At 41.1% G+C, this 519,068-nt stretch overlaps 10 protein-coding genes and 1 non-coding gene across 30 annotated transcripts; 2 read left to right on the top strand and 9 right to left on the bottom strand.

The window, feature by feature from the left end:
- Nucleotides 1-6: 6 nt before the first annotated feature.
- LOC117238322 (mucin-5AC) lies at nucleotides 7-3,273 on the top strand (the record flags this gene model as incomplete). The annotated part of the gene is made up of 1 exon (XM_033503165.1): nucleotides 7-3,273. A coding segment is annotated over one exon (3,060 nt), but the record flags the coding sequence as incomplete, so codon positions are not given.
- Nucleotides 3,274-7,371: 4,098 nt separating this feature from the next.
- Nucleotides 7,372-7,535, bottom strand: LOC117238327. Its single transcript, XR_004494170.1, has one exon. It is a non-coding gene; the product is annotated as a U1 spliceosomal RNA (small nuclear RNA).
- A 9,070-nt stretch (nucleotides 7,536-16,605) lies between these two features.
- Nucleotides 16,606-22,456, bottom strand: LOC117238318 (cytoplasmic dynein 2 light intermediate chain 1). 3 transcript variants are annotated; one of them, XM_033503154.1, is made up of 7 exons: nucleotides 22,328-22,456; nucleotides 20,021-20,138; nucleotides 19,828-19,929; nucleotides 19,114-19,440; nucleotides 18,855-19,012; nucleotides 18,505-18,748; nucleotides 16,606-18,310 (listed from the first exon to the last, which is right to left on the bottom strand). In XM_033503154.1, exons 1-7 carry the CDS (start codon nucleotides 22,345-22,347, stop codon nucleotides 18,239-18,241), a joined length of 1,041 nt encoding a protein of 346 aa, XP_033359045.1. In that variant the 5' UTR covers nucleotides 22,348-22,456; the 3' UTR covers nucleotides 16,606-18,238. The 3 variants fall into 3 exon arrangements, with proteins under 3 accessions (XP_033359045.1, XP_033359046.1, XP_033359047.1); XM_033503155.1 differs by lacking the exon at nucleotides 22,328-22,456 and adding an exon at nucleotides 20,299-22,093; XM_033503156.1 differs by lacking the exon at nucleotides 22,328-22,456 and adding an exon at nucleotides 20,299-22,092 and having other exon boundaries at nucleotides 20,017-20,138.
- LOC117238317 (vacuolar protein sorting-associated protein 54) lies at nucleotides 22,342-26,803 on the bottom strand. Its single transcript, XM_033503153.1, has 13 exons — nucleotides 26,525-26,803; nucleotides 25,703-26,081; nucleotides 25,522-25,624; nucleotides 25,264-25,427; nucleotides 24,985-25,184; nucleotides 24,734-24,919; nucleotides 24,488-24,614; nucleotides 24,127-24,381; nucleotides 23,628-24,053; nucleotides 23,281-23,561; nucleotides 23,000-23,217; nucleotides 22,716-22,929; nucleotides 22,342-22,645 (listed from the first exon to the last, which is right to left on the bottom strand). Exons 1-13 carry the CDS (start codon nucleotides 26,620-26,622, stop codon nucleotides 22,384-22,386), a joined length of 2,913 nt encoding a protein of 970 aa, XP_033359044.1. The 5' UTR covers nucleotides 26,623-26,803; the 3' UTR covers nucleotides 22,342-22,383.
- Nucleotides 26,804-27,303: 500 nt separating this feature from the next.
- On the bottom strand, nucleotides 27,304-32,229 carry LOC117238313 (kelch-like protein 10). The gene is made up of 8 exons (XM_033503146.1): nucleotides 31,029-32,229; nucleotides 30,638-30,953; nucleotides 29,863-30,315; nucleotides 29,580-29,749; nucleotides 29,272-29,441; nucleotides 29,029-29,187; nucleotides 28,747-28,951; nucleotides 27,304-28,321 (listed from the first exon to the last, which is right to left on the bottom strand). Exons 1-8 carry the CDS (start codon nucleotides 31,253-31,255, stop codon nucleotides 28,045-28,047), a joined length of 1,977 nt encoding a protein of 658 aa, XP_033359037.1. The 5' UTR covers nucleotides 31,256-32,229; the 3' UTR covers nucleotides 27,304-28,044.
- A 135-nt stretch (nucleotides 32,230-32,364) lies between these two features.
- On the bottom strand, nucleotides 32,365-34,910 carry LOC117238315 (mitochondrial basic amino acids transporter-like). 2 transcript variants are annotated; one of them, XM_033503150.1, is made up of 3 exons: nucleotides 34,677-34,910; nucleotides 33,904-34,031; nucleotides 32,365-33,674 (listed from the first exon to the last, which is right to left on the bottom strand). In XM_033503150.1, exons 1-3 carry the CDS (start codon nucleotides 34,708-34,710, stop codon nucleotides 32,658-32,660), a joined length of 1,179 nt encoding a protein of 392 aa, XP_033359041.1. In that variant the 5' UTR covers nucleotides 34,711-34,910; the 3' UTR covers nucleotides 32,365-32,657. The 2 variants fall into 2 exon arrangements, with proteins under 2 accessions (XP_033359041.1, XP_033359042.1); XM_033503151.1 differs by lacking the exon at nucleotides 34,677-34,910 and having other exon boundaries at nucleotides 33,812-33,953.
- Nucleotides 34,911-35,819: 909 nt separating this feature from the next.
- LOC117238314 (protein henna) lies at nucleotides 35,820-41,871 on the top strand. Of its 2 annotated transcripts, XM_033503147.1 has the most exons (9): nucleotides 35,820-35,903; nucleotides 36,354-36,449; nucleotides 39,121-39,249; nucleotides 39,351-39,505; nucleotides 39,667-39,849; nucleotides 39,918-40,114; nucleotides 40,302-40,564; nucleotides 40,677-40,906; nucleotides 41,304-41,871. In XM_033503147.1, the coding sequence occupies exons 1-9, from the start codon at nucleotides 35,835-35,837 to the stop codon at nucleotides 41,464-41,466; spliced, it is 1,485 nt and encodes a 494-aa protein (XP_033359038.1). In that variant the 5' UTR covers nucleotides 35,820-35,834; the 3' UTR covers nucleotides 41,467-41,871. The 2 variants fall into 2 exon arrangements, with proteins under 2 accessions (XP_033359038.1, XP_033359039.1); XM_033503148.1 differs by lacking the exons at nucleotides 35,820-35,903; nucleotides 36,354-36,449 and adding an exon at nucleotides 38,497-38,653.
- On the bottom strand, nucleotides 41,678-48,633 carry LOC117238312 (circadian locomoter output cycles protein kaput). Of its 3 annotated transcripts, none has more exons than XM_033503144.1 (12): nucleotides 48,081-48,633; nucleotides 46,535-46,591; nucleotides 46,302-46,450; nucleotides 46,092-46,177; nucleotides 45,605-45,809; nucleotides 45,415-45,510; nucleotides 45,250-45,325; nucleotides 44,818-45,056; nucleotides 44,506-44,744; nucleotides 43,963-44,388; nucleotides 43,663-43,836; nucleotides 41,678-43,532 (listed from the first exon to the last, which is right to left on the bottom strand). In XM_033503144.1, the coding sequence occupies exons 1-12, from the start codon at nucleotides 48,119-48,121 to the stop codon at nucleotides 43,110-43,112; spliced, it is 2,211 nt and encodes a 736-aa protein (XP_033359035.1). In that variant the 5' UTR covers nucleotides 48,122-48,633; the 3' UTR covers nucleotides 41,678-43,109. The 3 variants fall into 3 exon arrangements, with proteins under 3 accessions (XP_033359035.1, XP_033359034.1, XP_033359036.1); XM_033503143.1 differs by having other exon boundaries at nucleotides 46,092-46,183; nucleotides 48,081-48,632; XM_033503145.1 differs by having other exon boundaries at nucleotides 46,092-46,183; nucleotides 46,535-46,579; nucleotides 48,081-48,629.
- Nucleotides 48,634-67,772: 19,139 nt separating this feature from the next.
- Nucleotides 67,773-75,758, bottom strand: LOC117238316 (zinc finger CCCH domain-containing protein 28-like). Its single transcript, XM_033503152.1, has 3 exons — nucleotides 75,639-75,758; nucleotides 69,245-69,329; nucleotides 67,773-68,225 (listed from the first exon to the last, which is right to left on the bottom strand). The coding sequence occupies exons 1-3, from the start codon at nucleotides 75,729-75,731 to the stop codon at nucleotides 68,077-68,079; spliced, it is 327 nt and encodes a 108-aa protein (XP_033359043.1). The 5' UTR covers nucleotides 75,732-75,758; the 3' UTR covers nucleotides 67,773-68,076.
- An 11,711-nt stretch (nucleotides 75,759-87,469) lies between these two features.
- LOC117238310 (probable serine/threonine-protein kinase yakA) lies at nucleotides 87,470-469,964 on the bottom strand. 14 transcript variants are annotated; one of them, XM_033503127.1, is made up of 10 exons: nucleotides 469,095-469,963; nucleotides 448,551-450,463; nucleotides 447,287-447,642; nucleotides 121,449-121,619; nucleotides 119,823-119,903; nucleotides 117,401-117,586; nucleotides 105,430-105,648; nucleotides 96,943-97,104; nucleotides 90,704-90,745; nucleotides 87,470-89,988 (listed from the first exon to the last, which is right to left on the bottom strand). In XM_033503127.1, the coding sequence occupies exons 3-10, from the start codon at nucleotides 447,470-447,472 to the stop codon at nucleotides 88,513-88,515; spliced, it is 2,523 nt and encodes an 840-aa protein (XP_033359018.1). In that variant the 5' UTR covers nucleotides 447,473-447,642; nucleotides 448,551-450,463; nucleotides 469,095-469,963; the 3' UTR covers nucleotides 87,470-88,512. The 14 variants fall into 14 exon arrangements, with proteins under 14 accessions (XP_033359018.1, XP_033359030.1, XP_033359033.1 ...); XM_033503128.1 differs by having other exon boundaries at nucleotides 88,513-89,988; nucleotides 447,287-447,647; XM_033503129.1 differs by having other exon boundaries at nucleotides 88,513-89,988; nucleotides 448,556-450,463.
- A 23,617-nt stretch (nucleotides 469,965-493,581) lies between these two features.
- LOC117238306 (G protein-coupled receptor kinase 1) lies at nucleotides 493,582-515,874 on the bottom strand. The gene is made up of 15 exons (XM_033503118.1): nucleotides 515,762-515,874; nucleotides 506,234-506,310; nucleotides 501,304-501,377; nucleotides 501,100-501,201; nucleotides 498,289-498,363; nucleotides 497,773-497,834; nucleotides 497,648-497,699; nucleotides 497,338-497,529; nucleotides 496,448-496,755; nucleotides 496,191-496,365; nucleotides 495,681-496,058; nucleotides 495,533-495,587; nucleotides 495,306-495,454; nucleotides 494,644-494,736; nucleotides 493,582-494,526 (listed from the first exon to the last, which is right to left on the bottom strand). Exons 1-15 carry the CDS (start codon nucleotides 515,872-515,874, stop codon nucleotides 494,368-494,370), a joined length of 2,064 nt encoding a protein of 687 aa, XP_033359009.1. The 3' UTR covers nucleotides 493,582-494,367.
- Nucleotides 515,875-519,068: the final 3,194 nt, after the last annotated feature.

The raw sequence follows: 519,068 nt of genomic DNA, 5'->3' as shown, positions 1-519,068 counted from the left end.
AGTACAAAGGAATCATCCTCCAGCAGCACAGAACAACCTACGATTAGCACTACCCAAGAATCCAGCTCAAGCAGCACAGAAGCTCCAAATACTACTAGCACAAAGGAATCATCCTCCAGCAGCACAGAACAACCTGCTATTAGCACTATCCCACAATCGAGACCTAGTACCACAGAAGGACCAACTGTTGCCACTACCCAAGAATCTAACTCAAGCAGCACAGAAGGATCAGCAAGTAGCACTACCCAGGACTCCAGCTCAAGCAGCACAGAACAACCTGCTATTAGCACTACCTCAGAATCAAGACCTAGCACCACAGAAGGACAAACTGTTGCAACTACCCAAGAATCTAGCTCAAGCAGCACAGGAGGACCAGCGAGTAGCACTACCCAAGAATCTAGCTCAAGCAGCACAGAAGGTCCAAGCACTACGAGTACAAAGGAATCATCCTCCAGCAGCACTGAACAACCTACTATTAGCACTATTCCACAATCGAGTTCTAGCACCACAGAAGGACCAGTTCTTACCAGTACCCAAGAATCTAGTTCAAGCAGCACAGAAGGACCAGTTCTTACCAGTACCCAAGAATCTAGTTCAAGCAGCACAGAAGGACCAGCAAGTAGCACTACTGAAGAATCCAGCTCAAGCAGCACGGAAGCTCCAAGTACTACTAGTACAAAGGAATCATCCTCAAACACCACAGAAGGACCAGCGAGTAGCACTACCCAAGAATCTAGCTCAAGCAGCACAGAAGGTCCAAGCACTACGAGTACAAAGGAATCATCCTCCAGCAGCACTGAACAACCTGCTATTAGCACTATTCCACAATCGAGTTCTAGCACCACAGAAGGACCAGTTCTTACCAGTACCCAAGAATCTAGTTCAAGCAGCACAGAAGGACCAGTTCTTACCAGTACCCAAGAATCTAGTTCAAGCAGCACAGAAGGACCAGCAAGTAGCACTACTGAAGAATCCAGCTCAAGCAGCACGGAAGCTCCAAGTACTACTAGTACAAAGGAATCATCCTCAGACACCACAGAAGGACCAGCGAGTAGCACTACCCAAGAATCTAGCTCAAGCAGCACAGAAGGTCCAAGCACTACGAGTACAAAGGAATCATCCTCCAGCAGCACAGAACAACCTACGATTAGCACTACCCAAGAATCCAGCTCAAGCAACACAGAAGGTCCAAGCACTACGAGTACAAAGGAATCATCCTCCAGCAGCACTGAACAACCTGCTATTAGCACTATTCCACAATCGAGTTCTAGCACCACAGAAGGACCAGTTCTTACCAGTACCCAAGAACCTAGTTCAAGCAGCACAGAAGGATCAGCAAGTAGCACTACCCAAGAATCCAGCTCAAGCAGCACAGTAGGTCCAGCTAATAGTACTACCCAAGAATCTACCTCAAGCGATACAGAAGGTCCAGCCAGTAGCACTACCCAAGAATCCAGCTCAGGCCCCACAGGAGGTCCAAGTTCCACTAGTACAAAGGAATCATCCTCAGACACCACAGAAGGACCAGCAAGTAGCACTACCCAAGAATCCAGCTCAAGCAATACAGAAGGTCCAAGTACAACTAGTACAAAGGAATCATCCTCCAGCAGCACTGAACAACCTGCTATTAGCACTATTCCACAATCGAGTTCTAGCACCACAGAAGGTCCAACTGTTGCCACTACCCAAGAATCCAGCTCAAGCAGCACAGAAGGTCCAAGCACTACGAGTACAAAGGAATCATCCTCCAGCAGCACAGAACAACCTACGATTAGCACCAGCCAAGATTCCAGCTCAAGCAGCACGGAAGCTCCAAGTACCACTAGCACAAAGGAATCATCCTCAGGCACCACAGAAGGACCAGCTATTAGCACCACCCCAGACTCCAGTTCTAGCGCCACAGAAGGACCTGTAAATAGAACTACCCAAGAATCCAGCTCAAGCAGCACAGAAGGATCAGCAAGTAGAACTACCCAAGAATCCAGCTCAAGCAACACAGAAGGTCCAAGTACAACTAGTACAAAGGAATCATCCTCCAGCAGCACAGAACAACCTGCTATTAGCACTACATCAGAATCGAGACCTAGCACCACAGAAGGACCAACTGTTGCCACTACCCAAGAATCTAGCTCAAGCAGCACAGGAGGACCAGCAAGTAGCACTACCCAAGAATCCAGCTCAAGCAACACAGAAGGTCCAAGTACAACTAGTACAAAGGAATCATCCTCCAGCAGCACAGAACAACCTACGATTAGCACCACCCAAAAATCCAGCTCAAGCAGCACGGAAGTTCCAAGTACCACTAGCACAAAGGGATCATCCTCAGACACCACAGAAGGACCAGCTATTAGCACCACCCCAGATTCCAGTTCTAGCGCCACAGAGGGGCCTGCCGGTAGCACTAGCCAAGAATCTACCGTAAGCAGCACAGAAGGACCTGCAAGTAGTACTACCCAAGAATCCAGCTCAAGCAGCACAGAAGGACCAGCAAGTAGAAGTACTCAAGAATCCAGCTCAAGCAGCACAGAAGCTCCAAGTACTACTAGTACAAAGGAATCATCCTCAGTCACCACAGAAGGACCAGCAAGTAGCAGTACCCAAGAATCCAGCTCAAGCAACACAGAAGGTCCAAGTACAACTAGTACAAAAGAATCATCCTTAGACACGACAGAAGGACCAGCTATTAGGACTACCCCAGAATCGAGTCCGAGCAGCACAGAAGGACCAGCTATTGCCACTACCCAAGAATCCAGCTCAAGTAGCACAGAAGGACCATCCAGTAGCACTACCCAAGAATCTACTTCAAGTAGTACTGAAGGACCAGCAAATAGCACTACAAAATCCACAACATCTAGGGGTTGTTCATGCGCTACTGCCGAACCTAGTACTACTGAATCACCGCGGGATATGTGGTATGCATCTTTAATGCGCTGTTTAAGAAAGCATAATTTTGATGCAATTTCAATTGTCAATGGGCGCAAGATAATTTTCATCTTAGAACAATGTCTATTTAACGTTGGTCCACTGAGTCAGTTATTAGCGAAAGGCTCGAACGAGGTATCATAATTTTCATAATTATGATAGTGAACAAATGAGAATTTGTAATTTATATACAAGCCAGGGACAATGTTGCTACAACGAGCATTGAAGGAAATATCAATTTATTCCTAACTGAAGTCAATGGAAGAATCGAAGTTTGCACAATAATTTCTAAAATATATTAGGTCAGTCCATAAATTGCTTTGTTCCTCTGTACTATAATCGTTAATAAAGAAGAAGATATGATACAATTTTTCTTATACAAGATACTTTTTCTGGTTATTTGAAACCGTTTTCCTTAACACATAGGCTGTATAATATTAATAGTGCAACAAACAACTATGGTAAAAAGGACTTTAAATTTACTTGTTTATTTACCATTTAATTTTGTTTACTGTAATCCATAATCTAATAATAATTTTTTTCTAATGCATCATTCTTTATCATTTTTATCCGGTTGAATAAACTACAGAATGCGATATTAAAAAGATGACACTACGCTTCAGCCAAATATTTATCAAATTGGGAATCACTATTATATTGCGTTAGCAAAACTTAGGGAATCCTAATATTTTAGTAATGTTTATGCACTCTACTTCAATTAGTATTTATAATATCGGAACCATTATCTAGAATCTACTTACGTATTCTAAATTTTTACAGTATCAATGAATCCGTATAAAATCCATATAGATAATAATCAATCTAAATGGTAAAAGAATGCATATCTTTCTATAATGGATTGCACATATAATGTGCATCTAAATAATAGAATGTATTAGCCTCGAATATATGTACATATTGTTTGCGACATGTTATTACGCCTAACTATTGTCAAACGTGTTTGCATGCCGTTGCTTTGTAGCTATCGGTTGCCTACATTACGGCGCCTACAGTCAACTTCGCTTAATCATGAAACAAGATTGGAAGTTCAGTTTGATAAACGAAGCAATAAGCGTAACGGTTCTTTTTCTTTTGTAAATTATTTTATATAACAACAAAATGTTAACAAAACTTGAAAAATTAAATTACAAGTTACCAAAATGAATAAATTCTCTTGTACAATAGTAATAAATGTGGTAAAACGCGTAAATTTCATGAATTATAGGCTACTTGATCGCCTTATTTCATGTAATATTAGAGAAATATCGAATAACCTTTATATTTAACTATGTATTAGTATTCTTTACTTCCTATAAATCTACCTACATCGATACGTTCGTTTTGTGGCTGCTTCATCCTCGCGTTCTGAAGAATCTCATAGGACAAATAATTGAGATAAGACCAAAACGAATGAGTAACTCGTTCGTTAACAAAAGTCTGGATCGTTTCGTCTGCTTACGTTGGTCCGATTGTTGCGGTAGACTCGTTTCCCCGATCATAAGCCACGATTCTCAAGGGAAAAGTGCTTCACGCCAGGAAAGGGAAATAAGTGGCACGCGAGACGACCAGCCACGTCCTTCACGGCTCCTCTTCCAAAGGCATCGTTGTATTTTTTTCCAGCAAGCAATGGGAAACAGTCACCGTAGCATCCTCCAACAGTCGCAAAGGGAGGAGGAAGAGACGAATAACGCGAAAGGTGATTCGATAGAAACGTCTCGTTCGAAGTTATTTCAGCGTTATTTGTTGAAACGTCTGACGAGTAAAATGTTGAAATTACTTTGGAATTGCTTTTTATTTCATAAATCTTTAATACATATCTCTACCGTGAATTTATATCCGAATAAAATTCCGTTAAAAGATCATATATTTGGCATACAAAGTAGCACTCATTCCATGAATTTATATGATCCATCGTATAAATATTATCAAAATAATTGTTTAACGATTTTAATTAGAAATTGTCGGTTGCTTGCGATGAACAGCAAAAATCAAATAGTTTGAATAATTGAAGAATGACGACGGATAAGCAAATTTATATTATAATAGTTTTTGTAGTATATACAGGGTGGTTGGTAACTGGTGGTAAGCGGAAAGGGGGTGATTCTACGCGAAAAAAGAAGTCGAAAATATAGAATAACAATTTTTTTTTTTAATTTTTCCATCGAGACAACGATCTACAGTGAGATCAGTTATAACGAGACGCGATAAAATTCAAAGTCGATTTTCTCGAAAACAAAGCCTCGAACGAAAAATTTGTATTCTATATTTTCGACTTCTTTTTTCGCGTAGAATCACCCCCTTTCCGCTTGTACCACCAATTGCCAACCACCTTGTATATTCCATTGGAATTATTTTCATACAAGTATTTCTGCATTTACAACAGAGTGTAAAAATCCTGCACGACAGATAGCGTGACATTCGCAGGAAATTATAGAGCTTAAAAAACGAGTGAAAAGATAAAATTCCAAGAACCGTGATGAAAAATACATACCGTGGAAATCGAAGAATGAAATTGCTTTCGACACAAAAAAAGGTACATATTTCAATGAAAGGACTCGCAGCCTGTTCGCCATGCCTTTATTTCATCGTCAGTGTTGGGTTTGCGTGATAAAGATCAAGGATAAATGCAAAAGTCCTCTTCCAATAATTTCATTAAATCGTATTCTAAATTCTGTCGAATGTCTGTAAACGGTCGTAAAATTTACCTCTCAACGGAACATTATATAATAAAATAATCACATCGTTTCGAAACCTTATATATGCATATTATACTGATATGATATATTATACTTACCATACATTAAAAACTATGAAATGTTTTGATAATTAAAATAATAATTTTTTTTATTATAACGAAGCACGTACAAAGAGTGCTATTGGAAAGCACTTTAATAAGAAGCACACCTTTTTATCATTAAGTAGGCATTACCTTTTGAGATACTAAGAAAATCGAGGGAAAGATATGTCAAGGGTAACTTAACGCTCTCTATTGTCACGGTATCGAAGAAAATTCCGTGGGATGTAAAAAATGCTTTCGCGCGTTATATTCTTTGTGTCACCAGAATCTACAGAACTTTACTGCCTTCCAGAGAAAATTGTCTAGGACAAACTAAAAATAATATTCTTTCCAAGCTTAATACATAAAGTAGCATCTTATAAACGGACTACAGTGGGGACGCGTATCAAGTTGTATAATAAATAATGCTACCCAATCGTTTTAAAATCGTAAAACGTTCGATCGCGAAATTTAAACGATAAACTATGTAAATGGCGAAGACTTGACATTGTTTGAGACGTCACGGAATAAATAATAATCTAGGATTTATTATTTATTATTCGTGTTTTCGTAGCTTGCTTATGGTTCTGTATTTCCAACAATTTCTCGGTAATATCAGTAAACGTTACATAGGCACGTAAACGCGAAACCGCAAGATACGCGAGACACGTTCTAGTCTAAGTATAAATAAAGTAACGAATTGTTCCTTTTTTCGAAAACAGCGGTGTTTCAAATTGAAATAACTTTACAATACGAAAGGGAAAGAACACGGTAATAATATTTCACTACCATCGTCTTTTAAGCTTTTAAATTTTACCAAAATAGAATTCTGCGACGAAACTCGGTATCTTTTTGCCATTTGACGGTATCTTAAGATTCGTCAGGGTCACATCTGGCGACCGGTACGAGCTTCCATTACGTAAAATTTGCAAGTTTCGATAGAAGCATAAAGTGTTCACGCAAGAGAATGATCGATGTGTTTCGCTTTCATAAACCGAGGCACGCGAACGAAATAATTTTCAGAGAATAAGAAATTAGGACATAGTTAAATTTTTACGCCAAGACGTTCCGTTTATGAGATATCTTTGTCTCTCGACCGATACAAAGATAAAAGTTTAAGAATAAAGCGAAAGAAGGAAAAATAGAACTTTAGAAATAAAAAAGAACATAGTTATATTCTTAACTCTTATCGTTTGTCGCGCTTGCCGCGTTTATCATCATACATCCTCTAACAAGAAACCACTGTTTCAGCAACGAACAACTCTGTCTATCGACGAGGTAGAGGCGCGTACGTGAATTTTATTGTTTCCCGTGTGTATACATTTTTCGCCGAATTCGCACGAGTCGAAGACACGTCTATTATTCTTTCTTGAAAATGTGTCAGGAACTCGAGACAGATATATCTTTCTGTCGAAAGAGTAAGACTATTTCGCTATTTCATCCGACAAACTCGAAATAGAAGAAATATCAAAGCTGAGAGGAATATTTTCGCACGTTTTACACGACGGAAAAGTTTGTAACGAGGAGAAAATATTCGTGGTATTATGTTTCGAAGATCGGTATACGCGTTTCAACTGCTAAACGCAAACAAAAACGATCGTCGCGGTCGAGAAATATATTTCTCTCGTTAAATAAAAAATAGAAAGGGAACTTTTACATTTCGATTTCGTGAATCCGGGACAGCGCGAACGCAGGTCCCGACTACCAAAAATTGTGCGCTCGACATACCCACATTAGGAGTATTCGCAAGGTTCAGCTCTACCCAAGTGCAATGGAGGAGCCTCGCCCAGAAGGAACCGCCTTCGTGATCACGGTATCCTCCGCGCCAAGTAAGTTATAATTCGATACCATTGGCGAGAAATTTTATCGGCTCCGCTATCCTTTCGCGCTCGCGAGAAATTCTACAGAAAACGAATGTCATCTAGTGGACAACAGCCGATCGTGATCGGATCGTTTTCAGAAATGGCCGACGCTCGCGAATCTTTGTTCGCTATATCCATTGATTTTTATTTCCAACGATATCGTTTATATATCTCTTCTATATGACGTATCTAGCATCATGAACGAGGCGCAAAATGGGGATCTATCATCTTATAATACTTCGTGTTATATAAACTGAAATACCGATCGTGCAAAAAGAAGAAAACGTTTCGGTTTGCTACGATTTCGATCTATTTGTAAGATTAAAACAAATCTCACGATCTAATTTTAGGAAGTACCTACAGCGGATCCAATTCATCGGTCGATCGGAATCCAAATTTAGTAGAGTTAGTTCGGTAGAGTTTAGCGGTGATAGTCGTGGAACAAAATGTATTTTCTATCGCGTTTACGAGGAAACGTAAGGTTCCGCGAAAATATACATTTGCATAAATATCCGCCAACTATTTATTATTATTATTATTATTATTAGATATATTTATTAGATTTATCATCGCCGTTATCGAAGAAAATATCCAACGTGGTTGACACGTACGAGATCTATCTCGCGCGCGCCTTAATTGCCATCGATAAATAAACAGGTGACCTCCTGTAGCGAGTAGTCTCGTTAAAACAGTATCGGGGGAGAGAAGCGAGCGATGGAAAAGAAAAATACGACGCACGGTAAATATTTATGGGTCCATTGGCTCTTTTATAGACCCGAGCGTTTTATTTGTGTATCCATCGTATGACAAAGACGTATCCAAAGACAAGATCCATCGTATCAAGGCGTTGCGTTGGTAATACGCAAGGTTTCGATGGTATTAAAAAAAGAACCCGTGTCAAGGCTCGATCAATGTTGCTACCTTGATGGAACGCTTTCATCTGTATTTAACCCACAAGAAAAAAAAAAAAGACATAGAAAGATAATTTTGTTTAAAAATCATGGAAAGTGAGTATAATTTTTGCCCCGTTTTTGTTTTCTTTTTTTTTTCATAACGGCGAGACATAAGGCGAAGTCTTTGCTCTTGGAAGCGGCGCGCAACAGTGTCGTCGTCGGTCAGTATCTTTGTACGTTCATCGTGGATCAGATACGGGCTTTTATATCCCATACTGCTATATTTTCCGAACCCATTTAGAAAGATGGAACGTAGCTAGCCATCTGTATCTGATTCTTTAGATATACGCAAAAATTATCTTTCTTTTCGTAGAATAAATTCTCCGAATAAGCTATTTATGATCCAATTCCCCGTGTTTGGCCCTTCCACATCGGTGACCCGAAAATCCTGTTACCAGAAACGTTTTATCTCCCTTTTACTGCAGCTAATCGACGTTTTAATATATTTCACGTACTGCTATTTTAAGCCACTGAAACTATTCGGTGCTAACTATCAAGTCCGAAGACAACCTTTTGTTTACCAATCGTTAACGTCATACACGTAGCAACTTGCAACGTGCAATCGGCGAAGCAAATCTTCGCAAAGGAGAATTCCATCGACGAACTCGACTTTCTGGTCATCTCAATCAGCCGATTGATCTTATTACGTACATTGTAGGCGAGACGTGTATCGCGGCTATAAGTTTTGGCGAAAGAACGACGCAACTAACGAAAGTCAATTTTTGCACATTTAGATAGTTCAGGTATATAATAAATTTCAGTTGGAAACGTTTGGCAATCCATCGTGTATATCGGGGTAATAGAACTTGTCGAGAGAGAACTTTTTTACGTAATAGCACGTTTAGAGCCAAGGAGGTCGCTACTTCACCGAGTATTTTTATGCGATTCACCCACTTCTTTTTTTTTTTCAAAGGACACGAAACACGTTATACGACCTCGTTCTTTCTTCGATTCTCTTTTTTTTTTTTTTTGTTTCATGAAATTTACAATGTCGATGAATAATCGGGTTCGCTATGGAGCCTTCGCATGTTTGTTTTGGCAAGGAACTTTACGCGTGTGACCTGCTTTTCAAATTGTACGATATGGACGTAATTGGATTTTCATTTTCGCGAGGGATTAAGTTCGATTTACATATTTAACGTTCCATTTTTATGGAATAAAGTTAGAACGTTAACGTTAAGCAAACTATATCGTTCTAATTTCAAACTAATATATTTTTGTACGCTTCGTTTCGAAGAGGGAAAAAATATTTAAAAACTAATCTTTTCGATTTGCGATCGAACGTGGCTCGAACGACGCGATTGCACGGTATCGACTTTACGTGAAAGGCAGAGTTGTCGTTGGTGGAGGTTGCTTAGAAGAGGACGACAGACCGTCACCCACGTAGCTCGGTTTTCGTCACGCTCTTACGGTTACGCGGCAATGCGAGAACACGTTTCGTAACGTAAACACGCAGTCGGTAGGCTGTATACCGTATCCGGAGCGATGCTCTTTCAAGAAGCCCGTTACTTCGTCGAATTTAACCGGCCATCGTTACTCTGTCCGATGGCAAAACGCAAGAGGACGAAGCCGTTCAAATTAACCAACAGTGAGCGACAGTCGATCGTGGAATCGAGACGCGTTGCATTTCTCTTCTATCCTTTCTACCTTCTTTCACGCTTAAGAACTCTATTTATCGACGCGATCCTTCGTTACATTTTACTTCATATTATTGGGTCGTCCGAAAAGTTTCTTTCGTTTTATAAGGAAATAATAGGCGCACAATGTTTTTTCTTTTATATTAGTTTATTGAATTATGCACGAACACAATAATAGAAATAGAACGAAATAGATCATACCTAATTCGATAAAATAATATAAAACAGAAATTGTTGTTCGTCTGTTATCACCTTATGAAACGAAAGAAACTTTTCGAACAACCTAATATGTAGCTACAGTCGATACTATAACTTTGTACGCGGTTAAGTTTCATTGTTTCGCTTTTTTTTCTCATCGGTTCAGTACATTTCCGGCTTTAAACGCCGAATGTCTTTTTATAAGTTTGATAAAATGTTACGGAGATACGCGAATCGAAGCAAATTTAATCTTACGTAGATACATTTAGTTACGCAATAAAATAGTACGACTTTAAGAATATCATTAGCGGAGAAAAAGTTCGCTTTCGTAAAAATACACAGAATAATGGATCGATTTAAATGCAAGAGATCACCATCTAATGTAAATTCAAAATCAAGTATACTAGAGCCAGATATATGTACTTCAGCGATGTCGAAAACTTTATGACTTTACGAACAATCGTTGAAAAACGATCGTTAAACGCTGATCTTGTTAAAATAAAGACATTATCGTGATTATTTTACATCAGAGAAATCAAGGATAAAGATAGATACTTGATCATTTGCAATACGATTAAATACCATATATATATATATCGGTCAACCGGTTAATATCTACAAATAGTCTGCTAATAAAATACGAAAAGTTGGAACTTTCATAAATAAGTCTAATCTCCTTGAGACCATCGATCGCGTAATTCGCATGAAAGCACGCCAGTCCTTCTATTTCGATACTGAAGTGATCATGGTGAATTCGCGTTAATTGCGAGGCCTAGCGGAGCTAGCTGATTCACAAAGTTTTCGCATCGGCAGGTCTCTGATATGGCGATACCGCAATCGTCTGCATTGCAGTTCGTCACGAATACCAGTGTCGTCTGACACACAAACAGAGGAAGTACGTTGGCATAATAAATGTCACGTGTACAGTAAAGACACTGTCGCGAGCAACGTGCATCTGAAATTATCGTGCGAACACACACGAATGCGCCCATTGCTACGTACAAAAGGGATGAACTTGAGCCCGAGTCCTGCTTTAATTTGTACGAAGCTATGGCAAATATGCGAAGACACGGCCGACGCGATGTTTTCAGCTGTGATTATTAAAGAAGGTCTTTGACAGCGACAATCTTTTCGTTGAACACGATAAAACAGCGACAAACTGCATACTCGGCTTATGAAATTTTTCCACGGCGCAGCGAGAAGATGATCGTGGCGTGAATTCCGTGAACGAAACATTTCGACTTGATGGAATTAAAACAATGCAAATGTAGCTTCTTTCAGAAATATGGAAACAAACAAATATTTCTCTTTCCTTTCAACTACCTTTACCTTTTTAGCTTCCCTTTTAGAAAAGCTTTTTAATACACTGCGTGTAATTATGCAAATACACGTATATTTTATTATATTACGTATTTTACGTAAGTCGCCGATACTTCTATGCTATGCTAATTACACGATAATAATAATCGATCATACCTATATATATATATATATATATATCGTTCCGGTGGATTATGGCTATCTCTAATTACCACACGTAATAGAATACAAATAATGAGTCGATCTTCTAAGCAAAAAGAAAAAGGGGAAACGGGTCAAAAGATGAAATAAAACGATAATATACGTGATATGATAATGAGATAATATACATAAGCGCATTTCCTGCATATTTATGGAATACACAGCTTGAAGTTCGAAGAGTCGAGGTTCGAACTTCGTACAATTGGACGTAGAATTAATAAACCTTCGAAGGACAATAGCATGGCCTATCTAATTGGATCGTAGGCTAAGGAAGCGTCGAGACAAAAGGCAAACTTAAGACATCGAAGGGACGAACAATTCTACCTACATTTTCGGTTTAATCTCTGTTATGAATACACAGTCATTGATTATTACTACAACTATTTTGTCGAACGATACGTCTGTGTAGGTATATTTATTTTTTATATTGGTTTTTTACAACCGGAGGTACTCAAATCCTAAAATTTCATCGCTGCACTGTACTAATGAAATAAAAATTCATATTTCTTCCAGAGATGAATTGTCTATAATTAAGGGATAAACATTTTTACGCTACAATGCAACCTACGTTGCTCGAAAAACTCATCCTTAAAGTGTCAGACGCACGTTCCACGTTTTCAAAGCGTTCCCTAGGACAATGATCGAATTGTTCGGAGGATAACGAGCATTTGCTTCGTTATGGAATACAATTGACCCGGTTGCCACGTGGCACACACACGTATCTACGTGCCCTACAGTCTGTTGGAAGTATTTGTTCAATTTATCCGTAGTTACCCAGCAAGATCGTTATCGGACCTTTCATCGATTATTCGTTAAATCAACGCACGAATCGCGAGAAAATTTTGCGCTGCTCTGAGAAACAGCTTGCGTGAGAGTCCTTACAATTTCTTATATCTTGATGTTACGATTACGTAATATCAAATCGATGCGCATGAAATGTCGTTTCACCAATGTTTGAATCTTTTCAGGAATAACGCTAAGATTTTAACGCTATATCGAAGCTATATCGGTATTATTAATAAACAATATCACAAGAAGTTCTAAATCATCCAAATTCGTCCCTTGGACAAGAACAACGAACATTAATAATCTTTTGTAACAACTTTCTTAAAGACCGACGAATAACTGATACTACGTGCGAATATTCTCGGTAATAAGAGAAGATTTCATGGGAACTCTATCGTTTTAATATAGTAAACATACCTATAATTATATTTCGTTACATACTTTATGCGATAGTTGATATGTATAGTCGAAGATATAAATATTAATGCCCAATAGATAATGTGAGACTAACGCGACTCACATTGTTCTTTGAGTGTCGTAATTTCAATAAAATTGCATGCGCTCTGTTTTGAAATAACTACAGTACTCTGAATGATATGCGAAAAATGTTAGTTTCGTAAGCAATAAATTGACTTGATCGTTTATTTCAATTGTGCTATATGTCCTCGTGTAACTCATTTTATGTACAGAGTTACCAAATTATATACTTCGAATATATATTATGTATTATAAATATATAAAATATATTTGAAATTTTTTGCTCTTCGTTTTCAACACTCTTCCTGTTGTAAACTACGTTATACGTAAAAATGAAACCTACCTGAATATTTGTCGACACAATTACTTTCCAGAAACGAACAAAGAAGATCATAACGCTAATCGAAATCGAACCAACACGACTATGATTAATACAACGAGATAAGATTAAGAAATAAGTTTCGGTATCCTTCGGTTATCTACCTTTCTCACTGCTATCTTCGGTCAGATTCAGAGAGGCTTCCTTTCGTAATTACCGCTAGTTTCTCTCCTTTATCACGACCACTCGTAAATTATTCCTTTGCGAAAGGCAGGCATATTAAGTATCGCTTAGCACCGAAACAACTCTTGTTACAAACTAGATTTACTATCTATTCTTAACATGTTGTAGCATGTAGTATAGTGGAGTCGTTTAAGTTTCAAAGGTTAATTTGATTCACGTAATAAACATTTTAGTAGCGTAATTTTCAGCTACGTATCAAAGTAATACCGTCGACGAGAAACGTTTTTGTCTTTATTCGCCAATTTTTGCTTGTACAACGCTCCCGTATGCAAATGTATTTTATATCTTTGGTTTTTCAGATATAAATGCTCCCACTGAGTGCTGCAGTTCGTCTCGTAAAAGATGTTAAGTGTATTTAGCTTCTGGCTCCGATAAGATCTTATCCACTGGTTGCGATCTACCAAATTTAAATTTGTTCAATAAAAGATACGAACAGTTTGCAAAATGAAATCTTCGTCCGATAGCTATCTTCATCTTGATCTCATAGGCTAACGCATCCTTGGTAGTTCTTAGCGGGTAGTGGAGCGAGAAATTTTTGAGCAAAGCAAAGAAACAAATTCGAAATGTGATAAAGTAAGGGAACGTAGGAAGTAAACGAGGCATAGACTAAATGGCAGCTGTACCTCTTTTGGTGGAACTGGAACCGTGAAAAATATATACACGTTGCTTTAACATGGATCTATTACTCAAGATTTTGATCAGATCTTGACCCGATTTCGTGGACAATTTTTATTTCTCGCTAATTCTCGTGACTCTTTTTCACGAACAGAAAGTAATAGTTGCTTTTCTATTAACTATGTCAGTTTGAAGTCAACCTATTTTCAATTCATGTTAATTTATTAGCTGCGGAACAGGAATTAATTCGTCACTTGGGTATGATAATTTCGTTACGTAGAGTTTTTTTTTATCTTTTTACGCGTCGTCCACTTTGTTACAAATAACTAATGCTTTGCTCCTGTAGTGTATAGTTTGAGCAATCAATAAGGAGTTATAATTGAACGTCGAGTACAGTACCTACTGAGAAAAGTTAGCAATAGGTCTGTATATCGACCGATTCGACATTGTAATGCACGCTATATTTATCTGACTAAAGATGCAACAAACATTTCTGATATTAGGCTGGTATAGCTACTTCTTATGCAAGCACAAATGCAATACCTTTTACGTATTATACAACCCATATTTGGAATTATAGACTTATTTTTTGGAACAGATAGTTTTTCACTTCTGCACAGGACGCAGAGAAAGAAATGACTAAAATAACAATTAAGATAGTTAAAATTCTTAGGTCAAAATTTTATTCAGCTTCCATCGCTGTGATACGTGATTTTGGGCGCAATGCATCCCATGCGTCCAAATACGAGATAATATTTCGAAATCTTCAACATTCTGCATAACTTATCGCTCGATTCTATATATATATAGATACTTTTATACTAGACACTTTTATATTGTCATCTTAATCTTTTTATAGTTCTAAATATGATCCAATGGATCGATCGCGATCGATTACTTAAAAGATTCCATCACCTGTACAATTCAGACGTTTAATAAAAATATCATACGTTTCGCGATATTTAATATCAAACGTTTAGTCATATTATATTGTACATGCGATCTCATCATTTCCATGCCAGATATGTAATTTCGCATACGATGCGTCTCGTCCTATCATACGTATATAATATAATTAAGTTAGATTTCCAATCTACATACTTCCGTATAAATCAGTGAATCAGAGAAAAGCAGAATAAGTTGACACGCCAGTGATTGATCAACATCTCCCAGACAAGCATGTTCAGACCCAGAGTGTACAAATTCGGAAATAAATTTCTCCACCGGTATATTATATGCGTATATGTACAATGTACACTTGCATATAGAGCACCGCTATCAATACATATAAACATTCGAAACACTCTCGCGATAACTCAGTCGTCACGATGCGTGTAATTAATTCTCATTAAAGACTCGTTACCTTCTGCTCGTGAGTTACGGTACCAAAATCACGCTTAAACTGTTAACACGCGTTCGCGAACGCGATTAGGGAACCCTCTATGCTTTCTCCGCACGCACATGAAACTACGAAAGAACGCATCGGCCGTGTAAGTGATATTTAGTAGAATAGAAGCGCACTTATTCGGACGAGAACGTACTTAGTGCTCGATTAACCAAACTACTGTCGGTCGAATTCGTTTATGTACCTGGCCGTGAATTTCTATTATTTGAACAAAGAATGACGAAAGAACGATGGAAGAATCGGCAAACTCTAATTATATGAATTGTTTGTCGTGTAACGAGTTTAGATAAATTGAATTCTACTGCAGCGCCAAGGGAATGTTTTCTCCGAACCTGAAAAGTGGTCTTTTAGAATATCACCGACTTATTTACTGAAAAAATGTTTGTGTCTTGAAACGAAATCTAACCACATTATCTAGCCTGTACGTCGACTTTGATGGAGCCTTTGACGTCTATGTCAATTAGTCGTTATTAAAAGTATACCTTCCTCGATAAATAGCCAGATAAGGTCCCTACTCGTGACCAGTTAGCGAAGCAGTATTGTATTTATGCGGGCCGATATTGATCATTGAAAAAACTTAATCCCGCAAATAAGAAAGATGCGTGCAAGAAGGACGACCAGATAACTGTCCAGACAGGGCGCGTTCACACCGGAATCGATAATCGCGAGAAGCAGTAGCAGGAGGGGGCGGTCTATGATCACCGCGATATACATTTCGAACATCGTGTCGGTCGGACGAGAACCAACCATCAATTCTTGGTTTTATCGATTCGACACGATCGAATTACCGAAGCCTGATTCGCAGTGACAGGTGTAACGATCAACGACACTGATCTGGGAGGAGCCAATCACTGACACCGACACCATGTCGATCTTGTTTTTTCAACTCACCTGTTCGAATCGTCGGTGCAACTCCGTTAACAAACGATTACGAAACTCGTGCGACACTTCTACACTGTCACGATCTTCCAGTGTCAAATCTTGCGGTATCGTTTCGTGAAGGTGGGGACACACAGAGCGCGACCGATCTATGGTTTGCGAGATAGTAAAAAAACGCGCGAATAACCAGAAGGATAGAATGCACGAGGTGGAAAAAGCAGTAGAGTAGAACGAAAGAGAAAGACAGAGGAGACAGCGAGGGAGGGAAAAGCGCCGGGAAGATAACAGTCGCGAATCGGTGGAACCACTAACGCAATAAAATTTGGTGTGGACAGTTGACACTGTTGGCTCGTTGCAGGGGCGCGACAAGCCCGGACAGAGCACACGGCACCGCGCGCGCCTCTATCACAGCGGCATTTTCACTGAGGAAACCGAGGCCAGAAAGCGAGAGGCCCGCGACGCAGCGAAAACCCCCCCAGTCGGATCCCGTTTTCGTAAACTCTCGACTCCGACTATCCGCGTATCGGGAGCGACCCGTGTACCTCGAGGCGCATGCGCATCGCACCGCAGCGCGCACGCGTCACCGTTCGCCGCCGCTGCTCTTATCAGCGCACTACTCCACTGCCGCTAGAAATCGGGAACCGTGCGACGACACCCTCCCCACCTTTCCCCTACGCTCTCGTTCTCGCTATACCCTATACCCTATACCCTATACTCCCTTCGATTTCACGGTGAACCGCTGTTGGGAAAGGGCGAAACAACAGACGCGTGCGCGATGACACGAGTATGGGTAATTTCATCGCTACGGAGAATCGAAATCGTATGATTTGAATGATTGATTTCGAGGAAGATCAGTCGTTTTATTTCGATGAAAGTAAGTTCCAGTGAAACAACCTTAATACCGTGTCGTTAAATTAGTGTTAATATTACGGCGAATTTAAGATATTTTTCATCTAGTAGACGAATAATTTATTAATGGATTCATTCGTCGTAATTCTGTATATTCATAAAATTTCGTATGACCATTCTTCGACAAAACATTTGAATTTTAAAATAATCGCTTATTAGAAACCATAATATGCATATTCAGGAATAAAAGTACTTTAATTGATATATATATATACACATAGCTAGTTACAAATATCGATTTAATAGATTCATCGATTACTAATATTAATATTTTTGAATATTTTGCTCGTACAAGAATATTAAACTCAGTAGAATCATCGTACGATTACTTGTACAAGAATCTATACCATAACTCTTTTTAAACGCGATAAATACACTTTATCGTAAGCCTTATCGACGTTACCATTGTAGGCATTCATGCCTCTTGTAGTATAGCTTAACATGTGAACTAGAAAGAGCACAATATCGCAAGCAGGATTTTGTAGATTCTACGTTGATGTAAACGTAAAAATGTAAAATAAGCCTTTTGAGTAAAATAAGATTTTCAGATAGTAACATGTTAAATACAAACTAGGTAAACTGAAATTTTTCGCTTGTCGGAGATTTCTTTCAATCTCAATAAGATCAAGTACGTGACAAACATGCATTAGGGGGATTTCTTTCGCTCGAAAGATCTCTTCCCCTTTTTACATGTACTTGTGATAAATCCATATGACGACACACAGGTTATCTAATTCTATGATGGATCCGGAATAGGAATTTGAGGTATTCGTCCTTCCAACATATCGTGAAGTAGAATATTGATTTCCTACAAATAAATTACTTTCAGTTTCTTGGATGAATAGTATTAGTAAAATTAAGCTAAAGACCGTAATAAGATTGCAATAGACAGCCATTTAAGATATTAATCTTGGAAGAGAAAAATCCTGTTTAAAAAAATTAAAAAAGAAAAACAAATTCTCTCCTTCCTTGCAACGTATAAATTAAATTACTCAGTGATACCTCTTCTCTCTGAGCTCGTAATCTGTCGATGATCGGTTCATTAAAGTTGGGGTCGTTACTTGGATCCTCCAGAATAATTTCGTTGCTTCTTGACTCTTGCGGTATACGAGTAACGTAAATCTGTTTGATGGTATCTAAGATAGCCGAAGGTCTGGTTTGAGGAAATTGCAAATCGATCGACGAGAGGGAGTCTGCACCGGCAGATATCGCTAATGGCTTCTCAAAATCTGTGCACTTGGTATCGCTGATTTGTAATTTTCAAGAAAAGGCAAAGTATATCGATTCAATGTCAAAACTTTGCAACATCAAAATATATAACTATTATTTTGATAATCAGTATAGAAACTTACGAAAATTGAATACCAAATCCATAGTGAGATAACAAGTCTTTAGTTCTTCGTAATAAAGATTTATCTTTTGCAGAATGATAATAGAGTCCTGCGCCTAAAACGTGAGCTGTAGCTCTTAATATTTTCCCAACTAATTCTATTTTATCCAAACTTAAATCCTATTTCAAAATCGTTAGATAATTTATTATTTCGTAATAGTTTTCAATTTAATAACCATCTATAACGATATATTTTACATTGGAAAATATGCTTAAGATACCTTAAATTGATCATATTTTCCACCAATAAGGCAAAGTTTCATCGGAAATGGATCGACTTCTCTTTCCACTGCTTTTTTTCGTTCTTTAATACGCTGTTGTTTGAGTTCCTGAATTATTTTATCGTCATAACTCATTTTCATTGCATTTCGAACTACCGAGAAAGCTTCTTCGAAAGTGGTCCATAAAATCTCCGGTTGCGATAAATCCAACATGATCAATACCGTGACATGATGAGGAGAATGAGTCAAAGACGAACCTGTCATTGCGGCTGATACTAATGAAGAAGTTAAATGTCCTACTTCCCAAACATGCACGATATTTTTTATCTGCGCCGATAATAAGAATTAAACAAGAAATAAAGATACAGTTAAATATTTGTCGTCATCGTCATAACGTGTGTACACAGTTACATAATAACATGTTTTGTCTTTTTTTATTTCTACTGTTTCTAAATACATTTTCGATTTGTTATTTTAATTATTGATATACTATGATTATTTATATTTTAGTGAATGAAATATTCTTAACTGATTCTTGCGAATAAATGATACTTTCTGCGCTGTAACGTATACGACTGATATATTTCTTATTTATTTTCTATTCAATTAATTTAATTTTAACTTTCTCTAAACATTATTCGAAATTTGTATACTTAATTTCATACTTATTTGTTATTTGAATGATATGGTATCATAAAATAAATGAAAACTTACTAAACTCTTCCCAGCTTTACGTCCAAAAGAATAATCCATCGCGATAGTTGGTTTCGGTGCCTCATCTTTTTCGAGAAATCGATGTACGATCGTAGTTTTACCCTAAGAATACATATTTCTTCTTCATAATTACAAGTACGTAATTTTTATCGATAGATCATTATTTAATAGTTTTAATCAATTTATTACATACGACCCTCTTGCTACCAACAATGATAAATGAACGTTCATGTGTTTCAATTGGATTAGTCTTACGGTGTTGCTCTTCTTCTAAACAAAGACGCAAAGCGTGATCTCTAACATTTTGTTCGCTAAAACATAACCACGTAATATCTATGTATTTTCATTGTCTGCATTAGTGTTCATAAATGTACAAAATATTCGACATTTTAAAAATATATAATTAAAATATTTCAAGTTAACGTAAATGTTAATAACTTGCAGTATATGTACATATTAATAGATACATACGAATTTTGATCTGTCATTTTATTTTTGACCCAAAGATTTCGAACAAATGTTTACAAATATTATAATAATCGCACAGTGATGTAAGTATATTTTCTATATCGTTCCGTACTTAGATAGGTTATGAAAATGTTTTGATTTTCGTTGTTATAGCAACTGAGCAATGAAATGTTTCATTCATAAAATTGATAGATAAATAAAATTCAAGATTTCCTTTTATCTGGCGAAATGAAGACGTTTAATATGTTATATATTGAAGTAGTTATATTTTCTTATTTCTACATACATATCCAACAAGGCATCACGAATTTCGACGATTAAATTTACAAGATTACTTTTTACATTAATTAATCGCGGTCACTTTCTTGCTAATTTAAAATTTCTTTTGTCAGAGAAACTTGTTTTAGGTGTCTCTATTATACCACAATGCTTTTGCTTTTTTCTTTAAATAAATTGTTTATGAATTAGAAAAATACAAGAAATTATTGTAGTGTCTTTATTTATGTACAAAATGGACTAGATGAAGTTAATAACGGAATGCACCATATACCAGATATTTATAATAAATTAAAACTACTCTAAACAAACATAATTTCAGAAAGTCATATAAGCCTGCCACATCGTAACTGTATAATTTATTAGTAACTGAAGAATATTAGCTATTAGTAACCTTATCTTTGGTTATGAGGTTGAAAGAAATATTTACAATCCATTATAAAATCCCCATTACAATGTAATTAAGCTGTAATTTATAATTCTTTTCAGTATCTTTGAATAGAAATAAACACACGTGATAAGAAATTAAACGTTACTTGAAATGGAGTATTTTTTAATCTTTTTGCAAGTTATTACTTAGGTTTTTGCAATTGTAGTTTTATGATATATACGTTTGTTGCATATACATATACATTCATATGCAAAAAAGAATATGAGAGACAGGGTATTTCAAAAACTTTGATAAAAATCCCCATATTAATATATTCTAATAAAGAATATGTTCAACAGTAAGATATGCTTACTATTTAGAAATTAGTCATTCAATAATCTGTCAATAAAAACAGATTAATGCGAACAGTATGCTATATATAAAAATGTTTAAATAATCATTGTCGCAATCTATCTGTCAACGTACTCTTTATAATCAGTTCGAGTAATGAACACATCAATAAAAGCAGTCATATTTCATCTTTCATTATTCTTATGCATATTTTAGGTCTTGATACGTTTCATTAACAAAATGTATAAATTTCTAATTTCTTATTCTGTGATATTATATTTAAAAAAAATTCTAATTTTGAAGAATAAAAGATATCCAAATAACGCATAAATAGTTATGAAAAAAATGAACAAGTAATTTAGTACCTATCTTGGTCCTTCTACTGCATGCTTACTTTTGCGTACATGCTAAATTCAATTCATTTGAATCATTTCATTAATAACAAATTTCTGACATGCTTACTATTGTATTCAATTGCAAATAAACTTCGTATATTTAATCTTATTGGTATGGAGAAAATAATTTTCTACTATTTGTATAGATTTCTTTGTGTAGTTATTCATACTTACATATGAAATTTTATATTTGAACACTATGGCATATAAGATTACTTGGGAGACGCAAAATATGTGTAATCGAATATTAGTAATCTTGTTAACTTACAATTTGTATTGAGATGTCAACAAACAATACAAGTAATATCATATTTTTTTTAAACAAAACCGATTATTATTTACACATATTTTTAAAATATTGAATAGAGCATTTTATAAAAATGCTGCTTGTTAATTCTTCATATATATATATATACATATATATATGTATATAAGAATATATTATATATATGTATATATATACACATATTAATATTATCAAACCATAATCTTGTATTCCATACAACCTTATAAATAAAATAATTAGACATATTTATATGGATAATTTCAATACAAGCCACATTTTTAAAAATCCGTCAAAACGTTAATAATCACTGAGATGTAACGCATGTGAAGGAAGACTGTAATAAAGATTAGTCACCTTTTTCTACAATATTTCATTGCTTCTATTATGCAATATATCACGCGCTCTGCATGTTATCTGGTCCATATATCACTCATCCAATTGTCATCTAATTCATTAGTTGGTAACACTTTTAATTTTCGTAATGCCTCTAGATAAAATGTAAGTTCAGATGTGACTACACCATGCTGTGGACCACCGTTATTCACTATATTCATTTTGACTAATTGTTCTCTAAGTTTTTCTTTGAAGGATATATTTACTGTACGATATAGAGTTTGTACTTCAACTGCTGGAAGAATTCCAGAAACTGCTTCGTGTAATTTCATTAAATAACTGTAATTAGAAATTTCAGATGTATAGTAATTATAGTTATAATAAAATAATTGAATCGTGTAATGGTTACCTAGAAATATTTCTAAATGATTTTGATGGTACTGGTGGTCTTGCAGTCCATTTTGATATTTGACCACCTAGTAGATTGTCGACAATAGTAAGAATTTTGCTTTCAATTTCTTTCACATGTGCACGGATATCTTTTTCAACGCTATCCAGTAATGCAACGCCACCGCTTATACTAGATGCACCAAGTCCACGACCAGGTTTTTGTTCTGCAAACGCTAGAAGAAAATTCTAGTATTAATATCATAATCGTAACGTAAGTTGAATGCTAAGTAAGAATCAACTTACTTTGAAAGTGTGATTTAACATAAGGCATAAACCACAAAATTAGTTTCAAACTTCGTGCTGCTAATACAAGTATTGTACTAGTAATAGTCTTTAAACCAGCAACTTGCATTGCTCCAGCTCCAAGGACAAGTTGACAACAACGTGAATTGTAATGCCGCAGTAATTCAGCTAAATGTCTTCCAATTGTTCCTGATAAAGCTATCAGTTCACTGCCAGTTCTAAAAATAAAATTTCAATGAGCGTTTCACAAAATATTCATAGATGTAGAATTAAAATGTTACCTGCAATATTCGTGTATCATTTGTATAAGCATTAAAGCTGTACCAACAATGGCATATTTTTCATCTTCTATCATAATGAAGTTTTGAACATTATCCTTCTTGACTTTATCATCAACTTTAAATAGATTCGGTGGAAAAGCTTTGTTTTCATATACATATGTTACTAATGACTGAAATTCTGGTGGTACATCAGCTTGTTTCCACCGCTCAGATTCTAATAAAAGGGTAAGCTTTGTCTTAAGCTCAGTATGAAATCTTTGAATGAATTTACCTGCTTGTGCCTATAAAAAATATTATATTAGAAACTATAAGTTATAAAATATAATTTATATATAAGCAGCACACACCTTAAACGCAGATCGTAAACCTGTGCATTGTTTACCACAGAGTTTCTCGCAAGTTTCTGTAAACTCTTCAACTAAATTGGCTAGTTGACATACTTGAGCTGTTGTTGCCCTTTTGCTCAACCATGATGATTTATCATTCCAATTTTGATATTCTTTTTCTTCTTGTTTATTATTCGAATTTTCATTATTTAGTTTCTCTTTTTCGCTTTGTAATCTATCTTTATCATTTGTACCTGCAGAAAGCAGATTTCCCATTCGCTCATGACAATAATCACAAATCGAAGTTATCATATCATTGAGTTTTATCGTTACTCGCGAATGTTCTGGTTGAGTTAATAAGCAATCGGGAATCGTATCATCGAATGATCCGTCACGTACTCGGCCTGCCGCTAAGTCTACTGTATCTCGCATTACATCGTGAACAGCCTAGGAATGTGTATTGTGTCAAGAGATTATATTTTATTAAAGAATAATTTTCAAAATATGACGTAGTATATACCTTAACTCGTAACAAGAGGAATGTTAAAGATTGTATAGCATTGTGAAGTAATGTCAATCTTTCCGCGAGGGAAAGTCCACCAACTTCTAAAGCTGCAGCTTGTTGATCACTGCAACAATCACTCGCTGCTAAAGCTTCTATGACCCTCTGTTTTGTTACAGCTCGGACCGTTGTTACAGCTTCCTCTTTGTAAGTATCCACAAATTGAAAATGTTTTTGCCGCAGGAGACCAGAAATGATGGAAACGAGTTTATCCTGTTCGTTGAGGATGTACAAATGATCTCACTGGGAAGAGATGCATGAAGGTTTGTTTGCTACAAACTAAGTATGTAAAATTTGTAAAAATTTTACATATACTTACACCATCCAAAACTGTATTTTCCTCGCCTAATGGTCTGTTTAAATCTGCAGTTGCATATCTTTGAAATTCTGTAGATAACATTTTATCAACAAGTTTTTCCATTTCTGTCAATTGAGAGCTTAAATGTCTAAGCAAGACAGAAAAAAGGTAAATAAGACATATATATATAAATATATATATATATCTATATATATGCACATGTATATATTTATCTTATTAGCAGAATATTTATTTATATAAATATACCTAAAACTATGTACTCCATTCAATTCCTGTAAAAGTATTTCTTGTGTTGTAGCAATGAGATCTAAGGCTGCAACATAATCGGGTGTAGATAACAACAGTTGTATCATTGGTTGACTTTGGTGTACCGTAGCCATAAGTTTCAGCTTTTCTTGAACCAATAATCGATTGGATCTCGCTCGTTCCAACCTAGAAATATATCCAAATAAAAATTGATATAATACCGTGAAACGTCAAATAATTTGATAATTCACCTTAAAATTTCCAAAGAATCATTGACTAGATGCTTATCAACTTGGTGTATATTTTTTCTAAGGGCTTTCAAAACTGTGATAGTTTGTGTAAGTTGCTCCATTAGGGCGTCGTGAGAAGTCATAGCATGGAAAAATGCTTGAGATTTGGAAGCAACTTGCTCTGCTATTCTAACTTCAACAACATCTAAATAATGACTTAGCTATTCCACAAACAAATTTAAAATACATTATTGATTTTAATTCTTGTATTTTATGCAATATTTAATATCACTGGTATACCTTCTCTTGCATTTGTTTTACATTCAGAACTATATTAGAATCCTCATTTAATAATCCATTTTTGGCAAATGGAAATACAGCATAAAAATTATCTTTCTGAGAAAGATCCAAATTAGGTATCAAGAAGATTTTTGGGATATTAGATAAATCAAATTGCATTTGATCTGTAAATTTTCGATTTAAGAATTCTATATCATGTAACAAAAAAAAAAAAATATCGCTATTTCATTATAATATTTATATAAATACTATATTTACCTAAAGATTTAACTTTTCTTAAACTTGGGAAATTTTGTAACAACTCGTTAGGCGTAGTCGATTTATTGGCATTTGAATTCATACGAGAATGTTTTCGGTATCTCTGTAATAAAGACGATCTTTAGATTAGTTATATTTCGGTGGAATAAGTATATCACTTTTAAGCATATGTATTAATTACCCTTGTAATTTTCTTTAAATATGATTCAAAATGTTGCATCGTGATTTCAGGAAGGTAGGGACTTTTAGGTATATCGACTTTCTCTACGAATCCGTCTCCCCAAGTACGAGTTAAAAAGTTACTTTGTTTTCCTTTGAAAGGATCATTTAAAACAGCTGGTAAATTCTGTGCTGCGGAATACACAGTCCACGAGGAAGAAGGCTCTGACAATTGACCGTTGCTTTTACGTTGTTGTTGCATCGTTGCGTGCTTAGTAGCATGTGCTACATAATCTTTGTCAGAAACACCTTCCACAGGAAGACTAGTGCATACTCCATTATAACCATAAAGGCACACAAACGAACCTCCTTCCCTAGAACAATGCTGATCTCTTAAATGTCTGAAATCAAATTACATACTGACGGTTAATAACATTTAACGTTTAAGTTGTACAGAAGCCAAACTAATCAACCAAATTACGGTCAATCGCTTAGTGTTTGAAAAATTAAACATTAATCGCGTGTATTTTAAAAAGTATCAAAATTAAAAAGTTTTCAGAAATTGAAATTGATCAGTTTAGTTTCCGAGTAGTTCATTTGTCGCTATATTATACTTTCTGGGTGTGTAATTTATCTTATAAAATCTATATTCGGATCCGCGAGCGATATAATTAATTTTTCATGCGATTTAGATACAAGTTAAGTACGATACAATACGTGTACAAAACTTATCGAGAATTTTAAATGATTTGTACTGTCCAGGTTATTAAAAATGCACCAAAGTTAGAGCCATTTTTTACGAGATATTTTTTATGACAAATAGATCAGGGACAGGTGGACCCACCTTATGAAATCTTCTATTTGCTTGAACGTAAGGTTAGTACAATATTCACAAATCAGAACAGTAGGTAGCGATTCGGATACTTTCACGACTTTCGCCATTTTCCATTTGCAACTTTACTTCGCCATTCTGTCACCGATTTGTATAATTTACAGCACATCGAAGTCCGCAAACGGTAATTAAACTTTTGACAACTACTTCGTAACTCTACTTATTCCCTATCGTTCAGCGTCGAACACACGTCGAACATAGTCTCGCTCTTTACTCTTTAACAAATATAACACGTTTCACAATCCATACTGACCAACAAACAACGAAAAGTTCCTAGATATACTACTTCCAAATGTCCCAGAATTAGTTACAGATATATAATATATTTTTGCGCACAAACTACAAACAAAATAGTTTGCGTTACGTTCTACAAGGAGTTTTACATAAACGAATAAAAATCACGGAAATATAAAACATATATATGTGTGTGCATATTGAACAACAGGTATCTAATATTGTAACAGACGTAAGTGCTTACTTAATTTTTTGAAATCAGTTCTTAAATTTGATGAGATATGGAAGAAGTATATGTCCGAATTACATAGATCATGAAAGCGTTATATGATTTTATCTATAATTACAAATTCTTTTAATTTGAGCACAATCTAAAAACACTTGTATAGCAATTGATAAAAAAAAAAAAGAGAGAAACAGCTGTTTCGATCAATATGAACGATTTTTGAAAAACACAGAAACATCGATACAAAGTAAAAGCTGCGTAATTTGTTTGTTAATGTCTTTTTATTGATCGTTGTAAAGTTCCATTTCAGCAGTTTTAGTCGATATTCTTCATCGACTTTAAAAATATATATCGTAGATCGTGCCTTTCTCTTTATTAGAATTGGCTTTCTCACGCACACATATAATTCGTTTGTATGTATACAATCGTTCAATAAACTTGGTAAAAAAATTGCATCACAAAAACAGGCAATAAAAATATGTCTCGTATAAAAAAATAAAACACATGTCGGTTAACAAACTCCGGTAAACACGAATCTGAAAATATTATCCTGTTTTAACAAGCATGCTATCGATTCTAAAATTCCATTTCAAAAAGCTATCCCTTTTTTTTATCGTTAACAACAGGATATTTTACGCTATGTAAATCTTTCATAATCGTTACATTTTCTCGTCTTTAGGATCTTTAGGATCACGTTTAAGATTTACTCTACCACCGGAAATTTGCAAGGAGACTACGATTATATTAAAAGAGACATTTCGAAATCGAAAAAAATGAGATTGTTTCATCCTTGACATTTGCCAGCATTACTCTCAACAAATTGAAGATATAAAATCTGTAAAACGTTCTCTTGTTAATACGGATGCCATCAATCGCGTTAGCATTTTTTTCCAACATAATCGTAGGCTAATTAAATCGTTTTGAACATTCGTTGTTCCATTACTTCGATTATCGTCCGTTCGACTGACCGTAAAACCTATAGTCCTATAAATATTTCCTTAAATCTTTATCGTTAATTTTGTCGATTCTCGTTGCTGGAACTAGTATTTTGAGGCATCGGTGGTGGTGTGGGTATCTCGTTGTTGAAAGAATTTTCGCTATTTTGCTGGATTTGATCTTGTTGAGGTTGATGTTGACTGCGGTGAACTTCCAATGCTAACAGTTTCTGTCGTTTCTCCTCCATCAAACGTTCACGGTGTTTATGAATGTAGTCGTTTACGTTTGGTAAACCCATGATTACGCAGGCTGATAACGCTGAACGATATACGTTCATGTCTGTTGCTTCGTACCTGTAGGAAGCGATCGAATCAGACAGTTGAACGAAGCAGACTCTTAATACATGGTATGAAAATTCCGAATTTCTAACGATAGAAATTTGTAACGATAGAAAGTAAAGAGGGCATAACGAGCGTAACATCGTCGTCGCTATTTTTACACGATTTTCTGCCTCTCATTTTCTCGAGAAAGAATCTATAACCTTCAGTTCGACACTTTCGAAGAAGCAGCGATCGATTCCGAGATATCCATTCGCGCGCGAATAAAATAAAAAATGTGATCAGAGGAAAATATCTTCTTTTTAAACGTACATCAAGAGCAATAATTTGTGTTCAGAATTCCATTTACACAGATTATGGTGGCAAATCTGTTCAACGCAAATATACGAAGAGAAGAGAAACAAGATTAGAACGATTTAAAAGAATTTTCGTATCCTCACCACTCGTTCGTTTTTTCGTCGTAACACTCGACGTGATATATCGTGGTAACACCGTTGAATCCACCAATGGCAAAAATCATGTCGTCGATCACTTCGATCGCGAAATTACTACGCGAATTGTACATATCAGGGATCGGGCTCCAAATATCCGTCGCAGGGTTGTATTTCTCTCCGCTGCACATTCTTGATATTCCATTGAAACCCCCTAGAAAAATGAATTGCCATTCAATCGGTAAGAAATGCGCAGAAAAGAATTCTTTTGATAAGGATTTGTATGATTACCAATAACGTATACGTTGTTGTGATAAGCTATACAGGATACTCCACTCCTACGCGATCTCATCGGAGCTATCATAGTCCACTGATTGGTTTCTGGATCGTACACCTCGGCCGAATTTAAACATTCGTGGCCATTGAAACCGCCCGTGATGTAAATTTTGTCTATATTAGTAGCGAAAGTTAGTATTAGTTAGATTAGCTATGTATGTATAGGGCAGAAAGAAAGCGATTAAGACGGAGTCGTACCATTCAAAGTAGTTGCACTGGCATCCGATCTTTGACAATTCATGGGTGCTATCAAGGACCATTGGTTCGTCTTATAGTTGTAACGTTCCGCGGTGCTTTGTCGATAATATCCGTCGTATCCTCCCATCGCGTAAATTAGATCGTTGAGTACGGCAACGCTAACGTAACACCTAAGATTTCAGATAATTTGTTCGAGAAGATATTCATCGTGTGGAAATTTTTGACAAAATTTCACGATCGAACACATCCGTTAGAAGGGAATCGAACGTTTTATATACAGTTTAGTTTTCAAATTTGATCTTTGTAACCTTCTAGCGTTCATCGGAGCGACTTCTCTCCATATTTTAGTGACAGCGTTGAAGCAACGACAACTGTTGAAATAGTCTGCACCGTCGAAACCACCGATCACGTAAATATTAAAACCGACCACCGCAGTTCCATGATACGCACGAGGTCCGATCGGATCTACTTCTTCCACCTTTATTTTTTCATCATTTTACATAGTTACGATTATTTCCTCGTTTAAACGCGAAACGACCTAACAACTGTTATTTAAAAGCGTAATCTACTTCAACTTAATGAAATATCTACCTTGACCCATCGATCCGCTCTGGTATCGTAGGTTTCTATGAAATTTGTAGGACTTCTGCCACTCCATCCACCTATAGCGAACAGTATTTCATGGGGAACTCTCGGTCGCGCTATTTTCGGCGTTGGTACCTCTCCATCCTTTTGTGTAATAATCTCCAAATCGTACAAGAATTTCAAGGTTTCGATAATGATGGGTCGACAGGCTTCGTTTCCAGTAACATACGGATGATCTTTAACATTTTCGAGAAAAAATTGCGTATCCAAAAGGCCAAGGCGAATATTCTTCATCAGATCGACGATAAATTCTTTTCGAGATCGAGGATCGTAGTCGATCCATTTTAATACCAGTTCCCAAACCGTGTCCTCGCTCTTAACATTGAGTTCGTCGGCTCCGATCAGAGCGGTTAGCTCTTCGATCGGTAAGTCGAGAATTTCCTCGCTTCGTTGAGCTACCTGCATCGAATCGAACCGTCGCTGTGATTGTTTGTTACGCCGAGTTCCCGGACGATAAGGACAAAAAGCCGAGGAATCGATCGAGTATAAAATACTAATTTTATTATGTCACTGACGACATTCAATTTTGATACGACTCACCAGTAACGTCGCTACACTTTTTTCCTTTAGAACGAAATATTTTATTTCCCAAGAGAAAGATCGCAGACATTTGTCAATTTGTCGAAAGGAAAAGGTAAAGGGCCGCGCGAACGTTATCAAAGTTAAAAGCGTCATCAGGCGCTATGGAAGAATCTTAACAAAGTAACGAAAGCGTAATGACCTGTACAAAATGTCTCATAACGTAACGATACGCGCTGTTTTCCAATCCTTTGCAGAAATGTTCCCTTGCGAACCTCATGATGCTGATGCAATTCTCCGGCGCTAGATTTTGTTTGAGATACTCGCAACAGAAATCGAGAACGCCGAGAATATTTAGGTAATCGGCGGTGACCAGCAGCTGACACACGTTCTCGTTATTTACGTTGATGGAACGCAAGTACGCGTATTCGAGAAGCAGATTCATCATATTGCTACTGACACCAGGCAGAAGCACGTCGGTTTTCTCGCGCGAGTGCAACGTGGTTGTGAATAAAGTTCTACAAATGATCGATACGATATTAAAAAATACATAATACGTAATATGGTAGCATATTGTGTGCAATTATAGAGACCTAAAATACGGACTGCAAGCTGACAAAATGGCACGGTGAATCGGAAACACGCCTCCATCTTCGAGCCTTAAGACCGCGTCGCAGAGAAGGTTGTTTTGTCGGAAGTCGTAAAGCGATTGCATCGCTTGCGTGCTCATACATCGGCCACCGCTTTCGGCGATCAGTCGTTGCGTGTTGGTTTCGTGCAAATCGATATCCCTGCTGTTGTCGTTCGAGTCTACATCCATATCAAATTTCCTCAAAATTCGGCCACGAATCTGTTCGAGGATCCGCGACGACAAAGGTGGAGAAACACTTTATCCAGTTCCGACGATCGTGCGACGCTTGAAAATTTTCTAATCGTATCTTTTATTTTAACGATTAACGATTTCCATCGTTGAATGCTTTTCGTATTTCTTTTTAAATAGTAGACAATTGATGTAGAAGTAAGTAAGGTAATTCACGAAAATGAAAAGTAATTTACCGAGACGAACGTTTGATCCGTTCGTTCGTTCGTTACGAATCGTCTAAAATTGTCATTGATCGTATAATCGAATTAGTTTCTTTATCGATTAACTAACGAATAATCGTGATCATACCTGTGAAACGAAGAATACCGGTCACTTGGTTAATTTTCAAATCGTCCAAGAGGTTAGAGTTTCCAGTGCTTGGCAATGATTTTTTATCGATTAGACGGTGCAATTTTTACGATTTTTACTCTTCGAAACTCGATCGAGCAAATACTATTGATCGTAATCGACGGTCGAGTTACGATTCGGTACCGATTGTAGTGGAAAATGTCTTTGACTGATACTTGTACGCGTTGCAATTTCGTATGTGTCAAAAATGATTCTGACACGTGGACGGACGGACTCGAAGACCAGAAATTGTACGATGAAGATTTAAAAAAAAGAAGGGAAACGATGCGGAGTGGAGCGGAGGAGATGGGTGGCAGACAGATACAAACTATTTTGTGTGATTTTAAAAGAGAGTAAATGTCGCCTCTGGCTGTGACATAGGTCTTACATGTCCGCCGTTCAGTCTAGGACTGTCTTCTAACAAATGAGCACTTTGATGGCAAGATTCAAGATAGTTATATTATAGTAGGAAGATCGGGCTTGTAAACCGGCTTTTAATTCATTTATGGAAATAGTTAGCGCGCGATTTCGATAAATGTGCGACAACCGAGGAAATAATTTACGAATATGGAAAAGAGATATTTGACGAAATATGTAAGACGGAGATATGTAATAGCGGGAATTTAGTCGTAGGTCGATGCTTTTTGGAATTTCATACGTATATATCAAAGATAATGTCACGTTGAAATCCATTAAACACGATAAGGTTAACGTTCATGGAGCGGTTCGAAGCTCTTTATTTCGAGGAAAATTATTTGAGAAAAATGGTTGCTGGATAACGGCAACAGCAACAGCAACAGCAACAACAATAACAACAACAACGACGACGACGGCAACAACAACAACAACAAACAAAATCATAACACGAATATAAAAATAAAATAAATTCTCGAGAGTCAGTCGAATTACGTCACATATCACCTCTCAACGATATATTTTTATCGGTACTTTCGTCAGTTTTGTTTATAAAACTAGTACATTTCTAAGATTTCTGAAACTCAGAAAATCGTGTTTAGCGTCTTACAGTTCTGTCCACTTTCTTCTCAACAGGTTCTTTCGAATTTTCGACATCCTCCTTGGATGTCGTCGGTTTCTCATCCTCTTCTCTGCCAAATTTGTCTCCTCGAGTTTGTTCCCCGCACTTGACCCCTTCCTTTGTCCATTTCTCGTTATCCTTGTACTGGACGGACCACTCTAGCTTCAACTCGTCCGTGGACGTCATCGACAACGTGGAATATGGTAATCCACGAGTCGCCATTCTTCTGGACACGCTGGTTAAAAAATTGTTCCACTGTTCCAAGAAGGGTTCGCGCATATCCAGACTCTCGCCGATCGATTCCATCGATATCTGTTCTTCTTCTTTCTTCGTTTCCACGTTCTCTCGACCCAACAGTCGGAAAGTCCACATGACTGCGGTGAACGTCACGGCATTTGTTGGAAACGCCCTGACGATGGTCGAGCTGAGTCCCCTGTACAGGCAAGAGTATCCTTCCGTTTTCACCGACTGTCTCACACAGTCGATCAATCCGGCGTAACGATTTCCATCTGCTTGAATTCGGGATTTGATCACGTCCAGAGGATAAGAGATCACCCAAGAAGCGGTGCCAGCCAGTCCTCCGGCTAACAACATGCGCGGCGTCGAAACAGGGACGTTATCCGGCATTTTGGTCAAAGCTTCGTACACGAGAAAGTAGACACCGAAACTTGGAGCTTCTCTGAGTAACGTGACGTTCAAGCCTTTGAATACGCCGCGGTATCCTTCGCGCGTGTACGCGTGTTTGAGACATTGCAGCGGACCTGAGAATCGAGCGGCGGAGGCTTGCAGTTGCATACGTGTTTTTGCTAGTTCAATGGGACTGCAAATGGGACTTTGAACAATCCCTGCTAAGGCACCAGCGGCGAAGTAGGAGGTCAACGAGGCAGGATCGGGTATGTATTTTTGGGTTTGACCGTAGACGCCAAAGATCACGGCGTTCACCAATGCCACGCCTGCCAGCGGAGACGACATACCCCGGTAAAGTCCTGCTACCTAGAACAATTAGTCGTATCGATTGGAACTCGAGAATTGTATTAAAATTTGATGATCGATCGATTTATCGTACGACGAGAATTAATTCCAATCGTATCTTAACAGTAGCTAATAGCTGTTAACAGTTTTTACTTCACTTTATGTTATTAAAAGATATTCGTCTCTGACTATTCTTGCGATCAGTGCTATCCTTCGATCGTTAGTTTCTTGATTTGCGTGTATAAAATACCGATTCTTTTGCGAGTAACGTCCGAAAGCAATCCCAGTTGCCTTTGTACTTCGGGTTGCGATAGTCTTGCGTTTGCATGTGCACTTTGATCGTGTCCAAAGGATATCCCACCACAATACCGGCGCACCCTAAAACAAATTATTTCACGCTTGTATTTTTCCTGCAACATTTTATTCTATGGTTATTGTATAGATTATTCGGCGAAACGAAGATATTTTAATCGCGAAAGAAATGGAAGAAAAATAAAAATGTTCGCCATTCTTATTCTCGCCTCCCGTCACCAACCTTTTATCCGCCGATAAAATTCAATCACATACGTTACATTTTTTTCTGCGCAAAGCTAACAAATTATCAATGAAAGCAATCGTAACGATTGTTTTTACGACGAGAATTATAATCGTTCGACACGTTGTACATCGAAGACCGTAGATTGTTTGTTATCCTCTAGCGGCATTATTTTTATAATTTTATAGTCGCTCGTAAATATTCATTTTATTCGAAAGATTTTCGTCTTTTTGCAAGATTCGTTGTACACGCTTAACGTTATTCAACGACGACATCGCGTATAAGAAAAGAAATTCTTTTGCACGCGATTTCTACTCAAAAGTTTAGAAACGCGTTGTTAAATGTGATAATTCGGGACGTGAAAGTCTCCAGTCTCTTACAAAAAATTTAATCGTCGAAACAAGAGTGAGATTGGCACATAAAAATTTCGAGATTGTAGCAGCATTAAGAAAAAATGCAAATGAAATTGATCGAAGCGAATTATCTACCTCCCACACATCCGGCGAAAAAGTCCAGGGCCATTCTCGTCTATTGCTTATCTCTACCCGTTTCTTCCACCCGTAAGGTGATCGTGAATTCTGCACGTTGTTATTTTCGTAAAATCTTTCCGTTACGTTTGTTAAGGAAGCATGGACGCAAATACAAATCGCAGATCGGCTCGTTCTCGCTATTGGATAAGTGGAATCCATGTAAGATTGATCACAGTTTTGTCGTACTCGTGCCTGCAACGTGAATTTCCATTAAAATTCTCCCGCAACTTATAAATAAATATACAATCTTCTTCGAACAAATTTCCTGTCACGAAATCAAATTCGTTTGGATAACAACGAGCGTGTAATTTTAATCGGAAAGAATGGTTTCAAGCGATGAAACGAGAAGAAACGCGGACAAACGCGATTTCCATAATGACAAAGCTAATATCCACTTACCGAGTAGTAAAGCATCGCTACATCTCAAGTGGGCCGAACTAACGTACGTGTTGATTCGTTCTCTATAGCGTTTTGACTCGCTTAATTGGAAATTCGTTTCTATTTTAACTAGAAATCTTTGGAGAGAAGACAAGTTTCTTCCATGCTCTTGCGATCGAACACAATTTTTCACAGATACTAACGTTTTAACGAGTTTCTTGCCTTTCTTGGAGCAAAGATCATACTCGAATTATCATCATTTTGTTGCTCTACCAATATTAAAATCTTCGCTATATTACGACAGGGTTAATAACTCTCGCGCATCCCCACGTGACTTATTATCGCTAAGACACAGTATGAGGGTCAAACGTTGATAACAGCACGTCCAATCAAATTATTTGGGCGTTCGTTGGCGTCTATTGGCGTTCATATTTGGTAAACAGTTACTCGGGCTCGATTACATTGCCGCGATTTGATTATTATTAATCGTATTAAGAATGGACGAACGACGTTAAACAGCGGTAGAAGCTTCAAGAAGAGCTATTTGCTTCGGAAAATTTTTCATTTTATTGTATTTTCCGATTTCGCTTAACAACGATATATCTGTGAGCGACCTTATCGTAAATTTTGTGGAACGTAACTGGTTAGTTTTACACTATTTCTTCTACGAAATTGTGATTCGATTCGTAAATTTTAATGAATGAGAGAATGTAACTTTCTCTGCTCCACGTTGTCTCGATGATATCTACTGCGCGATATATCGCGCATTTTAAAGTCGATGGAAACGAATGGCCGAGTGTTCATCTTGTATGTATTGCAACGACAAATTGCTGATCATTACAAATCATTTTTATGCGACTAGAAAGATCACGCTCCCGACTTATCATCTTTTTGCGTCTTTTATTCTCTTGATATTACAATAAAATTAAAATAAACGTTTTACTTTAACTTTAGGCTGTTACATTTTTGCACGTTCATCAATATCGTGAAAAGTAGGGATAGCGATATTAAATCACTCACAGACATTACTCGAGACGTTTCAATCTGTTCAACCAAGACATCGTGTGTTTTGATCGTTTAAAATTCACCTTTGTTATATTGGTATTTATTCGCTGCTTTATTCTCATGATCGAATATTTCATATATAAACCTGTAGCGGCATCTCATTAAAACAGACCAGCTCGACGAGACACGAACCAGTCCTATCAAGACGCTCGTCTCGAGAAAATCGTGGCACTATTTTAATTCTTCTCGCAGCCTCATACCGTCGATCGTGACATGTACGCGAAAGCTATTGCAAAATCTCGACCGATGTCTCAAAATGACACGTGCGATTCTTCGATCCTTGACAAGGTAAGGGAAAATTTACGAAAAGGTAACATTGAGAACAGAATGAAAATCTTAGCTTTGACGTATCGTAAGGAAGTAAATGAATTAGCACGATAACGAAGTACATAAACATTTTATTCTGTGTATCGTCAGCTTTATCCTTAAAAGATGAATTTTCTTCGGAATTTGCCCAACGTCGTTGAAACGTAAACTGAAACGAAACGGAGAAACTTCGGTAAGAAATTAATTGTCACTACGTATACATCGTAAGTGATTATAGTTCTTATCGATTTTAGTTCTTATCGATAGCAATTTAATAATACATTTTGACAATGTTCTGTTAATACGGTGAAAAATTTAACAATACATTTTTTGTCTCGCTAATTTACTTTCATTTCAAATCACCTCGACATTCGATATAATTCTCGATTGTACATTCACGAAATTCGCAACCTTCGACTACAATCGCGTAATTATTTGTTGTTGAGATTTTTAATTATGCGATTATCACAATGCACTCGAGACCAGTTTCGCTCTAAATTGCGTTTTACGTTCACGGCCAATTCAGAAAACCCGTTTAAGCGAGCAAGAAAGGAAAACGTTGATACAGTTTCTGAAGTACGATTCGAATAAATCGCAAGAGAACTTGTACGTCACCTATGTTTATACGCATTGCATTGTTGTTACACTACTATCTGTATCGTCATTATGGTAATATTCATAATAATATTTATTTTCTTAAGAACAGCTAAATGTTTATAAGCCCCCCTCTTTGTAATTTAAGCTTAATCTAACATGAATCTAAACATTTGCATAAACATGCAATTATTATGTAACTGAACTATAACATCATAGAAACCTTGAAGCAGCTATTATATATGTATATCAGTATATCGTGAATTATAATACACGAATGCGCGTATTTTATTTGTCACGATACTTGATCCAGAGTAACAAAATAAGTTCGTAATTCATTTTCATTTACATGACAATTTACATATATCGTTGAACGATTTTCACTAATTAAGCAGTGTCGATTATAATCCTGCTATGTAAATAATGATTCACTTTGCAACACGGCGATAAAATATTTATTACGTATATATATATATATATATATATATATATATATATATATATATATTTTAGCGAGAGAACGAGTTTACACGCTTTTTGTACAAGTTCTTTTCCAGTAAATTTTTCTTCTAACAAGTAAATTATATAATTATTAACAAGTACAATTATTATATAATTGTTTAAGTCTGCGTGCTGGCATGCACAAATCATCGATTTGTAATCGGACATTTCCCAAAGCTCTGAGAAATTAATCATATGTGAACATCAGATTATAGATAATTCTGTTAATAACATGCTTGATTAAAAGTACAGTAATTTGTAGATACAACTACTTACCTCGTACATTCTTGTTCAAATTTGATTATCGACCTTTAAACGTTTCGAAAAATACACGATACGCTTTTACGGAAAAACGAAGTTGTCGAAGTCGAATCGCTCGTTTCAAAGTATTCTCTGCGAAACCAACTCTCCGATTTGTCCAAGAGAAATCCGAACGGCGAAAAATTACGCCATTTACTTTCACTTCTTTTTCTTCTCCTTTAATTTTATCATAAAGTAACGAAAATAATTTCCTCCATCGTCTACCAAAGTCAAACGTTGCAAGGAGGACACGTATTGTATGTTTCCTCGATCACGAAACGACCAACAGTGATGACTGTTGACGACTTCGCATCGCATTCTTTGCATTGTTTGTCGAGCAAAAAGTTTCGACCAGTGAAATCAGCCTTGACATCTAGCAATCCTTCGTCATGGTCAGCATGATGCAAAAATAACGAAAAATTGCACTATAACAGGTTGTATTATTTTCATCAGCCAATTTTCCTAGAAAATTTAATCGATTATCACGAATTTCATTCTTCCTGACAATGTAACGAGTCCAAAGTCAAGGAACGAGCTATCGGGAAAATTACAAGGCCTATTTCTTTCTTGTAAAATGCCCAAGATGGTTCGAGAAATCAGGAACGATAGTTAAAAAAGTAGGGGGAAGGGGAAATTGTCGGTGAATGTATAAGTACCTGTGACGGATTAATGGAGCGTAGTTTCTGCAAACGTGTCTCAGGACGATAAGTCGTAACATGGTTTACGAGGAAAAAACTTTACCTCCGTTCACCTGCAAGAATCACTCTCAAGTCTTGCTAGCGATGCACGATGTAAGGACTCACTTTTGCATAAGGATTCTTTAATTTAGAAGTTTCCTTTCTTTTTCTTTCTCTTCTTTTTTTTTTTTGCGAAACGTTCTTCCCGACCTTTTTAATCTCATTACACCGGTATACGATTTTTATTTTTACAGCTATGCTTCGTAGATTATTTGTACTCGGAACAATCGGACTTGCTCGATGTGACTTAGAAACTATTTTCAGTATTAAATTTGACAATTAATACGGTTGTAACATATCCTTCTTTCAATATACCTTTTTCCATATTACGTATCTATGGAAGAATTTGAAAACAAGTTCGGTTTATAATCGCCTCCTCTCGGAAATATATTTAGCCGATGAGATATCTTCATTAACATAACTGTTAAATTTAAAATTGATATTTCGGGACAAGCGAATTTTTATGCGGTCACGTAAACGATCGGACTACGCATCTTTAACGATATTACTATTTTCAAAAGCCTACGCTGATGCATGGGGGAAACTACATCAAAGAAGGTAAGGACTCGGCAAAGAGCACCTGCCTGATCTTTTCACTCAAAGAAGAGGACTCCGTCGGAGCGTTGAGCAAATATCTTAAACTTTTCGCTGTAAGTACCATCAGTGTCGTCCATTAGCGAGAAATACATCGAGTATCATCGTAGAAATTAGATTTTTTTCGCAATAATTTCAACTTTGATTTCATTCGCAGGAACACAAGGTTAATCTGTCGCATATAGAATCCAGAAGCTCCCTCCGTCGAGCGAATATGTACGAGTTTATGGTGGAATGCGTGCCTGGCGGAGACCTTGGAACAGTGATTGAAAAACTGCGGCAACAATGCAGCTACTTCTCGATCATTTCTAGGTGAATGTTTAATAATGAAGAAGGATTTTTGAATATCTTTTTACACATAAAATAATCTTACGTATTTTACGAATCATAAATATTTGAGAACTAACATTTTACAGAATTCTTTCATTTTTAGGCAGATGTCCTTTAATTTTCAATGTTATTCATATTTATAGAAATCACAAAGATAACATGGGAACCGTACCATGGTTTCCAAGAAGAATCAGAGATCTGGACAAGTTTGCCAATCAAATTCTCTCGTATGGAGCGGAATTGGACAGCGATCATCCTGGATTCACGGATTCTGTTTATCGACAAAGGCGCAAATACTTTGCAGATTTGGCGTTCAATTACAAATAGTGAGTCCTATTGCAGGAAATGAAAAATATATATAGACATACGTAACGCTACTCTTATATTTTCCTAGTGGTCAACCGATACCAAGGGTGGAGTATACCAAAGAAGAAATCGAAACGTGGGGTGTAGTTTTTAGAAACTTAACGAAGCTTTATCCAAAGTATGCCTGCAAGGAACATAATCACGTGTTTCCTTTGCTGATCGAAAATTGTGGCTACAGAGAGGACAATATTCCACAATTGGAGGACATATCAAACTTTTTAAAAGGTATTAGTCGTTTTATTCAACCTGATAGACGATAGTAATATCTTTTATTTCCAATTTTGAGATACTGAATTTCTACGATATTCGTGAAACAACATAAAATAACAGCAATGAGATTTGTGTATTTTCACCTGTCGTTATTATCAGCTGTTCTTCTTAATTTTTCCGATATTCTTAAATATCTGCATAGATTGCACCGGTTTCACTCTTCGACCTGTGGCTGGCCTTCTATCTTCGCGTGACTTCCTAGCTGGTCTGGCTTTCAGAGTATTTCACTGCACGCAGTACATTAGGCACGGTAGTAAACCATTGTACACGCCTGAACCTGACATTTGTCACGAAGTACTGGGTCACGTTCCCTTGTTCGCTGATCCGTCATTCGCACAATTTTGTCAAGTCGTTGGCTTGGCGTCTCTCGGGTCTCCCGACGAGTACATTGAAAAATTAGCTACGGTAATTTCGAAAGATTTCCTTTCATTCGCTATTTATTCGTAGTTCTTTATCCGATTATCCATTTCGTAGGCTATGTCGTAAACGAAAAGAGAACATGTAAAATTTGTTGCAGTGCTTCTGGTTTACGGTCGAGTACGGCCTGTGCCAACAAAATGGCGAGCTAAAGGCATACGGTGCTGGATTGCTTTCGTCTTTCGGCGAACTCGAGTATTGTTTGAGCGACAAACCAGAATTGCGTCCTTTCGAACCAGCAAAGACAGCGTTGCAAAAGTATCCGATAACCGACTACCAGCCTGTCTATTACGTTGCCGAGAACTTCGAGGACGCCAAACAGAAAATGATGTAAAGTTGACCGATCTAAGTTTTCAGCATGCTTATCGTCTTATCGCGAATGAAAGAAAGATTTTTATTTATTATGAAAACTTTTCATCTTCGGAGTTGCGTCAAATTTATCGTTAGTCAACGATGCACGCGATTTAAAAGTATGCATGCAATTATATAATCGCGCAACATAACGATTCGTGTAACTTTCATCTCTATTACGCCACAGAATTACGAGAATCCATAGTTTCTTGCCTCTTACTGCGTATAATGACTTTTAACTTATGCGATCGGCCATTCTAAACAATAAATTGCTATAAATACAGTATAAGGGAGGGAGAATCGGTAGTTCTTCCTTCCACTCTCTTTTTATCGAATTATCGATCGAACGATTATTCTATTCTATTTTTGTTCGCAGTAAATTCACAGAGAGTATACCGAGGAAGTTTGGAGTGAGATACGACCCGTATACCCAGAGCATTAGCATAATCGACAGCAAGCATCAAATCGAGGATCTTGTGCACAACGTGAATCAAGAAGTACAAATTTTGATGGACGCTTTAAGAAAATTGAGGCAATAAAATTTTCACGTAATCTTATCGATTAATCACGTTACATATAGTAGGTATTTAACAATGCGAAACTGTTTATACGATGAAATAAAATAAAACAGCAAGAAGAGATGAAATACTTTCGGATTTAGTCCATTTCGAGGGAAATTGTTTTTCAACCTGAAATGAAAATGAAACGATTAATGACTCGAAGACGAACCATATGACCACGATAATCTCGCTGTTTTTAGGAACCTTTATTTGCACGTTGAATATGTATATAATTCTCAAATTTTTATACCATAATTTACAATCATACGTGAGAAAAGTTATTGTCTTAATATGTAATAGCCTGCAGATACGTTTATCGGGATTCGGCTAATTCATCGGAATGTATATGAATCCTATGTTTCAATAAATATATGTATAATACGTATAATATGTATACATACATATGTATAATCCATCTAACACGATCATGATCGTAAAATATATCGATTTCGATGCCATACACACGGGTATAATACACGTTGTTTCTCTATAGACACGTACATTTACAAATAGCTTATTATCGTGATACATTTACAACAAAATATATTATTGTACTTTCCTTTTTTCGCCTTCTTAACCATGTATATATACAAGGTAAATTTGTTGTATTAGACGCCAGTGTTTTTCTAACAAGCGGTAGGTTCGTGAGAGAAATAGGACACGCGTTTTCTGTTTGTTTTTCTTTCGTCGTAAAACCTATCGTTTACGAAAAAAAAAGACGCTGAGAATTCGTAACAAAAATACCTTGTATACATACATATGTAAATATACCCTGTTTTTTTTTTTTAAATTCGGTTCTCTTTAGTTTCTATGTGGTCCGGTGAATAACAAAAATAATTCTCAAACTTTATCGTCCGAGATGCACATGTATTTTGAACACAAAGCGTTCGATCAGAGTTCCAAGTAATTTTACCTGTGTTTTGTACTTTTTCAAATCAATCAAACGACTATTCTTTTGTCATTATCCGACTCAAAGAGTCAGTTCACGCATACGCTGTCACCGAGTGGATAAACTTTATACAGAATTTTTACACATATGTATATACGTCGTGGGAGATACAAAATGGCCCCTTAAACTTCGAGGGATAAATGTCGACGTTTCGGAGAATTATCTCGTGTCGATCGTAAATAAATAACGAAGGAGTTTTGCAGCGATTCTTTAGTATGGTACTTTCTACATAAATTGAACAAATATAGACGATATGCAAGAGAATTTTGACACTCGAGAATGTGCCACAACGATAAAAAGTACCATAGATCTGAATTCTTTACCTTTTCTTTAGCACAAAAAATCTCTCATTTTGGTCGAATTTTTGCTCGATCAAAGCAAACAGAGGTTCTCATCATCTGCGTTATAATTTGCGTTACAAACACGATGTCGCTTCTTACACGGAATATCTTTTGTACATACATCTCACATTTGTATAAAAATACGAAATCCTTCGTGTCTCGTTTCTGCGCGAGACGCGAACGGAATAGCATGACGCGTTTCGATTCGCGACGATATCCGTTCCATCTTTGACGAATCCCCGATCAAATTTCTTTTCAACTTCAAATATCAGTTCCTTAACCGAAGAATTTCAACGGAGATCCCCGATAGAGAATCAAAGAAAGGGACTTTTTCAATTTTGCGACGATCTCTGTTGTTGATTCGCGGATGGCTCTATCTCGTTATACAGTATGTCCGCTTGATGTGGACACATTTGGAAAGGCACGAGATCCGGTGGGTTGCCATTTTGTCGCGTTGGTGCTTGCTGTTGAGACTGTTGCTGCTGATGTTGCAGCTGCTGGTGCTGCTGCTGTTGCGTTTGGATCATCGTACCTACGTTACCTTGCGCTGTAGTCGACATCGTTGGCACTGGACTGACCGTCAATGGATGAGAGAACAACTCTGTAGGCACGATTGGCACTGGAACGGTAATCGGTAAAGGAAGAACGTTTACTCCTTGAACGTTACTAGACGTTGGCAACTGAACGTTCGTATTGTTCGTATTGCACCTATTCATCTGTTGACACGTATTCGCAGTATTGTACGGCATGCCCGTCTAAAAAAGTATTTGTGATTTACAAAACAAATGATGTGAATCATGATTTGACCCATCGATGATGGCTTAGCGTACTTGCATGAAAATATCTAATCGTAGAAAACATCAACGTGCTTATAAAAATACTTACATTGAGCAACGGCGATAAAATACCGTATCTAGCGATGAACAACTGTTCCGACACTCTTCGTAACTCTTCTTGCTGATGCACTATTAATTGTTGCAGTTCTTCGTGTTTCCGTTGCAGCTCGTCTTGAATTTGATTCTGTGCTGGTGTCATCACGATATCTTGCTGATGTAACATCTACAAATACGCAGATACTTATGTACGATACGCTGTATCCTCAGCAGCGTTTCAACGACAAACTGATTTCATAAAAATATATTGGCTGCGTTTCAATTTCGAACAACCTAATAATCGTTGCTTTACCTCGTGTGTTGGCAATGTGGATATAATTGGCGCGGCAGGAGTTACGAAGCCTGTGCTAACCACAGGTTGCAAATTAACAGTCGTGTACTGCGCCTGTTCCATAAAGTTGATGCAACTTTGATCAACCTCTAACAAAGATTGTTGTTGCGACTGTTGCTGCTGCTGCTGCTGTTGTTGCTGCTGTTGTCTGTTATCGATTTGAGGCATTTGAGTTTTCGACGGCACAGAGCTGTTCGCCGAGGCGCCTTTCGATCGTGAAACGTGCGTTATCTGCGAATGCGGCGAGCTTTGCATAGACGCCGACATCGACGAACTATCGGAGCTCTCCACGTGATGTCGTGGCCGTGTGTTCGACGCTATCGATTTCGACGTTTTCGACGATTTCGCTGGCCATTGTGTCGGAGGCACTGGACGAGACGCGGTCACCTGTAGGAAGATCGCGCACACGTTATTCTACAGAATGTCTGGAATAGTACGATCATGGAATTTAATAGCCACGACATTACGTTCAGGCACGTATAAGATTTACACAAGTAAATTCACCTGCTGTTCCACTGGCATCAAAACATCCTGACTCTGTTCCTTGTTAAAACTTTCCGACTCCTTGCGCAATTCCTTAATCACATCGATGTAACTGACAACGTAATGCGTGCAGACGATAAATTCAGGCTTCGAATTCCACTGATTGTACGTGATATAAAATCTAGTTTGCAACCATATCCATTGTTGCCCCTTCGTGAGGAATCTGTAGTAACAGGAGGTTCCTTCACCCTTCTGCATCACTACCAATAAATTTCTCATAATTTCAAACTCATCGTTTTTTCGCGATATTTACTGCCTTTATCGGATACATACGTGATTCGTGGCAAGTAACCACCTTGTCCAAGTCGTCCACGTGATAATAATCATATCCAGACGTGCCTAACACCTCGAATGGCAAATATCCGATAATAGGCGGCGCTCGATGATCCAGAAATAGGAATTTCCACTCGAGGCTATGTCGCGAAGTGAATTCCGATTTTGTGTTATCCATCACCGATAATTCGCGAATCAACTGTGGCGTCTGGAGGCGTCCTGTACCCACGAAAACTAATCTAAGAGAACACAAACGAGTTTATTGCGACGGTTCGATAGATCACATGTTTGCACGTGCTTTCCATTCGTGCAGTTCTTTCATTCCAAATCTGTTGATAACGTATTGACTAGCGACAACGATACAGTTAAATCGAAAGCAAATAAATGTACACGGGTGTTTTACTTATGTCTTATCTTATTAAATGAAATTACTTCGTATCTATTCCACTAGTATTGCTGAATTTCGTGTTCGGAAGCAAGTTATCCGCGTCTGTATCGACGTCAGAACCTGTAAGCAAATAGGTAAACGTAAATGTTTAGATATCTGTATATATATATACGTATATTATATTATTATATGTATATATAATTACGTACGAAAATATCCGACAAATTGCACAAGCTCGTATATTGGGTTTTCTTGAACATTTATGCCTCCTCTTTTGATATGACAGGAAAAAGATATTTTCTCCTCTGTAAATATGCATAACGATTTTAACACATTTACCGATGTACTATACTCGATGTCCTTTTTCTTCCAAAAGATGTATTTCTTAAAAAATAGTACCCTGTTTAATGTTTCGTTGGTCTTTTGTGATTGCAGGATTCAGAAGTACGTTGTAGAGAGGAGATTGATCCTCTTGATAAGTGATATCGTAGATCGTCGTGTTCTCCAGTTCGTTCGGAAGATACCCGAGAAGAGACGTGACGCTTTCAGACACATAATAAATGCGCCCGCTTGAAGAAAATACCATTATAAAACCGTCCAGAGCCTAAGAAACGTCGTTTGTGTTTTTATTGGTAAAATCTTTAGTCGGGTCATATCGATCGTGCTACTTTCAGTAACATCTTTATAAGCTTGAGTTCGTTGCGAAATCGAACGAAGATAGTATATCGCAGAAGTTGTTCGTTTCTTTCTCTATGCGACAAATTACAACGACACGAGTTAAAGAGTTTGACGATCTCAACCTTATAACCAACAGCGACACTGTTTCGAATCGATGACTATACACTCGATAGAAGAATATGTACGTTTCATTACACGATAATCGTACCTCTAATATGAGATGCGTAAATTCTTCGTTGGACAAGAAGGACGGTTTCCAATCTTCTTGAATCTCGTGTACCCTCGATCTGACAGCTATTTCTACGGCATTTTCAAGCTCGAAATTAATAATATTCGCAATTAAACGTAATCATTGAAAGAAGAAGAGAGTAAGAGCGTAAAACGAGTTAAATTATTCGAATTATTAAACGATGCGTACCGTTGTGATTTTTTAAAAACAAAATGGTGGACTTCAGTACTGTGGATTTATCCATTTTCCTCGTATTCGAGCTGACCATGCTACCAAGTTCGTTCACGAGCATATTGAACTGATCTCTCCGTTTCTTTTCGCTCAGATTTCGTGATTTTCTAAGGCGGTAAAACATTCTACGGTTAGTTTGCCACCTTCGGAGGCGTTGCACGAAGCAATAACGTTTCTAATTGAACTCTTACCGTTTCGTGTCATCCTTCTCGTCAACGTCATCGTCCATCGTATCACTGGACAGGAAGCTCATGAATATATTAAGAAAAAATATTATAAATTTATGAAGCATCGGTGTTACCAATGTTGCTACCATTGTAACATTAGCATTATCGTCGGTATTAATATACCCGAACGTATTTTTCCGATATAAATTTCTTTCTTATCGATTAAAAGAAGAAAGAGGAATAGGAAATATTATTTGCTCCTTGGTTACTATGTATTTCGTTGAATAGATTTATTTAGATTCGGACGTAGAATTATCCGATGGTTATGATATCGTAATTATTTGATATCGCAGATTTAGAATTGAAGTTAGAAATGTAGGATATGTAGAATATAATAATCGTAAAATTAGATTATCAGCATCGGGTGTCGAGAGAGGAAGAAGATAATTTGAAACGCATCTGTTTGTGATTTTCTCACTCGGCACAGGGATACTACACGTGCATTACAATAAAATCAATACCACGAACTGCTTATTGTGTAACAGGTTTGGCAATCGATATTGGTTAGAATAACGTTATTTCACGAGATTGCCGGACATCTAATACATCGTCAAACGTGTATCTCGAGAAATATTATTTACTTTCGTGTTAAATCGTTCAGTCGATATTTTAAAATTACTAATTCGTCTATAAATCACAAAAAGAATTTACAAAGCATAATACATTAAAACAGAAACCATGTTTCTGACGCGGCATTATATCGACCAGGTAAATTAAATATTTAATAATTAAATATTTATTGTCAACGGCAAGACGTTAACAGAGGACAACGAAGTTACCGTGAGTTCATGTAGGAATGCATCATCGCGAAGACTAAATATCGAAATTAATAGGAAACGATGCATCAAACGAAATATATATATTCTAAGGAATCGAACAGAGAAGCTACAAAGTATAATTCCCTAAAAAAATTCGGAGCGATACAAAATAATAGTCGTTGATTCGAGTGTAGGAATATCGGCGCGCGAGTGCATCGATCAGAACACGTTACGCGTCCCTGGCGATCAGACGTCTGCGAGCGATCGTCGGACGACCAACGCAACGTAGTGTACAGCACCAAGCTCAACCTTATCGATTGTATAAATCGCGGCACAATCGTTGATAATCAAGTTGCGGCATCGATCTACCGGTCGCGCGCTGCACGCAGTGTTAATCGTGCCACGATAACAACGGCGAAGACAACGAATCGTAAATATCGATTCGCGGTATCGATCGATGGAACGTTCAACGGAGCACAGTAGATCGTGCCAGTCCTGACCAGACGATCGCACCGCTCCTAACAATCAGCGAAATAAAAATCATCTGCGTCCAAACAAATGACAAACGATATCAACAGATCGGTGACTATCGAATTTCGTCGTAATAGATCGACAGGGCTGACGTGCTTTTCCATCGTTCGTTAAATTTTCCAATTTTCATCGTTCACGTTTATTGAATTTCCAGACGGTCGATAAACAGTATCGTTGTTATTATTCGTTGAACGATGTGCTAATAGTCGCGTGTCACTTACTCGGATTGTCTGGAGGATCGCCCTCGTGAATAACTCGCCATGTAACTTGACGTATGTGCGCTGTCACGTCCGTGTATGCGTGTTGTCGCGGACACGCCGTCGATCAGTAGCCTCAGATCTTGCGATCCTCGTTCTCTCGAGGTTTCCCCTGTTGACGAGTATTCGTCGACCACGTAGAATTCACAAGCTCGGGGTGCCACTTCCGCGGCAAGCGCCGACACATTTTTCGAACGACACGCGCCAACAGACGGGTCACTGGTTAGCGCGCCAGCAAAATCCGTCGATGAAGCCTCTAACGATCGCACGAGATAGCTTACGGTGCATGCACGTATGTACGTGCGACGCTTACGTACGACTTCGCAATGGAAGGTCTCTCGTTGCACCGTCTGAAGTTGTACGCGCTCAATTCTGCGGGGCTCTAATACCGAGAACACGGCTGCGAACTCACGATGGCAGAACGCATGCTCGGATTTGAAAACAGAAATGGCAGTGACACTGCGTGCTTCGTTCGTCAAATTCCACCGTTGCACGATTTTCTTCTCTAACGTTCGTAGAATCTCCCAATATTCTTTTCCGATGTTCGCCGAGTTTATAGATATGGTTTTCCAGTTTATAAATATATAGCGTACCGAGATTAGCTTAAACAGCTATTACTTGGATTAATAAGAAGTTCAAACGATAAAAAACGAAAGCATAGTTTTATAGGCGAATACTATTCGATCGGACTGATCGATCGAAAGCTCGTTACAGACAGATATATTCTAGTGACGTAAAATTCTTTACCGACGCTCATCTATGTATTCTTACGTAACGTTCTACGTTGCTGACACAATAACATTTCAAACTTTATGCATCGATATATATTTCTTGATCGAACGTTTTCATAGACAGCTATCGAAAATGTATTTTGCTTATATCGATATTTCCGATACCCCTCTCCCTCCCACGTCATCGTGCTACCTCGACGATAAACTGAAAATTTACTTTAAATTACGATATAAATTTATTTGCGATAACCACAAAACGATAGTCGCAACGGCAAACTTATTATTCCCCAATGTAGACAAATTTCCGCCTTGTTTCGAAATTTCCTTTATGATATTTAAAGAACGTAAGAAAGGCTGCACCGTGTCTACCATCTACCATCGTATCTCCTTTCTCCAGCGTTTGTCTCGCGATAGTGCGTGCAACAGAGTATCGAATGGACCAGGGACGTTGATAAGTGTGTTAGATTGCGGCTAACTTCAAGCAAATTATTCGCCAACATGATAATGGACGCTAAGCATTTTCCCATTGTGCGCAGACGCGTCTTGTCGATGCATTACCGCCTAGCGATGGAATCAAGTTTGACATGTTTTTACCAATCCAAGTCAGTTTCACTTCGTAGGATTCGAAAATTTATTTCTAACAAGGTCGTATCGCCAAAAAATGGTACTCGAACCTGTCGTATTAATATATATTGTAGAAGATAAGGTATTCGTAAAAATTCGAGATTACCTCGAGTTAACATTCAATTATACATCTATTCGATGGCAGATCGATCTATTGCGATTCTAATACGCAATTCGAAACTGTCCAGGATAAGTAAGAATCTGCTTCAACATATTCTTTTCTCCAAGTATTCTCAAGGTATTTGGAAATTTACGATCGTATTCGATCGCATATTTGCCATATGCTCCATTCCATCGCTACCGTCGCCATGAAAACTCGCATACCAGATGAGCGGCATCGGTAGCGGCACGGATCGCTTCTTGTCCGCCAGTAAAATCATGCCTGATTGGTCAGACCGTGTTGCACTATTTCCAACGTCGTGCCAATCATACGCAGTGACGTATGCGGTTCATAAAATAACATGTTAGAACTTATCGAGAAATGCGATTAACGCGCCTATCTCATCAACGATACCAAGCGAGTTACATTCTCTTGGATGGAATTATAAATTCTGCGAAACTTAAACGCGATACCGAACGAAGGAGATTTTTTTTTTATAAAATAGCACTATGTCATTTTTTAACGCGACGTACGTATTATTTGCGTATTATGGACGTACGAACGTTTTTATTAAGTGGACAATTAATGTTGTTTTATATTTCATTGAAAATTGTCAAGATCTTGATCGATATAATCCAATTTCCGAATAAGATACCGAGGAGTAGATGATGTCATTCGTAGCACAGTGCTCTTAAGTAGAATAACCTGGTGCAGACATATGGTCGTCTATTATCTACTGTTCGTTTCCTTAAAAAAGCAGATTACAATGTTGCAACTTTAGACTTATATACACATATAGGGAAAAAGGAAGAAAAAAACCTCGTGTAAATTTTACATAATGTTTATTATTTATAGTGTACTCAGAAATGTTGGGCCTCAACCAGTGGGCCTCCTCTTTTTTTTTTCTTTTTTCACTTTTTTTTTCTTTTGACATATTTGATCAGTAAACATCACAATGTTATCTTTTTCCTCTAGTCCGTACAGTTTTTCCTCTCTCTCTCTCTCTTTTTTTGTAATTTCTTTTTCTCTCCATTAAAACCAACGCGCAACCTGCTCGTATCCGTTTTGCCTCTTCATGAATTTCTTAACACCGAGACTTCACGTATTCATCGATTTCGGTAACTTTGCACGCGGATGTTTCATTTTCTTTTCCTCTCCTTCCTATTTTTTATTCTCGTTGATTGAAAGATTAAAAAATTAATCATCGAAACGTATTAAGAAATCTCAGCTCTCTCTTCGTTCTTCGTTTCCTTTCTCTCAGTTTCGTCGTTTCTCATACATTTTCGAAATAATACACGATCCACACGTAATAAACGAACGCGAAGTCTTGCGTACAAACCCGTCACGAGCAGATTGTGCCTCGCAGAAAATAAATAATCATTCAGCTTCTTACGGTGTTTGGTTTCTCACCCACAAGATCAACATGCCAGCATATCCGTTACAACAAAACATCGAAATATAACAACTGTATAGAAAAACGCAAAACGGAAAAAGGAAAAAGATAAGAAAAAAATAAAAATAAATGATCTGCTACGCTGTATCGGTAATTTATAGATCGCAAGAAATGTATTGTTCAACGTGATGAAGTTTTCAATTATACTTTCTCTCATTCTCCCTCTTTCTCTCTTCCTTTCTCCCTAATTTCTCTCTCGCTCTCTTCCTCTCTCTCCCTTTCTCACTCTCTCTCTCTCTCTTTCTCTCTTTCGCTCTCTGGTTCGTTCGTTCGATCGTGTTTCTGCTCAATGACCAATAATAATATAATATATATATGTATATATAATATGTATATCCGAGGCATAAATGTATTCGGTTAAAACACAACTTAGCGTTAGTAACGTTCGCGTATTACAAAAGTAGTCGCCGAATACGAAACGGTTGATTCGACAATTAGAAAAAACGCATCGTTTGTTCTTTAATATTTTTTTATGTTCTTTCTATCGCTTTCTCTCTCTCTCTCTCTCACTTTTTAAAAATTCTTTTTATTTTGTTTTCCTCGTTTTATACTCTTTCGTAATTTTTTCCTGTTTTTTTTTCTCTATTTTCATTTGTTCTGTCGTCTCGCTTCCATATTCGAGGAGCTTCTGAAAGTGTGTTTGACTGGGCATAAAAGTAGGAGAGAGAAGGACATAGGGAACGATCCAGGATGCTTTTCCATTCTTTACTTTTTCTCTTTCTCTCTCTCTCTCTCTTTCTTTCTCTTTCTCTCTTTCTCTCTCTCTCTCTCTCTCTCTCTCCCGAAACGGGCGGTAAGGTTGTAGAAGAATTGGGATAGGGGAAGTGACTTTCCGTTTCTCTTTTTCTTTTTTATTATAGTTATAGTAACCAACCACCCCCACTGTACACGCTTCTGCACGACTCTTCGTCCTCTCGTGGACATTGAAAAATTAGGATACGCACGTGTCAAAGTCGAAAAATGAAATTCTAGGGACGGTGGCCATTCTTGTCCGTCGATCGATTACCATCGTATCGACGTTAATATCGTTATATTGCCATCCTTGTCACGCCTTCGTTTCATTCTTCGATTCGATCAATTGAAAATTCTGCCGCAATTCGGTCGTCGAACGTTCGCGAATTATTTGCAACAACAAGATTTTCCTTCTTTCTCGTCACTCTCTCTCTCTCTCTCTCACTCTCACTCTCTGTTTCTCTCTCTGTCTGTCTTTTCTCCGTTCGACGAGCACTTCTTTTTCCTTTTTCCTCTCTGTCTACCCTATTAACGACGTTCAAGGTCCCAGTGACACACGAAAAGCATACGAGGATCTATCTTAGAAAAGTCGAACGTCGTCGAAAAGATTCGTACGAAACATCGTTCATCGCGCGATTATCTTTGTGTCTTTTTGTTACTAATTTTATAATTTGTCAGTTCATTCGTTAGGACGCGTTCGATCACGAAGCTTCGTCTATTTTATACGCCGAAGACAGCTTTACGTTTCACTTCCTTATTTTTCTTCGTTCGTTTCTTAAATTTTTGTACGAAGATACGGTACCATTCCTGAACACAACGAGATCGTGACGCGATCTGACCGTTCAACGACCGATGTACGGCCGCGCGCTACGAAAATGCCGCGAAGCGATAGTGGCGCTCGGGTACGCGATCGTTCTTTTTTTTTTTTATCCTTTTTTTTATTTTTAAAGATCTCGTTTATATAAGGAATCGTCGGGGGGACTGAATATTCGAAAAACCTTGGTAAAAATATGTTGCGTGCCGTGACCCTGCGCCACTCGCCTCGCCGACGTTTCTGGCCCATCTTAATTAATTGTTTTTTCTTTTTTTAAAGTTCTTTTTCTTGTTTCGTTAATCATCCTTTGTTTCTTTTAAACTCCAAACACTTCGTTCAGCCGTTGGCGTTATACGAAATGATCAGTTACAATATCATATTATATATAATATATATAATATATAATATAATACATATATCATATTCTACATTACATTACTATGTTCGAAAAATAATATTACAATATATAGTGTGTGTTGTTATGTGTATTATCATATTATTATTATTTTTTTTTGCTGTTTTGTTACTCTTCTTATTCCTCCTCTCCTCCATGATAGTAACGCCTCGCTTTTTGCTTACCTATCGCTTTTTTAAAATTTCTCTCTCTTTCTCTCTCTCTCTTTCTCTCGCTCTCTCTCTCTCGCTCTCTCGCTCTCTCTCTCTCTCTCTCTCGCTCGTTCGCTCTCGCGCTTTTCGTTTTCTCTCTCTCTTATCTCTTTCTTTCTCCTATTATTACGCGCGGTAGTATCTAAAATTTACAATTAGTTTATAAACCGACGACGATGCTGCTGAGAGGGCAAACAAGAGAAAATTTCGTTTAGCGATAAAGAGGACACAGCTGGATGTCTGTGTTTCCGGTCAGCGTATCTGCTGCGTGTGTGTATACGATAGTAAAAAATTATTATATTTTCGTGATTCAGTTTCGATACGATTACAAACGGCGGTTTTTTTTTTCGTTTGGGAAGTTCATTTCGCGTGACTCAACGAATCACAAGCGGAACCAGACGAGAACGATCGACTCGAATCGACAATTCCGTCAATGTCGATCATCGAACGATTCGTTCTGACCGTTCGTTATCACGGAATGCCCTAGAAGATTCATTCTTCAGCAGTGGAACGTTATTCGTTGCTTCTCTCAGCAGTACGACGGGTCACGTAACTAAATCCATTTAGTGTGTTTGTGTGGATGTAAAACCGCTAGGCGCTTCTCTCTTCTCGTTCTCTTCGTTCTTTTTTTTCTTTTTTTAATTTGAATAACAATCACTTTTTTAAATTTGTTTTACTAAATATATCACAAACTGCCGGTGGTTAGTGCAGCGCCCGAGTTCGTGCTAAAATCGTTTATCATTCGTGCCGCTGATATCTTTTCGTCTCGTAGATAGAATTCGATCGTTCTCGATGAGAAAGAAAAAAAAAAAAGAAAAAGGAAATTCTTCGACTTGGGCAAACTATTTGTTACGTAATTTTGCCTCGAAGCGTCGTGATAAATCGTTTGACACGAACTCTGAAGCTACCACCGGAAAAATATAACGTTAAGGGATTACATGTTAATAGTTACATCACTGTCGGAAGACGCTTAGTTCCGAAGGGTTCTCGATGGACAATCGCGAATTTTGGAAGCGTTCAACGAAAACTCTTCGGTCTCGTCTCCAACGTACGGTTAGTTTAAGTTGTCGAACTAGTAAATTTTTTTTATTTTCCGTTTATTATGCTGCCACAGAAGATTCTCTTTTTTTCCTTTTTATTCGTTTACTCGTAAACTGTAAATATCTTTATAAATTCATTACCTTAAAAGTATATATTTATAATTATATTATATTACCTAATAATCTTCGTTTCGTTTTGTTTTTCATTTTTTCTTCCTTTCGTAACGATAGAATTATATCGCGGATGCCCAATAGATCGATACGCAATTTTGACGTTTACGATATTTCCTTTCTTCCCTTTCTGTTTCGTTTCTATCTGTCTATCTTTATTCCGAGAAACTTGTTGTTTCGTTCTATCACTCGCTTCAATTTTCGTTTTTATTTCGTTCTTTTTTTTTTTTTTTAGAAAACTTGTAGTCAAGGGGGGCAACCGTGTTTCTTAATTACGTCTGAAGGATATGGCAAGGTCGGGGGAGGGGGAGGGTGGAGGGATCAAGGACAGAGGAAATCAAGCAATTCTTTTCAAGTATTACAACGAGATACAGTAACATCGAATTAATTCTGCTTTTCTCGAGGCTATATAGGCGTTTTATCATAGTTTCGCCATAGAGACAGCGAAAATCAAGTACACTAACGTTCAATGGGCCGACACTGGGCTTAATATCCAGAGAAAACAATTGTTCGAACGAAAGTGCTTTCTCGTGATACCAGTCGAGCACCCGGATTGCATCGTTGTCGAGTTAAAAACGTTCTAACGTCTTCTCGCTCTTTTCCTTCCTAATCGGAAATTATACTGCCGGGAAACGACACCTTCGAATCGAATTCGAAACAAAGCAAAAGCAAGACTGCGGTGAAATTTCGTTCGAGGAACTTTACCAGCTAGGAACCTATATATCGAGATTACGCTGCAATCGTTCGCGTAGTTATTTTTAAAGAGAATAATGTATCACCTTATTAGTAACTAGACTGTATACCTGGAACTATCGCTGTAAAAAGCTACCACTGCTGCGAATCGATGGCAAAAGAATACTCGACTAACGAACAATTCGATAACTTTCTAACGCGTTGATTCTTCGGATTATTTTCACACAGAGTAATAATCTCGAAGAGATTATTTTAAAATTATAATTACGATTATCGCAAATTCCAATTTATCGATAGACATTGTTTGGAAACTGTTCGCGATCATCGCGTATAACGGAAATATTGTTCGCGATGAATTTTCACGAGTTGAACTCATTTAACGCGTCGTTATACGAAAAGTAGAAAATTGTTACACAAAGTTACAGAGGAGAATGGACGCGTTAAAAATCTATCTGTGCGATACAATGTAACCAATGTATGCGATAAACTTGCTGAGGTAAATGTAATCCTTCGTAGTACCCTGAGGTCGACTTCCGAATATTTCGATCGGTATCGAAAAAAAATTGATTAACAACGAAATACCGTTGAATAACAAAGGGACAGAAACGTTTGTAGAATTTTTGTAAGGCCAAAACGTTAAGAAAATACGTCAGGATGTGAGGGTAAGAAAGAAAATAGAGTACGAAGGATTAACTATAATCTAGAAAGCAACGAATATTGGAAAATCGACGCCGAAGAACGTGTTTAAGACAGCAACGACGAGTGGGGGTCTCGACGCGGAACGAGGACATTGGAACTAGCGATCAGCAAAAGTGACACGGTGCAATTTCCTAAGCAACTATCTATCTCTAGAGAGTATAAACACCTGGGCGATTAACATACACGTATAATAGATATAATATATCAACGACAATCGTCTAATCGTAGCGTAGCTGAGGCGTGTGCGTTCGCGTACACGCAAATGATCAAGAACACCTACTATTTCCTAATACATAGTAATAATATATTACTATACTAATAATATATCACATGTACTGATAATATATTATATATTATAGTAATATATACTCGTGTGTGTCTGTATATATGTGTGTATAATATCGTGTATACACGTGCCTCTACGTAGAACTTCGAAATGTGTCTAACGAAGCCATAGGTGCAGAAGCTGATACGTGAAGCAAGGGAAAAACACGAGCGCTCTTGGCGTTGTTCGAGTATCGTTAAAACGCGAACGTTCCTGGAAATGGTGGAGCGATGGATTAAAAAGGATCGATAGTTGGACCTATCGTCGGAATTGATCGATCAGATGATCGGTTGTATCTATAATATCCTGGGAATTATTGTATACGATTCCAAGATTCTTCGATTAACTTTCGTTAATTTCTTTTCTCCCTCGAACAAGTTGGTTCGTGGGTGTGATTACTATTAAACGAACGATTACGCGACTACTTTAACCTTTCATTCTACATCGCTAGCGCGGAACAAGCGGGGGTTAGAGCTTTTGTCGCGTTCAACTTCGACGAACGAGGATCCGATTTTCTTTATTTTATCGTAACGAAGATCAAGGAGAGTGTGATTTATGCGTTTGGTTAAGGGCTGGGTGTACAGGGGTAAGGAAGGGTTATCGATATTTTTTCTTTTCGCTATTCGAAGCTTCGAAATATTCCTCAAACGGAGCATCTCTTTCTGTAATCTTTCGTTCTATATCGTCTTAAGTGTTTTCGTTTTGTTTCTTTTCTTTTTGTTGATTCTTTCTTTGTTCAAGGCAAGGTATTCGTTTGTAGAAGATCCTGCACCGGAGAGCAAAGTGTAGGTTGGTTGTATACTCGCGGTTGTATACCTAGTCCCCGCCTGTCGACAAGGAAACTATAGTGAAAGCGATCGGTTTTTTCATTTTTCTAACCTCGTTTTCATCCATTTTTGTTTATCTTTTAGTTTTCCCGTTAAATACCCTACGTCATCTAAATTGTGTTTATATCTTTAAGTATGTAGTTATTTAGCGTTTATTTTATTTTACTTTTTTTTTCGCTTGCTCGTTATTTAGAGAGTACGTTGTTTTTTTTCATTAATAATATTTAATATTTAGACACTAAGCGTTACTCAGCTTCGGTTTTCTTAAAAAATTGGACAAGAAGGAGGAACCCAGAAGGATTGGTTTGGTGGTGGTGGTGGTGGTGGTGGTGGTGGTGGGGGAGGGGGAGGGATATGTAAGAAAGGAGCAAAGGGTGTAAAGAGAAGACGTGGAAACAAAGTCCAGCGGGAGGAATATCGAAGGAGGGACAAAGTCGCGATCACAAGAGAACCAAAGCGGATGCCAGGAAGTTGAAACCTGACAAAGAGAATGTGCTCGGGGATCGTTCGTTGTACAATAAGAAAAATTGGACAGAATCGTTAGGGTCATCGAGGAAAGCGTTCTCTATAGACGTTTTCTTTTACCTTTTTCTTTTTAATATTTATCGTAATTTGCTCGTCCGTCTTCGTAAGGAGAAACGGCGGGCGGACATGGCGGATTAAAAAGTTTCTCTACGACACACTATCAGAAGCATACTAGGCGTTTAGGCTGAAATACAACTACCATGCAATTAGTCGAGCTAGTAAAAGTTTCATTTCGTCAACTATCAGCTAAGAATCGCGTACTTCTACGATGTTTATAACGTTAACTACTTGATTTTTCTTCTAGTAACTTTAAACTCGAAAAATACTATTTAGTCTTTGTTAACTTAGTTTCGAGAAAAAGTAATTAATTATTCGTCGTTACGTTTCTAACTCTTCTCTTCCTTAGTGTTCATTCTCTCTCCCTCTCTCTCTCTCTCTCTCTCTCTCTTTCTATAGATTTTAGACATCGAAACTATTAACGTCAAATGCGTTTTTATTTTCTTTTTCATCTTCGTTTTCTATTTTATTCGTTTGCCTAGAAAGTTCAAGTTTAAAACGCTGTGTGTTAGCGTGTACGTGTCTCTGTGAGTGTGCGTGCGTGTGCATGTTCAACTAGACAATTTTCCCTCTGCTACGCTACTAGAATCGAAGAAACATCTCCGTGCTTGTCCGGGTATGCATTGATCTTCTCGCTAACGATCTTTTCCCATTCCTTTCGTTCCACGATCGCATTAGTACGATTCGCCCTTATTTTTATCGTTTTTCGTATCTCGCGCCATCGGCGGGAAAATCGTCCGTTTCAGTTCTGGAAAAAGTTTGTGTGTGCAGTGAGATATTCTGAAGAAAACGGAATTCTCTTAAAGAATCATAGCGTCGAAGGAGCATCGGCGGCTCGATCAATACATCTCTGGGTATATATTTTTATACGTGTATAATATATACCGCGTGTGTGTCCATTTATCTGTCGATCTACGTGTACGTGTCTGTGTATCCGTGAATGTATGTGGTAAATAGGTATGCGTGAGTTTGCCACGTAATGCACGTATAACGTAAAAATCCAGTTTACTTCGCTCTTCGTACTCTTCGTGAACCGCGTTCAACACCTTCGTTCATTTATCCCGTCGATTTTCCATTTCGTAGCGTCAATCTTTACCAATCCACCGACAAGGAAAATACTTACATCCACCGTGCAAACGACGTTACATTAAAGAAACACCTCGCTCTACAGAGAAACGCGGATTCAATCGCTTTCACCCCGTCGAATTTATTTTCACATCCGTTTTCGAGTATAGGTAAATTCTTCCTTCCCGCTTTCCTTCTCCTCTCATCTCTCTCCCTCTTGTCGAGAAGCTTTTCACTTTTTCTTCCTTCCTTTCTTTTTTTTTTTTTTTTTTGTTTTTGCTATTTTTCATCGATGCTCGTTGCCAGCGCGATGTATCAATGTCGAATATCGTCGATCAAACTAACAAGTGTAGTGTAAATTGCGACCAAGGAGGCTTGTCCGTTGTCCTAGGGGTAAATATACATTATACATCGTACACGGTCCGCTTACGAGTTACTGTAGAATAAAAGTCAAAAATATATTATCATTATGTATATTCATATATATATTTCGTTCTGTTTCGTAGCCTACTATATTTAATTATTCTAATGTATGTACTGAGAAGCGTGTACGCGCGAGTCCGTGTCGCGATGCCATTTTACATAGACGCCGTTTCTCAATCCTCACGTTTCTCAAGATTACACCGCATGTCGATTTAGCGCTACTTCTCTTTCTCCCTTTTCTCCCGTGTCTTACGGTTCGCACGTTTAGCAGCTTGAACAAAATTCCTTCGACTGTCGCATCGCTATTATCGTTCCTTGCTTTCGATCCTTATCCTTTTACTCTCTCGTCGATTAGCGGACAAGCTTGTCCCTGGTGTGGACGGTCTGTAGTGTATTGTATTTCGGTATTCCTTTGACGCTAGTTTCTCGATATCTTCTACTCCGTTCCTTTCAATGAGAAACACGCTTCTCAACGCGTAACAGTGGCAATTATGGCCATTCGAGTTCCACGAGCCGTGGACGGGTTATCCGAGCAAATCCGATCGGACGTTCGTATCGACAAGTTCGGATGGGGCTCGGCTCGGTCGACAGGAGACAATCGGGTTAAGCGCGCGCCAAAATATCCGAACATCCGGCCGCGTTTTTGTTCGAATATGCGTCACGAATTTTCGGACTCGATCTACTCTCCCTGCAGAGCGAAACGGTGTTCTTTCTTCCTTCGATCTCGTCGATCTCCGTTCTCCATCTCTTTCTGTCGGCAAAACTTTCAAACCGGTAGCCACTCCATCGTTTCTTCGTTTCCTTTCTTTCGTTTCTTTTTCTCTCTGTTCTGTCGTTTTCTCGGCATAGTCGAAAATGCGTTGCGCGCAATAGAAGCTAATGAGTAGGTACACGCGAGCAGTATGCTTTGCAGCTAGTTGAACGGTAGGACGCGTGATAACGAGGCGAGCAATCGTGGACGGTTGCTCCGAAGTGTATTTGGATTTCTTCGAAGAACGACTACCGATCGATTATACGTTCTTCTCTAAAAAAGAAAAAATCAAATTTCATCGGCATTTACCGCATCGAGACAAAGTTAATCTTACGGTGAATCAAAGTGGCCTACGGGATCGAGTTTTCCTATCTTTCGTAATATTCGACGTACTACGGCCGTAATATCGAACGCAATACCGAACATCCACGTTTACTCGATATCCACGTCATCCACGTGAACCAGGGTTATTCGTTAGCCACGCAAAGCTGCGTTCATTGTTAAAGCGACAGCATATATTATAGATCGTCCTACGAACCCGTTATCGCCAGACTAAACTTGGACGATCGTTGAAAATCGTCGATTCCCTATCGGTTAAAAAAGAATCGTATTACCTCTGGCGACACAGCATTTAGCGCGAGCGAATTCTTTGCCTGTTTTACAAATAATTTGTTTTTATCGCTTTGTGTGATTGCTTGCTGCAACAGCTAAAACCCTTGACTCAAGTTGGGAAGCTTAAACTCCAGTGAATTTGTCGTATCGTTATTATATTTTTTCTTCCTCGAGATTTCTTATCTTCTTCTTAATCGTCCTTTCTTTCTCTAATAATATTTCTCTCTTAACTCGCGTGTTCTCTTATCCCTATACGTATATACACATATGTCGCTTTGTTATTTGCTGTCGTTAATTCTCTTTTCTTCCTTCGTCTTTCTTTCTTTTTTTTTTTTTTTTTTTTTTGACATTTTCAGAATGGTAACGGAATAGTAGCATTTTGTAGCATTTTTCGTTCCTATTCTTCGTCTCTCTTTCTCCTTTCGTTTTCTGCCGTTTACTATCATTCGTTATACTTCTACTTGGTGTATACGGTTGCTGATTTGGTATCGAAGGGAAAGACGGCTTCACGCTTTTGCTCGATCGTTCCTTCGTTCTTCTTCTCTTCTTTGTCTTTCGTCTACTACTCTATCTCGGTTCGTTCGAAGATTCAACGCATCACCGATCCAAAAATCGAAAAATTCGTTGATCGACAGTAGGAAAATCTTTCATTGGAATTTCGGTTATGGTTTCCTTTTTATCTCTGTGTTTTATTTTTTGCTTCGACAGGGCAAACCTTTCGTTCTTCGCGCATATTTCACAGACGAAATGAAAACGTTATAAAATAAAAGTTTTTAATTGCAAAGACTGGCAGCAATCGGGACGAATTGTATTTGAACGTTTTTCTTGGACTATTATCGACAAATTTATCTAACGACAACGATCTCAGTTCACCCACGATCGAAGCAGAGGCATCGAGTTTCACGTGAACGGAAAAATTAGTCGAAAAATCTGGCCTACCGATAACATCACATTAAAAACATCTCGCCGTTATTACTCACGGCGCTATTGAACCACTTAAATGGACATTCGTTTAATTATTGTACTTAGTTTTTATACATACACGATACAACGTACTTGCGTACTTCTCGAGTTTATTATACTTTTTCTTTATCTAAATTCTATGTATGTACATGCATATGCTAGTTGCGGGCACGGAGGAACTCGTCCGTCTATTATCGATTTCCTTTGTCATCTGTCGCGGTAACTCGTCTATCGAACGTTTAGTAGCCCAAAAGGAAAATAGAAAATCGAAACAGTTGTTCAGAGTTTTCCTTCGATGATATTTCGTAAGGTGAGCCGAGTTTAAACATTTTCAAGAAACCGTATTTTCCACTAATTCGCGCTAGACCGTACAAGGAAAGTTGACAACCGATCGCTGTGTATCTAGAGACAATAAAGAGCGGGTGAAAAAAGGTAAATGGAAAAAGAAAAGATCGTTCGTATCACGTTCGTAGACGTATCCAACGTTTTAAGAATTCTCGATACTTTGTAAGTCCTGGTAAGTTTCTTTCCTTTTTTTCTCTCTCGAAGTAACATTTCTACCTTATATACACGAGTACTCTACAAGTGTCGAACTTTCGCTCGTGAATCTTTCCCCCCTAATACCAACGAAGAAACAAAAGGAAACGTACAAGAAGAAAGAAAGCAAGAAAAGAAGAAGGAAAGAATGTGAACGAAAAGAAGAAAGAAAGAAAGAAAAAAACGAAAAACGTCGGTGTGTATGTGTGTGTACATATACACATATATATATCTATATTTCGATTGATTTGTTCCATTTCGTTTTTCGTTCACATAATTTTCGTACACGCTCGTTATCCACGAGCATGCGTATATGCTTTAATTTCTCCTCTCTTGTATATATGTATATACGTGTTCTTTGATTCTTAAATGCTGTACAGGAACATTTATACTTGCTTAATCGTTTAGATCGCACTTTCCATATTTTTTTCCTTTTTTTTCGCTCTTTTGTATTCAATAATAGTTTTAATAACCTATATTTATTATAATACGCTTATATCCTGTCAATTAGAGTACTTTGTTATACTTATGTCCGTTTAAATAATTAACGCTAACGTCCCGTTTCTCGAGTTATCGTAGTTAACAAATCGATCTTAATAAAAAAATAGAAAATATTAACAATTAAAAGAAAAACAGTTTGTTTCGAAATCGTCTTAGAAAAAACAAACGACGCGACTGTCTCGCTCTGTGGATGAGTGTCTGTATCTCTGTATGTATTTGCGTGTACGGAGAAGTAGAGATGCGGGTAGAGATGCCGCGATTATCGCTATATTATCGATAAAATATTCGATGAACGTATACAACGATGATACGATATCCGGCGAACAGATGCGACTGCAAACACTGTACAACGCTCAACGAATTGATCGCTAGACCGCGCGTTTATCGCGAATTTAAAGATACGAAAACGTAGATAATTTAAAATAGACAAATTTGCGGATCCATCTCACTCTTTACGAAACGAATCTTCGGGCAGAAAATACGTTTCGTTCCAAGCCGCTTTGCGTGCAACCGTACATCTCGCGCGTTTAGTTCCATTTGACTTATCGATAAACCAACGATATAATCGATAATGTTACTGATAACAGCATCTCTATGGAGAATTGAAAAGAGCGCGCAAAGGACCCCGGCCCATCGCGAATAATGACTAGCGCAGCAACGTGTCTTCTCGTTTGCAATCTTAAATCCGAGAGATCGACGAACCGGCTCGCTCTTTGAGCCACTTGGTCGGGAAAGTGGGTGAAAGTCTTTCCTGGACGGTCATGTTCTTTTATTTTGTTTCACTCTATATGTAACCGAACTTAAGAAACAGATAACAAGAGAAATAATCATAGTAGTAATAATATTAACTCTCCGTAGCACCTTTCGATTCGTTTGGGTACGAGCCAATATCTTGTTCGAACATTGGAAAATTTTAAATAAACAAAGTGGCACCGAGAATACTATAGAGAGTTAATAACAAAAATAATGATAATAATAATAATAATAATAGTTAGATAATAATAGTAATGATAATAATAATAATAATAATAATAATAATAATAATAATAATAATAATAATAATAATAATAGTTAATCCTAATGATAACAGACATCGACTAAACATGGAAAAAATCAAAGTAACGCGATTAAAAAAAGTCTCTCAAAGAATAAAAAAACTCGTCAATTGAAACTAACGATAGACGGAATAAATACTTCATTCACATCGCGAAATAGTTTCTCTATACTTTCTCACTGCCTTTTTCTGTTTTTTTCTTTTTTCTTTTTTTTTTTTTGTAAGCTAGTTGCCGATAGAAAGAACTATACGCAATCGCGATATAATACTCTTTACGTTGTATGCACGACGATTGCACTACATTGTTACCTTTATTCCGATTGCTACGCTAAACGAACGAAAAATGGATAGAAGGAAATCATTAAAAGAAATAAACGTGTAGTAAAATAAAGGTTGAAATAAATGTGGCGTACGGACAGAATTAAGGAATTAAATACTAGTACGGTAGATATATCGGTCAACGTTCCTACGCGATATATAAAAAATAAAAACGAACATTAATTGTATAGCTAATATCGTGAAACAGAGACGGGGTGAAGGAGCGAAAGACAAAATGTGCAAAGGTATGTACGGACGACGAACAACTTCGTTGTCGACGGTGGGTCCTTCGCGCGACACCGGGAAAAACTTAAATCGATCGATCGATCGATCGTCCTTTTAGTCGTTAGGCTATGAATACTTATGCATTTATGGAAAATTTAAATATAGAAAAACGCGCAGAATGCATCTTCCTATAACTGTCAGCGTCTCTACAACTGCCATGACATTCTACTTAATGGGGTTAGTAAAACGTATCAAAGAAAGGGTTTTATCAGCAAGTTAGATTTACACGAAGACAAAGCGACAGCACGGATGTTGTTTGTATCTAGTATTTAAAAATCAATGTTTAAAAACCATAGTATAGTTTTAGCATTAAGAACGCCACTACGCAAGCAGAAAGTAATTACAGAGTAAGACAGTCAATAAAAAAGTCCGGCAGTCATCTGATCACAGTCATCGGGACTGACAATTATTGGCTGACAGTCATACGAACATTGAAATCTTTCGCAGATTATAATCAATTTTTTACGCTTAGGGCATAAAACTATTTCTCTTTTGCAAAAGACATGGCAGTTGTAGGAACATCCGCCCTATGCAAAAATATAGAAAGTATCTACGAAATACTCGTTATACTACTTCAAATTTGAAACAAATTTCTGTTTACATTCCGTTTGTTTAGTTCTATGCATAAAAATATGAATTTGCACGTATATTCGCAATTTAGTTTCTATTCGCGATTAATGGTTCGCTGATAGCGCACGTGAATCTATACTTTATCGAAAAATATCATTGGAAACGCAACGTGTTTGAAAGAAACGTAGGAACCGAAAAGCTATTTCACGTCGAATTCGTCTTGCGAACAGCGATAGATATAAAAAACAATATTTTTATTTCTCGTGTGTGGTCTTTTAACCATTGTCCGTGCTAAATCTTTTTTCTGTACTATCTTCCTTTCTATCTATCATTTCTCCATTACTGTTTAATTAAATATAATTTCTTGTATAATATGTATATATGTATATATGTGGGTATGTGTGTGGGTATGTATATGTATATGTATATATATATATACATATATATATACATATATTTATCACGTACATTCGTCGTAATGTTAATATTTAAATAGCGTTCACTCGCCTAAGAGTATGTCGATCATCGGTGTTTCCCTTCGCGAAATGGAGACAAATATGAAAAAAAAAGAAGAGGGAAAAAGTGAATGAAAAATGTTGCGGAAACTTTGAGACTCGCCGGAAACCACGTCATAAGGCTTCGTACCTTCCTCGGAAGGATACATTCATTTTTGTTTTCTTTACGTATGTATATATATATACACAATATATACACATATATGTATATATAATATATGTAATATATATATGTATATTTATATATAATACGCGTAATATACGTGTATATATTCGTTTCGTCGTTTAATCTACGATTGTAATTCTGCTTTTATTATTTCCTTCCTTCGATTTCCATTTCTATATTTTCTTTAGTTTGCCGTAAAATTTCTTGCGAAGTCAATGCCGCCTGGCGCGTGTGCACGTACATTCGATAGATCAGCTGAAACGTGCGTGCATACGCGCAATTATATCGACGTAGAAACAAAATATCAGTGGATTTAGTTTAGTGTATATACGAGTATAAAAAACTTCGTTATTCGATATATCGGGGTCAGTTCTCTTCTTTGACTGCGTATACGTCCCTTGAAGTTTGTTAGATTCAGTGATTGCCGTTGCTGGATTTATGGCTGACCAATGTACATCTTTAACCCTCGTGATGATGGTAATTTATTTAACTTTGCTCGAACTTGTAAACCAATTCGACGAAAGAACGCAGAGAAATTATTTTCCAGCGAGTCGAAATCAACATTAGGATAACAACATTAATGGTATCATATTATGTACAATATGACTTTCTTACGATGTAAATTATCTTTAAACTATCTCATTTTAATAACTTATCTAGATATATTTATCCATGCTACGCACTATATAAAATATTCTATGAAGTATTCATAAAATATCACAATAACGTTTAAACAGAAATTGCGTTAACGTTTCGCCCGTTGTCGAAATCATTAATCAACTTCTCCCAGCGTTCTTACCGATTCACTGAAATACGATAAAATAGCCGAACCAACATCAAAAGGATTAAATAATTCTATCAAGTATTCCCATCGGTCTGAGCCAGCCTACTCGTACGATATGAATTCGTTCGATTGCTACGAACGTGGAGAAATTTTACGATCCTACAACTCGGAATTCTCTGTTCCCGGGAGATCGTATAACTCCTAACCACGTTTCCCTCTGTATGCATAGTACGTGTATAATATACGTACACATAGTAGTACCAAGATCTTTACGGAACATCAACGCTCTATCAGCGTATTCCCTCGTTTTACTCTCGCGAATATTCGCCTTTCTGTCTAGAAAATGTGTCTCGCGATGAACTGCCAGCTACGTCGTCTCGTTTCTTTTACCCGTTTTCGATCAGCAATCGCGTGGAAGAACATAGAAATCTCGAATCCAACAAGACACTCGAGGCAAATGGAAGTTTTCAAAGGAAATGTGTGCTTTTTGCAAGGTATTTTGAAATTAAAAGATACTTCCAAGTGGATGTAGTTAAGAAATCGACAAATGGAGGATACGATTTAAAAGATATAACGAGTTTTCAGGGAAAACGGAGATTTGGTTTGAAAAATTTGACGGTGAGATACTAGGTAGAAATACGAAGACTTAAATCTTCGTTATCTCGCTACCTTCGGCAATTCTATTGTAAATTAAGTATCGGAAATTCGATAACAATCGCTTAGAAACGAATGGCATATGGAATAATCAAAGTTTAGAAAGCAAGATCAGTTAACTCGTGCGATACGTAAATTTCAAACGAATAAAAACGTTTAAAAAGCAGAAATTGTCAAAATCCACTTGCTCTCTTAGCGAGCTAGACTAGACAGGTTTGCGACTCTCTTTCATGGAAGTCTAAGTGAACGAAGAAGGAAAGAAGGCAAGGTTAAGGAAGACCTCGTGTACTGGCACTCGATCGTGACGTGTTTCGAGCATCCTCTCGAGGACGTTTCTCTCGCTGACGCGACGCGACTTGGCTGATTTTCAATTTCAACGACCACTCGATATGTCTGCTTCAGTCAGAAATACCGTATCCTCTTTTTCTGACCAATTCGCACGAACGAAACGCTTTTATCGTCTCAGCATGGAGAAATTTTCGTTCTCGCGAGATAATCGGCTAACCTCGACTCTCGAACAGTAAATTACGCTTCGTGGCGACTAAACGCGCAAATAATCTACGAATGGTCTGCTAGAAATCGATAGCAAATTTCCATCCATTGGGAGTGAAGCTCGCAGAATTGCTTTGACGAGGGAATTGTTTCTACGAACGAATTTAATTTCGTGCGTTTCTTCTTTTTCATCTTCAAGGGACGACATGAGAAAGAGAATGGCCAGGAAGAGAAACGAATTCGTACAGTTCCTTTTTCAACTTGTGAAACGACGAACGACGATTTCATTCCTCTGTCCGACCTTTCCTCTTTGATTCGCGTTTGATACGCTAGCCTTTTCTCCTGATCTCTATCTGGCTCGACGAAAACCTACGCATTGGAGGAGATTCGCAGAGGAGGATGAAATAGAATCGAAACTCGGTTCTTTCGATGTCGCTGACAACGACGACGACGACAACGGCGACGACGACGATGACGACGACGACGACGACGGCGACGACGACGACGAAGAGAACGATGAGGACGAAAACATTGAAACACACATTCCCCTTGATACGTCTCTCTTTTTCTTTTTGTTCTCGTCGATCTTGTTCAACGATCAGGATGATCGTGATCCGGCAAAACCTGCGCTTGACAAGCTCTTGTGTTTGTTCGTTTTCTGGTAGTGCCTCTTTCTCGTTCTCGTTTTTGTTCGTTACTTGTTTTTTTTTTTTTTTTGTAGTTTTCTTTTTGTTCTTTTTTTGTCCCTTTTTTTCTTTGTCAAGTCCCTTTTTTCCGCTCTCTAGCTTCTGCTACTGTATCACTCTTGTCTGTCGGTTCCTTCTTGCTCGCCTCGTCGTGAATTACATATATCCGCTAAACGAGAAGGAGTAACTAGGGCGTCGCAGGCGATGTGATCGCCATGAGAGGTGCTGGCGGCAACGCGACCGGTATGTGATAATATTTACACTGGGGCCGCATGCACGCGCCCTTCACTGCGTCCCTGCACACGGTCACGCGATTCTCGATCACCTCCACGTTTCCTGGAAATGTTCAAACGGTCATCGATTAGACATATGGAAAAATCGATAACAATTTTTGGTGAATTTTAATGTGTCGATGATCTTCGTATAACGACGCTTTATGATTAGCTAAGGATATCTGCAAACCTTCGATTTCGCTTCTAATTTCTTTCTCCATGATGCCAAGGTATTATACTACGTTAATTATACTTATATATGTAATATTTATAATATTTATAAAATGGATATGTATATATATCCAATAAGATGGTATTATGATTATACGATAAACATTACGATTGTTTCTTTCTTTTTGAAATTCTTAGATTTTTCTAATCTTCTCCGGTCATTCCTTGAATTTACAGACTATTCACGAACAGTTTAGCAGTAAACTATCATTTTTATTAGTCGCGGCTAGCTAGTCTAGTAATTCGTGACTTTGACGAAGTTACGTGCAGTTGGAAACAGCGGTGACCAATAGATTTGTCATCCGTCGCACATTACGAGCATGATTGTTTTGTGGCGAATGCGCGGTCGTCAACTGCAAAATGGCTGCAAAATACAAATGCTGTTTGGCCGGCCATTCGATACGATATCTAGGCCGGCACAAATACATCGTGCTGGAATATACATAATTTGAGAAATTTGTACATTCTCTTTGCATCGAATCGGTTTTAAAGTAATATTTTAATTGAAAAATCCAATTAGTCGATTCTTTTTACCTCCTGCCACTGAATCTTCAAATACTTTAAGCTCATATTTGAACAAAAAAATTATATTTCAGCCAAAGTCTTTTAATCTCGCTGACAACGCGGAATAACAACCTATGGCATTGTACTCACCATCTTGTGTCGCTGAAAGAAAATTCAATTAATCGTTCAACGGAATAAAAGCGCAATGGAATAAGAATGAGAAGAGAAACGAAGGAACTGTTAGAAAAAAGAAAAAAAAAAAAGGCAAAGGAACGATAAGCTTCGATGTTCAACGAAATCGCCGCAAGTTGCCGAGAGGAATTGCGGCAAATGGCGCCGGAAACTCACCGTCACTGAGATGGATAAACTTGCAGGCGGGACGGTTGCACACTTGTCGATTAAAATCTTGGCACACCGGGAGGGTGTCCAGTAACTGAAAGAAAATGTGCCAGGTATTTTTATAAAACGGATAGTTTCGAGATTTACGCGAACGATAGTTACAAGGAAAAGGAGGGAAAAAAAAACAACTTTCAACAGTGTCTCGCATCAGTCGTTCTTCACAAGCAGACGCCATTCGCGCGTTTCCACAAACAGAGCGAAGACAAGTGTCTTGTCTTTCTCTCACAGAGACACCCACACGCACACATGTTCTTTGAAAATCATTGAACACACACATTCAAACTCATTTCAGTGTTAGAGCATATTCACGGTACATTACATGCTCTAAAAAATCGGATCGTATATGAATATTAATTAATTGCTACTGGCACACGAATAATCGACCGAGCGTGATAGATCTTGTACGATTTGAACGACTCTTTTCATCTGGTTCGTCTGATTTGAAAAATAGTTATTCGCGGAGGTCGATTGTTCGTGCAGATCGAATTAAGAAGAAAATTTGCAGTAGAACTTTTCTTTTTCAAACTGGTCATTCCCTACTTTCTCTATCGTGAGTCGAGACATTGTACTCTATGAGACTGATTACTTCTTTACTTTTTCATTCGGCATCGACGTGAAGCAAGTCGATCATTAGCTTGCTACTACCGTGATCGTTCTTACGACACGACACGACACGACACGACACGACAAGACACGACACGATACACGTTCATTGAAAGAATTGGTGTGATTCGAATGGGCGAGAACAAAGGACTCGTTTCACTTTTCTATGCGAACTGTTTTTCACCGGTGAGTCTGTGACATATATGTAACAATTTTATCTATCTGTTTTCTGTCATCTTTTCTCTATTCGATTTTCTCTTTTTTCTCAACATTCCCAACACTTTGTGTGCAAGGAGCGTGCCTATAAACGAGGATCGTTTGATTCGCAAATTTTCATCACGAGACATTCGACGTAGAAATTACTGCGCTAGAAAAAACTGTATCTTGCTGAAAGTCGATTTTCAGTTACTTTACGTGGTAAAAATGAAATAAAATTGAGTAAACGAAATTAAGTTGAAAATGTAATATATCGGTATTCGTTCTTTACGTAAGAAAGAGTCAATCAATTTGCGAATCAGGTGTGGAAGCCCTCTTCTCAGCGGGCCATTCAGCACAATGACTAGACTGAAGTATTAGTGTTAACAAAATCTGTGTATGGAATACAGGAAGGCAACGAGCATCGCTCGTCTAAGCTGTTCCCTTTCTTTTTTCGATTCTTTGACTGGGAACCGAGGGTGCTAAAACAGTGACTTTAAAACGCAAAAACCTGGCTGCAGCAAGATGAAAGAACAACAATCGTAATACGTAAATTGGTGTGCATGTATATATATAATATGAGCGTGGTTGAACAACACACGAGAATATATCCTTCACTACTTTTTCTTTCCTTCGTGCAAGCTCCGATTAGTCGAAATACGTTTTTACGATTTCTTCAGTTTCAAGAGTTTCGCAGAAATTTGAACGAGAACGACAAACTTTGAGAAACTATTTCTCAAATACCAAGACAAAAAAATTAAAAAATTGGTAAGAGAAAAAGACACGAAAAAATGCCAGTTCCAGATTATCAAAACGAAAAATGTGAATTACAAGAAAAAAAAAAAAAGAAAACAAAAAGAAAAATAGAGTCAATATAAACGAAGGAATTTTCGAACGATGAAAATAAAAAATAAAAAGGCTCAGGTGAAGCGAGACATTTCTACCCAACTACGTTACTATCCGTTCCTTTGATTACCCCCGAGCGAAAGATGTTATGCATATTATATGTACACACACACACATAGAAACACACACGTACACTCGTATCTAGGGAAAGATTATCGATGTACATATATATATATATATGTATATATATACGTATACACACACATATATATATATATATATGCCCGAGAGAATATATATATATGAATATAGACAAATGCAGCAAAAAAAAAAAAAAGAAAAAATAGATTAAACATCAAATTCCAGAGAACTGGTATTGGTGTTAGCAAAAAACGTTAGGTCAGAAGCAGTTAACAACCTACCAGAGACAGAGTATTATGTATATGAAATAAAAAATAAGAGATAATTAAAAACAAACAAAACGAAGAAAAGAGAAAAATAAAAACAGAGGGGGAACAATGAGAATAAAAACAACGAAATCAATCGTTTAAATAATGGATCGTAATGATAATTGTCGCGAGCGAAAGTAATAGTACCATAGGCTCACCATAAAAGCGTGCAAAATATACTTGTAACGAAAAAGATTAAGATAAACAAATGCTGAACTTGTACTGACAAAAAAAAAAAAAGAAAAAGAAAAAATAAGAAAAGCGACGACTGGAATTAAATTACGTACTCTTCTCTCGTCACGAAGCGATCATCGATCGAATTTTTCTCGCGTGTTATGCAATTGGAAATTGACAACCAATTGGAAATTGCTACAGAGAATACAATAAAAAAAAAAAAAAAGAAAGAAAAATGGAAAATTATGGATAATGAAGAACCTTTGCGCGAGAAACAAGACATAATAAGATGGTAACAACGAATAATGGTACAGATATAGAGTAACGAGACTAATCGTCAATCGTAATAATCAGAAGAATAACGATAACAAGAGTAAGAATAATAACTATGTAATAACTTTTGCAACTGCGTAGAGATAATTTGCTACAAACACAGAGTCTGGTCATGCAAATAATGGCCCGGGAGAAGGGGGGTTGGTTCATTCTGCTTGGGTGATCGATTAGAGTCGCGATTTTCCACGTTATCTTTCTTTTTCTTTCACGAAGATCGTGTCCCTTTCGCGTGTTATCTCTCGATCGAACAGACAGAATTCTAGCAGTGAATTTTCCCGAAAAAACGAATAAACACGAGAAAAAGGAAGGAAGTAAACCCCCATCCCTCTAAATACGATTAAGGAAAATCGTCTAATCAATAATACGATATGTGGATCGCGATGATCTTAACTCGGATATACTCGTTGTACGTACTTGCAAAAGGATGATAGCGCGATGTACCTAATTATATTTCGTACTGTCTAACGTCTCTTCGGAAGGAAGTAAACTACCTTAGGTAGTAAAAATTTGCGAGTGAGACAAATGAAACGAATTTTGTTGGTACGACCGATCGATCGATTCGTTCGAGGGGAGGGGGATCGCGCAGAGACAACGGAGCCCCTCCTCATCACCCAAGCAATTCGTGTGCTGCCAAAAGCCGACTTGAGAGGACCGCCGAAAGGGTTTTTGGTTCGCGTGCGTGAATTACGAGATTTATAGACACACACATCCACTCACTACTAAAGCTACGAGAAATAAAAAGTAAATATAGATAGAGAATATATAGAATAGATAGACACAGGGAAGAGACAAAGAAAGGTGGTAAGATATCCATCGGTGGACGAGAATATCATCCACGCCAGCGAACCAAACCGCCCGTTGGTGGCTGGACAAAAGTCAGCGGTTATTGGCATTCGTATAAAAAATGTGGAGATGGGATGTCGTAAAAGCTGTCAAATTAATAATATTCTACTGCAAATAAGTTCAACGCTAGGTCAACTGCGACTCCGCAACCATAACAATAAGAGCTAATTACGCTCACGAATAAAAGTGTAGGTTCAATCATAGAGAATACAACGTATGATTGAACGTTAAACAGAGACAGAGTATTAAAACGAAAAACAAAAAACAAAAAAGAGAAAAACGTCCACCCGACTCGAAGAGAGAGATCGCGAAAAGTAATGCTAACAAAATGGCGATCGACGCTGCGGATCGTCTCACGTTCTTTCTTTCTTTCTTTCTCTTTTTTCTTCTATGTACTAGCTAGAAAGCTTTGTCAACGTGTTCTCTGCGTTTTGCGCGTTGATAAATAAAAAAAAAAAAAAAAAAAAAGAAGAAGAAAAAGGAGACACGCTACAGCGAGAAACCTGTGCCCGCGGCCACGCGTTTTCGATTCTTGGCCCCGTAGTCCGATTTTGTTTTATTTTTTTCCTTTTTTTACCTATCGTTTTCCCGGTTACGTAATGCGTCAGAAGCTCTCTATGCAAGCGACAGGATTGTTCCGTGTTTTCGATTGGCGACAGCGGTAAATTAGAATGGTCTGGAGAGCGTTCAGAGAGCGGGGAAAAAAGTGTTGCACGTCACGTGGAGAATCGTTTTGAAAATTCAAAAAGCTGTTACTATCGCGATGGCACTTTTTTCCTCTTTTTCTTTTTATCTGCTCTTGTTAAAACACGCGTGTTCTGCGCGGTTCAATTTAGAGGATCACGCCATTGTCGTTTTTATAGAATTCAACTTGATTGTTTTGAAAGAACCGTATAGGAGGGTTGGAAACGTAGGAAATGATGATATTTGTCGTACAACTGTAAAAGGAGCGATTCCTTCGAAATTGATCGAACATTTTTCTTAATAAAATTTTCTTGCGCCAATCTTTCTTCTCGAGAAAATCAATTGCTTTCCGTGTACTTTGCTAACGTATTAACATCGCATCGTCTCGTATCTCCAAGATACAACGTTTCTTACAAGAAAATTTTATCTTATATCGTCGACTCGTGTTTCCATAAAGAATCACCACTTTTATCAATTGCGCAATCAATTCGATCATATCCTGCCAATATCGTAATATAGACACGCGAGTTTCGAGGTGGCTCGATGAAATTCGAAGCAACACGCAACCGATGCTAATACAGGGACTATATACTAATATTAATATACATGCAATACACGTTCGGACATTACGTAACAACGGTCCATAACCGTGAGAAATTTTTCTAATGCGATTAAAAAATTAATTAAAAAAAACGATAGATGCATAGAAAAGGGGCGAAGAGACAAATTGATCGAAGTACTGAAGCGTTTTAGGGTAAAGAGAAAAAAAATATACAGGGTGCTTCAAGGTAAATGCTATTTGAGATAGTTTGCAAACTAACAGTTGTATAATGGTAAATGGCAAAAAAGACTGGATTTTTCTTTACTTATTTACGAGAAAGATGAACAATGGCAAATAAATGAAAAGTACAAAATTCGATTTTTTTTTTGCCGGACAAAATATTTTTTCTTTTCTTACATATAATAATCTTCGTTTATCCGTTGTAAATCCATTATAAATCAAAGTTAAGTAACAAAATATATACATAACGTTCTATGTAGAGATATGAAATGAACTTTGGGACAACATAAAAAAGGACAAGTAAAATAATCAGTTTCACCCTCTCCGTCTCTCTCTGTGCAAAAACGATAGAGACATTAGTTTAAATATTGGTTCAAACACCACTATTCTCAAAGCACCCAATGCTCTTCAAATGCGTATCCCGACAATAAGGTCCACAATTAACGCGCAACGTTAATGAAAGAAGCGTAATCAAGACAATGGCATGATAGATATAATAATAATAATAATAATAATGTATATAATATAACAATAACAATATATATATGTATATAATCTATATAATATATACATATATGGCAAAGTCGTACTAATTACTGAATAAGAAGCGTGCATCTCTTTCTTCGTGAATAAGGTTTTCTTTGTTTAAGGGGGAGTGACGACAACGCTTTCGAAATAGCATAATAATAATAACGATAATAATAATAATATTTATCGACGTAATAATAATAATAATAATAATAATAATAATAATAATAGACAAACACCAGATAAGGCAGTGGTTATTCGCAGTTATAGTTGCGGTGAGCAGTCGTGAGGGAGATGCCCCCAAAAGCTACGTGTTAGCCAAAGTTACCGAAGGTTCAGGTATCACGTCCGATCGTTCCAGTTCTTTTCCGAAAATTATAAGAAGCAAGCTAACAACAATTCCTACGTAAAACGTAACAAACCAAATGGTAAATAAATGGTAAAAAGAAACTTCAGAGCGATCGAACGTCTCCCTCCCCCCTGTTAACCTTGAAGGTTAGCAGCATTAAAAGTTCGGGCTTGCATCAAAGCACCAAGACGATCTGCATGAATGTTAAACAATCTCTTTTAGTCGCGAGACCGTGGACAGGAGATCGTCGTGGGTTTCGTTGAAATCCAATGAAGTCTCCATGCCGTAGGCGGCCGCCTAGTTTCTTGCTATACCACAAAAACACCATAGGTAGGACTAATACGTCGCTCTCCTGATCATACCGACAGGATCGTTATTGACAAACAAGAGATTAAAAAGGAACATAAAAAAAGAGAAAAAAAACATAAGAGTGAGAGGTAACACAGGCACATTACCACGCATGCATTTCGAATTTCGTTTCACCTGTTCAATCACCGTCTGGCGCTTCTAATGCAGACCCGAGACTGGGTAAAAAACTGGTTACAATAATGAGTCTACCTGTCCGCAGCTGTCTGTGTAGACGACACAGTGAGCGTTTTGGGGGACCACTTGGGCCCCGACAGTGGCTAAGGCTGCTAAGGCGATCCACATGCAGCAAACGAGGCAGTGTTCGGTACGGTTTTTTTTTATTATTATATATTTTTTTGAAGTATTTGGTAGCAGTAGTTTTTTTTTATTATCATTACATATATTATTATTTTGTATATATATATATTTTAAAATTTGATTTGGTTTGATTTGGTTTTTGGTTTTATTCGTGGTTTTTTATTAGCAGTCGATCGAATTCGGTGGAGAAGGCACCAAAATCAAAGTGAAGTACGCCGAACGTGCCCTCGGAGCACCCAGGTACATGTACACGGAAAAAAAGAATTCGAGTATGTTGTAGGTAATAGTAGTAGTAGTAGTAGTAGTGGTAGTAGTAGTAGTGGTGGTAGTAGTAGTAGTGGTGGTAGTAGTAGTGGTAGTAGTAGTGGTAATAGTATTAGTAGTAGTAGTAGTAGTGGTAATAGTATTAGTAGTAGTAGTAGTAGTAGTAGTTGTAGTAGTGGTAATAGTAGTAGTAGTAGCAGTAGTAGTTGTAGTAGTAGTAGTAGTAGTAGTAGTAGTAGTAGTAGTAGTGGTAATAGTAGTGATGGTAGTAGCAGTAATTGTTGTTGTTGGTTTTATCGATTCAAAGGTGAATATTTTATTATTTTTAAATTATTGTCGTATTAGTCGTCGCATCGTTCGTAGGAAGATGTCCGCCAGAAAAGAGGGAACACGAAGATGTAGTTTTTCGCGATTATTGTTTATTTTTCGCGAAGTTTAGTAATATTTTTTTTAGTAGTGGACATCGTCGCAGCGGTTGCGTTATTCCGTTGTTTCACGATCGGTTTATGGATAAAAATGGTCAACGTTGGCGGCGGGGAATGGCCAAGGGGTTGCGACAGAATGATTGTGTGTATGTCGCGTATGTATGATAAAAATTGTGTGCGACACGCGCGTTATCCGTGTATATATGTACATTTATCATCGTCGTTATACGCGTATCGAAAATTGTCGCGCGAGTCGAAGATGTTCGCGAAGCCATGAAATGATGCGTTTTTTCATGTACAAATGTATTCATGTATATATATATATATCACCATTTTCCATTTTTTGTTGTTGTATTTTTGTTGTATTTTATTGATATTTTTGACGTTTCGTTAATGAGAAAGAATAGATGCATGTACCAGGGTGTAGAAAATGTATATACGCGGACATACATATGCCAAAAAAAACATGGTAAATTATAACGTGAATTACGATTGTCGTCGTTGTTTCACGGGTGATGGGCGGACATGGCGGCGATAATGCGGCAGCGGTGCACACATACCAAGCCAGCGTTCAAATATTTAGTTGTACGTGTGTACGTGTGTGAGTATCGTGTATCGACCACGCGTGAACGCATCGATGACGATCGAGAAACAGATGGATTCCGCGTGATAACACGTGCAGAAAAAAGGATGACCGGAAGTGGAGCGGTATCGGTTTGAGGAATGATTCCGTGAAACGGCCCATCACCGAGATTCGTTCGCCGACCGAGTAATATCGCGTATATTTAATTTATTTTATCGTCGTGATGTAGAAGCGAGCACGTGTGACGGCAGAAAAAGATCGAATAACCGTGTGTGTATAACGAGTGCGAATTTCACGGAGAAAATGGGATAGAAGAGAGAAGACGGTGGCGAGGATAGTAGGGGTATATTCGAGTAGGAAATAGAAAGTGGACAAAACGGGAAGTAGGGAAGAAGAGGAAAGAAAAAGGAGGAAAAGGAAAGAAAGGGAAAAATGAAAATCCCCGCCGAATAGAAACGAAAGGAAGAAAAATTAAAATAGAAAAGGAGGGAAGAAGGAGAGAAGGTGAGGATCGGTCGAACGTGTAGAGGTTCGTTGGCAGCGCACGGATCGGGAAATGGTCACAATCGCCACATGAATGTAATTAATCGGAGAAGGAGTATTCAGGATTGGATTTCGCAGCAGTCGTCGCAGATTCCGTGGAACGGGTGGATAACTCAGGCACGTACGGCGTTTCAGGATCAATTTCAGGATCGGGAGAGGGTGATTCGGGCACGTGCGTTAGAGGGCCGGTGTGGTGCGGTCGTGGTGGACGTTGGCAGAGAGAGTGAGAGAATGAGTGAGTGAGTGAGTGAGTGAGCGTGTGTGTGTGGTGTGCGTGTGTGTGTGTGAGTGAGTGAGTGAGTGAGAGAGAGAGAGAGAGAGAGAGAGCCGGAATAGTAATCGTCGACGGAACCGGAATGTAAGCGTTGACGGGACGGAGATCAAACAATTGTATGCGTGGTAATTTTCGATCGAAAGACGTGCGGTGGAAATCCAGGCGAGGGCAAGCATGAAACAGAAAGTTTAAAGAGAAGATTATGAACGATCGCGCGATTCAACGTGCAACTGATTGCTTTTGCTATCTGGGATCGAATATGTGTGTACACGCAGTGAATTGTTCTCTTTGTTTCCTTTTGCTAGTATGTACCCATGTATATGCGTTTATAGATATTAGGTTGTTCTGTAAATAAACGTCGAGATGCTGTCTCAACCATTCGTAAATATAAAGATAATTCGCAGCGGTTGTTTCCGTCTGCGTTATTTCGTTTAGAACGACGGTCATCTGTATAAACCAGCGAGTTTGTAGAACGTAGAAGAATCGCGCTGTACGAGAAAAAAGTGTAGCGATGACATTTATCATGTAACAACCTAATATGCAGTAACTTGTGTATACGTATGTATGTGAGCACGTTTTACGCTTCAAGAAACAAACAAAATACAGTACAATTCACAGCAATAAATATTTAACTACGTGTCTAACATGGTTTCTCGTTCCGTGACGAGCAACTCTTGTTACGAGAAAGCGGAGAATGAACGATTTCGAACCAAATTTTGTTCGATCTTAATGCAATCGTGCTTTTCCGCGATATAGACGTTTGTAAATAATAAAAAAGATTATATTCGCATGCGCTTAAGCTTCGTTATTTCGGGTTATGTTCGTGTGATTATGTATCCCGTTCGTATTGTGTGAAAATTTATACATATACAGTGTGTTCACGCTATTAATCGGCGCTTCTTTCGTAAATGGCAAATTTATCCTTTTTTATTCTTCTGATTTATCGATGGTAGATTTGCGAATCCATTTACGAAGGAGACGTTGAGAAACAACGAGCGTGCTGTACATGTACGTAAATACCTACTACGTGTATGAATTAACGACGATGTCGCAGCGTTAAAACAGAATCGCAATTATGAAATTAAAATAAACAGAGACAGAGATAGAAATTGCATGAGAGAGAAAGACATAGAAATAGATATAAAGAGATATAGCAAAGAAACAATTTTTATTTCGTTCGTACATGATAGGCGGTGAAAGATACAGAGAAAAAAGATACGAGCACAAGCCATCGATGTCACTTTTATCTACGAAACGCGTGTCGCGTGTTGAAAGCCGTTAAAAAAATGTACGATATATATTTATAACTACGTGCGCGCTAATCAAAATACAGAGAAGAAGCGATGTATATACGCGTCTAAAGAAACAGTCTCGCTCGGTAAAACGAGATTATTACGAATTAATTAATCGTGAAGCGTCGAGGTGCTTGAAGCTTGCATATGCGACAAAATAAAGTGCTACTGCGATACTTACATCGGAAAGAGTGCTTCACATCGGTTTCTATATCGACACAGGTGTATACAGATTAGACAGAACTACGATTTGACCCGATATCCAAACACGATATACGTATATCTATATATTGTCTTTTTCTTCGAAAGCATCTATCATAATTTTCGGTGCGTTCGGTTGGTTCCGTTCGAACGTATCGTTCAAGCTAATAGTCTGATCGCTCGAGTCGTATTTCAAGATATTCAAAACGAAATTACGCTGGACGACAGGGGGAATCGGTTCTGTCCATTCATATCCACCGATCGGCCGTCATACGTTGGACGTTAGAGTGCGGCGATAAACCATCGGTCAAATCGTCCTGGCCATTCGAGTGCAGCTCCGGCTTAATTTGCTCCAGCTCTGTTCGTGCGGTGCCATGAACATTTATTTTACGTATTCGCGATATGTAATGGCATCGACGAGTACTTTTCGCGTTTGTTTTTTCTTTTTTTGTCTGAAATGGTCGCGGCCGCGCGGAGTCGCGCGTACGTTTCGTGTCACTCTTATACTATGATGGAAATCATCGACATATACCTATGCATATATGCGTGGTTAACGAATGATTCGAAAAGTAGCGTCGCGATAATGAAAACGAATAGCGTATTCCTCGACGAGGAAAGAATCGATCGTTCGATCGATCGATATTTTCTCTCATTCTGACACCGATACTTTTTTTCTTTTTTCGTCACTTGCTATTTCGCATTCTTATAGTCTTTTTTCGTATCTCTTTCGTTCATTTTATAATTTCGATGACACAGAACGTCGCGTAGCGTTAAGATTCGTGAAATCGCCGAACAATTCTGCGTAGCACTCTTCTCGCCTTTGAATCGCAAGGCAATTTTTAAAGCGATCGAAACAGGTGAGGAGGCCTCGGCGCGTTATAGTACTGTATATATATGTATATTTATATATATATATACTTGATGCGATCAAAAGCGTGGATTATTATATATATATATATGTATGTATAGAGATATGTATAAAATATACATAGGTTGTAAATAGAGATGCATGAATACAGCCTGTTTCGGTAACACACCCTTTGGAATCACGATCTCTCGGTAATACCCGGTTTTGCTTCTGGTTTACCGAGACTCGATTCGTGTTGCAAAGGTCTCTCTCCATGTGCCAAGCAATTACAAAACAATTCAGTAGGCACACGCGCGAATTTCTTACACAGGCGAGATAGCGGCGAAATAATATAATAATCGAAGCTGAATAAGAAGCCGACCGAACGCAAAGGTGGATTACTTGGATCGGAAGTTACTTCGAAGAAGGTCGATTTCCATTCCTTTCTACGTTTCTCGTTCGATCGCCGATTATCCGTATCAGATTGTCCCATGTTTCTTCGTGCAATTTCGATCTAATTCGATGACATTAAATCCGGCTTTCTCGCCTCTGCCTCTTAGGCGTACGTATCTTGCAACGTGTTTCTTCGAAACGTTAATTACTTACTTTCTCTTACTTTGTCTATTTGGCATTTGGCTAAAAAACTATATTTCCAAATGACTTCTTTTAATTCTAATTTTAAAGAAGATAATTTTAAAAGACAGTCGATCGGAAGCACAACGTACACGCAATTCGTATGTTTCGTATCGACCTTCTTCTCGACGATTATTAGTAAAATCCTAATGGAAGGAGAGGAGAACTCTCTCTAATGTGGCGATTGTTGATAAAATCGTGGATGAGGGAGAGGTAATTCGACGTGACAAGATATACGGATAATATACCTAGACGTTACTCCTCTGTGTCTCTGAATTTCGCAACTAAAGCGCAGGAGAAGCTGTGGTAGAGGCGGAAAGGTCAGGAACATTTATATATAGATGTACAGTACATATATAGGATATATATCTGTACATATGTATATAACGTAATTTTACGTTTAGAGAGACGAGAAAGAAATAGAGAGTAGTAAAAAAAAGAAAAAAAAGGGAAAATGCGAGCTGTACGCTCGCTTTGACGGCGTCCGTCATAATAAAGAAGCGGCTAACGTCTACATACAAGGTTTCAGAAAACGACCGTGTGCTTGGCATCGTCTAAATTCTAATGTGTGCGCCCTTTGAAGCGAGGCGGAAAAAACAATTTCCACGACAAATTCAACAATCACTTTCTTTTTCACTCTCCTCTCTCTTTTGATCCATCGAGTACGCGAACAGCTTTGAAAACGAATCGAAATAAATAATCGTAGAAATAAAATCGCGCAAATGATAAACGAAATTGAAACACCGGCGAACGAAATACATGAAATATTGAAAATGATAATTGGGTCACTGCCGATAATTCGATTTTCCACGAAGGCTAAATAAATTGCGAAAGAATGCTACGTTTGAAAATTGATCGATAAATTTGAAGATAAATACTAGAAAAAAATTTGAAAAAAAGAACGCTGAAAAAGTAAGTAACAATACAAGCACCAAGTCGAACAGATTGTCAAAGGATATTAAAAACAAGGGAAGCAGGAAGCGAGGCTAAGACTGTGAGCTATTAGGGGCGCAATATCGAGTAATACATGAGTATATGTATACATATACATATATAACATATATAACGTATATGTATATATATATATAGATATAAATATTACAAGGGATTAGCGAGTTCTCGGGAAGTTTCGTTTCGATAGAAAGAGATGAAATAAGAAGCATTAATAAAACAAATATTCATGCATTTCTCAAGCATTATTATTACAAATACTGGCTGACTCCTTGACAAACCCCGTGAGCGTGCACGCGCAAAAACGCATTCGGGACCTCGAAGACTCATTTGCATCATCGTTTCATATTCATTCGTTCTCTTAAAATTTCGTGTTTTTTTCCTTCTCGTATTAAATTGTTTTCTACCTAACACTAGCTCTTTCCTTACTATCCCTTATTTTCTCTCGATTCATAAACGTGTATATTCTTTTTCTGCTGTTTATCTGTGAGTCGACGACGCAGGCTACACGCGGCTATATCATATACTCGTATTATCGTATTCTATGGTATGTACGTGTAACGTAGTTATTAATCCATCGATAACTGTTAATTCGATTCCTCGACATTGGAAAATGAATGACGTGTCGTTCTTTTTTCTTTTTCTCTCCTCTATTCTCATAGGACGAATTTTCTCGTCTCGCGGTTATCATTATCGTTTCGCTTTCATGGACGTGACGATATCGTGCAACGTGAACCTACGTGTCCATGTGTATGTATATGTATCTGTCTATGTATGTGTATATCATAATCATGTGTGACTCATGTGAACACCAACACGCATACAAATGGTCAAGAAATCCTTCGAATCCGTTTACAATCGTTAAATCGCATCTTTCTCGTTCGTCGACATTCTACGTTCTTTCTTTCTACATTCTTTCTACGTTCCCGAGGTTGTCGCTGGTATAACGTTAATAGCGTCAAAGAGACTGTAATCCGTTCCTCCGACGTCGTTTCAGACGATTGTATACACGACTATTTCGACATTCGATTTTTCGACGTGGCGTGCATGAAATAACGTACGAGTATAATTGAAAAAATCAGAGACAAAACGGTACATGATAATAAATACTATCTGTATGTAGTACGCCGTGAAACGTGGATTTCTTTCTTATATCGTTTATAATCCTTAATTCACATTTTATATGTATAATATGTATATATGTATAATAGATCGGCATAGTTCGTAATATAATATGGTTACCACCTTAGCAACGATGGTCGATTATCTTGCGACATATACCGACTACTTTTTTTCGTTGCACGATATCTATGCAGATGCAACATTAATCAATAGGTATGCTTACGTTCGTATTTAATATAAATATAATTATTATATATCATGTAAGTATTATATATGTATATTAGACGTTGGATGCTTTTTTAATGTGTTTTTCTCCAGTTTACTCTTGTATACTCTAGTACACGTGTGTCGTTTGTGTGCAACGGTGTACGAGTGCAAGGGGAAGGCACTTGCGCTGTTTTTCGATCGACACCTCGTGGAAAGTTTGGCACTGCGTATTCTTTCGTCGATGATTGTCCGTTAAAAGTTAAAAAGCAAGAAAATAAACGAAGGGAAAAGATTTATAAAATCATCATCGAATATTTAAAAAATATTGAAATTTCTACATCGATACCGCACAGGCATACCGATCGCGTCTATATCGGTTGAACAATCGAACTCGCAGAAAGATGCAGTTCCAGAATTTCGCTGAGGATCTAGGAAAAATCCAGCCACCCTCTCGGTAGTGTACGTACAAGTGTGAACAGCGAGTTGAGGAACCCTAGAGTTGTCGGTTCATGTGCGTGACTCGTTAGAAATCGGAAATACGCCTACGATACTTATGCGCATCCTCTGTGCGAGGCATTTTCGAGGCCGTTCGAATTCCTTCACGAACCGTGTATATCGATACGTTATTCGCGTATCTCTGTATACAGGGTGTATCCAACGGTACTAGCACGATATTCAAGAGATATTCGGTTTAGCGTAGCTACAGCAAGATGCGATATGTTGCGCGAAAGTCTTTATATTTCAACTATCGTGTTTTAGAATCTTTTAGCAAGAAAATATTTTCTCTCGATAAGACAAATAAGTAGTCCGATGTATTTAAAAAGAACGAAGTATTACATGACAATTCTTTAGTTTTAAATTTTCCAGCGTGGTTTTTGATTTGCTCGCTGTAAAGTTTTCTACGCCTACGTACGAATTGCGATATTTACGAGATACACCCTGCATCCGTATCTGTGTGTGCGTGTGTGTATGTGTATGTGTGTGTGTAAAGATGTAAATGGCAAGGTGTATGCCAGAGTACGTGTATACATGTCGCGTGTCCTCTGCGAATACGTATTTGTCAGCGTTATATGTACATCAAAAAAGTACCATCACAACGAATTATCATTTTGCTTTCTTCCAGAGTTTCTTCGCCTTTGGCCGCGAAACTAACGACAATCTCTTTCTCTATGTTTCGCCTGTCAATACAAAATAATCGCGTTTTCACTCTGTCGCTATGGAAGACCGTGTTTCCTGAACAATGTTGCTCCCGTAATGGGAGGATGTCGTAAAAATCGACCACGAATCGTCTCGACGTTTTGTGCGTGTCGTATTTTGCGCGCACATTCTGTGCATATGTTCTGTGTGTACATATGTTCTGTGTCTATGTAAGTATGTATATAGTATACTCTATTTCAATCGCAGCAGAAAAATTGCCTTCGAATTTCGCGGCCAAAACGAAAGGAACCGGGAGGAAACGAGAACACGCGTTCGCGAACTTTTTCTTTCAGATACTCGATAACTTCCTACTTTTTTTTTAAACTTTTAACAAAATAAGAATAACAAAAATTTTTTTACAATTCGCTTGACAATTATCAATGGCGTACAGATCAAAGGAAACTAATTCCTGGTTACAAAAATACTAATTCCAATTTTGTTTAAATAATCGCCATCACGTAGTACCACGTACTCCACAGCTACTCTTATCTGATTTCTTTAACCTCTTTCTCCTCTTCACTGTATATGCCAGTGAATATTTTAATATGTATGTACTTATATACAATACATATATGAATATCTATACATACAATATACTCTTGTTTATTCCTTCGTACGTAGAGAAAATCATTATTTACACACATATATAGATCTACAATATGTTTAAATATAATATACGTATTATTTATATATATTTCTTTTTTCATCGTTAGTTATTATCGTATCATCATCATCATCATCCTCATCATTGTAATCAGCGTAAACGCTACTTCGACTAAACGAACTTTCAAATCACTGGTAGACACAAGTACGAATACGCAAGACAGAGAAATCCTCTGTCTCCCCTTTTTTTTACTCATCGGCGAGCGATATTTCCTTTTTTTTTCGCGTAACATAACCGTATTTTCGGTCATGTTTCTCTTTCATGTACTCGAATTAATTACTGTTCGATAAGAAGTGCGCAAATATATATCGTATATATATATATGTATGCTAATTATATTTAACGCGTATGCATGTATAGATATATAATGTATATATTTCTTTGTCCTCTTGACGATTACTCGCGCGTATTTGTTGAACGTTTTTGTGCGGTCGTGTACCATTAATGCGCATGTGAACTCGTTTCATATACGTTTCTCTTTTGCGTAAGTGTTTTCTTTTTGTTTCGTCCTTTTTTTCGTTACAACAATTATCGGGAGCCTCCTCTCGTCTTCCTCCCTGTATCTTCTTTTCTCTCGAATTCAGCCTTTTCCTTAATGCGTGGTTTCGTCTCTGTTTTTTTTTCTATTCGTATCCGCTAATCGCGTAAATGCATGTCTTTTTCTGTTATTTTTCCCTTTTTTTTTCGTATTTTAATCGATTTTCTCTTAATCGTTAATTCCATCGTATCACTCCGCGTTACGCCCTTTTTGTATTTTCTTACCGATCGGTTTATTTTCTTTTCCGTTTTTCGTTTTCCCTCTCGGCTAAATGCATAAGCTCGTGAGTTGCAATTGACGAGGTTCACTGTATGCAAATTATACTCCCCCGAATTGAATACGTAAAAGACAGCGCAGACTGTCTTCGGCTGTTTCACACGCTATTATATACTAATAGATAAATATATATATGTATGTATGTGTATGTATGTATGTGTGTGCGCGCGAGTGTGTGGCTGTGTGTGTACAATCATAGCGCTAGATAAAATAAGACAGGACGAAGTCTGTTTGCTAAAATCTATGCACGTACGTTAATCGTGCGAGTTTAAAAGTATCGCCCGGAACACGACGGCGTTTCTGTTTCAATCTCATCGATGTGCAAGGTGTTTCTAGGACACATACGTTATTATAATAGTTGCAATTAATTTCTAAAACTAAGTGGAAGGGGCGGAGTTCGGATCGGTAGAAATTTCAGTGACGATTCCGATGACACCAGTCTCAAGTATCAATGATCGGCGGTTTTGAAACGTCGCGACGCGCTTAATTATTTGATTTAATTATCAAGGCGAAACGATGCTGAAAAAGTACGATTATCCTTACTAAAGTAAATGTAAGATTCGTAAAGAATGAAAATTCGTTTCTCTTTGTCTCACTGTTTTCCTTCTTTTCCGCTCCGCCTCTCCGTTTCCTTAACAGTAACCTATGATAAATAATTAAAAATAATTAAAATCTGAGAAACGATAAACGAACAATATATAGCGAATAAAATTCCACAGACTTCGACTATAAAGAATTGAACGCAGACTAACGCGAAATATTCGCAGTGGCAACCACTTTTCTGACGCTAGGCTAGATTCGTGATAACGAATGTTACGACTTATGTGTGTCATTGTTCACGGCGAGTGGGAAAAGTTCCCGTTATACCTGCGAATTTCAAGCGTTTTCTTTCCTTACGTGCTTGATAGATCTACGTATTCAGGCACTTTTGCCTGAATGGTAAAAGCGCTGTTCGTTGCCGCGACAAATATTGAAAATATACGTAGCTAAAATTATAAATTTCCTGGTAGCTGACAGATTATAAATTTATCTTACGAGACAACAATAAAATTAACAACAAGACACGTTAATACAACAACTTATACATTGTCAAATATTCTGATTTAAAAAAATTTTTCCTATCCGACTCACAGCTCAGGAATCAAACGATCTGGACATAATTTTGAATAACAGAACAATTCTTATTATTGCACGTTAGTTTTAAAAACTCCTATCATTCTTTACCGCGTACTAAGAAAGAACAAGTGTCCGAATAGTTTTGTGCTACAGCGTACGCGAATTCCGGTGCCTCTGTAAATATTTCACGTAGGACTGCAGTACTTTTAATAACACGCAAGCAATTAAGTTAACATTAATCGGTAATCGACTCAGAATGGACTTCAACAGGCCAACTGAAAAGATTACGACGGGATTAACAATATTCTATGACTTAAAAAGGCAAGTTTCGTGTACCCGCGTAACGTGGCTTAGGCCGAGCATCGCTTCCGTCCATCTTCACGTAGAAAATAAAAAATATATAGAATATATTATATACGTAATATAGAACAAACACCTATATATATATATAGAATACAATAATCGATCTGATGATCTGACGAAGGAACGATATTCTTTCTTCGATAGGTCACAACAAACGAAACAATATTCTGAACAAAAAAAAAAAAAACAAAGGATTACGTGGTGTCACGCGGTATAAATTTCAATAAATTTTTCGTCTCACTCCTAGTACTTATCGTACAAAATAACGTACGCTACAGCAGTAAAATCACTCGCATTTTTCTTCCTCTCGAAGCTACAAATAAAGGAAATAAAGAAACGTTATGCGTTTAATAGTGTACAGCTGGAGCGTGTTTAAAAAAAAAAAAAAGAAAATAAAAATGAGAAACAAGAAGCGATAGTCGCGATTAAAAACTTATTCCGATGGCTCGTGCAATTGGCAAGTCTTCGTATCGAGTTGCTCTATTTAAAACAGAAAATAATAGAGATAAAAGAATGGGGAAAATAAAACGCGAAACGATCAAATCGAACCGCCGTGCGTGGAAGTTTCAGCATTGCTACTTTCGCCACAACGAAACGGGTTAGAAATGAAAAAAGGTTGAATCGTATTCGTCAAAAGTTCTCGCACCGTTATTTTCTATTCGTCGCGTATAAGCGTTACACATGTCTACGAAACACTCCAAGTGGAATCGAGTCGATAAGGCACTGTTCACCGACAATGTCTGACTAGAAAATGAATCTACATTTTTCGGAACTCTTGTTTGTTTGTTTATTTCTTTGTTGCGAGTTTCTCATCGCTTATTTCGACGTTTCATTTCTCGTTTCGCATCCGCTCGCTGTATAATTCTCTCTTTCATCAACAGGAACGGTCGCGTTCACCTTACATATTCAATTCCTTGTACGCTACAACGACACACGTTTATATCTAGCTAAACTCCGTATTTATCTTTCGCGCTAAATGAAAAAATAGGTCGGCAACGTTGATCTAATCTTCGATATCCAATTCCATATTCTACGAGTCACTCTACGTAGCTACGTCAAACGAATAAAAATTAACACACACGAAAAAACTCCTCGGCCCTGATATCTCGAAGATCGCCAGACCACGAAGAAGATCCGAAAGAGTCGGCACGCGGCGTTCCCATTCGAAAGAGAGGACGCAGAGGACCCAGAAGAAGGAACCATAACGTTCGTTAGACGTGGAAGAGGAAGAAACGCGTTGCCCCCTCTCCATACGTCCGACGAAATTCATTTACGAGGTCTTCATCTTTTTGTACGGCTGCATGATCACGCCCGAGCTGACTGGAATAGCAACCTGCGGTTGCGCCGCGATCGTCGCCGGATTTGGAATCTGCGGTATCTGTGGGACACCCGGTACACCAGCCGCCGCGACGCCAGCCGCGACTCCTGGCATGCTGGCGACACCCGGTAGAACCGTGTAGGGATTTTGGACGTAAGGATTACCTTGGACCGCGGCCGCTGCGCCAGGAACCCCAGGTATCGAGGCTTGAACGTAAGGATTTGGCAAGATCTGTTGCCTCATCAAAGAGTAAGGATTGATAGGAGCGCCGGTGGGTGGTCTCGAGTAGGCCAAGATTCCAGCGGAGAGCGGAGAGGCCAAGGCGCCGGGAATCCCCGCTAGGTTCGGAATCACCGGCCTAGGTGTCGCCGTTGTCGCCGGTAATCCGGCGACCCCTGCACTTCCAGCTGCCGCGGCTGGATTCACCAGAGCTTGTTTGTTCAAAGCTACACCGGTATAATTCAGGGCGGTAAGCTGATTAATACCGTAAGATTGCGACGCCTGAGACAGCTTAATGGCTTTCGCGTAATTCTTCTGGGCGACCTCTTTCGCGAGAGCGGCAGGATCAAGGTGCGTAGGCAATCCGGAAGCCATGCCGAGGCTGTTGAGCATGTTCAACCCAGCCACGTTCGAGGCATTGTAGTTGGGCATCGATACCATATTCGTGACCGATGGTACGTTCGTCATGGAGGCCATGGAGGCCATGTTAACCACGCCTGGCATCGAGCTCAGACCAGCGACTGAAGTCAATGGACTCATCGCGGGCTGCACGGAAGCAGCTGACAATGCCAATTGATTCTGTATCTGTTGCTGTTGTAATTGATGTTGCTGGTGCTGTTGATGCTGGTGTTGTTGCTGCTGCTGGTGTTGCTGCTGAGCTTGTTGCTGTTGATGCTGTGCCTGTTGGTGTTGTTGTTGTTGCTGCTGTTGCTGTTGCTGTTGTTGTTGTTGTTGTTGTTGCGAAATCGTCGAGGGACTCGCGTGATTCAATTCGGGGGAGTTATGCGCGTTTTCTGACGCGTCGTGATTCTGCGTCGCATTCGGCTGCTTGTTATTGCCGCTACTATTGTTACTGTTATTGTCGGCGGTTGGAGGTGGTGGCGGTGGATTGTTGCAGGGATCCATCAGCACGCCATTGTTGGCGTCGGCGCAGTTATTCACTGTGGCGCCACTGGTTCCCTGAGAGGAGGAGGAGGACTGAACCACCACCGCGTGGTGGTTGCTTTGCACGTTCGGGGGTTGCACGACCGATTGGTTAGAGGTTTGAGTGGGTAGGGGTGGTGTTCCAGTGTACTCACATGACACAGGCACGAACGGCTGCTGCAGCTGCATTAACTGTTGATAGGTCGTCGCGCCGGTTGGCTGATAGACCGGCATGCCGGACTTGTCGCCCGCCGGTCGTTTATACGGAACCATTCCTGGGAAGGCCTGTAAAACAGAATCATGGAAAACGGTTGCGATTAGTAAGGATAACGATTCGTCGTTCGCAGGGGTGGGCCTAGCGAGCGGAGTCCTCCGGATAAACAACGCAACACGCGCCGTCTTTTTCAGGTCTTTTCGCTTCCCGTTGTTCTTTTTTTTTGTTTTTTCGTTTTTTCTTTATCTTTTCACGTTTAGGGAACGATCATCGGTGCTGCGAGATTCGTTTTGCGTACGAAACTGCTTTTTCAAGTACAAACGTGGCTTGAGTTAAGTAAATTTGTTTATTTTTTATGTCGTCGCAGCAAGAAAAACTTGGACGTTAACTCGCGTTAAAAAATAAATATACGTGTATTTTTATTACTCACGAAAAAATATTATCGAAAATCTTACAGGAGACAATGATATTTATCGCTAATACGGTTAAAAGTTTCGACAAAATTTCACGGGATGCAAGAATATACGGCACAACGCGGGAAGAGTACCATAAAATCGTTTCCTCTCGTTCTTTTTCGTTTAACTCGATTCATTAAACGCGCGGAAACAATCTATGGTGTACATGTGCATAAAAAGCACGAGATCGGAACAAAGGAAAAGGTACTACACGAATTACATATAACATATAATATATGGTTATCGTTAATTTTATATTATTATTATTATATCTTTTTCTTTTTTTTTTTTTTTTTTTTTGAATGATTCAGTGGTTAGATTCTGCACTTACAAAGTTCTCGTAGTAGAACGATCCGACAGACTTCATGTCCATCTGCAACAAAGACAGGATCGGTTTCAACTAATTTCGAGGAAGAGGTTGTACGAGTTGCGTCTGTATAATTGGATTTTTGTGGGAAGATGAGACATAAAAAGAGGGGTATCGGTTCTTAGAGAAATAGAATTAGGTATGTATATTCAATCGTTGGGTAAACACATCACGACAAAAATAGGTAGTAATAGTGGTAGTAACGGTACCAATGATAATAGTTAGTTAGTAGTTAGTAGTAAATAGTAGTGATAGTAGTGTGTAAAAGTTGTGCCGATGACGCAGCTTGCGGCGACGTTCCTAAATGACGACGATCGTTGTTGTATAACTGCAAGATTCTCATTTCTGTTCTGCTCTTTTTTTCTTTCGTTTTTGCTCATTCTTTTGTTTCGGCTGTTTCGCTCTATCTTTTTGCTTATCATTTCGCAACGACATTCGTTTCTTTTCGTTTTCGACGATCCCTGCCTCTACGATATCGAAGAAACGTGTCAGAAAGACCAGCCAGTTAGTTATTATTACATGGAACACACCGTGTCACGGGGCCAATTAAAGAGAGAATCGTTGATCCTGCTTGAATTCAAGGTCAAGTTGATCCATTACAAAAACGTATAACGCCGAACGCAAACACGGACGATACTGTTCGCTTTTTTTTTCCTATTTAAGGTAGCCTAGGAGCAACAGAGATAAATAGACAGACAGAGATAGAGAAACAGAGAGAAATAGAGAAAAGATAACAGAGAACAGAGAAATTTGAGTTTTCCTCGATCTCTTGATCGAAATCGAATCCTGCTTCGATCTCGTGAAGTTCCCTTGGATAATCTGCCGTGTATCTGTATATATAGTAATCGTAGACGAAAAATCTTTAAACGAAGAAGGATCGGACGAAAAATCGGGGATCGTTTGATCGAAAGCTTCCTGGCTGAAAAAAAAAAAAAAAAATAAGAAAAGATTGCTCAACGTTATAACGAGAAAAAGATAAACAGAAACGGACTCGCGAAGAAAAAGCTCTGAGCAGATACAAACACGATGATACGATGGATCATCGATCGAGTGGCGGACAGAAGAAGCGGAACGAAAGGAAAAAATGTGTTTTTTCTTTCATTTTTATCGTTTTCTAGAAAAAGTGTCGAAAGGTTAAGTTAGAGAAGAAGAAAGATATAGAGGAAGCTGCACAGAGTTTCAGATGCAAAAGCTGAGAAGCTGGTAAGAAGGTTCGTTGTCGAGATAGAGGCGGGAACGAGTGTGAGTAGAACTGTCACACGTGTACAAATATTGCGTGTATATATCGATGCGACAGAATTAAAAAAGAAAAAAAGGTGCTCACGAAACAGCGGATCGACCAGATACAAGTTCAAATTTTCGGTGTTTAAAATGTAAATAATAGTGGCGCAAAGAATTCTTTGGCTAGTTACAGAGAGGAGTTGGAAAACACGTGGCAAGCTCAGGTGCAAGATACAAGTGAAACAACATCTGTCCATCCTTTTTGGTTATTACAATTTAGTTTCTCTGCAAAGAAAAGACGGAAATATGGGAATAGAAAAATAAACGAATATCGTAAAGAGAGACGCGACAAAAATTTGATACGGTTTGAAACTAGAGATAGAGAAGCTTAAAGTTTCGATCGAATACCGACGAAAAAAATAAAAAGAAGTCGAATAACGCGACAAAACCAAGAAACGTCGAAGGAGACGGACTAAAGCGGAGAAGGAAAATTCCGAAAGAAAGATAACACACAGATAGACTAAATGAAAAAAGAAAAGAAAAAAAGAAAGTAGTAGCGTAGAAAATTAGCCTGTGTATGTCAAGCATCTACTGTGCTCTTAGCAATTTCGACGTGATCCTGAAAATGCTGGGCGACCGGTAAAGAAATCGATATATACATGGCGTCTTATAACGCGTGAGCAATATTTCAAGATTTGATCAAAAATCTAAAAAGAACGAAAAAAAGTTCATAGAAACGGTCAAATAGGACGTGTGATACGAGCTTCTTTCGTTAGATACTTTTAGATGTGGAGTCAATTTGTAAAATATTGTACACGTGTTACGGAACATTCTGTGTCAAATTAAGTAAAAAAGAAGAGAAGAAAATAACGAGGAAGAAAGAGGAAATGGATATTCTGACAAAAAGTGAGTGAGAAAATTGCGCGTGATCGCGCGATCGCGCGATCCTTGGTTCTCTATAGAAAAAAGATAAAAATTTCGGGTCATCGTCCAGAGCGTCGAGGGAGTGACGCTTGACACCATCACCTCGGTAGTCGCTTAAGCACAACATGCATCATCGGCGCAAGCTCAGAATTTACACAGATCTAACGCTCCGTAAACGCAGTACCAATCGTGTTTCGCCACAGTTCATCCATATTCCAAGAACCATCTCTCGTTTGTCAAAGTATCGTATAAGAAGCCCAGTGAGAACATGATACAAGTACATCTTCTTCGCAAAGGAAACGATACGTATTATTTGACACTATCGTACATACGGCGGAGAGTTTCTGATAAATCTCCGACCCTTTATAACTATATCTGAACGATACGAATTTCTCTATCGTAGTTTTCACGAATTAAAGATCTCGTCACTTGTACCACCTTTTCCCAGAAATCCTCATACACTCGTATTCCTTCTTACTAATACTATGACGATCGGCGATATACAGCAACGTTATATGAATGTTAACTTTTAGTCCACAATATACATATGCATGTAAATCATATAGGTATACATATGTACATATTTATTTATCTAGCTAAGCTTTTCTTTGCTCTATATTTAAAAAATTGTTAATAATTCTTCGTTAAATTGCAGACATTACGCTCGAAATTAGCCGGCTGTCATAGTATTGTAATAAACCGTGTATGAGTGGAGATCAATCTCGTCCGTAACGTTTCTCTATTTTACACGCTTTCGTATTTTCTATTCACAATGAAGGTGCTGACGATACGGAGATTAGAGTTTCAAGGATTTCGTCACGATGTTTCGCTGCGAAACACGCGCGCACGTTATCAATATATCCTATGAATTCTCAAAATCACTCGAATTGCCTTGGATAATGGTCGTTGACCCGTTTTTTTAACGAGGCACGATTCTATCGTCCAACGACATTGACACGAACACGAAATGGAAAATAGATCGACGGTGTTTCGTCGAAGCGAACTCGTTAAATCTGAATTTCGAATGGATGAAAGGGAAATGCGCGCGTGACTCGAGACTGTGAAGCAATAGCCATCGATCAGATCGCGATCACGGACGAACGATCGTTCGTCGATCGCGGATCCTCTCTCGTTTCGTGGAGGTTTCGCTAGAGGGAGTGAGTTTACATGAAAATCGATCGTGTACGTTATCAACAACCACGAACCTCCTCTATTTCTAAAGCTTTGAACGTTTCTTAAATTTGGCTAATGAAAAAAATTCATTGGTAAAACGAACAGCTAACTTTTCTTGTTCTTCCTCTCTATCGTTTCGCTTACTGCTCGTATCGATTCGTGGTTGATGATCGAGAAACAAACAACCAAGCGATCTATAAATACATTACGAGGCGTAAGCTCTGATACGGACAACACTGCAACGAACGACAGAATACGAAGCGAAATTAAACGTAGAAAGTAAGTATGTAACCGGTCTGAAGAAACCAACGAGGAGAATGAAAAAGAAGAGACAGAAAGGTAGAAATGATGGGACAGAGAGAGAGAGAGAGAGAAATAGTCTGAAAATTTCAATTCGCGAGTGAGTTTTGAGAACAAAGAAAACCAATAGAAAGAAAACCGTGTGTGATAAGCAATTAACGCGAATAATGGGTGTAAAGAAGCTCGAATGAAACGAAGGAACCGAAAGTATAAGAAAAAAAAGAAGAATATTTGATACAATTAACGAATAACGATTATAATAAAGCTGATATATTTATCCATCGATCGTGATTAACAATTAAATTTGCCTGAAACCGATATTTATTATAAATAGAGTCGAAAGTACGAGGAAATTAAAAAGTATCAAGTAGAATATCGCGGATTTCAAGCCCTGCGAAGAGTACATCCGAAACACGCACAAATATTCCTCTTGTTAGAAGGTGAAAGCAAAATGTAGAGAAAGAAAGAAGAAAAAAGATATACATGATATGTATATGAGAAGAAAGGAGCTAGAGCTCTAAGCGCGCTCGGCAGTGTATTCACAATCGCAATGAATTATATGTTCGTAACTTAAACATATGACATTCTACGAGAAACTTCCGGAAAATAGCCCGAACTTCTTCATTTTATCCTTTCCGTTTCCGGAATACGCTGTGCGAGTGTTGCTCAGCGGACTGCGGATGTCTGGAAGCTTTATCGAAGCAGAAACGATAATCTACACTACCATCTATAAATCTCTCAGACACTTACAAACAGCACGTTTACAAAAGGTAGAAATCAATTTGTATAATTAAAAAATGAAATTGTGATACCTAATAACGAATCGTATGTATCATAAGACAACCAAATTGATTTAAATTTTGAAGATCTTACTGTGACGTATTGTTGAACAGTTATCTTATGGCGTGCCATTTCTACAATTTGGAACTTTGATTTGCTATAATTTTTATAATCTTCGACATAATTGAATAAAAAATTTTAACGTCGAAACATAACATTATGTTATATAGTGTCTAGCGATATATAAGTAGGATTGTAACTACATATGTTTCATGATCTACTATCGGATCACAAAAAATGATGTTCGTGATAGATTCTCTTTCTTTTTCCTTCCCTGCGTATGATCATTCCTTTTATCGATAAAAAATATTTCATTTTCCTAGTGCTATTAAGAAGATATACTACTCAAAACAATTCTTTTAACGTACGAATAAAAAATTATTTAGTAGTAGTAGTTACTTTGAAGTAAAAAATAGAAGAAAATATTAAATGCTTGTAGCAGCAAGCGGGTTAAGTATATAAACATGTGAAAATAACAAAACTTTGATCCATTTAAAATGCCATCTACCTATTTATATTTGTACCTATATATAGTGCAATAATTTGCCAGATATAATATCGGAAAATCGCTATTATTTATGCGTATCATTTGTTTAAACTTCTCCTTTTACTCAATTTTATGTTTTGAGTAGCATAAGGGTGAATTACTATAAATTAGCACCATTAGCAATTAAGGATTAATTATTTTTAACTCTATATACATATATATATGTAATTACTAATATATATGTATATATCTAAACTACTATAATTTATAAATATTTGATATTATCTACATTAATAATACGTTTTCCATGAAAACTGTTAATTTCATCTTTTAATTATTAATGGAATTTTTAGTTGGATTATTACCAAAAGTTCATCTATTAATTACAAAAATATTACACGATAATTTTGTTTCTCATTGTTCTATATTATTGTTACTATGTTTTTTATAGAATCTTTTACAAATCTCGGTTTATCTTCTGTTAAGATTACGCGAAGAAGAAACATGCCTTTTCTTTGAAGACATCGTAATAACATTGAGAATTTCAATACATGTTTCAGAAATCCAAGAAAAAAAATTTCATCCGGATTAATAAAATATTTACGTTATAAAGCCTCCGAGATATTCGTATCGAAGAAGTAACGTTTAAGCATTGGTAGAGCCTCTAACGTAAAAAAAAAAAAAAAAATTTAAAAGAATCAAATACAAAAGCATAAAACGTTTTAACAACAGCTAACATTTATTATTTATTACGATGATCGCGGTCTGAAAACAAACAGTTTGTCCTAGAAAGTAGCCTGCATATAAAACAACAGAAAACTTAATCTTTTGAGGGATAACGTCGATATATGTGTATATATATATACGTATGTATGTGATTTTTTGTTTGAATTTATGTCGTTTGATATGCTGTGTTTGTAATCTAAAGAAATGCATCCCTAAAAAGGTTAAGGCGCTCTTCTGTCAAACCAAAGGAACTATCTCCAGATCTATATATATGGATCTATATCTGTTACGAATTTCTCATAAAACCAAAAATAAAGCTACGTAAGGTGCTAATTCATAGTTACTCACCTCGCTTCAATGTCGGCAGGTAACCTAGCAAACATTCATTGAAGAACACAAAGGAACATCACGGACAAAATGATAAAGTAACGATCGAAAGTAAAGAAGAAGCAAAGTAAAAATGTTCGGGCCAATTTCGTGGAATTTAGCTACAAAAAAAAGAAGAGTGTATTCCATGCATAAGCCGTGGTACCATTAGCAGATCATCATTGGAGTCGCGCATCCGCTTCTTGCCGAGTTCGATGCTTGCTATACTGGCGCTCTGAAGTCCTCCGGGAACCGCAGTTGCCGGCACTCCTGACACTCCGCCAGCCAACGCGCCCATTCCCGCAACGTTCGTCGGCATAGTCGCCGTCTGCGTTTTCATTTTCAATTTTTTTTTTTTTTTTTCGTGTTTCATTCAATTTTATTTCGTATCCGTGTTTTGCGTGTATTTTCGTTCGTACGTGCGTGCGATTGACCGTTCAAATTTTCCCGTCAATCCATCATTTTTTCCCATTAAATGTATACGAATACATATATTTTTTTTATTTCATTATATATACACATTTTTTTGCCCCATAGACAGGTTGCCATAGGTACGCCGAGCAGATTATTCGTCAGGGATGTTTCCACGTTCCGTATCGATCACGAACATCGTGCGGTTTCGATAATCATTCGGTATTATTTTCCGTTATTTTGGCGATAATCATCGTTATTGGTATTATCGTCGTGTTCGTTGTACACGCAGTTCGTTTTGCCATCCGTTTCATCGTTGCATTCGGCGTTATATATACGTGTGTACGTGATTTAAGATTTTTTTTTTCCCCCAGTTCGATTTCCAATTTTTGTTCGTGTCCCCGTGTTCGAGATTCCGGGCGCAGAGGGTTTTTGGTCGGCATAATTTCGCAGGCGTTAATTGGCAGGTAGCGAAGCGTACGAAGGTTTTTGTCAGCAAGCATGAAGAAGCATCGTCAGGCGGAAGAGGGCAAGATAAAAATCAAAAAAAGAAAAACAGACCAGTTGAGGCTAAAGGCAAGAAACGACAGAATCGCGTATATAATATACATATATATATATATAAAAAATCCAAGTAGTTCAAGTTAAAACAGATCCCATATAACGTATAAATTCTCGTCGTATTATTTATGTGCATATATCTATATACAACTTACAATAAACTATATCGACCAAAAACTAAATATATATGTTACGGACAAGACGCGAAATAAGATACGTACGAGTAAAAGTCGGATTTTCATTAGACAAGATGGGAAATGTCTAACGAAGAATTCGCGTAAATGCGAACAAGTAAAATCCTTTGAATCGTAGGTATAGGGTTATCGTTATCAACAGGAACAAATTCAACGTGCATGCCAATATCTTCGACGGTTCTTCTTTTTCGTAAAAATATCTAAAACGGTCTGTTTTATTTATAATCGTTAAAGACACAGAATCTAAATAGTTTTACTAATTATTTTCAAGCTGAATATTAACTACCGTATACCTGCTGTATTTCAAGACACGTTCTTTTTTTTTGTCTATTGCCACGTACTGCGATACTACGCGTCTTGTTCCGCTGTAAATCTACAACTTAGCAAGGATTAATTAGACAGCTCGAATTTCGTCTGGTTAAAACTTGATTTGTTTAAATTTCGCGTCTTGTTCCGTAACATATACGATACATGTAGACGGTAAAGGGTAACCAAAGTTTCCTTTACACGTGCGTGTACTATGTGTTGTGCGCATACAGCCGCAGCCACGTGTGTTTTGTGGCGCGACACACGTAAAACGACACGTAAATTAATGTGCCACGCATGCAGACGCGACACGCTTCTCGGGTTGCTCTCGCGAGGTACGCGGTGTCGAGGCTGATGTAATTGCCTCGCATTCGTCTTTCCGCGATTCGATCGGCCATTCTTTCCCGTGATCTCGTTTTTCACCGTGGAACCACCGGCAGAGAAACCCGTGGAGAAACAGTGTCGGGTCGCGATTGTGCGCGAGCAACCACGTTTTTGATCCAATAAACGCAGTTAAAAAGAGAAACTCGTTGGAGAAAATAACCGAGATGGCGCGGTTTCCATGTGAAACTGCGTTTACACGGACCGAAAAGCGGTCGAATCCTGCTGAAACACGTTGAAAAAAGAAAAAAAACGAGAAGATCAACGAAAACATGTGGCAAAAGGGCGTGATCCTAAAAGAAAGACAATCAACATTTTCAAAATGGACAATGTGCGATAATCGTATTAACAGTAACAACAAATAGTATCAGAGATTCGTCGGATCGATAATAGAACCGATAGGCGTGCGTCGGCTGCTCGTCGGCAAAGATCTGCGAAATAATGGCAATGAACGTCCGTGTGTACCCCGATCAGACGTCTAAAATGGAAGAAATTGGCGTGTTCTGGTAATTGAAAATAAAGTATCCAGAGAACAGAAGATGGACGAGGAGTCGGGGAAGGTAAAAATGAGATATATAGAGAAGCGGTGTGAAATACGGGGAGCAAAAGACGAAAGAATATAACCGGAGAATTCCATTTGATCGTCCATCGGGATATCGACTGGCGTTTCTGACTCCGGCAACACCTGCAATAATCGGCCAGCTATCTGTCGAAATTTATTAGTTTCGCCGTGATATCCTCTCGTTTCATCCTCCGTTGTGTCCAGTTCTTTTTCTTTCTTTGCCCATCGAAAGACAAAGAATTTCGATGGAAGAAATAAGAAAAATACGAATTGGATACGTGTTTCAGGCACGTGGCAAACTGATCAACTTCACGCTCGGTTATCGCTCGATTTTTCAAACATTTGCGAGATAAATTGATTCTTCTCGAGTCAATCAGTTTGCCTTTTATACGTATAATAGAATATATCGATACTTGACAGAGGATAGATAAAACAAGAGAAAGGGAACGAACTGAAAAGAAGAAGGCGTCTCCTTAGAAACGTTTTGTTAATCCCTGGAAAATTCATTAAAAGACATATAACGTTTAATTAATTATATCACGCTGCACAGGCTTCCGGTTGGCATTGTTTCGACGTCCGCTGGTTTCGTCGCTGGCATCCCTTCTTCGTAGATGGCGTCGTTTTAGCGAAATGTATCAAAATGTGTAGGCGAATGTAAGTACGTGTAGGTGCGTGTCACATGTGCGTGCATATCGTGTGTAACATTTTGTATGTACGAATCGAAATGCTGGGTAAAAATTCTTACTATCGGCTGGACCACCGTATTCCTACGTACGTACATCGTAGCCTCGCGACCGATCCGTACTCTCTTTTCTGTAGGTGGTATCAGATATCAAGAGGACATGTTTCGTGTCGTATAATGTGACAAACATTCAGAGATCGTGGCATAGCAATTCCGAAGAGTGCATTTCGAACAGATGCATTAGATTTGATTAGACGATGTTTGGCGGTTGTCGAACGCGTGGATGATGATACGCCTGTGAGAACTCCGGATTAATCGATCTAATGGAATATCGGCATAGAGCGAGAGAATGAATATTCGAAACAAATTGACGAATCAAAGGAGCTGGCTATTAAATCGGTTTATTTGACAAATTTGCCTCGCCGACCGAACGCCATTGGCTTTTTCAGTCGTAATTCTAATTGGAACAGTCAAGCGTTTGCAATTAATTTTTACTCCGTTTCATATTTTGCTACTTCAGGGGAAATCTATGCAATATCCTACACGAGTCATAAAGGTTTCAAGCTGTTATAAAGTCGAACGATAATTCCACGTTACGTCAAATTATCAACGTCATTTTTCTTGTTAAATTGTAACTCTACAAATGTGCTCTACAAATATATCGCTTTCTGGACATCGTCGAAATTATTCCGTTTTCGAGCATTTTGATTTTATTTTATAAACCTTCGAATCTTAACGCTTTATAAATCTGGAATCCTTAATCGTACGACGTTGCACGTGTTTCCCCAATTACGAAAACAGAAGACCACGTTAACGGAAGAGAGATTCGAAGATGCAGAGGTATTAATACGAAATTTCGCCATCTTGGTGAAATTCCAAATTTCAAATTGCTGGTCAAAATGGCGTGCATACATCGGTATACAAGCTCGAGGCAAATTTTCGAACAAAATTTTCCTTACTCCGTAGGTACGCGGTATGCACCCTTGGGAAATTGAAAACCACTTTTAGAGAATGAGACTTCCCTGCCAACAAGCTGGTCTGCCGCAATCATCCACGTGAGACTTTTCTTCCATTGTGTTCCGGGTGTGGCTGCAGGTCTTCCGCGCGACGTTGCTGAAAATGTCTTTCTCGCATTCTCTCGTTTCTCTTTTTATCGTTCTTTTTTCTTTCATCTTTTTCCTTTTTCACGTTCTTTCTCCTCTTTTGTCTTTGCCAGTTTTTCTGACTTTTCCCTCACTACTTCTTTTTTATCTGCGTTCATTCTCTGTCTTTCGGCCCGTGGACAATTTTAGTCCCCGGAAAACAAATTCGCGAACGATCGGACAGAAAAATATCTCTTCTTCGATCGTCGTTCGAGACACGTATGCGCTTTCCCATTTTGCTATCTCCAGCTTACTTGCTTTCTCTTAAACGAACTTACTATTTATCCCTCTCCCCCTCCTCCGTCTCTCGAATCAACCGACGCACCCAGGCGAATTTTTGCGAATTCGAGATCAAAGATTTCTCTAACAGCGATCTTGGTTTCGATCGCGTTAGCACGTATCTTTCATTCTGTAAACGTGTTTTTATCGAAATTTTTATCGTACTATCGCGTTAAAAAGAAAGGCGAATTTGACCACGATTTCATGATTTTTCGCCAGTGTACGTCGTGGATATTATCTTTTCGTTGACCGTCCCTCGACTTGTACGATATTATCGATAAAACTATCGAAAATTGTTGAATTTGTCGAGAAATTCGCGCCCGTAGACCAGGACGAACGTCAGAAATATTTACTTTTAATGGTGAAATTACATCGAGGTAATCGTAGAATTTTCAATTTTCGCAAAATAGTCGAGGGAAGATGCTGAGTTTCGACGAGTCGGCCGAGCAACGTTCCACTAACGATCTAGTTTGTTTCATTTGTAATTACACGAACGCGAAGGTAATCTACGAAGTCGGTCGAGTGCAAACGTGAACGAAGACAGAAGATCCGAGAAACACACTCCCTTTCGCCTTGGCCCACACACACCTCCCAACAAACCCAGATGATCGAGTTTGAGACTTTCAGACCTATTGCAAATTCGTATATTCTATATTTTGCTTTTACGTACGTGCCTATATCTTTATCTTTTACTTTTATACAGTTACTGTACATTTTGTAAAAAATTTCTATTTTTTTTTTTTTTTTTTTAGGCTCGACGATTCTCAGTGTAGCGTTTTTGTGTGGGGCAGCAAAACAGCAGCGAGGGTTGATAGCCGGGGTTCGTGCAGCACAGCTTGTCAGCAGAGTGGTGTACGTGTCATTCATGAAAGACATGTCACTTTAACTACTACTTCTTATTTACAAGAATCGTGATCACGCTCCATTTCGACGTTTGCTGGTTGAAATTTTGGTCGAGCGTAATCACACGTCAGGGAGCTATCGTAATAATTATAGTGCTTATTAGTATGACATTCTGAGCTAACATATCTACTGTGGATGGAAATAATCGATCAAAAGAAGAATCGTAAAAGACAATGCATTATGTTAGAATAGATAGAAATGGAGCGGTCACGTGTGGCTGCGGAAACATCTTGTACTTATTGCGACCTAGGCACCGAAACAGGTGATTGGTGTATTGCAACTAGTTCTTTGCACCTGGATAGCTGCGATAGGCTGCTAGAAAGAGAGAAATAGAACAGTGGTGTTTTTGGTGATGTTAAACAAGAATTCTGCCTCGTGTACTACTCACTACACGCTACGAGAACGGCTTGAACATCATACAAGGAATAACGTATAGAAAATTGGACGAACACAAAAGCGACAAACAATGAGGTGGAAAGAACGTAGGACCGGTGTATGATCGATAGGACAGCGTGAATCGGAGTGAGAAAACGCGAGAGAACAAAAAAGAAAAGAACGAAGGGAAAAGAGAATAATCGGAGGTAGAAAGAAAAGTGGAGGAGAGATATATAGACCGTGAACGAGTGAATTGGAGAACGGAAGAAATAGAAAATAAAGACATCGAGGAGGAGTAACGGGTGTACAATATGAGAGAAACTAATATAATATACATTTCCACGATAGCCGTATCGAGTTTGACGTTTCGTTTCTGCTTTCTTGCTCTTTTACATTCGTGATTGCTCGATCGAGAAACAGTATCGTCGATCGATGTAAGTTGTAGTTTTTTGAGAACGACAATGCGGAATGTTCGCCACGAAATGGTCGATACGGTTATCGCGTTAATTCGAGCACTGCGCAACTATTGGCCAATTTTACTTGTGGTTCGGTAATCTGTCTCGCGTGCGACAGTGCTATACACAGAGGAATATATCTATATATATACGTATCGTTGTAATAATACGTATATATATGGATATAGATAGATGGATAGGTAGATAGAGAGTTCGATACGTGTGTAGTGGCGTATATATAAGAGTACGTAAGAGGGACTACTGCGTTCAAGGGGGAAGCCCGATGTATATACTCGACGTAGATTGGCGAAAAGCAGCGCAGCAACGAAAGCTCCTTTTGACGCAAACCCAGGAAACTGAAAGAGGATGACAGTACACGTGAAAGATCGAAAACAGAGAATAGATAGAGATAAAGAGAGATAAAGAGAGAAGTATGGGGAAAAGAGATAGAAGAGGGAAGAAGGGTTCGATGTTCGGACAAGTAGGATATGCGTGCACTTCGAGTCTTTTGTTCTTTGACAACGACGTAACTTCCGTTTTTCCCGCCCTCCAGGGCTCCGTTCAAAACACCTCTGTACAGTTGCCTTTCGATCGTTAGACGAACGGTACGTGGTGTAACAAATCGAAAGAATATTTCCTTCCGTCTTTCCGTTTTCATTTCGTTTCATCACCGGTCAACGTTAACCTTTACGTTCAATTACAGCCGAACACCGCTGTATACGAGATTCGTCACGGGACTCTACTGCTTTAGCTTGCGCGCGATAAAAATTTATTTTCCTTCGCCGAGAGGAATCGACAACGAAGCAACGATACACAGGGCATCTTATCTAGATTGAAAATATAAGAAAGACAAAAAAAAGAAAAAAAAAAAGAAGAGACGACTGAGACGAGTTTACATCGTATCGAGAATAAGTTGACTCGTTCAACTCGAACGAGACACCATGTATTTAGGTTGAGAATCGAACAACGTTCTTTTTCTTCGAACATTGACATTCACTTGACAATGAATTATGCAACGAAAAGGTTAAGTCGCCCGGAGATTGAACATTTCGAAACAATATCTTTCGTTTGACACGATCGGAAATTTCGATTGTCCGCATGCAAAACGATTCTCCCCGTCGGTAGGCGTGCCAATTAAAGCCACGTATATACACACGTAACGGCCAGACTTTCACCACCACCGCATCTTTTTCGCGAAGCTCAGCCCAGATTCAAACAGACAACAGCAGACCGGCTGATAACCAGTTTCCAGCGAGGACGAAGAGAGACAAAAATAATAAAAAAAAGACACGTGTACAAGACATCCGCACATGAAGCACACGCCACATGGAACTGAAAGAAAGAGAAACAGAGAGGCGAGAAGAGAGTTAGAGTAAAGAAAGAGTGTGAATCATGGAAGAGAGAATCGATCGGATCCGTTAACATTCGCGCGATCTTCGATCCATCCATTCGGATCATTTCGATTTCGCAACAAGATACTTTTTGTAATTTTTTATCAAAACCATCAAACCCATCGAAACGACGAGCTTCGTGACTTTTCTTCGAGTTCTTTTGCCAAAATTAATCGCATCGAAGTACGATTGTGCGTCTCAAAAGTACAAGTCTCGAAAATATAGCTTAGAAGGATAGTGACTTTTTACGTAATTCTCCTAGCAACCGTCGCGCGAGTGTCAACGTGAATAGGTAGCCTGACAGAGGGATTCGTTTAAAAAATTCACTTTAGGAACGATTCGTTAATAGGACGGGCAAAAATGGAGACAGGATCGCGATTAGTTTCGCGTTAGAGAAACCGCGATTCTTGGGAGACGTTTCTGCCACTACAGTAGTTGTCTCCTCCGTCGATTCTTTATCCACCCGTCTGCTCCGTATCTGTCTGACTCATTCGTTTAATGACGACAGCGAGGCTTTTGTCGCCTGGTCATCGCGGAGGTGGCGGGTGCTACGGGGACAAAGATTCAAAGGGATCTCGAACCAACTAGGGAGGCTTATCGGATATTAGGTTGAAAAGGTTTCCTCCCCATGTAGACGGATTAAAGGAAAGAAACCAAAGTCTTGGTATATCGGAACGTTCTCAGTGATTCGAATGCCAAGTCACAGAGGTGTAAGTAAAAGGGGTCAAGGTGGAATTGAAAACCAAAACGGAAGACGAAGAGGTATCCGGAAATGATGATAAAAGTAAACGAAGGTTTACGGGAATGTAAAGGAGGAAAATTACTAGAAACAGATAGAATGACGGATGAAAGAAAATTAGAAACAAACGACGGAAAAGAGAAAATTAGCGATGACAGAAAGATTAATAGAAACGAAGAGAGAAAGAGGCAAAGACAGACAGACAGACAGACAGAGAGAGAGAGAGAGAGAGAGAGAAAGAGAGAAAGAGAGAGAGAGAGAGAATGCATTACCGCAATGCTAGCCCGAGATTGTGCGGCCTTAATGTGGGCTTGAAGGTGCAGAGGGGGGTGGAAATAGCGGCAGGGGTCCCGATTGCATCGGCCCTTGACAGCGTCCATGCAGACCGTCACAGAGCCGTCCTCGTTCGCCTGCACCGTCTCGAGGGGGTGCGCAAACCGGCACTCCGTCTCGCCGCGTTTGCACGCCCCGCGTTGAAACTCGCGACATACCTACAGCAAGAGCGAACACGCATGGCATGGCACTCTATCTATGTGGCCAAAGGGGTTTGAGGGGCTTGGGGTTGGGGCGCAAAACCGGGGGCAGCTCCAGGAACAGTTGGGTGAGGCGATAAACTGGTCTATCTGTACCTGTATTGCTTCTCTTTGGAAATACTATATTGTGAGTCTGTAATACGATTAGGTGGTTTGGAAATGTTCGAATACGTTGTTTGTAAGTGTACTATGAGTATATAATGCGTTTGGCACGTTCGCAAATATTTCAATGATACGTTTGGACACGTTCGTGTATGTGTGCTTATGTCGAGTTTTTACCTTTGAAACGTAAACATGGATCGTGGGTGGTCTTTGGATTTAGGAGTTGATCTTGGGAATGGCGAAGCAATGACAAACGTTTACAAAATGGATGAAATTTTTAGAAACGTGAATGATTTTCGCTTGGTTTCCGAAGGTCCCGTTGAAATTGTTGATGCCAGAAGGGTCTTTGATTCGTTAGCGAATATGCGTGTCACGAATGAAAGAGGTTAGATATGCAGGTATACTTATGGTATGCTTAAACAAATGTTGGTACTGGAGCTTCGATTCACTGGAAATATCAACCGTGAATAGATAGTTTCGTGGTATCTTGCAATTTTATAAAATGAAGGATTTTCCGAAATACGAGCACATATGCCGCTTCTCAAAACATGAAACTCCGAAACCAACGTTTCATTGACAATTGTTATGGAAAAGACGAGTCGGCGTGACGATAGACAAAAAGGTACAAAGGTAAAATTTATTTGACAACCTGGGACACGCAACTGATTTTCGACTAACTATCGCTAAATCGATGACCATGTGAAACATTATTTGTCAAGCTATTGGAATGCAACGTAGGAACATGGAATAATATACAGAGTATGAGAAGGAGAACGCAGAGAGCGGAATATCGTGTGGAAGAGCGGAAGGAAGTAGACGAAGACGAAAATATCAGTATGGAAAGAATGTACGGCTGTGAAGGTGAAGTAGTGAAAAGAAGAAGATACGTGTACGGTGATGGCAAGAGGATCGGATGATGCGAAAGAGCGCCCCATTTTTGGACGTACGGGCTTGTTCTGGAAGGCGAAAAAACAGCCTACCTTACTTTTTTTGGTTCTTCGTCTATTGCTTCTGGCCGTTGGTACGGTACCCCGATCTACTGACTTCGCTACAATACATTTCACAACTACGATATCCATGACGTACTTTCACAATTTTTTTTTTCAATTTTATCTATGAACGTGTCTACGAACCAATTAAATTCTCCAATTATTACGATAAACTTGATGAAAGCCTACTAAAGTTGTTTAATTTGTTTATCTAATTGCAACTAATTTTATTTGAATTTTATGAGAAGATCGAACGCGATGCGTCAGAGAGCGAGACATATCAACGCCCAGAACGACGAGAGAGAAAAACAGGAAACATCTAATCACTACTCTCTACGTTGGAACTAAATACCGTGTTGAATATTGTCAAATAGGCATCGCTCACTGGTTTCAGTGTACCTCGCCCCGCCCAATAAGGTCAGAGGACACGGAAAATTGGACGGCTATATTTCGAGAAGGTGAACTAAACAAATTATGGGAGTGTTGGGGTGGGTGTATGATGGTGGAGTTACTTTGGTTGGTGATGGTGTGGTGTAGTATGACGGATGTCTCGACGGATGCATCCGAGTTTTCAGTGTTCTATCAATCGGGTTAATTCGCACATATGTTAGAGGATTCCTTGCGCATGCATCATCTACTATTTCCGGCCGTTTGTCTTCTGTGTTGCAATGCACGCCGTTTTGAAAAAATATATAGTCAGATGAACCTTTGGTAATATTTCACCGCGATTTATACGCCAGTCGCGCGAAGAAGTGCCAGTAACGAGAAACAATGAAACGGAAGAAGAAAAAGAGAAAAATTGAAATAAAACTAGAGATAGAACGCTTGTTTCAAATGGCTTTTAATTTTCCCGTTGTCGTTTTTATCTGTTATCGTATCCCTTTACTCTGTTTCGTTGATTACATCGCCAAATTTTAAGAACATATTCGATTTTGAAATGTACGAAAATTAATTTTATATACAAAATTTTAGATCTTTTAATTCACTGGACACCGTTATGTTTACTACGTACGAATTGAAATAACGAATATTTTACTCGGTGAAATGTAACAAAAGCGGAAAATTTAATTTTTTGCCTTAATATAAATAAATAACAAATTCGACGAATTACCAGAATTAATTTCTTCGACACGAGCGTAGAATACCGAATACTGCGAATATAAATACGAAATGTGAAATTCGATATTTTGCATGGAATTTTCTGCTCACTTTCGTTAAAACATCGTCAGAAACATTTTCCGTATGAAAATTCTAACGAATCTAATTGCAAGCCAATACCGATATTCTTATTGATATGCGATCTCTAGATACAATTTCAACAAATATAAATCATGCTTACACGCTTAGAAGTTTCTTTCGGTGTTGGTATGTAAATGTTATTAAGTCGTAAGTATCCTGCCGCGGGTTCGCAGTAGAGTAGGTACGTGATTAGTCAGACGGCGCGACATTTCTTCCTTTCTAGATAACTTGAAATTTCTATTCCTGGGCTGTCATATTCGTAATTTTCGTATTCTTTGGAAATACTTCGATATTACGAAATTACTTCTTAAAAAATCAAAAAATAAGTTTTACCGGGGCTATAGAAAGATATTAATAACGCGATAATAGTGTTAAATATCGCTACGTAATACGCTAGTTTTGGAACTAGAGCAAAATGATCCTTTTCTCTGTAATTTTTCTTTCCGGTATGTATCAGTGAAGAAGACAAAATGTAAAATCATACGGAATACAAATTAACGTCGAAAATTTATCGACTAACGTAATTAACACGAGCAATCGTGTTTCTTCTCCGTCGACTATATATTTTTCACGGTGCATCGCGAACTCACCTAGCATTCCGTAGACCCATGCAAGTCGGTATGTTTTATTTAGCCGTAGAACGTATACGCACAACGTCCAGGGTTGGATTAATGCGGCAACCAACGATCTGCATCGTTTCTTTATCGTGTGTGTTAGAAGGTAAGACAGCAAGCGTGTGTGAGTGTAAAACATGCACCACGAGACACAATACTTAAAGGTTCGGTCCATTTCGTACGTTCGTTTGTTCTTGGAACTCGCGACTTGCCGACAGCTCGCGCTCTTCATCGGAAGTGAAAAGGCGAGATCTCGACACGGGTTTAAGCCTGGGAGCTCGTTAAGGAACGCACGCACGGAAATCGAACGATTAACGAGACACACACACACACGTACACAGGCGATACACGAATCGCATAGAACGATATCAAATATATCAAACACATAGATATGTTATGTATATAAATATAAATACATAAAGATACGAATACGAATACAAATATATGTATGTACAAACATACGAATATACGAACAAATATACACGGAGAGAGAGAGAGAGAGAGAGAGAGACAGACAGACAGATAGACAGTCAGACAGACAGACAGACAGATAGAAAGATAGGAAACGGGAGTGGAAGACAAAGAAATATTCGCACGAGAGAATATGAAAGAAGAGAAGAGGAAGAAAAAGAGAGAGAGAGAGAGACAGACAGACAAAGAAATATTCGTACGAGAGAGTATGAAAGAAGAGAAGGGGAAGAAAGAGAGAGAGAGAAAGAGAGAGAGAAAGATTGCGAAAGAGAACAGGCACGATGAACCCCTCCTTTAATTTTATTATCTTACTAACGTTGATTAGACGCGTGTATATTAGGTATGTGCATTTGCAGCCATCAAAAGCCATATAAACATACATGTATTATTTGAGGAACTTAGAGAAAAAGTACAAGTAACAAAATCTCTAATTTCAAACGTTTTAATATAAAAATTTGAATGCTTCTAAATATTAAAGCACATTACTAAAGGCTCGAAAAATTCAGAACAAAATTCGCTCGATCAATAGTTCTCAATCGTTAATCTCTGCGGAGATCGGTACTTTCGCATTAGCATCTCCGAAATGGTTGAGAAATCATTAACCTATCTCGTTTCTGAGAAGAGAAGGCGAAAGAAATGCGTTTGTACCACTTTCCCATTGAACCCTCCATTTATCATCAGCTATATCTTAGGTCTTCCGTTGGTGTTGATAGCTACATGCTCGACTTCGTCTCTTTTCCTGTTTAAAGTCGCACGTACGTACAATACGAACATTGCTGTTCGTGCTCGAACAAGTAAATCAAGCAAGTGGACCCAGCGTCGTTTTGAAAATAACGAGAATCGATTGCCGTTCCCAAAATTTGACCACAGAAAGAATGAAACGTGTTCGCAGCGATCTGTGCGTTCGATAGAACACGGGACAGAGTATTTACTCTCGCAAAGAATGCCTCGCGAGACGGGAACACATGATCAGACACACAAAGAGGACGAAATATAGATACAGAAAGAAAGAAAGTGAAAGAGGGAATACCATAGAGTACATTGATATGCGTAGCCGCGCTCTCTGATTACCACGTTTCCGGCACGTTCACGTCGGAAACATGGACTGCTTTACGGGACGCGTAATCGCTGCTGTGTGTGCTCGTGTGTGCTCTAGTTAGTCCATCGCGATCTGTACGCACCGACGAAATCGGATTCACGAACGCGGTTAATCGAATTACAAAGCGCTATGTTCTCTGTTCGTCGATGCTGAGGACTTCCGGTGCTCATGAACGCGTTTATTCCGTATTCTTCGCCGTTCCGTTTTCGATCCGCGATTAAGGTACATATATATATATATATTATATATACATATATATAACATATATAAATAAATATATATATATACCCAGCTTTTGTAATTAGCACAAATAAGAGAAAAAAAACGGTGGAACGAAAGTATAAAGAAAAAAAAAAAAAGAAAAAGAAAACGAAGAAAAAAAAAAGAAGAAAAATGAGAAATAAGAAGAAGTTAAAAGTTACATACTGTCCGCTGAAGCACACACACAAAATCGAACATAACGGCGTGGAAATGATGACGATGACTGCGTTTTATTGAAATTGTCACGTGTATGCATGTATCGTGAATGTTCACCGTGCTTGTACGTGTGCATATATATGTATGTTTATGTATGTATATATATATATATATATATATATATATATTTTACGCTTGTTCGTCGTTGTTGTGTCTATGTGTACGTGTTCTTGCGGATAGATGCATATAAAAATGTCAAAAAACTTGCATGCGATCGTATACATAATGTAAAAGCACCTCCTCCTAGCTGTAAAAGTAAACACATAAGTCGCAGTTCAACGTTCAACAATTAATAGAATTAGTAAAAAACTAGAGAGTGTGTGTATGTATGTTGACTTAAAAAAAGGGAGAAAAGGAAAACAACGATAAATATAAATATAAATCTGACGCTGTAAAAATCAGTTACAGACAAGTATGTATACGTGTATATATATAAATATAAATAAATATATATAGATTTAAAAAATAAAAGAATATATATATCCTTTTTGTTGCAAAAAGAAATTTGTATATACTGCCGAAGATATACATATGTATATATATACACACACACACACACACACACACACACACACACACACATATATATATATATGTCAAAAGACACAAGGAAAAATTAGAAGAAGCTGTAAAGAGCATTAGCTTAGTGCAGTTATGATACAATTACGCCAACGTCGCGGCGATCGATGCTTTGCCAACGATAGTTTCGGTGTTTCGCGTGCTCATGCGGAAACGAATCGCTTCACTGGATGAAAACTTGAAAAAATTGACTTCTCAACAGGAGTCCCTTTTAGAATAGCACTTTGTGAAATGAAACGTGACAGAGCGAGGTTTCACGTTGAGAAAGCATCGTCGCGCTCTGCAGCTCTGGGCTAGCTAACAGAAGTAAAAACAAGTAAATGCGTGTATTCGCTACAGAAAGAAAGAATCAAAATTAATACTGTTAATAAATACAAGAGAGAAAAATGATAAACATGGGTAACGAACATGGGAAATTAATCTGGTAAATCAGGGCAATGTTTATCGAAAGAAAGATAATTATCGATTAAATTCGATTTTGGTTCGAACGAATAGAAAAATATAAATAGAATAAAACAACGATACCGTATTTAAAAGAGTAAGATAAATAGAAACAGAGGGACCTTTATATTATATCTAAGTGCCGGCCTGTATATAAAAAGAAGTCTCACACAAGTAATATGTAGTATAATAGTAACAAAATTATTACGAGGTTACGGTATTACATCGTAGGATCGTTCGCTATATTGTGAACGTGGCGCAAATAGTAAGTTCAAGATCGTAAAGTATAACATCGATGCAAATTATACACGAACAGATAAAAAGAAAGGAAAACGAAAACGAACAGCCAAATAAAAGGGAACGAATTAATTGACATCACTACGCTTCATTCAACTATATTGTCATTGCACTACTGTGTACGATTAGAAGAAATAAATAATATCATCGTTTCTGCTTTCTACGGCGTTTGATTCCCTGATTGGTCAAGCTTCTTATACTAAAGTATCATTATTTTTTTTTTTTTTACTGAAATTTTATTTAATCCTTTCATAGCGTAATAAAATAGCACGAAATTCAACGAATTTCTTTTATTGAGAATTATTTACGCGGTAAACACAAGTAACTTGTGACGCTTAAAAACTTGCATACAATAACGAGAAAAAATAAATAGCAGGATAAAAATAACTCACGCGTTATCAAAATTTCATATGTAAATTTTATAGCACTATAACTGTCCTAAATCTTTTTCTCGTCTCTCGTTCTATACTGTGAAAAGATTAAACATCCGTTAACTAGTGATTTTCCACTTCTCCGCACAATTAAAAGATAACAAGACCTCGGCCAATCAAGGTTAGAGATTAATTAACGTATCTAAATAGCAAAAATCCAAACATATGTTCATATCGAAAATTAATAACATTATATATAGATATATGTATATACTATATATGTACATATATGTATATACATACATATATATAAACAGGCAGCAGGCAGTTATATAATTTGAAAAGACCATCAACGATGTAACGTCCGGGAAAATATGTATATCTTCTTTTTTTATTTCTTTTATTCTTTTTCTCATATGGATGTGAAAAAAAGGTTAGAGGGTTGGAGGTCGAGGAACTTTGAGATTATTCAGACGGGATCGAGTTGAGAGAGAGAGAGAGATAGAGAGAAAGAGAGAGAGAGAAAGAGAGAGAGAGAGAGACAAAGAGAGAGAGAGAGAGAGTGAAAAGAGAGAGAGAGAGAAAGAGAATGAAATTGGGCGTGATTCGGTTTCGTTCGTCGTTAATAACAAGAGTTATCGGAAATTTTTCAGCGTGACCTGTGTGCGAAAATTTCTACCCGATTGGTAGTAGCCTGTGGCGCTGGCTTTTCACAGAACGATTGCGATCGAAAAGAAAAAAAGTACGAAAAGAGACGACTAAAAATAAAAAATAAAAAATATTAAACAAAGATACAGAAATAATGAAATTCTAATAATAATAGAACAATAGAAAAACGAAGATCACTTTTACGATATGCAGAGACTATTTGTTCTTGCAAGCGGCATGTATGCACTACGGAAATGTCTATAATTCTTCGAAGAGGAAAAGAAACAAAAGGTAGTACAGTTCTTAGCATACTTGGCATGTATTCGATCGACTAAAAGAGCAAAAGGCACATTACATTAAGGTGAAGATAAAAATATATATGTAATACATGTATGTAATACTTGAAAAATGGAAAAAAAACTGGAAAAAGAAGAGATTTTAATCGTAGAAAATAAAGAAACGTATAATAAGAAAACCGAAAAAATATCGTAAGTAAGACACAAAAAGCACACAAACTTTCGATACTTGTCTTTTTTTTTTCTTTCCTTTTACTTATTGTATCTTTCTTGTCGTAGAGAGAACTTAAAAAAAAAAAGATTCAATAAACAGTCTGTGCATTGTTTTTTTCAATTTCAATTATATTTCTTTTATTTGAATTCATTCGTCAATAAATTTCATTGTTGACCCGAACTTAGTGCAAGTCATTCGAGTGGTTTACATCACAAATAGATATATCGTTTACGATATACTAATTATCATCATTAATCATACGTTACCAAATATTATAATAATTATAATTATTACCGTTAAAGACCAATTTGTTGGTTAGCTGATAAAGTCGATCGATAATAGTTTCCGAATTCTATTTGCAATAATTGTTGTTTAATTAACGATATTACATATTCCATAATAATTCATAATATTCCTTTTTTCCGTATTCTTTTTTCTTTTTCGTTCGTACTTAATCGTAAGGTCCTAATATCATTACTTTAGACGAGGGAGAGAGGACAGTACAAAAACTTGAAACAAGTATTTTCTTGGACATACGGAATAATTGTGGAAGGTACTAGGAGAAGGTCAAACACCACGAAATGTCGTACGAAAATTGAATGAAAAAGAAAAAAAAAGAAACAAAAAACGCTCGATAAATCACATCGTATTCACGCGTAAACAATATCTATAAAAAGAAAAGACACTTTTATAAATCCCAGGCTGGAAATTTCGTTGAAAAGATGATAAAATCTCAAATTAACGTATCGTTGGATCAATCGATACGCCTACGAAAAGAAAGCATCAAACATTCAACGAGAAATAATCGAATATGCCACAAAGAGGTGGAATGTATCAAACTAAGTGCAGTTTATTCTCAGCTCTCGTTCTCCTTCATACAAAACACAATCAGTTAATTTGTTAACCTACCTACTATGTACACGTGTTACTATGCGCGTCTGCATGGCTGGCGCATAAAAACGTATTCTGTATACGTATGTAAGTGCATAGATTCTTTAAAGCGTTGTTAAAATACCACTTTGGAAATATGTGCAACGATCTTCGATGTTCCTCTAAGGAAAATGTAAAACTTTGTACGACGAAAGTTTCATTATTTTACCTCCATTTCAAACCATCCTTTTTACACGAATTAAACTTTGTTAAAGAAAAAAGAACGCTGCATAATAACCTTAGAACAGTTTTTAATTATTCGAATCGCGACGAATGATTTTTATTTGAATCGCATAATCGTTCGATCCGGTAACTCCACGGAACATGTTACATCCAACATATCATTTAAGTTTTGCTTTTGGAGAACATTTTTTTCCTCGTGTCGCCTATATGTTACTTCCGCGATATCGTTTACCGCTCATCGATTAATCTTCTCTTTATTAAACATCGCGTGCATGTAACAAGTACGTACTTTCGTTTATCTCGTCGTCGTTGGTAAACTTCAACGAATACGCCTCTTCGTCAACTTTATTTATTAACCGCAAATATCCAACAGATATAGAAGATTTTCAGCACTTTGTTAAAATAATGTTTTCGAATGCCCTCGGTGTTTATAATTACTTGAACGACAGTAAATCAGAACTCTCTTTCTACCTAAGTCAAAAATTTTATTTTTGAAAATTCTTAATTTTCAGAATTTTTCTTTGAATAATGTTTATGTACAAATACATAGCTACATATTTCGAGAGTCGTTTGAACAATCGCTAACCATCGATTTTTCTTCTTCCTCTCTGTTTTTGCAGGAAAACAAAGAGGATAGAACGGGAGAGAGAGAGAGAGAGAGGAACAGCAGAGATTTCTGTAGCTGTCCATTTGCGCACGAGTTGGTCTCGTTACCGGTCCAATACACGGAAAACGTATTAAATTCGCTTTCTACGAAGAGCAGTTTCTTGTTCCGGAGAAAAAACGGAGAGGGAAGCTCCATTTCACAAACGATCCGCGAGAGTTTCGCGCGCCGATACTCTACCAGCCCCCAAGCCGCCCCTTTGCTCACCGATTTTATTCATTTTCTCTGCGATACCGCCGCGTGAAACTTGCTAATTCCGCGAAAGCCATCGGGTGAAAGAAACGATACAGACTCCGGGGAAATCTATAAACTCGAACGTTATAAAACTCGTAACAAGACAAACGCTTACCAATTTTTTCGAGACTTATGCAAACGCTCGTGCATGCGTTAAGAAACATTATCGTCCCTTTATGTTTTACATGCGTTCCTTAGCAAGAGATCGGAACATTTGCGAGTCTTAACTAAAATCGTCGTTATCTGTCGTTATCGTTTCGCGGGATGAAAATATCTACACCGTACCTCGTAGACGTTGCTTCAGAGACGCGATGCAATGGAAATACGGTTCTTCTTAAAGTTTATCCCTTATATTTCTTAATTTTTCATCGTCGTTCTACTTGCCCATGCTTTACGTACTGTTCTTGGACTTTATTTTACTTTGTTTTCGATCGACTGTTCTCGAAGAGACTCATCGAAGATCGTTACATATTTCGCCCAGTATCTTACAACTTACCCTCCTCTCTAATAATAATAGTAATTATCATCACGTTTTTTATCGTTGCCACTAATAGTTGCTTTGAACGAACCTTATCCAATATACAATCTCCAAAAAATGAAAAAAAAAAGAAAAGAAAGAAAGAATAAGAACCGATCGCCACTGGCGACGCTATCCTCGAGAACTCTATCCTCTACCGTCGTGTAATGCAATACTCTTAATCGAAATTTCCGTACATCATATACGTACAGTGCTATAATAACCATAAGTGATTACTAAAAAGATTATATAGAAATCGTAGAGTCACAACGTTTATCAAGGCATCCGATAGAATTGCCTAGTTCCACTCTCGAACCTTGTGTCCTTGTCTAGGAACACGATTCTCCATTTTGTTTTGTCATTAACGAGCTTCGTTTCGCTCCAATTCTTCTGGCTACGAACGATCTGTGAAATCATCGCCACGGTGCAATTTCGTACGGATGATCCGGCGCGATGTAATTAAGCTTCCGACAATTCGATCTCGAACAGCATCGAAAAATAATTTGCTCGTCCAGCCGGAATGGACGACAACGAAGCTGAATATTTCGCGAGGTGTTTCTTTGTTTGGGGGAGCGGGGGTTATACATATGCTTCACATCGCACGCGGATTACGCTATTTATTGGATATAATGTATATAAATATAAGATTTATCCTGGGTTGTCGAACGTATTTCTCCTCATCTTCCTCGTGATTTTTTGAAGGATCAATGAGAGCCAGCTAGAAATACCTTCCAGCCTAGGGGTTGTTGCCTCTTTTCCCTTTAAAAAATCTCGATATTCTCCCGAAGAATTTCAAAATTAACCTTAACCGGTCTCTTCTTGCCAAAAGTATAAAAAAATAAACGAAAATTCGTCCGATATCGAAGCAAACTCGGCATATGGTAGGTGACCAGACATCGATCCAATAGAAAATCCGCGAAAAAGCAACGAGGCACAAATGGAACGATCTATAACCACGCCAATGATATAAACGCGCGAAAGGAAGATAAAAGGTAAAAGAAAAAGAAACAAGGAAAGAAGAGAACTGCATCGACGATCGATTTCAATAATACGCGTGGACGTAGATCAGGTTGTGGATCGGGTGATGGTGGGCGTGGGGATTGTGCAAGGGGGTACAGAAGGAGGTAGTGGTGATAGTGGTTGGGGATGGCGGATGATTGACAGATTGCATCGTGGAAACGGGCGACACCTGATTGGGGGGACCGGCCGGCACTTGGTACACGGTATTGGGCGCGGCCATCGGGCACCTTGAGGCCCCGGCTGCGCCGTGTTGGGCCCCATGCTGTTGTTGTTGTTGTTGTTGCTGTTGTTGTTGTTGTTGAATGTAGTTTGGTGGTAGACATACCTCGAGGCGGTCGGTACGTGGCATCTTCTGCGGCATCGCCACCGTCTGCGGCACCACGCCCAATGGGCTTCCGACTCCTGTTGGATCCGCCGGGCCCATGATCGCTGGCATGATCGGACTGGGCGCAAAATACGGGCTGTACGTGTTGCCAACTTGAGGCATACCAGTCAGGTACGGATTCGTCGCCTGTGAAAACACACCCGGAAAGTATCCAGGTAACACGGATTAGAACAAACCTATCCCCATCTACGCTCCACGCGATGTCGTCATCGTATGTGCCCCGCAATTTTATTATGCTAGAGCTCCTCGCTTGTTCGACCCCCTTTATCCTATCCCTGACATAAGCGCGGTACAGTAGCCCCACCCTTATTTTAGCTGTGCTATTCGTGAACAACAATTTTGTATTGTCAATATTGCGGTCAATGTGATCGAGACTTGGCGAGAGGTAATTGAGAGACAATTGGTATTAAAATTAAGAATCAATTTACGATTAAAAATATCTCGCAAACGGACTTTGCTTCGATCAACGAGTATTATATCTCTCCTTTTATAAACCATCGAAGAATACGCTATTCTTTTCATCGCGGAACAAAAATTGAATACCATCGCGAAGGACCGTGACGATACACGGTCGATTCCACTCGTACAGAATTCAAACGAATTTAATTCATATATATATATATATGCAAGAAAAAAAATTCAGCTAAAGGATTATAGAAGATCAAAGAATATGAAATTTAGTTCAAAAGTTAGTAAAATTCGGTGGCGAAGATTTTCCCGTTTCCTCAAAGCTAAACAACGAGCAACGATGTGTAAACGCTTAATTAAACGATTCGGACATCTGGATCGAATTACCTCGAGCGTTAAATTATGCCGTATGAATCGAGCTAACAACAATTTTAACCAATCTAGAGGGAAATTGTAACGAGTGGAAATTAGCGAAGAAAAGAATAGGATATATGGCTCGCCAAGTCTTAATCGTTCGTTTCTTTCTCGGTGGTAACCGCTACTTTGAACGACAAGCGCGCGTTCCCATAAGAAGCGTTTGGTTTTGCAGAGAACGGGCTTCCCAGAACCGAAGGCAGGTAATTTGAAGCGCAGCCGAATGAGCTGAACGCCCGTTCCTTCTTCTTCTTCTTAAGGACCTGTGTGCTTGTATCCTTCGAACTTTCGCCGAGTTCACGCCATCACGTGGTATAGAAGCTTCCAAGGCAACCGAGGAACGCTAACCGCCGAAAAACTTTCAACCGCGCGATAATCGTCGTTGACCCGGAAAACGATTTTCGAGTTACTCTCCGGGCAAACAATAATCTATTGGCGGGAAGTCAGCGTACCTCGATTATTCGCCATTTGCTCGCGTTTCTCTCGTTCTTCGGTCGATTTCCCGTATCGAATCGACGCTGCGTCCAACGATCTTACTGGATCAAATGACATATTACGATCTTGTATACATTTAATTACGCTCGAAACTGTTCAAAGTGACAAAGACTGCCCGATTTAAACACGAAAAAATATATTTTTTGTTCTCTTCTTCTCGCATAAGATAATAATATGTATATGCGTTGTTTATAATTGCAGTTTAGGTCTCAGTTACGTTGTCCATATAAATTAAAAAAAAAAAATAAAAATTTAACATATACGATATTCATATCCTTCGTCTTGTTTATACTATAAATCCCTTGTATATACGATATATTTGTTTCCAAAAACGCGATGTTAAAATTTTCTATAATTAATAATTTTACAAAAAAAAAAAAAGTTCAATCTATTATTTCTTCCTATATGTCCTGAATAATTTTTACGTACATACATATACGATCTTATGGCATATTGAAAAGTTCTAGAAAAAAACTAGGTGCGCGTTCTTAAAACGTATTATATGGAAAAATAAGCAGAATAGAATAAGTAGATATTATCGAATTGAAAGATATTTCATGGAGAACGAGAGAAACTCGGCGATTTAACTCTTTGTTGGCCGCAAAATAATTCATGCTTTCGAGGAAAACCCTCTAAAGGAAAAACTTTATCGTGACATACAGAGAAACTTCTTATATTTCGATAAAAACAAAACGAAATATTTCGTAAAGCATGCAGATCAAGTCTCAATCTTAATTTACAGTGCGGCACTCTTTTAAAAACAAGTCGAAGCTTTCATACAAACGCTTACTAGACTTACAGGCACACTAACTTGCGCGACAGCGACGCCATCTTGCAAATCTGTTTCTTTCTAATTACCTTCTAATCATACGTATTAAAATTAAGGATTTTTTTCAACAAAATTTACATATAATAATATTTACATTAATAAGAAAAAAAGAACATATATAACAGTTCGAGTAGATTTGTTTTGGAGGGTCGGCGCCGTCGCGTGCACTTTAATTAACTAAAAAATTAGTGGAAGCCAACCAAAACCAGGAGTTACCATAAAGGCGTGGGTAGCGAGAAGTTGCTGCTGGATTTGCTGTTGAAGGTGATGGTGTGGTGCCGGAGGTGCCGGTGCCTCCTGTTCACCAATGACGTAATTGGAGAACACACCAACAATCAACCACAACCACGAGAGCCACAGCGGCAAACATAGGGGACAGACAGGCAGTCATACGAGTAGTATAGGGTTCGATGTCACGTAGCAACGACTATGAATTATTATGTCATGAAATAAAGAAGTAGGTGGGCGTAATTATGATGGTTTGATTTCTTGGTGAAAATTTCCTTTAGACGCCGAGATATCATTACTGGGGAACGAAATTTTTCGTTATTCGCAACCTTTAAACGTTTCATTTTTTGCACGTGCACGCATTCGAAAGAGAGACGAGTCTATTAACTCCTTGCCTTATAATATCGAGTCGTAATATACTTGTTCAACGAAGGTAGATCAAAGAAGGCAGGCTCTAACTTTAGCTTCAGATCGACAAGTATATAAATATGTACAATTTGTCGATATACCGCGTCTGATACGGCGTTGCAACATTCTTGCAGTACAAACACAGGAATGATTCGGAACACTTGTTACTCAAACGTTTTGCTTTTCAAGATCCGACGATGCATATTTTATCTCTTGTCAACGAGTTCACGTGTTATTTAGTCAATAATTTGTTTCGAGCAGTTTCGTTACTCGTAAAAATTAGCAACATTCGTGTTTTAGGGTTACCCAGCAAACACGAAAACATCGTTACAAGCAAGGGATTAAACGACTGATCATCTTTCGTAATTTACATATTTATCGCTATAATTTCTTTCTTTTTTCAATAATTGCAGTAGATTTTGTGGATTCGCCAAATGGTATGTATTATGATTTAAAAAAAAAAAAAAAGAGAGAAAAAGAAATACTTTGACGAACCAACAAAATAATCGTTTGCTTTTATAATTTATAATGTCGTGGTATCCGACGGCAATCTAGGAGAACTAATAATTGTAACTACGGTCTTTTCTCTATTTAGCTATTTGATTTTTCAACAAATATTGACTGTCTATCGAGAATCATGGATAAATTAAAGGAATAGGGGGTGACACTGACCAAAAACATGCGGCGTGCTAAAATTTACTCTCTGAGGTTTTATCTTTCGGTGCAATGCCCGCAAATATAAAGAACGTCGGCAAATAAGAACGACTAGGTGTGATATTCTTCAAGAGCTTAAATCGATTCATATCGTCCAAGTCTAACTTAGACATCGAAGCACACGAAACAAGATATTCTTCGATAAAGTCTAAATTTTGTAAAATACGAATATGCTAATTTTTAAAATGTATATCTTATCGAGACATTAACAACGATAAAATCTGCCAAAGAAATGATTTGGTCGAGTATTCAGCGAGTCAAAGAATCTTTAATTATCGTAGCAGAAATATAATTTTTGATAAGAAACTGGCAGCGGTACACCTTATCGTTAATCATTTACATGGCGTTACCTACCAAAAAGGTAATCTAGTGGTAGTCGTCGACTAACACAGACAAAACTCAAGATCTCTCGATCGTGGTAAAAAGAAAAATGTGTGGATGTGTGAACAGCAGAAGACGTGGTGCAACGAATGTGTTAAAGTTCGGACATACCACTGCTGGTACCTGACCAGGCACTAATGGTTGGGCCGGTGTAAGACCCATCTGCTGCATCAGCGCATTCTTCAAAGCTAAATGATTACGCCCGTTAATCAAAAGCTGGTCCTTCAGGTGCTGCGGTGGATGGAAATATTTGCATGGCGGCTTTTCGCGATTACATCGGCCCTGAAACAGAAATAAAACCCAATATATTACGATCCACTCTGGACATCGTGTCTACGGACGTAGATTGCCTTTCACGCATATATTAGCTACGTTTCGTTCGTATAAGTACAGAGAGTATCAAATCAAACGAACGGGATTCCTTTCTATATGTATCTAATAGATATATTGGATTATTGTCGCCTTTGGCGCGGATAAAATGTTATCATCGATAAAAGTAGATAAGATTCAAGGATAGCATAGAATTAACAAGAAACGTTAACGCAGGAAATTCCTCTTCGAGCACATAAGGACTCGAGCTTGTACAAGTGGCAGAGGTGCACGATTAAACGCAATTTTAATTACAGACCCATCTCCACGGTGAACAATATTCCCACGAAAGGTCCACGCGTGCGATAACACGACACCATTACACGCGTCGCAATGTAATCGCGCGGTAATCTTACGTGCGCACACAGCCTATCTGCAATTTGCCCGTAAGTGAAACACGCTCACGTACAAGTGGTTTATAATGCAGCTAATATCGAAAGCTCTGCCTTCCTCTCTCTAGATTTTCCGCCCTCTCGTAACTTGGGTGCCGTAGCGAGCTTTAACGTGATTTCAGGCTTCTGCGCATCGTTGCACTGCTGTGGGAGTAAGTGGCATAATTGAAAAAAAAAGAAAGAAAAGGAGAGAGCAATATGATTCAAAAAGTTCCCATTAACGATTCAGAAAAATGCAGTTCTCGTTGGAAATTCGAAATATTGGAATCAAAACGGTGTTCATGGTTCTTTAACAACAACGAAGGCAACGAAATTAACATCGATTTACTATCTTACAATAGCGTTTCATTCGACACGACGGGTTCGAATAAGCTACTTTTAAGCCAGGTTACATCTTGACAACCATGACACGAAAGTTTGCATGGAAGTCAGAGATGGATAAGCAGGTCGATAGGACGTAATCCCTATTCATCGCATCGTGAAACAAGTGCCAAGACGCGTTTGCGTCAAATGAATGTACACTCGTTGAAAATGCATCCTGTCGATTTTTCTTCGCTTTGTCCTAACTCGTTCGTTGGTTTGCGTGAAACACGCATTAGAAGCTTTTTATGACGACAATTTTTAATTGCAAGTGACGATATCGACAAGTAGTGACTATCGTCACTGATAATATTATTGAATTGAAAGTAATTTTGTCAAATTAGATCGGCTAGGATTATCGATCTTGCCGTGCAGGCATCTTGACATCATTTTTTAACGACACCCTGCAGAGTTACAGGCAGAAGGGAGAAAGGAAGATTATAGGAAAGGAAGGAGCGGAGAGGACGGAAGATACGAAGAAGATCGAGGAAGAAAGAGAGAGAGAGAGAGAGTCAAGAACAAGGTCAGGCGGTGTCACGATGGTACTAATTAGACCCTAACAATATTAGTTCAGGTAAGACGTCTAGGATGGCGAAGGTGAGGCAACAGCAGCCGGTAGGCAGCCGTGCTTTCTTACGGAAATCCAGTGGCTTTCCATAATAGCAGCTTGCAAGCGTGAAACCGACCTCAGAGGGTGGGCTCGTCTGTGAAGGGATGCCTCCTCAAATATCGCCTAATTAAGCACATTCGAGGAGTTTCGAGGAATAATGTGTACCAGCCAGCGAGAAACTTTCGACCCACTGAGAACGCAATTGCCCCTCATCTCCTTCTCTCTTTACCTTGTCTTCTCTCTGCTTTTACATATAGCTGTTTCTATCTTCTATCAACCTTTCTAACTTTTCTCTTCTATCTTCTCGCTTCCCCTTCCGTATTTAGTACCACTTCGCTCTCCACTCAATTTATCGCTTCACTCTTTTCTTTATCTTTTTCTCTGTGTTTCTTTTTCTTCTGCTTGTTACCTTCTTTACTATACGTACAGGTACTTTTCCACTTTACCACGATTTTCATCTTTGCACTTATCTCCTTTCGTCCCTTCCACCTTCGCTGCGATATAAACGAATGTCGAGCGTGAAAACTATCGCCGCTAACACTAACTCGAACTAGCCGCGAGTTTTTTCATAAACGTCGAAGCGGAACTCTTTTCTACGTTGTGGAACGTTGTCTAGCTCATTTGCGATGTTTCAGCGATTTTACGATTGCAACAGAGAGCCAGAAAAATTTGATTTCCAACAACGAAAGTAGATTTGTATTTTGTTCGTTTGGCCTTCCATCAATCACCATAGCCTACCTACACGTGCTACTTTTCGTATAATTTATCACATTGCGCAAATCGATAGTTCATAGATTCCATTAGATTCTTGCGATTAGTCCAACATCTATTTCGATATTTAGTTTGACAGATCAATTACTTGCAACAGTATTTCACGGAAAAAGGCATTATATTAGATTTTATAGGAAGTATTATACTGGAGTGTGAGAAACTATGCAGATTCTATAACAGATAACCTGCTACTTTCCGATTATAGCGCAATAATAAACGTAAATCGATTCGAACGCTCGAAAATGATACGCAACTGCGACGCAAATGTCGCGTTCCACTCGGGTAATGACACTTGTCAAACTTTTCTGAAATATCACGCGATACACGCGTTATTCCAAAGCCTCGATTAATTTCGGGACGATCTCCTGCGCTTTCTCGTAAAAGATTCCTCTTCGCAGCGGGGAACGCAATCGCGAAGAACGTAATCTTCGATTGCTGCGCTGAAGCTCCTGCCAGACTCTAACATGGCGTCGGTTGAACTTAATAATAAACAGAGGAGCGCATTATCATCGGGATGCAAATAACGGTAGTTTCCTTGGAATTTAAAGCGAGCGTATATTTTAGACGGTGCTAACTGGCGAGCGTAGTATTAAAGTTGATTTAAAGGGTCTACTGATAAGAAACAGCATTCTCCGGGGAACCATGCGAAATGTTCCTTCCCTCCTAATTTTAACGAAACTTTAATGATATTTAGGGGAGGAGAAGATATATGTATGTATAAATACGGCGTCACAATAAAGAGATTTAACGCTTTGCGAATTTACAGTACTCGTCGAGAGTATGTAAATACCACGTAAATTCTAAAATCAATCTTTACAACGAGAAATACAAAATGTTTACCGGTACCGAACGCTTTATTTATAGTAATTGTTAGTTTAACCTTTTAATCAAAAACGGTACGTTACCATGTAACTAGATTAAAATACCGATTACAGAGAATTAGTAAAATTACCAGCAAATGGAACAAACTTTGGATAATATAAATACGCGAGTATATTATTATTACGCATCCGTTGCATGGCGTAACAGAAGATGGTGATTAAAGTAGATCTCGCTACATTCACGAGCAAATTGCTGGTTACGGAAACAAGAGTATGAGGCAAGGGTAAGAAGGTGAAATCGAGGGGATGGAAAATCAACCGGACGGTCTAAATCGAAGGTTACCGACACCTCAGCTGGCATTCGTTCGTACATAAATCATCGATCCAAAGCGGGCAGGTGTACCACGAGCAAAAAATATTCCACTCGGAGGAGAATGGTCAAGTAACTCGAACCTTCTAACAGTTTCGACTTTCTGGCGTCACTGAGGGAGCGGCGGAGAAAGAAGACAGAGTGCGAGATGGGGTCGACTCAATTACAGTCGCTGAACGACGCGATAATTGGGATCAAGATTGATTGTCTTCCTTTCCGTTGGTCTGACCTTTCGCGAGCGAGAAAACAACTGCTGCCTGTTCTTTTCTCCGCTCCTACACCCAAGCTCGGACGTGCGAACGGTCGCGGCCCCTCTCGAACAAATTGTTACCGCAACGGAAACATATGCTCGAGGGATACACGTCGAAAGTCTCATTGCATTTGCATTTGTTAGGAGCGCCGTGAACGTTTTTGAATCGAGTAGAATAAAAAATCGAAGAAAAAAGATTTCACGCGTGACATTTTCTATGTCAACCTTTGAAATGCGTCACTATCGGTAAAGTAACGGGGTATAAGATTTTTCATACGCTAAAATTCGTAACTCTCAACGGCGAAATTAATTTGAACGAAATTACGTCCGTGTCAAATTTCGCGTTAGTTTCGTCAAAGAAGAATAGCGAATCGAACGATCGAAAGGCGGGATTTGTGGTCGAAAACTAGAGCAGCGATAGTTAATTTCTAATTTAGGTTGTGTTAGCGGATTTGTTTGCACGGGCCAAGCGAGATGATAGATATAGACATAAAAGCTTGAAGGGAAGAAACTAAAGTATGAATATAAAAAATACGAGTGAAAATATTTGCAAGTCGGAAAACTTTGTAAACTCGATTCTTACAACCCCGCGATCGTCCCAAAAAGACAAACGAAATCAAATATTTTTCTCTGGAAATCTTCCTGAAAGCGTCAAAAAGAATCCCGACCAAACATACCCACCCAACAGCCTTAAAAAACGAGAGGAAAGAAAGTAGACGGAGCGGTAAGACGACAAACAAGTGAGAAATGTAGAAAAACGAAGAAAGACAGAGAGTGAGATAAAGGCAGCAGGAGGGATGGTAGGGGATGCGCGCTTCATGGTTGCAGAAGGTCGACGTCGAGCAACCTTTTTCACCTCGATAAAGCCTTGTCGTCGTAGGTGGCCGACGAACACGATCCTTCAGACTCCGGGCTAACCCCGCTTTATAACCTCTCACCCGTCTTCCCTTCGCCTCTGATGCGCTTCACGTCTCGCGAGGGTGGAGTCACACGCCGAAAGCGGAAGATCGGTTGTCGTTGAAAGAGCAAAAGCGTCATAGACAGGATGATAGAGAGTAACTGGCACATCGAACGGGTCTAGAAGAGGCGTTCGGAGCGACGAAACGAAGAAGCGAAAGAGAATAAAGATACGAGAAAGAAGAAGAGGAAGAGCTAGAAGGAGAAGAAGGAGCGGATGAAGGGCAAAGGGGAGGAGAAGGAGGAGGAAGAGGCGGAGTGTGGTAGAGAGGAAATGGGAGAGACGCAGGAAAGCACAGAGGAGCGCTGCAAGGGCTGCAAGGCCGGGTGGCCAAGATTACTAGGATTTGCGCGTAGATTTGCATATCGATTTTCCTGTGCAACGGTGTCGTATGACGGCAAGCGGCGCGCGATTTCCCTTAATTTCGTCGAGGGAACTAGCTACGACATTAGCCTCGTGGCTACGTTTAAACACGCTTGTTTCACACCGATATAGCTTGCCAAAATTTCTTCCTCTTTCTCTCTCTCTCTCTCTCTACGTATATACGTGTATTTGGTTCGCCGTGTACGCGTTTCTCTGTTCGTTGATGCTCATAAAAGTGTTAATCCTGTTAACTACTGTAACAATCGTATAAATCGTATTTGCATCGCAAAGTGGAAGTATCGGGCATTCGAATGGAATTAGGTTAATCGATGGATATTGTAAGTTGAGAGACGTAGCACGTACGATATGTCTGTAACTATGGCGTGTTTCTATAATTTTTCAGATTAGAATCAATCGCTTTGACATAATTTATAATCGCAGTTGATCGTTTTCGCGCGAAATAAGAATAACTAAAGGCGTTATCATTTTACAATTATTCGATGCCGGGAAACGTAATTGCGTTTTCTCGCATCGAGAAATAATTTTGAAAAACACGGATAAACGCGTAAAAGATATAACGGCGTAATAAAGCAATCGAATTAATTTGAACAAAGGCCGTTTAATCATGAAACATGTATCGCTTAGGTGTGATCATTCTTGTTACTTCGATCAGCTTTTAACTAAAGTAACTTTCCGAGTTTCAGTATTTTATATGTCATTTTTTTCTACAATTCTTTCTAATCAACAAGATATAAGATACGATTATACAATTATATGAATTCAATTTTGCTCTTTTGTCGTATGATATGTTATTACATTCGCGTGAAAAGTATTTACTCGTTTCGACTACGAACAATCAAGAGGGACACGTCCAGTCAAAATAATAAAATTAATTAAATTATACTCGTTGAGAAACTCGAAGCATCTAGGCATTAATGAGATTAAATCTTTAGAATATCGTAAAAGTTGGATCGTTTGAGCTTCGAAGAGTGGAAACCAGCGGCGCGACGCGACGTCTAGATAAATTGATGAGCCTGCATAAAAATCGCGAAAAGAATGCACGTTGTTCGATTGGAATCGAAAAGTCGGCGAGGAGGGTGCGCGTTTCGGTTTAATTTTTCAGTAGTAGAGAAAAATGACCGGACGTCGAAGAAAATCTGGGACATTAGTCCCACGGCTGCGTTAAATGCGATCCGTTACGCGACGATACTATTTTTCATCTTGTCCCCCGAAATTACCATAGCGAACTCAGGAGAACGGTAGTAAGAAGAAATCAGCGATGGCCGAGATTTATCACAGTATTTAAATTCTTACGTGAGAAATTTTCGAACAGTACTTTTCATTCCGATATTCGAAGGGAATTCTCCGATCGATGATATTGTCGAGATACAGTCGAATATCACCGAGTAATCTTTTCCGTACAACGACACTGTCAAATACGATCAAGTATGATTCAAATTTTAAAAGATCTGGATATTCTTCGAAATATTCGGGATTTTGGTCAAGCGTCGATCTCGTTTTAGTTGGTTTAGTCTTTGTTTTCGTAAGATAAAGATATCGTGTTTTATAACGATACTCAAATTACACAACTGTATACGCCTGTTATGGAAGGATTCAAAGGTTCCATCGAACAGCTATATTTTATATTTTTTCAACGATATAAGGGAGATTTGTTAAGAAACCACGGCAGGACGTAAACACGATATACGAAAAAATCGTATTAGCCGATATGAGATGAGATTCGAAAGTACGCGGAGTTGCGTAATGAGGAAGGGTCGAAGGAAAGGAAAAAGGAAGAAAAAAGTTTCCTCGTTTATCCTTAAATTTCGAGCGATCGTAGATTCCAGCTAGCTAGCTGGTACGTACATATACATAAATACATATATACATACAGATGCCACGACGTTGATCAGGGAACAACGTCATGTTTTTCCCCTAAGTAATCCAGATAACAAAGTTCCTCTCAATCTGGCCTATCATCGCGCCAATATCCGCTGGCTGCGTCCCGTGCCGCCATCTCGATATTTCCTTCGGCAAAAGAGGCTCCGTTGTTGATCGCATTACTTGCTCCCGAGAAAGGATATTGCGAAATAGAGAGCCTTTTCGTTGGCCCTTACCTTGTATACGATTAATTCTCTCTACGTGTACGAAATTAACGCTGTCTCACGAAGGTCGATACAACGCCCTTCCTACCCTTTTGTCACACCCTTCCTTTTTTAACGGTAATAACGGAGTTAAAGCATACGCTTGCCTGGCATTTCTTTCTCAAAGATGAGAATTTTATCCTCTTTCGGGAATTTTTACTACAAATATATATGCATAGGAGCATGCAAAACATTCTAAAATCAAAAAGGGTGGATATAATTTGGCACAAATGTTACTAATCATTCAAATAACCATCCTTTGGTAAATTAGACCGATTCTCCCTCGTAAGAACAACCCATAAATCCGAACGATTCGGCCAATCGCTCTTTAACGAAACGCACCCCGCGATTAACCGAAAATTACTGGAGAAACTTTTAGCCACGAAACGAATAGCAACGGACGAACACCTTGGATCTCGGGCAAACAGAGAAACAAGAGCGCAACGCGAAGAAACTTTTTACAGGATTTCGCAACGATGGACAGGCAACAGCTGGATGCCTATACGCTTTCGCAAAGAGCGGCGGGAATGACGGGATAAAGTGGTCGACGAGGGACAAGGGGAGTTTCGGGCCGAGTTTCATACGTTTCCGGGCGAGTTTGTCACGCTCTGCTCCTAGAATTGTGGCTACAACTACCGACAAGCTTCTCTCTCTCTCTCTCTCTCTCCCTATCTTGTCCAACTACTCACAACCTTTCTTCTTGCTCGTTCTTCCTGGCCAGCCTTCCATATCTCCGTTTCTGTCTTCGTCTCTAAAGCTTCTCACGAACGCGGAGTTTTAGCTAAGACGAGCCGGCTGGTTAATTCGAAAAGTGCCGGCACACTACGTGCGTTTCTCCACGTGTACAACCTTCTTCCCGTGTTGGTCGTCTTAGAAAAGCTCCCTGACGCTGGTGGAAAGCCAGGCCAAATGACATCAGGGGTCCCGTTTCATTACGTCGAGAACGTGAAAGCCCAGCTGAGTCAGTGGCTATATACCCTTGGTGTAAAGGGAATTCCGTTATTTCCCTTTTTTTGCCCTTTTTTCCTTTTTCTTCCTCTTCTTTTCTCTTTTCGTTAGCTGCTAAAGATATTTCTCGGTACCACAAAGCGTTCTTTACCTCTTACCGTTTGCTCGACCGTTCGTTTAGACACACGCAAGAGTCGCTAAATGACAAAAATATTTCAGATCGTATATCAATACGCGATCTCTTTCGAAGAAAAAGGGAAAAAGATTATTGGAAGAGTCTTTAATTACAACGCACCGTTCCATTTTTTCTTGAAACAAAAATAGAATCCTCGAGATAGCAACGACTCGAGTAAACGGCTAACTTAACTTAATTATCAAACGCGTAACTCGGTGGTATTTTAAGTTAATTACAAACATACGCCCAGGATGAAACAATCGCTATTATAATTTCTCGTCGCTTGTAAAGAAAGAAAAGGAGAAAAAGGCACGTTGACTGCTTCGAATCGATTGAATTTTTCGTCGCGAAAGTTCCACGAACTTTCAAGCAAACGATAGTCGGCTAACAATATCCGCAGAACACGGCGAATAAACGAGAATTCGCTGTCTGCCGCTTCACCAGCAGCGTCGATATAATTCCTTCAACTTTCTGCTTGACGAAACTACTTCTCAATGACGAACAACAGGAGCGGATCGTTCTGTATGGGAAGCTCGGTTCGTAGGATGAGGTTAAATGACCAATACTTCTCCGAAGCATTTCTATCCAATTGTTCGTCGTAGTTATCCACCTGAAATTCTCTTCCCTCTTTCATTTGTCGCTGAACTTTCCTTGAAAAATGTAAAAAGATGCAATTTCCTCGAGTCGATAGCAATTCAATTTACTCGCGTTCCTTGTTTAAATAGGGATGCCTGCACCTTTACTTCTATTTATTTTATAGTTTATATATTATTTATATCGAACTTAAAATTCAATTTCCCGAATTTCTATTTATCACAAATCGTTCGGTTCCTTTGTATAAAGCCTTGTATTAGTCCTATTAGCCGTTAATTGCTGAAAAACGTTCCACGTATTTTATCTCTCGTTGAACAACTGTTGACACGAGGGGCAGTGTATTATCGGCACGTACAACGATCCATTCAAGAGCTCTTAATGAGGCGACGAACAAATGAAAATTATTAGCGATAAATAAATTGAATCGCGAATGGTGACGAGTGGGAACAAAGTTTAAACCGAAGCAAAAATCACGCTCTCCCTTCCTCTCTCTCTCTCTCTCTCTCTCTGACTCTCTCTTTCTCGTTGTACAAAAGCAAGTGGATCCATTGAAATCTCTACAATAACGACAGCAACAATAACAACAAGTCCCTGCGAAACGTCGATCTTTGACGATGACGCGATAAATGCAGCGGTAAATAAAGCAAATGGATATGCGAAAGCAAACATTAATTGAACGCGAAAACGATTTGCATTCCTGAAATTGAAAGATAGATAGGCAAATGGCGGTAGATCGTGAAGAAACGGACAAGTGGTTGAGGAACCGTTGTCTGCCCGTTCTGCTATCGATATATATGTAATACGTACAATAAAGCGAATCTGCAATTCATGTTACGACAAAAAAGAACGTTTCATGGATCGATCGCGACTAAGAGAGAGAGAGAGAGAGAGAGAGAGAGAGAGAGAGAGAGAGGGAAGGAGGAAAATGCGACGAGTTATCAAGCACTCCGTTAGTTACATAGTGACTCGTCGTCTATTCGTTTGAATAGAAGTAATGCGATCGCTCATTTGGATCTCGTCTTTCGCTGTTTTTCCGACAGAATTAAAAAAATTAAACGACGTTGATCGAAAATCGAAAAATGCTAGTAGCGTCTCTGTGTTCGATAACGGGATAATAATCATTAGAAGAGCGTATAGAGTTAGTTAGGAGGAGAAGTAGTAAATGTTCTTATTATTATTTTGTCTCATTAAATCGAGCAAAGATTCAGACAAACGTAACTGCTGTTATTAGAAAATTTGTCTCACTTCGAGTTAATCGGATATTGTATATCTTCGTGGAAACACAGGCCGCGCGCTGCATTAGCTCGTGATATATCGCGTAAATTATTCCAGCCTTTCCACCGCTTGGATATTTGCTCTCGGAATACAAGAGTCCCCATCGTTTCCGCCTCGACTCGATACACCAAGCCGAGAATTATTCGGCATCGAAATGAGATTCGGCTCGTGGCACCGCACGCGTCACATTTCGGCTTCGACCAGCCCCGAATCTCGACGAACGTCGTGCAACCGAAGCGAAACGTGGGCGCGAACGTCGCCGTTGCGAAAGATCGTGGAATGAAATCTTGGCCACGGCGAAATTTCCAGATATCATATCCTCGCGTAAGAGGGGTTGTCGCGGTTACGTGCCCGCAATATGCAAAAACAGAATTCCCGGTGTCTGAAACTTCCATCCCGGAAGCCGTGGAGGTGCAAGGAGCCGGCATTGGTGGTTCGTTCGTTTTAACAGGAACGCGACAGGATAACAGCGTGGAATTATTAACGGCACGGTTGCAAGGACGCGACACTTTCCAACTAAATTAGAGGAACAAGTTGGCCAAGCGCGTCTCTCATTATCCTGACAAATTTCGCGTCTCCGCCGCTCCGCCACCGAAGGGGGCAAGGAAACAGTCCCGTAAAGGTGACTCCGCTTCTCCGCACGTTACATATTAATGCGTAAAAGTTAATTCCGATGCTGGAGATCATTTATGTAGATCACGAACTATATTAGTCTAGCCTATATAAGATCGTCTGATATCAGGTCTATCTCTCTACTCCGTCTCCGCCTCGAATCTGCAAAATTCTTAACCACGTTTACTCTGCCCGAGCTTCGAGTTATCACGTGCAAAACGCGAATTATTCGTCCGTACTGTATCACGTACAAGGTGAATAAGGAATTTTAACGCTACGAGGGAAACGTGTTTGACAGTTTTCGAAAAGTTTACGACGAGGAAATATTAGCCAGCTAAGACCAGTCGAAATTTTTTAACATTTCTCGTCTTTCGTCGTACTGCAATTTCTAACCAATTTCGTATTAAATTTAAGTTCCTGTCTTTAAAGAAATCTGAAAATTCTACGATATTACGAAGTTTTCATAAAAATGTTCGCTTTTTCCCTGGCCGTAAACGAACGGAATGAAAAAGGCATCGGAGGGCAAACACGGTTGGTAGCTTTAATCTGGAAAACATCGAAGAAGTCACGCCCGTATCGTAAACCCGACCCGCGACAGTGTGGTGAACGGAAACAGCGCGTGTGCGCGATTACACGTGATTCTGAAATACGGCCGAACGCGAGAAATTTATGTGCGGAAGGCCAATCCGTATTTCACGCCGATCGGAGAACTATGAGGCATTAAAGCGACTTCGCGGATAAAAAGTAAAAAAAAAAAAAAAAAAAAAAAAAAAGAAAGAATAAGAGAACGAACGTAACTAAACAACGATGGTGTAAGTAACGTTGGAAGTACCGGTTTTCGAATTAACGTGCGGTTAAGCGTTCGGTTAATTCAAAGATAGATATTTAAAGATAGATCAGTTAATCGGTCGGAAAAGTACAAATATATATTCGCGGAATTTTGCGAATTGAAACAAAATAACCACGACTAAAGTAGAAATAAAGTAATCACCTTTTAGATGATTTTGTCTGGAATATTAATTTATCCAAAGGCTGGCATATTAATTTATCACGCATCCGAAAAAAAGTTCTACGTCGCAACACAAACGAACCGGCAGAAGAAATATAAAGTGGGAAGTAGAAAAATAGAAAAGCCGGAAATAAAAATTGAGAAAGGCTATGGAAAACGTCGTGACAGATTTCGATTGTCGGGGTGCGGAATGCGTGGCGATAGATGAAAAGGGCTTCTGGTAACAACGAGTTGTGGAATATCGGCATGACGGCTTTGCATACACGTGAATGCGCCTTACCATGAAAGGATATGACAGATCAATGCCGAAGCCGGCGAATAAACTCGCGGATAACGTAAATCAGGTATTTCAAGCAGCGGCACACTACGTACGTCAACTGCTGAAAACGTCTGATTGTAAATACTAATTAACCGCGTGAACTAGCTTTGATGGACAGGTAGCGGTCGCGTAATTGCGCTAGAAGCGTCATCGAACGAAACGCCGATGGAACACGTGCGAAAATTGCGTATGGAAACGTACACGATGTTTTACACCTATTCGTGGTCGCCATTAGAACGAAATTGGAAATATCGAATTTAATCACTTGCGCCTACTCGCTGCTCGTATCCCCATTTTCCCTCGTTTTCTTTCTTTCTTCTCGATGCTGTATCATGGCCGATATCCGATGTAAATACTCGAAATATCACCGAAGCGTATCCAAAGTTCTTAACGTCGTAGTTTTCTTATCCCCAAATATCGGTCGACGTTTTTTACAGCTCGCTTCGAGAAGGAAAAAGGGATTTCTACGAAAGCTTCAACGTTTATATCTCGCGCGAAACATCTTCTGTGATGGTTCGTTATCCGAATTCTAAGGATCATCGGCGATCTGCCGTCATCGATCCGAGGGACAGATTAAATTCCAATTTTGAGGCGAACGACGAAACACACGCGGATCCATTTTCCCTATCTAGATCCGGTGGAAAACGGACATGGGAATAATTATGCGGGAAAGCGCGCGTCCAACCGTTCTCCTTGCCTCTCCATCAGTCCTCTTCTATTCCGAATCTCAATGACCCGTTCGAAATGGAAGGGAAATTCACCGCGTGCCACGCGTCTTTCAGCCGATCTTCAACTATATACAACACTGGGTACCGTGATTGTCGTCGGATCGACGATTTAACAAGACATTTCTCCGAGTGTGAGTTATCGTTTAATGAACGCCGCTTCGACTTCGGGACGTTGAAGCACCCTAGAGTCTAGTGCAGCGTGCGGGCCTGGCTTTGCCACTCCAGGCTCTAAGGGCTGCCAACCCCCCTGATTCTCTGTCTGTCTATCTTTCTCTCTCTCTCTCTCTCTCTCTCTCTCTGCCTCCTCACCCAACTCTCTGTCGTCTTTCTCCTTCTACACGCGTTACTGCTCCCTTTCGCGAGCTCGTATCAGGACCTCGACGGTTAACCGGGCCTGAGAAGTCGTGATAATTTGTACAGTGGGAGAGATAGAGAGAGCTAGAAAAGAGGCTAGACGAGAATAGACAGAGATGGACGAAGGAAGAGAAATTTGAGTTCTTAGCGTTTGATTCGTCAGCACAATTAAACGAATTAATAGGCGTCGCTTGGCTCGTTCAACCACCCCTACTCAGGAGCGAGGAGACTCTCTTCTATTTCTCTTTCTCTTTCTCTTGTTTTCCGTCCCTCTTAATCTCCTCGACACTGCCGATTTCAATCCCCGCCACTTCATCTCCGTCGTCTCTTCCACTACAACCAGGATAACAATCAAAGTTTGCTTGGAAATGTACCGATTTCCGCCCGCCGCAAATGGCCATCCAGCTAACCAAAAAACTTGACGCGAATTCGTCTATTCTTCGCTCGAGGACCACGAGGATCGATCTTCTTTTGAATTCTATATCAGCGAAATCGCCGTTTTTGCAAAATTTCGCTAACGTCGTTAGCTCGATCCCAAACGGTACGAAATCAAAAACATCGTAGACTGAAATATGTACTTGCACGTAGATTAAAGAATTACATACGTTGATAACCTTTTTCGACGTTTCCTCTGGATCAAAGGAAGACGTTAGACCGCGGCTACAAAGAAAGGGAAAAAGAAGCCTCCGGTACGACGCGGCGTCATCAAGAATTCTTTTTCGCACTCGCGATGCGCCGGGAATTTAGACGCAAAGGCTGGCGGAAGTCCGTCCTTTATAGAATAACAATTTAGCGAATTAGGAGGTTCAAAGAAGGCGGCGTGGCGGCTGTGCGCTGATCCTCGTGGGAAGGAAGAGTCTAGCTCCTTCGCGAAGCGGCAAATCAACCATCGCGAGGAAAGAGAGAAACATATAACGAATACGTATAACGAAAGAACAAAGGAAGATGATAAGAACGAGAACACTTTTCCATTCGTACACTCTTTAAAACAGAGTGGATTTTCTGAAATTGGGCGCGTCAACCTACTTCAACGAAATTTTATATAAACACATGGAATTCTCTTTTTGTTGCACCTTTTAACAAAATTTTTTACTCGTCGTCTAACAAACTAATTTTTCAAACTTCTCATAAAGGATCAAGCCGTCCGATCGAATTTTAAAAAGGTTATTCTGTTTTAAAGTGTGCAAGAACACTTTTTGCACTCGCCGTATATCTCCGTACAAAAGTACGAGGACACTAGCTCATTTACGACAAATGTTTAAAAAAGGTTTTATATTTTGTGCTTCGGAGTGTCTGCTTATAAGTAAAAATTAAAAGTTATAAAGTCCGATCACCTAGAAGATAACTGTGTCCGTGAAACAGAATCTGCTGGATTCCGAATTAATTATAACCGGTCGTATCAAAGAAGATTCTCCGATGAAACATTCAAAATTAATTAAAAGATCGAATGGAAATTTGAAAAAAGAAGGGAAAGATTTAATGTTAACGATTTACATTTCAAAGCGTAACGTGATTGAAAATAGCACATGGCCTCGTACTTTTGAGCTAGGATATACGTAAGAATAAAGCAAGAAGGGATTCAAAGGCGTAGAAAATTTCCCGAGCTCCAAGCGATCGAAAAAGGAAACGTTAAACCTCGCGATGTTTTCTCTGTGTCTCTTGGTCCTTTTTTACCTCTTGCCAAGGTCTTAGCTTCTCTATTTCCGTCTTTTTCGCGTTCTCCAAACCAATCTCTTCGTCGCGCTAAGAGTTTTGCCGAACATCAAAGGGTTTCGTGACTCTGTCTACGCGCCGAATAAAACAGACACGATCCACCAAAGGCAAACCACTAAGCCCCGGGTCACGAAAAGTCCTGATTCGAATCGGTCTCGATCGATAATTATCTACTGAGATCTTGCCTTTCGGCGGTGGAACACGAATTTATCCATCGTGCTGGTGTGAAATTTTCAATTTTCATTTTCGAAGGAAGTTTCTGAGCGGAGGTGACGCGAGATTATCGAACAACGAAAGACGAGCGCGCGTAGGAGTAGAAAGAAGGAAGCAGGTGGTGAGCACGCTTAGAAGATAGCGCTAACACAAGAATCGAGCTACATCATTGCTCGCAACTATGTATACAGACGCTCTAACAGATTTGCATTCTCTTTTTATAAAATCATTTTTAATAGGCTAGTTATTCGTTATTAAAGAATTTAACAATAGCTTATACACGCTTCCATTCTTTTGCACGGGGTGTCGACATAACCAACGACATGCTGATAAAATACACGATAACTTTTTAACAACAATTTCAATTAAATCGATGGACACGAATGTCTCGCATTCTCCTTGCCAATGGAATTTTTAACGTTCTCCGCGTGTCGAATTTTTGTCGCGATAGATTTTTCCGACAATTTTCCAATTTTCATTCGCATCGAGGAATAAATCGTGCCGCTAACGAAACGATAAATAATAATAGTAGTAATAAAAACGAAGTTGGCGGGCTTTTAACGCCTCGAATGAAAATAAAGCAACCCCGTGTAATTCCGTTTCCATTATCGCAGCCATCGTTTCAAGCATATTCCCGGGGCAGCGGTCCGACAAAACAAATTTCGAAATCTGCGGGATCCGCGCCGTGTTGCCGGTGTTCATGAACGCATTATACACGTTTCGATGGGCTCATATCGCATGCACGCTACATTGATTTAATCCTCGATTCTATCGAGGCGACGTGAGCCGCGTACCAGTCTGCGTAAAAAAGCAATCGGAGGGACGATGTTCATCATCTACTTTCGATCTGGATTATCGGCTGAGCGTAACGGATGAGGCGAGCATCCGAATCGCGGCTTCCACCAGTTACCTAAGTATCTGAGAACCACTAAGAATTTTCTATCGCGACTAAACCAATTTTCCACCTGTGATCTTTTAATAATTTTTAAATAATTCTTTGACGATAAAATGTTCGATAATAAAATTCTTCGCTCTTGGAATAAATCACTCGGCGACTCTTGCGTCACTACAGAACAAATTTAGAGAAAGCATCCTGTATATAGAAATTTCTTTTCTTTCGTACGATATTTAATTCCCCTCCGTAAGAACCCACAAAGGGAGAAAACATACAGCGAAAGCTTCTTCTCGTACGACGAATGCAGTGTGTTCACTAACCTAATCAGTGCGATTTATTCTGGCTAATAAAACCAAGAATGACCTTGGATAACAAGGTGGCCCTTAGCGTGTTAGCCGGAGAAGGTCTCCATAAAGCATCTCTTTCTCCTTCCTTTCTTTCCCCGTTTGTGTCCATCACGAGGAATCATTCTCCGAGGACAACCCTATATTCGTCTATTTGCTAAGAAAAAGTTTGCGTCCCTGCTGGCTGTTCCTGGTCCCCGGGGACTACTCTGATTTTCTTAGATATTTTACCTCTTCTTGACGTTAATTCCCTTCTCCGACGCGTAGGGTACACAATGTTCTCACCGCTCAATTTCGACACAACCATTTATTAGTTTCCCCCTTTTAATTTCTTCGGTGATGATCGATACATCTCTTACAGAGTCAATTAATTTTCTGTCGAATTTTGTCCGACATAGTCGAATATAAAATCGCACGCGACATTACCTATAGGACGTTCGGGTATTGCTTTGTCAAATCTTATGTGTATAAAGGTGTAATATCACAAATAAAAATGTAGCAAAGGGAAAAATTAATAGGTAGGTAGGTACTTAAGAAAGCAACGTAAATACAGGTGACACAACGTTGTTGTAAATCGTATGGTAACTATGCGAGGTATCGTAACACGTATGCACCAATTCAGGGGTGAATTCAGGACACGGAGGCTACAAATAAAAAATATTACACCGATCTTTCTTTAGAATTATAAATAGTTATTTTTTGGAAACAGTTTTTGTTGGCCGAAATTTTGCACAAGTTTTTTTAACAACGTATTTCTTACGAGAATGACGCGAAGCCATAAATTGTAAAACGACGCAGAAAATGTAATCTTCGGCAAAACCTTGTTTCTGAAATTTAACCTACGATTTACGCAATTTCTTCCTACCTTCTCGACTAATTCATACGCGCAAGTCCCAACGGACGAGAATATACACACTCGCAAGCAAGTAAGATGTCCAGACGATATTTAAGGGTACGCGTTTGAGACAAAATGGCCAGGGTGTTTAACGTGAAATAGGAAGCACAAGACATCCGCCAGGGAAGAGAGCGTGTTCGTGGTATATTTCAGCCATGAATCCCTTGATACCGTTCTAGCTGGGACACGAGACAATCGTGCGAAACAGCCATGGTTCCAGGTGCATGGCCACCTGCTGCTGACGCCAGCCACCATCGAAATTCGCAACGCGATTTGCAAGACAGACGAAACATTACCAACGGCCGGAAGCCGACGAATAGGCAGTTGCTAGACACAATGCCGCCGTTTCCGGCTGTGCCACGGCTTGTTTTACCAAGCCCTGCCTTGTTCGATCGTTTCAAGAAGAAACGATAGTCCGATGTATTAGAACATAAAATCTTTTCTTTTCGTTAGCAATGTTATATTAATATCGCGATTAATAATCATATCGATTACGTTTACGTAAAAATATTATTACAACACTTGTATCGCTTTTACCCGATAGCTGTAAAGAAAATTATACGAACATCTTCTGGATAATTTTTTAACTCGTTTAATACTTTCAAGGATCGATCCTCTCTCTCTCTTTCTCTCTCTCCCTCTCTCTAGTTTAATTTCAAGTCCCTTCTTAATTTCGTGTTTCGAATGAAACAATTAGAGAGCCAGACGAAGAAAAAGGTCGTAATAAGGTAGAAAGGGAGCTGCAAGTGAGCCATCTAACGCTGCAGTATCGCCAGCTAACATCTCATCGCGTGTATATTTTATATCTACTCATTAGTAAAGTAGAATTAAGCTACCGTGTAGATAATTGCAACCTGTACGACAGTTGTTTGCGAAGTGCAGGGAACTTATTGATTTTTATGATACGCGAGTAAAACATGCCGGCTTATATGCCACTCGATGTAATATCCTCGATAAATTTTTGATTTCTCGTTAAGTCCGAATTAGAATGGTTCGAAGTAACTCGATTTTGCAAATTTCGAGTAACAAAGCGATTCGATAACATCGATAAGAAACAATTATCATAGATTTACAATCGTAACAAGATTACACAGTTCAAGTTACTTCGTTGCCACTATCGCGGAGAGTTCACGCTCTAAAAACAAACAAATTTCAATTGTATATCGTAACGGTCGCGTTTTACTTGCTAGACACGGTAAATCATCTGCGTCGTTTATCGCTGAACTGCGTTACCGTACAAATGTTCCGCAATCAGTCGCGAAAACTTTATTACTAACGCGACTTCGCGAGGGACCCGGCAGTTTACGCAAACGCTTTGAGAATTCGAAAGAGAGAGGGAGAGAAAGTTAAAACGAACGAGAGACGAAATATTTACAAGATGTATGCAAAAAGACCAGACAGAAATTTATAGGCTATATATATATAGGCAGAAACGTTTCTAAACGTTTCTAAAAATGTCCAAGAAATTCGAAAACGAGACGATTTTGGATAAATACGTGGAAGTGGAAATTCTACGCATATATTTGCAGTCTGTACTTTGTAATCTCTATATTCCAAATAATTTTCGTTTTTAATTTCCCTGATTGCATTCGATTTGAACGGTCGTCCTAAACCTAACCGACTAGAACGATCGTCGACCATTTTCTTTGGACGACTTGCACGATGGTATCTTTTTGGGGGGCGTAGACGCGCTCGTTCGCCTTTTTTGGCCTACTAACCACGCAAAGGGGTGAATAGGCAGAGGGGAAAAATCAGAGAAAGGGAGTCGAAATTGCTAACGACACACGCGGCTAACCGCGTTGACCCTTCACGCAGAGAAGTGCCGTCGTCGTACCCTTTGCCGACAATTTCAAAGTGAAAAGGGCTGAAACGGGCATGTCTTTCGCCATTGTCTCGACGGTTTGCCTCTTCTCGCCCGCTATTATTTCGTTTTGCACGCCGCGGTAAAGGATTATTGCTCATTGAAACGATCTCTTGGATAGAGACACGCGTTCGTCGGATGACGAAAAGTTTTCCAACGAAGGATTAACAGTTTGATACAACAGACGCGCGATCGTTTCAAAATGTTTCAGAAACGATGTGTCAGTTTCTATGAGTACGTCTCGTAAACCTTTCGTATTTCGCTCGCGTCCTTACAAACACCATCCATATCGATTGAATAAAAAAAAGTCCACTATATCTTTCATGAATAAATAATTGTGTAAATACCTATGGCGTATCATTTCGCGAAACTAAACTCTTGGTTTCACTGCAAACGAACCTCGAATTTATCGCTCGACAAAGAATAGCCAGACGATCAATTCGTTAACCGCGATTTCCTTCTGCGAACCGAGACGTTGGTAGCGCGGAGGATCGTCGTGCGAAACATGATCCAGTAGATGTGCGTGGAACGAAAAGCGTTCGCCGAAAGAAACGGGCAAAACCGGTTAAAATCCAAGTGTTCTGTCTTTGGCGGAGGTGGACAGAAAATCGATTTGCTCGCGTGGAAATTCCAGAGCGGCTTAAGCTAATAATATTAATGGATGCCGATGCGACAATGCCATTTGCGCGGACGAGACGAACTTCCCGTCTGATGCGAATTCGTGGGGACGCGTAAGTACTCGAAGTAGATTGCGTCAAGGTGGGAAAGACATTCGGTCGCCATGGATGCGAGCTCTTCTGAAACCTGTGGGGTGGTGTACAGGAGGATCGTAGTGGAAAGGCTACCTTCCGTAAGTTTACCGTACGATCCACCCCCGTCTCTTCCAAACCCCTTTCCGTTTCCAACTCTCTTCTTTCCCTCTGTCTCCTGTTCCTTTCCATCAAACGGCGCGCGCGCCTAAGCGCGAGCTATTAGAGTAGATCCCTGCGAATTTGCACGTGGTCGAAGTCACAGCCGGTGAAGTTCTTGCGAAAGCAAATCCAGAGCAAATCGACTGCTTAATCGAGTGACGCGAAATTTGAATAAAGACTGCCGGATTCGTGGCAGATTGCGCGCCTTTATTCCGCTCGCACCCTCCCCCATCCCCATCCCCGCGGACTGGATTACATTATCATACGAAGCCGCGCGAGAACCGAAATGAATAATTTCTAATTACTGGATTTCCGTCGTGCCGCGAAGAAAGTTACGCTGCCACCGATCCGAGCTTTTTTTTTAAATTATTGTTGCAAATGGGAGAGAGAAAAGTCTACAATATCTAACAGTTCTTTCGCTATATTAGAGTTTTTTTTTTTTTTTTTATAAAAGTAAACGTTCAGAGGAAAGATATTTAAGAGTGAAATTTTACCGAGATCGTCAAGGATGCAGTTTCCCTACCGAGTGTAAAAATATATTTTTTACATTTACGAGAGTCCGATATTTGCTGCTGTTCGCGTGGCAAGCTTAAAAGAGATTGATTATTTTTTAGCGAAGTTGCAATTGCAAGGATCGATCATTCGACAAGAAGGATGTTCGAGGGAAGAACGTGAGTATTCGAAAATAACTTTCTGAAGACCTTTAAACATGGTAAGTTTCGGACGATCTGTACGAGCCAGAATTGAATGTCAGAGTTGGAAAGAGTCGCGAGTTTGTCGGAAGAAAACTTGGAGAATGTAACGAGTGAGTTGCGACGAAGCAGGGAAGAGGGTATTATGCAATTTAATAAAAAGTTGTACGTTTCAGTAAACACAGAAGGTGACGTGTAACAGGTAAAAAGAATCAAGAACACGGAAAGAAATTTTACTTTAGAAAACATTGTTCCGGGAATAAATAGCTGCCGGCGTTTATCCTGAAATATTTCACCAATTAATAAATCTTTCTCGATTCGACGCACGAAAGCGTCGAATTATAAAAAAAAATACTCTATTATCTTCGAAATAAAATCAATCGACATCCATCAGAATCTAGAAATTTGTTTCTCCGAAAAGTAAACAAATCCCAATAAATCCAATTCGAATTCGCTCGAGAGAATTACAGGAATTCTCCAATATCTCTGAAACCCTACAGAAACGGAATTTCGTGAAATCCATAATTTACGGTTGCACAAGATGCGAATCGAATTAGGGTTAGCATCGAATCTCCTATTTCTCGACGCATAGCCGGTCGCAAATTTCGCTCAGCCGTTCGAATCCGAGAAAAGTCAGGTCGTGTTGGCGCGGCGAACGCGAAAGGCGTTTTCGATTCCCAAGCTGGTCCCCCTTTGATATGTGGTTAAATCGGTTTTTCTAGACCGCTATCCGCATGAAATATTCACGAAACGCGCGCGCGCCGCAACCCTTTGAGAATACCGGAACGAGCCGAGCTGAGAGTCTTGCAAAACTAATAACTTTAATGAACGCCACGGCGCGCAGCCTCTTCTTTCGCGAATGCCACGGATAAGAAAGACATTTGCATGAGGCACGTCCGCATGTGAATTCGTGGGGATGCATTCGAAGTAGATCGCGACCGAGCTAGTAGGACATCCGGTGCTCGGCTACCTCTCGCAAAAGAAATATCGTCGATCGTCTGAATTCGTCGAAATTCCGTTTTCCGTCGTATCTCGGCTTTCTTCGTTAAATAACGAGACTTTATTAGAAGCAAAAATATAAATTACAAAGTATTCGAACGCTTGTAGACACCTTTAACATTCTGAAATATCATTAGCGACGCTAGGAGATTCGACTATTATGCTTCTATATTGGTAAAGTTTGAAACGAATCCGGAAATATACATGGCAATTTCAAGATATTTAGTACAAGCGTATATTTTGCAACAAATATATATTCGCAGTAAATATCTTGTAATTTCCACATAGATTTCCAGCGTGGCTTCAAACTTGCCCGATATAATCGTGACATTCGTATCTCGTTACAACGCTAATGAAATTTCAGAATGTTTTCTATAACAAGTACAATTTGGACATAAAGGTATTTTGTGATCAGCGTTAAAATATCTTTGCAAGCTGGTATATGGGTACGATATTTTTCAACGTTTCTCGTAATATAATCTTTCTAAAACGCGGAATACAGAATCCGAACGAAGATAGAGGAAAACGGACGAAGATTGTTTGAAATTTATTTTAGTTTGCCCTTCCGCTAAGAATTTTGTATACGATGCGCCGACGCGCATGTAAAACGCAAAAACTAAACTTGGCGCAACGAACGCTGTCTAAAATTCCGTTTGCGTATTCTGAAGGCGAATTAACTTCGCCAGAGATACTTACTCGAGGTAATCTTGGACTGCTCGAGCTATCGCGTTTTTATCCGCGTCCGTAGTTCGAATTATTCCGGTTTAAGAGAAGCAAGGAATTTATAAAACCACGCTCGAACCATTCTAAACCATAATCTCCATTTTCTTCGCATTCTGGATTTAAGACGTTACTTACCATCGGTCTAACTGATTCTGGCCACGTCCAGTCCAAATTCCGCAAACTATAAATATTTAAGATGCACTCGTATTTCGTAACACGCGTGGAAATCTCTGTACAATTCGCCAAAAATGTAGAACTAAACATTGTTATTGCGTATTAGCTTTGAAAAGTCAATTTCTTCGTGCTATCGTCTTCTACAACATACAGCTAAAGTAATACTAATAACAGAATAATGTTGATTCTCTCGTCGTTGGTTTTCCGATTGAAAGGAAATAATGTAAAAGATGTAGCATAAAAGAGTCATAAATCTTAAATGCTTTCAAATGCCATGGAAGATTCTGCGGATAAAAGCAAGATTCTGAGAAAGAAGCAAAGATATCCGAGAGGTATCATGCACAAAACAAAATGGTTGTATATCGTGGTGCTTTGTTCGCTGGAGAGCGTTCCGAAGAGAGATTTCCTTCTTTTCTATCGTCATCTCTGGTTCCTATCGCTTCGAAAGTCTACCAGTCTAGTCTACTTTTATCAGAACGAAGGGAAGAGAGAGAAAGAGAGGGGGAGGCAGAGGGAGAGAGTAGGAGAGAGTTTGTTACGGTCGCATGTGAATTCTGGAGAAGGCATTTGAAGTTGATTGCGTCGAGGTGGCAGGACATCTGGTCCTTTATATACATTGAACGTTTGCATCGACTGAAATTCCTTGAAGGGGAGCCAAGCAGAAAAGACGAGTTCGCCTCGGCTTAAAATGCCTCCATTTTCAACGGACATAGATCCGCGCAGATGTTCCTCGCGAGATTACACGAGTCGGCCTTGATTCCCTTCTTTAGTTTCTTCCAACAAGAAAAAGTATACCACCTTTCCTCTGCCGGGCCCGCCAAGTGATTGAATAAACCTGAGATACGAGATACGCCGAGCGATACAGAAGAGTTTTGCTTGATTTCTTGAGTCGCGAAAGAGGAGCGGAAACTTCTCTCGAATGGGATTTAATTTACGAAACGATCGAGTAAATGCAAAATTTTCTTCAATTTGATATTCACTTTGCGATATCCACGAAGAAACACGAAAGCACGATATTTGCGACAGAAACAAAAATTATCGAACGAAACGAACGGTTACTACGAAACGCATAGCTGGCATATCTTTGTTAAAATAAATCGGACGTTTTATCAGTAATATTACTGTGAAAATTCGAAATTCAGTAGGAAGAATCGAGGGATAAATTTCGATCAAGAGACCAAGGATCCTAAATCGTTCGTTCGAATACCACACCGCTGTAACCCCAGCAACTACACGCCCAAAGAAGACGCTTCTCAAAACTCTAGCGATCAAGATCTTTCAAGGATCCTTAAATCTCAAGCTTCGCCCTCGTTCTTGTTCGTGACAGTATGACAAGTGCCACGTGTGCTCGCGCGTGCACCAGTGGCGCAAGGGCGAGCGCGTAATCAGTATTAAACAGGGGCAATAATTTCTCCTCTGGTCTCGCTTATTATCGCGGTACTCGGTGCCCGATTGTCAAGAAGAATAACGAGCTTCCCCGGCGGCCAACGGCGACTGAGCAAGAGGAACGGAGAAAGCGATAGACAGGGACAGACGAGGGAGGTGGTCAGTTTCCGCGAGCGGTCGTTTCACGGAAGCCCGACGTCACTCGTCCCTGTGGAACCGAGACTTCTTTCAATGAATGTTAAATTGCCTTCGCGTTATAGCCATTTCCATTTGGAGGCAGCAACGGCTACGGCCAGCCGCGGAGGACTTTACCGGTGGCTGCGGCACACACACAGATGTCAACCGGACTTGTCGCCGGTTAGTTAACGTATAGCGCCGTCACATGCAACCTACCGACGTCTCTGCAACATGTAAATTTTCTGTGGCGACGTACGCGTAACTTTAACTGCCGGAGACTACGGAACACGAGGATGGATGCGACTTTATGGCGCGATCGGGCGCGGATATCAGAGGCCAACTCCTCACCTTCTAATAGAAACTTTCAATGGAAGCAAAGCAGACTGTTTTTAACGCTCGAAGATCAGGCTTTGACTTTACGGGAAAAGGTTTGATCGCTCTCTGACGAGGATTTCATTTAACCTACCAAGGACCACGCAGCCAAGTGACATGCAAAAGTTTGCCAAATGTAACGTTATTAAACAGGGGTAAATAAAATAAGTCGATGTTTTGCCAAAGTATAAAATATGCATTAGAACAGTACCATCGTTAGACAATAGATACGTTGTACGAGTCCACCTCAGAAATCGGAAGCACAAAGACAAATTTTATAATTTGAAAAGAGAATATTTCAGATGTTACGAAATATACGCAAAGATAGATGCACGGTTTAAAAATAAAATATGTATAATACGTTAATGAGGCGCGTACAAAATCGTTTTCGGATTATACCCCTGTAACTCGTTTCTGTCCATTCACCACTACATAACCCTAACACACAGACCAGTGAAAACATTTGCCAATGCTGTTTCCGTTTATTTACGTATTTTAACAACAGCTATTGCTTTTTATTTGCACGCGATGGTTTTATGACCGGATCGATGTTTTCAAAAAATTTAACAACTCGATTAACGTCTGTAACGCGTTACGATACATACGCGTTTATATGACACCGATAAAAAATGGCTAGGAAATACACCGCGTGTTACACATAAAGCATCAGATTAATATAAAAATATATGTCGCCTGTTCCGAAAGCGTGCAAAGTTATTTGCCCACTTTCAAAAATTAAATTTTTGCTGTCGAATATAACGATTTATAAAAAAAAAATCGTATTGAAAATATTATCGAGTACTTTCGATTATTTCGTTTCATTAGCTCCAATTGGTGTTGAAACTTAGTTATATCGTAACGACCAGTTAAGAACGAACGTTTCAAACCGCGGTAAAATAAAATCAATTTTTGAAATTTCTCTAGGAGAAAACAAGTGCAAAGTAAAGAGAACGCAAGTTTAAGACGCAAGAACAACGATGCTTCCTAGCGAAGTTACGCCAAACGTTATCGCGATAAACAGCAAGCGTCGATTTACCACCTTCGAAACACCGTCTGAAATTTGTCGTCATCTTCCGTGTACATTTCGTAGCAGGGAAAGCAGATTTAAAAGCGCACTCCGCAAATTTCGTGCTCTCGACTACGCGAATACCTCAAGGGGATTATGAAAGGTGATACCAAGGCAAGATTTTAAAGTGCAGGATACACTTACGTCTCTGGACTTCGCTCGGGGATGAAACTACCACAGATTAGGAGTGCAAAGAGGGTGCCGGGGGGAAGGCAGCGAGAGAAAGAGAGAAAGAGAGAGAGAGAGAGAGAGAAAGAGAGGGAGAGCAACAGGTTGCAAGCAGAATTTGCTGATGTCAACTCAGAGAAGACAGCAGCAGAGAGTAGCTCAAGGCGATCTGTATCGATCCCCTTATGAGTGCTTAAATTACAAGCGTATCCTTCCGATTCTTCTGCTTTTTACGCTTCTCTGCTACTCTTCTCTTTTTTCTCTCGCCTTTTTTCTCCTCGTGTTTTTTCGTATCGTGTTTGAGGCGTGTTTGGTATTTCGTTGATAGCAGGGACAAAGAAGGGATTGGAAGAAAATTAAACAAAAACACGCTTTTGCTTTCAGCGTTTTGTGGTTGACACGGCTTGTTGCGCAGCGAATTCATCGAGGATCTTTCCATTTCGTGGCTAAAATTGAAGCGCGACTTTCTTCCCTATAAATGGATTTCTGATTGACCATCTCAGAAATAAATGACCACGATGCGCAATTATCGATATCATTCTTTATTTTGTTTCGGTGGACTTGTGGTAATATACTGTAAAGGTATAAAAATATATACATCCTTTTCAATTGTTAAAATATTTCATAACCTACTTCCTTCTTTTACGATGCAAATAGTTCGTCTTCTACCGTATTTCAATTAATGCCGAAAAAAGGAGTGTTCTCGAAAGCTTCTAATTACATCTATAGTACTGAAAAATATATTAAATGAAAATCGAAGGGCAATAAGTTCCTTTGCCATCGAATCGTGCTTTTCAAGCACTTTTGCGCTCGATTACACGGAATCCGAGCGTTGTTCGATCTCTTTGTACGAACTCCTGTACTAGCTAGCAAAAAGAAAATTTACCTTTACGCGCTAGAACACGCCAGAAATCTACCCCTCTGAGCCAGACTAGCTACTCTCTCGAAACTGCTCGGCGACTCGTGTTTCAAATTTAAATTTATTCGATATACCGGAGTCTGTGTCTTCTCGGTCGAAGATTAAGTCGGCTTGAAGCTAAAAATCGTAAAAGCCAATCGACCTCTTTGAATATATCGCGATAGCTTTGGCTATCTTTTTATTCCAAAGTCAAGAAGACTATATTCCGAATATCGTACGGATTAACTAAGTAGATTTTGTATATCTATTCTAAGGTACGCATACAAGAGATAGCTGTATCTTTTATGGATTCTCCTCTCATCTTTATTGCCGTAAAATATACGCTAATATGGGAATGATAAAATTTTAATAGATTTGCGAAGCAAAGTTGATTGGACAGAAGTCGATTTCGTGAAAACGATCCGAAAAAACATATCGTTTCCGACCGTACCGCGTACAGTTAACAAAGGAATATCGACTAACGTTTTTCTCTAAGGTGAATAGATTAAACGAGTAACTAACCTCAAAAGCAGCTAACTCCGCAGAACTTGTTCGAATCATTCCATAATACGCTTCACGAGAGAGAGACTTGACGAATTCGACCGAATTTAACGAGCGAATTAATTTGTTTAAACGCGTGGTAGAAAGAGGGGTCGAGCGGTGGGGGTTTGAGAGAGGAGATTGAGAGAAGGAGGGGGCTAGTTAATAAAACGGTAGAGAGCGGTCTCGTGGAAATTGCGCCGCAATTTCCACGATTTGTCGCAAACAATGGTCAGGCCAGCGAGAGGTTAATTACGTAAACAGTGTGTGCTCCTCCGGTATTTTTGTAGTGTTGAATTAACGCGGGGCAGCGGAAAGTAACGCGACGGAAAAATAACACGACTCATTTGCACGCTCGCATATACGTGATCATCTCCCAAACGATTTCCGCAACGTAGGGTATAATAATTCGATTCAATTATATCGTTCTCGTGACCACTCGTCTCGTTTGGTAAAATCAGGCGAATTCATTTGACCGAAGGTCATTAAACCGAAACTGCCTGGCGTGCTCTCGCGTTTCCATTAAAACTCGCCGTTGCGTCGATCCCGCGGATTTATCGTGGAAGGTAAACTCTCTCGCGGAACTCGAGGTTCAATTAATGAAGATAGCCGGCTCGTGTTATCGGGAATAAACCGACTGTGATAACGAGTCACCCGAGTGACTAACAGACGGAGGACGGAGAAGGATAAAACGAACGGAGGCAAGTAGACAGAAAGAAACGGAACGAAAGCGGACTTACGTTCGATACGAGAGGCAGGATCTTGAAACGTTCGGTTCATTCGAATTTCTTTTCTCTTTTTTTAAACAAAATTTTTTAAAAGAAATAGTCTCGGAAGAGAGAGAGAGAGAGAGCTCTTTCCATCTGAATTATAGTAGAAGAATAAAAGTAACTGTGCGAGCGGTACGCGTGCCTGCCTCGTAACTTATGAATTCCACGTAATTACGTGGCCAAACAGGGGCAGCAGCTGGGCTCGGATTTTCTCCTGCGAAACACAGACACGCTGACTCGTGGTTAAAGAGAAGGTAACCCGTAGGAAGAAACAGCCGGAAAAACCGAGCAAAACGATACGAGGAAGCAGTGGGATGGGGAACGTGTCTAGAGAGGCGAAAAGGAGCAAGTTTGAAGAAGAGGGGTCGCGACAAAGACAGCGGGCGGACGAAGAGGAGGAAAAGACGGAGGGGAGAGGATTGGTGGATTTACTCGGTTAGCGAGGAGAACGTTGGACGAAAAGAGGGTTCAAACTACCTCGGTTCATTTCCATAAATACTACCGTACTGTCCTACGTGGACTGTCTACTAGCAGAAGGGGTGGCCACCCCCGGTGCTTCCCGTGTCAGACGACGAACAACAACGGAAACAAATGCTGGAAGTACCGGTGGAGAGCGCCGTGCTCGCGGAATTTGCCTATCAGCTATTTCTTGCCGTTTTTTCACGACCACGATTTTCAGAGTGGCAAGGAGAGAGTAGCGTGTTAGTAAATTCCGGCAGCTGGATCAATGAGTTGCGCGCGATAGGAAAAACAACGTTCGCTCGATTATTCATAGGGATCGACCGAGGTGAAATAGTATCGAGAAGTGGACACGGTGATGGGGATCGATATCGAGCGAAGACCTTGCAATTATTAAGCTCGATTCGTCGCAGTTCAGCTACAAACTATTTTTCTGGTAGTGGCTTTCTCCTCATGACCAGCTAGCATTTTAATTTCATTCCTCTCCGATTTCTGATTAGCAAGGTATTTTAAGGGTTTTTGATAGTTTCTTTTTAGTTATCGCGGATTTTTACAGACGAAATTGGGAAATAATTTTAAGTTATGGGAATTTGTCGATTTGCTAAAAATTCTACAAATATAAATCGTTCTAGCGTTTGTAACGCAGATCCCTGTATTCCTTATGAAATTAATTTTCGTCTATCCCGTAGCATTAGAAAGCTTACGCTTCATTTTTTCGGTAGTTGTATCGTTTACCATTTGAACTTTACGATTGTCGAGCCATCCCGGAAGACGTAATGCGACAGATCAGACTTTATCGTTGGCCAGGCGGCCATGCCGCGTGCCGCGACAGCGCAACATGGCCGATAAAGAGGAACGCGAAATGAGAAGGGAGAGGCGAAATGGATGCGAGCAGAGATCGAGGTGGAAAAGAACCGCCCGTTAAATTATCCTTCCCGCAATTATCGCGTCCCATCTCGACTCCGCCGCGCTCTTCATATTCCTCTCTGATGTTTCCCTTCCGCTCTATTACGTGTTCTCCTTCGTATCTTTTTGTTCGTCTGTTGTTTCGTTTTCAAGTATCTCGAACCAAGCGAAGAACTCATGGTGAATCAGAGACCGTAATATTGTGTAATATGCGTACAATTTTCAGAGTTTGTTTCAGTTGTCAACCTCAGACCGTGTTCTTCGCGCGGTGAATATTTTTCTAGTCAATCGTAGCAAAGTTTGTAAGATATCGAAGAAATAAGGTTTCACGATCCAAGGAAAATCATTGTTTCGCGTTAATTTTATGCTAAAAACTATAAAGCTTGTACAGATAACATATATTCGCGTTACAAAGTTGTTCTTTTAATTTTCATCAATCTTATGATATTTCACGGCATCTCAAAATTCTAAAACTGAAAAATCTGAATTAGGAAAAAAAAACTAACAAGCTCGTTGTTTCTATCAAGTTTTTATGTCAAGAAGTATACGAATTTCGAGTGGATACATAAAGAAGATTGAATCTTGGCGGAGGGGAGGAGGATGGTAATTTTAACACAGTTTCCACGAGACTGCAGCAATTTATAGGACTTCTGTAACGGCAGGTGCTTTCGAAGTTTTGAAATCTCGTAGGTCTTCCCACCAAAGTGATCGTATTACTCTCGTACGTACATACCCCTGCTTCAATTTTGATCTTGCCAACGAGATAGCAGTTCCTATCACTTTGCATAACCATGTTGGAAAACTGAAAATACAATCTTTTCCTATCCTCGATTGACTATCGCCTTTTTCGTATCGCTTCAGAGTAACAGCAAGAGTATAGATTTTTCGTGGTGGGACGACTGTTTTAAAATACCCAGACGAAAAAGAAAGAATTTCATACTTAAAAATCCACTTACTCCTGCAAGTTCGATCATAGATGCAATCACATCGGATCTCTATCGAAAGGAAGAAACGCAATTTTACAAAGTATAACGCGATTCTACGGGTTGTAAGAGTGATAGATGTGTGGAGCGCGTGACGAGACAAAGACGGATAACCCGGACCCTGATCTTTCACTTTCTTTGATTTCAAGTAGTCGACGAGAATCGCGAGAGCAACTCATCTTCGCCGCATCCAATTTGCCCCGAGTGACTTCCAATTACGCAGTATCGAGGAATGAAATTCGGGTGAAGGTTGAGATCGTTTGTCATGCGCTCCGTTCTATTCGCCATTCGTCTATGAATATTTACGAGGACCTGACGGACAACCTGCGGAAGATTCTTCGCTGCGAGATGTTTTCGCCCGAAAAAGATGAACGCTCGAACCCCCCTTTCAACCAACCTTGATATCGGCTTCCAAAGAAAATTAGTAACGTATCTGTCAGTTTAATTCTTTGACAAGTTTGACAACGAAAGGTCTGTGAAGGAATGGAACTTCTTATTTATTGGTAGTATCGCCATCTTGGCTTCTCTTGGAGTGCTATTCCATACTTGTGGTATTAAATGCAATATGACACATTTAGGAAAATAATGTACGGTATCTAATTTCAACCTTTTCAAGAAAATTTGTCGGAAAATACGAATGATGCAGCTCTTAATTTGCAAAATGAGAGTTACAAAGTGCGAATCTATTTCTATTGAAAAATCTCGTGCTCTCTCTTGTAGAGACCAACGTGCGTATAACGTAATTTTTCTCAGCAAAATATACTCTTTCCTCCCTTGCTAAAAACGTTAATACCTTTTCTAAGAAGATATACCGTAATAGTGGTTAGTTTTGTGTAAAAACGTGACATTACAATTTTATTATATATCTACAAAGGGCAGTGTAATAAAATTCTATTATGAAAAGGTCGTCTCTCCTCTCGAGAAGCTCATTGATTTTATGAAAACCGAACGATACCCTTTGGCATTAAAGAGAACGTTCTGTTTGCTTCGTGAAAACAATCATACTCTTCGTTTTATATAGTACTTGGCATATTCAGTATATTTATACTTTACGGAAGCTTGTAACCTCTCTGTTAAAAATTCGAACGATCTATCGAAAGCTAGGTACGAGCATATTATTTCATGCATTGGCCATCTAAATGCACAAGCGCTCGCATTTTGTTTTACGTAATCATATGCTTTGACTCAAAGATCGGGCTCCACCTACAACAACGGGAGAGAAACTAGGAAAATTCTCGACTTTCTCTGTTTTAAAAGCTGTCTGATCTGCCGAAGAAGCGCGCATAAGACGAGAGACGAAGAGGAAGAAAGAGAGATTCCCAGTTGGTCGACGGATCGGATCGCGTTTCGTGGCTGAATTCGAATCCGAACTACCAAGGGAAAACCGTATAACTTCCTAATAAAGTATTTAGCCGACGGATGGAAGCGCGATCTAGCCCGCTAAAGGGGCGGCTGCGGGGTTACGGTTTCGGAAGCGTAGGAGAGGGAGTTTCAGTTTCCGGGTGATCTGTGGCTCCCTCGTCGTGAGAATCGATGCTGCCAGCCGGCCAATAACCATACATCGTACGACTATCACACCCCTGGGGTATATACTAACGCACACCACCGTGTCCTCGCTCTCTTTCTCTCCTTACAACCTTCGGATGGTCGTGGACGCGCGGTCTCGACGTTTCCGGTACCTACGCCCGCCTCATCTAGCCGTCTTATTACGAATAGCGAGCCTTACCTCGCCTCCTTCTCACATGGAAAAATCGACCGAGATTCCAGTCGCTGCTCGACGTCTTTCCTTGTGTAGGATTTGACAGAGAGCGAATGTCACGTGGCTTTCGATGGCCTGTTATTAGTGGAATCTCGATGGCGCGTGATTGGGAAACGAAAGTACTGATTTTATTTGGATGTGGTTCGTCGAGTGATCGATTCTGTCGTTTCGTTGTCTTTCGAACGATAGAAAGGACACGAGGTTAGCAAGCAAAGGAGTACCTTGTCTGGGATACTTTGAGCAATCGATCCTAGGTTGCTTCGTATTGGCGGCAAAGATATCGTCAACGAAAGTCTATCTTACGTAATAACTCAAACAGTTTTCATACCTAAATCAAGTATTCTAGGACCATCGACGACGAATCTGACGATTTTACAACAAAAAAGATCCATTTCTACGAAACTGATCTACGATGCACCAGAAACTGCGGGATACTTTCGAAAGCTTCTCTCAAAATAGTATCAATTTTCTTCAGCACGATAGACAAGATCCTGCCTCCATATCCGGCAAGATAAAGAGACGTAGTTTGGCGCTGTGCGGGCTCTGGGCCAGCTAATGTGTCCGCGTAATGTTCGGGGACCAGTCCAATTTCGGCGAAATCTAATCTAATATCATAGAGCGTAATACCAGGAGGATACGGGGTCAATTGCGCGGCAATACCTCCGTCGTGTACCGAGTTTATCAACCTTCTCGTGTTTGCGGATCCGTAAGTAACGCTAGAAGCCTGGCATATATACCGAACGAAAGGACACGAATAGGAGACTAAGTGCCTGTCTGTGTGTAAATTCGTGTGTGTGCGCGCGCGTGTGCGAGGGAGAGAGGAGGAGAGGGAGAGAGAAATCCATCCACGTGCATTGGCAATAACGACGATAGACAAGGGAACACACGAAGCGTCAACACGAAGTTTGCCAACGACCGATCCGATCCATCGGCTTCCATGGCTCCAATCGATCTTGATCGCCTAATTGTCCATGCCTCGAATCGTTCTGGAACGTCTTAGACCGTGCAAGTTGGAGACAATCTCCGTTCGACCGACTCGAAAGAGCCTTTGTCTATCGTCCCGCTGCCCGACCGATCGATTCCCAAGCGACTTCGCTGTTTCCCAGTCTTCCTAGTCCCTACCTTCCTCCTCTTCCATCGGCTTCCTCCTTTAAATTCAATCTCGCGTAATCACGTAGCCGTGCGTGAAGCGTATTCCTCGGCATTCGCGAGCTCGAAAATACCAGGCCGCGGAATTGGTATGCAGTAAACGAGCGACATCGCCGTCCGTTCTTCGTACACGCTACACTGGGTCATTGAAGAGGCGATGCGATTTTGGTATAGTGATGGTTTACAAGGTGGTTATGAGCCGGTATATGGGGGAGATGGCCTAAGCTAGGGGCGGAGAAAAACGAAAAACGTAACGGGGCGTATCAGGATGAGTTTAGAGCAGATATAGACGGCTGGTTGTCGTAAGAAATTAATGATACGAGACTATAAGTTACTACCAACGGAACGACGATCACCGACGTATTATTTTAGATCTTTTCTTTAACTTGGTCCAAAGGCCAAAGTATCTCGGTATCGCTGGCAAAAGTTGAAATTGTTTTGCAACGGAGAAAGATTCTCTGTCAAACGTTTAACGAGATACGCAAGGAGTTGTACGCTTCGTGCCGATAAAATCACGTCGAAACGCGAGCAGTGACGTATATTATGGATAATAATAGCAACGTATTACGCTAATTATTAGAAGCATGTAATTCGCGTATAACATAAACGAAGAAAAGAATTGGCGACCTGTACTCGTGAATAAATCGCTTCTATTATTTAAAAGGACCACGTTGCTGGTGAGACAATTTAATATACAAATGTTCCGAATTGTTGATAATTAACGAAACAGCGAAGCTGAGCAGTAATAACATTGTCGATAGTTGCGCTCTATTGGCAAAGATGTACACGAGGCCATCGAGTATCGATTCGTTCTATTGGTACTTGAATAGAACTGCAATACATAGTTACCGGTTCGGCATAGGGGGCGTAGGGACATAATTCGAGTAGTAATTTAAGCACGTTGAATTCGAAATGGTCGTTACAATACGCCGCGAATGCAGTTTAATCAAATATGTGTTTACCTGGCAAATAATCTAGTGTGTAATTACTAATTACTCGTAGAGATATTATACGAGATACATTACGAATCGGCTGGATATTCCTATTTAACTACAACACTCACCGTTGCGGGTGTAACGATCGATGCTCAGTTAATTATGGTGTTTTACTGCTAAATTTCTTATGGGCTATCTTTGTTACCTCGTTTAAATTACTCGCGTTCTTCGTGCCGCCAGAAACCACTTAATGTCATCGCAAGAAAAGGAAGTTGTATTTGAACACATACCTGAAACAAAAAAGACGAAATGTACTTAGTTAAAGAGAAACGGTTATGTTAAATTAATTTTTATCGCGCAATGATCATTAAACGAGTTGCTGATAAAAATACCTGTATATACATCCTCGATTTCATATCCGCTTCACGTTAGAGAATATTCTGATAGCAACGATAAAACATTTTATAGCGAGTGATATATTTATCGTTGCTTGCGTGTATATTATTATTTATTGCTTATCAGCGTCATTCATATTCACGAACGTAGTTGTCGATAATAATAATGATGATACAAAACGTAAGGGACGACGAAAGAATACACGAACGAGAACGTAAAAGTATCTTAATCGATACTGCTTGAATCGAGAGTGAGCAACGACTATCGTACCGTTTGTGTTACTACTTAAAATTTGTGTCCCAATGAAATCGTGACTATAACAATTTAGGCAAGAAACAACAAACAACGATAGATGTATACGAATTTGAACGCGTTATAAAAGTGGTCCAACGCGAAGTTCGGGTTCGTTCCATCCACGCAGTGATTCAAATAATCATAAACAAGAAACGTATGAAATTATCTGGCAACAAGATTAAAAATAGCGTAATACAAAGCGGCAACTTTCCACGAATTCATTCGAATAGCCTCGCGTGAAGCATACTAGGTGCAACTACGGTTGGCCCATAAAGAGCTAAAAAACATGGCTAACATAATATAAAGCGAAGCGTTCTCGGTGGACTTCATCAAAGATTCAGCCGGTTACACAAAGAGCTACCGGACGAGTCCGAAAATTTTCAAGCTGCTGTTCTCGCGAGCGTTATTAAATGAAAATTGCTCGGGTGTAACAGGAGCCGCAGGTAAATTCCGTAAGTCAGAGCCGACAACACTCTGAATAGAATTTTCCAGAAATTATGTAATTTCACCTGCCTTTTGGATATAAATATTGTGCGAAAAATGCAAATTGATAACGCTTTTATGTCCAACGATATAAAGGATGCTTCACGATTAACTAATAGAAATCGTCAAGATTAAAACGATGTGACCTACATACATATTTTTAGTAATAACGTTTTCAAAATATACGTTGCTCTAAATGAAACGTATATTCTGGTTCGCTGTTCGTTTAAGTTTGAAACAAATTTTGTCATAGGGCACGATGTACAATATTTGAGAGGGAGACGGTAACAGATATTCGCACGGTGCTATATGCGAACACGCGTTTACATTTTATCCATATTACGACAGTGCAATCGAGAAGAGAGACCAGAGCGCGTTAAGCCGTAACGTTCAGCGGCGAGCATTTTGGTTCCTCGAAACGAGTCGAGATGTCTGTTTAACGCGTGACGTAATATCCTGGAAAGTTGTATAAAAGAACCACGTATGTAGCAAAGGTTAACACACTCCAGGGATTTTCCCTGGTTTTCACGGCACGTTAACAGATCGCATAAAGATTACTAATGGAATCCATACGAGCGTATAAAAGTTGTTCGTCAGTGGTTGTCCGACTATCCAGGTAGTCAACTAACCTTTGCGGAAACGTGATCTCGGGAAAAGGTTTGAGGGGAAGCACGGTACATTAGCGAGTTAGCACGTATACAAGGCTACCACGTCAGAAATACAGAGTCAGAATGCATTTTCACCGAATAGGAACGCGGAGGAGCGAGAGCCTGGCTGATTGGAGAAAGCCCACGGGAGTCGTTTCGTCGTCGAGTCTTCGCCTCGGTCTTTTTAGATTCTTATTCCACGTATCCCCCTAGCCAACCGTCCTCTACCACCCCTGTCTTTCTTCCTCTTATCCTCTCGTTTTCGCGTACCGTTCACCAGACCACCGGGATCGTTTTACGCGCCAGCTACACGTTTACATACGATTCGGCCGTGTGTAAATGGTAGACGTGAGCTCGGTACAACCAACCGGGTACGCTTTTCGTTCGCGCAAGACCTGCTGAAAATTTTACGCCGTTCCCAGAACGAAGGAACTACTTGGGAGACTCTTCTCTGTCTTTCTTAGCCGGAGAAATGGCAAGAGGAAGAACTTCGAGACAGCGATGGGAAAAGTAAGAAAGAGAGAAGAAACGTGTCTACGTATGATCGTGTATGTGTGTACGTGTGCGAGAGTATGGCTGCGCGAGGTCCGTTCGAATTCCGCGTCTGCGACGTTTTAATAAATTAGGAAACCTTCGGCCGCTTCTCTCCAGCCGGATGGCTGAACCGGGAATCGTTTACGACGCGCTTTCGGAATGAATTCGTTATTTTTCTCGTGCGGAATTCTCCGGTTGACCGTTCCAGTCCCGCCTCGTCCGCGGGCCTTCGTGCTAGCCGGCTAAATTTTACATCGGTCGGTTTATCCGTAGTTTCGTCAATTTTTTAGCATCTTGCGCTCGAGTAAACTGAATTTCTAGTAGCACGGTAGTAAAGGTACGGGGAAAATGTACATCTCTGGTATCGAACGAGAAACGCTTCGGAGGAAGAACAAAGGAAGAACGAAGCGCAAGCTACTTTTAACGCTTAAATACCAAAATTCTCGATACGATCAATTTGTAATTTTTCGTACAAATTGTGTAATTTTTCATATTATGCATATATATATGTATTTGTTCGTAGATCTAACGTTTCAATTTTTTATACAAATATCGTACTTTACTCGCCGTAATTCTAGTCGTAATAGGTTGCTCGAGCGAGGAGTTATTGCCTTCGAGTTAACGTGCTGGTGTGGAGAATTTGAAGTGGTGTTCAGGGAGTAATTAAAAAGACTGTTTTGTTATGCAACGCTCGCGAATCTAACATACTGAATCGTGTAGGCCGGTGTGTCCTCTGGTTTATTGCTTTAGTTTTTGAACGTTTTCCTAAGCTTCTGTTAATTTATATCCTGTTGGAATTCGTACTCCTTAACGCCGATATTACAAAATACATAATCGTTGTTTAAAACTGAAATCACTTTTGATAGAAACTAGGTGATCCGTCGGTTTGAAACTGCCAAGTTTTGACTAACAGATTGAATTTGCTTTTCAGGTATCTAGAACTCGTACTTTGAGGGTCTGTTTCAAACTCAAATTCATTATGTATAGTACGTATTTCTAGACGAGCTGCCTGAGCACTCGAAACGTTTGAGTAGTTGGACATACTATCGTAAAATTTCTGAAATTTGGCCGTTTATTCGAAATAATTTCTTTCGAATTGCTTAAAATTTATCTATAACTGGGACTAGATATTTAGAATTCCACTGAAGTTGTAATTTCGATTTAAACAAGTAACGAAAAGTAAGAATTATTAAATAGAAAATTTAGCCGAGTTATGAGTCAACTCGTCATTTGGGAAGCATCAAGTTCACCAAGAATTAATAACGTGCTTCTCACGAGGACTTTTCAAAAGAGCGAAACGACTAATACGAAGCAGCTGACAGAACGACCTAATCGTTCGTTAAACTGGATCAAAAATCTTCTCGGTCTTTGGTCTCTTACGATAAAAGCGAAGAAGCTTCATCGCACGCCCTTTAATACGGCTGGCCGCTTTCTTTCCGTCGTCTCGTCGATCGATTTCTTCCCTATCGTTCAAACATGACGTGACCATTGTGCTCGATGGTTATAGCCAGGTCTTTTCTTCTCTCCCTTAATTAAGTCTCTGTCTCGGATAATTCGAAAGTATAGCTCACTACGCTCGGCGAAATTGCAGCTCATTACGTCCACGTTTATCAAACATTCAAGGAAACGAGTTACCCGGGTACTCTATTTACGCCCACGCGAGTCGAAGGAAATAACAGATTATGCGAAACTTCGTTTGACGTTTCAGAGATTCTTTCGTTCGCGAATATTTTTTTCTTTGCTTCCCTATGCTTTTTCGAATATAGTGTCTTGGATAACTAAAGACTCGGTACTTCTCACAAGGGATGCATGGTAATCTTTGCTCGAGATCTCACTCACGTGACTCATCAACGACGGTGAAACGGTAGAAACGGTTTTTACGAAGAAACAGTCAAGATCATGGTCAGGATTATGTAATGTGGTATCGACAGTTCGGACATCGCAACGGGATATTAATAATAGAATATTAATAAATATTTATTATGCTCACACATTGTTTATATTATCGATAAAACGTCGATATATCTATTCTCCTGTAAAGTACGCCAAATCTCGAAATCTCGAGACTTTTGATATCGCTCCGTAATGCACCCTCCATAAAGTACCATTAAAATACCATCCACCTAATATCGGACATTCTCTCCGAAGAAAGCAAACAGAATCAGATAAAAATGGCGTTCGATCGATGGATAAGCCAAGAGAGTGGGCGTTTCGAAACAGCATTACCTAGAACCGAATCGGAACCGGCGAATTTAATCGCGAACTCGGTCTTAGACAACATCGGCGGGAGGGGGGGGGTCCGATATCGAATTCGAGCAATTCCGTCTTAAACATACAACACGGTCCCCAAGAGAGGTTTCAATAAAACGCTGAGACGAAGGAGGCAGACGGGTGTGCCGCTCGAGAAAGTGAAGAAAGAAAGAAAGAGAGAGATAGAGGAGGGGGGGGGGAGAGAGAGAGAGAGAGACCTGAGCTTCTTTGTAGCGGACTTGTGTGTACTCCGTTATGGAATTCCTTCCTCTTTTGATATCATATTGCATTCATCTCGTCACGATAAGCCTCGAATAAGGGCTAGCATAAAAAGTGGCTCAACGTAAGCCGGATAGAAGTGGCAGAACGCGAATCTAAAAACACGGCTTCTTTTTTTTTCTCTTTCGACCAACCTGTGCAATCTGGTCTGTCGACGTTCTTACACAATTGGAGACAAACCGAGGAGAGATACGCGTACGAGATTCTAATTTTTAACGGAATTAAATTAATCGTAAAAGCAATACCGATTTTTGTGCACAACGATATAAAGGAATGAAGATGGGCGAAATTTCGTCCGTGTACTTGCCAAAGAAAAGCGTAAGCTTTCGCGATCAATTGAAACTACATTGTCGATAATGCAACCCCCTCGACCAAGACGAAGTAACGCTGGAAAACGTTCGTTCTCCGCTACACTCGCTCTTCCTATTCTTCTAAAAAAATTTCCCCCATTATACTTTCGTATACATCGCATTTGATTCGTAAGAGTCCTTTTTAATTTCCTACCTGGCGTGTAATACTCGTTGGTTTCGACAGTGGAGCTGGTTCCTCTCATGTTCGCAGCGAATTTATCGTTTAACCAAAACCGAGGGGGTTGCTGGTCGAGGATCCTAACCCAGAAACTCGTCGACCTCGAGCCTCGGCACGTGAAATAGGAGCGTGCAGGTCGTGGAATAAACGCGTTTTTCCCCCCTGGTCCCCGGAGAGTAAGTCTCGGTAAGGACCTTACAATATCCAATTCTAAGGGGTGGATGGAGGATGGAGCGAGGCAGGCTTGAGCTGCAGCGAAAATTGTTTTGCAACGAGCCAGGCCGGAACATTGCGAACACGAATGCTCGTCTGCGTCGCCAGATATCGTAATGACGGTAGCCGTGAATGCCGCGTGCAGGAAGTCGCTATTGACGGCCATACGGAAAAAGTAAACGAAACGGGGGAGCGAGAGCTACGTGCCGCTGTACGAGCCAGAGATTCGAGCTGCGAGGATCGAGAAAGAGAAAACAGATAGAGAGAAACTATAGCTGGAGAAGGAGAAGGGAAAAAAATAAGAGAGAGAAGGGAGGAAAGGAGACACAGAGGAATAGATTGAATAGCGAGGATAGAATAGACAGGAGGAAGAGGGAAGAGGAGGAAAAGAGATAGCAACAGATAACGGGGAGGAGAGTTTTCGAAGGGCGCGGAGGTGGCATAAAAGCGAGTAGTGGAAATCCGGACTGGCTGAAAGGAGCGATGCGGGATTACGAAAGGATTTATTTGAGATTTTCTGCTGCCGCCGCTGCTGCTACTATCGGCGACGCTGCTGCTGTTGCTGTTGCTGCCGCTGCCGCTGCCGGTGCTGCAACATCTCGACTTGAATCGGTGTACAAATAACAAAATGAAAAAAAAAAAGGAAAAGAAGAAGGAGGGAGAAGGAAGAATCCGTGGGAGGATATGGAAAAGGATAACTTGGCAGCCGGAGGAACGCGATATCTAAATCATACAGAGCAGAGAATCGAACTGTCGTTTTGCCCGCATGAGAATCGGCACCGTGTCTTGCATTGGAAGCCCCTGCCAGACCTCAGGCTCGGCTATAAATTAACCGAGATCCGGTAAAAAATATCGGAAAGTTATTTCGATTAGAAGAACACTTTGGAGGGACAGGCTTTCTTTTAAACGATTACTTCGTGGGAAATGAACCGATTCGTTTGGACTTGATCCGAAGGGTGGGTGGAGGAGGAGCTGTATGCATTGATTATGTTTGAATATTAGGTTTATCGCAAATCGATGTTTTTACAAACGTTGCCATAGAAATGGAATTGAAATACATCCATTATTTGGTTCGCTCACTGATTATTGCAACGAGTACTCTCTGTATCTTTAAATTTGCCAAAAATGTATAGACGACCATAGTCTAGTTACGATCATTTGTTCGCTAAATCGTGATTCATATAAAAAGGAAAAATTAGATGTCAGTTTTTATTTGGGGAAATCAGCTATATCATTAAACCAACGTTCTACCACCGAAGTATGTCCAACAATACGAAGAACTATAAAACGAAGGTTGATACCGCCTCGGCGCGACGTGAACTTAACAATGACAATATCCGACGATGGAGGAACAGCTCCGACGATTGCTGGTGGCATCGTTAGAATCGCGCGAATAAAAACTTTTTCATAGCATTAAGAATACGTCAGGAGGCGATGGTGGCTGAAATGAAAGCAGTCGTCGTTATAGAGTCATTCGTAGTCGGCACCGCAATTAGTTTCATTCTTTCCCGCGCGCCTCGGTCGGCCTCTTTTACTTTTATGCTCGAACGACCATCTTGCGCTCCACTGCTCTACAGTGAAGAAGGTGTGAAGTAGAAAACGAGAGAGATGTAACGAGAAAAATTGAAGAATCGTCACGTTGCGCTTAAAACTCTTTGCACGCTCCTCTACTTATCCCACTTAAGGCAGATTTACAGCCGTTCCTGTGGCATATCATCGAATAAGAGGAAACCTTATTTAAACGCGCAAATTATGCGAATCGCCACTTTTTCTTTCGTATATTTTAATTTTATTGCCACTACAGCTGGCACAGCGTGAAATACGTGAAATATTAATAACGCTATACGATTAGAATTTTTATTGATCCAGTCATTGATCCAGTAGTACGTGAAAAAACTGACCATCAAGTACCAGACTTTACCAGAAAATATCACTCCCGTCTCTAAAGTATTTTTATCTGTTATTCGAACGTCGACACGACATCGTTAAATTTTGCATCAGTTTTAGGATACCCACGGTAGGGGTGCATGTAATTTTCACGGAATTAGAAATAACGTTGCCGGTTCGTAGCCGCGCCCCACGAGAATCGTAAACAGATAGATTTTATAGCGATGGGTACTTTAATATGCGCAAGGGCCGTCCGCCTAATGTAATGATTATTAATTGCCGCACTGACAATATTCGCTGCACGCTCGTGCTCGTACCGCGGTTGCAGCTGCAACCAGTTTTATTAGCGTCCCGACGGCTGTTTGGAAGGTCTACCAACAAATATACATCTTGGTATGCGAATAGTAATTGTTGTTTCGAAGTTGTAACGACAGCCGACGAGCAGGACATAAGCTACTCGGCTAATGCGCTCTCTGTGCTTTAGTTTATCCGCGCTAACTGCGAAACGTCATCGCTTCTAGTGCCTCGAACACAAGCTTTCGCTGCTTCTCTTTCGTTATACTTAGCTCTTCGTCAACAGCCGCAAAGATTTCGCGAACTCTCGTCCAACTTGAGAACAACGGGAATTTTCTAATATCGCGTGAATCCAGGATCGATAATGGAACAAATGTTTTTTAATTTGAAAAACAAATTTCGGACGTGATAAATTTGTAAATTTCACAAAACTCGGCGCATCAACGATCGCAAAGGCTGCTCTGTTTAATTAATCGGCCAATTTCTATCCCAGTTAGATACTCCTTGGTTCGCGTTTATTCGCGATATTATCGTCGACAACGAGGGATATGCCAGTAACGGCGTACGCATAAATAAACGAATCGCGAATCTTTCGTAGCACGATTATTAAACGCGTCGATGCGACGAGCTACGAATAGGTCGTAAATGAACGTGAAAACGATGAAATATTACCGAAACTGAATTTCCCTGTAACAAAGATATCGACGCGGTTATAGGAACATGATCCCGGTTTGTTCGCTCGCTTGTTATCGCGATATCTTCGATTTCGATACACGTTCATACATAAGCTGTAAACCCTGAAATACTATCGCGGAGTGAACCTATTCGACCGTCCAAAATTTTATTTCTCTTTACTTTCACGGTTACACGGTAGTCGGTTCTCCAATTTAGCGTCGACGGAATTCCGTTTAGGTGCGGTAGTATCGTAGGATTAATTTCTAGATCAGAGGCAATCTGTGTGCTCTGGACGCGTATATTCGCGAATCGGATATATTTCTGCGGCCCGATTACATAATATAAAGGATTTATCCTCTGTCGTGTCTTGGAAACTGCATCTGGGTTTACGACATGGCGCGACGGACTGTAATTCAACACCTATTGACACACTTGTCTTTAATAGAACACGAACTCTGGAGCGCATATATTGCGACAAACGTTGCGCTGGCTGAATTATATCAAAGGAAGACGTCCGCGAGTGCAATTTAATTGCACGTCGAATAATGAAATTCTATTCCCTGTCTGCTGAATCTTAATTCCGAGACATCGATGCGCGGAATATTCTGCTGTGTGCAAATGTGTGTTGTACACGCGAGCTTGTATGCAGAGTTTGGAAGTCGACTGTTATTGCGATAGAAGAGAAACCGAGGTTCTTATGGTCTTATTGAGAACGTGATACGCAGAGTTTGCCACTCTCGTTTCTTTTTCTTCTTTTTTCCTTTCCGTAGTTGAAGCGTAAATGTAGAAAATTTCATCGCATAAGGGTAAAAGGAGAATGTACTGATAGATTTTTAATATCGTTTCTCGGAGATTTCCAGTGCAAAGTATTTTCCCTCGTTGAAATTGTTCGATGATAATATATTTACTAATTACAGCAGATTGGAAATTTCAGAATTCATTCGTCTAGAACTGTATGAAAATCTTTATAAGAAATTTTAATCCAACAGAATTGTTCGACAGTTATAAATTTCTCTACCAATACCACGTAGGTTCTCTCGAACGAAGACTTGTTTAAAGAGCGGAAAACGAATGGTTGCTGGAACATAGCCGCGACAGTTCCATATTCGAAACCACATACTCATTTAGTTTTTACTACGCTTAACTTGACATACGCGCGGCTGGAGAAGGTTGGAACATTTTCAATTAACTAAGGTCCGTTGTTTTAGCAACAACGCAAGAAGATAATTAGCTTTTTAATCCGATACAAAAGAAAAAACGTTCTATTAAATCGGTATCTTTATTCTTACATACAGGCGTTACAAAGTAAGCCGAACTTTCGTCCGATATAATCCGAACTGTGCGTACTGCGAAGTATCAAAACAAGTTTGAAAATGAAACCACAGAGAAATAAATAAACTCGAGGGGCGACAGACTGCGAGATTATTTCGTAGAAACTGACATTGTGAAATAGCCTAGGAAATTAACCGAATACTGTACGATATTTGTAAAAAAGAAGATGTATTTTGAACGAATTTATGAAAATGAAAAATATTCGAATAAGAAACGTTTAAATAACGTAATTAAAAGTTTGTACGCCATTCTTTTTTACGAAATAAAATGTATCTGCTAATTAATAGAAATTGGAAAATTCGTCGTTACAAATTCTAACAAACTCGGCTTAATTGTCAGCTTTACCTCGATAATCTTTTAATTATCACCAAAAATTTCTGCGATATAATAATTCTGCTTCGCTGGATAAAGTGGTCAAATACTTGGAATTCCCATAATTAATAACTGCGTATTTTTTAACTGCGACGGAAACGGAAAGATAATTTTAACGTTTAAATATTAATAAAATCCCTCCTTCTGTGTTACAATTAACAAGAGTCTTGTTCGTTTCATTTAGTTTCCGCTTTGCATTTTGCAAACATTCTAATTAATTCTACAATTCCCGGTTTAACGACCCACGCAGAATGAAAAAACGATAAATAAATTGAAAACCAACTTAACGAGTTTATCATAATTATATTACGTTCCCATCGAAGACCATGCAGAAAGTATGCAATAGGTGTATTTTTCTAATTTCCTGATTTTCATGCCACGTTATGTTTAAAACGGAATACCTATAAAAATATGAATTCGCACAAACGTCGGTGGTCTGCGATTATATTCCACGCGTGAAACGCTTTCGAAATCGTCGATCGTATTAATTGTCTCATTGTCGAAACAATTATTTGACGATCAAATTGATTTCGTCGCTAGGAACTCGTATTTTTCTCTCGATCCTCTACCAGCTCTATGCACGTACGATAATTATACATGATATTTCTACCGTATGGTCATCGCGAAACCTACATCAAATTGCTAATTCGACCCTAAAACAGCAGGTACTCGCCTATCAATCCCCTTAATCCATCCCCCCTTCGCAGCCACGATCGATCACGATCCATTAGATAGATTCTAATCGAGCTATTTGCTATGTGGAATTCATCCGCAGAGGGCGTTCCTTCGCCCCTTCTTTGTTCCGTTCATTGACGAGAGAAGGCTTCGTTCCAAGGAAGTCGCGTGCTGGCATAGCGGCCACCACACGGGCGCAAGCTACCGTGTTTTATACGACTCGTTAGGCGCCAGGATGGCTGGTCCCGGTCGTAGAAGTCGTCGTGCTGACGGTTTTCTCTACTCGCAGCCCGCTAACCCTTCTTCGCTACGGCTATAGGGTGGTTTAGTAATCGTTGTACCACCACGAGAGCGAGTGGAATAAAATTTCTTCGTACGAGCTTTTGTTTTCGATAGTATTCCTTTTCGACACTTAGCAATGAGAATTTTTCTTTTGACGTTTAAGAAATTAAAAAGCGTAATAAGTTGCAAAACACGCGCAATAATCTAACTGGGGTAATATTTCGGTAACGAAAATGAAAAATTCAACATCCGGCGATACCGCTAACTTCATCGGATTCCGTTTCTTTACTGGTCGACCAAAAATTTGCATTGTCCCGTTAATTACTGGGACCTTCTGTACAGATCGTTCTCCTACGGTAGCGTGCACTTGCCAAGTATGGTTATGCGTATTGTTACGAACGACACGACACAAGTCGGAACCCGGTCGAAGTCAGACCTCCGTACGTTCGAGTGTTAATCTGCGAATTATTTCCTAGGGAAGCGTAATCGTTAACAGCGGCGCGAAGGGACGACACGTTAAATGTTAGAAATTTCTCCTCTGGCTCGACCAACGCTCACGTAGTCCCTATCGTTGCCGAGATAATCGAAATCGGTGTGTCGTACCGTCACCGCTCAGCTGATATCGAGCCAATGTCTGTTCGTCGCTGTTATATAGCCAGAGAGACATTTAAGTTTGCCTTTATTCACATGCAGACAACACGACACAATTACTCTCTGTTTGTCGTAAGAGAAGCGCTCCTCTGGCTCGAGAACATCGCGGTGATACGATCAAGTTCAATATGTACTCGCGAAACCAAGTAAATTCCAATACAAAAGTATTACTTCACGAGATTCGAGTACCGCCGATAAAAGGCGAACGAAATTTTATAGCGAATTAAAGTACCTACTCGTAAAAGTTCGAACCTGCTCGATCAAGGTTTGATGATAAAGAATTCGGATCTGAATACTTAAAAGTATCGTTTCGTTTCTCTTTTCTCTTTTTCTTTTTTCTTTTTTTTTTTTTTTTTTTGCGAAACACCGATGAGGTATTCGAAATTTCATATACACAGTTAGATTGGAACGTGGTAGCGACATCGCTACATAGTTGATCCCATCGCTAATCACAAGTATAGCAGTCGTCGAGGGTTAGGGATGTCGACACTAAACAGAGGGAGGGACAGGGTGAAAGTTCGGGTTACCAGGCTGCGTGGACTACCTAAAGCATCTAGAAGGGTAGGAACCGCGAGTCAGTTAGATGGACGCGTACAGAGTGGGTTCTCGTGTGTTTAGACGGGTTTGTGCGCGGTCGAACGCGTAGAACAGGGCTTGGTGTAGCATGCGAGTAGACTAGTAAACGCGGGAGGGATACGTAAGTAGTAGGTAGATCGGAGGGCGGTGAGCTGGCTTGCCCTCCGCGCTCGGCGAAACAGGGTGAATCGGGGTGAGAGAGGAGTAGGAGGTAGATGAGATGGAGGTGGAGGTGGAGGTGGTGGACGTGGCAGTGTATAGGAGAGGTGCAGGCGGCAGGCAATAGTCGGAGTGGCGCCGCGACTCCCGTGACGTCTGTCGGCGCGTCGGCCAATCAATAGCATCCCCATGGCAACCACAGATAACATCGGACACACACCGGTGCCGCGCAAGCACGCCGCCTTTCGGGCACTCGGTACTTCCTTCCACCGATGCCCGGACGAAAGACTCGACGCTGCGCCGTGTACGACCCGTTCACCGAGACAGGGTGGTGGTGAGACGAGCTTACACAGCCTCTATCGAAAAGATTCCTTTCAACCTACTCTCACCACCCACGCGCGCGCTGCCCTTCTTTAGCTTCGGTCGTTTCCACCTTCTCTATCGTTCTTCGCCAAGCACACCTATTCTCCTTTCTTCTCTCCTTCCACTCTCTTGTATTCCCTTCGGTCTCGCTCGCTCTATCTCCTCCAGTGTTTGCCTTCTTTCTTACCCTGTATCTACCCCTTTATCCGTCACCACCTCGCCTTCTCCCTTTTTCATTTACGTCCAATATTCCCCCTTCTCCGTACCCATGTTTTCCACCGTTCCACCATCGGCAGTTCGCTCCTCGCATCCCCTTCCACTCGTTGACACCGTTCGAGCAGCTCCACTTTTAAACAAACTCTAACGTCACATCGGACCACCGATGGTTTCGTGCAATTTTCCGTTTAGTCGATCCTACGTGCTTCTCCGTTTATCACTCGTTCCGATCAACTCGCATATTGGGTGTCGAATTTACACCCAATCGGACGACGATGCATTCGAAGGCGTGGTTAGACGCTCGGCAACAAGGGGACGCCTCATTTTTAGCTTCTCGTTCGTTCCGTACGTTCACGACCTACTCTTCGAATACTCGCCCCTGCGGTATCTCCATCGTAACCCTTTATACTCTGGAAACAGTTTGGCATTGCTCTTTCTTCCACGTCTAAATCCAACGTATTCGTCAAGTTTTCCTATCGCTGTTAACTATTTTTCAGAAAGAGCGTTCCATTTCACAGGATCCATGGATAAATTGCGATCGGATTCTTCGTAACGACAACCTACATATCTCATTCAGCGGGAACGTGGCCTGGAACAATCCTATTCCGCGAACGACGAAGCGTCGCGAGGACGAAGGGGCAGCGGCCTCCACTAATCGATCTCGTGCTCGAGCTCTCGATTTTCCTCTCGAGATTATTCCACTTGTGCATAAGGAGAGTTTCTCCGCTCGGTGTTCCGGGCAAATTGCGCCGCTGCTCCATCGCTTAATTGCGTTTACTCGAGGAAAAGTTCGCTAGACGAGAATCCACCCTCTGCTACCACGATGCACCGATGGTCCTTCACTTCCGGCCCCCTCCTTCAATGTGTCCTTTCCGTTGCTACCTGCTGCTACGTTTCTCTCGTTTCCTCTCTGTGCCACGGCGAGTCGACCACGTCGACGACGAACGATGGACAGACAGGACTGGATCTTCGAATATTTGCAGACACGAGGCAAACTTTCCGACCCGTACGCTCCACTGGACGAGATACGTCGACAGCATTCTTGAGTCGACCGGTCTCTGGTGCTTCTCTAATTGTCCACCGACGTCTCCATGAGATTCGCGTTATGATACTGTGGAAATAGCCGAGTATTTTCGGCCGATACGAGAATCGAATTCGATCAATCGACTTCATCGAGATTGTGTTCCTGTTTAGTTGGACGAAAGTAGAGTTTCTCGAAGGTTTATGGAGGGAAGAAAGTCGGCTAACTATTAGGTCGTAACGCATCTATCGTCGATTTTCTAGAGGAATCACCACGGATAAGGAATTTTATGAAGCAAAATATCTTTTCTTCTACAATTATTTTCGAAATCCCAATACAATTCTATTTAAACAAAAAAGCAGTTAAAACAAGCCCATCTTTTATTACGACGTCCCTACCCTGGTAGGTAGACCGCTTTCGGAATTCAGTTTCGCGGATATTTAGAAAGCCACGGTAAATCGACTACAAGAGATAAACCCAATCCTGGGCGAACGATAAAATTATTTCACGAGAACCAAAACCCAAAAAATAAATAAACCTGAAAAACTGTCTCCAGGCCAGGCGCGCAAATCAGAGAAAAGGCACGGTAATGTTGCTTTTCGTAAGCAAACAAGCATCCCGGAATCTAAATTCAGTGGAGAAGCAGGAGCAGGGCAGGATGCACAGTGCAGAGGGTGTGATTTAACGAGATGTTTTCGTGAATTGTGCCCGTGCTCTGGTAACTAATAATTCGATTTTACGAGCAGTCGCGTTGAATGCCTTCCCCCGGCGCGCCGCGACCCTTCGCGGTGTCGCGCGACAAGCAGCCGGAAAGCGTCGCGGCGCCACTCGGGCTGGAGCCCCATTCCCACGCGGTCCATAATACCGCCAGCTCGCTCGTTTCCCCGTTTCTTTCCTCTTCTGTTCATCCTGTTCGCATTGGTCGATCAGCTGGTCGAAAACGTCTATTCGGATTCTAAAAGTGCCTGGACTCGATCCAACCGGGTTACCGCATCGCTTACAACCCCCTTTCCTCTTCCTTCGGTTCCTCGCCTTTAACGATTCGATCAACTATATTGCCAGTATGTTCGAACGAAACTATAAACTTTCGAACACCTTCCGAGTGTTTTGTAAATATAAATATAAAATATAAAATATATGTAGCGGCGTATAGAGCAAATGGTAAAATATGTCAAATTCCGCGATATTATTTTAACGACGAAGTAAGAAGATTGTACAATTGGAGATATATCTATAAATTAGTTAGATTATTAAATAGTGTAAATAGATAATCAGGGATAGTACATTCATTATTAATTTGAATATTGATAAAATTCAAATGCCGTTACTACAGATCGACCAGTGCCTGGATTCTTACGAACGTATGTAGTATATAATCCGAATATTTTACGCCCAGAAAAATTATGAGCGACTTCCTTTGCTTCATGCCTGATCGTCGTTGCATTTCTAACCCTTTCTCTCCGCGTGCGCGTCGCTTCGAGACCTATGTGCCCTTCATTCCCGGCCTCGTCGCTTTTCTGCTCGTTAAAGCGCCGCTGGAGACGGTCATTAGTCGTTGGGTTCGAGACGAACTCTTGACCTGCCGATTCGAAAGTCGGTCATCGTCGAGGTCGATACCGATCTCACGACGAGATTTCATGGGTACGCACGACTCCAACGGTGGTCACGGAATTTTTCAGTCTCGATAAAAGTTTTGCCGGAGCACGGGCGACAGGAGATCATCTTCGTCTCGGAGCCGGATTACAGGACTCCGCTAACGACGCTACCACGACGACAACGTGACGCTCAAACAGTAAAGTCCCGATATTGCTGACGCGGATTTTATCGGTCTTTAAAAGGTTTCGGTCGCTGCACCGAGTAAACGCGTGGTATTATATAGATAGTGTTATTGGAACTTCCTACAGAATTCCGCTTCTTTTCTTTACTTGGCAATATCCTTAGCTTTCGTATCGCATGTGGGATTACGTTGCATTTGTACAATTTCCTTGGCCCAATACCGTATTTATTAATATTTCTACGATACTTATAAAATTCTATAGAATTTTCGGTTAATTCATCGAGTTGTCTAAACACGATATTTTTCTATCAAAATTATTTTTCATGTATTTTCCTGTCTGTATAAAATACAAAAATTATAAAATATTAAAATTTCTTTCTCTCTCTCTCTCTCTTGAAAGAGTTCTATCCCTACAGTATCCATACGTAACATTTTATTCGCGCTCCCCGTGGAATAACAATTCACAGTCACTTGTCTCGCGAACACGAGACCGTATCTCCCAATGTCGACATCGATTTGTGTCATCATTCGAACAGCATAGATTTTTCGTTGCAAGGAACGTAGGTCGAGTAAAGGGAACGGTAAACACGCTCGACAATTAAAACTCAATTAATCGTGGCCGAATCCGCGTATTTTACTCGACGGGGATCGATAAAACTGCTCTCGATCGTCGTAAACGCGTGACCTGACGGCGTTGATTCGAAAGTCGGTCGTTGCCGTTGCGCTAAATTTTCAACCGCGGAATATGGCGAAGGTGACCTCGTGACTCCGCCTCGTCACCGCGGATATAGCGTATTTTTGTGCACGAAACAAGCGCAGACTGGAAATATCGACTGGGAATATTCGCAAAGACACTCTTGCGTCACTTTGGAGTATAGAATTATTATACGAAACGCGAAGCAGATATTGTGGTATAATAAGGTCTATGGTAATTACTAAATCCAAAGTATCGTAGTTTCCTCGGTACCTTCGAAATAAAATCGAAATAAAAATTTTATTCGTGTTCGTTCTGTCGTGTTGAATATTCGATACTTTTATACGACAGGGCAAAAATTTCAATAAAAAATCCACATACGTTTCTTTGACATATAGAGACAGAAATTTTTTTTAACATTTTACGCTTCAAATCGTAGGAATATATATGCAATCAGAATTATTTATACGAAAGCTTGTTCGAGAGAACTTCTTTTAAATTTTGATTACGCGATAAATATTCCATACTCGTAATCGATAACAATCTACGAATTAACGATACTCTCAGTCAGATCGAAGTACTCTAATCATTTACCCTACATTTAGCAGAAACACGGAACTTTACCGGAAAGGAATTTAAACCCCTGAAACTCGTTAACCCACTTCAGAGATTTCTGCAATTTTAAACAACCAATAAAAAAGTAAGCTGCTGTTCTACGTTTCTATTTCAACCTGAACGAACGAAGGTCCTGATGTTACAATTCAACCGAATAGAACGATAAAATAAAGATAGCCGTCATCGTAAATCCTCCACCGTTGCCCTCAACAACGCGAATAAGAAGAAAACCCAAAATAACAGGAAAAGCCTGATATATAATCACGTAATAACAATCGGGATTGTATCCATTAAAATGGCCGCAATTGCGAAAGTAGAATTCTAATTTCGGGGGCAGATTGCCTTGTTACGTTCCGCCACACGTTCACCAAAATATTCAGAATTTCCGTTGAAATTTAATTATCCGGTTTGACAATTGAACATCGATTGCTCGCTTAAATTTTCGCGCTCAATTTCTCCTGCCTTTTTCCACAATGCGAAGTCGAGGTGTCGGCTGGAATGTTTGTCATTTTCCGTGACACGAACCTCTGTTATTTTATTCGTGAAATCCCACTTTTATACGGTTTATCGAAATCATCGTTGTTTCGTGTGAACTGTAATTTTTATGAATTTACAAATTTGCCAAGCATTTGGTTGACTCGTCCTTGTAACCACCGTGGAATTACGTAACGCGTAGGAAACTGGTTTAACAAACTATTCTCGGTCTCTTATATTTTCTCGGCGAATCTCGTGGTAAACTGTAAGACGCGGAATGTGAGGGTAGAGGATAGACAGGGAAAAGCCCGCGGATTTTAGTTGGAGAAACTTTTCTCACCTGTCGCGCCATACTTTATTCGGGCGACAGCGGCGTTTCATGACGACCGTACGGAAATAAGGATGTCGAGGAGGACGAAGAGGAACTGCCACGATGCCGAGAACTGGGGAAAGGGGAAAAGAAAGGAAAGAAGGAAGGCTGGCTCTAAAGGAAAAGAGGAAGAAGATCGGAGAAAATGGTGGAAAAGACGGCGTAGATAGTCGAAAGTCATTTCTGTCGGGTAAACCGTGTCGGAGGAATTCCAGAATAAACAAAAATGGATCCACCACCACCCCCTCCCCCCTAAACCGAGGCTGCTTTATATCCCAAGGCTGACGCGGAAAAGAATCCAGAAACGCGAACAAGCTCGTAAATCAAATGTGTCTGCACTCCACGGCGAGTATACGAGAGTCGAATCCGTAAACCCTACGCCCCTTTAATCCCACATCCATTATTGGTACGTCACGAATAAGAGGGTACTTTCTTCGGTGGCGTAGAGCACCGCCATTACCAACGCCATCGCCAGTCAAGCCAAGTCGTCTTTGGGATACGGTGGTGCAACGATGGAGAAGGGGCGAGAGAGGATAGAAAGGGGTTCCTCGCGACCACGCATTATTTCCTGTCGTGGCATTCGATGTAGATGGCCCCGGGCATTCCAAACGTTTGATTGAAAATTTCTTGAGACTCAGGAATGGTATGTGCAATGGGGTTCGACGGTACGCCGTTTCACAGACGGCTTTATCCCTGACACAGAGGAAAAAGGACGAAGATAAAGGGAGAATCGATCTATTTAACATCTAGGACTGTTCGAGATCGTGGTGGACGTTGATAGGAGGAATGCATACCTAATCCGTATGAATGGAGGACAGGCTTTGTCTCGTCCCGATGATTTTTCTGCCTTTCGCATGAGAAAATGAAAAAGGGCCAGGTCCGTCGTATGCTCGATTTTTCGGAGAAATGACGTAATTCGCTTTCCGAAGGAAGATTTACAGGGGATATAGGGAGGTTCAAAATACTGTTGCGAAAATGAAATAATCTGTAATAAGTAAAATAATTTCCCAACAAAATGTAACGATCCCCTGTTCGATAGATAAAAGGCCTAAGCAAAAAAGTATAGCCAACGAAGACGAAACGAACTATCAAAAACGAAATACATCTAATCTATTGCGTGGCTTATTGGAGTTTTCCCCGGACTCGCCTCCCTCTCGTTTGCCACATCTGTCGCACCTGTCCTTAACATCCTTAGCACTGGCAGGAAGCGTGTCTGCCAGTTATACGAAAAGTTCGGGCAGGAAACGATACGCCCAAGGAATCGGTGAAATTGCTTCTGCTTACAAACACGAATTATTCGTTTTGAGAACTAGCTATCTCGTGGTGCAAAACCCGTTTACCGACTCGTCATTTAACTCCAACAGCCTACCGTCGTCCAACTTGAATACTTCGCACATTTACGTCTCTATCGACCAGCGTCGAATCTACGTATTTATCATCTGCACGGAGATAAATTCAGAAAAAACATAGAACTTTCCACGAAAGCATAGTCGAGCTTTCATTCGCTAAACTCAATTTCCACGCGATCGTACACTGTTTCTGGTCAAAAACCGATGAGTGTCGAACGTCTCTATCGAGCATTTGAAGACGGATCGCGTCTCGGATCGTTGCGACTACGATATTGGCGCGTTACTTGATTACAAATTTTTAATTAATGTCACCGATTGTTGTAAGCGATGCGGACGAGAAGACGAGATATCGGTTTCGAACGCCAGATCGAGATCGGGCGTTCGAACAGGATGACGCGACGCTGGAAGAAAAGGGTGAAAAAAATGGCAACATTAGGTCGATTATTTTTTCGTCCAATTGCATCTAGTTGAATGTAACGCGTTTAATCGCGAATACGGTGTCCGTGTACGCCGTATAGGCTGGCCGGGGCCAAAGCGATAATAGTAGCGAGAACGATCGCGAGGCAATCGATCTCTCGACGGGCGTTCATGGAAAATGAAATTGTGGCCTGAGTATTATCCGGAGAATTTGGATTATCCTCGCACGTAATAGAAAGCCCATTAGCGCAGGCATATTGTTTCTAGCGACAAGCCGCATCGTGCAAGATTACCCGTGCCCGATTAATGCTAAAAGTAGGCATAATTGCTATGATTAACTGTTCTATCAACGAAATTCCCGTAATCCGCGGTTATCAACCGGAAGTGACGTGACCGCCGTGAACCATCGGCCATTACGTTCGTCGTTCCATGGTCTCTGATACGTCTATGACAAGGCAATACGAAAAACCGCATCAATTTCGACGATCATTGGCCTACAATGAAATTTAGGATTTGTAATCGAGGAACTCGGAACTAAAGTGCTATAAACGACAAAATCTTTATTCCGAAGAAACTCTGGAAACTTCCAAACATCGAAATACATTACTATACGTAGCCATGAAGATTTGGAAATTCATAATAAAATGCTGACCACAAACGTTGTCTAAAAACGATTTCTAGTTACTTCACGTGTAGATAAATTAGGCATAAATACCAGTAGATAAATTTGACGTCGGATTAAAAAATTATTTCAGTATTTCTCTACTATGTACACGGGTCGTGTTACATTCTCTTTGCACACAGTCGCCGAATCAAGGCTTTGGTAGAAACATGCTTCCGCTTCGCGTTAAAGCGAATTACCAGGAGGAGACGAGGTAAAACGAGGATTTAATTATCGGTGCAAGGAAGTTTCGACCGGGCGGGAATTAAATCGAAGCTCGAAAGCGATCTTAATCGTTGACTGTTAATCACTCGATTCACCAGCGTGGGAATCCAAACTTTTCAAATCGTCCTGCGTCAGAAAAAAGCAGGATGAGGTGATTGATGCCGGTTAGACGAAGAGTTAGCGCGAGTTCTCGGGTTCGTTTGGAAAATTCGTCAGCTAACGAAATCGTTCACGCCGACCCCGCGATACGAACCAACGAGGGGTAGTTTCGATGCTTACCACCCCCCTTGCTCGCTCTTCTATCACACACACACACACACACACACACACCCGTGAACCCTTTCAGAGTTTTACGAAACCAGTTCCTATCCGAAAGTTCCGTTCTCTCAGTATCAATGCAGCTGGTACCGTACCAGTCGCGTGTTACTGCCTCCGTCGCGATTGATTTCCGTCATAGTGCATCGGCCAGCCTGCTCTAATTAATGCTGCTTTTGCCAGTATAGCGTACGACGAGAGAGCAATTCATTTGGGAAGAATTATCGTCGAGACGATGTCGTTTCTGGAAATTGTCGTCATTTTCTACGAGAAAAATAATATTTACTGCGATTTCTTGTAATTATCGTATATTATTTTCGATGCGATTCATTCGCAAGTTCAAACTTCTCATTCGACTTTCCGTTTATTTTCCTATTCAATTTGCCGACTAATTTACTTGCCTCGGTTCTGCCATTTCCATAGTAAACCAACGTATATCAACGTGTTTCATAATCGAAGAATTTACATGTCAAAAGTGCTCAATGCATAGAAAATGAACTAATCATCGTCATTTTATGGGTCTTTATACGAGTCACAAGTTATACGAGTCACAAGCCGCTTCTTAAATATATCCAACGATAACCGTCTAATTTTCATTCGGCCATCGCGTTAGTCCGAGACTCTGGGCAACTTCTAACGATAGGAGCGATAAGCAATCTACTTCGAAAGTTACTTACGCTTTCGAGGGACGTTTTATTGATGGGTCGCTTAATCTGTATATATCGTATCGAGAAACGTATCCGACGAAGTCGCGCACGCCCGTAAACCTTCCGACTCAGGATACGATACGGATAATTCCATTAAACGCGATTCACCGCTGGCAAACGCAGTTTGGAAATCTTTTCAGGCTCTGCCACGCCTCCGTTATGGCCGTTGCTTAAAGTAATTGGGATCAAGATCCAAAGGGTTCGTGAAGCATTTTAACGCGAATTGCAAATTACAGTTTGCCGAACGGCGTGTTTAAATATATTTTATAACAATAATTCGCTCTCTAGAAACCAGTTTCAGATTAATGTAACACATTTAAGTACTTAATCACCGAGCAACTCGATTCAAACTGCATTCCTCGTGAATACGTTACACGCGTCTCATACCTGACATTCGTTTGAAATCGTGAAGGGTCCGATCGAGCCTAATTACATTCGATAAAAGCCTGGAAACTTCAGTCAGCGACGGCAAGACACTATCACTGGAATCGAGGTCGAAAACTGGGGTTGTTGGCAGACGGAGTAAATGGCAAAAACTAGAGGGGATCGAGCAGCCCTATCTGCAATTGCAATCGATAGTACGGCCAGCCTGAAGTTCTCGAGTACGATATTTAAATGTCAGGCACATAACACGCGTTCGCCACCTCCAGAAGGGAGTACCCTAACATTTATACCTCGCCCTTGTACTTAGCGTTCCATGCGAAACAGCCCTCCTTCTACGCTATCTCCCTGTCCTCTGCGCCTCCCTTTCCCTCTCCAAACGTTTCGCTTCGTTTTTCTTGCGCTCCCACTAGCTTAGCTTTTCGTATTACACACGGTTTCTATTTACATAGGTTGATGCAACAACGATACAACAACTAATTCAATTGTGATTCGATCGATTGCGATATATTATACAAAAATAGGTCAATTCTTGCACTCCACTGACATCGTCGCGGATGACGGAGACTTAGGCTAGAATTGTGATTTACCTATCTGTGTGTTCAACAACTTTCTTTATTAATGTCACGAAAACTCTGAACAATGTAACAAAGAGCGTTCTAAAGCGGAATTAAGTAAAAATCAACTTTTCCCTATTTTAATTAGCACGATTTCCAAACCACAGACGATACCATGAATATTAAAAAAAAAACAGGCTGCGTTCGAAACTGTGTGCACGCACGGCGCATAAATGCCAGCGAACACAGAAAACTGACGCGGAGGAAAGAGAACGGCTGGCAAACGTTATTAAACTGGAGGGCTATCGACTTGGCGCGTGTGAACGCGAAGAGGGCTGCGGTGGCAGCCATGGTTGACGTTAGAGCCAGTGTGTTGGCCATTTCGCGTTTCCACGGGACTGTTCCAACCTCGGTCGAGTTGCTTTCAATGGGCCTCTGGATCCCCTTGTCCCTTCTGGACAGAGCGCAGTGGTAGCGGCGCGTGCGAGAAACTGCCAAGCGTTAAGATCATCGCGTAATATGCAAACGTTATTAATCCGAGAATGAGCCACTTTAGGCTGTGAATGGCTTCATTTGAAATCTCGGCTCGTGGACCGTCGAATAATCACGTTTGCCATGCTTGTCGACCGGTGAACTTCCGACTCACGCGATATTACCGACTGCCTGGTTTAGTCTGCTTGCTCTGCAGTCTCGTTAGCTGCTTATGTTGGGCTTTTGTCGACGAGAAGCGTACTTTTCAACATTCTTCCGGTATTGTTTCACCCGTAACATGGGTTGGGTTCCTTTATTTTTCTCACGCAAACCCATAATTAAATTAGAAACCAAATACCAATCATTTCTTCTCAGCCCCCAAAATTCGGTTTTTTCGTTAAATCTAAGGAAACCTAAACAATACTACATCATCGAAGATACCGCAGAAACTTTGTTGGCGTGAAAATACTAATCACAAAATGAACTAAACTGTGAACTAAAACACAAAGAGAGAGAGAGAGAGAGTAACTTTCGGGACAAAATTCGGTAGACCAGAAAGATGACAAAGCCGCGAGAACTCGGGGTGAAAGAGTTACGTCGAGGTGAAAACTTGAAATCGCGACACAACTGCAAAAGTGTTGATTAATTTATTAGTTGCAATACTATAAAACGTTGCGTATTAGAAAACAAATACATGTAGGTACATCTCTGTTGATAAGTATTGAAACACCTATGAAAACTTAAGTAACTCCGAAAAATGATCGACAAAGTATCAAAAAATTGAAAACCTTAAGCTAAAACAGAGCTACGATATATCCTTATCAATTTGATATAACAAAATAAATTTTCCTTTTGTTTTGTGTATATTTGACGCGTTCAAATAGTCATACGACGTTCACCAAAGAACCAAGTGGAACGGAAACGCACTAGAGAAGAAAATCGAAAATCTTTGTCATAATTGAAATATTTTTATTCGATCTACCGCTTTACGTTCACCGTCACGAAACGATACGAAGGAGTGTCTTGAACGTAAGCAGGTAGATAGGCATAAGTTTATGGGCAATTTTATCTAATTTACGGTAAGCCCGGTCCTGGATACGATTAAATAGACTGCAGTCACGCATTCGGCATATGTGTATCAAGACAAGCTCGATAAGGAACGCCACGTGAACGATACGACAGCTGACTATCGGAAGAAACGAAGATTCGAAAGATATATTCGTTTTTACCTAGCACGTAGTTGCGGTAAAATTCAACTATCGAAACGTTGATATTATGCAAATTGACCGGATGAAAGTGGCGTACGCGATGACGATTGTTCGAGCGAAACGAACTAGAAAACTCGATTATCCGCGCGTAAAAAGCACGGTCCGGTGTATCATGGTCAGTGAATGATCGATGGAACTACGAAGTTATTGAGTATTATTGGAATTATTGTAATATGGAGGGTAAAAACGCAGGCGCGCAAATAAATGTTGCGCGAGGATGCATTAAACTCGATAATTAGACTGCGAATTTTTACGCGTTTATAGAAAATTTGGAAGCGCAACATTTAGTAGGTAAAATAATTTTCTACCAAGGTCTAGTTTCTAAATTATGTATTTTCAAAATTATGAATTTGCATCAACAAAATGATAATACGTTTACGTTTTTTGTAGAGAAACGACAAAGAACCTATTAACTCTGCTACGTTCTTCGACTCATCTTTCGCACAGATAGAACAAATCATAAAAATACTTTGAAGCAAAATAAAATACATGTAACAAATTTACTTATCCAATCGCAAGCTACTAGATTGCTCAATTAGCAGTGAGATATTAATACGGTAAACGTAAAACAGTTAATTAGACCCGAAATAAATCCACCAAAACGTTAATTACCGCAAACTTCATTCTCATCCACCGCGGGAAAACTAGCGAAGACTATCCACACTTTTATTTTGCCTAATAACGTCGTATACATCGATCCTTCACTTAAAAAAAATTGTATAAATTCCCGATGGAAAATATTTCTCAAAGCCACGCGTCGTACGCTTAAGTAATATTTACTTATTTATAATACTTACGTACAAATTATACTTATCTATAATAAGTAATAACTTATTATAAATAATTAGCCATGTTACTGTGCCACGCCAGAAAAACTACTGAAAATTCTCAACGCGAGAATTGATTATAATTTTAATAAATATTAAAAAAAAAAAAAAAGACGCGTCGTACATTTTCCCTTCCATTCGTTTTCATCGTCGGCTTTCCCCGATACTCGTTCAACAGTTCCTCGTAGCATTTTCTTCTTTCTTTTTTCTACTATCACCGTTATCACTCGAAAGGAATGAAATCTCGTGTGCGTTTGCTTTATTAACGCAAGATACGCGAGCGAAATAACGGGCAGTCAATTAAACTGGGGTCGCCGTGGCTTGTTAGTCAGAGAAACGCACGAATTGGTAACTTTTTTGCCGAGGCCGGCTCGAAATGATTTATAGTCGGCGAGTTTTTAGCTATTTCACCCCGGAATGACAGGCTAGCTAATTAACTCCGCTATTGTTACCCTTCCCTGCCTTCGAGTCTATCCACGTAGTCGCAAAACTATTATTACTCACGCCACGTTACTTCGTAGTAATTAACGAACACAGTCCGAATATTCTGACAGGAAAGGGGGATGACTCCGCTCTATTCCTGTTCTTTGCTTCGAACACCTTGGCAAACGTACCGCAATTCGCACGGGAATGTTTGATACCGTTGTACGAAACGTTGATCCTATAATCAGGTCGACTAGAATCTGAAATTTAGATATTACGAAATAAGATTTTCTCAGGCAACCGATTTCTATACGACCGAAACTTTATGCGATATAAAATCTTCTTTTTCTCAAAAATTCTTGGGATACTCATTTTTGGGAACAAACGACACTTTCTTAATTTTCTGTCGCAATTCGCCTTCGTTAGCCTCGTACGCTGCGTCTGTCAAATATTCCTAACAATATTATATATCGAGATATCGTATTTCGAACAGTTTTTTATACTCACCGCCTACGTTCATTAAGAAGTTATACGTGTATGAGTAGTTGTAGAAGCAAGCACGAAAGTCTTAGATAGGGTAATGTAAATTCGGTTACAAGCACGGCATAAGCCCGCAAATAATTAATTAGTAATACGAGAAAGGTACGGTAACGGTTACCTCGGTCCTTTCTCTGCTCCTTGACATCAGAGTTTGAAATTGGAACACCTTTTCTCCCTTCAGCCCCTCTACCTTCATCCCACGGTCTCCGGCTCTTCCTCTTTCGTCCCTGTCGTTCCCCGAGCGTGTTGCGTCTTCGAATGAGACGCGCGAGGTGTCGTCGGTTTAGGTACCCTCGCTCACCTCATTATATTAATTATTTAAATCCCCAAACGGCACATTATATTAAGCTCCAGCGTACTTCGTAACGTTCAGCAGGTATAAATCATCGTTACCTCGTCTCGCTCGTTAGGAAAGTAAGGAAAGCTGCGCTGTTAAACGGCCAGGATACATCCTCCAAAGAGACGAATCTGCGTTTCTTAGATCTTGAATTCGCAAAAGAATCGAGAAGAGCGGTACGTTTCCATCGAAACTTGTACTCCTCTTCTTCTAAATTATCTAAGACGTGCTCGATTCTTTTTCTAACACTTTTCGAAACAACGTACCCATATTTGATCTAGTCCATTTACAAGACGAAAGTCGAGAATGTCTTTACGCTCAAGTTACACCGAACAAAGTTCGAAGTTTTCAACAAAGAAAGTCTTCACATTCTTAAACTTCTCGACTTTCTAAATCTATATCAACGAATATTACGACATTTCTCTTCGTTCCTTTTCACTTAAAACTTACTTATGGCAATACCCATGGACAGAAAATAATGAAAAATAAAAACCCTCGTCGCGAACTTTATCGCGCAACTTTCCTCGATCTGCAAACTTAGGCTACAAACAAGGTTGCATGAAATATTTCAATGAAAAAACAATGATCGACGAGGATGCTTGGCGCGCGAACTAACAACCCGCGATGTTAAATGAAAAGCAACCAATCTTTCCTTTATCGAGCGCCGAGATGAAAACGCTAAAGCCTCGTTTCCGTGCTCGTGCCATAAATGTTAGATAAAGACGTGACTATTTGCAGATAACATCGACGTCGTTCGCTCCTGGAAATATCATAGCTTCTGGTACATGAGCGTGTTCTCTAGATCTCGTGTCCGGTCATTTAGGCGCGTAATTCCATTTCGGGAATTGCTCGCGTTAGAATTCATTCGGGATTCGCGACGCGAGTATACTTTGCATATGCCGAGTGTCAAAAGATCTCATAAATGGAAATAGAAATTTAACGTGAAACCGATGATTACTGTAATATCGTAAAGTAATTTGAATTAGAGGTCGGTTGAAATTAGAAAAAACTGTGTACGTCGTTTTTCTGTGGTTTGTTTACATTTAAGAGCGCCTATGTTACTAAAGTCACCTAGTTTTTACAGAGATATGAGAAAAACAATAAACAACGTTAGAGCAGAAGGACGGTTTCGTGTTTCAAGGGGGGATGACCGAGAGGTCAGAGTCGAAAAGTGTGTGTGTTGCGAGAGTGTGTTGCAGAGTTGTTAGAGTTGCTAATGAGAGAGAGAGAGAGAGTGTGTTAGATTCGTTATTACGAGAGTTGCCAAATAACTGTAAAGTTATTTGAGATAGATACGAGTATCGCATTTAGTTTCAGTTAAACAAACATCGTTTTCTGTCCAATTAATACCTGTATATTCGATTCGTTATTAATAAATTGTAAGTAATCGGGAAAAGATTTATATCTTAATTTCCACGATACTACATTACGAATTTCAGACGATTATAAAAGATCGTATCGATAAATATTCCGTTTACTTTTCCATAAATTATCCAACTGTACATTGTCGAACCGTCTGAATAAATTATTCTATCAAACTAACGTTAAAATCCTACAGCCCATACCGTAAAACCCGAAACCCTACAAAACGAAACACACCATAAATAAGAAATATGTAAGGTAGCAGTCGTATCAGCCGAGTATATAGGTGGTCTGGCGTCTAAATCCTCGAAAAACCTACCAAATATCTTTTCTCATTGTGGAGACGTTACCCTAGTCCCTAGGAGAGGCATAAAGAACTAGCGAGAACCGACGAGGAATCGCTCGTCCGACGAGCGAACCTTCCAGGTCCGTCATAAAATCGAAGGAAGAAAACCGAAGCAGTGGAACGAGTTGTCGGGTAGGCGTTAAATTCGGTTACGAGACAAAATGACGCGGGATCCCCCGTGAGTCCGGGTAACACGGATAATGCAAATAAAGACGAAATACGAAAGAAATGGTTGGGACGAGGGACAAGTGGAACGAAGCGCGACTGCAACCTCGTAAGACACTCGAAGCAGGCAAAACGTGAGAAAGATACGCGCCAAGAGGTCAGAGGCCACCCGCTAAGGGGTCTGGAACCCCTTAGTTTCACATGCCCGGCGCATTTCGGAAAACTCGAGTTCAGCCGGGCTTATAGTTGAAGTTTGATACGACGTTGACGGTGTGCGCGTTTAGTGAAACGGGTGGGACTCGGTACGCGGCATGAATAAAACATACTCAGTCTCGTAAAACCGTATCCTTCTCCTTTCTTTCTCTTACGTCTCCTTCTCTTTCAACCTCTTTCTTTACTTTGCTTTTCTTTTTCTTTCTTCCTTCGCTTTTCTTCTCCCTTTTCCAACAGTTGTGTCCCGTTCCGTGTCCACTTGTCGATAATTACACATCGCCGCCGATCATTTATATTCTACGATTTTCTTTGATTAATTATATAAAATTATAGCGTCGTACGATAAAAATAGGATAGAGTACAGCAAGAAAAAGATACGATAGCTAAAGGTAAAGAGATATCCGTGTCGTCTTGGTAATAGAGTTGGTACTTGAAACGTGAAAGGAAATACCGTGACGATTTATCGACAAGATATACAAAGATAGTGGAACGAATCGAACATCCACTGGCAAAGGAGATAACGATTCAACAGTCCAATCGTTCGCGTAATATTCCATAATATCATTTCACGGATGCGATTCAAAGTTTTCGAGGAAACTCGAAGCGAGAAGTTACAATGGAAATTATGGCCAGAGCACGCCTCAACGCCGCAGCTGCAAGGGAAACACAGTGAATCAAACTTAATAATGCCGCCGAAACACCTGTTTGCCCGCTCTACGCTTTCCTGCGCTTTCGTCTGCCTCGACGCAACGGGATTTCTCGTAAAACATTATTGACTTCGTTCTATTAAAATCGAATAATCGCGTAGCATCAACTCGCCAGAAAGTACCTTTGCTACTTTCGTAAGATCTTTCATTTTTATTTCGCTGTCTTATCCTCGGTTATCGATCGTTCGTCGGTATAAGTTTCGTTGCGTTACGAGAAAGGAAGCTAAATAAAAATTGATTACGTTATGTTTGACAAAACGATATATATGATAAAGAAATTGGCAAGAACATATTGTCGCGTCTAGTTATCTAAAGACATTCATGGACGCTCAAACAATTTTCGGCGCATCATATAGAACGTGAGGGCGAAAAGATGTCGTAGAACAGATAACAGCGGAAAAAATACGTAGGCAAGTTAACACCTCGAAAGATAAAGAACAAAAGAAATAGGTTTAGGGGGATTATTTAAATAATATGCACCGTGCTTGATTTATCAACGGTGTTACTTAACAAATGCGACCGTTCTACGCTACGAGATGTAATCATTCAATTATCCAAACGTATCTCGTGGAACGTATTTTAAAGTGCTACGAAGCACGAGAACGGGGAAACCCAGTCCGAAGAAAAGAACATATGTAAATTGGCAGCTCGGGATAACCAGAAAGAAACTAGAGCAGCTTTCCTGGAAAGTTATTAAAATTCCACCTACCATGCCGACTCGCTCGACTTGCGATACTAGCCAGCAAAACACATGCATATATGTATGCTTTCTCCACTCCAACGACCAATTCCGAAATCGACGCAACTCAACGAATTTCCAGAAAAGATATTTTACCTCCTGCTCGTACGTTTCATTTTACTAGTTTCAGAAACTAGGCAAGAAGAAGAAGTACATCGTCAGCGAGATCGATCGTCAATTACTAAATAAAATTCAAAAAGATGCAAACAAAAATGTTTACTTTCGATCCCTACGTAATAATCGACATAAATTTATTAGTTGATCTAATATAAATGTGGGAAATCTTCTCGCAAGCACGGTATCGTGTATTATTATTACAGTATCGTTTCGCGTATTTTACCGGTATTTATTCAGCGCAGCGTTACCCAGCGTAGTTGGAGATTCAATTACCTCGGAGCAGCCGGCCAATGAAATATCACGTAATCTCGCGTTTGAAATCGGCTCGGAAGTTTCCCGGCGTTTTCGGTGGCGGGTCTCTACGGTTACCTCCGAAGTTACGGCGGTCGAACGATTTCGTTGCTAGCAGCTGCCAACGAAGAAAACGGAATCAAACTTAATTTCGTTCCTTAGACACACCTGACTGTGGCTGGGTCTCGCCGTAGGCAGCGGTGCTAGCTTGTACTCTCATCGTCCTCTGCTACCGTACGCGCGCGCTAGCGTACCTTAGACCGCGTAACTGACCGTGAAATATCATTCCGCAATTTCGTTTAATTAAAATCTGATTCAAAGTTCGCGAACGACCGGCCGTCCCGGATAATACTCGTTACGCCGGCTGCGGTTAATGCATCAGCGGAACTGTTCAACTTCTTCACCCCCTCCGCAGTGTCGTTCCGTTCCTTCCAGCATTTCCTCCCGCTATCTCCATTTACTTCTTCGCAGATTCCTCTCCTTTTCTCTTCTCCTCTTTCTTTTCTAGTTTATTTCGTTCGTTTTATTCGCAGTTGTTGCTTTTCTTACAAACGCTCTTGTCTTCTCTTTTTCAACTTTTTCGTTTCTCTGTGCTCGATCGGAATTAGGTTTTGCTTCGTAGAAGGTAGATTTTGAGTCGATTTATGGTATTCACGTAGTTTCGAGGATTTTCTTGGCAGAAAAGGTCTCTGGTCTCTGCAAGATCTGTTTTTCGTGAGTTACGTTTCCTTCATAATTGGATCTTTCGTGTTCACCATCGTGGATGGTAGCTTATACTATTTTTGTTGAATGTACGGACATTCGATGCTAACGCAAAATAAAGTTACTTTTCCTATGTTATACCTCTGCGATAAAAGATAATAAAGTATTCGAAGTATGGCTCGCTGTTTCGAGCGATTACTTTTTATCCGTATTTCGAATAAAATTTCTCCGAGCCTGGTCTATCTCTCTGGCGAGTTTCGACTGCAGTTCCAGGAAAAATCAATGCCATAAAATTCCCGCCACCATAAAACCCAGCAAGGATAATTATTTTCCGAGTAGCGCAGCGACACGTTTAAAGGCAACTTTCCTCGCGGCAGTACCCATTGAATTTTTCAACGGATCGCGTGCAACCGCCGGCACATTCGGTGCTCGATATGTCTCGAAGAAGGAACATCCCGTGCCTCCGGGATATTCCGCGTAACTACAAACCGGACTCCCTTAAGAGATGTCCTAAAAGTCTGCCGCAATAAAAACCGAGGGAACTCCATAAAACATCGTCCGCAGCGTTTCGTTCCCCTATCAGTTATCCATCCGTGGTCTCTCGACGGATAAGAAGCGGCCGTATAAAGCGCCACTATGTCTGATTGAAATATAACCCGGATCATACGTATTTCTTTGCGCCGCTGTCCAACGCCTACACACGTTATACGACGCACGGTGCTTCCTTACGATTAAACTTTGACATTCGTGCTCGTTTCCCGTCGGATACGTTTGATGTAATACGGTCGCGATCGCTCCTTGCCGATCTTCTTTTCGAATTATTAAAAAATATGCCTCGTGATATAGTCGATGGAACCGAAACCAACGGGAATAGAGTTTACCAAAGATTGGATTTTCCTCTACGTGTTTCGAAATTAGGGAATATCTTCCCCTATCGTCCGTTTCTATAGTGGAATCCTGCAATTTTTTATCTTTATGGCGATGAAAAATTGCGCGCGAGTGGAATTTTCCTCGATACTTGTAGCATGGAATTGTGATATTGTTCTTAGTATTAAAGAGCATGGGATGCGTATAAAATATAAACGAGTTATTGATGTTATATTATATTGAAAATGTCTCTTTCTAGGTTCGGAGTTACTCAGTTTTTGGCATATAAATTATTAGAGGACGTCGGATTGTAAATCACATGGCACTATTCGGAGTGAAACGCGAACACAGCTAATCTGTAACAAGACATATCCATTTCGGAGTCATCCATTAGTTATCGACACGTTGAAATTTCGAAATATCAATCATTCTATGGTGTGTACATGAACGTAGTCACACGAAGATCTACTCTGACAATTACAGCATCAAAACTGAATGTTCCTCGAACTATCGTAAAATTGTTATACAAAAAGATATGTATCTTTTTAAATAGTTTTAGGTCGTGTAAAAGCTTCAGGTTTACTTATTAAATCGAATTTAGACGAAATCATATTGAAAAGATAAATCTATTTTAAAGATGACATTAATGAAACGAATATTGTCTCGGTACTATGTATCTAGTAAAGGGTAAGATACACCTTTTTTCAAATAATTTTTCAATAATTCTTTACCGCTCTCGTTGCATGTAATTTGTAACTTTCGACTTATAAATTTCGCTAATAGTTGCAATTCGATTGTGCAAGGACCTCTGATTTCTGCCTTTCGTGCTATTTGTGGAATTAACGCCCAAAGCTACTTTATACCTCAATGAACATTCGATTTTCCCATCTTTGTGCCAAACGTTCCACTTGCTCACTGTCTTGCACGTAACATTATACATACTTATTAACCCAACAGAACACAGCGGTTTCTACAGCCAAATTCGACAATTCGCGCTGTGCACTGTGCCATACGCAACAAAATGCAATTTTCCGGCAGCAAACGAACCAACCACATACAAAGCCGGTAGTTCGTTAATTCTACATCACGGAGAATGCAAATACTTGCTCGACAAACGAAAAATAAATTTTCTGAACTCTAACAGCTGCGGGCCAAATTGTGCTCTAAATTTATTACGGTGATTTCAAGCGACGATATGTATAGAAGAATAAGGAAAAAGAAGAAAGTAGAACGGATAGAATAAAAGGAAATCCATAAGCAAAGGTACAGTTCATTTGCCGATGACAAAAATATCTCTTGTTCTCAAGGAACGGTCCAGTGTCAACGGAAAACGGTGGAAAGAGGGCGTATTAATAAAAATCATCGGATTTACAGCGGAAACGTATTTACAATTGCTCGATAGAAATATTCCTTAACCTTGTTGCAACGTATACCTATTACACATTGGGCTTTGACTCGAGGATTAAAATATTTCATTAGAAACACATTCACAAACGCGAAGCGCGTTCTACGATTTAGTAGAAGCTGGTACAAGCGAGAAGGGGTGAACCAAGGCTCGACACGATTACCAAGGGTAGATCCACCTGGGTATTAGAGCAATAATCGTATAACAAAGCCCGGTCACCCGATGGTCCTTCCGGGTGGAATATGGATGCGCTTTGTTAGCCGAGAATTTGTTGGACTATGCGGGTGGATCCGTGAAAATGACGCGAGAAGATCAAAGTCGCGACGCAAATTGTTACATCCGGCCCGCCTTAGCGCACAAATGGACACTACGTGACAAATGGACTACGAATAGTCAAAGAAACAGGAAGAACCGTCGACAGGCCAGCCGTGCTTTGTGCGAAATTTGGGCCACCGAATTCGTCGTGGATCCTTTGTTTCTCGCGCGTTCGATGGAACGACCACGAGTGCTGTAGAAAATTCTATAATCGCTAGATTTCTGATCGTTAAATCGAATTATTGAGAATTAACATCTTACGTGTCTTTTCTGTTTAAAATTTTTGTAGAGTGATTTAAATCGTGCATGAAACATTTGAAGCGAGAACGAACAAAAGCAACGGGTCATGATATTATTTGTTCTTGTACACGCATGATTAGTACTTACAGGAAATTCGTTTAAACAAAGTACTACTTTTACGAAAGATTTCTAACAAACATAATATGAATTTTATCGAAATTAAAACCATCGTGTTAAGGCCTGGTATTTGCATTTCATTTAAAATAATCCTTTTTAATCAATTCAATGTTCACGCATCCGATCTCGGTGAATATTAAAAATGTGTACTGCGGTAATCGATTAAACAAATATCGATGTATCTTTCATAATATTAATCGCGTTAAAATAAAGCAACCTATATATCAAATTTTCTTATAGGTTAATTAAAAACGATTTTCAAAATACAAATATTCCAGGCAATTTTTTAGGAATTTACACACAGGATTTTGCAGGAGAAACTGATCCGTGTCGGTGCAGTTTTGTTCCTTCGCTGCGTACGAAATTTTTATCGCCGTCTTACGAATATATTCGATCAGGTTCTAAATCGCAAAATGCAAGAAATCATCGACGTCGTACCCGAGGCTAATTTTCCGGAATCCACTGGCCAGTGGCACGCGCCATAAAGGACCGAGGAACTCCCCGCGATACACCTAAATATAAATCCGATTTATTATTGATACGGGATATTATTAAATCCGTTTACCTCGTTCTGCCGCTCAAACTAAGTTTAAATCTCCATCATTGATAGAAGAAAGGAAAAAAAGCAGAAAGAAAGCGAGGCCAACAAAACGAAGGGCAGAGTGGGACGAGCTAGAACGAAACGGAAGAACGGCGATGCGACGAAGAAGAAAAGAGACGCAGCTAGAGCGGAAGGGAAAACCGTTGGAAGAGTAGAGCAAGCCGACGAATTTATTAACTTTAAAAGCTGGCTGCAATGCCGCCTTGTTGGAGGCGCTTTCATGGCTTTACGACCTGGCTGCCCCCTTTGCCTCTCTCCTCGATCGACTCACCCTAGCCTCCAACTACCCTCATCCCCTATCCAAACCGACCCACCCCTATCCCGTGGATCCATGATGCTCAACTTATAATTTTCTTTGAAGCTTCGTGGCTTATCGATTGGCCTTTATGATTGGAATTTGTAATAACTTTCGATCCGGGTGCCGTTTCACCGCACGACGGTGCCCGTGCTCGTGCTCGTGAACGCGCGTGCCTCCACAGACACAAGAGGGGGTTCTACTCCCCCGGATTTCATATCGCGGTGCTACCCGCCACTGCACCTCCGTCGCCGCACTGCCGCCGCACCGCCGCAGCACCGCCGCCATCTCCATCGCCACCATCCCACTTTCGAGGTATGAGGATCCAATAATGGAGTCACAAAGATTTAGTTGCTACTTCGATGGTCTTTGAGCGTTTCGCTCGATAGCAACGGTGGCCGCGATAGAAAGAGTGGCCAATTACCGAACGGTGTCTCTTCCTACCAGCGCTTCCTTCAGACCTTCTCACGTATGACAGCGGTGATAAATGACGTTGACTGCAAAGCCTTCTGTCGGTCTCGATTGAAACTAATACCGCGAAAGATCGATTCTTTGCTTCTATTCCTTCGCGTCATTTCGATATCTTGCAGTTAACGTGTTAATGTAGTGGAATTTGGATGTTATCGCTGAAATAGGAATATTATTCGTAAAAGAGCCGAAGAATCGCTATTGCAAGTTTAATGTAAATTGTGAAAGTGTAGACTTTATGGTCTTGTGGTAATTTAGAAAATATGTAGAATTCGTAACGATAGTATCTTGCTCTCTTTTCGTATTTCAGGGAAACAAAGTCGATAGGTCAATTAAGCATCTGGAGATCAGAATGTTCGGCCAATTACTCGACTCGTTAGACCGGCTAGACAAATTTGCCTGACCGAGTCGGATATTCAGGAAAGATTAGTGTAGATTGCTCGGATGAAACTGTAAGACTTGGTGAAAGTCGGTTGATCGAATTACCGAACCTAAACGCGAACTTGGATCTTGCCAATTACCGTAGTAATTGAGCAACTTAAGCTACGAATAAATCTTTTTCTTTTCGAATTGAACGTCGGAGCCAGATTCCTTCGTACGAAAACTGACGGAACGGATAATTAAATCTATGTTTGAAATCGATTTTGTCATCTTCCTTGCTAGTGATACTAATAATTCCAGAAAGATCCGACTGACTTCGTTCATGACGTTTAATTACATTTGCAAATACCTAATCGACCACTTAATCCAACGTTGTGCACTCGATACGCACTCTGAAATCGCGACGTTGCTTGGCCGATTCGAAATTCTGCAACCGACTATACTCCACAAACAAATTTATCGATCTGCGAAACGATCGACAGATACAAACTTCTCGAAGATTTGCCATTTTCACCGCGAACAAAGTAACACGAAGCAGGCTAACTCGGAGGTCTGCGTCAAGAACAGAGTTTCCTGCGAAGAGCCAGCTAGCTACGATGCTAATTTAATCTTTCTTCGAAACTTCCAGAACCATTGCGATTCTTTCGAGCAACCCATTCACCTCGAGTACTTTAACGAGGCTTTGACGAACACGAATATCAATAAACGACGCATTCTGCCAAATGGAAAGTGCAAATGGTAGACAAAACGTATACACAGCGATAAATAAAATTTCGTTATCTTGGTTTAAGTTTTCTACCAAAGCTATCCATATGTGTCCGAAATAAATTAAATGTTCAAGTGCAAAAGTTGAAAGTAGCGAACACTCTTGTCTGCACCGTAAAACCTAAAAACACCGTTGACCTAGAGCTAACCTAAGTCTTTCGAGACAGCGCGGTAAAAGTCGAGCAAATCGAAATCGGGCAGCGCCACCAGGTATAAAATTGCAATAGCGACGCATCGCTGGTGTGCAGTGAGCCTGGAGCGATGCACACGCGAGACACGTTGCAGTGATAAAGACAAACGACGAAGCAATTACGAGGCGCGCATCGGGCGGAATGAATAGTTGCCGAAGTAGCCAGGCGAAGCAAGGCCGGGAACAATGTTTCACGAAAGACGAATTGCGACTCGAAAATGCCGAGGACACGGGCTGCCGGTGGTCAGCTGTGCTCGAAAATGAATCCTTCAGGAAGATATTATATCCGCCTGATCCCGATCCATTCCGGAGGACAAGAGAATGATGTAAGGAGGCACAAGGGGTTGCCCGAAGGAGGAAAGCGAGTCTGCTCGAGCTTGGCTTTACGGGGATACCGAGTAAATGCCCCATGAATGAACGATGAGCCCTGGGGCCGAGGATCCACCGCCTGCTTCATTTCTGCCTCCTTCTACCGGGTTAACCGGCCAAGCGCGCCCTTCCTGCGAATTCGAATCGGATTTAGAGTCGACCCCGGTCCCGTGGCCTCCCTGGAATTGCGATTAGACTGTGTTGTCGATGGATACGGATCCTTATTACCTTCTCGCCTCGGCAACGATAGCGGATCGTGGATGTGTGAATTTGAAGGATAATTATGGCCCTGATGAGAGCAAAAGGAGTTGGCGCGTGATAACGTAAAGAGGGATCTGGTTTTAGGATATCTTTGGTCGAGATAGAGATAGGTAACCAGTAATACGGACGATTCGCTTTTGTGGTGCGCGTGGCTCTACGATCTCAGAAACCAGATCAAACGACCAATAACACGAAGTTTTTGTCGACTTTGAAAAGTAACACGGAAGACGGGAAAAGGAAGGGGAACACTTGCACAAGAGAAAGGAAACTCAGCGTCGAGACGAAGGCCAGACGATTCGCGTGGGTCACCAACAGCAAGCGTGATGGACCGTTTTCCGATAATCGAGCCTGCTTTCTGTTCCACTAACCCTCCCCTCCCTTTCTCTCTCTCTCTCTCTCTCTCTGCCTCTGTCTCTGTCTGTTCTCCGTGTCTCTTTCGATTCGACTGACCGATCGTACACCAGAAACACGATGATAATTTACTATCTTACGATCGAGCCGGATTAAACGGATTTATTAACACCTACTTCGTCATTTTTGAACGTAAACGATGCAAGCTTAATATACCAGCGATATACTATATGAAATTCCTGTGTGACTGCCGGTTCACTGTCTGTAACCGGCCGACCCAGATCGCGACAAGTATCCTATGAATGCCAGGGATAATGAACGGGATTACGTTAACTGAATTCCCTCGACCTCGACGAAAGTTAATACGGTTTAATGTCGTTTTGTGAACAGCTGCGAGTTACCTCAGCGCGCAAGAATGGGCCACAATGACATTGAACGAACGACGGGAATTAAAAATCCATTCTCTTAATGTCGTAAATTAGAAAAGTGCAATCGATAAGACCTACGCTGATTTGAAATAAAGTAAATGTTGTAAAGGAAACTATCCCGTAAGCTTCTGTTGGATATGTTTTTCACGGAGTTACGATTTGCAATCTGAATTTGACAAAGAATTCGACGGATCTATAACATACCAACCGAATTAAAATTTTAAAAGTTTCTTGAACAATCGATCGTTCACTCGATCGATCGTTTACTAACTTTTTCTTTTTAATTTGTCCGCTCTAGTTTTCAATTCTTTGTAACAACAAAAAAAAAAAAGAAACAGACAAAATAAATTTGTCGTAGATTAATGAAAAAGGCGAAAAGGCGAGTACTTTTAAAAACGCCATAGACTAAAAACGATATGAAGCTTCGAGAATTTGTTTGAAGCGTTCGAATGTTTTTCACTAGAATTCCATTGATTTTCGGCTTTTGATTTCACACGGGTCCGATTTCTATCAAATTTCAAAATTCACTTTTATCGATTTTTAGTGATCGAAGCTCGAAAACATGGCCCATATATAACTTTCGATGCAATTAAACGAATTACAACGATTAAACATGTTTTCACTGATCCTTCCGTATCTCGACCGCCGATAGCCGTTTGAATACGTTTTTAACTCCTGTTGTCTTTCTCTTTATACATTTCTAAATAAATTTTTATTAACCGTATAAACTTTCGAGTTTCTCAAAGATTCGTTGATTGGACAAACTTTTTCAAACTTTCACAGCTTCGATTTAATTATTTCTCTGTTTGGATACGAATTCTAGGAACCCGATATCGCGAATGTATCACACGATCGATTTTTCCAATCCTTCAAAATTCTATGCTTCCTTTCTTCTAATCTTTTCGACAAACTCTCGCAGTAGCAAAAAGTAACGAATCTACAAATTGGTGAAAAATATTCATCCTAATAACCGGCATGGTTTCCAGTTCACTGGAAAGCAATCCTTGTTCTCGATGTCATACATCGCTAGAATCCTGATTTACGAAACGAGAGTGAGAAATAGTAGAGGAAGATGGACCGTGCGATGCTATCGGCGTTGTTTGGTGGCAATGGCGGTACAATCAACCAGAATACGTTAACCCGTCGATTGACAGATTCTGCTGACCGATAACTCGCAGCAGCATCGACTCCCTAGGATTTCATGAAAAAAGACGAGACGAACAATCGGTCCAATAAAGGAGTAAGAAGAAGAAGAAGGAGGACGGATAGCGATTGACACATGAAAGATTCATGGCCTGCACCCGATGGCCACATCAGAAATGCCACGGGGCGAGCCCCGATTCGATTCTCCTTTTCTTCGTGTTCCGAAAGGTAGCTGGAATTACCGGGCTCCCCGATTGCTGCTTCAGCCAGTTGTTGCTGTCTCGAATCCAGCGTTTCCAGGCCCGTTAAGTCCGCTTCGGTAATCAGGCCGCGTTCTTCTTGGCTGATTAGTTGGCCGGAAACAAAAATCGCCGCGAAGGAGCTGAACTCGAAGGGAGAACCGAAGAAAAATGAAAAAAGGAAATACGATGCTCCAGTTCCGTCCAACCAAATGTCGTTGTAATTTTTTTATCTAGATAAAAGTTATTTTTTATATAGATAAGAAAAAATGTTACGTATCGCAAATAAAGATCTAGAGAAAGTTGGATTCCAGAGTTAACGAGGTTTTAAACAAATCATATAGATATAAATAATATATTTTCTTTCAACTAGCCATTGAAAATCCGACAAAATTTACTAAACAAATGTCTCTGGAAAGAAATGAAAAAATGAAGGAAATGACGAGAACAAAGGAAGGTGGACAAAGCAGAAAACAACGATAAGGAAGGTAAGATGGGAGGCGAAGGGACAAAAGGTGGCAAAGGGTGGGAAAAAGAAAATTTGGCGAGAATCAAGACGTTCTTTCGACGTGGTACTTGGTTGCCTCTTATCGTGAAAAACGATACACGTATATCGGTCTCTGGAGAGAAGAGTCGGCGTGTATGTGTATACGTGTTTGTTAGGACAAACTCGCACACAGCGACGGCTGGTTGCGCTAGAATCTAAGTAAGTACATCCTTGTACTTCTCCTAGAGTTACGTGCGGGGGTTTGAAAATGGTCGGCGCTCTTATGAATTGGTATTAAAGGATAATTACGATGGTGATCCCAAGACGACGATTTATTACGTCGGAACAGGAAGCCGGATTGGGAAGGAGCAACGAGGAAGAGCAATAACGTCCAGCAAGCCGTAATTCCATCGAATTGGTTTAAGATAAACTCGACCGGGTATTAATTCTTTTCAAACGAAATTCGACTACACCGGTTTTCTGTTTGGTCAAATTCTGTCAGTTGGAAATTTTGCCAAAGAGATTCCAGAAATTCCGACGCCCCTTAATCTTTAAGTTTAAGTTTAAAATATATCGTATGCGATGCTATGTTGTACATAATGCGATACAATTATAATAACAATAAATAGTTGTGGTTACGGGAACATAAAAATATATTTACGACATCCTAATTTTACTGTTCGATCATATTCGATCGAACCAATGCAGATATCGCAGATTTTCGAAGATATCTCGTCGGTCGATGGGAACAGGTCTCGTTCTTCTCGCAAATTTTCAAAGCGACTCTCCGTTTCCAGATCGCTAAGGACTCGAGATGACCCAAATGACGCGCGACGCACGTTCCATCCCGAAAAATTTGCCGCGTCGCTGAAGCGCGCTGTTACACCCCGCCGGCCGTTGGCTCGAACAAACTCCCGACCGAGAGAGCTAGGAGCGCGTCCCCTGCCAAGAAACAGGGACAGACGGAAAGAAGGAGAAAGCAGGAAAGAGAGCGACATAATGGGCCGACGGTGATTTGTGAAGGGCGCAAAGTTGATTCAGGGGTGAGAACGGCACAGCTTTCGGCCGACGAAAATGAGCTGTAAATCAGGGATACCTGGGAAAACGGGTGTAACAAAAAGAGCTGCGCGAACGTACCGCCCGACAGATAGTGGGTGGGACGAGAATCTGTAGAACCAAGGAAGTAGAATCACGCGACAGGAACGATGCGAGAAAAAGAAGATAGAAGTGGAAGCTGCGAATGATACGAACAAAGTATGAGACGGCAGGCTTTTGGAGTCAACGAAATCCCAAAGAAGCTATCTATCGAGAAATCCTTTTTCCATTCGACGAAAACATCGTTTCCTTCTCCTTCGAGTAGCGAACGTATACTTTGGCGTCAGTCTTAGAAAATGTTTGAGGAATGATCGTTTAAATTATGTATCGTTATCGAACTCGTAAAGTGGAATACGTATGAGAACCTTTGGGGAGAAGCAAGATCTTGGACGAACGTAAAGAGGCGAGAAAAAAGGAGGGGAACAATTGGACGAAGACGTTGCGGAGGAAGGAAAAAGGGAAGAGGGAAAAGACGGAGAACGCTGTAGCCGGTCGTAATCCGCATCGAAGCGAAAAATACGGTTTTTATCTTGAAAACCGGGGTTAGAAGGGGAGAGGCAGGTTGGATAATTGCGTAATTAATTACAGCTTTTATCCCGCGGCTCGTGTCGGTTCGTGGAAGCCCAGACTGCGCTACCTACTTTGCCGACCGAGCACCTGGGCGATCGTGATTTACGTTCGCCTCGGTAATTAACATAGATAGAAACCGGTGCCCCGTCCTCGCCAAACGAAAGTCTCAGCAATCTCTTTCCCTCCGCCCCTCCCATTTCCTGCACGATCTTCCTCCGCTACCTTCGAACCTTCAACCTCCATCTTTTCTTCTCCTTCTACACCCTTTTTCTGCTTCTTATCGCGAACCGTGACATCTAAACCTCGAAATCGCGCATCCTCCGGTCTTCTTCGAACGGACCAAAAAGTAATTCTAGGAACTCTCGCTTCTTTCTCTGGGACGGCGACCTATAAATCCGTGCTGGTTGCCCTAACACATGTAAAAACATCGTCTCCAGGAGCGAACGGGGAGAAAGAAAGCGAAACGCAGAGCGATCTTTTCGATGAACTCGGGCAGGCAACGATGCAGGGAAACCGAGCGCGCCGCTCTCTTCGTATCCTCTTTTGTCTCTTTGCGAGGATTCCTTCGGAGAGGAGGAAGATTACGTTCGAAGATAAGAACGGGTTTTCTTAAGGCGAAAAGTGTTTTACACTGTTTAGATAGAAATAAAATGGAGCGCGAGCTATTGTTCGCTTCGTTCGACCTGGAACTTTTGTAATACGGCATGTTTCAAAACTTTCCGTGTCAAAAAAGTAAATACTTGAAAAGGTGACGATAAGCGAGAAATACTATTCTGAAACGGACGATGACAGACTCAAAAAGCAGAGATTCGACGGACTCGTATCTCACAATTCCTCGGTTCGGTGTCCATTCGTCATCTTCGCGAATATCGTACAGTCTACGGTTCGACTATACGATTCTATCACCTTCGACCGTTCACAGAGGCAAAATAAACTCGTGGAGAAAGACCTGCCACTTCGTTTTCATCTAAACGCTTACATCCTGTACCCGAACTGGAATCCAAGCCGATAAAAAAGTAATATTGCAGTTGCGTGGCTTCAATTTAAATATTCCCGCGGTGGAGGGTGAAAATTTCTTTATTACGAAAGCGCGGAGTTAAGAGAAGAGATCGGATTTAAACTCACGGAAAGAAAACCACGGAGAAACTTTTCCATACACTTTGCGAAACTGACCATTCAGAGGCAAGTCGTAAATTTCATTATAACCATCCGACCTGCTTTCAATAAGGCCAAGAATTTACGTCCCATTTTCTCCGTCTCTTTTCTTTTCCTCTTTTCTTTTTTAAGAACGCAACCTTATCCTCCTACTTTGCACACCACGCGAAAAATAAAACGCAACAGAAGCAATTTACGCGGCACTTATTCCACGAGTAATAGAATTACCTAGTTATACGCGCGAATATTTGAGCGAGCTAACGTTACACGGTTAATAATGGCGTATTATGCCAGCTTGGCAATAAAACAAAATCCACTTAAGTTTGCCATTACACCTGGCTGCCTCCGTTCGAATCGTCAATTGGTTATCTTCAAGCGATGTGGATCATTTAATATTTTTACGATTAACTACAAGCAGTAAATCCTTCCTCAAATTGAAAATGGTAATATTATGCCCTTTTGCAAATTGATTCTTTAAGTGCTCGTTAAAATAAGCCAACATGATCGAAAGAGAGAAAGAAAGAGAGAGAGAGAGAGATTCATCTTTTTAAGGTTTGAACTCTGCATTCCTCTTAATACTTACAGCGTTAAAAAAAAGCTGGATTTAATAATAAAAATTGACTAAAAACCCGTGAATGAAATGCCCTCTTAACGAGTTAATATAAAATACCGTCACGAAATCGGTGATTATAATTTTGATTAAAACAATGGCAAGAATGGTCGGCGATCAAAAAAGAAGCGATCGGAATAAAAGGAAGCTCGATTCCATTTCCACCCTTGCCAGCGACCTAATTTCACTCGCGAATAACAAACTCTACACGCCTACCGTTCTGCGAGATATTTATCGCGTTGTTTACCAGAAACCCTCCCAATTTTTCGTCGTAACGACCTACGACTCTCTCGAAAAGCATCGCACGCGTTTTAACCCGAATGAGCAAGACAAATATTCTCTCCCGTTCTACGAAAGAAATATTTCCGAAAATTTCCTCTTCCACTATATCACGTTCCACGTGTCACGGATACTTTTCCATGGCCGTTGGTACGAGAAATTGCTCTCGATCGTCGAACATTCGGTAAAACTTTCATTGCTACGCGTCGGTCGCTGTTCATCATCCAAGGGGTAACGTGGAACCAGCTCATCTACATAGGTATCTGCACACGTAGGTAGACTGCTCGACGTCCTCGAGGATACAAGTGTAGGTTGTCGAATGGGGTGGGCAGACCAGGTTCGAAGAAGCTTCGAAAAGTTTCTCACTGGGAGAAAAACGACGAGGAAGAGTGCGCGGAGATCTTATATGCTACGTGTCCGAGAGAACATCCGGAAAGAAGTTAGATTCTTAATGCCGATGTTCGAGCACTTCATCTTCAAAGATTCTCTCGCTCGCCCTCTCGTTTCGGTCAGGGTCGAACGAGGTGAGAGAAAAGTTGCCTGTTCGAGTCGATGGCGATAAGAAGTCGGTCTATGTATCAAGAAAGACGAAAGGCCGCGCCTTTGATTCAACGTTCCATCTATTCGGACAAAGGGATCGAGAGATGAAGACGAATTTCGCTGAGAGAACGAGATAAAGCGTGTATGTAAATTGCTGGAGGAACGAAGGTGGAATGCGGGGTAAACGGAAGCCGAAGGAAGGATAAAGTCGATGGTATCAATTTCATTCTGGGCTTCGGACCAATGAAATTGCACGACCTGAATAGAACATTTGAAAAAAGCGTAAATCCACCGATCGTAGATATTTTGATATTACGACACGATGCTTTTAACGATGAGATAAGATTTATTTCGTAATAAGCTATAAACACTCTTCCATGCATTTGCCAATAGAATTAAAACATTGCTTTGACACGTAAGATCGGATCGATTACACATCGTCGGCCACCTAATGAATATTATGTGTATAACAAATGATTACCATCGATACCCGTAACGTCGTAACGTCGTAATCACGTTACTCGGTCGTTTCAGACTTGTATTCCATTTTACATTAATGGCCCTCGCGAACGAAACACATAAATTTAGCTTATCATCCCTGTAAACCAATACGCGTCACGCGCCAGTAAATTACTTTTGCAAATCGTATTATTGAGGATATCGGTGAGCAAAGGGACTTTGTCGTATAAAAAGAGTTCTCAAGAAATTGGTTTAATTCGATTTGTCGATATAATCTCTTCTTTGCCAATACAATCCCAACGTCATTGTGGCGAATACGTCACTTATCCGCTCACAGTACGCTAACGGTGAGGGGCAACGCAAACCCAAAACCTCGTCTCGGCATTCTCATTCAAGAACGATCGAACCTTTAAACGACGTCCTAGTCTGCTCTAAGCGACGCTAAAAAGACGTAGAAATGCTCGGATAGAAGCTCGTTTGGTCGTCTTCCCTTTTTGGCAAGAGCAACTATTATAGAGCGGAACGAGGGAAGGGTAAGCGACGATGAAAAGTAAAAAAATCACGGCGTGACACGAGGACGAGACCCGGTTCAATTGGATTTGCAACCGAGCGGTCCACGATGTAGCTCGATGCGACCCCAGAGAGAACTTGAAAGAACTCGGAACGACCCTCTATGCACGAACCAGGGGGGAGATTCGTGACAGTGGGAGTGGGTGGGGAAAAGGAGATTTCGCGTTAAAAAACGCGGACGAGGCAAAGGTTAAGAAGAGCCAGCACGCGTCCGAAATCTTAAGCAGCCTCTATCGTCGACCGTATAGCTACTTTCCTCCGCTTTCTTTCACTCCCAATTTCTTCGCCTTCTCTCTTCGCTTTCCACTTTACCGATCCTTTGCCCTCCGCCCCGAGTTCTCGCTTAACTTCTTCGATTCCTAGATATACCTACCCTTATCACGGTTCGACACCAATCTTAAGCTCGTTCGTGTGAATTTCCACTAGTCGTTTCGTTTAGCGATTTTAGGTAACGTTTTATATTCAGTGTGGTGGTCGATGGAATGTCAGGGATTTGCGAGCGACACGTTGGCCGTACGTTGATAGTCGTGAAACGACTAGAAGCACTCGTATATAGTCAGTTATAGTTCGAGTTATAGGATAGAAATACATCATCGGATTAAACGGTTTTGCTTATCGACGAACGCCGCCACGATAAACGGACGATACAGTTTTATATTGTGAACGGTGTAACTCGCGGATTATCTAATCATCGTGGTATCGGTATTGTTCGAACGCTGGTTAATAGGAGAGGGATTATCGTAGTTTTAGGCGTACTTAAGATACCGATTCAAATACATACGTCTATACGTATAGATACGACTCGTTGAGTATTCTAATTACGTAGACTGTCAGAAACAATTAGGAAACTCGCGTAATGTAAATGAATGGCAATGTGTCGAGACGAATTATTCCAGATAAACTTTTTATATTCAATTCGTAGCAAATTCGGTTTATGTGCTTGATTTACTCGCATACGACGAATCACCTCGTTTCAAGTATTTCATATATCGTAATATAGTATAACGTTCCCTTTAGCTCTGATATTTGATTCGCCCTGGAGATACAAGGTTTCCTAATTATCTCGAGCAACGTATAATATATGTATATATAACTGAAATTGGTACTTATTTAGCTGCATCCAGAATCAACCTTCAACTCGCAGGAATACCGCGGAGAATTCGAAACACACTGTGAACGCTTACCTGCAACAGAAAAAAGAAAGCATTTGCATAAAGAGAAATGTACGACTTATGGTTGTAAAAATGTTCGCGTAAATAGAAAGTACGAATTAAAGTTAAACAATCTAATTTCAAAACTCAATCACTTATAAGCAAACGACGTCAATTAGGCTAGGAACGTTTGACAGAAATAACACCGTTCTCCAAATTCATCTTTGCAAATGCAAACAACAATTTGTACCTAACGCTCGATTTCTACCGGAAACTAAGTTATTTCCATTGCGCTCGAGTATCGCATTAACGAGATCCCAAGTGGACGTCAAACGAAAATATGAGAAATCAGAGTTACGGCAAGAATAGAATTGAGGGTGCAATAAAAAGTTATCGAGGCAGCGGTCGGTTGCAGTCAGCATTATCGGGCAAGAGATTCCTTCATCTCGGTCTGCGAACTTTAAACGTTATTAACGTCGATTTGCCAGCGGGTTTCGATTTTATTCAATCGCCCGATACCCCATTGAATTTAAGATAAGCACGACGATCGATCAACCCCCCTGCCTATATCCATTCGCGAAACGCGTATACCACCCCTTACGTTCTCTATACGCGCATATACGGACATCTGCAAAAGTCCTAGCTTAGACTACCTATGTATGTGTCGTTCGTTTCTTCCAATCGACAAATTTTTTGAAAATAGAACGCTGATCCAAGAGTTATAAAATATGTATGGGGCGAATTCAAACGTGTCAAGAGAGAGAAAGAATTTTCTTTCGTTTCCATTTATTTTAATAATTCTTACGAGCGAAACTAGAAAAATACAGGAGAATAAAAACAAACTCGTAAATCATCAATATCAAGCGAAACCGTTGCAAATGAACAATGGCAGTAAAAAATGACAACGTGTCATAAGTCTCCAGCTATAGAACGATGAAATAGAAGAGTATCGTTGACACGTCAAAATGTACCCAAATTATTTGTTCGTAGTGTTTTCATTCGATCGTAATCATCCAGCGTATTATCGTCAAACATTCTGTAAAATATCGATAGTATCGCACTACTATATCCTTTCGCTCGTCCTTAAACATAGAAAACCAAAGAATAAAAATTTCCACTCGGTAGATTGGACGGTGTAAATCTCTTGCACTGTACATAGTATAATAGAGTATATACATATACACAGAAATAGAATAAGAAACAAGGTAAGAAAGCGAGACTGGCGTCACGTACTCGAACTATGGAGTCGCGAAGAAGCGGGTACAGTCTCGCGTAGCAGCGGACTAGCGGCGCAATCCGTGTCGAGGAAAAGTTATCGAGAATAATAAATTCGAAGGGAGGACGAATCGAGAGACAAAAGTCTGGACGATCCATCGATCTCGCAAGTTCTTCGCTATACTTGGTCGTGCCGGTCGTTCGAAGGAAGGGAGTCTAGAATAAAGCAACTGAGAAGCGATAAAGAACGATCCAAGAAATTATGCCGTTCGAATATACCGGGTCTCTATCTCGCGAAGACGACTTTTCGTACGACGCAACGAAGCAGAAACGGCGGACGTGTAGTCCACTTTCGTGTTGTCGAAGAATCGCATCGTCGGAGAAAAGGAAACGGACCGAAAGAGCGATAGGTCGAGAGAGAGAGAGAGAGAGAGAGCAGCTAGGCGGCTAGCTAGATCGTTCTCTCGCTGTGTATATCTTGGACGAGACATGAAAAATGCATCTAACGGCCCTCCAGGCACTTCGCCATTCAAGTCCACGGCTACCCCCGCCAACCTGCCACCACTTTTCAGATCAAAAGTTACCTGCTGGCATAAGTTTCCTCGACCTGGCCGTATCCACGGCCCGTGTCCTGACGGAAAGAGCTGGCTGTCTAGCCGCGTGGTTAACAAAGCGCGAGACATCGCTCTGTTACGAGCTGTTGCCCGCGAGATGCGCGGAACGCGCAACATTTCGCTCCCCGTGATAGATGCGAAATGTTCGAACAGATTTTGGACAATCGCCGTTGCGAGTTACGATCGACCCTTTGCTCGCGAACAACTCTAATGCGAAGCGTGACCGATACTACGAACGTGAAAACTTTTCGCTACTGCGTACTGCGTATTCTATAGAATGCTCTTTGATATTGGGTTACTATATCGTTACAAAAAGCAAGAAAGATAAATTTGTTTTAAAAATCGAAACTGTATTCTCTTTTCTGAACGTTCGACCATTCACAATAGTAGAGGTGTTGGAAAAAAAGAGTAGAAAGAAAGATAGATGTCATTCAAAGTTGCGGAAAGCTCGTTCAAATTTTTCAACTTGATTCCGGGCATCGGACGCATACATCACGGCCGACGAGCCAGTCGTTACATTATATCTCCGACAATGAAACCGGAGTTAGTTATCATGGTTCTTTGTATTCAAATTGGCGCAGAAACACAGCGGCCAGATTATGTGGAATAGGCATTTATCGTGGGATTATGAATGCGGCATTGTAATAAAGATACGACCTTATTTGCCGGGCTATAATTACCTTTTTGTGCGGCGAATTAATCGACGTTCAAACATGATATAAAAGCGTAGCAACGGCAGACTATACTTCCGGTGTGATTCATTTCTATCTTGAATGTATGTGAGAATAAGGAGGCGAAGAAAAATTCATTCTCCTTAACGTTGTGTACGCATATTTGACGAATATATCAAAAGCAAACAAATATCAAAAAACGAGGAATATAATTTAATAAATTTTACGATACCGTAGCAGATAATAAGATAACGTTGGGGTATTTATTCTGTTCATTTTCATTAATTGGTATGGTTATTTTTTATTATTGTTCCCAGCTAATATTCCTCTTCCGTCACCTTATTTTACGTTCTTCTGCAACGAGTCCGTTTATGCACCATTAGTCTACCTGTTTATTATTCGAAGATTCTATCTGCATGACTTCAAATACAATACTTTTCAGAAATCAACGTCACAGTACAATATCGAATATTTCATGAAATTACAGATAATTTAATTACAGAAATTACAGGCGCAAATGGTTTTTCCATGAATATAATTGGGTCAATTTACATCTAAGGTAAGCCCCGACAGAAATTACGGAGCACGTTTTGAGGCATACGCGAGTATATCCTCTCGCCGATCAATTTCCAACCATCCAAACTTTCCAACTTCCACCTAAAAGCTGTATCCCGATCTATAGGAGTGCCGTGTCCTCTTAAAGAGGCCACAAGAGAGGAAGGGAACACCTAGTAGTGCGATCTAATAACTGAATTATGAAGATATAATAAAGGCAGCACAGAGCAGAAACAACGGAAGATAACAGACGCTTCCATTAAATCGTATTCGTCTGGTTACGTCTGATAATTGTCTAATAATTGTCGTGCACGTGTCACGAACTTTATTTTCACTTCTAACCACGATACCGATAATTTCTTAATCGATTCTAAAAGGGAGATTTGTATGAATATGTAAATTCTCTTGCATCGATCTCGTGCAACTTTAAAGCGCGTTTAATCGATCGCTGGAATATTCAGTATCCACTGAACTATATCGCATTTGGAATGATATTCGAGTATCTTGATGCCAGCAAAGTGAAAGAAAAGATTTTAGTTTCTTCGGAAGAAACACGATGATTGTCGTGTTAAAGAAGTTGACGACTAAGAAAGACTAGATTCTCTTAATTTTTGCTTTTCTTATTTGTTGTATCAGCTTGCCGTTCGATTACGAACGAAAGAAACACATATTAATGACTCAAGCGAGTAAACAAAATGCCGAAAAATCGAAAGGTAAACTTGTTCGATCGAACAAGTCACGCGGGAAACATGCGAATTCGAGGGAACGAGATCGCAAACGTTGGTCCTGAGACAAGTTGGTAGTTAACGGAAGCACGCTCGGTTCCCGGCAACTCTATATCTGATTAGCCCAAGTTTGCTAATTGGCAAATTGCAAGCGTGAGTCATACACGCTGCTAGGTTTGGTGACTCACGTCGTAACGCTCCCTTTATGGTTCGCACGCGATTCCGTTGCAGAGCGATTATTACGCGCGTGCTGCATTCGCAAACACCTAGCAAAGCGCACCCCTCGTCTATGGTTCACCAGAATACGCCGGACAACTTTCCTCCGGACCATCCGTCCTTTTCTCTCGTTCGCGCTGTTTCTTCGCTGGCTTTACACGAAATTTATGTTTAATCGCAGTCCCAATGAAATTAAATCCAACAATTATCAATCCCCAATAAATAATGTTTCATTTTTCTTTTAACACCACTGTTCTTTCGCTGATCAACTTATCTAATTACGTATTACTTAGGTAATTGCAATTCGATATAAAAGAAATAATAATAATTAACTTACAAAATTTTGTATTTAGCATCCTTTCCATATGATATTACGATGAAATATTCGATATTACTTAAACAAATGATGACAATTGTATCCTAAACTGTATTTAAATCAGTGAATCATCCCAACGCTTGCGTAACAATTCAATGAATCGCGAAAAAGCTGGCGAGATCACGGTTTTCGAACGAAATAAAAATGTCATTAAGGTTTGAATGAAAGTTTGAACGAGAATTAATGTTGCGCGTGAAATAACGGGGGCAAGCAAAGCGCGCATAATTGCACCATTATTTCAGCGCGCTATTGAAATTCCGTCGCGCATAATGAAAAACTCGTCCCTGGATTTGAAACGCGTTAAACGCGTTCGTTATAACTCGTCCGCTCGATCTTTTTTTACTCGGATGCGTTTCGATTTTTCCTTCTCGTAAATTTCGTTATCTTCGCTCGGTGTTAAAAACCCAGCCGAGCTAACATCTTTAACAAATGCCATCTTTTATAACCTACTTTTCTTCCTGTCGCTTTCCGCAGTTGGATTATAGCAACGAATTTAGAGTTTGAGAAGTGGACAGCATAGCGTGTGCGCGCTCGATCCATCCACGAAACTCGTCGGTTTCGCGAGACCGAGAGAACGAGTACAAGCTTCAGCCGGTATTCTCCATCAACGCTTGAACACGTTCCAAAAGAAGTTGTAGCCAACGACTAGAGCCCAAGTTAAACGCGATACTTACTTTCGTCGCTTGAAAAAAATTAGCGGGCGCCTCGGATTTTCATTTCATCGCACCAGTTTAGTTTACGTTCTTCGCAATATTCCTTTCTGAATATTTATTTTCTTCAAACGATTATACTATTCGAAGAAGCTTTCATCTTGCTTGACACTTTAAAATATCGAAATATAGATATTGCAAAGCGTTTCCAAATATACGAATAAAGTGTAATTTGTAGCACTTGGATGTAATAATATTATAAAATAACATTTACACTCAATTATCTCTCTTTTATAATGTTCGTTATTCTATCTCCTTTATCATCCGCATTTAAAGTTAACTGATACTTATGATAAACGAATTAATTTAATATACCGCTCTCCTAGTTACGGATTAATTGATATTTTGTCATTGCTAATTTAATGCGTTATTATCAAATCATTATTATCAAATCATATTAAATCAAACAATTAATTTATAATTAAAATTTTAGGATGCCTCTCGTTTAAATGCTTGCGTCGATTTAACTTCTGTAGGGGGATTAAATAGATAGGAATATAAAGTTATTCGCATGTTGAATTAATAAAAGTATTAAAAAAAAATCTAAAAAATTCGATAATTCAAGTTTGGAATAGAGAAGATACTTGCTCGTCTCCTCTTCTTTTTCCGGAATCAGTACGATCATTCGGATCTCGGCAGAATCTTTGCCAGAGAATTCGCGAGCTTCAGCCACACCGGAGAAACCGGAAATTGCCGGGTAGAGAATCGTATTTTATTTCGCACCGGTAAACACGACGAAGTAGTGAGTTTACGCCCGACAGAGCAAACAGCCACGTGTAACAATATTAATCCAAATGAACGTTTGCTCGTCGGCATATTTCTCTTTCTTTCCCGTGGCAGGATTATACCGAGTGACAAATTTTCTTCTTCTTTTTTTTTAACGCCATTTTATCGTTGCAACGGTCAGGAAAAAATGGTAGGATTCCATCGATTCCTATCATCTTCGACCAACGTTCTCGCCGCTCTGAATTCTATCGAACGATTTTTGTACATTTCTAGAATTATATCGTAGAAATAATATCGCGATTTATACGACCGAATAATACCCGTTATCAATTTTCGAAGAATTTGTCCTTTCAACAATGAATTTTTAAAAATAAGAATTAATTAATCGGTCGATAAAAAATTGGATGAATAGTGCGTGGAATTTTACGACTGACTCTATCCATCTGTCTCTCGCTTTCTCTTTCCACGATAATTAGCACGTTGTATGAATTACCCTCGACACGTTCAAATTAGATTCATGTTTACAGACGGCTCGCGACAGCGGAGAGCTTCGCGTCACCACCAATCAGAAGGTACGTCTGATTAGAGGCTCGCAGAGCTCATTAATTAACATAGCATCACTCTAGGTTGATCTTATGACGAGGGTATTCCTTTGGCGAAAACTTTGCCGACCTCCGGTGGACATGAGAACGCTAATTATCCGTAATTAACGCATGGCTTATTCGCGGCTAGTCGATAGTTTCGATTTCAAAGGGGCGCTCAAAACCGTTCGAAGCTATTGCTCTTCAATTATCGTTGTGACCAAGATAGAAACAAGATATACATGGAAAACGATTCTAGCTGCAAGAGAGAAGAGAATATGATCGGTTGATTATCTCTTTGGCGGCCAGGCAACGTTCGAGTGTCAGTTCTAATTGATTTATCTTTCCTTCTTTCTTTTCCTATCTCGTCTTGCTTTTCCATTTTTTTTCTTTCCATTTCTCCGTCCCCTTCTCTCCCTCTTCTCGTTCGGGTCATAGTGGAACACCGAGTAAATATCCGTGCAGCTTCGCGAATTATCGAATCAACTCGTTAAAAATTATTACTAAAATTATCAACTGAAATTTTTCTCGCACGCAATACTTCGGTATTTGAAAAAATGATATTCCGTGTTGTGTACATTACACGGTTAGCTTTAAAACGTAGAAGCAAGTGGAGAAAAAACGAATAACAGCATGGAATTAATTCCTTCGAAAAACAAGTTTTGTAGCAGAAAATTTATTCTGGAATTTTTACGTATGTTTCAGGGAAGAATTAATTATCATGCAGATACTACATCCGCGTCTGTGTATCCAACGAATGCTTAAAATTAATTTCCCCGAAGAATCATTAGTTGGCCAGGACGTAATTTGCAGTTGTCAACAATGTCTTTGAGCGAAGAATTAATTATACGCGTTTCATTTCATTCGCACGTATGCCGGACGAATGTTTAAAATTAATTAGTCATAAAAGAATTGCCTTTTAAGAAGTATATCCGGCGGTTGTTGAAATTTCCCGGTTGAAGTATAATGTGCCTATTACATTGCCCACATAAAGAGAAATAATGATGCATTCTACAAATACGACATACATATATTTCCAAGCTTATAGCAAATCGTCTTATTACACCTTGTGTACAAACAATTTTATTAATTACACCCTTCGAATTTTTATAATTCGATCTTCCCTTCGTCTTAACAAACAAAACGACCTTTGATCAACGCTTTAAGGGTAATTTTTGCGTAAAATTGCAACGAGAAAGAACACGAAACTCAGAAAAAAACGAACGTATTTCGTATTTTTCAGATGTTCTTGCGCGAGAAGTCTGTTTCCGTTGATCGCATCGTGCGAGTTAGAGATCATAAACGGACCAACGAAGTTGGCGTTGTACAAAACGGCGTCCCTCGTCGACATATGGACACCCTTTACACCATGGCTATTATGTTTGGGCAAAGCCGTGTTAGGGCATAAAAATGCCGGTTCGCCCTTTTCTCCGCACGCGAACGCATTTGTTATTTTAATAACCGCGCTTCAGCCTTATTTATCATATCTTCCACTCCTTCTACGCTTCTCCTCCATTCTCCCCCTCTCTTTCTTCCCCGTTGTCCTTTTCTCTCTTTTTCATCGTTTGCTCTTTTGTATTTTTATATTTTTACGCCGCATCGCGAGAGGTCGAAAACGAGCTAACCGGCCGGCAGTAAATACTCGGAAAAATGAGAATCGTCGAGTTTCTGGTATATCGCGCAGTTAGGCGCCACGCCGGCTAGAATACCACGAATTGCCGTAAATATTAATAAGCCGAGTCGACAGAAGCGAAGGCGGACGTCGCGTAATTAGTACCTCCTACCAGCGTCATCTTCTTTTCACGAATTCATTACAGTAATGTTTATACTCCAGCTTCTAGCAGCGGAGAAAGTTTAACTTTTTCCTTTGGTTCGTTCAAAGAACAAAAACTACAGTTATTTTCATTTATCGCTTAACACACGTGCTCGTTATTGAGTTACATCGACAGCGGAGATCGAAGACGGAGAATAAAACTAGACTCGAGACAACGGGTGGGGAAAACTTCACGGATGAAGTATTTTCTCCCAGCCGCGAATCGCATTCGGAATTTCACGATTTCTGCAAGCGCTGGAACAGACTGATCAGCGAATCGTTGGTCGCGGAACGCAAGACGGGATAAAGGGGAAGAAAGCTCGGTAAAAAGTAGAAGAGGTACATGAGCAACGAGATCCGGTTACAGCGAGGGTAGCGTAACGAAGGAGAAAAGAAAAACATTCAAAGGGATGCAGAAATAGATAGTTAGACTTAAAAACCGGTGGGCCAACGGAGGAGAAAGAAAGGAGGAGGAGAGCGGAAGGGGATGAGCGAGGAGAGGAAACGAAATAAAGAGGAAAATGAAAGAAGGATGGTGTGGGGAGGGTGGAAAAGAAAGGGGAGAGAACGAGAAAGAGAGAAACGTCGTTGGTCGTGCGCCGTGCTCAGCAGGAAACTTTTAATTCCGTAACTCCCGGATTAAATTATCACGCCGAGACGATTGTCTCAGGAAAGATTAAGAAAGGAGTCCTCTCAGCTGCCGGCGGGCGCCACACAGGCGTTTCTTCTTCGAACAAGTAACTACGCGCAATCGTCTTTGCTCGGCCGAGGAGAGACGAAGAAGAGGAACGGGAACAGCAGCAGAGGGGGAGGGGCAGCGGGAACGAAAAGGAACAACGACCAAATCCCTTTTTCGTCTGCAGGCACCGGTTGTTGCGCTCGGTTTAACTCGACTACGATTCACGGTCGGAGAAAGAAATAAAGAAACACCGATGGAGACGCGGAAAGTACCGGAGGAACATGGAAAATCCACTCGACGCTAAAAAAAAGAGGAGAGTCGGAGGGAAAGGGTCGCGAAGGCGCGTGACCATCGAGCACGCACAGCCTGGACAGCAGTAGATAAATGGGCTAAAACAAATGGATATGGAATTCACTGGCGATAGGGTCAAGTATGGCGCAAGTGGGTTTCGGTCTAACCCGAGTTTCGCAAGATTTTACATCGTTCGATTCTTCCTCGTCAGCTACCATTCGTCGATATACGCTGCTAATAAAATTCTATCGATGCTGTTTCGACCGTTAAAAACGCTACGAATTTCACGATCAACCCGACAACGATCGATAACGAAGTTTCTTTAGTGCTGGTTTTATAGGCTGTCACGAACGAAAGATTTACTCGCATTAACAAACTTATATCGAATTCAGTCCCATCAGCCGAGTTCGCCTTGCAGCGAGCACCAAGGAACCAAAGAGGTAACCATCCCTTAAAAGAAGAGGGAACGAACGACGGAAAAGCGAGGAAGAATTCCTTCCGTACGATGGACGAGGGAAGGAAACCGCAAGAAAAAGTTGGACAAAGACGAGGCAACTGGTCTCTTTCAAGAAACAGGAGGGAATCGCTTCCATTTCCGTCGGTCTCTATAACTAGTGCCTCCTGTTGAGGGAGAAGAGCGACAAGGAGACGAGAACTTGTCGAGTCGTACGCTCGCTCAGGGTTTGAGTTTTGATTAACTCGAAGGTCGACTTGAATTCGAGATCGAGTTCCGACTGAAAACTCGTCGTTCCCGCGCGTATAACGGGAGCGAGAGAAGGTGTAGAAGCTGGAGAACGAGAAGGGTGAGAAAGAGACGGGACTTATCACGTTCCGTAGTAGTCTCTGGTTGATTTGGATACAGTGACGTGACAGGTAGTTACGTGTTTGTCGAGGTTCCTCGTTCGTCTCTGAGTACACGATTCTACCGAATATATGCTATTATCGGACGACGAATCGTGAAAATCCGAGTGTTAACGCGATCAAACGAGATGAAAATTGCTCGTCGTCCGCGATATGCCACGAGCATCCTTTCACAAGACGAATGCAAATTTTTTAATCGTACGATATCGTACGTAAACGTAGTTGTTCAAGGTATGGAAAGTCTTGTCGGACTTCCTTTCGACCATGCGAAGCGAGTGCTTTTGAATTTAGACGATAAGTTAATGTTAGGAAAGAAACGATCGTGTCGTTTCAAGCAAATATCGAATCTGCAAATTGTTATTGTCACTACGAGCACAGCTATTTTCTAGTCGTTCTTTGTACGACGTAAAAAGGGTATACTTATTTAAGAAAAAGAAGAAAGCACAACGAAGTTGTAATAATTGTAATAAAATTAATTAAGTACTCGTTGTAATAAAAACCGAAGGACCCTATAAACGTTGAAATTCAATAAGTCGAGCTTCTTATCGATCGGCAGATAGAATTTTTTTTCGATCGTACAGAAGAGATAATTATCGTTAATCGGCCGGCTAATTACCGACGCAATAGAAAGTAAGATCGTTAACGACACGTTCTTTAATAGACAGTGCTAATGGTACCGACCGCTATCTTTTTCGCAATATTATCTCGTATCGTTAATTAGCGATCCACTAGACATTCTTTTCCTCTCTCGTTTTTTCCTTCCTTTCTCCTATCGATCGAAATCGTCCGAAATTCTAAAAAAAAAATTCAATAAATCATCCATCGAATATATGATTGAACCTTTAGACTTTTGAATTTTTAAACGCACCATTATGTAACGTAATTACGAAAAAGTGAGAAGGAACGGAGAAGAAAGAAGCGGAACGAAACGACACGCGAATCCGGTACTTTAATGCCGAGATTATTTTCTGCCGATAATGGAAATAACCGTTCGTTTACATTACCGATTCGCCGCGAAAGTGCCGTGCTTTGGTAAATTAAAAACAAAAAAAAAACATCCTGCTCGTAAAATAAAATTCACCACGATGGATTTTACCGTCTTTGCTCCAGAGAAAAAAGGAATTTTTATGTATATATTTACAATGCAAACATATAGCTTTTTAAAACTTTGCCGGTATAAAGAACCTCGTTGTTTCGAAATAAAGAGAGGAAATTTCCAAAGTGTCTCCAAGATGGTGAATAATTTTGAGGAACAGAAAATACCAGATCCGCTTTGGACCTTCAACAACTATATAATTTTTCTACTAATCAAAAGTTAATCGAATATCCGAATATTAATATCTTAATATAACTGTACCAAATATTGCTTCGCGTCAAAGAGAAATTAACTCTTAGATTCCGAGTAAAATAACTTAAATACACGTATATCGAGACGAGATTAAAGACTCTGATCGATTGTAGTTCCTTCCCAAAATAGTATTTTGGTCATAAAGTGTTAAATACGCTTCGGTAGCTGCTCTATTTCGAACGGTTTCACCATTTGCTCCTCGAACGATGTTCATCGCGTCAAGTACACGATATTCTTATTTTCCATTGGACGAGTGAGCGGCGAAGCACACTGCAACCTAACGTTTCCCTAAACATTTTCCTCCATGATTCTCAGACCACGATATCTCGTTTGTGCACACGAAACGGAGAAACTGGGCTTCTAATGCATTCGACCAGGGATCAAGCCTGCCAACTGTTTTCCAGATCGATGGATTCGCCGGTAGTAAACGCGAAGATAGGTCAGCGAAACAGGATCTGGCGAAGTGTCTGAAAAATCGAACTGCATGCACGGCAATAAACTTCTCCTCGAAAGAGAGAAGAACTTTACGACATTGATACTCGATGTAGCATAAGGACGACATCGTTCGTTGCGAAAACGTGACGACTATTTGTTTTATAATTATCAAGGAAATTGCCAGCATTTTCGGCAGAATTAATATGACAGAATTAACGGAAATGTATTTTTCGTTTCTACGAGGAATCTTTGATTCCGGTTCATCGTTTCAATTCTTAGATTAACGTCTAATTTCATTTTAGAGACATTTTCGAATTTACTCGAAAGGAGAAAGGTTTGCATTTCCCCTCGGACAATCGAGAACAATTATACGATGTTTCACCAACGAAAAAAGATTAAGGATAACGAAAGAAAGAGCCGAGGGCTAGGCTTTAAAGTTCGACAGCGTATTGCTCGAACGGCTAGAAGAGTCGAGCTGAAAAGAATGTTAGGAGGCGAGCTCGCCGACCGTGGAACGAGATAAGCGGGGAGAAAGGAAACGGATATTTGTTTCGAGTTTGCAGCGAGTTTGTCGGAAATTGCACGATAAGAAATAATAAGAGAAAAGATCCTGCAAGCGACTCTTTTCTTCTCGCGATAATCTCGAGTAGAGCGATTTCTTTTCTAAATTGCCATCGATCGGTTAATTATTCACTCGTGCTCGTATTATTCCGCGAGATTAGCTTTCTAATTTCAGAAGAAAGGAACAAATTGGTCAATCGATAAGGCCGTAATTTGTAAAACTCCTGTACTTGGCACCGCAGGAAATTTTCTTAGCCTTTAACTACGGATGTTTATATTTCTAACGACACAACTTTTTATCGCTTAATTTCTTCTCCTCGTTGGAAAAAGAATTCCAACATTTAAGTACGCATTAACCAATGATCATATAAGAACGATCTCGATAAACGTCGACGAATCTTTTCAGACTTTTGGATAAGCCGAAATGGTAAAAAATAAGTTTGAACGGAAATAACTCAGGCGTCTTACGAGGCGATAACTTTGTTCCCCGATCGTTCCCCGGGCGATCGATCGACAAGTCGAAGTAACCAAAGAAAAATCGGTCTCAAGAAACCATAGCGTCAAAGCAACGATCGTTTCACGGTTCGCGTGTCTTTTACTACAATTCATATTACAGGGATATCCTGTAAAAGGTGCCGGGGGCGTGTTCTCGTCGCGCGGCGTACATCGCGCAAGAAAACTCCTCTGGCAGGCTACTTCCCGGTTTACCCTCGATCACAGGGCTCTTTGAGCGCGAGCTTCCGCGCGACTGGCTCGCTAGAGCGCGCAATTGTTTCAGCATCGTGTCTGCGAGAGAGTTCGACGGAGCGCGCCGACCGCGACTCTACGCCAATTCGTAATCCCCTGAAGCGCGGGGACGACCAAGAAAACGTTCCATGCACGAAGCATCGTCTCTCTCTCTCTCTCTCTCTCTCTCTCTGTCTGTCTCTCTTCGGATAAGAAGAAGCCCCTCGAATATTCGCGTATGTTGTCACAGGCAAAAAGAGAGAGAGAGGCTGGGGGGCGGGGAAGAGAGAATAGGAAAAAGAGAAACGGGGCGCGAGCTAGTCCACAGGGTTTTACGAGTTTACGCTGTGCGAAGCACACGTAGTAACGAAAGTGAGAGAATCGAAATTTGGATGGGGATATACAGTAACGTGCAAAAGTCTCAAGCTACCTAGCGATCGGAAATATTCTATTTTTACGAATAATCGTTATTATTTGCTAAAAAAAATCTGTAATATAAGAATTATTGATAATCTGCTCAAAAATATCGATTAAAAGATAATTATACTCTATTTATCGAAGTATCTTCAAAGAATTGACGAGGGGAAGTTATACAGAAACGGGCAACACGACGAAGGAAATATCTAAGGATTCGGTTCCATATAACAACGGATGAAAACGTGTATTTCCGAAAGATACGATCAGTTAGAGCTTGGAAAACTTTTGCACGATACTGTAGAAGAGTAGGAGCGACAGTCCCCGTGGCACAGAAGCAAAGGGAAAGAGGGCGAGCGCATCCAAAACAGGGATTTCGGCGAAATCCTCGGACACGGTTGACTGAGTAAAATATCCTTCATTGCTATTCCCAGGGTTTCGAGGACTCGACAGCCTCCATAGAGAAGGACAAATCCTGCACGGCGACGGATTCTCGGCTGCTCGACGAGAAGGATGAAACAGACGTGTTCGCGACGTCCTCGTCGCGAGAATCCAAGAGGAAAGAGGATAGACGGAGGAGGACTCTCACGGTGACCGAGAAAGAAGGGAAGACACAGGAAAGGTCCTGCATTGCGACAACTAATGAACCGTCTTGGAACGGACCCCCGAAGTCCCGTGAGACGTGACGGCGCAATGCAGTCGCAAGTAGCAGCGCCGACGACGCGACGTCTTCGTCGACGACGACCATGGCTATGGCTACGACGCGACGCGGCGCGACGCCTGGTTGACTTTTTGCTCTCATCATCCCACGCCACCCTTCCAATTTCTCTCCACGGTCCGATCCTATCTTTCGATTCCTCTGACGTGTCCTTTTTTTCTCTACCTTATTTCCTTAAGGCATCTTCTTTCTCTTATAAAATCTTGTTTGAATTTTCTTCTTGGCTGACCATCGAACGGACTTTCTCCTACATCCTCCTTCCCTTCTCTACCTCCTACTCCCTTTTTCTAACAAAGTCGTTCTTTCCACCTGTTTTTATCTTTTTTCCTTCTGGTTTTTTCTTCGCGGGGGGTCTGAAACTTGATTTTTCTTCGTTTCTCGTGTTTTCCCTCTCATCCCAGTCACGCCTGACTGGAATTTGAACAAGATCAGAGAAACAAGATTTTTTGGATCCCAGGAGAACAAAAGAGGAAATTTTTACGTTGGGTCGGATGACACGCAATAAGTTCCGTCTTTCAATGTTTCCATAATGCAACGACAAACGACCGGGAAACCCATTATAAAATGCAAAGCGCCACGTCGTTGCTGTCTTCGTCGCTCCCTATCGTTGAAGACACGTAGTTAATGCATTATGCTCTTGGAATATGTAGTAATAATATGATATATTATTGTTGTCCTGTTTCTCGAGAAACTTATATACACAGTGGTGTTTCTAGGTCGATCTAGTTGCTAGGTGTTCCCTGTTATTACCCGATATAAGATTAAAATTCTTATAGATACTATCGTATTATGAAATTTAACGAAACCGATCGACGATAACATGCGACAGAACGATGTCAAATCTTTTCACGGTCACCACAAAGATATCGATATATCTTTGGTGATTCTCACAAATCACCGATATCGAGTGACACCGTCGTAAATGAACAACAGAAGCGAAAACTGACAGCCTGTCGTAAGTACGTGTCTTACCGTGTACAACGACAAATAATATTCTCGACGTATCAAAAACACCAGTCGAATCTTCTATCGTGTTCAGAGCAAAAAACAACAACATGCGTTACGATCGCCAACATAAAATTCGTAATTTTTCCATCCGATTATAATAATTCGAGCATCCACCGTAATTTTAGACTTCACTCTCGTTAAGGTGGATCTCCGCGTTGCGAAGAAGAGAGCGTGTTTCCTAGCGCGCCCCAAGGTAACAAACAATATTCAAATTATTTTGAAATTTATGTCCCCGCTCGGAGCCGTAGATTTTTCAGTAATGAAGAGAAAAGGAAGTAAAACGAGGAAGAGTAGGTTGAGAACGGGGGTAGGTGGCACGAGAAGGGAAGTTAGGTCTGGCACGCCGTTAACGGACCGGGAAACAAGCCGAGGACCCTAACTTTCGTTACCGCGTGTTGTTGAGAATTTATTATTCCAGGTACGGAAAAGGGTGATTCTTGTGTAACCCACGTCCACTTTAACGCAATTACCGCCTCCGTTGCTTCGCGGAGGATGAAAGGGCCTTCGAAACGAAATTCTTTCTCGGTTTCTTCGTTGCTGTATCTTTCGCTTCGTTTCGATGATTCGATCGCCAGAGTCTATGCATCGACTAGATCGGCAGTATTTCGAACAACTGGAGTAAGCGGAGAAAGAAATATAAGACCGAACGAGAAAATTTTTATAAACGCGTGACTAAGATTCGAAGCAATATAGTCAGCAAATGATGGTGAGCGAGGAGATTGATAAGACGTTGTTAAAAAATATCTAGAATTGGAATAAATACGATAACTTGTGATCAAGCAATCGATAATTAATCTCGTAATTGCGCGCGCTTCAGCTTTGATCCTATACGTCAAAAATCTTTTCCAATACCCAACCATCTTTGCACCATCAAAATTTGATAACGCGCTCTTTCCCGTATATCAATAATCCTACATATCAATTATGTATTCGAAAGAGAATGGCCAGTAGCGTAGGTCAATGTTTCTCGGAAACATCGAAAATTCCTGCGGACAACAAGCTCCTGGACAAGACGGAATATCAAATTTACGGAGAACTTGGTCGAATATTGTTCGACCGAGGATTTGTGCATGAACGAACACGACCAGTCTGTTTGCCGACTCCTTTCCCTGGCCAACTGGCGACATTTTGCCGAAACGAACAGAACGAAATAACGAAGGAAAGAATCTCGTGACAAGACAAAGGGGAAAAGCGAATCGTTGCTGGAATAAAGGCGTGAAAAGAAGAAATGAGCGTGAAGCAGCAGAAGACGTCGACGAGATAGCTTTCAAGGAGGAGAATTAACTCACGATTATTCGTTCTAAACCCCTGCGAGAAGGAGAAAAGGATAACGAGGATGTACTGGCCTGCAGGGCAGACTTTTTTTTCTCTTTAAAATAACCGAAGTGAAAATAATGTCGCACAAGTAGAGATAGAATGATTTTCGAGAAAAATATTCGATATCAAGAAGATATCTGTTGCATTAGTCAGTTTCACGGAAATTCTTTTCACTCTTAGTCTTTGATTGTACGAACAAAAACTTTGTCTTTGTACAGCCTCGTTTATAAGTAACGTGTACGATAAATTAACTTGAAAATATAAATTTTTACGAAATATAAGTATCTTTCCGCCCTAAATACAAGTTACTGACTAATTTTTTAACGTTTCCGTTATATTTCTTTTCGTTTGCGGTATAGCAGAGGAGTCGAGCACACGCGAACCGCTGTTTACAGAAACTTTTTTGTCGTCTCGGTGGCTTTAGTATACCCTGAAAGTTTTTCATTAAAATCGAAAGCACTCTGTTTACGGTAAGACCCGCTCTAACGTCCAGCTGCTTACGCCAACTTTTTTAGACCGACTAGTTGTACGGTTTCTCGTTGACAAAAGTTACTTTCTCTAAATTCGATAAAAACGTTTCAGGCACGAGTAATATTCGATACGAGTACTTTTCACATCCGTTAAATAATGCAGATAATCTTCTTCGTTTTAACTTTGCAGACGGAGCAGTTCTAAGTTTAACATTCTGCGACACCGGTCTCGCTACAGCAAACTAAATTGTAACTAACTCGACACGAACGAAACGACTTTCTGCATAATGAAGACACATTTCTCGAAACAAACGAAATCGAGTTTGTTGCAGGTGCTGGTCTTCAAGCACGTACATATACGTGGATATCCATCGGGAACGTTCATCGTTTTATAATATGTACGATATATAAAAAACACGATAATAATCTTGCGCTGTAAATTTACGGTGCAAACTACGCGTAATGTACACCACAGTTTACGGGATGAAACCATCGTTCGATGCTTGTCCGACGTACAATTTCTATGTATAGATCACGCGTATGTAATTATTAGAACCGATACCGGTCAAGATGTAACATATCCGTAACGCAATAACTCTCTTTCGTCTTTAGCAATCTTCGAAGAAAATGTGAAAAGAAAGAAAAGAACGAAAAAGAAATAAACGCTAGAGAAGCGCTGCCATTGCAACAGTCAAATATCGAAGTCAAATAGAAGACAAAGTTCGACGGGAAATGATAGATACAGGCTCGTTGGATCGGATATATGAAAAGAGCACGTGGAACGTAGAAAAGACGGAGAATAGAGAGTTGGAGCAGAAGGAGAGCGACGGATGCTAAATTCGACCACCTACGAGAATCGAACAAGAAACAGGGGTAGAAGCGGTACGGAAAATGTATGTTTTTCGCGAAAGACAGAGAGACTCCGGTTTCTCCGTTACTGCTGCCGTTGCATCGCGCCGTGGCTATATGGCGGCCAGGCCGTTTCACGCTACGTTTACCATTTTATTTTATTTCGAAAGATATATATTTTCAGATTTTATTGCTCGTCTCGCGCGCTACACCCGAAATACGCTCCAGGTCCTCGTGAACCTAAGGATTTATTAAAATTTTATACCGTCCCGTATTTACGAGCGAGATTATGTAAAATCGGACGAAGCTGAATAGAAGCTACGATCCAAGGTTGCTTTCGTCCTCGGCAATAGAAGAGTATCGGTAGATGGCCGTATCGAAAAATTTCCAGAGTTTATTCTTAATCGCACAGGTTAATGGCGAATTGTTGTGAATTTCTAGCAGTATCGGAGTTTTCATTTACAAGCATCCATTTACAAGTGGATAAGGTAAAACTTCCAGTTGGAAATTTTTCCGACAGTGATCAACGTTGCGTGGTATTAAAAGATGCAAAATATATTTATATTAACAAATACGATCAGAGGGATCTGTGAATTCTTGGCAATTTCACAGCCATCCAAACTCGGAACCTTTCGCGATACATCAGCTATCTACGCGTGCGCGTACGTGTGTAAAACATAAAACAATCCTACGTGAACCGCACCGTCTTACCCAAAAATCTACCTTATCCGCTGAAAACCGCTCACATTTCTAATTACCAGTCAATTAGAGCAAAATTTCGGGTAACATCCTTGCGATTCGTTTCTCCGCAGATCCAGCTAACAGGACGTGGAAAGACTTGGACTAATTTCCATGGAACGGTTACAGAAGTTGGCGAATATCGTCGGACCGTCTTACTTTTTCGTTAATATTAATTTCGTGGAGACAGCGTACGCTCGTGCACCAGGAGCGGAGGCGGGTAATAAAGTAAATTCATTTCCATTTCTCTAGGAGCAAGTACGAAGGTAGAAAGAGAAATAGAGAGCGTGAGAGAGAGAGGGAGAAGGAGATAGAGAGAGAGAGAGAGAGAGGGACAGACAGACAGACAGACACACGGGAAGGGAGAGACCAACCGGCAATGCGGTACCGAAGTTCCGTAGCAGCCAACCAACCCCGTGGCAACCCCCTCTGCATCGCTTTATTATCTCGAAAGCTATTTCGCCGGCTGCCTACTCGCTAATAGGATTGTCACTCGCGTGCCTTTTGCCAGGCCAAGGGCGGATAGTTCCAATTCTCGGTATCGCTATCGTCGGTCGAAGATATTCCAACGCCGCGTTCGTACCTCGTTACCTCTCCTGCCGCCACCACAAACACCATGCGAAAATAAAAGATGAGAGATACGGGGCCAGAGAATAAAATTTACTCGCGGTCGTGACAGAGAGTCCATGTGTAGCACGGTTTGCACGAAGAGTATCGTTCGTGTATCGCGTCCATCGAGAAATATATTTCTTGGATCAGTTTTTCGTTAAATTTGTTTTTGAATCGTAAAGGTGAATGGTCAAACGTTCTTGATGCAGAAAAAGGAGGAATCAAAGCGGTGGATTTGTCGGATTTCGGAGGAATTTCTGATTGCTAGCCACGTAGATAAACACAAATTCGACATTGGCCATACCTAACCAAATTCCAAAACTTCCGAAAAATCCTCTGCCACAGTACCTTGTTCGATCAAGTGCCTACGGCGAAAATCGTCCGTAGGACGAGTTCAGTCCCAAGACAGAAAAGAAAAGGAAAGAGAGGAGAATTTGCATTCATCGAGCAGCAACAGGGTCGGACTCGTTGCGATTCGGGGGAAAAAAAAGTGGAGCAGAAAGGACATAAGGCGAGGGCGATCTCGAAGGCAGTCTTAACGATCTCTCGAATAACGATCTCCCTGCCTCTCCCCCGCCCCTCGCTCCTACGTTGGCCGTAAATTAACGCCACGTGGACGGTGTGTCGAACGAGGTGACGTCGGTAGAATTCGACGCACGATTTCGAAAGTTCTTCGATGGCTCAATTTCGTCAACGCCGACAAAAAAACGACTCACCCCTCGTTGGTTCGCTTTCCTCTTCTTTTCCTGGCGGGTGAAGTTTCCGTCTCTGCGAGGGCAGAAGATCCGAATCCGGGTTAATGTCACCGAGGTGGAAGAAAAAATTGCCAGCGATTCACGAACGTGCTGTAGACTCTAATATGTTTCGTGTATCCCACTTTACCACTTGCTGTCTCTCCCCAAAGTCCCTCCTCTTTTTCCTTCTTTCTTTTGCGTCAAATGGCGAAGGAGAAAGGCAACAAGAGCAAGTAGAGAAAGAACGAGCGACAGAGGCGGAGGGAAGAGACGTAGAGGGTGGTTCGTCCGCCATGGTACTCGAACCCAATCCCACTTTCATAAGTTTTCCCAAGTTTTGCGGCAGCTAGTGCCGTCTAATAGCCGGCGTACCGTCTCTTCCTTCGCTTTCCTCCCCTCCTATCTTCTTTCCATCCTTACAAGCCGCGCTCTATCTGTTCCACCTTCTCTCCAGGCCACCATCGCTTCTTTTTTCCTTCTTCGGTTTTCCTATCGCAAAAGTTCGCGGCTGCTCCCCGACGAGGCTGCCTCGGAGACTTTTCAACGGTCCACGACGTAATTCACCGCGAATATCCCCGCAGACGTTCATGGAAATTGCGAGCAAGGAGAGCTAGCAGCAGAGGCGAACCAAGAGGAATCGCCGTACTGTTCGCTGCTGGATCTTCCTAGAATCCGACAAATCGACCGTGTCCTTCCGTTACGAGCTATTTTTCTTTTCTAGTCCCGTTGCACGATCGACGTCGAACCAGCGAACACACAACAACGATCCAGTTACGGTAAAAGGCGATTATACGGGACACGCGATTTAGGGGTGCAAACAGTTGGAATAAACGATTCCAAGACTCATTTATAGGGGTTGTATTTAAATAAATAGCAGAGCCGTTTTTATGCCGATCTTCATACTTTTATACATTTTACACTGCTTAGAAACAAATATGAAATTTCATTTTATCGTCTTTGAAATATTGTATGTAAAACTATCGCGCTGCTTTCATCGTCAATTGACCATTATAAATCTAGACTGTCTCGTCATAAACCAATACCTTTTGCTTGTCGTATTCACGCACACGCTAATGCATAGGATACTATACTACCCTAGAGGATAGTTACAAATAAAAAAAAGCGAGTCTTGCGAAGACAGTTCTCGAAGGATTTGTGACAAACGACGCCTCGATCGACGTTATATTGAAATCTTAAGGGACGGTTATATTCTCTTAGATCGGCAGACACCATATGGTACACGGCAGGAGGATACGTCATTACCGCTGGGACGTCGAGCCATCGAGGAAGAAAACTGATACAAACGTGCTCTCCGCATCCCTCCAACACCATGGAATTGATAAAGTTCTCCCAGTTTTTCGCCGCTACCTAAACTTCCATAAACGGTAACTCGAAATTACGGACGCGTAACTTCCGGCCCCGTGATTCGATAAAAATTGTTTCGAACAGCAAGACAAAGATAAATAAGGGTTATCGACAACCAATTTCGGAACGTCCAGCCAACGAAAGCTGTGGCCCGTTTCATGGAAATTTAATGGCCGTCGCGTTCGGAAAATTCTACGAATGAAACTTAGTGGTTTCTTTTCTGTATTAGGAAACAAATGTAGCTTTTGCTTCTGTATAAGTATGAGTGACGTAATGTAATATTCGTCCTGAAACTTTACGCGTTCGAGAAACACGTTCAATTAAGTTTCTACTACTCTTTTTTATTATGCGTAGTTAGTTATAACGTTTTATTAAAGATAACAAGTCGCATAGAACAAAATGTTTTACCTTACATCAAAACATTTTTTTCTGTTATTCATCTAGCTATTTTTCTTCTTCGTCTCTCTTGCTGCTTTCTTACAACTTAATCTATTTTTCTCGCATACTTTACTTTCTTATCACTATACGATTTCTAAGTCAACTATGGGTTAATCAACTATGTGCTGGCCAAATATGGGTCAAACAAACAGGAAACATTATTCTCTCTCCTCTCTTTGTATTATGCTTTCGAAAATGTATGCAAATTTATGATTGAACCCGATGTAAACTATTTTGTGGTGCGCGTATATGTAGATAAATACCAGCTTCTTGAAAATTCTCTTTCTTTCCAGTTAAAATCCTAAAATCAAGCTACGCGCCAAAGATAAAAGTAAGAACGTTCAGTTGGAACTTTAAATCCGAGAAAATCAGCACTGCAACATTTGATCGAAGAATAGCAGTAATTGCGTTGAACTCAATTACGTTTCGTATCAACTTTCTCTGTTCACGAGCATCCTAGTGAATGTTTTGAACCCCTTATAGCTAGACCAGACTTTACATCTCGTACAAAGCACATGGTTGTACGCAATAAATTTATCGCATTAATCCAGATACGTTATCATCGTTTAACTTTTATCACCTGTTCCGAATTTAAACTTCTATACGAAAATCTTAGGAATAATCTGATAATTCGAAACAATCGATAACGAAATTTCAACGTTCCTCCCATAAATCTTCTTAACGTCAAGTATGCAATTTGTGCCGTCAAAAACTTAATATATATAATTACACGGCTGTAACAACTTAGAGCCGATTTTATTTACAAAGTGCAATAAGATACACGAGCGGCAAATGTTTCGATCCGCTCGAGTATCGTTTCCCTGAACGAGACACGATTTCGTGGATCGTACCACTGTTCACGTTTGTGAACAATTTCCATATTGAAAACGATTTAAAGATTAAAAGGGGAATACCGTGGACGGAACACGCAACGCAAACACAGCTTGTTTCTCCATCCAAGTAAAAAGTATACACAACCGAATGAAAATATTGTTGATTAAATATTGGCGCAATCGCGAAATACTGCCTGTCTATATTATTATTCGTACGTATGAAACGGTACGGGATGATACGATGGAATTTACAATTATCGATAGCTCGTAGAAGCTTCGAAGTTATCGCGTTAATTCGTTATGCATTATGGATTTCCGATAATATAGGTTTTCAAGATGAAAAATCAAATTAGAATCATCGCAGTTGTGATGTATAATAATTAGACACGTTATACGCCGCTCTAGTAGATAAAAGGGTGACTAGCAGCGAACTGCGAAAAAGTTCTTTCTCATCGTGACAACGGTCGATCAGGCGCACCAACGACAACTTGAGAAAAAAATTTACCAATTTTACTGTATTCAACGATACGATTGCGAATGGTACGAGGTTTTAAAACTTGCAAACCTATCGTTCGTAAATTAAATCGAAGACGAATCGCGTCTGTAATATCTTACAGAGAAAATATAAACGGAGAAATCGTAATTTACTGTGGCAAAAACAAGTTCTCCTCTCTAATAATTAAAACAACGAATTATAATTATAACAACGAATCGAGATGTGACATTAAATTCAAACGTCGTATTTCACAATCAAATTTTCAATCGCTTTCGTGACCAATTTTCACGCGTACTGCAGCTACATATATGCGTAGGTACACATCGGATCTTTCGATATGATCGTTCAGTTGGAATACGCAACTATATCTAGCAAGCGTTTGAACTTGCAAATAAAGTGTCCACTTCAGTTGGCGAACGATCGATTCCACGAACTCTATGACAAGCTCCGCTAAGCGTTCATTTAACGAGAGAGATCCGTAGTCGATTCATCATCGACATTATCGTTGCCGTTTCAGTCGTTGGGGCTTTCACCGTGAAGGGCTCGGTTCATTTTTTAAAAATAAAGCCCCGACGACGAGGATCTAGGGCTCTTTTTCACTCCTACCACTCTTCTTCCCGATCACCTTTCTATTAGGCGCGCGATAAATCGACCAGTCATTCGGTCGGCCGCTAAGTCCAAAAAACTCCGCGCCGAGAGAGGATTATGAAGCTGTCGATCAGTAACTAAAGAAGATTAAGTGGCTCGAACGCGGTTTGTAAGTCTCTCTCTTCCTGTGTAGCCTCTTAGTACATCCTCTCGAACCTTATCCACGCTTCCGTAAGGACCGAGGAAACGCGCTAACTCGATAAAAAATGAGTCCCCTACGATCTCTCCTGGATCTACGCTGGATTATCCGAATTACAGCGAGGCGAGTGTTTTTCTCCATTCGATTGATACTTGACACTGAATTCATATTGCAAACAGATATCGAGTCCAAGTAGAATTTAAACGATCGATTTTAAGTATTTCAAACGCTTTGAATACAAATCACTGCACGATGCACCGAATTTGATAAACTGAACTAAGTAAATGTCTCTTGGACACTGCCGTAACAAGCCACGTGTTGTAACGTAACGACTTAATCTTCCGTGATTAACGATTAACGTGCGCACAACTTGGAAACATCCGATGTACGAAGAGAACGATAATTACTGCTTAGTTCGTTAGAACGTAATAGCGAACTTGGAGCGTCACATGTTACAATTTTCGAAAAGAGTAAAACTGGAAGTAAGAGGAATTTATGCATCGTTTGATTTTTAAAGAAACAATAATAATAGTAAGTAGAACGACGAAGATCTTCTTAAATTCGATCTTTTTCAAACACTCTAATCTAAGAACCTGACCTAATTTTCCGTAACAAATCGCCAAAGTAATCTTTCTCGACGATCTGGGATTGCATTCTACTCGACCACGTTTTAAAAGTAGAACTAAATTCTAAGTGATGAATCGATCCGACCTATTAATTTCCACCGCGTAGATGAATACTAGATGAAGACGAAAAAATAAAACCACGTCGGAGATTGAACGATCTTCTGCGCATGTAAATTTGATTATACGGAAATATACTCCGCGGAAACAAAATCGCTCGTCGATCCTCTTCTCCGACCATTCGATAAAGATACGAGATTCTTTATTTTTATAACAGATACAAATTCGAAATCGTCTTGCATAATTTAAATTCCAAAGCCGCGATTCCACCTATTCGTCATGACAGTTTACGATTAGTTTACAAATGATTTTTGCATCCTGATAGACAAATCTTAATAATTGAACGAATGATTAAATTTATTGTTCGACTTACCAACCGTGTTTCATTCGATGATACCAAGCATATTCTAAGATCACGTTTCATCAGAAATCGCTTACCTGAAACAACAAAAATAATGAAATGAAAATTAGTTTCAGGTAACTTCATATACGTACGTAAGTACGTATAATAACGCAAAGTATACAGAATAAAAGAATCTAATACGTAATATAAACTTTGAAATATATTCTTCGATATTTTAAAGAAGAAAACTTTAAGTATATTTAATTGAAATCGTACAATAATCTAAGTCATCTGAAATACCTGTCGTGTGTGTGTGTGTGTGTGTGTGTGTGTGTGTGTGGTAAGAAGGTACGAACGAAATAAATTGTTAGTTTTCTACGTATATTATAATTATAACCGTATTCACTGCGTAACGATGCCGGGATGTACATACTACGTCGAAGGTTCGAATCAAACTACTTCTCGTTCGCTTCGTCTCAATAATGTCCTTCGCGTTCTAACGTTGCGGAGTAGAATCGGCGCTTCTGTGTACATTTCGCAGTTTCGTTATAGTTTTTGCGACCGCTGTGATATTGACAATTTCTAACGACTTCGATATTCTATTCGCTTTTTATAAACGAAATTCCACATACAGCGTGTTCTTACACGCACAAAGTAAAAAACTAAGATGAACAAATAGACGATACTATGTTTTAGAACCGAAGAAACCGTACGTAAATCGTACAGTTAAATATTATCTATTATTAAATATTTCTTTAGAACGCAGATTACAATTACGACATTGTAAGTTGTCGTATATCGTAAAAAATTGTCGTATATTCTTTGCAACGCTACCAAGAGACTCGAATGGCTATCGTAGAAAAAGGGGTCACTTGTGACGTCTTGTGCGGCAAAGAATATGGCCTTGTGCTATGAAGTAATTTTTCGACGCAGAAACGCAACGTTTCTACGATCGGATCGATAGAGTGCATCGACACGCGAATAAAATTAGTCCCTAAGTCGTTTCGAAATCACAATTATAAGAGTTAGAGTGAACGAAACGACAACGTGACGTCGCGTGTTCGCTCCGAACGTGCAAAATTTACCGCATGGAGCGAGGTCAAGTATGCGTGTGGGACGATATAAAAGAGTTTCGAATTTGTTTATTAAATGCGCGGTGAATTCGGCCACATGCCTTTGAAGTTTGCTTCGGACGCACGAAACGCGACCATATTTCAACTATCTTTCTCCCAATTATTTTCAACTTCTCTTTTTTCTCCTAGATAAACTTTTCGTTAACGGAGTCGTAAAAGTAAGACGATATTTACCATCTTATTTAAACTGTACCTACTTAAATGGGACGGAACGTGCATGACTTACGAAGAGATGGTCTCTCTGAAATACGACGCAAATTTGTTAGATATCCGAGAAAGTACTTTAGAAGAATGAAAAAGGAAACACGTGCGATTTACGTGAATATTAAATATACTCCGTGTTAATACTAACGTCGCTTTCGCGAAACGTTAAAGCGTTTCTGTGTGGGAAAATTCACTACTGATTGCTGGAAAGATTATTATTTTCTGTTTCTTTTTTTTCCTATTTTTTACTTATTTCTCTTATCTTATATATTCATATAGTAATCACGTAGTTGCGATTTTATCTAACTTTTGTCATAAAAATTCTAACGAAAGTCGAACATTAAATAATTTTAATTTCAACTACTTGTACCACCAAGATACTAAACTTTCGAACGTATCGATACCGGGGCAGTACGATCGTAAGATCCGACCGCGTTTCCTACAGCAACCTAATCCTAACCAAATTCTGTACCAAGCCAGACATCGGAGTTGCTGGAGACTGTGGTAAACGTGGTTGGAAGTCAGGGCAACGCTGAAAAGTAACCCATTACCAACAAAGCAGAGGGACGTGAAAGCAGCGGGAAATTTCTTGAGGAATCGTTCCGCGTTGACGCGTAAAAAATATTCTCGCGAAACGTGCAACGTTCCATGCACACGTGCGACAGTATAAGGAGTTTTACAGGCTGGTTTATTAGATTCACGGCCGACGAGAGAAAGGAGGGGCGCTCGAACAGCTAGGCAGAACGAAAAAGTTGCTTCGAATGGAACGAAGGAGCCGAGACACGTGAAATATGAATACGTTTCGGTTGATTTGTACCTCGCGTCTCGTATTTTGTCGTGTATTCGAGCGGAGGCGGCGGGAACTCGTCACGTACCGTTGCAGCCGAAACGTGCCTCAATTCTCACTCACGACTCACGAACAACGCGTCGCGCAAGTAACGCCGGCGACGCCGATGACGACGACGACGCCGGTCTCCATGGCTCGCTACTACGCTTCTTCCTTCAAACTTGCCGGGGAACGTTTAACAATCGGCGGCTGCGGTGCATGGAAATAAAACCGCTTTCACGCGTGTCCTTCGTTTCTTTAGTTATTCTTCGAAGTATCTCCGAATTATTATAAAAACCATATACATACGCTGTTAGCGAATAATGCACGATCTACGTAGCAAAGAGGCTAAGAGGGTAGTTGGATCATTTTCGTAAAGTATTTTCAGAAATAGGAATATCGTTTAACTCAGCGGTAGAATATTTTCAAGAACAAGAGCATTTTCATCCTTAAGAAATTCATCGACAGGCTGTTTAGGCTATCAGACGTATTTACAATAAGTTTCCTTTGATGCTGAAGCCTAAATCAGAATTCTTTCCTATATAGTAACCGCATTAAAAAAGAAAAAAGAGAAGAAGAAGAAAAGAAAACACCGTACTTAAGACGTATTAAAGGAAATATAAGAAAAAGTAAAAAAAACGGAGAAGGAAGCGGAGAAAGAGAAGCCAGAAGCTTTCTGCGCTTAGAGGAACAGGGAGTCACGTAGTATTGCAGCCAGAACGTGCTTCAATCTTCGACAGAAGTACGCATTGCCGTTTCGTTCAAAGTTCCTGGAGAATTTTAACAACTACCGACTATCGCAAAGTTTTCATAGAAAATAAAAACATCGAACTGGAGCATATCCCGAATTCCCTGCCTACTTACGATCAAATCATAACGAGCAATTTCCACGCCCATTAAAACACGACAGATCGAAACCTCGACGCCATGGACGAACGAGCGCGGGAAATTTGAATTGCAAAAATTTAATTACTCGTTCGCGAGGACAAAGACGAACCCGTCTGACGACGCCAGGAGAAAAGAGGGACGAACTTTTCTTTTTCTCCGGCCCCCCTTTCTTCTTTCTCCTTCGGAGGGGCGAGAAGAGTCACGTAGAACACGCGTGCTTCGATTCTCGACAGAACAACGGAAGAGAGAATTCCCAAGTACGCTTCCCACTTTGAAAGTTGCTCGGCCGCGCCACCTTGTCCTTTTTCCAACTGCATTAAGAGGCCTTTCTTTACCCTCCACGAACGTCAAGAGTAGTTCCTTAAACGCTGTACGACACCGATGAAAAATAAAGTTATTTGCGAGCCGTTGCTTTCGCGATATGCGCTGCTGCCCGCTTCAACTTCGCTTTTCCTCCGTTTCGCGGTCGCAGCTTTTGCTTCGCAGGAAATCGAGTGTTCATTCGCCGGAATTGTTTATGTTTTTCGTCGATGTAGCGATTTTTTTATATCGGACAAGAATTTCCTCTTTCAACGAAAGATAGAAAAGTCTAATTTCAATAACGCTCTCTTTTCTAAATCGTTTCGTTTAGTCGCTAAATCCATCTGATCTCTCCTCGAGTGTCGATAATTTATCGAATTAAACAAACAAGAGACAAAAAGCGGAATTTAATCACTCGATATTCGTGCCACGATCGTCGATGTTGCTTTTTATCTCTGGCCACGTATTTCAAGCGAGACGAAACGAGAATTTTCTGGCAATTAACGGCATGATCGGCGCGCGCCTTCGGTAGAAGTATCGCGAAAATTTCGCTGGATCGGTGAGAACCGTTTTTCCACGATAATTGTAATGGATCACCGAGCAAAATGCCATTACAGTGATTCCCGTCTACCCGACCGACGACGCGACGTCACGCCCTATATTCCGGCTATAATACGATCGACGGAATGGAAAAATATAAATTCACCGACATCGCAGGCGTACAGAGTGGGCTATGAAAAACAGACGAGCGAAAAGAAGTAAAAAAAAAAAAAAAAAAGAAGAACGACAAAACAGAGAGGCGGAAAAGAGAGAAAAATAATTTCAATTGGAGGGCGATCGTTCACGCGAGCCACTCGAATCGATGTACCACGGCTTCCCGTCGCTCGCACCTACTTTTAATAGAAATAACATGGCCAATTGATCAAACAGTAACCGATCAGCCGTGATACCGCGTGCAACAACGGTGTGGATGGAAAGAAGAGAGCGAGAGGAGAAAAAACTGTACCTGATTGCGAGGGTAGAGAATACGGGAAACAGAGATCATCGCTCATCGAGATATCGTTCACGGCTGTGGTCGCAACAGCGAGTCTAATGGAAGAGAACGGGAACAAAACGCGAACCGCGAACAATGCAGCGGAAAAAAAGAGTGCTTTTTCGCATCGAAAGGGGTCGGTGGGATCGATAGACGCATCAGAGAACCTGGTGTTTCGCGGGACACTGTAGTTTTTCTTACTTTCGACCTCCTTCGTGTTCGACCGAGGAATATTTGACTTTTGTAAATGGAATATGATAATTTTATAAATGGAGCGACGAATAGTCGAGCGCAGGTGACTTTCTTTTAGCAACTTTTAATCGAAGCGTAGATTAATGGCTGTTTGCGAGCGAGTATACACGTGGATGAATTATTTTATGATTAAAGGTACCGACACGCCGATTTAAGGATAAACGATGACTAGCGACGTCACGATAAATAACTATGAAACTTAGCATCCGAAGAACCAAATTATCAAACACAGGCATAGACGCGATCTCGTCTGTCGGCCAAAAATTACCACCGAAACGGTTAAAGCCAGCGTTCGATTCAGCGCCAGCAGTGAACATAAATCAATCGCAAGCGATTCGCCAAATTACGCGTGCCAATGCATCGCGGCCTTTAAATTCAAGATCGATGGCGATATGAATCCGCAGCCAAGCGACGTGACAAAAAAGAAAAGAATTCGAACAAAAGACTTTCTAACACACAACAGAAGGGGGGAAAAACAAACGTTTGCTCGTATTACTCTACCTACAGAAGTATATGTATATATATACATATGTATAGAGGAGAAACACGCGCGACAAGAAAGAATCGACGACCAGCAGTGGGGAAAGCGTGGAGTCTGCGATGGTGGTACGGGCGGAACTAATCAAGAGGCAACAAATAAACGTCGGGCTATGAAAAATACCGATAGAAAATGCGTGAAACGTAAACGGAAGCGCGTTTTATAATGACGGCGTTGGTGGCGTGCGTGCGGTTTGAACGCTAGCAAATTGTGCCGGTTTAAAAAAAAAAAAAAAAGAATCAACAGACCGAGAGAGGGGGAAGACGAAGAGCGGAGAATGGGGCGAAAGAAGAGAAACAGAGAGGAAAAACGGCGATGCGATTGGTAGTGGGAGAGGTTGTATGTTCGTGGGTCGAGCGAAAAATCAACTTTTCCGTATCGAACGAGCCAGACTCGAATCGTTCACGCACGATTTTTTTCCAATTGTTGCGTCGCCTGCTCCTCCACCCTCTATACGTTATGCAAACACGTGGCGCGTGCTATCTAGCCGCGTTTAAAATCGCCGTGTCCCGTGACTTAATTTTCGAAAATTAGATGGTCGATTCTTCGGATTGAAGTATCGGAACAGAAGGTTCGCTAGTTATTACGATTAACAGCATAGATAAAGACTAAGCTGTATAAAGCTATGGGAATTTCAAGTCCACTTTTCTTTTCACCTACGCAAAAACAGCAAAGACAGTTGGCAGGTTGACCTCCGTAAAGCGGCGAAGAATTCAACCGTTATTGAATCAATATTGTGCAAACCTATCGGTACCACCACCACCACCTACTTCTCTCTATTTTTCTCTTTTTTTTTATCTATCATCCATCCTTCCGTTCTCCCTTTTTGTCTTTCTTCCGCCCACTCTGCTTTCTTCCCCCTTTTCTCTCGCTCCACTCTTGTTTGCGCTCGCTTTCTCCGTTTGCGTCGCCTGTCCAACGGAGTTCTCGATATGACGCCGCTGAAAAGTATTGTCTACTCGTCGAGCTATCGATCCGTGTGTAAATATTGGACGCGAGAGAGGAAGCGGGAAAAAGCGAGGGACGCGACGCGGTTAGGCGAAAGCACGGAAAAGAAGGCCGCGAGAGAGGGTGGTTGAACGGGGATGGATCGTCCTCGTTACGGAAACTCGGCTTTCGTATAGTCTTTCGAATGCAGATGGATTTAATGGAGTGGCAGTCTCGCTACGCTTCCGCTTCAGCCCCAAGCTGAACCAGGAAGGAGACTCTTAGGATCAATTAAAGGAAATCTCTTTGGTATCACGGGACGCTTCTATCGATTACCGTGTTTAAGCATCGGTGAAATCGTTAGCAGTACTAGAAACACTTCGTCAGAGCATTCCTATGTAACTCTTTTCTCAAGTGTTCCACTTTCGAACTGCATTCGAGTTGTTTGTCTCTTCTGCGGGATGTTTCTAAATCTTCGCTTCTAGAGTGGAACGCGACGTGCTCGACTACGAGCCGAGAGAATCATTTTTAACCGTCACCCACGCTGGACGACCAACCGTGAAATCGAGCCAATTAATCATCTTCGCTTCTGGACAATTCGATCGCACGCAACTCTAAAAATCTCGTAAATAGTTGGTTGTCAAAAATCCTTGTAGTCCTCTATTTTGTCTGTTCTATCGTGTAACTTGTAACCCGTTGCATAGCGCGATCGCGTATGTTACAAAATAAACAAAAGATGACGTCCGTAGGTGCCCAGAAGAATTTGAGAGTTAAAATAAAAGTCGATGACAGTGATGAGACAAAGATGCGTTGCTTTCTCCGAAGAAATACGTACACATGCGCAGAGACACCTGGTGAATATGGAAGAGGAAAATGGAGAAACGCGGCATTTCGGCTTCGTTTCCTCCTTTATGTCGAGGAAGAATCTACGCTACGCTGTCGGCTGGCTAGCGGGAACGGAGAACGAGCCACGCTGAATTACAACCCCTTGCGAGATACCGCAAAATTCGCGTTCAAGATTAAACGGGCGTAAGTCGTTGTAGCCTGCAGCATTTAACAAGCTGGCCCTTTGCGGTGTCGGACCGCCGCCGCGGCGCCGCGCCGTTGCGGCCATGGTGTTGCCAACGTTAGCCGTTTCTTCTTTCCATATTTACGTACGTCACCCGAACCGCCTTCTTCGAGTTCCCGAGGGTGTTGCGTGAAACTTCATTTCTAGCGAGATAATGATAAGAAAGGAACTGAACTAGCAGGTCGCACAATAAACGCGTAATATCTTCAAAAGGATCTTTGCTTCAGTCGCTTTAGGATCATAAAATACCCTATCGTTGCTTTGATTTGCCATTCGCTTAAAATAACTAAGAATTTCACAAAAGTATGACCAATGTGTAAAAAAATATGTCCATTTGTTTGGCGTTGATACAAACCCATAGACAAAGAAATAAAGAAACGTAAAGAAAAGATAAAACGAAACACGATCGCCCTTCGTCCATTTTCGCGCTTGTGGAACGAATTTAGAGGATGGAGCAACAAATCTATCGGCGCCATCATGAGAAAATAACGCGCGGTAAAGCAGGTAAACTCGGCTAATTTATATATACCGTCTCATTCAGGGCCGAGACCGCGTTCAGTGGCTGCGCGGGGCGAAACGAAGAGAAAATAGGGGTGTGGGCGTAGAGAAAGAGAGGGTTGGGTGTGCAGTTAATCTTCCCGGTCCACTAGACGGTAGGAGAATCCGGCAATTAGTTCGTATCCAGTGCATTGTCTTGCCTCGTGTTCTCTCCTTCTTCCTTTCTCCTCTCCGCCTCTCACGTTCTCTCTCTTTTCCACTCGTATCCCTTCTGATACTTCATACAGCCTCTTCCGGTCGAAATATCGTGACTCTATGTAACGCAAAAGATAACGTCCTATTAACTGTATGTAATTAACAAGTAGCTCCCTATTGTTGGCTGCAGCCTGTGTTCCTGTATCATATAGCCGGCTTTTTAGAGTGGAACCTATTGGATATATGTGTCTCGCGGCATTATCGCTAGCCACGACCAAAAAGTTATCAAACTCGTATTGGTCAAGCGTGCAAGAGAAACGTTGAAAGTTTTTATAATACGACTTTGTACAATGCCAGATACGCGACAAAGTTCTAATTTTTTCTCCGTCTTTTCCACGCCAATTACAAAAAAAAAAAAAAAAAATACTAGCGAATAATATCGTGCGTACCCTATGCATATATCCATTGTCGCGATTCTGTAAGGGTCAAATTTTCAATTTCGCTAGAAAAGTATTTATCACGACGATCGTTGATTTTCGTAAAAAGCATAGGATTTCAGCGGTGTGGTGCGGGCAAAGAACGACAAACCACGAACTTATTCCAGGCGCGTCACATAAAATATTCAAGATGAGCAGCAGTAACGCAACCGCGAGTTCTTGCATAAAATAACCCCCAATATCATGCTACCGTGCCGTTCTTACGACTGTGCAAACACTGGACCACCTTCTTCGTCTTTCTCTCGTACTACGTCTGGCTCAACCGTGAAAGATGATAGCGGTGAGAACGGAATGCCATTAGCATTTCTCATTTCTGCTTTTTGCCATCCCTTATCTATCGTCAGCCGGCGTCCCCTCGGTTCACCGTCGTCCACGTCCTGGTTCGCCACGGCACGTTCGAAATGGAAAATTTGCCGAAAAAAAAAAAAAAGGAACACCGCGTCCTGTGATCTAATATTTGGCCACGCGACAGGAATTAACGATGGCGCGAAATATTCTCTTGCCCTTTCTTTAAATAAAATATAAGTTTCTTCTTTCGTACGTCTCGTCGTTCTCTATGGTCGAAAAGTTTGATACGAAATTAGAGAAAAGCATCGTAAGTTTGATCGTCGATTTTGATAATCCTTATTATTAAAGACGTCACGCTTAATACTTTTGTAAAAGAATTTCGAAAAGAAATTTGTCATACGATGTACAAATAACTATAGCTAACTTATTAAAAATAACTAACAACTATAACTCAAGAAGAAGTTCCGAAAACCAGCTAAATTAGCGAACTGGCGAAATCCCAGTTCGAATTTACTTATTCTTCCGTTCTATTTAATTAATGTAAATAATTTGCTTGGAAATTCCTTCCTCTTAAGCCCGGCATTCGAAAATGGTCGGCATCCACAGATATAAGAAAATTTTGCGGCTGACTTTAATCGTGCTTGGAAATTTCCCAGGAGCAACGGGGAAGTTTTGAAGCGAAGTAACGCGAGAATCATCGAGTTAACCCAGGGATTCTCAACTAGGATTTCGCGATTCTCTCGACTACCGTGCCGTGAAATACCGGGATCGTTTGATTATTTATGAAATTAAGATTTCGTTCGTTTACACTCGATAACCTCCAACCAATGATAATTGCAAGCTAAAAAAGAAGTAAGAAAGATTTCGAGTAAAAACGTAGAATAACTGGTTAAAAGATTTGATTAAACGTATTTGCGCAAATCGGGAGCATACCCTAAACACCTAACGGGATGCAATTGCGCGTATTACCTGAAAGGCGTGTAACGAAATACATAATACAGAGAAAAAATAAACCTTTATCCATGTACTTTACAAAGAGTCAGAAGAAATCTACAAAAATATAAGCTTGCGAATCTATGAAATTCTCACGCAAAATCACAAATTGATCATTCTGGCCATTCGTTTACGCAGCATCAATCTGCCATCATTTGGTACATTCCGCTAAAATTCATATATCCATCGATGTATTCAAACACGAGTACGTACGCGTATGAAAAGTTTTCTTTCGACGTGACTATGTTTAAAAAAAAACTCGTACGTTCTACGTTTCATTCGTAACTTCGATGGTGAATCGCGAGCGCACGACGAATGGAAAAGACTGAGAACCAACCTGACCAAAATCCTTTCGTCGAGAATCGAATATTCCGGGCAACTTTTTAATTGGAAGCGAGAGACAAACGGCGAGTTATCGGCACGGATTCGCCGCAATTTCACCCGACATTCCCAAAGATTAAAACTGACGTTCTTCGACGAACGGACGCAAATGCAGACACGCTTTCAACCTCTTCTCCTGGTGGAAACATCCACAGCCAGCCAGAGGGAAATTTCGTTTCTGTATCGCCCAAGTAGTCGGAGGCTGTAAGACGAGTCTCTCCTGGAATTATTCATTACGCTCCTCGCCCCTCGTTCTCATAGCCCCCGCTTCGTTCGCGGTACTTTTCGTCCCCATCGTCGTTTCCCTTTTGCCCATTTCGCGACGCTCACTTTTCAACTTCATCCGTAAACCCGCCGCGGCTGCTGAAAGTTACATCGATCGACTTGCAAGAGGTTGGTTTCCTGGCAAAAATTGAATAGTTGAAAATTTATTTAAAAATCCGGTCACGAACTTCGTAGGAACTTACAGCTCTACCGCTTCGTCTCCCTTTTTCTCGTTTTTCCTATTTTCTCTGCTTGTAGTTTCTCCGTTTTCCCGAATCACCGGAAACCAACCACGAATCGAATATCTCTGAATAACAAAACAGAGGACCGCGATAAACGAGCAAAAATTACGACGAGTGGTGACGTTCCGCCAGGGAATTGTAGAGGATCCTGTTGATTTCTGCTGACAACGAAAACGTTGACAACTGACTTTTGTGACTACAGCATCGCTGACGTAAAATGTTCCTGGATATTATCGTCGACGTAAAATTACGTAAATACGCGTCAACGAAATTATCGTAATCACTAATTAGTTAACCCTATTCGTTTCACTATGAAATACTTCCAAATCATGAGATCTAACAAATCGCTTGTTCGATCGTCGATTCAAGGGTAGAGCGAGTGAAGCGAAAACGATCTACTATATTCTAGTACTACCGAAACGAAGTGCTCTATCAGCTAAATATACTGCATAAACAATTGAAATATAAACAGAAGCAACGTTGCGAGCAGGCCGTTTGGATTCAACTAACAATTCGTGCGCAGGGAGGTAACGTGCTTCAACATTGTTTGGTATTTCGAAACCATTTGAAACCATTTGAAACCATTGTAATCCATTCGTATCAAAATCAAAAGCTTTGAAAATTGAAAGTGCATCACAAGAGTATATCACGCTCGATTATTACTCGATTACACCAATAATGTACATCATTATAACTCGAACCGTTTGTAACTCGTTCTTTTTTTATTAAGAACGCAAACGATTAATTGAAACGCAAACATTAGAAAAACAGTGGAATTACAACGATTCTCGATCCTCTTTCCTTCTCTCGTTACTCCGTTTTCCATCATCTATCACGCGTCGATTGTTATTCAGGGCAAATCGAGGTTGTTCTCAGAGATGATCAATTATCTATAGAAATCAGAGATAAAGCGACGATATAACTGCTATACCCTTCACGACTATATCTTAAAGACAGGGCACATACGTTTTCCTCGCTAATCGAACCGGTTACATCTACAAATCAGTTATCTATCTCTACGGATCTGAGGAGATTCTCTCGATCCTGCACGATTCCATTGGCCAACTTTCCAGCTTAGTGTAGTATCTATTTGGTCTCTATCATCTCGACAAATCTGCTTAATTAATCGGCTAAACAGTCATCGTATCGAAACCCATTATCCAATGCCTCTGTTAAGGTCTCGGCACGGTCTACTAATTTCTAAACGAAGAGCTCCATCAATTAGTAACATCAGAAGGAACAATCCAATAAGAAGGAACGGGAATAGAGAGGCAACGAGCCGTGCGAGTCCTTCCGGTCCGATCTATAGCAACATCAAGCTAATCGAAGTTACGTCGCGGACTGTCGATCGTTTGTTCGCCAGGCTAACAACCTGCATCCATTAACGCTAAAGCGATAGCTGTCGGGGGCGGAAAACTATGGAGACGCGAGGAAGCCGGACCGACCGGGAAAGGGGCATCGATGATGGCAAGGTCGACCAGCTATGTATAGAATCAACATCGTCGACGCGGTATTATGGAGGGCAAACAAAATATCGTGGCGTAACGGGACATGGAATACCGTGCTCAGGGCCCCGAAGTAGGAAAACTCGACCGAGTGCTCGAGCAAACAATGACGGCGAGGCCAGTATTGTTCTCCAAGTAATTGAATCCAGCCTACCATCCGATGCTTGCTTCACTCGCTCGCTTCTTCTTCACCTGTTTGCTTCACCTGTCCCTTTCTTTCCATCCATTCCCTCTCTTCTCCAAGCTCCTTCTTCCCTTCGTTTCTTACTTTTCCTATCGGCATTCCTCGCGTCTAGATCTCTGTCCCTGTTGCCTCCACTCACGAAAATTTCATGAAACCTTCTTACATCTCGAACGAGATTTCTTGAGAAAATCGGCGCCTTCCGTTTCTACGTTCTTCGTCCTCCTCTATGGTTACTACTTGGCTTCCTTCTTTATCTACTAGTTGGATTTCTACGTGCATATTCGTTGGGATGGCGAGAGAGAAAGGGTTAAACGCGTTCAACCAAAGTCAGATTAAGAAAGCTGGATTCCGTTAATGGGAAATCTTGTAATCTTCGCGCAGACGAGACTAGCTTTGGAGAGTTTTCGTTTCGGGTATTTGTGACGTTTCACAGTTAGAATAATTTAGATTCGCGATGACTCGTGATGAGGCTTACCGGGATTTTGTCTCAGGAGAGATTGGGTAGATTACGAGACTCGAGTTTAACGAAGAATTCTTTAAGATATAAGTGGAGGTAAAGTCAAATTGGGAAGTTGCGGACTCGAGAACTTCGAAGTTGTAAACCTGAAACTGACGTTTCTGCGTTAATTTTTGATCATCGAGATTTAATTTACTACGAAATTTCCATTAATCCCAATTCCGATCTAAATATCTAATTTCTTGCTGTTCGTCGAATAGATTTCCATAGTCTTCGTCACAAGATAAAATTCAAACAAATTTATCTAACTGATTAATATCTTTCGGAGATGTCGCACGAAAGGAATATCCTTATTAAGAAGAAGCGTCGCGACACAGCAGCAACATAACTAAATTCGTTCGAAGAAAGTGGAACGAGAATTCATTCGATGAAACGGCCCATCGATCTTCCGCGGTGGAACGAGATCACTTCGATCGTCGTAGAGTCCAGAACGCGAAACAATCGACTCGAAATAGGAGCGTAACGATGAAAACAAATTCCGAGAGCGGCGGAAGAACGATAAAGACGGAGGCGGAGAAGTCGGTGGTGGAATTCTGTCGCTGATATTCCGAGGGATGACTGAAACGAACCAGAGAGAGGGTTGTTTTCCATGAAAAATACAAAACCGAGAGCCTCTGTTCTTGACAAACATACTCTATACGTGGAAAAAAAAGACGCGATACGTACACACGGTGTATCCATATAAAATAATGGCGGCGTATAGGGGGACGTTAACCCCCGGACATCGGCTTCGGCCAATGTCGTAAACAGATATTGATATTGGCGTGTCATATTTGCACGGCGTAGACGTTTCCCTCGGTCTTGCCATGCCGGCGAATACACGCGCGGAAACATTCGCGTACAGGGACATTTGTGGACTACTTTATCATCGACAGACGATCACCATTTACCGGTAGCAGTACGTAAAGGATGTATTAAAATGCTCCGGCCGGCAATTTCAGCCGGAGCTGAAACGCGAGATCGAACAGAGAACGAGGGAACGGTATTACTGGGCAGAATCGATACGAATCTTTCCATAGTTCATGGTGCACTCGTCGTGGAATCGACGATCATTGAAACGAACCGTTAGGGAGGTGGCTAAAAGTTTTTCAACTATCGCAATGAATATTATTTGATTACTCGAATCTCTGTTCCTTGAAATAACGGCACGGTTGTTACACCATTTCGATATCGCGTTTACCTAGATACGATCATTTTTTACGCCTTACTATTTTCATTTGGAAACTTTGCTTATGCGTAATTTGGAATCGTTCCATTACCATTTTCCGATCTTACTCTCCTCGCATTCTTTAATTTACAGTCTCCAACTTTCCTAGAACGCCGCATATCTTTTCCCCGTCTTCCAACGAACGCCAGGCCGATCATTAGATAAACATATTTGAAGCAAGAATATCTCAACGACGCAGTATTTTTAGCGATACGTTCGAGTTTCCATTAGATTTCAAGGTTTCGCAATTCACGGCACTCCACGTTTTAAACACTTAACGCTCTCCTTCTTTTGCTATCAACTAGCAGGTCGAACTAATTAGCACTCGAAGAACCGCAACTGGAATCTAACGACAGCGGTATCGCGTCGCACTACCGACAGCTTTAACGATGCACTTAAATTTTTGTTCGCCTTCGAAATTCGTTTGTTTTTCGATGCTTCGTCGGTCTCCCGTTCCTCCAAACGCAAGTGGAATCGATCAATGACTGAGAATGGCTGGCTAATATCTTGCAATTCGAGGTAAATTCGCGGTAATGGCCTTCGACATTTCGGTAAACACAGAGCCAACAGCGATAAAAGGACTCTTCTGGCAGATTAGCATTGAAATCAAGGTATGCGTCCTCGAGACTATACCTACAAATCGATCGCCATCCTGGGATAAGGTTCGGCTTTGAGGAACGATGGGGTATTCTAGCCTTTTTCGAGAAACGACGCTAGTATATCTTACCAGTAAAGATAGAAGAAGTTCGTAGAAGAGAAGCATCTTTGAAACGATTATAACGAGCGGACTGGCTTTTCGCTTGGTCAAAGATACAGATAGATCGGCAAAATTAATTGTAACTTCGATCGAGATAGAGAAAACATATACTTATTTTTATCGCAACGTACATACAAGTTATAATCACGGCATCGAACAAACGTTATTATTAGATACTGCGGGGGAGCATGAGAGAGAAAACGAAATATTAGCTGACATTAAGAACCCACTAGAGAATGGAGGGAATGTACACGTGCAGTTGCGCACCGTTGGTATCAAAACGATTCCACGAAAACGGCTTTAAAAATCATCATTACCAGAGGAAAAAAGTACGAGTGGAGGGTACGACAGGGCGGCGATAAGAAAATAATTGAACGATGTGTACAGACTATATAGGGAGCAAGGGGTGGCGGTGCGCGCGCGCGTGCACACTCGATATACTCGCGATCATTAAGCGCCGACGGACGATAATATCGAGGAACCTTGGTGTTGCCAGGCAGGTAACCGTCGTCATTGTTCACCGTGACGTCATCGGTGGCCACTCCTTTGTATGCTCCCGATTAACAATCGTATACTCGTATATAGCTGGCGAACGTACACACGAAGCTGTTCTTGCATCGGTGTAGCGACGAACCGAGACGAGGACCTAACCCTACTACCGTTGTTGGATTATAGTCGAGGGTACCTACGGAACGAGGCAGCCCTTTGCTTGCCGAGGGCGTGTACAACGCCGCGTATAGACATTCTTTTGTTTGCTCGCAGGAGAACGGTAGTAGTGCATGCAAAAGAGGCTGAGGGCCAAAGGGAGAACTCCAGGTTTGCGTTCGACCGACTATCAAATTTCACTGACCGAGGCCGCGAGCGCGTCTCAAACCGCGCTCGTAATTAGGATACCGATTCACGATCCGGCTACGTTTCAGGTAGTTTCTTGTTTCGATAAACCAACCTATGCTAAATTCCATTGCGTCGAAAATCGAGCGATTTAACACTCGTACATTTTCAGGTTTTTCATAACTCCACCGAGAATAACGTCAAGCCTTATGCGTCCATTGAAACATTTTTCAACTGATCGTGTTTTTCTGTCGTTAAAAACGTTACGTGCCTGTATCCGAATATATCAGCGTACTGTTTGTAAAATGTATACTAGCTGCAGGGTCGTGTAACGTACAATGGCTACTGACACACTGATTAAAATGTAATTTTATCATATTATATTATCCTTCGTACGCGCTAGAATGTTCGATGCGGACGAGCAACGGTACGTTATTACGATATCGCTACACGCAGCTAATCTAATATCTCTCGCTAATTTTATACCATTCATATACGATTCTATATTCTAGTAATCTGCAGAATCGTACAATTTCGCTAATGCGAAATCATATCGGCATCGTATCCTTCATTTGCACGACATCTAGGACTCGTGATACGACTATCGAAAATTGCCGGGATAGAAACGAACGTATGGAAAGAAGTCACGGTCCGACAAGAACAGAGTGGGTATGGTTAATAACGAGCAGCCAGGGGCCAACTGTATCGCGTGGAAAAATTTTCTGTGCCGATGTGTCGCCGATTAGTCTGTGCCGTGCGAGCCGGAGCTCGCGAATTCAGTATAACCCCTTTGCCCAGCGTTGCATGCCTTATCGACTCGGCAGATGCAAATTTAGAAATACGTGGCGACGTCGTGTCTAGTGGCTCCGGTGCACGCGACCTATCGTCCATAACGTGCACGGTGTAACCAGCGCGTAGAATAGATATTTTTGTAATTGAAACCAATCGATCGTGATGTTCGTAGCGCGTCTCATGTCAGAGATAATAACCACGGGCCTCTTCACTCGCTTATTAACCAGCCAGTAACCGAATCATCGTACGAAATAGAATCAAGCTTTTCTTTTCTTTCTTTTTTTTTTCAGATCGTTTCCTTTTTTAGACTCTTATCTAGGTCTCGTTGAAGATCCTTTCTTGGAACGCGTGGTACACTCGTGCGATCTTAATTAATCAACAAGTTCCATTTACTCACAGACCGATGGATAAGCGGCTAAGCGGCGACGATATAGAAAATCCATTTGAATTACGTACCTGAAATATAGAAGAACGACGCACCGTTAATCATCTGTGAAATTGCGCGCAAAATGCATGCTACCGATCCCGTCTTTTATTCGGGACATATTTCCTGGCTAGGAGAAGAAATATATTTTTGGTACTGGAGCGACAGTTAATAGGATTGGTTGCTTTTTTTCCAACGTCAGAAGATTGCCGATTTACAAGCGATTAGCACGATCGTCGGTGATCTAATTTGTACGATGGAAGTGAGAAAAACGAGCATCGCTTTTAAGGCACGTAGTCAGGTAGGACATCGTAAAATCTTTGTTCGTGTAATTCTAACAACCAAGTACATGCTACGTCCTTATTTCGATACAAATTACTAGCGCGTTTCGTTACAATTTGTGGCCAGCTGTACACTCGAGACAAGCGTAATAACGTTACTTTAAATGAATTATACCTGTACACAGTGAAACGAATATGTCTAGCCTAATTATTCGTGTAACTCTAATTAATAAAGTTTATTACGCGAACCGTTTCAAATATCGAACGAAACTGTTCACGATCGTATCGAAGAACCGCGGAATTACGATCCCGTAATACGTCCATAACACACAGTACAGGAGGACGCGTTCGTGTCTCGACGATAACGTTGTTAACTGAAAAAAAAAAAAAAAAAAAAACAGAGTGCATAACAGCGGCGAAATTAGGGTTCGTTATTGGAGCAACAGCAGGAGCGCGCAAGGCGCGTGTATCTCTCTTTTTTCTTTCGCTTTATAAGATAATCCTGCGGTGGTAGCCGTGCCTTCGACACTCTTACGCCTTTTTATTCCATTCCAGCAATTGCATTTTCGGGGTAACTTATCGCACCGACACAGCGCGCAGCGGTAAGAAGAAAATGGAGCCGGAATTACAACATGATGGCGGCATAAAGCGCGAGACCGACTAAGGTCACGTATTTAATAACGCCGTATATCGGTTGAGATAAATTGGATAAGACACGTATCAAGATTAATGCGCTCAGCCGTGATACTACGAGTAGACGGAGAACATTCATCCTCGACGAGACAATGCGTCGCCCGTTGAAAACTTTCCTTCTAATACGGCACTCGAGCACACGGCCAAGAAATCCGATAGAGCCAGCTCACTTTCTATCTTCTCGATATTCGAATCGATACGTATTGTTCCACGGCCTCGTTGACCATGCGTGCGTTGCTCCTGCGACAGATTTTTCTACTTCTTTTCTCTCCCTTTTCTTTCTTTCTCTACGCGTTCTTTTCCTTTCTTTCTGTTGCTCGAGGTTCGACGTTAACCCGTGACATTTCCAACCACGCCTGACGTAAAACGATATTGCAAGCGGTAGCTATCTTTGCAGTGTACGATCTTATTATGAAACCGCGCAGGCGGTTCGATCGAGGCGACTAGAACTGCGTAACGTGACGAAATACGCTCGATTTTTTACGATAGTAATTTCTTTCGAAGTTGAGCCCGACAATTCGTGGTGATTCGTTGCGTCTCGTTTCGAGAACCTGACAAGTGTGAAACGATCGTGGATCGAATATGATTTACGCTGCCTCGATCGTTGGTGCTGGCTATGGAATTCGTCCTATGAGAATTCGAGATTCGTTGTCGGTTAATCATCCACGGATAAACTTATGTACAAACAAATTAGCTCCTTTATGTTCAAGCTTAACCTTTTTACTATTTTACATGCTGGGATTCGTAGGTATCGACTAGAACGGATGAAAAATCAATTCGTCGAATCCTGTAAAGCCTTCGAAATATCAAATCCTCGAGATCCAATCCTACAGAAACATAAAAATCCTGCTCGATTCTCAACGAAATCTTACAAACCACTCTCTGCCAATCGAAAGTGTTTCTTAAAAATACCCACAGAAATCGAAATCTCCGAAGAATATCTCGAAACAGCGGATAAACCTGGCACGTACATTCAAGAACAACGCGTAGATACAATCAAGATACAGGATAGAACGATAGCTATTTGGAGAAGGTAGGAGAAGGTAGCGCGCATCGCTAGGGATAGCGAGCTGCCAGGCAGCACGTACTTAGTTATCAAAGGTTTGCAAGGGCAGCAGTATCCTCCTCGAGCTTTCTCTTAAGACCTTAAGGGTGGCCCCGCGCACACCACGCGAATTTCTCAAGTTATGATATAGTACTCGCTGGCTCGAACCGAAAGAGGAAACTATCTCGCCAGATACCGAATGTTCCAACCAGTCGAATCAACATAGAACGTAGAACCATTGGAAGGCCCCGCACAGCAAGATAGACGAGAACGCACGTATGAGATGGAAAAGCAAGGCGAATCGAACGAGTGAAAGCGATTGATCGCAGACGCATGGAGAAACGTAAATGATAATTTAATAAAACTAAAAGCCTGTCGGCGATTCGATATTCGTACGAGAGAATATGATTTATCAAATTCGAATCAGGATTGCTTCGCTTTAGGCAAAGCTTGCGTAAAATTAAATCAATACGCGGTGTACTGACAATTTTTTTAACGAAACTCCACAGGCAGACGATAGACTGAGAAGCAACAGGAGATCGTGTGCGCGGCGTGAAAATATGTTGGACAATGAAGACAGAAACGAGAAGAAGAGAAACGAGAGGAAGCCGGTCGGAAATATCAGAGAAAACCACGGACGAAGGCGAAAGTGGACACGCGACTATTCCGTTCCAACGAAAGGAAACCGAGGCAGATAGGCAGAGGAAACGGCCTTGAAAAATAATAAATCCGGGAGGAAACGGAGCCAAGAATGGCGACCGGAAGAAAGAGTGCAGATTGGGCGACAAAGGTAATGAAAAAATCTAATATATGCCGCTGGAAAGAGAATACGTACGCGCGATGGTGGAACGTGCACGCTCGCGAAATAGTCGGAGCGAAGCAGACGGTGTGAGAACACGGAAGAAGGAAACAATGGCTGGAGGAAGGGAGAAAGGGAGAGACGAAGCAAGAGAAGACACGGAAACGGAGGGACGAGAAGAGAAACCGGAAGAGACAGAGCAAACAGAAGGAAGAGGATGTGAGAGGTCGAGAGGAGGAGTAACTTCCTAACAAGGCGGTTAGTTGCGGCTTAGTAACGCTATGAACGCGAAATATTGCTAGCTGGCGCGCTTCTCCTTCCATCTTCTCTCTATCTCTGGCTCTTTCCCCGATGACCCAACCAGCCCGTAACCTGTGTGCCTGTCTGTGTTCACGAACGCTTAATGCTGAAATACTGCTACACGTTGCTCTGCAACTTCGACATTTCGATAATCGATTTCTGTACTTATCCGTATAATATCCTCGCGATGCCTTCTTCACTCTTCAGAATAATTATTAGCCAATCTCCTTCGAGGAAAACAGTGTCGTAGTATGAGTGCGCGCGAGAATCATACGTCTAGGATATCTTTGTTTCGGACCAAATTTTGGACAAATTTTCCGTTAAAATGGTGGCAGACCGTAGGCCATAGTTTCTATATTCTTCGCAAGATACAAGCAATCCAACAAGAGATACATCTTTTTAACGATCTCCTCGTCTTTAACGTCTTTGGAACTTAATTCCTTGATTCAACTGGAAAGTGCAGTTGCGTAATCCGGTTAATAAACACGTAGGTAACTTGAAAGTGTACCGGATCACGTGGAAATTATTTTGATTAAGTGGCACGATGTTTTAAAGAAACTAAATCCACTCGTGGAAACTTCAATTATAAACAATTCTCGCGTTAAACAAGTTTTAACAGAGAGGACGCTCGATTCGGGTCTTCGTCAACGACGATTAAATAAATATCAAGATCCGTCTATCTCGCAGTAAAACTTTTTATTTTCACGAAACGTTTCCTAACAACTTTTCACTCTCGAGCTTGACCCGTTCCTCGGGACAGTCCTTTCGTCTTAATTAAGAAGCAATTCGGCGGGAGAATAATGTTTAACGCCGGACGAAGATCAAAGCAGGCCACGACGAAGAGCATCGAGAGTTTCCGCGCGACATACAATTTTCTTTGAGAAAACTTCCGCAACTGATTCGATTACATTCAAACGATACACATCCTTTGACTACGCGATCCAATTACTCGCGACGCTCGTTGCGATCGTCCCGACAATTAAGAGTACGAAAATTTACCTGCCTTTGGCCAGTTCACTTATCGTTAGATTCCTGATCCGATCCTCGATTATTTCTCTTTTTCAGCCGCTTTCGAACCTGTTTCCCTTTCGCTGCGATATCTGCAGCAGGTATATCCATCGTGACGATACGCCACGTATCAAGGTAATCGTCGAAATAGATTACAAAATACTATCTTTGCGTTTTCTTTTCCTTTTTTGATTAGGGATTACTACACATCTTCGTCGCAGCACAGGAGGTAGAGATAAAATTTTGACACAATTGGAAACGAAAGAATGCTTCTTGCCTCAAAATATGCAGAAAGTTTTTTGGGAAAATCGAGTTTGAAAACGGTGTTTCGATTTAACTCTTTCCGCTGTACGATAATTTCGACCGTAGTCCTAATGTCTCGGACAATTACAGAAAATCTGCAACGCGCTCGAACAATCCACGAACCACCGAACTCAATTATCTGCTTATTTTTCTAACAAATCAAATAGAGAAAGCAAGCGTGTTTAATTGCTGGACTTTCAGTCCTGCAGAGAAATCCAAGCAATGAAAAAATAAAAGACACGAGAACGAGAGAAACAATAGAGCGTCTGACTCCGCTCGCGATTCAGGTCGGATATAGTTTTTATTTATTTACACAAGGGTCGGCCACCCTTAGACCCGACACAGGATCGCAATGCCGCTCGGTTTATATTTTATTCATCCCTTATTGAATTCGAGCTCAATCTCGCGAAAGTGTCTCCGCCATGGCCCTTTCCATTCTCTCCCTCTCTTCGCTCCGTCTGTTCTCCTTTCGATCGTTATCCTTTCTCTCCCTTTCCCGTCTCTCTGTCTTCTTCGTAGATAGGTATTCCAATCTCCCTACATTTCCTTCACCCTGCTTCCATTCCTCTTTGCTTCTTTTCTCGTTTTCTTTCTCTTCCTCTACTGCCAAGTCGCCGTGACACTCTGCGACGGCGTTTCTCTCCTTTCCCTTTAGATCTGCGCGCGACATCCTCGCTTTTTCACTACTAACATCGTTTCGGAAGGGAAGGTATCGTCGATCTATCGAGTCTTATCGACCGAGAGTAAAGGAGGTGCAAACGTTTTCGCGATCTAATCGTAGAATGGCTAGAGGTTAACCGGTTAATTTGGTCGATGGTAAAGTTAGAAACGAAGGAATGTTTAACAAATGCAAAAATTAATTATCCTAACGAAGAAGTCGGTTAATTACTCTAAGTGAATTTTTAGTTATATACGATTGGAAATAGATTTACTATACTCGTGAAAATAAAACGAGGCCGAAATTTAGAAAAAGTCGAAAATAGGTTCGTTACAGGATTATAAGTTGGAGGGTTTTTAGGTCTTCCGGTTTATAGGGCTTTAATAAAGTCAAAGTTCAAGGTAGTTGAGAAAGTTTGCTCATCGAGCTTTGAAACGCTTCCGAAGGAAAAAGGGCATTTTAAAACTTAAGTTCTCATAATTTTCCCAAGCTGCGTATTTGCAAAAGATTCTAGACGAAAGTTAAATTCTCTACATATAATAGAATTAACCATAGATACTCGGGAAATATACGATAGAAGTATCAAAATTTCAAATATGCGAGGTGCTTCGAAGAAAGGAAATTTATCTGGAAAAAAACTATTTCGCGCGCAACAACCTATTGCTTGCAACTAATTCTAACGCTACGCGACACTTTTACACACTCGCCTAAGTACATCACGCGGTAATTACGTGTCAGAAAATCCGGATGCTCTGCACGAACATCGCGAAGACTTTAGCCTTGCCTTCTGTGTGACACGTATTCCACTTGTTACAAGTGTCTGCTTTATCTTGCCGCTCTTTTTATTTCTACCGAGCTTCCTCGCCGTACAACTTCTGTCAGGAAGTTTCCGTCCAGGATCTCTCCATCCAGACTCGTTCCTCCTCTTTTTCTTTCTTACCATAGAAGGTTACGACGTCGGTTTCTTCTTTTCACGAAACGCGGTCGATCAGCTCTCGTCCAGGGCCAGAGGAAGGTCTGAGCGACAGAGCTTCGAAGCTGCTAGCGTGTATCAATATTTAATAGCGTCTGGATACGAGTACTGTCTCGATACTCGTGAAATTGCAAGGCGAGAATCCATCCGGTAGGTTGAGGTAGCGTAAACGCGAGAAAGCGCGAGTGCTAGTAATGGCATCAAGTACAGTGTAAGTAGGTTTCGATCTAACTCCACGGTGTGAGTATTAAAGAAAAAGAAAAAAAAAAAAAGAAAAAAGAAAAGAAAGAAACTTATGCTCTTAAGCAGATTAGTAGCTAGACGAAATACATATATATTGAAGCTCGCTGTAAACATTTTGCGAAACGCAGGTGATGCTTTCAAGCATAAGTACGTGTAAATTTGTATTTCTCATAGTTCGAGTTATACCGACGTCGATCCCATCGCTAGCGAGCAAGAACGGTAAATAGACAAAAGGAGTAGGGAATTTCATCGTTGTCCGAGCTCACGCTAGGCTCGCGTCTCGGCTAAGCAGTCTTGAGAGGATAAAGGAATTAAAGATCAAACGACGAGGTTCGATGAAATATTCAGACGGAAACATCGTCCTTCCGCGATCATTAAATCGCGCGGACCGTACGACACTGAGTGCTACGAATCAGGAGTATTAAGGGATGAACGCGAACGAATGGAACGTCGCCGCGTGAAATATAAATAGGGGTGAATTATTGAGCGGGGGAGAGGCAGATGCCAAAAATAATAGCGTAAACGCTCGTTGCGCGCTGTGTGCATTCAAAGGGAAATTGTACGGGTACTTGAGCACCAACCGGAGAAGTTCGTTTTGGAAATTAATCGACGGCTGTCTAGCTCGAGTCTATTATGAGTCGAGCTTCTAATTTCTAGCGGAAATGCAGGAATTTCGAAGTTATAACGAGATAAAGAATCTGCTTTCGAATTATTCCGGATTCAACAGAAATCTTAAAATATAGTTTATGTTTCCTGATCTAAGAGAAACATTCACGTTAAGAATATTTGGAATATTCCGATTTTGACTTAGGAGCATTCGACAAATGGAAGTAAATCGAATAATTTCTCGTAATCGTAATCGTAATTATTGACATAATGTTAAGATTCATAATGTTTTATATATGTTCCGTGGCTTGCTGCGAGGATCATTATGCCCGTGATAATTATACTTTGCTTAACTTACGGAGTTTCTATTAATATAATACTTGCGTACGACAGCATTTTATTTTAAACGTGACTCGTACGGTAAGTACGTGTCTCGCAAGGATGAAAAGAAGTAAAACAGGCTTAAACAGGCTTAAACAGCCTCGGTCAAATGGACTCGGTTAATAACAAGATTTACGTGTTTCATAACGGAAAACTTCGCCACCTCGAAATAAGATTTAAGTTTACAGCTGTTATGGCGTCACGTGTTTGACTTTTCATATTCTGCGTTCGTTCCTTATACAACAATGTCTTTATATTTTCCCATTTTTACGTTTCTCGACGTTCGTACCATCAGCTCAAAAACTAACAACGATAAAATAAAGGCAAGAATCCTTGTATCTTCTTCCGTGTATATTAAAATCGAATCGAATAGACTAAATACGCGAGTAAATTGGTTTCCGATGCTCATAAAACACGAAACACTAACCTTACAGGAAAAGAGTATTTCCAGAAGTGCAACATACGTATTATGGTAAGCAACGGAGATAAAGATATAAAAAGGTTAAAAGATATCAGACTAAAGCACGAAATAATAGAAGAGCAAATGTTTCCACCCACCTCTCGCAGCACATCTAAAAGGAACAAGAATGTCGATGTATACGTATTTGCGCACACATTAGTCTCCTAGCATCGTCGATGGGGTGCGAATAATTTGCAAGTTTGCACACGGCGACAGGTAAAATGGCGGGCATAGAGAGTTCCTCGCGCTATAACCTGGCTCGCGAACGAACCAGCCTGCTTTGGCTGGCGGATCGTTTTACACGACGCATAGAGACGCCAAAAACACGTACAGACAGCGGAGTGGCTCGCAATTAGGGAACAAGAGGATGCTCATCTAGAAAAGAGAGAGCACGACTGCGAACCAAAAAGAGGGTGGCACAGAGCTGAAGTCCAAAGACAGAGAGAGAGAGAGAGAAAGAGAGACACGGTCTCGACTTGTCTATCGAACAAGGCGTATGGAAAGAGACGGAGGAACAGAGTCGGTGCATGCTCGAAAGACAAGCTCACGGCACGAGGGCCAGCAGAAAGAGAGACAGGGAGAGGAAGAGAGATCTGGATGAGGCGAATTCCAAAAGAGATGTGCTTTTAATTATACTAACGCCCGGTGTCCGATTAAATGAACGGAAGAGCCAAACTCACGAAGCGCAGTGCAAATTTAATTATAGGGAAAAGGGCAGGCTAGAGAGGGCAGAGGGGAAGGAACGACACAACGAGAGAAAGAGAGAGAGAACGATGCCGATCCTGGTTGCCGCCTCTGTGCTGGATGTGCTTCTGCTTCTGCTTCTGCTTCTGCCGGCTATGCTGCTGTACCCCCGTGCACCCGTGTACCCGTGCACGAGAGTAGACTGGACGAGGTAGAAATCCAAGTATTTATATGACAGCAGTTTGTTTAGGCCGCTTATTAATGGGAGAGAAGAGGGTCGTTGTAATTAAGGGAACCCGGATTCCATCCAGTAGCACAGGCACCCTTCGAGGATGCGCCTGAGAATATCGTCGTTCTATCCGACGGCAACGTGTTCTTATGCTTTCCCTTCGCCTTGAATCTCCTCCTCTTCTTTATCCCTTCCAACCCCCCCTCCCTCTCTCTCCCTCTCTCTTCTCTTTGTGCAACCCCCTGGTTGCACTACTCTTTCTTTCTCGCGTGCTCTTCTATGGCTTTCGTCTATAACGCTCGTTCCTTCTCTCCACTCGTGCCAGCTCGATTTTCTCCATTCCTCTCTCTCTCTCTCTCTCTCTCTCTCGGTCTCTGGCTTCTCTGGTCCGTTTAAATTCATCGTTCCGCCTCTTCTACACTCGCATAGACGTCTGAATTGTCTTCCGACGAAAAACAAAGCGTATTCAACCGCCGAACGAGCTTTCGTCTATATGCATACCGCTACACCCTTCGCTTCGAGTGTCTCACGATGTGGCATAAAACACTCTGATTGTCTCTGCCTTCTTCGTTCTCCGTTCTCCTTTCTCGACCTCTACCCCCGTAGCCTGTTTTGATTTCATTGCGGTCGAGGGCTAACGAAATTTATTTTCGTCAACGGACGTACGTAGCCAGGGGGTAAAAAGTTTAGGAAATGGGATTTTCATGCGGTTTCGTAACTTGTCGAAATTTCGTTTGCGCAATAGAACGCCACGTTAACGTTGTTTTTCTCGTCGATCCTCCCGATGTGCGAAGCTCGAACGATCGTTCCATAATTCTGTCGCAAACGGTATCGGGTTGTTTTCAAACTTCATAGGAAAATCGAAGAAAATTTTTTAGTACCGTACCATTTCTTTTCGTTCTTTTTATCTGATCGCAGCTGCGGTATTCGCGAGTTCGCAAACGCAGGGTGGTATCTGAATGTTCAACAACAAACCAAAGAAAAAGAGAAATAAAAGTAAAAAGAGGAGGGACGCGAGAAGGAAAGGGGAAACGATAAAATATAATCAAGCATAGAATAGTTCGATCGTCAAAGGCAACGGTATCGCTAATTTCCTACGAGCACACAGTAATCACGGCGCTTCTTGCCTGTCTCGATTCTCGTTTCGTTACCTATCGTTAACGAAATTCCCTTTCCGCAGTGGGGGAAACAAAGCCGTATTCAAAGCAACGGCTTGCCGTTTATATGCATACAGCACTGTCGGTTCTCGTCTTTAAATGTCTCTCGCGATGGAATAAAATACTGATACCCAACTCTCGCTCTCTCTCCCCTTTTCCTCCATTTCTTTTTGCTTTCCTGCTTTTTTTAATCCTCTCTCCGCTCGTTTCTCTCGTTTCTTTCGTTCTCACGACGTGTTCCGTGAAAGAGGGGAAAAACGGAATTCGTTTAACCGCCATCGAATACATTTCTTTCGACGGTAGACGTCAATTAACTGCACCCGATTGAAATTGACGTTAAACGAGAACTCACGAAGGGAATAGGAAAGAGGGTGTGGGAACGGGGGCGTAAAGAGGATAGAGAAGGAAAGAGGTATGACGCGAAGGGAGAGGAACGAGAGTCGAAACACACAGGATGAGTTTACTCCATTCAATTATGCGACTCAAGTGGACACGATGGTTCGGTGAATGTCACGTTTCGCCACGTTTATGCGGTCGCGTCGACGTTTTCCCTCGAAATTCAATCGACCCTTTTATATTTCGCATCATTTGATTAATTGGTCGTGCGTTACCATCGGACGAGACTCGGGGCTACACACGCGAAAATTCTCCGCCGATCGGTGCAAGTGTGAACACAGGCAAATGCTTTCATCTTTTACAGATGACTATCGTGAAATTCATACGCGGCGACATATATTTCCATCTTTTCCGTTTACTTCGACCTTGCAGTTCCCTTGGCTCGTGAAAATTTCGTATTTTTCGACGATTTGTTACATCGCGATAAACAATTGTCTGTGTTAAAGTTGAATTTCGAAGTACACGATCTAATAAGTTAAGTAATCTATCGCGGTTCGATTATTTCTGTCGTACAATAGTACAGAGAAGAACCAAATTTTTCAAAAATTCCAGGAAGCATCGAGTGGAACGGTCGTTAAATCGCGGCGCCGCAAAATGATCGTCTCTAATTCTATAAACGATAAATCCTGCGGCGTAAGATTTAGACCGTGCAATTTCCGGCCGTTTCCGATCTACCACCTCGTTACGTCCATCGGTGGAACATTTTAAACTCGTCTATGACCCGAGAAGCAGAAAGAACGGCGAGTACAGTAAGAATAAGGAAGAAAGACAGACGATTCAGCAGCTCGAAAATGCGATTCGTTATATGCGCAATTAGCGGAAGGATGGTAATTAGCCGACAACGATATCGCGTCTCGTCGATCGCATCGAACCCAAAGGATGCAGCGGAATTTTCCGGCCCGTTTCGCAGCGAAGACTTAAAGCCGTCTAGTCTAGAATAACAGCCGTTAACGCTATCCAACCGACATCCACGAAGTTTCTAGGAAATTTCTAGAAATGTTAAAATAGTCGGTGCAACGAAACGACCAATCACACTTGTTTCCGTCGCTACTTTCGATCTTCATTTTCTTATTTTACAAACTGTCTCTTCCGATTCTTTAGTTTTCAACAGCCATCGATCAAGAATATAGTACGTGCAATTATTGCAATTATCGATTCACGATTTTCAAATTAAATCGAAATAAATCGAATAATCGTAATCAATTATCGCCTTTATTCTCACGAGCAAATCAAACGCCATTTGTAGAGAGTCAACGCGAGCAAACCAATGATTTCCTGGCTCGCTCCCTCCTTTCTGGCTCTGGCTCACAATCAGTGTTGCGGACGCGGCTTAAGGTGGTCAACGAAGCGTGTATCCGTGGGCACAGCACGACGAGCGAACGGACCATCAACAGCCAGCCACTCCTGCTCAACGTCGGAGGCAAAATAGGCGGAAGCCTCGTGTACCGTGCATGTTACACACGTCGCCAACGTCTGCGGCTAGTACATAGGTACACTCGCGTCATTATTACGTCTTTCGAGATTACCGCAATTGCGTTGATAAACGCTGCAGCATGCATTCAGCTCGGTGACTCTTCCTAAATTGAGGCTTTCAGCCCCTCTCACTCTCTCTCTCTCTCTCTCTCTCTCGCTCTCTCGGTCTCTGGCCGAAGCTCGTGGAAAACGGATCGAGCTGGTTTTCCGGCAGAAATAATGGACGATTCGGAGCTGGACCGTGACGTGGCCGTGGAGGATGCGTCCGTGGCTAGGCTGCATCCGTTTTGTGTTTTCCGCGGTGATTTTGGTCGGCATAGCGGCTGCGTGGCCCACGAATTACGGTTGGATACGAGTTTGAGACGTAGACGAGACTGGGATCGAACCAGGAGAGATTTCGTTAGAAATTTTTTGCACTTATGTGAATATTTTCTATAATTTATGCGATCTTTAAAAATCAAAGTTCCTGCATATTTTTGAAGTCTTTGCAAGTTTCGCAATTTTCTAAAGCTCTCCTCCACGATGTCTACCACTTATTCCGCGTGAGCGAACGTTCTTGTTTATGAAGCAAAAGTTACATGGCCAAAGTAATCACCCACAATGGACGTTTAATCTTTGATGCGAAGCATTTCGATCTTTCCAAATCGAAATATTACATTTAGGAAGCTGTCGTACGAATTAAAACGAAATATATTTGCATTAAGATTAAAAACATAATGAAATCTTTCATAACGGAACGTTAATCCATATCCCTGTTTCTATAAAATTAAACGTGGAAAACTCTTTCTACTTAGTAATTTCGTAGGATTTGTATTTGCATTTCAAATGATTCCATTAGTCGAAGAAGACAGATTACTTTAACCGTAATTTTAATTATACTCTCATCTAATTTTCAGTATCTGATACGCGTCAACGCGTCTTCAAATTCAAAGCATCAAGAATCTCCATTTGCGATTAAAGTGGAAAATCTAATGCTATCGTCGCTGAAACGAGGCGCATCCTCTCCTAAAATCATTCATGTAATTCCCAGCCAGCGACCCTATCAGTTCGTTCCCAAGGAACGTGTAAAGATAAGGCGACACATACGTACCGTATGAATATGTATACTCGACGAGACGCGAACACAAAAAAATAATACGCGCGATAAAACGTGCAAATGAACGATACGAGCGGGAACAAGTTGCGCGAATGCAAATATTCGTAACTCGTTAGCGAACAGGAAAATTACTGACCTCGGCTTGTAGATACTTTTTCGAAAGTACGAACGTTTCCCCTATTCGCGTTAAAAATAAATAGCCGAATCCAAAGAGTAAAAAAAAAAAGATCAAGGAAATGTTTACTCTATGTCTCGAGAAAAAGTAAAGTTTTAAGAATGCTCGCAGAAAATACACCGTGGAATATCTAAAGGTCTTTAAACAAAATTCCAAGTAGATTTCTAACAAAATCCTAAAGACGTCCTTAAGTAAGTTTTAAGGAAAATTTAAACAAATTATAAAGGAGATTCTAAGAAGTTTCGGAAAGTTTCTAAACAAATTCTTGAGAAAATATCGAGAGAACGTTAAGAAAATCGTATAAAAATTGTAGTAGAAGATGAGCATTTAATAAACATCATAAACATAATAAACATAATAAACTAATCATTTTCGCTAAAATTTAATCGAAGGAAAAATACTTGCCGATTTCAACGCGAAATCAAGTTGCCATCGATATCCGGTGATTTTTTTCGTTGTTGAATTTTTCAAAGATAGCTTCTCGTCCCTTGGAGTCTTCACGGCCAAATACTTATTCCGATACGCGTATTTCCCACGAGAAATAGTTCTCCAGACTCCGTATCTGTGTTCTACAGCTAACCGAACACGTTGCAACGTATTCTTAATTGAAAAACATATCGTCTACCTTTCTGATTCATAGGAAAGATGTTATCTCGTTGCGTTGTCAACGAATTTAATTGTATAATATACGAGATAAAACACGGTCATGTCGGGAGAAACTGGCTTCAGAATGTCAGAAACAATTTTGCAAATATCGCGGAGTAAAGTTTCGGCTTCTCGTGCGTGAGAAGAGCTTGTTCCGCGAAACTCCTTGATGAATCCTCCGAACGAAACGAGACAATACTTCTGTATAATATACCTTATTCAATGTCTAGTCTGGTGAATCCAATTATTTATGAATTGTATTATAATTGTAAAATATATTCCATTTTCTAGTTCAAACAAATAAAGATCGCACAAGTTAAGAATAAACTATGATAGCATAGCAGCATAGTTTTCTTCTCCGATACTGGACTAATCGCACCAAGTTAGTCCAATCAATTTCTTCACCGGAGAATATAAAAACTCGCGTTAGAAAGTTTCCCTGGAAAAGGAATCCTGTCAAGTAATCAACGAGAAGACGTCTCCTCTGCTCCCAGAACGCGGGTTGGACAAGTGTTAAAGGCGAACGCTAGAAAATTCCAGTTCATCGAGGGTAAAAACGCTGAAAGACGTGTTGCCAAAGTACTTAACGAAGAGGAAGTTCGGAGCCATGACAACGACGACGACGACGACGACGACAACGACGACGACGACGACGACGACGACAGGAACTTGCCAAAACCCTGTTGTAAGAGGGCTATGTACACTGCTCCCCATTAAAACGAAATGCTGTTTCGCTATTCGCGGTGCACCATTAGGCGTATGGAAATGGCGCATAACCCGGACGATAAGTGCGGAAGGGGTTGAGAAATGAGGAAGTTTCCCCACGGTAACCGTCTCGGTTCTTCGGCTTATCTTGGGTGACTCGTCGACATACATGTCGTCCTTATCTTCTTCGTACCATATTACACGCTATATACAGCCTTGGTCGGCTATCTTTAAGTGAGAAACCTAGCACGAGGCTTACAATGAAGGACCAGGTCGCGCCAGGCATAAGGCGTTCCCCCCTTCCTTTCCTTTCCTCAGTCAGATTAGATTTTTAATAACCGTAACCTCGCGCTCTTTCATTTCGCCCAATGTTCCTCGATCAACTTACTGTTTCGCCGTATTTAGAGTACAGAGGATTACAAAATAGCGGGTTGTCGTTACAACGCGTGTAATCTTGTCGTTAGTTTCGAGTTTTGTACGTCTGCGCTGATTATTTCGATCGAAGAGTCGCCTTACTAATTAGAAAGCTAAGACTACGTAGAATGACGAATGCACAATGGTCGTTTATTAGTGTGAATATTGCACCTAAACCTGAGCAACACCGCGATACGGACGAAGAGACGCTTACTGGCAAACAAATTATTCCAGTAAAATACACAGTTAGTCTACGTTTTATAACATCGTTCGAATAATCACGCATCGCATTGTATCTCGATGCACATCCATGTTATTCCAACAGAAATATTTGCAACGGTCTATGCGAACTATGCAGTTCGAAGTTATGTTCCGAGAAGTCAGCAAACGTTTGATTAACCTCGGTCTTCTTCAAACACCAAGTTATTAGTCTTTCGCTGAACAAACGTACATTACAGTTAGTAACAATAACTTATTCAACATTTTTAGTTCATAAGCAACTAAACGTCAAGTCTCTAAACGTTAACGTTTGAAATATTTCCTTCTACAAGATCTATCGTTAAAGCATTGCAGAATACATATTCAAACACAAAATTAAGGAAGAAATCCGTAGATTTTACATAAAGTAGAAATCGATTATTTTGCTTCGTCGTCGGTGTATATTCGTTATTTTCGTTACCAATATGATACATCACCCATCCATCGTACGCGTCCCTTAGGTGATCGGAAGTTTCACCTACGCACGTAATCGATCACAAGCCGCGAAAACGATCGCCATGTTCTCTGACCGGTGAACCGAACCGTGAAATTACCACTACAATCGTAATTGTCGGTTTCATTGTTCGTTCATCGTTAAACCGATTCCATCCTATGTACGTTACGAAAGAAATAATCTACGACTATCACATGGTACTCTTTTTAACGTGTTTCCCGTCAGAAACTTTGGAAAAATCCGCAAAATATTTGAGCATTGTTGCAATACGGATACGAAATATATTTCTAAAAATTTCGTTGCATCGTGTTCTCGCGATTAATTAACGACAAATAAGGGTTCGTCCTATTGAGACGAGAGCAACGTACGAAGAACGTGCGCGATAATGTGCGTAATCTTGAAAATTTCCCAATGCCCAGGATCACTGCCTAAAATCATGGTATCAAAAATCATTGTCTGGTAGGGAGAAACTAGTGATCATCGTTTAACGATGACATGCTGCATAATTCGATCGAACGGATTGGGTCGAACGATCCACATGTTAGACTCTGATTAACATACTCGAGTCAATCGATCGCGGTGGATTCATCAGAGTAAGTGAGACCACTGAGAACCGCGATGTCGATATTCCGCGGCCGAGAATTCGGCTCACAGCTCACGGTATCCCCTGGAATGTGTTTAATTGAAATTACGGCCTGTGCGTCTTGTCGCATTGCTGATACGCGCCTCCGTGTTTCTCCTAATGTCTTTCCAGAATGACGTGTCCCGAAGGATTTGTTGGGAATAATTTGATCGAAGCGAACAATAGCTGCCCGAGTGATTTTAACCGAAGCTATGTTTTCACCTGCATCCGAATACGCAATATTATGTTTGAAATCGAAATTCAACGATCATTCAATGTTTCATATTTCGTTTCCAACTTCTTAGATATTTTTCCGTTTGTCGTGTACTTGTACAGAAAATATTTGATTTACACAGCTCTATCTATTGCCTTTTACGCTGCTTCTCCGTTGATAAATCCTATGAACTAGCTCTCAATTCGGAACAAAATATTTTCGAATTTCGAAACTCGTAGGATAAAGTTCTAGGTTGCGTCGTGGAAAACCTGTAGGGAGATGGGCGAGATCTAAAGTCAAAAACGCGATATCGATCTATCATCGAGTGTATTACAGATGTTTACGGGAAGAGAAATCCAGTGATGTTTCACAAGGTAACGGGGGATCAATTTCGAGGTAAATATCGATGTGCCGATGTAAATATGTTTACCGTAACATTCTGTCGCGATCCATCACGAATCAATGCTGCCCCGCTAATTAATCAAAGCAATATCACTGGCAATAATCAGTCGATGTAATTGCAGCCATGATTAACGCAAAACGACGCCGATTAACGATCACAAACATGTTCATATAGTTCGAATGGAAAGCAAACGCGTTTGATTTCCTCGTGCTCGAGCAACTAGAAACGCTAAATACACCAAATGTGTAGAGAGAATTCCACTTTCGAATATGGAATTAATTTTTAGTCAGATATCTCTTCGATATCCTCGTGGAAATGTTGAACGTCGTGTCTGCTGTTCCGGACGAATTAATTAATTCATGCTTTTGCATCTGATTCACGTGAATATAATATATTCCGTCTTTCGCTTTGTTGTTGCAGACTCCATGCGTTTCATTTTTATCATTCTGCAGGGCCGACCGTTCCTTCCGATGCAATTAACGAATAAGATTTCGTTTTATTTATTTATTTCTTTAATAAAACTCGGAAATATTATTCGTTGATCTAATTCCATTTTTTCAAAAGCGTGTTTTATAATTTTTGTCAAAATCGTCGTAAAGTCGCGCTGTACTTTAAAGTTCTTCTCTTTGTAACTTGAAATCGGTTGTATCGCGATAAACACGAAACGTTTTCTCTCAAAATTTATACACTCGTCTGTTACACGAAGATCTCTTCGCGAGAAATATTTACTTCTAATTATAACATATTAAGATGAGCAAAGCATAGCAGTGGCTGGAAGTAATATTTCCTTTGCTAAACTCGTTGCAAGAATAGACCGCATCTGGCAACAGCTTCTCGCGATAACGCGAAATACACCAAAGTTCAAGGATCAACTTGACGAATTTCTGACGCCATACTAACTGACGCTTATTGACGCGAAGTGACTACATTAGATATTATAGCGTTCAATGGAGTAAGGGTAATCTTAGTTTGTGCTTGCCAAGCGTGCAAGTTAAACTTGCGTGCATTTAAACTTGGTCGAAACAGAAAGTGAACGAAGCGATGAATAACAATTTGGAAAGATAACTTCTAGAGCAAAGCTGCTAATTACGCAAACTTCCAGTGTCTTCGCGACGAGAAACCAGATTGTTGCATTCCATGTTCGAAAGAAGTAGAATCTAAATAGATATTTGTTCCACTCTGCTTCAACGTTAATCGTAATATTCTCAATAAATAATTTTATTTTTATCTACAAAATGTTTCGTAATCTCTTCCTTTCTATCGTTCCGAAGATAATACTTCAAACTTTCTTACCAAATATCGCAGATATCGAATAGATTTCGTACGGCTCGAGAGCAAGTAGAACAAGGTCGATACATGTCAGCCAGACGTATTTACGAATATTTATATTTATGAAATTTTCGAATAGAGGTGTACTGCATAGTCGTATAATCGCGTAAAATAGCGTTAATTATTGTTACATTTATTCGTACAAATAAATATACGTTCTTTGAACTTAAAAAGAAGAAAACAAAACGATATTATGAAAAATCAAAGCGTCAATCAACCGGAATTACGCAACCGTATCGAAAGTTTGTTACTCGAGTTATCGATCGCGAACGAACGGTAACAAATTATCAATAAAAAGGTAGAAAAGCAAAAAGCTTGGTCAAGTCGATCTCGCGTGGCGTGAATCGAGACAAAACAGTGTCGCGTGGATGGTGGCCGATGCAGTCGAGTATGGAGCAGAAAATGCCGGTCGCCTGATGTGCACACGTAGCAAATGAATCGCTCGGTTTAACGCTGTAATCACGAGGCAGCTCGCACACGAATCAGGACCTGTGATCCGCAGCACGCATGTAAACGTACGCGATTACCTACGTGAGCTTGCTAGGTACACACGATAAATACACCGACGAAGACGGAACGAGCAAACGTCCGTGATGCAAGACAGAGATGAAAAACGGTTGGAGAGGGTGAGCGGTAGCAAACTGGGAGGAGGGGGAGGGCGAGTAGCTTCAGGTTGAATAAAGCACGGAAGGGTTCAAACCGCATAATCAACACCGACGCTAATTGTGAGAGCGGAACCTCGAGATTCTTCGTTTACGGTTGCGACCGCATCGCGTCGCGTCATCGTTATGCCAAAGGAACGATTTTTCTTTTGTATTTACGTGAAATTTGCGTGCGCCTTCGCTTTAGGAAATTGTCACGCGAGACAACGACGAATGTTGAAACGTATACCTTGTAAAATCTACGACGGATACAGCCTTGGCAATTTGCTTATTTCACCGGTCCTTCGTTCTTGCAACTGAAATTAATTTTTTCGAAGTGAAACTATTAAAACGTATACTTTATAAACGACGCGTCATTGCGTGCTTTTTATTAATAAAAAGATAAAATTTTTTTAGGGATGAAATTCGTCAAACCGAAGAAAGTCTCGTAGAACGTACAACGATCGATAATTGAGCGAGGTAAATTGATTGCCTGGAAACAAACGTTTGGTGCGTGCACGAATTTGTATGCTCCTCGCTGCTCGTTTCAACCGTTCAGGAAGTAATGAAGTTGTAATCGATGTAACGTTTCAGCGTAGAATTGGAAATTAACAGTTTGCGCAACGAAAGACGAATAATAAGTTCTAGGTTAACGTATTCCATTCCATTCTCTTGCTCTGATTTCGATTCCCCTGGAAATTTTACGCGAGTCGTTGCTTCGGGGCATTGATAGATTCGTTCAAACACTCCGCTTTGTGCTTTATATCGTTGTAAAATTGATATTTGGTCTTCAGTTTCCGCCACAATCTACACGTTTGGCTGATCCGTTCCAATCTTTTTGACCTTCCTTGGTCGCACGATCCCTGCACGCAATTAGCTTCCGACACGTCGAAACTTAAATTCTCCACTTTCGTCTCGACTTAGTCCCCGTTAGCAACGTTATCGACGAATTTCCATTTGTCAATGTGCGGTATACTTACGCACGTATAAATAAAACGATGGCAGTTTGTCAAACGCTAAATAATCGACTGGGCGTAGTTGACGAGAGGCAGCAAACGGTAATTGGACAAACTGTTCATGAGCGGTGCCGTGCATGCCGCGCATTCGTTCGCGATGTTCCTCGTTGCGATGCAATTAATTCGGACGGACCCTCCCCGTTCCTCTTTCCTCGCGAGCGTCTACATCGATTTCAAGTGTACGATATAAACCTGATCACGGAACGGCTCGGCCAAACAAGCCTCGCGAGAACATGGTTCGAAGTTGCGCTACCCTCCTCCTCAAGTTTCAGCAAAGTTCCAGAGTTAAGAATATCAAGGTGTTACAAGAAGATCGCGTGTTGCCCGGCACCAATGTCCCTGCTTGTTTAGCGTAATCTTTACGAGACGATGAATCATCCCATGAGATATCGTGTTCGTGGTGGTTCCGGCAAATATTTTTATTAGTCACGATCACGTATCGAAGCTTCTCTAGTAGAATATCGAATGCGCGAATTTTCGATTCGACAGACTCGATGTGACGTAAATATTTCTAAAGATTTAGAAAGAAAAATTTCTAGCGCTCTAAAACGATAACAACGATTCATAAAATCTGGATAATAATTCGGTCGATAACGAATCGGGATAATTTAACGATAATATAGAATGGTATGACGATTTATGTGTTTACAAGCTCTTTCGTATAGCCAAGAAAATCGTAGAAAGTAGGAGGAGACGGGAGGTTCCGTTTTGAACTTGGTTTTCGTAACGTAACATGGAACACCGGCGCAAAAATAAAAACCATGTTCGAAGTAATATCCATTCACGAGATTAAACCACTACTTCCCAATTGCGTAAGACCCAGTTTTCGTACGATATCTAGAGTTCGTATATGTCTCTACGTTTGCCTTTACATTCGAAAACCTATCCAATTAATTTGTAACTCGTGCTGGAAATGGTGTCGAGTCTTTGCTATTCTTTGTACCGTCTTCCATCCTGGATTACGTTGGTTTATTTCGAAAATTCGTAAAAGCCCCAAAACGGCGTTCAATCTTAGACAGCTAATTTTGCTTTTTGTTTTCGGTTCCACTACCGTAGCGTATCTTGAAAAATATATTTTCAAAACCTGATCTAAATCTAGCCGAAACCATCTTTCTCGTCTAAATTTACGTAAAATCGAAGAATCGGTGAAAACCGACGCTTTTTTCACGAAGCATGTAGATCAGACGTTCTTCACACTTCGGCATATCCATTTTCCGCGCGTTAAACCGTACCCGTCAGTGCATCGATAAAAATTACAGTAGCCACACGACAGTGAGTGCGCTCGATGCCGGTAACCACAGTTCCAACGGCTCGTAGAGCACGACAATATGAGAATTTAATACCGTGTTCGCGGGCGCTGGTGAAATAACGCCGTAATAACTGGCTTGAACGGCAAATAGAAGTCGGCTGGTGGCACCCGTAGAGCTTCATCGAGTCGAACGACGACGAGGACAACCAAACGTTCTCCCTTGTATCGCTCGAATTTGGCCAAATGAAATTTCGTTAATTCACTCCCTTGTATCTGGCACGGCGAGCACGATGCCGTGTAATTTCGCACGCACGTTTCTCAAGCAAATTGCGCGTATTATAACGTCCAGGAGACTGTTTAATTATCATTATCCTCTGCCGTGTTACGGCGACCGCCTCTTTTTCCATTAGCATATTGTGAAATTCTTCGAATACGGTATGGAGCGTATTATAGAGCCGCAGAGAGTGGGAAGTGCGAAGGAACGAATTGTTCGCGAATAACTCGAAATTGTTGTCCTGATAATATTGCGGTTTATGCGGAACAGACAGCGGAACAGAGTTTTCTAAATCGTTTTGAAAACATTTCAAGCGATGAATTTTATTTATCTATAGCGATTTCTACATTTGCGTACGTTTCATATCTGTACGTGTTAATTCGAATTAACTTTGCTTCTAGGCCGTATGTACATACCTATATCGAATAGAAAATATCTCATAGAAAATGTCAATCGCATTGATTTCAACCCTGCTCGGACATAATGTAACAAATACGGTCCATCTCCCCTTATGTTTCTTTCACTACTCGTACAATATGTAATCAGGTTCGGTCGAAACTTTTACATAAACTGTAACTATTTCGGTATCATTGATTCGTTAAATTTCTAGTTCAAACAGTTATAGCTGTATTTTAATGGTTCGTTCGATATTGTCGATCCTTTATAGAGATTCTACACGAAGTTCAATGGTTATGTTTCCAAGAAATGGAAGAAAGGACGAAATATGGGGTTTCTCGAGGGAGAACGACAGGGAAGGATCGGTTACAGACTGTTACGCTTTACGGTGCATTCGCGAATCGGTCGTAACGGGCGCAGCTGATTAAATTCCGCGCGCTATAAGCCACAGCTGGAGGCCGATTAAAGATCTTCGTAAAAATGAATTCTCGCACGGGCGAAACTGCCGCTACTCCGCTCCAGCGAGATGTATGGAATTTATATTCTTGTACGGTTTGCTCGTACTTTTATATTTTTTCGGGACACGTTGGAAGCGACCGTTTCTTGCCATGCTCGAATAACTGGATTTCGAGTTTGAGGAATGTGTCGAAGAACGAAACGACGAGAGGTTATTTCGTTGGACAGAGAGAACCGAGATTGGCTAGGAAATCTTTCGAGAACGTGAAAAAGAATTCTGGTTCTACACGGTTAAAGGTTCGAATCTAATCTATCTTTACGCTCGAAGATATTATTTATATTCTTCGAAGTAATTACTAAATATTCAGTAATTACAAAATATTCATGTTTCGCGTCTGGATTCACGTTTACCTAAAATTATTATGTTTTTCCTCGAGGTACGACGCGTTTCAAGTCAAATGGCACGTGTACGAAGACGCTTTATTCGGAAATCGGGATATAAGGTGGTCGAGGAAAACTTAATCAAGTCGAGGCGCGTAAAGAAAGCTTCTTTTTCTTCTGCGAAAGATAGGAAGCGTCCCGGTGGCTCGTTAGAGCGCAAATCATCCAATCACGGCGGAAATTTCAATATTATAACGCGAAACACAACGCGTGTACGCGTGTTATTAACGATATTAATAAGTACACGAGACTACGTAGACCGAAGGGCCGGAAAAGGGACTCGGAGGATACTGGCCCGATGCCATGGAGAGGGAAACTCCGAGATTACGGTACTTATGGAAATTAAAACTGCTCCCCAACAAATATTGGCGCGGGGCAACTTACGAAACTCTGAAGTTTAATCTTGAATTTGATTAAGCTTGTTCGCTTGCTCGTTCGCGTCCCCCTCCCCTTCCCAATGGGCGGAAAAGCGCCGCCACTCTCGTCTTTTAGCCGCGTTTCGCAATTAACTGACCGTGCCTGACATTGGTCCCTAATAAAGCGAATACGTTTCGTCCATGGCTCGTCAATTGGACGATCGACCGACCTTACGTTTCATCGTGAATTACTCTACGATACTCGAGATAAAATGTTTGTATAACGTTCGTTCTGAATATATGGGCAACGGAAAATTATCGAAGTTTCGCTAATTAATCGAAGGTACTAATTACATTTGGACTAAAATCAACCTGACTGGAACTGATTCGTCCTTAACTATTAATTCTATAATTATGCAAGTTCTTGGTTAAGAAACAACTTGGTTAACGGGTTAAAGCAGATCGAGGCTCACTCCAAGAGATTAAGAGGATCGCGTATATCGGTTCAATGGACGAGCAACGATTCCACAAGCGAGTACCGCCCTTTTTCCTCTCGCAACGGAAGTGGCGGAGGCGGAACAAGAGCGCGTTAATAATCCGTGAGGATTGGCGCGATGAGCGGGTAACAGTAGCTGAAATTATCCGAAATTCGCAGGAATTGGTAGCGGAAGGGCGGTTCTCTGGCGCGCAGGAGCGAAATGGTCGCGGAGGGAAAGAGAAGAGCAGTGCATAATTTCGGTTCTCGCGCGACAAAACATCGCGGTCGACCCTTTGCGTAATTGGCGTCACACTGGTGTTTATGGCGCCACAACGAACCATGCGGCGGGCATTACGTGCACCCACAGCCACGCACACACCGCCACACCGTATACGCACGAGTATTCCGGTGTAACGTCCCGGTACAAGTAACGTTACGCTAGATAGGGTAGCGCACGAGGACGCGCGCGCGCTCGCTTCGCTGATATACCGTCGTTTTCCGCTCCATTCGTGTATTTACGCGCGTGCAGACGTTTCTGCACGGCCGACGGAACAAACACGGGAAACGCGACACGGCTGGTCACGCGGTTCACGCGAATACCGCGGAGCTACGCGACACCGCAAAACTGAAACTCCTCCCTCTGGCGTCGAACCGCTGCCATCGGACTCAGGTAACGCGGAGTACCCTCGGTTAACGAGTTCCCGACAAACGCCTCTACATCGTTTTCGAGGCTTCTGTTTATTACCACCGTAATTATATAAGTTTTATTCGTATTTGATCCAGTAACGAGTAAAATGTTCCTTCGTCCGATAATAGAAATCTATAAAGTGATTATTTAGCACTCGTGACACCAGTCATAAACAACCGATCGCAGATAATAAGCGGACGCGATACGTTCTACCAGGCATCGACCACAGACTCGCATAAAGCCCTCGATGACTCTCGGAATCGCGATTCGTACGCGAGATACGTACAATCAATGTTTGCAGACGTTCACCATACTCGCAGCTGCTCGAGCAACACGTGTGCAGCTGCATCGTGGCATCTCATAACGCGGTCGCTTCTCCACCATCCGCTACCCCCGGAGTCGAGCGAACGTAAAACCAAGAAAAAGAAGCGCAACCGGCAGGAAAATAGGGACAACGGAGATTCATATGCACGGTAGAACGAGGAAACTCGAACGAGGGAAATGAGGGAAAGGCAAGTGCAAGAGAGAGAGAGAGAGAGAGAGAGAGAGAGAAAGAGAGAGAGAGGGAGAGAGAGAGAGAGAGAGAAGGAGGAAGAGAGAGAGAGGGCGTTCAAACACTGATAAGAGACTCAATTATCGAACTATCACAGGGAGGCTCGTTCCGTTTGCATTTCCAATTATTTGCTGGGAAACGGTCTGCCAATACCGGGTACTCTCGATAACGCTGCCCTCTCGCTTCTCGAGCTGCCTCCGCTAACGGCTTTCCACAACCTCTCCTTCGTTCTGTCTCTTTTCTGTTTTTCCCAGAGCCACTATGCTCGTCTCGCTCCTCGTGACAGACCATTTGACTTGCTCGCGCCGCGATTCGCGAGTCGCTCGCATCATCCCCGCGACCCACCCCTAACTTGTCCTCCTCCGATACGGATACCATCGTCCACGGAAAATGCCGTATAATTACGTAAATCGGATTAACGATTTATAATCGTCCGCGTCATGGGAGATTAATTGGACAAATTCCTCGTTTGATGATTTCGGGTTTCCAACGAGGTGACGCGTTTCGACGAGGTTTATGATTTCGGACTTTTGACATTTTGGCGGGTTTAACGCCTTCAGCGGCGGGTAACTTTCGCGAACGTACGATCCGGGGACCGAGCTTTCTCGAGCGATAATTTCTCCAAATTTATCAAAATTAGATCCACGGTATTAAAATATTCGCTTATTGCGAACGAACGGAACAACTTTCAATTTGGTAATTTACTAACAACTTCGGCATTTTAAAGTTCGTCGCTGTATACATACTTACAGGAATCGTGAATTTGGTAACACGATGGAACGTATTAATACTTGAATTTGCGGCTATTATCATGTTATTCAAATTTAATATGAAATTAACCAATTTGATTATTTGTGATTAATGCAAATTGCGGTTTGAAATTCACGTTCCACAGTGAATTATTGGAAATAATTTGAGAAACAAACTGTGCGTGATATATGTATAACACATTTCGATAGATACGTAACAGTATATCCTTCAAATATTCTTTCCTCGTTTCTAATTACAATATAATTATTATTCAACACGAACAATTATCGTGCCCTCATTATGCAAAGCCGTGACATTTAATTTTAAACGTTATTAACCATAAAACATCCCATCCAAATGGCTCAAATCTATCAGATATAATGATTTTCATTCGTCGTCTCTCCGTTTAACAATGGAAATTCTCAATAATAGAATTTGCGACGTTAGGAACCTTTCAAATTCAATTTTTCCTCGTTCAAAGTAATACAGAAACCTTTATTAAATCTCTTCCAGATCGCAATCGACGAGTTCTTACGAATACGAACGCTTGTCGGAGCACGTACATACGTCCGTACAACGCATAAACTGAATTATTTCCAAGTGTATTCTTATCGTACTCGATAACTCTACTCGTGAATACGTAATCGCGAAGCAAAATTTTTGTTTTGGAATTAGTCTGGATCAACGAGGGCATAATATCGAACTTGATCACATTAGGAGTGTTCGGTGGCTCCTTGGACATCTGAAATTTACAATTTACCATTTCCCTTCGGTCTTCTAAAAGTCTAGCCAAGGAAAAGTTCTCCTTCTTCGAACGATAATCTCCATCCTCCGGGCCAGGATTAACGACTTATAGCGTCCCGATTAGTTTTCCGAACTCATAATTTAAGAACGCTTCTCCCATCGCGAGATTCTGTCAGGTAAAAGATCTTCTCTCGTGTTTCCATTTGGCATTAACGTCCTTAATCGATATTATCGGACGATAATATAGGATATCGGGTGTAACAGATTTGTCGTGCGGAAACATCGTGGAAACGTAATCGAGACAGTCGTTTTATCGTGAATCTTGGAACGCTGACAAACGCGGCCAAACCAGCCAAACGGGATATTTTCGAAGCGTGACACCTGATACCGAATATTCGAACGACGGGGAGGAGGCTCGATGAAGAAGAGCGAATGATCTTTGAAACGCAAATCGGGACATGTCTCGGCCCTTTGATTCGCCAGTCCCGTGACACGCGTGATTTATGCTCGTTTCTATTTACTGGCTGATATTTGAACTCGTTCGTATTAGAGGAGATCGACGTAGAAATGCGAGGAAATGTTTGTAGAAAATGGGAATAAAAGTTCTTTGACAAGAGAAGACCAACGATTAGACGATGAACCATATAAACGATTATAAGTAAAAGTATGTAGTAAGCTACTAGATTTCCACGTAAAAGAATTAATAGCTTTGACATTGTACAAATTACCATACCTCAAGACTCGTGATAGAATTATCTAAAGCGTGCTCTATTAAACATAACGTTTCTTCGAGTTTCGCAACAAAAGTTACAAGCTGACTCGCGTTTTACGACGAAACTTGAAACTCGAACAATTACGAATGGACGTATATTCGTATATATCGACAAGTATAAGTGATTAAGAGCGATTTCAGTTAATAAAAAGATACCAGACGATGCAAAGTTGTTTGTAAACGCTCCATATTTTTCTAAAATCGTTCGCGCGAAGACCAAGCGAATCGATTCATACGTTCTTCGTCAACCCTGACGTTTCTCGATAAAGCTCGTTTTTGTTGACCAATTCGACAGTTTTTTACTCCGATTCCGTCGCTTTGAGAGCGCGTCATTAATTTCACCGATTGTCAGATCTGCTGTGTAAAAGGACAGAGAGAAAGGCAGAGAGAAAGAGAGAAATAGGGAAGGGGTAGTGAGAACGGTAAAGAGACCGATTGGCACGGATACGCTGATCATCCTCGATATACGAACTCTTCCTACCCACACCCAACCCCACTAAAGGGGAGATGACTGTGAAATTCGCGTTTATCCGTCGACGACGACCCGTAAACTGGACCGAATCGATACGAACAGATCGACTTCTCGCGTGCTATGGAAATATCAACTTTCAAACGGTAAGATATCAAAAGTCTAAGTTGATGCATTTTTTAAATTCATAGGTTCCATGGAACACGTAGCGATTCCAAACTTTTGCCTTCGCAAGTACATACGTTTTATCTCCCTGAATACAAAAGTTCTACGTCGAAACGACTGGACCTCGAGTTTCAAACGTAATGTTGTAAAAAAAGTCGAGAACCATCTTTCATCCTCATTAAGGTCACTATATATGTATGTACATCCGCACAGCAGATTGCCAAGCAGATTGCCAAAGAAACCGTCGTGTCCACTTATCGCGAAATATCGATCGCTCGCTGATCGTTTCGCGTTACGATCGTTCGAACCGAAACGTGAATGGGTTGGCGGATGGAAGGTCGATGGAACAGGAGGGTTGACGAAAGGGGGATGCTACGTTGGCCGTTTGAATATCGGTCCTCGTGCATGTCACCACCGCGTCAAAGTGATTTTTATGCGGATGAGTCAGGATCTTTATTCGAGAGGGCACGCGGAAATGGATTCACGAGGCTACACGCGCAGATTTAATACGCAATAACGAATCTGCTGTCGTGCTTGGAGGCAGGAAGAATCGGTTGACAAATTTCGCGTTCACCCCAGTCCCCGTGAAATCGAACAGGCTCCGCGGCGGCCTGCTGTAAATTCGCGTTTGATGTCAGTCCGCGTCAGTTCGCATGATTAATGTCCCGTGGCCCCGTGGAGCACGGAGGGACGCGACGACGCGACACCGACGACTTCTCGTCCAGAGCCATCACTGCCTCCTCCGGCCACGCGAGGCCGCCGCCACGGCATGGCTTTCCCCTCCGCGAATTTTAATCACCTCCGAGCGGACACGCGGGAGAACGTGGCAGAAAAGAGCACGATGGATTTCGCGGCGACTGATGCGCCGCTTTATTTCGTTAACGTTTCAATCGATCATCGTACACCCATGGGATCGAGCCGCCGCACTCTGTTCCCTTGTCTCCCCTTTCTGCTTCCAAGTTTCGTCCTCGTTTCGCGTTATTCTTCGTCTCTTTCCTTCTCTCTTTTTTTTTTTTTGCCGGCGGGTGGTTGCCGAAAATGGCGGTGGTTCGGTTGCAAGTAAATTTTACGCAGATCGGCCGTTGTATCGTCGACGAGGTCGGGAGTGAAAAGGCAGGGATCTTTGGTCATCGCGCGAAAGTACAAATCTTCGAAAAACGTTGCCTTTCTCTAATTTAAATCAACTCGATGACGCGTCAAAAACGAAAGATTCGTTTTATGAAAGGTTGACACATTTAATTACGCATGATCTTGTAGCTACGTGTTAGCGGCGACTTCTCTCTAGGGGAGACGAGGTCGCTGCCGAGGAACGCGTGCACCGAGACGATGACTCGGGGTCACTCGGGGTCACTCGGGCTCACGATGCTCCGATAGCGATAAGAGTTTTCTAGAAGGATTTTGGCCACGGAATGAGCAGGATGACGAATTCTCCGGCAAGAAGGTCGAGTCGAAAAAAACTTAGCACTTATGCCAGAACCTTCGTGAGATCGAGAAATTCTTATCTGTGTTATCTAACGCGTAACGATGCTCTTTCGAGTGTAACGTCTCAGAGCAAAGTGAACAGATTTGGAAGAAATTACACGCGCCGTTTTGTACATCTTGCGTATTTTTAAAACGGGATTAAACGCGATAGCGTAAGACCAATTAGTCACTTCACCGCCGAAGCTCTTAAAAATCTTGATGTTTTAAGGCACAAGATCTTTCCAAAACGCTCGAAACTTTCCAGACTTCTGGGACATTGAAGTTCGTTAAGCCTATTGAATCTTGCAAAATTTTTCAACACCTCCGGGAACTTTTAATTTCGAATCACGTTTGAAGCAATTTGAACTTTCTCCTCGACCAAAGAGTATGGAAAAGTTTGCAAGAAAATTGAGTGGCTATTACCGCGAACGCATGTTTTCGAGTAACTATCGCTATTATAACTGCTATTCAATACGCAAACACTTCAACGAGTTTCAAGAGCTTCTAATTTTCAACGAATCAGAAAAATCAAATGAATGAATAAAATACCGTCGTTGTAATATGTAACATATATTTATAATATTGTGCTTTATTAATTAATAACAACTTGTTTAATAACTCCTCCATCGATTTTGTAAATTTCAATCTCTCTCTCTCTCTCTCTCTCTCCTACCATACAAAAGCACTCTTGAAACCTCTTGAAAAGAAAAAATTAAACGCTCCTTTTACCACTCTCTCTAAAACAAGACAATTTAAGCCCTCCAGTTTGCCGTTTAAACAGGATCACAGTTAGATTTGGATAGTCGCGTAACGTGGGATCGTGCAAAAGCTATAACGCGAAGAACTATCCGACCGCAATCTCAAATTTCGAATTTGTTAATATTTCGCGTTTTGTCCAACTCGAACTTTACATATAGGTTGCGAAGAAGGTTTGGGAGGCGGTAAGTTGAGGAAGTTGGTCGAGCCTGCTACGTTGTATTTTTCCCGGCAAATATCAACTTTGCTTCCGTGGTGGGCAATTTCGCGTCGATAACGCGCGAGAAAATAGGAGATTGGAAAACGCGAAGCTCGCGTTGGCGCGGCCTCGGTGACCAACGAAACCGGAACGACGATTTTATGAACGATCGACACAACCATCCGAGTTATTTTTCTTGCGCGCCGCAATTTCAACCACGTCGCGTGGAAAATACCGAAGTCGGCTTGAGATACGAGAGAATCAAAATCCTGAACGTTCAGTAATTAGCTTCGTTTCGCGTTTATCGCGAAATTCGGGCGTATTGTCGGCGAAACAGACCAATTCGTAGCGGCAAACGCGATATCGCCGTAAAACTTTCCTCTCCCTGTGTTCGGTCTGTAACAACGACCAACGCAGTTCGTAATTTGTAGGCCGAAGAAAGCGGAATAGATGGAGGAAATGTCGAATCGGAACGGCACGACGAGGGGGATGGTAATAAGAGTCCGACTAATCTCAGTTAAGAAGAGCAAATAATCAACCGGAGTGAATGACTGGCAATTTAATCAGACGTTGGCCAAGATTTTGAATTAAACCTCTACCGCAGCTGGTGGCCATTTAATCTGGATAGTAAATTCAGCAACTCCACTGGCTGCTAATTCGCGAGAAAAATTCGTTTTACATTAAATAATCTCCCTCGGTAAGAGGGAAAGACGCGTTTTGTTCATCTTTCTTCCGTGAAACATAATGGCTCGGCGACGATATCCGAAATTGGCTTATAAACCGTACGCTGGCGTTTTCATGTTTTCATTCGGGAGTACGCAGACACGCATGGTTAAATGCAAGTTACGTTCTTCCGTTATAGCGAAGAAATATGTTTGCTGCTTTTAAAAAGAAGATGAGTCGAAGGAGCATAGTTGGTACGGGAATACTAAGACGAATACTATAGTTAATTCAAAAACATTAAGAACAACGCGATATTCCAAAGTTTTAAAGGACGCACAAACGAAATACGCCATTAGACTAGGTTAAATCAAAGTTCACATACGCACTTAATACCGTAGCTCTTTATCGACACGTAGCACATCTAGCGCGTTAGGGCTTCCAAAGCATCGGATAACTTACTACGGTATCTTGCAAACCACCTAATTATTTTAAACAAGCCTGTTATCACGTTTCTTTTAAAAGTTATCAGGAAGTATTGCCAGGAATTTAAGTCAACGAAACGTACGTTCCACCTTAAATAATTCAAATAAAATAAACGTTACGATCAAATAAAAATTGATCGAATTGAAAAATAATGCGATAGCGACTGATAGATAATATCCACTGTTAACGAAGCAGAGTTCCGAATAAAGGTTTACTTTTCGCTCTCAGTAACACGTCTTTCCTGTGAATTTCATGCTAAACGGAGGACCTCGTCGTTGCTGAACGTTGGACCGTCATTTGTCAATATTATGGCGTACGACCAAACGAAAACGAAGACGGACTGGCAAAAGGCGCGCAATTATCACCGACTTTCGCGTTGGCCAGCGTTTGCCAAGAAGGACCAACGTCCACCGCGTTCACAGCACAGCCATCGAGGACGCGGTGGAATTTTCTAAGATCGTAAACAATCGCTGCTCGTTACTAGGCACGGTAACTCGATAGCCGGTTCCTTAATGAGCGTTTTCAGCGCGCTGCTAAAGAAGTATTTGCACAAAACTGCGCAGCTAATCGGAGCCTAATTAAATAAGGGAGGGACCGGTCGGTACCTGGTAAGAATGAAAAACAAACGAGTAACTGAGTAAATAGCCGTTAACGAAGCGTTTGTTTGCCACGAAATTACGACCAGGAAATCGATATTTTCTATCTTGGAACGATTAAAACGGACCGATTACCGCTCTAACGGCAGACAATTCTTCCGGGTGTCGAGGACGAATATCTTTAGAGATCGTTAAGCTAATATTCTGCTTCTGATTCGGACGATGCGGCAGAATGTTTTCTACTAATAATACAATTCGACTGCTTGTCTGACGATGCGCGTTAAATTCATGGTATAGACGACGACTCAACTGCGATAAATATTTCGTTTGTTCGTAAATCCTCAAACACCAATGACCGATGCTTTTAAATTTTTCGTCGCTGCTCTACCAATTTGATCTTCGATGCTCGACGCGATCGAGCCACTTGTTCAAACCTATCGCTGTTGAAAATTTCTCTTTTAAAATTCCGCGTCCATCGAGAAATCCAAGAAGACGCATTAAAGTCTCGCAAAAGTTAACGATTTCTTCCAAAGAACTAGCCCAAATAAAAGTAAGAAAAAAAGAAAAAAAGAAAGGAAAGAGAAAGAGAACGAAGCCTCCAGGTACGCGTAGCGTAGGCTGGCCCCTGCAAAAATAATGACCGCGCGATTTTTAAGAAGGTCGTGGGAAAAGGGACGGCTGAACGGTCACGAATCGCGTTATCTCATTCTATCGGTGGCCGCCCCTTCGAACCTCGAAGGCCAGAGAGAGCCTCGGTACTGAACCTTCCCAAATTAGGCGCCGAATTCTCACCCGACCGGCACCTCGCTGCCCTTTCTGCTCCCGTGCACGTGGAGCAGAGTCAACGGCCCGTTATCGCGGTCGGAGATCGAGAGGCAGGCATTGCCCAGCCGAGACCACCTACGCTTCCCACGGCTCAGCCGAGCAACACGAGGACGAGACGAAGAAACCGAACACGGAGAAGGATATGCACGAGCATTCGCGTGTTTCACGCTGAGATCGGCCAACCAGCGTTGCACGTCTTTTCGTCGAAAGGTGAGAACCGATTGTTTGACTACTGCCACTGACTACCTCCTCTTCGACCTGCTCTTCCTGATCCTGCTCTTCGACTACAACGCATATGTAGGATCAAGGAAACTAGACAACGAACAAGCTACGAATCCGAAGAGATTAATCGTAAACCTAAAATTTCTAGCGAAAGTGCATATAGAACGTATAAGTCACGAGAAATAAAACACCCGAGTAAATTTAAGTATTAAAATTATACTATTTCAAGATTATTTTCTCAAGAGGTTTCAGGGTATTTGGAGCTTCTTTTTTTCTAGCGATCCTATATATTTTTATCTCGTTGCGTCGAAGCTGATGTCAAGAGAAATTCATTGCCTTGGTATGCTGTAACTTTGAAACAGGTCATTGGATCGCAATCATAGGACGACGTGTCACAAAAATACAAAACTACGATAATGCCGATTTAACTTCGAAAAAGGGAATAATTTGCCGGAAGTACTAATTCGGAACAGTATCCAGCGAAAGGCAGTGGAAGAAGTAAGAAGTAAGCGGTAGGGAAGAGCATCGAAAGTCAGGCCGCGGCATAGAGCGAAAAACGATCTTCGTGTATCGGTAGGTGACTCGGCAGTCCCAGCACGCTCGTTCGTGTTCGCTCGAGAAATCACGAAGGCCACGGTATATACGAAACCAAGGCAAGAGTGGCAAACAAAAGGAAAGAAACGAGTTTATCGCGCAACGTCGCTCGCGGGAACGAGGAAAATATAATTCGACTTGACGCGGGATAACCATACATACGTTAGCCTGGCGCGTCGCGTGCACCCCGAATAGAAAGTTAACTCGAGTCCTGTCCAATTTGAAAACATGCCCGACTGTGCGCTGGCAATCAAGTTACCTGGCCACTGGTGGAACGCCAGCTGGATCAAAGACAAAAGGAGAATCTTGTTAAGTGGACGACGTAAGAAAAACACGAGTGACGTAGTTAAGAGCGAATCGCGAACGCAGTTTTCGATATTGCAGAGCTTTGATAAATGAACTTTAATTTAGAATTAATCTAAATCGTCTATAGGAAGATTTGAGATTTTAGATACTCTACAAGGTAGTTGAAAATAGTACGAAACTCGAATAGTGACGAATTTGACATAAGCAACCCACGAAAAAGAAAACGCAATTAATTAGTGATAGACAGCACTATGACTCGAAATAATTAGCCTTCGATTAACGCAGGGTCTATATCTAGAATTTCATAGCATTCCACTGTATTATTTTGCAAATATAAATCATACAATACACCGACGATGACACACTGACGATGACACACTGACATTACGATCACGACAGCTGACCAAATAAAGGTATTGTTATAATTGGGAACATTCGTGCGAGGGCGGCGTTACCATGAATTTTTCCCGAAACGATAGTCAGAGACAGGCACCAGGTTCACCCGACAATGTATGTGAGCATATGCATCGTAACAAGAGGCAACCGGTGTGATTTGTGACCGACCAAACTGCTTCACCGCGATGCCCGTCATTCCGTGATGCATCGTTGCGGCACGCGTCTGATGACGCAGCTACTACGCCTACTACGCTTACCGCGGTCGTCTATTCGCGCGACACCGAGCAAGCGAGTAACCTCGCGAGTTCCAACGAAGGCACGCTTCTCGGAAACGTAGCTAACGAAACGGAGAATCTGACGGCACATTCGTAAACCGGACACAACGATATAAGTTCATTTACGTTCAAACGCTGAGTAGTTAATTCCTCCGATTGTTTCCAAGAAGATCCAGCTTTCGAAGAAGATGAACAATTAATAATCATGTTCTGGTATTCGTAACTCGATTTAGATTTCATTGGAAGAATCCTGAGATGAATAGAGCTTTCTTGACGAAAAGTCGATCGCAATTACATTCTATCGTTTACGTTGTCAGCGTAGAAAAATTGTGCTGGTCCAGCAATATTAAAACAGAAGCATCGAGTTCAGATTCTCGTATCGTTATAAAACTATTGTTCGAACCAAATTCGAATCTGTCCCTCCACCGTACTCTGTACTATCCGAACATTCTATTATTCAATGCGATATTCTTCTATTAGATAAGACAGCGTGGTTTGACTTACCAATCACGCGAAGATATAGAGCGCCATTAAGATTACGTTTTCGGATTCGCTTACCTGAAACAAAAATATTTCATAATTAGAGTTAGCTCGCGATACACATACATCGGCGCATGTCCGATCTTACAAATACAATCTTACAAACACGATGGAAGAAAAATAAATAAAGCCGATAACGAAATTAACAGCAGCCAAAATAAATGGTATTTGATTTGCATAACAGATACAAATATGAAGTATCTTTAAAAACATGTTGATCCTAAATATAACTCTGACAGCAGCTACTGCTCTGTTACACTATACTTATAGCGAAACGAAGAAAATTTGGACCTTGACCGCTAACGCGTTAATTGTCACGAACAACACCGACGATTGGCGTTAGAATTGCGATGTCATAGGTATCGTCGATGATTTGCAATGCCGCGATTAACTGGTACATCTACATGCATCGTATCATAAAACGTATATTAAAACGTATACGTGTATTTCCACACGTGTAACGAAAAAGCGGCAACACTTCTCTGTGTTAAGATCGAAAGAGTGACAACTCGTACGTTGAGATACATACAGGTGCGCTCAGTGATCGACAACATCGTGTCTGATCGCGAGCTAGAGTCTCTTAACAACGGAAAATTTCGCATTGCGCGCACGTAGGAATCCCAGGTGTGTACGCAGAAACACGCTGGTGGATCCCAGGTTAGCGTGTCCCACTATTTTGTATGTTACAGGATTAAAGAGCGAACGGTCGCACGACCTGTTCGATCCATTCGATGCATTTTATGTGACGCGTGCTTCTTCGAAAACACCGATCCGTTAACCGGAAATACGCGAACCGCGGAGCGCTCCGCGATGCTTGGGATACTTACACGAGTTTCGAGTATCGACTGGCATCGTGTACACTAGGGAATTTGTAATGCGTCGACCGTAAGAGGATTGCCAGTGTCCTGAATCCCATGTTAATAGGAATCGGGAATTCCTCCATTTCCGTTTCACCTTTCACCGTGGTTATCGTCAATTTGTAATGTTTGATCGATGCGTTCGATCGGAACAGTATCGTTACGACGTCGTTATTAAGCTCTCGAGTAACGTTTCTGGCTTGTACCGAAAGCTCGTGTCAATACCTCATAGGTAACTTCGAACTTTAAGTATCTTGGAACGAATAAAAATCAGTAGCCTATATGTATTTCACGTGCAGGCAAGTTTATGGCAATATTATGCTTTTACGCGTGTATTAAAAAATGTCGTGAATAGATAGGTCTGTCAGAAGCCAAGCCGGTCGATTCCACTTCTGCGATCGACGTACATAATGATAAATTCCAAGGTACATTTAAAAGACAGTGCTAGTAAAATTTGTTATAAAGCAGTCTCGTTACTTATCGAACGAACCAAGGAGATGGATTTTTTCGAAGCAGAAGCGGGATAAAAGCAAATGACTTTGGGAGATTGCTGATTACATTAGGAACAACCAGAAATAACAGCGTAGAAATAGAAGAAAAATGAAAAGAAGAAGACAAAAAACTAAGACGGAATATACAGATATACAATCGTATTAAAGGAATAAAAAGGGAATTTACTATCGCTTTAAGCAATCCAAAAAATAGAAAGGGATAGGTACTGTTCGTCGTTTACGTAACTTCGTGAAGCTGTGACTTCAACTTTTACCTTTACGAAGCACCTTGTACAAAAACAATGATGGATCGTTGGAAATAACAACGAACGTGCTAGAAAGTATCCATTAACTGTATATATCGCGGAAATGATTTTTCTCGTATCAGAAACAACCAACTAGACTAACAAGTAGGCAATTCAGGACACCTGAATGTTTATGTGACTATATCTGAATAAAACATCCGCTTCTACGATAAGTTACCGCCGCAAAACAACTGCTAAACAGCCGTTTTTAATGCGTATTGCAGATCGATTATCAACCGTTTAATCTTTGTCCGTGTTACGTTAACATCGAGAACTAGTTATACAGTTGACCGAATTAAAGCAGGGACGGACACGTCCGAGTTGATTCACATTTTCAAATTTATTCCCTGCAGCTTTTAGATACTATATTTCGATTTACAAGAAAGAGATTTACGCGAATTAGGACAAAGAATTACAAGCAAATTAGTGTTTTGACAGATGCGACTAAGCAGAGATTTCTTTCACCTATTAAATATCACGAGCGCTCTACTTCGAACATTTTCCATATTTTTACACGATATACGCGATGTATACTTTTGCGTCTTTAAACTTTCTAGAAAGGTATAGACACGACGGGCTAGGAATAATCGTTGGCCGTGTGCCGAACTCGAGCTGACAGAGAGGACTTGAACACGAGAATCGAGACAGGGTCGTTTCGACTAAACAGGAAACTGTCTTCGTAGTACAAGGCAAACCGCAACTTTTCACCCGTATATCCTGCACGGCATTTTGATCGAAGGTCGTGATCACCAACTTCTCTGCCGCTTTAACAGCCATTCGCGAGGGAAAAAAAGAAATTGCCAAGTCGTCGTGATTACCCGCATGGGGTATACGAGGACTGCAAGAAAACACAATATCGTCCTGGGGCTATACACGAGTGCTTGTATACAGCCTTAATGGATGAAACGATATCGTGAGCCCACCCTGGACATATATTCCCCGAGACTAACGTTTCCACGCAATACCTCTCTTTCCCTTTCAATCTTCGCCTTCGAATTTCGAAGGAGATTTCCTCCTCTGCTCCTTTTTTAACTTTTACGTGATCGTACTTATATTTTCGGTGGAAGCTGTGACATTGAACGGCCAGCGTTATACATTTTACGTGCAGATTTGTTTCAAGGAAAATATGGTTCGGGTTTGGTCATCGTTTAACGAATATAAGAAAATAATTATAATTATGAAATTTATTCAGAGATATTAATCGCAGTAATATATTAATCGTTTTCCTAGATTTTTTATATGCGATAGATTCCCTAATCTATTGGACTTTTAAGTTATTTGGTAATACAAATTTATGTTCAATATGTTGAAAAGATATTAGACTGGATTTACTACATTGTATTATGAATTCTGTCTTGCAGTCACCGATAGCTGTACCGTACAGTTACGACGAAAACAATTAATTCGATTTAACAGATCCAAGTCTTAAATACAAAGATCTCTCGCGAAATTTCGGACACTTTGCTTAAAACCACAACTTCGTGAATGACAACATCGCCGATAATAAAGGGTGGAGAGTTTGGAAATATCCGAAAAACCGCGTGTTGTTGAAACATCAAGCTCGTTCAACGTAAACCATGTTCGCGAAATTCAGCAACCGTGACGCACTATCGTGGTTTCGTATCGATTTTCGCGTCACGGAAAATGCAGACGCACGTGCGACATTTCCAACAAGGATTGTCTTCGTGAAGCAGGGAGAGAGAGAGAGAGAGAGAGAAAGAGAGAGAGTAAAGGAACAAGGCTGGCAGAATCGATGCAAGCAGCGCGAATGATAATGGAGAAATTGCGCCGGAGAAAGCAGACGGATGAACGGAACGGACACACTGACAAGTCCGGGCGTGATCATCGTATTGTTCGATACCTCAATTTTCCGTACTGTCTCGTTCACCGCGCACTCTAATTACCCTCGAGGCTTACCCCGTGGTTTTAACATCGATATACACGTGTGTGTGCGGCTTCGCCGAGAGAAACGGAGAATCAGAGAGAGAGAGAGAGAGAGAGAGAAGGGGGGACAGAGAGAGAGAGAGAGAGAGAGAGACGGTAGCGAGGTACACGCGAGGATGAGAGGAGGGTAGAGAACGAGCATACGAGGGCACGATGAGATAAGGTCAGGCGTAAATGGCAAATTTCACGGGAAATTTATGACGTTTCACGGTGGAGAGTAATTATCGTCAGATACACGATCGTTAACGGTTTATGAACTTCCGAAAGGGGTCAATGCCGTCAACGTAGACGCCCCCTGTTCTCGTGTGATCTATGGAAAAGGTGGAGAACGAACGAGTGTCGGAGCTGCAAAATAAAAGAAAACGTACACGCTCTTCTGAAACTCTCTTTCGTGATTTAGCGTTACGAAAATTTTTTAATGGAATTACATATGTATTGCAAAATTCGTACGTTTCTGGACGAATATCTGCGTTAGTTGAGACGATACAAAAGTATTTCATATGTACGTAATTGGAATGCTGTGAAAGATGGAAACAACTTTAACTCGGAAATGAAAATGGTTAGTTCAAGATTATATTTTGAAAAGGAAGAGTTCAAAGGAAGTAAGAACGATCGTAATTCTTCGGATAAAGGCGACATTCTCGATAAATTGGTAGATCTTCGAAGGAACGAGCGCATTTTTACGTGGCGACCGACCACGCTCGTTCCCCCGTCGCGTTATTAATTCTGTCGACTCTCTTACGTCACGTATCGATTCCGTACACGGAAAGACTCTCTTCCCTATCCAGTCTCCTTTACCCTGGCTGAGAGCAGGACGATGATAACCTGGCGAAAGTGGATAATGCGAAGATTGAGTTCAACTCGACTTACGTCCGCCGGAACTATTTGAAAACTACTTCGAACTGTCAGATTAACTGAAAGTATGTAGCGGTGGGATTTTGCCCCGCGGGGACCGGTGCATTATTCATGGGGTAAGCATTACGAATCTTTCCCCGAGAATAATGCAAGGACGTCCGCGTAGCGACCAGATTAACGGGAAACTTATTGCGCTCGGGCGAAAATGATAATTTTTCGTCGACGAGAAAACGTTTTCCCTTTCCCGTCTGTGACCGGTGTTTTGCCGACGTCGCCGACATGTAAATCCGTTGGAAGAGCATTTACGCGCTAGATTCCATGGAAATCGAGACATTTTTGTGGAATGGAGAAGGATAAAGTGTAGGTTCGAAAGAAATATCGTTACCGTTCCGTCCTAGGACACGCGAAAGAACGCGCCAGGCCTTTCTTGCCAAAGCTTATAACACGATCGCGGTGCAGGGCTATTTTTGAATAGAAATCTTAGAATATCAGAGCATATAATTTAAATAATGAAATTTCAGAAGTTTCCCCAAGATGCAAATAAGACGGAAGACCCATGGAACGCAGGGCAAACGAACGATCGAGCGCCGAAAAAGCGAAAACCTAGATGTACTAAACGAGTACGCGTTAAAAGGAACAAAAGATAGCGGAAACAAGTGCACGAAGAGTAAAGTACAGAGAGAATACGTAACGAGGGCGAGAGCCGGGCAGATTTTTAAAAACTACATATAGCTGCGCTTCTAACCGCTTTTTAACGAGATCGAAAATAAATTGCTCGGTAAACCAGTAACCGAACACATCGTCTGATAACGTAACGTTAAGCATCGGATAACTAATCTCCTTGGAAATACAAATTGATCTATCCGCAACGGATGACGTACTGATATGTCAAAGCCCTACTGGCCATTGTCACGGATGACTTATCGTATCGATGATTGCTCCTAACGTAAATACATTAATTATTTGCTCTCGAAGCAAAACTGGTTCAATGAGACAGAGTGGTTTGGCGAATTAGTGCCGTTCTGAGATTGCAATTAGGCTATCTTGAGTCTTGAAACGTAGCTAATTTCCCTCTCGAGCGGAAAAGGTTGGAGAAGAAGGTGGTTCTATAAACTTGAATTTACCAATGACGCGTCAAATATGGAAGCCACTAGAAAAGAACGATGGGTGTAGCAAAAGGAATTTTTAAAGCGCTAAGGAGTTAACGTCCTTGTGAAAAATAGCCGTTGATTAACCCCCTAGTCTTGCAGTGTTTAGCTACGTTAAACTTATATCGTTGTGTTTCGGGGTGAAACGATTATTCAATCCTCGTTAAGATGTTAATTCTACTAATCCCAAGTTGTAAGCTGTCGCGTCGAATGAGTTAAATTCCAAGATCACCGCGCCGAGAAACTTGAAACTCCTGAAAACGATCAGACTAATTTCCAAGAACTTTTATTCCTACATCTCAGTGTCATTATACACCCCATGTGTCAGTCGGTATCGTGGTACGCCGGAAAGTATGCTATCAAGTATACACAAGTGCGGAGAAGTAAGAGAAACGAGCTTACACGTTCCGCGTCAAAGCTGATCGATATATATGTACATATAGGTACATAGGCGAACGATGGATGTTACGGAACAACCCTTATAAGGCTAAGTAAGAGCCATTCCACGGCTGTGGAACCTGTAGAAGCGAACAAGGGGGCGGCGCAAAGTATCGACGAATCTTCGAGAAGTCGAATTCTGTTTACTCGCGTTGGAGGAAGCTGCTGTTGCTGCTGCAAGGACAAAGGGACAAAGATGCGATGGCAGCGACAGTGGTATTCCTCGGTCGGAGAAGAGAAAAGTAACCGGGAGAGAAAAGCACTCCAAGTACGATGTTTCCCTCTGTTGTGGCGGAATTTGCCTTCGAAAATATCGTTTAGATCGGCGGAGGGGTTACACAAGCCAGACGGGGAGGTTCGAAACGGCGAGACGGCGGAAGAAAGAGCGACAACCGTGTGGCACGCGCAACGAAGAAAACCAGAACGACGGTGAACGCGAGGGAAGAAGACGGAGGCGGAAGAAGAAGCTGCAGTGAAAGTGAGCAAGAAGAGGGAACGAAGACAGGGGTTGGCGAGGCGAGGGGTAACCCTCGGGTCAGGTAACCCTGGATTGCCCATTTCCAGTTTACTGCTAATTCATTCAAATTGTATTTGTTCCCAAATATACATTCTATTCTCCGGCTTTCCTCCTTCCATTCGTTCCTCGGCACGACGACGACTAGACACGCGTGTATACCGTGTACGTGTATCGGTGGCGAAACGTGCACACGTACATACAGACGCGTGTGCGCGTGTATAGCTCATAGAGATGGAAAGAACGGCACGAAATCGCGTGTATATCCTGTTCGAACGCGTAACACAGCGTATCCTTGCGCACTTTTCGAACGCGACGTTTCTACGAATCTCTTTCTGTCGCCGGTCCCCTACTCAGTTTCGATATTCTTCGGGAGGTTCACGCAGAGAATATAGATTAAGTAATCTCGAGCATGACGAAACTGTCGACATGCTGCAAATTCGATCTGCACGGGATCGAGAGTATCCTGTTTCTGCGAATCGTGGTTTTTCTCGACGAACGTGGCAAGTACAGAGCTGGTTTAGGTTTTAATTAATCACTTTTCCATGTAATTAAAGCGGCGTTTTCGAGGTAATTATCGGTTTCGAGCTCGAAGGAAAACACATCAGTTCCCTAACGATACGTATCGTTTCAGTTATGTAAAATTGCACAAGTTCACGTGCCCCAATTGAAAAAATTTCAAGGCATCGGAATTCGAAAATTTGTCACGAACGAAGGCGTTCTCGAGAAATTCCGAAAGTTAGAGGAATCCGCTTCTCTCAACTACTCAGACTTACGTTACCAAGAAATGGGTGGTAAAGGAGATGAAGAGGGTCGCTCCGAAGGAGGACCTTTTCCATGTAAATGTCCACGCCGTTGGTGTGTTCGTGCACGCGACGTTGATGGTAGTCGTAATTGTTGTCCGGGAGTGGAACGTTAATTCCAAAGAGAATCGCAATTGGCGAGTTTGCCACTTTCTTCGTCGGCTCGCTTCGTGACACGGATACAGAAGAACATAGAGTTCCGTTCTACCCTGGCTGGAAGAGAAGGCTGTCTCTTCTCACGGGGAAAATGTCAACAGAAGGCCGCGAGAAGAGGATCGAAGGGGCACCCCACTAATTTCTGCCGGGGGAAAAGTTCGCGGGCGGAAGCTACCGTGAGGGATAAATTATGTGAAAACCGAAATTGAAGGACGAGAGGAAGAGGCGACGAGCTCAACTTTCTTCCAACTTTGCTGCTACGGAAATCGCTGGAACTCGGCTCGTCCGTGAAATATCACGAAACATCGTGGCCGGATTTACCACCGTTTTCTTGCACCCTGCTTTCGAAACATTTCGTCAAAGCGGAGGAGAGTAAACACGCGCCTTTCCGTTCCTGCGATCTAATTTTGCTTTGATATACATTGGCTGTTTCTTTCTCAATTTTTGCAATTCTTAGTTCGTTAGTCACTTTATGCATTAATAACGTCGACTTGTAAATAAATAGGCATGTATCAAATTAAAATATACTTTAAACTAGATTTTAGATATTTTCGTATTCGAATATTGTTACGCGTATTACGTTTCGTGTATCATGGACCTTCCGGTTTCCGATTTTACCGTCCATATCGATTCAGCAGCGACAAAAGGTACCGGAATCAAAATCTTTCCTTTATCGATGGAGATATCGATACACAGGTGTACGATAAAGTGGAATTGCGATTGCTGCACGTAAGATACGGGCAACATTAGTATAAGTAAGAATTCCGGTACAAAGAATCGTAAAAATTTATTCGATTTTACGTCTTATATGGATGTACTTTTGGTAAGAGAAATGGCCAATAACTGTATTTCTCATGTAAATGTAGGAGTTGTGGGAATTAAATAGAACGTAGCTTTTCCCATAGGCAAGTCAGTCGCTTCGTGCACGAGTTTCAAAGAATCTTATTCAAAAGCCTTACATTCGTAGAACGCAATGAATTTACAGAGAGAAGTTAGCGCAGGCGATCTCCTCGTACTACACGTATCCTGATCGTCGTCCAATTCCAACGATTATCCAAGTCCAACAAACCGTACACAATACGAGAGCAGCCCGCATATAATCGCATAGGTTTCCGCCTAAACGCGCAATTTAATATCCAATACGCCAATCAAACACCTATATCAATTTTCGTTGTGATCGATCGCTCATCATCGATTAAACTCACTACAAAGATTCGTCTGGGACACACATAACTCTGCGCACGGATATCTTCCGAAAGAACGATTAGTCGCTATTATAATACAGCGTGGATAGTACTACAACGAGAATAGTCCAAGATTCGTAAACAGTCTCGTTGATTCGGTGATCTATAGTCAGATAGTTGCACAATTTGGCACTTTGACGTCTCACGCGTCGAATTTTATTAGGCTTATCCCTCGTCCAGAAATGGAACGAGTTCGTCGTAAAATTTATAGCGGATTTGCCCATGGAATCTCATCATTGTTCGAGGATTTTCAGAAAACATTCCTATTCTCGAATACACGGCCCCTGGCCATATTATCGGAATATAATACAAAGGAAACTAATAACGAGAAACTCGGAAAGTGAGAGGAGACACGAAGGGATGGGGGATAAGAGAGGTAGGCAGACGGCGACTCTAAAACGAAACGATTCTTTTATTCGTGCATGGAAAAAGGAGAAAGGAAGGAAAAAGAAAAGGGCAAAGGAGCCAGCGATACGAGGCCCCGGGAATGGGAAAATTCGCGATTCCCAAGTGTTCCGTATCGGTAAGCTCGATCGATGGGAAGTCATCGAGATTCAGTTAGCATAACAATACTCTCTCCTCGACACAATTTTCTCTCTCTCCTGCTACCTCCCTCTCCCTTGCTCTTTCGACGGTAGATGGGTTGCCCCGCCGCGGCGCGACGCGGCGTCGAATCAATCAGAGGCACGTTCGACGTCGCCGGAGAACCGAGCCGCGAAACCACGTGACAATCGATATTTCACTTCACCCACATGTTCCGTACTCTCTACGGAGGTACATCTAAGCGGAACTAGAAGCTACGGGGACCTTCGCCGACACACATTGTCATAGCACACCGCGAGTGTGTAGATGCAAGTACATAATACGTAAGCTCGTACGGTGACACGAGGAAAGTAGAAAACACGCTTTCGGCCAAGTAGATTTCGACCTCGAGTTGGCGATCGATGGCTAAGCTGAACGAGGAAACGAATAAACGAGACGTGTGCTGCGCTTTGTAATTTGAAAGATGGCAAAGATACCAAGGACCGACGGTATATATCTACGTGTATACTACACACAGTGTATACATATCGTAGGATTATTTTCACAGTTGGCCTCGAGTCTTTGTTAATGGTCAATTGTTTTATGACCACTTGCCACAAGACCAGACAACGAGTCGTGAAATGCGGTAGGTCGCCCGATGAAACATCTCTTATTATAAGGATACCGGTTCTTCGTACGATTACCGAGAAATACGAGAATTTTCATGACCTCGAAGACGAGACAGAACCATTTCATACGTGACATCATGCATGAACCAATCACAAAACATGAAAATCTATGACTCATTTAGGCAGGGAGAAGGAACGTGGCAGAGTATATTAATCGTACGAAACAAGAGTCATAGCGCGATTAAATCGTTATTACCGTTAAATATACTTATTATCGTTTCATTCTATATTTTACGAAACCTATCTGCGACTCAACGTTTCCGTAACGTTTCGTTTAATGCATTCTCCATATCCTCGAATAAAGTAAGAAAAGTAGTAATTACGATCTCGTATTGTACAAAACAAATTTCCCTTCAAAGGGACGACAGGTTACCTTTTAAACTTACAGCATAAACAGCGGTATGAATAGCACCAAGGCTTATAACGCAAAAAAAAAAGAGAGGGCACAAAAGTGTAAGCATCTTAACAAGAGAAGTAGTCAAAAGAGAAGACAGAATTCTCACAAAGAGAACAATGCGGGAAGGCAAAACACAAACGAACACCTCCTCAAGGATACTGAACCAGAAGAAGAAAAAGAGAAAGAGAGAAAATGTACACCCATGAAGTACACGAAAGAAAAAGAGGAAGTAGAGGAAGAAGAAGAAGAAGAAGAAGGAAAGTAGAAGAAGAAGAAGAACGCAGAGATGGCTAGTCTGCGCACTGGTGTTCCCTGTTCTCTTCCGGATTTATGGATTTCATTATTGTTGGCGGTGGTTGGTTACACCGGGTGACTAGGATCGCCACGCTTCGCAGAATGGCTGAACGGACTGACACGGGGTTGGTAGCGGGCTGTGCAAAAGGGGAGGCTGTCTAAACTTTAACTTGCTGCCCGTTTGCATTTTATGAGCAAGCAGCAAGTTTCTACGGGCTCGTAGGAATCCCGACGCCGCGCCGGCCAAACCGAAGCTCATACATTCATCCCCCTTTCTTCTCCGCCTTCGTCGCTCCTTTTCCTCCGACCTGTCGACCATCCCACGCCAAACTCTGCCCTCTTGCCTCTCCCTTGCATTTTCCTACACCAAGTAACATCCAACGTGCTACTAACCACCAAGAACACGGCAACCCGGTCAAACCACCCATTACAGCCGAGCGTGTAACCTGAATTACCCTCTGTTCGGTTCCACTCTCTGGTGGCACTCCATCGAGTAGATCGTGCCGCGCGTAAAGTAACGACACCGCTGAATCTCGAGGCTTTTCGTGGCTTGAAATTTACGCCTTGATCGCAGATCAGCGCAGAGTTTGCATTACGAGACACATCGAAAAGAACACGGCCAACGATCGTGGTCTGTCATCTGGCCGATAGTTTAAGACGTCGTTCGGTGGTTGCTAAAAGTGTCGTTTAGAAGTGTAGTCTATGAAACGAATAGTTGGCCGATAGTTTCCTTGTTCTTTTGAAAAAGAGATCTTTTGCACGAGTTTCGGTGCTGATCCGTTCGAAGAATCACTCGTTCTCCATCTACATCGTAATTTCATTCGGTCTTCCCTTTCATCTTCCTCGCATAAACTTCAAGCTGTAAACGTTCGCTCTTTCCACGATAACAACGTATCGTCGAGGATCTAGTCAAAGTCTCGGACCACTCGAAGGTGCGCACGAGATCGGATATACCGGGCTTCGATAAAATATTAACCAGGCCTCCGTAAGACGCCGCGGAATTTCATTACGCAAATTCCGAGTGCGAGTTTCCTCGAAAAAAATCGTGAAATAATTTACACCGGATCCTTGCGATGACACGTCGCGCGCACAAGCGTTCCGCCATCTTCCTGCTCTTTCTCTCGTTCGACCCCAACGCGACGCCAGCCCCAGCTACGAGACAATAATACTGGGCAAAATTGAGTCGGTATAGATGTTGGAATATGCGAACGAGCCGAGCCAGAGTGCACTGTTCAATAATTCAGCAGCGATAGTACATCTTCACGGAGGAGAGTTCTCGCCTTCTTCTCGCTTTCATCTACCTCGCTCGCCCTTTCTCTCAATCTCCTCCGCGTTCTTCCGCGTTCCCCATCTTTCTGCCTCCACTAGCTCTCTTATCGGTCGCGTGCAATCTACCACCGATCCACGATAACACCGATACGCGTATGCATAATACACGAGCGTGAAAAAATACCTCTTTTATCTAGCTTCATTCTCGCTTCTTGCTGAGAAGTAGATTCTTCGATCTATCGATGACCCGTTTGTGGATCGACGACTACTTTGGCCAGTAACGAAAATACATGTGCTCTCATCTATTTAAATTCCTCTTGTATCAAGTTTAAATTTTGATTCTTTTAATACGATGTAGAATATCTAGTATCGTGGAATAATCTTTTTCTATATGGAACACTTCGTTCCATAAAAGAATCGATCGTTTTACCAGATAAATATACGATCTAACGTTTATCATTTGTTGTAACAAATCACTAGCCTTTTTAATATTCGTTGAAAACGTTGCCTCCTTATTTTTACCCGAATTTTTGCAAATGTTAATCTTGTAAGCGATCGTTATTTTCAACGTTTTCAGAATGCCAATTGGTTACTCGAAACTAACTAACCGATAGTTTCGAATTTCCACGGAATAATCCGTGTATCGGTAATTCGCACAACTCTGTTGCAATTTCTCGGTTAACAAAGTGTATATAGTTCACGAGATAGCTCGTAGTTTGACAGACCGAACGCTCAGGAATCGAATCGTGGTAAATTTCAATCTTGTACTTTATAATAATTTTATAATAAATCAAAAGATGAAGTTCGAGTTGGAAAGAACGCTCTAAAGTATATAATTTCGTGGTAGACGATTAAGCTCTATTCAGTCCATTACCGACGAAATTGTGCAACATGTTTGGAAACCAGTGTTTGACGAAAACTTTGCAGAACTGCCATTGCAAAGACTCGATGAAGATGGATAGTTCAGTTGGATAAGCAAGATTGGAGAACTAATGAAAGTCAAATCGTTGTAGCGTCCATAGAACGATACAAGCTCTGGTTATCACCGGTTACAAAAATATTGTTTCCTTAAAAACTCGTTTCACGCGATAAACTGATTTTCTAATATTTAAATCGCTACTCATCGTTTAAAATGTCATACGAGAGAAAAATGGAAAATAACTGCACGATTGTTATCAATGTAGCACTACAGTCGCAAAATAGACAATTCAAAGTGACGTTCTAACATGTTTTCGCACAAAAAGTATTATCGATGGTTATCCAAAGTATCGAACGAATTGTTAAATTATATCAAACTAGACAAAACAGAAATAAATATCTATATAATGTATAAGAGTGGAGTTATGAAAATTGACATTATCATTCATTGTTTCAAATTAAAATTCATTTAATGTTTCCTTCTTTCTTTATGTATGAGCCTTGTTAATGGAAGAGATACACGTGTTAATTTCTAATTACATACTCGGGCTAAATTAGGTAACCCAAGATAATCAACCGTAAACGAGAAAACCACGTAAGGCTAGAAATGATTTCTTTTCTTTGTAACCTGCACGTCTTTGATATATAACACATTGTAAGCTAAATTGGCGTAATTAACGGACCGTTCGTTTTCTAAAAATTTATAAAAAGTAGAAAGGGACACGAAATACTAACCACGACGCTTTATCATCGTTGGCACATTCGTATCGGTCAAAACTCACCTACGAATCGACGATCGCAGCCGTTCGTCAAATGATATTTTGACGTCATACCGTGTTTCGTCGTTTCGTGTTGCACGAAATAAGAATACCGCGATACGCTTTACTTCAAAATCCGTTCACTCACCTGAAACAAAGAAAGACAATTTTATGGTAAGCGAATCTGAGAAATTGCACGTCATAGGTAGAAGGGGTTTGGGGAAAGTGATAAGCGTTGTGGATTCGATCTAGCAAAGTGTGGATCTAATATTTTCGAAAGTCGAACTTGTACTGGTACGGTTATCGAGGAGTATATAAAGCGAAGAACTTTGATATGTCTGCTCGTAAAATGTATTATACTACTTATATACTTGTGTATCCAGATAATTAATCAGATACACACATGATACATTAAATACATATATAACCTACACACTGGCTCGTTTCGCATCCCATTTTTTAACCTCTTAATCGATCACTCAAAGGTGAATTTGTACGTGAGATGCCTGTGGTATCTCAGCAACAAATTCATCTTAAAGATTACACAAGCGAATCAAAACTTGTTTTCTATTAGTAACGCTATATCGTATATGAAATTATTTCTTCCTCGGAGATGTAAGCAACAAATATCTACGTAGCTATCCTCTGAACGCTCTTCTTCGAGTCGTTAGCCAGCGATCTCCTCGTGAACGGACAATTCTATCAGATTTCACAGGAAGACATTTAACGCTTTTTCAGATAGAGCAAAAGACGAAAAGGTTTCTAACAATGGATATGAGAAATTTCGATTGCATCAACGGCGAGAAATTAAATCCTATACGGAGAAATCGAAAAGGTTATCTGGATATACACTGCATGCATATTAATCTTCTGCGATCGACAATTTCATAACTATGTACGATACCGCGACTATGAATCCAGTACTCGTAATCCTGGAAATACCGAAAATCCCTGTAACGCGGTCTTTCGACTTTGAACTTGCATATAAAAGTTTTGAATTCACTCGTTCAGATACTAGCAAAATCCAATAACACGAACGAATTCCGATACGTTTGTTTGAATCGAAACGAGATTTATCAAATTGCGTTTAAAACTCACGCGCAGTACGCGAAAGTCGAATCAGTAGTCGTGGATAGGGAGTCACTCGTGAAATCATCGAAATTCTCAACAAATACACACAATGTAACAAATCATAGCGCGTTTGAAATTGAAATACAATCGAGAGTACAAAATCCTCTCGAAAGTCTATAGGAACGTACATATTTACCGGTGGTTCGTCGTTCATTAAGTTCGATTTGCTGTATTTACCGTGCATCCCAGAAATTAGAAATTGCTTTTAAAATTCATTATCGCGGATATTCGAAAATCGACGATTAACTAGCATTGAACCGATCGTCGCAAAGCAAGATTCGCGCGATCATCGAACAGGACATTCAGCGAATTTACAGAGACATGGTAGATTTGCCAAAATTGCATTTACTTTTATTGAATTACGATCTCCCAACGGAATTGATCGTTCGAATCACGGGATCTGTATCGGAAGTAAGGATGCTGGAACCACAACGCGATCTCTGATACTGGCAGCTTTGAATATTGCATGAAAGGATGCCATCTAAAGCACTGGAAGGGCTGGCCAAGGTGTCTCGGGAGCTAACCTGATTTCGTCGTGTTTAGCTTGACAAATAACAAACAGCTACCGATGAACGATTAATCAACATTCGTCTCGGTATCTGGAAAACCGTTGTTCTCGATCTAATTGTTCGCTAATTCGGTGCAAACAGTTTGACAATTCCAAGATTCTCCGACCAGCGAATTAATTCTATCTGCTATAACGATGAATTTCAAAATTACACCAACTTCCTCTTTTTTTCCCACGGTTAGCGTGGGAAAAGTTTCCTCGTCAGGGAAAGACAGTTAACAAAAAAGCAAAGACGAAAAAAGAAAAGAGGGAGGTAAGGTGTCGTTGCGCGAAGAACCCCTGGTACGATCGATCCGTCGAGGTCTCGTTTATTTCAACGGGGCGCGAGGAACTTTAACGGGTAAAATCTATTCCTGTACGTGCCGCACATAAATAAGAAAGTTGCGGAAGTTAAAAACTTGAAGGCGGCGAACGGCGAGTACGGCCCGGCTGGATTTATCACCCCGAGGGCAGGAAGGGGTGACGGTGCCGGGCCAAGCAGGCGAAAGGTGTTGTGCCATCGGTACGCCTTGCGTTTTTGTTTATTGCCGCCCCGTCAAACGGTCTGCCACTCGATTCTGAGTTACGCGCCGATTTACAAAACCAATAAACCAGCCGGCTGATAGGTTTCCAATTTCTTTCCGGACGAGTCTGATTTACGTCGTTTTCCTGGGGCTACCCGGGGGAACTAAATTAGGCAAATCAGGCTTTCTCGAAGAAGGAAACGATGACTGATTGGAAGGAATATCGTACGTTTTAACGAATCGAACAAACTGCGCAGCCACTGATTGGCAGACTTGCTGATTTACGACGGGAGACAACTAATTTCGTTTAATTAATCGTTTCGATCGAAAGGAAATATTTAGGTACGTTCGTATGTAACAAATATAAAACGGCGTCTTCTTTTTTAAAAATAGCTTTGTGATTAAAATCGATAAGTAATAATTACACATCTCTGTTTTTAATATCCGTCGACTATATGAGAATGGTAAAAAGCTTCTGCTAAAGTAAATTTTCATATAGACGAAGCAAATATTAAAGAATGGTCCTAAAGAAGCAGAAAACAAAAGAAACGAGATGAATTCTATGGAAAAACGATTGATCGATGGAGAAAAAGCATCGAGCCATTCTCTATTTTAATGTCAAATATTTGGTAATGAATATCGTGGTAGTAGATCGGAACAGACAGAATAATATAGCGAACAAGCTTTAATACCGCTGATTGGAAATTTTGATCGTTGAATAGCCAGTCTATCCGGCCGATGATTTCTCCATGAAACCAACCCCCAGCCCCTCCGTGTTCAAATCTCGGTTTACCACCGTGAGCGCGGAATATTAGCTAGAGAAATCCACGTCGAAACTACAGACAGATACCTATACACGATATACCTATATTTGTATCTTGTAAAAATTCGGATGGTTCTACGTTTGTCTGTGTCCGTCGCTAGTAAATTATCGCAACTTTTAACGTTGTTTCATTCGTGACCGCAGGACCTTCGATCAATTTCCATCGTTTTTTCCATAAAACTGGTTTACTAGGTTGCTCCAAGTAAACTGTTTTCTTTTTTTTTCAGATAAAATTTTAACAGTTCTGATACTCGCAGTTGTAGGAATATCTCCAATTTTTTCTCCGAAACCAATACAATTACAGCATGCATATTTTCATAAAAATAATTATTCAAAAGTATTTCAGAACAAAAGCGAAGTGGATAGTAAAAATAAGGCGTAATCTTTTTTAAGCTTAAAAATGAAACGTATTCATTTCCATGATTGGAAAATTAATTAATTAATCGTAAAGAAACTTTGGTAGAGTTTTAAATTCGACACGTAACACGTATCAAAGTCCGATCGGAAAGAGGAGCTTTCTACTTTTCTCCAATGAGTCAATGAGTCGGAAAGATGAACGTTCGAAATTGCGCGGACTGTAGCTAGCAACAAAACGTTCAACTTTCACTGATATTACGCTCTCTTTACAGGAGGGAATTCGTATCCGCGAGTTCGGACGAATCGGGACGAATTATTTCAGATGAACTGACGAAAGTTTCTCATCGAAGTCATTGAAACTCTACGACGTTCCAGACCTTACTTTGGAAATGTCGCGGATCGTCAAAATTTACATGTCCGCTTTATCCTAATTTAGGGTTGGGCAATATTTACCGTTAAATAGTATTTAAATACTATAGAAACAAACTAACGATTCGATAGTTACAGATAAAATTCTTAAAATATATGGATTATAAATTACTGGAAGTATCAGATACCGTTTAACAATCTCAAATATTTAGAAATTTTCTCGAAGTGTCGATGTGTACGCGGTGAAGATTCAGGTAGTAAAGAGTTTCGCCACGGTACCGCTCAAAGTCATCCTGACTATTTGCAAAGGAGAAAAAGTTAACGCTCTTCGTTTCGATAGCGCGAAATATAAATTTTCCGTTGTAACAGTAAATTAATCGTTTTTTTTGGTTTTATTACTACCCCGGCAATTTATTACAATAATAATTATTGTAATTTGTACACTTTTATACTATCTCTTTATACTATTTCTATACTATTAGTTCTTGATTTATGGTTGTGTTAACGAATACTAAATGTCAGTTTATGAAAAATTATATTATAGCGAAAAAATTCTGCTTCCTTTAAAATTAGTGTTACTACCTCGCTTCAGAGGGAAGAAATTTATACATTTATATCGTATAATTACCTTATATATTTTAAATTAATTCCTTATTGAAATAACATTTTTACAAATACCAAAATACACGTTCGATGCAATTATAGATATAATATAGTACTGTAATATGCATATTATACAGATATCGTATTTATATCCGATAATACTCAATTATATAAACTGCATGTACCAGTAGAGAAAAAACGAAAGAACAACTCGTTTTTGTTTTATTTAAAACATAATCTCCATTACGAATATAGTAACTCGATTTTATACAGCAACAGGTTAATAAAAGTTACTTGATTAAAAAGCCTTGGTCAAACGGAACAAACAAAAACTGAAATAAAGATTATTGGCAAATACAAAATTTGTGTCGAATTTTTAAAGATATGGAAAAAGAAGATTAAACGCGTTCTTCGTTGTTCTTTATCCCCGTGTAATAGAAACCCTATTGCGTAAAAGGCATCGTTTTTCACCATCGATGTATCGAACGATCGTGAATTCGAAAGAGACTTTAGAATTCAAATGCTTAGGGAACCGTTCGAACGTGCTTCGAATAGTTTGCGAATGATTTACTTGTGAAAAAAATAATTCGCGAGTCTGTTCGATGCGCTAGAAGGATTTTCTTTGTTTAGACAACTTCGATATACGCGAGACAGCAAACGTTTTGGCGAGGTGCGAACGCTCTTTACGAAAGTATCGAATAAATCGGGATTTAAGTAGAAAAAGACCGACTTGTACTTCTCGTTTTGAAATAACTCGAATCTTTTCTTTCCAGTTTTCCTATCTTACTTTCATCGAATTAATTGCTTTGTTAACTCTAATTCCGCACTTGTCTTAACTCTATTTCATTCGTTCCTATCCAATTAAAAATTATCAAATTAAATTTTGTTATTTACAATTGTATTAAAAGTATGCGATTAAAACTAAAACTGTAACTGATAATTACAAATTCTTTATGCTAAATGTTTTATCATTAATTCAACAATAATACTTAATCATAATTCAAAGCATTTCTTGCGTCACTCGTGAAATTACGTAAAACGCTTCGAGTTTCAGTTGCAAGTAGAATAGATCTTCACTGAAACTCGAAAAGAATCATCATACCGTGACTTAAACACAGCTCAACGTACAATTCGTTATGGATATCTTACGCTTATATTTAAACTGCAATATCAAGTACCTATATATTATGTAATAGGAATAATGTAGCATAAGCAAGGCAGGTAAAAGATCTTCTCTTTTATCGGTCTAAAACAGACTTGCTTTCGACTAATTAGTATTAATTATCGATATCAATAATTACTAGCGATATAAAACTAGTAGATATAAAAATAAAACTGATCTTTTACTCCGAGTTATAATTGAGCTATAATCGATATTGCTAATCTACGCAGAGGAACGATCCGACGTTAAATTTAAATACAATAGAAATATTTTTCCAGATACAGATATAACGGTGTTTCTAAAATCATTCACCACTTCCAAAACTAATATTCCATCGGCTGATCCCAGCTGTCCACATTTGCGACCATTGTCGACCAATACATAGCCGACGTAACCGTAATTCCACATCACTGTTAATCCACGATCGCAGCGAAACATCAATCAACATTAATCAATTCTCTCGGTAATTTTACACAACTGTTGAAAAGCCAATCTTGATTTTCATCGGACCGGGCCCTGTGTATAATTGCAGGAAATTAGTCAAGCGTCGAATGCAATTTTTCCACGTGTTTTCGACGAAACTTAATCGCGACGTATGATTGTCGTATGGCCTATCAAGGATCCGCCATTCTCGTTCTTTCCGACGTCTTTGACAAAGGATGCGTAGGCGTTGCGTACGATGAAAATTATCGCGATAAAGCGGTGTCTGTTTCATCGCAACTGCGTACGATACTTGCTTCGTTTGTTCGTCTTTTCTATTATTCTAGGAACGTACAAACGTAGAAACGTAGGAACGTCGCGTTACGCGTTTCAAAGTTTCGTGTGTTTCGAGAAGCAATTATTCTGTTTTCTTCCATTTCGCTTTTTGCTCCCCGTTGAACTGCACCGAAGTGAAATATGTTTTAATGGAACCTACGCGGCTCTAGTGGCATTTAGCGTTCTCTATGGCCTGGCTTTTATTCGGTCAGATGCTTTCTTGGTTGTTTTTTCGATTTTGAACTTTAGAGCGTCGGAGTTTCTTTTTTCATTTTTAGTTGGCAGATTTCAGATTACAGAGAAAAAGAAAAGTACAACGAACCAAAATTTTTCCCTTCGATAAGGAAACAAAATTTTTGCGATAGAGGGTTTAAGAGGGACAATAACTTTGGTCGAATCGATCGTTGCGAAGCAAGGATCGACGGATGGATCGGCATAGTCGTGGCGGACAAACGAACCCAACCGAGTCCAGGGAGAGAGCGTACATTTTTATTTCTTCCGTTCGTTCACGGTAGAACGGACAACGAACAAATGGCCGGCTACGTGTACGCGCGCGACTTCCAGCCGAATTGGCAAGCGAATACTTCGCAGCGAATGCAGATTTCGCAAACCATTTGTCAATCGAGCCGCTGGCCCTGCCCGCTTCTGCACGGGAGAGAGGGGCACTTTAATCGACAATCATTTACTATCCGGCTGCGCAGCATCGGCTCTCTCCACTCTTTTTCTCGCATCTCCCTCTCTCCCTCTCCGCCCCCCCCCCTCTCCCTCTCTCTATCTATCTATCTATCTATCTCTCTGTTTCTATCTCTGTCTCTCCGCCACTTTTCTCTTCTCCGGGAGGTTCGCTGTGATTTCTGCAACTCCGTCCCGATTTCGATGTGTTCCTCCATCTATCCAACCAGTTGCCCTCTTTTTCTCCTCAGCCTGTAGCCAGAGTGTCACGATTAAAACGCCATCTGTTGATAGTCACTCCTCTTCGTCCTCTCGCGCCTGCTTCCACCACCTGCGATTCTCTTCGTTCCTACCCCCTGGTTTTTGTATTTTTCGTCCCCTCTCCCTGTCTTTCTCTCTTTCTACTATCTCGAGTCATTTTATCGTCCGTACGTACACGCTGTTCCGATTCGAAATTGATATTTGAATCGACCGACCAACGATAGCCAGTGACGAACGTGTACCTGTTTTTGCGAACACCGTGTGCTGCGAAATAAGTGGACGGTGTCGTGGAATTTAAAATCGAGGCAAACTTTTTATCGAATAAGATAAGCTTAATTACGACACGGTGACATTTTCTGCCGAGTGCTATTTCGATTTCTAACTTGTTTTCTATATTTTCGTGCGGGCAATGCAAATATAGAGATAAATGCAGAAATGAAAGATTGGCGTGATAAATAACGAACGAATATTGATAGAATTCAACGTGATGGCCAAAGAGAGAACAGAGAAAAAATTAGGTTGGATGCATCGCAAACTATCCGCATTATCCGGAAGGCTGTCAAAGTGAGAGTAGAATAAAAGAAAGCTCAAGTAGTGATAGTCGGAGGAATATTTACGCTAGTAGATGTTTGACGGGAGACTGTGCATTAACTGGCGCGGCGTCGGACCGCTTTATCGAAAGATAAATGTTTCGACGGGGAGAAGGTTGTCATTCGATAAAAAATGTCAAACGTAGAACGGTGCCCCGTTATTGTAGTTAGGTATTTATCGAACTGGCTAGCTGCAGGTGTTCGTCATTTTTTTCCGGAGCTTTCGCGTCGGTTTTCGGAAAACCCGTGGCAACGATCGCGAAAGAAAACTGCTTCCAACGATTACTCGCGCCAGCGCCCATCGATGAATCTGCGACGATCGCTATTCATCGATCTGTGGCAGAATGTCGGAAGGATTCGTTTCGAATTTCCATTGTACCGAAAACGCGTCGGATAGTAATATTTGCCATTTGACAGAACACTTTTCTATCGTAGAATCATCGTTACGTGTGACGATTTTTATTGCCAACTTATTGCCAGATTATTCGCTAGCTACGCTACAGATAGGTGTAATTTTTCTCACTATTATAATGTTAATAAACAAGCAATTTAGTTTATGCAAAGAGAAAACAAACGAAAGAAAATGGAAACATAATGCCTTACACACAATGAACGTTCGTTTAGTACAAAGAGATAAGACGAAACTTTTGAAACGTCTCTAAGCGAAATCAGGTTGTTCGGCGTAGAAAGAATTAATTCCAACTGTTCCGATTCGTCTTAAATGTCGTCCCACTTCCGCGACAGCGTCGGCTGAGACATCTTTTAACTTGATTATTAACGAGAAAGCGATACACCGCTCCGAGGGAAGTAAAACCGCAGACAGAAAACAGGCTAATGCGGTGACTCGACGAGAAAGTCGATACGATGTGTCTTCCGTCAGTTTTCCGCGCTGTCAGACCGTTCCCAGGGAAATTTTATCGTAAAAACGGTGGCACCTCCCGCGTCGAGTGAAATTAACGTGGTCAAGATCGAACTCAAACACAAGCTTGCCGCCGATATTTTTCTTTTTCTCCTCGAGAGGTCTCTTCTCTATCTGCTCGACAATCTTGCTCGCAGTTTCGTCTCGAGAAAGAAACGTATTTTACAGTTTACATTGCGGTTAAAAACATCTTTCGATATATTTACCGATATACCAATCCGTATCGAAGAAATTCACCGCTATGCTGAAAATTCTGTTTCGCGTCTCCTCGAGTAAGAATATCCGTAATTTAAACCATTGGAAACGATCGATAATTATCCATAATCGGGTATCAGGTTATCGTAATTGTCGATAATTATGATCAACGTGTATCGATGTTTCTTTATTGCCACTCTGGTTCCACAAAATGACCCTGTCCAATTCCCAAAGATGCTGAACATCTTGCCGAAACAAATTGCATCCACTACGAAGCAAGATACATCCCTGGCAACAATACGAATCAGCTTCCCACGAGCCACGGCATTCTCCTCGGAGGAAGGCTACTCTCGGTTCGTCGACCAGAGTCGACCTCCAGCTAATCGCGACAAAGAGGAAACAATCAAGCCCGCATAAAACACGATTTTCGCTATGGTACAAGAAGAAGAAGAAAAAGAAGAGGAGGAAGAAGAGGAAGACGTGGAAGAAGAAGAAGCAGCAGCGGAGGAACGAGAGGGAGAAGAAGAAGGAAACAACGGCACAGAGAACCATAATGGAGCTGGAGTAATAAGATAACACTGTCGCGACACGGTCGAGTCAATACGTAAGACGTTCTCCGGTGCAGTTTTCCGCGCCGTCAATCAGCTTCCCGTAGAAACTCATCGCGAAGGAGCCGCACGGATAATAACGTCTTCCCAGGAGACCGACCAGTAATAACCGAGTGGCGGCTGAAGATTGGGAGTTGGCGGTTCGGGCTCGAATTAGAGGGGTAGAGGGGTGGTTCTCCTCGAGGACAAGGCATGGGTTAGAACGTGCGAGAGAAACGAGAGGAAGAAAGGGACTCGGGTACTTCCTCTTTACCCCCTTGTCCAACCTACCGACGACGACCGGCGATGTATCATCCCCCCGTGGTTGAGCCTCCATGCCATACAGCTTCGTGCCTCCACGTGCAGGCCGTTGCCCGTAGAATACTTGTTGGCTCTGGTCGAGAAGCAAACAGCCGCATATTGCCCTCAAAAACTACCACCCTACTGGCACGTTTTTAATAACGCCCTTACGTGACTCCACCTTCCTCTACCCTGTGTACTCGACTGGGTTAAACTCTCCGTATCCGACACGACGTCGTCGCTTCGTTACTCTCTATCTTCTTTCGCTTTGCTCTCCATGTTTTTGTATATGCTTCGGTCATGGGGTAGGTCGGAGATACAATATCAGATATCGTTGTTTTGCAGTTTCTTTCCGGTTTCTTTCGAATCGCAGATTTTTTCAAAACAATAGTAACAAAAACGAGCGAATTTTCGAACGAACTTTAGCACGATAGACCTAATAACTCCCTTTTCTCATCGTCGGTGATTTTCCTGCCCAACAGTTTCTTTTCTATTTTCCTTTGCACTTTCTATTCGAAGGCGAGAAGCGTTTCTGAGCTCGGTCATGGTGTTACTTTGAGTCGAAAAGGCAGGATATTTCGGTTGTTTTCTTCTCTTTCGGGTAGAAAGAAGCGACTTAACCGTGCTCTTCTCGTAAAATCCTACGGCTGGTGTAAAATCCGGCGGATCTGAAATTCGTAGACCGTGCCAGACGCCTGGGAAACGTCCGGCGCGATTACGTCTATTTAACGCAACGGTTTCGCCGCTCGCAGCTAGCGCGCGGTTCTTCCGCGGTCGTAAATGAAAAGCGCGAATTACACCTGCAAGCTGAAAGCTAGCAATCGTGAGTTTTTCAAGATGGGAAGGTGCAACGTGCAGAAATCTATTGTCTATTCGAATCGTCTATCTTTTCATTTCACGTTTAATCTAGATATTTAGTTTCAAGTTTGTTTTACTTGAGATTTTTGAAGTTTCACAAACGCGATGTATGCCAGAGGTGGCGTAACCACAGACAACTGCCAAATTTTCCACCGATAACACATCGCGCGAACGATGCGGGAGGACGCTTTCGTCCGTTTTGTTTACGAAAAATCATTTACTTTCCTAGCAAATCTCACGTCCGTTATTAGACACATTACACGACCTTCGGAAACGTGACCGAATCGCAAAAATCATCGCGTTGGAACAAAAGGGAGGTAGAAAATCGGCTGCCACGCGAGACGTTTGGTCGACTCCATCGACGTCTTATCGAATCCGCCTTCCTGATGCACGAAAAATTCGTACGAAATATCCTTTTAACGGTTCGATCCTGGCATATTCGAGCCACGAAAGAGAAATACGTGACCGTCCATCCCATTCGCTGCCACCCTCGACTTTGTCATTTCCTCTTTCTTTCTCGCTACCACCGTGTACGCCATCGCCCTCGAAACTCGTAAAAGAGCCATTCGTTTGACTCACGTCGTTGCCCGTTTGTTATTACACTGCTCGTTACAAAGTCAATTCTGGCACTCGTATTCTCGTGTACCGCTCTTTACGTTCGCGTTCGTGAAGGAGAGAACGGGCGGGGTCAGAGGCAAAGAGAGAAAGAGGGTGGCTTGGATCGGGTGTCGAAGAAGATGATCGTCGGAAAGCTTCGTCGTAAGGACGTCGCGTAGCGATGTTAAAATTTTCTCTGGAAGAAGCTCGAAGAATGACGAGGCGTATTTGTCGAGCAGACACGGCTGCTTGAACGACTACTTCCGCGGTCCGCGAGACCGGTAGAAAAATTAGACTTCCGTCGGTGCTTTACGGTTAGGAGGCTCTTTACGACGCGGTGCACGGCGTACCTGTTGGTCGGTTGGTCTATGTGGCGAACGAATGCCGACAACGAGCAGCGCTCGACAGCTTCGTGAATTTGCTGTAATTGCACTCGATAAGGCGTTTTCTTTGGTGGCAAATGAATCGTATATATGGACTTTTTTTTACAGGAAAGTCCGTACGATACCGATTCCGTGCAATTTTGTTCGACGAAATTATGTTAACATTTAAACGAAACAGACATTCCAATCTTATGAATTTCAAAACTTTCCAGAACTCAATCTCCAATTACTTGCCTGCGTAAAGTTTTCCCGAGCATCGTGTTTCCTTTGCGTTACGTTTAAGGGCGAAACTTAAAACTCCGACCTCCGATTTATCAATAATTTAGCAACGGTGTACAAATTGTGCCAGACACAGACAACGAAGTTGTTTCGCTTACGCAAATATCTCTTTAAAAATAAGAGTCATTTAAATTGAAATTTAATTGATTTAAAGGAGCGAGGAGCAAGAATGAGCCGAAGCCGAAAGGTAAATGAGACCGTGGTAACGGTAATAAATAGTGGTAACGGTAATAAATAGTGGTAACAGAACGCGAGAGCTCGTCGTTGGTAAACGAGCCTAGAAAAGATTCGCGTGGAATAAGAGCGGTTGAAACAGTAGCTCGACAAACTACGCAGAGGCATTTCCCCGCATGCCATAATATCCATTATACCGCGGTACAATGGACCAGATACGTCGTTTAATATACAACGAACGGGTAATGCTATTGTCGTTGCACGGTAGAAAGTAATTACTTCATTGTCTCGATAAATTGCTCGCCGCTCGCCACGCGTTTCGTATGCTAATAATTAATGAACGTGACAATGCGAGCGGGCATCTATTCGTGTACGTTCGCTTTCCTTCTCTCGTTATAATCGAGCCCTGGTTACTGATACTTGCACCTTCGTTTTCAAACTGTCGACCGTCGTCCGCGCTATCTCACGATGTACTTCAACTTTCCCTACTAAAATTTCTCGCGAATAAAGAGGATCAGGTTGCTATTCGTATGTTGGGGCCTAGCACTCTTTTTCCAAGCGTGTGCGCTGTCACAGTGTCTCGTTTCGATTCGACCAAATAAATCTCTATTCGAGTCGCTGTTTCTTATTTGTATGCGTAAAAATATAAATTTTCATAAACGTCCGCCGTCTATTCGTAATTAATACTTTTTGACGCTTTCGAGTCTACGCCTCTTAGGAAGACGATGCTGTTGTTTCACGCCGTAAGAGAAGGGCTTATTGTCGACGTTGTGTCAGACTCTTGGCAAAGTTAGCTACGATGTTGATAGAACGTCAAAGGGTTAGAACATGGCTGACGCGATGAAAGTTCAAAGTTATTTCATCAAGATTACTTCTAGAAACTACAGCAAGATATTCTTCGATATACTATATATACAGTTATCGATTCTACACGTATAAAAGTATAAATTTCTTTGTAACAATTGCATAACGTTTAGCGACATTTGCCTTTAGTTTGTTTCTAAATTCACAATTTATTAGGTTCGTAATTTCGAAAATTGTCTACACGGTTTTCAAATAATTATGACGGAACGATTAACAGGTAGTATGAAAAGTCCTAACATTTACAAATCGTACATAATAATCAAAGCCACGCACCAATCCTTTCATTCCGAACGATCGACAAGTGTCTTAATTTCCAGCCAATTCCGTATACCATTTCAAGCGTGCGCTAATCCTATATACGACCATTTCCAATCAGGTCAATTATCCGCTATCAGAAAAATACAAAAAGACATCCTAACTTTACGAACGATACGCGAGAAACATAATCCTGGAGCAAAACAAAATCCCGATTAATCCCAGCCGCCACTGGTTCCACTGCAAACAAGAAATAGCTTGGCTTCTACGCGTGGAAGTTCAAAGCTCGTGACAGAAGCCACTTCTAATGGACCGTGCGCCATCGTCGACTGATTTTTCATCCTAATTTGCGGCGACAAAGTCTCCGAAGTGGACGTCCCTTAGAATCTTTCGACCAGAACCAAGAATGAGCTCGAAGGTCGAGAGAATCTGCCAGAAGGAAAGGAGAAGGAGCTCGAGGTTCGGAACCAACGAAGGTCGAGGATGGGTGACAGAATGAGAAAGAGAGAGAGAGAGAGAGAGAGAGAGAGAAAGAGAGAGAGAGGAAGAGAGGGAGAGAAGATGAAAAGGAGACGAGGGAGATTCGAGAAACGACACATCGACGAGTCTCAGGAGCAGATAGTTTTCTTTTTCTTTTATCGTGCCTCGTCACACACGCCCCAGACGGTCCTCATCGGCCGGAAATAAATTACCACTCGAAATCTCCGAAAGCCTTTTACCCCCAACCCCTGACCTCGAGATCAAGAAGTCGCGAGGAACAATTTTATTGTATTTCTAAGCCTTCGTCGGGGAAACGTGTTACTAGACGGACGGAAAGCAGCCCGTTTCAGGAAACTGGATGAGAAAAACAGAAAGAGGGAGGGGGAGGGAAAGAGAGAGAGAGAGAGAAAGAGAGGAAGAGAAAGTCGGAGTGGCGCAAGATATAAACTTATAACGCTGCCGGAAAGACGGTTCTAATACGATCGCTGCGGCTTCGAGCGACCGATCGAAGCGAACGAGAAGAAAGTGGAGACGATATTAGTGACAGAGATGGATTGTAAAGAGGTTTGGAGAACGGAGGTAATTATTATTTGTCGAGAAAACATTGTTCCTTAGCGTTCGCAATGTTTGGAGCGATTTCAGATTAATCATCGATTGTTCGAAAAGAATCGTTTATAGAATCTGTCGTTACGGTGATGCGACAATAGGCCTAACGGAATACTTTTCTACACAGTTTCTGTACGTAGAGTAAGTTTCAGGCGAAAGCGTTTCAAGAACCTTTGAGATATTCTTAGCGAGGCAAACGTTAAGCGCGGTAACATGTATATCAAGAGATAGAAGATAGTGAAATAAGAGAAGATAGTGAAAAAGGTTGGAGCACGATGACTCCAACAGTTGCCGTGTTAATTATCTACTGCGAAATATGTTTCGTTGCCATGTATGTTAGTACACGATACCGATGTTTATTTCAATGCTACTTGCTTAAAGCAACAACGTTAAGAAGGCAACCGGGAAAATAAACTCGTTGATATTAACAAAGAAAAAAGTATCTCGACATTGTCAACGATGAGAATAAAATATTCCGTATAAACATAATGCGATTTTATTTATCTAATTAAGAGACTGCAATACCTTGTCGAGTACCTTGCCTTTTAAAATTTACCTTCTGTTATTCCGTTATCTACCCGAAAGTAACAAAATTCTCAACCTTTTCCGAGAACACCATATTTTCCAAATAATCGACACGTTTAGCGAAAGATATTACGACTTCCGCGTTTAAAAATAAGAAAACGAGGCGAAGTAGCGGCGATTCTATCGCGATCGTTCGTACCAGAATGGAATCGTGAAACACGACGAAAAGACGTTGGGACGAGGAAGGAAAGACAGGGTAACGAGCAAAAAGGAGGGAAAGAAAGAACGGAAGAAAGACAAAGAGAGAAAGATTAAAACGAGCCGTGTCGTGCTGCGACGAAGAGAGAGTTGGAGCCGCGCTTCCATTACTTCGTTTCCAAGGCTGAAAGGTGCAGGACAATGGAGAGCCCCTGGAAGCTTGACATGACCGAAAGCCGCGGGATATCTCGATCGTTTCGAACGTCAGCAGCGAAAACCACAGACATCGAAACTCAAAATACGGACAAAGCAGAATTTTCATCTTTTGCAAATTAAGAGAGATACAATTGTTTGGTTGTATCGTGTATCTGTAAAGTAAAAATGAAAATTGCTGTACGTTGCGCTTGAGCGATATCTCTGGTTAATTTTGCATCGCAGCGTCGCACGTTTGGTTTCAGCTGAACTTTATAATTCTAGTCCCTCGATCATATAACAGAAACACACGTGGCATCGTTCATGATTATTTAAACGATGCTGCGTTAGGTATCGAGTAACGCGAGCGATAGATATACACTAAATACACGTAACGATATAAATATTCATTGATTTTTAATGTTCGACGTTACGATTTGTCAAACACGCGATATCTTGCTAATATCGAACAACGTGGCAGAATTTATCGGGCATATCGCTTTCAACGAAATATGTTATTAACCTTCGCAATTATTTTGCTTTTGAGGTAAAATCGTATTACTACGTTTGGAGAAATAATAATTGTATACGGAGAAATTAATGATCCGATTACGAGGCGACGATATTTTCCTGTTATAATTCATTGATTGAGGTGTTTACATGTAATTTTCGGTACGGTATCGAACGAATATGATCACTCGTCGGAACGGGTGATTATAATTTCGTTTGGTACCTAAATTGAAGCGAATTAAAAAGCGTCGAAAGAAATACGCGATAAAAACGTACGAGAGATATCTGTTTCTATCGTCGATAATACCTTTCAAGCTGTAATTACAAATATACCTTTATAAAAATCTGTAAACTTCGATGAAAAATTGCAAAATCGATATGAACTGTGCATTAAATGCAAAAGATACCTATCGATAAAAATCAACTGGAAACTTCCAATTCTCCGTTAATCCAAATTCTTGCAACTGTCGACGCGAAACGTCAAAAATTATACACGGTTATAACGTAGCCGACGTTTCGTCGCATCGTTTCTCTGACTCATGCAAGCAACATTTGTCTTCCATCCATTTCTGATGCACTTATTATCCTGTGATAGCCGGTTCGTGCTTGTCATCGAGAATTACTGTGTCACGAGTGCAACGACGATTGTCAGACGTTGTTATCTCAACGATCTGTTATTACCATAGCGCATTGTGCACGGAATACAAAGTGACAAGAACGTGAACACGCTCGCGGCATGGCAGCGCGGCGCGTCGTTGCAACGGTAAGGCTGTTATTTAACCCTCTGTAGCCGGAATTTTGTTTACTTACGAGAAAAGAAATTCTGTTTGTGACTGGTTGACGCGAAACAATGGTACATCAACGTGATATAACGATACAGCGATCGATAAATCAAAGGAGAATTAAGAACCTTGGGGCCTATTTCAGGATTTATTCCAAAAGCCGAAATAAATTACAAATTAGATCTTGTAACTTCCTCGCCGTGTTATGCGTGCGATTTACACCTTTATCCGTATTCTTTCGTTACTTAGTTTACGTAGTTTACCGTTTCGACTCCTCGATTATTTTCTCCTATTATTTTTTCGTCGGTCGTGAAGCGCTCGACGTTCAACGGAAGAAAACGAAGGAACGGAAAGGGAATAAAGAAGACAACGGTGGAACATCGACTTCGTTTAGACCGTTTCAAAAGAGTACATTTCCGTTCGAAACGAAGAGAAGAAAATTGCTCGATACAAGCGCAGGCCAGAATTCGTGTATTAAACGTGTACGAATACGAATCGAGTTTTAATAAATTCAAGCCCCCCGAAACGAATTTAAATGGACGCGAAAGAAAAGGAAAGCAAAGGAAGAAAAAAGAAGGGAATAGGGAGGAGGAGAGAGTTTACGAAGCACGGTAGAACCGCCATTATGCAAACTCTCATTATCCAAATACTTGGGTGTCTGAACTGTTCTACTATCTGGATGCCTGTTCCGAGCAAACCGAACCTCCAGCAATTGGAATTCCTCGAAAAATGCTCCTTTAACTCTTCTGATTCGACTTTCATCGATTCAGCCAATTGACAACACCGATTATTATGGTGAATAAAGAGCAAAAAATGTTATAATATAAGTATGTGTATATATGTATATATCTGATCTTGCTCGACAAACTTATCCAGCTGACCGATTATATTTATCGCATCGATCGTAACAAGATTAAAACGGTTTGAAAAATATAGTCCCTTTTTCTTTCTCGAGGAAACGCGTTAAAGTTCTCGTTTCCACGAGATTGCAAATAACGGTTAGAATTGAAATCGGACGTGTATTTACGCGCATCCAGATCCACCTATCGATGAAAATTACCCACGATTTCTCTGAAACTCGAAAAAGCGAGTTTCATAATTTCAGAAAAGAAATTCAAAGGCTATACGCGTCTGCATAAGAGGTCGGCATAACAGCATCCTCGCGCCAGGAACAGTATATCATTCGGGAAGTGAAAAATGTTCCGCTTCTATCCAATTCTCCCTACTTCACGGCTCGCGATAAGAGTATTACCGGATGATATATCGTGGCGCGTGTTTACACGGATATTAAAATTGTTTAATAAAAGTAGAGAAAGCATAGGCTCTCCCCTCTTTCTGCGATTATTAATACGCGAATAAATAATATATTGGACAACGCCTGTTTGTCTATCATTATCGCACAGAAAGCGCGTCGTCGCGTGGAACGTGCTCGCAATTCTATTCGCAAAAAAAATTCCATCTCTCGTAGAATTCACCGGAAAGTACGTGAAAACATAAGAAAAAGCCTGTCGTTTGCTTTTGCGCCGGCAGAATCGTAAAATTGGAAATGAAAATATCCACTTTATCGACACGATGCATTTATTTATTTTGGATTTATGCCACGCGATAACGGCAAAAGCAATTCTTTTTATCGTTGCAACGTAAAACGTAGACCTCGATCTCGTCTACCGCGTAAACCCTCCGATAATCTACATCGTTAGTAGGTATCCTTGCTACGCAGTCTATCCTCGCCTTTTAAATCGCGCGATGCCTTTTTCTCGGCGTATCGACGATAAGTACACCGACGCGAAGAACACCGAGCGAGAAACGCGTTAAAGTTTAATCAGAAAGCGTAATTTCGCCCGTGCTGTTCTCCAACGTCGAAACAGAAGCTCTCGTTTGCGAATAGTTGGGCGAAAATAAATAATGAAAGGAACGCAACGGAGTGCGAGGAGCGCTCTAGTTGTACTCGACGATGCAGCGTGAGAAATTCGAAGGGCAGGTGAGTTCTCCGAATTAAAATCAGCCGTAACCGGAAAAGGAAATTTCGATAACCCCCTTCGCCTATAACAGAACGAACAATTTTACGATTCGATGGTAAAACGTGGCGGAACGGCGAACAAGTAGCGTTCGCTATGTTACGTTTGCACCCTCAAAGAGAAAATCGTGTGGGAGACATAATAGGAATATAGGTACCAGCGAAAGCACTAGCCACGGAATTTTCAAATAACATAAGTTACCTGGATATTGCCGGCACGTAAAGGCCGGAGCGAGAGAGGCAACGCTGCAGAAGAAAATGGCGTGTGCGATTCCGTCATTATTTTATTTCGAGAAACGCCATTGGAATATCTGGATGGAGTCGAAACGCGTCGGACCGTCTCCTTCCTTCCTGTTGCCGACCTCGACGAATAACCCCGCGTTCCCCGCCTTGTATTAACCTTAATTTCAACGTTGGCTCCCGCGGTGAATTCGAGCCGCTACTAACTCCGAGAACGATCGTGTCGCATGATAATTTTCCAACAATCGACCAACGACCAGGATTCCTGGGTTGAGAATCGAGAATTAAGCGCGAGGTGCATTTGTCCGAAGAAAGAAGAGATTTTCGTCGTTTGAAGAAAATAGACGAGGTGATTTGTTGAGGAGATGCGAACGGAAAAAGGCGTAGAAAATGACGCAGATATAGAGGAAAATCGATCGATAATATATAATTCTTTCTTCCTTTATCTTAAACCACGCTAACCGACCAAGCTCGTATTATAATTTGCATTGTAACAGCGATAGAAGTTGAATAATTCATAAAAATACAAAAAAAAAAAAAAAAAAAGAAAAAGAAGAAGTAAGCTCATAAATGTTTACGATCGATATGCAAAATTAACTCTATCACGTTTCCTTATAAAGAAATTTGTGTCAGCGACCATCGTGGAAGAATCTTCGCCCGGCGTTTATTCGATTTAAGGACAAACGACGCATCGTTTCTCACGGAACACGCGAAATTATTAAGAGGATTACACCGATCTCGTCGAACTTACGACTTGGTGCGTTCGTGAGAGAGGAAAAGGCGGGGAAAGGTGTTCGAGAAATGGAAGAAGAAACTCGAGCGATGCGGCCTTTAAGTGGCGGCGGAAAGCGCGGAACTGTTTGAAAAACTCGGGTGCAAGTTTTATTCCCTTGGTGTCTTAAACTCTTGCCGCAGGAGTTCCGTGCACCTGCACCGGCAAGAGGAAACTTCCTTATTGAAAACTATTTGTTGTGTTTTCCAATTCGCGACTTACAGAAGTCGTAAACGAAAAATTATACCACCCTAACGAACCGCGTCGCAAACAGGAGTAGCACGTGCGTTAACCACGGAAAATCCAGTTATTAGACACGACTCCGAAACCGAATTTAGTGAAACGGATGATTTGGTTTAACGGAGCTTGCGCTACTTGGATCTGTAAGCTTTTCTCTTCCGAACAATTGATCCGAGAAACGCGTGTGTGAGAAGATCGAAAGTTGCACGAAGAAATTGGGTCGTGTTTAAAATTATTTTTGAAAAAATGAGCAGAAGGAAACAATCCAAGCTATTGTGTCCAATCTTTAACTATCTGAGTAACCTAATCCATAATCTATAGTAAGTATTTATATTTATAAGTATTTATGCAATTTAATTCTAAAGTACTTGTTCTATCGTACCAGTACTTGTACAACGATGTAATAATACTTAAAAATTACTAAAACATCATTCGACAAACGCAAAAGAAATATTTCAAAGTCTGTGCAATTTTCATCGAGAACCATCAACCGCCAAACGATAAAATCGTTCTACCCGATATTTCCATCGGTTAATTCTCAATGGCGCGTAGATATCTATCTTCATCGACATCAGGCGACATTTCAATGAAAAAGAAAGTAAAACGAAAAAGAAGAAACACATCGTTAAGCGTGGTGTTACGTAATTTGGAAGCAGGCTGAACGAGGGTCGAGGATCGCCGTAAACAATTTACATCCAGCACGCGGGGGACGGCAGTCTTTAAACTGCAAAAATAAGTTGCACGTGGCACGTCGATGAGATTCGTAATAATAATAACGAAGTTAATTTCCCATGGCGGATCGTTAAAACTCGACGAACTGTCGAGCACGCTCGAAGTAAGCGCGTCGCGTTGTAATTGGGGAAAAATTTGAAAACAAAACGTTTGTATGTTGTGTGTGCTTTATATATATATAAAACGGGAGAGATAACGATGGCGCGTGAAACACGTTCGTGGAGAAAAAGTGACGAGGTCGTGCCTCGGTTGCACACCACGACGAAACGTTTTCGATCGTTTATTACGAGCCGCGGGAACTATCGAACTTTCGGCATTAAAATCCGTTTTTCCTGCCCGTGTCCGCCTCGTTACCGAAAATTGAAAATCATTAAAGCCTCTAATAGACCGGCGAAAATTCCCCGAGGATTGCCGGAATTTACAAATAAAATGCGAAAAGCTATCGAATATGGTAGTAGTTGGGTACTTTGACAGCATTCTTAAGTAGAAAAAGATTTTTTTTTTTTAATTCTTAGATACACGTACGATAACACGTACTATACTATACCGCAACGAATTTATCAAAAGCATATGCACTTTTAACAAGCGAGAATCCGTGACTTCAGCCCTTCTACCGAGCCACTGTCCTCGCTTTACTTTTACTTCATATTTCATCCGACAGCTTTATACGCGATTCGCGACGAAGGAAAAAAAGAATAAATAAAAAATCTATTATCGTCGAAAGACGGACGGGTCTCGAGAAGCAAAGTGGAAGAAAATTGGATTCTTTTTTATTTATGGCCACACGACACGGCCGTAGTATTAGCTGGATATCGTTAAACAGAACAACCGTACGATCCATTATTCCAGTCGGGGCTTAAACTGTCGTTAACGACTTTTCGCGCGTTCCTCGCGTAACGTCGTTACGCGGAACCGCCCTCCTAAGTGGCTCGCCAGCTCGAAACCAACTTTTCCCCGATTTTTTTTCTCCCCTCCCCGCCTCCCAATCTCCTCCTTTTTCTCCTTTCGTTTTACCTGTTTCATGCACCAGCGTCGGAGAGCATCGCGATTCCGCTCGGAACTCGCCAGTGTTCCGCGTTAATTGCCGCATTATCGCGACCTGTTGTTCTTCACCCCTTTCCCTCTGTATCCACCCTGTGATACGAGCTTGTTTCGCGTATATGCCGCATGTAGGACTTACCTGAAACAGAAAGATAAGAATATGTTAGATGGTGGTTTCGCTGTGCAATGTTTGCAGAAAACTGGGGGAAATAATCCGATAACACGGAACGTTATCAAAGAGTGGTTCATGGTTAACTGGTTTGGCAAGTTTGCGTGAACGATGAATGGGACGAGGTCCTCTATTCTTCGTCACTCATGACGAAATTGTACCGCGCTTGCTTTACAAACAATAATATTTTTTTGTTAAAATTTAATAATACGTATATTTAAAACAATCGAACAATTGTGACAATATGATCGATTTAAAGCTGGATGTATGGAGCGTATAGAAGTATTCGTGTATCCACAAACAATTTGATCCAACATAAATCATTTATCTTTGGAACATTTGAATACATAGAATGTAATAAATCTTTAGAGAAACTTTTTAACAACAAAAATCGAGTCGATCGAATTTAATTTTTGTGAGAATTACTCATCCTTAAATTCATGCATCGAACCGTTCGACACAAAAGACACACAAGATCTCAAAGAAATTGCATTTTACATCACAAAATCGCAATCCACCATCTCGCGATCGCAGTGTATTAACTTTTTCTCCCTACTATTCTCAATTCTAGTTATCTTTTATACTTTGCCTGCCGTGGTCGCGTTGCTTTTGCATTTCTATTTTCCACGAAAGTTCACGGTCCAGAAGTCGGTCAACGCTGAGAATATCTTCCCGTGTCGAATTCGCGCGATGAAATCGGGGTTATTAATGTCACTGCGCGTTCTAATTTCGCCGAAGGGAAGAAGGGTGAAACGAGATAAAAAGAGAGAGAGAGGGAGAGAGAGAAAGAGAGAAAGAGAAAGAGAGAGACAGATAGACAAACGGACAGACCACTTCAGACGAAATGCCATTCAAAGGATATACTAAAAACGAATCAGAAAAGAAAGACGCTAGAGAATTAAAGTTGGAGTTGCCTCGCTACAGTCAGCTACGTATTGCGGCTTTTAGACTTCGAATGTTTCCGCATTTATGGAGGAACTCTAAAGATGCAAATATGCACGGAATATACGTAATATGCAAAAATATATAAAATATCCAAGGTGAAGTACCCGCTACGATATTTAGGATGAAACACATGTTCGCATAACGGGTATCAAGGATGAAAAACAAAGACGTAAAGCAAAAATTCTGGATTGTCTGGCGACGTCGGACAGTTTTAGCGACTAATCGTGCAAAAAACCGATAATTGACTGGAGTCGAAGAGGTAGAAGAACGGGGAACCAAGAGGAGAAAAATGTGGAAAACGAAATAGCACGAAATTAGGACTTAAGAAACGTTTAAACTGCTTCCTTCGAACAGAACTGGTAAACAACGGAGTCCAATCTTCTTAATACCAAAGCTATTGAAAATCAATGTAATCGAAAAGATTGTGCTTCGAGTTAAACAATAAATTGAAGAAAAACAAAATACGAAAGTAGTTATTGAAATTATTCGATCATGAGTGGCAATTTTCTCGAGCAATTACGCGTAACAGAACGTAGTTGATCGAAGTATCTTTAACGTTTGTTCGTTGATTTTTCATTAAGTGTAGATATAAAAGATTACATATATATATATACGATGATTTGAGATAATCTCGATAGTTATCATTAAGCGCTAGATGCTAAATGCTAAATGCTTTTTATTAAGCGTTGTTACATTGTTTCGACATTTATATGGAGACGACTATAATTATAAGACTACCTTTAAGGATTTAACGTTTTTTTCTTTCCAGAGTATTTTTCTAATATCCGACGATTATACGACTCGTTCGTAATGAGATTAAGGTGCCGCAAATTAAATTTTCCTATATTTATATTTCTTCGAGTCATCGATTTCAGCGAAGAGAAATAACACAACGATCGACCGATCGAAGCTTCCCGCTTCGTATTCGGGCATCTCGCGATTACTGTGGCGAAATGACACGGAAACGGTTGTTCTCCAAACGAATTGCGGCTAGTGCACCCTATAGCCCTGTCCGATTCGTGCTTCGATGCGCCCGCTCAATGCAGAAAATAATTTAAAAGGGAGCAAAAGTTCTTTTGAACGGATCCAGGAATCCGACTAGCAGCGAGCAGTACTTCTTCGATTATCGTTTTTGCCCCGGCGAACAAAACAGGACATTCCCGGGATAACTAGAGCGATCGAGTTAATACCGGAGTTAATACCGGAGAGTGCAAGACTGTCCTTCGGCGTCGTTTAATCGAAGAAACGGACACTGTTCGTGTTTTTGGAAGCGATAACATCAAGATCGATGTAGATGAAAAACATGGACGAATGGACTTTTTGTAAATCGTACGATGCGACGTACATATCGGAAAAAAATTAATTACGACCGCGGCGAGTACAATGCGATGGAATAAATTTAGCGGGACGATGAAAATTTGTTATAAGGAAGAGGGAATAATTCTAACCAAAGCTAAATGATCGAATATCCTAATATTTTTAATGGTAACACTTTGTTTGTTGCCTAGAAGTAGAGTGCACATGTCTATGCATTTATGACAAATGTAAAGATAGTACGAGATATCGAGTGTAAGATACATTGGACGATATTTGGAAAATAAAATATACTGTTACTCGTGTGCTCAAAAAAGCGTAAATTTGATGTCTATATATAGGAATATAATTATTTTATTAATGCGACGAATTTGATCAATTCGGACATTCGCAAATTTGATAGATACGCTGAACAGCCCCCCGCCCCCATTTCCCATTCGCTATCCCCTTATCTTCGCCCAACGGCACGATACGATTAAATCCGTCTTAAATATGGTAGGATCGTGTTTCTTTTCATACGATTCTTAGGCAGCGTACACAAGTGCGGCATAATAACGCCTTGTCCTGAATTCGTCGTCCACGGTCTCCTCGGTCGTATGCAACGTTCGTGGAAACGATATTCTTTTCATCGTCCAGCGGGCGTCGCGGAGGTGGACCGTGAAAACGCACAGAACGGGCAAACAGGCCGCAAACGACGTCCTTACGAGTCCTTCTCGTAGCCTCTCCTCGAAAACGTTACGCTGCCATGGGCAAATTTACCATGCAAATTAGCAGATGTATTTCTGACCGGACCCGAGCGCGCTGGCGAAAGTACCGTCGAAGGATCGTGGCAAAAAACTCGTACCGCGGCTCGAACGGAAACGTCCGGCCTGCGGCAAGAATAATTACGTAATCTCGGACGAAACGCTCCAGGATAAAAACTGGTCGGTACCGCCGTCAGTCCGACTTTAATCCGACGGTTTTTGTTTATTACGCGAACGTTTCCAAGACGCGTGCTAAATATCGCGTGGACCGAGCAATCGAGAAAAAGGAGGGTGGAATACCAACGGTTCAAACGGAAGATGTCTCGTGATATTTTCTCGCCGTATCGTCGTTGATCTGCATATACTCTGTAAAGTATTTAATAAATGATCCGTTACAACAAGCGTTTTCATGCGGTTGAACGAAGGGGGAGAAAAATGATGGATAACGTTATGAAACGGAGACGATCTCGCGGCGATACAAATTCGAAATTACAGGCCGCCGCCGCCAGAAAACGCCGAAGATAATATGCAAAAGAGAAGCTTAAAAAGTAATTACCGGTGAAGAGGGCGGCGCTGGTTAAAAATTGGCGTACATAAAAAGTTTTCTAATTTCAGAAGCCAAGAATGGAGGTGGTGGAACACGCGCGCGCGACCGAGGGCGGAAACCGGGAGAACAAAGAGGAAGAGCAATGGCGGAGGGCGCGTAGTTACGTCGGCTCTACGCCACGTTTACGCGGCCACTCGAGTACGCGAGTGGGGTGAGACGAGCTCGAATAATTTAATATACGAATATTTCGCGGCTACTCGAATGCTACGATTGCTACGAACGAGCTTCGAGTATTCCGGTATCGTGCTATTATTCGCCGAGGTTACGCAGATATCTGCGAGTCTCCAGTATTTGAATAATGTTGGAAAGCGTCTATCGTTGATTGCACATTTTTGCAATTACATATATCGGTGGTAAAAACGCTTTGGTGGTAGACGCGGTACCAAACGATGGTAAACGCGCGGTAGCGTTCGTTCGATGGAAATTTACAGAGAAATATGCGTGGTAAAGCAAAAGCCCAATTCGGGACTGAAAGAGTTAAGACATAGGACGTCAAACTATCCGTTATACGCAACGATAATTCTTGTAATAAAAAGTTTCGTTTTAAATCATTTTTTTCATAATTTTGTTAATTCGACGCGATCTTGTTAACTGAATCACCCCTATAGTTTTCCAATATCTCCACTCTCACACATTCAATCTACGATCTAACGTTTTCGAAAATTACACCAGACGAACATTTCGCTTGTACTCTCGCGTTAAACACCTCGTCAAAATCAGGCCGTGCTTTATCCAACAGTGCGAAACGATTACCAATCACTTAACAGTCGTAACAGACAGCAGTTCTTATCGTAAATACCAGGAACATCGCGAACGTAAACTAACAAAAATTCCATCCCCTTTATCGAAACAGATGCTGCTAGTTGGAAAAGTTACTGCTTCTCCGGGCAACGCCGTAGTTCATACTTAACGGCTCGCATTTAACAAACATACTGCACAGTATCGCCCCATTAACCTAATTAGGTATATGGTATTAGAGCTATTGCAATTGTATGCACCGACAGGCAGACGCCAGACCGAGTAGATGGTCGAACGCACGCAGTCTGGCACACAACGCTGCGTTTTCGAGTTCTAGATTCTGTAGAATTTATGTCTGACCACGCTCGTGTGTTCCACTTGAAATTTTTTGCGCGCAGATTTTCGGTACGAAAAACGGGAAATTCACCCTGGGGAACCGTAACTCTCTTCACTCTGGATTCTTTTCAACGTTTAATATCACGCGCTCTTACTTCCCTTCTATTTCGTATTTTTCTCTATTTTCTTTTTAGCTTACTGCTACTTTTTGTTTTATGCGCTTCTTTCTTCCTTTTTCCTTTCCTTTTTTCTTTCTTTTTCTTCGTTTAATTCATTATATTTTTTTAAATACCCCAACGACTTTCATTTGCATAGAGAACCGTGTACACGCAGAATGTTGAACACGCTAGCTGCTGATAATACGATGGATTCCAAACTTTCTATCAGGATATCTCGAAAGTTCCAACAGTTTTCAGTTGTTCATTTTTGAAATTGAAGGTTTTTATGTAAAACACGCTCCATGCACACTTCTCGACAATGAAGCAGGAATATTAAATTAACTAAATATTACCTACTCGTTAAGTATTGGCAAGAATCAAATATAATTAACGAGTAGGACTATCTGTATGATCAATTATATAATCAAAATAATTATTTTGAAATATATTTTGTTCAAATAACTCCTTGGAATACGATCTTACGAAAATGGCGACATTATGTTTCGTATCGATATCGATATTCGTATTACAAAATGTTTCATAGCCAATGAAGTTTAATTGTAATCTGCGGCAAAACGCGCGGCGTGATACCATTAAACTTACTACTAGTTACCGCAAATTTTCAAGACGATATTTAAAGCTATGCTTTCGAGCAAAAAATGGGGAAGAGAAAGGGAAAGAGGAAGCCAGTGGAGAGCATTTAAGACGGCCTCTCAATGGAGGGAAATCGCGATGCACTTGACGTATCGACGCTGTTCGACGATCTTTAACGATAATTGGCGGCGCATCGATGAAAGTTTCACAGAAAATATCTCAACGATCCTTAGATGGATCGCTGTTGGCCAGGCTTCGCCACGGATCGCCGGCAATCGAATTTTATTGTACGCGATCGGTTACGTATGGATCAATTACCCGGCGGCCTATGGTATAGCGCAATTTGAGCGATAGTTAATCTACCGGGGAATTTTTAAAGAGTTCGCGAATGTAACGAGTTCGATGGAAAGTTATGAATAGCGGGGAAAACGGATATAAGACTTTTTTTCTTATGCTGAGAGAGATCGTTCTAGAATGGAAATCGTGCGAGGTGTTGCAACTTTTGGACATTACAGATAACATATTACGCAATTTGCATCAACCGTCTAATAGCGCTCGGTGATACCTCAGTACAAAAAATAGAAATCTGAATTAAAAAGTTTTAATTGCGTAACAAATTTATTTTATTATAATTTATTATTAAAACTTATCATTGTTAAATTAATCAACTATTTAAGAAAGAAACTAAAGTTTCATAAATCTCTTCTCCTTAGATTGTGCTAAGTGCTTCTATGACGAAATCAGTTAAAGGCTCTTCTTTCGTACTATGCAAATTACCGTGAGTAGCTCGTGATCAAACATTCGCATCGTTTCGAACTAATGCTGGCAATAATAAATCGTTGATTTTCATCAAGAAATACGTTATTAGATTTACGGTGATCGACCTGTGGCTCGATCCTTCAGCACGTACGGTGAATATTCAGGCAGATGCCAGCCACGCCACGTCATTTCGTAGACGATGTTTAAGGACACGGTTGGCGTATTCCGAAACCTATGGCTCGCTCGTGAGGATTTTTCAGGATAGCTCGCCGTGTCGTGGGATCACCTGATCCTTGCTCCGTCAGATTTTTACTTTGGCACGAAGACGTTTGAAAAATGTGTCGTACGAACCGACCGTAGGTACCATACGGAACGGGAAAGGAAAGAACACGCGACCCCTTGAGTATAGATTGTCACGCGGTAGAACGACGAGCCTCGCAGAGAACGCGAAAGAGATCGAACAACAGGACGACGCGATGTTTCGTAACCTGATGTTATTAGAGCTTTTAAAAGAGTTTATCTTTCAGCGAAGATACGCATCGAACTTCTGCACTTTTTACACATGTATTGACCTGAGAAACTGTCATTTTTGCGAGTAGAATGTTTCTTTTCAAGTGCCGGTGGCATTTTGAACGTACGAAACGTTCTAACATCTTGACAACGCTGTAATTATTTCAAACACCAACAGGACAGCTAACATTTTATATTCTCTAACGAGTCTGGTATTCGCAGAGATAAAGGACGTAATAATTGCTTCCATCGCTATTTAATATATTATACGCCGGTACATCTTCTAACAGAATTGAAACGCTATCGTTATTAGATACGCAACCCTATTCGACTCAATCTAAATATATACCGGTTAAAGCGTATGTATTTTTATTTATTTTGCATACTCATGTATACTCTAAATGCATAAATATCCGCAATTCGAACATTACATCAAATAGCGACTATATTCTAAGCGACGAATCTCGTTACGTTAAATCGTAACCTTAGGCGTCTTATTCGCGAGAATTTCGCCGTAAGGAGGAAAGAAATGAACTAGTCAGAACGGAGTCAGGTTGTATCAATTGAACTATCATACATCTACATAAATCCGATTGAACTATGTTTTGGATATATATCCAATTGAACTGAGATAGTTTTATAGCTTCTACAGTTAGGACAATAGGATCCAAGACTTGTGAGAGAGAGAGGGAGAGAGAGAGGGAGAGACAAAAGAATGGAAATTCAAAGTAATATGAATGTTCGCTGGCTAAATTCGACCTTTAAAAAATGTAGGATGAAAAGAAATTGACCGATCGGATTGCTGAACGCGAATCCTTTGTCTTTTGGATCCGATTTCGCGATTCAGATCGTTGATGAATTCTTCCTCGTTTGGTTCTAACGTCGTTATTTTTAACATCGTGAGACCCTTACTGGTCATTCCAAGCTCGTCACGTTATTCCTGACTATGGTACATATGGTACATATGGTACATATAAAATCTTTTTTCAAATAAACCTTTAAAGTTACATAGTTATTTTATATAATATTCACGTAACTCAACGGGCTTTGCTAAAAACTAGCCAGTTTCGCTATCTCAAATCAAAGGGTAAAAAGTATTTGGCAGAAATGCACCACCGACCAGCATTCGCAGAAACACCGACTCCTTACGAAGAGGCTCCACGGGTCGGGCGTCGAGAAAAATATTAAGATGTTTTAATACGGCACGATGAAACGACTCTCGAGGAACCTAACCTCGTGATTGCTTAACTCTTCGCTGTATAATTCGTCGGCCTTCGTATTGTCGAACACGCCAGACTGAATCCCCGAGCATTATCATGAATAGAAAATTGTATATACCGGTAAACTGGCGGTCCGCGGTCGGCCGGATCGGAGGAGCTCCGCTAATACGTCAGGGATCCCTCGGTTCATCCCTCGATGAATAGCTTTGTCTCGTCGGCGCCCCGGCCACGGTACCGCTGATCCCATTAATTAAATCTTCAATACTCTTTAAATCGATTCGTTTAATAGAAAAATCCCCGTGTCCCAGCTGGATAAAGCCTTGCTTTCCATGGCGCGGTTCATTACGATTTTAATACGATTTTAATTATCGCCCTGGATCGGGAACGGATCGTTCCGGCGAATACCGAATCTCGTGGAAAAGAAAACAGACGGTCGTGAGCGGATCAAGAGGGAAATCGTACGAAAAGGCGAATATAAAGGCGAAAAGAAAGGAAAAGAATCTTCCATTGCATCTGGATAGTGGAGGTTCGTGCCATTCCATATTTTTATTAACGTAACTAAGCGAATTTTGTATACTTTTAGTAAGATGCTCAATGTCGGTTTCGTGAAATTAATCTGGAGTACATAGTCGATTCGGACGCGGCAATATTAATACGATCAAAAATCAAGCTAACAAAGGGAAATAACGAAGATTGAAGAAAGCGAGAATAAAAAAAAGGGGGGGGGCGGGAGAGGAAAAGCGATATTTTTCACGAAGAAGAATAATGCGGTGCGGCATAGCGGTTGTTCGACGGATAAGCCAAGGCTATCCTCTCCATCGCTCTCTCACCCTCGGTGAGGGGGAACAATAGAAAATGAGGAAACGGGAAAATAAACGAGGGAACCGTAGAAAATTAGGAATGAGTATCTAATAACTGAAAAATGTGTCCTGGTATCCCGGGTACCGGGGACCGGAGAAAAGAACGTGCGGGGAAAGTCAATGAGGGGCTGACGGCCACGGACGACGAGACGGCGTAGGAATGAGAGTCGTACGAGAGGAATGACAATGCTTGCCGGTGCCACCGAGAGAGGGTTTAAAACTTCAACCCCTCGTGGAAAATTTACAGCGGGCTGGATCCGGCGCGTCATTAAACACGTTGTTTCATAATTCACGCTACGATATATCCGCGTGTCTCTCTCAACCCCTCGTCTCCGTTTCTCTCTCGACTGCGGCCGCCCTTTCTTTTTCGTCCGATTTTCGCCACAGTTGTTTGCTACTTTCGCTCAAAATCTCTATGAAGTTTCGAAGCCAAGCGTCTTTAGACGAGACAACTTTACGAAAAAAATAATTAAACGAGATTTCGACGAATCGAGAGGCGAGTGATTGGTATTACCGCTATTCGCGAATATCTAACTAGCAAATTTCCAAACTTCAATTTAGGGGTAAATACTTTATCGGAATTTTGTATAAATTAAATTTACAATCAAGTTTCTCTTCACTGTAAACGTTTATTACGTTATTCAAGTTCTCAATACGCGCACATTTGTCGTCAAAATCTTGGCGTTGCTTCGTTTATTCTCCTTCGTTGTAATCTTGAAACGTTTAAGCTTCGAATTACAACCAAGGGATTATACGTTACAGCACCGGCCGAAAGCGTGTTCTTTTTTCATCGCGGCAGAACAAATTAAAGTTTCCAAATTTAAACAAGCCGAATAATTTCAATTTCGTGGCGGAACTAATGCGAAACTGGCGTAGCGTTATGAATAAAAGTTCGAACGCTCGTTGGAAGTCGACGATCGTTCGCAGTTGAAAACGGGGCAGACCGTGTTCCATTTACGAAAAAAGGAAAGGAATGAAAAAAGGTGTACCGGAGTGGCAGTAACTTCTCGTGAACGTCCACGTTTGCCAGCGATACTCAGCCAGGAGACTTAACGAGATAAAGTCGTAAAATATTCAATTGGACGGACTGCCGGTTAAGTGGATACCGCGCGCTTTTAAGGCCGGTTTCTTACGTGCCGAAACTTCGAACCCACTCGATCCTGCTTCTGCTTGTCAATGAAATGAAATTAACTTTTCTGTGTGCGAAACTAACTTTCCGCCGCATTGATTCCGCCGCGAACGCGATACGAGAGATGGAACTTCGTCTTATGTCGAGAAATCTGCTTCGTCGATCGTATATTTTTCGTTCGACTTGCACGAAATACCGTTCTTAATAAATGGAAATTCCATCGGATCACGATAGCGCGTGAAACGTCGTTTTCTCGAATAAAACTTTAGCTCGACGCAGGTTCTTCGAAACATCGTATATTTATATGCGACGCACATCGATTAGTTCAAATCCTTCGGACTCGTGCAAACGATCGACTTTAGAGTTGACAAATTCTTAAATTTTAGTCAATTTCCTGCTTAAACTTCGAAGAAACGACGACTTCGATGCGCTCACCCACTGCATTTTCCACGGAAAAACGATCGTCATTAACTTTTCGTTACTAGAAGATATTCGCTTCGATATCGGGTGTTCGTGATACCGTTAGGTCTTGGTGTCTTGGAGGCAGATCAGCAACGATCGAAATCGATCAAATCCTCGCGCAAGTTTTCGTATTACTCTTGAAATAACGAACTTGTGCACGCGTACTCTGGTAGCTTAGATCGTGTTGGTGGCACAACTCCGAGATCCGTGTACGTGTGAGAAGAGAAGAGAAAGTACAAATTGCGCCGATATCTCTGATAGCCGTGACAAGGTTCGTGGAACGTTTCAGCTAGCTCCGTGTACGATGGCCATGCAGCTTTGTAAAGCCACTTTAAGGACGATATCGGAGGACAGGGGAGTTCATTACGAAGAAGTTGCGGTTTACATTGCCTCATCAGGAAGTCGTTAGCTTGGCCCACCGACACCTTCTGCCCTTCGTCGTACACTTCCCTTCAACCCTCTTTCTCCCGGCGCTATTCCTCCGCACGTCGACCGCCCTTGCAGCACCCTTTAGTTATTCCTTCGTAACCAAGGACTCCTCTGCGCTCGCTCGATACAGACTATACAGTTACGTGTTTCGCGAAATAGCCTCTATAAACTGACGGAGAAACTTTTAAGGGAGTCTCGAAACTTCCATTTTTAGCGGAACCACGCGATTTTCGACCGACGCTAAATTTTCGAAGGTTTAATCCTCTCCAGCTTGATCCACGTCGCGAAAGGTGGTGCCTTCTCTGGATCTTGCAGCGATGCGCAGGTTTCTTTTCTAATCTTTTATTTATCTCTAAGATTTGTACATCGAATAATCAAATCGTCTCTCAGAAGAGATCCAAGCAGAGACTAGTCCGTGAAATAATTACGATTTCTTATGCGATAAATCAACCGTTGCGTCATAAGACAGAGATCGACTATTTCGGAGTATAAGTACGAACGCTGACGAAGCGCTACAGAACGCGGTCCAACGAAATCCAAAATTTCGCTACACCACCTACTTGGCGAACGACCCGAATTTCGTCGAATCGCGACGCTGAAACAGCGATCGAGTCAGTTTATGTCCTTGCGTTCTCCGACTGAGAGCACAACCAGACGGATACCTCTGAGCACGGGGGAACGAAAGTTACGCCAAGAAACGAGCGGCATTGAAAGAAAACTTTTAGGTTTTGATCACCGATGGTTAAGCGACTGTGTTACGGAATGAACTGCTGCAACTAATTTATTGCGTTTACCTTAGAATCTCTCTTTCGTACCGTTTCCTTTCTTCGATCTTCCTCGTCGTTTATTGGCTGAAGATCCAGTGCAATTTCTTCGCTTAATCTCCACGTCGATAGTCTCGAATTGTTTACTGATAGCTTTAAAGATGAATAGCGTATCCTTTCGCGATACTCTTCTTCCATCGTGTAATTTCTTGGACTTGGGATTGGACGGAATTAACTCGTACCCTGTCTCGCGTTTTGTTTCCATTTGTTTCGTTAGAAAATTCTGTCGCCAAATTTTGCTTACATATATATTTTGAAGAATCAAATCGTCGCACGTTCCTTGTATATTTCTTTTTACTTATCGGAATCTCGCGTATCACTTCGTAAAATTCTTCGTATCGCTAATTACTTTGACTTCAAAAAATTTCCTACTATTCTACTAGTTCAAAATGTTGTTAAACGTGTTTACGTTTAGGATATCTCGAGGAATGTTTAACGCTCGACACACACAGTGTCTTGATGAGTTTTTGATGATTTCCTTCTGCTCTATGTGTGCTTGTGCACGTACATTGTATCGATACTCGATGCAGCATAAATAACATAACGTTAGCAGTATTGTCAAATTGTCAACATACGTATAAAGATCGATAAAGACTGAAACACCGAACTATAGAAGATATTGTTGCGTAATAAGTACACATTTTTTTATTATACCATACATCTGAATTTTTGACATAAAGTAGGTATTTTATCGAAGAAAGTAGTAAGATCCGTGAAGTCGAAGGAAGAGCGAGATCGGTTTCCTGATTTAAGGTTATACGGAACATTATTCTTTCAGTGGAGCCGTTCGGAATCGCAAAGTTTTCAGCGTTCAAATTCGCCGGAAGTTTGGCAACAAAAGTCTCTCTCTCGTCGAATTTATTCAGGATCCGCGAGTCGCCGGATTCCACGCGGAAAGACGAGATGCATTTATTGCGAGCCATTCAGGATAATTTAGGGAAATCGCGCACAGTCTTGTCATCGCGACAGTTTGCGGCTATTGAAACTAACTAGCGAGAAGGATTAAACGAGGATAACAACGAGAAAGTACTCGAAGACTGTCTGCTTTCGGAATGCGAAATAATATGTAACGTTAACTGGAAATTCGAGTTCGTTTCGCAGGTAACCAAGCAACGGATTCGAGTCGGATAAAATGCGAGCTACTTCCAATTACACGAGTTCGACGTAGTTGAGGTAAATTAGAGCTGCCTCTGTAAAAGATTAAATTTCCTTGAGTAGGTATTTGTATACAGAGGTATGCTACTTCTATTACTTTGGTCAAATCCAAATATCCTTGCTCCGATACAAGACCGACCAGAGTATTCGACTACTCGCGAATAATCGTAGTGGGTATATCTGTGTATGTAGTTAACCAGACACACGAAATGCTATCTTTCCAGAACGCAGCTACACCGAAAACATTATTCCAGCGATCATCCGAAAAGTCCGAAACAGATCCCCGTTTCTAGTCGCTACGCTGATCCGATTTCCAACGAAAGATCCTCAGTTAGCTGCAAAGGATTTCGCGTTTCACGTGATCTCGGTTTGACCGAGATATTCCTACCGCGTCTGCGAGCACGGGGATAGAACGAGGGGATGGAAAGTTTCGCGACGAAGTCAACTAGAGCCACCGATCCCCGGAGAGCGTGCACATCAAAGAAAACCAAATTCTCGTCCAAGTTTTATCGATGCAAATATTCTTTTTGATTTAGATGCCTTCGAAACACGCCACGTTCGGGTCCACGTTCGCGCCCCGCCAGGAAACAACTGGCCCTCGGAGCGTGTAGGATCTCCTGGGACCACGTTACGCCAGATAACTGAATTTCGAACTCATGCCGCGCTACCAACTTTTGTATTTTTCTACTACCGTGCTACTACGTTCTCGTCTCTCGAACGACGTCGCCAAAGTAAATGAAAATCGTGGGATTTAGCGTTTGTCGATGCGTCCACGGGATACACGGGTACAGAGATCGGGATTCAAGTATACGAACTGCCTCTAATTTGCGAAATTTTCTCTTCAATGGTAGCCATCAAGCGGAATTCCGCTGTGTTGGGTTTCAATGCGCTATACTCTTATATTTTAGAATTGTTTTGTTTTATTCGCGTACCTACTTTAAAGTAGAAATTCCTGCACGCATGGTCGCGAATGTTTCGCGCAGCGAGACATTTTCCGAGTCACGAAAAAGATCCAATAGTCGTCGGAATTGACACTAGGAAACTGTAACGTTCAGCCAGTGAAAAAGTCGTGCTTCGAAACCGTAAAGACTTTTGCTCGTTGCAGTCTCCGTCATCGTGGTTGTCGTCTTTGTCGTCCTTGTCGTGTTGCTCGTCTCCTTCCTCTTCCTCCATCTTCTCGTCTGCTTCTTCTTCTTCGTTTTTTCTTGGCGCACCAGCAAATTCTCCGTCTCCGACGGTACCTCCACAATTCACCGGTCGTACTGGCAGCACCATTGCTTCCCAGGCGTTCTCATAAATAACCTCGGAACGTGCATTATTTCACTTGAACCGCGTCCTGAGTTTTGACTCGCGACAGTGAAATACGAGATGCCTGGTGGACTCTCAGGTGCTACCACGATCGACTACCGAAAGAAGCGTTTTACGAGCGTGCACCAGGGAGAACGTGTCTTTGGGATCATCGGTTCAACGAAATCGGCACCTTTCTTCGTAAAAATCAAGCAACTTTTATTCGTGCGCTACGTTACTGCATTCTGTCGCAATCGTCAGTCCTTAAATTCGAAATTATTAAACGCGAAATATCGATGAATTTAATTTTCTCTATTTTTTCCCCCTCGTAATTAAAGTCGCGATCATGGGTCGGTTAATCATTTCGTCGAGACGAAGGCATCGCGCAACGTATAGAGATACGTAACGTATCGATAGCTTTACGACCGATACAGAAAATATCTGTATTTGACGCAACCCTCGAATAAGTTTGGAATTTCCATAATCTTGCGTAACTAGCCGACGAGTCGAATATATTTAAGCGTACACGCGAAGACGTATATACGTGCCAAAAGTGTATTAATAATACGAGAAGTATACGTATTTACCGCCAAATTAACGCAGATAATAGCAGAAATCGTGGTAAATCATCTCGTGCAGCATCGTTCCACATTTTTAAGAGAACCAAGATCGCTGTAATATCGTGGAACGTTTAGGTTACAAAGTTCTTCTCTTTCGATTTAACCTAATTTCGATGTTGCTACTGCACCGACTCTGCCAGATCCTCGACTCGTCATGCTCGTCCGACGAAAATAAACAGCAATTCCCAATTAGCGAATGACAACAGACGTATTTCCGAAAAAATCCTATTCTCCGATTCAACGATTTAGATTATCTCTCGACGAGGCTACAAATCACTTCCTGCTCGGCAATTGCGTAAACTGACGCAACCGAGGAAAGTCAATTTTAGCAACAGCCGCGAAACAATATTTGTTAAATCCCGGGAAATCGCGTTCCACTCTGCCGCGTTGGCGAAGAAGACGCTTCCTCGAATACGACAATACACCTCTGTCCCTGTTGGATCCAGTCGAGACTGTTTAAAACGGACTGGCTCGAAACGATTTTCGATCGTGTCGGTCGTTATAAACGGAGCCACGTAATCGTATCTGTCGAGACGGAAAGTGGTTACTTCGCGTTTCAGAAATGTTCCGAGATCCGACTGCCTTTAAGCCCCTTTTCCCTCGATGCTGCCGAACCATCGCGATGCCGTTGCCAAATCGGCTTACGTCGAACACACCAAAAGCTAATCGTCGATACGCGATCCCGATTATCATCTTGTGTATATACGAATCTCCGAATCGCTTCCCAACATCTACTCGTGCAACATGGTATACCTATGGGATGGATTAGCGTGGATCAAACAGAGCATCGCCTAACACACGCGCCTATTACACGCTACTCTGGTTAAAAATGTGGAATTATTTTTTCAACTACACCTACGTTGTCGCTATGAATATCGATAGAAATTTCCTTTACTTTGGTAAATCTTTGCCGAAAGAGTTTTCCAAGATGGTAGAATTGCGAACCGACATCGTTAGAATTCGTTGTCATTTATAATTTTTAATTAAAGATTATCTTAATATATATTATATAATAGGAATTCCAGTGTAGCAGTCAAGTGCTTACTAGATCGTATTTTGGCTTCTGCTAAGCTGGTTTTGACTAGTTAGGTCTTAACTAATAGCTCTTCGTTAAGTCCAGGTTAAGGATCCATTATACTAAATTATGCTCGGATTAGATTTCATTAGATTAGGTTACGTATAAATTAGATCTCGGATAGGCTTTGATTATATTCCAGCTACAACTTGTTCTTGCTTAGCCTTGTCTAACGAGGAATTACATTTTTCGTCGCGTTATTTCAAACTAAATTTGTCCAACTGACTTTGTTCGATTCGAAAGCCGCCGACTTCTAACAAAAATTCTTTTCGCTTTAGATTCGCGATCGACCGAAATAAATTACGAGGCGAATGCCATCCTCTCACGACAGTCAGCCATTCGTATATTCGTATGACACCAATTCCTCGTAAAACGCCGGGAGGAGTATCAATCGTGTGCAAGACTGAACCATGGAACGCGATACCCGCAGACTAGTGCCCGGAAGGAGATCGATAATTTCGTAATCGCGTGTAGCGTTATTTATGACGAGGACTCGGCCTCGCTGGAGGATAATTCAAAAAAGCAGCCGGTCGCACGGCGCGACGATAAATATTCCAGTGAAAAATTCTTAGCTGATTTATTGTTGTCGGCCGTTTCAGCGTGCTTCTTCGTGGCACTGATCCCCAGGTTGAAAGAAAGTGGAACAGCTACTACGATCGAGCGTATAACGAGCCGTCGCATTGTACGAATAACGCTGCTACGCGGGTTTCGTCCGAGCTCCGATAGAAAGGTCACCGTACGAATAGCCTGACTTTTTCGAAGGAGGTTTCTCGTTGATCGTCTTCGAGAAATTTCTATTTATCTCTTATCGCTTGATATTTAATTGCTCGATCGAATCGATACGCGTCGTTCCAGATCTGGGTGCCAAGTACAGGAAATGCACGGATACCTTATACTTTGAAAAACGTTCGAACGAGATTTCGAAATCCGAACATCTCACGCCTCGGCAACGTTTCTGAGAAATCGTACCGCGCGTTTACGTAATCCGGCCGTAATCAAAGCAGAATTTTCACGACAACTTTTCCTCCTGTACGTGAAAACCGCGTAATCCCCGGGTACCGGCGTGTCTCACGTACAATAAGCAGCACGTTACGCATACAAAATAAATAGCTGTCGATACGAAATTGCGCGGGACAAAGAAAGCGGACAGCCTGAGGATTGTCCGGGGGTGGAATACGAGGTGGATAGTCGGTCGGTAAGTCAACGAGTAAACTGGCGCGGGCGCGAGTCCATCGATGCCTGCCACGCTCGATAAGACACGTTTACATACGTCTTAAGACGTCGTTACTTTAACGCTGATCGCACCTATCCGACTATAGCGGAACACGCCCACGCCGTGGCTCCAAGCGAGACGACGCCAGAAACAATTTTTCTGATGTCCGAACGCGTGGGATCGACTTATCGGTCGAGTTGGGATTTTTACGTTGCTCGATAAGCTTCGCGGTGAAAGTTTTTCATGTTGTTCGCTGGACACGTCGTAAATGATTTGAGACGATCTTCGGTTAATCGCACGATTCGGTTATTTCGATGAATTCCGCCTGCTCGCGGGAGATTCAAATTAACGTTCTTCAAATATCAGTCGACTATCCGATACCAAGACGACGATCCAAACACGGAACCATAACGCTGTCTGCACGCATTTTCGAATGAACCGTTTCCGCTTGGCTCACCGAGAGTAGCCGCGACAACCATTAACATTTGTAACTAACGAGACTTTCCACCCCAAACAGACAGCCATCCTACGCTACAAAATATCCAACATCATCTTCGCCCCCGCACACCCACGATCCGTCATTGCCGTGAACCTCGTCGATGCTCGAAACCTACGAAAATGTCATCGTTTACGCAATCAATGTCCTTCGAATTGACAAGATGTTTCATTAATCTCGTTGGTATCTACGACAGGTAGGAATAAGAAGATTGGCCAGACGAAAAAAGGGACGTGGGTAGGGAGACGAAGATTGGACCGTTAAAGGTGGTTGATTTTAATTTCACGGGGTGCGAGTCTCCGGTCACGGACACGAACACGGTCCGTCTAAGCGTCTGGTTCCTCGCTACGTTATATGGTACACGCGAGTATATACCTACATCGACGATATTCGTCCACCTGTGTGTACGTGCGGTTGCGTATACGTCGAATAGTACGAGTTCAGAGCCACGCGGCCATCTGCGTATCCACGAGCGTGTACAGGCCGTGAAGCGTTGACCGCGCGGTGCACAACAGCCCTTCCATGGCATCGATCCTGCATAATGGCCCATTATGTTGCCTGATTTGCACATTATCCGACGACTCGCGCGATGTATAAGCCGCGAACTTCGGGACATTACCGATTCCAGTCCGGCAACGATTGTATCGAGCCTGCGACACAGCTGATCGATCATAGACGGAGTAAAAATGAAAATACAACGACGCGGGCAGGGTGAGAAAAACTGACGAAATAGCGATATCGGTTACAGCGATGGGATCAAGCACGTTGCAAATAGGTTCGAATTCACCTGAAAAGCATCGTGTAACTCACGAGTAGTTGGAAAAAAATAACACCTACGCGAGATAGGTTTGAACCTTTTGCGAACACTGTCCGATCCACATAGCACGCAGCAACTCATAGGTGTGTAATAACTCGCAAACCATCGAATCTAACCCACTCCGGTAAAAACGAAATTCTATAAATCACATAGGGGGAGATTCGTTCAAGCGTTTCCAACTTAATATCGAGAGTTCGCAACGCGATTTATCAGGCGACACGAAGTACAGCGTCGTTGGCGAGTGTAACGTTGTATTTTAGCTACAGTTTTCATTCTACGACGCGCTCATACATTAGCCCGCTCGTAATTCACATGCATACGTAACGTTGCTACCTCCCCCTCTCTTCCAGCTCTCTCTCTCTTTCTCTCTCTTGGTTCCAGAGAGTAATATCGCGCGCACAGGATACCAGGATACCGGGCATTCGAGTAAATATGCCGGAAGTTATTCCCAGCGGCGACGCGCTAAGAGGAAACGATAGTTTTGGCACCGACTCGTCGCCTCTCTTTCTCTCTCTCTCCTTCTTTGTCCCTCTCTCGTGCCCCGTGTACCAGCGTCTACCAGTCTTTTACCTGCAACCCTCTCTCTCACCCATCCTAATCCTTGCCTTGCCTTCTGCTCTGTTCTACGGTTTGCTTTGCTCTTCTCGACTCGATTCGACTCGACGAGCTCTCCTCCTCCGGAGAACCGAGCGGAAAGTGCTTCGAGTTACGCGCTCGCGCGCGTTTAACCCGTTTGCGTGGCTGTCTACGTAACCGTCCGTGGAAAGAGCAGAAGGTAAAGCAGGAAGGAAGAGGAAACCAGCGTGAAAGAGACAGTCAACGTTAGCGAGGGGGAACTAGAGAGAGAAAGAGAGATAAAGGAAGGAGAAGTGAAACAGAGAGACAGAGGGAGCTTGGAGGAGTGATCGATGGGGTGGCGTCCAAGCGTGTCTAAATAATTAGCTGTCTCTGTTCCGACCCTACACCGTTTGTAGTAGCCGCCCTATAGATAATACACCGTACACGACGCGTGTATTCACTGACTGCGCCCTCGCTTTACGTGGGAGGGGATTCCTAGAAGAACAGAGACGGACAATGGCGCTCGTTTATTACATCGCGAGAGAGAAAGAGTGAGAGGGGACAGAGAGGGGGTTGAGGGAGAGGGAGAGAGGAAGGTAGGCAGAGACAGCGTGATTTGCTGAGTCGGCCCGAATCGTGAATCATCCGCGTCGCGTATGTAAAATTCACGGAGATTCACGGTGCGATACAATTTCGAGCAGTTTTCACAGCTTCGTGGGTAAATTCGATGCACGTATATCACGCGGCCACGAGGGAATAACTGTGGAAGGAAAAGAAGAAAATTTCTCGGCAGAAGTTGCACCGATGCAGACTCTAATGACGTAAGATGCTGAGATTAATCCTTCGCGAGAGCCGAGACTTGTCAAATCTCCATTCTCGACTTAAGAATGGAAGTTGAGAAAAGATGAAAGGAAAATTAAAGGAGGGTCAAGCACGTAAGAAAATATTGACGGAGTTTCGTATTCTTTATATCGTTGTCATCTATGTTATTTGATCTTGTTAACCGTGTGTCAACAAAGTCTCTCGGATAGGGATTTTCAAAAATGTCTGCTGCATATCGTACGTTGATATTGAATATCGAAATACTTTGAGCTACATACTTTATACCTTAGCGAACACTTGGTTGAACTCCATCGTCTTACGTAAAATTTCAGATAAATCGACTTATCGGATGATCCTTATTGAACCGAGCTGATCTACAACGCATCTTCGCGAATCTCTCTTGTTTATAATTTCGAACGTAGTATCGTTTAATAGAAAGTTTAACACGGGAGAAAAAAGCCGACGAAGAAAATTGAAAGAACAAGGCAGTATTAACCGATACGACAGCGTGATAACCTAAAGCTCGTAATCGATCGCTAATAAAGTTTTGAAATATTTCTTGAATTAAAGATACTGATAAAATAAACTTGTCGGAAAAGCGTTGTAAAATCCTTATCCAATGATCTAAACGTGACGAGAGTTAAATACTACCATTGCAAGGTATGTTCGAGTAAAATACTATTTTTAAGAGATTTAAAAATCAAGACTTACGTTATAAAACAGAATCGGTATACCAAACGATAGAGACATAATTCAGCATATAAACAATAACCGCTACTGCTAAAATCAGTTAAAAAAAGCTAAAGCCACCTCTATAATATATATGTATATACTTTCTCCTATTCTTCTTATTATTTTCAAAAATCTCTTAAAAGCAACGAAACACTTCCATAAAAAAGTACAAAACTCCGGAAGTCGCTTATTCTATTTTTCCAAAGAAAGACGTCTTCCGTATTCTACACGTTCGAAAAATCGACTACAGATCATCGAAAAGGGTTGATTACGGACTAATTCGGGAATACTCCTGAGATTCTAAAAAATAAAGAAAAAGAAAGAATATCCCGAATCCCGAATATTCCGAATTAAAGGAAAAATATATCAAACCCACTTGTTCCTAAATAGTTTGAGCTTTATCCACAGCCAATACTGCACATAAAAAAGAAGAAGCTATAAAAAGGATTAATTTTCTGGTAATTTCGTTTAACCTCTCGATCCCTGTCGATGAATCGAAATAATCGGAATATCGTGGCGTGAATTATTTAAAGGATAGGTATATCCAACCAGGCAATATATTCGAGAAGTAGACGCGTGTGCCGAAGAAACGAGGCGGCAAATGGCTTGGAAAAAAAGGAATCTCGAGAAATCTCGTAGGAGCGCAAGCCCCTGTGGCGGAGGGAACGGAGCAGAGAGCAAAAGAGCAATATGAGAAGAGAGGGAGCGTTTAGAATGGGTTCCTATCAGGTTCCTAACAATATTACAGCAAATATTGGTAGGTGCACACGAACCACAGACACGCAGCCACGCGTCCTGTCACCTAGTGTTTTTTTTAGAAGAGACTCAAGGTACTCGTGCCATAGTCATAAAACGACACGGTAGAACACTTACGAACTATTGGCCACTGCGACATTAAATGCGACTCACGTGCGATATAATCGTGCCGTGTATCAGGCCGCTGTTAAACAACCAGTCTCCTGTATTTTTCAGTGAATCAGACAATAAACGCGCGTGCACGCTGTCACGCGGTGGATTCGAGATTTTTGAACGATTCCCTGCTTCGATGCCCGTTCGGTAACAAAAGTAAACAAACGAGTAAACCTTTCGCTACGAAGTATCGGTATAGCGTATAGAACCTTCGTATGATTCTAAAAGTTAAATTTTGCGGAACGAATTTTGTAAAAATGTAACGAAGAACATACACTTTAGTATATTCTTCGATATACTACAAGTTCGCTGCTTCAAAACTCGCCGAAACGAAGCTACGCTATCGCATGAACTATCGCACGGTGAACCTACTCGCAACAGCTGCATCCTTTCTTTCGCCGATATTTATTCAGCTCGTCGGGCGGGGCAATCAACCCCCACCCCTCCCCCAATATATAGATCCAATCGCAATTGTGACGCGTTCTGAATCCACGAACACGCATTCGTGCGAATCTCCTGTCCGCGTGCACGTCCTTGTATTTAGATTTAATTTTTCTGGCGAGAGTACGTTAAAAGCAGCGTGCCAGCTTCCTCCGGAAAGACGCGTCACCGATTTTTTCGTTCCTTTTCCGGTCTATTCCGTCGAAACCTTTTTCCCCTCTTCTCTTTTCCTTCTTCTAGTCTCAAATACATCCTCGTACATGCTCGTGAAAATATATATCTTCGTGCTTCGAAAGCAATTCAGGTTGAATTAAAGACGATACACTTTACTGCGGATCGCGGACGATACGCCGCGAGCATTGATGTCACGAGGAATTGTGCGTCTAATGAAAAGGTTCCCGGCTTTTGACGCTCATTCGCCATTGAGACTTCCGTGAGTGGGTGGCCCGGTGTTTCGTTATTGGTGTCCGTTAATGGAAGAATCGCTGGAAGGCTCGCCACGGGTCACGCGTACATCTATACACCAGTATAAACTGGGAAAGAACGACGCAACGCCGTGCCTATAGTTGAACGAATGTCGCGGGTCAGGGCTGTTCACGCTTTTAATTCGAAAAATTCAGACTGCGGCCTCGTTCCAAAGAGTCGTTTCCATACACGTTGCGTCGTTACAGAGGACTCGAAAGAAGTTTCAATCGCGCTACGAACATTTCCAATCGATTCGTGTATTACCGAGGAACAAACAACGTCGAAGACTCTATGGAAGTTTAAAGTGTAATTTTAGCGATGAATCGCTATGAACTAGTCTGAATTATCTACTTTGTACATTGTTCGACCAATGCGAAAATACGGAAACTTTGTTTCATCAACTTTAACGGATGAATTTGCAAAACAACTAGCTATTTTTTCGTCATGTTGATTCTTTACCATTATTTCAATTTACGAAGACAAGGGACAACGAGAATTGATTTGCATTAGCTTTTATACGATAAAAAGTCCGTCCAAAGTATAATTTCTATCATTAACGCTTCGCAACACCAGTTCAGGACAACAATGCCCACAGCAATCGCCCGTGGTTAAATAAACCAACCAACCAACCAACCAACCAACCAACCAAACAAGCAGCATCCGATAATACAGTCAGAGCTCATTACGCTTTCCCGGTGGTGCATCCTCTAATCCATCTTTCCGGTGGCGCGCTCCAAGGGGGAAAGATATTGGTATTCCCGTGGAAAATATGTCGAGGCAACGAAATTCCGCGAGGAGGGTGGGCACCGTTGAAAGAGCCTTTAAAGTCGCGAAGTCGTTCGAAACAAATTATACGAGCGGTGACGAGCGAGACAGCCACACTGAAAAAGGAAAAGAACCGAAAGAAAGACGAACGAAGCACGTCGACTCGCGAAAACGCCCGCAAAGCCGTGCATTTCGAACAGATCCGCGAATACTTTTTTCTTCTCCTTCTTTCTCTTCTTCTTTCTCCACGCGGGAAACCCTCTTTTGTTACATCGTTCCGCGAACAAGGAGAACGGGCCACGTTCAAATATTTCTATAGTACGTAATAAAGTTATAAAACTTGTTAAAAAGTGAAAAATAAAAATTAAATTTTTAGAAAATTGGCAGTCTATTCGGTTCGATGAATATCTCGGTTGAATAGAGGTATGGAAGTAATGTTTGAAATACTATTTCTTGGTAGTTTCGGCGTACGTCGAAAAAGTCGTAGCTGGATAGAAAGCGAAGGCGCTGTCGTGTAAGGGTGGGTGGAAAAGCGCGCGAGAGGAACGTATGCGTGGCCAAGAGCTCCACGATATACCGTATAAAATATACTTAATCTGTATTCGGGACACGATCCCTGCCCGGTCGGCTGCCTAGCCGGCAGAATACAAAATTCCCGTATTCAGATGCTTTGCGACAGAAATTGACTTTATTGAGGTTTATTGATCCGCAATATTGTGTTCCGCCTGGTCTCCGCGCCTGTTTCCTCTACCCCTGCGCGTGTATACGTACGAGCGTGTGGGACGTGCTCGTGAGTGCACACGCGTTTCTCGTTTCCGAGTTTCTTCCGTGTTCCACGTCCTACGCTGCTAGACGCGTTTTATTTTCTAGTATCGTCCAATTTTGGCTACCACGCGCATACCTTGCTCCGAAGATCGTGTAAGCTGCGTGGGTGATCGAGTCGATGCTTCAGTGGTATGGCGTAATCGATAATCGATGCGCAGCAATTGTAGGCTAATGCGTTGCGTGTGATCCTATTCTTGCGTAAACGAGAGTGCTGCACGAATAGCGAGTTTCTTGGATCGTTCATCCTTCGCTAGTTCACCCTTCGTTTATAACATTCTGCCCCTGATACCCGACACGAAGTCGAACTCGAGTCGATAATTATAATCAACGAACGATATTAGGTATACACTGTAGCATCCCGAGAGACGCAACGCCTAGGTATACGGCGGATCAAACACTCGGCTATTATTCCTCTCAGGACTAAGACTAGTTTTGGGTACGTTAATCTGTATTCAGCGAATCTGCAAGCAGCGAATTACCTCGAAAACGAAAATCCACAGAGGTAGAGTGGCTAGAAACGTGTGGAAATCTGTATCCACGGCATATTTATCAAAGAATCGCGGATAAAATTGAAACTACGCCCAGAAAAAGTATCTCGAAGCTTTGCGTCTAAGGTTTCATCGTGAACTTCGATGGCGAGCAACAAAGACGAGGCATCGTTCTTAGAAGAAGAAGCTCGGCGAAGGATGCCAGAGCGCGGTTCCTGCCGAGCGAACAGGTTTTAGTTCTCACAGTGACGTGGCCAGGATGACCAGAATTTCACGATCGAGCTGTGCAGGCTCGTACACGCCGATCGAACAACGTTGCACGCCAGATACATAATCCACGAGCGCATAGCTATTACGAGTTATAAAATAATCGTGAAGAGCGAATCGCTTGGGAGAGTACCACGTTGCGCTCGGATCCTATAGACGCGCATTTTCATTCATTAATATAGATCCATTACGCTTTTTAATTTCGAAATTATCGGAACGATCAATTCGCTACGCGTCGCTCTGTGACGTAGAAGTCGCACACATTAGGAAAGAAAAACCGTATAAAGAAGGAAATGTTTAATTTGAGAGAATTGCACAGTTTTCCAGGCATCGCGAGATATAGTATTCGCAAATCAAAACGCGTGTGCCGTTAATGATATATTTATGCAAAAGTGACGCATTCTACCTCTTCTCGTCACATTCCATCATTCACTCTGCGCTCCAGTCAAATAGCAAATCACGAGAAACGAATTACCCTTCAAAGACTCGCACAAACGAATCTCCATTATCGCGACAAACAACCGTCCGACAAACAGTCAAACGCTACTACCCACCATAAACGAAACCCCTCTCTACGAAGTAAAGTAAAAGGGGAAAAAAAAAGAAATCGAATTACACGCGATCGACCAGTAACAGCGTATCCAAGCCACATTCTGCGAATTATCCAGAGGCAGAGAGAGAGAGAGAGAGAGAGAGAACATGGCGAGAAAATCGGCTGTTCACGATCAAATATTGACACGCGGCCCATAAATACGATTTTCGCCGGCCGTTATAAACGTCGAATTATCGGCCGCGCCACGACGTACCAATAATATCGAATAAATTCCGTGCCGGTACGCGCGAGCATTTTCATTAATGCGATTATCGAGTTGATTCGAGGTTGTGGTGCGTCCGGAGACGAGGCGGCGATGCTGCCCGCGCGAATATAATTTATCCGGAGGAAAAAGAGAGAGAAGAGAAGGTGGTACGAGTTTTTGGCGAGGCCAACTTATCTCTCCCTCTCTCTTTCTCTTCGTATCTAACAAGAAGAAAGTCCTGCTTACTGGAACGAAACCAAGTGGCTCGTGGATCAGCCTCGACACGAGCAATTATTCGCTCGAGGGATTCGGCGCCGCGTCGAGAAGAACGCCTGCACCGTGGTCGATGTGGTTCGATTTTCAGCTTTAACTCGCGACGTCGAGTACAGGTTATTTGAACGTCGCTTTGTCGGATCGTTTCGTTTGCTTCTCAAATATTTGGAAAAATTCGAAGATAATTTTCGTACTTATACTTTTTCCTTTCACGTGCTCTTTTAACGTCAACGTCAGTCAAGCTAGAAGAATACCCTCTTTCGCTTAATGGAACTGTTGCTTCCGATAAATGTCGTGGGCTGCTGGGTGACCCACGTGCCGTTCTACGTGTTAATATTGCGGTGCTCTTACGAACGATACAGCAAAGTCAATTTCATCCTTAGCCTTTTTTCCCTCCTCTTTTTCTCTGCCCACGCCTATTCTCTCCAACAGCTACGCATCGCCAACATTCACCTAGCATTCGAACGCATAAACGTACGTTCCGATTTTCTACAGATTTTCAGATTATCTACGTTGCTAGTATCCCAATGTCGAACATCAAGTATCCAACGAAACGAAAACTACGAACGCATCCGTTAACGACTTCCCACTCGATATCAATGACATCGATTCATCTAAGTTATTCTTCTACGTACATTAACTCGCTAGTATCCTAGAATAAGCGTTTGTAACATTTTTATTCAAGATCTTACGAGACATTCCTTATTAGTAGGCGTATCAAGGTGAGTTTAGCGAAGTATCTAACGGAATCAACAGCTAGAACCAAATCCATTCGATACGAAAGTCACCGATCCACCTAAATTGTTCTTCCGTTTTACATCGTCGACCCGGAGGTTATATCTGTCGTAGTTAAGGTTGGACCAGCATCAATGCCGCCTACAAGCGAGTTCTCGTGGCTTTTACGAGCGCCCGGTGTCGCCTCGTAAGCCGAACGCGAGCCTGCAGCTACTTTAGCGGCTGGAGAGTTTGTCGCGGCTCATACCATATACGGCGCCATGAAGGGGATCGAAGAGGGTGGTAATCTCAAGCAAGGCGTAAAACGACGGAATACGGCTGGAAAAAAGAGGTTACGCCTTTTTCATGGTCCCTTAACCACCGTGTCGCGTTCTCGCTTGTCTCGCGGTACCCGCACTAAAATTTTAACCCTCTCTGTTCTATTCTAGCTACAATGGCTGATCAGATATGTAGTGGCGACGTAATAGAGAGGCATTTGCGTTGATAATTCGATCGTACGCGACTGAAATTGAACACGAAGTTCGACCAAGTGGACGTGCTATGTTTGTTAACAGTAATTCAGTGCAGCGTTGTTCGGTGGGAAAGAGTGGAGCTATCGGTGGAAGGAAAGAAGAAAATTCATAACTTTAGTCGGGCAGCGGTTTAACGAACGGTTAATTTCGTTTCGCGAAACGAACGATGGAAAATGGTAGTACGCGTAAATGCGGTTATTTATGCCGGTAAACGAGTCGTTTCGCGCAGGCAAAAAATGGTTTAGTCGGTGTTTTCTCTGCAAAGAATGCGAAGATCACGCAACATAGTCGAGTTACTGCAAAAAAAAAAAAAATGTAAAATATAATTTGTCGCGATTCTCCCCTGTAATCATTGTATAGAATCAAGAAGATTTTTCTTCGAAACTTAATATAATAAAAACGAAATATACTCGAATACACTTGTAGACACGCAAATACAAATCTTCATCCGTCTTCCGAGTCTGGCATCCCCTGTTCTTACTCTCCGTGCGGAAATCCTTACAGGGAAATTGTGAATTAAACGCAAACGCCTTTCGCGCGTCTCGTTTCCTCCCTTCCCTGTCTCTTGGTTCTCTCGTAAACAGACAGTCGGCGAAAGAAAATTACCTACGCGAAATATCCTCTCAGCTCAAGGAACCGGAGAAAGAGCGCGGTGAAAGATAGAAAAAGAGGCCCGGAGACTGTCGCTCGCTCCTTTAATTTCCAATATTTTTTCGAGACACACCCTTCAACTCGGGCTCAACTTGTTGCGCTTTACGAGCACGTCACCGCCCTCTGAAATTCCTATTTGTTCCGGTACACGGGGAGACCAGCCAGGGAACGAGCCATACCAAAAATGAAAAAAAAAAAAAAAGGAAACACGAGAGAGAAAAGAAAAAAAATAGTACGAAATAAGAGAGCCACGGAAGGCACAGAAGGAGGGTTCGGCTTCGCGGAAAGCGAAGGGTGACTAAGAAAAGAAACGACGCGTGTTCGCCGACCAGTGTAACCTATACACACGTGCGCACACGAGCTTCTATGCAAAATAGAAAATGAAAAAGAAAGAGGAATGCAGAGAATAAAAGGGAGTGAATAAATGCGGAGAGAGAGAGAGAGAGAGAGAGAGAGATGGTGGGAGGGAGGGAGAGAGGTACGCCTCGAAGCTCCTATTGGACAGGTCCACCGAGTTCGGGAGGGTTCGTCTTGGAAATCGAGTCTCAAGGGTAAATCGAGCGCCACTGGGTTGGAAAGAAGAAGAGGAATAATAAGGGCGGAGCCGCGAGGGTAGCGGCGCTAACAAGAGAAAAAAAGGACGGAGAAAAGGAACCCTCGAAGGAACGAATGAAGAAAGAAGTAGTTGCGAAAAAATAGCGAAAAGCGGATAAGGAGAAGAAAGAGGTAGATGGAAAGTTCTAGTGTGCGCGGTGTAAGAAACAAATTGCAGGAATAGGGGATGGAGAGTTGACGGGGAGAAAACGGTAGGGAGATTTAATGACAGAGAATTACAAGTAATGGCGGGTAACGCGCCCTATTTAACGCCTCCGCCTCACCTTATCCTATCACACGAAATAACCTCTGCATCCCCGTTAATATTTTCTTATCGTCGAGTCGCGTCGCGTCGGCGCGGAACTCGGAGCGAAAAGGCCTGCGTCTCTTTCGCCTTACGTGCATTACCCGGCGACCCGACATGCTATCTTCAGCGTGCTCGTCCGACCGAATTATTACGCTTCCAGGACACAATTTCGCCCGCGCGGCGAAGTAACGGTACTTGTCCCTCTTGGTTTACGCGCGTTCGTCATGCACTGACATGGTACAATTCGGCGCTCGATCTCGAAATTTTTCTTATTTTCAAGGTATAATAATTCGGCAAATATATCGGAGCACCGGTTTGAAATTCTTCGGTTACGTTTGGCTGTGATAATATCGAGTTTCCGAACAAAGTTCGCGATGTTACGGTGTTTAGGGAAACGGTCATCTTAAATATTTGATTACAAAATCCGTTATACGTGATTTACAATATTCCCATCGAAGCGTACGATATATACGAAAATATCGATTGCAAAATTAATGGAGCAGAAATCCAACAAAGATGCTGTGATTCGATTAATGGAAATAGTAGTTTAATGAACAATTATTGACAGCATTTAAACGATACATATTAATTTCTTCGTTAATCGGCGTTTAATTAATTAAAAATGTTTCCCAAACGATTAAAATATTGCTGCGTTCGTCTGATTTCGCGACGAAGATGCAATTAAAACTTCGAACAAAGACAACGATTTAAACGTTTAAACCTCGGGGCTTTCGGTTTAATATCTATATAATTTGAAACGCGTTAGTTCGCGTCGGAGGAAGAAAAAAAAAGAGGAATGGAAACACAGCCAGGAATCATCGGACGCGTAAAACACGAGAACTCCTTCAACTCGATCCCAACGATGCTGGATTCCCAATTCCACTATCCGCAGTTTCATTTTTGCACGATTAACGGACCGAGTAATTAGTTTTACTTCCATAAATACATGTCGGAATCGTTGAAAACGGTGAAATTTTTCCGCAAAACTTAACTCGTATTCTCTAACGAACCTCGTAATGTTTCGCTCGATTTGTGCATCCAAATGCTGTTTTACATATTCGCAATGGAATTTAACGTCACGACATAGAACAAGCATAAAACGAGCATAAAACGACGAGCCTTAATTCGAACTTAACAACTCGTACTAAAGACACGATCTGCACGTAGGAATAACGGAAAAAGTTTCGCAACTATCTTATATCGATCGAAGAAGCAAAGGGCTCGTGACCAGTCTGTCTCTCTTGTATCGAGTCAGTCTCTCGAGCCTCCTTTACAAGGCATCCAGCGAAAATCGTTGCGAAAGACTGAAATCGCATTAAGCGAGAGAGAGCGACGTAACGAAGGTGAATGTAAACTGAGCACGAAAGGACCGGGTGTATAAAGCAGAAGGCAAGCAGAGGTGCGCATCTATTAAAAGAGAAAGAGAGAGAGAGAGAGAGAGGGAGGAGGGAGATTGAAAAATAAAGGAAAAGAGGAGGGAAGAAAGGATGGCAAGAGGAGGAAAAAAGACACGGAGGCATCGACGTGAGGTCTGAGACACATATACGGTATATGTACGTATATGCGAATCGAGCCGAAACGAGGTCTCGTGAACCTTACATAAACCAATCTCATATCCCTCTCTTTCCTATCCGTTTCTCTCTGTTTGGGCGAGATATGGTATTAAGCCAGAACCACACGAAACGCTTTTAATTTCGTATTTCTTTCGTCGACAAGGCTTACCGCCGGTGTTCGTTCGCGATAGAACGTTCTCGCGTTAATCAGTTTGCCGGCTGATTCGTTATTATTGGTTCAGGCTGCGAATAATCCAAGCGCCGAATTCGCACACGGATGGACAGCGTGATCTGTTTACTTTCATCGTCATAAGGATTTCTGTGATATCTCTTTTTCATCGAAACGTGGATCGAATTAGAGATTTTGGAGGAACTTTCGTCGAAGCTTTTTTAACGATTTAAAAAAGGAATCGTTCGAATAGGTCGAGAACGCAAAAAATATTTTTAGTCCTCGAGGACTCGTCGATCTTTCACAAGTAAATTATTACAACACGTAAAATTACGATCGTCGTACGATAAACTCGTAAGAGTTTCCAACTAGTCTCTTTCGTTTTCAAATCTAAAACCATCCCAAAAGGAAACTTGGCTTCTATCTACATACATAAAGAATCTTATTCCTCTCATTTACAGCCGAAATTGAAGCGACTTATCGGAAGATTGGAAGGAGCGCGAAACACAAGAGTTTCGTTCTCATAGGACGGATCAGGGTTTGATACCGATAGCTTTCCTCTTTTCCTGGCCGCGATAGAGTAGAAGTAAAACGCCGATGAAAATATTCGATTTCCGCAGGAAGGAGGCGAGCGTTCTCTGAAAGTAGGCAAGCCCCTTAAAGCGTTCGGCACGTAGTAGCCGAGCCTGGAAGAATAGGAACGAAACGGTCCTCAACTTCGCACGGTCCTGATCGAACCCACAAGAATCTCTACCACCCCTGCCCACCTTTATTCTCGTCATATTTCGACAGCCGCCCTCTTCTACGCCCTATGCCCCCTTCTCCTGCTCCCCCTTTCTATTCATGAGTAAGGAATCAGGGGTGAAATTTCCGATCGTTGTAAACCTGGATTTCGCTCGCAATTCTCCAGTCATTCCAGAATTCTTATATATGGTTATTTTACTACGAATGTTTATGTAAATTCATCTTTTTATGGGCGTAACTAAATTTGCTCCATCTATTAAATATCACAACGAGAATTTCGAGGAAACGAATTGCAACGTTAGTTCGTCAATAGCGAGGAATCCCAATTCTTCTTTGTCGTAAAAGGAGGCAAAGAAGAGGTTCCTCGACCCTGATTCAGCTCGCGAGTTTTCTCAAAACAGGGAGTACGCAGAAATCGCGATAAAATCCCTCGCTGTAAAGCAGAAATAAGGGTAAAAAGATGACAACGTTACTTCGTCGATCACGACGAACCGTTTCTTTCTCTTGTAAAAAAGAAAAGGTGTTGGGCAAAAAAAAACTTATCGAGTTCTCCCTCGACGGAGATCGTAGCACGAGTGGAACGACCGGTGCAAAGGCTAATATCAGAGGGAAACGGAGAACCACTGGCGGAGGAACGAAGCCACAATGCCAACCGATTGATTTACGTTGCTCGTTACGCGGTCCACTGCTCCGAAGAGAGAAAAATAAATTGATAGAGGGGGCGGTGGTAAGAGAGGAAGAGAAGCGGAAGAAAGAAGAAGAAGGTGGAAAAGGTAAGAGAGGGATCTAACCAAGGGAGAACCGACCAAGCAGAGAGGATGTATCCCCGCGAGGTGGAGGCGCGGTTTTCGTGAATGACTATGCGAAAAAGAACTCGAAGGAAAAGAGGAGAAAGAAGAGAAAGAGAAAGAGAGAGAAAGAGAGAAGAGAGGAGAAGATAATCTGCGATGAGAAATGCAAAACGAAGCCGATTGAATTTTATACGTAGAAATAGCGGGTCCAATTACGTCCGCCCCACTAATCGCGACTTTTGTTAAGATCAACGATCGCTTTTTTCTTCATTTCCGCACCAGGCCCGAAACTTATCCAATAAAGTCGTCGATTTCGTCTTCGGTTAGATATCCCTCTACCCGGGCTACGTGACCTCGATGCGAAACAAATTTCCATCACGGAACTAACGTTCGACATACTAATTCGGTGATGGACGCGAAAACGCGTCCATCTGCTACGATGGATTTCTATTTTTGAACCGTGCTGGAAGCCGATGAGATCATCCCAAGCTTTGATCGATCCCGAGTCGTAGGAAACAAGAGAACCGTATATGTAATCGGATCGCTTTATGCAAAAAAAACTTACAACTAGAAAATCTAAAAGCTCGGAGTACGCGCGTGACTCGAGATTAATTATAGCTACTTAACCGTGAGCTCATCTTTCTCGGTTCGGCTTTTAGGTAGCCACTTTTTTCTTACTCCATAACGCGATTCAGACATAGAATTATTCTATCAGAGGAGAAAATGTTTGCCTATTTACGATCGTAATTCGAGAATAATTTCTGCTCGATCGAACTGTCGTTTCGAATATTTTTACAACGTCGTTTAGTTCGAAATATATGTTCGCAGATTTCATAAAATTGGACAGATATTCGGATTGTGCGAACGACGAAAATAAATTTCTCCTTTGGTCTCGAAGTTTGGCAAACGAATGCGATCTCAAACAGCTAGTTGTTAATATAGGTTTACAACGATGAAGTTTGCAGAGAGTTTAAAGAATTACTTCGAGTAAGTAAGGCGTATGTTTGCACGAGAATGTAGCTGTGTATATGAAAACCGAGCTGATTGCGAGGAACGATACATGACGTAATTGCGGTGACTCATGGATTTGTTTAAACAAGACTGATAGATTTATTTGTTGAGATTGCACAAGGCACGTACTTGTATATAATTTATCGCGGTGAAATATGGCACTCGATTAATTTAATTAACTCGATTTCTAAGGAATTTTCGAGAAAAGGCGACTCTGAGAATTTATATTACGACGCTTTATAAAGTAATCGTATTGTATGATCTTCAAACCTTAGACCGAAGATAAAGATTCAGACTTTGAGAAGCTTGCCTTTGTCAAATTTCCATTTCAGAAAATAAAATTCTTTCCGCTGAAATATCCTGCTGAGACGTCTTTATGATTATTAATCAATACCCAGAATCTAAATACACTGCCAGAGGTAAGAATGTCGCGTCGATAAAAACTACTCAACAAATTTAACGAAAAGACAAGTATCGTATAGTGGATTATCGTATTACGACAAGAATGTCCTATCGGTTATCTGAATTAGTCAAATTTTACGCGATACGAAACCCGTGATTCATCTTAAGTAAACGCAATACGGCGATACACGAATGGACGAATATCGAACAAATTGAGGAGTAGAGGCGAGACTAGGTTCATCGATATTCACGGCAGACGCGTGAGAAACGAAACGGACCAGTTTGGTCCAAAGAAATCGGACAAGGGAAAAAGAAAGGAGAAAGGAGAAAGCGAAAAAAGAAAGACGTCGCGTCGCATCGGTCGGATAAAGGAGAAAAGAAAGCGGCAATATCTTTCGAGAAGTAATCCTAGTCATTAGTGTCTCGATCGGTTTGCTCTAATATTGCCAACCCGGTATATCCTTCTTTTAGACTCTGCTCCTTCCATGGCACGACTGCAAACCGATCCACCTCCACCGTCAGGTGACTAATGGATTCGAGGACCGGTCTCCATTGTAATTGCAGATGCAGTCGATACACACAGATTTCTACATTCACAGCTACGTGATCGCCAACTTGAGATAAGAATAATATATGAGAATATACGCAAATCATTCTTAAGTATTGAGTAAAAATTTGTTTGCCATGATACAGACGTCGCATTGACAGTGTAAGTATAAAAAGAGAATTATAATAACTCGTTTGCGTATAAAAGAAACGTACGGCATTTGTCGTGAAATTTTCTACAAACTAAAAGTGGAATATTTTACGCGAAAAGTTGAAAATTAAATCGGTCCACTTGTATGTTTTCCGAATGGGAAAATCGTGTAAATTTCTAAACGTTAAAATTTCTGTAACGTTTCCTCGCGTATAATATATGAAAAAAGAACGAGAACGATTTTTCGGAGAATTTGGGTAAATGCTTGGAAAATACGATTCAGAGAGTTTTTAAGAGTTGTAAAAGCCTAAGTCCCCTGTCTGAGGCCTCCTATAACGGTATCAGCCGACTTGCTTTTGGACATATAATAAAACAAATACCAGAAAACCAATCTTTATATCCTCTGGCAACTCGCAGCATAGCCATTGGCCAACGCGGTAGATTGAAAAGAGTCTCCCGTAAAACTCATACACGCAACGGATAACCACGTCGGATAACGGTGACGATAGGATCATTCGCGCTTGTCCTTCGCTTTATTATCGTCCAAAAAGCCAGTGGGCTATTAGTCACGTTTACGGCTTTGCGGGAAATAAAAAGTAATGCCAAGTACGTACGTACGTACCACGCGAAGAAACGGATCCTTCCGAGTCTCCGAGTCTCTTCCAAGACATCGTAAGGCTCGGTAAAACAAGCAAAGTACACGAACGATCTCACGTAGCAACAGAGTCGCTTTTACGACGAGGCTCGTATCCGCGGATACGAGCTTATCCTAAAGACACGTCGCGTTACGAGGAAAATCGAAGGACATTGGTCGAGGGGTGTTCGATCCACGTTGCAGCGTCTTATACGCGCGAGCTAAGACTTTTGCGAGTCCCTTAATTCGAGAAACAAGCTGTCGCAAAGCCCGATTCAGCTAAAATTGGCTAAAATCACCGTCACGCTGGGAGACGCAGAACTGCCACTCTAGGAAATGTTATCAAAATCAGCGAGGGTCGCGTCCGAAGCAATTTTAATAAAGATCTTGTCGCTATAAAGATCGGTTAATTTCGAATATTTGAAAAATAAAAGGCTAAAAGTGCCAAATGATCAAAGTGACAAGGATATATAGTGGCTTGTTACATACGTACTGTGCGTCGTTGTCGCATAAATGTAAAGTCAGGTTACATAAACTGTATTTGTCTCGCGAACAACGCGCGAATCCTCGCTGAAAAGCTTCGACGCCGCGTTTTATCGAACTGACCGAGTTACGCGCTTTCTCCCACCGCCATCCATAAATTTAATCAAATCGCGAATAACGCAAGGGCGGACGAGAGGAAGAAGGACAACGGCCAGTATCTTTGGACAGAAGGCAGGACAGAATAGCAAAGACGCTGGCGGCTCGGTGTTCGGCTCGAAGCGTTCGATCAACGTCTCGCGAACCACCTCTTGTCACGAAAACTTCGGTGGCACTGGGTGAACCATGCACCGTCGACTCAAGGGAGGAAAAAATTGATAAAACGCGTGCCTCGCTTCCTTGAGGAAGGACGATAAGCGAAGAGGAGTTCTCTCGTCAACCCGCCGCCTCGTACCTGCTTCCCATGCCGATAAGACACCGATACACGCGACAACCTTCGACACGCCGTCGATTTTCCAACTTCCGCCGGGGGAATAACGTCTACGCTCCTCGGCAACTCCCTGTGAACGCGCTTTCGCGTCTTTTCTCGTTGCCCGACGTTCGCGCTTTTGCCACGTTTTAACGCGGTTAAGAAAGGATCGTTCGTGAATTTGGAGGACGGCGAGTTGGTAATTTACGCGGTTGCAAAAATTATCGATTTTCTTGATAACTCAAAGCGAAGTGTCTCGAGTTGTGAGAGTGTAGTAATAATAAGAAACGAGGAAAGTAATATGTACGATACTAGGCAAATAGTCGCTATAAAAAAAATTGTATTAAAAAGAAGACGCAGTTCACTGGTTACCAAAAATTAGAAATATCCTACCAATTCGCTAATTGCTCCGAGAAAGTGATAAATCCGATATAATCCCGTAATTGATGAAAAGTGTGATGTTACAAAACTTTTGAAATAGCAGCTCGTAATTAGGATCGAATTTCTCTAGTTTTCTCTCTTTTCTTCGTCTCAACTGATGCAGATCTTAAGAACTTTTTCCGGGAACTTTAATTGCTATTTAACTCGATAAAGTGTGCGCCTTGCAGAAGAATATTTAATATAACATTTAAGATACTTATAAGATCTATACTACATCTGATATCGTTCATTAAGAGCTTATAAGAAAAGTTATGTTATAATCGCATCAGAACCGACAAATATTCGCAAAAAAAAAAATAAAAAAAATAAAAAAAGGGAAAACAGATACGAATCGATAGAATTGAAGCTCACAGTAGAAGCAATATGCAGAATGTGCAGAGGAGCACCAACGCACGTATTCACGACGATCACAGTTTGCAGATCCTCACCGACGATATGAAACGAAAGAGAGGACCCCCATCCTTAGCAACGAATTCGAATTCTACAAGAGGCTCGAAATCGATCGCGGTTGAAAGCGCTGGCCTCGATAAACGACCACATACATCGCGCATAATTATTCAGTTCTTCGTTTCATATAATCGATCTTCGTATCTTCACGTGGAACGAACGCTATGTTGCTAAAGTTCGCTAAACGATCCCTGGCGAAAAGAATTTGGTCGGCGAACGGACTCGGATGTGCTTAGCCATCTGGTCATAGCTAGTGTCTGAGTTTCGAGCGTGAAATTATCGAAACAGCTCGACTACGTTGTCGTTCCATTAGAGAGAACGGTGTTATTAACGCTGGCGGGACGTTCAAGGACACGGTTAATTAAGAAACAGCCTCGCCATCGCGGATGCACAGCGTTCAACCTCAACTGCTAGTGTGAAACGATTCTTACGTAATTGGCAAAGCGTTGGCTGCTTTCCATTCTAAAGAAAAAAAAAGATAATAGGAAAACAGACGAGATATTGGGCGTTGATGCGTTTATCCAGGCGTTAAATACGTTGAAATATTTTTGAAGATAAAACATAGAGAGGAGAGGGAGATTTATGTGTCTGAATAATAAGGAATCCGTAAATAATTTCCATTCCTTCCGCGTCAAAAAATTCTCGTATGGAACAGCATCGGCCCATTTAAACGACATTCCACGAATAAACATCTGGCCGACCAAAATTGCAAACAATCGAACAACCGCAACGGAGACCGGCAACCACTATATCGTTTGAAAACATTCAAACTCTCCCAACACCATTTCACCAATCAAAGATTTACCTTGACCACAAAACCAAGCAACTAGAACGATTTCCTCGAACCTGTCCAATCATTATGAAACTAGTAGCCGCGTCGCGAGATTATCCCGCGTGTTTGACCTACATACCCAAACCTCCGCAAATCTGTGCTCGTGTAGTTCGTTTCGATCGAGTCGAGATATTTGTCGTTGCATAGAATTTCGAAGCGATGCGATGTAAGACGGAAATGCAACGCTTTCGAAATCGACGGCAATCCTGTCGTTCGTTCGTCCATAGTTTTCCTGTCGTGGTCGTCGTTCGACATCCGCTCGCCACGCAGCACCGCGAGAGAAGTTTCGTAGCAACGAACAACACCAACGAGAAACGTGTTTGAACGTTTGACTTACTGTCTTACTCGGCTTGTTTATTTACGCGCCGAAGTAAACCAGCTCGCGAAACAGAAATATAGCAAGTCACGTGGAAACTACGACGAAATACGTCGAGGAAAGCTTTTCCTCTACGAGTCCCAGCTTTTGACCGAACTCGCGCGAATCTTTGAGCAGCCCGGTCGATATCTACGCTCGTTCGAACTTCGTTCGATCGATCATGTCGATAAAATTAATGATCGGCAAAGAAACTGTCGTCCAACGTCTTACGTGGTCAGACTTGTACATCCATTTGCCTTTCATTTTTCATGGGACTGGATACAGGGAATGCTCGTGAAGTATCGATAAAGTTTCAATAGCGGCCAATGGTCGAATCCTTGCATTTTTCGTGGCGATTTTACTTTTCCTTCGACGTACATATTTCTAACTGTAACATCGAGAAATCATTGAAACTCTCAACTTCGTAACATTTGTATCGTAAAATGAACGTTATTTTCCAAATAATCGGCTTCAGAAACATCGAGGGAATCGCGAGGTAGCGTTCATGATTATAGTAGAGCAGACTCTAGCTTCGGTGATTCAGAAGCTGAAATAATATAAAACTAAAATAAGAAGACCATTAGTCCAATCGTGTAGCTCGTGACAGAAGTTAATTAAGCGGAAGAAGCAGTTAATCAGTCTCTTCTCAGCCGGTTATTTTGCTGTTCCGGGTGACGTGAAATTTATGCTGCAGGAAAGAGTAACGCCGGTTAACCGGATTGAAGGGTGAATTATCTCGAGATTTTCCACGAGAAAGGCGATCTCGTCCGAGGATCGATCAACAGGACTCTGCGTATAAAACCAGCTACGTCGCGAAAGTGACTATTCTTAACGGAACGTACAACTCTTTTTCCTCTTGTCGATGAGACGCTGATTTATTACCGATTGCGGCAAGGTAAACAATGCTCTTGCAACATAGCGAGCATTAATCTGTGCCCCATTAGGCGTGTGCCAACTTTTAATTAATCATCCGCTAGTTTGAAACCTGAAACTGCGATCAACGTGAAAAGTACTCGCGGAAAAATCGTCTCTGCACGACTTCTAGACGCCCTATCGATCTTTCGTGATATTGCTTTCCTTCGATGTATATATATAGTATACGATACAATACATACACGTAGATGTTTCGTGTTCCTTTTTAGATTATTAAGCAACAACAACTGATTGATAAACTTTTACTTAAATCGAGTATATTCTCTCATGAAAATATTAAAATATCAGGTACCAAATTTAATGCAATAGAATTTCTTGAAATTAACTAACTAGCAAGATATATACGTACACGAGGGAAAACGATGCGTAATGGTATAAAACATAAAATTAGCTGCTAATTTTAATCGGACTTTAAGTATGCTGTTAGGTACAACGAATAAAAGATACTAGATTCTGTAATTTATTCTATAACAGCTTAAATCGCCTGAAAGTTCTCTGCATTAGCGATCATTTCACGTTGTTACTTCCGTATGGTAATTTGTATCTGTAATAGCACTAATTTATACCGCTGTAAACTGGATACTCGGGCCCGCATTATCTAAAATACTATCTTTATCAGCGATCAAGTCGTTATCAATATAATTATTATGCTTATATTACTCAGCTGTAGTACTCGGCAGCCTCAGCTTTCACCATTGCGATATTAAATTGCGCCAAAAATAGAATTTAAATTGCGAAAAGATGAAACAAGAAATGCATAAGAAATAATTTGATTCGATTTTCCAATCTTTATCTTCGTTGTACACTTTATATCTACCTACCTATGTCTATGTATCTTATATTAAATACGAACATAGGTGCTTACTTATTAATGTGCAAAGCAAAAAGAACGTAGAGTTATTAAAGTCGGACAACATGTGCTCGATAAAATCTCGGCGAAAGAATATGTCTTTCATGGCGGGGAATACTTGGAACGACGGGGGAACAGCGATCAAACAAACCCGAGCAGGGATGTTGTCGAGACCACGATAAATTTCGCGCATTCTGTTTGTCACCGGTCGTGATCTTTTTCTCTTTATTTTTTTCTTCCACCCTTCTCCCACGGGTGGGTGCTTTAAAACGAAGAGTCGAGAAACGTCGGCTTTAATGCCTATTAGCTACGTCGGAAATTGGACACACCATAAAAATTTCAGTGCGGAGAAATGACAAGAGGTGAGATCGCCGAGGCTCCAGAGGATGAGACCGGGGAACAAACCAGGAAAATAATACGAGAGAGACCGATGAGAATGACACGGAGGAAGACACAGAGAGAGAGAGAGAGAGAGAGAGGAGGGAAAATACGTGGAGGATCGATGAAAAGAGAGCCGAGAAAGCATCGCGAATGGAAAAGACGAAAAGAGGTAGAAGAAGGTGTGTATGGGTTTTAGCAAAAGTTTCCTAATTAAATGCTAGCCTAAACGGTCGGTATTTTTATTCCTTTCGATTGTTACAATTCACAAGTATACGCGTATTTCATATTATTCCACTGAAATAGAATTCTTGCGCACTCGATTTAGCAACTTTCTTCAAATTTTTTAGTAGCAAATCGAATTTCAGCAAATTTTGATACAACAAATTGTTCAATCGTTGAAAAATCATTCGCGGGGGAAGGTAATTCGAGAAAATAGGTCGATCCGGGTAAAGTTTCACGTTTCAATCGAGTGTACTTTCATTCGGTGTTTTTTTAACATACATACATACATATAGTATTTCGATAATTGCGTAAACTGACGTATGTGCAAAGGCGATTACGGTCGTGGCTGATTATCAACGCTTTAAGAATTCAGGAACGCAGTTCGATCTGGAAAGAAGAACGAGCAGATATTTTCGCGTTCACCGGGCGACGCTAGCCGAAAATATTATCCGCGTGTCCGCCGGATTCCCTCTCTCTTTCAGCCACTTTATCACGAGCAAATTGGCAAGTTACACGGTGTAACAAGTTTCCCAGCGGTATCCGTAGAGTAGGCAGTCGGTTGAACAAATTCAAAACGCAATGAATTTCTCCGGTGTCGCTGACCGGCGCGATGCGACGTCGGCCGCTACCCGCGACGAAGTTAACTGCATTATTTTCAAGCTACGCGCTCGCTGACAAAGGAATATTTTCGTACGCGTGCATAATACGAAAATCGTAATTCGTTCTAATGTGCGAATCTAGTTACTCCAGCTATTTACGTCTCATACATATCCAGACATTTCGATATAATAATCTGCGAAGATCTCGATTCTTTCTATAGCCGTTACAAATTAATCGAATTCCGTTTAATCCGAAAGCCAGAACTAACGGAAATCCGATTATTACGAATAATATATAAATTGGATCGAAAATTTATTTTATGCCGCTAGGTATTACGATGAAATTTAGATACTTAAATAGACTGGAATCGTACGATACGTTGGAAAAAGAACTGGAGCAAAGAAAAAATGATAATTCTTGGAAAATCGTAACAAGGATCGCGCTGTCCTCGCGCAAATTTGGCTTCCACCGTTTGACCGGGCCAGGCTAGCTCGAAGTCGCGCCGAAGTAGAGCGTAGAAATAAATGGGAGCTGAAAATCCTACGACGTCGATAACAGACTCCGAAATTAGCTGGCCGTACCGAATTCCCAATGGAGATTGAACGAGGCTCGTTGCGCCTCTGCTATCGTGAATAACTACGTTTAGTACGGCTGCCAGTAAATGGCCTCGCTGGTAAATGGGTAAACGCGTGCATGTGTACGAGGGAGAGGGTAGAAAGGGACGTAGAGGCCGCTAGAAAATCTCGGTAGCCTGGAATTGCCGGGAACACGTGATAATTAAAGTTACAAAAATACGAGACACGGTTAAACGTCTCTACCCCTGGTAGAGGGGTGATACAGGAAAAAATAAGAGAAAAGAAGCTAAAGGGAAGAACAAAACGACGTAGCAGGGAAGTAAAATAATGGCCAGAGATAGACTTGACTCTCATCCAGCAGATGTAACTTTCGTTCTAATTATCTTTCTAATTATTCCCTGTCCATTGCGGCCGTGGAAAAATAAGGTTAAGACGTCTGCATCGAGAGTCGGCTTCGTCTTAACGATCCGACTATTTTCTTCTACGAGTGGAGGGGCGTTTAACGAATACCGTTCAAGAACCGACGGAATTGAGAGAAGAAGCGCTGCATCGGAAATGACTTGCTTCGAAAAATGTCGACGCGTTTCACGGGAATCCAAGAAACAGAACGAAAGAGTAATATTGGAGAATGGAGAATGATATCGAGAAGCTGTGGCCATATTCGATAGGATGATTTCGCCCAAAAGCAACGCGCGGACTCGAGCCTAATACCAGCATTTCTAAAGTGGAGAATATTTCGCGGAGCTGCGAAATCGCCTTGACGTTAACTGCCAAACCGCCTTTATATCGATTTCGTACCACCATTGATAATTTACCTGTTTCGATTAACAGAAGAAACCCTCTTCTTGATTAGAACTGACAAATCAGAACAATAGACTTATATTTCTACGAAACCTAAACGCTAAGTAGCACTCGAACCGCAAATGCTCGAGAACCAGAGGTCTTTCCATCGTCGCGCGTCCATGACCGAACCTTCGATTCGATCGGTGGCGCGAATTCCCCGAAGGAGCCACGAAGACGAAATCGACATTCGTCCCGACGCAATTCGACGAAAACATTCTCCGAAACGGAGGTGGCCAGACGTCGGTTATCGATTAGGAATGACTTTCGCGCAAACGTGTCAGACGAGAAGCACGATAAACGCGATAAGAGGGCAAAGAGGAGCCAAGTTATAGAGGATAGGAACAGGACGAAACGTTAAGGCGGCACGACGAAGAGGCGGAGATGGAGGGAGGAAGGAAGGGCGAAGGTGTCGACGAAAAGCCGTGCGAAAAGCTTCGCTTCAAAATTGCAGTCTTCTGCTCGCGGCGCCGATCGACGTTCCTCGATAAACCAGATGGAACGACGTTTTCGTCTTGAAACTGCTATTGCTACGCTTGGCGCATCTCGTTCAGAGAATCGGCGAGAACGCGAAAAAAGATTCGAGAAGCAGGGACTAAAACATTGTGAAAATCGATTCGCGACTGCACGCGAGATCCATCGCGATACGATGCAAACGATCGATCGTTGATATAGTTTAAAAAGCTTCTAAGCTCGTCGAACATTGCCGAGTAACCAAAGGGTTGAAGAGCGCGAGCTTTGAATTTTAACTTTTTAAGACGAACGTCGAGAAGAGATTCCGGGGAATAGTACGAGAATAATTTTTCCAAGAGCATTCAGACGTAATTACCTTTCATTTTCGGACAGCGATTCTACTGAATTTGCAGTTAGAACGTGGTAAAAGATCACGTGCCAGGCTATCAGTATGCGAAGCAACGCCGAATCCCTGTTATCTCTCTTTTAGAATCGGACGTTTCGCAGGCACAGTCGGTTTCGAAACCCCAAACCAAAACCGTATCGGCCGCTTAGTCTCCCTTGATAATTCAATCATCCGTGGCAACCTAGCCGCGGTAATCCTGGAAACTAACGCTATCAGCGGAAGGATCAAAAAGGATCAATGGACGATTCTCGTCGATACGAGTGCTCTTCGTCTCGAAAATCGCGGTTCCAACGAATCAACCATTCTCCTCCAAGGAACCACCGACGTCTTTTTGATAAACTACAGAAATCCTCCGCGATTTACCATCGAAACGCCAAGCACACGCGTACAGATCTAAAACTTGTAAGTGTACAGTTTGTCCTTCGTTTGGACGATGGAAGAGAGCAGCAGACACGCCTGACGATCGCGTTCATAGTCGGCTACGACATTCCTCGACGTACGTGTACATTCCCCTTCAAAAGTTTCGCTACAACTACCACACTAATCAAAATCACCAATTTGTAACTTTTTATAGAAATATGTATCTTTACTTTTCGACGTTCGAATACTCGATAGAGTAAATAAAAGCTCATGTTTTTCAACGAATAACGTACTCTTAATATACCGTTTGTTTTGATTTAATTCAGTTTAGTCGTTGGTAGTTATACCGACAAAAGTTGTAACAATTCTTCAGTGCTATTAGAAGTTAATTTGATTCACGGTAAGTGTGGAAAAGCTTATGACCGAGGGTATACACGACGTAGATCGAGGAAATAAATCGGAGACAAGGAAGAGAAGAGAAAGAAAGAGAGGGGAAACGAGTAGAAACCAACGAGCAGGGTAAAACGAGAGGAAGGGAGCATTGTAGACTCCGTCGGAAGATTTCTCCTCGCAATCAGGACATCGTTTTCCGCGAGACGAGTGAAATCGGACCTGGCGGCGTTCTACGACGCGGAGCCTGCACCAGGAGCCGGAGAAAAAGTAGCGGACTGAAAATAACCGAGCTGTACGAAGGACGAACTGAGGGACGACGGAGAGTGAGTGAGTGAGTGAGTGAGAGAGAGAGGGAAAGGAAAAGATAGAGAGTCGAAGAGAGGAGGATAAAAAAAGAGGAGGAAGTTGAAAGAGGACGACGGGAATACGTTTACTGGCTGCGCCGATCCCAGACTATTGCGCCGGAAGTCCTCTCGCGAGTAACTTCTCATTTAGCAAGAAGCGGTCACCGACGTCCGCGAGGCAATGCTGCCTTCGTAAGAACGAACCTCTGTCGACGTTCCTGAAAATCTGCTCTCCTCTTCGTGTCTTTCGCTTCTGTCCGGTCGCTGGTGAAACGCAAACTGAGACGGAGAATCATTAACGTTTGAACATAATTCACCGCAATTTTGTTCCGCGATGCCTAGACTCGCGAGAAAATAAAACCGTTCGTCGTGGCCGGCTGATTATTTTTAACGATCGTTGCGACGCCATTCAAGGAAATGGCCATCGCGTATCACGGGGGAGAGGTTCGTCAAGCGGTTATTAGCGAATGAAAAAATGGCTAATTCGTTCCTGGATGAGGACACGATGCGCAGTTCGATGGTATATCGTCTGGAGAGTGGATAGTTTGAAGAGATTTGAATGTGGCAAAGTGGGAAATTTCATGGCCGTATATAGTGATTTTATCGCAATATCAGTAGAGATACGTTTCGTTCTTCCGATTAAACGTTTTCGCCTCTCGTCTTACATCGTTAACAATTTCAACTGTCCGATTAACCGATCGAGATTTCACAGCATTATACATTGTACAAGTAACTCAACGATCGTTAAACCGAAAATTTCTTCGTCGTTTCGCGGTTGGCCAACGAAACAAACGGAGATTCGGCTATTCACGAATCGGAACAAAGCGTGTTCCCGCGGAAAGGTTCTTTCCATCGCTCGGAGAACGCTATTCTCGACGACGAGTTTTTTTTTCCAATTGTTTCGACGGTGTCCGTCATTTGTATGTCGATAATAAAATTTCCTATTGGCCCGAGGCGACGCTCGGTCCAATCAACTTTGCAAAACTCAAATCTAATTACCGCGGCCGCTTTGAATCAGGAACAAAGGACCAAAGAAAAGAGGAGTCTTTTCATCTAGCTCATAGGACTTTATTCTGCTACGAGACAGAGGAAAGGAGGACGAGAGCGCGAGCGGAGAAACGTAACCCAACGCAGGGACGGAACGTAAACCAGACTCAAAGGAATTCTATTCTATATCCATCGAGCAGCTAACCAAAACGTCAGAAACTAGTTCTTCGACGTTTTATGTCCGAACGTAACTATACACCCAACTTTATTAACACATTTCGAATAGCCTCGGGTTGCGAACGGCTTGCGAACGGGTTGCGAACGGGTTGCAAACGGGTTGCGAACGGATTATACGCGTGCTCTGCCCCTTTTTTAAGTACGTTTAGCTACGCCGGTACGCGCTATTGTTTGTCTTAACCCGTGAAAAAAGCGGATTCGCCGTCGCTTTCGAGAGGAAGGTCGTAGAAAACGCATTAAACATAGTGCATAGAGAAACGATACGCTCGATTCTACGATGTTTGGAGAAACTGCTATAATTGCATTATTTACAACATTTTGTTTTTCTTCCCCTTTTAAAAGGGCTCACTGATGTTAGCTATATTTATTTTACGAACTGGAATAGATACTACGTTTTATTTTCGAAGACTCTTTATCTTAGAAATAGAATAAAATTACACTTTGCGTCAAAAATTTCATTTCGATATCTGATTCAAATTCAAGAATTCTGAAGAGATACGAAGATTAAAGTTCATTTAACGCTTAACCATGGAAACCATTACTATATATCACTTTACCTATTCCAGAGTCAGACTTCACACACGTTTTCTTTCTTCGATATAATTAACCACATTAACAAGAGAATAATTACATACTTTCTGTTTGAATAATTCTCAATGACGAGTTTAGCCAATTTTCACCGAAGATAGTGACCGAAGATAGAGAAAGAAGAAAAATTCGGGAGTTCTCGAAACACTGTATATTTTATGGTTCGAGTCTGCAAGTTTGATGTTTACTTAAATTGCGCAAATCTAGATCCCCGCTTTTACCGCCTGAGTGCACTCAACACTCTGCGGTAAACGTTCTCTGTAGACAACGCACGATCTACCATTCCCGAGAATAAAATTTTTACTTTCGTACCGCATACTCTGGCAGATACTAATTAACCATGACGCGTACGCTTAACACCTACGCTGTTACTTAAATTTTCCTTCAATTAAATGAAAATGTAACTCAAAGACGGATTAAAGGACCGAGGAACTAACGTAATTTTCGAAATAAAGTAGTAAGAGTGGTAATACAGAAAGTTACTAACAATCGTACGATCCGTATCGACATTAAACTTGCAACACGTTCTTAGTTCTTAATACGTGTGTACCTAACACCAAGATCTCTATCATCTTGACGAGGGAGCCTAGAATTTGATAGAAGGAGGACACTGCATGAAAGAACAAAATCCAGTTCACGGATATGAAATGTATCTGTAAAAGAGTCACGAAAGGGCTATTATTAGCACTCGCGTCTAACACGGTTTATGACAAGATCGAGAACATTGATCGTTGTTTCTAAGTGAAAACAAATTTTAGTTGATACTCGAGTTTTAAAGCTTGCAGGGCTCCAGCTTTGGACGTTAGTAATCGGTGTCGCCACCTAACGCTGTAATTTATAACCTCGCTGTATTTCTTCCATCGAGAGATACGATATATACGTATTTTTGTTGGCAATGAACGTTCGGACGAAGCTGGGAATTGAACTCGACCACGAAAGATTCGAGAAGGGAAGATTTCGAACCGAGTCGACAAACTTTAGGTCGGATTAATCAGTCGTTGATACAGAGGTGAGCGAGGAGCGCGAACCGCGAGCCACGATTACGCTTTTCGTGGCTGGTCAAAGTTAGGCGGAGCAAAGTGCCCATGGGCTGTGAGCATTACTGCAATTAGAGCCAATGAAGCCGTTCGTCGGGGGACTCGGCAAACATCCTGCATATTTAACCTAGTCGAGCCGCTTTCTCCCTCAAATATATACTTTGTCTTTGGAGAGCGAGGAAGCCTGTCTTCTTTCTCGTTGATATCGAGCAGGAACCACAGGAGGAAGATCGAGAAGGGGCGGTCAGGGAGAGGTGAAAGACCTTCGATTTGAAAAGACGACGGGTCACGTTGCCCTCGCGAAATGGAAATTGAAAAGACCAGAAACGTCCTTTGCCCTTTTTCTTCGTCCGTCATTGTTCTTCTGGATCCTTTTTTCGACCCTCGCGTATTAAGTCGCTATTGTTCCCCGACGAAATGTTGCAGACAGTTTACCGATCACGTTCACCGGCGATTACGTCCACTCGACGCGGCTAATCGCGTAAAAAGGACGGTTACGTAAGGTCGAACACGTTGCGACTCTGTGAGAGGAGTTTCTTCAAAGGCTAGCTCGTGAAAGGTTTCGGCCAGCGGTTTATTTTTTATGAAAGCAGGAAGCGAGGTGAAACGGAGAAGATATAGTCGAACGATTCGATAGGTTAGCGAAGATTAGAGAGATATCTTGAAATTTTGTTTCGCCGCTAAAACGATGGAATTTCTTAAAATTAGAACGATACAATTATTACGCCGTTGTGAATAGAATTAAGGCGATGCGCGCAGAGTTTGAGTCGCTATCGGATCGCTGATTTCTATTAATGGATTTCAAAAATTCTCGATCGAAATGCCCCAGGTGATGTGGAATTTTTAACTGGAAAAGCTTACGAACGAAATTCTACTTTCTACGTCCACGATAATCCCGAACTTCAAATGATTCAGAAACACTTACTCCGAAACAAGTTTAAAAGAGACATTACGACACCGAGCGAAACGCGAACGGCCCCCTTTAACGCCTGGCGCAATCACCGCTTTCTTCCTTGGCAAAGACCAGTGGGAAAACACAAAGAGAAAAAGGCAGGGAAGAAGTCAACGCGAAACGCGTTCGATCGCTCTTCTTTGAAAACGAAGTCTTCTTCGGAACAGTAGTTCTATTTTACTTGCTCGCCACAGATTCGACGCCAATTCTACATTCCAGTGGATTCCAACGTGTTACAGCGGAACAAGCGTTATTAATGAACCGCAACCATCAGTCGAATGGGACAGGAGTAAATCACCGTTAAATTCCGTTCGTAACAAACACGGTTTCGAATGTTTCGGTCAGCTACGCGACCTATGGAAAGGAGTTTCTCTCTATTTCTTCGTTAGTAAGCGTAACGCGACTCGCGAACAAAGAGATGCGATCGAAAGCTTAACGGAGAACTCATTTGACTATGAACAGCATAGCAACCGGACGAAGGTGATATCTGGGGAAAAATCACTGATCATGGACGGAGGCCATAGGCGTCAGTTGGTTAACGTTAGCCAGCCGTTGTATAATCGGCGGTCAATTAATATCGTTAAGAATAATTAACGTTAGGTATACGATACGGACGCGATTTCTTTGCCACTCTTCGAACGAAGAATTCGGTACTTGTCTTTATCTTTTCACGTTTCTTTTCGTTTATCGTTGGAGAGGCTTCGAATTTCCAGTGACTATCAAAGAATTCAGGGCTTTTCCCTACTTCTTGATAGGAATTTCGAGTTCTGTAGAGGGTGAATCCAAGGGATGCCAATGTTGCAGAATTTTTGCCAATTCGATCGTCTGTCGCAATTAAGAAATTTTCATATTCTTCCACATTTCCCACTCTCGCGAAAGGGAAATGGGACGAGAAACGTTCGAGGTTGAGAAAACAAGTTACGATATTACAACGAATCTTCGTTCGGGCCAGGGACAATTTCAATATTTATTAGAACGTAAAGATAAATCGAGCGTTTATCGATAGTTGGCAACACATAGAAAACTCCAAAAGAACGAGAATATAACATATACGATCTGCTGCAAAATGGTACGAGCACTATACGAGCTAACTATTAGCAAGCCACGAGGAAACAACGGAACCTCGAGACTCGCTGAATGCGAAAAAGAGCGAGTCGAAGGAAGGAAGGAAGATCGCAGAGGTGGCGATAGAAAATGAAGAAGGAGCAGGAGCTAAGGCGGAACGAGACAGGCTAGCAGGCGCAGGATCGGGGAAAGGTATTTCGTCTAAGGAATCAACGGAGCGAGTTCTGCTAACTGCTCTTTTCCCCGAGTCCCCTTTACCCGCGAGAATCTGTCAGCCGTGCCTATCTTTGTGCTCACGTTGGTTTCTGTCTTCTGTGTTCCTTCCCCTTCCCTTCACCTTCCATTCCACGAGCCGAGGCCCCGATGCCGCCCTTCCGTTTCGTCTTTTGCGAACTCGACATCGCTTGGTCTCTATCGCCCTCTCATTTGCATGAGTTGTTTCGAAACGCGACGACGAGCTCTCTATAGCTCAAGCTACATCCAGGATCGGCGTGTCGCGCGACTGTCCGATACGCTCCGCCGTGAGCGGAATTGTTCCACGAGCAACTCGGTTAAATAATCCTCTAACGAATCTAGGAGCGACCCAAGAACGCTTCTAGCCGATGTCGCTTCATTTCACGACACGCATTCGCGGTCCTTTCCCGAGAGATCCGGCTCGTGTCTCTTCCGCTTCGTTTCGTCGCGTGGTTTGGCGAATTTTCCAATTATCGATGAATTTCGTTTCATCGTTTTCCTTATTGCCTCTTTCGTATTACAGTTTCGATCCCTATTCTGCATCGTACGTCTAAATTACGATATGTACTCTTAATCTCTCACTATTCCGCTCTATTCTCTGTATTTCTTTTCGTTCTCATCCATCTCGTATCCTAAATTGGCTACGGTTACAGCCGCCGTCACAAACAGCCTATTCGAGCTTCTTCCAGCACACTGTCCCCGGTGTCTGTCTGGTGTTTCTGTCACCGGAGGAAAATCCGTCATGGCCAGTTCCAAAGCCTACTTCGATCTCTCCAAGACCGCCACCGACCTCGATGCTTTAAACGAGAAGTCTACCCGAGTCGACGACGCCTGCAAGACCGTCAGTCAGATGCATGCGATTCGGCTCTGCTTGGTCTACCGCATTTACCTTCGATTCACCTTCTCTACAACCCGAAACGAGCCACTTCGCAGTCTGTTTCCGGATTTATCTCGGACTAGTCCATATCGTCCAGCTTGTTTTAAGTAGTTGTTGTTAAGTAGTCGTATTTTAAGAAACTGGTCGAAAATCGGTACTATTGTATATTATAGGTCCTTTCTTTCAAGTTTCTATACTTGCAAGATGATAGGTTTGATTTGTCATACATTTAGATAGCGCGTAAGTAGTGGTCTTTCGATGATCTATCTAGTTTGCAAAAATAACTTTATACCGCTACGTAACATCTCTCTCGTCAGGCTGGGTATTTTTTATTAAACGATCAACCGTTCATGAACGAAATTTGTCTGCCCTAAAATTTGGCAAACGATTCGAAGCTATGAAACGTGGAAAGCGACCAACGTTAAATTCGAAATTCATACATTCGTCCAAGATCCGGTGAAACGTTCTCCCGTATAGAAGCAAGGAACGCGAGCTCTCCGCTTTCGGCGAAGCTGGCATTCCAATATGAAAAGAGAAAAAACTGGAAGACGACGAACAGCGATAGAATTTTATTTACCCGAGTATATTGGAAAATAATTTAGTTTAGGCAACAGGAAATTTTGCGCTACTTGAAAATTTTGCACAATCGTGAATGTAAATTAAAAATATACAACGTGAAAAATATTAAACATTGCTTCTTAACGAAATCTTAAAACACATTGTAATAATTCATCCATTCGTTTATGAACCATGGTATCCAAATGTTATTGATCAAACCGCCAATGAAGCTAGTTCTACGCAAGAACGAAATTCAGAAGGATTCGCGAAAATTCAAGAAGAATCGGTCGTAGATCGAACAGCGAAAAAAGAAGCGCGAGTAACAGGATGGTCACCTGTTCTCTCATAAGCTATAGACGAGAGACAAAGTCTAAACGAAAGAAGAAAAGGAAGGAGAGAGGAGAGCGGCTATAACTTTCCCTCGGCAATCTCGGTTTATAGGGAGCTGGTCGCATGACAATGCGACCGGTACCGTCAGGTGGCGTATGCCAGAAGCCTAATTCGAGCACATGCCGCTCGTAAAGCAGAGCTAGAGCAGCTCTCGTCGATCGTACGCGTGCTCGTTCCATGACGCCAGCGAATCTAATTTCGACAAATTGCGAGGCTATAATGTCGGTTCGTGATCGACGGGAAAAACGCGACACCCGTCATCTCCGAAACGGAAACGACGCCCATTATCTCGTCGGCAGATCCTGCCGAGAAGACCAAAGTAAACGACTCGCGTTGCAATTTTCCATAAAGCTCGCGATTTCGCTCGATCCGACTTCACCGTTAACCCTTTACGGCACGCTCGTGCGATATCCCGACGATTTACCACGTATTTCCGGCGAACAAGTTGAAACGGTGCTGCGTGGATTACGCTAATTCGCTGATGAACGATATTGGAACGTGGTATCGAGATAAAAGTGGGCTTTTAATTCACATATTTTGATCGATCGAAGCAATTGGTAACAGATTGAAAACGAACGAATTCCTCGACAAACAAAAACACGGTCCTATTCGAAGAAAGAACAAGCGTATTTTAGAAAAATGTTGACGTTCACGGGAGTTGTGTTATTTATAACGATTCGTTCCCTAGAGGTGTAATCTGATCGAGAAGTCAGACAGTACTTTCATCTACCCTACGATCACGAAGGGACGAGTGTAGCGTTTTGCTAGGAGCGTAATTTGGCTCAAAGTTAATCGGATGAACACGGCGCTCGTAAACTACCGAAACAAGAGGCAAGGCGTTAGACGAACCCTCATGGTACACGTGACTTGCTCCACCGACGCAATTTCGACGAAAGAATGCTACCAGGTTGCTTCTTGTACCATTGCGAGGATAACAGACAAGCAACGTTGAATTTTACGCGATATTTTGTCTTAATTACCTCATCTATTTCATAGTCTGTATAATATTTTCGAAACAATACCGACTTTTGTTCCGAACAGAATATTCCTTTGCTAAAAATTGAACATGCCAGAACGATGAAAAGAAGTGGTGTACCGGAAAAGTTGGCACGTCGTGTAATAATTTCCAAGAAAGGTTACAGAACCATCCTCTACTCCTTGAATCATCTCGAGCCATAATTGCTCGAGTAGAAAGCAACTGGCAGCTAATAAAACGAAAAACTTCCTATTCGCTGAACACTATCAACGAGCCAACAAAGGAACGGTATGGAGTGCAATCGACGTGGTGGCGGCACGATTAAAGAGTTCGTCAACGAGGGTTGGAAGTCGGTGGCCTGGCGACAATTTCACGCGAAAAACTTCAATTTCCCGTAAACTCGACGTCCCTGTAACTTTATTGTCGCGGGAAGAGTGCTGACGAATGAAAAGCCTTGGAAGCCAGGTCGAGATCGGGAACGGGAAAAGGAAAGACCGCCATCGGAAAGGCGGTGGCTTTCTCGCGCTTTCTCGGTTGACCGAGGCTGTGTCGAAAATTCTGTCACGTACGCGTCATAAGTTCTACGCGTCTTTAAGTAAGAGAGTAACACCGTGTCGGCGTCGCTTTTCTCGTACACTCCAGACTCCATTTGGTGCGCAACTCTTCTGACGTGGCACATCTTTGGGCGTATCACGCCGTACCGAGGAAATTTCTGAGAGGACAGTTGCCACGCCTATTAAAATCGCGTATAATAATCGAAGAATATACTTCGCAGAGGTTGATCGAAAGACATATTCTGACATATTTCCGCGTTTCTGGCTTCTATTTCATATATAACCCCGCTAACATCCTACTAGAGTATCGAAGTGAAGTTTCACGCTCTCCTCTAACGTCATTGAAAAATTCTAAGCAGAAGCGAAAGCTTCCTCGTTCCTCAACGAAAGAAAGGAGATCGGGAACGATATCGAGTACGATCTTCCAGTCCAAATAGCCAAGGTTGTTCACGCGTGTCGAAAATTTTGTCACGTCCATGTCATAAGTTGTAGCCGTCTTTAAGTGAGAAGCAACGTCGCGCCTTCTCACGTACGGCCGAGTACTCGAGTTGGTAAGTACTCTAGGCTCAATGGAACACGACCGTTCCCTGTTAGTCCAGGCACACACACACACAAACACACACACACACACACAAAGTGTAAGAACTAGCTAAAGAACTAGCTCTGAAGAGGAAGAAGTAGAAAGGGAAAAGCTTTAACGCGAGATGTTAAAGACCTAGTCAATCTAACGTTGAGCGTGGCCATGGAAACACTATGGTCGGAACTGTTTCGAACCGTCGTAGGTGGTTGCGTGTAACGATAGGACCGAATTAAATCTCTGGATAATTATTAAAATAATTCGGTGCAATAACGATATATAAACGCAACGATAAAAATGTAAAACGATTTGCAATTCTTCGTGTAATCGAGTGAAATCAACGAGTATATGTCAAAGTTGATTCCATTGATAGTTGACAGAGGTCGATGGAGGTCGGCGGAGGCCGGCGGAGGTCGGCAGAGGTCGGCGGAGGTCCGTGGAGGTCGTGGGGTGGTTTGGTAGCGCCTTACGGCGGAGTTCACTCGACGAGGAGGTGGTGTGCGACGGTCAGGCGTGGCCAGCATACCAAATCCGCGGGGTATTCTGGTCATGTAACGGCTACGGGTTCCTAGCTTTCCAAGGGAGATACTTCCGTCTTCCTTCAACGACTCTGTTTTACTCGTTCGCAGACTAGCGGCCGCCTCGATGGGTAGGGGAGTATTAATTGGCTTACGAGGCGACACTCATTAGCACTTTGAGTACGAGGGGCTGAGACACCCTCTGAAGGCGTTACTCGACGCTGCTAGCCCGTGTCACGCGCCTTACTCTACATTCTCCCTCCCTCTTTCCTTTGCTATATCTTTTTCCTTCTCCGTCTTTCCCGCTTACACGTATTTCTCCCTTTAATCTTCCCTCTCTCGAGGAAAATCGTCGCCTACTTCCTTTGTGGCCGCGTTTTTCTTTTTCCTCCTTCCCCTTCTCCGCTAGGCGTCATATATAGGGGAAATTAGGTAGCTGGATAGAGGTTCGGAAGCAAAGAGATTTGTCGGCATAGGTGGGCCGAGCAAGTTTTTCAAGGGAAGAGTAATTAACTGACTACCGCGTGGGAGTTTCAGGGCCGTCTCGTTCATTCGAGACGCTGAAATAACTGGGGCTTATGAACTGTACCGAATTTGCTTTTGTTAATGAGCAAACTAATGGACTTTTGTACTACTGTTGAACGTAACTTTGCAGATAGAGAGAGTGGCTCAACGACTGTGATTTACATGCGAGACTAACCTTCATGGCTAACGTTTAATTTCTCGAAATGAAAAGAATCATAATCCTCCGCTAACTAAACTAAAACCTACGATAAACTCAAATATCATCAAGAACGAATATGAACAGAAATCTACCTTTTTTTATCATTTGGACGAAACCTCTTTCTTCAAACAGTTCATTATCGATATACGTTTCATAGTCGATAGCCGTACATCCACGTAATATGCCAAGTGGCAAGGATGGTATAATAACGAACGAAACCGTGGATCGATCTTGATTAAGCTTCGATTCGCTTTAAATATCAACCGCAAACGACAAGTATGTACGTTATCATGTGCTAAAACGAATTTAATTGCCTCGAGAAATTGTCTCGTCTCTTACATCACCGATTCGTTTTAGCACACACTGAAACACGCGCAGGTATCTAATTTAAATCCACCTCGAATCACACCCTATTCACGGAGTTACTATCGTTGTTATCGTTGCTGTACGTATTTGTGTAGAGAATTCTTACGTACAGTTCGAAGACGTGACGAATACGTACAACGATCTGTACCGCATCTGATTTTCGTATCAAATTTATTAATTTTACTTGGAATATTTTCTCAAGTAAAAGTTAAATTATCTCCGATAAAAGCCATAGAGAATTTAACGCGGAAAGAATTTTGATAGTATCTCTACTCGTGCAGCATCCTGATTTTATTGCTAAAAACTGGTTGTTCTATGGTTGGTTCCAGCGCCCCTCTCAATATAGCTTGAATACGTTTCGCCCTATATTCGCTCGGCAGTTAAGTAAAAGAACCACGGTTATCCCCACGGACAGAGACTATCGGAACGTCTTTCTTTCCTTTTACCCTATCCTCCCTCTTTTCTTCCAGCGTACTATATAACCAGCCACTCTCCCCGGTAGAGGTTGTTCCGCGTAGATCGCGCGGTCCAGCAAATTGCATCCAGACATCGGCCGACCGTCCCAATATTATGTAAAGTATCCGGGGCGTAACGTCGATCGGCATTTTCCCGGAAAATATAGCAGCAGTCGGTTTGTAGGAATGAGACAGGATTGTGGGCACGGGATATTTCGTGGTTCCCGTGGATTTGCACTGCTGCGGTCGACCCGATACTCCGAACTCTCAGTAGATCCAATTTGATCGGAAGACCGCAGCGTCTACGGTCGACCTTCCATACAGTCGGACAATGTGTGTACACTATGCACAGAGAGAGACGAACCCCTCTTTCTCTTCTATGGCCTGATTCGCTTATATCCTCCTTTCTCTGGTCTGTGCCATCGTCGCTGCTCGACTCGGTACAAAGGTGAAACCGACTAGAGACAGAGAAAGGAATACATATACGGTGGAAGATGGTAAGAGACAGGTTCTCCGCTTCATAGACAATGTTGCTCGATAAGGTATTGTTCCATCGCGGTCTTCGAGCTGTACGAGCTTCACCCTGGTTACATTACCGTCGTCGTCACTCTCCGCTACCCTCGTCGTCTGCAATTTGCACTTTAGACGAACACCCGGCCCGTGCTTCTACGAGCGCGCGATAGGTTTCGCAGGGCAACTTGTCGCTGTTCTTATTATTTAGCTTCTGCCTACATTTTTCTATTCTATCCTCTACACTTTGTACAGTTGCAGATATCTGAGAAGCTCGAGTAGAAAGTTAGCGTATTTCGTATCATCTTGCGTTCGTTACGAACGTACGTTATACATATATACGTATAAATACAACGCCGAATACGTTGCAATCTCGTCACCGACGACGATAACGATGGTAACGTTTTCTCGATTAATCCCTGACTGTTCGCGAGAATCGTGGAATTTATCGCGACACTTACCGTACCTTGTCCGGACGCGCTTTCGCGCGAATTATTGGCCGAAGTGGACACGTTTCAAATATACACGGTCTGTTGGGAGCCGTAAATCCTCTGTCTGCCGGATGCTGTATCGCACATTGACAAGGGAAATAATGGATATGTGTAGTTTCGAGCTCTCGGCCGAATAACGTGGTGGAAAAATTAGGCGGTCTTTTGTACATGTTAAATGGTACGGAATTTATGTTTAATTTTCGAGCTAATGGGAAATAGTAATGGGGGTAATAATGTATGGCTATTATGGTCGCAATTCCCAAGATTTAGAATGTTGTAAATGTTTCGAAAACGTTGCATAGAAATTGCTCGCGAAATTATATGTACAGTTACCTCGATTTTATCGAACTCGATATCAAAACTTTCAGAGTTCGAATATCGCGAGTAGTTGAAATTAACATTTTGGTTTTCAGTTCGAAGAAGCTTTGGGAAAAATGGGTCAAAATCGCGCGAAACGCTGAACCCGGCAGCAGTGCCGTTTCACGCGACGCGACGCGCGTATTTGCTAGACGACGACGACGATTTCCGTGGCGCCTCGCGATATCGACATGACCGAAATTTCGCTGGGGCCAGCACGGCGACGCGACGCGACAGCTTGGAGACGGCACGGCGCGCTAACTTGATGAACCATTGTCCGGTCGATCGCTGTTACCAGCGAAACGTTCTTCCAACCATCGACCGCGACGTATCTATTTCTCTTATTTTTTTTTTATTGCTCGTGATTTATCGTTATTTTAAATAGCCCGCTTGGGATCGCGAATAATAGCGGAATAACGAACGCGATGAGTCGATACCTTAGACAGAGTTGCTCGTCTCGACGCGTTCGGGACGGTTAGCAATGGGATTAAGTACGACGCAAGTAGGTTCGAACCTGAGTATAAAGTTTCGAACGAAGGATATTCTCATAGATGAATTGAAAAGAGAAAATAATTCTTTGCAAGTTAGCTTTCGAGAGCACCAACTTTGATCCTCCGTGATAGAAATCCAATTTGCTCGTTAGAGAAAAACATTGTACGTGAAAATGAATTCGTACATTTGTATACAAGAGGATGAAACATCGTCTTACGGATGATAGTAATCGAGTCGCACGATATGAAACTTTTCTACTGGAATTGGTTTGAATTCGTAACTACGTAGCGAACTTGATCCCGTCACTAGCGACGGTGCACGTGACGCCGGAACCTGCCGACCTTCGACTACAACTCGCAATCATGCATCGATGACTCAAGAAGCCGTTTTCAACCGCATTCACTGGGATTTTTATCGAAAAAGGAAACGCGACCGGCTGACTTTTGTTACGTCGATAAATCAGACGATGGAATGCCTCGACGTGGACTCGAGAAACGCCCACGCTTTGAGGGGAAGTTTGTCTTATTGGAGCGTATTTGCTTAGTCGATGGATGGAGAAGTTCGCTCTTTGCGAACGTAAGGCGATGGACGATACAACGTCTGTCTGGATGTGTTCATTTTTAAACGGATTGGAACGAAGTTAGAACAATCGCTGGAACAATGTACAGACATTTTTGCCCGAAAACGTTTCGACCGATTGGAGTTTCGAGGTTAGAGGATTCGGCAATAAATTGACTTACTTAACTACACTTGTTATTCGTTACGTACCATCGAAGTATACCTACGATTCCTTTAAAATTTTTCCAGTTACTATTTCAGTAAATGTTTTGTCTGTATCTCTATTTCTGACTCGATCTATTAGCCGATTCGAATCGACGCGTAACCGTTCGACCAATTCCTAAAAAATCCAATCGATCTTGCTTTACGGTATCTGTACACGGAAATACCGTTGTGTATATAATAGCTAGAAATACGAACGAATAAATGGAGCATCGTGCATATAAACATACCGGCAAAAGGGAAATTGATTCTCTGGTACGAGGAACGAATCCGTTAAACCACGCCATAGAACCACGGATAAAATTCAGACCATTTCCTCCTAATTCGTTGTCCGAACAACGAACGGATTTCAGGTTCACAAAACGCTTCATAATCTACCTCTCCAAAAATGCCGCGCTTTATCCGTCACACTGTGGTCCGTGAAAAGGGGACTGTGAAATAACAGAAGAAGGGATAGAAAGAAGAAAAAAAGAAACGAAAGAAGCAATTAAAACAATCGTCAGATACGAGAATTACGAGCGTCGCGTCGTCGAGCTTTCGGAAAATATGTCACGAATGCTCGTAAAAATGTCCTGTGACACAACGGCGACCAGTGTTGCTATTTTTTTCAAAATCCTCGTGCATGCCACCGTTCTGTCGACTAATCGTTTTTTTTTTTTTTTTTTCTGAAACATTAGAATTCGGCCAAAACGACCTGTTAAGAATCGGTGACAAGTCGTTTCTATAAATGCGATAGTTGGCAATTTTTTATTTCCAGAGCGACATAAATGTATTAGGTACCGTGTAAACTAATTTTACGTCTAGTACAGAGAGTTAGAAAGAAACGATAGAATTAGAATTTAATAAGAACGAGCGAAACACCGACTTTTAACGTTAAGCCGTGGGCTTGACGCGGATATCGTATGCGCTTGGAAAGGGATGATGCCGCCGACGGTCGGTTTATCGCATCCACAGAAATACACAGAATTCGAAGGAATTCGCCATTCCACGTAGCACGGTATGACGAACGTGTTACGGGGAACAGCGGTCCCGAATGTTACATATTGACGAGTCTGTGGGTCTGAGTCTGTCTTTCTTCCCGGTTCGTGCCAGAGAAGAAAGAAGGAAGAGATTGCAAGACCAAAGCGAAGCAAGATAGAAAGGCACAGAAGGCGAGACAGAGGAGGGAACGGAGAGGAGATACGGACAGAAACGAAGAAACGCCGACGAGAATCTTCCGTAGTGCAGCCACGTAGTCGCCGTTTGTCGATCGTACCGCAATAATTCCTTATTGCTCCTCCAACTCCCAACCTGACCCTAACCCTAACTCCTTCCTTTCGTCTCCCCACCCCTCCCCTCCCCCCTACAACCTTCTTCCATCCTCCTACTCCCGATTTTCCGGCCAGATCCACCTCCTATCTCTGGATTCTCTTCTGTCACTCGCGCGAACAGCCAACTCTGCCTTTCATCATCTTCAACTTCCGTTAGGGAGAGCCACCACAGTTGAGTTTTCGAAGATTAACAGAGGGAAACTATTAAATCTATCGCGACAAGGGGATCAAGGTGAACCGATAACGCGATTCGTATCGACTCGTATAACGAGGTAGTAATTGCAACCACTTCGATGCCAGCTTGATCGTCAGCCTTGTCATTTACTTCGAATCCTGTTAATCTCGGTGCGTTTGTATGCATGGCTGTGGTATATCGATTTTACTTTTCCCAATGATAATTGTAACGCGTGGTTGTACAAAAGGGAACGCGACATTAGCAACGAAAGACACTCCTCTTTATCTTTAATGTTTCGAGTGGCGCGTTAAAACGATCCGCGAAGTGACTCGATCGGCAGAAGGAAATTAAACTGACAGGTTAGGAAAATTTGAATGGTAAAAGGGGTTGACTGGAATATTTGTAGCGACATTTAGAAAAAAAAGTTCGTACACGCCATAGTACTAGTGCGCCAGCCATTTGACGCTTTGCATATTTTAATCATTGACCTGAACAGATTCGATATATTCTATGAAATATATATTACACTCGTGTCGATTATTAATTATTTAATTAAACTGCAGTAAAATTAACAACGTTGCTTTGTACCAATATATCGCACTATTCTTCAGATTGCATATTCTTTTTGATTACACGATGAAACGTCGAACGTTCCATTTAATAAATTGAAACTAACCTCTACATCCGGATACAAAGAACACGCGATCTTTATCGAAACAATTCTTTCATGCAGTAAACCAGTAATTAAATTCTGTCAAGCTAACTGTATTACTCTGTCAGAAACACGATCGATAACTTAGAAACCACACTTTCGACAAAACAAAATTGAGATTCAAAGTTCTTGGACCAACTCCATATCGTATAATCGATGATAATGGTAAAAAAGCGCCAAGCCCCGTAAGATATCTTTCGTTAAAAAATCAAACGCCTTTACGCCATAATATCGCGGACGCGAGTAGCCAAGTTAATAAATTAATTCGATAAAATCGTGCCATTCGTCCTTAAGCGGACAAAACACGCCCTCGGGAAGAGAAAGAGACGTCTCAGCAGTTACGTGGCTAACAGCAAGGTCGTCCTTCGTCCGAGATGATATCTATCCCGCCGTTCTTTCGAGACTATACATTTTTATTTTCCTTTTTCTCCCCGCTCTTCCTTTCCATTCCCCCGCGCCTCCTCTCCGTCTGGCTCTGATTTCTCGTGGAACTTAAATGGAGCTCGTAAATTAGGGTGGCTGCGCGACAACTCTTACGCAATCGAGTGCCATACGTTCGCGAGAACGACGTTCGACCGATTTATACGCGAGTACAACCGCTCGTCTTTATTTCACGATACGACAAAAATCGAATCGCGCGATTCTTTAAACTGTTAACCGAGAAAAAGTACTTGTCCGGTCGCTCGGACTGCCAAGTTCTCTCGGTTACAATAATTTCCTTAATAGAAGAATATAGGAATAAAGGGAGAAACGTTGGCCGCGCATGTGCGGAATTTTCTACTCCGTGGCTCGTTCAACCGTAAAGCATATTCTACTGCATAGCATATTCTACTACCGCTGTCATACCGATAATTGTTTTTAAATAGGGCAAAGAGAGTTCTTTGCTTTGTAATCAAACATTTCGAATACAGTCTGTATAAAGATACCGGCTAAGGCTATAGGAGTACAATTTATCGAGCATATTCTCGGCTAAACGGTTAATTTCATACTTGTAGAAGTTTTGCTCTCGATCAAAAAACGACCCGATAACCAGTTAAATTCTGGTTAGTGGATCTAAACGTGGAACGCGGCCGACACACCGTAGGCGAAAACTCGCGAGTAGCACCCACGTCTCCAACGCGACGCGTCAATGACGCTAAACATGGAGAATGACATTGAATGTAAATCGACCGTTTGAACGACGTGCTTGAGTACCGCGGAGCTCGTATAGCACCGGTTCTATTTCTCTTTCCCTTCGTTTTATTATATTAGTATAACGCGAGGGTGGTTCGAAGTTCAATAACAATACCAGTCGCGCGAGATACAGCGAGAGTGGAACGTTTCGTTACTTACGTTCGAGGGCTTGACAACGTCGCTTTATACGTTTGAAAAAAATGCAGAAGCAGATTGGATGTTGACTTACCTGAAACAAACAATTGGGTTTTTCGTTAGATAGCATTCTCGTAGATACAATGGTCGTTTCATTATACAAGTTGCTCGAGCAAGTTTTTGAAATTTGCGTTTACGCTAATTCGGAATGAAATCTTGCGACTAGGAAAATCGTACAAAAATTTGGAAATGACTCCCAAAAAAAAAAAAAAAAAAAAAAATGCTAGAAATCTTATACGAAAAGCTTGTACTCGCAAAGATTAGAAATCACCTTTGATTTACTGAATACTTTGAATTACTTAATACACCAAATTAGAATCGCTCGAAACATTATCACAGAAGGTTACGTAACGAGTTTCGGAAATTCTGCTTTCGCGTCCTCGGATCTGAAGCGTTTAACTCGATCATGACTTCGTTACATGGCGGGGAAAAAAGAAAAACTGGTCGAGTGAGTGTAAATATTCCTTATCGATGAGGCTCACGTAGACGGTAACGAGGAGAATCGTTCTACGGCATGAGATATTTTATCGTTCGACAACGATGATAACGTGATCGTGCGAAAAAATGATAATCTTCCGTCGTCTCGTCGCGAAAAAAAAGCAACCGACTCGACGAAGCGATATAATTGCAGACCGTTCCAATTTTTCCTGTTAAATGTCGTTTTAATGTCCGGTAGGTTGACAACGCAACACTTCAGAAACGACGACTTTATCGCCGCCGTTAATTACTAATCCGCCGATACGAGAGAACCGTGGCCGTGCGTTTCGTCTCGCTGAAATTATCGTATTTGCCCAACCGGATTATTTGATGAATTTCATCGACCATTAGATTACGTTGCGATTTCGATAATTTTACTCTTTTTCTAGGAGGTAAGAGAGAGTATCGAATACGCGAAAGTAATTGCGTATTGAAGAAAATTCCGTGTAACCTAGAGCGCAATAAGTTTCTAGATCAAAGCGACACGAACGTATATCGAGTATAAAATTATTTTATTTAATCGTGCATGAAAATTCCTTCGTCGATGCTTCGTATCACCGGTAATTTAAGCGTTATTTTAAGTCTCGAGACACTTAAAGACACATAAAACAACCTTACTTATACATTATACATATTCGGAACGAATTATACTGCACGGATTAGTCCACTTCTTGAGTCACGTTCAACCGACATTTTACTTTAATTTTAGATTCTCGGTATTCATTTATGTATACGTTACACTTTGCTGTGCTGTTACAATAATATTTAATCGCATTCCCCTGTTATATTCATTCGTGTCAATCTACGATCCTTTTTACCTCACGTTTAAAGCAACGCTCTTATAAATATTCTTGTTTAAAGAATGCCGAGATAAGATAGGAACAAGAAGGTCGATACAAGCATGCGAATTCACTCAATGGTATACATATTTCGTAGATGTACGAAAGTAGATAGACACTTTAGAGCAGAGCGCTATTTTTATACAGTTAACGTTCTATCTTCGATTTTCGGATTTCCTCCCCTTTACAGCAAATTTATAGGTCGGATGAAGAAGCGCGGAGAGGGATTATAATCTGTACACCGCTCGAGAATACAGATCGTTGTATCGAGATTAAACGGTTTAGTATTCGTCGTTTTTTCGTTAATCGAGCGAGATCTATCGTTGCAGAGAAACTATCGCCAACGATAGAAATCGCGAGATCTCGTATCAAGTTTCTACCTCTGGGCCGACTAGTCGTTGACGGTGTAACCTCTTCACGATTTCAAGTGGTCGCTGAGCTATTCGCGACTCCCGTGACGTAGACGCATATACGCGACTCTTGGATCTTTTGGTCTCAGTGCTGGAACGTGTATGTAATATCGAATGTAGCTTTATTTTGACGATGTCGAGCAAGTGAAAAATTTCAAATCGATAGCACAGAATTCCCTCTACTTTATTATCCAGCATATAGTCTCAAATAAATGGGTATACGCTTGAAGAAAATTGAATTCAAGAAAAAAAAGAAAAAAAAAGAAGAATAGGAGCTGAAAATTATATCAAAAGCATTTGCGACACGCGAGATGTTTCAGCGTGGAATATATTATATCGCTAAGATTTTGTACTCGCGAATAGTAAACCGAGACAGTAAACAGGCAACAAAATCAGAATATTAGCAATCGGAATTGCTGGTTAGAATTAGTCATGCACAAGGCAGCCAATGGCGATGAAGCAGATTTCGTCCGACTGATTGAACGAGCTTAGTATTTTTCTAAACTCTACGAACCGACGAGAAACGAGTGCGTTTCTACTACCGGGTTTCCAATTCCTTCGTTTCTGCCTGCCTCAGACTTACGCGGATATCGAAACGAATAACTCGACTGAGTGTGCTAAATAACAGGTGAGCGGGCAACACGATGAAACCTTCTGGGTGAATACACGGGCTCTGTCATGAAAGCGTTCAACAGCATGGTGTAATAAGTATTAATGGAAGATGCGTACGTTGTGAAAGCTTTATTATAAACACGAAATACGTACCAAAGAATCGCGAAATATTAATGTCATTAATGTCATGTCGAATATATCTAAATTCCTCTGCTTTTACGTTGATCTGTTGTTGAAAGATGCGCTTTATCAATGGCTATATGACTGCTATTATCGTAATCTCATTGTAAATAAAGATCGTTGGAAATACGATACGAGGTATTGATATAATTAATAAAAATGAATAAAAATGAGTAAAAATGAATAAATCAATAGAAACATAAACTTACAAGTATTTAGAATTTCTTTCTTTCTTTCAAAATTAAAAATTCAAACTTCCTATATTTCATCGTAAACTCTAAAATCTCTCAAAGTTTCTGTATCTGTATTATAACCTTTCCTCTTATCAATTCGGTACGAACCGAACGAATCTTTGGTAACCTTACCTAGCGTCTAAACCTGAACCAATACAAAAAAAGAGAGAGAGAGAGAGAAAAGGAAAAGCCGAGGGAAAAATAATATACGCGATGGTACGATAGCGTTTCGTTGTATGATACATTATCGGGGCAGGAGAGAACTTTTATACCACGCGGAATTGCGCAGTACACGGTGGACTTGGCCATAAGCTTCATTGCGTAATCCTGGAACATTTTATTGCGCGTGGGAACGATGTGTACGTCATGTACCGCATCGGTTTTAACAAGGATGGCCATCGCCGTGACTGTTTGCGTCCGTGTGTCTTCCGACGATCAATAAAAAACGCTCGCCGCGATTTATTGAAAGCTCGAACGAGAACCTGCACTGAATTACCGAACGGTCGACCGACGACGGATTAATTACACCCACTTTCACCCTGTCTCGCGGTAATTAGAGGTAAGTCGGGATTAATCGTTGCTTTTTAAAAGTCCGCCACTGAGTCGTCAGGACAATTAACTCTTCGCGAGCGTAATTCGCTTGATTCACCAATGGATTAACTATTACGAAATTGTTTTGTAAAACGAACGATAGAAATCGGCTTTACCAGTGAAATAAGTCCGGCTACGTGTTACTGCATCGTATAATTAAAAGTGATATTTTTCGATATATCTATTCCGCGTCGACGTTCGAGCTACACGTTGTATGAAAAAATATTCCAAATAAAGCTTACTTTGCGTATCGAGGAGGAAAACTTCTTTACGATGCTGTTGTTCCGAAGATTTCGATATAACTTTTCTTTTTAGAGGAGCGGTGTCGCTCTTCCCTCGCCGAATGTCCAGTAAATCTCCTATACAACGCCCGCTACGGTATCATGAAAAAGATCCCTCACGACCACAGAGAACCACAAAGATCAGAATTGCGAATGACTACGTAGCTCGGCTGCCAACGATTCGAAAGTCTTTTACAGGTCTTAAACAGGTGTGCAGCTGCTCTACAACTTTGTCCACGTTCTCCCAAAGACAAAGCTGTCAAGAATTTCGCTAAACGTATAATTCTCCACGATTTTATTCGTTCCAACCAAATGAAACGAAACACGCGAGACGCGGAACGATACCGATTCCTTCGAAACTGCGACGTTACGCATCGACATTAGACCGTCGTGTACGAAAACAGGATTTTATTTCATCGAAACATTCGTCGTTAGTGCGTCCTTCAACAAGCATGTTTACATTTACTTTGGCAACTTTCTGCGACAGGAAAGAAAAGTTTTGTATACGTTCAACGAGGGAAAACTCCGAAAGATCGTAAATGCATCTAGATATCGGACGTAGAAAAACAAATTGTGCAGTTGGTTTATCGATATCATAAATACGATAAATGCTGGTGGATAAATAACGTATCTCTGTTGCTTGCATTATCTCGTTGTCATTGTTCGATACTAAAATAGAATGGACAAGAAATAGATGTCAATGCCAGGAAAGTGCGATAAAACGCTATTGCAGTTCATAAAGGAAAGAATGGTCGGTGTAGGCGCGAGAAATGCGAATTTTATTGCAGAAGACGTCACTAGAGTAAATGGAGTGTCGCATCAATCTATCAGAAGATCTCCATTGTTCCAATAAACTGCGATACAATTACAAACTAGCAGTTATCGATCAACGAGCACAACACAACGTACGTTATACGCGAGCGAATACATCCAATTCATGGAAATAATAGTAAAATAAAAGTGATTAAAATTGTATTACTCGGTTACTACGACAGCTCACAGCGTCGATAACTGTGTCGATCTTTACGCTTATCGATCCAAAACGAATTTATATCGTTTTTCTCGAAATAATTAACGAAACCTCTGCCGTTTACATTTTTCGTGTAAATCATGTTCGGTCCTCGAAAGAATCAACGACAGCGCCACGAGCAGCAAAACTGTGCTTGTCGTGGCGAGTGACGCGATAATAGCATCTTATCTTTCGCTAAATCCGGTTTACCGATGAACATCGAAGCTGATGCAAACTTTCGCTCGATACTGGATACTAAAAACGCGAGCAATCGTCTAGAATACCTTGACGCTCGTTTCTTCCATCGAGTAATTGATATTTAAGTTTTAAAAGAAACAGTACTAAAATCATCGATCGTAAAAGTTTCGGGCTCGTAATAAACGACGCCAAGCTATTGGCTAGCTGAAAGATTACATAAACCAGAGGAGATAACTGAAAGATTAATTAAGTCAAAAACGAAGCAGTAAAAGTATACATGGATGTTTTTGATGCTTCCGAAAAAGACGTCTACTACCAATTTACGCGAGTTACCACGGATTATCGGACTTTTTTCTTCCTCTTTGGAAATTGGAAAAACGAACCAACTTTAACTTCGTTCCGTTTCTAATTAACTGGTAAAGAGGCTTCGAGATACTCGAATTCGAGTTCTTTAAGTTCGGGTAACTCGACCGATCCGAATAAGGTATGACCACGTGGAAAACGTATGACCCGTTGAAAATAAGAAATCATTATCCGAAAAAGAAGCAAAGCCTCGTTTACTTTTGGCTTCTAGTTATGCGTTACCTACCAACAAGTATTTCATTTGCAAGCTTTTTGCTTAGCTGGTATTACGATACAGCCACACCAGTTGCATAAGAATCGTACGCGCTATTTCCACAGGAAACTTACCGCGAATCATCGCCACGGGAATCCAAGCCAAGAGAAATACATTAAGCCCGCTTTACATCGAGTTCGACCGTGTTTATATTTTATCAGCTGTCACCGTGCACAACTGCACGGTGAAAAATATATGAATACCTGTACGTGCTTCGAAGCGTAAAGTAGACCTCGCGTTAATTAGTTGCTTCAACAGATTGATGGTCCGCGCCAAAATGGCGGAAGCGATACTATCCGTTTATCGTTATCGGTCGCTGATAAAAATAAAACGACCTTGCTGCAAATCGCGCTCCAGTTAAATTTTACATAACTGTGCAAGAAAGTGACGTTCGAATATGGTGTCACATTGATAACGGACAAGAACGAAACGATACTAATTCGATCAACGAACAAATAACAATCAACAAAAATTTAGCAAATATGTTAAAATTTTACGCTCGAAATCGATAGTTTATTATTCGATGCAATATTTTCTATGTTATTTTATATTATTTCTAAAGATGTTGTTACGCCATGCGGCTTACCATAGATCATATTCTTAACTGTCGATCGCGGCACTATAATATCGCAGACGGATCGTCGCGTCTGCCCGCCAAACAAACATTGTAGTGGCAAGCGCATGGTTCATTAAGCAGGGCGACTTCCAGAAACGTCGACTCGTGGCCATTATTTTACCTCGCGTAAAAGAATATGGCGTGATCCGAACGTAGTGGGGGTCGCCTTCCAGAAAAAACGGAAAAAATCGAAAGGCGTTCAGAACTTTTCGAGAAGTCGAACCGTCAACACATCTCATGTATCGCGCATTACTTATCAACCAAAACGCAGTTACATTTTTTTTGTTCCATTTATGTCTTTCTAGTTAATAAGTTGTTTAAATAAACGTTAATTTATTTGTGTTAATTCTGTGGAATTTCATTGAACTACCCTTATTATCATAATCGAAATAAGGGAATCGATCAGTTCGTGGCGTCGATTATTTAATCGTAACGGGAACTTACAACTCTCGTTGACGTGCTATCTCGCGATCGCGTCTCTCCGCGAACGATCGAAACAGATGTACCTACCGACGTCGTTCCGCTATCGTATCCACGTGAACTTTGAACGAAATATATAGCTACATATTCGTAATGTAATATTTCCATCACAGGACGACTGGTAATAATCTCTAACAGATATCCGAAGATAAAACTTCGAGCGAGTGAAAATATTCTTTGATAAAGACATTCGGATGAAAAGACCGGATGAAAAGATACCTGTACCCATTTGTCATCTGTTCCGATTTCATAACTCATTGCGCTATTTTCTTAATTTCAAAATAACGCGCTTAAATTTTCTAATTAATCGGTTACTTCGAAAAACCTTTATCTCGCTTTAATACGTAGATATGTATTTTGAAAAAAAAATGAGCAATTATTTCCCGGGAAAAGTTAGCGGAGCAAAAATTTAATTAACCTATTCAATTTAGCTTTCAGAGATAAAGGAAACTTAAATTTTCTTTCAATTTGGAAATGGCAAGGTGCCCGTTAAAAACCATAACAAAAGCATTTATTCATTTCCATCAATTTCAGTGGAAAGTGAAGAATCTCGCCACGCCGCGCCGCGCCAGTGGCTGTCCTTTACACTGGAACGCTTTCACGCGGATATTTCCGGTTAAGTGCGAAAGGTCAACTACGTAGCACGGACTATTTCTATGCAAGAGAGGAAACACCTCCCAGCAGGTGTTTCGTTAATACGCGGTTCCAAGAGTACATCGGGAAAAGACACGCGGCTAGGGATTTAGGAAGGCGAAAAGAATGACGAGAAAGGGGATAGAGGGTGACTGATAAGCGATAATAGCTCGGCCGTCCCGTTACAATTTCTAATTATTGCATTTCCTGGCAAATGCCTTGTCCTTCTACTCTACGGCACAGCGAACTCTTTTGGAAAGGAACGGCTAGGAGAGCGTGATTGCATCGGGATTCCATTGAACGACTTTACGAGCCGGACTAGAATTCGCGCGAAAAGATTCCGCGCGAGAACCAATGGAGTTCACCGAGATTTGCGAACCTTGGTGAATGAAGTCTCTACGTTCTGTTTGAGAAACGGAGCAAGTCGAGAGGAACGTCAGGTTACTCGACATTATCGTTTTTTCGTCCGAGTTATAAATGTAAAATTTTGCCATAAAAATTGGCATTGGCTTGATATACGTGCATGACGCGTTCTTCTTTCTCTAGTAAAAATCTAATTACTCGTAGTTGCCTTAAAATGGCATACGTTCGATATATTTAAAAAATGCGTGTAACAGACGCTTATGTCGTAAATTAGTTTTTATAATACCTATTGTCTGCCAATATGATATTATAGCGAATATTGTCCAGCTGGAAATTGGCGCGCGACGATATGTATTATTTAGACGTGTCATTTCGTACGAACGACCTAATAGTTCTATCATATTGGAATCCAACTAATTGTAAACGAGCTTACTCAAACCAATCGGGACAACTACGCCAGTCAAATTAAAAAGAACAATAAATTTCGATAAAGCACGAACAAATCGAAGCAGCTAAAAGGACAAGCGAAAAAGCTAGTTGACGTAACGAAACGTACAAAAGAGTGAAAAGTATCCTTCATCCGTTTCTCGATTAATTCTTCAAATTCTCTATTAAGAACATCATTGTAAATTCCGTAATTCAAATTGCCATTGAACGTATCTTCCAATTACATTCAATCGCCTGTGTCGTATCGGAAACAAGCATTCACGGAGACAGATATGATAATTGTGGTCTGTCTGATACTGTCATTGATACCTATTCAGATCTAGACGCGTTGTATGACATTGTAGGAGCAGTTGCAATTCCCGTCTTACAAGGACAATTCGTTCCTCTTATCACGATTATCACGACGACGACGAGATAAATAATGTGAAAGTAAATAAACCAAGTAATGTCGTGTTTAGAATTCAAAGCAAACTAAAGATAGGACACGTATATAGTTTATTTTCTCGCTGCGAAATTTTGACGATATTCTTTCCGCTCGAAAAGGCTACTTCTTAAGAGAGACCACGTAAAAGGAACTATCGCGTTATGAAGGCAAAAAATATGAAAAATATCAAACCTTCGTAGATTAAAGAACCGATCATAATAATTCCAACAAACTGAAATAACCCGAAATAACATCGGTACGTAACTTTTATCGTACACTGTTTACTCTGTTCCAGTGTTCTCGTCGCAAAATTCTTATTTGAGAGGAATTCCCGATAGACCAAGTCCGAATCATCTAAATCGATCCTATACGCGAGAGGGACGGATGGCGATCGGTTAAAATCGAATGCACGGAACGGTTCCAGTTGGCCAGTAGCTACCACCACTTTTGGGATTAGCGGTGTTTGCTGGAAAAGAGTATAAAATGTGCCAGAACCACGGGGGAGAGAGGCGTGTAATTACCACGAGTGGGCTATCTACTTATCTCCGGCTTTCGCGGTCGCTGAAGAGGACCAGCTTGAAGAAGAAAGTATCTTTTTCGCGGGCAGAGGCCGGCCGTGAAAACAGTCTACAACACGAACTACGAAAATGTACGAGTTTCTTCTTGCTGCTAATAAAATTCAATTAATTCGATACCGTATTAGATACTCGATAATACGTACATACTAAATTACTATGTGATATCACTGCTCCAACACTAACTTAAATATTAAATTATCAACTATAAAATATCCAATTTTGTCTCGCAAGTGCAATTAACCCGGTAAAGAAATATTAAACTAAATACTCTGTATACATAAATGGAAATCAATTAATGCGTAATTGATCGATCTGCTACCATGGTTTGCTACCTTCGGCACATTCCTTTATCCCTATTTGTACATACGTATAATGCATAGATAGGGACCAAACTAGTTAAGGAGTTATCGCGACGCAAGTATACGCGCCGTAAGATAGCACCGCTCGTAAAAGCGACTATAAGAAACTTCGCGGTTACTTTAATTAAAAGGGCTACGAAATAATAAAAAAGGTTAACGAGAAGCGAAACGCTCGCCAGACGATGGCTATGGAACGACAACCAATGAGAGACGCTCGAAATGAATGCGATTTGGTGATATCAACCCTTTTATTACTATTGGCCCTTATAATATCGCGATCGAGTTTAGTCGTGAAAAACGTTATTGATATTTTTTGGGTGATTGACTTACGCTTGGCAAGGGAATAGTTGGAACACGCGCTCGTCGATTTTAACGATTACATAGGAAATAACGTTTCATCTAGATCAAAATAGAAGCGACGTGTTTTTGATTTATTCACTGACTGTTAGTAGGCAGTGTTGTCCACTTTAACGATTAAGTATGTTCCACGAGTTGATCGAACTTTTCACTTCAACGTAGGGTAAAATACGAAGAAAGCTTATTTAGTGGACATAAGTCCACTTTGAAGCAAAGTAAAATGTTACTTTAACCAGTAAATGCAATCCAGCTTTTTAACGACTTTTATCATACACTTTTTAACCCTTTGAGCACTGTTAGCGCATATATGGGGTCAGAGCAAGAAGGTCCCTTTGGCTCGTAGCCGCATATATGCGTATATTACGTTTAAAGTGCGTTCAGATTGTTGGCAAAAAGTAATTACTTTCTAGCAGATATGGGGACCGTAAGTGTGCATCTGCTATTTTGTCATACCGTATACAGGCTGTACGGATAGTTATATCTCGTCAGCTGTAAAAGAGAAAAATCTCTTCTTTCCAGTTAGGAACATTATGGAGATTCGCATTACGTTACTCTGATCTAATTAAGAACATTACAGAGATTCGTGAAAGATTATTACAATCTATTTATAATTGAGTAACAATTACAATAATTACAACTAAAATATTCGATGAAATCAATAATAGGTTAAAACAAAATTACAGCTGGATATAAAATTGGATAAGTTAACGCGTTACATGCTACGTGGACCACTGACGAGTAAGAAGTAAAACTCGTTGGGCGAAGTTTGCCGTAGAGTAAGGGTTAGCAGGAGAATTTGTTGAGAAGATAGGGTGGACGATCGACGCCAGTTGTTTGGACACTGTAATCTTCGTTGTCTCCACTCGGGCGTCGTTACGCCACCATAGAGCAGTGTTGATCGAGTTGATCTTAGGGTTTATATGCTTGTATGGCTACGCAGGCAACAGTCTTACTTAGGAATTGAGTTCTGGGTAGATGAATATAAATTCTCGTAGGGAAGGATGGTACGCGACACTTTCGAATAAACAAAAAGACGGAAAAGACGGAGAAAGTTGGTAAGTATTAAATGAATTGCTAACAATTTCAGAATTTAAATAACGAATCTTTCGAAGTTTAAATAGGGATTTAAAGAGCGAATAAAAAGCGAGCCCTTGGAGAACTAAACATTCGTGGATAGACGTACGTTTTTTAGGGAATTCAAGAAACAAGTATGTTGTGAAATATTTGGGGAATTCGATTGGTAGATGAAACATAGATGTCAAGTAGAAAAACGAAGCAGAAGAGGTCACCGTAATTTGTTAATGAAATTAGGAATTTAATTACTGCGACTGTGAACCCGTGGAGCGGCATGATTAATTATATACTTGATGCTTGCGCTCTTGGGAGTACTTTTCTACCTCGATGTTACAAGGTGACGTAGCCGTGCATGGTGAACTCGGTTTGATTCATTTAAAACGAGAAAAATTCCATAAAATGATGAAATTCGAAACTTCTCTTTTAGCATAAAAGAAATTAGCCACATTAATATGAAAATTTAATAAATAACCGATACGTAGAGACATATTCGCAACACGTCATTGAACAGGAATTATCGATATCTAAAAATCTAAATTTTAGCACTTTGACGATTATATTCGATTATTCTATCGATTATCGATTACGAACGAGAAATTTAACATTCCATCTATGCAACTCATATGACGCAGAACATTCATCGTTACGTCCATTATCACCGAGTACTTGACTATCAATCGACATACAGTATTATTAACCATACTGTATTATTACCAACTTCGCTAGATATTTCGCATATCACTTAAACACTCCATTAAATGGCAAAGTCACCCCAACAAACTACCCTCGTTCCTTCCTTTCTCAGCCAAAGAAACGAAAGAAAAAAAAAAGGAACGAGCCGATAAAAGCGGCGAAGTCGTTCGCTAGCAGGCCCGATGAAAGCCCAAAGGAGAAACAAAAACTGTGAGGGGTGACAGGAGGGGTTAGGAACAAGTGGGTTCGAGTAGCTGGGAAAAGGGAGCGAACGAACCTGGTGAGAAACAAGAGAGAGAGAAAGAGAGAGAGAGAGAGAGAGAAGCTCGGTTGATGGAACGCGCGGAAATGGAATGTAACTAGGAAGGTACGACTCTTCCTAATAACGTTTCCACCGGTTCCAGTGCGTTAAGTGACTGCCGGCGTGATTTTTATCGCGTGGGTGTTATTTCGTTCGAGCGACTAACACCGTTTGTTAGCCAGTCAAACAGTCACGCTAATTGCGACCGTTTCGCACGCTGTTCCTTCTTCTTCATGCTTTGCGACAGTCTCTCGGCACTCCTTCTTCGACGCGATTTCGTACACTCGCAGATATGTCTTTTAGGCGACTCGAACAGTAATGCTAGGTAGCAAGGATTTAATAATCCATTCGACAACTTTCAAATTAATCGAAATGATTAGAAAATGCTTCGCGTCGTTTCACGTTATCCGCTGTAATATTTTAACAATTTCACAAAGGTGTACGTACTACCGATACCGTTGCACAACGTTACCTCCATTAAACTGTCGCTCTGAATCGCTTATTTTTTAAATAAAATTAGTCGTTAAAATTTTTATAAATAAGCTTTACTCGATATATTTGTAAAAACTATTTTCTCATTTCATAAAGAGCAAAGTAGATACGTCGCATACGCATCTGTTCAGACCAAACTCGCAGAACCTCTTTTGATTTAACGCTTGCGCAGCTTACAATTTCCACTAAATTTACGTTGGAAAATGTCGTACCGTGTTAAGCTTTTACAACCTTTATAAAGGGGAAGAATTATTTCTGATATGCTATTTTCCTTTAACAAACAGAACAGCGTTATATCACGAAAGTAGTATACGTATACCTCGTAATACGCTTGATATAGAAGATAGCTGAGCCCTCGAATTAATAGGAAGTTGGAGGCTATAATGTCGAAACCGGATTGATCCATGTATTACTATATTCAAGGTAACAACAGCACGATCTCATCAAATTAATTATTTCTTCCCTGTTTCTTGGTAATCGGTAGCATCTTAACGTTAATCGTCGCTATCAATAGCTCGTTAAAAATCATGATCGTCGAAATGCTCGATGTTTCACGTTAAAACCACGTAAAATATTAATTTGAATATATAATTTGGGTATTACTTCGATTTAGCTTCCTAAAAGTAGTATGTAATTAAATTTCTTCCATCATTTTTCTTCTTTTGCTGTACGATGTGCAGCGGTTATAGAGGTATTTGCCAATTAATGTTATAATAAATTAGCATAAAAAGTAAATTTAATAAGGCCAAAGGAAAATAATTTATTTTTATTAAAACAAAAAAATAATTTATAGTTTAAGTGAAAATAAAATAACAGTATGGCACTTATTTCCGGTAGACTTTTTCGCGAGGACAGTAAATAGAAAGAAAAGTTAGCCGATAAGCTATTAACAGAAGACACAATTTTTTTGACAATTTTGATGAAGCGTCATCACCTGATGTAATTAGGGAGATAGGGGGGGGGGGGATAGAAACATGCCATACGTGCATTTTCTTCGCGTTTACCATGAATGGAACAAAGTTAGATGGCTCCCAAGCGGTAAGTTATCATACACGGAAAAGAGTCGCTATCTGCCAAACTGGGTCGCTCGAGGAGGAACATCTCGTGGACAAATAGCGTAAGCACGGATGCGTTTCACTCGACACGGGATTCATCCACGATTTTCTTGGCAACTCGTTGTTCGTGCGAGCAAAAATGGCGATGAAATGTGCCATGGGAAAAAAAAGAGGAGAAAAATGCAGGACAAAAGGCGAAGAGGAGGAGAGGGCAAAGGGGACGAGGTGGTTCGCGGATTATCTAGCAAGTCGCGCATCCAGCGACTACAAGGTATATCCCTTTACTGGTTGGGAGTTGCCGGAGGAGGCCGGCGATGCGAGAGGTGTCATTTGTACACAAAAGAGGGAGGCGAAGCCGCGTTACGCGACACGTGCATTTAGGGGGAAAAAGGGAAAAGCCAGACGACGAGGCGGTGAGAAAAGAGTGAAACGTGTATTTACTCGAGAGCGGCACGCGGCCGTCTCGACACCCCTGAACGAAGGACGCTATTCAGATCCACAATTGGAAACCTAATGAATATTTTCAGTGGTGGATATCGGTTGTAGTACGTATATGCTGCATGGGTTTGTACAACTATGGGATCGTTCTTGAAACATTAATCTGGATAATCGGCTACTTTACCAATAGAGCCGCTAATTTTGTCGGGAGAACTTGCAACGCACGAATACAAAATTGAAATCACAATGGAACGGTGCTTTGACATTTGACAATAATTATGGACGTTGGAAAGAGCGAGAATCCAATATATTTTGTCACTTACGTTCACGAAGATTCGAACGTCGATGTTTTACGTTTAAATAAAGTTGCCATTGACTTACCTGAAACAGAAAGCGATAGCTTTTTTTTAGAAAATTCTGAAAGCTGTTCGGTCTTTTTCTTCTTTCTAACAGTTATGTTTATAACTTGAACGAAAACTGTTGCCCGCTGAGACAAATACTATTAGCGATAAAGATATCTACATCTTTAAAACATCTTCAACCAAAATATAAATGTCGTTGGAAATAACAAGCCAATATAGCCATTGATATTTATGCTAACAGCTTGCTGCTTTTAGTCTCTTTCGTCGCTGGTATTCGACGCTCGACAAATTTTCGGTTGCGTCACTAAAACGTAACACTGCTTCCATTATTCCCGTTCCTAAAATACCAACCACTCGTACAACCGTCGAAAGACGAAACCAAAGCAAACAAGCCGATCGCGTCACGAATTTACAAGTCTGTAAAGACTGTCGAAGGTTGTCGCAAATTTTACTAACTATCCCTGCCATTCGTCGTTGTGCTAACACTGTGAATAATTGTTTGAGTTGTCGATACTAGACTTCGATAGAATTTCGTTCAAACTACCATTTGATTTTGCTCGAGGAATTTCAATTACAAAATAAGACAAATTAACTTACGAGACAACTTGATACAATTGAACGTAGAAGATTCGCGCAACGGTTCGGCAAAAGAGCACGAGGCGAAAACAATTGCGAAAGGGCCGAGAGCAAAATCGCTCTCTTCGAAACGTTTCCCTATACCGATGATCTCATTAGCGGCTAATGAAACGTTGCAAGCATCGCGCCTACGCATGATGCAACGTCTGGGAATTAATGAGTCAATTATACGTCGGCCGGAATCAATCTTCTCCGATTCTTCACAATTAATGTCAGTTAACCAAGTTCAGTCGGAGCTCGTTCGTCCTGCAATAATCTTTATAGCGAAACGAAATTGGAACTAGACAAAAAAAAGAAATTTAATCATTAAGCGCGCTTCGTAACCGCTCCTGATAAATGCAGAGAATTACTTTCAAGATCTCACCGACGCACGGCCGTACAGACATCGATAAATTAAAGAAGCTTCGAGAATGACGAATAAATAGATCGTCCGTTACGAAACGCGTTATTAATGTTCCATTTCGTGGGATCTAGACTTAACCCCCTATAACCAGAATTTGGTTCGCTTATGAGAAAACGAGATTATAATTCGCTATAATTTTTCACTTTGGTATACAATCTACAGTCTGATAATTATTGGAGAGATCATTTGGTTCCAATGTCATGGTATGCTAGCAAGATATAACTTAATTAATAAACATCTAATTAATAAATATCTAATTTTACCGATGCGCATAAACGAACGACAGATCGTTTTTTTCGTATAATAATGGCCAGCGTTTCAGGAAATTTCAGGCGCTAATTCGAGCCATATATTTATCCGATCGTTTGCCGACGACTAATTGACGCATTGAACGAATAATCAGTGAGAAATTAGACGAGACGAAGGGAGGACAGACGGTATAAATTCGAGCAAGCGGGTGAGTATCGTTTTGCGTTCGATGGTATAGCAGTTGCGAGTATGCAAACGAAAAGGGGAGGTATTTTCTGGCACGTTGTTATCCCAGATTATGGTACGCGTCTTCAACCCTGAGAGGTTATATGGCTGGAAGTTGAATGGTCTCTACAAAAGTTTCAGTTGGTCGCGAACCTCTATCCTCGTTAATTCCAAAGTTTCGCGAATCTCTTCCCTTTCCTGCTTCTTTTCCATCCTCCCTTATCATCCCTCTTATTTTTCCCTCCTTCTTCCTTATTTTCTCTTTCTTGTTTTTTTTTTTTTCTTCTTGAGAGATAGAGTATCACGCTACATCCTCCTTACTAGTCAGTTTGCCTGTGAAACGTTGGTAAAGTCTCGCCGATGCAAATAATTATGTTACTCGGAATAATTCAATTAAATGCGCTTGAATCAGCGAAGACCGGTAACAGCAACTTCGTACATCAATATATATGTCATGAATCGTATGTAAAACTTTCACAAACGAATCTCTGGTTCTTTCGACACAATGAGAATTAAGACGATTCAATTTTTCTTCGTATAAAAATTCAGCTAAGAATTCATAATTTTAAAGAAGATTCGGCATAACGCGAAAGAATATATGTACTTTGATCGTCGTTCATCGAGTTGTTAACGACGTCGCAAATCCCATTTGCATCTTCATATCAAAGAGGAAAAATTCTAATCCCATTACTATTACACCAAATCTCTCGACAATGCCAAACAAGTTCCAGTTACAGAAACCCAATCACTATTACGAAGATTAATTCGAAGCTGACGAGCGCTAAATAAAGGAGCAGCGGTCAACTGACAGACAATCGACTGCGAAACTCGTATTTTTCCTCTGTCTTATACCGCTGCACCGTAATGGATCTGTACAATCACGAATCACGTTCACCGGTTGCAAGTGATATTTAGAAAGTCTTACACGATGCACGAACAAAGGAACGTAAGTTTCTCCATCGACTTAACGCGTGTTACAAACGAGTACAGGTATACTACCAAAATCAGGTGAAATCATCGCTTAAGCATTTTCGCCTGTGGAACAAGACTTCGCGTTGTTAAGAACGTTAAATGTTCTTAAAACGTCCGTTTATAAATTTGATACAAGTTTCTTTAGTCTCCCTATTCCTTATCACGCTGTTCTCTGGTAGTTTTTCCACAGCTTTAATACACGATGGTAAAATTTCAATTTTCTTTTTAAAACAAGACATATTCATCGAAACGTTTGATTCGGAAAACGTTTGTGCGACTAATACACACCAATTGCATCGATGAATTACACAATAGCAGCTGCTCTCGTTCAATGGTATAAATTCGTGTCAATCAGAAAATTGTACAAATTCGTATGAACGCAGAGATCCTCGATTGCGACTTTCAACGCCATTTATCCCGAAAACAAGCGATCAGTGATCAGATACCCCTCGAAGCAGAGTCTAAACAGCTCATCAGTCCTGTAATTTCCAGGGTGACTCATCGAAAAAGGGCGTTTTCGCTTCTAACCCTCACCCCCGTAAATACCAAAATCGTTCTAGCGTATCGTTCCCCGAATGGAAACAGTCGCACCATCGAATTAAATCGATTCGAAGAAACGATCTACGGTCGAGCCAACCGTCCGATAGAAAAACGCAAACCACAGACTATAAAAACAACCAAATCTATAGAATCTCGGCTTAAATCGCTGAAAAACTCTCTTTCTCAATTTCGTATTACAGAAGAATCGATCATTTTTTTATTTTCATCTCTGTGCATCCAGCAAGTTTTCGTGATACGTGATACTACATACGTGATGCCGTAAGTACCTAGCCATTCTGAAATATACCGTGCGATCGTAAAAAGTGGAATCGCGAATGAAAATAAAGGAAAGAACGAATCTTGTTAAGTTGGCAGCGCTCGTGAAACTATAACTAATTATTAATTGCACGTGGAAGGGTTGGGCGATGTGTGTGGAGGAAGGATAAAGAGAAAGTAAGAGAGAACGACGGAATGATGCGGCGTAGAGCGCGTATCAGAGAGGGGCTTGACAGAAAGGGATCGAAAGGGGGAGAGGGAGAGGGAGAGAGAGAGAGAGAGAGAGGGAAAGACTAGGGGAAGAGGGACACGTTGCCTCGCAATTTGCGTAATTGAGCTTTGAATTATTTACACTGTCGGCTGCGTCATAGTTCTGTTCGGTAATAACTGACAGGCCGGCGTAAATGCGAAATCGGTTGACACTTAACGCGATTCGAAATTACGTACGGGTCGACCGAACGATAACCGGGGTCATTGTCTGTGTGGAAACGCGCTTAGTAGTATACGCCGTATACTACTGTCTGGTCAGACATTTTCTACTGCTTCCAACTCAGACTTCGTAAACGCGATTTGCGAATGGATCGGGAGAATTCCCTTTTGCCGAGATGCTGTTTCGCGAACCAGCGTATTCCATCCGTTATCGCCTTTACTGCCTATGTACGTGTCCGTGGTTAGTTTTTCACTTAAACAACTTACTAGATACAAACTTATTTTGCATTTTCTACCATTCACTTCTTGGTATCTGTTTTGAAGCGCTGATCTTAAACTCTTGACTCGTTGTCCGATCACAAACACGTTTTGTAATATTTAACTCGGGACCGTGTTTATCATTCGATTTCATATTCAATTTTCGAAAAAGGAAAACTCGTAAACGAAGACATATGCAAAGTCACATGTACGTATATCATATGTAGAGATCGGTAGAAGCATATCCTGAAAATGTGTTTAGTCGGCGTTGCAAAACCGGCGGCTAAATATCCCAACACGTTTGTAGAATATGGTATATCGTTCGAAAACAAATTCAACCGGTTAACGTCTTATTACATAATCGCTGGAAGTTGGAATATCTTTCTCAAGAGGGAAACAACGGAAAACAAGGACAAAGTAATAGGATGATAAATGATAAATTAGTCGTGAATGGCTGTAAGGCTGTGTAAGAGCGTTATTACCATGGCGATTCAAGCGTTACTGAAAAGAAGAAATTTCGCGCGGGCCGTTTGCATCGACGTGTTTGCAGAACGGATACAATATTTACGCACGTCCTTGAGTAAGCAGTGTTTACTTAGCGATTCACTTAACGACTCGCCGTGAAGTGATTTCCTCTGTGCTAATCTGAGTGGCGCAGCGCGAAATATATAAGCCCGCGATAATGCGCTCCGACAATCCTGTCGCGAATCAAGATTAAGTCGGCACGCCCGGTTACAGAACGGCAGAAGCTCCCCTAATGCGGCAAACAAACTGAGCACATTCTGCAATAATGCAACTGTTCCTAATAATGCGTCTAATTTCGTCAGGAAACACCGAATTCTCGAATGCTAATACAAATCTTAATAGAGATTTGAATTGCCGTCGCGAAATCTTCTTCTTGAGTCGTCCATTGATTTCGATTTTATCGCAAGTACTATATTCTACAGATGGAAAACGTTAAAAAACTAGTACTATATATAGGTGTTATTATTTGTTGGAAAATCTGAAATATAGAAAACTATACTATACGATATCCAGACAGACTAAAAGTGCCGCTAAAATATTTAACGATCTAGCCGAGTTCTTACTTACGTTTCATCTCTCTAGTTGCGCTCGTGAAACCGATACTCGACCGAACTAGCAGATAAATAGTAACGGGTTGTGTCAACATCGTATAAAATAGCACATAAAAACGCCAACATCCTGTCAGCATCCTAACGAGAAATACACATAATAGGGAGAAACGAAGCGCGTTTAAATACGTATTTAGCGATACGAACAGCAAGTAGGAATTGGCGAAATTTGGTGAGACAACGGAAACGTAATGAATTCGTCCATCCGGTGCAAATATTCATCTCGCGAGTTTTGCCAATCGCTCGCAGCTGCAACGTGCAATACTTGCAGCGAATATTTCGGTGAACGAGAAGATACCGAGGAAACGAACGGTGCAACGTGGCTGCAATCACACCGGGAAAATCGAAGGGGTGTGGAACGACTAGAGACGCGTCCAAAGAGGACAAGTGGGATGGAAACGGAGGGAAAAACAATGTGAGAAGAAAGGGAAGCGGGTGTAGCGCACCGAGATATAGAGCGCCTCATTTGCCAGAACGATTCGAAGCGAACAAAACCGATCGGGAATACGAGACTGCTTTTCGCGTCTGATAAAAGGCACAATGAGATCGCGTGGATTTTGTTACTGCGCTCGAGTGGAGAATACTTCTCGCGTGGTTCCATGTGGCGCCATGAAAAGATAAATCGCCGATTTCATTAAAAAAAATAGTGGAATTATTTTTAGTCGTCCGAACGCGTATCATGCAAACGATGGAAACGTTGAGATACACGAGATAAATATCCTTCGAAGATAAGTAGGACATTTGAGACCTCCTACGGTTCCCGCGACTTCGATATTTTAAACAACATGTAATATACGACGAAATATACAATTCTGAAGAAACGGGTTCTACGACATATTCTATTCAAACGGAATAAGAAAGTTATGTTACGTATTACGTTCCTCGTAGTTGATCGTCATCGACTTACGAGCATATCAGCCAAAGTTCGTGGAATTTCGAGGCAAAAATTGCGACTCGAATGGACTCTTGCACGCTCGTAAATTGGACTTTCTCTGTCCTTTCCTGAACCTAGAAGATGTTGGACGCACGGTTGAACACGCGACACAACACAGGTACAGAGGGATAGACAGACAGGTAGAAAGAGGAGAAGAGGACAGGAGCGAAACAGAGAGACGTCGATGAAAAAAGCTGGCTGATTCAAACGTCAGTCCGAATGCTGATGAAAACCGCACGCAGAACGGGCATTCGCTGCAAATGGCGTAGGAAATTTGTTTCTGTTATCGCGTACGGCTATCGCGACGTCGTCGCTCCTCGATGCATTGTCAAAACGAATCACTGTCCGTGGGATCGATAACCTATTTCCTCGACACGGCTTCCCGATTAACCGCTCTCTCACAGGGTGAAATTTCAACGAATGACCGCGCGCGCGCTTTCCCAAGAAAAAAATTATTTTTACGCGTACACAATTCTCTGATGGAGGACGTAGTGTCACCCCGTCTACGTATACTTTGCGTAAAATTTTTTCTTACGTTACATCTAACGTTGAAAGCATTCGTAGAAGAATTCGTTTCAACGAGATGTTTCGTCGTCTAATTTTACAACCTTGCGAAATTTTATTCTATGAAAATTTACGAATGATAGAAATTTATAGTCGAAACGTCGTCGTCTCAACGATAATACCAATAACAATAACGGTCCTTTGTTTTCTCGTTTTACGACTTGACGATTATCGTTATCTACTGGTATTACCACATTAGCATATTACGATAATTAGGTACTGCTGCTACTTCTTCTATCATTCTACGTACTACAATCGTTTGCATTACCGTAACTTGTTATCGTTGATCACATTAAACTGCCGATAGTTAATATTCGCAAAGAATATTACTCCGGGCGAATAAATTTATCGATCTACCTGCCCGTTATAGGTGTATGCGTCGCAAATAACAGATCACTTGGTCGATCTTTAAACGATTATTCTTCGTAGAATAACCTTAATTACAATTAGCAGAAATATTCGATGTAAACGCGTGAAAATAATTAATTTTTATTTTCTAGACGGGTTTATGTCTAGAAAACGAAACAAATAGTATCGAATCGATTCACTCGCCGCTCGTACGTATATTTATCCAAGACCATCGTCCAGTAATACGCAAACGGCGTCTGCGAGATTCCTGCTGGTGCGGAGACTGGATTTTCGAACAAATTTCGCTAACGGCGCTGCGATTTTCAGCGACGTCGGAGAAAGCGTTCGCCGTCGGGGTCGACAGTCAGCTGACAGACAGCACGCCGACGCTTGCCAGGGATGGCCAGAAAGGGTGAAAGGAGAGACAGGATTGTTAATGGAAAGCCATTGTTCTCTAATCAAATCATTTGCCTGGCGACGAGAAGGGGTGCGATCGTGCTCGCGAGAGAGACGACCACGAGCTAAACGAAGACGAAGGAAAATGCTGGTCGTACCGTAGAAACAAGGCACGACAGCAGGTGCGCATACGATCAGCCCTCCTCCGTTGCCGTGAGCCCCTAATGGCTTCGCAGACCTATTTTATACTTGCCAGTAATTCCCATGCCACCGAGTCACTTCTATTTTCCAGTATTTTCTGCGAACCATTCGAATCACCAACTCTCTCCGGTCCACTATTTGACCGTTGTGCAACGATGACCTGGTGTCGTGCAAGACCGTGCACTTGCGCTATATTCAAACGTCTTTCATTCGTATCGAAATAGAAGAAGGAGAAACATTTAGTCATCGAAGCACGTATTCCTAATTTATTCCGAGTCTTTTCGCTTAAGTCGAATAAATTTTTCCTTCCTAATTCGTAAAGGAATTCGTAGTAAATTGTCAAATATTCACGATCATCGAAATAACAACGGTACCGATATTTGTGGCCCTTATATTTGTCAACTAGTTTCCATTTAACGACAAATTAACTTAATCGCAACTGTAAACCAGAGACTTTTACAGAATTTATTCCGTGTTCGAATGCTACTGTTTCGAATTGCCTTTACAAAAATACTGTAATAAAAATTCCGACAATAAGAATCGTTAGAAAAATACGATGCAACGAGAGACGGTGGAAACTGGTTCGTTTGCAGCGAGGCTTAAAACAGGAGCAGGATGCGCGCGGTGTGAATCAATGCAATCCCCGTCATCCGTCACGGGATTCTATGATGATTATCCAGCGACGAAATGTGATTATCGGACAGAGTCAGCAGCACGGGATGGCTGGTACGTGTCAGTGACCAGCATGACTCGATGAGCACACGCGGTAAGCGTATACAGGTCGGTGCACGGCCAGCACCGAAACAATTCTCCGCCTCGCACGTCCAATGTCCCACTGCATTTTATTGCATTTGCATGGGTACACGTACGTGTTCGCGCGTGTGTGCGTGTGCGTGCGTGCGTGCTTGTGCCGATCGTTAAAGAGCGCTGCTCGGCTTCCCACGCTAAGCTCGCAGCCGGCAACGAGCATCGACGACTGTCACGACGAAGTCGGCATCTTAAGGGGGTGTTTCTATAATCGTAATTTTCAAAGTACCTTTCTAATTATTCCAAGGAATACGCTGCAAAATTATTAAATCTTAACAACGAAGTCTCAATGGTAAACGACGTGTATCGTTTTCGTCTTTTCGAAGGTACGGGATAGTTTTTTAACGAACGTTTCTCAGTTACGTCCGTTCGTACGAAACTAGTCTGTGCAAAAGTCACGACCATTTTTTATTCGCCCTCGTTCAGAGCAGAGACTCGTTCCTTTCTCTAGCTTCGTGCCTGAACGATCATGGAAGGAATACCCGCCCGGCCGTTAGCGTCCCCTAACGATTATCGACTCGTCGATATCAGCGGCCTTGTTATCAGCGATTCGTAGTCGCTAGTTCTACACAGCTTGGCATAGTTCACTCTATGCCCTCGCTTTTCATGTAGAACGGTGTCATTCGATTCTTGGAAGCTGTGTATATCCGGCCTTTTAAATACACCGCGGCTATTCCTACGTTTCCTCGAACCTCGTTGCCAACCTTTAATAACACCCGCGCCATTTGCATCGCGCGTTTACGACTCCGTTCATTGGCCGCTGTTCGCGATTCTTTCCGTTGGATTTTATGCCTCTTTTCACGGGACGAGAGGTCTACGTTCGCGATAACAGACCCTTCAAAACCCAGTCTTCTTCGTCGTTATTCAACGGTGTCGTTGTTTAACCATTACGTCGCCTTCGGTATTGGTATTCTTATTCGTATTCCACGATATTGGTATGCATGGGTTACGCTGATTTTCTTACTCCTGACTTTCTCACCGAATGTTCTTTTCTTTTCTTTGTACGATTTATTTATCCGTCCAATCTCTCACAATTGTTCTAGTTTCGATAGATTTGCTTATGATTAAAATTACAATGGCGATAAAAGATCCTAATAGTACAATCTCAATCGTAACGAAAGTTACAATAGATCGGCGAATAAGGAGTTACCGTAGCTGCACAAAGTGTCGCGATTGATATTTGTCAAATATATGGATCTTGACGACTATAACGGTACGCCTTTAGATTACGAATTGAAACAAAATTCACGGATGTAACAGCGTGTAACCTGGTTTACATCGATCGCAACGATCGCGTTTCTACCGCTTCCAGGTCGTAAGCCACTACACCTTTTCACTTTCTTCCTGGTCTCGCGTCTTCTTTTTAAGTCGCTGGCAACGTTATAACAGTCGCGTAACATCGTAACTATCGTTAACCAACGTTAACGATTATCGACCTCCGATATCGTGCGACCACATAACTACCGGTACTTATATCTACGTGCGCGCGCTATGTATTACTTGCTTGGAATCGAGCTTTAACGTTGTTTACTATCTGCCAGGCGTGCGTGTGTATACACTACCGTTCGTAAGTGCAAGTACTCGACTTTCACGTCATTGTACATAGATATTATATGAACGAAACTCTGTAAAGGCGATAAATGCCGAAAGTCCACAGCGTTTTGTGTTTCTATTGAAAATTTTCGCTTCCGAGACTCGCATCGTTTATCGTCTCTACTTTTCGATCGTAAGTTTAAACATTTCGTGAAAGAGTAATTCTTTGCTGAACTTTTCTGATCACGATGTTGTTCCACAGCGACGATTCTTCGTCTCATTGTCAGAAAAGACCTTTGAAGTCTTAATTGGTTCCTTGTCAGGTTTCTATATTACACGACCAAAAGGGAGAAGAAACGGTTGATCGGACAGCTGGATCAAGGTTTTTCGTTTATTGGATGACTACCGCCGAGTCAATTGGACCATTCGGGTCGTGTTTCTCTTGGAGAAGCGATGGTTCGATTACCTTGAAAACTGTGAACCTGTCGATGAACAGAAACTCTTTCGATAATTCTAGGGTATCGCGGAATTAGCGATTGGTGTCGGGTCGATTGTATTTGTGGGACTTTAATTTAAGGGCAGCGTACTAGTTGATATCGTCTATAATTATCATTATATAATCGTTATATAATAATTTCCAGAAAACGAAAGATCAATTTCACTTTGGTTTGAACCGATTTAAATCTGAATTTATTTCGCGAACAGTGAAAAAGAGATCGAACGTTTAAACGATACAACGTGGAATTTGGGTTTATAATATATATCGATTGTGTATCATACCGTGACAGTTTTTCTCTCTTTTTTTCATTTGTTTGATGAATTATATATTTGTCGGAGTATTTAAATATTGACGTATATCGAGTTCCTAAAATCCATGTAAAATACAAGCAAATCCGATTCGATGAAACGTTTCATCACTTAACTAAATCGCCTGAATATTTTCTTTTTAATTTCATTCGCTGAAAATTAAGTACTTTTCGGGAATCTTCGATTTCAAACGCGAATAATCGTTTCAAAATATTCATGTTGATATTTAATCAATTGCTATTTATATCCTATATTTACTTGTAATTGCACGATTATACAGACTGTTCCGAAATAGCGACTAAAATTCCGTTTAGTAAAAAGAGTTAAAAAACTTTACTTTTCTCGAACATCGAGAAATAGCCGCTACTTTTCATCTTTTACATTAAAAAAGTGAAATTGTCTCGTCGCACACGTCGCGCAAAGAATCGCGCGATAGAATCTACAACGAACGCGGGGCACTCGTCTCGATCGATAGAACGGCTGCGTGCGATGAGAAAGGAACGAAAGCGCGGTGACAAGTAATTGCGAGATATAAATTTCGCGTGCGTAAGATACGTATGTAAGAAGTCTGTTCCCAATTTTGAAGGGTTCGACGACCCGGTTGGCCGTTTCCACGCGCTTCCAAGTGTTCGCGGTACCGCTGGCAGAAATCTGAAAGTTTCGTTTTCGAAAGGATCGGGGGATTGTATCGTCGCTTAGAGATAGGTCAGGCCGAAAAATTAAAAGCATCGCTCCCTGCTTCTCCGTTACTCCGGCTGTCCTAACGTAATCCTCCTATCCTTCTTCGTTGTTTAAGTACTGTTGCAAGTCCGTTTAGTAAATAATTACTGGGTCGGTGTATATGAAACGCATCAAATTCGTCATCTGGCTTGTTCCGAGAGATGTCGGATTATCGTTTGCTTACGACGTAATTTACATAAAATCGATCGTCTACTTATACTCTTTCGTTAGGTGTATCTTTCCTTTGAAACGAGCTTCACTGCGTCGCTTGCTTAAGGCGTAATTTAAACTTAATAATTCTACGAAGATTTAATAAAATGCAAAACGACAATATATTTATTCCGAATGAGGAAAATGGTTGTTTCGTATGTTTCGACTTAATAACGTTAGTTAACGTAGCGCTGCCTATAGGAGTTGCCCGATTTAACAGTCTACGATCGTTCGTTGCATGCGATGTGAAAGCAAACGATTATCGCTAACGATGCAAATTTCCTCCGTTACGTTTTTATCTTATTTCAGTAGAGTACATTCCGCGTGGTTTCCTTTCACTCCGATACGACTTCGATATTTTCCTTTCTTCTTTTTATTTAATTCTTTCCCAAGTTCCTGATCTGGCTCGTGTAGCACCAACGCTCGATTCATCGATACGTGACTATTAACATATCGCGATCGCGGATTTTCGAACGAATATCTCTCTGCGCAACGTTTGAATCTCAAATAAGGTTTTTCATTCGTATTGCAAGTTAGGAGTCCGTGTTCGAAAGCGACAGCTCTAGCTTATCGTTCTTTGCGCCAACAGTGTTAGTATAAAATATATTATCCAATACCGTGGCAAAAAGCAAAGAACAACGAAATTGGAAAGATGATCACTAACGATTAACATCTGGTATCGGGAAACGCTGACACCTCGTTTCTTACGAAAGCATTATTTCGGTATTATCTGGTACAGAGGAAAAAGAAACGATCACATTCCAATGCCGTGTCGATCGACGAAAGAAAAGAAAACTAAAATCATAGTTCGCCAACGTTCGCATATTTTAGTAGCTTTTACGACCACTTTACCCAAGGGTAATCGAAACATTTCGTAGCTATCAAAATCGACATTAAATCCGTCGGCACTCGTTTCTATCCAACTTCTAACGATCATAAAAACAAATGTAGAATAACCGAAGAAATTCGACGAACAGCGTGTATCGCCCGGCTTCGTGACATCTGCTACTGATTCCATGCAACCGGCAAGTGCTCGTAAATTCTCGGACTATTCGAACCGCGTGTTGCTTTTGCCCGAGATACTCGCGTGAAAATCGTCAGTCGCGTACGTAGAATACCGCGGAAACGTTTTCGACCACGGGTTCGCTGTACATCGCACCGTGCTAAATATATGCACTCTCGGTTTACATCCACCATTCGTGTTCCTGTTGCGCGAACAGACGTACGTACGAATCGAACGAACGATGGACCTGTGATTTTTTCAACGAATCGATGACGCAACCAGCAGCTGCCTGTTAACGTAAGCGTCTCGCGTATAAACGCGCACTTCAGTTCAATTCTTCGTTGGGATTATCAAAACGTAGTGGAAACGTAGATCGTGCAGAATCGCTGCAGAGAATATTTAAATGTATGTAGGAGCAAAAGGTTCTTCTAATTTTTCTACTTTTAATCCTTTTAATAGTTTTATTTTGTCAGTTTTACGTTATAATTACATGTACCTACTGTGCGCTGCTAAGAACAAGTGCCGCGGGAGGAATGCGAGTTCGATTGGTTATTTCTGTCAGACTCGACACAATCGTAAAGATAAGCGCGCGTATTGGCCGAAAGAGACACGTATACGAATAAAACAACGTGACGTAAAGCAACGGTGAGCGATAGAGAATATCTGCCTTGCCCCTGTGCCATCCCGTGAGATTTCTTTCCAGCGGCCCACTATATATACATGTATGCATATATTTATCGATCCTTTTGCAATCCGATGTGAACAGAGTCGAATCTATTCGGACTGATTTAGGCCTGTTCGGCCCGATTTACGTCGATCTGAATCGAACAGGATCAATTCGGATAGATTTGGATTGATTTTATTTTTGGCGCGAGTTGAATTCGATCGAGAATCGATTTGGATAAGTTTGGATTTAACACGCCGGTACTAATATAAACCGCCGATAAAATAGAACTTAACGCCCAAAAGAATCCACTTGCTCGCAGAAATGTGAAATGTGAAACAAAAATCCCAATAACACGGACAGCGGACCACCGAAGTTACCACCGGTCACGAGTTAAGAAGAAAACGAGATCTCGTTACGCTATCGTTTCAGCGATCGCGATCGGCCAGATTCGTCGTAGGGTTCGAGGAGTTTTCAGCGCGGTCGAGCCGCGTAAAATGAAGTTCGGGGTCGGTAATATCATTAGCAACGGCGGCCGAGTCGTTTATCACGGGGATCCAATGCGATTAATCTCCCTGGCTCGATGCGGCTATCGGCGGCAGATGGATCGGTATCTAATCAGTCACCGCGGTGAGTCACACAGTGTCCTCGAGCCCGCGTACATGGCGCTGATGTATGGCGGCTTTTCGCGCGTGCCTCTCAATACCAGACTAGCCATAAAGGGACACACTGTGCTCCAACCGGCGACGGACTCTCGAAACGAAACGACACAATGGATTCGACTGTTGAGATTGGTAAAAATAGTCAAAACGGACAAATATATCGGTGTAGAGAGTTTCAAAGAGACGAAGTCGAAGTCAAAATTAGCAAAAAGGTCGTAATAAATTGTATTTTAAATCTGTAACTGTTAACTATTAAAACTAAACTAAACTTGGATCAGGCCACTGGAGGCAGGACACTCTTCTAACAAAGCTATTTCCATCGCACCTTCCCACGGTCTATCCTGCGATAAAATCTTCGCAAACGTGTCTCGTGGCCCTTTGAAAACGATTCGATGAGAATCGTGGTTATCCGTGGGCAACTGTGGCCGTGACCCTTTCCTTCGATTTCGAAGCCAATCCGCCGATTTAAATTCACCAGCCGGAGCCGCCACGGAAGAAATCCTTTTCGCGTCACGTATTCCTCCAGCCTAAACGCCTCGCGGAGGCGGTGCGGCGGCTTCGTCGTTCTTAACGGACGAAGCGTGAGATTTCGAGGTGTAACGCCACACTGTCCTCGAAACCCATTAACCCCCGCCCAGCTGCCGCGATAACTCCGTCCAACCCACCCACGCCACCCGTTTTCACTCTTCCATCTTTCTCTATCTCGAACACGCTGCTTCGTTCTCGGAACGACCGAACCGTCTCGTTGATATAACATCCGCCACACAGAGAAAACAGAGTCGCGTTGCATGTATTTAACGTGTAACTTGCACAACGAAAGACGTAACACGCCCGTTAATACCTCTTTGCCATGATTCACTGTAGTTAGAGCTGGTCTTTTTTATTCGTTTACTCCAGGTCGCACTGCGTTCGTGTTCGAACGAAGAATTAGTTTCACGCGTAATTTAAGCTAAAGATCGTCCTCAAAGCACGTACAATATGTACGTATGTTGAAATTACATTTTATACGTTGTCGAGAATCTTTGGCAACGCGGCGTGTTTCTAGATTGTGTCGAGTTACTTGAATCTGTCCCAAATTTTCGCATAGACTTTTCCACATACGTATATTTTCTGCTATGAAAGAGAAATTCGAACGTTCTCGTTCTCATATTTCGAATTCCCTTCTTCTATGTGGACAACACGAAGCATCGCTACGAAAAAGTTATTAATCCGCGAAAATGTTGCTAAAAGTATGAAATATAATGGATAATCTATGTAACATTGAGAAAACGTTTTTGCGACTATCGGATAACGATTGCCTGAGATTCTTCGATCGATAGGGACAAGTGGAAATATTGGTTAAATCGATTTTCAGTTATCACCTAATACATACATTGCATAAATTTGCAACTCTGCGGGCCTATATTTTTCTAGATACGTTCCCTTTGTCGTATATTCCGGTTCACCTCTCAAACGCTGACGAAACCGCAAGTGCGCGGCGAATCATCGGTCAGAGCGACGATATTTCATAAAATCCGAACTAATTTCAACGGACGCGATCACATCGCGCCGTTCGATATCGAAAATTAACAAAGAAGCAAAACGAAGTTCTCTCGATCGTTGATTTTCCATGATCGGAACGTTCGTTCTCGCTTATTCGCCTGTGCGCGCAATTCGCTAACTTCTATTGAACGGTGACGCGAAATTGACCACTACCTATCGACGCGTTTCTATTCTATTCTCGGCTCTGTGTCACGCTGTGCTTATAAAATACTTTCTTATAAATACAAATACTTCTCTTCTTATTGGAAAACTTTTCAATGAACGATTTATATCTACGATTCGTCGATCTCATAAAACGCTGATAGATATTTTTCTTTCGTCTATCAATTTGTCGCGAATTCGTATATTTCACGATATTCGGCAACCGATGATGCAAATCGACCAAAGGCGCGTCTCAATCTCTACCGACCGTGTACCACTGCAATTTTATCACGATAAAATTATCATACATGGCTGGCGTAACATCGCCATAGTCGAGATATTGTCCAATTCGCGTGTGTCAAGGTCTCGACATCGTCGTCCTCGACGACGACATTGTCGCCATCGCGGGCTTTCCGAGTCGCGGCGTTACGAAGATTTACAATCGTCGTTTTGCCCACCGTGAACGAAGTATTTTCGGGAGCAAACGATCGCAGTTAAATCCTCTCTGAAACGCCGCCGGGGAACATTTATGGGAGCAACAGCGAAATTTTCGGCCGATCCGCTCGGATATGTTGCCCACCATCGCCAAGAGATACCGCCGGGATAATAGCGTCGTTTTATACCCTGCTGATATATCGCGACTAACAATGTATTTAGACCGGCAGACATCAAATACAAAACCGACGTTCCTTGCTTCTTGCCGCCATTGCGTCGACGATATCTAACGTGCGAAGAACGATTACCATCCTTCGACCGAGATAAAATACGAAGGCAAGGTGTAAGTACAACACAATTGCATAGGCAAACCATTGGTCTTCAAATTCGCAGATCTAAAAGTCACGTAGGATCGATGCATATTTTCTGCAACTAGAAGCTTTATCCTTTCGAACAAAGAAATAAATGAAACCCTTCGAATCCCCTACTTTACGTGTTCGCAACTGCGTTATCGGTATCCAAGAGATAATCGTTCGCGGGCGGTCCACGGTGACCAATGAAGCCACCCCATCCTCTTCCGCGGATTTCGTCTTTCGTCGCGACTTACCATCGTTCGCCGTTCGAAATTACAGGGAAACGATCCGCGAAACAGATAGGCCGAGACCATGGCCTTTTTCCTCGTCTTACAATAACTCATTCACAGGGAGCTTACAACGACGTTGAAGTTAACAGGCACCGACGAGATCGCGGTCGAATCGATAATGAAAACGCATGGCCGAGAAATTTCGCCACTGCCGGCTGGTAAACCCATCCTTTTTACCGGTACGGTGGCACGGTCGGACAATGGGTCGTTATCGACGCGAGAAAAATTCCTCCCCTCCGACTCGCACCACCCTCGCGATCTTTACGATCCGTCCGTGTAATAACATCCAGTTGGTACGTATTTTTAGCGGAAACTTTGCCCCTTCCAGGTAACGCCGCTCTTGACTCTTGAGAAGCAACAGTCTGACCAAAAAGAGAAAAACTGTAAAAAATTAAGGGCAAAGAAAAAGAACAAGGACGCAGAGACAACGACAACGGCAACGACGACGACAACGATGAGAACGATAAGAAGAAGCAAGGAAACGACGCAACGTACACGCACTGTACACTCCCGTATGTAAGTATCGAGGCTTATATCGATGCTGATATTATGTGGTACGCGAATCAACGTAAATTATCAAGCAGAGAATTAGAAATTTATTGATAAAATAAGATGACGATAGGAAATATAGAGGGAATTTTGTAAAGATCAATCGCCAGAGACTCTTAAGAAAACAATGTATAAATTACGCGTTCTCGTGGTCCTGGAATTTCCCTATCCAACCTCGCCTACGTTGGTATTTGAGGTAAATTAGATAAAAAATTCGAGAAAGTCTGATCCTGAACTTGAATCGGTAGCAAACGTAAAAATCGATTAAATAACGAGATGGTGGCGCGACGTAATTGTGTTTTTTTTAACGAGCTACGCATTTTTTTTTTTTTTTTTTTTTTTTAGGAGTTTTACTTCATCCTCCGCAAGTGTGCTAATACTTATGGACGGGGGTGTACGCGAGGACGCGCGTCCATGAAAGCGAGAGGCTCGCGCGGGCATAACAGGATTTAAGCCACTGTAAAACCGGTCCTCCCACTGGATACCGGCGACCAAGACCAGCCACACGGCCATCGCGAAAAATCTCCGCCGTTTTCTGTCTTCGCGTCCCGCCGCCGAACTTTGCTCGCAAAAAATCCTTCTCCCTGCTCCCCTCCCTCTCGTTTTCTCATTCCTCTCTATACCAGTTGTATATAGTCCGGTACAGAGTTCCAGGTCCTGATGTCACGCGGATCGTCTTCCAAATTCTAAAGTCTTTCTCCCTTCCTCTACCTTCTCCTTTCTTTCCTTTCCATCTATCCGATTCTCTCCGTCCAGGTGCCGATTTAACGAATCGATCGAATTCTTCGTTTAACATTGGTCGACGGTTTTTTAATTGCAGGGGTAATAAGCCCGTTCGTTCGATAGGATTTCGACGACGAAATGCCGCGCCGCGCTCGTTGCCCGAACGTTCGATTCGCAATTTTCCCGACAGAGATTTCTGCCTTTTGTGTCGCTGCAATGGTTGCAAATTGGATCGTGAAACGGTTCGATCGTTCTTTCCGACGTTTGAGAAACATATTAGGAAAATGAACGAAAGAATAAACGCAATACTATATGCGTTATTAAATATTAAACGAAGCGTTGCTAAAAGATCTTGCGTGATAGAAACAAACTTGCTGCGTACTCGAATTCACGTGTTAAATCTTACGTGGCAAGGAAAATAGGAAAAAGTCCCCAAGCCGGTGAAACAGAAACAAAGGATCGATTTAAAAAGGGAACGAATTACGCAAAGAACCCGTCTAACGAGCGGCGATTTTCTCACGATCGTTTAAGAATTAAGAAGCCATCCCATCGAGTCGGTGGCAGTTGGTTCGTAGCACACGGAAGCACCGTATTCCTCGTGTAATTTCCGTGGAGGCGCGACGCGACGCGGCGCGTGGAAATCAAGGCGGAATCAAGGTGGAATCAAGGCGGAATCAACCGTTCCCTGGCAAGCGCGTCCGATATACCTACATACACGTATATACGTGTATACGATATTTCAAAGTTGGGGAACAAACTATCTCGAGTGGAGAGCGGAGCTGAGCGTCTCGAGATAGCTCCAGATAGCTCGAGATGGACTTTGCGAGCAGTAAAAGACGAGGAGAGACTACGTGGGCCGTTTCGAAGGGGGCAGCACGATATTGCATGGTAACTGCATAGCAGCGTGCTCCGCTGCTCGCCGCTTTGAAGGTCACGAGTCGACGACTTCAAGAGAGCCTCGAGACCGGTTTCCTCGCTGGCCCACGTCGTCTACGGTCATACAGGGTGTTCGTGAAAGTACATCTCACGCTTTTGATAATCAACTATTATGCGGTCGAACAAAACGAACACGATAAATGCATAAACGTTGACGCTCTGGTTACAAAACACTATTCAACTACCAACGGTTCGAATACTCGTTAACTTAGTACATGTATATATTACGAGACTGACATATCTGCGAAGTATCTTTTAATATATTCAAACATACAAATGGAAATAGAATATATTTCCAATATAAATATATTCAAAGGATATATTTGTTTATACCGTCTATACTTGGACAATTTTAAAATTAAAATACCATAATTCTTTACATATTCTTTCACATATCTTTACGTATATCTTTACATATTCTCCGGCAAGTTTTCCGTCGCGGTATCGATCAAGCTCCGTTCCGAGAAACGGTATACAATTCGAGGAAATTGTTAAAAGCAAAAGCGCCAAGTGGAACGATTAAAGCCACGTTTCCTCGGTACACGTTCGATCCAGTCTTTCGCTGCCTCGGGATCTCACGAGCTATAAAAAATTCGAGGTTACGACCGTGCATTCCATTAGTCGGATAACCGTTTTAATTACGCCAAGTATTAAAATGTTTCGAATCTACGACTAGCTTAAAACGCGAGTCGCCAGTATCTTCCACGAAATCATCTTCGGTGATGAAATTCGGAAATTATAGTTGCGGATAGGGGATTGTAGGAAATGTGCTTCACCCGAAATTGCCTCCCCTTTTTTGTCTCTTTTAACGCGAACCGTTCCTTTCGCCGATTTTCTTCGTTCGTGTTCCGAAAAAAAGCGATGAAACAATCATAAGAATTATATCGTTTCGTATCTAACGATCTCTTTCTTTATTCGTCCATTTAACGGCTCGAGAAATGCCTATGTGGAATATCATTTAAAATATTAAATTCTATATTTCGAAATAAACACTTTCGATGAGAATGCAATCCAAGTTCACGCACATACACACACGCGTTAATTTCTAATTCTACGTTCGATACCTGGATTCGACGAAGACAAAGAGACGATCGATGGAACCAATCGTTTCGATGGAAGCTCGAATCGCGCAATTTCGGAAGATTCGACAAGAGCAAAGCAATCCCTCGACCAATGCCCGATCACAAGTTACCACAGGGAACGAGCCGTATTATCGTCAGACAGATTTCGTTATCGCTAGTTCACCAATGATCATTATTCCAATTACTGTAATTACCAGCGTGCAAACGAATCAATTATTATACTTGGACGGTCAGGCGATCTCGTCTTTCGTCGAACACCGGTGCCGTGTCTCCTGTGTCTTTCACCGTAATTACCGTGAATTACGGCCAGAGGTTGGATCGTGTTGGCGTTCAATTTGTACGGCACACCCAGTAGATCGTAAGGGTACGTAATTTTACGCGATACGTCCACTAGTCGATGCCGCGCGTGGCGCAAATATATAAATATATTTTTGCTGCCGCTAGACACACAAATGCGCGAATATTTGCGAATTTTCAACACCAATTTCCCCGTAAGCAAAGCCTCCTTTCTATTCTATGTAACAACATCTATTCGTTTTTGCAAGAGCAATTACATTCTTGGCTATTTCGCAATTGTTAGCCACAGCAACCGGCATAGCCAGACGCAAAATTTCCGATCGTTCGGGGAGAACGCGAAACTTGGTGAGAAAATTATGACTGAAAGTTCGAAATATCCCGTATATCCGACAAAAAACTCGTCCCAACTTTTAATCCGCTATAATATACCCCTTCGTTCTTCTTTTATCTAACCTGCAATTATTCACGTGGCTGCTCGTAAACTACTACAGCATGCAAATATTCCCAATCAGACAGTAATAAACGATTACTGAACAAAATGAATAATACAAGTAAAAACATTTTGTCTTAAAAGCTTTGTGTAATTTCTTGCTATATAACGCTCCCCCCTTCATTCCCAATATGTCGTTTTACTTCTATTTCTTAACGAACGAGCAAACGAAATATTTCTTAAAAACTGTGACAGACAGTTGCTTTGTTCGTGCTTTGACAAATAAGAAAATAAACAATGAAATTTTCGCGGAGGGACTGATGTAAACTGGTAGCGCAGCGACTCGTCGCGCGGCATCGAGACGCCATGTCCACCGACGAATTACGATTTACGCATCTATGGCGGCCGATAAATTCACAGAGATTCCAACTGGTACATCGAATTATAGCTTGTAGAGCGTTTACAAGCGTATATCTTTGCGGCGAAGAAATACCGACTGACGAGTACGAGTACGTATTCGGTAGAATGGATGACGAACCGTCAAGTAGCGAAAGATTCATCGAGAAAGAGAACGATGTTGTACGTTAATCGACGACCTGTTTATTGGGTTTTATTTGAGAGAGAGAAAGAGAGAGATTGAACTTTCACTTCTCGCAAGATTATACAGGCTGGGTTTTACAAATGGAATAACATTAATCGCGCGTGATTTCTTGGTTTTAGATAGAAAATTTATCTTATAATCGCTTTCGTATGTCACGTAAAACGTACTAGAAAGTTACCAATAAGCGGACAAGGGCTGATTTCTTGTGTAAAAATAGATTCGGGAGATAATCGACGAAATAAAATATTATTATACAGTCCTTCCTGAGTCTCCTTTAAAGGTCCACTGTTTCGACGAAATAATTTTTAGGTACATGTACGTATAAACATATACAGATACAGATACCTGTGTCTATGGTTATAGAGAGAAAATGCATTACTGTTGGCATCTGTCTGAGAAAAATACGATACTTTCTCTTGTGAGAACTCTTTTTAACGTTCCATTGGACGAATGATGAATCGCTTACAGCGTAAGATGTGCCACGAATAAGAGTAGCGTCGTGTGATAAATGTAGCAATAGATGAACAGCTTTTCTTCCATTTTAATCAATGGCAATCATCGAGCTTTCGCTTTTCCAAAAATTATACAAAGCGAATCGTCGCAAATGGAACTTTTAGCTGACATTGTACCGTACGAAATGTTTGAAATTTCGATTCTTTATGATACATACTCGGACAAAGTTAAGTCTTTTAAAGATATCAACGACATTACACCTTTCTCGAATGATATAACAGAGGATACCTATTTTTATTTGCTCGATAAAAGTTTCGTTCCTGCCAGCTATCAACGATTCACACGACACGAAACTTGTTCAAATTCCCCGAAAACTTCAAAGCGTATCCCCAACATCGTACATCATCGCCATCGTTCGATCTTCCTCCCATCTATCTATCTATCTGAAAAAAAAGGAAAAGCGAAGAAAAAAAGAAGAGAAAAAAGGACTGGACGATTGACCCGAGTCACGTGACACGGCCGTTGCATTTTCCATCGTAATTAAACCTTTTAGAGGCGGTTCGATCGATCGTTCCTTCGAAACTCGAGGCTGGACCATAAACGACAGGATTCTACAAGCTAGAACAGCAGGCTACAGCGCAACGTAAACCCCTTAAATCCCCCACGGACCCAGAGAAACGTTCTCGTTGCTGTACTATAACCGAGGCGGAGTTTAGCAGCAACGGTTGCAGCGAGGACTGCAGCTGCGACTACGCTTCTGGTACCCGCAACGTCCATTGCGACGGGCCCGATGAAATTTTCAACGAATTTCCACCGAAAAACCAACATCGCGTCGACGAGACTTCTGGATAGCGCTTTTGTTGTGCGTTACACGGGGTAAAATTTGTAAGAAAACTCGTTTCCCCGGTAGCAGCCGTTGCTTTCATGTAATACCCTTATTATGGTCGAACGGTGTTCTAACAAGAACCTCGGACGAACGTCTTCGATATTTTAACTCGACCATTTTTACCGTTCGAAGCTGCGTCGTGTTACACGGAATGCAATGCATAGGTACATCGCACAGATCGCTCGTGGATATACCGTCGTTCAAAAGTAGCTAGATACTCGATTAACCTTTAGCAGCGAATATTCAGAGACGTTGCTACGACAAACGACCGATCGATGACCGAAAGCGATGCAAGCGTTTATGCATTTCAAATGCACCAAATATCTAACGGCGAACTGTACCGCGCTCTGAAAACTACGACCACGCTACGACAAATTCTACGTTTCCTCGTCGTTCAAAAGAGCTAGAAATCCGAACGTCGAATCAAAACCACCCTACGATACATCTAATAAAAAGAGACGCGAAACGGCGATGTTATCCGCGCGACGATTTTAAAAATAAGCCGGAAGACTGTCGTGTAAGTTGAAGCATGTTGCGAGACGAGCTTACAGTCTCGAGAAGGGTGGAAACACGGAAGTCTAGTGATCTCCTCTCGTCCGACCTAAACCTCTGAAAATCCTTCCGACGAAACGCTTCTGTCGTCCCTATTTCCAATCCTCTGCTCGTGTTTTCTCACTCTCTTATCCCCTTCACTGCCTCTTCTCGCTCTCTACTCCCCGCGTCGCTATCTTTGTTTTCGTCTCTTTCGCGCGATTACAATTTGAAGAGAACCGGTACGACTGTAACCGTGAATGGATCGAGTTTACTGCCGACAAGGAGACTCTTACGTCAAGGCTAAACCGATGCGGTATTCGCATCGACGACGACGAGCGACGGCGAAACGACTCGCGCCGACGGAATAAACGACGCGACGAAACGTTGCAACGACGCCGTTCAACCACGTCCAACCACGTCTGCCGATGTTTCGGTCAGGCTTTCCATCTCTCGCCCACTCCATGTTTCGTCAACACCATGTTGCTGATATTCGTTGCTGATATTCACACGAAGGTGCGAGAGGATCGTCTGGTTGCGATGACGTAACGCGTAGAAGGTGAAAGGCGCGAGAAGAATAAAGAATTATATGGATCGAACGTACGAGGATTATCAAACGTGATCGAATTATGCGTTTGGATTGCTAGAATTCTCAGATTAGCGAGCATGCTCGGTAATAGCTCGGTAATAGCTCGGTAATAGCTCGGTAAATGCTCAGTCATATATCTACGCGCACTATTGCTCAGTTTTATTGGTCGCGTTACTTAACTCGGGGATTTCAAGCCGAAGAATTTAAGAGTAACCAGATTTATACGACTAACCGTCGTCTTATATATTCATAGCGATACGATCATACACTCTCGTTAAATGTGTATATGGCGTTAGATATGTAGATTAAATCTTTAACGATCTTTTGTTGTTGATCCTTTGTACGATGAGATACATGCAGCATAAAATAGCGCTACATTCCAGATGAAATATCTTATACGTCTTCGAAGCGGAATCTCTCCACTTAGATTTACTTTCTCGTGTCATAAAATCGTTTAGGTTATATAATACCTAATGAGAATTGCATTCTCAACGTTCGATCGATTTGACTCTTCCTATTACAGAATTCGCGAAGAAGCAAAAGCAATCTCCAAATCCTCGTAATATATACCGCACAGCTGGAATCATTTAGCCAGCCTGTCAGACCGTTGCGTTCGAAACAGGATAGAGAGATGCTCCTTACGTGAACCAAGAATTTGACACGAGAGGATTGTTTGGAAAAGGGAAAAAGGATGGAGAGAACGGAGAAAGGAAACGTTCGTTGGATCGCTTTCCGAGTTGACGCGGTATTCGCATTAGCAATTGCGCGGCGCGAATCGAGTCGCGGCTCGATCACCGACCAGAACGCTCTTTAAAATTTTCCTCCGTATGGAAAAACGCCTGGCGATCTTTCAGTGCAACTGGCGAAATTATTTTACAGACACCCGATCCATGAAAAAAATTCTCGCCAGACAGCCTGTTCTTACCGCTGAATAATCGACACGAAACGAACCGGCTCGAATTTCGATTCTGCTCCGCCTATTCTCATTCCTTGTCAGCGAGACTCGCATTTCTTGTCCCTCGGTTTTTACTTGCTCGTGCTTTAATTTTCTCGCGATACTGTGCATAGATAGAGACTATTCACTGGCAAGTGTCGAAATTTCGGAACAAATCGCGAAGCAGTTATCGTCCTTGTTTTCGAAAGAACCTCAAACGGTTACGGTATAATATTTGATTATAAAAAAATTGAAACATTTGTGAAAATAAGTAACTTAGAAAAACGAACGTATTTGTTGGAAAGTATTTCTTGAAATATTTTTTGAATCTACAAATTAGGTGTACTAAACAACGTATCGATTAAGATATCTAACGGTCGACGAATAAGCGCTTCCTCGGAGTTCGATTAAAAGTTGAAACGAAAAAGTTTGAGTGCCAAGCTTGTCAACTTTTGCCTGCGTCAACAGGGAGAACTCGTTTCTGTTTGCATTGTTAATTATGGTCAAACAAGACCGTAAAATCACGAAGAACTCCTGTTTTCAATTTCGTAAAGATGTCTTTGAATTTCAGAGCATCGGATCGTGTCGACTGTCAGATGTTTATGGAACGATAATTGTCCCATAATTGTTCTATATAAAGCCCTCCCCCCTCCCGCCGCCGATAACTGCGGTACAATCGGTGACAGCGTGTTTCTACGTGGAAAGATAGGAGGTTGTTCTACACGCGAATAAGTGAAAAACGTAGAATCGAATTTTTTCATAAGACGCATCTCGTTCTAGAGAAAGGAAAATTTGAAAATCGTATGCCGGCAACCAAATCAGTTCTTAACCCCATTTTCTTGAAAAAGCTTGAAAAGGGCTTAAAAGAGAAACATCTTATTTCACATTTCTTACTTATTTCATCGTTTTTTGTTATTTTCTTTTTTTTGACTTATTAGTCTATAATTAGCCAAGTTTAGATATGCTTGACAAATATTGAAAACCGATTTTCTGAAAAATGAAGCGTCATACGCAAGAATTGTATTCTACGTCGATTTTCCACGTGCTTTTTCACGTATAATCACTCTATTGCCGATTATAGCACAACTGCTGGACTATAGACACATAATTAATTAGCATACGTATAAGTATATAATCGTACTATTGTTCGTTCGAATATTAGCAGATTAACTAAAGATTACAGAGTAACGGAGATTATATTGTAATTGTTAATATAGCAGATAGCGATATATAATTATATGGCATAATAATGACGATACATGAATAGCATCGATAGCATTATGATACATCAATGTTCTATAAAGGTACTGTAACAGTATCTATGTATCTAATAGGATACAAAGGCAAAAACACTCGTGCTAATATCTATTCAAAACGTATTATAGTATGGGCCGATTTCCGATGCATGGCCAAAAAAATTTCGGCCGCGCCAGTTCATTGCGCCAATGATTGTACCCGGTAAGTAAACCCTTCGGGAAACGTCAGGGTACAACAAAAGAATTCGCCGTCCTAAAACAAACCCTTCGAACTCTATCTCTGCATAACTCGCCTTTGTGTCCGCGGGATAATATCTCGATGAAATTTGATTCTGAACCGAGGACCTCTCATTTTTTTCCGCAGAAGCGAAGCATAATAGCGCATCGGGTTATAAATAGAAAATGAAAATCTCCGCTACATGAACGAACGATAAAAATTTTCGTCTGCGAACGATTTATTTAACGTAGCTAGAGTATGGGATAATATTTTACGTCATATTATATCACATAGTGTATGTATTCCATTACGCTGATAAGACAGAATCACCGGTGTTTAGTTTCATTTCAACGTTCGTTTGCGGCACATTTTTCGTTAAAAGACCGATCACAGGTAAGAAAGACGATGAGAAGGTCCACTTCTAACGAGAACGCTCAACAGCGCGGCGCCTTTTGACAAGAAGAAGCACTTCCGATACCTCCGGGCAGACTACTGGATAACACATATTATCTCAATTTCGCTAAAGTTTTTCAGTTACTCGCGACGTCCCTTATAAGCTAGAATATAAATAAGAAACGGATGACGCAAACAATTAACGATACAAACAAATTATTTAATAATTCCCTTGCAGGGACACTGCTTACTCTGCCACCGGAGGTCTACGATACGCCGACGCTTTACCAGCAAGCGGTCGCTTCAACTACTTGTTCCCATAAATACAACTTCCGATACCTCTCCTATCCCCGTGTCTAAGGCACAAGCCTGCTAGATAGCCTTAAGACGAGCTCTTTCTTTCTTTCTTTCTTTCTTCTTCGACCCCTTCGATTTTGTCTGTGAAAATGATCGAAATGAATGAAAGTCAAAGAGATGTAATGGCGAAAACGAGTTCGCGAAAACTCGAATCTTCGAATCTCAAATCTCGAAATGAAATTAACAAAATCAATTTGCCCTGCGGTGTTTTCGAAACTCTTGGAAGCAGACAACCATAGCCCGCGCATATTCCCTAAAGCCAATAACGCGAATCTAAACAAAACCGTATAGCGACGAGTCGTTAAAAATTCAACGGTAGTCGCGGTGACAATGCGAGCGCGAAGTTCCTTTCGATCCGATCTGGTGAATCGTTGCTACCGATCGACCCCGTAACGCTTCGACCACGTTTCAAACGGGCCCGATCTGAAAGTTAATATTTGCCGTATAACCCCCTCCCCATCCCTGCTACCCGCTTAGACAAAGTCGCTTGGCCCGCGATATCGAAGTCCTATACCATCCACGAGAACCATCAAACCGCTCGAAAACACAAGTTTTCAGCACTGCTCGTTGCGAAAAAAAAAAAGAGAAAGGAAAAGGAAGGAAAAAATGTTTCTCTGTCGCGTGTTTTTTGCCATCGCATCGAGTCGAACAAAAGCAACTGGTCGAAAACGAAGCAAAAACCTACCTTGCACATGGACACGCTCGCAAACGCGTAAAAAAGGAACAAAGAAAGAAGGGGAAAAAAGGGAGAAGAGTACGATGCGTCCAGAAGCCGAAGAACCACCAGAAACAGGATGATCTCTCTCTGTTTAACGTTTGCTTTGTAACGGAGCACGGAAGTCTGGGCATTCGGCGAGGACGGATTTCCGCAGGGTAATCCAGCAACTCCCCAGTGTTCCTACTAGCAGCGAGATTCGCCTCGAGCTTGTTCGAATAGATAGCAATGGTATAAATGGGTCATTCGTTCGTGAAAAACAGACTCTGTCGTAGAGTCGCCGAAATCGCATATAGCGAAGCGGTAAATTAAAGCATCAAGTGGCGCGACATCTGTTCGTGTAGACGCTATTTTAGGATGTACGCGTTATAAGCGAAATCTTCTCGATCTTTTAAGAGTCTTTAAAATTAAATTGCAAATTTCATCGAAACTATATCGCTTACGATGTTTCATCGAAACACCTCCTTTATAATTTTCTGATCGCGTAACTTTCTAACTAGCTTTCATACCTCTACCTGCGTTTTACAACGCGCGCATTTAAACCAACATCCGCGACCTAATAATAAATTTTAGGTACAAATTGCAAGAACAAAGACTCTAATTAGCAAAGATTTGTAAATGGAAAACTAAACAAAGTTCAAGTAATATTCGCAAAACTTGTCGATGAAATAATCGGTCGGATCTGGCTTGCCGCGGCCGTGAAATCGCCTCGATCCAAGGGTCTAGATACCCTTTTTCTCCCATTCTCCTTTAATAAATCCAATTGTTTTTCGCGTTTTATGAAACTTTCTTAACGAGCGTCCCGGCCTTCGCGGTCGGATAGCCGGATCGCTGTGATTTCCGGTCGAAACACGGTGAATCGAGCGACGATTCGAAAGGAATACGCGTCGACTGTTAATTTTTGTCTACGTTGCGAACATTGTTAATTCTTTGGCGTTCCGCGAGGAACGTTGTGCAAGCATATGTATAAGCATAACACATGTACATGTATTTTGGTAAAATGGTTCGCAACGAAGAAACGGAAAGACGAGACAAGGAGTTTGAGGGGAACGAAGTAAACGAGTTCCGTTGTTGGAAAATTTTCTCTAATCGAAAGATGTGGAGAAGGAATTTAAAAACTGTATATTGGCGAGAATGTTGCAGCAGGAAACGGAGTTTGTATAATGCTGTAGCGAAGTGCAAGTTTTAATTTTTGCGAAGAATGTAACCTCGACGAAGAAAATTGACTAGTGTTGCGATATTAAACAAATTCACGCTCGCGAAGAGGAACTCGAATAGGCGACACGAATTAGGTCGAAAGAACATCGCTTCATAGTACGTAATTGTCGATGAAGCGAGAAAGCGGATGTCGAGTCGCATGCAGTTTCGTTCTGGTCCAAATCAACTCGATTCATCGAATTCTCGCACCTAACGCGAACAAGCAAAGGTAGAAAATTGATAGCGCTTGAAATCAGATAATACGTTGAATAAATAAGGTAAGCGACAAATGATCGCAAACCTGCGCGATCAGAGAGCGCGATTTACGGAAACGGGTGAAAGATTTGGGGCCAATTGGCGGAATGGTATTTACTCGAACTTAATGACTGGTCGACAACGCTGATATCTGCGACGAATCTTTCCGGTGGGGGAACACACGTGGATGTCCCTTCGAAGCTTGTCCCGGAGCAAGTGCGAGTGAAACTGCATGGCAACCGTACATCGTAGACGAACGAAGCGTTCGTTTGCGGAGAGACGACATTGCGAGGAGCGACGATCCTCGACTTTATGGGCCGAGCGGCCACGAATTTCGCCGACCGCCACGCTCCCGGAGGGCTCGTTTAATTTTTAATTAAGCCCCCCGCGCACCGCCACTCGTACAACCGCGCCGAAAATCTACCGGGTGTTTCGCGTGGAAACGACCGGATACATCGTGCCAGTACGACGATTGCCTTTAAAGAGGCCGTTAAACCCGAAGCAATCCGCTCGAGGCTCGCACCAGATCTTCCAGGATAACGTTCTCAATGGAGGTGCTGAGAGAATCGTCCGGAACGTGAATTTGAACGTTTCGTGGCTTTGATAGGCTTGAATATTAGAGAGCAGCCAACACAGTTGCAGCGTTGGGTTTTTGATTATTCGTGGGAAAGACGAGCAAATTTGCCATGGTAAGCTTCAACTTTACGTTCGCTGTCCGTACACATTTTTCAGAGACAAAAACGATCGACTGCGATATATCTTCGTCTTCGCGTGGATATATCAATATCAAATAAAAAGCGAATATATATATGGTACTAGTATATTATTGTAACTTTCTCCTTCATCCATCAAAATGCATCATTCTCGCACGGAGCATATCGCCCAACCTACAGACAGAAAAGGTGTACTAGCTAGAAATAATTATGACAAATGCAGCTTCGTACTAGACGAAATACATTCCCGAAAATGAAATATTTAATAGAAACGTTGCAAGGGACGCGAGACTTTCGTTGCAAGTTAAATACGTATATTGGGAAATGTATTTACGAGATGGAGAAGGCGAGAAACATTTTCGCGAGGGATGTATTCCCCCGTCGGGCGTGGGCAACCGAAACATCGAATCGAAACGTCTGGAAGGAAGAGAAGGAACTCGGATCTTCGGATAAAAGTTTTCTCCGCGAAACAGACCGTGCTTTCGATACGACTTTGACCGTCGCGTCCGATACTCGAGAACGAGCGCTCAAAGGATTGGAACGGAGGCTGGCTCTGCAAAGATATTCCACGTTATCGGATCGGTCCTTGGTAGAGTTCCTAGCGGCTGGCTAGTAGTTGGGAAAAATTACCAACGATAACGCGGCAGATCGTGTCAAGAGGAGACGCGCGAAAGAGACCGAGAGACCAGAGAGACTACAAAGACGCGCAAAGCCTTTCGGGGGATCACGAGCGCAAGAGCTATCGTCGAAAAAGAATTGTCCTTCGTAGCCGATCTTATCCTGCGTCCACGGCGCTTACTCCGGTATTGCACGTTTGAATTATTCTTATTCGCCGAAACTGGATCCAATTCTTTTACGGACTATGAATTAAAAAATTGATCTTTTATTTCAGTAATTTGGTGGAGCCAGGCGCAGATTTCTAAAATACCGCTCTACGCCCTATGCGCTGCGTCGAATACGAATTCGTTCATAACCAGACACGAGGAACGTGGGCAGGGGACGCGCAGGCAGTAGGAGAGGAAATTCACGACGTCGAATATCGGGAAAGTAGCGCGTACGCCTAATCGTCCAAACGAAGAATCATAGCACGCTACACTCCCATCCTTTCAAATTCTGTTTGGACGAGAGGAGGCGAGACGCTTCGGGGGGCAATAAAATATCCTCGCGGCCCACCTTCGACTACGACTCTTTTCTCGCTTACGCTGGAAGGTGCCGTGATGAAAACGAACAGGCAACGAAAGAAAAACCGGAGGACGCCGTAGTCTGTTCGTCAGTCTCGCCGGGTGAAAGTGAACGGCCCGGAAATAAAGCTGGCCAAGCAATACTCGACGCGTCAACTCCGGTTCATTCTCTATTCCATTTGTCTCGACTCGAATGGAATGGTCGTAACAGGCACGTTGTCGATGAGGAATACCGGTGAATTTACACGACGCGACTGCGGCGTCTGCGACGATGACGGTAGTATGGAAGGTATGGAGAGATAAATGGCTGTGAAGAAGTTGATCGCACCGTCGAATCAATGCGCGATATTAATATATCCGAATCGAATCGTATTCCTTGCATGGATTTTTCTAGATATTTTGTTTTATCATCGAAACAAAGAGCCATCGAAAAAGTATAAACTTCCGAAACCTTGATTTCCCCGATGAAAACCTTTCGCGATTTAATAAACGATCCAGGTTACGGCGCTCTCTTTTCGCAACGAAAACGACCAACTTCGTTCGATAACTTCGTAAGTTTCGACCGCACTTAGCTACTATCGTGGCTTATTCGTCGTATCTAATTGTAGCGCAAATATATCTTGTCTAAAATGTTTACGCTATCGACCCTCCGTAACAAACTTCCTTTCCCAACGAACGATTCCGATCCCTTCGGACGTCATCTCGATCACGCGTAAAATATAATCCACAGTCCGACAGACGGCTTTTATCGCAACAGCATGGAGAACGCTCGTTTGTCTGCGAAAGTTTTCCATTTCCGTCGACCACAATGTATCTATGTATAGCAATATCGACCTTCGCAGCGCCTTAGAAGTTAATCGGATTTAGCATCGTGCCACGTGCACAGACATGATCCATAGCCCAATAAAATATACTCGCAGGAAATATATAAGGCAACTTTTGTAGGAGGAACAGCGGCTATCGATCGGGTATTCCAGTTACGCCGTGGTTTCGTGCTTCTTCTTTCTTACCCTTCACCGGTTTTCGCCTCTTTTTCCTCGTGTCTAGTTTCAACCACTGTCGACCATCGTTTCCCAACAAAATTAAATCGTTTTTGCCTGCTAGACGATTTTTGACTCGAGCGTAAAATCTGAAACGTTCTTGACCCAACGTATCACCACGCGGTTCTTCCGTTCTACGTACAACTTCCGCTCGGCAGCCAAGCCAAGCAACAACCGAAACGATCGCGGTTTAGCCGGTGAAAAATTTCTTTGCTATGCAAATATACTCGAACCGATGTGCACAGAGTCGTACGCAGAAGTTGCAATGTCAGCCAAGAACGCGATACCCGTGCGCAGATATATTCCATTCGCTTGGAAAGCCTGATACCAGAGACACTCGGTGTGAATCGTCTATTTCTTTCGAGATACTGTTACCGCAAAATCTGTATGATATTTTAGGGCAAAAGATAATCAAAAATCACGAAAAATGTAAAAAATATACATCGTCGAAATTTTTACTACTTTCCCTCGGTTAAACGTGATTCGGTTCCTCGCGTGAAAATAAATAGGCAAATAAATGGAAAGCATTTCCACGATGTCGAATCCCGGGAAGAAAGTTTTATCAAGCTGGTAAAAACGTTCTCCGACAGTTTCTTAGCGCATTGAAAGAAAAGCGTCAAATATTTAGCATAATTTAAAGAATTACAGTCTAACTTTCCCACTTGGATTTAGACTTTTATCAAAAGTCGAAAGTTTCATGCGGGTAATAGACGTAATTAAAGGCCGGTTGGATATAAAAAGCATAAAATAATCTTGTGCGCGATTCGAAATACGCGTGTCTCTACGTCGTCGCGTCGCGTGCATTCGATTTCGAGAAGGTAAAAGTTATTCGTTTCAAAGAGAGTTCAGTTCTTATTTCTTTCTGTTACTTACAAAAGCAGAGTGTGCCAGACTTTATCGACCAAACCGTACCAGGTGTTACAGGGTAAAAATACGAGGAAAATGTTGCATAAAGGCATACCTAAGATGTTTCGTCGCAGGCTTACGACGGACTAATAGGACGTAACTATTTTTGGAACGTCAAGCTGTAAATTTACAGAATCGCAATCTATACGATTATAGGTAAATATTATTATACCATGTAATTATAAACTTTAATGACTCTTTTCTTCCTTTTCTCTTTTTTTTTTTTTTTTCGCGCGCGGTGAAAAAAATAACGAACGTAAGAACAAACTTCGATTCAACAACTTCGATTCGTAAAGTATCGAAATACATATCGATTTCTGGAAAATATTCCCTTCAAATCCCATACCAGCATTTTCTCTATACACTACCCTACAAAAAACCACTAACGACCGCTGGCAGATACAAAAACGTTTATTATATAAATCGAACGACCAAAGCAGTGCCTCGCAGGCACCGGGTGACCTATCCACTTTTCTAACACATCGATCGGGACCGAGCAATTAACATCAGAATATTAGAAATAAACAGCACGGAAACCCGATACAGGTCCTTTTGAACAGTTCCTTGATGTCAATGGTTGGCTGATTCGAGCATTGTTAGAATTCTCAGCCTAGGAGACCCATGGGAGCCAGTTAGGTCGCACGCGTTGCTTTACCATAGCGATAAACACCGTTGTCGCGGCTGTCGTTGCCTCTCCGCGCCACACACGGCATTAATAGCGTTGGTAATAGCATTCGCGGCTACCTACCAGCATCTATCTTTGCTCGCGAGAAACTCTAGCCGTGGAAACCGCTACGAATTCAACGTCCCGCTTCTATTTTCAACCGATCGTCGTAGCTTCGCGCGCAAGCTTCTGCATCGCGAGTCTCCGGATGCTTGAACAGATCGAATAAACGGAAGAAAATTTCCTCACCCAGTCTTTCGATCGATACAGTTATACGCTACAATTTCGTCGAAACGAAACTACGAAATTACTCGAAGATTTCTAATAATTCGTAATTTAATAATTTGCAAATAATTCGTAACTCGCTTCGCGGTTTACCATGGATATTCGAGCGTTCAGGTACAAACTTGCGACGACGCACATAGACGCGTCAGGGAACGATCTCCGCTACGAAGAGACGGATAACACGCGGATTTCCTTCGGGAAACTTTTTCCGTGATGAAACGGCCGATCGAGAGAGCCGACTCGCGCTTAACAAGCGCGACCAGGACGTTACAGCGAGCCCGGAGATTTAATAAAATCACGCGTGTGACGAAAGAAGGGGTGTTTGTGCTCGCGGCCAGCGCAATTTAAACTTTACCGCATAATGCATCACGTCCCTCGAACGAGAACATTCTTTGATTTTTAAAAAAAGCTTTGTTACTATAATAATTTTGCAAATATATCAAGATAAAACTTACTCGCTTTGTCTGCTAATTGTATACTAAAATGTTTCACGCGAACCCCACTTGGAAATATTCTGCTCAAAAGACGAAATGCGCACGAGTATTTCAAAGCGAACTTTCTATCTCGAGATCGCATTTGAATTTTTCGAAATTAAAGTCAACTTTCACGACGCTAGAAACACGGCAATTTCATCGCACAGTAGAAAAAGAATAAATCAAAATTTTTCGTTGTACAGGGCAGTTGCATAAACGCGAGCGGTGCGTCATCGAAATTTAACGCGCGACTGCGCGTGAATCCCTCGTTCGCCAAGAGTTTCTAAACGGCATTTCGTTGATATACTCTATTGTTGCCTAATACATTTTTATATCCTCGATGGACTTGCTAAATTAAGCATCATCTGGAATAAATACTTTTCAGAGGCGCTGTATTACTCTTCTATTCCACTAAAATTCTCGGTATACCGCGAAATATCGCTCAAACTTTTCTGCCCATTATTTCTTCCAATATAGATTTTGGATCCTTTTCTCGACAGATACCTATTCCAAACGCTTGTATTTTGACAAATGTTTAATATTTTGTCGAGTAATATCAGAAACGTTCTCTCGCAAGGTATAATTGTCAGAACAGTAAACAAATGTCTGTAAAATGTTTATCGATGGATACAATGTTCGATCTAAACCTTCCATATTCCCTATATATATATGTGCATAGAAGATTAAAAGTCGCAAGGCACAAAAGACGTAAAAAAGAGGACGAAAAACACAATGAGTGTAGCCGCGCACATAAAGTCGGTTTTACTATGCCTGTTAGTTGATTAAATTAGGAAAACCGATAGCTTTCGCAGATGGAAAAATTAACGAAATTAGAAGTGTCCGGTGTATCGGGTCGCTTCGCTAAAAACAGATTTCCATTAAGTGATTTGATTAATGTTTCCCTTTAACGACTAGCTTACTAGCCGAAAAGCTGAATATACGCAAATAAACGCAACCAGCCAAAGGGAAATCCTTCGATTTTGAATTCACATCGGTCCAACGACTCGTAGCGATTTCAGAAAATTAATTAATCATTCCACGACCCGTCGATATTATCGAAAATTAAACGGCAAATAAAAAAAAATATACCTGAAGAATAAAAAAAGTGAGGGAAAAGGCGAGATGAAATACAAATTTGATGAAAAAAAAAAACAAAGAGGGAAAGAAAATAACGCTGAAACGTTTCAGCTCGGACGATTCGATTCGATTAATGCAAGTGATGCTTAATTAAACAAAAAAACACCGATTCGTTGCCAGGCCGAATTTTATGGTCGCTTCGATTCTGAATGGGGAAGCGAGCAAAGCGAGGAAGCAAGACAAAAGAGGGAGAGAGAGAGAGAAAGAGAGAGAGAGATCGAACGGCAATTTCTCTAAAAACGAAACGCGCGCTTTGCAGCTAGCGTATCTCTGGTCGCGATACGCGATATTTTTCCCAACCGACGAATTAGCTGATTACTTTTCGTGCCGCAATTACGCGGGATGCGTAAACGCGATTCGACGCCCATAAACACGCGGCTATGAATTCACGTGAGCCGATGTCGAACCTGCCGATCGGATCCAGTGGATCTCCCGTTTAAAGATACAAACATAGAGAGAACGCAGACCATGATATACACTACAGAGTGCTTCAAAGATAGATGATCAGGATTCATGCGTGCATACGTTGGAGTGGGAAACGTGGGACGCACATAGGCTTTATCAAAGGATCGTGATAAAACATACGGAACGACAACTGGTCGATTCTTTGTTGAGAAATTGGGCAGAATAAAGAACGGACTCGAAAGTTGGAAGATATTTTTACTCGACTCGAGTAGTACACATAAGTACACATTTTCGCTCGATGACGAGCATTTTCAAACATTCTGTACGCTGTATACCATGTACTCTATGTAACACGCTGTATATGGAGACACGGAGAACGATAAAAAAGATCGGAGCTATGACTGATGAGGATGTAACCGGCTGGTTCTTTTGTTCGAGCCTTTTATCGTTAACGAATTTCAAACAAGCCTGCGAAAGCTCGATTCTCGCAATGAGCGATTGCGGTGCCAGCGCGATATAGGGGCATCTCTATTGGCCATTTGCCAGTTCGGCAGTGGGTACCGTGGCTCGACCGACTCGATAGTAAACAGCCAATAGGAAACTTCCAACGATTCACGGTGCTGCCTTTGAAAACCCTACCCTTGGTGTGTAACCATTGTACTGTGATTGAAGAGGCTAATTTAGATGGACGCGTGTGTATGCCAGTCCAGGGGAAAGAAACTCTTCCTAAGGAGTGTTTCTATCCCGCCAGACAAATGACTGGCAACTGACCTCAGCCACGTTAAGAAGATGGAACGCCGAATCTCCGCGTCAGATTTTATGCTCGTTCCTTTATTTTTTCCGCTCGAACCACCCATTCAGCCATCGCCGCCTCCTATCCAGTCACCAAATACGTTAAAAACAAAACTCAGGTTAAATCGACGCCAAGTCGACCCTCCGTCTCCCCCCTCTACTCTCTCTCACTCTCTCTCTCTCTCTCTCTGACATGACAACGAAGGAAAAGCCTAATATCGAGATCAAGCTTTTGCACGGAAATTAGTGGCCACAGTTCAACGGGAGGTAGATTTCAAGAGTAATTAAGAGACGAAAGGAGAAGAAGGGCAGAATGTTTAACAAATCGGCCGACGAAGGCCGAAGATGAAGCAACGAAGTACTTTGTTGGAATTCAGCTTTGTCGAGATGTTGGATAATGGAAGGAAAGTGACTCGGAGAATCGTCGAGTTCAGTTGCCTGTCTAAAAAGAGGTTCCGATAGATTTTCGTGCGACTGCATTTCGTTACATTTGGCTCGGTATATAAGACGCTGCTACTTGATACGATAAATATTGTAATTAAGAAGCCGATCTTAACGACGTAATATCAGAGTGAAAAATGCAAATTTCAGGACCGTCTGAGAGAATTTGCAGTGATACGCTATATAATTGCATAGTTGGGGAGAAAATGCGTCTTAATACTATTATAACGGAAGCAATTTATTCGGCTCGAACCAACCAACCAGTAACCTCAAAGCGGAATCGATCTTGCTACGGTGTTATCTCCTATTCCTAATGATCCACCATTGTAGCCTGTAGCCTGCTGCTATAATGGAGGCAGGGTAATACTATTGATTACGCTTAACTGAAACTGGCCCTTGCTGCTCGCGTATAACGTATCCCTTAAATTCCCCAATCTCACTCGTACGTATATCCACCATGATCAAAAATGCACAGGCTAAACCGTGTCCCTGTCCAGGAACAGCCTCGTTCGATCTTCGACAGCTTAATCGATTCCAGGCTTCGGTCCACTTTACAAGAGGACGTAGGATCTACTATATTTTAACATTTACGCTACGTAATTAATTTTCGTTGCTATTCTTGGAAAGCTACGATCTAAAAACGATATAAACTAAAGGTAGATGCACCTAAGACTCGCTGGTTTTTTGAATTGAAATATTTATCGTCTATGGCCAAGGTTAATATTTGCGCCGGCGCGATATCAGGTTTTTGTTTCTCGCACTGTCAGAACTTTGTACGTCTAGGGGAGACACCGAAGAAAGGATTAAACTGCGGAACGTTCGCGTGCAGGTGAAACAAGAGGAGAGAAAAGACGAGAAAGAGTAGGCAGCGACGAAACAGTCGCGTGCCAGAAAGTAAAGGAGAGATCCAAAGTGGGAAAAAGGAAAAGAGGAAAAAAGGACAGGAATAACAATGCGACTATCATTTCCGGGTACAATGTTCTCATTATATCGCGGTAGATGTGTACATATCGCGAGCGTATAGCCAGCAAACTGTAGCAAACTGTAGCAAACAGTAGCAAACTGCCAGATGTTTTATCAGCTTGTGCAAGCGCGTCTTTTTGTTCCTACGATAAAGAAACCCACCAAACAACCATTGGCAACGACGTGTGTCATTTTTTAGGCCGTTAATCTGCCACGCACGCGGCACTAAACCAACCTTGTCACTCGAATAATTTCCGTTTAAAATAATTCAATTTTCTATGAGATACGACGCGAGCGCACCGCTATCTCGCGTAAACTTAACGTTCGAGGGTTGCGAGAACAAGCGAAGTTTTCAGAGCAAATGCCGTTATCGTGTAAGACAATTTGTTTCCTTTAGAAACTCTTACGATACACGTTCGGCCATCGAGTATGCAGAGAATTACAAATTCCAAAGCTGTTGTCCAAGAGACTAACTGTTATCTTACGGTAGCCAATACCGTAACACGTTCGCTCCAAAATAGCCTTTTTCCGCGATCATATTACGGACCATCGGGGCGAAGTTTCACGCGTTCTAGCATGTCTCCATCGCGCGTTCCAGGACATCCTCTATCGTATAAAATAAAACCACAACCATCCGTGTTCGAAGCAGATACGTCGAGAGGTTCGATTCGTCCGATTCAATTTTTGTCCCATTTTCTATTAATCGTCCAGAGACACCTCGAGCAAAACTCGGGTCTCGGCTAAATGGAGAAGCAAAGTGCCGGGGCTTAGATTGCCGCCGCTCGTTTTTCCCGCTATCGACGTTCGTCCCAAGTAAACTGCAGACTGTTGAGCGATTTGCTTGAGTAGTACTTCGACTTCCAAGAGATAGAAAAGGAAAAAATACGTTCGGACGGATCAACATCGAGCGAATACCGCCTGGAAAATTCGCGGAGACAATAACCAACGCGAGATCCAGGACGATTCCACTAATTGTCGCGAATCTAGAGACAAGGAAGAATGAAAAAGAAGGAGAAGAATAACGGGCCGAAGGAAAGTGGATAGAGAGCGACGGAAGAGACGTCGAATGGAACGAACGGCCCACTGATAGACGTATTTTTTCATTTTAAAAGATAGAGAAGAAGAGAGAGAAATAGGGAGACGAAGGAAAGAAGGAAAGGCGAATCTAGCCGGAGCTATCTGGTCTAGCGAAGATTTTCAGCCAACGAAGCCATCCTCTTGTCCCAGAAAACAAAAGAGCAGCGACTGTTGCTCGTTCGTCCACGCCCCTTCCCCCTTCGTTTTGTCTTTCGCCCCTGTCTACCCTCGCTTCTCGTCCTCGCCTGCTCGCTCTAGCACACGTTCCCCACCTGTCATATTTTCCTTCTTTCGTTCTCTCTCCCTCGTGTTTCTTCTTCCTTCTTCTTTACCCTTCAGTCTTTGTTGCCAAAGATCGCTCGAGTTTGCTCCTCTCTCTTCCAGTACAACTGCCACGGTGATATCGATTCTCCTACTTACTTTCTCATCGATCGCATCGCCTTGCGATAAGTTTTATAAACACGCCGCACAAAGAGGAAGAGGAGAAGAGAGAAGAAGGCGAAGATTACAACGAATTACAGATGGTTGCAGCGTGTACGTAGTTTCGTGAAGCAACATTCCCTCTTGGAAACGTCGCGCGATCCTTTCCAATTTCTTCGCACTCTCCTCGTTGATTCGATTGCTTTTGTCTCTTTTTGATACTCGCGAAGCATAGTTGCGTTATCTTTGGCGAGGAATTCGAGTCAGCGCCGCCTCGAGGAATTAAATAGGCCGAGAGATACGATCGCGAGATAACAGACTGACCGTCGTCGCAGCCTCCCGGAATTTTTCAGTGGAATCGCGCGATTCCAGCGTGTGATCGTGGGTTCAATCGCCGTCCGTAATGTTATCTCGATCGTCGTCGAGCAGCCTGCACCTAGCATTATCCTCCCACTCTCGGTTTAGCGATCTCTTACAGTCTTGATAATTCTCTACTTCCTTTCAGTTATCGTAATCGACGATAGCTCTCAGCAACGTCCACGTTTTTCACCTTCCCCTTTCTTTTTCCTTCGGTTTGATTCTCGTATTTGGATACGAATAATTATTTGCTCGTTACCAATAGATTGGCTTGTTCTTATTACTACTGGCTACTATGAAACGGAGAAAATCGAACAAGAGGAATACACGAAATGACCGGCTGAATAAATCAACGAGTATCTTCTGTTCACGAATATGTAAAACGTCTACGATATCCCTAGCAAACACCAATATTACGCGTCTGTGTCGAAATCGAAGGTATAGAAATTTACTTCTCAACGACAAGCATCGTAGATTCTAAATTTCTAAAAAGATTTTTCACGTATCGATCGAACGAACCGCGTCCGCGACGAATTAAGTCTGACGACGTTATTGCATCCATCGATGACATCTTTTTAGATGCCGGGAGCCAACGGGGTCCATTTTCCAGCTCGTAGCTCCCACTTTTTCACTCCATTTCTCTTGCTCGTCAACCGTGCGTCGGACGCTAAACGGGACACCGATATCGTTGACCCGAATTATCGCAAGAAAAATTCGAAACGGCACTACCGTTCCTCGCGGAGATACAATAATCTTCCTGGATAGGATTTCTCCTTTTTCGCTCCTCTTCTCACTCGACCGGCCTTCTTTTTTACGTTACTGTTCCTTTCGCTCTTCTTCTCTCTCCCACTCTCACGCGTGCATGGCCGAGGTAAGAGTCGCTTCGACCAAGTACTTACCTCCCAGAATATCGACTTCCCTTCCCGTCACTATTCCTACTTCTCCTCTCCTCTCCTCTCCGCTCCTCCGCTCTACTCTTCTCTACCGCGCGCCTCTTCCATCTCTTTTGCTTCTTTTTTCCCTATCCCGTGACTCCTTCTAAATCTTCCGCCTCCGCCTTCCTCCTCCTCCTCCTCCTACTCTTCTTCTTCTTCTTCTTCTTCTTCTTCTTCTTCTTCAGCCCCTTTGCATCGGGGCCGGGCCATTGGTATCGCAAACTCGAGACTATCTTAAGGAGATTTGATGCCGACGGAGTCTTACGGGATGAAATAATCCCGAAGATACGGCCGAGGTCTGGCAATATACCCGGCTACTTTCGTGGTTTTCCTGAATTTTTCAACGTAATCGTTCTCTCTTTAAAGGCGATTCGAGAAACGGATAACCGGCTCTTATTATCTTATTATTCTGGTGCGTCGTCTAGCCCTCGACCAGACAATGCATTCGTGGAATTTTTGTTCGTACGAAACACGATACGCGTCTATATCTATATATTTCTACGTACATATTTATAAAAACTGGTAATTTTGAAATAAATCACTCGACGATCGTTTCGTAGAATTTTAGAACGCTTTTACTACAACACTTGGTCAAAACTTGACTGTTCTATCTATCTTATCGCTATACCGCTATTCTACCATTATTGTAAACTTCAATCCCCTTTACCCTAGCCCTTCAACTTCTATTTTAATTTTATCCTCTTTGATATACTTTCTCTTCGATCTTTTACTCCGTCTAAACGCCCTAAACGTCTAAGGAACTGTCTGTTCCTTTATAATTTTCCACTCTGCCTTCCTTCGTTTTTTGGCGATAGATTTAGACGATAGACTTTTTAAGACTACCGATATAATGTGTCCGTTTCGCGATTACAGCGATCGACCGAAAACTGGAAAAATAATTTTACCGATGCATCGGGATGTTGCTTGTTGTAGAAAATACGACCCACGAAAAAATGACGAGTCTGTTCTGGCCGCCGAGTGGCGACGCGAACAAAGAACTTTGAAAGTTCGAAGAACGTTCCTGCTCGCTACGTTGATATCATCGACGTGAAGGCATGTACAGCAACACTGCGCACACCGTTGCTTTATAAACGTACAAAGAAACGAGACGATCAGCCTAGTCTCGTGACTATACAGGTTCAGAGACACGGTGAACGCAGTCCCGGGACAATTGTCGAGAAAATTGTGTAATATCGCTATTTACCTTGGGCAAATTGACAATTTATGATAGCGCGATTACAGCTCTAATCGGCTCATCCACCATCTTATCTTCTTCAATCGTTCTCTACACTCGCGTTAGCTGGGTCTCGGGTACGATCAATTTAGTGAAACGTTTCGTTGTTTTACCTCGTTTAAGATATATTTTACATCGTAATATATCTTGCGTCGACGAATAAAACGTACAAAATTTCATTTGTCGAATGAAGTCGAACGAACAGTATTCGAAGACGGGCGAATAACGAGAAGACGGCGAACGTATAACGCGTCTCGCCATCGCGACATACAAATCCACTGGTGCACGCGTCGAATTTTATTCGAGTAATCTGTCGGCGTATAATTTGGAAATTCGGATAGCCGCGCGCCGCGAAACGTAATTAATGCATTGTTAATCTAGTATGCCGCTCCCTACACCCGCAGTCCGGGGAAAGAGAGAACGAGCGGCCTGGAACAGAACGGAAATAAAACGCTCGAAAATCACCCAACGAGTTTTTTTCCACCTTCCTGTCTGTTCTCAACCACTTGTCTTTTCCCCGTTTCCCCGTGTGCGTGCGCGTAGCTCGCCGGAAAATTCCCAGCACGCGCCTCTCTCGCACCACGAAAATTCCACGATCCGCGCCACCCGCGATCCTGTTTTACGTTTTATCGATTACAAGCCCGAGGATCCGCGAGAATCGACACGCGCCACTAAAAAACCGTTTCATTCGTATCGTATCCGTCAACGAATCGTTCAACTTCTCGCGACACGAGAATAAAACGTTGCGAGATTTTTGCCACGAATTTCATACCCTTGTACGATCACTGAAAATCGAAGAGTCGCATCATAGGTACGATATTCTTCTGGTATAATCGAAAGATTTACACAACACGAGATTACACGAAACAACGCGTTAAACGCTTTTGACGCTTTTTCGCTTTCAAACGACGTTGTATATGTTAGAAAGTTTTCGACATCCTACATACGTGAATGTGTATGGAAAAAAAGAAAGCAAACAGGTGTCCGGACGTCTCGATGTTCGTCGAGTAGCCGGAATTAAATTCAACGGCTTTTCGTCCGCTATCGACTTGTACTTTTCTTTCGACAAACTTTCAAACGGCCACGTTCCACCGTTGCGCGAGAGTCCAGCCTCTAATTTTGTCTATTTTCTGACTCGATCGCTCTAACCCTAACCCTAACCCTAACCCTGACCCTAATCCTAACTCGATGATATATCGATAGATAACAGGTCGTAATTGCAGCAATTTTTCCCACGCCTTCCTTTCTCCCTTCGTCGATTTACTATATACGTTTTCATCGGAATTTTTCTCCACTTTCTCTTTTCACCACGCTATAAGCGGCCAAGTGGACTCGGCTAAATACACCGCAAATACCGTAAATCACGCGACAGTTCCTCCTTACTAGTTATTAAGCAACTTGTTCAAAATTCGTAGCGAATCTTGCCGTAGCTTGAAAACGTATCGAGACAACGTTAATCGCCAGACTATAATCGCCGTATCTCAAAGAGATTACTTTGCTCGAAACTCGCCTTTCGTCTTAAATTTCTGGTATTACGACGTGCGTCTTCTTTCCAGTAGATTCCTCGATTTTAGCGGATAGCTTCGCAACCGAAACGACAGTCCTCGCACCCATCGTCTCGTCGCTTCCGTACCATCGCCGCTTTCAGACACCGTCAAATTATGATCGACGCCTGACACGATCCCGTTTATGCGACCTTTCGATACGTATCTCCCTCGCTATCAACCCTCGCTGGTGATATCCAGCATCGTTGAAGAGAGGTACTAATCTACTCGGAGCGGGAAAACACGCTCGTTCGCTGGATCACGCGATAAATAAAAGCGAACAGCCGAAATTGAAATAAAAGTCGGAGATCGTATGCCGGCGGGCCACGTACCGTAGCCTGTGCTTTTAAAGAAATTGGCTGACACGAAGTGCCTCTCGCTGCATGCCATACGATATGCCGAATACGCTTCTCCGCATATGCCGCGTATACGATCGCTTCGACACGCGTCGATATCTTCTACCCGAGAAATAAGAATTTCCACGTACAGTGTATACTACAGAGGACTCGCGTAACAAGCCGCTATCAGAGAAATCGACGTGCGCTGGAACGAAAGAAAATTCTTTGTCGAGGCTTTTCGACGCGTTCGCGGATACACTCGAGGAACCACGGAAAAAAAAAGAAGAGAAAACCCAGAGAAGGGACAAAATATATCTTCCGCGACAGAGTACACTTTTCAGAGACTTCTGTCTTCTCAATGGCTGCTGCACCCGCGACTTTCCTCCAGATCAAATGGAAAATAGACGGACGAACGTTTGGTCGTTTAAATAAATAGGCGACGTGTTGCGATTGTATTCTTCGTGGCGCGTTTCATAGACACAGAGCGATAATTATATATAATCGAGTTTGGTCTAGAGAAGGTATTCGGCGAAATAAGACGGGCGAATAAAAATTTTAATTTCTACGTATCGAAAAATTACGACCGGGATCCGTGTTCATTTTCGCTATAAGACGAAGTTTCATAAAGGAAATATGCAGATATATAAAACGATATTAGTATAATACCGTCGTATTTATGCAACGAGTTCGGAAAGAACGTGTCGTTATTAGGTCTCGTAATCTGACTCGGAATTTCAAAACTCGGATTTTGTAGAAAACGTAATCTGACGGGCGGAACTTATTCAGCGACCTAATATTATCCATGAAAGGAGAAGGTTGCTCGTTCCTTCGAAGGAGTGCGAGTGAATGACGGTGGCCTCCCAACGCCAAAAGCTACGCACCGCGTCGCGTCGCGTCGCGTCGCGTCGCGTCGTGTCGGGGATGCGCCACGTGAAAGAAAATTCCCGCCGTAAGAAACAACCGCCTATATATAACAGAGTTTTTAGTGGTAACATGTTTTTGTACTCAGGCACCGTCTCAAGACCATTTTAGCATCAAATGATGTAACTACGCGGGGACCACACGCGGGAAATATGGTGAGTATTTTCTGGCGGCTGGCAACGAGTAACAGACGAGGATAGACGCGCCGGGTACTATTATTAAACCACGCCACATACCCTCGGATATATCGTCGCGTGTTTCCTCTTCGTCGAACGAGCAAGTGGCAGACCGGCCTAGGAAGAAACCAACGGAACCGCGTTATTCTATCTCCCTTTCGCCAAACTATTCCCGAAACTTTCATCCCCTTCCCCCGTATATGTTTTGTCACGTGTTTTTTCCATGCGTTTCGTCGTGCAAACGGAACACAGCGTTGTCCTTCTTGATCGATTCCGAGCCACGAGAGGAGAGAAGCGCGTTTAGCGTTTAGAGTAGGTGCAACTTTGCATCTCCGTTCGTCAGTACAAAGTGGCCGATTCACGATCGAAGATGACAAAATTCGAATAAAACATATTGTCAAATTTTCCAATTATTTGCAAAAATTAAAATAATCGCTTATGCCGCGATCCGATCAAACTTTCATTGGAAATATTTCAGACGAATTGCAACGGATTAGAATTTTACGGGGAGTTAAACTTCCTTTAAAACGGCATTACACATCCTGCAGCGAAAATTTGTTGTGCCCGTTGTGGTTCCAAACTGACCAAAACCAGGCACTGTTCTGTCGAGATCGCAACACCGTGACACGGAGGGAAAATTTACGTCGGTATAGGACGCCGCGGACGATTCCGTACGCCATGGGAATTCGCGGATGCGGAATAAAAGAAAAAAAGAACAAGGACACGTACACACGCAGAGACACGCAAATAGACGGCGAAAGAGGTGAAAAAAGGAAAAGAGCGACAGGAAAAAATGCCGTGAAATATACCGACGAGCGAGGATCATTAAAACTCCTCCACCACCTTCGCACTTTAGCGTATTTCACGCACGAATGTGCGCGTACCTATTGTGCAAGCACCAGTTCATCCGTTATCGCGCGCGGCCACGACTCTTTCCAGCAGCGGCTTTTATTATCTTTACACGTACGCGCGAAACCGGAAAGAAGCGTATTCCCCGCATATTCGACACGAAGGAAATCCGTTTCACCACGTTCCTTCTCTATCAGCTGCAAGCATCAGGCCCACGGCCTGGCCTACTTCGATCTTTTAACTTTAACCCTCGTCGTATTACGCCTGGATCTACCGCGACCCAGATACGGTACTATCCTGTCTGTTCGCCACTTGTCGCCAACTATCGTTCGTTTGTGCAATATAACGACAGGCAAGCGTGCATTGAAATGTACATATATACACACACATTTCAGTTTCGATAAGTATATAGCCTGCAGCTTTATACAAATGTACAGAAATTCTTATAAATTTCTTACAAATATATTCTAAAATTCTTATAAATTTATTACATCAACGAAATAACAACGCATCGAGCGCAATGAAATATTCATCCGAACGAATTTATAATTTATTTTTCTTCGTTTACTTTAACTTTAATAAAAACAGAAGGATTCGAAACAGGTGCGTCAAAGTATCCTCCTGATCAGTAATTATTATACGGAAACGAAACAGACTATCCATCTTGAAACAGGTATCCCGCAAGTTACGAAAACTCCTGTGTATTCCATCTCGTTGTCGTTCTCCGCGCAAAGAACGACATCGAACGTGACTAACGAAACAAAGTGTAAAAACGCGTTTCAACGCACGACGATGAAGAATCAACGCCGTGGCTTGCACCGGAATTCGATTAACTGCTCCGTTGCTGGCGATATTTAACCTTTAATTGCCCGTTCCGACAAAAATTTCACCCTTTCGCTCTCTGTTACACCTGCCTGTAAAACTAACGAAACAAAGTGGCGCCCGTTTGGAAATTAACGACTACGAACCTCCGTAAAAGTATCCAGAATTTTTCGAAAAGACTTTTTCGTATCAATTGAATATATCGCAGTAACAAATGGAAGAGGCTGTTCTTATTGAAAATTAGTAAAACGTTTGATTCGCGTTTAAACGCGAACAGACGTTGTTCTTAACGGGAACTGAAATCGTTCCAGGAATTCCGTTCTTATAAATATTTGAGATATTAAACTTGTACTATGACGGTCTAAACTCTGAAGGAACGCGTAGGTGTAAACTAAAAGGCGAAATGAATCATATTCTAAAATACACAAATTTATGCAGCGTGAAAGTTAACACAAACAGCGAGTCTACCTACTTTATCCGTAAAAATACTCAAAACTCTAGAAATCATCGTTTGAACGCGCAACGAAAGCTAAAACACCGAAACAGTATTTACGATACCGCGTGTCATAATCGATGACTCACGAATGAATTTCAAAGAGCATCGACGCGTTGTCTCATCGATGATACCAGTCCAATCAAGTTTCGCAACGATGTTATCTAACTAACCGTTGAACACGCACCGGTGTGTCTCTTATTGTATTTAAAAATGGAGGACGCGCGTCACAATCGCGAATACCTAGTGACGTATAGAGTCACGCAACGTTTAAATACACCCGAGTCACGTACACTTTCCTCCCTCGTGAATAGAACTCGTAGCCATCTCTAAACCATACGCGTTTCGAATTTACTTCTGAAACGCCGTTGCCTCTCGATCGTTCGTTCGCGTTCCACCATTAACCTCTTTTTCTCGCGACTTATCTTATTTTTTTCCTTTTTTTTTTTTTACAACAAGAAAACAAGAAAAAACTACAAACTGTTCGTCGATGCCGCATTTCTACGTTCGATATAATATAGTAGTCACGGTAAATTTATATCTTCGTTGTTCACGATTTCTTTTCTCGCAAAGAATTCCGCTCTTCGCACCGAAACAACGTTTCACGGCTACTCGGTATATTAAAATGTCAGTCATTAAAGTAATTCGCCATTGCCGTTACACGCCGTAATACTTTCAACTTATCGTCCCGGATAACACATTTGAAGCGTCGAAATTTAGACTGGCATTACTTTTGTGTCACTCTGTGTCAGCTTCCGGATGCAAGACCGATCGGTACTCGAGCGAATTTACGATAAAGTTTCTCCGTCGTTGTAGTTGGTTCCGCTAAGGGTCTGAGAAAGCAGCGATCAGCACTTCATTAGCGCGTTCTCAGACTTCTGACGAAGCCAGCTGCAACGCCGCGCCGGTGAAACGTCGTAACGCTCTTCTAAAAGGATACGGCTTACACCCGGAAGACTACCACGACTATGAACGACAAAACTCTGGCATCGTGAAAGCCTTCTGGATAGATAATTCCTTCGGGGAAAGTTGCTTCCTACGCCGCAATCCCGTCGACGAGGAGAATCGAGACCGAGTCTCGGCGTTGTTTTTTCAAAAGAAGCGTACCACCGATCTCGCCACGATCTGTGTATATATCTTTCGCGAAAGAGATAAAAGTGTCATAACAAATTAATGCAACGTTAATACTCATTTGAGCGGACGAAACGCGGGTAATGGCCATTTTTGATCCGATTCGAATCGAGTGTTCTGGTTACGTAACAAGTGTGCCCACCTGCCAGTCGAGACTTAATTTATTTGATTTATTACGCGGCATCCATTTCGAACGAATACCCGATGCTCTCCAATCGATAGCCATCCCCTCCATATCGTACACACGTAAACTCTACACCTGACGCAAAAATTATACAGACAGACTCCAGCTATCTCTCTAAATGGCCCGGGGCCTGGTGTCTAAATCCGACCATTTTGCGTATAACCCAAGAACATCGTTGTACCAAAGAGGAATTGTCGAGCGATAAAGTTTATTACTTACACGTTACGTTCTATCTGAGACGCTCCTATTGCTCTTATCGAGGTGCAAAGAGAAGACAGATTCATAGAAAACGAAGAAGAAAGAGGCGGAAGAAGATGGAGGAGTACGATCCAGAGACTCGGAGAGAAGGGTTTATCTCGCGTAGCTCAAGACAGGAAAGCAACTATATCGTCTGGCACGGGCATAGGCACCGAAGGCAGCAGGGCTACGGGCCAGGAATCGATAACACATGACGGCATATAGGCACATACTGGACTGACCACAGAATGCCATCCGCGCACCTCCCATCGCCCTCGTGTCCCTAACTCGCCTCTTTACCCCTGCCTCCCGGCCAGTTGCATCCCCAGCACACACGCACGTGAATGCACGCCCGTGCAGCTCACCGCTCGTGTGTGTGCACGGGTAGGCACGGTAGCCACCCATCCCATGGCCTCGCGTCCGCCTCTCCACTCTTCCTTCGACCATGCAGTACGTTACCTCTTCCATCCCCTTGTAACCTTTGGTGCCAACCGTTCCGACCGTTCTATTACAGCGACAGGCATTGCGGCTAATGCCGTTCAGCCGTAAATTACGCGCAAGCGATAGACGGTAACCTAGGTGGTACCGCACCTGTACGATTTTTAACTTCGCCCTTAGCCCGGTGCACTCAGGTCGATTCGCTCTGACCTACGCGACCACAGACGTATACACCGGCTATAGAGGTATCTGGCTTCCGAAGCTGACTATAACCGGGCACACCGGAACCCTTTCGAAAGGTACGCAGGTATCGAAAGGTGCCTGTGCGCAGCTAGACGCAACAGAGATATCGCGATCGCGCGTCCCCTTCTTTCGAATAACCACTGAATCGAAAAATATGAGTACGAACTGGTTAATAAAGGTGCAACGGGAGACTTCTTTGACAAACGATCGTTATAGCGACGAATAACGTGCTTTTTCGGCTCGTTTATTTCGTCGAAGATCGCGATACTACGAGCTTTGCTTTCGAAATTTCGATACGTTAAGTTTTGCAACAGCGGATGTTTTCATCATTTTGACGTATCTTTTCGAATAATTTGTATAAACTTTCGTTGCCTGTTCCCGATCCTTGTCTCGGGTGAACATTAATTTTTTACGAATCAATCGTATTACCGACGATCCGAATCGACTCCTACACGTTTTGCATACTTGCGATATCATACGCAAAATGAGAAATAATTCGATCAATCGGAAGTGTACCATCGCCATTCGGTGATAACCACCAACAACGATATCAAACGATACGTTAAAAAGCATGCAAGTCGAATCACTTTCTTTCCACTCTTGTCCTTTTTATAGATCTTCCGAGACTGTGAAAAAGAAACGTGAAAGCGACAGAAGCGTGTCCACTCGACGATGTACACACACACAAAGAGACGTATACATATATACATGTGAAAACCGCGTCTCTCTAGGGACCGGATGAGACAGAGAAAAACAGAGGAAAAAGGCGAACGCCAAAGTCTATGGTAGGAGAGAGGCAGGTAAGAGATACGCCAAAGAGAGAGAAGAGCTCTTGATCTTTCGAGGCAATTAAATGAATTTCCACTCGGCTAGAATGGCAAACGTTTAGAGACGGTTCCTACGTAAGATATTCCGGTGAGCACTCCGAGATATCAGAGAGGTAATATCGGGAAGGAGAAGAGACGTAGTTTGTGGGCTAGAAGTAATACACGAGAACCTGCCAGTCTGCCTGCTTGCTCGCACGACTGTCTGTCTCTCAGCTCAGGTTGGTCGAGGTCGGTCTCTTCGATATATTTACAACACCGTGCATAGGCCAGCTGCCATGGTGATCTCATAACGGTAACTAATCACATATTTCTAAGAAATATTACCACATCGCACGGTGTTGGACGGAAAAGAATCTTCGCGCATTGTCTTCGTAACTTTTCCTGTTACCTAAGGTTTTTAAAGAATACTCGGAGAAGAAAGAGGATGAAAAACTTAAGTGAATCGTTTAAAATATTACGAACAAATTAACGCATAATCAGAAACGAATCAGCCTAAAGAGTTATTTAAGAAAATCCTTGAACGATCCCCTCTACCGAGAGAAACAAGCAAGTATTAATACAGAGTATTAATCTCGATATTAGAATCGATTCTTTTAACGAATTAAACGAAATACATGTTAAAAACTAACGATAGACGTAAAATAACAGCAAGTATCCTCCTATTCTTTCGTAAACGAAAACATGTCCGTTTGGTAAATGGTCCGAGGCTTTTGCAGCGCACTGTACGGCCCCGTCTGTCTGTCTGCCTTATGTCGCCCAACTCGAATCGATTCCGAAACTAACAATGCACGGGCTATGAGCCATTGCACGCTTCTCCGTCCCTCTAGTTGTTCCCGCACTGATCGTTCTCCTTAACATATATCACGAGACTTTTCGATTTTCTATTCTCTACTGCTCCCCATCCCTAAAAACGCATTAACGCGACAGCTCTCCAAAATTGAAATTCAGAGCGCGCCCGTGAAAAAAAGAAACCGACCAACGGGAAAGCGTACACCGCGATAAATATAAATCCTCGACCCATCCCTCTTTTTCGCTTCGTGTCTCTCTTTCATGGTGTTGCAACAACGCACAGCATCCACGAGGCGGTGCCAACGAACGAATCGAACCAACTCGTGGCACGTCGGAGTTCGCGTGCCGTACACGGGAAGGAGGTCAAGCACTTCGGCGATGCGTCGGCCTTTAACCCCGAACGAAAGACGGGGCTGAAAAACGTTCACCTCTTGCTCCGATGCACGCAGTTAACAAGTGTCTTTCGTCGGCGGCCAATCGTCGAACGAATGTCCGTTCTTTCGTGACGGAACATTCTCCGCGTGTTTGGTACACGCGTATGTAGTCGTAATGGTACGTAGTTGGAATTAAACGATCGTCCCTTTGATTCGTGTCTCTCTCGTGACAAATTTGTTTTCGATGGTAAATACGGTAACGTAATATTACGAACTGCGATACACCAAAAGAGGATTGTCCGCGGGATTGACGCTTAAAGCTAGAATTATTCGTTGCCATTGCGAAACGAAAGAAATCCAAAGGATTAAATTTCCAAAAATTCCACTTAACGAGACACCCGTAGTCACCTGGTATCTCTCTATAACACTGTAACGAGTACCTATTGTTGATCGCTATCAAAGAACCGATATCAAAGCGATTCTGGCGGTAAAAACTGGCAAGGTCCCAAAAATCATGTTTCCGGATTGTATCGTGGCGCGATCGACGCAGAGCGGTGTGCACAGCATGCAGGAGTATGTATTTCCCCGGGTCCGGTGTCGAGCTTGCACAGTAACTTTAGATTCTTGCGGGATTCACCGGCCAACGACAGCGTCGTATTTCCGTGTCGGGATCAGAAAATCGCATTGGTGGGCTGTAGAGGAAGAAAAGAGAGAAGGAGAGACGTTTCACGGTAGCAGACACGAAAAACATAGTTAACAGCTGCTACCGTCACCATCGCCGCGCCGCCACCGCCGTCTCGTCGTTTCTCTCTTTCCCTCCTTTGCACTCTCTTTTCGTTCTGTCTTCGTCTATCTTTCCCTCCGGCACCTGTCGCGTCCGTTAACGCGGGACTAAAATACGAAACGACGCGACGTAACTCGCGAGCGGAATCGTCTCACGGAACAAAACCTTTCGTTCGACGTCGTTGCGTCTCTGTACCACCAGCGACCACTTCCTTCGTATTCTTACGCGTTCGATGGTCGTGCATTAGCCGTTTAAGTACCGTTCTTTGTACGCATGGTCAAGGATAAACCGCACCGTTCGAATCTTGGACGGTATTGTTTTAAAAAAGAGCAAATTTTTAACTGTTCGTGGAAAAATTACGAATTACCTTTTTAAAGAAGAATGAATTACCTTTTTACCCTTTTAAATTACCTTACTAAACATTCAGTTTTACGATTGCCAATTCTGATTAAAGTCTGGAACTATTTTTTTCTCAATGAGTTTGGAAATACTGTGCCTATCAAAAGTTAATTATAATTATTTATGACTAGAAACTAAACGAGTGAAACGACAAGCATCTCGAGAGGCAATAGATTTACCTTAGAAAGAATATGCGAATTTTCCTTTACAAGAGTGAAAATTTTCCCGTAATGTATATTTTAATATCTCTATCTTATACTATAGCTTGAATAGTAAAATTCACATCCAATGTATAGTTGACAAATTTTTCAAAATGCGATGAAATCGATAATCTTATCCTTTGTTACTTTTAGGATGCGCCACTGCGCCCCATGGCTTCTCAACAGTCTGCAGACACGAACGATACACACTGGTCGCGTGTACCGGATAGCGACAGAATTACCGTGTCTCCCGGCGACGAATTATTCGCATAGGTGGCAGCCACCTGAAATACTACGCCCGAAGATAACCGGAATACATCTCGATCGATTAAAACGCTCTTTGTACAACCCGATTGCCTAACGTTATTACATCATCGAATGTGATCGTCAGAGATAGGATCAAATACGTCGCGAATATACTCCAGTGTATTTAAACTCAATTCTCGCGAGTAGACCGCAAATTTATGTATTTGTTGCTTCGAAGAACAGACATAATGCGTAGAGTAGAATACTCGTAACGATGGTGTACGATGCTTGTAATTCTTTCAGATTATAAAGTTAATCTCACGTGACCCTATAAATAAAATTCTACAGAATTAGATCGGACAACATAGACAATTTTGTTACAAATGAAATCAGGTATCAACAGATTTTATTCCATATTTTTGACTTCCTTCCTCCCCCCTCTCCCCCGCTCCGCCGATTGTACTGGTAATTACAGAACGCTTTGTGTATATATTGAAAATTATCTCGTCGTTAATAATCGTTCGTTCAGCATATAACGAGTTACACTTCGTTCGACTAATTCCTTTTTCGCATTTGTGACTGAACGAATCGTTTCGGCGAACAGTTCACAGATCACCAAACGCGTCGTTCCATTTCGTATGCTCGGCTGCGAGTTATCAACGTGGGAACGAGGCTTTATCGTCCCACGTACCGGACGCATGCGAATTGGAAAACGGTCGAATAAAAAAAAAAAGACGTATCCTCGTGTACATTCACCACTTTATTCACGGTGTAGGTGGACGTATGTTTATATAGGGTATCCCAATTTTTTCCGATCAAGCTTTCAGGAGTTTGGGATGTCGTATGGGTATGAAATTTTACCGTGCAGTTGTACAAAAGTAGGAAATACGAAGGGAGTGGCAACAAACTCGAAGTTATTACGATTAAGCTACGAATGTTCGTTAGTATAGGTATTATCATCTTGTAGACATTACGTTATAGATATTATCCTGACAAAGAACGACATCGGAAAAACCGAATCAGCTTGTACAGATATGCGTACACTACGTAGATTTGGTATCGCCGCAAAGAGAAACAGAGAACGCTATGAAAACCCTGCAGAGTGATTCACAGTCAAGAAAAATCATACCGTCACGAAAATTATAACGCCTAATCGTTTTAGATCGTATAAGGGCAAAATGTTTAAAGATACTGAACACCCTGTATGTACATTTGTAGGTAGATACGCGCGTGTATGAGAACCACAGAGCAGGGAACGAGCGATAAAGGAAGAAAGAAAAGTCCAATCGTCGGCGGGGCGTGACGAACCGATAAAACAGTCGCACTGGCAGGAGTTTTCGACGTCGAGCCCGCGACATCTGCAACCAAGAAATGGCTGGCACCCGATGTCGTTTTCCGACAAGCGTAAAACGCTTGACAGTCAAATTAATCGAAAGTTTTAAGGTAATTGGAATCGATAACGCCGAGGTGAATAAGAGGCAGCAGCGGGCAGTCGGCCCTTCGGAGGTGGTCGAAGGGTTCGCGGGAGTCCTCCGGCGGCACCGGAAATATCAGGAAGAGCCTCGAGAGACAGAGACGATCGAGGGGGAACATCGTTGAAACCGTTCTCTCTAACTCGGTCATATTCCTTCTTGCAATGGTTCCTCTCTTACACCCGCTACCTCTGATATTGTATATTCCGGCGAAGCAGAGTGGAGAACGACCATGATTAGGCCCCAGGTCTACTTTAATATCCCGCTCCCATCCAATCGGTCTAATTGGAATCGAACGTACGAATTTCACGAGGATGTGGTCTGGCAAATCGTGATGTTTCGCCGCGCGTGTAGTCCTGTACACAGCGTGTCTCGGAAGATCGGGGTTCGATCGATGCTTGGGTCAAACGTATCGGAACATTTTCAATTTCAAGCTCCTATAGCGTGAATTTACGCGCAGTCCTACCGCGTATGCAGGATGGACGTTGTTCGAATTAGCAGAGACGACTAACCCGACGTTGATAGTAAACCGATAGAAAAGATGGTCCACGCATCTCTTACGAGAAAATACTCTCTCTTGTAAGAATCCGCGGATATTGGCACGATCGCGTGAATTACTCGTATGCGCGTAGGATAATCTACGAGTCCGAAGGGAATCGTTACTTACGCGCCATGAACCTCCTTTGCGATTCCCTCGATAGTACGCGAAAGAATAGCTCCCGATTTTCGGCCACAATTTCCTTCCTTCCAGCAAATTAATCTAGCTTTTACCGTACGATACTCTCTCGAACATTAAACGCGGATGGTAGACGTACGAAACGGCAATAGCCTGTTCCCCTTTTATTCTCAGCTCGAAAAATGAGACTTTATTTCATCGGTGGAGCGTAAGGAGAGCCGCGCTTCTGCCACCTAAACGGCGCAAGAAACGAGGAGTAGACTCTGTTATAGCGGAGAAGTCGGTATGGTCTCCCCCCTGCTGCCACCCTCGGCCAAAGTCTTCGTCTACCTAATGCAATGGTTTATCGTTAATATTTCTTCCAAGTAATATTGGTTCGCGCCTCTTAAGCTACAAGTTTCTCTTATATTCCGCGGAGAGCTCTAAGAAACGGTTCGTTCAACTTCTATCGCTGTTCCTGCCGATATATTTACATTCGCGTTTTACACAGTCCATCGGATAATTTGAAACCGAACGAACATTCGTAAAACGAAAGTATCTAACAATTTTATCGCATTCTATCCCACAAATGGAATACGCTGTTAGATCGTCGAATAATAGGTAAACGTTCATCGACGAGATCTCGTTTCGGTTATTCTATAATTATAAAGTATTTATAATATTTCGGTTCTTTCGATCACGAGCTTCGATCCTCTCGGAAGGAAAAACAAAGTTCTCTTCAAAAACTATCCTACGTTTTCGATTAATTCTTTTGAATTTTAAACCAACGCAGTGTCGCATTTGCCAGAACAGCCTGTATAAAATACTTCCAAAATTCGATCGACATCGCCAACATAGATAGAAAAAGGATCGAAGAAAAAAACAGTAACCAGACAATTCGACGAGTTCTTGCGTGTACCGGTGGCCGAGTACAAACCGGTACACGATGCAGAGGCACGAAGGCAGATTAAACGCGAGGCCCGCATAGACGCGATGTTCTATCCGGTCGAAACAATTAAACGTAACGAGTGCCACTATCGAGTAAGAACGTGCGAGCAGCGAGCGATGCGAAGAGATGGCCGAGGATCGACGAACAACGCGGACCTTTAGCCGAGTCTTCATCGACGTTAATGGTTTCCAGAATTAAACCACGACTCGGGCAACGTGGCACCACTCGCGTACCGACGTACATATACATCGCTGTCGCACGTTGATGTACGACGATGATGTACGTAGCACGCCGTTCTCTATCGTCCCCGTGACCGATACCAAGAATAATCTAACCGTTTAATCATCCAACTTAATTTCGCAGACTGCGAGAGAGAACGTAAAGCCAACTCGGAAAAACCGGCACATAGTCGTTTCTGCTTTTTACGCTCAAGTCGTGTCGTTTCTGAGCGAACGCTCCCCATCGAAACTCTAGAATCGATGACGACGCGTTTGCCATTACTCGTCTGGTTGCAGTTTAAATACCTTCCTACTTCGAACGAACAAGAAAACTTCGCATATACGACGCTAAAATTTTGTTTGATCTGAAAGTACAATTTAGAATAACATCGTAGAAGTCAATTCCGAGAACTTTGAAACACATTTTACAAGAAATACCAAGGTTCAACCGAGTCGGAGGGTACGCTCGGAATATTTCCTTTCGTTTTATCTCGTCGCTGTTACTGGTTCGCGCGTATCATTATCGCGACAAACTCTTCTCGTAAACTCTGTCGGACTATTAGCAAAAAGATGTCAAATTTTTGCGCCAGATCCACGCCGGTAAGATCAATTTTGATTCATCAAAGTCGTCGAGCCAATTTTTCATCTAGTCCGATCACGCGTTGAGTAATTGTCGCTATCGATAACTGCAAATTCAATCCTCGAATTTAATATCTACGGGACGACGAGACTATCGAGCCGCGCCCTAGTCGTATCTTTTTTCTCTCCTTTTTTTTTTCTCTCCTGCGTGTACGTATTTGCTCTTCTTGGAGACATTTCTACAACGACAGCTTTATTAGAAGTCGTCCCTATTCGTTACGCGAAATTGAACGTTCCCGAGATGAATTTCAACGAGAAAGCTCGCCCGATTAGCGCGAGAGAGCTACTATGCGGTATACTAATTCGTAAATGGGAAATTTAGCAATCCTTTAACGATACAAATACATTCGTATAAAATTGACTACATACGTATAGAACGAGTTACAAGTCTAAAAATCCATGAAATTCGCGATTCGCGTATTGCATGGGATATAGAACACACATATGTAAACACTCTAAAAATGGCAGCTACCTGTTTCGAGAGTTCGATAGGGTGATTATTCACGTAGGTCAGTGCTATCCGTAAACTTACCCAATATCATCCTTCTTCGCGTCATTTATTATACAAAAAAGAGTATATACGTGTACTTGTGCACGATACAAAGGAAATATAAAAACGAATAACGAACAAAGATTTCTCAAGCGTGGAACGAACAACTCGAATAACAAATAAATCGTCAACGGCTATTTTAATCGTGGCTGTTCGTGATTCTTTCTGGACCTGATTAAAACCTGATTAAGGACAGCACTGATCCTATAGGTGACGCAAATACGTGTACCTACGATAATAGATACGTGTGCGCGAGATGGATAGAAGAGGAGATAATGCTTAGCAGCCACAGAGAGTAGCCGAAAAGATGGATTATCAGGTAACCCGATGTGGAAACTCGATTATACACAATGTGTTGTTCGTTACCTTGATACTGTCGTAGCAAGCAGTGACCCGTCCGTTCTGCACCTCGACGTTAGCTGGTGGATGGGCGAACTTGCACTCCGTGTCAGGCCTGGTACACTTGTTGCGCTGGAACTCCCTGCAAACCTCTAGCTGAAGCCATCGAGAGTCCTTGCCGTTCAGTAGGTTATTCATGTTGACCATTGCCATAATTTCTGGCCCTGGAAGATCGGGGGACTCCTTTCTTTAGGCAGGGACTAACACAAAGTCTGGTTTTTTCTACCGACTCTAGTTTATCCTCCTTCCTCCGTAAACCGTGGCTGTCCGTATGCTGCTCTTCCACGTAGCCTCGACTCTTTAATCTTGTTCACTCGCACCGGCTAATCTTCCCAAGGATACAATTGTTTCGCTTTTTTATTCAAATCGACTCGCGAGCGCTCATTTGCACTTACAAGAATTTCGACGAGCTACAGAAATTCATATCCGTTCGTTCTTTCTTTCTTTCCCTCTTTCTTCTTTACTTCCTTCGTTCCTTTCTTTCTATCTTTCTTTCTTTCTTTCTTTCTTTCTTTCTTGCTTTCCCTTTCGATTCGCGTGTTGGTTCTTTCAGACTATCGACTACGGTACGACACGTATTGCTTCCGCTTTCAATCACACCAGGCCTTTCATTCGCGTGCACAACCGATGAATCGTAACCTACGAAGCGTCCGCTTTCGTTCCCTTTGTCTTTTCATCAATGGAACGACTTCGACGGGTATAAAGGTTCGATGCTCGAAACGAGCCGATTTTATGATAGTAGAAAATTCAATTTTATCGAGATCCAAGTTGACGAAAGTAGTTTGATATACCGTCGGAGAAGCGTTATCTAACCTTTTATGCCTCGATGGTAGTTTAAAGGATCGTTTTCGTTAGAACGGTACGCAACCTTTTTAGAAATACGCGCTCCTCTCGTGATATTTTATATATTCGTTTACGTTGTACCGATTCTAACGAATATTTACGTATTAACGTAGAACGTAATTCAGAAGATAAAGAGTCGAAAGAGACACTTCGCTAGCGATACAAGCAAATGACCGTGCAGATATTTATCTAACATGATTTTATAATAAAAGCATACTACGACTAAAAGGAAGTGATCGAATTGATGAAAAAGTGAAGTTTCCATAAATGCATAAATATCCGCGCTCTTTCGACCACGTTCGTTCAAAAGCTCACACTTATTCGCACGATAGCTCGTCGAAATGCTCGCAGGTGCCTCGAGCTTCGATACTATGGTAAATAGTGGTACCTTACGCAAGAAGTATTTCTTTCTGTAGGGTGCGATCTTATTGTCCCATGAACGAGTCCTGCGGCGAGTCGATGATCTTCCAAGAGCTCGGACGATCTTCCTTGTAGATGAATCACGATTAAAAACTCGCGGAAACCGGACGACGTAATCGACGACGTAACGAAGATTTTACTTTATCCGTATGTTTGAGCGCGAATTAACCCGTCGTTACACGTTTCTTCTCGATTATCCTTTCCTTCTCTGAATTTCTCGATTTCCTCTGCTCCGTTTTAATTGCCTATGATTCGTTGTCGCGTATTATCGAACACCGTGCGTAGCGTAAAAGGCTCGCGATTGTCAGCGCCAGTTCTACGAGAAATTCTAAACTATATTTAGACCGCCGATGATCACACACACACACACACACATACGCACACACCGTTATCGCCTGGCTGCTCTTTATCAAACACAGTTGTTATCGATCGCAGTACGTTCAGTCGTAACGCAGAGACCGAGTTTCGGTTAGCTGTGTGCTTGCCAGGTGGCGTAAAAGAGAAAGAGAGCTGTTTCCGTTCCTTTTTCTTTCTTTCGAGAGACTTTGTAATTCCAGCTAGTTTGGTAGACGTGTAGGTTGATTGTCGCGTCTCGACTCTTTCGATGATTCACGTAGAAACGGTTGGCTGGAAGAGGAACGCGTTGCACCCTTCTACTCGAGGAAAGTTGGCAGAGGAAGATATTCTCACAGTGAGAAAGAAGTAGTGAAGTAGAAGATATTTATGGTGATATTTATGTGTGTATATTGTCAGCGATTAGGCGCTCTGGCTTTTCTGCGTTTTTAGGCGTTTTGCGTCGAGCTTCTGCCACGGTCGACCTGCTTTGCCTCTAGAGACAAGCTAGCGCACGAAAGATCCTCTCTCTCTCCTTTTTGATTCTTCCTACCGATATTCAACTTGCTTCGATCTTCCTTTTATCTTCGCACGATGCACTCGGAGAGCTTTTTGGAGGGCGCTTTAGCAACTAGAGCAAGTAGTAGTAGTTTGGGCAAAGCTTGAAAGCCTTCGAGAAGCTATAAACGTCGACCAACGAGTGTATGCTCTCTAGGAACGCGTTGATTTTGCTCTTTATCGAATATATAGGCTGATTGTTGCTGCATTCGAGTTTTGTTGCACAGAGATATATATATATATATATAATATAATATAATATATATATATAATATGTATATATATATATATATAAAGAGAGAGAGGTGTGTGTGTGTGTCAAAAAGCCGGTCGTGGTGTCCTTCAAGCCGGTTCTGAAGCTAACGCGTGTCTTGTGTGTAGTCTACTTGGACGAGGAAGGACGACTCCGAGGAGGTAGTAGTAGTAATAGTAGTAGTAGTAGTACTAGTAGTAGTAGGCCGTAAGAGAAAACGGAGCTCTCGAATTTTTCGGAAAGATCACCTTAGCCACGGTTGCGCTTCTTGGAGAAGGGGCGAGATAAGGGGGCGAGATAAGGAGCAACGGTGGCGTGATACTGCTGAGGAACGGTGGATGGGAGGAAAACGTCGGAGCGAAACGTTGGAAAGAAACGGAGGGAGAAGAAGACTCGAAGGTTGGAGCAGATTTGAGAGTAAGCACGAAAGAAGGCGGTAGGCGACAAAGCGGGTAAAGAGGCAGGGGGTCAGGGGTCCAGTCGTGTGTCGGATCGTGGAGATCGTATGCGATGGAAGGGTCGGGCCGTGGTGGTGTGCTGGATCGGGCAAAGGGAAGGGGGGTGGGATAGGAGAAACGTGGAAACGGTAAAAGAGAAAGACAGAATGGGGGAGGTTCGGTAGGGGGAAGGGGGGTTGCGAGTTAGCGAGTGACGTTGCGTTTCCGTTCCTCGGATTTACGTCATTTATTCGGCGCACTCCTGGTTCCTCCCGCGGTCGAACTCCGGATTCTGCTGTTCTGGAAACATACCAAAAGCGAAAACTCGCGTTACTGCGGATGCAAAGGCTTAAAATGCTTCTTGTTTCTGGGGGCTGCTTGTGGAGGGTTGTGGGAAGGGTGACGATCAGACTCGGTGAAAGGCTTTGGCTTTCGAACAGAAAGATACGTAGATAGATATAGATAGACAGATAAATAAATAGATAGATACGTAGATAGATAGATAGATAGATAGATAGATAGATAGATTGATAGAGATAGACGAAGGATATATGTTCGTAGGGATCTGTATATGTACGTGTAGAGGGCCAAGTGTAAATGGATGATAAAGCAGAGGCCGCGAATGGGCAAAGGTAAAATAGAAAAAGCGCAGGACTACCAATGCAAGCACGCTTAATCGAGTAAGTGAAGGCATCGAGGACGCGCGATCCTTGGTCGATCGATAACTTATTACGCAATGGCGGCCAAAAGAAAGTTTAAGATTGATGTATCTCTGTACGATATTTTATACGTATCTATATTTAAAATTCTATCATCTTTCGTTCGCCATTGTATATGGAGTCACGATAAAAACGAAACTGATCGTACGGTTTTTCTATCGGGTGTAATTCCATCATTCGCGCGAAGGAAACGAAAAATAAATGCTAATTAGATTAGAGATAGTCGCGATATAAAAATTCTATCAATCAATTAACGATGCTTTCTCAACGTAATGTTTATAACGCGATTCCATGGACACGTGCCACGTCCAGACAACGAAATGTACGTCTGGTGCGCGCAATTCCTGTCGTTTAATATTTCGTGCAATACTCGAGAAGAAATATCAAGTATACCGATCGAATAAAAAGAGTGACGTTCAGAATTCCGTACGATTACGATATAAATATTAGAATAAGAAGTACATATATGGGATACTGCTTCGATCATTGAGTCGTCGGGTATGAAATTGCGTAAGTGCAGGTATTCAACGGGCAAAATTTCGCGATTCTTATCAATATCTCGCAAAAAAAAATTGAATTCGCGTGATCGGCGATGACCGATCGACGAAAACTTTCGCCGCGCGCGACACGAGTAATCGATTCGGGAGCAAACGCTACCGTAAGTACAGTTAGTGGAATCGATGTAGCGAGATCGTAAATCGAAGTACTAAATGGCGGCCCTCTCATTGATGTAAGCGTATCGTCGGTGAAAGAGATACAGCGAGGTCGTAAAATCGGTCTGATATTTAAGTTTACGCGTTTCGAGAACCGGAACGGTAATTTCAGACATACGCGTAGCGTAAATTTTCCAAGAAATTAGTCTCGGATAAAGAATTGAAGCGGGAGAATACCGATCGTTCGGTCACTCGACAACGAAAAATTTGTTGCCCCTTTATAACGTAGCTTATAAATCTTTAAACTTTCAGAGTCTTTGATCAAACTTTCGAAATATCTCAGATTTGATGACTTTCTATTCTCTACCGGCAAACCAACGATATCAACTTTACGACTTCGCTCGGCATCTCTGTCGGCAACTATACACGGTCTAGCATTTGCTTTATGTACGAGTCAGAAACAGTTAAGGTAAAGAAAAAGAAACGGCCGAAGAGGGTCGGCGAGAAAAACATAGTACAATTTTCCGTCACGCGAGTAAGCCGCTTACGAAAAGCGGGCCCGAGGCGCTCCACTCGTTTCTCATGTTACCCAGGAAGAATTATGGGGACGTATGCGCGCGTTCAACGCGCTAGAAAATGCCGGGAAGAAAAACGTTTTCGTTCGAACCGTTTGTTTTCGCGGGGATTTTCGTGGCCACGAAAATCGTTACCATTCGAAACGATTCGACGCGTCGATTCTGACCGACCAGCGGCAATCGTACCCGAGTTTCTCGCGATTAAATAAGATCTCGTCGAATTTTCTTGTCACTGGCATTTTCCAACGCGATGATAAAAAGAATTGCTCGTATCGCTTCCTAAGTAAAAATCGACGAAACGATCGCGCCGTTAGTAATTATGTTAACTCTATCCCCGATGCGAACAAGAAGACAACTCTTTATGAAAAGTATCGTATTAGTATGGAACTCTCGAAACTTCTCATCTAACCACTCTATTCGTAACATCTAAAAAACATATTCGTAAAAATAAATGTCGAATTTTCGCTGTGATAGATTTTGAAACTTGCTACGAAACCTAAGGAGGTACCTGCTAATAAGATTGCCCTCGAGCTGCGAACGAAAAGCTGCTTCCTGTCGTTTTTCCTCTCTTCTTTCTCTTCGTTAGAACGCCGCAGTGTTATTCGTTTTCGTAACACAGCGATATATCGAACGATAGATGATAATAAATAGGTAACTTCAGCGAAATACCTTTCTATAGTAACTTTAAGCGAAGGTTCAAATTCGCTAAATTATTGTTTCGCGATAATTTTAAACGGTGAAACAAGGAAACTACTAAAACTCGTATAACGTTATTCATACAGCGTAACGAACAAACGCGAACTCTCTCTGTGTTCTTATTTCGCTGCTTCTCTTTTGCTTTCATATATATATATATATATACTTTTTCAGCTTTACGATAACAATTGTCCGGTCTTTAGCGTCGAATCGACGAACTAGTGAAAAGATTTTTTATGAAAAGTAAGCTAAAACGAAACGAATTTACCGTAACAGAAGATAGCGACACTCGTTCGAGACTTCTTTTTTATCAAGACTTCCGTTATCGTTCGATAATCGAACTTTATCGTTTCGAAAGATACTCGATAACGTCCAAGCAACCTGTACTTCGTGGAACTTCGATATTCAGTACAAATGTCCCAGTGTATTGCACTAGCACGAGTAGCTTCCCCTTTTCACACAGCTAATTCAATCTAAAAGATTACTCGCAAATTAACCTATTAACCAGCATCGATTGGTGCTCTACTCGATAAAAGATATTTCCTAGCTGGCTATCGTTGTTCCCTTATCCTACAATTTTTTATACACTATTTGCTAACATTTTAATTAAATCTCTTCGTTAAAACGTGCACTGGAATACGGCAAACAGACTTCTAATTTACAATAAAAATAAGAAATAATAATTTATACGCGTTTCGAAATAAACTGTCGAGACATTCCGTTTCGTATCGATAGAGATAGAAATTGGTCCAATTTCCCACATTGCGTCATAATCTGAGGTATGTGAGAATTGGAGGGTTAACAGATACGACCTTTCGATCCATTGACTCAATCGTAGTGATCAACGGATACGGAACAGCCAATTATTAAAATATAATAAAATAACTTTATGAATGAACTGTTACAGCCGGTACTGCGAACAAAGATAAGAGCAATGGAATATCAAGAGTATCAACCACGTATTGGCATGGTATACCACGTATCTCTGCCTCGTGACTAGTTTTTCGCGTGCTCTCGAAAGACTTCGTTCGCCTCTCTCGGTCGAATCGATATACGTGCACGAATGCGGCTTCGAGCTTCGTCCACTTCTTTCACGTGACTACCGCAGAAAAAGAGGGACGACCAAATCAATATCTCACACAGACTTTTCGTGATCGTCGACGTCGACGTCGACGTCGACGTCGTCGGGGACGCCGCACAGCGCATTCGACTCGTCCTACCATCGAAGGACGTCCTTGACGTCTGCATCGAATTCGTGCGATCTACTGAATACCTAATTGTTCCTTTGTATGACAGTCTAACGGAGTTCGAAACCTTACACCCACTAAACAACAACCAGCTTCGTCCAACTACGAACAGGGATCGCGACAAATTAGATACTGCTTCGTGATTAACTGGGAATTTAGGATATCATCCGTGTTCCAAATCATTGATATTCTTAGTTTAATCAGAATTCGCGTTCAAGTCCAGGAATGAGGAATAACCTGAATTATGAAATGTAAGTTTGCATAAAAACATCTACGCGTAATTACATTCATTTGATCAATTTGAAATCATCTAAAATGGAACGATAAATTGGTGAAACCGTAAAAAGACTGACTATTCTTCGATTTCGATGAACTTTGGATACGTCGTAGAAATCGATATTTTCAGCAATTTTCCCCTATACGTATAAGGTCTGCAGTCGCTTAGTTTCCGAGATGTTCACGAAATACTATCGATACTAGCCATCGAATTCTGCCCCTAGTCGTGCGTCTGTGGCACCGCTATCGTTGGTTATCGGCTCCTACGAGCCATCCGGATAAAATAACGCCTAATCCAAACCTAATTCTTATCCTTTGTTTACAGTTTATATAGGTTTCAGACAGATATCCAAAAATCATCGACGTCAGGAGACAGGTGAGCCTTTCTACGGTTATCACGCATAAATTTGCTATCGTTGTAGCGTATTCTTTCTTTTCTTTTTTGTTTTTTTTTTTTTCGTACTCCCATAAAAATGCATATCAAAGTAGAATATAAGATATCTGATTCACTTGCAAACGAAATGCGTCAATCGAATATCAGCCTTTAACGTGCCTTTAAGAATGTCGAGAATATCGTCGAATGCTTTGATCGTTGATCGAACCTCGTAAAGTCTCTTCATCTCGATATCCATAAAGAACCAACGCAAATAAACAAGGTAATACTCGTTAATCGCATCCCACGAACGACTGCACCCCTTTGATGCAGATCACGCGAGAGTTTGACGTTTCACCTTCGAGGCGCATTCACTTTGCACCTATAGTTTCGTGTCTATTTTATAATGCCTCTGCTAGAATTGAACACGGCTTGCTATGGGATTCCGTTCGACTGTAAACGTCCACTGATCCGGATAACCATGCTAGTACCACGGTTGTTGACGTCGCGTCGTCTAACGGAGAGCGAGAGCGAGAACAAAAATAAAGGGCGGCGAATAGGCCAGGGGATGAAGAGGAACGAGAGAAATTGCGGACGGGAGAAAAATAATTTTTAACCTTTCCGATCGACTGCTCCTGATTAACCAGACTGAAACGAGCGAACAACGCCGTCACACGCGGTAGGTCACTCCGTGCGAATTTGTTCCACGATTTTTCCTTCGCCCAGCCTCGATCAACCCTCTGACCAACCCGATCTACGTCCGAACCAAGATTTTAGAATTATAAAATTTAGAAATAAAATACCGTGAAAAATAGTGACGTTATAAATGACAAAATCTTTATTTGGCAAAGCTCTGGGTAACGTTAAATTCTACTGGGAAAAATCTGGAATAAACATTTCGACTGTTATCGTTTACAGGTATTGGATTTTTGATATCCCAGTCATCGGCATGTCCAGGATAGGGGAAAAAAAAGAAACGAAGGGAAGAGGATAAAAAGAGAGGAATTGGAATTAACGGAATGAAACAATGAAAACGACCATCCCGGTCTGTACCCTCTCCACGCAACGAGCTTAAGAGTTGTCGCTGGCTGTAACGGAATTAGAACCGATTAAATTAGCTAAAAGGATTTTGGACATACAGCGAGGTAGACGGTGCACCGGTTTCGATATTGTTACAGGTGAAAACTGTTCTTTCGCTGCGTGTACACCGACACGTAGCCCGTAAAATTAACGACATCGTTAATTAGATGGATAGAGATTATGATAGCGGGGATCGTGGGACGGTACCGCCATGAAATATTTCCCATCGGGGGCGAGTTAATCGAAAATGCTTTCAGGTTAGTGAAAAAAAGAAAAAGACGAGGTGATTCCCGATCATGCTTTAACTGGACAAATTTAAATTATCCTGTTAGATACTTATCGTTAGCTAGTCGGGTGAAATAAATTCTTTTAGATCAGGCAATCGAGATAATTATCGCGCGAGTTCTCGAAATCGAGATAAATAGCGGATTTGGTAGGAAATAAAATCCCTGATAAAACATTGGTAAATGGGCTGTTAACGCATTAACGACAACCGACTTGCGATTAAATTTTTTCTAAAATGACTAAGAGGCTAAAAAGGACGGCCGTACGTGCCAACGATATATCATTAATATCAGTGTGTGCTAGAAATAGAGAATTTCTTACAAGTATTTACTTCAATTTAACGATATTGCAAATGAAACTTTTAAAATTCTTATCCTTATCTTATAATTTACAAAATCGTGTCATCGACATCGTCAAACCGTGTTAAGGAATAATCGTTATAATCCGTTCGAAGGAAAAATTGATCCACTCTGTGTCCATAGATCGTTTGTAAGAAAGCCTGTGCGAAGAAATCGTTTCGCCGAAGCGGAAAGCTTCAAGCAAAACGGTAGAATAAAATCGCAAGGAGAGGAATACATTTTTAGATTGTCAGAGTCGCCGAGGTGGAAGCGTTATTTCTGATACTTTCGGGGGCAGCAATATTTACGACGGTTCCCACCGCCGTCGTACGTTTGCATTCTATTGAACGCGGTATGTGCACCAGGAGGCAAGAAAAGAGAAAGAGAGGATATTAGAAAAAACGAACGAGAAACAAATTCTTTAGAAGGATCTTGAAATTCACCTAGTCAAGCAGCGAAGAGAAAGACGTCTTCCTCATTCACTGTGCGAATACTGTGCATCTGTGTACGCAAGTCTAAAACCTCCGCACGAATTCCAACGCGGTCTGATGTCTTCCTGCCGACAACAAGTATTTCTTCTTGTTCGTTTTTGCATATGCATCCCCGCATTCCAGGGCATCTGGATATATGTATAGGAACACGAAGACGACAGTGTCGTCTCGCGCGACGATCACGAGCTCTTCTGCATCGATGAACTTCAAGAAACTTCAAGAAACTTCCAGGATATCCGCAGACATACGTTCACGGACGATTCGTCGATTCCAAGTTCCTTCATTAAAGAGATTACCAACCGTACGAAATTCTTGATAAACGCGCTAAAAGTAATTGGCTGTGGAATTTACCGTCTATTTTACAAATACTCGCCAAAAAGCGGACAAGGGAGCTTCCACGAAAGTAAAAGACAAAATTTAATAATTTGATCTCGCATTTTCCTTTCAAAGATGTTGTTAATTCTAGCAATTGTGAATATACATTTTGATATATCTTAATCGATTGATATTAATGCCGATTTGATATTATTTCCGAATAATTTCATCCGCCGAAATTTTATTAGAAACAAAACGCATAGCTGAAATTCAAACAGACGCTTTACATAGATATTTATAAAATAAATGATTTATATAGACATCTACTTGATAGACTTATCGTATACCGAGTTAAGGTCGCCGAGAAAAGGGACAAGAAAGCAAAATGCAACCTGGAGAAGCGAGAAACCGCAGGTTGAATAGAAAACAAACACACCGAAGATAATCGATGATTGTCTAACACCTGTCAGAACAGTTCACCGTGAAATACGTGTCAACTGTGGTGAATGCGGATCGATGAAAGGATCCAGTGGTATCGGAACAAGACCTTGAGCTTTTATTGCTCCGCAGACAGAGGTTTTCCCTGCAAAGTACCTTCCCTCTATGGCCCCGCACAAAAGAACACAATTCTATAGAAGTATACCTACAACCCGACAATCTTCTTAAAAGGTTAGCAAAAGTCAAACATCACGGAAAGGTAAAAAGCGTGCTCCTCGACGGTTTTGATTTCACTAGGAAAACATTTCAGACGAGTCTATTGCGACCTCGCGACCTGTCCCTATAGGCCATTGTATTGACTTTAATCGCTAACAGATGTTAGTTAGAGTAATCTGCTGGTAATTATACAGCTTGGACTCCTTCCTATCCAATCGTTTAAGATTTTCCATAATATTTTCTACGATTAATCAAATCGTAAAGAGTCGCACCTTGTTAAATTCCGGGGCTCGTTATCGCCAAATTCATCGCGTAGGACGTCTTGTATAAGGAGTATAAGCGTTTGTTATATATAACGTATCTATAGGAAATTGTTAACGGTATTAATACGACGGCGCATGTATTTACTTTTTGATTTTCGTAGCAATTGTTTCTTATTTTACCTATAATTATTCTATACCCCATATCGCACCAACGCAATGTCCTATTCTGAAACTAGAAATCCACGCAAGTTCTCCAAATAACAGGTGATTTCATCCAGCAATTACCCATGATATCATCCGCGTTAGACTTCAATGCACACTTTGTCCCCTGCTACCACACATCCACCAGTATTTTTGTCTCAAATTTACATTCGTTAACATCATTGTGCGTATTGTTCGCGTAAAATACTTCCAACTACAAAGAGGAGAAAAATGGAAAAACAAAGTCATCAAAAGTGTTAAACTTTTCGATGTTTTCCGAAACCTCCGAGTAAGCGATGCAGTGATGTAACGAGGAAAGAAACGCGTACGATTTAACGCGCACGCTTCTCGCTTACGATATAATCAGAAACGATCAATCGTTACGACGAAAGGAAAGTTACCGAACTAAATATAATAGCCCCGCTGGTTTGCTAAGTATTTAACGCGAAAACAACTGAAATGTTTCCTCGTGGAACTAAGCTGAACGAGCCAACTTCTACAATAAGACCGAACGCCATACTCCAAAAGCCGCCGGTATTATCAGCTGAATGGAAAACAATGGCGATATTGATCGGCGATTCGCGGGCATCGGTTCCAACCTACACCATTTCACGTGTGTCTGCGTCTATGTGTGTACACTACCGTTCATAAATATCTGGACGCTTTTGGCGAATTTCTGGTGACAATACGTAAATTTAAACGATTATCGGTACTTAACGAGTCCTTGTAGAGTTAGCAGACTGTATAAATTCCAATTATTATATGAATTCTTTACTCATAATAAACTTTATAAACTCCAGTTAAAAGCTCAGTAACAACATATTACGATTAATCAGCAATAATCGATTCGTCATTTTTCTCCTGCTTGAAATAATTTCCTTCATTTTTTTAGTTAAATATGTTACCGTCTGCTCACACTAAAGCAGTTATCGAACAGAGTCGTTCGAATTATTGAGAATTTAAGTATCAACTACGATATATTGCCCGATGTGGTTTATAAACTTGGAAAAAATTATTGAAAAGATCACTTTGGCTTCTGAGGAAAAATCTCTCGTCTTATGTATACTGACAAAGGCAATCGAGCGTCCAGATACTTTTGGGCGGTAATGTACGTGGGTGGCACGCACACGCGCGATCACGCTCCGCTTTACACCCACATTTTCGGAATTTAAGTGCCTATGAATTAACAAGTTACCGCACATTTCGTGAAATACCGGTGAACTCTGGAGAATTATCTCTACCCTTTGAATTTGTATTTGTCCATGAGCAGATACCGCGATAAATTCCTTCGAAGAAAAATGCGACTGTCAGCGTGTGATCGTTCGGATATAATTCGGGAAAACTAACAAACTGTCAGTCAGATTTCCAATTTCCCAAATTTAGTAATTATTTTACTTATGGATTGCCTACACCTACCTTCGCGTGTCGTTTCCTTTCAGTAAAAAATAAATTGTGCACTTACATTCGTACGACGATTAAAACTGACCTAAACGAATGTGTCCTTATCGACTTTTAATTCCGAGATCGTAAAAATTTCTGGCTTCGTATAACACTGGTGGACAGTTCCACATGGTTTGTCCGATCGTACAGACATTATATTTCCAACTGATTTTGCTATCGATTTGAAATTCACATTGCAACAGAAATTTATCACGTCATCTTATAAATAAATCACAAGTTCTTCGAACGGATCGAAATGAAGCAATTTATTTATAATTTATTATTGGTCTCTTATCTTAATATATTTTTTCCCATTTTTTAACGAGTTATTTCTGGTTTATCGTTGATTTCTTCTTTAATGTATAAAAGTAGAAAATGCGAGTAAATATATCTATTATTCTATTAACGTTCGTGCTATACAGATTTTCGAGCTGATTTCTTAACTTTTCCCAATAAACTTCCGCTATCCGCAATAAACTATCGATTCTAACGCATGTTTTGTATTTCTTTTTTTAACCCGCACAATATTTAGACAGCAACCCGCATCATCAATGACATTCTAGCTAAAGAGAGTACAGTCGAAAAATATCGAGGATAAAGATGACCAGACACTCTACACAATTTGTCAAACGTTTAAGCAAAATTGGCTCGCAAATGAGGGCATTACCGATTTTCCAAGAAAATTTTCCTTTGCTAAAAATGTACTCCTCTCTGAACAAGCTCACATTTTAATTTGTCTTCCACGGAATTAGGTATCCGTTACTAAGGAGAAAACCATATTTTCGTTTCCTTATAGTTCCTAAAACATGTCTCATATCATAGACAGAAGAGATTCTCGGTAATTTATCCCATTCTCTGATTCGATTCCGAAAGTGGATAGGGTGAATGGGATGTCGCTTTCTATTGAAAAAAGCGGTCGGCACATAGAAACTCGTTCCGACGGGAAATATTCGCTGCGTAATTACACGGCTATTCCTAGAGAAACAGTCGAGGGGTACGGTGGTTGCGTCGTCGAGCTTAGTGAAAACGATACTACGATACGTTGAGACTCGTCGTAACTAACGTATCGAGTCGCCTTTCCTCACACCGAATCCATTCTTTCGATAGGTAACTGTTTCTCTCGTCGAGATGGACACCCCACGAAACACGTTACACTAATTTGAATTTTACTACGCGGCAGCACGGGTCACGAGATACATCGTTCCTGAATTTTCTGCTATATTACTCTTCTTAACGCGATTGCTTATTGAATTTTAGCACCTTGTCATTGTAACACGCTAAAGGATATGGCTGATAGATTAAATTTTTTATTTAGGTATAGATGTGCGAACATTGTATTAGAGTTATTTATGTAATTTTATTATTTTCTTCTATGCCGGGTCTTCCACCGTTCGAAAGATGAAAGGCGATAGAAATAAAAATGAAAAAGTGGCAACAGCGAAAGGTTGAAAAACGAGAAATAATTTGCAGATGAAACAAATATTCGAGCCTATAACAACATCGTAGAAAGAAGGGGTGAAAAAGTAGAAAAGTTAATGTACACATCTCCCAGCCCTGACCAAACTATCGTCGGTCGGGAAAATATAATTAGATAAAACATAAAACTGTCGCAATATACAAGGACGTGGAGGGGTGGTAAAAAACCGCTGGAAAGCAATTTGACGCCACAGAGTAGATGCATCGGGACGCTTTGAAGCCATAAATTCGTGCAGGATGGCGAGGGCGCGACTACGGAGAGGCAGTCGTCCAATCGGACGTCGCGCTCGGCTTGCTCGTTCATGCATTTCAACGCTTGCAAATCATTCATTCTGACTCATTGTCGAGAAGTCGGCCGCTATACGTGTACCGTCACAGCAAAATGCTCTCAACGATGAAATTCCACATGGGAACATTCTGCACAGTCGTGTGCACGCGTGCGCGCAACGACCCAGCTAGGCGAGCGCGTTTCGACCCTGTGCCCTTGAATATTTATCGTTTTCTGCGAAATCAAATTCTATCGCAATGAATGTACCATCAGCCCCGGCTAGTTCGGTAGGAAAACAGAATTACGATCGGCCCGCTTTTAAATTAAAAACAACCCGACCGTTTTCCACCCCCACCCCTATGAATTCCCTTTTTTCTGCTCCGAAGCCACGTCGAAAAACATAGCATCACTAGGGACAAAATTTATTACGAACTCGAAATATACATACATAGCTTTAGGAATACGAACCTATGGATAACTTGTTAAGGAATTTTTTAGTTGATTTCTCTAAAGTAACGCAAATTGGAATAATAATTTTATTAAAAATTCGATTTGAATTATACTATGCAAATGGGGAAAAATAACTAAATTTACAAATAAGGGGGAAATAAGGGGGAAAATACATACATATAACTACTACACCTTTTGGAGAAGTAGGCGAAAAGAAAATAGAAAAAAGTACACATAATACGTAATTTTGTAAGCGACAAACATCTAGCCATATAATACTACCGATTTTTTCACGCAACAGCCTAATTTTCTATAAAACTATGTTTCGTAGCGCTTTGAAAATAAACAGATACATACATCCCAAACGTGAAATAAAAATTCATCTCCATAAGATGCAATTTTTCGATTGGTTTCTACACGTAACGCGACGAGATAGGTCAGCCACGAGGAAAAAGAGGAACGCAGGCCGAGATACACATGAAGATTCGGTTGAAAAGAGAGAGAAAGGAATGTAGTAAGACTATAAGTTCGTTCAAGCGTCCGAAAAAGGGGAACGTAAGAACGCCCGTGGATTTTCGTTGATGTATCGCTCGAGGCATATGCGCGCCAGTGGTCCGGAGAGAAAGGGACACCGATAGATCGGGCTTGATGACAGGAGAGAGAGAGAGAGAAAGAGAAAGAGAAAGAGAGAGAGAGAGAGAGAGAAATATTTGTAGGTTACGTTGGCGGGTCAACGCCACCTATCTCTCCCTCGCGGGAGCAGGCTGTCACGGGACTAAAATTAAAACGAGGCACACCCACCCCGCCTACACATATACGCGATGCCCAGAAATGTTCAGGGACAGATACTAAAATCGACCTTAAGGCGTCGGGCTTTCTCTCCCTTTCTCTTTTTCGTCGTTAACGTTGGCAACGCGTTATATACTACATATATACAGGGTGTTCCAAAAAATTGTGGTCAAACTTCAAAGGCGTCTGGTGCTCGTCAAAAGAAGGAAAAATACATCATCAAACGTGGATCTAGGTATCGTTGGTTCCGAAGTTGTAAGAAAATTTCTACTATGAGCCTGTAATAGTCTAACGAACTATCGTGTTGTCCGCCACGCCGGTTAACCGTTGGATAAATTCACACGATGAATCGATTATGATTATCATCTATTATCGAAAGACAAGGGGAAAGCTAGTGATCTTTCAACGCGTGCGTGCTTTTATGAGGATACGCATCGAAACCCTTGTCGAACAGAAGTCATATTAAACGAACGATATAAAAATGTCTTATAATTGCCGAGCTAGTGATACCTGAACCCGCGCCTGCTACCGCTATTTTGCTCGTTTTGACGAGTATTACATACTTCTGAAGTTTTTGATACATCCTGCACTTTACGTTCGTCCCTTGTCGTTGTTCCTTACCCCCTTTGTGCTTTCAGCCTCGACGACTAGCCTGTCCTTTAACGCAAAGCGATGCCATGTCTCACGAATTGCGTTGTCGTTCGCAAGTGTACTTCTTGCGCGCGCCACTACCTCTTCCTGTTCCCTCCCCATCGACTTTCTTTGATGAGTTTCTAATAAGCGCATGCAACGTTATACGCTCACAACGTATCTGCTTCTATGTCCTCACTTTCACCGTGTCACACGACTACGATGATTCTTGTCATCGCGCACGTCTTTTTTTTTCGTACGCTTTCGCAGTTCACATAGACGCAACTGGTGCGCGAGCATCTCTATGCATATATATATATATATATATATTGCACGAAAACGAAATTTTGTCGGACGTAGAGAGTTCGTAATCTAGATGGCCTTCCCGCGTTATCGATCGACCGGGTGTCGATAAGTTTTCCGTACCGACCGCGGAATTGTGGTGATTATGTTGTCCTAGAAGAGTCGCGCGACTACACGGAGGCAGAAATACCGCGATTAGAAGGACATATATCTTACGCCTTACGCCACGTCGTGGCGTCGCGTGTAACCGACCGGGCGATCTGTGAAACGATTTACGACTTCGTGGGCCAACTACGTATAGATCCTGCACAGCCACGACCCAGCGAAAATTCGTCCACGGATGTTTTGTGGAGATTGTAAATTAACGACATTTGATATAAATGTGATTTTCTGTTTGGCACACGACCAACACGAAATGGTATAAATAGAAGTTCCTTGCCGGGGATCCCTACCGCGTTTGTAACTCTATACACAATTTCTGTGTTTTATTTTCGGGAACGGTTTTACCGTAAAAGCGTGACAAAAACGTGAAAACGCGTGGAGCCGAACGGCTCACGGGGAACTAGAACTTCTGACACACTATTAACCAAGATAATTTCGACTCAGTTACGTCACACAATCCATAACACGCCGGTTGCTCTGTCTTTCTCCCTCTCTATCTTTACTTCTATGTATTTCGCTTCTTGTATCTTAATATCGTGAATCGTGATCACGAACGATGATGTCATGGGGTAATTCCTACCGATTCTAGAAGAACTATTCACAATCATCTCCGTTGGAAATTTCCTTTTAACGCTAAACTGCCAAATGTGTTAAAATGGCGCATCATAAATATCTTGTTTTTACGATTTGTTTGTTTTTACTAAAAAGATACAGGGGTGCACGACAACTACGTTAAGATACGTATATTGAAACTTGGTAGTTCTAATAAATGATAAAATGAAATTCATAGCGTAATAGCAAATACATGATATCTATTTTTAAATCTTCCTGCAGGCGAAATTGAAGTTGGAACTATCGTCACCTACGGCAAACACGATAATCAGAATGGAAGATAACAATAAAACAGATAATATCTCTGAAATATGAAATAGTAACAGTTAGTGATACGCTTTATGCAATTCAACAATTTGTTCAGATAAGAAAATACAAATATTTTACTGTGTGCAATAAACAGGTTTAACACAAGTGCATCGCTTATCAATTTACGAGTAAAAATTACCGTGCCATAATCATCAACGTGCGCAGCGAAGATAATAGAGACGTAACGAAGATAAAATTCCGGCGCTGCAAATATGTGTCGACACTGTCAATCTAACTGTCAAGGTGTATCAGAAAAAGCGACTGAAAAATGTCTATCATTTATTTATGGATATACTTGAAGCCGATTAAAAAAATGCAATTCCTTTAACATAAGTACTATCAAAGCAATCATATTCATAAAAATTACTTAAATTGATATATTGTATTATGTACTGACACTGTGTGTGTGTGTGTGTGTCTATATATAACTGTAGGTGTACAACACTGGAATAAAAATATCCTAGATACTTATACGATACTTGAGAATAAGGAAGAAGGAGGAAGAGTCAGAACAGAATCCAGATTTCTAGTATCGATTGCCAGTAACTCTAAGGTAGTTCTAAATAATCAGAACGAACTCCAGTGTTTTTAGGATACTATATGAACAACTGACACGGGTTCTAGCTCAATTTCAATTCTGGTCGAATCATCAATCAACCGAGTTGTTTTTAACATCATTCAAGCATCTAAAACAAACTGAACTGTAAGTAGCAAATCAGAAACACGGATATAAAGAAATGACGCGACGCGGCGCAACGATTGTTCCAGCCATAAGCGCAGAGCAGTTTGCATTCTATTACTCATCTTATTACTCTTCCTATTACATACTCGTTTCGATCTGCAACGATCCTCTGACATGCATACAGCCTACACGGCAACGCCATAGGTGTGACTTCCTGCGACCGTCGTAAACAAGGACATCACGTTTTTAAAAGGGTTCGCGGCATGGAGTAGTATGTAGTAAGACTCAATAAGATAAAAGACACCGAGGTCGGAATGTTAGTGGGACACGCCCACGATGGTACTGTAATTCGATGCGTTAGGCCACGCACACCGATACGTGTAGGATGCACTCCACACACTTACACATCAATTCGTTCGACATCCTTACGCCACGTAGAAATTTGCCTTCCATTATGTCCTATTACGGGGATATCATTTATCTATTCGCCTTGTATTCCGTTAATTAATCCTCCGACTATCGACGGTACAGTAGAACACCCATTTATTACCCAAAAACTTCATATCATTTACCATTATTTAGCCTATTTAGCATTCAATATGAGATTAATTTTATACGCGTTAACACCTTATGTGTAATGGCATCAAAGAGAAAATTCTACAAGCTAAGGGTCACAAAATGCATAATATTGAAAACATTTTTAATATTTTAAAATATTTGTGCCGTTACAAATGCAATACTCCAATGACTTCAAGAACAAGCAGGAAGTAATCAAAGAAAACTTAACATATATTACAAACTTATTAGCACATTGAATCTAGTTTCAAACAGGTTAATAGAAAAGTTGAGTTTTTCTCAAATCCAACAACTATCCTGAAGCAATCTTGTTTAAGTAATGATGTTATAATGCCGTACACTACTGAGTATAAATTTGAGACCGTAATCCTCATCAGTAAACAGTTATATGTCCCATTCATTTAAAATGAATAACATAGAATAACGCTACAATAATCGTTTCGTATCGTGATTAACTTCTTTATTGAAGTATTTAAAGTGAATGAGAGAACAATACAAACAAATATATACGAAACAATGCACATTCTTCAGTTGGCAAATCCGCCAATTCGTACAAATGATTTTCAAGTGCATAATCAACATGATGGCATTTATTATTATTATTATTATTATTATTATTATTATTATTATTATTATTATTATTATTACTATTATTATTATTAAGCATAATGAAATGATCAAAAGGAAAAATGTTTAAGATGAAGCATTGCAAAAGCTAATAATGTCGTAGTCTTAATAGAATTTTGATTGCAATTATTTCTCTTGAAATAAAATTCTCTTGAAAATAAATGAAGATATACCATTAATTAAATTAACAGAAACTATATCTAAGAATCTAGAAACAGAATAAGACATTAATTACAAGATACGTAAGATATGTGACTGATATAAATAAAACAAACGATATCTTTCATTCCGAGTTAAAGAAACTTATACAAGATATCCAATTGCAAGATTGGTCTCAAACTTATATCCAGTAGTGGAAGTGAAACATTCGCGAAATATAATTGTCTCCTACATATTTGGAAGTAAACACGCAGGTGATAAAATAACTTAGAGAAACGTCGGGATAAGACAAGCGATTTTCGAAAGTCCAGTATCTTGAAAAAGTAAGATTATATCTAAGGATAACAGGTCATATACCTGTTTCTACTGGAATGCGAGGAGGTCGAAGTGCCTCCGTGTCTTATACAACCGAAACACTTTTCAAAGTTAAACCGGCTACTCATTTACCTAAGAAAATAATCTACCTAAATTTTTAATCGCACGTAAATTATTTCATCCGTCAATTGCCACGCAACTAAATATTTATGAAATATAAATATAACTGAGCTTGATTGGTAGTCCATGCTTTTCAGAAGTTCAGAACAGTTTACAGGAAGGTATATTCAAAAAGTATTTTAATTCTAATCGAGAAATGATTATGTACGATTATGGCGATGAAAATGCCATGAAAAGTGGTCAAACAGCATTTTACATATTGTTTGTGAAAAAAATAGTGGTCAGAATATTTATCACAGCCACCAGCTAGATACTTAGATAGATCTAAAGTAACGAATTTCGCGAGTGTTTTTCTCGCGCATCACGTTATCTTGTTTTAGGAACGTGCATGGCACAGGTGATGCATCTACATCGGTAACCAAGCTTCGGACCTATCTACGTCCACGGGAATATTTTTGTCCGCGGAAGAATTATTTCACGGAATTACATCATCGAACACTTTTGTCAAAGATCACGAACACCGGAACATTAAATTATATACGTACTATTCGCGTTACGAAAGCGACGAAAATGACAAACTATGCATCAATTTAAAATACTAGAACTACCGTCGACTAACAGATAAAACTTTTAAAAAGAAATCACAGCAAGAAAAGAAACGAGCTTTCGTCCATACACTTTACCGGAACATTCAAACTTCCAAAAAATGAAGTATTATAAATATATAAAATTTCTATTGCGTAAGTAAACTAGCATTATTAATTAAATTTTACAAGCCATAAGTGAGAAGTTGGCAAATTTGATAATGAGAGAAATTAACTTCTACAAGCATACTTTATGAATTACAAATTAATTAATTACTCCATTGAATTTGATTAAAGTTGTAAAATTATAAAAGAAAAGTCCACAACTTGTAAAGTTCTCATCAATTCATTGGTATTATTATGCAAGAAATTCTTGGTAGTTCCAGTATTAAAATAATAATAAAAAAAAACCGAATTGACATTATCGAAATATGATCAAATAAAATTTGCCGCGCTAGTAACCGTTACTTTGAATAAATAAATCTCGTACTTCGACAGCGTGAAGAAACGAGGAATTAATGACACGTGGTTAATCGGTCGACTCACATTTACGCACGTAACGCGCATTACACGGCTTCAATTCATATTTGCAAAATACTTTATGTACAATGGAACGTTAAAACGATTGTCAATATATGATTCGTCCCAGACGAAAACGTGACAGATCAAAATGCCTGTCTATCATTTCACGTTTAAAACTAACAGCTATAACAACACACAAACTTGCGCGCGTTTTTTTCTGCGTCGCAATGGTAACGAAGAAAACAGCAATAACGCACGCGCGTATTTCGATAATTACAAACATACCTACAGCTCGAAGGTTATGTTTCGTATGATAACATCCGTCTCCGTATGGCGAACGAAAACCCGTGCAATATGGAGCAATGATCAAGTCAGCTGCCAATCTCAGCTTTAATTCGAATGAATCGAAACACGATAAGCAAGATGAACGCTCGGACATGAGGAACGTGTAAAATGAATTTCGTTAAGTAATCTACGTACTCTTGAATAGCATAAACAACGGAAACAGTAACATCATCGTTTCCGCAACGGCGTAAAAACGCAATTACGGAAACGATGACGTCATTGGTATGACGACGTGAACCGTAATATATGTCCAAATGCATACAGCACAGCGCCCACGCGCGGGCAATGGCGTGTACGACTTATTGCTCTATAGCTGCACGTATATACGAACATATGTATATAGATGTACGCGTACACATACATATGTATCGTAAAATAGAGAGAGCTCTGTACTACCTTGCGCCGGAACACGCGGAGGTATCAGCCGCGATCTCGCCGTGATGTCGGTCACCGTGACAGGTTAGGCGGTCGGCGAGCCTTCTCGTTGGTTCTTCTGGAGTTTGCAACTTCTCACTGTGGTAACGAACAACACACCAATAGTAGATACATATATATAAGATATGTATATATATGTATATATATATATATCTTATTTGTCAGCACTTATATCAACAATGACACGGCTTGTCCTTTGAACGTGTAACATACGAGCTGCGAATTTAATAGCCTTTAAGGACGCTGCACTTGCTCTCTTCCTCACTAAAGATAGAAGAAACGGCGAAAAAGGTACTTTCCGTTTTACTACTCTCACCATACAGTTCCGGTCGATCAGCCGGATCTCGCGACACCAAAAACCACGAAAACTTGTTTTCTCACTTGAACAACGCTGGCCCGGATGATGCGTGCTTGCTGTGAACTGCTGCACTGTTCCAACTCATAATCGGCTTACTCGATCACAAAAGAATTCCGTATTTTTTTTATATATTCGCTCGCGTTTTTCCCTTCAGTACGGCCGCTGCTAAGAAACCACGCGCGACTAAACGACGATTGCGAGAGCAATAACGACGACGTACTGCGTGTTCGACGATGACGACGGCAGTAGCAGCAGCGGCAACGGCGGCGGTGGCGGCGGCAATGGCGACGACGTGCAACGACGGACGACGTCGGAGGGACCGGTTGATGGAACGGGGCAAATATATGCAGCTGACGGAAGCCTCGAATGCGATTTTGTAAGAGGGTGAAAAGGTAAGGCGAGCAATGCTGGTTAGGCGACGGACGTGACTGCTTGCTGCTTGCTTGGCTAGCCGCCAGCGGGCCTGGCGCGACACCGACTGTCCGGATGCCAGCGCCCTCTCCCTCCCCCACCTCTGCCCCTGCCCTGCGCACCCCGTCTGTCCCACCACCTCCTCCCTACTACTACTTCACCTTGTTTTTGATTTATCATTAACCGCTCTTTGTTTGCTGTTCGAGGACTGATTCTGGATTGATCTCTGACTTGAAATCCTGAAAACGATGAAAAGCGCGACGATCGACGATTAATCCAGGACCTTCTGTTTACTTTAACCTTTAAAGTTTTACCTCGAAATGACTTCTTTGCGGATTATTCTTGCCTCGCCTTTGTTGATCACCTGGCGACCTTTGTTTGATTTATTGCATTGAACTTTTCGTGGATTAATAATAATTGTTCTGTTCTTCTTCATTCTCCCCTTGTCTCTTTTTACCTTGTTCCCTTTGTCTTTGTTTCACTGTTTATCTTCCTTTTCTCTTTTCCGACTACGGAGCCATGATCCTCCTCCTTTATAATATGGCATCTATCCACTTTCGCTAGACCGATAGCTGAGAATGCCACTGCCGCCGTCATCAAGCCACCACTGTTGCTGCTGTTGCTGTGCCGTTGCGCTGCCGTTGCCGCCGCTGCCGTTGCTGCCACCGCTGCCGCCGCCGCCGCCGACGATGAGGCACCAACCGCCCTCTCCATGGCTCAATAAGCATCGTTGGCGCGCATGCGCCGATCTAGTCCCCACCACCCACACTCTTTATTAGTTTATCTCTTTCTCTCCAACGTCGCCTGGCGACCCAGCCTGCTTACTGCTTACCCTGGTAGAGAACCGGCAACGGAGTTAGGTTAGGTTTGGTCGCTCATCGCCCACTGACTATCACGCTCGCCGCGGGTGAAAGGGGGTTAGTCGATCTCTCTTTCTTACTTTTTCTTTGCTCTCCTGTCTCTCTCTCTCTCTCTCACACACTCTGTCTCTCTCTCTCCTTTTCTCGTTTGTGCCTCTAGGAAACAGAACTTCCAACGCATGTACTATACCTCAGCGTAATCTTGTTTCTCCATGCGCTCGCGCTCAAGAAAAAAGACGGAGCAAGAGAAGGATCGACCAAAGAAAAAACAAGTAAGGGGTAGTAAGATCCGAAGGAAAATTCTTTATATTCCATAGCAATGCTCTTTGAATATGCCACTGCGAGCAACGAGCAGAGATTCTTAGATACGATAGATCTGGACCACCGCGTAACATTCGCACAGATACACCAGTTGTATAAGTATCATACATATATACGCAAGAACGACATGCTCACAAAAAATCACTATGTTGCGAGATGATTCACAGTTCACAATCGATCCTTCTTTTCGATACCGGTTCTTCCATGTAGCGATCGTACTACAGCGTCGCTCGATAGAGATCACTTTCACACGTCACGCTTGATTTCCTATTGACGCTACGTGAAAATGCATCGAGTAACAAAGTAAATAAGCGCATTTTCGTAACGAAAAAAAAAAAAAAGACGAAGGAACTTCTGGCGCATACTATACACCTGCTGAATCTCGTTCTCCTGGCATACAGAAAAGAAGGGGGCAAGGTGACAATGTACGAGGGAGGCAACGAGTGAGATCCGTAGAAAATTCTTTAGACCAACACCGACGGTCTCTGTGTGTTACGGTTCACAGCAGGAAAAGATCCTGGTGTCTGATACAGAAGGACCGTGCATATCGTTTGCACGAATATCTCTGACAGTACATTGCACGTACACTTTACGTACACAAACTTATCATGACCCATTGTTACGATTCGTTCTTCGGTTCACTTTCATTTTATATTTTGCCTTCTCGCTCTTGTTACTAAAAAAGGAACTAACAGCCGCATAATACGAATTCTCATTTGTATCTTAAAATGCTCACTAATTAGAAATGTTGCTATTAGTAACGATATTAATACATATCGATGATATCGAGAAGCTTTTTCTTCGATGTCGAAGAATTAACTTCTACGATGAGAAAAATTTCTGACGTAAAAAGGGACTGAGTGATAAATTATGTTACGTGTCACTCTACTTCAGTTACTGTCATCTTGACAATATTATTGATATTTCAATAAGTATCGATCAATTATTGATAGTGGTTAATAGCATCCCTATCTACGTAGACTATTATAACCTCGATAAATAGTGGATAAAACTCGAATTTTACCTCCGGTTCGAAACTCTTTCTTGAGGGATTCTCGATACCAACGACAAGGCGGAAGCGGAAGCGCACCATTCTCGCCTCGCAGACTCTGATAAGCCAAGCATTCTGCTACCTACATATAAACGTACTTTCCGTTTCCAAATACGAAAAATCCAACGCGTCGCACTTGAAACACGTTATCTTAATATCCATCGGTTTCGATAAGAAACGACAATATGTCCTATTAGTCGTGCGACGAATCATCAATCGTAAAACCGGTGCATGAAATGTAATTTTTGAGAACACAGTTATCTACGTTTAATTCTGTCGAAATCGTTCCGGGGCAATGCGTATCGAATATTCTCGCACCGTTGAAAAATGAATAGCCCGTTCTAGCGGCCGTAGATATATCGTAGCAAGTCAGGTACGTACTTACGTGTACATAAAAGTTAGAAAGAGAGGAGATAGAAGAAGAAAGCGCCGAATGGAGGGTGGATTGTGGAACGCAAGACTGAAGAGTGGGGCCGGAGGCAGCCGCTGAGGTGTGATACGGAACGTCGAGGGGGTACAAGGTGATATTTCTCATGAAACTGAACCGGAATAAGTTCTGCACAAAACTGCTGACTCGCTACATTACTCTAGCTTCTATTCCTTCTTTCCTGCTCTGCAACCAGTCCGCTGGCATCTTTCTCACTCTTAGTGTCCGTCGCTTCTTTTTCCTTAGAGTGACACCGCGTTACCGAAAATACGAGGAACCCCTATTTGAAGCACCATCACACGGTGAAATTTATCTGCATGCACGATTGTATGTAACTTTCGTGAAATATTGAAAGTACGGTCGGTAAAATACCAAGAACAACGACGTTAAAGTCTCGCAAATCATTTTTCTCCCTTCTTCGTACGTTTGTTGGAAAGGTAATTATATGCGGTACGGAGCGTCGTTTGACAGTGGTAGGTGGTAGATATCCATTGCACGAGCGTGATTCGGTTTACGTTAATGTTCACGTGCTAAGCCGCTGCGCCACTTTTACAGTATTGTTTTATGAACACAGAACGGTGTAAACCTCCTCGCAATTTAGCGAAAATATAACGAAGGAAGATTGTTAATGCAGCCACGCGTTTCCTCCCGTATCAACGGTATCAACGTGACCACAAACCACGTAAACGGGATGTAAAACGGAAATGCGGTTGAGTCTATTGCGGACACAGCGTCGGCTAATTTTAGAGGAGTCAATAAAGAAGTGCAATTTCTACATATCATGAAAATTTAATTTCTTAGCGCTTGACTAACGTGGTAGTTGATATAAACACTTCTTCGATGGATATACATATTTATTGGACATATAGAATCTAGATATAGCAGTCTTTTCCCTTTAATTTAGCGTACCGTTATTTTAAATGAATGTTAGGTGAGAATAGCTTAGATGAATTTGGATGTGATTTCGAGATTTTTCATCAGTGTTAGAGATCATAATTTTATATTTAATATTTAACGAATCGTCTTTATGACCCGTGTAATCATTGGCAAATTGAGAAGTGAAGCATTTAACGACGCCGACCAATGGTCTTCACAACGTCCCTGAAAAACAAGTATCATTACGTAACTAATCATTGCTTTTTGAAAAGGAAGTTTCCCTCGTAGAAGCATTGTGCTCCTCGGCAAAGGTGAAGCTAATGAGCGCGGCTTTCATACAAAAAGGAAGAAATCGACCGCCAGTCGGAACCGACCAGAGTGAGAGAGGGGAGAAAAAATTTTCAACGGCGTAAAGTAGGAATAGCAGAAGTGCGATTCGATCTTCATCCTCGGAACCATTTCACCGTAGCAGGACAAAGCCGTGGAATCTTCCGAATCGAAACAAGCGTAACGTTGAGCGAATGAAGAGAATGAAATAGAAGGATGCAATATAGGGCTACGAGAAAGACAGAGGAGGAGGATAAAACCCCTCGAGGTCTGAGTCAGCATCCCACGATATCTACATCTATTTTTGGCCACGGTCAGCTGTAGTTGCACGGCATTAGCATAATGAAGACAGTTCGTCTCTTCTCGTTCTCTCGGGTAACGCGTGTCCCTCTCTTTCGCCAGTCACGCCACATGCGCGCGCGCACGCACACACCCACCCACACACACACACATACGTTCATTCTCCCTCTTTTTTCTCTATGTCTGTCTATTCACCTATCTGATCATCTGTTTCCTCTTTCCATTTAAACTGCTTGTATAAAATATTGCGGTAACGACGCGAAAATTCTGAATAAAGCTTAAAAAGGAAAGACATTAAATAAGTTGAAAGAGGAAGAAAAAAAACAAGACAAAAGTTTAGCGAATGACATTTTATTTTTTGTCCATAATATGGGAATATAATGTAAAGGGGATATATATTGTTAAATTTTGTTGTGTGTTTTTTACATTTTCCACCAAGCCAAAGAAATCACACTAGTTATATTAACAAATAAACGAATTGTAAATTATCTGACGGACAAAAGAATATTTGCAGGGATTGAAATAACGTAAGAAGAGATTTTAATTTGCACGTTAATAGGTTCTTACCAGTTTTGTCCTGGTTTACGAAGAAGATCTATAGTTTGGCAGTGCATGATGAGTGTTGGCAAAGAACGCGCAAGAGTAAAGGGTCGAGTAGGCCCTGGAAGAAAGGGAGGAGCATAGAGAGAGAAACAGCGATGACAAAGCAAGAAGGGAACCAGTGTAAAAGGGAGAAGGACGTATTAAGGGGAAGAAAACCTGCTCCAAGACGGCGCATCGCGGCATACTAACAATACAATAAGATAACAAGCTGTGGGGAGGGCTTCTCCGTGCTAACCTGACTTTCGTGGATAACTCGACGTGCTCCTTGGCACCGTAAATACGTTCCACACACGATATTTTGCCCCCCCCCCCCACCGTACTCCAGCCACCACACCCCCCACGAGCAGCCTAATCTTCACCAGAGAAGACGCTGGACTCATAATCTTCTCCAAGCGATAAAATTGCCTGCTATTCAACGCGAGGTCGTGCCATTTCCATCTCATGGGAGACAGGCACTCGCCGTAGTAACCATAACCTTGTATGTAACGAGAGTTACCAAAGAAATTTCTACGCTCCAGTATATTTCTTCCGTATCAGGTATAAGTAATCGAATCATAGTCATATCTGTCTAGTTTAACGACTATACGAACGATGCTGACAAACACATACGTACATTATACATATTTCGCGTCAAATGTAAATTACAAATGTAAAGTACGATGGTACGTGAATAACATCAATTATTTCAGTATTTTAGGTTTTAAATAGACTTGTGAGAAGATTTAAATAGATTTATATAAACGCGTGTAAGAATTGCGAAAGTGTAAAGGAATTATTGCAAATACAATTGCTCGATTGACTCGAGTTGCATTGGAGCAGTTAAATAAACAAAGTCGACAGATCTACGGGAAGACACCGTTCGAAGGGACAGAAACAACTTTGGGATATGAGTTGAAGGTAATGACACCGAAAGAAAAGAAACAACGTTTAGATCGAGTAAAAGATGTACGTGGTCGTAAAATTATAAAATATTAGACAGGTAATTATGCCGAAAAGCGAGAACAACAGCTTTTGTTAATTCATTAACGGGTAATTTTCATTCGATCGGCTTTCCCAGCGTAAAACGACGTTCACGAGGCGAAATAGTACGTATTGCATTAATGTCGCCGAGTACATTAATTTTAATTATTCCGCCATGCTAAAATGTTGAATGGAATTAACGACGAGCTGTCGTTTGTCTTCGTCAGCTTCGTTCGTACGACTTCATCCTTATAGCTAAAATAGCTGCATCGTATTTTTCTCAACTTGCCTTAGTATCTCTGTTCTATTTTCGCATCGTGCGAATTCACGACCATAGGGTTACAGTATCATGCACCAAGATGGCGATCTGGCGTAAATGTTCTTGATACATCACGTGCTACAGGCTCGTACGATCATTTTAAGTATCGAAACATTAAATCATCCGACAGCATTTGCCGTGTTACGGATTATAAACGACCCAGTTGTAAGTCAATCGGGATTACGTTGAAGGTGATCGATTAATTGAAGTACATTTTGACGGCCGGTCGGCCAGGCGCATCAACGTCACTGAAATAAGCGGTCTTGGAGTATTTATTGCGAAAATCGGCAACGATGTTCACTCAAAAATCTAAGACCAATAATTAGCGATAAAATATGCTTCACATGCTTTAAACTTAGTAATAAATTTGCGAAACTATTGCGTATAGGTATCTCCTGCGAGCTTCAACGCAGAACTATCTTTCCATTTCATAAATCATAAACAGGTACATTGCAATTAATAATACCTTGGTGGACATTTTCGTAATTGCATAATTTTCATAAACTAGAATTTTTTGTTTATTTTATTTGATAATTGAAAATAATAGTGGATTGAGATTGCCGCGATGATCAACTGTAAGATTAAAAGTTTCTGAACGGAACGAGTGACCTAATAATTCGTCTTAATACGAATCGGAGAGAATGAGGTTATCGATTGACGATTGCCAATCATTCTCGAAGAAATTTCATTATGCCGTGCAAACACCTAAATATTTGGGTACTATATTTATAAAAAGACCGACGAACCTGAGGAAAGCCCGATGCAGACGTTGCGCCGTACAATCGTGTTTTCATTACTCTCCCTATATTTCTTTCTCTTCACTTTCTTGACGTTATTCCGAGTAAATAACATTTACCATTGCGAACACGCCGGACTTCGAGACAAATTGATCTCGCTGCAGTCACGTACGGTCTCGTGTCGAAACAACATAAAAATGTAATTACTCCTGTCATCGGAAACGAGCGGAAGAAAACGAAGAACAAGAAGGGGTAGAAGTAAAAGTAGAGGAAGAAAAGGAAGACGGTGTTAGCTGAATTGAAAGAGGGACGTGATGTTTAGTTTGGCAATGAAGCGAAGATTCGTGGCAGAAGGAAAATTTTCAAGAAATAAATCTCGTCCTTTTACGATGTTGTCGTTGCGCTCCGATATTCCTTTCGAATCTATCCTACCCGTCGGATAATGATATCTCTTACCCCTGTACGTCTAAAAATACAACGTTAGTTCGGATTAAAAAGAGATAACAAAAAATTGACTATAGCACCGTATATCTTATCCGGTACAGTTTTAACCGGTTTCCGCCAACCGATCGTATTTTTTGGATTTAATTTTGAACGATAAATGAACGACACGAGGAGGGTCAAGCAGGCGGAATCGTTACGTATTAAAATATAGTACAACAGCGATAGTATGTTCGCTCGGTTCGATCGCACAGTAATTTTCATCTAGCGCGTATCGCGATGACGCAAGGCAATTTGCTCCGTGTACCAAAATACTACGGTAATAACCGTCAGAAGTTTCTCTAATATCCATCGATTTGGCATTCTTCTATAAAATGGTGGGTAATACCGAGGACGAGGACCGAGACCGATTCTAAGAAACCGGGCTCGTAATCAACGGACGGGGTAGTTTAGTCAATGATTAGTCAGCCCTTGCTTACACACCCTGTGTGTCTCTTCTCTATCGTTGCATGTATATACGCGCTCGAGTCCCTCTTCTTTCATGAGTCACTGACGGAAATTACGATCGATCGAACAGCAACGAACAAACGAATAGAAGTAATGTTGCGTCCTGGCCGTTTCTACTAGGAATCCTCGTCGTGTCAGTCTTATCGTAAACGCGTTTAGAACCCCGATGACGCTGGATGACGGAACGTCTTTGTCGAAATTTATTCTCACCACGTGTCCTACCATCGCTGATCTTGTTAGCCTCTACGAGGATAGTGTCGATAGTCTTTTGTATACGTGAACGGAGATAAAATTTCCACGAAATCTTGGTTCCATGAGAAAAGTAGTTACTTTTTAAGGAAATTCCACTCTCTTCTTTTCGGTCTACTTTACTAAATAACAAACTTCTACGACGTAAGAGTAGTTCTACCAGAACAGATTAGAAGTTTCTTTGCCAGTATTACGCCCTCCTTCGTTTCGCCTCTATATTCGTCTTTTTCTTTTTTATCGACTAACTTACCCGTTTACATTTATTCCTTACACGCGCATTCGAAAAAACGGTACCGTTAGATTCGCGGTGTCATCAAAATCATTCCTATTTCGTTCCGATGGTAACTGTACGATACCTGGTTGATCTTTCATCAATTTTCGTCAACGTAGTTTCAGCGAAAGAGAATTTTTCATGTTTCGTCGAGCGTACGTCCGCCGCCAAGCACGTTGTTTTCCTAGAATCTTCTTTTGAAGGAAAACGATGGACATTCTTGAGGAATCCTGTCTGCCGTGCAATGCGTCCTTTTCCTTTAAATTTTTCTTTCCTGGAACGATGATAAAACGAACGAGCGGTTACTGAATATTTACACGAAAGTCCGTCGCATCGATCGAAACTACAATGGCTCTCTTAACTTTTTTTCTCCATTCCCCTCTGCCTGGGGATTAGGATCAGGAGAATTAATTATACCGAGAGAAAATTATCGTTAATAACTGTATCGAGTTTATACTCTATATACTCTATAGTTACTCTATACACTCTCTGTTTGCTCTTTAAATTAAGACGGCTTTCTCAATATTTCGTTACTTTTACCAATTTCCATTATCGAATCTATAATATTTTATTTCCTTACTATTTTTCTCATGTGTTTTATTTAATTTTATTTTTATTTAATTCTCATACTGTTTGTATCATAGTTTCTGAATTATCTTTCTAATTAATACTGTTCTATTATTTAACAATTATCTGACATATATAATGGAGTAATTACTCGCAATCAAACGATTGGAAGGAACGTTAATCCACTATTGCAACATCAATCTTTCTACATATGTATCTCCTTCTTTCAACTCTTTCAACTCTGCTTGGCTTCTATGTTATGTAAATATAGATATCTGATAATTTATGCACACACTCGCACATATCCATGCAGTTATATAGGCTCGAACAGTTGCATCGTTCTTCTAAATCTTTCCTATGAAAATATCAATTGAACATGTAACTGTAATCTTGTACAAAACTACTTACAATTAAGTAATTTGACTATATATCAGTATGTACTTGTATAAATTTCACCAATACAAATTAACGACGTTTCCAATATAACTGCAACTTATCGAATTTCTGCATGATATTACATTTTTATCGTCATTCGGTTGAGAATAGGAACAACATGTAGAAACAAAGTTTTCTCGTATGCCAAGTTAATTCGTGTATTAACGTGCCAGTATAGCGTAGCCAATTTTCAATGTCCACCTTCGATTTACGAGTATCTGTCATTGTTACGTCGAAGAAACATTCGTTCCGAATATTATTGCCATTCGCATTGGTACGTAAAACACGCGCGGTATATTGCGCGTCGTCCTAATCGCGAAACAATTTTCCTAAGTGTCACGCCGACTAGACGCTAATTCGAAATTAGTAAATTAAATAAAATTAATTCGAGATTTTTAAACATTACGAAGTATAAAATACTTTCTTTCTCTCTTTTATATTTCTATTATTATAGCTCAAACTTTCTCTGCTCTCTTGAAGTGTATCGAATCTAATAAGATAATTTAACAATATGAAAAATGTAAATCCGAAAAGGATTTTCCTAAGTGCCGACCAGATAGCAGGAAATCAATGCGGAATAACATCACACACATGCACATGTCTGGCGCGTATCCAGATGCGTTTACCGATGAGACATTTTTCTGCATAGAAGAACAGCTGGGATACGATTACACGATGGGCATGGAGAACCATCAGTCGCTGTATTTTATTTTCGACGCTACAATATTGCGTCGTATCGAAACTATGGTATTGGATTCGATGTTTCTCAAATCGATTATTTATTGGTTTTCTTTTCCGCTTCTCGTAAATGATAATCTCGTAAAAATGTTGTTGGAAATATTGGTAAACTTAAAATTCCGATATTTTGTCGTCCCCGTTTATTAAAGATTCGATATAACGTAAATTTTTATTAACGTTGATTCATATTACATATATCATATTCAGACATTATTATGTTGTTATTAGATATTCTCTTTTAATTCATCGATTTTGTTTCTGCTTTCTTCGAACAAGGAACGACATTCACCTCGAACAATTTCGACACATACACCACGTCTTTCCCGGTATCAGAGAGGCCATGGAACAAGTTCCACGGGTAATGAGCCAAGAAGATGATAAATATAAAGATCTGTCGCCTAAGAGATTCCGATCATACGTGACCTCTACTAGTCCCGCGGCCGGTCCAAAGCCTTTCATCGGTTCCAGATTGCTTCTTGTTCCAGTAGATATTCAAAGAGGAACCATGACCAGTCTCAACGTCGATTCTTTCAATTTCAATGCAGTTGGTGATGGTGGTGGTGGTCTTCGTCGGACGACGTCTGCCGTTCAACGTTTGCACGTTACAGCAACAAGCTGCGATCAACCCTCGAAAAATAGCTGGGCAGCAGCTTTATTCATGCGCATAATTTCTTGCAGACAGGTTACCGCAGGGCTACGCGGCATTTAATATAAATCGAAAGAAGGATTGCCGGCGTCTCCTCTCTAGTTCTTTACGATAAGACCGGTTTTGGCGCTACTCCAGCCACGGATCCATCTTATCTTTTTCCTAACGACGTTGACAAGATTCGCTAGGAGTAGGTATTAAGCTGCTTTGCCGGATATACTCTATAAATTCGAAAGACGCGGACTCGAGACGGCATCCGGCGTCGATCTTTTGTCGCCAATGAAATAGATCGTCGATTTAACAGCCATGCACGAATATTGACTACACCTATTCGAAGCGGTAGTTTAGTCTAAGACTAAGGATGAGATATTTAACGATGCAATGCACAAAAGCGTGCGATTTCGCTATTAGAAATATAAGGCTATCGGTCTAGTTGGTCAATATCGTTTCTATTGCTGGCCAAAATTGATCGAGTATGTGCTTGTCGAAATTTTTCCTATATATAGTGGATCGTATATAAATATAAGGAATATTAAATCCGATTTGTAGACCATGGAAATACTTTAAAGGTAATTTTTTTGTACGGGGCGTTTCTGTCTCGAACGTTTACTTTGCAACTTTAAGTTTTCCTTGATTTGTTCGTGTTAGTCGTGGTTAGTTCGGGCGCTCCTCAGTCAAGAGTCTCATCGATATTTCAGAGAAAGTTAAAGATATCTTGTTCACGAAGTGCCGTGTCGTTAAACGGAGTATTTGTTTGGAAAGAAGTTTGACGAACTGGTTCTTTCCGTAAAGGTGCGTTACTGGAAATCGAGATGTGTCGTGAAGATGTTGATTTTATCTGTGATGTACTGCTATCTTCGTTAAATTACTCAGCGAGTGTTTGTACAGTACCTATTTGTCTTGCGAGATATATTTTTTTGGTTTCAGATTCAGTTATGATTTTCTCAACATTTCCAAGATGTTTCTTGAGACGATTGGATTTTCGGATTCGTTGACCTCGTCGTGTAAAGCTTAAATCCCATCCGAGAACTCGTGAAAATTAAAATATAAATTCAGTCATCGAATATATGTATGTGTCAATGCAAAACTGTGAAAGTGATAAATTATTATAAACGTGTTGTGCACGATATTTATCTAAATTGTATAGGAAAAACTCTAGTGTAAACTGTAAGTAGACAGATAACGTACTTCATAAATAAAATTTAATCAAAATTTATACGAAACAACGATTCGATCATTCACAAAATTGAGTCGCATATGCTGTTTCGTTTACCAGAGTCCTTTGCACGTATGTGTATTTCCTACGCAGATTTAGAAAAGGCGGTCTTTCGAGGTCTTTGATAGGTCACCGGAAAAGAAGGTAGAGAGGCTATGACCAACAACGTACATCTTTCAAATGGCGATGTAAGAGAAAGCGAATCTGCATAGTGCACGGAGAAGAAATATCTCTGAAATTGATTTGTCGGGAGAAGCTATACATTCTAAAACAATTATAGAACGGCGAAAGATTCGAAAAGTCTAACCGTACTCGTTATTCTTTGACCTAAGAATTTTCTAATTTTGTAAAATGTACATATTTCGTCTACGCATGTTTCATGTGATTTATTAATTTTTTAGAAATTGATAGGCCTTATCTTTTAAAAAATCGACGCAACGTTAAATCTTTGTGAAAAGTTCGCTCGTTTCGCGCGTTTAAAACTGTATCAGTACCTATAGTTAATAAAATTCTTTTGCGCGCAATTGCATTCGTAGAGGCGAAGGTGAGCCAGAATATTGGTCACAGATGCAGGAGCAGACTGTTCTACCTGACCTATTAGACCTATTAGACCTTTACCAGGCTAGACGCCAGAAAGGTTACACAATTAGGAAATGGCTAGCGTCCAGAACTCTATATACTCTTCCAGAGTAACCCACCTACACCTCCTTTCACACTGTATTTCCCTTCTTGTAGCTTGCCCGTTGTAATCTTTCTTTACGAGAGACTTGCTGTGAAAATCGAATGTTTCCCGGTGCAATTTTTATTTCAACGAGTGCTATCTCAATAAACTAAGGACGTAAAGCATTACTCGTGATTTCCGACAGCAAGAGTAAACACGATTCTCGACATAATTATATTTCATTGTTACAATATCTATTAAATTTCGTTTCAACTTTATGGCGAAATTTATTTAAAGGTACGAATATGACATGAAATTCTTCTGTAGGGATAGAGCTCGATCATATACTAGTATCTTTAGAAAAGAGTTTCCTTTAAACGAACAAAGTTACGCGACCATGTAAAGCCATACCGATCGTTTGTTTCAGGAGATTTTGGATAAACTTCGAAGTTGATCGTTGGATTTCGACCAATTTCCGTCTAAAAAGTCGATTAAATTCTTAAGCGACGCCTATGTAGCGATTTATTGGTTCATTGGAGGACGTTGTTAGGAATCGGTGAAATGCATCGTTCGAGACCGGTTGGCTTACAATTACGTTGTCGTGTAACCATGTATTTATTGGCGGCGCTTCATTGAAATCAAGTTTTCGTTTGATCTTTGGCCAGACACGCGTCCAAACCTCGTGAAATGCCGCACAGCGTCGATTACAAAATTCTAAAATTAACCGTCGATTCGACGGTTACAATATACACGTAAATATAGAACGCATGCGGGGACGCTAGATAAAATCTTTAATCGAATTTATTAGGTCAAAGTGCAATCACGATAGAAGAGCAGCGAATCTGAAAAAATCGACGCTTTCCAGATATCCGCAAACGTTAATTCTAAAAGTAAACTATTTCCTAGAATAAGAGTATTGGAATTAGACCGAGTGTTCACGCATTTATTAAGAGCTTAAAGCGCGTGTAAGTGAAAAAATGTACGAACAAGACTTGTTCGCAGTTGTGTAATTGATTTCTACTTCAAACTTTCTATAATATTTCAAGCCGATTTCACGAACAATGAAAAATTTATTTTTCTCAGTATAGCGAGAAATATTAAATTTTATTCGTTCGATACAATGTCCTCTTATTTATTACTGTTCTTTCCTTTTTTAAGCGTCGCTAAGATATAACCCATATTATTGTACGTACCGTGCATGGTATTGCACGCTCGTGTCATGCAATTCGAGCTTAATTAGCTCCGTGAAAATTAATATAAATGTGGCAGCGAGGTTATTAAATTGCAAAGAGTGTATTAAAGTTTAAAGAACGTTCACGCGGTTTGCTTACCTAATTCCCTGCGCATTAAACTAGCGGTAATTGATTTAATTAAAAAAGCTGGATAAGTCTGAATCGAACCGACGCGATGACTGCGTAAAATTAATTGGATGCTAGACGTTCGTTATAAATTGGCCGTAGCCGAGAAAATTCGCCGCGTTAGCTGCGCTTTGAGTAAAAGTCGTAAACGTAAGAACGTAGTTTTTCTCGGTGTAGGAATGTGTTCGAGCTCGCAAATTGTCAAACTAGTCGTCTTTCGCATCCGGAAATATCGGATAAAGAAGATTTCAAAGGAGAAAGTAGGATAGTTTGTTCGTTCGGTTGATGCTTCGAATTTTCAACTGCGATGCTAATGAAAGACCGAAGGAACTATAAAATTGATTTTAACTTCTGTTAATCGGATATGATACTTTCAGACATGACTTTGAGAAATTTTACATTAATCGGAATTTTATTTCCACTTAATTACCGGTACGTTATTATATTATATGTACGACGTATGTTATTCTAAACTGTCATAACGTAGAAAATAAAAGCCGGCCAATTGTATCAATGTTTTCGTTTTATCGGAGCTTTTAAAAAACGCTACTACGTAAAATATAAAGAGAACTCACGAATGGTGGCTTCTGTTTCGTGCAAAAAGAAAAAAAAAGAAATAGAAAGGAAAAAAATTCGCCTCTTTAAACGAAACAACATCATTCCCCTGCTGAAACATAACGGTCAAAATACGTGCCTCCTGCATACAATTCACCGATGAATAATCCATGGAACCATCAAACGAAGCGTGACCTCGGACTCAACGATAGTAACGTGTACAGTGTGCAGTGTACACGCAAAATACAACTAAAGAATCTAGCAAAAAAGCTACGTATAAAGATATCAGCGAAATTATCTCGTATCTCTCTACCGCGATGTCAAATTTTTGCTACGATATTCGCAGAATCGCCATGACGCGAATCGATTATAAATTATTCGTCCTAAATAACAATAAATTTTCGACGCATGGATATTTTCTTAGTAATTCCCGTTCTAATAAATAGGAAAAAATTATTTATCTGGAACATTGTTCAGCCGCATCAACGATTGGTCACGCGGAGCATCGCGCTGCCATATTTTCATAAACTACTCGACGTACCCGGTGCCTGCGCATCTTTTCCTTCCCATAGCGATGAAACTTCCGAAGCGGGAGCCACGGTTCTCCGGTATCGTGCAAAATATTTCAACGACGTAACGCATAGATCGAATGGGAGAATTTTACGTAGGAGGATTTAACGATTTTACATATCGTCTTTTATTCGCTGGACACGCTGTGCGTGTATGCGTGCGTACGTTTCCCCCAGGGCAGCTCGCATTCGCACGTGGCGTAAAACGGACCCTGAACGAAGAAAAGCCATTCGGGTTGCCAGGACCGAAACACAACGTACGTATACATGTACATACAGCGGAGATAAGAAAAAAACACACAAGAGAAAGCGGAAAAAGTATAATTCGTCTTCTTGGTGGACGATCGATCGTGCAAGTGTGAAAGTCGTTTGTAAAAATAAGTCTGCGAGACGGAATACAGGAATTACTGGAGCGAGTAACTCTATCGTGCAAGTTACGTTCGATTTACTTAAATCGGCATAACAATTACGATCGCACGAATCTCTCGCTGTCTATTTCATTAAAAAGAAAAATAGCAGTTACATAAGCGAAACATCAGAGATTTGGATAAAGTGTCATCGTACGTACAGCTCGGAACGATGTTGTATATTTCGTGCGATACCGTAATTTGCATCTTACGAGAAGCCGTTGGAAAACGGAGAACGATCGAACGCGAGCCTATATCCACCGAAATGAAACTCGACACGTGCATCAAATCGGCTATTCGGCAGGGCTACGGCGGAATTAAATAACGCTTAAATTATACTCGAGCTCCGTTTCGACGAGCGAATTATCGAAAAAAGAAGAAAACGCGTTGAAACGGGTTCGCGCGGACTATAGGCGTTGGTGGGACGATACGTTCTCGGTCTCGGTCTTCGTTGCAATAGCAATCTTCTAAGCTTTCCAAACGAAAGAACATCGTAATGTTCGTGTTTTCGAGATTCTAATGAAATTTAACGTAGTCGAACGGAGTCCGGAATACTACGTTTTCTAATAAACGTGCCTAAAACTTCGTAGCATTTTTCTTCGATCTGTTTACGAGGAATCTATTTATCGCGAAACGAGCAATAATAATTTTCGATGGGTAAAATACGCCGCTTCGGGGAAAAATCCATTAGAGAAGGGAAACTCTCTGTTATCAGAATTCAGCCGCAACCTGGTATAGAGCGGCGTGTCACTTTCGTAATTCCGCTGGTTGGTCCGAGCGATGACACACGGCATCGTCTATACGGGTTTCGACGATCGTACATCGCGGAGCGATTACTCGAATATTCGCCGGTCGGCGGACTCGGCGTGCCTCGCATAATCGCTAGGTTATGCACGTTAAGAAGGATGTGCGAGTTAACTTAGCTCGTTGCATTAGCGGAGATGAACTCATTCCGCCTATTTCTCTCTGTCCTGCCTCAGCCTTCGCCTCTTGCTCCCCGTGCTTCTCCTGTAACGCGTTCACGACCGTATTACACCTACGTAACTCACACGAATACATAAAATAACTCGACTAGTATCTCCGATGGTTTGAGTCGACCGTTGTTTTTCATCTTTAGACCCGTCTCCGTACGTTTCTCTGCGTTTCTTCGCGAGCGTTCTCCCCGCTTCCACGTTTCGCCGCCTACGTTCCTCCCTCGCTCCATTTATGACGGACTCGACGAACCTTGAAAATCACGTCTCGCAAGACGTTTACCAAAGTTCCGGAGACGAGTACCGTGAATACCGGTGGGAGTCATGGCACGGTCCATTCCCGCCCGCGATCAACCTATCGAAAGAGCGATGAGTCAACCACGGCGGACGTACGGTGGACGTACGGTGGACGTACGGGCGACGTACGGGAGACGTAGGTTCGGTCGAGATCGGGCCAAACGATATCTACAGTACCTGTGTAAGCGAAATTACAATGTAAGGAAATAACGATTATGGTCTAAGTACGGTATAGCACAAGGAAGACTAATACGATTAGTTTAGGTAAAACGTCGTCGAGCATTCGACGCTTATGCTTGTATCGCGCGAAGGAAGTAAGATCTCGTGTACAGAGCTCCATCTGTGCGAACCAACGGAAATTATGTCTGAAAGTTTAGCATAACTCGACGCGGAAAATTTGTCGATATATATATTCTCCCTCGAGTAATATTTATTACTATGCAGGAACGAATGCAAAGTCAAATCCTCTTATCCGATTTTCGTTTCTAAATCTTTAAACGACTACTTAATTATTCGTCGATTACGATATTTCGATCGTAGACGAGCTACAGGATTTTACGATATCGTTATATTACATTCGTAAATACCGTTCGACTCACGTTCGATCGTATGTAACTTCTTATATACCATACGCTCAAAATAGTATGCAACATAAAATAATTACGTAACAAGATGTCGGACTGCAAACTACAAATTAAGAAACTGATCTGCTGGCCAGCGCGCCTAAGGAAAGTCTCGTGTCTCGGAATAGTCTTCGTTAAATCATGCAACTTCCGCTTCCACAAATTTTCCCCAGTTTCCCTTAGAAAGAAAGTAAAGTAACTCGACCCAGTTTCTAAAATCAACCCCTATATATCAAACTGAAACAGTTAGCACATCTTCAAAGTACCGCTTAAAAAAGATAGATAAACGAGAAGAAGAAGAAAACACGTTTCATCTACGCTATCGCGTATAATTTAGTCCGTGACGGCAAATTGTACGATTTCATTCTTTCGTTTTTACTATTTCCAACAATTCGTTTATATTTTCGACCGGCGATCTTTTCCCTATAAAGAATCGAGTCTATCGACCCTTTAAAAGTTACGTAACCTTTTCCAATCTCGAAGCAAATACAATAATCTATCCTAAAATGTTTGCGTTACATCGATCAAAGAGAATTTCCAGAACATAAGAAACGCGTAGCCATCGCGACGAAAGAAAGATCGATATAACGTAGTAGAATGGGATGCTTTTAACGCAGCTACAAATTAATATTTCTCTTGGGTCATAAAGTTGATTTTGGACGACGGCCACGAGTCGCCTATTCTTCCGTTCTCGTGTCAAGACGCGCTTTCGATCTTTCTGCCTTTCCACGAGCTTTGTTCGATAGACGAGTGGGCCATTCGTCGAATCGGTTAATGCTTCTTTCCACCAGCGACGTTAAATTTTTCGTTCGGTCTGGTATTTTCGTTGGTTCGTCTGGCAACGAGTCACGAGCGCGAACGAACGAACAAACGAATCCGCAAAGATCGCCCGGTTCAAAATGCATTACAAGCATTAATACTGGAACAGGCAGACGGCCATAGAACGCTCTGCGCAACTTTAAGCCAAATTTCCTACCAACACCGAGATACAACGAATCAGCTAAGCCCTTCTTTCTTCAGAAATAGAGTCTCTTCGAAATAAAATCTTTCCGATCGATCAGTCGTTGCTGCGTTGATTCGGTTTAAGGGTTGTTTTATAGAAAGTACGTGTTGGGAGGAATCGTGGTCGATGTTGAAGATTTCCTGTCTTCTGGGGAAAATTTTGAATTAAAATTTCACTCTCACCGAAGCGAAATTTTACCGTACAAATTTGTCATTTCTTATTTGGAGATGGAAATTTCTAATTGCTCTAGATTCATAGAGACTCGTTATGTAAAGACGTTTGATATTTTATTAAAGCTACCTATCTAGACACTGTGTACCACTTTGCCGCTAATGAGAAGATTATTATTTTTATAATTTTCTGTCTTTCTCGAGTGATCGAATTGCTATACGGATAATATTACGAGATATTTAAAGCAGGTGTACATCGTAATTTGTTAAATTTTCTACGGCACGCGGAAGCTTTGATTTTTCATTTTTACGCTAGATAGGAAAACGTCGTAAAAACCTGGTAACGTTCGCCTAGTTTATGGTATACGATTATATAGGTATTACACGCGGAGGGAAGCCCGAGACGCAGTAATATAATGATTTCGCGAGCAGCATGGAGAATCGTTGGTTTCGTGACTGCAGCTTTTCGTTCGTGACTCGTTCGTGACTCGTTCGTAACCGGGATTGGAACCTGACCTCGCCGAGTTAACCATTGCGTTAACGTTCGAACGGTAGCCCGCAGCAAGTGCGAGAAGAAAGCAAAGAGAGAGCGTTCGCTTCGAAACGCAGTTTCGAAAATACACAATTTCCTCGATTATCGGTCGCTTCTATGTAGACTATCGAGACAATTACTTACTTTCCCAGAGCCTGTTCGTTTCGCGTTCTTCCGTTCTTTTCCTCCAAGAACCGTATCGTCGGAACTGTATCAAGGGCAGAGTTAAAACGCGATTGAACTTAGCGTCAGTTCGACCGCCCCGATTTAGTCGCTTGCACTTACCGACGACTTGCTGAATTTTTTAGAGTACGTGTACGAGCAGCGAACGCGGACTCTAATTAAAGTAACTAGGAAGACACAGTGGCAAGAAATCGGAGAAATGTTTACGAACTTTGCTAACATCGGCAAAAGTTCCCTCGTTGGACTCGGATAAATTTCCGACGATCGCCGGTTGAACGACGCGTTTTAAATAGCCGGTTACGAGTTCAAGTATCGCGATTGACGTTATTCGAAGATCGCTGACGAGTTAATTCACCGTTGAGGTATCTGGGTACGCGTAATAAAATAAAAAGTTCTACGCTGCTTTATAAAAAAATTGAATTTTCTGTGCGTCTTGCCAGGAACGCGAAACACGTTCCGATTCCTTCCACGCTCTCTCACGTTCTTCCCTTTCTTTTATCTTTCCTTCCGACTCTACGCTCGCGTACATCGCGTACTATCGATTCTTTCTCTCGACGTTTCGTTAGCTCGTAAAGACGAGAGAACGTAAAATTTGTTTAGCCTGATTTAAAGTGTCGCTTAACCCGCCCCTTATCCTTTCTAAACGGCCGTACGAAGATTTGTTGCTTAGCAGCCACTCTGTTAACTGCGAGCTCCTGCGACAACGACGGAGTCGCATAAGCAATAACGGGAACACGGGTATCGCGCAGTCAATTTGGCCTGTGTACTACGTTTAAGAAAGACTTTTATGCTGCCTGAAACGATATCGGGAAATTTATTCGCACCGAGAATTGCTTGCATCGTGCGTCGATCGATATGCACGCGCGTGCACGCGTCTCTGCCTCCTATTCGTCGCTCTTTTGCCTTCCAATTTTACGTCAGATCCCGCCGATCGCTCGTTAGATCATCGAACGACAACGATTACGCGTACAAATTTTATTTTCGATGCTTGCGATTTAGCGGCTTTCCTTCTGCGCCGACGAGTGATTTTCCATCGAATTGATCTTCTATAACATTCCAAAAGAAAAGTATACGTATATTTTTGCAACCTAACCGGCCACATTAATAAAATTTAACTATCGATCGACAACAATGACGAGCTAATCGGCAGCGCGATATCGAACAACCAGTTTAAACTTTAACGTGCAAGCTTTAAAAGACGATGCAGACGTTTTGTACTTTGTACGAGGCAAGCCTCGACTTTTTATGCTTATCAGGTTCTACTAGACGACCAGCGTAGTCGTGAAGGAGGACGATGAAGCTAATCCCTCGGGCTCTTGTCGAACTCTCAGACGTCGGGCAATCAAGTGCGTGCAAACTTCCGGCTAATCTCGGTTAGGTACTTACTTATCTACTTTAAACGCGTCCTGCGAACACACGAGAACGAGCCCTCTCTGCAATCCCGCGCGTGTCACCGTATAATTAAATATTTGTAAACAGAAGAAAGGGATTCCTCGACACGAGTTGGCCCAAGTTGCCGGTTAATTAGGGAGACAATGAACTTAATCGCATTGCACGAGGTTCGTCGCAACCTGTGTTCGACCAGGGTGCAAAGACTGAAGGGGCGACGGCAGATAGAGAGAGGGAGAGAGAGAGAGAGAGAGAGATTCCTCGCTTTGGCATTTCCAAGTCGTGACACCCTAATCCTTCAAGAAAAGTGCAGCGTGTTTTTGACAACGTCTATTGGAAACTTCGAATATTGCCGGATTTCGTCGTTTCGTTTATATCGGAACCGTTGATTAACAAAACTAGAGGAGATATAATTTTTGAAATTTTATTTCAGAGATAATTTCAAGAAATACTCGTTCGAATAAAATATATTTCACTAAAATAAAATGTCTTGAACAAACGATGCGCTAGTCCGATCTGTAGCGATACTTTTATTAGCAATGACTATGCGCGGATGAAGTCAAACAACCGGGTGGAAAATTCTACCAACTTCGGAACCCTTTTCCCATCTCCTACTATCGAAAACGCGATAAAAGAGGCGCGAGCCGAAGGGGGTGTGATCGCAGCTAGAGACCGAACGATACGACCGGATTCAATGTGTTCGTTAATCCGTTCCGCTTAATGCAACGACGAGGGAATGCAGGATCCTGGTACACCGAACCAGAAGGGGGTTGAAGCCTCGCTTTCCCGTCGACACTGACCGCTGGGGGTAATTACCGTGCCCGATGAAAAGCTCTCACGCTCAAACCCTTTCGAACGACCGGAACGCGATCGCCGGACGTCCATCTCCACCCTTAAGGTAACCCGTGTGTACGAAGCCGAGTGTTCAGCGTCAATAACCGGTCATTTTTCTACAACGATCTCGACGCGTAGCTTCCAACTTCGTTTCCTTCCCTCTTCGTTCGGTCCAGCGGTGTTTCGTTGCAAGACGCATAAGAGTAAACTGGGTTCCTTTAATAACGATCCATAATACTGGTCTCGTTCGAATCATGGAACGAGGTCATGCGAGGCAACCGCTACGAAATAATATACGGATGCATCAATTTTTTCGATAAACCGTTCTTTCCGTTTCCAGTCTTTCCGACAAGTATCCTTATCCTACTTTGTTTTTTCTACGCGCTAATTAATATTGCCCGGTTTATTGGAACAAAGTACTATTCGTTTACACGCTAAGGAATGCATTTAATATAGTTAATATATTTATCGATAGTGTTGTTGGATCATAGCTGTGTTGTAAACCCATTTCGTTCGTTAGCGCTTCCACCTTTTTCGAAATAGACCGATAAAAATTCTACGTAAGGATAAAAAAGATACCGCTGGAAACAGATGTGACGTAGAGTGTAAAGATCTAAGACAGGGTCTAATTAGAGCGTGGAAGCCAGTGACGATGTTTAAAATTCATGCGCCCATTGACCCTAGAGTAGGTTCAAAGAGCGGAACCTACGTAGTACAGTGATTACTTGTGTCAAGAGCTGTCACGAAGACAATGTATAAGGCAGGCATACGCAATAACTAGAGGCGCATGGCTCGGCATAATCAAACCTAATCACGTCCACGCCTTACTAATTTTAATAAGTTTCATCATAATTTGCTTTCGACTATTCATCTCCTTGCTCGAATAACCGAAACGTAATCGATCCCTCTGTAGCGATCCTGCTATAACAAGCGCACGCTACGTTAACTGTTACTCGCATATGCGAAATTTCGAGTAATTTAATAACGAAAATATCTACCAAGTTAAATACTCTTCGTATAAATTTCAAGAAGTTGCAAAAAAATATTTAACACGGTACACGCAGCTTCTAATTGCCAAACATCCAGAATCTAGAATCTAGAGGCTATTATTAATGGCATTTAGTATTAACAGCAATCGCTACTAATGTTGTAATCTTATTCTATAGCGAATCGGTAACGTTGGAAGCGATACTCCAACGGTAAGAAAGTTCGCTCTCCTAAGATACGTATTAGCATTAACATTATATTAATTTCAATTCTAGCCACTAGTAATGCTAAGATCTTATTCAATGCTAAATCGGTAATATCGCAAATGGCATGAAAATGATAAACGGACTAGTCCGGAAGCAACAGACAACAATAAGAATTTCATCTTATATTTCGTTTAATGTTATGTCGATAAATCTTGTTTTTCTTTCTGTCAGCGATACGTTTTCTTGTTACCCTAATAAATATCTCAGAAAATTATGACAACGCGATAAAAACTATGCAAATCGGAAATGAAACACGTTATTAAGAGTACGTCTAAGAAATTAATATAAAGAACATGTTCTACGTACGCTATATTTTCTAGGAAATTTCTAATCAATCGTGAAAATTGAATTAAAAAACAATAAATAAAATACAACTGCGTAGAGTTCACATTTTTTTAAATTATTAATGATTAAAAATTTGTTGTAACATTATTGCAATATTATCGTACGGACTTATTAAATCGTTAAACATTTAACTTTTTAGACGAATCTTCGAACAGTAATAAATCGTTGTTTGTATTCGTATAAATAAAACTTGGTGTAATTAAATTATGCACATGTAAAAATACATAAAACAATTTATACAATATTTTCATAGTAAACACAAATACATACGGGCCATAGTGATGATATCGACCGTATCAATCGTGTCACTTCCTAGCGTTTATTTATTACGATTTCAAATCTTGTTCATATTTGTCATGGTGAAAACTTTTTCGTGTCTACTTTTTTTTATTATGATTACCTTTAGCTGGAAATATATAAAGATTACATATTAGATGATAACGTAATTGTTCGTAAAGAGAAAGAAAGTAAAGTCGAAGACGTTTCTTATTTCGTGTCGAGTTACTCGATCCACTTAAAACCTACTTACTTCCGTGCATTGGACATAGGGCTGAGAAGAATGAAAAAATATAGACGTGAAATCTGCGTTCGTCGCACAATTTTATTGCCGGAGCGAACTCGTCTTTATCCACTCGAGCGTACATAATTGATGTTTTCGTTTTATTTATTTATTTACTCTTTTTTTTTTTGTTCGTTATTACAGGTGTCCTCGATAGACTACCGACAATGTACACAAACTGTATCGAGTTCTTCCTCCGTCTGTCTCTTGTTTCCTTCAACGCAATAAATAAACGAATTCGCGCGCGTGCGTTACCGTTTACGTAACGACAATATAAAATCGTCCTGCATTAGTAAATAAATTAAGTAAACGAGCGGTATAGAAGTATAATCGGGATTCAGGGTGTATTTCGTATTTGATATAACAATAATACACTACCGGTTGCATTTTCGTGTTCTTTATGTGTACATGTGTACGTGTATGCGTGCATGTATGTCTCTCGTGTGGATTCTTTGCGTGAGCGCGCGCGCTCGCGTGGGTGTCGATGGGCATTGTTCAGTCGCTAGTTCCTATGCCACATTGCACATACAGCTAACGTACAAATATAACGACGCGACGATTCGTACGACACTACTTCCTATAGTCTCTATACAGCGCGACGCTACCCGCCGTTCAAGGGAAGTTTTTTCTTTGGGGCTGTTTCGAGTCTTAGAGATAGTACTGGTTTCGAGTTCCGGGTTCCGGGTTCCGGGTTCCGAGTCCCGGCTATCGGGTTCCGGCTTTCGGGTTCCGAGTTGCCGGCTACATTGGAAGAATCGCCTCCCAATTACCCGGTCGATTCACTCGTTGAACATTCTTCTAGGTGTCTCGTCTCTCTGCGTTGATTATCAGTATAAAAAAAGTTGCTGCTGCTGGGGGGCAGTGGGACTGGAGTATGACGACGGCGTGTACGTTTTAGCAATGGGCTAGTTGCCGTTCGTCGAGCGCTGCATTGCCGGAATCACCGCGTCTCGTTCAGTCCCGTAAATCTTACCAGCTTTCTTTGCCATGCTACCCAGCATCTCCATCGAGCATTTGTGCGCGGATCTCAGTGACAATGCCCATTCTTTCAAACTGATTTCATCCTGAAAATGAAATTTCTTAGTTACAGCGATACAACTATCGTTTTTATACATCGTCGGCTAATATAACGGTACTCTAGTAATAATCATCTTTTAGATACGCCATAAAGATATACTTACGGGATTCGTAAGTACTATTTTTGCGTCTCTCATACGGACGACGATACATTGTTCTCCTTTCACGTGCTGAAGATCCGCACTAACTTCCTCGACCTAACAGTTTATTCAAGATCGTATTAACAGATTGCAGCTTTTACAAATACTATCTAATAAAAAGAAAAAAGAAAAAAGAAGAAGTGGGATAGTTACTATTCTCAATTTTCTAAGATTTAAATCGTCGGTGATATCATATGACGATGATATGCCTGTTAGTGCACTACGCGAAAGTAAACGCTATCTATAATGCATGTATATTTCAGATTTTATTAGCAAAATATTAAGACATTTAAAAGTCATAGGGATATTAATGAGTAAATTGCAAAAGTGTAGCTGAATAAAGAGAAGGATATTAGAGAGGATCGTAACAAGATTATATTTACATTTCAAATCCTTTTGCCTCTGATGAAAAAACTAACTTTCCAATACTACGGTATTTATATAAATAACGTTTTTAAAGGCTATATTTTCGAATCATACGATAATTTCAGTCAACGAATCTAGTTTACGTGCAATCGTACTCCTAGCCTCGCCTCGCTTATTTCAATCTTATGTCACTCGTTTGATCGCGAGATTTAATTAGCATGTTCATCAAGCATCGCTATTAAATTTATTCATCCGTTTACCTGATCAAGAAAAACCAGTTCAGGCTTCGTCGTCGACTCAGGGTACAATTCTAATCTATTAGGATAAAGTTTTGCATAACGTGTTTGCCACGCACTCGCGAAAGGGCCGCCTAATTTCTTAATATAACCATGTAAAATGCAATCAGATCCTGTAACAAATACCTTTCGATATGACGATTATCCTTATTTGAAACATTATCGAACGAATAAACTACCAATGATTGTACCTTTCTCATCCGTGTCGAACCGTTGCTTCTGCTTAGCTTTCTTCTTATTTTCCAACTACGAGAAACGAAAAGATGGTTTAGAAAAAGAAAGGCGAGGGGAAAAACTGAAGGATAAAAGGAAATTGCCGAACGAGCGAACGATTCGTACCTTGTCTGCTTCGTTATTGATTGTCTCGAATACAGTCTCGGCTACTTCAGCCTGCCATCTCTCTGAGATGGTTAGAGGGAAATTTTTGTACAGCTCTTGATCCGCGTCCGTAAGTTTGATACCCTTGGTGTCCTCCTCGTCAAAGGAGCCGATATCAAAGGCGTCTGCGGCGTTTACCTCGCCGCGCGGTGGTATAAGTGGCGGCGTGTATTTCTGGAGATAAACTTGTTGCCAATCGATACCACTGAAAAACGCGTGTTCTTTTAACTCGTCCGCACCTTCGCCAAGGCAGCCGAGTCTGTTATTTACGTCTCGTTGTAGCAGACCTTCCAGCAACGAGCGCAAATCTCGCGAGAACGTTTCCGGCAGCTCGACGTTCTAAAATAATTTTTATCAGTTCTTTAACCTTTTCGTTAGAACGACGGAATATGAGCCGCGATGTAGCGATCAGAAATCGATCAGCGATCAAAGTATGGATAGTCAGGTAAATGTAGGACGAAAGTAACAAACCTTAGTTAGCGTCATTTGATCTATCTCGTGTTTGTCTTTCATTTTATGTTGCCTGAATGGACTGTGTCCCTTTAACAATTTATGCAACACACAGCCAAGCGAAAACCAATCGGCACTGGAATCGTAGGTTACCCCCTTCGAGAGGACTTCCGGCGCCATATATCCGTGTGTTCCTCTGCAAACGGAATATTTTTCATTATACGTGACGAGAATATTAGTCGTCTGAGATTGTAACGCAAATGTGCACAGTTACTTACACACTGGCGTGCGGTTTCTTTTTGGAAAAATCGCAAGCTAGCCCCAGATCCGATATTCTGACGTGACCGTGTTCGTCCAAGAGAATGTTCGCCGGCTTCAAGTCCCTGTAAACGATGTACCTACGATGCATGTGCTCTAATCCCAATATCACTTCCGCCGCGTAGAACTTCATCTCCCGTTCGTTAAACACCCCATGTTGGCTAAGGTGATAATGAAGATCGCCGCCGTTCATCAAATCCAGGATGAAACAGAGCTTGTCCGGCGTTTGGAAGGCGTATGTCATGCACACTATAAATGGACAATCCACCTGAAAAGTAATCGTTATCGTTTAGAGTATCTAGACTGTAGGCGAGTAATTTATTTTATACGTCGTTTTCAGAAACGATTTAAAGATTTATGGATAAAATATGAGATATTGCTTTCAACGATAATTGACGATTTTCTCTATCCGAGTATTTCTTGCTTTTTCTTTTCTCTTTTTTTTCTTCTCTTTTTTGTCTTCTAAAAATTGCGCTTTTCTCTTTCGCGAATTATATTCATACTGTTCGTATGTAGCTGATTTGTTAAAGCGCATGGTTCGTTTGTATATTGTCTCTATGTATCATCGATTTAAGAAAAAAAAAAGCGATAGAAGGAAAGTCTTTCAGTATCGATCTCTGAAATTAGAACTATCGTTAATTTTACGACTCGTTTCACGCCTATGGCGGATGCGATAAACGACGAGAGTTTGACACCTCTAGCGTGCTCTTGCGAATCTCCATTACGTGTCCTTTTTAACACGCTGGATGATTAAAAACTTGACAAGATGGAGCGAAGGGTTACTATACTACATCCTACGGTTTACAGTCTACCATATTTTTAGGATATTACATCCTTGAGTAAAGCTTACTCCGGTACTGACTGCCGAAAGCATTATCCTTTCGTTGAGCGCTAAAGTTTCGCCTTGCTTCATTTTTATTCGCTTCTTGTCGAGGCACTTCATCGCGTACATTTTCCCTGTGTCCGCTTTCCGGCACCCGTAAACCTCCCCGAAACCGCCTCTTCCTATTATTCGATGCACACTGAAGTCGTTCATTGTTAACTGAAACAATAGTTTGTTCAATGGTATCAATATAAATTATCATTCTACGATTAACCGCTATTTATTGCAATTTTAATTCCGTTGTAATTACAGTACGATCACGAGCTTTCTCGCTTACCTGCATGTTCAGTTCTAGATTTTTCCACTGACAGAAACGAGTATACTTCTCGCTGAAAATATGAAACAGAACTTCTTAAAAATTTTCCAACGACTTGTTTCTCTTTTGCCAGCTGGCCGACATACCTCTCTAGAAACTGTTTGAACGGCTCTCCCCTTAAGTGATTAAAAATCTCTTCTATGTACGGCTGGAAGGATTCAATTTCTAATTTGAATAAGATTTCGATAATACACATTATTAAATGCGTTGGCGGCTCACACGCGAAATGTCCGTTTTTTCGGTCAAAATAAACACGCTGTTGCCGCCTATCGTAAGAATAAGATTACTCCTCTCTTTTTATAAAGAGATACGCACAGTATCCCTGATGCTGTTAGCGAAAAATACGTTATGTGTGTATAACATAAATAAACTAACATCTGTGAGAAATAATTACAGGAAAATCGAGTGGCAAACGTACTACCCCACTACACTAGTGTTCTAAGATTAATTCTATTTTTATTTAGTTATCATTATCAAATCGTGCTGCATTGTTACACCATCGTATTGGTAGCAAATAATTATTTTCTCGTGAAATAGGAACCTCTAATTACAATCTCACATATTTACAATCGCAAGGCAATAAAACGTTAAAAGGAACCAACCTCGAATAAATTAACAGGAACCTCGTTTTTCATAAGGTATTTGTGAACGTGGGACACCGCTTCCGCGGAGTATTCCTGAAACCAAAATTACCGTACTATTAAAATGATAAACTGATTTTCTCTTTTATCTATAGTGCCCTTAAAAAGGATAGCCTGCTTACAGGCGAACTACTACGAACGTAGAAATATTTTTGTCGATTCTTTCGTAAGCGTTTTATTATATCGCGCCTTTGCTTTTACGTACACAAGGAGACTACTATCCATTTCATCAGGAATACTTCGTACAACGAAACATTTGGGAAAAGATACGTCTGGTCTGGAAATATATACGAGTTTGAAGTAGAATTTTGCTTTCGTTCGATGCTAACAAGTAAAATTAAGAAAACGAAGCTACTTAAATCGATGTTTCTATGTCGGCAATAACAATTTTCCGCCGCATTAATTACTGACAGACGAGGGATTCTGAGAAGTCGGTATACGTACTAGACATACCACCTCGCATGCTATATTACAGCCTATGTATAGATATCAAACATCTTACACGACCAATTCGATAGTCATATATAGAGGAAATTCTTGGAAGTATGTCAATAACGATAACTTTTGTAATATATTCGCAGGTTTTTCACGTGGTTTATTCATCGATACGTCGAATAATTTCCTCCAAATGTTCTAACTCGAAGACATTTCAAGATTTACATGGAAATTTTCATTCGTAAAATGCGATATCCTCTTACATAGACTTCTAATTGTTACAATATGAAATTTAGTAAAATAAGTTATAACGCGTAGATTTTTACAAGATTTCTTCAAATCCGTCTATATACTTTCAAGACAGTACCACGATTTCCTTTACTCAATATGCAACACGATGGTAAATTCTAAACGACGTTTCGAACATTGCGCGCTGAAACCTCTTTCATTCTATTAGTTGTTCTCGTAGAAACATATCCGGTCATAACTTATAAGTTATAATTTATAAACGCGGATCGTATAACTAAAGTTTCTATAATGTAGGTCTATCACGCCTTATTAAAACGTGGACAATAGGAATGGAACTCGTATCTAAGCGGATTCAATCGGTGCGAATTCGGTTTCAATAAATGCAGTTGTATCGCGTATTTTATTCGTCCCAATGACACGTAACGATACTTCGGACGATGGAAAAACTAGCGTTTTGCATTTTACGTGATCGCTGCGCTTTTAACAACGAACGACTAAACGCTACGCTTGAAAATAACTGTGTAGAAGCGATCGAAGACGATTATTTCGTTCGCTTTAGCATGGGCAGAAACTTGTGCCAGCGAAGAAGATTCCGTAACGTGTCGAAGGGGAAAATTGTGAGCACATAGCGATCAAAGTCGAGGCTAAAATTAGGGGCAAACTAACCGGGGGAAAAGTCGCGTGAAAAAGCCACGGAAATAGTTGCTCTTGCGAAGACATCGAGGGCCAGAGATTAGGAGCCCTCGTCCGCCGCGAAGAGACCTATTTCGGATCCTTCCGGATTCAAACATTCATGCAGAGCCTGAAGAATCAGAGGAGCGGTTCAATCTTTTACGCGGCTCTCTTTTTCATCGTTTAGAGAAAGCGATTTTCGGCCGCTTTCTCGCCAGTTCACGGATAAAAAGCCTATATTTCTCGTGTTTACCTTTCTCTTCTTTTTTTCTTTTTCAATCAACATCTTAAACGCACGCGTTCGAGGTAATCGCGGGCGTTTCAAGGAGATATACCGCTTAGGAAAGCGAAAGAAAATCGATCTTTAAGCTTGCGGATAAGTTAAGGAACGTTTAAGATTTTTAAATCGGCTTTCAAAAGTACTTTGCAGAATTGCGAAAACAAAAACTGGATTACGTCGTTCGTCAATGTACCAAGACCGTATTTACGAGTTTTCTGGGTTACGTTTTTAAGAATCGAAGCGAACGCCGTCAAAGCAGTTCCTTTGGGAACCGATGCACGGGTGGAAACGTTTTCCCGACTCCTCCAAGCAACGCTGAAAATGTTCATTCAGAGATGAAATCAATTTCGATATGAATACCTACGAACCCAAATCTTTTAATTTGCCCCATTTTTCTTTAAGCCATTTTTCATAGCGTAATCTCCATAGACACAGAAGATGAAAACGAATAAATAGAAGAGAGAGAGAGAGAGAGAGAGAGAGAGAGATAGGCTCTAACGCAAATTGTAGCTTTATTCGAAGACTCGCGATTTCAATATACATCAACGTCTGTTCGATTTAAAAGTTTCGAGCTTTCAATCTTCGGATCTCGGGTGCTGGAACTTGCAGCTCGCCGACATAAAAGAATATAATCATCGGGATGGTGGATAAACGTGCAACGTGGTAAACTTTCGGACACAATAGCGAACACAATGGAGTCGGAGGAGGAAGCTTTCACAATATCGGCAAATTTTTTCGCCCGGCACTGTCCTTACGTCCTTGCGCGAGCAACGACAACTTTTATCAGGCAAAATGGAGACGATGTGTAGGACGAAATTGGAAAAGTTTGTCTAGATCCAGAGTCGAGATGATCGTACTTGCGAGATAAAAGAAATTAACAGATATACGACTGCGTAAATATGTGAAACCGTAGCAGCTAGGTGTGAATCTAATCTATTTTCAGGAAATTTCAAAGAAAGACCTATCCTCGTGGATCGGGGTTCGAACTGGAAATAAAATTATTCTCGGATATTAACGTACGATCTCGAGTAGGCTACAAGCGCGTTACATTCGTGGACGATTTCGTTTACGCCGTTGCTATATCGTCACTCCTGGCTAACGTAAAAGCTACATTCGATGAACGAGATGTTACTCACATGGGAGTGTGCCAGCAGCTCCTTCATGATGAAATTATCGTAGATCTCTTTGGCAAGTATCCTCCTTTCTTCCGGGCATTCCAGCTTCTCGTACACCTTGATCTACAATGCATAAATGAGAAATTCCTTATGGAGTCGGAGATGACGATGCGTGCCACCACGCTACTGCAACTTAAATAGTTTTGTGTGCGAGCTAAAACGAACCTCTTCGTAAAAGCTAAGTTGCGGAATCGGCTCCTCCGCCACATTCTCGCAGTAGTCTTTGAATAAGAGGTAACCTGCAATCACAAGGTAACGGGGGAAAAAACAATGCATGCTTCGTTCGATCGATTCTTCGCGTCTTTCCAAAAAATTCGTTTTCCATCGGTCCAATTAATTTTACCTGTCGGCTGTATCTACGAAAGTACGTTCTACGCGTTAATTTTCTTTACGTTCAAGCAAGATTTCTACAAAAGCGCGAACAACGTTGAAAAATCGCAAAATAAAATTACCTATCACGCAAATTAATTAGCAGTGATAATATCGACGATCGGTCGGCCGATTGATTTCTTAGCTTATCGAGCTGTACTACTCTTTGCCAAGTACGAAGCAGTTGTTCGAGGCGTCGAGTTCGATAAAAAGATTAATTTCATCAACGGTACAGCTCAGCGACAACGACCAAGCTAAACTAAGCTAGAACTATGCAAAATACGTAATTTAAGTCAAATCTAAACTACCTTTAGCATCTACGTTTGTTTGTCAAGTATAATTATACGTCGGTCATATGTCAATTATAGTCAAGTATAGATAACGATTGGAAATTATTCGAAACGAATGATCTCAGGGATCGATTGCGCGATAGAGCGGATTTCGTGTATACAGAGACTTGACGTTAAGCAACGGATGTATTTCGTTAAGGGCTCGAAACGGCATTGTCCTGAACAATGCTTAATCGGTATGTATGTAATCATCGCCCTATTTTAGTATAATTCCCGCAGAGATATTTAACATTAACGAACGAGAACACGAAAATCACGTTATTTTCTCAGTCGCTCTCTTTCAATTTTATTCTATTCTCATTTACAGGCACTCGTTCTATAAATCGACAAGAAAGGATTCTGCAAATTCACGTTTCAATTTGTTCGATATACCGTGCACGTATTTATACGCAATGCTTTAGATTAGGTCATTCGGCAAGACTCTCAGCAAGATAAATAATATACTACACGTAATGCTTATACATAGGTTTAACTCAAACGTATTACGCAGCGTTTTATCGCTACTTGTTTATAATAGTGAAATTTTTACTACGATGTAGCTGTTCTCGAAAGTGATTCGATGAAGTTTTGTACACGTGCACGTCATCTTGGCATTTTTCAATGAAAGAATCGTATTTTTTAGAAACTCTATAAAAATTAAAAAAAAAAAACGGCCAAAAAAGAAAAACAAAACAGAATATCCGATCGATAATTTAACGAATTTTTTCCCTCAGTCCCCGATTACATCATGCATCGATTTGGCATGTTGCGGTGAATGCAAAAGAAGCTACACGCTCTCTACTTCGCCTTAGCTGCTTTAACTAAAACGTATACATATACATATGTAAATAATTAATTGTTTTTTATTGGCGCATTATTAGCTTTTAAGGATAATCGTTTACATCACTTGGTAGACTTATGACATGCACTTAACTTTGTTTTATTTTTGATACTGGAAAACACGTAGGGATTAGTTTTACGAATTAACTTGCCACTTGTGTGATTATTTGGGAATTATTTCACACACATACACACACACGCACACACACACTTCCTGTCGCGTGCATTGTGTACTTATCTGATTTTCTCGCGGCAAACACAGATTACGGAGAGAGATCATTATCGTTTGCAACATGTAAAAAGTACAGAATTTGTTTAAAAATAATTGGAAATTGGAATTACTTGTTAAAATTGTTGATTTTAGAAATCATTCGTCGGACAAAATTTTAATTGGCTCTCGGTAATTTATACGCGATCATTAACATTAAAACGGATACATAATCGTAAAGACAAAAATAATACTTTAATTAGTCGTGCCTGTAAAATTAGAGTGGTTACGTTAACGCACGTATAAACTATTCGCTTGTTATTCGGTTATTTGCTATCCGTTGGTTATCTAGCTATCTTGTTAGCGACTATATCCTTTAACATATTATTGACCAGCTACCTTACGTAGCGATAAAATAAAAACTAACGCTTTGAAGCACGCCACCGGCTAGTTCCATGTTCGAATAAAACAAATTGGATAAATTTCGATATCTTAATTGAGTCGGAACATGTAATACGAGTAATTTGAGACAGATTATATCCGACACAAGGAACAATATCATAATGTAACGACAATTTACGCAATTTCATATTTTAATAGTTGCCCAAATCGATCCACGAGAGCAAACACGAGTACAGTCGTGACTGGCCAATAAAGCGTTATTTTATTAATTCACCTCCTCGATATATTTCCTCGTAATATTTGAAATATCGATTTACCTCGTAGCGGTATGTCTAAAAATTTACATTTCAAAGACATCGATATCAGACACTATTCGCGTGAGAAACTTTGTTTTCTAATTAGGACAGAAAACTGTGAAGAGGTCTAACACAGTCGTCCACAGGCACTTTAAGAAGAAAAACAAAATGTAATTAAGAAGCAAGACGTCATTCGATCTACATATGTATGCAGTTCTTTTTTTCTTTTCGACGCTTTCGCGACTTCAACATGCATCCAACCTTTAAACGTAATACGTTTGGAACCTTGCAAACCTTCGTACGTGACACGAGTGAAGAAATTACATCGAACGGTTATTTTTCATCGTTTTGGTATTAAGTAAAGTTAATTCGCGTAAAGAAGCAATTACGTATAAGCTGACAAAGTTCAAACTGTTTTATCCATCCACAGTTTTGATATTTCGTACAATTTAGCTAATAATCTGTGATATTCGTACGTAAGAAATGGGCTACTAAAACTAAATTTTCGGATCGAGACATTCTATATCTTTCTTATTAAGCAGCGCAACTTTATCATAAAAAATAATAACTTGTCTTAGAAACTATTCCACTCTCAAAGTAGCATTTTCGTAGGCAAATCGACGATTGCTCCGAAGATTGCCAATTGCCAAAATGTGTCACTTTCGTGTGACAGAAATCCAACGATGCGTAGATACAAAATAAATAAAAGTAGCACGATGGTTCGACCAACGTGATCTTTGCGATCGTTTTAGCAAATTTTTTCATTAAAACTCGCTCGAGCAACCTTTTTATTTCGAATTAAACCGAAAGCTTAACCGTAGGCTTAACGAGATCCTTAACTTTGCTGACGCAAAAAACTATTTTTATTCGTGTGTATTTAACATTATAGGAAAAAGAAAAAGTGTAAATAGAAATACGTAGACTTTTTCTTAAAATATGTATATTGATACAAATTACATTTTTTTTTCTTTTATTAAATGTTATATTTAGGTGAATCTTATTTTAAACCACTGCCAGATCGATAACGTTGCAGCCTTTTGCAATGAAAATCGAAGCGTTTTAAATTGCAACGAAAGGAGGAATCCCAATAAAGACGCTAGACTCCACATTATACAAAACTACCGTTCCCTGATTTTGCCTCATTTACATGCAATGTATCGCTTCTGCTTTAGATGTCTTTTAAGAATTTCAACGAAGGATTATTTATTTAGTCGTCCACTTCGTAAATACGTATTTACGAGCTAACATATATATATTTAAATTCGCCGAATAATCCTTTCGTGTAATACTTTTTTTTTTAATACGATTGTAGTTTAAACAACATGGGGAGGTTTAAAAAAATAAAGGTCTAAAAATTTTAATGGCTTGTAATAGTCATTAACGGACGAAGAACTGCTTAATCAGTGACACAATATAAAATCAGCTCCTTCCAACGATACGTTGTACGTTAAAAACGAACTATAATTTGCCAAGGAAGTGATTTTTCGAAAGCAACGGTTCTTGTAAAGTAAGAATTCTTATCGTCTCTACGTTTCAACGGGAACTTAATCGATAGCTCGATCACTGGAACTTACTATCTGAATAAATGGAAAGAAATACGTTTTGTCGGTCAATCAGCGTACAGTTCAATGAGCGTTGTAAAATTGATTTTCAATTCTCTTTGCGGGATGACTATCGTTGCGAGGCTATAATTACGCGTTAAAAGCGGAGATATTTGCAGACCAACTATACTTAGAGGAACGAGAAATGATCTGTACGATGAAAAGAAAAAAAAAAAAAAAAAAAGAAAAAACGAAAAATTCACCGCAAATATTGATTTTCCTCTCTTTTCCCGCCGTTTTGAACGCAAATCCAGTACTCGTCTCGTGTCGTCTCGTGTTGTAAATCGAATATTCCTATTCCTTCCACTGTGAAACCTCGCGTAACTGACATTCTGATCGCACGAACTGGCGATTAATTACGTACAACGTACTTGTATCGGAAAAATTTTATTAAACCGACGAGTGGTAATCTCGAAGCTGCTCTAAATTTTTCAAGGAAATTTCGTAGCGATTCAAACGGATTGTAACGAAAGACGCGTCGTTTGCACGCAGAACGTAAAAATCTGATGGGAAATTTAACGCTCCTAACCTACAGCTCGAACGACTTTTCCTTCTAAGCACGGCGTAGTTAAAGGTTTAATTAGGGGAGTCTGACTGCTCTCTTATCTCGTCGTCTTGTTCTTATATAATCAATGAATCCTTGTTAACTCTGGATCTGATAATTCCAACAAAGGTGCTTTGGTAAAGGAAAGAAACGAAAAGAAAAAAAAAACGAAACGCGAGTCGACCTAGATTAAAGGATTTCGCAAAGTTTTTACCATCTATTCTGTCGTTAATTTGGATCTTCTGTACGAATACATTTTATTGTTTCTATCGGTAGTTACATGACATTCCATTAATTCCAAATACCATGACCGCTCTTGTGACTCGTTGGCTAGAGCCGTTTTGTTTCCTTTTCTTTCTCTCTTTTTCTTTTTCAATGGCTGCGTTAATACATTTTCTGCGTTAATTCGTCGACGATCGTTATTTCGACGTAAATTGACACTAAATGGAACCACACGATTACGTTAACACCACGATAACAACAAAGTATACTCGAAAGTTGCTCACCAAACATTTGATTGAATATCTTATCGAAGTTAACTTCCCTCTTCTTTTCCAGGTATTTGTGCATTACGCTTCTCACACTGCAACAGAAAAAAGTACGCGGTGTAACGATTAAATTCGGACAATTGTTATTTCCTAATTGTATATATTATAAATTGGACTAATCGTATAAATTATAAAAGAAGTATCTATACGGACGACGGTGAAATTCCCTTTGGTTAACATTTTTGATATGAAGTTATCTTGCGTTTATAACCACAGACCGCCTCTTATCCGGCTCCGTTTTAAGGTTGTCGATCGCTTAACGCGTTTCACTCTCTTTCTGGATAAAATCGTGTATTATTAAAACAAGATCGAAAAACGTGAATTGCCGGATACAAGAAATCGCAAACGGTCGAACAAAAGTTCGTTTCGTAACATCAGTCGTGTATTATGTAAAAGCTTTGTACAATTGCAACTGTAACGTATCTACGATTCAACGTAACACGCACGAATCGATGCAAGATTCGACTTCTCTTTCTATTTCTCGACCCTATTTCTCGATCGATCAATCGGTCTCTTTTCTTCTTTCCCCTCTCTTTGATTTCCAAAGATAAATGCTACTTTTTACCATACTAAATTTCTTTGCGACTTTAGCGTCAAGAGCGTGAAACTTCGTTATTAGCTTGTAACGGAACAAATGGGCATTTATTGGATATCTATAACGACTGGATACCATATATATCGTAGGTGTAATAGAGTTTCTCGTTCAGGCGTACTTAACATGTTTAGTCTACGTTTCTATTGGACTGAATGATCGATTACCACCGTGATGAAAGACGATACCTTTGCACTTTACCGAGTATGGATCGTTATTTGATAAAACCGTTTAATCATTACGATTGTTCGCTGTATCGATGTAACTTTCCCGATAAGCACTTGAAAGGGACAAGCGAGTATCTTGAAAAATGTATGTTCCTTTCGATAAATCGAACGAGAAGACAAATTACAAAAGGAGAAAGAAATCTTAAACGAATGGAAATTAATCGGATCGTTCCGACACTAATCGCCGTGAGCAGAAATCGTTTAGCTGTTCCACTGGTATATGTTCACGCGCGGCCAACAATCAAAACAATTCTCTCGGCTAGTCCAAACGTTGCCAAACGAAAACGAAAACCAGTATCGGTTCTACTCGCTGGAACCGCTTCTGACGTTCGCTAAATATTTAAATTTTCCCCTAAATAAGTGCGATTTCGTAAGCACGTGCCGACCCGAAGGTTCCGAATAAAAAAGAAACGCCATAAATTTAGATCGGGACTTGTAAATACTCTGAAACCTGCCGCTCTACTTCTCTGTAGCGATACTTGCCTCCATATTCTACGATTTAGTCTACCTTAATGCGCGAGCTGTATTCAGCCTGCTCGCCGAGTTTACGCCGAATAATTTTTCCAACTCTTCGTTCCCTGTAAAATATACAGGATTTAATCCTGCTGCATTTTTTTCCTTTTTTTTTTCTTTTCTTCTTCTTTTTGGAGGGGGGGTCTTTAGGAGGGGGGGTCATTCTCGATCAATACAGTTATACCATTCTATCGTTCGAGTTAAATAGATAGAAACACATCGATCGCATTTATCGCACATACACGTCAAATGCTTTTGTTCGATCCGTTTGATCGAACGTTCAACAACGTGCTAGTTCTGCGCATCTGCCTCGCGCAGATACACAGATCCACATGCACGCATACGTACGTCATATATAGATAGACGACGATAGGGGAAGGGGTAGTGGTTGATTGGAGGGGAGCGTTGTCTTGCTTTGTCGTATCGTTGCGAACCGGTCCGAGGTTTAACAGAACCAGGTGGAATGTACGATTTATCAGAGATCCGAGCCATTCTTATTCGCCCGATTCTTTAATGGTACCAATCTCCATTTCTTAGAACCGCGAGCTCCCAATTTTCCAGCAACTACGCGCGCGTTCCTCGTTCGTCGTGTGAAGCTCCAATCGTCGAATGACTCCGACATTCGTCGGTTCGATGTAGCAAGGTTCTAACTGTAAGTGAATTACGCGTAATAGCAATGGCTCAAATTTTCGAACGACCGACTGTAAAGTTTAAGAACTTGTCGCGATGCTACTATACTTGGTCGCTATATCGTTATATACCGTTGCGCAGCTATACCAAGTAATTATATTTATCGTTTCAAATTGTGATTTTTTACTTTTATTTCGAATAGAATTTATCTGTTTTTACGAATGTCCGTTATCCTCGAGATACTTCCGAACTACGACTACGTTTGTCATCGGTTGAGAAAGTTAGGAAAGAAATATCGTTTAGCTTTAGTTAGCGAAATAATCCTATTCAACTTCTACCGCGAGAAATACGGCTGACTTCTCCGAGTACAAACAACGTGCGTAAAAATTCGAACCGCTTTATGAAAGCATGGCAAATTATTACCGCGTTCGAATTTCGAGGAATTTGTTTCTCTCGCTTTATGAACTACGATACGACTCGATTTCCAGTTTTACTTTGACACAGTCGACCAGACCGAATATATTTAATTGTAACCTATACAATGCTGTATTTTTAAACGAAACTCTCATCGTTTGAAAATTTTCAGTACGAAGGGTATGGCATAGTTTCTTCCTCTCTTCGTTCCATTGTTCGCAATTTCTAATACACACGGCGATAGTAAGCGTGGATAAATATCGACGGTTTTCGATGTTTCGTTCCTTGGTATTTTTATATTTGTACGACTTTCCGTAGTTTATCTTATACGATAAAAATGAAAATAACTTTAGCGTACTCTGCGCGTTAGTCTTCAAGACACACTTCGATAACGCGTCTTTACCTTTGTTCGCGACAATTCTACGAGTAGAATTACTTTACGAAATGTAAAGAGTAAAAAAACACATTCCATAAAGATATATCTTTAAAGAGCGAATAGATCTTCGATATTTGAACGTACCTGCTTCGGATACGAATCTCAAACGCGTCATCTTAAACGTTAAACAGGACGGCAACGTTTAAAAATTCATAGCGAGTCAACCAGTGCCTAAGGTTTTGCGAATATCGTACCTTTTTCTATTGAAACAAGATTAGAAAAAAGAAGAAAAAAAAAGAAAAGAATAGAAAAAGAAAGAAAAATGTAAACGCGTGAAAAATTCACAAACAGTGACTCGCTTCGTGCGATATAAATACGTGTAAAATAGATGTAAAAGCTGTTAAAGGATTCTTGGTACGTCTGATAGGTCGATTTGCCTTATCCAGGCTCGTTCAGGCTCGTTCAGGCTCGTTCAGGCTCGTTCAGGCTCGTTCAGGCTCGCGAGATCTTGGTATAGACGCTGGCAAACTGCCAGCAAAGAGGAAGCCTGCTATCGAATCGACTTATATTCACGGCGTACCTTCGTAACGTCCGTGTTTTACGGATCGAAAATAACATCGGCAGTGTAAACATTGGCACATTATAATCGATGTGCAGTATCGATCAAGGTTCGTACAGGAAGCCGTTACACTCCCTTTGACATTCGCGGAACGGTAATACGATTAGCGCGAGACAATCGAATTCAACGCGTGTTGTATTATCATCCTTCGATGGATCACGTGGACATTTACCTATCGTCGACGCGTTGCGTCCCTTTCGAAACAACGGATCTGATTTCTGAAGAATTCATTTTGTCGAAAGGTTTGGAAGACCGTGTATTCCCAAAGTAAGCCACCATGAAGGGGAAAGCAAAGTTATTCTAATCCATGCAATGTCTATTTTCTTTCAGCCTAAAAGTATACCCATACGATATATTGGAATTTCTTTATGATTCTATTTGAAAGTTAAATTTATTTTTTTACTTTTTGCAACTTGAAAATCTTGAACTTGGAATCCTTCCATAAAGTAAATAAATTATACGTTTATCTTATACAATGTAGTCAAGTGTATACACAGAGATGAAAATATACGTTCGATACATATAATCGGATTAGCGTGCTATCGATTTAACGAATTCGTGTCTAGGATAAAAAATATAAACATTACGTAAAATCACTGCTACGTTTACACGTTACTTACATAAAGTCAAATTGTTCTCGTAGATTACCCTTTACCCGAACGAATGTTTGTTCATTTGCAACGCATAAGAACTTGCACGCACTTAATCCGATAATCGATTTTGCCTCGCCAGCCGAAAAACGCAAGGTAACGTTTAAACGTTTAAACCCATGGAGAAAGAAACACTTTATACCAGCAATAAATTTATCCGTGCACGTAAACATTGCAGTCGCTTCTTCCGTTACAACCCTGCGGAAACACTTAAAATCGAAAAGGAAATAAAAAATTAACGACTCTCTCTCTCTCTCTCTCTCCTCTCTCGGGTTTTTAAATTCTCATAATCTATCAAGTAAAAATAAATGGAATAAGAAGGCGTACAAACAGGAGTTTTTAACGAGTGATTTGCAAGAATTTGTATTCTTTTACGATGGTCGATTGTTCTTTGGATTAAATGTTAGCACGAATTAGCAAAGCGAACCAACACCATAAAGAAGCCATCAACTGCGCCTTTCTAAGGTCCTTGGCCTTCCCGACATTCAAAGGCCTTCTTAATACTCACCTGGGAAAACCAAGCAACGAACAGAGGCAAAAAAATGGCATTCAATGAATCATAGTAGCGACGGGGATAACTTCTGAATATGTAAGTACACGAGTCTGAATTAATTCGACGTTAGGTTGAGCGACCAAGTTCCGCCGCTTTTGAGATTTTATTTACATCTGGTGGTTTGCGTAAATTCTCTTATCTTCTGTTATCGATTTCCAACGAAATGGTATTCTCTAAGTGTCAAAACCGCGATATTTCTTAGTTGCCTATTTTCTTAATTAATATTTTACTTTGAACAGATGCAGATCTCAAGAAAAAAAAAAAAGAAAAATTGAAAAAGCGATAAGGAAATATTAACCGAAAGATCAAATCAAGGACATTAAGGACAATTTATGTAAATTACTTTAAAAATATCAAAGTTACTCGTAAACGATATACCTATCGTTACCGTTCAAGGCAAAGAATTTAAAAATATCAGGGAACGTTATATTCGTCCATAATTTTAACGTTACTTCCATTTTAAAAACTATTTATTTCAATTATGATATGTTCATTGTAAGAGATATAATTTCTGAATATTTTTGAATTATTCAAATTGGACTGAAATACCGAAATACCGAAACATCGTAGCACGTATTTACGTTATTTGCAACAGTTTCCATTTCACTTTTAAATTAGTGGTGAAATATTTTATCGAATGTACGTCACATTCATCGAATACACAGAATTTGCAATAAAATCCAATTTTACGATAAAATTTGGTCTTTCTACCGTAGCTATAAATAAAAAAACAGCAGCTTTTAAGTGTTAGTCTCTCTCTCTTTCTCTGTATAGTTGAGTTTGGACGAATATTAAAGTAACGTTATGAATTTAATTATGACGCGTTTTCGATATTTCCTCGTAATCAGCTGATTTTATATCGTATTTTCTTAGAAACACATCGATCGTCACCACACGTGTTCCATGAACTTATAAAGAACTGTTACTCAATCTTCTATCGTTTAAAATTACATATTGACTTGCACATTTTATATCTTCCAACAAACACTTTACTCGGTCAATCGTATTTCTTACCTTTCTTCGTTCGATTTATGTAATTTGATTCTCTTCGCCGACATCGTGATTATGAAAAAGAACTTCAAGGACCGACTTCGTATCCTTCTTCGTATGCTTCTTTCGGATACAACTTACAGCTTTATCCGAGTTTCAAATATTGAAACAACTATAGCATTGTAATAACTAGACTGCTGTACGTTCATCGCCTCGTTACATTTGATATTGAAAGAAAAAAGGAATTGATACTTGTCTTCGAAACTTCGATCAACGTCCAAGTACTACGTAGACACACATTAAAACATTTAAAACATCGTATGAAAATTTTCCTTCGTGTGACAAACAGTGAATTATCGAGGAATTACCGAGGAATTATAGAGGAAAGATTTTTAAATATGTGCGTGCTTTTAAATTTCGAAAGTATAGTATAAACGAAGATAAAAAATGTCAGAGAAAAGTTACGTGCAGCACCTTTTTATATCGATGATTCGAGCAATTACTTATTAATTAATAATCAATTGGTAAAACGATGTAGTAAAAAATTGTATTCCCTGTATAGAACACTCGACGATACATGACGCAGTCACAGATAAAAATAGGAACATCAAAGTCGGAATACGTCTTTACTATTACACTGTAATATTGCCGAATCGTTGATATCCGACTGTTACTGAACGCAACCAAACCTTGAACATTGCAGATAATGCTAATAACACGAAATATCGAAGCTTAGTTGCTCGTTATTAGGTATTATCTAAAAGTCTGATCGACGATTAAGGCGAAAAAACGAGATTCTGAAAGCTAGAATACCCTTTGCCCAACCTCTCATAAACGGTTTTCATTCGGTTAGACAGACACGTTTTTGACTACATCCTTAACCAATTTTACATCGCGCCAATGACTCGGATGATAAAAGGCCTTGTCAACTTCTCCTTGTCACACGCAAGAAACTTCTTTCCTCTTTCAAATGCTTTATCCCGTGCTAAATCTTGCTTCGCAATAAATTACGCTATTACCGGACCGAGGGCTTGTACCGACAATTTCGGCGGACATACTACCTTCCACCAACAAAAACAAGAGAAGCGACGATATCTTTTCTTTGGAGCTTCTTCGGAGCGACGAGGCTCCCACCTGCAACTTTCTCCGATATAACTAGGCACTTCCACCTTTTTCCTTAGTTGGTAAAAGAGCTGTTTATGCTCGACGGTGGTCTCGGAAGGACAACGTTATGTCAATTGACAATTTTATTTCACGATATATTCGACGAAAAGAATACGATAATAATACGATACTATGCGTAATTCTTAATCAAAATCCTTAAATTTCCTTTCAAGACCTCCTCACAGGACCAGATCGTAATTTCAAGAATTAGGATAGGTCGAACAAAATTAATCTCCTCGTATATTTCGAAGAAATACGATGCTCCATTCGTGACGTTCGACGTGGAATTCCTGGTAATATACAGTTCGAACGGTATACGAGAAAGATTTTCTTATCTTTTGCCGAGACTAACCAAACAAGGCGCTAGGGTAAACCGCAACCCTCCAGAAACATCTCACGACTACCGAGCCAGACAATTTCTAGAATTGATCATCCTGTATCCAAGTATTTTCTTCCCTTGTCAAGGAAAATATCGTTCCTTCTAAGGAAATCAACCGGCAAAACGTCCATAAAATGGTTCTATGTATTTCTGTTGGTTGTAAATGTTCCGGGAAAAAATAACGAAAGATCGTAAACATAGATCGTAGGATCATATATGTGCATATACATAGGAATTCTAGTTACAATTATTAATCTCTAGCTACTCCAATTATCTTAGAAACCCAGTATCTGTGTAACGGTAGTATGTAATATGTTTGCCTACAATGGCAATAAATGATTAGGCAATGATAAAAAGTGCATGAACATATATACACATATACGCCTAAATTAAAGTTCATGGAAATTAACGATGTCATTGGTAGGTTATATCTAAATTTAGGAAATATCCAAGTGAATGAATTCTTATCGAAATTACGAATCAGAGAAAATATTGTCTAGCGTTTGGATTATTCGTTGCTCGCGTGAAATTTGCACCTTTCCGTTATTCGTTTTCGTCGTTGTCTTTATAGTTTCATCGCTGTGGACATATTTACGGACTAAATCGACTTTTATTCAAATTTTAAGAGTAAATATGATAATAGATCGCATGCGTAGCTTCTTAAACACTGTATCGTAATAAATAGTACGAAGCGATGCGATTTTAAATTAAAATAGAAAGACGAAGCTGCGTTAATCAATGAAATTCTTCGTCTTCCGATCGGAAAAACAATATTTCGATCATCCTTGGTTGTTACTTCCGTCACTTCCGATCGACACAGCCCACTGTTTGTAAACATATTTCTGGAATGGCGCGCCGCTGAAGCGAACGAAGCCAAAGAACCGAGGCATCGCGTCGCTACGTATGCGCGAAGAAACGAAGAGAAACCGAGACGTTGGGCTTGTACCAGACAAGGAAGTGCTCGAAGAAGAAGAAGGGAGGGACAGGAAACGTGGTGAGACGTAGCGATGGGTGTAACTCGATTATCATTTCTGAATGTGCATCAGCCTCTACACCGTTGACGATCATTTAGCTCCATCGCAATCGGATTTTCCATTTCAAACTATTTATCTAACGCACATGTATCGATATATCGCATGAAATATCCGAGCGATTATCAACAATGAACCGGAGTATCAACGACTTAACAAACGAACGATGTAAAGGTACATACCCGTGAAATCGTGGGGATGACGGACGTCAGTTAACGAGGCCTTTTTTTTTTTTTTTTGTTTATTTCATATACGCGATGCTAGAGGCTCGCTTCATCGGTTTCAAGAACCGATATGGAAGGAATAACGCTGACCGGTTAAGGAAACAAAATTTCGGTCAGTTAACGCGGCACTACGGTAGAACTCTGTTTATTCATAGGAATTTTATAACTGATTTAACCGTGTATTTTGGGTAAGTTGAATAATTTTTGTCTAGATACATACGCAGCCTTTCACGATAGCTTACGTACACCTGTCCAACTTTGCGTATCTGGCTTACCGAACAAAACAAAAACGTACTTTGTTACAAAATTATTTACGCTTAGATATCGATTATTCGAAAAGAAATTACAAAAACTGAAACCTTTGACTCGCCGAAATATTCGGATAAGATCACGTCAGAAAATTTTAAAGCCCTTGGTTCTTTAGACGATAAGAATATATAAGATAATTATTGTTATTCTACGAAAAATACTAATATAATATCAAGTTTATTATTTTTATAATTTCGCGAAGATACAACACGTGTGTATAGTTTTTGTAACACTATATTCTATATTTCTGTTCCTCTCTTAACAAAGGTGAATATGAATAAATCGTTACTATTCGAATCAACAGCAAAGCCTTCGAGACTCTGAATAAATCGTGTTACATTTATCAAAGGATTCGTACAGCTAACGTTCTTAATATAATCTCTTATATCTAAAAGGCGTGTAACGTTGTATATAGACTTTTACGACTGATCGTAGATAAAAGCTTGTTTTTCTTGTGTCGTATAGATTCGTTCGTCATAGCCATATCATTCACGTTTTATACATTAGTCGTCCGTGGTCGAACGTTAACAAACTATACGGGCGTGCTCGATTTCGATTTTCCACGTATCGTCTCTTATTATCTAAACTAAGAAGAATGGTAGGAGGTAGCTAGTGAATTTGTATCGCGGTAACCTCTACTATTATCTAAACTGTTCTATCTCCACGTTTGGATAAACGCGACTCTACCGTATATACACGTAGTACTTGAAGCACCGCTCACGAGTTGGTCGTTCCCATCGCTACGATCGAGACTACGAGACGGTGGTCGTATGGGCAAAACGCGACGGTAGATCGACAACTATCGCGAGATATACCTAGGATCGGGCAAGATGATCTTTTTGCTCGCACGAGCAGCCGGTGTGCTCTTGCTCTTCTCCATAGCCATCAAGTAGCTGACGTCGGCCAGCACCGCCTCGAGGTCCGCCATTTTCCTCGGTGGTCTCTAAATCTCTCGATGTTGGACACGGCTCACCCTGGAGCTGTTTTCTCGACGACACTCGGTTCACTGTCGCGTACGTGTTCTTCTCACTGTCGCGACGCCGGGAACGCTACCGACGCCGACATTCTGATCGAACGACCGACGTGCAACGAACTTGGCGAGACTGACAGCTCCGTCGGGTATCTACGCGCGATTTCTACCGAGGGAACCACTAATTCGACGAGCTCTCTCCGCTCGAGGTTAACGACACTCCCTTCGAACACAACACAATCACCCGCGCAACTTGTTTACCATTCACGCGGGCGAGACAGAGTCGATCTTCCAACTGCTCATTGTGAGTGCTTTTTAGTTGACGAAAACGATCGGGGAACGTGCAACCGAGACGCGGTTTTATACACGGTCATTCACGACAATGGGCATGGACAAAGTCGTAGGGAAGCTACTGCTTACCGACTGACAGCTAGAGAGCTACGAAGCCTCGAGCCCGCGCGCATTTGTGTGCTGATTGGTGGATCGCTCTGTGTTTCGTTCGTCTCTCTTTTTCACAAGCTTGCTAGCGACGCCTATCATAGGGATTACGAACTAATTTGATTTCACTAACAGTTCCCTTATCGTTGGATTATCATAGCTTTTCTTCAGCTTTTCTCTACTTTTATTCGAATATGTCCATTATTCTTTCGAAAGGATTATGGCAAGTTAATGTTATTATCTTAAACTCTGAATTTTTATAGATATTCGTACTTTTATGATTATAATTAAATTAAAGAAGCGCGACTTAGAGATTCGTTTAACTCATTAAATATACATACATACTTTATTTATTTATTTATTTACGTACAGAATATACATATCATATTCTGTACATGAATATAATAGTAGTTATAGTATTATTTATATTATTTTTATCCGTTGGATGGCGACTTTTTGAAAACTACTTTTAACACCAATGCAAAACTGTTACTCATATTCGTTATATTCGATTTAAACTCAACTAAACGTCAACGATAGTTTGACCTATTCGATCGGACAAATATTTGCAAATAATCAAACGTGGCAAATATTTGTATTTCGAGCTGGTAAATTTATATGCGTGTATCATGAACGAGCGAGTGCCAAATTCAATGTTCAGTCAGAGGAAAACGTAACGAAGATTATATCGTTACGAATGCGTATTAAAATTTGAAATTTATTTTCGATGACACGAAACGTTACGTGACGTTACCATCGTAACTAATCATAGGAAAAATCACCAGAAACGTTAGTCCTCTGACGAGAGTCGATTAGTCAATGAAATTACATACGTACCAGTGACTAATTAGTAATTGTAAGTCGGTGATATATACCAACGGACGTACTAGGAAACTTTTTTATCCGATATCGATAAGAAAGGTGACTACTATCTATCGTTTTCGAATTAACTCCGTATACGGATCGTTATATATCTTCGAAAACCTTTTCTTTAAAGAATCCAAGAATTAGAATGACAAAAGATCGTACGAAATAAGAAATGTGATGGTTTATGAATACCACGCTGCGTTTTATACGATTCGGAACGACTGTAAATATAACGTATCGGATTTATAGAATCGAAGGACGAACGATTTTGAACCGAACGCGGTTGAAGTTTTCCAAAACTGATCGTCACTTTTAATATGGGGAAATTATAGCCTCAAATTCGTTAAATGACAATAAAAGATGAGTCTAAAAGTAATATACGTAATCGATGTAATAGCATGAATGCCTTGACACCGAATAGAACGTCGAAAACAAAGTTTTAAGTTCAATTCCGTCTGCAATGGTACGTTTATTTCACTTTAACAACAGCATCTATCCATAAATCATGTTCAACAGCGTGCTGCATATTATTATACAGTACATCGTTTATTTAAATTCGTGATCGCTATTTATTTACCTAAACAATGTATAACAGTGCAATTTATTATATTTTCTGGTAATTTGTTTCCTGTATGTTATTAATAGCGTCGATGAAGTTGAGCCAGCCTTGCCGAAAGCAATAATAATTATAATGGATCAAGAACGAATGTATATGGATGACAACGTAACTGTCATTAGACAAATGTATGCAAAATTTCCTTTAAACAAAAATAAAAGAGACGCAGTAAGTTGTTTGAAACTAATTGCGCTTATTTGCGATTTAAGAGAACATCTTTGGGATCTTACTGTGATAAATTAAACTTAAACAGAAATTTTTCGAAATTTAGTGGTTAAAGATTCGTTTGTTTCGGTATAAACTGATCGCCGATTATAGAATCATTTGTTAACAAACGTTTCGCTACTCTTAAGAAATCACAAACAACACGTCGAGTAATTAATAATAATTGCCTTAATAACGATTAATAAAAATTGCCCATCTGGCAATGTTTTCAGGATTAACGAAAATTAAGCAATGCAAAGTTTATTTTATCGATATTTCGACCGATAAAACTTTAGCCGATAAAAGGATACTGTTTTAGAGAGGTCGGGCAAGATATTCTTTGCATTTGTTACACGGAGACCTATGACTTTTTGGCCGCTGGCCTTATGGATGGTACGGTAAAATTGTACAAAACCAGATCGGACGAAGTGTTGACGCTGCGTGACACTGAAATGATGCAGAAACCAAGTCCGACGACCGCGATTAAGCACAGACCTGTCCACAAATCTCATCCAATCTCGCGTACCCTCCTTGCAACCTGTTAGTACTCATTGTCAGTTTATTTTTTATATTGCTGTGAAGCGATAAAGGATTAATTTTTCGCTCGGTTCTTTCTCCTTTTACCATATTTCGTTGGTCCAGATGCTAGTGGCTGCGTCAAATGCTGGCATTATCCAACTTCACAGTGTCTTTACACGATACGGGAAAAGAGGCAGGTGCTGGGTTTAGCTTACCATTTTCGTCTGCCAAAGTTCCTAACTTTAGGCGACGATGCGAAGCTTATTCTTTACGACGAAGAAACCAAGACGCAGGAAAGAGTATTTCACGCAAGGTTTCCTATCATTACTGAAATATATTTCATCATTATTGTCTTGGTTGCAGTGGAAAAGCAAAATGTAAAAACAGTATTTCAAGGTTTTCCTTATTTCTAAAACGTCTTTCAACCATATAATTTAGGCTGCAATAATTTAGACATGTCAACGAATCGAACAGTTCTATATAGAATCGATGCTATTAAATATCAGTG

The sequence above is a fragment of the Bombus vosnesenskii genome, unplaced genomic scaffold (genome assembly GCF_011952255.1).
Source record: "Bombus vosnesenskii isolate JDL3184/JDL3185 unplaced genomic scaffold, Bvos_JDL3184-5_v1.1 scf7180000013448, whole genome shotgun sequence".
Lineage (NCBI taxonomy): Eukaryota > Metazoa > Arthropoda > Insecta > Hymenoptera > Apidae > Bombus > Bombus vosnesenskii.
The sequence above is the reverse complement of the archived record's forward strand: the minus strand, read 5'-3'. Positions and strand labels throughout refer to the sequence as shown.

Coding starts and splice junctions, on each gene's coding strand:
- LOC117238316 (XM_033503152.1), bottom strand. CDS start 75,731: ATGTGGATCGCCTTAGCAGCCTTAGCCACTGTCGGGGCCCAAGTGGTC. Junction 69,330..75,638: donor ACACAGACAGCTGCGGACAG/GTAGACTCATTA, acceptor ATTTTCTTTCAG/TTACTGGACACCCTCCCGGT. Junction 68,226..69,244: donor GTTTATCCATCTCAGTGACG/GTGAGTTTCCGG, acceptor GAACATTTCCAG/GAAACGTGGAGGTGATCGAG.
- LOC117238318 (XM_033503154.1), bottom strand. CDS start 22,347: ATGAAATATTGTAGAAAAAG. Junction 19,013..19,113: donor GAAAATATGATCAATTTAAG/GTATCTTAAGCA, acceptor ATTTTGAAATAG/GATTTAAGTTTGGATAAAAT. Junction 18,311..18,504: donor TACGAGCTCAGAGAGAAGAG/GTATCACTGAGT, acceptor ATTTATTTGTAG/GAAATCAATATTCTACTTCA.
- LOC117238315 (XM_033503150.1), bottom strand. CDS start 34,710: ATGGCCCTGGACTTTTTCGCCGGATGTGTGGGAG. Junction 34,032..34,676: donor TTTCGCCGGATGTGTGGGAG/GTAGATAATTCG, acceptor AATTTGTTTTAG/GGTGCGCCGGTATTGTGGTG. Junction 33,675..33,903: donor CGTTACTCGCAAAAGAATCG/GTATTTTATACA, acceptor TAATTGTTCTAG/GTAGCAGGACTTTACCGGGG.
- LOC117238312 (XM_033503143.1), bottom strand. CDS start 48,121: ATGGCGAGTTATTCACGAGGGCGATCCTCCAGACAATCCGA. Junction 46,451..46,534: donor GAGAAGGATGACACGAAACG/GTAAGAGTTCAA, acceptor TTACCGCCTTAG/AAAATCACGAAATCTGAGCG. Junction 44,745..44,817: donor GGTTACTTGCCACGAATCAC/GTATGTATCCGA, acceptor ATTTATTGGTAG/TGATGCAGAAGGGTGAAGGA.
- LOC117238306 (XM_033503118.1), bottom strand. CDS start 515,874: ATGGCGGACCTCGAGGCGGTGCTGGCCGACGTCAGCTACTTGATGGCT. Junction 494,737..495,305: donor AACTGGTTTTTCTTGATCAG/GTAAACGGATGA, acceptor ATAAACTGTTAG/GTCGAGGAAGTTAGTGCGGA. Junction 494,527..494,643: donor AAATAGTACTTACGAATCCC/GTAAGTATATCT, acceptor TTTCATTTTCAG/GATGAAATCAGTTTGAAAGA.
- LOC117238310 (XM_033503127.1), bottom strand. CDS start 447,472: ATGGCAATGGTCAACATGAATAACCTACTGAACGGCAAGGACTCTCGA. Junction 121,620..447,286: donor CTTGCTACGACAGTATCAAG/GTAACGAACAAC, acceptor TTTCTGTTTCAG/GGCCGATGTAATCGCGAAAA. Junction 89,989..90,703: donor CGTTCTACTACGAGAACTTT/GTAAGTGCAGAA, acceptor TCTGTTTTACAG/GCCTTCCCAGGAATGGTTCC.
- LOC117238313 (XM_033503146.1), bottom strand. CDS start 31,255: ATGGATGTAGACTCGAACGACAACAGCAGGGATATCGATTTGCACGAA. Junction 30,316..30,637: donor TTATGAGACATTTTGTACAG/GTCATTACGCTT, acceptor GATTCGATGCAG/GTAGCTCAACGAAGCGAGGA. Junction 29,188..29,271: donor CAGTGCAACTACTTTGAATG/GTACGACTCCGT, acceptor CTACTAATATAG/ACAAAATTTACATCACGGGC.
- LOC117238317 (XM_033503153.1), bottom strand. CDS start 26,622: ATGGCGAAAGTCGTGAAAGTATCCGAATCGCTACCTACTGTTCTGATT. Junction 25,428..25,521: donor AAGAAAAGTTAAATCTTTAG/GTAAATATAGTA, acceptor GAAAATTTACAG/ATCAAATGCAATTTGATTTA. Junction 22,646..22,715: donor TCATTTAGAAATATTTCTAG/GTAACCATTACA, acceptor TTCTAATTACAG/TTATTTAATGAAATTACACG.
- LOC117238314 (XM_033503147.1), top strand. CDS start 35,835: ATGATATCTACTGCGCGATATATCGCGCATTTTAAAGTCGATGGAAAC. Junction 36,450..39,120: donor ATTCTTCGATCCTTGACAAG/GTAAGGGAAAAT, acceptor TATTTTCAAAAG/CCTACGCTGATGCATGGGGG. Junction 40,907..41,303: donor GACGCCAAACAGAAAATGAT/GTAAAGTTGACC, acceptor TTTTGTTCGCAG/TAAATTCACAGAGAGTATAC.